Source organism: Pongo pygmaeus, chromosome 9 (genome assembly GCF_028885625.2).
Source record: "Pongo pygmaeus isolate AG05252 chromosome 9, NHGRI_mPonPyg2-v2.0_pri, whole genome shotgun sequence".
In the NCBI taxonomy this organism is placed as follows: Eukaryota; Metazoa; Chordata; class Mammalia; order Primates; family Hominidae; genus Pongo; species Pongo pygmaeus.
The window spans coordinates 58,424,952-58,893,120 of NC_072382.2; the positions used below are offsets into that span (position 1 = coordinate 58,424,952).

General features: G+C 46.4%; 7 protein-coding genes and 1 pseudogene across 33 annotated transcripts; 4 read left to right on the forward strand and 4 right to left on the reverse strand.

The window, feature by feature from the left end:
- Positions 1–31,874: 31,874 nt before the first annotated feature.
- Positions 31,875–132,713, reverse strand: OTOG (otogelin). The gene is made up of 55 exons (XM_054438737.2): positions 132,540–132,713; positions 131,873–131,950; positions 128,023–128,098; positions 125,928–126,020; positions 125,620–125,774; positions 123,244–123,362; positions 121,816–122,021; positions 120,824–120,954; positions 120,495–120,601; positions 119,978–120,087; positions 119,478–119,606; positions 118,335–118,443; positions 118,016–118,062; positions 117,347–117,492; positions 109,790–109,922; positions 108,699–108,876; positions 106,871–106,995; positions 105,775–105,987; positions 104,162–104,354; positions 102,444–102,518; positions 102,162–102,205; positions 100,558–100,711; positions 92,507–92,614; positions 87,528–87,666; positions 85,773–85,907; positions 85,343–85,489; positions 84,933–85,052; positions 82,937–83,053; positions 82,084–82,240; positions 79,392–79,418; positions 76,309–76,476; positions 72,504–72,782; positions 70,272–70,389; positions 69,480–69,559; positions 67,268–69,030; positions 66,353–66,521; positions 65,918–66,063; positions 65,053–65,142; positions 49,397–49,580; positions 46,756–46,976; positions 46,454–46,592; positions 44,807–45,001; positions 44,400–44,612; positions 43,736–43,840; positions 43,497–43,604; positions 42,974–43,075; positions 40,139–40,237; positions 39,223–39,263; positions 37,473–37,548; positions 37,202–37,380; positions 36,342–36,446; positions 36,047–36,166; positions 34,787–34,832; positions 32,276–32,355; positions 31,875–32,174 (listed from the first exon to the last, which is right to left on the reverse strand). The coding sequence occupies exons 1-55, from the start codon at positions 132,711–132,713 to the stop codon at positions 31,974–31,976; spliced, it is 8,772 nt and encodes a 2,923-aa protein (XP_054294712.1). The 3' UTR covers positions 31,875–31,973.
- Positions 132,714–135,308: 2,595 nt separating this feature from the next.
- USH1C (USH1 protein network component harmonin) lies at positions 135,309–185,726 on the forward strand. Of its 2 annotated transcripts, XM_063671111.1 has the most exons (26): positions 135,332–135,453; positions 146,422–146,489; positions 148,191–148,334; positions 148,441–148,579; positions 152,392–152,500; positions 152,593–152,617; positions 152,823–152,880; positions 153,192–153,286; positions 155,104–155,188; positions 156,170–156,229; positions 156,381–156,437; positions 156,722–156,864; positions 158,239–158,304; positions 158,656–158,780; positions 163,355–163,404; positions 167,583–167,735; positions 169,097–169,213; positions 169,780–170,262; positions 173,671–173,790; positions 174,923–174,973; positions 177,644–177,685; positions 178,089–178,142; positions 178,474–178,573; positions 181,350–181,459; positions 182,808–182,863; positions 183,945–185,239. In XM_063671111.1, exons 1-26 carry the CDS (start codon positions 135,418–135,420, stop codon positions 184,267–184,269), a joined length of 2,871 nt encoding a protein of 956 aa, XP_063527181.1. In that variant the 5' UTR covers positions 135,332–135,417; the 3' UTR covers positions 184,270–185,239. The 2 variants fall into 2 exon arrangements, with proteins under 2 accessions (XP_054294713.2, XP_063527181.1); XM_054438738.2 differs by lacking the exons at positions 163,355–163,404; positions 167,583–167,735; positions 169,097–169,213; ... (2 more) ...; positions 174,923–174,973; positions 183,945–185,239 and adding exons at positions 162,171–162,244; positions 185,246–185,726 and having other exon boundaries at positions 135,309–135,453.
- Positions 185,727–202,751: 17,025 nt separating this feature from the next.
- Positions 202,752–286,735, forward strand: ABCC8 (ATP binding cassette subfamily C member 8). Of its 7 annotated transcripts, none has more exons than XM_063671112.1 (40): positions 202,786–202,986; positions 204,592–204,733; positions 209,397–209,518; positions 215,961–216,127; positions 217,743–217,985; positions 218,894–219,082; positions 226,263–226,427; positions 230,988–231,143; positions 235,258–235,377; positions 236,346–236,480; positions 236,766–236,928; positions 247,416–247,456; positions 248,696–248,841; positions 250,974–251,079; positions 251,173–251,355; positions 251,704–251,779; positions 252,492–252,597; positions 262,697–262,732; positions 264,327–264,362; positions 265,060–265,158; positions 266,202–266,286; positions 266,934–267,014; positions 268,990–269,127; positions 271,131–271,256; positions 272,196–272,295; positions 272,522–272,763; positions 272,863–273,029; positions 274,082–274,151; positions 274,976–275,133; positions 276,881–276,973; positions 281,167–281,269; positions 281,821–281,934; positions 282,305–282,425; positions 282,573–282,703; positions 283,688–283,766; positions 283,900–284,008; positions 284,343–284,446; positions 285,222–285,355; positions 285,861–285,923; positions 286,492–286,735. In XM_063671112.1, the coding sequence occupies exons 1-40, from the start codon at positions 202,839–202,841 to the stop codon at positions 286,627–286,629; spliced, it is 4,935 nt and encodes a 1,644-aa protein (XP_063527182.1). In that variant the 5' UTR covers positions 202,786–202,838; the 3' UTR covers positions 286,630–286,735. The 7 variants fall into 7 exon arrangements, with proteins under 7 accessions (XP_054294716.1, XP_054294718.1, XP_054294717.1 ...); XM_063671113.1 differs by having other exon boundaries at positions 251,239–251,355; XM_054438741.2 differs by lacking the exon at positions 235,258–235,377 and having other exon boundaries at positions 202,752–202,986; positions 217,743–217,982.
- Positions 243,463–243,973, forward strand: LOC129007645 (succinate dehydrogenase cytochrome b560 subunit, mitochondrial-like; annotated as a pseudogene).
- Positions 286,736–290,885: 4,150 nt separating the features above from the next.
- Positions 290,886–294,376, forward strand: KCNJ11 (potassium inwardly rectifying channel subfamily J member 11). 2 transcript variants are annotated; one of them, XM_054438748.2, is made up of 2 exons: positions 290,886–291,058; positions 292,388–294,376. In XM_054438748.2, exon 2 carries the CDS (start codon positions 292,404–292,406, stop codon positions 293,313–293,315), a length of 912 nt encoding a protein of 303 aa, XP_054294723.1. In that variant the 5' UTR covers positions 290,886–291,058; positions 292,388–292,403; the 3' UTR covers positions 293,316–294,376. The 2 variants fall into 2 exon arrangements, with proteins under 2 accessions (XP_054294723.1, XP_054294722.1); XM_054438747.2 differs by lacking the exon at positions 290,886–291,058 and having other exon boundaries at positions 291,459–294,376.
- A 4,201-nt stretch (positions 294,377–298,577) lies between these two features.
- On the reverse strand, positions 298,578–328,522 carry NCR3LG1 (natural killer cell cytotoxicity receptor 3 ligand 1). Of its 3 annotated transcripts, none has more exons than XR_008492380.2 (6): positions 328,079–328,514; positions 323,126–323,476; positions 312,875–313,213; positions 311,262–311,359; positions 298,880–308,227; positions 298,578–298,763 (listed from the first exon to the last, which is right to left on the reverse strand). XR_008492380.2 is itself a non-coding variant. In XM_054438753.2 (6 exons), the coding sequence occupies exons 1-6, from the start codon at positions 328,506–328,508 to the stop codon at positions 308,179–308,181; spliced, it is 1,452 nt and encodes a 483-aa protein (XP_054294728.2). In that variant the 5' UTR covers positions 328,509–328,522; the 3' UTR covers positions 307,592–308,178. The 3 variants fall into 3 exon arrangements, 2 of the variants coding, with proteins under 2 accessions (XP_054294724.2, XP_054294728.2); XM_054438753.2 differs by lacking the exon at positions 298,578–298,763 and adding an exon at positions 309,826–310,010 and having other exon boundaries at positions 307,592–308,227; positions 328,079–328,522; XM_054438749.2 differs by having other exon boundaries at positions 298,578–308,227.
- A 20,748-nt stretch (positions 328,523–349,270) lies between these two features.
- Positions 349,271–402,896, reverse strand: NUCB2 (nucleobindin 2). Of its 17 annotated transcripts, none has more exons than XM_063671119.1 (16): positions 402,511–402,620; positions 396,455–396,609; positions 392,830–392,908; positions 388,254–388,379; positions 384,159–384,302; positions 383,425–383,532; positions 377,731–377,857; positions 369,957–370,060; positions 368,622–368,807; positions 368,349–368,439; positions 367,702–367,760; positions 367,512–367,604; positions 364,149–364,238; positions 350,486–350,656; positions 349,802–349,883; positions 349,271–349,377 (listed from the first exon to the last, which is right to left on the reverse strand). In XM_063671119.1, the coding sequence occupies exons 4-16, from the start codon at positions 388,254–388,256 to the stop codon at positions 349,370–349,372; spliced, it is 1,266 nt and encodes a 421-aa protein (XP_063527189.1). In that variant the 5' UTR covers positions 388,257–388,379; positions 392,830–392,908; positions 396,455–396,609; positions 402,511–402,620; the 3' UTR covers positions 349,271–349,369. The 17 variants fall into 17 exon arrangements, with proteins under 17 accessions (XP_063527189.1, XP_054294729.1, XP_054294732.1 ...); XM_054438754.2 differs by having other exon boundaries at positions 392,826–392,908; XM_054438757.2 differs by lacking the exon at positions 392,830–392,908 and having other exon boundaries at positions 402,511–402,633.
- A 49,184-nt stretch (positions 402,897–452,080) lies between these two features.
- On the reverse strand, positions 452,081–453,082 carry LOC129007650 (small ribosomal subunit protein uS5-like). Its single transcript, XM_063671650.1, has one exon. It carries the CDS (start codon positions 453,080–453,082, stop codon positions 452,087–452,089), a length of 996 nt encoding a protein of 331 aa, XP_063527720.1. The 3' UTR covers positions 452,081–452,086.
- Positions 453,083–468,169: the final 15,087 nt, after the last annotated feature.

The window sequence follows — 468,169 nt, forward strand, 5'->3', positions numbered from 1 at the left end:
GTGGGCTTTGAGATGTATAATTGCATGTATCCTCCATTATAACATCATACTGAATAGTTTAACTGCCCTAAAAATCCTCTGTGCTTTACCTTTTTGTCTCTCTCTCCCCAATTCCTGGAAACCATTAATCTTTTTCACTGTCTCCATAGCTTTGCCTTTTCCAGAATGCCATATAGTTGAAGTTATACAGTATGTATAACCTTTTCAGATTGGGGCCTATCACTTAGTAATATGTGTTTACAGTTTCTTCATGTCTTTTCATGGCTTGATAGCTCATTTCTTTTTAGTGCTGAATAATATTTTATTGTCTGTTTATTTATCCATTCACCTACTGAAGGACATGTTGTTGCTTCCAAGTTCTTGAAATTATGAATAAAGCTGCTATAAACATCCATGTGCAATTTTTGTGTGGACATAAGTTTTTAACTAATTTGAGTAAATACTGAGAAGTGTAATTACTGGATCATATGGTAGAAGTACGTTTAGTTTTGTAAGCAACTGCCAAGCTGTATTCCAAAGTGGCTGTACTATTTTGCATTCCTATCAGCAATGAATAAGAGTTCCTGTTGCTCCACATCCTCACCAACATTTGATGTTGTCAGTGTTTTAGACTGTGGCCATTCAAACAGATGTGTAGTATTATCTCACTGTTTTAATTTGCAATTCCATAATTGCATAAAGACATATGATGTTGGGAATCTTTTCCTATGCTTATTTCCCATCCTTGTGTTTTCTTTGGTGAAGTGTCTGTTCATATCTTCTGCCCATTTTTTAATTGGGTTGTTCATTTTCTTATTACTGAGTTTTAAGAGTGCTTTGTATATTTTGGATAACAGTCCTTTATCAGCTAGATCTTTTGCAAATATTTTCTCCCAGTATGTGGCTTGTCTTCTCATTCTCTGGATGTGTTGCCTTTTCACTCTTTTAATGGTATCTTTTGATGAAAACACATTCATAATCTTAATATGGTCAAATTTTATGTTCTATTCAAGAAAATTTTACCTACACCAAAGTCACAAAAATATCCCACACTTTACTCGAAAAGTGTTACTATTTTACCTTTCACACTTCAATTTGTAATCCAACTGAAATTGATTTTTGTGTATGGTGTGAGGTGGGGCAGGTGGGCGGTCAATGTTCTCTTCTTTCCCTGTGGACATCCAGTTGACCCAGCACCATTTACTGAAAACATCATCATTTCCTTATTGCACTGCACTGGTATATTTGTCATAAGCCAGGTATCCATATATGTGTGAGTTTGTTTATTACATATCTTTTATTCTTCACAACAATTCTTTGTAAGAGGTGAGGGCTCAGGATTCAGAGCACCTGTCTTCCTGACCTGCTCAACAGAGTCCTTGCCCAAGACTGACTAGAAGCTGGGGAACTTCTGTGATTGCAGTTAATTCTGTAGGCTTCGGAATCCTCGTTGTGTAGCTTTGAACAGGTTGGTTGACTTCTCTGAGCCTGTTTCTACAGGTGTAAAATGAAGATAAAAAATAACAGTGTGACCTGATACTCGGGAAGTTTAGACAATTAAATGTATATTATTGTTGTCTGTTATCCTAAGAATGATAATAACAAGGACGGAGTGCTTCCACTGCATCCTCTAAGTGTCATAGTGCCCCACCTCCCTTGTCCCTAAGCTAATGTTCTTGTGAGGACAGGGGAATGAAGAAGGTTTGAAGAGCTGCCTCCTGGGGAGAGCCCGCTGCTTCCCATCCTCCAGGCTTCTACTTTCCCTGCATATTATTTTCCCACAACCTCTGCTCCTTCCTGAGACCATCTCTAACCTCCTCTCCTAAGACTTTGTTAAGTGCTGGCATTTCCAAGGCAGGCATGGGATGCAGGAGCAAGAATAAGGTGTGGCAGTCAGAAAACCCTGGTTCTTAGGCTCGGCTTAGCAGTTAATCTGAGCCAAGATTGTCTAAAATAATCTTAGATAAACTGCTCCCCTTCCCTGAGACATAGATTATCACACACAGTGGAGGGGGATCATTCCATCCTGTTCTCAAGCCTCCTTGGTGCTCATATTCTATAACTTCTTGATGAGACATGACATCATTTACCCTGGTTTGTGGTAAGTTCCAGGGTAAGTTCCCAGAGAAGCTGCAGAGGAGGTTTATCCCATGCAAGGGGGCCTATCACTTTCTAGAAAAGAGCCAGGCAGCCTGATTGCTGTTCTTTCTTATTTGTCCCAAAGAAAGAATAAAAAACACAGAAATATCTTTATGCACTAAGATGTTCACCACATCATTGCTTATGCCAGTGAAAACATCCAGTTTGGAAATAATTGCTTTGCCTTATTGCTCTATCCAAGGCCAGCCAGGCTGGTCCTCAGGATCCCAGATTCAGTACAGAGAAATAAATCTAATATTGACTTGGCTTCAAGAAGGCAGTCACAATACTTGATATAAAATCATTTAGTCATTCATCAAATATTTTTCAGTCACCCATTGTGTTCTATGCCCTGGGCTAAGAAGTGGCTATACAAAGATGACTCAGACACTATTTCTGCCCTTAAGGAGTTCACAGACTAACCAAGGAAGAAGAAATATAAGGGGTGAAGTAAAAGTCAATGTAAGTGCTGCCCTAGGGACATGTGCAAGGTGTCCTGAGAGCTCAGGGAAAAGAGAGAGTTATTTTCCTTGGGAAAAAGGGGAAGGCTTCCAGGAGGAAGTGGTACCTGGATTTTCCAGATGATAAACTGGAAAGTAATTTCAGGCAGTGAAAGCAAAGGCATAGAGAGGGATTCTGTCTGTGCAGCTGAATTATAGGGTGCATAAGGGTGGCAAAGTGCAGAAGAGGGAGGAGAGCAATTAGGACAGTAAACTGGGGTCACATGTGGAGGGTCCCGAATGCCAGGGTAAGAAGCATGGGCTGCATCCTGTAAGCTGAGTGGGGTGGGGAAGGGGGCATTTGGATAGCAAGAGAATGATGATTCGGAAATGTTTTTGAAAGACAGATTGGGGAAGGGCAAGAATGGAGATTGAGTGAACAAGTGGAAGCTGCTTGTAGTTTTCCAGGAGAGGAAGGAAGAGGCATGGGGACATGAGGGCTGAGGATGGAGGGAAACGGAGTCCGAGTGCCACTTAGGAGGTAGAATCCAAAGGCCCTGTGGGTTGAGAGGATGTGAGAGGTGTGATAAGTCTCAGGTTTCTGACTCTGGCAATTGCATATCCTTTACTGAGATGGGAAATGCAGGAGGAGGAGAAGCTAAGGGGATAACTGCTGTGGTTCGGATCGTGTTGAGTTTTAGGTGCCTAAGAGGAGATATCAGGAGGTCCGTGAGTGGATGAGTCAGGGCTCAGAGAGAGATGGAGGCTGCGAGCTTGTTTTGGGCCTCATCAGTCTAGAGCTGGTGTTCAAAGCCTTTGGAGGAGAAGAAACATGTATTGAAAGAAAGGACCTGAGGACAGAACCAAGAGGAGCCCCTATCTTTAAGGAACGGAAAGAAAAGCAATGAAAAGGCAAAAGGGGAAAAGCCAGTGAAAGAGGCAGAGAAAGAACCGTCAGAAGAGATGAGGAGAGAGTGGTGTTCTAGGATGAGGAAGGAGGAGAGAGCAGGAAGGCAGGAGCGGTCACTATGTCCTATAATGCTGAGAGGTCCAGGCGGCTGAGGACCATGAAGTGTCCATTACATGCAGGAATGAAGTGGTCAGAACAGGGTAGTTTCCACAGGGTGTGAAGAGTGGAATCCAGACAGCAAGACATTGAGTGGGAACTGGGGAAATGGAGGACAGTGAATGGAGACAGTGTCTTTGAGGAGCTCGACTAGAAAGAGAAGGGAAAAGACGGGCAGTGACGACAGCGATCAGGCACGACGGAGTTGAAGGAAGGTGTGAAGCATGATGGTGGCCACCATCCTCTTCCCACCCACTGCCAGCTAGGGGTCTCTCTCCTCTTGCTGGGCTTCCCACAGAAGAAAGTGCCTGGGTCAAATGTCTGTCGTTTTCCCTTTGGGTGTGTGAGTGTTTGTAGTGTGTGCATGCCTGTGTGCAGACAGCTGTAGTACGGAGCCTTTGGGTCAGAGCTCTGACTCCCCACCTGGTCTGGAGGCAGCCCTGGTCAGCCCCAAGATTCCCGAGAGGATGGTCCTGCTTCTTTTTCTCTAAGATGAGGACGAGGAGCTGGAAGCAGGCTGCGGACCATCAAGATCTGTCAGCAGCCCCCATAAGTCTGCCCACCATCTGGGCCCTATCAGACGAGTGGGGCTTTTCCTACATTAATCTCTGATGAGCTTGGCCCGGCTTTCATTTCAAAAGGCTCCGCTTCATTTTCTGTCTTCCACCCAGCCCCTTCTTTATGACCCCTCCCCAGAACAGGACTAAAAATTATGCTTTCTCCCTTCCTTGGTTTTCCAACGCAGCTGGGGCCAGAGAAAGCTTTGAAATTGGAGCAAGGCTCAGGATGAGGAAAGAGGGGGTGCTGAGTAGGGGTGGGGAGGGGCTGGAAGTGGAAATGGCCAACAGAGCCTCTGAGGGAGGGGCAGAGAACAGAGATCTTTTGGTGACCGATTCTGACCCCTCAGGATCTCCCATCCTTTTCTTCTCATCTCCCACCAAATATCCATCCATCACTCCTGTCCTTCCCCTCTTTGTCCCACATCCCTGGAAACAATTTCCTGGAACTTCTACTCCTCCCATCCCCATGTGTCTCTGCAGACCAGGCCAACTCTCTTTGTGTGTCAGGGAGTGAGTCTGGGCAAAAGCTGACCTGTTATGCTTGAAATCAAGGGCTTTCAAGGCCATGAGCCAGGGGTTCTTGAGCTTGTTCTTCTATCTTCCTCCTTCCGCATTCATTGTACAGTACAGGAGACCAGCGTTGAATGGCTGTGTGCCAAATGCAAAATAAGGTGTTGAGTTAACCAGTGGACAGAGTTTGATGTATCTCAGAGTCCAGGAATCCTGGAAGGTCAGAGCTAGGAGACACCTTGGGACATGTAGTCCAGCCCAATTACTGTACGTAAAGGAGTGCTATGGCCCAGGGAGGAAAGAGTGATCACAGAGGGAGTTGGTGGCTGGGCCAGGATGAGAACCTGGCAGTAACGCTCCCATTCGTGAATCGGTCTAGTGTGGGTCGAGCTACAGGCATAAAAGATGCTCCACGGGTCATAATTCAAGGACCAAGTTGTATCCACAGTCAAAGGGGGCCAGGGTTGTAGTGAAGATGTCTCATGATAGATCTGGATTCCACAGATTGGAGATGAGGGATGGGTTGGAGCCAAAGCCAAGGACCAGTTTGTAAGAGGATTGAGGAAGGAGTGGAGGATAAGTGGCTCAAAGTAAAAGGCAAGGAGCCCAGTCTTACTAAATTTCTCCTTCTGTGAGTCTGTGTCTCTGTGTTTGCATGAAGAGGAGATTCGTTCAGTGATGGAAGGCTGATCATATGGATGCAGGATGGATTTGGCTACACATAACAGAAAACCCAACCCAAATGGGTTTAGACCAATAAGAGCATCTATTAACTCACAAAATAAGTTCAGAGATGAAGTAAGACTCAGAACTGATTGATTCAGCAGTGCAATCATGTCACCAAGGATTCAGGTTCTGTTACTCAGCTTTGCCTTTCTCCATTTAATAATGTGGTTGCCTCTCAGTTGTAAGATAGCTGCCAGAAGAAAGCTTTTTTTTTTTTTATTTGTTCAGTTTAATGGGAAAGAGGAAAATAATTTCTCCCCCACCATGGAATGTACATCTTTCTCTTGAGTCTAATTGGGCAACTTTAGGTTACATGCCCATTTCTGGACCAATAATAGTTACCAGAAGAACCCTGTGCTTATTGACTTAGACCAGAGATTGGCAAACCATAGCTCATGGATCAAAGAAGTCAGGACATAAGCTAAGAATGGTTTTCGCATTTTTAAATGGCTACAGTGTAATGGTTATATAATTACCCATGTAATAGCTTTCATGTTGTTTTTTAGCCTTCAAAGCCTAAAATATTTACTGTTTAGTCCTTTAAGAAAAAGTTTGCCAATCCCTGGCTTAGACTAATTAGGATCTACCCCTGACGTTGGGGGTGAGTTCAACTTTCTCTGAAGTCCATGACTATGCAGGGGACAGGCGGATATCTGCATAAAATTGGGTTTCTCTTTGTGAAGGAGAAGGTTGGTAGAACTGGGTAGAAACCAAGAGTGTTCATTGTAGCATAAATGATAGCCATATAGTTAAATCTCATGAAAACTCAGGTACAACCATTTAACAAGATTCACAGAGTCTCAAAAGTAGTTTGGGAACTGGGAGGTCATTTACAGTCCTGTGCTATCTGGTAACCTCTTCTTCAGCATGAAAAATATTTTTGCTTTTTCCATACCAGCCAAGATCAACCACACTCTTTAGTCTTTATGTCTTTCACATATAATTATTCCTACCTTCTGCTTACTAGGATCCTTGTTTACTCTTGCCTTCTGCTGACTGATGCTTCTACTCTCTGTCTTTCTTCACAGACAACATGATTATCTTGGAAAACTGTATGGAATATAGTAATAAACTTCTAGACCTAGTGAGTTTAGTGAGGTGGCATGATACAAGATCAATATATGAAAATCAATGGTATTTCTGTATTCCAGCAATGAACAATTAAAAGTTAAAATTTAAAGAATAATTCCATTTATAATAGCATCAAAAATATGAAATGCTTTGAGATCTATCTGTCAAAGACTGTGCAAGACTTGTGTAATGAAAACTGCAAAACACTGCCAAGAAAATGTAAAAGATCTGAATAAATCAAGAGGTAGCCTGTGCTCATGAATTAGAAGACATAATATTGCTAAGATGTCACTTATCCTCAAATTGATCTATAGATTCAGTGCAATCTCATTAAAATCTTAAGCTTTTTTGTAGAAGTTGACATGCTGATTCTAAGATTTATACTGAAATGCATGGGATTTATAATAATGAAACAGCTATGAAAAAGAATAAAGTTGAAGGACTCGCAGTACTTGATTTCAAAAGTTACACAAAACTACAGTTTTTTGTATTTGTTTTGAGTTAATTTTGGCACGTGATGTGAAGCATAGAATGAGCTTCATTTTAAAACATACAAATATACAATTGTTCTAGCATCAGTGAAAAGAACATTCTGTTTCCATTCAACAGCCTTTGTGCCTTTGGTAAAAATCTGTTGTCCATATATGTGTGGCTCTACTTCTGTCATTTCTATTCTGTTTTATTAATCGATTAATCTGTCTTTAAGCCAATAGTAAACTGTCTTGATTACTGTTGTTTGGTTCTGTTTTTGGACTTTCTAGTTTGTTCCATTGATTTATGTATCTATCCTTTAGTCAATACCATATTATCTTAATTACTGTAGCTTTATATTAAATCTCTAGTTTGTTCCATTGATCTATGCATCTATCATTTAGTCAATACCATATTCTCTTGATTACTGTAGATATATATTAAATCTTAAAATCTGGTAGTGTAAATCCTCCAAATTTGTTCTTTCTCAAAATTTCTTTGTCTACTATAGTATCTTTGCTTTTTCACGTAAATTTTAAAATCAGCTTGTCAATATCCACCAAAAAAATTCTGCTTGGATTTTTATTGGAATTCCATTGAGTCTATAGGCCAGCTTTGGGAAAATTGACTTTGTTTTTTTCTTAATTGAGACAAGGTCTCTGTTGCCCAGGCTGGAGGCACTGGTTCCAAAAAAGGCTTATGCAGCTTGCACCTCGTGGGCTCAATCTATCCACCCACCTCAGCCTCCCAAGTAGCTGGGACTGTAGGCATGTGCCACCACACCTGGCTAATTTTTGTATTTTTAATAGAGATAGAGTTTCGCCATGTTCCTCAGGCTGGTCTCCAACTCCCGGGCTCAAGCAATCCACATGCCTCCCAAAATGCTGGGATTTCAGGCATGAGCTACTGCGCCCGGATGAAATTGACATCTTAATGATACTGAGTCTTCCAATCCAAAACCACATTTATTTTGTTCTTCCTTGATTTCTTTCATTAGCATTTTGTAGTTTTATACATATACATCTTGCACATATTTTGTAAGCTTTACCTAAGTATTTCATGCTTTTTGTGCTATTGTAAATGGTACTTGCTATGGACTAAACTACATCCCCCCTCACTCAAAATTCGTATGTTGGAGCCCTAATCCTCAAAGTGACTGTATGTGGAGATCGGGTCTTTAGGAGATAATTAAGGTTAAATCAGGTCATAAGGGTGGGGCCCTAATCCTATAGGACTGGAAGCTCTCTCCCTCTCTCTTCTCCACTCCCACCCTTTCCACTTTCCCCATGTAAGGACACAGAGAAGGCAGCTTTCTGCAAGCCAGGAAGACAGCTGTCAACTGGAACCAAATTGGCTTTCTCTTTGATCTTGGGCTTCTCAGCCTTCAGACCTGTGAGAAAGTAAGTTTTGTTTTTTAAGCCACCTGATCTATGATATTTTGTTATGGAAGCTTGAACTAATACAGTACTTATTTTAAATTTTATTTTCAAAATATTTATTGATGATATATTGATGTATTCTACAATCTTGCTAAACTCACTTTTTAGTTCTATAGTTTCTTTGTCTATTCTTTGGAATTTTCTGCAGAGGCAACCAGGTCATCTGTGAATTAGAGATGGTTTTATTTTTTTTTCTTTTCAATCTATATACCTTTTATTTCTTTTTCTTGGTGTTCTTCACTGTCTAGAACTTCCAGTACAATGTTGAATAGAATTGGTGAGAAAAGACATCCTAGCTTTGTGCTCAAATTTAAAGGGAAAGCATTCAATCTCTCATTATTAAGTGTGATGTTTCCTTTAGGGTTTTTTCAGATGCCCCTTATTGGATTGAGAAAGTTTTTGTCTATTCTTAATTTGCTGAGACTTTGAATCATAAATAAATGTTGAATTTTGTCTCATGCCTTTTCTGCATTTATTGAGATGATCTTATGGTTTTCTTATTCCTCTGTTGATGGCAAATTACACTGATTTTCAAATGTTGAACTAACCTTCCATACTGGGACCCCACTAGGTGATGATATACTACTCTTTTTCTTTACTACTAGATTTTATTTTCTAGTATTTTCTTGAAGATTTTTATAACTATGTTCGTGAAGAATATTGGTTTGCAGTTTGTTTTTCTCATAAAATTTTCTTGTGGTTTCAGAATGGGGAAAATGCCTGCCACATAAGATGAGTTGGGAAGTATTCTTTCCTCTTTAATTGTCTAGAAAAGTTTGCATATAATTGTTATTATCTCTTCCTTAATATTTCATAGAATTTGCCAGTGAAGCTATCTGGTCCTGGAGTTTTCTTTGTTGGAAAGTGTTAACTTATTAATTAAATTTCTTTAATAGAATAGTATTATTCAGATTATCTAATTTTTCTTGAATAACATTTGGTTGTTTGTATGTTTCAAGAAATTTTTGTATTGCTTTTAAGTGGTTAAATTTATGGACATTCTGTTCTCACGATAATGCTTTATTCGCCTTTAGTGCCTGTGGGATCTGTAGTGATGTCCCTTCATTCATTTGTGATATTGATAATTTGTATCATCTGTCTGTTGTTGATCTGACTAACTAGAAGTTTATCAATTTTATTGCTCTTCTCAAAGAACCAGTTTTGGATTTCCTTAATTTTTTTCTATACTGTTTTCTTTTTAAATGCCATTGATTTCTGTTATTATCTTTATGATTTCCCTCTTTCTACTTGCTTTGATTTAATTTACTCTTCTTTTTCTGTTTTTTAAGGTGAAAACTTAGAAAATTGATTTAAGGTCTTCCTTTTTTTAAAACATAGGCATTTAATGCTATAAATATTAATTATACTGTACTTTATCTGCACCCCACAAATTTCAGCATATTGTGTTTTCATTTTAATTCAATTAAAAATATTTACTAATTTCTCTTATAACTTCCTCTTTGACCCTCTTTAACAATAAATGCGTTGATTAATTTACAAATATTTGTGGATTTCCCAGATATTTTGTTATTAATTTCTAGTTTAATTCTGTTTAAGAGATTTGTCTTTATATAATTTCAATTTTTAAAGCAATTTCTTTAAGTTTTTAATGACTCAGAATATATTCTCTCCTGGTGGCTATTTCATGTGCACTTGAGAAGGATGAATATTCTGCTATTGTTGGGTTGAGTTTTCTTTAAATGTCATTTACGTCAGTGTAATTGGTAGTGATCAGATCTTCTATATCTTTACTGATTTGCTGTCTACTTATTTTATTGATTACTGAGAGAGGAGTTTTGATGATCCAACTATAATGATTGATTTGTCTATTTCTATTTTAAATTCCATTTTCATTTCATCCAAGTTGTTAAATTTGTGAACATTGTGTTTTTTCACAATCATATTTTATTCTTCTTTAGTATCTGTAGAATTTGTATTGATGTCCCTTCGTTAATGGGCTGATGTTGGTAATATATTCCTCTCTCCCTTTTGTTCTAGATTAGTTGTGCTCCAGGAAAATCAATTTTATCAAGCTTCTTAAAAAACAAAATTTTGTTTGTATTAGTTTTTCTGTATTGTTTTTCTATTTTTATTTCATTAATTCTAACTTTATTATTTTATCTTTTTTATGTTTACTTTGGTCTTAATTGTATTTCCCTTTTCTAGCCACACAGAGTGGAAGATGAGATCAATGATTTAAGATTTTTCTTCTTTTTTAATACAGGCAATTAGTGTTATAATGTTAGATATGTCCCACAAATTGTGACATGTTGTGTTCTAATTTACAATTATTTATAATTTTCTTTTTAATTTCTTCTTTGATCCATGGTATCTTAAAGGTGTGTTGTTTTATTTCTGAGTATTTTGAGGCTATCCAGAAATCTTTCTATTAATGGTTTCTAACTTAATTCCATTATGGTAAGAGAAAATGCTTTTTATGATAGTATTCTTTTAAATAGGTAGACTTGATTTATGGCTTAGAATATGGTATATCTTTGCAAATATTCCATGTCCATTTGAAAAGAATAAGTATTCTGCTACTGTTTGATGGCATGTTCTATGAATGTAAATTAGTCTAGTTGGTTGATAGTGTTGTTCAAATCTATAGCCTACTGATTTCCTGTCTACTTATTCTATGAATTATTGGTAGAGGAGTGCTGAAATCTTCAACTATAATGATAATTTTTTTTTTACTTCATGTTTTTTGAAGCTCTGTTATTAGGTATATGCAAATTATTGATTGTATGTTTTCTTGATTAATTGACTCTCTCATCATGAGATAACCTTTTAAAAAATCTCTGAGAGTATTCCTTGCCCTGAAGTCTGCTCTGATATTAATATATCTACTTTCTTATGATTAGCGTTTGCATGAAATTTCTTTTTCTATTCTTTCATTTTTAACTGACATGTGTCTTTATATTTAAACTGTTTCTTGTGACAGATATAATTCGACCATTTTTTAAAGCCCAATTTTAATCTCTTTTTATTGGATTATTTAGACCATTTATTTTAAACATAATATAAAAATGTAATATAATACTATGATAACCGGGTTTTAATCTATCATCTGGTTGTGTGTTTTGTATTTGTTCTATTACTCTGTCTTTTTTTCTTATTTACCTTGTCTCCTGCTTTCATTTGGAGGAATTATTGTTTATGATTCCCTTTTATCTCCACTATTTGTTTATTAGCTATAATTCTTTTGTTTAAGTGATTGCAGAACAGTTTAAAATAAACATATTTAACTTATCTTTATCACATCACATTCTACCTTCAAATACTATTGGAGGTATATAATTTATATATTATATATAATCTACAATTTGTATGTAAGTATATAATAATATAAGTACAGAATTACATGAAGTATATAATAATGGCTCATAAAATCTTTGCAAATATACTTCAAGTAAGTTCAAATTGAAGTATATTATACCTTCGTATAATATTCCCCATTGACTATTATACCATTGTATGTATAATGGACAACAGTATACATTATACAACCTTACAACAGTATATCTCCATTCCATCCTTTGTGTTATTGTAATCATACATTTTACTTCTTCCTATATAAATTACCATATGGAACATTGTTGTTTTTGTTTTAAAGGGAGTTATTTTAAAAAAACATATTTTCACTAGGTATAATTTAGATAATATAAAATTTACCCTTTGTAAGTTTACAGTTCAATGACTCTTAGTAAGTTTATATAGTTCTGCAATCATTGCCACAATCAACTCTAGAACAATTATTTTACCCACCCATCCCCAGATTTTCCTCCTGCCCATTTGCAACCAATTCCATTCTCACCTCAAGCATCAGGTACCCACTGATCTGATCTCTGTCACTATACTTTTGGATTTTCTATAAATTTCATATGAATGGAATAATACTGTATGTAGTCTTTGGTATGCAGCACCTCATGCTTAGCACAATGTTTTTCAGGCTCATCCATGTTGTTGTATGTATTAATAGTTCATTTCTTGTTTATTCTTGAGTAGTAGTCCATTGCATGTGTATATCGTATTTAGTTTGTTTATTCCTCTGTTGATGGACATTTGTGTTTTTTCCAGTAAGGACACATTATTATGTATAATGCTCCCTTGAACTTTTGCATGCAAGTCTTTGGGGGACACAAATTTCCATTTCTCTTGTGTATCTACATAGGGGTGGAGTTTCTGGGTCCCATGGAAATATATGTATAACTTCTTAGGAAATGTTTAAAATGGCTGTACTATTTAAATTCTTACCAGCAATATATGAGGGTTCCATTTATCCACATTCTCACGAAAACTTTCTAGGTCAGTCTTCTAGACATTTTTATAGATATTCTAGAGGGTGCACAGTGTTACCTCATTGTGGTTTTAATTGGAATCTCCCTAATAACCAATGATGCTGGGAATCTTTTCATGTACATTCATGTGCTTAGTTGCTTCATACAGTCAGGTGCTGCACAGCAATGTTTCAGTCAATGATGGACTGCATATACAAACGGTGGTCCCATAAGATTATAACGGAGGTGAAAAATTCCTATCGCCTAATGATGTTGTAGCTGTCATAATGTCGTAGTGCAACACATTATTCACATGTTTGTGATGATGCTGGTGTAAACAAACCTACTGTGCTGCCAGTCTTATGGAAGAATAGCATATACAATTATGTATAGTGCATAATACTTGATAATGACAATAAACGACTATGTTACTGGTTTATGTATTCACTATACTATTTATGATTATTTTAGAGTGTACTCCTCTACTTATATATTTTAAAATTAACTGTAAAATAGCCTTAGGCAGGTCCTTTAGGAGATATTGCAGAAGGAGGCATGACTATCATAGGAGATGATGCTCCATGTGTATTGTTGCCCCTGAATACCTTCCAGTGGGACAAGATGTGGAGGTGAAAGTGATATTGATTATCCTGCCCCAGTGTAGGCCTAGGCTAGTGTGCATGTTTGCATTTTAGTTTTTAATTTAAAAGTTTTTTAAATAAAATAAAAAATTTTTTAAATAGAAAAAGTATAGCTTATGGATATAAAGATAGAAAATATTTTGTACAGTGTGTTTATGTGTTAAGCTTAGTGTTATCACAAAAGTCAAAAAGTTAAAAAAGTTTATAATAAGCTAAGGTTAATTTATTAAAGAAAGAAATATTTTAAAATAAACTTAGTGTAGTATAAGTGTACAGTGTTTATAAAGTCCACAGTAGTGTACAGTGATGTCCTAGGCCTTCACATTCACTCTCCACTCACTCATTGACTCACCCAGAGCAACTTCCAGTCTTGCAAGCACCATTCATGTAAGTGTCTTTTACAGCTTTTAGATGTACAATTTTTTATCTTGTATACTGTAGTTTTGCTGAACCTTTTCAATGTTTAGATACATAAACATGTACCATTGTGTTACAATTGCCTACAGTATTCAGTACGGTTATACTCTGTACAGGTTTGTAGCCTAGGAGGAATAGACTATACCATATAGTCTAGGTGTGTAATAGGTTATAACATCTAAGTTTGTGAAAATACACTCCAAGATGTTTGGACAACAAAATCATCTAACAATGCGTTTCTCAGAATGAAACCCCATCATTAAGTGACGCATGACTGTATCTTGTTTGGTGAAGTGTCAGTTCAAATTTTTGCTCATGTTCTTATTAGTTTCTTGACTTATTATTATTGCATGGGTGTATTTATGGACTCTATTCTAGTCCATTGACCTTTATGTACATTCTTAGGCCCACACTATGCTGTCTTGATTAATGTAGCTTTATAATAAGTTTTGAATAAAGTACTTTAAGTTCTCCAGCTTTGTTCTTTAGCTGTTCTAGATCCTTTACATTTTCATATATATTTTAGGATCAGCTTGTCACTTTCTACCCAGCAAGCTTGCTGGGATTTTGATGAGGATTTAGATTGAATATATAGACAAATTGGAGAAAACTGCCAACTTAACAATATTGAGTCTTCCAATCCATGAACAAGGTATCTCTCTCTAGTCATTTACATCTTTTAAAAATTCTCTCAGCAATGCTTTGTAATTTTCAGCATATAAGTCTTACATGTTTGTTAAATGTATTCCAAAATATTTTATTCTTTTTACACTATTGTGATTGCAATTATTTTCATAATTTAATTTTTAGGTTGTTTGTTGCTATTATATAGAAATGCATTCCATCATAAAGACACATGCATGTGTATGTTCATTGCAGCAGTATTCACAATATCAAAGACCTGGAATCAGCCTATCAGTCGTAGACTGGATAAAGAAAATGTGGTACGTATACACCATGGAACATTATGTACCCATAAAAATGAATGAGACCATGTCTTTTGCAGCAACATGGATGGAGCTGGAGGCCATTATCCTTAGCAAACTAACATGGGAACAGAAAACCAAATATCACATGTTCTCACTTACAAATGGGAGCTAACTGATGAGAAAACATGGACATGTAGAGGGGAACAACAGACACTGAGACCTACTGAAAGGTGGAGGAGGGAGAGGATCAGGAAAAACAACTAATGGGTACTAGGCTTAATACCTGGGTGATGAAATAATCTGTACAATGAACCCCCATGACATAAGTTTACCTACATAAGAAATATGCACGTATACCCCTGAACTTAAAATAAAAGTTAAAAGAAAAACGGAAATACAATTAGTTTTTGCTTATTGAGCTTGCATTGCATTACCTTACTAAGTAGGTAGCTTTCTAGTCATAGTTCTAATAGCTTTTTGTGTTGTAATTTCCTTAGAATTTTTTACGTAGACGATCCTCTAATTTCTAAATAAAGATAGTTTTTACTTTAGTCATTCCGCTCTATGCCTTTAGGTTTTTTTTTCTTACTTGATTGACTGGTAGAACTTCCTGTATGATATTTAATAGAAGTGGCAAGACCATAAATCCTGCTAAGTTTATATTTCTGGATAAGCATTTAGTCTTTGGTTATTAAGTGTGATATTAGTTGTAAGTTTTTTGTAGTTGCCTTTTGTTTGGTTGAGGACATTTCCTTCTATTCCTACTTCTTTGAGAGGATTTTGTTTTCATCAATGAATGTTGGATTTTATCAATGCTTTTTCTGTGCCTAGGGAGATGATTATGTAGAATTTGCTCTTCATTTTGTTAATATGGTGTATTATTTGATTGTTTATTACTTGATTTTTAGATGTTAAATCAACCTTGCATCAGTAAGACCAATCTCACTTGGTCATAGTGTACAATCTCTTTTATACATTGCTGGATTTTGTTTGCTAATGTTTTGTTAAGGAGTTTTGTATCCATGTTCATGAGGAATATTAGAATGCTGTTTTGTTTCTTGTCATGTCTTTGTCCAGCTTATAAAGCTGGACAAATAAGTTCCCTCCTTCTCTCTCTTCTGGGAGAGTTTATGTAAGATTTGTGTTACTTATTCCTTGAATGTTAGATAGAATTCACCAGTGAAGGCATCTGGGCCTGGGGTTTTCTTTGTGAGATAATCTTAATTATTAATTCAATTTCTTTATTTGATATATGTCTTTTCATATTTTCTCTTCTTTCTTGAGTCAGTTTTGGTTATTTATATCTTTCTTATAATGTTTTCACTTCATTTAACTTGTCTAATTTGTTGGCATGAAGTTATTCATAATACTCTCATCTAATTCTGTAGAGTCCGTTTCGATGTCCCCTCCTTTATTCCTGAGTTTAATAATTTGCGCATTTTCTCTTCCATTCTTGGTCAGTCTGGCTAAAAGTTTATCAATTTTGTTGATTTTTTATTTTTTCAGACAGGGTCTGGCTCTGTCATCCAGGCTGGAGTGCAATGGCACCTTTTCAGCTCACTGCAAGCTCCACCTCCCAGGTTCAAGCAATACTTCCACCTCAGCCTCTGGAGTAGCTGGGACCACAGGTGTGCACCACCACGCCTGGCTAATTTTTGTATTTTTGATAGAGACAGGGTTTCACCATGTTTCTCAGGCTGGTCTCGAACTCTTGGTCTCAAGCAATCCTCCCACCTAAGCCTCCCAAAGTGCTGGGATTACAGGCATGAGCCACCACACCCAGCCTGTTGATTTTCAAAGAGTATATTTTTACTTTCATTTATTTTTCTATTGCTTTTCTGTTTTCTATTTTGTCAGTTTCTGCTCTGATGTTTACTAACTTCTTTCTGCTTAGGCCTTCATTTTATGGCCTTCTGGAGTGAAAAGCTTAGATTATTGATTTTGAATCTTTCTTTCTAATGTGTTTAAACTATACACTTTCCTCTAAGAACTATTTTACTTGCATTCCATAATTTTTGATGTATTTTGTTTACATTTTTTTCCAGTTTAACATATTTTCTAGTTTTACTTGTAATTTTTTCCTTATTTTACTTTGAATAAATTTTCTTACTTTATTTTATTTAGAAATGTGTGTCAATTTTCTTTTTTTCTTATTTATTTATTTATTATGATTATACTTTAGGTTTTAGGGTACATGTGCGCAATGTGCAGGTTAGTTACATATGTATACATGTGCCATGCTGGTGCGCTGCACCCACTAACTCGTCATGTAGCATTAGGTATATCTCCCAATGCTATCCCTCCCCCCTCCCCCCACCCCACAACAGTCCCCAGAGTGTGATGTTCCCCTTCCTATGTCCATGTGTTCTCATTGTTCAATTCCCACCTATGAGTGAGAATATGTGATGTTTGGTTTTTTTGTTCTTGCGATAGTTTACTGAGAATGATGATTTCCAATTTCATCCACGTCCCTACAAAGGACATGAACTCATCATTTTTGATGGCTGCATAGTATTCCATGGTGTATATGTGCCACATTTTCTTAATCCAGTCTATCATTGTTGGACATTTGGGTTGGTTCCAAGACTTTGCTATTGTGAATAATGCCGCAATAAACATGATTATCTCAATAGATGCAGAAAAGGCCTTTGACAAAATTCAACAACCCTTCATGCTAAAAACTCTCAATAAATTAGGTATTGATGGGACATATCTCAAAATAATAAGAGCTATCTATGACAAACCCACAGCCAATATCATACTGAATGGGCAAAAACTGGAAGCACTCCCTTTGAAAACTGGCACAAGACAGGGATGCCCTCTCTCACCACTCCTATTCAACATAATGTTGGAAGTTCTGGCCAGGGCAATTAGGCAGGAGAAGGAAATAAAGGGTATTCAATTAGGAAAAGAGGAAGTCAAATTGTCCCTGTTTGCAGATGACATGATTGTATATCTAGAAAACCCCATTGTCTCAGCCCCAAATCTCCTTAAGCTGATAAGCAACTTCAGCAAAGTCTCAGGATACAAAATCAATGTACAAAAATCACAAGCATTCTTATACACCAACAACAGACAAACAGAGAGCTAAATCATGAGTGAACTCCCATTCACAATTGCTTCAAAGAGAATAAAATACCTAGGAATCCAACTTACAAGGGACGTGAAGGACCTCTTCAAGGAGAACTACAAACCACTGCTCAAGGAAATAAAAGAGGATACAAACAAATGGAAGAACATTCCATGCTCATGGGTAGGAAGAATCAATATCGTGAAAATGGCCATACTGCCCAAGGTAATTTACAGATTCAATGCCATCCCCATCAAGCTACCAATGACTTTCTTCACAGAATTGGAAAAAACTACTTTAAAGTTCATATGGAGGCAATTTTCAAGTATTTGGAAACTTCCAAGATTTTTTTCTTTGATGTTTTACTTAATTCCATGATGATAGGGGAACATACTTTGTATGGTAACATTCCTTCAAAATATATTGAGATTTATTTAATAGTCTCAATAAAAGTGTTATTGAACAATTGAAATGTGTTTATTTTGCTGTTGTTGAGTGGTGCGATCAATATATATCATTTAGGTCAAATTGGTTAACAGGGTTGTTTAAGTCCACTATATCATTGCTGATTTTCTGTCTAGTTTTTCTATTAATTTCTGATAAGAATATTAACATTTTCAGCTACAACTCTTGAATTGTCTATTTCTTCTTTTGATTATGTTAGGTTTTCCTTCATATATTTTGGGGCTCTGTTGTAAAATACTTTTACATATATAATTGTTGTACTTTCTTAATGTATTCAGCATATTATCATTATGAAACATCCTTCCTTGTCTCCAGGAATATCTCTTGTCTTAAAGTCTACTTTTGCCTATGTTACTATATCCTCTCCAGCTTTCTCTTGGTTACTATGTGCAGAATATAAAAATCTGTACTCTTTCCTTTCAAATTATTTGTTTCTGGATCCTGTCTCATGCATTCAGCATATTCATAGTTCTTATTTTTTTTATCCAGTCTGACAATCACTGCATATATATGTGTATGTAATATAACTATATATATCAGTTTTATTGCAATAAAATTTACATATCACACAATTCACCCTTTTAAAGTATGCCTATGGTTTTTATTATATGTTTTTTATTATATTCATAGGATTGTGCAATCATCATCACAATCAACTGTTGAACATTTTTATCACCCTAAAAGAAGCCCAGTACACATTAGCAGTCACCCTCCATTTCCCACAACATGCCCAAGCTCTAAGCAACCACCAATCAGTTTTCAGTTTCTACAGATTTACCTATTATGGACATTTTATATAAATGGAATCATGAAATATGTGGTCTTCTGTGACCGACTTATTTCACTTAGCATGATGTTTTCAAGGTTTATCCATGTTGTAGTATTTATCAGTATTGCATTCCATTTTATGTCTGAATAATATTTCATTGTGTTGAATTACATTTATCCATTCATCAGATGGCAGGCATCGGAGTTGTTTACACTTTTGCTATTATGAATAATGCTGTTGTGAACATTTGTGTGCAGTTTTGGTGTGGACATATATTTCCAATTATTTTTGGTCTATACTAGAAGTGAAATTGCTGGGTCATGTGGTAATCCTATGTTTAACATTTTGAGAAACTGCTAGACTGTTTTCCAAAGTATCTGTATCATTTTACATTGTCACCAGCAATGTATGAGGGTTTCAATTTCTCCATATCCTCTTCAACATTTGTTATTATCTGAATTTTTGATTACAGTCATCCTAGTGGATTTGAAGTGATATCTCATTGTGGTTTTTATTTGCATTTATCTGATGACTAATGATGGTGATCTTCTTTTCCTGTACTTCTTGGACATGTGTTCATCTTCTCTGAAGAAATTCATGGTCAGATCCTTTGCCCATTTTTAGAAAGTGGGTTATTTTGTTGTTGTTTATTATTGATTTGTATGTTAGGGATATAAGTCCCTTATCAGACATATAATTAGCAAATATTATATCCCATCTGTGAGTTGTCTTGTTGCTTCCTTTATGTTGTCCTTTGAAGCACAAAAGCTTTTATTCTGATGAGATTTGAAGTATCTATTTTTCTTTTGTCAGTGGGGCTTTTGGTGTCATATCTAGGAAAGCTTTATTTAACCCAAGGTCATGAAAATTTACTCCTATATTTTCTTCCAATAGTTTTATTGTTTTGTCTCTGACACTTGGGCCAACAATTTATTTTGAGTTAATTTTTATAGATTGTGTTAGAAACAGGTCCAGCTTCATTCTTTTTCATGTAAATATCCAGTTTTTCCATTTGTTGAAAAGATTGTTCTTTTTCCCAGTGAATTGTCTTAGCACACTTTTTGACAGTCAATTTACCATAAATGTGAGAATTTATTTCTGGGCTTTCAATTTTATTCCATTGATCTATATGTTTACCTTCATGTCTGTGGCACGGCTACAATTTGAAGTGCATGGGTCAACCCGCATATAGACTAATAGGCAGAGTGTGAAAACTTGTGAGTTTTGAGATGGTTAGGAATAACTCCTATCCAAATTGTTGGGTGACCACTAAGCTAACCTACTCTAAGTACATCATATAAGTGAAATCATACAGCATTTGTCCTTGTGATTGGCTTATTTCATTTAGCATAAAGTCTTAAATTTGCATCCAAAGAGTAGCATGTGTCAGAAACTTCTTCCTATTTAAGAATGAATAATATTCCATTGTATGTACCTACCACATTTAGTTTATCAATTCATCCATTGATTGATGGCTGGGTAGTCTTCATCTTTTGGCTATTGTTAATAATGCTGCTATAAACGTGGTGTACAAATGTGTGTTTATGTCTCTGCTTTCAAGTCTTTTGAGTATATGCCCAGAAATGCAATTGCAGGATCATATGGTAATTCTATTTTTAATTTTAGGGAAACTACTATCCTGTTTTCCATAGCAGCTGCACCATTTTACATTCCCACCAGCAGTAAACAGGGTTGCCAAATTCTTCATGTTCTCACTGACACTTATTTTCTAATTTTTGTTTGTTTAAATAATAAACATCCTAATGGGTGTAAAGTGATATGTCTTTATGATTTTGATTCGCATTTACCTAGTGATTACTGATGTTGAGCATCTTTTCATACACTTACTATTTGTGTATCTTCTTTGAAGAAATGTCCATTCCAGTCCTTTGGTCATTTTTTAATTGTATTGTTTGTTTTTAGTTGTTATTGTTGAGCTTTAGGAGTTATCTATATATTCTGGAACCCATTATTATTTCTTAGGATACTTTTTCTTTCCCTTCTGTCCCTTTGGGCCTTAAGTTTATGGATTTTAGATCTCTTCATATTGTTTTATAGGTCACTAAAGGTCTGTTCATTTTTTTTCGTTTTTCTTTTACTCTATAACTCATTTTGTTTTTTTATTTTATTTTTGAAACAGAGTCTCACTCTATCGCCCAGGCTGGAGTGCAATGGCACCATCTTAGTTCACTGCAGCCTCCTGGGTTCAAACAATTCTCCTGCCTTGGCCTCCCAAGTAGCTGGGATTACAGGTGTCCACCACCACGCTCAGCTAATCTTTGTATTTTTAGTAGAGACAGGCTTTTGCCATGTTGCCCAGGTTGATCTTGAACTCCTGACCTCAAGTGATCCACCCACCTCAGCCTCCCAAAGAGTTGGGATTACAGGCGTGAGCCACCTGTTCCTGGCCATCACCCTGTAACTCATTTTTTTTTTTTTTTTGAGATGGAGTCTCACTCTGTCACCCAGGATGGAGTGAGTGCAGTGGTGCCATCTTGGCTCACTGCAACCTCCGCCTCCCAGGTTCAAGTGATTCTCCTGCCTCAGCCTCCCAAGTAGCTGGGATTACAGGTGAGTGCCACAATGCCTGGCTAATTTTTGTATTTTCAGTAGAGACAGGGTTTCCTCATGTTGGCCAGGCTGGTCTCGAACTCCTGACCTCAAGTGATCCACCCACCTCGGCCTCCCAAAGTGGTGGAATTACAGGCATGAACCAACACGCCTGGCCCCTGTAATTCATTTTGGAAAGTTCCTCTTTTTACATCTTCAAGTTCACTGATCTTTTATTTGGCACTCTTTAATCTGTTGTTAATCTCATTTCGCTTAAAACTTTATATTTGCATCTCTAGACTATTTTATTTTTTTAAATATCTCCCATTTCTGTCTTCATTATGCCTATGTTTTTCTTTACATTCTTAAGCATATGTATAATAGCTACTTAAAAGCCCTTGTTTGCTAATATCATCATCTTTATCATTTCTAGGTCTGTTTCTATTGACCGTTTTTTTCTCCTTGTTATGGGTCACGTTTTCCAGATTCTTTGCATGTCTAGTAATTTTAATTGGATTCTAGGCATTATTAATAGTGTGCTGCTGAATGTCTGAATTTTTTCCCTTAAAGAATATTTAGACTTTCTTATGTCTTATAGCTACTCTGTGTCAGCATGGTCAATTTGAGGCTTTTTTCAAAGCTTAATTAGGGCTTCTTTAGGGTAGCGTTTACTCTAGGTGTAGTTTAATCCTTCTTCTAAAGTATGACCATTTCTGGAAGCTCAGTTAAGTCCCGGGATGTTCAGTGAGGTCTCTTCACTTTGGCTGGTAAGAAATGTAATGTCTCTCAGCTCTGCAAAAGCTCCAAGAATTGCTCAGTTTACCATTACCCACTGGTTCTTCACCTATCTTTATGGATATTCAGCCTACACATGTGCACCTTAATGTTCAACCACAGCCTTAATATATGCAACTTTCTGGAGTTCTTTTTCTACATGGCTCCCTCATCTCTGGTATTCTGCCCCACGTATTTCAGTTGCCTCAGACTGCCTGAATTTGATCTGTCTTCAACTCAGCGAGACCACCCTCCTCTGCTGGGACATGCCCTTCCCTGTCTCTTGTTCCAGAAAATGATCCAGGCAGAATTTGGAACTTTCTAGTAAGATTTATTAATTCTTCACCTATTTCCCTTCTCTGTGGGATCCTAGCCTTGCACTGCCTGTTGCCCACATCTGGAAACATGTATGTCATGTATTTTCACCAATTTTCTAGTTGTTTATAATGGCAGGGTAGGTTGAGTACCAGGTACTCTTTGTGATGGAAGCAGAAGTTATATATGGTTTTAATTTCTAGAAACTTTTTTTTCTGATTGTACTTTATTAGCCTCCTATTTTTTAGATACAATATCCTCATGGATCATCCTGGGAATATTAATTAGAATACTGTTCATGCTTTTCCTCATCCTTGAATTGATTGACTTTTCATTGAGGGTAAATTACCCTGCCATTTCAACTTGGGCACCATTTTGCCACCATCCATTCTTTTCAAATAGATAGTGAGTTTTAACTGGCTGGTAATATGTGTAATAAAATTCTGGATTAATTAGAATTGGTACTGTGAGGCTTTTCTTAGCAGCTATGTAGGCAAGTGGCTGGAGGAGACATACTATAACCATTCACTCATAGTTGATGGTGATTTCTATGGTCATGGTCCTCTGATGGTGGAATCGCAGGGATATTTACCAAAAATGATCTCCTGTAATCTTCATGTATTTCTCACAGTTATTGTAATTACTGTTCCAACTTTACAGTTGAGGAAACTGAAATTCAGGGAGGTTCAGTAATTTGCTAACATCACAGAACTCGTGAGTAAAGCAACCAGGATTAGAGTCTGGACCATCTTTCTACCTATACACTATGCTGCCTCCCATTTGCTTTATAACTTCAAGAAATTTCCTATTTCTGACCTATTGGTGGAACTGTTTCATGTTTTCCAGTACAGGCACAGGTATTTTCTAGTGTTAAAATTTCTTTTGTTTTTTCATCTGGCTTTTGTGAGTATTTTGAGAGTATTCATGACCTTAGTTTGTGTTTTCTCTTAATCTTAAGACTCTAGCCCACATTCTTTCCATATTATGAACTATTTCCTTAAGTTAAGTTCCTCTTTAAGTTAAAGTCCTCAGTGGGACGACTGAGAAAAAGGAAAAGATATTTTTGAGGGACTTCATATATACTTTGTAAAATAAAATTAAATGTTCATAAATTTTACAAATACATTCTTATCAACAGTGCATCAAAATGCCAGCTACTCCATGGGGTGTAGTTTTTAATTGGTGTCTCTGGAAGACCCAAACTTTTAAGATGTTTAATGGTGGAATTTGAGGCACAGTGACACATGGGCAGACGAGATATTTTTGGGAGCAATTTCTGCCCTGTACCTCCCAAATCCCTCACAGACCCCCTTTCTCCTCGGGCAGCCCCTCCTGCACATGCTGGGGGCAGGGCTTGGGCTTAGGGCACCTCTGCCAGGATCCCACTGATCTATGTTCTTGCCTGACACTCGGCAGCTGTCGTGGAGGCGTGGGCTGCAGGCGCTGTTCCCCATGGGCCGTGTGCAGGCCGCAGGCCCGGGAGCCTTTCCCGCCTAATCCGAGGGGTGCTGGCAGTGGGGAGGGAGACAGCTGGGTGTAACTGATCTGCAAAGGAATGGAATGGTGCAGGCCCCCCCAGCACTGGGCTGGGCCGTCTGCAGGCTGCCTGTCCCAGCTGCCGAGCCTTAACCCTTCCCTCTCTTGTTTCTTTCTCCCCTCCATTGGAAAGTTGATGTCACCCAGCTTAGCCAAGTCCTGGGAAACCCCTTGAGAAATAAGCTTCCCTAGCTGGGTCTGTACACCTTGAAAAGGATCCAGCTAGGTGATAGTTTCTGTTGGGGGGCTTGGGTCCTACCTGGGAACTTCCTGTCTCAGATAGAGACAGGGCTTTTGGAAGGCCTAGTGGGTGACTCAGATAGTAGAGGCTGTAAGGTCAGCACAGGGAGGCCCACCCTAGGTTGGAGCTCTGGGAAGACTCTCTGGCAGAGGCAATGGAATGGGCACTCGGTTTGGAGTCTGGTGCTGCCTCCACCATTGCTCACTTTGCAGTGAGACCCTGGGTGAGTCACTGTCATTCCCTGGGATCAGTTTCCTAATCTTGAAAAGGAGGAGTTTAAAGATATTCCTCAAGGTTTAGGAAAGAAGGTTCATAGTGGAAACAATAGCTCCATTTATTAAATGCCTACCATAGGCCAGGACTCTATCTATAAACATTCTCACCATCACTTTGCCAGACTCTCATTTCCATTTTAGTGATGAGGAAACTGAGACTTGGAGAATGTAAATCATACAGCTGTTCAGAGATAGAGCCTACCCCACAATCCAGGCCCTTTATTAGATCCCAAAGATCAGCTCCAAGGATCCGTAAATGGTGATCTGGTTCAGTGGAACAGAGGCAAGATGGCATAGCTGGATAGGGCACACAGAGGCAAAGGCTTAGCAGTGAGCCCTGAGTCTGCTGGATGGAGGGTGGGCTGGGACTGAGTCCGGCTCTTTGCGCCTGCTTTTCTCTTGCCTGAGCCCTGCTGGGCTGGGATTCCCTGGCTCAGCCCAGCAGCCTCACATATGAGCACAGCCTCTGCAGTTGTCCAGCCCTTTTCCATCCACGATCTCACTGGACCCTCTTGCTGACTCTGTCGCAGAACCTATTGCTCCTCCTCACCATGGGGAACTGAGGCTTAAAATTTGCCAACGTTCTACAACTGCTAACTGGCCAAAGAGAGACTAGAACCTTCTTTCCACTGCTCCCTCTGGCTTCCAGGAGGAAGGAGCCTGGAGTAAGAGGGAGGAAGAGCTCCCAGGCACCCAGCAATCTTCTTAGACTCTTTCTGGGCTGAGAAAGTAAGTGTGAGTGTGGGCTCTGGAGTTAAACAGGTGTGAGCTTGAGTCCTAATTCCTCCACTCTCGAGCTGTGCAAGTCGCTTACCCTCTCTGAGCCTTAGCAGCCTCATCTGTTGTGAATGAAGATGTTGGGGGAATAAATGAATGACTGCTGGAGCCAGACCTGCATCTCCCCTCCCTGAGCAGAGCGCAGACACAGGCTGGCATGGGAGGCCCCAGTCAAGCAGAAACTAGGGCTGGGGGGCTAGAGGGCAAAGGGAGGGCTCCTAGGGGCTGCTGTGTTGTAGCTGCTCTGCAGGCTAGGCAGGGACTGCTGAGGGAGAGGAGGAAAAGGACACTCCAGGTGAGGCAAAGATACAGAGGCAGAAATGGACACTATGTGGGAGGACCAGCTATAAGGTTTGGGTTTGGCTGGCTTGGGAGAGGTGCGGTCTTCATGGCTAGTGAGAAACAAGCCTAGAGGATGGTTTATCTCTAGAGAAAGAGTTGTCCAAGGGTGCAGGGGCTGGACCAGTTACCCAGCATGCTGCCTGCCCATCTCCACCCACCCCCACCCAATCCCTGGGGTGCTGTGTTTTCTGGGCAAGGGGCCGGGGGCATCAGGGAGGTGGCAGAGGGAGGGAGAAGCATGCAATCCCAGCTAGGGAGAGACAGCTGTGCAGGCCTCCTGCCTGCTGCAGGGGATTAACTGGCACCACACAATATGTTGGGGAGCACCTGGCTCCCCGGTTCTGCCCACCCCTGCACCCTTTAACTCTTTGCTGTCTGGGCTCCTCACCTTCAAGCTTAGAGGTATGTTCACACTTATTCTCCAGTGTCCTCAGTGTTCCATGTTGGAAACACAGAGATAAAGAAAGACCTAAGGTGGGGTCTGCCCAGCCAGAGGTATCTGTGTCATCATTGTCCCTCCTCATGCCAGCTGTGGCCCTCTGAGACCCTGACTTCTCTCCACAGCAAAGCCTTTCTGTTTCCACTGGCTTCTCCAGGGCATACAGTCAAATCACTGCCTACCTCAAGTCCTCCCCTAACTCATGCACTATCTCTTCGTTTCCAGTCACACTTTCTAGCATTGTCCTCCTCACTCTCTCCGCTTCCTCACGGAGACAGCACTACCCACCAGACCCATCTTCCTGGGCACACAGCTGGACTACATTCCCCAGCCTTTCTTGCACTGAGATTTGGCCAGTTCAGGCCAGTGGAATCCGAGTGGAAGGGAGTGAGCCACTTTCAGTCCTGGGCCCTGCAAGCTTCCCACACGTGCTCTCCCTGCACCTCAGCTGGCCGATGCCTGAGATCACAGAGACTATGGGAGGCCCGTGCTGAAGGTGGTAGAACCTCAAGACAGAGGAGCCAGGATCCCGAAATCATTCTGGACACAAAGCTCTGGCTACCCACTTATTTTGAGTGTTTTTTTTAATAGGAGGAAGGAATAAGCTTCTATCATGTTTGAGCCTCAGAAAAGATCTGACTTGCTGTGTGTGAAAAATTAAGTGAGGAATTTGGTCTCCTCTCCTTTACCTCCCCATGTGGGACAACCCAGAAAAGCAGGGAAGAGGGGTCTGGAACTCGGAAAAGAGGGTTGGAAGGGGAACAGCTCTGGTGAAGGGAGAGGAACAGGATGTTACCCACGAAGCTGAAGTTAGACATGTAGCCTTTGAGTTCCAATTTGAAGCTGTTCCTGAACCTGTCGTCTGCCTTCCCCAAACCACCACGACAAGTGTGCAAGACTCCAAGGCCTTGTGTGGTCAGAGCCTTGGGAAAATGTAAACAAAAGCGCCACACATGGGTGAGGAGGCCAGGGGGATCTGGGCCTGGGGAGGGGGCCTGTGCAGACAGTGCTTACCAGAGTGACAAGGAAAGGGTTAAGGGGTCTGTGAGCAGGACTGGCTCTCCTCACAGTGAGGGTAGTAAAATCAGCATGTCGCCTCCAATTTGCTCCGGCCTGACCTTGAACGTGAATCATTCCATCACAATGTCCTTATTGATTTCCACAGGAAGAGGATTAAGCCCAGAAAATCAGGGCGGGAACTTGAGCCTGCACCACGGAGAATGGGATGGTTCTGCAGCTCAAAACTCCTCGTGTTTGCAAACACGTCACAGGGGGCTGCAAGCTGGGCAGCCGCCCTACTCGGCCACCAATCTCTCAGCGGCTCTGCTGGTCCCGGGCTTCTGTGTCCTCACCTGTGTGTGGCCACTGGGGTTGCCTCAAGCTTTAAGTAATGCACAGAGTGTGGGAGGAAACAGGAGTGGGGGAGATGCCACAGATGTCCCTAGGGCCTTCAGTCTATTCTAGTCTCTTCTGATGTTCTCCTGGGATCTGAAAAGGCTATTCTACGACCAAAGTTGCCCCCGAACTAGTTGGTGGCTCAACAGCCAGGAAGGACCTTCCTCAATCCTGAAAACTGTTCAAGGGAAGGAGACTTGTGTGTAGGTGTGTGTGTGTTGTGTTGTGTGTGTGTGTATGTTGTGTTATATGTGTGTGTGTATTACCCACACAGGTGCATAAAGGAGGGATCACTCTGTGTGAAATAACCCACAATTTCCTGTCATCATTTAACATATCCTGGAGAGCCTAGCATGTTAGTACCCAAAAGGGCTACATAATATTCGTGAGTGTGGCTGTACCAGGTTGCTTAATCCTTCCCTACTGACAGGCATTTGCAGTTGTTACTAATTTTTAACACTCAGGACAATGCCGTAATAAACATCCTGGCGCATACCTCTGTAGGAATTCTTTCTTTTGATGCTATCTGTTTCCTATTGCTCCTGTAACAAATTGCCACACATTCAGTGGCTTAAAACACACACATTTATTCTCTTACAGTTGTAGAGGTCAGAAGTACGAAATCAGCTTCACTAAGCTAAAATCAAGGGGCCAGCTGGCCTGTGTTCCTTCTGGGGTCTCTAGGAGAGAATCCAGTTCCTTGATTTTCCAGCTTCCAGAGGCTGCCTGGATTTCTTGGCCAGTGGCCCCTTACACCAACTTCAAAGTACATCACTCCAACCTCGCTTCTGTCACCCTGTCTCCTCTCTCTCTGACCTGGCTGCCTCTTTTATATAAGGACCCTTGTGATTACACTGGGCCCACTTGGATGACCCGGGATAATCCTCTTATCTGAAGATCCTTAATCACATCTGCGAAGTCCCTTTTACTATGTAATGTAATATAAATATTCACAAGATCCAGAAATTAGGACGTGTACATGTTTGGAGGACCACTATTCAGCCTTCCATAGCTACCTAGAAATAGGATGACTTAGTTAAAGGAGATGTGTATTTTACATTTAAATCACCATCTACAAATTGTATCTATTTGATATGAACAATCACATCAACACTGCTGGCAGTGGCCTTTTGGAGGGCAACGGACAACACTAATTAAGGTCCAAAGTCTTCACTGTTTCCTGCCTTCCCTACATTGCAAGACAGGGTTGGAGATTTTCCTCTGGTTAATCTTCCACTAAATTGTCTTACCCTGAAAGAAAAAGTCAGTATTCTCAGGAGGGATCTAGGAAAATAGAACTGGGAATTTTGACCAAAAGTTTAGAGTGAGAAGTTGGCTTCCAGTAGGAGTAGGCAGGAGGGGTTGCCTGAGTGGGAGTGGAGGTGAGGTGGCCGGGGGGAACATCCAGGCACGCTGGGACTCCAACAGTAGGGTGTGATCACCAGGAGCTATGGCCATCTGAGAGGACACAGTGGGAGTACAGCAGGAGGGCTGAGAACTGCTGCCAACTGGAGCCAAGGAGGGCCAGGCTACTGAAACTGGGTCACCAACAATGGGTCAGATGTGGGGAACAGGTGTCTGAAAACCTGGAGCCACCCTCCCGAATTGAGACTGCAGGAAGATGTTTAGGCCAAGGCTGGCTGACTTAACCTGGTGCCCTCTGCCTCTGTCTACGCAACAGCTGATGAGGAGTGGCCTGTTCAAAAGCTGCTTTCCCATAACTGGACATAAACAGATGGGAAGGGTGATGAGGTGAGGAATGAACAGCCAGGGACACTATATAGCCAGCAATGGCTATAAAAACTTCCTTATGTCTTAGCCAAAACATCTTGCCGTATAATAGAACCAGGATTTTAAACCTAGTTCACTTTAACAGCCATGTTCTGTTTAAAGTCACGTTCTGTTGAAATCAGAGTTCAAAACTCTGAAAACTATTGCTTTAGGGAGTGTGTATAGCCAAGGAGATAACTGACTACAAGCCATGGATCATCATCCCTGATAGAGAAGTTTGGAAGCCTTGTCCCACCCCATCTCTGGCTGTAATGATGAGAAATTAAGAAGTGTGATGTATGCATTTAAGGCTATAAATGTTTTTCTAAGTACTGCGTTAGCTGCATCTCACAGGTTAATGTGTCATAATTTCAAAATCACGCAGATCAAAATGTCCAATTTCCATTCTGATTTCTTATTTGATGCATTGATTATTTAGAAATGTGCTGCTTACAAAGCCATAAAGCTTCATTAGGAAAATTCATTTTCATTAGGAAAAGACTCAGGGTCCATGTTAGCAGACAGATGCACCATAAGAAGAGCTTACTTATGAAATAAAAGCCAAGCCTTCCAAGTGTTAGTTCAAAAAAAGACGTTCTACCCTCTCTAGGCAGGGTGAAGCTCTTGCACTGTAAGCGCTGACTCCTCTAGGAGTTTGCCCTATTACTGAGGGGTGCTTTCCTAGCCCCCCTCCTTCTCCTTCCCACATGGGACAACCCAGGAAAGCACCCTCCCATTTGCTCCTTAGGTGTCCCAATAGTCCTTCACAGGTGAAGTGTCACTGAGAGCCTGTCCCTGGGTGCTCTTTAATCCTACCACAGCTGACATGGCTGCAAAAACGTACTGAGCTCATTGGGAGAACAACAAGGAAAGAAATACAGAAATGTTAAGAGGCCAATATGAAACCTGCTCTCTGGGTCTGCCCCATCCACATCTCCTGTAAGAAGCGTCTGTCTCTGGGCCCACAGAACCAGGATCACTCCTCAGTCCCTCGCCTGGGTGCCAGCTCCCCAGCTCCCAATGTCCTCTTCCTTCTCCTCATCCCCTTCCTCTAGAAGCCAGTCTCCAGTCCATTCAATTCCAACCAGCAAACACCCACCGATGGTTCTGCTGTGAGTGGGGCATGGTGCTGGGATGGATGGGGCAGAAGCGGTGCTGATGTCCAGGGCCATAAAATAGAGTCTTCTCTTCACAGTGGACACTCCTTCAAGTTCAAAGTAAACCTGGCTCCCTCAGAGATGCTCAGAGGCCTGAAGTCGTCCTGTGGTTTATTGATACATAAACAGAACACAAATATGGGCACAAAGAGGCTTGGAAACAGCAGGGGGCCATCTTGGCACAGCCTCCTCACCTCAAGGGGCATCCAGCCACATCTTCAGACACACAGGGCAGTGCTGGGGCCTGCACAACCTTATGTTCATGCCCTTCAGATCCATGTGGCACAAAGTGGCACAGAAGGTGGGAGACTTGCAGAGTGGGGTGTGGAAGGGGACTCTGGCCCTGGCTTTAGGGGACACTCTGGTTCAGTGACAAGGGTCTCACAAGTGCTCAGGGAGGCTGGGGCTGTGTTTTCCACCGACACCAACAGACACTCTCTTGCTCAACAGTTCCATGGAGCACAGAGGCTGGCACTGGCTGAGCCACACAACCCATAATCAGGCTCCTCTGAGCCCGACTCTGTCATGGCCTTGGAGAAAAGGCACACTGCAAAGCCTGGAGCTGCATTTGCAGGCTGAAGCTACACCCTCAGCAACCTAGGGCCTCGGAGGCATGGGCTGTCAACCAGCATCTTAGATAAGTAGTGCTGGGCCCTCACTGAGGGTTTCACTCCCCAATCATCGCCTCACAAGGCCGGCCTGCCTGCTGGGAAGGTTGCCTTGGGATAAGGGTACAGGCTTGGGTCTTCCAAATCATTTCCTGAATTGCCATATCAATACCAGGACACCAGGCATCTTTCTTTGGACTACAGGGGACGTGAAGGTCACTGAGCTCACTCGGATTTCACAGATCTTGGTGAGACAACCTGGGCCCTGGAATCCACCATCTTTGCTTTTGGGAACTCCTTCTGGGCAGCCATCTGCAGGCCTGAGTGTTGTAGGTATAGCCCTCTTTCCTTTTACTGTGTCTGGTTTCTTGTGTAGTCAAAAAGGCCAAGAGAATGGGTCACTGCATCCTGCCCCTGTGCTTGGTCTTAGGTCCAGCTGTGATTCCCATGTAAGCACCATGCACGTTCCCATCTTCCCGCAGCTCTCACCCCCTCCACCAAGAGCTGTGGCCAGGGTCACAGAGGTTCAGAGGCTGCTGCCCCTGGACCTAAAGCCCATTTTCCATCTCAAGCCAGGGACAGAGGTGAGCTCCCTGAGCCCTCAACTGTGGCACTTTCCCATGTGTGGAAAATGGGGAGCCCAGAAAGGGAGCCAGGATGGGCAGGGGTGACCCTTTCTGGTTATTCCTGTGACCTCTTCCCACCATTCCATGCTCAACACATGACAGATTTCTACCACCTTTAATACCCCCATTCACATTGGGCCGGCTGGAAACAGAAAGTGGGGCTGGCAGAGGTGGTCCAGCTAGCCCAGGCCCCTAGGCCTCAGGACCACTGGCAGGCACAGTCGGTGGGCTCTTGTACAGTGTAGGGCACCCAGGTGGCATTGGTGGCACAGAAGAGCTGCACAGAGCGCCGCTGCAGGCCCACCTCACGGCAGCACTTGCAGAATCGGGCATAGGTGTTGATGTTGTAGTTGTAGATGCTGGCGGATGGGCACCTCCCATCGCAGGACACTAGGTTCACCTGGAATGGGCAGGCCAGTGAGGCAGTCTGTGGCGCTCACACCCCCAAACCCCCTCCATCCCCATCTTTTGCTGCCCCACTGCCTTGTGGGCACCACGCACAGGGGTGCTGCTCCTGCATTCATTCTTGCGGATGGTCATGCGGATGGTCACCTTCTTGCAGGAGCGCCCATCCTCCTTACCTGGGGGGACAGGGGGATGAGGCAGCTGTGGCCAAGACCAGGCTTCTTCGGGGAAGCAGGATGGGCCAGCCCAGGGCAGTTAGTGTCATGCTGGAGGGTTTCTCTTCCAGCATTAGCACACATGCATTAGTGCCCCTCCCCATCTAGGGAAAGCCTTTTAACCCAATGCCTTGGAAGGAGGTGGAGTCAGGAAGGCAGAAACAGAGCAGTGTGAGCAAGTGAGGCAGGAAGGCCAGCAGGGCCCCCTTGAGGACTCTGTGCTAGGGCAGAGAAGCATCTGGGGACAGAGTGAGGCTGCCTCCCCACCCCAGCCCTAATGCCTATTTCTAAGCTGTGTTGGCCACTTTACCCTTACCCCTCTCTGAGCTTCAGTTTTCCCATCCTGTGAGGGCTTGTAGCATTAAGATTCTGCAATTTCCTGAATGAATAGAAACCCCAATCTCTAGTAGGATACTTCATTCTAATGGAATGCTTTGTTTGGTTTCCATAGCTATCAAACTGGACTAGGGATTCACCCATCTCACAGAGCTGTTACAGGGATAGAAACTAACCAGTGTGGGTTTCCTCTGCCTGGACCACGCCTCTCACAGACAACCAGTCTTGTGGCTCATTCACGCCCTCACCTCCTTTAGCAATTGGCTGCAATATCTCCTCTCCCAGGCTTTACCTGATTTCCCTTCTTGAAGTTGCAACTTGCTGCCTCTATTCAGTCCTCCCTCCCTGACCCCTCCCTTGCTTATATTTGTCAAGGGGACAATCATTGTCTTGTCAGAGACACATCGGTAATTACGATGTTGAATCATAAGCTTTATGGCCTTCTTTTGCACAGTCCCCTTCCAGAATTTGTTGTAAGTTTTTTTTTGCATTTTAAATAAATATTTCCTTTCACACCTTAATGTTAATTTGTACATTTTGTATTCTTCTTCTTATCGAAGCCCCCCACATTGCATCAGTGAGGCCCCACAAAACTCAATGCTTCCATCCTGGTATATATTTTTATACTTGTTATTCTGTCTCTCCCACTAAATATCAGCTCCACAAGGCTCTACAGTGCCTAGAACAGTGTCTGGCACATAGTTGGAGCTCCACAAATATTTGCCAGGTACATGCACTCACTCTGTAACCCCAGGAATCCCTTTAGAAATGGAATGGAATCTTTTCTTCTGGTCTCTGAGCCTCACCACAGAGGTTTCCTACTACACGAGCTAGATGGCTTCTGGCCATAGCTAAGTCCACTTTGTCTTCCCGCTCTGCTCCAGGAGGCAGGGGAACTAAGGGCTGTCCTGACATGGCCCTCTGGGTCCTGGACTAAGACTGGCTGAGTGACCAGCAAGAGCAAAGCAGTGGCAGTCCGGGGCGTTGGTGGGTGCCAGGTGAGCGGGCCCTGCTGAAGCTTTCCCATGCAAGCCCAGGGGATAGAGCTCACTACCCAGCATGCACTGCAGGCCCAATGGCCTGTGCCAGAGGTGGGGAGCAGGGGCCCTCCCCCTCCCTTGCCCCAGAGATCGGGCCACCTAGCAGAAGGGACATTGCTGGACATAGCAATGCGGCTGCCTGCCTCCAGTCCAGTGGGCTTCCGAGAGGAGTACCTGGGCGACAGTGGACACTAACCCGTGGAGGAGAGGCGGGACTAACGGGGACCACGGGAAACAGGGTCCCCGGGGAACCTGGGGAGAGGGACATGGGGTGCAGGTCACACGGGGGCACACGGGACATTCAGGGAACATGAGTTTGTGGGTCAGGGATCAGCCAATGAGGCCCCAAGCCCGGCTTTCTTGGAGTATGTGAAGTGCACATAACAGGGCCCCAAGTTCTACTGCCTTCTGGAGATGGGGTCTGAGCACCCTAGGAGGAGGGCAGGCACAGGGGAAAGATGTGGGTGGGGGATTGAAGGTGGTGTAAAGCAGAGGCTGACTGGGATGTGCATGTACACACGGTTGGGGGCTACAGTTCTGGATGGCCAGGACTCCAGGAGCCAGGTATCAGGACAGGTGCACAGAGCTCGCACTCAGACTGTCAGGGACCCTGGAGGCCTGAATCCCACCCAGAAGGCTCCTCCAAGACCAGGGCGTCTGACCACGGGAGAATTTATGTGGGAGCATCTGGGCTGGGGGCCTTGGCAGGGGCAGGAGGAGGCGAAGTAACTGGTGAGCTACTGACCTCCTGAATGCTATGCCCCAATGTCCTCTGGCTATGACAAGAAGCAGAGGTTTTGTATGGGAACAAGGACACAAACATGGCCTCCAGCCATCTGCATATTTGCACCAGTGCCATGAGCCCTGTGGTGTGGGTGTTATCCCTTCATCTACTCAGCCCAGAAGAGCTATCTTTTTAGGTGCCAGGCCAGGAACCTGGTCCTCTGTCCCCTGACATGACACCCTGTGCCCCCATCAGAGCCCCCCACCTGTGGGCCCCCACCATGCTCACTCACAGGTCCTGCAGCATCCTTCCAAGGAAGGTACCACGGAGCCCCCAACCTAGAGAGAGGAAGTCAGGGGAGGTAGGTAGGTGTGGAGACCCCTGTCCAGGCTGGGAGCCAAGATCCCAGAAACAGGCAGAGTGCAGGAGTCTTGACTCTTCTCTCCCCGTGATGCCCCAGGGCAGGAGCATAGGCCCCTTGCCAGGCCATGGGAGAGCCACAGGGGCTAAGCTGGCACTAAGGCTGCACCTGGCTCCCTTGGGGCAGGAGCCTGGGTCAAGATGGTGCAGGGCCTCCCATCTTTCCTGGGGCAGCTCCCCTCACGCTTTCCATTGCCTACCCCACCGCCAGTGCTTCCCAGCACAGAGGATAAGGGAGGGGAGGGGCGCAGGGGTCACCCACTTGGGTCAGTGGCCTGGGCTCTACCTCAGCCCTGGACAAATCATCCTCTTCCTCTAGGCTTAATTTTCCCATCTCTAAAATGGGAGCAAGTATCCCTTAAAGCCCTCCTCCTCTATAATGAAATGGGTAAAACAATGGATGGGACAGTTCTTTGTACATAAGTGTGTGTGTTGGGCGGCGGGTCTCAGTATGTGTGTGCGATTCTGTGAGCACATACATGAGCATCTGTGTGCACATGTGTGATTTTGCATGTGTGGAAGTGTGTATGAGTGTCACTGAGTGTGTGTGTATATTTGTTTTCTCGGGAAGAGTCAGAAATCTTCAAATGTCCACTATTAATCTCAGGGACTTTAATAATTCAACAATAACCCCAAGCCTTCCAGGAAATCCTTTTCTCTGAGGTGCGCCCATACTGACAGTTGTCCATGCTAGTGCTGGACACCTGCCAGCCATCACAGGACTGAACTGCACCTGCATGGCATGTGTGTGCAAGAGTGTGCTTATGTGAGTGCCTTGAGGTGTGATGACGCGTGGTGTGTGCATTGGCATGCTGATGTGAATGTTCCTGGAGTGTGTGGTGTGTGAGTGGCTGGTGGCCTGTGTTGGTATCTGGCTGAATGTGCCTAGAACATGTAACAGTGTGTGTTTGTGCACATCTGCATGCGGTCATGTGATGTGTGAAGAGGCAGGGTGTGATGTGGTCAGGCCAAAAAGAAATGCAGAGAGAGATGTGGATTAGGGGTGGCAGTGCAGGCACAGGCTCCAGGGAGCCCTTCTTCCTGCACTCCTGCACACAGGACCCCCACCCCACCACCAGTGAGACAGCTGATATCCCTGGCCTACAGCCTCAGTGGAGAAGGAGGCACTGACCTTGGCACACTCGGTCTCATTGAGCGGTGGGCAGCTTATGGGAGAGCGGACGAGCACGGCACCCAGGGGAGTGCTGCTGCAGTGGTGGCGGGCGCAGTCTGCGATCCAGGATGCCCCGGGCTGGAGGGCACAGAAGTGGGTAACGGGAGCTGTGGCCAGATGGACAGCCTGAACAAACCCATAGGGTCTGGGAGCTTGTTTGTACCTAGTCCTGGCCTGCGAGCCAGAGAGAGCCCTAGTCCTGGTGTCCCCTTCTGGGACACCCTCCTAAGTGGGCAGCGAGGGGGCTGCTTACCAAGAACAAGGAGGTGGTGCCATTGGGGAAGGTGAAGAGACAGGACATGTTCCTGCAGGAGCCGCAGCAGGCAGCGAGGTCCCGCGGGTGCTCGTACTCCTGGTTCTACAGGCCAGGGCAGGGTGGGCCTCAGCCAGATGCCCAAATCCACCCTGGCTCTCCCACTGCCTGCTTATCTGTGAGGGACCCCAGAGCCTGGAAGGGCCCTCTGTAAGTGCTCAGGAAGAGGAGCTGGGAGCTCCTTCTGTCGCAGGCAGCTAGTCATCCCTGTACCTACCCTGAGGCTCCCTTACAGCAAAGAGCATCTCCACTCTTTCCAAGCCATTTCTGCTAAGTAAGGATGCCAGTTTTTATTCCAGACAGATCTCCATTTGAGTCTTAGTTCCTGTAGGACTTTTGACAAATGACAGAGTCTCCCTAAGCCTCAGTTTTCTCCTCTGAAAAATGGGAATAACTCTAACCCCCTTTATCTAACTAATATTTATTTAGCCCTTACTAGAAGCCAGTCACCATCCTAAGTACTAGGCATGAAGAAGTGCTCACCAAATAGTAGCAACACAAGCATGCAAACCAAAGTGACAGGGAATGTGCCAGGCATTCCGTAGGCACCTAATAAGTGTGTGCTCTCTCTGTCAACACCCACTCTTGCCAGGCACTAAATCTGTCCCTTACTGTTCCCCTCCTGGCCTCTCCCAACCCGATCCCTTTCTTGACACTTCCTACAGAGGTTTCTGAGAGCTCCTCTGACTTGTCTTGGGGGTTTAGGGCAGCTTCAAGGGCTCCTCTGGTTCCTGGAGCACCCAGGGTCTGCCAGGCAAGCCCTCCTGACCCCACCCACCCCACCCTGGGCTGCACCCTACCGCCTCACAGTGGATGTCACACAGCACGGAGGTGGTGTTGATCTGGTAGAAGCTGGTGAGAGGGTCGAGCACGGTGGTGCAGCGGGAGGTGTGGCACACGCCGTCTGCCGAGAGCTCCACCACTGTCTGGCCGGGCTGCATCACACCCAGCTCACGGCTCAGACACACTGGGGCCTTCACTGGATGGGCATGCAGGGCGGCAATGGTCATCCAGAGCCCAGGCACCCACGCCCCCCCTGCCCGGCTCTGCCCCGAGGCTTCCCCCACTCACCACACTCGTACTTGGCGCAGCCACACACATTCTCCACGCTGTGCATGAACGCCTCATCCAGCTGGGATTTCTCCCACTGGGTGGGGCAGAGGCAGTCAGCACCCTGGGGTGGGGGCCAGCCTGGCCCTCAGGAGCAGTCTGCCACCTGGGCCCCTCTCTATGTCAGTCCCTCCCTGTGGTGGGCAGGAGGGGGCTGGCAGGCCTGGGGCCCCTCAGCAGCCTGGAAGCTCAGTCCCAGTGTGGCTACCAGGCCTTCCCAATGAGGAGCACTGTCCAGTGTCCTCCCCTTTCACAGCGAGGGACAGAGCCCTGGGTGGCTCACACTACTTCTCACCTTTCTTCAGCAATTTTAAGGAGGGAGGAAATGGGGGACAGAGTGAGAGGAAATGTGTGCTGGGGTGGGAAGGGTTACATATAATTCAGAAAAGGACTGTAAACATGACTTCACATTTCTTAAAGTATTTTCAGTTCCCTCAGTGGCCATGCAGTCTGGTGGCTAAGGGCATGATCTCTGGAGACAGATTTCCTGGGTGTCAGCCCTGGCTCCGTGATATACTAGCTTCATGACCTTAACCTTAGCTTCCTTGTTTGCAGGATTGAGAAAACAACAGAATCAATCTCACAGGGTTGTTGTGAGAATAAATACTACACATGAAGGGCCTAGGAAAGTTCCTGGCATTTAGTAAGCTCTCAATAAACATTAGCTACGTCATGATTGTCATCAACATCATCATCATCATTGCCGTTATCATCTTCACCACCACCATCATCCTCACCGTCCCCACCACCACCATCGTCACTGCATTATCACCATCACCCTCACCGTCTCCACCACCACCATCGTCATTGCATTATCACCATCACCACCATCGTCACTGCATTATCACCATCACCATCACCCTCACCGTCTCCACCACCACCATCACCATTGCATTATCACCATCACCACCACCATCATCCTCACCATCCCCACCACCATCACCATTGCATTATCACCATCACCACCACCATCACCCTCACCATCCCCACCACCATCACCATTGCATTATCACCACCACCACCACCATCACCCTCACCATCCCCACCACCATCACCATTGCATTATCACCACCACCACCACTACCACAACAACCATTATCCTCACCATCCCCCCCACCACCATCTTCATTGCATTATCACCATCACTGCCACCACCCTCATCCTCACCATCCCCATCACCACCACCATCACTGCATTATCACCATTGTCACCATCACCACCATCCTCACTGTCCCCACCACCACCATCACCATTGCATTATCACCACCACCACCATCATCCTCACCATCACCACCACCATTGTCATTGCATTATCACCATTGTCACCACCACCACCATCCTCACCAACCCCACCACCACCATCATCATTGCATTATTACCATCATCACTGCACTAACACCATCATCACCACCATCCTCCTCACTGTCCCCACCATCATCACCGCCATCAGCATCATCACTATCATCTTCATGATAATTTTCATCTTCATTGTACTTAATCCTTACCACAACTCTAAAGCATGATTATGTCCACTTTACAAAGGAGGGCACCATACCTAGAAAGCCAGTGGCAGAGTTTGGGACAAGAATACTGACTTGCAACCCTGGGTTCCTTGCACTAGATTAAAGGAGCAGGTTCTCTAGAGGAGGGGATAGAGAGGAAAGGAAAGGGGAGCAGACCAGGGAGTGTTGGGGGAGGAGGGTCTCCATACCAGATGGCACCGGGGCACCGGGATTGTGTCACAGTCACATTCTGAAAAACACAAGGGGCCAGGCCCCCACTTCATCAGGGATGTCCAGGTAGAAATCCCCTGGGTACCCTGGACCTCTCACTGCTGGCACAACCTGTCTTCTGAAGACCCAGCTCCAGGCCAGGCCTGGGAGAGGAGAGGAAGAGGCCCAAATCTCAGCCTCCTTCCATCCCTGGGGGCAGGAGGAGGCCTGCAGCTCCGCTGGTTAGGCAGGTGGGCAGTGATGGGTCCCGAACACCAAGCTCTCCACTGGGTGTGGAGCGAGGATAAATAGGCAGATGGGCCAATCACAGGTTTCCTTTTGTCACCTGGATTAATCCGTCCACCTGGTCCAGAGCCTATTCTTTTTATTTATTTTATTTTATTTTTATCTGAGATGGAATCTCACTCTGTCGCCCAGGCTGGAGTGCAGTGGCACTATCTTGGCTCACTGCAATGTCCACCTCCTTAAAGGCACCTGCCACCGTGCCCGGCTGATTTTCTTGTATTTTCAGTAGAGACAGGGTTTCACCATCTTGACCAGGCTGGTCTTGAACTCCTGACCTCATGATCCACCCGCCTTGGCCTCTCAAAGTGCTGGGATTACAGGTGTGAGCCACCGCGCCTGGCCACAGTAAGGACTTTTTAAGATGGAAACCCTCTTTGGAATTGGGAAACTTGCTTTTTCCTTCTTTTATCCTAGAGAGAAAAGGCTGTAGGAATGCTCAGCACTCGGAGTGCGGATGCAGAAGGAAGGTGATTCTAGTGGCTTCCTCTAGAGACCCTGCAGGGGACAGATCTGAGAGGAGTGGACAGTGGTGGGCCGGGCTCCCCCAATCCCTCCTCAGCAGGGCCACTGGATCTCCCAGTGGGGAGGCTGTCCTGACCACAGACTCACCACAGGATTTGTAGGGGCAGCAGCGGTCGGGGCTCCACACCTCCACCAGGGCAGTGCCCAGGCCACACTGCACTTGGGGACAGCGGAAGTTCTCACACACTGTGGGGAAGGAGAGGCAGGTGACACGTCAGTCACAGGCACCTGGGGGTGTGAATCCTCAGACGGGCAACATTAGCTAAAGAGAGGCTACCCCCAGCTCCTCATTAGTGACCCCCACTGTCCTCAAAGCCCCAGGGAAGAGTCTGGGCACCCGAAGTCTCCCCAGGGAGCTACTTCAGGTCCTAGTGCTGTGCCTGTGAGGCACTGGTGATATGACAGGGTCAGAACCTCAAGCTCATTAAATTGGGCCTCCCCAGTCTGGAGTCACCCTGCAAGAGGTGGTCCGAGGAGAGCCAGCCATTAGGGTAAGTTCTGCTGATGGGGAACATCCCGCTCTATCTAACACAACCTTTCCCACCCTGTGGAAACTTCATCCACTTGGGGCCCACCTGAGCCTGCCCTGCTTCAGCTGACGCTACCCTGCAGGGCCTGCACTTCCTTTCTTTCTAGTCTTTAGGCTGACTTTTCTCAGTTCAGGATTCCTCAGCCATTCTCATTTGCTGAGAGAACAAGGCAAGGGGTGAGGGAATTCCCTGGGTGCAACATTTTGGTGGATAGGGGAGGGGCAAGGGTCAGCACTAAAGGTGAGGATCTGAAAACTGTAAGAGTTACTTGATTTACTAATAAAGTTATTGGCACAAGCAAGGATTATCAAATGGTGTTCCAAAAAATTATGAGGGAGGGCATTTTTATGGTGTCAAAGTAATAGGTTATTTTCTGGTTGGAAGAGGAAAAATGTAAGATGGTGAGATTTTGGGATTATGGTCATCGCCCTAATCTGGGCCAATGTTAACATCAATTCTTGTGACTCAGCCAGATAGTGTGTGGCACCCAATGTGATGTGCTATGAAGCTCATGCACATACTGTCTAGCCCCAAATTTTTAACTTGAACCCATCAAGCCTTAGATGGAAATTTCAGTTTTAGGAAGCACAGAGGCCCAGGGAACAATGTAAGCAGCTCCAAAAGAAAGCAACTGGAGAAGTCCAGAAGCAGGGACTCTCTGCAGGGTCATGGCTTGGACTCTACAGTGGGAGGTCATACAGGAAAAGGGACCTGTGCTAGGATAAGAGAGATGTGAGGCACGTCATTATAATGCATGGTCTAGGACTGGATCCTGGATTGGACAAACAGGAAGAAACGGACTGGGCATGAGATGAGTTGAAAACGTATTAACATGGAAAGGTAGAGATTGTTCACTGAAAACAGCCAGTTAAAAAAAAAAAAGAGTATGTCTAGGATGAGCTGATTTTTGTAAACCAGATCTACATAAAGCCATAGAAAGAATCTGGAAGGCTACATATCCACTAAAGCATTAGCAGTGGAATTATCTAGCAGGTAGGAAGGTGGTATTTTCATTTTCTTGCATTTACTTGGAATTTGTACTTTCTAGAATGCATATACAGTGCTTTTGTAATAGCAAAAGTATGATGAAGACTGGGAGAAAGTGATAATATCAACAGCTTCTGTTTTTGAGCACCTACTGCATACCAAGGACCATTAGGTCCTTCACATAAATTATGTCTAATTTCCACAACAGCCCCTCAAGGCAGATACTAGCATCGCCATTTTACAAGTGAGCAATCTTGGCTCAGAGAGTAAAGAACTTGCCCTGGGCTGCACAGCTGGTAGACAGCCCAACTGAGGCTCAGAAACCAACTGACTATGCCCATACTCCATCCACAGGACTAGGCTGCCTCCCGAGAAACATGGAAAGAAACGTAAATATAGGAGGAGGGCTGAGGGGGAGAGGTGATGACAGAAAGAGAAAGAAGAGAAGGAGAAAGGATAGTGAATCTCTCCTCACATCAGTCTTGCAAATACTGTGGCAAGTGGGCCAACCAGCTCCTGGTCAGGTGCGGCCAGGTCTTCTGGGCAACTCTCATGGGATGGGAGCCTACATTGTTTCGGAGGTGACTCTTTACATTGACCCTGTCAGGGCGGCCCTTGGGTGTCCTGGTGGAGGCCCCTCTCCTACTCTGCTCTGTGTAAGAAAAAACCTCATGCTTCTCCTATTATCAGTGTGCAAAGCAATTTTTGTAAATTGAATAATATTTAAATCAAACCATTTTGTTCATTTTCATCCATTAGGTTTGCTAACAGTCCATAATGCTGGCTGCACTATGCTTAACGGTTACTACTGAGGTACTATGTACACAGTGCATTCTATATCAAGGTACTATGAACACAGTACATGATACGCACATACTATACATGTCTACATGTATGTATAGTATCATACATACAGGTACCAGGCCCTAGAAAAATATTGGAAAAAGCATACTTTTATTTATAATTACAAAATAAAAGAGCTTCAGAGGCTTTGCAACACAGGGCCTTCTGTGATACAACCTCCAGGAGCGGGCACTATGGAGACACAGTGGCGAAACGGACCCTGAAGGGAAGCCTTGGGTCAGTCAGGAAATGAGGACTTCTTATCAGTGCTGTGGGGGATGGAGAGACCCAAGTATTTGTCCTTCAACCCTAGCCTCTGTCTGGCCCTTGGGGGCCTCCATGGAAGGGACAGGCCTGGACCTCCCACCCTCCAGCCTGACAACCTAACCCAGCTTCTTCAGGTGGGCCTGCACTTGTCCTGGATTCAGCTGCCCGGCCCCTCCAGAGCTCACCACCTGGAAGCGCTCTGTTGCTCCCTGTCAACCCCCATTGGTCCTGGGGTGGGGACTCTGTGAAAGGCCCCTTCGTGCCGCAGCTTGCCATGTGCCCAGCCAGGACTCACCACACTGGTACAGAGGGCAGCAGAGCTCCGTGGTGTTCCTGTGCACGGTGAGCACCTCCCCTTCTTGACATTCGGGGATGGGGTCTGGACAGTCGCCACAGGCTGAGAGGGAAGAGGGCCAATGCTGTCACAGCAGTCCCCTCAAAGGGGCTTGGCACACAGCACGTTGCTGGGAGTGGGGCCTCCTCAACAACCCAGGTGTTGCAGGAGCTAACCAATGGCAGCATCACATGGTCTCATGTGACCCATTCTGGAATCATAATCTGGAAGTTCTCCCTCATGTCCACCCAAAGGCTTACACCAAACAAGCACCAGTTTCCTCATGCTCAGTAATCTAGGGGGAACACGGGGTCGGTGTCCTCTTCCTCCCACACTGTTTCCTGGACAGTGAGCTTGTCCTTCTCCCTTTGCCCACCCCGTCTGAAGACCCCCAGCCTTTCCTCCCAGCTGCCCAAGGACACAGGGGTAAGGCTGGCGGACTGTGATCAGGCTGTGTGCGCTGGCGTCTGGTGGCGAGACCCACCGCAGAAGTAGGAGGTGCAGCAGGAGTCCCCCAGGCGGCCCGCGATCAGGATCTGGTCCTGTCGGCAGCTGGGGACCAGCTCTGCCTCACAGAGATCTGGGTCACACTCTGGGGAAAAGGCTGAATTTAGGTGCTGGGAGAGGAACCTGCCTGGCCACCCCTGGGCCCCTGCCCCCAGAGCTGTCCTCCCCTCACTGCCCTCAGTCCGTCCCCCATCCTCCCCGCCCCGGGCCTCTCACCACAGCTGTAGCTGGGGCAGCACGAGTCCTCCTGGAAGTGGGTGAGGAGGCGGTGGCCTGGGCGGCATGTGGGGGCGAGGCCCTCACACAGAGTCTGGTTACACACTGGCCCCAGGGACCACAGGGCCTGTTACCTCGGGGCCAGATGTCCCCACTGCTCTCCAGTGGAGAACACTGGACAACTGCCCAATCCCTGGACGCCTGGCCCCACTCCTCCCCCGCAGCCCCCAGGACCCATACTCCTAGATGAGGCCTTTGAGGGTCACACGAGGGTTCAGGGCTGGAACAGAAGATCAGCAAGAGCTAACATCCATTGACACGCACCCCATCTCACAGCAACCCCAAAGATGGGCCCGATCGTCAGCTCATGTCCCAGGAGAATGAACGAAGGCACACAGGATGTGAAATAATTTGCCCAAGGCCACAAGGCTACAGGTGGGGGAGGAAGAGTGGCCAGGCTGCCTGGCTCCATAGCACTCCCTGCACTGACTCCTGAGCTTCTGCCCCTGCCCCCAGGGAGGGTTCTCCCCTCCTCCAAACTCACCCCCTACAAGAAACTTTGCTTTTCCTAGGCCTTGTCCTATCCATCAGGGTTGGTGTGCAGGGCTGGAGCCTTTTAACTGTTTTACAGTTGAGGTCCAAGGAAGTGAAGGCGGACACTCACCACAGACAGTCCCCAGGCAGCAGGGGTCCTTGGTGGGTAGGAGCAAGGCCACCTCCCCGAATCGCGGGCAGCTCTCAGGGCGGGGACTGGGGCAGCCCAGATCCACCGGGATGATGGTGTCTGGGGCTTGGCACTGGTGCTGGCAGCAGCCGCTGAGGGAGCTGTTCCAGGTCTCCCCCAGGGCCCTCGGCACCCCCATGCTGTCAGTGCAGGCTGCAGAAGGGAATGGCAGGGTGCGAGGGACTGAGGAAGGTGAGCCCAGACTTTCCCAGGCTAGACTCTCCCTGGGATATTGGCCACCCCTAAGCAGACCTGAAAGGATGCAGATGGGCCTCAGCTGTGGACAGCAGGAGGCGAGGCTGAGGCCGGCTTTGGAGGCCCCCCATTCAGGGAGGGGAGGAACCTACCGCACTTGGCTTCTGGGATGCAGAGTGCAGAGTGGCGCCGGTGTAAGACGGTGCCCTCGGAGCAGACGCAGCCCTCGCCCAGCACCTGGCAGTGCTCTGGGTCCAGAGGCCCTAGTATCCCATCCTGGCATGTCTTGGGTGGCTCACAGGCCGTCACACATGCCTGGTATGTGGAGTCGCTGGAGCACAGGAAGGCTGCAGGGGCACAGTGGGCACCAGGCCTACCTCAGACCCCAGGCAGGGCTCCCCATTGAGGGCCGAAAGAACAGGAGGGGATGAGGAGAGGGCTCAGAGTGTCATCAGCACCTCAGCAGAGTGCATAAGTTAAAGGGCTTGGTGACATCACCTCCTTCCTTAGATCAGGACTCAGCAAAGTACAGCCCGCAGCCCAAATCCAGCCCACTGTCTGTTTTCACAAATAAAGTTTTATTGGAACACAGCCATGCCTGTTCATTTATATTCTGTCTGAGGCTGTTTTTGTACTAAAAAGGTAGAGTTGAGGACTTATGACTGAGACCATATGGCACACAAGGCATCAAATACTTACTTTCTGGCTCTTTACAGAAAGGGTTTGCCAACCCCTTGCTCTAGATCAGTGTTTTCAAACTTTCTTGATTGTAAAAAGTAGATTTTACACTGTGGCCTAATACAAGCATGTAGAACAGTGGTCCTCAAACTCGACTACTAAAGAATCCCTTGGGAGTTTTGGAGGCATCATTGTGGGGACCCCACCCCAGGCCAATTCAATCTCTGAATTGAAAGGCCCATGCCTTTTCAAGTTGTCTGAGTGATTTCAAAGGGTATTTAGGATTGAAAATTGCTTGTATATAAAATAAAAAATCTCTTTTACAAAATAATACCTAAACTTTCTATGAGCAATACACACTGGTATTTTCTATTCTATTGTATTTTTTAAAATGCTGGTGCTGACCCCCTAAATTGATTTCATACCCGCTGAGTTGGGATCCACAGTTTGAAGAACATGACCCAAGAGGACTTTTGTCTTTTCCTCTTTTACCTGTCATATTGTGGGTGTGGCCTTCCTGTGAGCCAATCCCAGCCTTTCTGGACAGGTTCACACTTATAAATCAAGCTACTCTAGCCCAGGCCACCCCTGTCGAACCCACCAGTCAAACCTAATTGGGGGAGGAGGAGGCAGATCTAATTTCCTTCCTGCAGGAAGGAGGGGAAAATCTGGAAGAAGAGAAAGGTGAGCAAAAAGGAAGCAGAGGGAATTAAGTTGTGCTGGACGGTGTCCGTGGGGCAGGTCTATGTGAGCACTCGGCACACATTCCCCCACATCCTCAAAACCACCCTGGGCGGGGGCGATGGTTACAGTCTCCACTTGCAGAGAATAGACTCAAAGAAAGCGAATACTAAAATACAATGCAATTACTATGTGTTAATATATTCATATGAATCATAATAAATATGTGTTCATTAGTATAAAATGTACTTTTATATAATATAAAAATTAAATATAAATTAAACATACAAAATATTTATAAATTTACTAATGTACATAAATCCGTGAATGATTAAAGCTGGGAAAGCATACATGAACTTGGGTCCGGGAGCCTTTTCCCACTTTAACAGGGGATGGGAACAATAATCACAATGGAGGGTCCCCCTGCCCCGCAAACTCACGGCAGTAGTCAGAGCGCCGCCACTCGATGCACACATGAAATTTGTGGCACATGGCCACGTACACAGTCAGGGCCACGCAGGGCTGCTGCACGTACTTGGTGTCCCGGATCCACAGCTCACAGAATGACTCCGGAGGTACCTGGACATATGCATCAGGCAATGCTGGTTACTCGGATGTCACATATCCCGTGCCCAGCTCCTCCCCTCCCTGCCCAGAAGGAACATGCGCCTCTGCAGGTAGGTGCTGCCATCCCCAGCCAGCCCAGGAGGTGTCCCCAGTGCTGGACCCAGTTGGCACATACAAAGCGGTGGCAGGCACTGAAGGTGCGGTTGGACACCATGCGAAGGCAGGGCGAGCAGTCAGTTGTGGCGCAGCTGTCTGGGCGGAAGCGGGTCTGGCCCACTGAGGTCAGAGAGCTGGGCACCTGCCAGCTGTCCAGAAAGGGAGCAGGGTCCTCAGCCCCACCCACCACGGAGCCATCCTTCAGGGTAAGGTCATTGGCTGCATCTCCATCACAGATACCTGAAAGGGGCCAAACAATCCCAACAGCCACGATCATCACTACCACTCCCATGTCGTCAGCTCTCACTTTTTGTATTTCTCACAGTTCTTTGAGGTCAATAATACCATTATCCCCATTTTAAAGGTGAAGGAAATTAGGTGAAGGGAAGCTAGGAAACCTGCTACAAAAGAAAATGTCTTTGTACTTAGGAAATATACATGTATTTAGGGGTAAAAGGATATAATGTCTTGAAGTTATTTTCTAATGGTTCTGAAAAATGCTTATATATATATATATATATGTATTGCATGTGCATATAAAAATGTATACCCACACATACACACACACACACACACACACACACAGAGAGAGAGAGAGAGAGAGAGAGAGAAGGAGAGAAGCAAATGGGGCAAAATGTGAACCACTGGTAAATCTGGGTAAAAGGTGTACACTACCTTATACTGTCTTTGCAAGTTCTAAATTTTTATAAGTTTTGCTATATTACACCAAAATAAAAAGCTACCCCCCCAAAATCTGCTTTACCAGTGATTGCTAGCTAATTATAACAACAGTTTCTTCTTTTTCCTGGGCAGTCAGTGTATTTTTCCCAGATGCCCTTGCAGCTGGCTGAGATCATCTGATTGAGTCCCAGCCAATGGCATGTGAGTGAAGGTGACGAGTACCACCTCCAGGCCTAGTCCATAAAACCTTCCCACCTGTCTCCTCTCCTGCGAATTTGGAAACTCATGTTGACATGGCAGAACCAGAAGATGGAAGGACTCTGGGTCTCTGAATCATTGCTATCCATTTAGGAACTTATGTATGCAGGAAATAAGCTTCTGTTGTGTTAAGGCACTGAGATGGGGGCAAGGGTGAAGTTTATCTGTCCTAGCTTTTAATGTGACCTAAACTTCTGGCTTCATCTCTCACATACCGTCTATAAGCTCCAGACACACACTTTCCTGCCCATAACTTTGCTCAAGCTGCTCCCTCTGCGTGAAATACTTTCTCAGATGTCCTTCCTTCAAGGACGCCTCAGATGCACCATCCATGACATTCCAAAATCTGTGTAACAGTCACTGGCTTGCAGGTCAGCCTTTCACAAAAGATTGTAGCTCTCTGAGTGCAAAGACTCATTTTCTTTTAGATTCTCACTTATCTCAGCACTTCCCTAAGTTTGTCTAGGAGGGTGCCCAGGTATCAAATGTTCATTCAAACAAAATGGAGATATAAATGATCTGACTTCTGTTCTAACACCTCTAACCACGATTCTGTGAATATAAAGCATGATTAAAGGCAAACTCTTATTAATATATTATTAATGGTTCCCATGGTCACACTTTGGGTCTTGGCTTTAAGTCAGTGAGGGGTGTCACAAAGGTATCCTAGGGAGGGATTGGCTCACCAGGCTACTGCTGACCACAGTGCTCTTTGCTGGGAATGAACAGAGGAGAAGGAAGAAATTATGAGAAAAAGATGGTGGTAGTGATGGTGATGGTGTTGGTGGTGGTGGGGATGGTGGCATGTGTGTAGGAAGTGTTTAAGAACAAAAGCACCATAAAACAGGGATTTTGTCTGTTTTGTTCACTGTTTTGTCCCCAGTGACTGGTACATGGCAAATATGTGTTGCACAAAGGAAAGAATGAGCATGGAGCTGAACTGTGTGTGTTAGTGCATGTGTAGAGGGCATTTGGATGCAGAGGGGCACGAATGTGAATGTGTGAATGATCACCAGGGGTGCAGGTGGAGGATGGAGGGTGTACGTGTGTGTGTGTGTGTTATAAGCGTTTTTATCTCACCCATCGTCACAATCATGGTAGTCTGTCATGGAGTGCCCCATGAGTGTCCATGTGCTCATGCCCCGGCAATGAGCAGCGGCCCACATCCAGGCTTGTCCTGTATCTCTTTTCCTTATGAGAATACATTCAATCCCTCAGGGCATGTTCTGCAATTATGCTATGGTCTGAAGAGCATTAGTTCTGTGTATTGTGGCAGCTCTGCTGTGTGCCCTTGGGTAAGCCCCTTAATCTCTCTGAGCCCCCTTTCTTCTTTAGTTCAGTGGGGATACTAATGGCCATCTCTCAGTGCTGTTGTGTGGATGACCAGGAATAAGTGAGATAGAGTGCGGAAGTGCTTTGTGAAATGCCCAGGCTCATGCAGATGGAAAGGATTATCCGACATTAGAAGGCTGTCAGGGAAGCTGACAGACAATCCCGGCTGAAGTGACAACTGGCTGAGTCCAGAGCCCTCTACTATCTCCCTACTGGCAGCTTTGGCCCCAGGACACAAGACGTTAGGCCTCCCTGCCCTGGCAGCTCTGCTGCTCCAACCTCTGGCCTGGTATTCTGTCCCAGCCTTTCCTGCTCCAGGAGGAATTATGTCTGGGGGCAGAGGTGGACCTGGGAAGCATCCCCTCCCCGCAAGCTGGGTTCCAACTCACCGCACAGGCCATGGCCCTGGGCCTTGCTGGCTTTGTTGGCCTCCATGATCATGAGTCCTGAGCTGTGGAGCCACTGGATCTGGATGTCTGAGGGAGTCAGGATCATGTACATGTGGCCTGTGTCTTCAATTCTGAATCCATACCTACTCACAGGTGGCCACACAGGCTGCGAGTCCACAGTCACCTTGGGAGGGAATTCAGTGTGAGCACAGATTGTCCATCAATTCATCCATCCATCCATCCATCCATCCATTCATCCGTCCATCCATTCATCCATTCATCCATCCATCCATCCATCCATCCATCCAACCATCCATCATCTGACAAACATTTATTAGGCATCTGCTATGTGCCAGGCTCTCTTTCAGGCACATGCAGCCAAATCACCGTCCAAAGTGGCATGTGAGGAATCTAAAAATATTTTTATTGGAAAAATACAATGAAACAAGAAATGCAACAACAGGAGGCAAGCTGCATCTTACTGCCCAAATAAACACAAATGCTGAGCCCTTCCAATCACTCTCTTCTTTCCTGATTCTGTTCAGATCACTTCTTCTGATAGTCTTTCCTGATTCTGTTCAGATCATTTCTTCTGGGAGAGTCTCCCTAAATTCCCAGCCTTGGGGCTACATACCCCTGCTCTGGGCGTACCTCATCTCTGTGCTGACCATTAAGTATCTGTTTACACATCAAGATATCCAGTGAACTGAGTTTCTTAAGGGCAGATACTATGTCTGATTTACCTTTGAATCCCCAACACCTGCCTTTGGGCCTGACATAAATTGGGACTCAATGAATATTTGTTAAATATGCAACACACTCTAATTCTCACAAACACTTTAAATTCAAGGCTGCAACATCTTCTACATATTAACAAGGTTAAATTTGGATGACCATGGGTTATTACAATAGTTTTACACCAAAAAAAATGGAATATAAAAAGATTAAGATTTTAAAGTATTTATAATGAATTAACCTCCTCCCTTCAAGATTAGACTGTTTTATATGCTCCTGAATGTCAAGTGGGTCAATAAAGAACTTATGAAAAAAACAGAAACTTTTCTTGACACAAATGATAATAGAAACACAACATACAAAAACCTACAGGATACAGCAAAAGCAGCACTAAGGGGGAAATTTATAGCTATCAGTGCCTATATCAAAAAAGAAGAAAAACTTTGAATACATAACCTAACAATGTATCTTAAAGAACTAAAAAAGCAAGAGCAAACCAAATCCAAAATTAGTAGAAGAAAAGAAATAATAAAGATCAGAACAGAAATAAATTTGAAATAAAAAAACACAAAAGATCAATGAAACTAAAAGTTTGTTTGAAAAGATAAACAAAATTGACAAACCTCTAGCCTAAGAAAAAAGAAAGAGGACTCTAATAAAATCAGAGATGAAAAAGGAGGCATCACAACTGATACTGCAGAAATTCAAAGGATCATTAGCAGCTACTATGAGCAGCTATATGCCAGTAGAAGAGAAAATCTAGAGGAAATGGATAAATTCCTAGACACATACAACGTCAAGATTGAACCACAAAGAAATAAAAAATCTGAAAACACTAATAACAAGTAATGAGAAGAAAGTCTCCCAGTAAAGGAAAGCCTGGGATCTGATGGCTTCACTGCTGACTTCTACCAAACATTTGAAGAAGAGATAATACCAATCCTACTCACACTATTCTGAAAAATAGAGGAGGAGGGAATACTTCCAAACTCATTCTATGAGGCCAGTGTTACTCTGATACAAAAACCAGACCAGGACATATCAAAAAAAGACTGCAAGTCGTTATTTCTGATAAATATAGATGCAAAAATCCTCAAAAAATACTAGCAAGATGAATTCAACAATACATTAAAAAGATCATTAATTGTGACCAAGTGGGATTCAACATATGCAAATCAAAGTGATACATCATATCAACAGAATAAAAGGCAAAAAAGCCATACGATCATTTCAAATGATGCTGAAAATGCATTCAATAAAATTCAACATCACTTCATAACAAAAATCCTAAAAAAACTGAGTATAAAAGGAACATACCTCAAAGTAATAAAAGCCATATATGACAGAACCACAGCTAGTATCATGTTGAATGGGGGAAAATGAAAAGCCTTTCCTCTAAGATATGAAACACGACAAGGATGCCCACTTTCACCACTGTTATTCAACATAGTATTAGAAGTCCTACGTAGAGCAATCAGACAAGAGAAAGAAATGAAGGGCATCGAAATTGGAATGGAAGAAGTTAAATTATCCTGTTTGCAGATGATATAATCTTATATTTGGAAAAAACCTAAAGATTTCACCAAAAAACTATTAGAACTGATTTTAAAATTCGGTAAAGTTGCAGATTACAAAATCAACATAGAAACATCAGTAGCATTTCTATATGCCAACAGTGAACAATCTGAAAAATAAATTAAAAAATAATCCCATTTACAATAGCCACAAATAAAATTAAATTATCTAAGAATTAACTTAACCAAAGAAGTGAAAGAGCTTTATGATGAAAATGATAAAACACTGCTGAAAGAAACTGAACAAGACACAAATGGAAAGATAGTCCATGCTCACAGATTAGAAGAATCAATGTTGTTAAAATGTCCATATTACCCAAAGCAACCTACAGATTCAATGCAATCCCTATCAAAATATTAATGACATTCTTCACAGAAATAGAAAAAACAACCCTAAAATATACATGGAATTATAAAAGACCCAGAATAGCCAAAGCTATTCTGAGCAAAAAGGACAAAACTAGAAGGATTACATTACCTGACTTCAAATTATGCTACAGAGCTATAGTAACCAAAGCAGCATGGTACTGGCATAAAAATAGGCATATAGGCTGGGTGCAGTGGCTCACGCCTGTAATCCCAGCATTTTAGGAGGCCAAGGTGGGCAGATCACCTGAGGTCAGGAGTTTGAGACCAGCCTGGCCAACATGGTGAAACCCTGTCTCTTCTAAAAACACAAAAATTAGCCAGGTGTGATGATGCACACCTGTAACCCCAACTACTTGGCAAGCTGAGGCAGGAGAATCACTTGAACCTGGGAGACAGAGGTAACAGTAAGCCAAGATCGTGCCACTGCACTCCAGCCTGAGCGACAGAGTGAGACTCTGTCTGAAAAACAAAAACAAACAAACAAAGAAACAGACATATAGACTAATGGAACAGAATAGAGAACCCAGAAACAAATTCACACACCTTCAGTGAACTCATTTTCGACAAAAGTGCCAAGAACATACACTGGGGAAAAGACAGTCTCTTCAATAAGTGGTGCTGGGGAAACTGGATATCTGTATGCAGAAGAATAAAACTAGACCCCTATCTCTCACCATATACAAAAATCAAATCAAAATGGATTAAAGACTTAAATCTAAGACCTCAAACTATAAAACCACTACAAGAAAGCACTGAGGAAACTCTCCAGGACATTGGTTTGGGCAAAAATTTCTTGAATAATACCTCACAAGCACAGGCAACCAAAGCAAAATGGACAAATGGGATCACATCAAGCTAAAAAGCTTCTGCACAGCAAAGGAAACAATTGACAAAGTGAAGAGGCAACCCATAGAATGGGAGAAAATATTTGCAAACCATACATCTGATGTGGGATTAATAATTAGAATATATAAGGAGCTCAAACAACTCTATAGGAAAAAAATCTAATAATCTGATTTAAAAATGCACAAAAAATTTGAAACAGACATTTCTCAAAAGAAGACATGAACCGTGATGCAAAAATCCTCAATAAAATATTGGCAAACTGGATCTAGCAGCATATCAAAAAGTTTATTCACCACGATCAAGTAGGCTTTATCTCTGGGAGGCAATGTTGGTTCAACATATACAAATCAGTAAATGTGATTCATCACATAAACAGAACCAAAGACAAAAACCAAGGATTATCTCAATAGGTGCAGAAAACGCTTTTGGTAAAACTCAACACCGCTTCATATTTAAAACTCTCAATAAACTACTTATTAAAGGAACATACCTCAAAATAATAAGAGCCATCTATGACAAACCCACAGCCAACATCACACTGAATGGACAAAACCTGGAAGCATTCCCCTGGAAAACTGGCACAAGACAAGGATGCCCGCTCTCACCACTCCTATTCAACATAGTATTGGAAGTCCTGGCCAGAGCAATCCGGCAAGAGAAAGAAATAAAGGACCTCCAAATAGGGAGAGAGGAAGTCAAACTATCCCTGTTTGCAGACAACATGATCCTGTATCTAGAAAACCCCATAGTTCCAGCCCAAAAGCTCCTTCAGCTGATAAACAACTTCCACAAAGTCTCAAGATACAAAATCAATGTATAGAAATCACTAGTATTCCTATATACCAACAATAGCTAAGCCAAGAACCAAATCAGGAAGGCAATCCCATTCACAATTGCCACGAAAAGAATACAATACCTAGGAATACAGCTAACCAGGGAGGTGAAAGATCTTTACAAGGAGAACTACAAAACACTGCTCAAAGAAATCAGAGATGACACAAACAAATAGAAAAACATTCCATGCTCATTGATAGGGAGAATCAATATTGTTAAAATGGCCATACTGCCCAAAGCAATTGATAGATTCAATGCTCTTCCTATCAAACTACCAATGACATTCTTCACAGAACTAGAAAAAAAAACTATTTTAAAATTCATATGGAACCAAAAATGAGCCCGAATAGCCAAGGCAATCCTAAGCAAAAAGAACAAAGCTGGAGGCATCATGCTACTCAACTTCAAACTATACTTCATGGCTACAGTAACTAAAACAGCATAGTACTGGTACAAAAACAGACACATAGACCAATGGAACAGAATATAGAGCCCAGAAATAAGGCCACACACCTACAACTGTCTGATCTTCTACAAAGTCACCAAAAACAAGCAATAGGTAAAGTACTCTCTATTCAATAAATGCTACTGGGATAAATGGCTAGCCATATGCAGAAGATTGAAACGGGACCTCTTCCTTACACCGTATACAAAAATTAACTTAAGATAGATTAAAGACTTAAATGTAAAAGCCAAAACTATAAAAACCATGGAAGATAACCTAGGCAATACCATTCTGGACACAGAAACGGCAAAGATTTCATGGCAATGATGCCAAAAGAAATTGCAACAAAAGCAGAAATTGACAAATGGGATCTAATTAAACTAAAGAGCTTCTACACAGCAAAAGAAACTATCAACAGAGTAAACAGACAGCCTACAGAATGGGAAAAATTTTTGCAAACTATGCATCTGACAAAGGTCTTACATCCAGTATCTATAAGGAACTTAAACAAATTTATAAGAAAACAACAACAAACAAACTACCCCATTAAAAAGTGGGCAAAGGACATGAACAGACACTTCTCAAGAGAAGACATACGTTCAGCTAATAAGCATATGAAAAAAGCTCAATATCACTGATCATTAGAAAAATGCAAATCAAAACAGCAATGAGATACCATCTCACACCAGTCAGAATGGCTGTTACTAAAAAGCCAAAAAATAACAGGTGCTAGCAAGGTTGTAGAGAAAAAGGAACACTTATACATTGTTGATGAGAGTGTAAATTAGTTCAACCATTGTGGAAAACAGTGTGGTGATTCCTCAAAGACCTAAAAACACAACTACCATTTGACCCAGCAATCCCATTACTGGGTATATACCCAAAGGAATATAAATCATTCTATCATAAACACACCTGTGCACATATATTCACTATAGCACTATTCACAATAGCAAAGACATGGAATCAACCTAAATGTCCATCAATGGTAGACTGGGTAAAGAAAATGTAGTATACATACACCATGGAATACTATGCAGCCATAAAAAAGAATGAGATCATGTCCTCTGCAGGAACATGGATGGAGCTGGAGGCCATTATCCTTAGCAAACTAATGCAAAAACAGAAAACCAAATACTGCATGTTCTCACTGATAAGTGGGAGCTAAATGATGAGAACACACAGACAGGTAGAGGGGAACAACAGATACTGGCGTGTACTGGAGGGTGGCGGGTGGGAGGAAAGAGAGTATCAAAAAATAACTAATGAGTACTAGGCTTAATACCTGGGTGACAAAATAATCTGTACAACAAACTCCTGCGATATGAGTTTATCTATATAAGAAACCTGCACATGTACCCCTGAACTTAAAAGTTATAAAATAAAATAAAAAATAAGACATCCAAATGGCAAACAGGCATATGAAAATGTTCTTAACATCATGGATCATCAGAGAAATGCAAATCAAAACTATAATGAGAAATCATCTCACTCCAGTTAAAATGGCTTTTATCCAAAAGACAGGAAATAACAAATGCTGGTGAGGATGTGGAGAAAAGGGAACCCTCACACTTTTGGTGGGAATGTAAATTAGTACAACCACTATGGAGAACAGTTTGGAGGTTCCTCAAAAAACTAAAAATAGAGCTACCATATGATCCAGCAATCTGGGTATACACCCAAAAGAAAGGAAATCCGTATATCGAAGTGATATCTGCACTCCCATGTTTGTTGCAGCACTGTTCACGATAGCTAAGATTCGGAAGCAATGTAAATGTCCATCAGCAGATGAATGGATAAAGAAAATGTGGTACTTATACACAACGGAGTACTATTCAGCCACAACAATATGAGATTCTGTCATTTACAAAAACATGGGTGAAAATGGAGGTCATTATGTTAAATGAAATAAGCAGGCACAGAAAGACAAACCTAACGTGTTCTCACTTATGTGTGGGATCTAAAAACCAAGACAATTGAACTCATGGACATAGGGGAAGGGTAGTGGAGTGGCTGAGGGAGAGATGGGAATAATTAATGAGTAAAAAGAAAAATTAAAAAGAATGAGTAAGACTTAGTGTTTGATAGCACAACAGGGTGACTACAGTCAATAATAATTTAATTATACATTTAAAAATAACTAAAAGGCATATAATTAGATTGTTCATAACACAAAGGATAAATGCTTGAGGGGAGGGATATCCCATTTTATATGATGTGATTATTACACATCGAATGCCTGTGTCAAAATCTCTTATGTACCCCACAAATATATATACCTACTATCTACCCATAAAAATTAAAAATTAAAAAAGGATTAGACTGTTTCATGCAGCAAATTATGCAGCACGTGAACCATTATGCAGAGGGAACCTCCCCCTAGGAGTCACAAAGAAAACTCTGTGACCCTAGGAAAGCCCCTGGCTCTCCTAGCCTGAGCCTTCCTATTCGTACAGACAGAGGATTGGGCTTCATGATCCATGAGCAGTCTCTGAGTTCTGGGAGTAAACATACATATCTGAAGCCCAGAGAGGAGCCTCACCTGCATTCATAGGACTCCAAGCAAGGACAAAGAATAAAAGGTTAAAAACGAAGGACTTAGACTTCCATTTCTGACCAAGGTGGAGTAATAGGAACTGGATTTACCCTCTTGCCTTAAATGATCAAACAAACTGACTAAATATATAAAACAACAGTTTTCCAACCAGAACAGTTGGCAATGCAGGAGAGTGATCCCTGAAAACAAAAAATGGAAACAAATGAGGCAAGCCTTATGATTGCCCAAGGTTATTACTTAGAGAGTTTAGAGGCTGCAGTCCAGGGAGCAGGAACCCAGGCCGAGCCTGGTGGTTTCCTAGAATTTAGAAGACAAGAGACAGATGTTCACAAAGGCCAAGGTAGCTAGAGTTTGCATGGCAGACAGAGAGAGAGAGAGAGCTCTGAAGCTTTGCAGAATCCCCCTCCAACCCTGACCTGACCCTGTCCTGAATTTTCAGCTGAATATTGATCAATGTATGCAGGTGAGAAAACTACCTGAGACTAGAGAAAGAACCACCTGAGAGGAACAGACAGAAAAATCCACAGAGCTAACACAGGGCTGGGAATAGTAGAAAAACCTCCTAATATGTAAAGTATAGGGTAGGGTATGCAGAAGGGTGTTGCTTTAGTAGCAGGGAATTGGTATGTAGGATAAAGAATAAAATCACACTCAGAATAAAGGCTAGTTTGGCTTTACCTAACAAAGCTTAAAGGCAAGCCTCAGAAGGATCAAACTGTTTCCAAGTAGCATAACTACTACAAAGCTCAAGAATATTTTCAAAAATAAAATGTAAGAATATCCAGCATCCAACAAGGCAAAACTCACAATGTCTGGAATTCAATTTAAAAAAATTGTCAGGCATGCAAAGAAGCAGGAAAATACAATCTATAATGAAATAAAAAATCAATCAGAACTGACTGAGAAATGACACACACAGTAGACAAGGAAATACAAACAATTATTTTTAAAATTGTTTTAACTATATGTGCTCAAGAAATAGAGGAAAACAGAAGAAGGTGAGATGTTCACGATATAAAAAGACCCAAATCAAACTTGTGCAGATGAAAAATATCATGTCTGAGATGAAAACCACTGAATGGAATTAATATGTTTAGACACTATAAATGAAAAGATTAATGAACTTAAAGATAGAGCAATAAATACTATCTGAAATGAGGCACAGAATTAAAAAAGACCCAAGAGAATGATGAGCAGAGAGCATAAGTGATCTGTGGGTCAACTTCAAGTATCCTAATACGCATGTAATTGAAGTCCCCAAAAGAGAAATGAATTACCAGGCCTATCATAACCAAATTGCTTAAAAACAGTGATAGAAGGAAAATCATAAAAGCAGCAAAAAGGGGTAGAAAAAAACTACATTATGTATGAAGGAACAAAGAATGACAGCAGATTTCTTATCAGAAATAAGCAAGATAAAAGATAGTGGAACTTCATAACAGCACTATTCAAAATAGCCAAAAATATGGAAACAGCTTAAATGCCCATCAATAATGAACGGATAAACAAACTGTGGTATATACATACAATGGAATATTATTCCAGCCATAAAAATGAATGAAGTATTGATACATGCTTCAATGTGGATGAACCCCCAAAACATGGAGCTCGGTGAAAGAAGCCAGACACAAAAGGTCAGATATTGTCTGACTCCACTTATATGAAATATTCAGAATAGGTAAAGCCAGAGACAAAATGCAGATTGGTAGTTGGCAGGGGTTGTGGGGAGAGGTGACTAGGAATAAACTGCTTAATGGGTATGGGGTTGCCTTTTGGGGTGATGAAAATGTTTTGGAGCTATACAGAGGCGGTGGTTGCACATTATTGTGAATGTACTAAATGCCATTGAATTGTTCACTTTAAAATGCTTAATTTTATGTTTTGTCAATTTCTCCTCAATAAAAAAAAGACAGGAGCAAAGTCTTGTAAAGTACTGAGAGAAAAAAATATCAGCCTATAATTCTATACCCAGTGAAAGTATTTCTTAAAAATGAAGGAAAGACCAAGACTTTTTCTGACAAACAAAAGCTGAAAGAATTTATCACCAGTAGATCTGTACTACATAAGTGTTAAAGGAAGTCTTTCAAGCAGAAGAAAAATGATACCAGATGCAAATCGAGATTTACACAAAGGAATAAAAAGCACAAAATGGTAAATATGTGGTTAAATATAAACTTTCCTTGTTTTAAAAATCTCTTTAGAAGATAAATTAACTGCTTAAGGAAAAATAATAAAAATTTACTGTGGAGTTTATAATAATTATAGAAGTAAATTTTATGACAATAACACAAAGGCTTGGTGAAAGGAAGTAGCAGTATACTGTTATAAAGTTCCTATGGTATATGTGATGCAATATAATATTATTTGTAGCTAGTCTGTGACAAAGTAAAATTACATACTGTAATATCTAAAGCAACCACTGAAGGAGAAAAAAAAAGTACAGACAATTATCCAACATTGGAGATGAAATGGAGTCATTAAAAACAATCCAAAGAAGGCAAAAAAAAGGAAGAAGAAGGGAACAAAGAACAGATGTCACAAATAGAAAATAAATAGCAACAATATATAAACATCACTATGTTGAGGACCAAATTAAATATAAATGGTATAAACATCCCCAATTAAAAGGTAGAGATTGTCAGATTGGATCTTTAAAAACTGAAGGCTCAACTATTTACCCCCTGCAAAAGTCCCACTTTTATTTGTTTGTTTGTTTGTTTGTTGAGACAGGGCCTCACTCCTGTCACCCAGGCTGGAGTGCAGTGGTGCAATCACGGCTCACTGCAGCCTCAACTTCCTGGGCCCAGGTGATTCTCCCACCTCAGCCTCCTGCATAGCTGGAACTACAGGCATGTGCCACCATGCTTGCCTAATTTTTTAATATATATATTTTTAGTAGGGATTGTGTTTTGCCATATTGCCCAGGCTGGTCTCGAACTCCTGGGCTCAAGCAATCCACCCGCTTCCACCTCCCAAAGTGAAATTACAGGCATGAGCCTACATGCCAGCCAAAAATCCCACTTTAAATAAAAAGCCACAAATAGGTTAAAGTAAAAGGATGAAAAAAGATACATCTTAGATATACATATTAGGTATACATGCTAACATCAATCAAAAGAAAGCTGGAGAAGCTATTACAGGCAAGTCAGACAAAGTGGAATTCAGAACAAAGACTTTTACCAGGATAAAATGGCCATTTCCTAAGAATAAAAGAGTTAATTCATCAAAAGGACATAACAATCCTGAATGTTATGCACCTAAATAACAGAATTTCAATACATGTGAATAAAAAAACTGATAAAACTCCAAGGAGAAATAGACAAACAATTATAGTCAGATATTTCAACATTCTCTCAATAACTGAGAATAAACAGATAGAAAATTAGTAAGAATTTAGAAGGCTTGAACAACACTATCAGCCAACTTGACCTAATTAACATTCATAGAACACTCCACCCAATAATGAAATACACATTTACTTAGAGTATATTCTTGGACATAAAATAAATCTTACTAAATGTAAAAGAATTCAAGTTAGACAAATTACGTCTTATGAACACAATGAAATTAAATTAGAAATCTATAACAGAAAGTCATCTGGAAAATCATAAAATATTTGAAGATTAAATAAAACACTTAAAATAATTCATGAGTCAAATAAAAATCAAAAGGGATATTTAAAAGTATTTTGAACTGATTGAAAAAGAAAACACAGCATATCAAAACTTGTAGGATGCAGCTAAATCAATACATACAGGGAAAATTGTAGCACTAAATGCTTATATTAGAAAAAGAGGCCAGGCACAGTGGCTCACGCCTGTAATCTCAGCACTTTGGGAGGCCGAGGCGGGTGGATCACGAGATCAGGAGATCGCGACCTTCCTGGCTAACACGGTGAAACCCCATCTCTACTAAAAATACAAAAAATTGGCTGGTGCCTGTAGTCCCAGCTACTCGGGAGGCTGAGGCAGGAGAATGGTGTGAACCCAGGAGGCAGAGCTTGCAGTGAGCCGAGATCACACCACTGCACTCCAGCCTGGGCGACAGAGTGAGACTCTGCCTCAAAAAAAAAAAAAAAAAAAAGAAGAAGAAGAAAGGTCTCAAATTAATGACATAGGCTTCTTCCTTAACAAATTAGAAAAAGAAGAGTAAATTAAACCTAAAGTAAGCAGAAGAAAGAAAATAATAAAGATAGCAGAAATCAATGAAATAGAAAACATAAAAATAATAGAGAAAACCAATAAAGCCATTCTTTGAGAAGGACAGTAAGTTTGATAAGCCTCTAGACAGGCTCGTCAGGGAGAAGAGAGAAGACACAAATAACTAATGTCAGGAATTAGATATGGCACATAGATTCAGATCCTACAGAAAGTAAAAGCATAGCAAGAATATATGATGAACAACTTAATGTTTATAAATTTGACAACTTGGATGAAATGGACAAATTCTGTAAAAGATGCAAACTACCCAAATTTACCAAAGAAGAAATATATAACCAAAATAGCTCTAAACCTACTAAAGAAATTGAACGTGTGTTTTAAAATCTCCGCAGAGAAAAATCCAGGCTCAGATGGCTTCACTGTTGAATTCTACCAAATGTTTAAGGAATAAATATTACCAAGTCTACATATACTTTTCCAGAAAATTAAAAAGGGGAGAATACTTTCCAACTCATTGTACGAGGCCAGTATTACTCTGCTACCTATAGTAAACTATCATATTACAAGAAAAGAAAATTTAGACTAATACCCATCATAAGGATACAACAATATATAAAAAGGATAATATAACAAATGAAGTTAATTCCAGGAAGGCAAGACTGGGTTAACACACAAAAATCAATGTAATTCATCAAATTAATAATGTGAAAAAGAAAAACAATGTGATTGTCCAAATAGGTGCAGAAAAAAGCATTTGACAAAATTCAACATCTACTCCTGGTAGTAAAATCTCTCAGAAAACTAGGAATAAAAGAAAATGTTCTTAACCTGATAAAGGACATCTGTGAAAAGCCTACAACTAACATCATGCCTTATAGTGAAAGACTGAATATTTTCTCCCTAAGATCAGACAAGGATGACTGTTCTCAACCTTTCTTATTCAGCATCACACTAGAGGTCCTAGCCAGTGCAATAGGTGAGAGAAAATAAATTAAAAGCATACTCATTGGAAAGGAAGAAATAAAACTGTCTCTATTTGGAGAAGACATAATTGTCTATGTAGAAAAACCCAAAGAATTTAAGAACTAATAACTGAGCTTAGTAACGCTGCAAGATACAAGCTCAATATGCAAAAATAACTTGTATTTGCATTAGTAATAAGCAATTGGAAAGTGAAACAAAAACAACACAATTACTTACAATAGCACCAAAAAATATAAACTACTTAGGAATAAGTCTATCAAATATGTATAGGATCCTTACACTAAAAACTACAAAACACAAATAAAAAAATCAAAGAAGCCATAAAAAAAATAGAGATGAACCATGTTCATGCACTGGAAGACTCACCAGTGTTAAGATTTATTCTTCTCCCAAATAATTCTATATATTGAATGCAACTCAAAATCCCAGGTAAACATTTGGTAGAAATCAAAAAGCTGATTCTAAATTTCTACGAAAAGTTAAAGGAATTAGAATAGCTAGGCCAGGCATGGTGGCTCATGCCTGTAATCCTAGCACTTTGGGAGGCTGAGGCAAGAGGATCCCTTGAGGCCAGGAGTTTGAGACCAGCCTGGGCAACATAGTGAGACCCCATCTCTATACAAAATTAAAAAATTAGCTAGGCATGGTGGCATACACTTGTCCTCTACTTGGGAGGCTGAGGTCGGGGGATTGCTGAGCCCAGGAGGTCGAGGCTGCAGTGAGCTATCATTGCACCACCGCACTCTATTCTAGATGATAGGGAAAGACCCTGTCTCTAAAAAAAAGAACAGACAACAGAATACCACCTAATTTTAAGGTTTAATGATAAGTAATGGTAATCAAGACACTGTAGCATCAGTGAAAAGATAGATTAATAAGACAAAATAAAAAGCATATAAATTATCCCAAACATTATTATTTTTTTTTTTTGAGGCAGTTTCGCTCTTGTTGCCCAGGCTGGAGTGTAATGGTGCAATCTCAGCTCACCGTAACCTCCGCCTCCCAGGTTCAAGTGATTTTTCCTGCCTCAGCCTCCCGAGTAGCTGGGATTACAGGTGCGTGCCACCACGCCCAGCTTATTTCGTATTTTTAGTAGAGAAGGGGTTTCTCCATGTCGGTCAGGCTGGTCTCAAACTCCTGACCTTGAGATCCACCCACCTCGGCCTCCCAAAGTGCTGAGATTACAGGCATGAGCCACTGTGCCTGGCCAATTGGTTTTTAAATAAAGGTTCAAAGACAATTCAATGGAGACAGAATAATCTCTTCGAAAAATGGTGCTGGAAAAATTGAGTATTCATATTTGAAAAATGTATCTAAACTCATACTTTGTACTATTTACAAAAATTAACCTAAAATGCAATATACACATAAAAGCAATACCTAAAACTATAAAACTTCTAGAAGAAAACATAAGAGAGATTCTGTGTGACTTTGGGCAAGGTTCATCAGGTACAACACCAGTATCATGATTCATAAAAGAAAAAACTGATAAACTGGACACCATCAAAATAAAAAAAACTTCTGTCTTTCAGAAGACACTAGTAGGTGAATGGAAAAACACTCTACAGACTGGAAAATTAGATTTATATGTGTGATAAAGGGCTTGTATCCAAAATACACAGGAAAAGTTCTCAAAACTCAATAGAACAACATGATCTTTAAAATGTGCGAAAGACTTGAACAGATACTTTGCCAAAGAGCATATACCATGGAAAATAAACCCATGGAAAGATGCTCAACATCATCAGTAAGCAGAAAAATGCAAATTAAAACCAAAATGAGATTCTATTTGACACTTATTAGAATGACTAAACAAACAAACACATGCCACCAAGTGCTGGCAAGGATGCGAAGCTCCTGGAGCTCTCATCCATTGCTGGTGGGAATGCTAAATGCCTGCTCTGGAATACAGTTTGGCAAGTATTGTAAAGCTAAATACGTCCTTCCTGTTCAACCCAGGAATCTACTCCTGGGGGCTTTATCTACACAAAACCTGTATGTAAATGTTTACAGCCACTTTATTTGTTATTGTACCAAACTGGAAACAACTCAAATATCTTTCAACTGGTTCATGGATAAATAAACTATGGTACATACATAAAATAGAATACTATTCATCAATAAAAAGGATTGAACTACTGATCTGTGCAACAGTGTGGATGAATGTCACCATATACTCTGGTCAATTTATATGAATTCTGGAAAAGGCATAACTATAGGAGCAGCGGACAATGGTTGTCAGCAGGTGGGGGGAGGGGTTGACAACAAAGAGGCAGGAGATGGTGTCTGAGATGATAAAACTGTTCTATATCCTGGTTGGAGGTGGTAGTTTCATGACTGTGGGTGCTTGTTGCAACTGTAGAACTGTATACTAAATAGAGTAAATTTTACTGCATGTAGATTATATGTTAATTTTTTAATGGAAAAATTTTATAAACTAAGAAATGAAACTCGGGGAGTTTTCTGTTCAAGCCTTCATCCCATAGGAAACTTACTGTCTGAAACCCCGCTCCTAAGAGCACCACAAATGTGCCGCACCCTGTGTTCAAGGGCAGATTCCAAAAGGAAGGCTGCAGATCAAGGCTCAGGAATTGGCAGCAGACTCACAACTTTGGGACCTGAGGAGGAGACGGATCAGTCCCCTTTGCCCACCTGTTGGGAGGAGCAAAGGTGGGCCCTCTGGAGAGGATGCCCATATGGGGGTGGGCTGTTGTTGGATACCCCGGCCTCCTTGACAGAGGTGAACTTAGTGAAGCCAATGAAGCTTAAATTCACGGCTCCTCACTTCCTGGTAGGGGTCCTGGTAGTAATGTGTTCATGTGGTCATAGGTTTTTGTGAAAATTGCAAAAGTGAGATATTTTAGCCATAAATATTTAAACCCACTGTCTCTTGCCTTTCCGACTTTTTCTCTGTCACAACAATATCCCATCCCTCCTGGTATACTTCCTCCCCTGACATTGGTGTGGCCACAAGCATTTTAATTATAATCACTTCCAAATATACCTAATTTTGCATTATTTTTTTTAAAAAGTTCCCCTCCCCACCCCTGCCCTGAATCATGATTCAGCCTCACAGCCCCTCCACCCCTGGATGCCCTGTCCCTCAGCTGACTGTGGCCCTGCCCTGGAGGCTGGCTGTTTGATGCACTCACCTTTCGGTTGAAGCGATCAATAGTGACCTGATGGGCCAAGTGAGTCATGTTCAACATCACCAGACAGAACGGGGGCCAGTTCAGGTGCCCCTGCAGAGAGAACCAGACCTCATCAACGTGGAGCCCTGTCCTCTGTCCCCCTCTAAGTGAGTGGGCACAGCAAATGTGAGTACAGTCTCCCCTGACTACCCCCTGCACTATGCCAGGGGCTCCCATCAGGCTGGGCAGATGGTGCCCAGGATCGCATGGAACCATTGCGGCTCCATCTGACCTCATGCAAGCCCAGACCAAAACAGAAAAAAAGGAAGAAAGGAAGGAAGGAAGGAAGGAAGGAAGGAAGGAAGGAAGGAAGGAAGGTCAGGGCAGAGAGGGAGGGAAAGAAGAGAGAAGAAAGAAAGAGAAAGAAAGAAAAAAAGAAAGAAAGAAAGAAAAAGAAAAAGAAAGAAAGAAAGAAAAGGGAGAAGAGAAGAGAAGAGACAGAAGCTACCTCTTTCCACCTGACTTATGGGGACATCCCAGTAGGAGATTCCCTGCAGCCAGCACCCATGACCTCAGGCCACACCATTGCAGTGACATCCCAGCTCCTCTGCACTTCCGTGCCATCCCTCCTACATGGCAGGAAGCTGGCACAAGCTGGGAATGGAACAGGCTAGGGCCAGGAGGTGGCACACTCCACTCAATTCTTTCCCCAGCCTCCCAGGGAGCCATCACCTGGGAGGCCCTGCCTGTTCCTGGAGACAGAGGGAGCTCAGGGGGGCTTCCACATCTGTCTTTGCCTCTGGCACCCTGGCTCACTGCTCCATCTCCCCTCTTATCCTAGTCCAGTTCCTAGTCCCCAGCAGGGAGGGAGGTATGGGGCAGGCACCAGGTTGGCACTTTTGCAGTCCAGTACATGGACGGTGACCATTTCATCTGAGCTCTGGCTGAGGATGTAGATGGCCTCCTTGAACAGAGCTACATGGCTCCCATCGAAGGTAACGAAGCTCAGGTCAGGGAAGATTGAGCACCGGCCTGGGGGAGGGGCAGGGCACAAGAAGAATTGGTGGATGCCTCCCAGACCAAGGCCACCTAGGAAGATGGGGCAGGTTCCTGGCCCTCTTCCTGGATGGATGCAGAGGCCTGGCGTCTGGAAGGTGGCTCAGACCAGGCATCACACAGATCAGAGGTCGCAAGCGTAGGAAACCTGCCAGGTCGGGGTCCCACAGGAGGGGAGTCTGGGACACACAGATCAGGGATGGCGGTCATGCTGGGGTAAGGATACAGGGAGGATGCAGGAGGCTCCGCTGATCCCATGACTCACAGGCACACTCCCAGAGTGGGCAGCAGCGGTCCCCACCCACCCGCACGGCGAGGCCCAGGATCCCACAGCGAGGGGGAGCAGCGCCCTGGGGACAGTGCTGGGACTGATTCACGCGAATCAGCTGGCCCTCCAGGCAGATGTGGCGGACGCAGTCCTGCTCGGCGATTGGCTGGGTACAGAGTGGAGGAAGTGTGAGTGCCCATCGAGGAGCCACCCCGCAAGCTGTGATGGCACCAGATCCTTCCCACATGTAGGTCCTAGAGGGGCAGTGGACCTTCTAGGGAAAGATGCCCTCACCCCCCACCCACCACAAGCCATCTGGGGCCTGGCGCTGCACTTAGTGTGAGCTCGGGGGTCAGGGACCGATTCCCTGAGACCTCTGCAGATCTGCCTGGCCTGCGCTGAGAGGTCTGGGTACACAGGCATGTGTACACACTAGCTCACACTCACAGAAACCCTAGCATACTTGCGCAAGCCTATACACACACACACACAGTTTCTCACAAAGGCACAAGGATGCACATGAGGATGTCTCAAACACCATTCCTCACACACACAAGAGCACATGCAGATACAGGAGCGCTCATACTGTCTCACACATGTGAACACAAACGCACACAGCAGTCTCACACAGGCACACACTCACAAAGGCACACACAGCAGTCTCACACCAGCACACACACATTGTCACCTGGGCATCACACTAGGCCATCCAATCAGCCCCCCAGGGCCTAGATGGGCCAGGCGGAACCCTGCTATGGCATCAGGGGCCAATAGGAGACTGGAGAATATTTGAGGGACCAGGAGCATGGGGCAGGAATGAGGAGAGCGACTAAAACTCCATCTAGCAGGGAAGAGGAAGGGATGAAGGGAGGGGTCACATACGGGTGGCTAGAACCCTGGCAAATCACTCACGACACAGGTGGTGGATGTATTGGCCTCAGTGGTGGTTGCCAAAGCCTCTGCCAAACCCTCTACAATGCTCAGGGCTGGGGCTGAGCGCCCAGATGGTTCTGAGGTGGCCTCGTCCACCGGCTCTGCTGCCAGGTGAGGCCCTGCCGCGGTTCCATGGGCCTCAGCCAGCTGAGGCAACAGAACCAGCATGCTGTCTTGGGGGGCCGTCCTGGCTGAGATGCGGCTCAGGGGATAGGATGTGGGCACTGGCAGAGCTGTGCCTGCCTGGGCTCCCTCGGGCTCAGCCACCAAGGGGGCGAGAGGGTGGCTCGTGGCAGGCATGAGCTCTGTGGGCCCACCCTCGGCAGAGCCATAGATGGAAGTGGGCAGAGACACTTGCTTGGATAGGATGGCCACCTTCCCTGTGGTGCTCTTTCGTGGGACAACAGATACCATGGAGGCCGTGCCCTCAGCCACAGCCAGGACTCCAGAGGTTGGCAATGTGGCTCCCAGCAGCAGGTCTGGAGCTGTGCCTGCTGGTGGGGGTGCTATGTGGGTGGGTGGGTGCGTCTGGGTCATTGCCGCTGGAGTGAAAGGCAGTGCTGGGCTAAGTGTCTGAGCAGGCAGAGTCGTGGCCTGTGGCTGGAGTGGAGTGGTGATGACAGAGGCTTTGGGGCCGGGTGTGGCCACTGGGGCAGATGTGCCCACCTTGGCCAGGGGCAGGCTGGTGTCGGGAGGCAGGCCAGAGAGGAGCTGGGAGGGACGAGTTGACTCAAGGGACATGAAGGGTGTGGCTGCCAGCCCATGAGCAGCTGTTGACAGGCTGGGGGCAGCTGGGGTCTCTGGGGGCAGAGATGGAGACCTGGTGGCCATGGTGGTATGCTGGGCTGGGCGGGGTGGTGCAGTAGGGAGTGGGTGTGGCTGTGGGGAGGCAGGCGAGCCCATGGGCTGGCTGTGCCCGGCTTCGCCCTTCTCTGTGGATAGCACCATCTCCACGCTCCTGGTTGCAAGGGGACTGACAGGAACCTGTTCTGCTGCTGTTCTAGCCACGGTTACAGGGGTGCTGGGACTTGAAGCACTCTGGGCCTGGGTGGGCTGGGGGACCCCTGTCCTGCTTATGACCTTAGTTACTGCAGGTGTCAGCACAGCCTTGTGGGATCCCGAGGAGGTGAGGGACCTGGAGATGGCTTCAGGGGAAGCCACAGGTCTGGAGGAGGGACTTGCTGTCAAGGAGGGTTGTAGGGGTGTCGTCCTAACAGGCAAGGAGCCTTGGCCTCGGACTGTCACAGCCTTGGTCATAAGCGGGAAGCGAGGGGCAGGGGGTGACCGGGAGGAGACTGTGATGTTGGGGCTTCCTGCAAAGATCACAGTCACCCTTGTTGTCTCCATGGCACCTGACACCATGCCAGGTGTGGGTGTCTGCAGTGCAACAGGGAGGGATGAGGACTCTGGTGTATGGGGGACGGCCAGGAGGCTGGCAGTCACTCCCTTGCTGGCTGGGGCCTCTGTGGGGTGGGCAGGGAGTTGAGATGCAGTGAGCTCCAGTGGCTGCTGCAGGGTGGTCTGGGTGGGGCCTGGAGACACCACTGGCTCCTCAGTGGCTGTCATTGGTGGGTTCAGGGCTGTGGTGAGTGGGGCAGCTGGGGCGAGGGCTGGCCCGTGGGTCCCGGGGCTTTCCTGTAGCAGCTGTGGCTCCTCATCACTGGGAGTGGGCAGCCCTCGACTGGGAGGGAGGGTCTCATTGCCAAGGGCCTCTGTGGGAACCCAAACTGCTGGCGCCACACCTGTAGACACAAGAGAAGAGGCTCAGAAGGCGGGGTGACTGCTGCCCCAGGGGATCATCACTGGGCAGGGCTGTGGTGTGAGGCTTGAGGACTGGCACTCTCGGTGTTGGGGTGAGGGCAGCTTCTGATGGCTAGAAGAAGTCAGCAGGTCTGGACTCTGCCCCAGACGTCAGACTCTGACCCCAGAGCCAAGAGACCTCAGGTCTAAGTCTGGCTGCACCACCTTCTCACCATGTGACCCCACTCTGGGCCTCATTTCTCCTCTCTGTGAAATGGGGCGAATAGACCGGATGAGGCCTCTGCCTCCCCTGTGCCTGTGCCTCTTTCCAAAGGTCCCTGTGCTGACCTTGCTTCTCTGGGACCTGGGAGCTTTGAGGCATGACTGCTCAGTGAGACCCTAGGGACTTAGAGGAAATCTGAGGGAAGGACGAGAAGTCTGGGCCACTTACAGTCCTCCAGGTAGACACATCTCTGTGTGACTTCATCCAGGACCTTGGGGGTGGGGCACACAGGGACACAGCCTTCTACCCTGAGGACAGAGCAGGGAGCAGGTTAAAGGCCTGAAATACAGGCAGGGCCATCTCTTTTTCTCTCGATTGAGCACAGGCCTTATCCTTTCTTATGACATGTGTGTGTGCACACATGTGCTTATTACATGTACACACACATGACCCTCCATAGAGATGCTGTCACACATGTACAGGAGCACACACACCCAATGTGTATGCGGCATACTCCTGCACACTTCTACCCCTCAGACCAAGAGGGAAACACACACACACAAGCAAGGTACACTTCTGCACACACTCATGTACAGGTTCACATGTGTCTCTGCCTGGGCACATTCTCATATGGCCTCATGTACCCCCTCCAACCCTGCAGGACTCCAAAATTTTTACATATACATGCAAACACGTCCACAGAGACTCCCACAAACATCAGTGAATACACCCTCACACACGCACACAGCTGCACACAACACCTGCATACATGCAGCTGTGTACAATGAATGCACCGTTGTAGTAGTACACACACAAACACACACAAGGCTCTGCTGCATGCACATCATGCACAGATACTCACATATGCTGACATATGTGCATATATGGAAAGACACAGTCACCGTGGTACACACATCCCCATACACTCAACATATGAAACACTCATACACAAGTGGATATGAGTGCACACACACTGGTGCACACACCTTGGCTCCATGCCCACAGCCCCTGGCATCTCACCTGGGTACGTCCCAGCAGCTGGCTGCCCGTGGGTCCCGGCAGGTTTGGAAGCAGGGGCTGGCACAGGCATCGTAGCGCCACTCGCAGATTGGGTAGGCAGCCCCCGAGGGCTTGGCATCTAGAAAGCGAGATGGAGCAGCAACTCTGGGTCAGGTGAAGACACACAGGGAGTCCCAGAGCTCAGCCCTGCCCCCCCCATCCTGTGGAGGGGACAAATGGACGCATGCAGGGAAAGCGAATGGGGAAAAAAACCACGCTAAGGAGAAACTGCGTTCATGGTGGTTGGGGTGAGTGCCTGGGGGATCCTGGGGACGGGGCTCTGGGAGCTGAATGCAGGACTGAGGACAGGGAAGGACTGAGGACAGGGAAGCTCTGGCCCCGGCAGTTGGAGTGAGGCTTCAAAGGGTGACCGAAGAAGAGGCCTGGACCCCTGATCTCTCCCTTGGGATGCCCTGCCACCCACCCTGCCCCTCTGGGGCCCTGGTGCTCAGGCTTGCCCTGCATCCCAGGACACAGTAACCTCTTCCTTGCCTTGTCTCTAGCAGGGCTATTGCAGACCTCCATGGAGGCAAGAGGCTCTCCTTTGCGGGGTGAGGGGAGGCACTGGGGGATCCCTTCCCCTCTAGCCCAAGGCGTTCCTGGGCACCTAGCCCCAGAGAGCTTGCAAGGGAGGTGCTATTCCCCAGACTCAGCTCTCTCTGTTCCCAGAGAGCCCCTGAAGGGCCTGAGAGTGCAGGTCGTGTGAGCACCGCCCTCACTGCCCTGGCGGCTGGGCTAACTCTTAAACAGCACTGGACGCTACCCAAAATATCTCACACGGATTTACTCATTCAACCTCATCATCGTCTTATGAAGTAGGCGCTATTATTACCCCCACTTTAGAGAAGAGGAAACCCAGCTACAGATGATGCTGGGAAAATGAAAGGTTTTCAGAGGAGATGTTCTCAAAAGAGGCCCTGTGGCTAGCAGCCTATGGGGGGCTTGGAGGCAGACAAGTAGGCCCCAGGCTACCTCGGCACAAGTGACCAGTTTCTGAACAAACAGCCTGAACAGGGAGGTGTGGGTAGGCTCCGAAGCAGGCTCCAGGGAGCAGCCCCCACCGGCAGCTCCTCCAGTCGCCCTAACCTGAACACTGCTGCCAGCTGTGAAGAAACCTGCTTTTCCAAAAGTCTAACTTACATTTGGGGAGCACCTACTATGTGCCAGCCCAGGGCAAAGCCCGCGAGACACAGCCAGTCCTCACAGCACACTTCCGAGACAAATATCCCCATTCCACAGGTGAAGAAACCAAGTCAAGGAGATGAGGGTTCTCCTCCAAGTATCTAGGACCAGGGTCAGGATTTGAACTCAAGGCTGTCCAACTTCAAAGCCTGGGCTCATGCCACTCTGCCCCAGTGTCTTCCGGAGAGGGACACAAATACTCCCATCATGAGCAAGTCTTGTCATCATGGCCAGCGATAAATCTGTCCCATGTCAAGTTCAAGGGCAGACTCGATAACTGACCGCTGAAGGGAAGAATGAGCTCACCCAGCCCTGGCTTGGGTGGGGTGGGTGATGAAATAAGGAGGCTGGCTGAAGACACATTTACGTATGTGTACATGCAAATGGATCCGTCCACAGACACAAGTACCCCCAAGCCCCATGCAAGACAGAGAAAACAGTGAAGAAATTATGATCGCCTTCTCCAGGGTTTAGGCAGAGAACAATATTTTGGGGACAGACACACCTGGCAGGGCAGGCCCTGGACCCTCTTGGCGTTGGTGGAAGGTCGGGGAGTTGCCCCATCCCTGTCCAGGGGCTTGGGCCTTCCATTGAGAGACTAGGTTGCTGGCCCCCAGACCTATCCCCGTTGTGCATGAACTCATGGGGCAGACATGTGACCTCATCAGCAAGAAAACTGAGCCAGCAGCTAAGTATGCTGCAGCCAGGATCACACCTCCCCTCACTCCCACAAAGGCTGCTATATTTTTAGACCGTGTAATTGGCCTGTGGCAGTAGGCAGGACCCAGGAAATTGGCTGGACCCGAAGCACACTGTCCGTGGCTCCCTAAGCCATCAACATGGAGGCCAGGCCACCTCTCATCTCAGGTGGCACCCATGTGACCCCCTGTGCCAGGAGAAGGAAGATTCTGCCTCTTAGGGGCAATTGGAAGGGTGAAGTGGGGACAGGGTGGGAAGAACAGTGGACTGAGAGGGCCAAGGGGCCGAGGGCAATGGCAGGGGGTCACCTACCCAGAAGGCGGAAGAGTGTGCCCCGGCGGAACACCTCTGTGTGTTTGTACAGCCGCAGGGCCAGCACCAGGCCCGACGCATACAGGAAAGAGCTGGGCTTGGCCAGGGACTCCAGGGCCACCAGGCCTGCCTGCCATGTCCCCCGGTGCAGCAAGAAGGAGGCATGCTGTTGGAAGGTGTCACGGCCCTGCCACTTAGCCAGCTCCAGAGACCCATTGGCTGTGACGTGAAGGAAGAAGTTGGGTCTGTCTGCTGCCTCCAGGGACACCACATCTGGGTCTGCAGAGAACCACACGGGGAGGGTCAGTACAGGCAGAGGTCCAGACTGGTGGGCTGCGGGAACAGCATCCTGGCACACATCTGCTCTCTCAGCGACTCTGGACAGCAGCACGCCTGCAGACCAGCAGGCCCTGCCCCCTACGCCAGCCCCCAGCCCACCTACTCTGCCCGCCAGCTGCCCCTCCGCTCACACCATCTCTGCCTGAGGGCGAGCGGAGGCTTAGAGACCCCCCAACTGCTGAGCCTTGGGAAGGTAACTGAACTATCTCCTTCCCTCCCCTTTGCACCCCTCTTTCCGTTCTTCCCTCCTTCTACAAACATGTTTGAGTGCCCTCAATGTACCAGGCACTATTCTAGACACCCAGGATCCATCAGTGAATACAATAGAGGCAACTGCCCTGATGGGGTTGCATTGCATTAGACATGTGGGGCACACTGAAGGTTGGTGATTTGCCAGGCTATAAGGTCCCCAGCTTGGTTCTGCTCCTCACAGAATCCCACAGGGCCAGCATTGGCAGCCCTTCATCCAACTCATAGATAGGGAGAGGGTCCCAGAGAGAGAGAGAAAGGAGCTTGCCCAGAGACCCAAAGCTTGTCTCTGTCCTCTCTCTCTGGTCTCCAGAACTGCCCAGTTCTAGGGCATGGGGGCTTGACGCCTGGTGGGCAGTTTCACCTGCACAGGGCCTTATGGGTCTCCTCAAGTCCCAAATCCACAAGCAGGTGCAGGGAGTGAGCACGGGGCGGGAATCCCAGCTCACCACCCTGGCTGTGATGTGGGCAAGCGCATTCATGCCTGGGCTGTTGGAGGGATCATCAACGAGGTGTGTGTGAAGCACCTGGCACAACCTGGTGCTGGGTGGGTGCATCTTCAGCCCCTTCCATGTGTCCCCTGTGTCCACAGAAGGGACGATAGTGTCCCTGTTACACCTCCCTGGGAAGCTGCGAGAAGACGGCAGGTAATGGAGACAGACTTCATTATTCATGTTAATAATCACAGCTGCTGTTTACACATGACTTACTACATGCCAGGCACTGTGCTAAGCAAGCTGGTTACCTGCAGGTTATGAAATTCCTACGAGAACCCTGTGAAGTGAAAAATATTTTCATTCAGCAGCAAATATTTACTGAGTGCCTGCTGTGGGCCAGGCCCTGTTCTAGGCACTGAGGCCACAATAGGGAGCAAAATGATGAAAATTCTTGCCCTCATGGAGCTCACCATCCTGGGGGCTGTGGGGTGGAGAGAGAATAAATTTCTACGACAGGTTAAAAGGTGGTGATATCACAATTCCCCTTTTACAGAGGAGGGACTAGAGACCCAGAGTCACACTGATGGCAGATGAGGGAGGCAGGGCTGGATGCAGGCAGGCTGAGGCCAGAGCCCAGCTATCTTCACCACCACACAGCCGGCCCCACCCATGGGATGCAGGCGTGGGCATGGGCAGTCCAGCATGGGAGGGCACTGAGTCCCAGCCCCAGCCCACTCCACCGGATGCGTGACCTCAGGCAAGTCACTTCTCCTCCCTGGGCCTTGGCTTCCTCCTTCAAGAAGACAGGGTTGGGCCAGATCAATGCTTCTCCACTGTTTTCCCTGCCATCCTCCTAATAGGGCAGAGACCTTGAGATGCAGAGTCCCGGGGCTATACTGTAAATATTCGAGTGACTTCACCTGCCATCCTCTGTATTTCTTGTTTAATGTCTCGGTTTGGAAGGCAGCATGGCAGAGGAGTTTGAATGAAAGACTCTGGAGCCAAACGGCTGGCACCTGTCACTAACAAGCACTGCGCCCCTGGGTAAATCACCTAATCTCTCTGGGCCTCAGTTCCCTTATCTGTAGATTGGGAAAATAATAGTCCCTACCTCCTAAGATTGTCATGAGGATTAAATGAGTTGCTATACATGAAGTGCTTAGAACAGTGCCGGCACATGAGAAGTCCTACAGAAGGGCAACCTATGATTATTAATAAATAAGTAACCTCCCCCCACAAAAATCTTCAGGTAACACTAGCACCCCAGTGACCTGTGTCAGGCTGTGGTGGTGACTCCCCAGAGTGGGAAGCCTGGGCCTCAGTGACTGCTGAGTCCTCCCCTCTGTGATGTTTCCTGCTCTCCACTTCTTCGCATAACCATCTTTCCCATCCTTTAAGGCCCAACTCAAGGGACACTTCCTCCACGTAGCCACCCTAGGTCCCACCTGGAAGGCACCTTTCCTTGGCTGCCCAGGACCCTGGGCACAGCCCAGAAGAAACAGTATGGGATGGGAGAGGGAGGAGCTTGGGTCCCCACTGGGCCCATGAGACCCAGGCCTGACTCTGAGACGGAGCCTGGACTGGAGCGCCTCTGGGATCCTGCTCCCAGTGACGTTCTCTAAGGCCAGGTGACTCCGGGGTCCTGCTTAGCATGCCCATAAACCTAGTGGAAAGGTAACAACCCCCTGGACTACACATTACCTACTAGATTAAAATACTGGATGGAGAACAGAAAAGCCTCACTAAGCAGATGGCCTGCCACATCTGGAAGGTGGTGAGACACCCTTCGTCAGGCAGGAACGCACGGATCTGGGGATCAGAAATGTTTAGGGAGGAAGTGCTCTCTTTGGGGGTGGTGCTTCTGGCTGTCCTGCGGCCCAGTGCCTGACTCCTCACTCCCAGGCCTCCTTGTGCAGCTACGTGATTCTGCCAGGTACCACCTACCTCACCCAGGCTCACACCACCGTGAACATCACCTATAGGTAGGGATGTTGGCCGTGCCTGGGGCTGGGAGGGAGCCAGGATGTCCCTTCACCTCCACAAAGCCCTTCCATGGCTCCCCATTGCCCTCAGGATAAAGTCCCAAATCCTGAGCTTAGCTTACTAAGAAAGAAGTTTCCCTTCCTGACTCCTTCTTACTCTCAGGGGAACATCCTCTATTTTAACAAGCCTCTCCTGACTCTAAGACTGAGTTGGGGGCCCCTCCCCAGTGTTCTCACAATGCTGTGACTGCCTTTGGGCATGTCTGTCTCCTCGATGGGACTGTGGGCTTCTGATGGGCAGGGACCTTGTCTCTTGTATCCCTGATTTCCCAGTACCTGGCTCTGTGCTTGGCATGGGATTAGGACTCAGTGAAAGGGTGGGAGGCAAGAAGAGAGGTGGAGGGAGAAAGGGAAGAGAGGAGGGAAGAAGGGAGAGAGGGAGGGAGGGTGAGAGAGGAAGGGAGGGAGGGTGAGAGAGGAAGAGAGGAAGGAGAAGGAGGAGCATGAAGAGGGAGAGCTGCCGCTTGGCTTCTCTGGAACACAGCTATTGCATACAGCAAGGTACAGAGGCACACCTGGGCCTTGACTGCACTGGCGGTTAGGGGAGCAGATGGAGAGCATCTCTGCAGAGGAGAAGAAGCTGATCCAGAAGACACACCTTCTCAACTGGAAGAGGGGCACTTGTCGGAGCCCCCATTTCCCTGGCCACTACAGATACTTAGGGCCTTAGCACCCTCCCCTCCTCCAGCACCCTCCTGCCTCCCAGAAGAGCTGGAGTGGGACTGGGGTGGACCTTACCATGAGCCTTGGCCTTGTACAGAGCAGCTGTCAGCAGGAAGCTCACAATGTCCGCTGGGGCCACATCCTCTGTCCTCACTAGGACTATGTCATCGCCCACCGCCTTCATGCCCACCAGGGCACCACCGGCTGCCAAGCTGGACAGCTGATAGGGGCCCTTACCTAGCACTGGAGAGAAGAGGCCCCATCAGCAGCCTGGCCCCCCTGGCCTGCCCACCTCCCATACCTCCTGCCCTACCCCTTGGCAGCCGTGGGGTGGGAGGGCAAGCTACCAAGGAGGAACTCTTGACGGTGTCCTTCATCCCAGATCTCAGGGACCTTGATGACCCTGAGAAGGAAGGGACAGGATTCCCAGGCTGCCAGCCCCTGAAAGGAACAGACCCACTGCACGGGCTGCCAGCCCCTGAAAGGCGCAGACCCACTGCACGGGCTGCCAGCCCCTGAAAGGCGCAGACCCACTGCACGGGCTGCCAGCCCCTGAAAGGCGCAGACCCACTGCACGGGCTGCCAGCCCCTGAAAGGCGCAGACCCACTGCACGGGCTGCCAGCCCCTGAAAGGCGCAGACCCACTGCACGGGCTGCCAGCCCCTGAAAGGCGCAGACCCACTGCACGGGCTGCCAGCCCCTGAAAGGCGCAGACCCACTGCACGGGCTGCCAGCCCCTGAAAGGCGCAGACCCACTGCACGGGCTGCCAGCCCCTGAAAGGCGCAGACCCACTGCACGGGCTGCCAGCCCCTGAAAGGAGCAGACCCACTGCACGGGCTGCCAGCCCCTGAAAGGCACAGACCCACTGCACAGTGCCTGAATCACTCCACAGGGAGCCAAGGAAGAAGGCCACCCACAGGGAGCACCTGGGCCCCCCAGTGTCTCTCCACAGCCTTCCCACTGCCTGAAACTTCACCATTACAGCCACTGATCTATTCAAGGTCCCCTCTGGAAGAAGACATCAGACCCGGTTTCTGTCCACCCCAGGCCTGAGGGTTGATAAACCTGTTAGTGCTTAATTACTTCAAACACGTGTCACTGTTGAGTCTTTAGAATTCCTGTGGTTGTCAGTATAGGTTGGCACAGACCATGGGCTTCCTGGACAATCACCTTGTAAGGCTCTTCCTGCCTCTGCTGTGCCCCCGCCCTCCAATGCCTCCTCCCCATGGCTGCTGAGCTGCCCTCCCAGCCACGCCCCCTGGTGGGATGCACCAGTGGCTCTCCATGGCCCTCAGGACAGACTCCAAAGAGCCCAGCTTGAATTCAGAAGCCCTTCAGCCCTCAGCCCCTGCCCACCTCCCCCACTCCCCCCACGCCCTGGCTCCTGCCATGCTGAACTTCTCTTGCTCTTCCTGGAAGGAGCAGTGGTGTTATTTCCCAGCTCACATCTCATCACACCGTTCCACCCACTCAGAGTAGTCCTCCCCGTTTTGTGCCTGGCAAACGCCTACTCAACCTCTGGGGCCCAGCTCAAATGTCACCTCCTTGTGAAGCTCTCCCTGCACCCTCTCCTGCCACATGCAAATGTTGTCCCTCCTCCTCTGTGCCCCACCAGCTCTTGGAGCATGGCACACACCAGTTACCGCTCTTCGGATGAGGATCTGGATGAGAGGTCCACATCTGTCACCCCCACTAGATGGGAGACAAGCAGTGCTGGCTGTGCTGGCAAATGGCTAACAATGAGCTCTCAAACAAAAAAAAGGTGGTTTGTAGGGCTTGCGGATTTCCATGGCGTAAACACTCCCACCAGGGGTCAACTGGAAACTACCAGCTGAATGTGGAGTTAGGAACACAATGGGTGCTAGAGAGGCGGCGTGAGCCCGCTCTGCACACCGCTATGACAGGACTCAGAGACCACTGACTTCCCAACACCTGGCGGGCCTGGACCAGAGCAAATGCTAGTAGAACGGAGCAAGGATGGGTGAGTGGGTGGGTGGGTAGGTGGAAGATGCTAGAAACAGCTTGTCCTTTGCCAGTTACTGCCACCCAAAATGCCATGGAAGAGAGAAAACGAAACAGCTCCATCTTGCTGAAATGTCTTGCCTGATGTCAGACAGATCCTGTCTGTCCCAGGGACCACAGTTCCCCCATTGCAGGCTCATTCCTTTACCAGTTGAAGGTCTGGGGCTGTCAAGAGCCCCTGGGAACTAGCATTTTGGCAGAACTGCAGTCCTGTGGATACTCATGCTACACCCTGGTCCGGCCGCCATCTCGCAGGCCCCCAGATGGTATCCTGTCTCCAGTCTCTCCTCTCCACTTCACCCACCACACTCAAGCCAAAATCTGATAATGCAGGCAACTGAGGACAAAAACCCTGGGCCTCTGCCCACATAGGCCTGCTCCTGGCAGCACAGTCCCTGGAGGAGGGTCGGGGATTGGAAGTCAAAGGCGAACAGCACTGAGGACCAGATGAGCATCTCACTCTGCCAAGGTCTGACCCTGGCCCAACTGGATGAAGTTCAGTGCTAAAAACTACTCCTGGGCAGCCCTTCTCTACCCCCACCCACCCAATCCCGGTGATTAAATTGATGAATTGGCTCTAAACTGGACATTAACCTCCCCTGGGTCTTTGGTTATGACCCGTGTTTTCACCCTCGTTAATCTAAATGTCAGAGCATCTCCCGGAACCCTGCGACCTTGGCTGAGTTTGAAGATGAATGTGGCAGGCCACATGTTTTGTTCCACCCATAGTCAGAAAGGGCAGTTTGTGTCTGCTTTTGCCAAAAGCTAATCTTCAGGGAACCCAAGGTGATGTTCTGTGGGCCTGATGAGCTAGATTATGAAGGCGGAGGAGCTGGCGCATCAGTGAGAATGGGGTTTTTCCTTCCTGGTGGGGCTGCCCTGCCGAGCACAGTCCCCAGGAGCTGGCCTGCCTGGGCCCCGGACAGGGGCTGCAGGAACTGCTGAGGATAGAGGTGCAGGACACCCCTGGGCCCTGCACTGTCAGGGCTCTCTCTGCATGATGGGGGCCCTCCCAGCCTGGGTCACGGCTCTTCCAGGGCCAGCAGCACCTCGGGATGGCTGATGCTGTGTGGCATCAGAACAGGGCTGGCAGTGCCTGAGCCCCTGAGACTCTGCGTGGGGAGGAGGGGCTTACCTTTGTTAAAGAAGTCACAGTCATACGCTGAAAGAGAGAGAACAGGGACTTTCTGAGAGCCAGCCCAGAGCCTGGAACAGACAGACAGAGCCAAGGCTCCCAGCATCCCAGCCTCCCTTCTTCCCCAAGTGCTGGGACTGGCCTGCCTCCCACATGTCAAGATTTGGGAATGGTCATGGATGCAGATGTCTTAAGTGGAGGAAATAGAATGGCTCCTTTCTGGGCCGACAGCACGAGGCTCAAAGACTGGCACACAGTAGGCACCTCAGCGATGTGTCAAGTAGATGAACAAACAAATGTATGAATGTTGAAAAGAAGCGGGTGTATTTTGTGCGGCGCCAAAGAGCAGGATTAGAACCAAGGGGTGGGAGTTTTAATCAGAAATGTTGCGGAAGGCCCCCAGAGGAATGCAAGCACAAGATGGAGGTTGGTCTTCCAAGAGCCTTGGGTGGGAAGGGGACCAGGAGCCCCCAGCACCCCTGGCTTCTTCAAGCCCCTTGCACTGCAGAGGCGCTTCCACCAGCCAAGCTGTGAGAAGCTTCTGCAAGCGTGAGCTCAGCGTGCCCTCTAGTGGTCATTCCCAGCACCACACCCTGTTCCCCTAGCCCCTCAGCTGCAGATTCTCAGTCCACTGGGGTGTGCCTGGGACCTTGCAGGAGGCCCCTAAAGCCAGCAGCAAAGCCATGAGGAGCCAGGCGGATGGACCTGGGATAAAGCTTAGGAGCAGCATGCTTCACATGTAGGCATGGTCTGAAGAGAGCCACCGACTCACTGCACACCCCAGACCACAAGGTCAATGCATCTGGGGTCACCCTCCAGAAAGAACACTAGGAGTCAGGAGACAGGCCCGCCGTGTGGCTAGGGGCACGTGCCTGCCTCTCCCTCCATCTGCAGACTCAGAAGGCTGAACCAGAAAATTAGAAAATCGCCAAGTTTCTGGTTTCCAGGGTGTACCCAGTCAAGGGGTGGTAGCCGAGAAGAGTCATTAAAAAGCCAGCTCTCTAGAGTCGGACCTGAGTTCAAATCCCACCTCCCTCACTCATCAACTGTGCATACTGGACCAAGTTACCCAACGTCAGTGAAATTTAATGCCCTCCTCTAAGGTGGGACCGCTCCGTACATCTGCCCCATAGACCTGCCAGGGCCTGGACCAGGGTAAGGCAAAGTGCTCATCTTGGATGTGAAATTTAAGGGGCTACCAAAAATCTCAGTAATCAAGATAAATACTATTTTAATGCAATATTTTTAAAACATCAAAATTAATGCAAAAAAATCCATGATAAATAGAATATTACAATTTAAAAATAAAGACAAGATCATTAACAGTCTCCTACTGAGCCAGAGTAGACACTGAGACAAAAGGAAACATTAATACTATTGATCCTTTGATAGTTTGTTCATCACAATATTTTTACAGCAATTTTTATTTTACAGAAATATTATATTGAAATATTATTTCTCTTGATTACTGCATTTTTGGTGCCCCCTGAAACCTTGTACCCCAGGTAAGCACCTCAATCACCTCCCCCTAGTCTTGCATATTAAATGAAGTAATGCACATAGGCACAAGGCCTGGCACATAGTGGACCCTCAGCAAATGTCCTTCTGCTCCAACTTCTTCCTTTGGCATCTTGCCTCCAGGCCTCAGGGCTCTGGACATGTCAGTACCCGGGTGTCCGTGAAAAAATGACAACAACTCCCATATTAGCACAGGGCATTGTGCCAAGTGCTGTACATGCAATGCCTTGTTTAAACCACACAGCACCCTACAAGGTAGAAGCAGTCATCTTCACCCCTCTATTACAGATGAAGAGACTCAGAGTGTGAGGAATATGTCCCAGGCCAACTCAGTGGAGCTTGGGGCCAAACTCAGTCAGTCTGACCCCAGAGCGCAAGGCTGTGTAATGGCCATCGCACCCCAAGGTGAGGTGCTTGCACTAGGAAAATCCTTTGGTGCGCGGGAATAAATAAAAAATAATCAGTGAAGAATTTAGCCTTCTTTATATTTTCTTTCATCTTTTAAATATTGATTTTTAAATCTGTTTACATATTTTACATGAAGAGTATATCTATGGATGCATATCTGTGTATGCATATGTATGTGCACAAAATGATTTTACTTGATAGGGGTATGCAATGAAAAGCATCTGCAGACTACCATTACTCTGAATAAAGTGATCATCTGTGCTGCCTCTGATGGGACCTGCAAACCTCAGCTGACAAAGGACTTCTATATTCATCACGCAATTTGGTCCTCAGAGTCGACCTGGGGGGCAGGTCTATTCCTGTTTCTCAGACAAGAAAATTGAGCCCCAGAGAGGTTGGGTGAGTTGTTTGAAGTCACATAGCTTGCAAGTGGTAGCTCTGGGTCTAGGCTCCTGACTCTTCTAACAAAGTGGCTACGAGCACGGGTTCCCATTGGACTCTCTAGGGATGAACCCTGGCTCCACCACAAACCTTGAGCATGTTATTGATCTCTCTCTAGGCTGTTTCTTCAACTGTAAAATAGGAAATATATAGCCCTGTTTCAAAGAGTAGTTGTAAGAATTCAATGAATAACACGCCCAAAGCAGCTGGTGCTTGGTACATTCTGAGTACTCAGTAAATGCTAGACAGACTGCCAGTACCCCTAGGGCATGCCTACAGGTGACACTCTACTCTGTCCCCTCGGGTGATTGTCTAGGACACTCACGGCAGAGGTGGGGGGTTCGCCAGTCAACAGCCACCCCATGCTGGCAACACTGGTGGGCATAAGCGGAGACGCTGGCACAGAAGCACTCACAGTCACCACCCCGGCTGCAGCCACATGTGTCCGTCAGGCAGTTTGAGTAAAACCAAGTGACATCAACCTGGAGAAGGTCAGAAGTTAGAGGTCAGAGGACAGATCCCAAATGTCAGATCTGCATCTTTTCAGCTGATGACTACCGGAACCAACATGAAGGGACCACGGGATAAGGTGAGCTATCCTGTCTCATGAGGTGTGAAGGGAGAAGGACAAGGAAGCGGGAACTCCATGGTCCAGGCAGATGCTCACTTTTGAGAACTAAGCTCTCTTCTCTCCTGAGTCTGGGCTGTTTGATCCAGGAGCCGAGAGTAGCTGAACAGGGGTAGAGCCTGAACTGCCTAGTCAGGGCCAGAGCCAGCCAAGGCCAATCTGACAGCAGCCTTCAAGGCCTGCAGGGTGCCATGCAGTGCTGAGCCCTAGCCTCCTCTGTGTGCACTGAAGCAGAACAGGCAATAGGTGGTGCCTCAGCTTGAGGGCTTTGGGTCCACCATTTAGAAGAACTTCATGATAAGGAGGAAGGGCCAGATCAAGATGGGCTTGAAAAGGGCACAAGCTCTGTTTGCCTGGCTGTCTGTGCCTGGTCATCTGGGGAAATAGGACGGACTCATCTGAGCTGGCTGGAGGCAGGGGAACGGCAGAGGCAGATCTTCCCTGGAGATCTGAGCTGTCTCCTCTGAGACATGGGGGAGTCTGAGAGCTGAAGGGATCCCAGGAAAATGGAGGGGGCACTCGGGAGGGGCCGAGGCTGGGGTCCACTCACCACAGGGTGGCAGATCTCAAACACCTCACTGAGCAGGATGCTGCACTCCTTCTTGGCAAATGGTTCTCGGAGAGGATTCAGGACACACATATCCCGAGGATCGAGGGCGTCTGGGCACTGAGGGGCAAAGGCAGGGCTGTTGACCTCCCTACTTGCCAAATGCCTGTTGCCTGACATGACAGACAGATTTTAGGGTGGCCGCCATGATCCTTGCCCCCTGATATTCATGTCCTTGTAAAATCCTCTCCCCTTGAATGTAGAAGGGACCTATGCCTTGCCTCAAACCAACCGAATATGGCCCAGGTGATGGGATGGACGTGACCATGTGTATGTGATCACACGATTCCCAACATGAGATCCCAGAGCCCATCTTGCTGGAGTCTCTCCCTTGCTGGCTGTAAGGAAGCAAGCAGCCATGCTGGGGGACCCCACATGGATGGAGGTGTCAGTGGTCTCTTGGAGCTAAGGGTGGTCTCTGGCCAAAAGCAGGCCCAAAATATGGAAGCTCCCAGTCCTACAGTTGCAAGGAGCTGAATGTAATCAACAACCATGTGAGCAGATGAGGATGCAGTTCCTTCCCCAGTAGAGCCTCTAAATGAGAGCCCAGCCCTGGCTGACACCTTGATTGCAGCCTTGTGAGACACTAAGCAGGGAACCAAGTCCACCGTGTCCTGACTCCTGGCCCACAGAAACTGAAATAATATATGTGTGTTGTTTAATGCCACTAAGTCTCATAAAATTGTTACATAGCAGTAGATAACTAATACAGATGTTTCCAATGTCTGCTGAATCTCCTTTCTTAGACTACATTTTCACTGGAGAACCCTATGGGATGCCGAATGGGATTAGCAAGAGAGAAATATGATGTATATGGGGGTGTGGGGACAACAAGGGTTAGTCACCCACTGAGCTTCTCTAAAATGGGGGTGTGTTCGGGTGCACTTTTCAGAGGCTGTGGGAACCCTTGTCCCACCTCAGGATTTCAGAGGCTGTGGGAACAGCCCTGCCCCACCTGGAGCAGTTGAACTCCAGGCCATGCCCAACTGCTTCCATTACCCCAGTCTACACAGGTTCATTTCCGTGTACTTCCCAGCAGGGCATTAAGATCACTAAGTCCAGGAGAGGCAAATATGTAACACTCATATCACCACTCTCCACTGCTGCTCCTATGGCAGACATAAATAATCAATCACAGTCCTCCTTCCAGCTGAACTTGATACAGATCTTGGATGTTCTCAACATAGCTCCCAAGCAGTCTCTTTTGACCAGTCAGAGTTGTCACATGAAGTGAAATCTATTCATCAGCCCTCTCTTGGCCCAGTCCCCTCTCTTTGCAGAGGATTGCAGAGATGGGACTTACTCAAGGTCACCCAGAAAGTCAATGGATGACCCAAGACAAGAACCCAGGTCTCCTGCTCTCAACTCAGTGCTGTTTCCCCCACAGCTCACAGATTGGCAGCCTCAGTTAGACATCTCTCAGACTGTCTGTTGGGCAGACCCCCTCATTTCTATCTCTGCTAGTGTTGTCCTTCCTCTCAGAGACCTTATCTCTGATATATTCATCTATTTAAGCATGGCCAAGCCTTTAAGTGCCAGTACCACTCTCATCTCCTTCAGGAAGCCTTCCCTGATTGCCTCAACCCACCTCAGTCTCTCTTGGTCTCTTCTCTGTGCCAGACCTAGTGCCAGGCACTGGGGGGCATCATCATGAGTGACCATCTCTCCTGGAACAGACTTTATCACCTTCCCAACCCTCCACTGCCCTACCAGGGCTTAGTCCAGGGTAGGGTGGGCAGCTGGATTTGTGAGACAAGACGATGCATGATCTTTGGGCCATAGGACAGAGTCTAGGGCTAGGGATGCAGTCAGAGGCTGAGAGAACATTGCAGGAGAAACCTCACACCAGCATCCCTCTTTCCTGACCTTGGGCCAGGTTCAGAGCTGGAAGCGCCCATCTGAGTGAGGGGCATAAGCCAGCCTGGAAGAGAGGCTTTACCTCAACTGCAGCCCAACTGCTGCCAAACTCCTGGGGGTTAGTTAGCTCTAGGTTCTCCGGGGTCCTCATCTCATTGATGGTTTTTAAGTCAAAGTTCCCACAGAGGCCCGCCAGCTGGCCCTGAAAGGAGAGAGGACACCATGGTCAGTTGCAGGCCTGCCAGGGGTGAGCCGCGGGCAGAGGGGTCACCATGAGCCCAGGAGTCTATCATAGACCTAGAAGCCACTGCTGAGGTCACAGTTTGAAGAGGGATGGAGCAATGTCAGAGGAGAAGGGGCCCAGAGCAGGGTGGAGGAGAGAACAGAGGCATGCTCTTCTTGGCTCCTCAGGGAGGGTACAGCTCACCCAAGGACACCCAGGGCTTGGCTCAGCCCCAGGCAGGAGCAGAAGGTCACTGCTCATGTAAGTACCTGCCACTGAGGCCCAGCCTGGACGTGCACTGTGGTTCTCTGGTCCCACAAGAGGGTGACGTGCTCCCGTGGGAAATGCACCAGTGTGAAAAATCCCACTCGCCACGTGTGGACCTCCTGCTTGTCATCCAGGAAGCTCTCTGGACTCTAGAGGGACAGAGATGGTCAGTCCTGAGCCCAAGTGCTCCCTACCGCCCAGGTCAGCTATGCCTGCGGCCTGGCCCTCACCAATGCCTCTGCCTCCCTCATACCCTGACATTGGCCTCTGTGTTCCTGACCCTGGCCAAGAGGAATTCAGTCTGGGCTCCTAACTCAGTGGCTCTCCAAGAGAAACTGCTGTGGTAAGAAAGCCAGTCCTCAGCCCTCTTCTGCCCCAACCCCTGGTAACCTGTAAATTGTCTACACAACCTTCACAGGTACTGAGCCTTACAGGATTTCCAGAGTCATCATCAAAGACAATGAGTGAGTTCCCAACGTTGATGGAAATAAATTTCCTGCAGATCATGCCAGAGCTGTAGCAGTTCACATTCTCTACAATCACAGAGAAGCTGACATCTGACGTGCTCTGAGGAGAGAATAAGCGAGTCCAATAAAACAAGGGAGAAAGGAGATCCTGCCAAGAGGTACAGAGGTGGAGGAACATGCACTCCGAAGTGGCTTTCAATCCACTTCCACTTTGCGTTAGCTGAGCTGTGTGACTTTGGGCGACTTCTGTTCTCTGAAGCTGTTCTGGTTTTGGATGCCTAGTGCAGTGTTTAACATGTGGTGACTCTCCAAAATATCTGATGAATGAATGTATTAATAAATATATAATAGAGATGATTGTGTTGATAGGGTATGGAGAAGAGGCACTGTCTCACATACATCCTTGATGCTAGTGTAAGCTTTTTGAAGGGGAATTTGCTGGCATCAAATATTTTAAATGTATATAGCTTTTTATACAGCAATTCCACTTCTAAGAACCTGGGGATACATCCACACAGGTATTCACTGCAGCACTTAAATATTGGAGACAACCTAAATGCCCATCGATGGGGAAAAAATAAAGCAAACTAGAGGGCATTATTTCTGTAGAATTCTACACAGTTGTTCAAAAGAAAAAAGTGTGTACCAACTATATGAAATCAAGTCCAAGGTATCCTCTTAAGTGAAAAAAGCACATTGTAGAATCTTATTCACATAAACTAAACAAAGTGTGTGTGTGTGTGTGTGTGCATGTGCGTGTGTCCATGTCTCACAGAAAAATGTTCTTGCAGGATTCATCCCTGACTGGAGTGGTTATTCAACAGGAGATAGGAACAGAAGAGATGGGAAGGGGAATATTTGTTTTTAATATACACTGCATTAACCTTTAAAACTTTTTAAATAAAATGAGGTCAATTACCTTCATCTTGTGGAGTTACTGCAATTATGTGAAAGACCCCAGTACAGTGCCTGCCCTATAGGTAGGATTCCTTCCATAAAAGGTTTTGTCATCATTATTATTATATGTTATTTTTATTATTGATGTTAGTCTTATAAGATGAGATAGGCTATTAGCAAAACCAAGGTCCCCCGGGTGACACTCCTCCACCACGTCAGTGCCCGTTCCTTCTAGGGTAGGGATCCTGCCTTCACTGTGCACCCCACATCACCAGTTTTCTTCCTCCAGGTGAGCTGAAAATTATAACCTGTGACTCCTTTAAGCACCGCAACTCTCCAGTCAGATTTCTTGGTCAAACTTGATCCCAGCTCTACCACTGACTGCTGTGTGACCTTGGGCAAGTTACCTAACTTCCCTTAGCCTGAATTGTTACATCTATAACATGCGCTCCATAAACTTTACCTTGTAAAGCTGCTGTGATATTTAAGTGAAATAATCCACAAAACATGGCTCAATAGACCCCTAGGTACGTAATAAAGCTCGAAAAGCATTAGCTCTTGCTATTATAGACAGAAAAAAGCATTGGGACCCAATAGAGCAAGATTATAACGGTGAGCAGACAGGCAGTGTGGTATCTCAGGACTGGTGAGCTCCGTCCAGCCCCGAGCTTGGGTCTCAGCACTTCTTCCAGTCTGTAAATAGCCCCACCTCAGGGCTTAGATCCCCGACCACCCAATTCTGCATCAAACTGGAGTCCAGAGCACCAGAGTGCCCTGACAGCTGTGCATGGAGCCAACTGGGCAGAAACATCTGGGAACTCACCTTGACCAGGTGCACTTTGCATGCCCCCACGAAGTCAAACGGGAGCCCATCAAACGTGCGGTAATGTCGGTCACCATAGGCAGTGCAGGTGGAGGCGCAAGGGTGGAGGGTGCACTGGAATGAGCCCCGCTGGCACACACTGAAAAACACATGCCCCGACCAGCTCGCAGGGCACACCCACCCCATACCTGAATACTCATGACAGAGCCATGGCTTATCGAATGCATGCACACTGTGTCCCTCGGCAAAGAGGTCAACAAACACCAACCTCTAACAGAAGCCTGGAGGGCAGGATTGTGATTTCATGCAGGAGACACCAGGGCTCAGAGAGGTTATGAAACACAGCCAATAAATAATGGACCTGATATATTTAACCCAGATCTATTTAACTCCAAAGTCTATACTCCCTTTACCACTCCATTCATTCACTTACCCTTTCATTCAACAAATATTAGGTGCCTACCATATCTCAGGCATTATTCCAAAATTTTGTGATACATCAGTGAATAAAACAAAAAGAAAACCATCTGCCTCTGGGAATGTTTATTCTAGAGGGAGAAGAGATACACGAAATAAAAAATAATAAGGCAGTGAGAGTATGTACTATAGTGCATTAGAAGGCAATGAGTGTTATGGGGGAGCAGGATACAGGTCACTGGGAATGCAGGTGGAGTGGGTTACAATTTTAAATAGGGTGGTTGGAGCATGTGTGAGTAGAGACATAAAGGAGGTGACAGAGTTAACTCCATGGGCATCTGGAAAAAGGGTGTTTCAAACAAAGGGTACAATCTCTCCAAAGTCTGTGGGGAACACTTGGGAGACAACATGGCTAGAATGGAGAGTGCAAGGGCAAGAGAGTAGAAGAAGAATTCAAAGGGGCAATGGAGGGTCAGGTGACATGGGTCCAATAAGGCCACTGTAGGAAGGTTAGCTCCTGCTAGGAATGAGGGGGGTGGGCATTGGAAGACTTGATCATGGGAATGACACTATGTGATTTATGTTCCACTCTGGCTGCCGCACTGAGCCTAAAGGGGGTCAAGTGGAAACAGAAAGACCAGTTGAGTGGCTACTGCAGCACATCAGGAAGAGATGACGGCAGCCTGGAGCAGGGTAACAGCAGTGGAAACAGGGAGAAGTTGTCAGATTCTGGGTGTATTTTGAAGGTAGAACCAAAGGGATTTGCAGACAGTTTTGATATAGGTAGTGAAAGACAAGACTCGAGGTTGACTCCAGGTTTTTTGGCCTGAGCAACTGGGAGAATGAAGTATTCATCAACTCATATGGGGAAGGATGAGGGAGAAGCAGGTTTGAGGGGGAAGATCAGATGTGCTGTTCTGGACATGTTGAATTTGAGACCTCCATTAGACGTACATATGGTGATGTCAAGTAGGCAGTTGGATGTGTGAGCCTAGAGTTGAGAAGCATGGATTGGATTACAGGTAGAAATCTGGTAGTCCTCTGCCTATGCATGGGCCTTGTAGCCATGAGATTGGGAGAGTTCACCAAGGGAGTGAGTACAAATACAGAGGAGGAGAGGTCCCTTGGGTCGCTCCAATATCAAGAGGTTGGAGAAGAGGAAGAACCAATGAAGGAAGCCGAGAAGGAAAAGGAAGAGAGGTCAGAGGAAAAGCAAGAGGAGGTGGTGTCCCAAAAGCCACGTGAATGAAAGTATCAAGAAGGAGGGAATAATGCAAAAGTGATCAACTGTGTCAAATGCTGCCCACAGGTCTAGGAAGGTGAGGACTGAGAAAGGCTAACTGGGTATGGCAATATGGAAGTTACTGGTGACCTTAGTAGGAATAGTTTTGATGGAATGATGGGGAAAATGCCTGACCAAAAGGGCTTAAAGGGGAATGGGAGAACAGAAAGTTGAAACAGCAAGTATAGAAAAAGTGTTCAGGGAGTTTTGCAATAAAAGGCGAGCAGAGAAATGGAGCAGTTCCTAGGAGTTTGTAAGTTTTTCAAATGATATATTTTTATGCAATAGGGATGAGCCAGTAGAGAATGCAAATTGTTTATATGGGAGAAAAGAGGGAGAGATGCTGCAGTGGTTCCCTTAGGTGGGCAAGGGAGGAACTAGGACCCAAAGGACAAGTGAAGGAACTTCACTTTAGATAGGAACACGGACACTTAGTTCATCTGTTGTACAGGCAAAATACATGGTCACAGAGCCTGGGAAGTTCCCTTCTTATGGCTTTAATTTCCTCAGGGAAATAGGAAGCAGGATCATCAGCTGAGAATAAGAGGGGAGGAGGTGTCAGGGCTTTGAGGAGAGAGGAGAAAGAGTGGAATAGTTACCTAGTGGGAGGAAATTGCAAAGGAGACCCGGGAAATACAGTCCGAGAGCCCATCAGCTCTAAGGGCCTTTTCGACACTTCTGAGCCCATGAATTTAAAACGAGAGCTGGCAGCCGGGTTTTGCACATCCCTCCAGTCACATTCAGCTGCATGGATGCAGGTACAAAGGAAGTAAAGGTGTGGATGTCACCAGGGTTGTGGTTTTGCCAAACAAGTAGGGCAAATCAGGAGGAGGAATAGAAGTGGGGCTGCACTCAAGAAGTGATTATGGTTCTGGACCACAGGTTGAGGTAAAAGGGAAGGGGAGACATCGAGGGGGTGAGAGGCAGCAGAGAGGTGGTAGGGATCATGGATGAGACATCCCTGTGGGGTTGCAGGATTGAGGGAGTCAGGGTATGACAGGGAGTGGAGTAGAAAGACAGAAGGTGAGGTGAGACGCTTTGGGATGTGGGCTTGGTGAGTTGTTGGGAATGGCAAGATGACCCCTCACTCCACTAGGGTGGAGAAAGATCTTTGGAAGAGAGAGGATGAAGAATCTGAGATGTCGGGAGATACTAGAAGCACCTCTAAATGGATACTAAAATCTCCAAGAATTGGGGAAGGAGTAGGGTTGGCAAGAGTCACAGAGCTCAGTGCCAAAATCTTTAGAAGTAAAGGGGCATGACCCAGGGCTCTGCGTCTGACAGCAACAATGAGGGACAGGATCAGTCACGCACTGACTGCACGCGGCTTCCTAAGCCTGTTTATCCATCCTGTCAGTCACCCACGTACACGACCTACGACTCATCCATAAATGCAAAACTGCTGGAAATACTCCCACTGTGGCTGACCATGTTGCCGACCACGGCGACACGGAATGCAGAGCTGGGAAGGGATGGGCAGCCAGCTCCATCCTGGTAAAGAGATCCCAGCAAATGCTCGAGTCACACCAGCACAACACATCTCCAGCACCCACCTCCCCGTGGGAGAGCAGCTGGAATCTGGGCCACAGTGGCAGGTCCTTCGAGGGCAAATGTTGAGGTTTGTCCCTGTATTAGGAGGTAGAATTTTTACAACTGAGTTAAAAAGTAAAAACTTGCCCATCTATCTCCCAGTTTTCTATGAAGAGAAGACATTCACCCTATGGCCAGTCAGCCTCTCCTATGAAGGCAGACGCCTCCTCGTGTCAGGGTTCCAAATCCTAAATAATCCCAGCTCTTCGGCCTTGGCTCCAGACTCCTTACCACCTCTGCCTTGGATCTGATTTCTGAGCACAATGCACTCACAGGAGAGGATTCAATGTAACTCAGCTACCCCCTGCCTGAGGGTGAGGGTGCTGCTACAGGGGCTGGAGTCCAGGGAAGTGATGGAAGTGAATCCATCTCAGGGCCTGAGCACCCCTGGGCAAATCCAGGCCAGCCATCCCCAGTCTCTCACCTCATGTGCCTGGCATCCCTGGTCAGCTCTGGCTCACCACAGTCACAAAATCTCAAGAAAAAAAATGAGCACACAGCCTGTGCAGAGGTCTGTGTCTTAACATTATACCTAGGGACTTCTGGGGTCAGACAGCCAGGGCTCTGACCCTACAAGTACACTCTGATGTATCTGGAGAAACCGGCCTTGGAGCAGATGGGCTTGACCGTGACCCTGCTTCTAACACAGAAAGAAACACTATGGCCTTCCTCTAGGCCAGAGAAACAGGGTGGTTTCAGTCCCAGCATGGGACAGGCACTGGGGGCCATGCTCCAGCTAGCCAGATGGGTCTCTGAGATAGAACCTCTCTGAGCTTCTCTGCTGGGCCCTGAAGTTCCAGTGCCAGGGGCTTCCTGCTTACCTCAGGCCACCCCTAGCTGGTTCTCCAAATTGGGACAGTGACTGGGTTTGCTCTCCAGCATCAGGGCACATTCATCATTTCTCACCCCGTCCCCCAGCATTCTCTCTATCAGAAAGCTCAGTCTACCCACTGCCTACCCACGTCTGCATGGCCCAGAACAGGCCCTGCAGAACTAACCCCAAGTCTGTTTCCATAGAATCCAATCCAGGTGCACACACTCCCACATATGCACACTTACATTACTAAACAAATACCCTCACACGTACTTTCATACACAAGAATGTACCTATTCACAGGCAAACACAATGCACATTTACACAGATATTTACACTCACATGTGAATACAAATATGTATAGCCATTGTACACATACATCCACACACTTTGCACATACATGTGCACACATTTTAAATGGATCCATATGCACAAAAATATATATAAACACACCTATCCACATAAACAAATTTCTAATTGTATATATTCACTGACATATTGAGATTTGTGAATGCCTGCCTTTTTATATACATCCATGTACATGCATGTTCACATATGCACATGTGCATTTTGGATTTGCACTCACACTCATATGTTCATATAAATATGCAAACAAATTGTCATGGTTACAAATATGCATGTATACATATTCATACACATGACTGAACAAACATATTCATGTAAAAACAAAAATATTCCTTTGTATGCATATACTCCTATGTGTACACAAACCCCTATACCACACACAACACACAAACACACAATATGAATGCAAACACAATGAAACAGGAATGCTAGACTATACTCTTGATTATGCACCCACATCTATGCCCCCTCCCAGCAAAAAAGCAAAGCCTGCTTGGGACCCTCACTTACCAGGTATGGCAAGGAGACATCACCTGGTCCCCAGGGAAATACTCCTTCCCCTTCCAAGTGCAGGGGCACTCCTCTGGCAGGAAACATACATCCCCGTGTCTGAGCAGACTGTAGAGACACAGCAAGCAGGCGGTCAGGAGAGCACCCTTCCCATAGCTGCCATCTGTGGAGGACCCTGCCTCAACCTGGATGCTCGGAGGTGGCTCCCAGCATTTACCCTAGAAGAGACTGACTGTGTATTCACTCCCCATCCTGCTGCTGCTCAGTGAGGTTCAGAGGGATCTTGGTAACTGGAAAAACCAGTAACAGACTAGGCCCAGCCTGATTATCTGTCATCCATCAAGAAGCAAGGCTTATCTCTACCAGCCACAGCCCTACTGACCAGGTGGATGCCAGTTATTCCTCAGGCACTAGTTGTATACTAATGAACAGGCTATGGATATGGGCGATGACCCTCCTACCCAGGTTGTTCATGGAGCTCTCAGACCACAGGCCCCAAAGCAGCAGCGCTGCCGTCTTCTAGTCTGGTTTCCATGAAATCTGACCACTCCCAGGCCGGAGCCAAGGATGTCTCAGGGCATTTATTAAAGATCTCAGGCCGTAGCATCATGCTAGATCAGACATCAACAGGATACAGCCTGGGGCAGGGCTAAGAACACAAACTTTGGCAATAAATAATGTTTTGTTCAAATCCAGGATCTACCTGAAACAAGTTACTTAACCTTCCTATTTTATTTTTCAAAAGAATACAAGCACATGGGTTAAAGAGGTAAAAAGAAAGGGTGCTACAGGCATTATACTCAAAGGAGTCCCTTGTTAGTTGCTCCTGTATCCAGATTTTCTGCCTGGAAGCACTTTCTGGACTATAGTACAGGATGATGGAACCCAAGCACAGCACGCTGCATCACTGAGGAGAGCAGACAGAAAATGGGGTTGAGGGCTTCTGAAGTGGCCAGAATATCCAGGTCAGGATGTGAAATAGAAGGGATTAAAGTCAAAGTTCTAAATTACAAGTACAAGAGCAAACTAAATCCAAAGTAAGTAGTAAGAAAGAAATGAATATAAGAGGAGAAATTAGTGAAATAAAAAACAGAACAATAGAGAAAAATTAGTGAAACCAGATGCTGGTTCTTTGAAAAGACCAATAAAATTGACAAACCCCCGTCTAAACTGAATGATAAAAAGGGGGACAGGAATACTCAAATTACCAATATCTGGAACAAAGAGGAGATATTGCTGCAGACTCTACTGATAGTAAAAGGAAAATAAGGAAATATTATGTACAATGTTAAGTGAATAAATTTGACAACTTAGATGGAATGGACAAATTTCTTAAAAGACACAAACTATAAATATTCAGCCAAGAAGGAATAGGTTAACTGAATTAGTCCAATATCTTTAAAGAAATTAAATTTGAAGTTAAAACTCTTCCAAGATTAGTAAATTCTACCAGGCACTTAAGGAAGAAATAATACAAGTTTTAAACAAACTCTTCCAAAAATTGAAAAGGAAATCATACTTCCCAACTCATTTTATAAGACCAGCATTAATCTGATACCAAAATCAGACAAAAACATTGCAAGTATGGAAAACCACAGACCATAGAATATTAAATAATACATCAGTCACAACTGGGGTTTATCCCAAGAATGTAAGACTGGTTTAAGATTTTAAAAATCAACCAATGTAATTTGCAACATTTATAAAATAAAGGGAAAATATCATATGATACTCCAATAAATAAAATCAATTGACAGGCTTGGTGCGGTGGCTCATGTTTATAATCCCAGCACTTTGGAAGGCCAAGGTGGGAGAATCACTTGAGGCCATGAGTTCAAGACCATCCTGGCAAACATGGCAAACCCCCTTCTCTACTAAAAATATGAAAATTAGCCAGACGTGATGGCCCGTGCCTGTAAGCCCAGCTACTCTGGAGGTTTAGGCATAAAAGTCAGCTGGACCTGGGAGGTGGAGGTTGCAGTGAGTCAAGATTGAGGCACTGCACTCCAGCCTGGGCGACAGAGTGAGACTCTGTTTAAAAAAAAAAAAAATCAATTGACAATTCAATACCCATTTATTATAAAAAATTTGCAGCATAATAGAAATAAAAAGAAACTTCCCCAATCTGATAAAGATCATTTGCAAAAAAACTACAGCAAATGTTAGAATTAATGGTAAAAGATTAACTGCTTTATCCAAAACAAGACAAAGGCAATGATTTTTACTTCCATCATTTCTATTCAAAAGTATATTGTAAGTCCAATACAGCACAATAAGGCAAGAAACATGTGAGATGTAAAAATTTAAAATAAAGAAGTAAAACTATCTTTATTCACAGATGACATGATCACTTACTGAAATTCTAAAGAATCTACCCAAGAAAAAGCCACTAGAACTCATAAATGAATTTAGGAAGATTGCAGAATACAAGGTCAATGTGTGAAAATCAACTGTATTTCTATATTGTGGCAATTAAAAAATGGAAAATTAATAAAATAACACCATTTATAACACCAACAAAAACAGCAAATACCTATGAAAAATTCAATGAAAAATGTGTAAACCTTTACATGAAAACTATGAAATATTGCTAAGAGAAATTAGTGAAGACCAATAAATAAGAAAATAATACCATATTTGTGGTTTGGAGGACTTACTGGTGTTAAGATGCCGATTCTCCCCAAATTGATCTATAAATTCAACACAGTTTCATTCAAAATCTCAGGGGCTTTTTTTTTTTTTTGGTAGAAATTGATAAGATGATCCTAAATTTACTTGGAAATGCAAAGACCTAGAACAACTTTTTGAAAGAAAAGATAAAAGTTGAAGAACTCTCACTTCCTGATTTCAAGGCTTACTATAAAGCTTCATAAATCAAGAGAGTGGATATTGGCATGAAGACAGACAAATAGATCAATGGAACAGAAAAGAGTTCTGAAATAGACCCACGTGTATACAGTCAATTAATTTTTCACAAAAATGCCAAAGCAATTACATGGGGAGAGGAAAGTCTTTTTTAAAAAAATAGGGCTACAACCACTGGCCGTCCATCAAAAATAAAATAAAATAAAACATACCTTGACTCCATTTTGCAACTTGTGTAAAATATAATAATTTTAAATAGGTCATAGGCTTAAATGTAAAAGCTAAAATTGTAAAGCTGGCCAGTTGCAGTGGCTCCCACCTGTAATCCTCGCATTTTGGGAGGATTTCTTGAGGCCAGGAGTTCGAGATCAGCCTGGGCAACATAGCAAAACCCCCATCTCTACAAAAAATTTAAAAAATTTGTCCTAGCTACTGTAGTCTTAGCTACTCAGGAGGCTGAGGCGGGAGAATCGCTTGAGCTAAGGAGTTCAAGGCTGCTGTGAGCTGTGATGGCACCACTGCACTCCTGCCTGAGCAGCAGAGCAAGACCTTGTCTGTAAAAATAATAACAATAATAATAATAATTAATTATTTAATCCATTACATTTAATTGTAAAGCTCCTAGAAGAAAACATAGGAGAATATCTTTGCAACCTTGAGGACTAACTATAAAGAAAAAAATGATAAATTAGACCTCATCGGAAATGAAGGAGATTTTTAAAAGAAAAAAATTAGACATTATCAAAATTAAAAACTTCTCATCAGAAGTTTTTAGATACTTCAAGGCATGTTAAGTAAATAAATAGGCAAACACACACTGGGAGAAAATATTTGCAATACATATGCCTGACAAAGGACTTGTATCTAAAATACATAAAAAATTCTTACAACTCAATCAAATAAAAAAAGACCAAATTTAAAAATGGGCAAAAGACCAGAACAGACACTTCACAAAGAAAGATACACAAATGGCCAATAAGTATATGAAAAATTACTCATAGTCATTAGGGAAATACAAATCAAAGCCATAATGAGATAGGACCATGTACTTGCTGAAATAACAAAAATGGAAAAGACTGAAAACACCCAGTGTTGGTGAGGATGTGGAACAGTCAGATTCTCATACACTGGACGTGTAAAATTGTCCAATCACTTTGGAAAACAGCTTGACAGTTTCTAATATAAATATGAATCTACCCTAGGACCCAGCAATTCCACCCTGAAATGCTCATCCAAGGGAAATAAATAGCAACCTTAGTCAAAATAGTCCCAAACTGAAAACAACCCAAATGTCCATCAATGCTTGAGCAGATAAATAATTGTTTTCTTTTTGGAATCTTGAAAACTTTATTGCTGAGCTAAAGAATCCAGATCAAAAAGGTCTGTGAGTACGTATGTGTGTGTGTTTGTATATATATGGATCTTTTTATATAAACTTCTAGAACAGGAATAACTATTATATAGTGACAAAAAGCCAGCCAGTGTTTGCCTAGCACTCACAGGGGTAGGATTGACTACAACGGAGTATGAGGGAAACTTTGTTGGTGACAGAAATATTATGTATCTTAATTATGATGATATATACATAGATGTCAAAATTCATCAAACCATACACTAAAAGTAGGTACATTTTATTATATATAACACCTTTGCAGATAAATAATTGTATATTCATACAATGGAATACTACTGGGATAGAAAAAGGAACACACTACTGATAGATGCAACAATATAGGTCAACCTCAAGAGTTAAGGAAGAGAAGCCAGGCCCAAAAGGGTATATAGTGTATGATTCTATTTACATGAAGTTCTAGAACAGGCAGAACCTATCCATGCTGATGTGAAGCACAGCAACGCTGGTGGGGGCGGAACTGGCTGGAAAGGACTGACAAAAGACTTGTATCTAGAATAGATAAACATTATATATTCACATTAGGGAATATATAGGGCGCCAACATTAGGGAATTTTCTGAGTGACAGAAATGTTCCATATCTTCACAGGAGTGTGGGTTACAAGCAGGTATCAATTTGTCAAAGCCTAACACACGGTATGCTTAGGATCCATGTAATTTACTGTATATAAATTATGCATCACTTCCTAAAAGGAAAAAAAGAAAAAAGATTGAGGCATCAAAAGCTGACTGGAGGCTCCTTATTTAAGGAGGACCAACCACTTTGTTGAGAAACTCCCAAAATATCAGTTTCTGTTGTGTTTTTCTATTGGCCCAGCCAATTTTCAAGGGAAGAAATCTCTGTCATCTCTGGGCTGGGAGGCAAATGTCTCCATTTGCTGGGATTCCACTTGCTTTTCACTGAAACTCCCTGTTTCCACGATGCATCTCAACTCTCCTGGTGCCTCCAAGACCAAAGTCTCTGATTTGGTTTCTCTTGAAACTCTCCTTTCTCCTGCTGGATGGGGCCGGAGCAGTGGTGTGACCCCAGCAGGAGCAATAGGGGATCTGGAGGCTGAACTCCTCCTTGCACAGACTTGCAACCCAACCTCCTGTCTCCCTCCCCCCACACCCCCTTCTATTTATTCCTCTTGGATGAACACTTCAGGGTGAACTGCTGGGTGCTCAGGTAGATTCATGTTTATATAAGAAACTGCCAAACTATTTTCCAAAATGCATGTACTATTTGTTTCTCCTTGGCCTTCCCCTCTGCAAGGCCAGTTTCTACACATCCACCCACGTTCCTTCTTCAAAAACTACTGACCTTCCACTCTTCTCTCTTTGTCCCTGGGGATTTATACCTTTTTACCCCATTATCATTTCACTGTGGTTGTGGGAGGAAGCAGGAAAGAAAAAAAGCACGTGATTAATTTACTACGTTTTACCTGAAGCCACTTAGCCCTTCTAAGCCTCTGTTTTTATGCTTAAAACAGGAATAATGACACCTTCCTCCCAAGTTCGTTATGAGAATCTTATAGGCCTGGGCACACTGCCTATCACCTAGTAGAAACACAATAAATATTGGTCTCTTGCCCCTCTCTCTCCCATAATTGCATCAGACACCAGTGAAGGGCTGGCTCACTGCCTTCCTCCTTCAGCCCTAAGCCTTGTCTCCAGCCACTTCTTGAGGGGTCTTCTCTGTTGCCCACCATCCATTACTCCCTCCTTGCTCTTAGCAGACCTGTCTGCATCTCTGAGCACCTGCTGTGTGCCCATCATGGGGAAGAGCATGCAAGGACTCAAGGCTTTGGCCTCCATCCTCAAGGTGCCTTCAATTTGCAAAGTACCCTCTCTTTACCTTGTAGGGGACCTTCTCACTCCAGGGACCCCTCAGGGAGGCTATTTGCAAATGCATGGGATCCATATGAGAAGAAACAATGCTATCTGCTCACATAGAGTGTTTACTCTGTGCCATTTTACAAATGAACGAGCTGAGGTTCAGGGTAATTAATTAACTCAGTCAGGAAGTGGAAGAGCCAGGGTTCAAGCCTGACTCCAGAGTCTGTGCTCTTTGTGCCTCACTGCCCAGTGGCCCCAGGGCCCTTGGCTCAGACCCCAGATTCAAAGAAATATGGAGGCACACAGCCAGCCACAGACTGTTCTTTGGAGATTCTTAGATACATCATGGAGAAGGGCATGGTGGCCAGACAGTCGGAACTCTCATATACAGAGGTGATCATGGGTCCCAAGGGTCCTGGGCAGGGGTTGTTAAGGATGGTTGGGCATCTTTGGGAGCCCTGTCCCAGCAAGAGGATGTTCCAGGATGGTAGGAAATGCCTGCCCTTCCCTTACAAATTGAGACGGTACCAATTTCACTTTGACAAGCCCCTGAGGCATGTGTGTAAGTTCCTTAGAGGGCCTTTGATACAGCACGCAATGGGTCATTGGCCAAACTGAGCCCAGAGCCCAGTCTCCCGGTCTCCAGTCCAGCGCCCCTTCCACTGTGTCTCTGTGGCCTTGCTACTACTCTTGGCAGTGAGTGACCCTCGGTTCCTGACACCAGACACCCTGGCTTTTCCTGACCTCAGCCTGAGAGGCAGGCTGTGCACACAGGATGGTGTCACAAGAGGCCTTCAGTGACAAAGATACTCCTCAAATGCCACTCCAGGGCCCAAGTGGCAGCAGGTGGTCAGGCCTAGGGTTGCTTGCAGGTTCTCTTTCAGACACTTGCCTGGAAGGGGCAGGCTTACAACCCACATTATGATATCTATATAGGTGACCATCACGGACCTCACGTGCTCTGGGCCAGCGGCTGGGCTTGGAGTAAGGAGACTTGGGTTTGAGTCCTGGCTCTTTGGGCACCACTTCCCTCCACCCTTCCCCTGGCCTCAGTTTCTTCATCTGCAAAATGGGAATCACGGTCCTCCCCTCCTGTCTACCATGGATGCTCTGAGACTGAAGGAGGTAATAACATGAAAGTGCCTTAGAAGCAGTAAAGCTCCAACTGACTGTCCCCTCCCCTTCCTACCCTAGAAGCCCTGAGCCCCATGTCATTTTCCTTGGCTTTCAAGCCTGGGCCACGACTCCCAGGTGACCACTAATCTCTGCATAGGCTGAAGGGTACAGCCGGCTGTTGTCAAGCCATGGGATGAGGTGCCAGCTGTCTTCTCAGCCCAGACCTGGGAATGAGAATGGGCAGAGCTGGGTGTCAGGCCCTGGGCCACGTCGGTGTACAGAGCCCACACAAGGCATGCTCACAAAGCCTGACTCATGCAGCTCTCACAGCTTTAATGGCAGGGTTTTGGGGACCTGGGAATGAGACAGTTTTCTCTGGGTGGGGTCTTCTTTTTTTAATATTCTGGGGGCACCAGCCCTCCTCCTGAGGTCTCTGATCAGAACAGTGCAGAGGAAGAGGTTGAGAGCTGAACCTGAGTTTCCTCTCCAGTGGTCTCCAACCCACTGACGTGCCCAGCGTGCCAGACACCCCACTCAGTGCTTCCACTGAGTGAGCTCACTGATTCCTCGCAGTAGCGTGTTAAGGTGGTAGGCCTGATGATGGTTCCATTTCACAGATGAGCGGCCAGGGCTCTCCCTCCTCCAGCCCACACTCGAGGCTGGATCCCCGCCTCTCCTCTTTCCCAGACTCCTCTCTGGCCATTATGGCTGTGGCTGGCCAGCCTGGGCCAGTGCCTTCCTACAAAGCCATGTGATGTTTTCCCTGCCCCCACTCCACCCTGTGGCCCTTGGTTCTGCCAGCCTTCAGAGTCGCGGGCCCACGACACCATGGGTACTTACCCCTGGGGACAGGCACAGCCCGAGAGGCAGGGGCCACGGGCTGACACGCTCAGGTTCAGCAGTTGCTGCTCACACGTCCTCTCCCTGCTCAGCTCCAGGTCCGTGTGCAGGTCGCTGCAATTCACGAAGACCTGGCCTGCTGGGCAGGCAGCAGCTGGAAGAGAAGAAGATGGGAGCGGAGGCCCTGGGGCCTCAGTATGGGCTCCTGGGCTACAGGGGCAGCAGCTGGAGGATGGAGGGAGAGACGGGCTCGGAAGTCTCCTCCCGCCCTGGCCGCTCCTGGGTATTGCTTGGTTTCCCAGATACGCCTCACAGAGGGAGGGGTAGGTGTGTGCTGTCTGTCACACAATAAGACCACAGCCACCAGGACCCATCGCTGCACATCCTCCATACCAGGCTGCTCCAGGCGCTTCCCCTGCATCATCATATTGAATCCTACAACAACTCTAGAAAGTATTATTGTCCCCCATTTTTCCAAATAATGGAGTGATGCCACTTCTCCTCCTCCCCAAAGTCATCATAAAGTGAGAAGTGCCCCAGAGGGACCAGGAGAGGGGCTGGAAAGAGGATGACCAATCAGTGTGGCAGGGGGGCCAGAGGACTCTGAACGACAAGGAGAGTCACGGTCCTGTTACCACTATTTCTGTGACATGAATGCACCCTCTCTCCCTGAGCCTTCCGTAAGGTCTGCCCCGCACATTCATGCTGTGTGAGTGAACTTTTTTAGGAAAAGTAATAAAACGGAGCTGAGTTCCATGCCCAGGCTGGGATGAACCAGAGAGAAAGGCATAGGCACAGGAGGTGAGATAAAAGTCCCAAAGAGCCAGAAATCCAAAGCCAGAAGTGACCAAAGGAAAAGCACTTCCAGGATTATACACAAAACATGCGGAGGATGCAGGAATCTAGGTTATATGCCAAAGAGGAAATGAAGGCCCAGAGAAGTAAAGTGGGTTGCCCAGGGCTGCACAGCTAGAGAGTGCCGGGGAAGATTTGAACCCAGGCTGGATGATTCTGGAGGCCCTGCTCCTAACCACCTACTGTATGATTATTCTCCAATCCCTTCCTCCACCCCAGGAAGCCCTCCCTGAATGCTCTAGCCCCCAGGCCACCTCACAGCCTCTCAAAGGTTGACCCCCCCCATCACTGTTCCACCCCATCCCTATCTCTGTTGCCTAGGAGGGTCTCAAAAGCCCAGGCTGTCCTGTCCACCTCTGTGACCCCACACCCAGCATCGTCCTGGGCAGAGTCTGCCTTAGTAGATGCATGACAGCTCAGACAGAAAACATCAGGACCCAAAGGAAGTCAAGAAACTGCCCAGATACCCAACGTGGTTGCCTCGGATCATTGCCCCGAAGGAAGACAAAGTCTCAGCCTCTCCTCTGCAGGCAGCAGAGACAGCCACTAGGGTGGGGCTGAGGCTGGGACAGGGCTTCAGGTGCCACCCTCCAAGCTGGAGTCTTTGCCAAGAGGGCAAGGAATACGGAAGGCCCAGTGTAGGGCAAAACCTGGAGTGGGCTCGCCACAGCCTGATCAGTGCTCCACTCCCCACTCTCCTTTACCACGTGGAGCCCCCAGAAGGGCCTCACCCCTCCAGCCACCCTTACCTGGGGCTCTGCTATCACAGCTCATGACTCCATCTTTGCAGTGGCTGCAGAGAGAGACGGGCCCTGGGATTAGCCGACCCAGTCACTGCAGGACCCAGACACCCCATGTCACTGCACTCGGGTCACTGCAGAGTTCAGAAAGACATCCTCACTCACTTCCCCCTCCCTGCACAGAGCAGGGCTGGGTGTCCCTTCACGGAAAGTGCCACTCAGCTGCACTGTCTTCAGTCAGCAGCCTCCCTTTAAAGAGAGAACAAGAAGGCTGCTACCTACGGAGCTCACCAGTGGCCCAGGGATAGGATGTCACTGTCTCCGGGGGGATAGTCCACTCCCTGGAAGTGGCAGGAGCACTGGTTCCTATAAAAAAATGGGAGCGAAGAAAGGTGAGCAGGCTCAGGAGCTGGGGCAGAGACTGCCAAGGACAGGGACCCCACCCTCAGCCAACCAGGTGCATAAGGACCCAGGGAAAAGTAATGGTATCTACAGTGACATGTGACACATCTCCAGCGAGGGGAAAAGCCAGCCTGGCACCAGGGATAGAGGTCACGGCTGGGTCCCAGATTCAGAGCCATGCACCAAGCTTAGACAAGGAGTCACTGGTCTCCATACACTCCTGCAGCCAGCCTCATTTGGACCGAGAAAGGGAGGGGCAGTAAGAACAGGAGCACAGCTCCTGGGCCCACGCCATGTCGAGAACGGGGCAGATATTCAGCTGGTGCTGCATCCTGGCACAGGTGTCCTGGTCACTCACGCCCAGCATCTATTCCAGTTGCTCAGTGCCTGTGCTGCACTGGTTGTTAAGTACATTGACCTCTGGCCAGGGACACCCAGCCAGGCCCTCTGCATACATTATCTCATTGATTCTTCACAGGGATTCTGTAAGGTAGGGATTCTTATGCTGTCTTTCTTCTTTTGTGCAGGTCATCTAAGGGCAAAGTCTACGTTTCCTCCTCACACAGCTCCCACAGAACCTGCCGATTATAGGCACGTGCAGGTCTTGGAGCAGGGCAGTGAGTTACGGACAGGACGCCGAAACTCTTCCAGCTCCAGTGCTGCTCAACAACCACCTCCCTCTCCCTACGTAAGCCACACAGACCCCCTTCATTGGCAACACTCAATATCAAGGGGTGAGAGCCGCCAGGCACACATCTGGATCTCAAGGGAGGATTCTGTAGTTTGGGAAGGCCTATGAGTGATGCCTATTTACCCTAAAGGGGCCTCTCTCTAGCCCTGCCACCATTTGAAGACCACCAATCAAATGTATATCATTTTACAGATGGAGAAACAGAGGCCTGGAGGGGACCAAGGACCTTGCCAGTCGCCCCAGGATCACGTGGGGTCGCTGCCTCCCACTATCCTCCTCCTGCTCTGCCCTCCAGCTACACTGAGAACAAGCTGGGCCTTGGGCCACTCCCTCTTCCTGGAGCCCCCTTCCTCACTCCCTCAGGTCTCTACTCAGACCTCACCTCAGCAGAAAGGCTTTACTTCCAGGCCCACCTCAAGTAACACACCAGGAACAGGACTCCCTGCTCTCACTCTGCCTTACTTGGCTCAACAGCTCCTGTTGCCACCTGTCCATTAAGTGTCTGTTCATTTATGTGTCTGTCTTGCAACCCTAGAATGTGAGCTCCATGAGGGCTGAACTCTGCTGTGTTCACTGCTGAATTCCCAAGCCCTAGAAATGTCTGGAACATACCAGAAAGTCAATAAATTCTGTGGAAGGAGAGGGGAATGAGGAGAGAGAGGGCCCTTGGGCTCTGTGGGGTTGTTGTGTCTTGTGAGGAAGCTGCTAGAATGGCCCAAAGGCCAAGGCTGAGGAGAGATCTGGGAGGGAGGCCCCAAGGAGAGAGCCCACCCACCTTACCCACCAAGGTCTGGCCTGCAACTGTGAGGGGAAGCAGGTATACGAGAGGCCCAGCCAGGTTCCCCAGTTTCAGATGCCCTGGAGACCCCTGGCCTCACCTTCCCACCCAACTCAGAGATCAAGCTGGCCCACTCACCGGGGGACACAGAGGTCAGCCTGGGTGTCCAGATAGGTGTCCAGTGGGCAGGTACAGCCCTCCACACACTCGTCCCTGCTCAGGTCATCACCACCATCAACCCCACAGGCCTCAGGGCTGGCCAGGTCCTGGCAGGTTTGTCCACACGGGGCCACACAGGGGCTATACTCCTTGGAGGCCTCACAGGACAGTGCTGCAGTGAGAAGGGGGGCATGCTTTGTCTCCCTCATCCCCACAGTTGTGTGGAGTGGGGCTGTCATTCTGATGAGGAGAATGGAGATCCAGAGAAGTTAAGACATTTGTCTGAGGTCACACAGCAGGTCAAGGTCAGAGGCGGAATTTGAACCCAGGTCTGACTCCAGAGTCCCACTGCCTACCAATACACCGGAATGGCAAAGCAGCGGGTGGGTCCTTCTACCAAGCTCAGCCTGAAAAAGCACTGGCAGGTCTTTTCCTCCAAAAGGCATTCCTCTGAGGTAGTGATATTGGGGAAGGGATGGAGATCACCACCCGCTAAGGCCCTGCACCCACCCTGTAACTCACACATAGACACATGCACGAGCCCAGGTGTGTGGACATACACACACACTCCCACCCCCTCACTCCCCTGGCTGTGTCACACACAGGTTTCGGATATCAACTGTGCTGCCTCTAGCAGCCTGTTTTGCTCCCTTTGTCCCAAGACTCAGGACTGCCCTCTCCTTGTGTGGCCACCGTCCCACTAGCCCCAGAGTCTCCTACACTCTGTGGGATCCAGTAGATCCACCGAGACCATCAAGTTCAGCTGTTCTCAACCCAGGCTGCACATCAAAGCCACCTGAGGAGCTTCTGAAAATGCTGATGCCTGGGCCCCACTGCCAGATATGTTGCCTTCGTTGATACTCGATGTGGCCCAGATGTGCGAATCTTTTGAAAGCTCCTATGGTAACTCTAATATGCAGCCAGGGTTAAGAACCAGTGGGTCTGTCCAATCCCTTTTGGGGAAACTTTGGCTCAGAGAGAATCAGGGCCCTGCCCAGGGACACATAGCAAGTCACCTGCAGGGCTGGATTAGAACTCAGGCCTCCTGACTCCCAGTATAGTGCCTTTTTTGTTTATTCAGCAAACATTTGCTAAAAGCTTACTGAGAGTCAGGCCTTGTGCTACAGCTGGGGACACAGAGGTGATGAAGACATGGGAAGAAGCATAGCCCAGGGTCAGGGTAGGGACGGGTAGGGGCTGGCTCATGATATTGAAGTCGTGTGTGTACTCAAACCCCAGGGCAACAGCCAGTGGTCTTTCGAAAGGTGCGACGCAAGGTGGCTCTGACTAGGGTGGCGGAGGTGGTGAGAAGTGGGTGAATTTGGGATTAACAGGACTGACAGGACTTGAGATGGACTGGAAGTAAGCATGAAGAAGCAGTCTTGAGTCCCAGGTCCCAGGTGTTATGCCTGAGTGATGGAGGGGATGGGGGCCATTGGCAGAGGGAGGGCACAGGAGGAGAAGCAGGCTCTGGGTGCAGTCAGGCTGGAGGAGACTGGAGGGCATCCCAGTGGAGAGTTTCAGGGGCAGAAGACACTCAGGTCTGGAGTTCTGGCTCCTCCAGCTCAGCCTCACATGGGTGGGGCACTCACCACAGGCTGGCAGGCGGGCGCGGAAGTCAACAGGGAGCCCATGGCGCCGGCACAGGTGGGCATAGTGGGCCAGCGTGGCGCACAGGCAGGGCTGCCCGCAGCGGCAGGCATCCCTGCGGCACTGCTCAAAGTAGGGCACAGGGCTCAGGAACGCAGAGCAGGGCGCAAACAGCTCCCCCGTGAGCACGCTGCAGGCCTGCACTGAGTAGGAGGCTGGGGAAGGAAGAACAGGAGCCAGGCAGTCAGGGGTCGGTCTACCTGGTGTCCCAGGAACAGCCTCTCTCCCTCCCCATGGCTCAGGGCTGTGTGTGTGTGTGTGTGTGTGCACGCGCAGTATGGATGTAGGCAGCTACTTCAGTGTACAGCTTGGCTAGGAAGGTGTGGGTGTGGTTTAGTACCTCTGGGTGTGAATATGCGGCTTGACAAAAATCCCTGGAGCTTACATTCTGGTCAAAGGAGACAGTCACTAAAAAATTCATATAGAAACTTCAAAGGTGAAGAAGGTAAGAAGCGAGAGAAAGCAAAGAAGCAGCATGGGTGCATGAGGCGAGGCAGGAGGGGCAACTGCAATTTGAATTCAGGCAGTCAGGAAGGCCTCAGTGAGGGAATGAGGTTTGAGCACAAATCTGAAAGAAGTGAGGAACTGAGGCATGTGTGTGTCTGCAGAAACAGCATTCCAGGCAACTGCAAGTGCGAAGGCCTGGAGAGGAGAGCAGTCCTGACTGTGTAGAAAGAACGACAAGGAAGCCAGGGCAGCTGGGGCACAGCAGAGGGCGGTGAGAGTAGGAGGTGAGAAAGGGGGCACGGGCAGAGAGGGTGGGGCCTGGTGGGGCCATGGGCCGACTTCCGCTTTTGCCCTGAGATGGAGAAGCCAGTATAAAGGTGTGTGTGTATATCTGATAGTGGAAGAATATGAGGCTTCCTGCCTGCCTGGCCCTCACTGTCTCTCCTTTCCCCTCCCTGCTGCTCCTCCTTTTCTTATCACTCCTACAAATTTGGCCAGCACTCTCCCGCCTGGAGTTCCCTTTTCATCTCTCTCAAAGCAGTCCTCCCCACCCCACTCAACCATGCCCCTTCTCTTCCCCCGCCAACTCACCGGCTTGCAGGTGCACATCGCAGGGGTCCAGAGGGGAGCCAGGGACCAGCGGGGAGCAAGCAGAAAGAGTTTTCCAGGAATTGCCAAAAAGTTGTGGGGTGCTCTCAGGTACACCCACTGGAGACCTGCAGCCATGTCATAGCCATATTCACACACTTGCCCATGTGGACACAGGGGCACAAATAGCATAGATTCAGGTAACACCTACTTGCTCATACACACACACATAGTCATAATCTACACATCCATATACACACACTCAGAGGAGCACATGTACTCACCCAAATATATAACATGTATACGCACACACTCTCAACACACACACACAGAGCACAAATATATGCCAGACATGCATATGGCCAAGGTGGTCCACACAGCCACATTCAAACACATGGAGTTATGGATGTACACACGCATGTGTGCGGGCGTGCACACACACACACACAACATTTAACAGGCCCCAAAAGGGCTCAAAATGGGCTAGGACCACACACTTGGGGTGGGGAATGAATATGGCTTCATTCCCCACCCCCAGCTCTTCAGGTCAGAAAAAGAAACAGGGACATCATGAAGAGTATCAAACACCATGGGGGTAAGACTTTTTTCCTCCCCCTTTCTCCATGGGCACTTCCTGAAAACTCCTTGGCTTGCCCTTTGGCTCTCTCAGTAGGAAACTGTCATACAAGGGGCAGTGAAGGGAGGAAGGGGGATGAGCATGTTTCCTAGACATCACAAGTCTCCAAGAGTCACCAAACCCAGGTGTAGGTGTTGAGCGGAGGGAGGTCATGGTCTCTCTGGGGGGCAGGTTCTGCCTGGCACCCACCATGCCCAAATATTGTTCTGGGGCAATGAGCGCACTCATATTATGTAGGGCAATATTCCTACTCAGAAGTTACATTTAGGAAAGTGGCAAACAGCTTACACACTAAACCAAGGTCTCCCCCTACTATTTGGCCAGCTACCCTAACATCAGCCCTACTAGGCAAAGCATAGTAGAATGCCACAGTTTTAAATATATATGCATTGAAAAGCTCTGAGCTTTATTTTGTTCTTGTTCTTCACAGCAAATCTGAATTCTCTGTTTTGGCTAAAGAATGCCTCCCCTGTTTCCTTCTGCATCCCCTAATGCATGCAACTCGAAGGACTGGCCAGAATCTCCAGCCTTTAAAATCAACCCTTTGTTCTCCTTTCGAGGAACCTTCCTAAGTTCCTAACCTACGTCTGTGCCCAAACATGTCAGCTCACAGAAAACAGCCTTTCCCTGAATATTGGGAGGCTCACGGGGTGCAAACTCAAGAGACTTCAAGTACCAAGTAGGAAAGGTACATGGGTTAGACTGGCCTGGTGGGTTAGAAAGTGGGAATGTTAGTGTTCTTGGCTCACTAGGGGCTTACACTCACCTAAAGGTGGTGTCTACCTCAATTAAAACAAACAAAACCATGAGCCAAATCAGTCAGTCTGAGGTCCCCGGTTTTAAGACCTCATTCTAAAACAGCATTTCTCAAGGTATGTCCCGTAGACCTCCCATACTGGAATCTTAGAGGTGCTTATCAAAAATAGGATTCCTGAGTTCACCCTAAATCTTGGCGAGCAGGACTCAGGAATCAGTGTTTTAACAAGCTCCTGAGGTGATTCCACACACAGAGGACTGTGAACCGCTGCTTTAAAGAAACATAATTAAATTTAAATGTAGAGAAATCAATAACTAATGGTGCATGCTGGGCACAGTGAAGGCCCACGGGAGAGACATTTAGGCAGTGCCTCTAGATACCCAGCCCTAAGGGGCCCATTTCCCCTCTTCTTCGGGTTCCGTGGCAGGGCTACGTACAGGAAGTCGTCCTGCGTGTTGCCGTTGAAGGTGCCGCAGAGGCCCACAGTGTCTTCCACCCATCGCTGGTCCACCTGCAGGTACAGTCGGAGCCCTTCACGGTCGTAGAGCACCCGCACGCCCACGTTCGTCCTCACCCGCAGGAACACGGAGGACAGCCTACGGATCTCAAAGGCGTCTGGGCACAGAATCCGAAAGGGGAGAGTGGGAGGGCAGCCAGTACACACCCCGCCCACCACCACCACCTGCCTGGCCCGCTCAGACTCCCACACCCGGCCCAGACTTCGCCCCCACTGAAGCCGTGCCTGCCATGAAGCTGGTTTGGGGAGGCTTGAGGAAACCCTGTTCAGTGATGAAATCAGAATCCAGAGATAACTTCCCACGGCAGCCTGGGCTGAGAAATTTTTTTAGCATCAAGTGCCAGTTAAAGCTTTGCACCCACTAAGGAACTGGTACACGTTTCCTCCTCTAGCAGAAGGAGGATTCTGTAACTACCCATTCTCTTCACAGTGGCCACAACACAGTTTTATTATGGAAGCTCATGATACAATTTTAGATTCAAGTGTAACAAATTTAAATTTTAGATTTTATTGTAGAACATTTTATACCCTTTATGGTTTATATTTATTTCTGCAGCCTGTTGACACCCAGTGCATCCCCACTCCTCCCAACCTTGAGCCCCTGTTGTTGTTTTTCTTTCTTTCTGGTGCTAGGTTTTTATTTCTTAATCGTTTTGCCGTTTTTGTTACATGTGTTTCTTATGAGCTACACATAAGTTCCTTGTGGAATCAGACAGTATAACAAGTAGTTAATAAACAAGTTATGAGAGTCAGGATGGGAAACACCCATGTATATGCTCATATTAGGAGAAGCCATCATACTACTAGGAAGCCCACTGTCCTGTTGAGGTGGGACAAAGACACATTTTTGGAGTCCACATTTTTGCAACCAAAGTGTCCCCTATCCTGATCTACCCAGTACTAGAATATGAGTTTTTGCCAGTGTAGCAGTGCTTTTAGCCAGAGGAGCCTGGGAAGAGAGGTCCAAACCCTCAGTTCCCAACTAGGTCTGTTGTCCACCCCAAACTGTACCATCTGTGTATGGCGGGATGATCTTGTACTGGTCAAACAGAAGGACATCCCCTGCCTGGGTCAGGGTCACCTGCCTCCGAGGGTCCTGGTGCAGAATCACTGACACTGACTGGACACAGGCTCCATCTTGGTTCTGGAGAGATAGAAAGGTCAATGGGGCAGTGTAGGTCTGACCATCCTGCTGGATACAACAGAGCCCTCTAGGGACAGAGACCCCAGCCCAGCTTGAGAGACAGTTTCCTCAGAATGACAGACAGAGCCCCAAAGATATCAGGGATCATCCAACCAAATACCCTTGTCTGGTATTTGGGCAGGCAGAGGCTCAGATTGGAGAAGGTTAGTAGCAGAATGCGATAACACTAATAAAAATGATAGTCAACTCTGTTATCTAAAGACACAGAGCAGAGATGGAACCCAGATGGCCCAGAGTCCAGCCTGAGAAACACTGGCCTCCCCCGCCTCATCACAACCCAGAACTTTAATTTCATCCCTTTGTGGGTGTTTTTATAATTCATTTCATGTGTCACATCCTGCACTCCACTGACAGGCAGGCAGGAAATTAGGCAATATTCTCTGGGCCTCAGGTTCTCTATCTCTCAAATGGTCACACATTGGGCCCCTTTTATACCTCCCTCCACAGGAAAACATCCACACAATCATTCATTTAAACACTTAACTGAGCACCAACTATGTGCAAGGCATACTGTATCAGACTTTATGGATTCAGTGATAAGACAAAGTTTCTGTCCTCATGGAAATTACGTACTTGTGTGGGACACAGACATTAAATAAGTAATTACAAAGTTGATTATTCAATTATAATCAACTCTATACCACTACACACCTCTACAACTCTACACCTGTGTAAGCAGGTGTAGAGTGTTAGAAAAGCATATGACTGAACCAGACTTAGTCTGCAGAGGTAGGAAAGGCCTTCCTAGGGAATGATAACATAAAATTATCATAATAATAAAAGCCATAATAATACCACAATATTATTATGATATTATAACCAACAACTAACTTTCACATGGAATTAGTATGTTCAGGTGCTGTTCAAATCTCTATATACATATTCACTCGCCTAACTCTCATAGCAATCTGATTAAGAAAGTGTTACTGGCTGGGTGTGGTGGCTCACGCCTGTAATCTCAGCACTCTGGGAGGCCGAGGTGGGCAGATCACGAGGTCAGGAGATCAATACCATCCTGGCTAACACGGTGAAACCCCGTCTCCACTGAAAATACAAAAAATTAGCCAGGCATGGTGGCGGGTGCCTGTAGTCCCAGTTACTCGAGAGGCTGAAGCAGGACAATGGCGTGAACTCGGGAGGCGGAGCTTGCAGTGATCCGAGATCTCGCCACTGCACTCCAGCCTGGGTGACAAAGCGGGACTCCGTCTCAAAAAAAAAAAGAAAAAGAAAGAGAAAAGAAAGTGTTACTAACATCCCCATTTTGCAGGTTAGAAAACCAAGGCACACAAAAAGGTGACATATAAGTTGAAATCTGAAGCATGCTAGCTGGGCAAAGAGAGAAGAGGAAGAAGGAGACATCCAGGCAAAAGGAACAACTCGTACAAAAGCTCTGCTACAGGAAGTCGTTTAATGCATTCAAGAGCATAAAGAAGACTAGAGGGACCAGAACCCATCAGGCAAAGTGGTTTAAGATAAGGTTCAAGGCTGGGCACAGTGGCTTACGCCTGTAACTCCAGCCCTTTGGAAGGCTTAGAGGGGAGGATTGCTTGAGCCCAGGAGTTCAAGACCAGCCTGCTCAACATAGAGAGATCCTGTCTCTACAAAAATAAAAAATAAAAATAATTTTTTAAAAGGTTCAAGAGGTAGGTAAAGGCCAGCTTAGGCAGAGCCTTGAAATATTTTTAGACTTTATCGTAAGTCCAACAGCCAACCTGAGAAAGTGAACCAGGAGAGTGACACAGTGAAATGACAGAACGATCAGGGCTTGAAACTTTAAAGAAATACATTGTGCAACAAGCTACAACCATCCTTCTGAGTTCCTGCCCAGGGGTACAGAAAATCCCTGAAACAGCTCAAAATCATTGTATCTAAAACATCATCTTCTTTGTTCAACCCACTCATCCTCTAGTCCCCTCTGGACATGTCACCTGTGTGGGAATAAAGCCCACACCCTTTAGTCAAAAGTCTCAGGTTCAAATCGTAATGTAACTGAAAGCTATGAGACCTTAAAGAAGTCACTTAAATTCTCCAGATCTCAGTTCTCTCCTCTGCAAAACAGAGGTACAACAACACTTGGTTGTACCCAATCCTACCCAGTTGGGTACAGATTTTTAAGTGTGCATAAAATATTTTGGAGGTTGCATTTACCTCCAAAAGCCCACAGAACTTCACTAAGAGTGAAACTTGATGTAGGCAAATTCTAAAAATCACGTAGAAGGGGATCCCAGCATGAAATGTAGACGATAACAAAAGAATTCATACAAATGTATGAAACAATCTCAGTGAAGAGAGTGGGAGGAAAGGCATTGACATAAGTAACTTTGTAAATAAGTGGAATTTATAAGACTAAGGCAAAAGAAACTGTGCACAAAAACTGTACTTTAGTTGATAAAGTTATTTCCTATAGAGGTATGCATTAATAATAGGAATATACATGTATACTGGAATTGAACGATTAGGTAAATTGATGGTGTATGGTGAAGGCCAAGTTTCTTACTGTTAGAGTGAGTGTTTACAGATAAGCAAGAGGAGGAAGCTAGAATGATCCATGTGGAATGGATTAGAATTGGACCATCAGTGTGAAGTCATGTTTAGCACATGTAGATACAGATGGTTTTATAGAGAAATCTTTATACTTATGTGTATATACAAAGATAAACATGGGTATGCATATACAGTTGGCTCTCCGTATCCAGGGGTTCTGCATCCATGGATTCAACCAACCATGGATTGAAAATATTTGGAAAAAAATATGGATGCTTCCGTCTGTACTGAACATGTACAGACTTTTCTTACCATTATTCCCTAAACAACATAGCATAACAACTATTTATAGCATTTACATTGTATTAGGTATTATAAGTAATCTAGCAAGGATTTAAGGTACACAGGAGGATGAGCATAGGTTATATCCAAATACTATATACCATGTTACATAAGGAATTTGAGCATCTGCAGATTTTGGTATCTGTGGGGAGTGGGGTGCTGGAACACAGACAATATCCGCATTATCTGTGGAAATACCCCACAGATAATGAGGGTATTTCCTTTCTCTGTCAGCTGAGAAGGCCTAAAAGAAGTCATACCCCAGTAGCAATGAGCACACCTCATCCCCTGATCTTGATTCTAATACCATTGTCCAATAAAAGGAACCAGGAGAGCTTGGTAATATTTTTGGAGAAATGAATGATACTAGCACTGGGACAGGAACTATACAAGATAAGCCTGGTGCATCTAATAGGCCCAGAAAGTAAAGACATGAATGCACACACACACACTCAAGCCCCACCACCACTAGAATATACACACGCAATAATGAAGGTATGTCAAAGGGACACAGAAGTCAACTGTATGATCTCCCAGTGCCCAAAGCTGGAACAATTCAAGTAAGAACATAAAGGTGTAGTGGATTATAACTCAAAGTATAAAATAAACAGCCATGAATCTATGCTGATATAAATAAGTAAATGGGAGAAAAGAGACAAATCTCCCTGGCAGAAAAGTTCTAAATAATGCATGTAGATTCTCTGCCTTCAAGGAGGGGGAGCATAACTTCCCACTCTGTAAGTGTGGGTTGCCCATAGTGACTTCCTTCCAAAAAGAACAGTATGGAAAGAGGGAAAAAGGAATAAATTTACAGTGGAGAAACCTGAAAAACACTACCTCCACCAGATGATCAAGGTCATAATCAACAGTGATAAACAATGTTGATAGTATATACCACGGATAAGATGTGATGAACATGGCATTTTACCTGTATGATCTTTCTCCCCAAAAAAACCATAACCCCAGCCTAACCATGAGAAGAAAAATCAGACAAATTCCAATAGAGGGGCATTATCCAAAACAGCTGACCAGCACTCTTCAAACTTTGAAGATTATCATAAACAAGGGAAATCTGAGGAACTATAACATCCATGAAGGGCCTAAGGAGACATGATGACTATATGTAATCTGGTACCCTGGATCAGAAAATGACATTAGGTAAAAAACTATAGAAATCTAAATAAGGTATGCACTTTGGCTAGTGATAATCTATTAACATCGGTTCATTATTTTTAACAAATATACCCTACTAATGTAAGATGTCAAGGGAAACTGGGCGTAGGATAGACAGGAACTCTAGGTACTATCTTTGCAATATTTCTGTAAAGCTAAAGATGTTCTAAAACATAAAGTCTACTTTAAAAAAACACTTTGAGGGCTGCAAACACTACACAGATTCTCGGGTGGCTGTGTTAAGATGCTGTGATAACATCCAACCCTAGGTCGGGCTCAGCTCTGCCTCCTGCAGGCTGTGGACTCTCAGAAATGCCCCAAGCCTCTGTAGGCCTGTCTCATCCTATTTAAAATGGGGAGAATGGTAACTACCACATGGGGTATGTTAAGACTTAAATTACATGTTTTTTGCAAAGTGATTAGTCAAAGTTCAAGGCACTGTGCAAATATTTTATCATTGTCATTATCATCCTCTCTGTGAATGTCCCCATGCCACTCCATTGCTGGCCACCCAGGACTGCAGTCGCAGCTTCATCTTTGACTTCTCTCCCACACACTCCCCACTTCACCAGACACAGTCAGTCAGTTGCCAAGTCCTTCTGCATCTGTTTTAATGGATCCTGGAATATTCCAACCTCGTTGTTTTTCTCATATAATCTAATCAACCCTTGGAGTGCCCTCCCTCCCTCTCCTTACCCAGACATACTGATTTCTATGAATATTTTTAGGCTCACTTTTTAGGTCACTCAGCCCAAATGCCACTTCTGTCATGAGGTTTTCCCTGATCCTTTTTCCTGACCTGTAGGACTATTTCGTCCACAGAACTCCCCTGTGATGGCACTGATCATGTTGTAGCTTGTATGGAAGCTGTCTGAGGACACGCTGACCTCCTTACAGGCCACAAGAGCCTGAAGATAGGATCAGGGTCTGATTACTCTGTGTAACATCACCATGCCCAGCACAGAGCTGGCACAGGGCTGGCCCTCCATGGATCCATCATGTGGGTGAAGTCACAAGGAGGAGAGCTGGCACAAGGTAAAAAGAACCTGCTGTCAAGAGGCACTGTCCCACAAAGAAGAGGGTTGTCTCAGGCCAAGGCTGGCCCACAGCCTATCAGAGACATGGTAGAGAGAAGGGCTGATGGCCAGGCATGGTGGCTCACACCTATAACCCCAACACTGGGAGGCTGAAGAGAGTAAATCACATGAGCCCAGGAGTTCAAGACTAGTCTGGGCCACATGATGAAGCCCCAACTCTACCAAAAAAAAAAAAAACTAGCCAGGCGTGGTGGCGTGTGCCTGTGTTACCAACTACTTGGGAGGCTGAGGTGGGAAAAGTGACTGAGCCTGGGAGGTTGAGGCCGCAGTGAGCTGAGATTGCGCCGCTGCACTCCAGCCTGGGTAACAGAGTGAGATCCTGTCTCCAAAAAAGAAGGGGGGGATACTGAGGAAGGGACCCTGAGACCCAATAGCCCCCAGGATTCTGTGAGTGGGAAGGAGCAGCTGGGCTGTGCCTGTGTGTCCTGTCTGTCTTATGCCACCCTCAGGATGTGATGGGAATGACCCTACTTTTGAGGAAGAGCAGTCTTCTGACTCAGAGAATGGCCAGGCCATTCTATAGCAGAAAGAAGGGAGGGGGACACTCAGGCCAAAAGGAGAAGAAAGCCCAGTCCTCTGCCTCATCCACAGTTCAGCCTGTGTCCCCAGGGCCATGGAGTGACACCTTCAGCTGATGCCTGCTCACATTCAGGGCCCTCAGTGCTGGGGGCTGGAGCAAGGCCAGCAGGGAGGCAGGACTGTGGGGCAGTTGCCCTGGCTGTGGGTGTGAGCTCCTGCTCTGATGCACAAGGAGGAGCTTGGGCACAGCCCAGACTGGGGCTTCCAGGGTCGACTGAGCATGATCAGCCCAGGGACAACAGAGTCTCCGCTGAGAGACAAACAAACCCCCATCTACCCCAGACGTGCACGTTGGCCATTTTCTCAGTTATGTTCACAGGTGATTGACACAGCTCAAGGGTCATGTCCTCCAGGAAGCCCTTCCTGATCCACTTCACACCTCTGTCACCCAGTGCCCAAGTAAAACAACAACAACAAGAAGTTCCCTCGTGGAGATCCACCCTGTGCCCTCCATGTTCTCACAGCTGCTGTAGCACAGTTACAACAGTTCACTTGCCTGCCTCGCCCACCAAACTATAGGGCCCAGGGAGGTGGAGCCATGTCTAATTCATCCCAGTCTCCAAGATCCAGCTCAGCTTCTGGTGCAAATAGGTATTCAATGTTTGCAGAAGGAAGGACAAAAGGATGGAAGGAAGGAAGAGAGGGATGAATGTTGAAGGTGCAATCCAATGAAGCAGAGAAGATAAAGTTGAATTAAACCAATTTTAGAGACTTTTTTTTTAAAAAACACTGAGGCCCACTCCATGATCAGGAATTCCAGTTAATAATTTATAAGAAAGAGATTTGTGTGTGCCATTCATGCTGGTCTTTCTAACATTGTTTTGAGCTTATTTCAATAAATATTTTGGGATTTTTTTTTTGTAAAATGGATGTAATTTTCCTAACACAGGTGTGCAACAACAAAAGAAGTTGCCTGAATGCCAGTTCAAATTGTTCTGTATAAAGATGCTCTTAAAAGACACAGAGTTATCCTAGAATCTTCATTCTTTTTTATTTGAAATTTTAAGTCATGTCCTTTATAAAGACCATAGCAGTGGAAAATGGTGTACTTTTTTAAAAATTGTGGAATATAAAATATTTGAAAAGTTTAATTTTCTTTATGTGTGAAGACACATAAAGTATGGGAGGAAACCAACAATCAAAACTAACTTTTTGTAGATAGCCATTACATTTCTTTTTTTTTTTTTTTTGAGACAGAGTCTTGCTCTGTCACCCCAGCTGGAGTGCAGTGGCACGATCTCGGCTCACTGCAAGCTCTGCCTACTGTTTCAGTGCCAGTATGTATTCTACAAGAGATTTGTTTCATAAATTAATTGATTTAAAAGTAGGTGCCAGTGTTACACTTTCATATATATATATATATATACACACACACACTTATATACATATATATGTGTATATATACATTTATATATACACGTATATATATATTTATATATATACATTTATCTATATATATATATATTAGGTAGTAAAATCCTAAAACCAAAAACCCACTGAGGTCCAGGAAAGGGACGTGACTTAGTCAGCAGAGGTGCTTGGGCTGGAGCCCAATCTTCTTCCCAGAGAGAAGAGGCAGCAGGTGGGGGCCGTGGGAAGACCTGAGCCCTGTCCTAAGTCCCAGTCTCTCTCAGGGGCAGTAGGCAGGAGTAGCTGGGTGGATCGGGCCTGGGGATCCCCAGCTCTTACCAGGCCACATGGAGCGTTCTGCAATGTCACGGTGAAGGTGCCCGAAGAGCGGCTCTTGGCCAGGATATACTGACATGTGGCAGGGAACGTGTACCGGCGGCCATCAAAGGTTGTGAAGTGAATGTCACCAGTCACTGAGCACTCAGCTGAGAGATAGAAAAAGGCCACTGACCCATGGAAGCCACCCCAGTGGAACTCTGCCCTGCAAGCTCCAAGCATGAGGAGGACACAGCACCCTGCCCTCCGGAATAAGAGCAGTGTAAGGAATGAGGCCTGGCCTCTGAGAGCCCTGGGCAGTGGGAGACATAGGCTTGTCCCCAGAGAACTCTCTGAAGAGAGGTACAGCCCTGCCCTGGGGATCTTCCTCGGAGGGGAGACCAGGGCCTGGCCTTGAGGACCAGCCTCAGGCCAAGTACCCCTAGCTCAGGAAGGTCCTTAGATATACAGAACCCGTGGAAACCCCTTCTTCTCATGGAAAACCCTTCCTGGCAGGGGCTGGAGCCAGACCTTAATCAGGCAAAGTGATTCTGAGGAAACAAGCGTCCGGGCTTAGCCAATGGAACTGAGTGACATCCCCACCTGCAGCAAGCCTGGACCCCAGAGATTCCTTGCCCCAAAACCTATCAGACTGGTAGAAGGGAGTCTAGTGCAAGGTGGGGTCAGACATACCTGGGCAGACAGCTGTGCTGCACTCCCACTTGCCTGCGGTGCAGGTGCTAAAACACAGAGACCAAGGAGGCAAGAGGTCACCCCTCCAGGCCTGAGCTAGATGCTGGGAAACTGCAGGGCCCACAGCCCTCAGTCTTCCCATCTCTCAAATGGGTGGTAGAGATTTCCCCCATGGATTGGATCTAATGAGATTCCCCTGGGACTCAAAGGTACTGAGTGAGTGCCTTGACGCCAGCATTAGTGCTCCCAGATGGGCAGCCCTCGTGGAAAGCCTCAGCGGCCATGCCCCACACCCTGCTTCCCGGCAGCAGACACAGACCAAGCATTGCAGTCTTCCTTCACCACAGAGCCAGGTGGGTACAGAGTCCCGTGAAACTCACAGGGACACTCAGCTGGTGCCACGCAGCCCCCATCCTCGAAGATGAGCCCTAGGGTGATAGAAAAGAGCCAATTAACTCACCTTTGTCCCTGTTCACAAACCATTCGTGGCTCCCCAGGGCCTGTGATAAAGATCCCCTTATCTAACTTCTTTCATCTGTGAACCCACTTCCAAACTTTCTCCTCTATAAATCCTTGGCTCAGGCCAGAAGTGAACACCTTCTAATGAAAGAATCCCACCCCTACACCTTTTCTCAGAGAACTGCCCACAACCCCATCCCCAACCTGCACACGAGCTTCTCCTCACCTCCTCTCAAAAGTCTGCCACCACATCAAAAACAGCTTAGGTGCCAGGCACCACCTCCTCCAGGAATGACTTCCCTGACAACCTCTCCCCATTCTGAATTCCTATATTTTTTCTTGTCTGAACCCCCCTGAGCTGGCCTTCACCACATCATACCTTAGACTGGTCATATGAGTGTCATATCTCTGAAACCAGATTCTGATTCCCAAAGTCAATGGCTTTATTTTTATATTTTTTATCTCAACATCCTCCTAGCCAAGCACACTATAGATGTGCTGCAAATTTATACACTGAAAAACAGTCCGCATACATGGACCAATGCTTAACAAATGTATGTGTATATATAAACCAATGATCTGTTCTCATACACACCTTAAGAAGTGCAGTCCTGATTAATTTAAATATCCCTATGAAATCAATTGTCCTGATGAATTTCTCGAGAGGCTGCAGTTCTGTCCTCACCCTCACTTCCCTTAAACCATTTATTCATTTGTTAATTGTTTGCTCCTTCCTTCCTTCCTTCCTTCCCTCCATCCCTCCCTTCCTTCCTTTTCTTCCTCCCTTCTTTCCTTCCTTCCTTCCTCCCTCCCTTCCTCTCTCCCTTCCTTCCTCCTTCCTTCTTCCCTTCCTTCCTTCCTTTTTTCCTTCCTCCCTCCTTCCCTCCCTCCCTCCTTTCCTTCCTTTCTTCCACAAACAGGCATCTTCTGAACTCCTGTTTCGTGCCCATCTGTGCCAGGCCAGGAAGATGGTGCCAGGCACCTACGTCTGCCCCTAGCATACCATTGGGGCAATAGCAGCCGTCCACACAGGCGATCTCACTGTCCACACAGGATGCCCGGGGCTGGCAGGAGGCAGGGCAGCAGGCGATGCACTCATTGTAGGTAAAGGCCTTCTCCTTGCAGTGCACAGCTTGGGAAGGAGGGAATCCATGGTCTCTCAGCTACTGGCCCCAGCTCTGCTAGGACCCAGCTCCTACCCCAGGCCGTGGAGTGGGGATAGGAGGGAGGGCTTTGATTTTCGTGATTTCCTAGTCCCAGAGGGAGCATTGGGTGCCCAGGAAATTGACAAGGAGAAGGAATTGCAAGGGGAGGCTCTGAGAATCACCAAGGCTAGTTCCTCCCACTCTGAGCCTCAGTTTTTTCGTCTGTCACATGGATAAAACCTCGGGACTGAGAGTTCTGATAACTATGATTCTGAGCAGGACAAGACATTGAGCTGACGCCTGAGAATACCACCCACAGCCTGACGCCCTCCCTGCCCCACTACTGGGCTGCACTTACTGCATTGCCGGAGCTGGGTCCTCCAGCCTTGCAAGGGCCGCCCTGCCTGGGCACACGCCCGGGCATACTCCGCCAGTGCCCGGCACCAGGTGGCTACATCACCCATTGATCTGTGCAGAGAAACCAAGGGTCACACTGGAACAGAACCCAAAGTGCCACCAGCCCACCAGCATCCCGTAGAGACTGCCAGGGCTTCAGGGCACCTCTCCTCTCCACCCGGCTGGGAAAGGCTGCCCAGGAAGGCATCTAGGTGAACAGATCCCTAGACTTGAGCTACAAATCCTGGATTCTAGTCCCAGCATTGCCACTAACTTGTTATGTGACCCTAATGGGGTCCGGCCCCATTTCCAAGCCTCAGTTGAATGCGGCAACTCCGTCCCACCTAGGCAGATAAGAATTTCAGAGCCTTGGGAAGCAGATCTGGCAGTGCCTGGGATCACCCAGCTTGGTGGCCTGTGTGCTGAGCACTCACCCCAATAGTAGAGAGTTCCCCATAGCCCACACCACTCCTACTCACTGGCAGAGATCGCTGGTACAACTGGCTGTGAAGGGCAGAGGGCTGACGTAGGCGTGGCAGGCGTCAAAGGGGGGCCGCAGTAGAGCCTCACACTGCTCGTACACGCCCTAGAGCAAGGGACCAGGAGCCAGGGCTAGGGGCTGGCAAAGCCACACACAGCCCCACACAGAACCCCAACTTGAGCTGGAGGGAAAGGGAGAGGAAGGCAGAGAAGAGAGGGATGGGGCCAAGGGCACCAGCCACTCTGGGGTCCCGCAGCCAGTGGCTTTCGAAGAGTTGGATAGCAAGTCAGGCTCTAGGGTAGGGGAGTTTCTCCCCAGGCTCCAGACCTGCATGGTTCCTGGGTTCTGCTGTAGGCACGGTGGGCGAGGCAGGGAGGAAGTTGTGGGCCCTGGAGGCTGGTTAGGGGCCTGCTCCTGCCAGCTGTGCACAAACTCAACCACGTCGTCAGTCAGCTTCCCTGGAGGAGGGAACTGACATCATGATGGGGCAGCGATGGGGTCGGGTGGATGGGAGGGACAGAAGGCTCTGAGGGAAAGCGGATACCAAGGGATGGGTAAGGAGTTTTGAAGAATCCGGTCTCCCAAGTTCCCATCCCAATCAGGGTTTCCCAGCTGAGCCATTCTCCTGAAAAAGCTGTTTGGTAGTAATAGCCAAGAATGCTCAGGAACCTGTAGTAGCTCCCTATGGCTCCAAACTCAGGGGATGCAGCAGCATGCACTGGAAAGAGAACTGGTGTGTGAGCCTGAAGAAGTTCCTGTGTCTCTCTGAGCCTCAGTTTCCCCATATTTGCCATAGGGAACATAATCTCCCAGTGAGATTGTTACAAGGACTACTTGAGATGATGCGTGTAAAGTGTTTAGTATGGTGTAGGTGCTCAAAAGGGGTCAAGACCCTTCTGGCCAGAGCCACCATGATTTGGCCCTGAATGCTTCACTCACTTCCTACCACTCCTCCATAGGTGTCTTCAGCTGGGCCAGTTCTCTTCCTGGCTGTCTCTAGCCCTCTGCTCCCTGCCTACCCCATCCCCCACATTGCAGGGTCAATCCCACCTGCAAAGTGTCCATTAGATCCCCACACAACCCTAGTGGGAATTCTCATCATGACTATTTTTGCAGATTAGGAACCTGAGGTTGACAGTAGTTTAAGAACAAGCCCAAGGACACACATTTGTTAGGAAGGGGCCCTTGGCCTTCCACTGGGTCTTTAATACCATGACCATGACCCCAGGACTCTGTTCCAAGTCCCCTCTGACCCCTCGAGCCTGACCTTTCCCCCATCCCCACCAACACCTCTCAGAGGCCACCGGTCTGCGCCTCACCAGAACTGGTCACCAGATCATCCTGGGGGTCAGCATTGTTGTTCCCACACAGCCCATGGGTCCGGCCCAGAAGCTCTGGACTCATCTTGATGTAGACAGCCGAGGCACCATCCCAGGCCAGTGTGAAGGCTGACTGATGCCGCACGATGACATAGCCAGCAAGCCGCTGCAGACGCACGCTCCCCATTACATGCGGCAGTTGGACCCTGCAGGGCACATCCCAGAGCTTCAGGGTATCCACAACACCTCCACTAGCCCAGTCTCTTCACCAAAGGAACAGCCAGTCCCTACCCCATGATCCAAGGCCCCCACTTCCCCTCCCCATGAATTCCCAGAATTCCCAGGTGCCTGGAAGTATACCATTAGAGATGGATTCTTTTGTCTTTAGAGGTTTTTTTAAAATGGCAATTTCCCAGGCAGGAATAAATCTTAGAGTGAGTGACTCCAAGTTCCTTTCTCCCAGACAGGATAGAATATAAGCAAACACCTGCTTTATTTTTTTAGTGGGAAGCAGGAACCAAGTGGAAACAGAAGCCAAGAGAGGAGGAAAACTGGGAGTGCAAGAAAAGATGGCAGACTCCATCAGCCTTGACCACTTTCCCAGTTTTCCTGGTACAGGGACCCATAGCCAACCTGGAATTTGGCAACCTTCAACCCAGCAAAATATCAGGAAAGGGAAACAAAAGTACTGTCTAACTAGCCACAAGACCCATTTACCAACTCTTCATTCACAGGAGAAACCTATAGGCCATCAATTTTACACTCAGCCCCAGAACAATTGGTTGGTTACCCGGTTTCCAGATCTGAAGCAGGAGATGAGGATGGGGATAAGTGTCATTACAGGAAGACCCCATGACAGCAACAAGAAGTGACAGTGGACAGCAAGGAAGGGAAAAAACAATGAGGAAGAGATACAAGAAAGATTTCACAAAGGACCACAGTCTGGGGCCATTTAATGTGGGAGCAAGGGGTCCCCACTCCTCTGGTGGTCCTCCAGGCATCCCTGATGGCCCAGCAAGATAACTGACATTCACAGTGACCCTGTGTCATCAGAAATGGAAGTGTACTCAGAATCTGCTGAGAGGAGATAGAAACTGTGTATGATCCATTTGGGAAGATTTTGGGAGGGAAAAGTAAGCGTGCTTATCATGATAAACTCTCAACTCTATGGAAAACTCTATTTTCCTGAAAGCCTGCTGTCTGGAAATCTGCAAGGTCTGAGAGTTCCAGGGGGAAAAAAAATCATTCTGCAAATCCCACTGGCAAGAAACCCAGTGACCTGACAGTATGCTTCCGCCCAGATGGTGGAAATTGCTGTTTGTCCCCAGAAAACAATTTCCGTTGGGCTTGTGAAGAGTGGATGCTCACTCATCCACCACCACCAGTGTCAGGGATAGGACAGCTCAATGTGGAAGGTGTTAGAGTTACCTCACGCCTCCATGGGTGACCTCCTTGGCCAGATGGATCTCCTGCTCACCCGCAAAGAAGAGGCTGACAGCCCTGGAGCAGGTGTAGGGTGAAGAGCCGCACTGTGGGTCATTGTGCACCTGAGTAGGGAGTTCAGAGGCCGGTTTGCAGGCTCCTGCCACAGGCCTGACCCTGAGCTTCACACCTTATTGAGTTTTCACTAATGCCATGGCTGTTCCCTGCATACCAACTGCCTTTCCTCTGCGATCTCGCTCAGTCCCCATACATCACAGAGGGGAGGCAATGGATTCACAGAGAGGTGAAGTAACTAAGGCCACACACACAGAAAACTAGGAAATCCCAGAGCCGGGATTCTAGCCCGGGTCTGGATGGCTCAGATTCCAGGGCTCTTCCCAGTCAATCATGCCATCTCCGTATTTCTGAACTTTTTTGTTTATCCTACCCAGGAAATACCATCAGATTGAAGGCCAACAGACATACTCCACCATCTCACACTCATACACAACACAAACACACACATCTATACACATCCCATAAATTTCTCCCATGACACTCTCAGTGCACACACTGTACACACACTCCCCTTCCCCCATGCCCCTGGCAGGTACAGATTGTAGCTTTCCCTACACCCATCGGCACACATCTCACTCCTGTGCTGCTGTCACACACACACACATACATACACACATCTCCTCTGCCCCCCGTTCAGACAGAACCCAGACTTCAAAGGCCATAGACCCAAAGGACGGGGTTGGGTAGAGGGGAGAGCTTCCCAGAGCTTATCCCTGCCAAGTGTGGAAACCCTTCCCGGGAAGGCACCTTCCATCAGATTACTCTTCAATGTGATTAAGCAGGCTGGAGCCACTTCAACTACAAGTGGGAACTGTGAAAGCTACCCCATGGTCTAACTAAAGGGTTTTCAAGCTTTTGTGACTATGACCTACAATAAGAAATATATATAACTAAAAATTTTACAAAATAATACTTATCTCTATCATGTGTAATACACTCTTACAATATTTTCTATTTTATTTGTCTCTTTTTTTAATGATGGTTGTGATTCGTTAAGTTGATTTTGTAACCCACGAATGGCAATCCATTAGTCTAAGTAATTGTAACATGTCCACCATGAAATGATAGGTCATGAAAATCTCTGCTATGTGATAGGCCGAGGCAGAGAGAGGAAAATTGGTTGCAGTTCCCCGTCCATCCAGGGCATGGCCCCTAGAGCAGGCTCATAGGTCCATGACTGAGACAGAAGGATCACAAATGGCTAGCAGAGGGGAGACACTGAACACTGGGGTCTCCCCACACCCCCAACCCCTTGACCCTAACTCAGTACTGACCAAGGTGCCCTCCAACAGAGCTGGTTCTCCAAAGAGACTTTCCTCCAGGTGGAGGGGTATTGAACTGTGGCTGCAGGTGACTCCCAGTTTAGCACACAGGTTAGGCATGAAAATCAGGCCTGCATGACAGTGACTTTCACACATGTGTTCCTATATTTCACAAACCTTTACTGAGCACCAATCCAGGCACTGTCAAAGAGAAAGACACGGCCCCTGGCCTAGGAAGCTCACAGCTGGTAGAGAAAACCAACCCAAAACCAGACCTTTGTAAGAGAAATACAATGACAGGGTCATAATGTAGAACTTTGAGTTACCCAGTGAGGAGCTCTTCAGCCAGGCTGGAAGGTCAGGAGATCCAGGACAGCTTCTTAGAGGAGGTGACTCTAAACTGAGTCATCCAGGACCTCCATCATTTCTCTGAGTCCCTATTCTCTTTCTTAGCACCCAGTGATCTTTTTCCCCAGAATGTTCTCAAGTCTGCCCACACTCTCCTACTCTTCACTTGGTTAACTCCAATTTATTCCTTAAATCTCAACTTAAATGTGACTTTCTCCAGGAACCTTTCCCAGGTCACCATCCTTCCCAATAAACAGGATTAGGTTTTCAAGACATGTTCGTTTAGCATTTGGCATTTCTCCTCCATAGCACTCAGTTGCACCTGAAATGAGTCATCTGATTTGATGTCCTTCTTCGTTAGACTATAAGTTCTGTGAGGACAAAGACTATATCTGTGTTGTTGTCTACAGGGCCTCCCACCACCAGACCTCATGCCAGAAAAGAGTACAGTATGCACTTAGTAAATACTTGATGAATGAGTGGCTCAATGAATGAATAGCCAGGGTGAGTGGGTGAGCGAGAGCTGTGGAGCCCCCAGCTCCTTCCAGGTGCAGACTGCCTGGGTGGGAGCTGGGGGGGCGATGAAAGGAGGAAGGTGCCAGTCTCTCTAACTATGACAAGTAGAGCCCAGGCCAGTGCAGCCTCCAGGGCCTAGAGAAGCATTCCTGGACAGGCAAGGCAGGGGAGGTCTCACCTGGATGGAGAAGCTCTGTCCTTCGGGCTCATGGCGCCCCACCAGTGTGTAGCTGCCCTTTCCGGAGAGGTAGTAATAGAGCCCATCAAATGTCTCCACGTGGTGCTGCCCCCACGCCCGGCAAATGCTGTCCCTCTCAGGGCCGGCATTGTACACTGAGGGAGAGAAAAGAGAATCTCTCTGTGTAGCTACAGTGGGCACCAAGACAGAGGCTGGTGGGTTCCAGCCCTGGAAGTGCTGCTCCCTTTCCCCCTAGCTTTCTCTGCACCCAGGTCCCTTCCCGGGGGTGGGGTGGAGGCCAGACCCACCCATCTGGCAGCGCAGTCCAGTGGCATTGAAGCGTCTGCAGTCACAGAAGGCTGGGTGCACACACTCGCCTCCATTGAAGCAGGAGAACAAATCTGCATGGGAGACACAGAGTCATTGCCCCATCAAGCTGAGATTGGCAGAACCCAGGGAGGCAGCCCTCTCAGGCTTCACAGGATCCAGACCCCCATGATAGGCAGCCCCAGCCCCAACATTCCTCAGCAGCTAGCACAAGCTGGTGCCTCAGACCACAGCCCTGCCCCCTCCCTGGCAGGCAGGTGGGGTGGGGTCGCAGGGCATCTGCCTTCGTTGTGCATCAGGTGGCCCCCAGGCCAGCCCCATGTGGGCCTTCAGTTCCTAGAGCTGTTCCTGGCTAGCAAGCAAGGCAGGCAGAACTGAGAACAGGGAGCATGTGGGGTGAGCAGGGGGACTGCCTAGAGATCTGCAGCTGCTGCTCCTCCTCAGGGACACAGGACAGGTGAGGAACACAGGACAGGTGGGAGACACAGGACAGTTGAGGGACACGGGACAGGTGGGAGACACAGGACAGTTGAGGGGCACAGGACAGGTGGGAGACACAGGACAGGTGAGGGACACAGGACAGGTGGGAGACACAGGACAGGTGAGGGACACAGGACAGGTGGGAGACACAGGACAGGTGAGGGATACAGGACAGGTGAGGGACACAGGACAGGTGAGAGACACAGGACAGGTGAGGGACACAGGACAGGTGAGGGACACAGGACAGGTGAGGGACACAGGACAGGTGGGAGACACAGGACAGGTGAGGGACACAGGACAGGTGAGGGACACAGGACAGGTGGGAGACACAGGACAAGTGAGGGACACAGGACAGGTGAGGGATACAGGACAGGTGGGAGACACAGGACATGTGAGGGACACAGGACAGGTGGGAGACACAGGACAGGTGAGGGACACAGGACAGGTGGGAGACACAGGACAGGTGGGGGACACAGGACAGGTGGGAGACACAGGACAGGTGGGGGAGGTAGGAACAGACACAGGACAGGTGGGAGACACAGGACAGGTGGGAGACACAGGACAGGTGAGGGACACAGGACAGGTGAGGGACACAGGACAGGTGGGGGACACAGGACAGGTGGGAGACACAGGACAGGTGGGAGACACAGGACAGGTGAGGGACACAGGACAGGTGGGAGACACAGGACAGGTGGGAGACACAGGACAGGTGAGGGACACAGGACAGGTGGGAGACACAGGACAGGTGAGGGACACAGGACAGGTGGGAGACACAGGACAGGTGAGGGACACAGGACAGGTGGGAGACACAGGACAGGTGAGGGACACAGGACAGGTGGGAGACACAGGACAGGTGAGGGACACAGGACAGGTGGGAGACACAGGACAGGTGGGAGACACAGGACAGGTGGGGGAGGTAGGAACAGACACAGGACAGGTGGGGGACACAGGACAGGTGGGAGACACAGGACAGGTGGGGGAGGTAGGAACAGACACAGGACAGGTGGGAGACACAGGACAGGTGGGAGACACAGGACAGGTGGGAGACACAGGACAGGTGAGGGACACAGGACAGGTGGGAGACACAGGACAGGTGGGAGACACAGGACAGGTGGGAGACACAGGACAGGTGAGGGATACAGGACAGGTGAGGGACACAGGACAGGTGGGAGGAGAGGCCACAGACCCAGGACAGGTGAGAGGGGCCATGGACGCAGGACAGGGAGTGGGGGCTACAGAAAACAAAAGATGAAGGGCAATACCACAGAAAGTAAAAAGAAGCCACAGAACTGGGTGGGATGGAGGGGGAAACAACCACTAAATAACGAAGCACAGTCTCACTGGAGTCAGCCTGTGAGGGGGCAGTCCCGGGCCATGGTCATAGGAACAGGACTCTAGAGAGGAAGCTCTCCTCAGGCAGGGAGGAGAATGCAGAATGGCATGGTGGCCAGGGCCAGGGTGGGTGGAAGGAGACGCCAAGCAGGAAAAAGGGGTCCTGGAGGCCTGAGGGAAGCCCCACCTGCCCTCTGCCCTTTCAGGCCTCTGCCAGGGCTCTCCCATGCACAACCCATGGACCACAGTGAAGGTGCCACTTACAGGATGGTGCACACTTGGCCCGATGGAGCCGCCTTTCCCAGGAAGACATGGCCACAGAGTCTGGGGCTTCAGCCTGCTTGTGAAGACAGGAGGAAGAGAACACATCAAGGGCTGACCTCAGGACGGGTTCCCGGGCAGGCTTCCTGGTGGCCACAGCCCTCTTTGTTCATCTCCTAGAGGGAGGAGCCCCTGCCCCTCAGTGCCCCAGCCACTCCTCCTTGCCTGGCCCCCTCGAGAGGCAGAAGAGAATGTTTAGGCCTGCCCTGGGCTCAGAGGAGCAAAGGCTTAGCTCTTACCTTCCCAAGTGGCATCTCTGTGGCAGACCATGAGGCCCATGGCTGGAACACATCTCTTCCCCTCCATGCCCCAATACCTGCCAGCCTCCTCTTCTTCCCTTTCTCCCAGTAAACCCTTGTGTCCTCCACAGCCTTACACACAATCCCCTTGTCTGGAAAACGAGCATGAGGCAGAGCTAAGGAACAAAGGCAGCCCCTCACCCCAGGTCAGGGGAAGATCTCACCCCCACAGCCACCCCCACCCCAACCTTCCTTTGGGGCTCTTCCAAGAACAGGAAAACCAGCAGCCCACAGATTAACACCCACTGTCTTCACAACTCAGCTCCCAGTCAGGACTCCTGCCCTGATACCTCAGGTCTAAGGAGGAGACAGGCCAAGAGTGGCTAATAAACCGTATTTTCCAGACAGAACTCCCAGAGCATGGTCTCTCCAGACATAAACCGCCTGAAATCAGGACTGTCTAACAACATGGGTGTTCAGTCACCACAGGACCAGATGACTTATATACCGGCCCTCTCAGAACTCCAGTTCAAGATGTCTTATGTCACCTGGTACCGGCATCCTGGGCACAGTTGGCTCCTCCTCCCTTAGAGGTTCACCCTCCTCATTTGTACAACATCCCCAGAACCCTGTGCCAAGCATTGTGCTGGGTGCAGTGAACAGGGCAGAGTCCCTGCCCTCGTGGAGCTTATGTGCTTGTTCATAGGGCCAACAAGCCACAAATCACACTGTGGGTATTTACCTCACATGTCATCCTCACTTGTTGTCATCCAGCAAAGGACTTGAACATAGGAAATATTCAGGCCCTCAGTCCCTGGAGCCAACCCCAGCTTTTGGCCCTGCCCTGGCAGGCACAGCCTGGCCACCTCGTCCCTGATGCTCACACGTTTCATCTTCATGGTCTTCTTGACATCTTAGCCAGATTTTGGTGTCCTTACCTACTTTGGCCCCCGGTTCCTGGGTTCTCCCTAGCAATCCTTACCCAGCCGACCCAGGCCCAGCCCCAGGAGTCAGGTTTCCCACCTGGGTACTGATCTATCTTATGGGGCCCTCAGAGACCACAGGAAATAGGAGAGGACAGGGTCACAGGAAACAACCCACATCCTGTAGCCACCAGAGAGCTGTAATTAAACTCAGTCTTCGTGTCTTCACTCTTCGCTCCCACTTCAGATGTGGCCTCTGAGATAAATGAGTCATGAGGATGAGACAACCTGTGATGCAAAGAGTCAAAGCCATTTTCTAAAGGATTTCTTAAATCTTGTCCAAATGATTAGTCTTCAGGGGGTAATCAATCAGGCGCTCTTAATCATTTTTATGCCATGAACCCCTTAGATAATTTAGTGACCCTATGTGGACACCTTCTCAGAATAATGTTTTTAAAAACACAAAATAAAGGATAAGGTTACAAAGGAAATCACTTATATCGCAATATCATTTTATGAAAATATTTTATAAAAATGTGTAATTTAGTAATATTTGTGCTTCTTTAATAACTCATTAAATAAAAGATCTAGCAGGGGGCCTTATCACTGCCAAAATTTTGAAGTAGTGATGAACATAAATGATATCTTGAGACAGCAACATCTATAAGTGGTAGGAAAATATCTGTCATGTCTATTGGTGACAGTCAAAGACACTGCAAATACTCTTGTGGTTTGTAGACTATAATAATAATTGAAAGGGATGCTGAATTTCAATCGGATTGAGGGTTCTGTAAATAACAATGTGTTTTTATTTTCCCCCATCAATGGACCCCTGTCTACAACAATTCTCTAGAAAATGGTTGAGCTCTGTAGAAGCGGGACAGCATTGAAATGAAGATTGGTTGCCTACTGGTCTGGGGCCCACCCCCACTTCATGAAGAGGGCATTCCAAACAGGAGCCCTTGAAGTATCCCTGGTACATGGGCCTCAGTCCCCCACCCCCCAACTCCTGTCACCTTAGAGGGAGGCCATTCTAATTCCTTGTTGCTCTGAGGAGCAGTGTGAGAAACCTCCCTGGGTTGCCTGGTCCACTCACTTACAACTCTTCCCCAAGGAAAAGGGGGGATGCCTACCCTGGAAACCAGCACGGGAGGATACCTACAGGGAAATGAAGTGTTTGGAGAAGGGTCATCTCCCCCACTAAAACATGAGGATTCCTGAAGTCCTGTATGCACGGCCTGGCTCTGCCAGGAGACTTTGCTCCACCTGCTCATTGTGGGGCTCCCGCAAGTCATCCACCCACCTCAATTTCCCTACCTACAAAAAAATGACTCCATTACCTTCCAACTCAAGCAGTATTTGACTGTGATTCTAAATCTTAGGGCCTGGAAGAGTGGGCAAAGAAGAAGTAAAAGACCCAGGAAATCCACATCAGAGAAGAAGCACGCCCACACCATCCCCCCTCACTCCACCTTGGGGTCTTCATGTCTATTTCCGAAGGGCAGGAGTTGGGACTCATTGCTGTTATAAACGATTCTCCCCAACCTGCTGGCTCAAGGGGCTCCCCAGAGCAGACCGCTGGGGCTGGGCAGGGCAGGGGCACTTGAGCTGAGGCTCAGCTACTTTGGGGGACCTAGCTGCAGGTAGGTGGAACTTATAGCTCATCTGTAGTTATAGAAAGAGGGAGACAAATGCGGGCCAGGATTAGAAAGTAGACCTGAGTCACCTGATCCAGAGACCAAAGAAGTTTGGCAAAGGGAGAAAACAAAACTGCTGCCTCTCCCACAAACATAGACGACCCTGGGAAGATGGGCAGTGGAATGGTCAAGACTCAAAGGATAGAGTCCGGGCTCAGTGGCTCATGCCTAATCCCAGCACTTTGGGAGGCTGACACAGAAGGATCACTTGAGGCCACGAGTTCAAGACCAGCCTGGGCAACATAGTGAGACTCTGTCTCTACCAAAAAAAATTGAAATTCAACCAGGCATGGTGGCACACACCTATAGTCCTAGCTACTCAGGTAACTGAGGCATGAGGATCACTTGAGCCCAGGAAGTTGAGGCTGCAGTGAACTATGATTATGCCACTGCACTACAGCCTGTGTCACAGAGCAAGACCCCGACTCAAAAAAAAAAAGGAAAAAAAAAGGCTCAAAGGATGAGTTCAGGGGTCTGCTTCTCAACCAAACCTTCCTTGCAACTTCCACCAGGTGGCCTAGTTTTTGTCTTGCCTGCATTCCTGAGGCTCCGCTCAGGGTATGGAGAGGGGCCTCTGACAGGGTTGAGGGCCTTCGCAGGCCAGTCAGGGAAAAGAGAACTCCATTCTTCTAAACGTTCATCTTTCTACTTTTACCTGCCAGAAGGGAGAGCTCAGCTCCCTCCTGAAAGAGCCCTGGTGCCTACCTCTCCTGAAAAAAAAAAAAAAAGAGTGGGCTACAGACCCCCAAGAGATTAAAAAGAATAGAAGGGTTTTATGAACTTGCACACCTCAGACACAGACCAGGAACCTGCTTGTCCCCTTCTGAACAACTCCAGAGACCCTGCCTGTAACCTACAGAGCTCCCTGCCAGCCTCAGATCCGGATAGACATGAGCTCCTGCTCAATGAAGCCCCCTCCCCAGACCCCCCTTACCTGGCCTCCCACCACTGTAACCGTGTCCCTCGTGGCAAGGGTCACCTCCTGGTGGCTGCTGCTGGAGGAAAAACGAGTCTGGCATGGATGGGGGGCTAGGATGGGTTTTGCCTCCCCACAGTCCCCTGGCCTATCCCACCCTAAGTGCTAAAGCCCTGGGGTCACCGATGCCAGAAATATGGATAGGAGCTGTGGGTGGGGCCGCCACAGCTCACCCATACTCACCTGGGTTCCCCAGCTGGCTCTGCCTGCGGCTCTGCACTGCCCCACAGAGCAGGTGTTGCGGCTGGGGAGGGGGATTATTCTCCACTCAAATTGTGCTTCTCTTTATTGGGGCCTCCCACCACCTGGCCCCTGCTGTTAGAAAGCCTCTCCCACGCCACTGAGCATTCCCCCATTCTCCCTCCCTGCAGCCTTCTCAAATCCTTTCTCTCCCTTCCCCGATGACCCTTCTCCAGCCAGGATCTCCCTCTTTCCTCTCAGTCTTTGGCCCCTAGCTCTCTCTAGTTCCCCACCTTGGGTCTCTTCCACCCAGCCTAGCTTTGGACTCTTTCCCCCGTGGTCATAGGCCTGCCTCTGTTGGCTTCGGGGTCCCTCCTCCACTGACCGCTCCTCCTGGGTGTCCCTCTGCTCTCCCTCAAACCTCTCTTTCCTCCCTCTCTCCAGCCTGCGCCGGCCCGTTCCTCATTCCTTTAACGTTTCTCATTCCTCCAGCCCCCGAGCTCCCTGAGTCCACAACCCTCTCACCGAGGCGCTGCACCCGCAGGGACTCGGCTGCTGGCTCACCCTGGGGCAGCCAGACACAAAGCAGCCAGCAGAGCACCGACGCCGGGACTCCCATAGGGACACGAGGGGACCAGAGGACTTGAGCACAGGGCCAGCTTCCCGAGGTGCTTCCCTGGGCTAAGGCAGGGTCACACCTCCACTCTGCAGCCGAGGTCCCTCTTGCTCTCATGCCCCAGGGCTCCCTCGGCCCCTCCTCCCAGGCTCTCAGCTCCTCCCCGAACTAGAGTGACAGGAGTACCCAGCTTATTACCATAATTTAGGCACCTGTCCATAGCCCAGCCTCTGCTCTTCTTGGCCTGTGGCCACTCCTCCCCAGGGGAGGCTGGATTCGGATTACTCAGCCCTAAATTTTGTAGGGAAGCATAGAGGCAGCCTATGCAACCTCCAGCTCCCTTTACCTGGGTCCTGGAAGCCCAATACCAGAGACTCAAGATGCGGGTATGAGTGTGGCCCTATCCTCTCCTTTTACAGAGGGCCATGCTGAGGCCCTGGGACATGCCACTCAGGGGTCAGTGGTCAACAGCAGAGCCCGCAGAGTCCTAACCTATGTTCCCACCATGCCCCACCTCAGCTTCCACCTGGGTCTCCACATCCGTATCCTATGACCAGTTTTGAGCACCTCTAGGGAATGGATCATGCCTTAGTCCTCTGAATGCCCAGCACCAGCTCCTGCCCTAGCTCAGAAAATGACAACTGAATAATAAAAGTGTTTCATACTCCTATGTTATTGCCACCTTCAAGGCCAAACTTTGACAAAACAACTTTATATGTGTGAACGAGGTCCACTGTCTGCCCAGGAGGAATTTTAAAATGGTGAAAGCATGGGACTGAGCACCTGGGGAATCTGTACATCATTCACTTTGTCATCACTTAGGGAACACCAACTAGATCCCAGGTCTCACATAGGATGATGATGATGGTGGTGGTGGTGGTCGTGGTGGTATCGGCCCTAGTAGACTCTTAGGCAAGGGTATAGATTTGAGATGCATTCCTTCATTCATTCACTCAACAAATTTGTTTGGCATTGATTCCATGCCATGCACTGTTCTAGGCATATAGTGGTAAATAAAGCAAACATAGCTATCTTCACACAGGAGGAAGCTGGGGGCACAGATAGGAAGATGAAGAGGAAAGAGCTAAGGATGGAGCCTTAAGGAATGCTGGTTAAGGAACAGGCAAAGGCTGATTGTCTCCAAGGAAGCTTGAAACAAAAATTCATGAGAGGGGAGAACCAGGTCTCAATGCTATTCTCAAAACAAAGCAGGGGGCATTTTAAGGTGGAGGGAGTCTGTGGGGGTGATGGCCAATGTAAAATAAGGATTGGGGTGGCAGGTGAACAGCATTCCCCTGGGTAAGGACATTCACTCACCTCTTCCAGGATTCTAAATACAAAATAAACAGCCATATGACATTCTTTTGCAATGTGGAGAATCAATGAAGTAAGTCGGAGGAGAATGCATTTTGTGTGGCCTTTTCTGGACCATTCAAAAATCCCACAAGTCTTTCCATTTTATCGCTGACTTAATAGTTAATGCTAAGGTGAGAAAACAGATCATATTTTAAGGTTCTTCTCCAAGAGGGATTTACATCTTAAACTAGGCAGTAATTTAGCTCAAACAAAAATAGTGTGCTTGTAAAACTTCAGCTATTGGGAAGAGGGATGCAGAGGGGTGTTTAGGTGCCCCAAAGTTACAATTGTAAGTGGTTACCGGATGTAAGCTGCTGTCCATCTCCTTGCCCCTGCCCTTGACAGGGTGCAAAGGGCTCAGGTGCCTCCCTGGGTTAAGTTCAGGCACAAGCCCCATACTTAGCCTCTGATTTACACGTTTTTATCACCCCTCTCCTAGCCCCTCTTTCCTTTCATTCATTTCCAAGCCTGGTTCATCATTGTCTTTGCACCCAGCACTAGACCTAGGAGTTAAGCAAATGCTGACAAAATTGAATTAAATGGACCAGAGGGTCTGGGCCCTGGGTGAAGGTCAGCCATAGATCAAAATGTCACTGCCAGGCTCTGCCAGGCTTCGATGGATATGTGAGTGTGCTGGGTTTGGGTTTTGTTTTGTCTTGTTTTGTTGGGGGTGGAGGTGTTAGGGAAGGTGGGAGGGGAAATCAGTTGAGGGGGCCACTCTCACACACACTGGTTCAGACCCCTGCGGCCCACAGTAAAACCCAGCCCTGCCCCCAAGGAATTCACAGAACAAGGATTGATTTCTCCCTGGTGGAAAAGTGCAGGAGGAAGCCAGGACTGAAAGTACGCTGGAGGTGAGGGCGTAGCAAAGGCTGACAGTCCAGGAGGGCCATGAACCTCGACAAGAGTATCCAGAGAAAACGGACTAGATTGCCCCGCCCCCTGCCCACCAGTGTAAATAGTTTCCGGATCTCTCTATTCCGGTCCCCACAAAAAAGTCCCAAACCTCCTCCCTAAGTCTCCACGATCTTCTTCCTCAAACGCCTGTGTTCAGGTACCACTTCCAGAGAAATACCAGCTTGAAGCCCAGCTACTGCCACCTCAGGCCCATAGGCACACTGGGGCCCATTTGCTCCCAGGCTTCAGTGGGAGGCGACGATTCAGCACCGGCGACTCCAGCCTCGCAGCGGCCCCGCCCCACAGAGGCCTGGCCCCGCCCCTCCGCGCTCAGGCCCCGCCCCCAGCCCCGAGGGCGGCTGGCCGGGTCGCGGTCGCGGCTCTTTCCAGCTCCTGGCAGCCGGGCACCCGAAGGAACGGGTGGTGCAACGACGCAGCTGGACCTGGCCCAGCCATGGACCGAAAAGTGGCCCGAGAATTCCGGCATAAGGTCAGAGCTGCAGGGAGCCCCAGGCTTCTGGGACTCCGGAGTCCTGGGCGCGGTGGGTAGGGGATGGACACCCCGGCACTGCCCCTCCCTTTTCCGGCCCCACCTGATGGCTCTGGGTGGGCTGGGACACCCGAGGGTCGTTTGGCTGGCAGCAGGGATCCCCAGTAAAGTGAGGGAGGGAATGCGGGGACTCCGGGCTCAGGGACTGCTAAACGGGTCGATCTTCTGCCAGTCTTTCTCCCTCTGCCTTCCAGGGGCAGGGACGTCTCTGGGGTTTGAATTCCTTCCAGTCTTGGCCGCTTTTCTGAGGTGCCTCCTTTGTGGGCAAGCCCCTCTCCTTCCTAGTGCCCCCAGCTCAGGGCTGCTGAGGCATGTGGAGACAGTCTGGGGCAGTATCTGAGAGGTGGGGGTTGGGAGAAGGGAAACTAGACGTCTCTCTCTCTGCCTTTTGACCTCAGAACATGAGTTAGAAGCATTTCAGCCCTGCCTGCCTAAGGGCGTTTCTTAGGGCCTGAGAAGTAGCTGAGGAGCTGGTGCTGACCCGGGTGCGGTGGGGAGGAAGGGAGGAGGTACTGAGGGCGCCGGCCGGCCAGATCCTTCAGGCAGAGCCGGGTCCACCCTGGTGTGTCCCAGTGAGGGGCCTCACTGGTGGTCTGGGATTCTCAAGGACCATCTCTGGAAGCGGCCAGGTTTCACACAGGGCATTTCAAGAACGATTCACAAAGCTGTGCAGAATCTGCTGAGGCCCTGAGACCAGAGAGGGCCATCAAAGAGATCCAGCCCACCTCCCCACCAAGCCTTAGGATGCCTCTGAGTCTGGGGTTGAAGCCCTCGGAGCGGGGGGCGGGGAGTGGGGGGGGGTGGGGGGGCGGTTGGTGGTTGGTATCTGGAACTCCCCACAGGCCCTGCCTGAAGGGCAGGTAACTATTGATAACTGTGTGACCCAAGGGTCTCCCAAAGACCCCAGGGGCAGTGTCTTTAGACCAAGCCAAACCTCTTCCTGGTCTGAGGGCTGAGCTCAGGTAGGGCAGGTCAGGGTGCTTAACCCCTTCCTTCCCATAAAGAGGCCCATAGGAGCCAAGGAGCCAGCCAGTGTAGGGGCCACAGGGGCTTGGGGCCAAGGGCCTGGGGTCAACTATTCATTTAATAAGCATGTTTTGAGCATCCTCTCTCAGCCAAACCCAGTCTGTGCCGTTTGCTGGTGGTGTAGGTGGGAGGCAGACCCTACCCTGGTAATTACCCATGTCTGGGTGCTGCGTGTTGGGGCCAAGCTTTTGTAGGGGCACAAAGGGACAGCTCAAACTGGCAGAAGGCTCCTGAAAACAAAGTCTTGGGCATCCCTGGTCCTGCTCCCAGGGGTGGGTGATAGCTGGAAGTTCAGTAGGAATTTAGGGGCTGGCGAATACCAAGGGGCGCTTGAGACAGCATTCACCGTTACATCCTGTTGCAAAGAGACATGTCGGAAGAAATTTCAGCCGCTAAAGACATTTTGTGAGTGTAGATTTCAGGCAACCCAGTTTGAAGGAGCTCAGCCTTCCGTCCCCCAACCCAAGACTCAGGGTTGAATTTCACTTTCCTGCCCCTGGCCTGAAATAACATCAGGTCCTCTGCCTTCACTCTGTGGGGCACCTGCTCTGTCTTTTTTGTGAGAATCATCTCCAGGGTCCCTGGTGTCTGATGCAGACCCTGGGTTTGCCCTGTTCCTCTTCCCCAGGTCCCACAGGCTCCAAAGGGCCTCAGACCTCCATGTTTCCTCTGCCCTACTCTTCCTCATCACAACAGTCATTACTTATTAATATCCCTGTGTGTAGGCAGGGTAGGCACCATGTGCTAGGCAAGGCCCAGGCTGGACTTTGTGCCCCGCTGCCTTGGAGACAGCCACAGCATTCCCCTCCCAGGTTGGGGATCATCCAGGAACTGGGGAGAGAGGAAGAAGCAGCAGAGGATAGAGAGGAGGCACACAGACATGCTGGGAGAAATTTACAGCTTGCTGTTGTTTGCTTTGTAGGGGTCCCTTCCTTAGTGTTTTGGAGGAAATGGTTTGTGATCTAAATCCTTAGTTGTTGGAGGTAATATTTAAGGTAGTGCGTTATAATGGAAAGTGCTGTGTGACCTTGAGCAAGTTACTTAATCTCTCTGTGCCTCAGTGCTCTTACTTGTGAAAAGAGATAACAATATTTAACGAATAAGGTTACCATGAATGCTGAATGAGACCTACATGTGTGTGGGGAGCTTAAATAGACCCTGGCACTTAGGGAGCTCTTAAAAAATGTCCACTGTTGATTATTATCTGGACTTAGCAGAACTGGGACTAAATCTTAGCCCTGTCACTGTCAGGGAGACCTTGGCCAAGCCACCCACTCTCCCTGAGTTTTAGTTTCTTCAGCTATGAGATAGAGTTTGTAGTACTTACCTCACAAGACAGTCAAGACTAACTAGCAATTAAAGTACTGGCTGCTCTGGGTCCACAGTAACCACACTGTTTCCAGCTGATACCTGCAGTGTCCAGTGTGAGCCAACAGGCTCCAGGCATCGACTCCTTTTGATTTGTGAAGTTACCCCAAGGCCGCCAGGAGCACTTGCATGCCCTTCCAGTAACTAGTAGCAACCTTGGGCCAGGATTTGGGGGAGCAGGGCTTGGTCAGAAACTGTTTTCTCCCTCAGAGAATCAGCTTTCAAAGGGAGACTGCTCCTCTGTTCGCAGCACCAGCACATGGCAGGAACTTGGTTACTCATTTGCTTAAAAGTATTTATTGCCTCTTCAGCAATCATTCATTTATGAGCATAGCTGTGTACACTGCCTGGGGCCAGGCATCTGACAACCGGGTGGGATGAATAAGATCAGAAAGAGCCACCACTCTCTAGGAATTTGTTAATCATTCATTCATTCACATAGGCAATAAATATTGACTGAGCCCTTAGTATATGCCAGGCAGTACTCTAAGCATCGAAAAACAAAATAAAGCCCTTGCTGTCTTAACAGTACATTCCAGTGGGGAAGACAGATAGTTAAAAGGAAATCGACAAAAGTATCATACAATGCCAGGTAAATTCTATGAAAAAATAAACTAAGATGGGGAGAGAGAGACAGTGAGTAACAAGGGAGGCAGTCACGAAGGCCTCTCTGAAGAGGTGACGTCTGAGCAGAGACCTAGAAGAAGTGAGGAGAAGGAGCCACAGGGATTCATGTAGAAGAGCATTCCCTAAAGTGGAAGCAGCAAGTGTGAAGGCCCTGAGGCAAGCAGATGCCCGCCTGTATGGAACAGCAAGTAGGACAGCGTGTCCCAGAGGAATCGTGAGTGGAAAATGGTGAGAAATGGGTCGGAGGGGTGGTAGGGGCCTGGTAGGCCATGGTCAGGTCAGGATTTTCTTGTAAGTGTGAATGATTTACATTTAAAAGTAATTGTTCTGGCTGCCCTGTAGAGAATCCACTGAGGGGCCCAAGAGTAGAAGGGGGACCTCAGTCAGGAGGCTCCTGCAGGAGCCCAGGCCAGAGGCAGGGGCTCGGACTCGGGTGAGAATGGGTCGGATTCAGGATACATGTTAAAGGAAGAACTGACAGGCTTTGCTGATGGATTGGCTATGAGCGTAGAAAGAGAGGCATCAAGGGTGAATCCACATTTGGCGGAGACGGAGCAGGTTGGTGGAGACAGAGCAGGAGGTGGTGGAAACCTAGCGTTCCACTTTGAATGCTGTAAGTTTGAGACGCCTGCTAGAGGTGACTGAGAAGGCTGTAAGTCTGGCCTGGAGATAAGCATCGGTAGGTCCTTGGGGGTATGAGTGGTATTTAAACCCCTGAGATGAATGAGGTCACTTAGAGAGACAGTGCAGTTGGAGAGGAGACCCAGGACAGAGCCTGGGGCACCTCAACTTTTGGAGGAGAAGGAGCAGCAAGCAAGGAAGGAGAGCAAGGAGAAGCAGGGCGTGATTGCTATGCCAGGCACAGGGTGAAATACTACAAACTAGCTGACATGTCAAGAGCCTCTGAAAAGATGAAGGACACTGTCTATGTCCTTGATGGTGGTGATGCTTTCACACGTGCACGTTTATCCCCAAACTCATCAGGTTGTATACACTAAATATATACAGCGTTTTACATGTCAGGCATACTTCAATAAAGTGGTTCCAGAAAAAGAAAAGAAGTCGGGTGTGGTGGCTCACGCCTGAAATCCCAGGATTTTGGGAGGCTGAGGTGGGAGGATCACTTGAATCCATGAGTTTGAGACCAGCCTGGGCAACATAGCGAGATCCCATCTCTACAAAAAATACAAAAATTAGCCAGGTGTGGTGTTGTGCACCTGTAGTCCCAGCTACTTGAGGGGTTGAGGCAGGAAAATCAATTGAGCCTGGAGGTTGAGGCTGCAGTGAGCTGTGGTCACACCACTGCACTCCAGCTTGGGTGACAGAGTGAGACCTGGTCTCAAAAAAAAAAAAAAAAGAAAAAGAAAGAAAGTAACAGAAAAGGAAAGAAAAGAAAGAGAGACAGAGAGAGACAGAGATAGAGACAGAGAAAGAAAGAAAGAACCCTAGACAAGGAAGAAAGAACCCGAAAGAAAGCAAAAGAAAAAGAAAAGATGGATGATAAGAAAAGGAGAATCAAATAAAGCCTGGTACCACTGGGATGCACACTCTGAAGGCCTGGGAAGAAGTGTGGCTGGATCTATTCATCCCACTAACATCTACAGAGGGCCACTCGCTGCCCGCTGCTGTGGGTATAGAATTAATGTCCACTTATTCTCACTTAGTTTTATGTAACAAACACAGGACTTACTACCTGCCAGGCACTGTTCTAAACTCTTCATAATTATTAACTCATTAAATTAATACTAAAAAACAATGATTAATCTCTCATAGTGACTAAATCCCATTTTAAAAAGAGATGTTAGTCCCCATTTTACAGATAAGGAAACTGAGGCACAGAGAGGAGCAGACCCAGTTGGGGAAGGGGTTCTTTGGCTCCACCACCACACTCACAACCCAGGCCTGTGTTTGGGCCACACACAGGCTTGTGGGGAGACAGGAGGGTAAAGGGAGAAAGTTCAGCACAGCTTGGTGAGTCCCATGGCAGAGTTGGGGACAAAGTGCTGTTGTGTGCACAGAGAAAGATGTGGCCAGCTTTGTGGGGGAGCCTAAGGAAAGACTTGACCAAGAAGAGGTGACATTTGAAGTGAGTCTTAAAGGTAGAGGAGGAGTCCACAGAGAGGAAATACTGCTGGTACCACCACTGCTAATGGCTAACCAGGGTGGCAGCAGGGAGCAGGTGGCTTGTCCAAGGGGGAAGCCAAGAAAGCTTTACGAAGAGGTTCTACAGAAAAGGGCAGGATTAAATGACCCAACAAGCTGCACCCTGGGGCCAGATGCAGGAGGCCAGCATCCCTGAAGGGGCCAGTAGAAGGAAGGTTACCAGAACAGGTGAGAACCAGGGCTGCCAGAGAGGCCCAGACAGCAGCTGCAGCCTTGGGTGGAGGAACCTGCCCAACTGTGGCCCAGCAGCCAGCCCCCAGGGACTAAGAGCCTCAGTTCCTGTCTCCCCACGCCTCTCATCTCCTGCTTGTGCCTCCCGATGGCTGAACACAGCAGAAAGCCAGAGGGGAGGGGAGCCCAGGCAGAGCCCTCTGGACAAAGGGCAGGGTGGAGAAGGCTGGAGGCATGAAAGGAAAAGATCTAGCACACATTTTGGAGACCTTGAAATGTCCCAGGCGTTGTCATACGTGCTTCACATATACTCACTCATTTAATCCCCACAACAGCCCAAAGAGACTTCATCAGGCAGAACAACATGCATTATTTAATTTGTTCTGGCTCTCTTTCTCCATGTTTGACTCGGTGCACACCTAAAGTTGAATCTTCCTGAGTTGAATGTCCCATGGTTCCCCTGTGTAGCTATCCTGAAGGGCCAGTCCATATGGGGGAATACAGGGGGATGAGACTGGAGGGTACCACATGGCCAAACCCAGCTTTTGCCTCCAATACCCTAGACAAGGGGCCTGAAGATTGTGAGGGTGGAGATGCTCCCTGTCCCCTCCTCCCTCCCACACAGACCGATAGCACAGTGCCAGAGAAACATCAGTCAGCGAATGCTAATCTAGGCAGGGCTGGCAGCAGGGGCAGGGGGGAGCAGGGATGATAACAGAGATCCCCAACAGCTATTTGTAGATGGTGGGCTCCTTTAGGGCTTCTGTGCTCAATATCAAGAGGGATCCGAGAAAAGGAAAGGCTTTCTAAATCTAGTCGGAGAAAAAAGACTGGTGTCTTTCCCACAGTAGGTGTTCAATAAATGTGTAATGGACAAGTGGACAACAAAAGAGTTATATTTCGTAAGTGGATACCATGTGGTAGTTTGAAAAAAAGCAGAGGTTTTGGAGCCAGTAGGCATAGGTTGGGGTCTCAATTCTGTCACTTCTCTGAGCCTCTATTTCCTCATCTGTAAAATGGGGATGATAATGTTCACCTCAGAGGGTTGTTAGGAGATTAAAGATAATACACATAAAGTTCCTCAGGCAGTGGACAGTCAGTAGGGAGAGGCTGGCTGGGATAAGTGAGCCAGACAGAAAGAGCCTCAGGCTGGGAGGTAGGTGAGGAGGCTCTGGACTCTAGAAGAGGGGACTTGGGCCTCATCTGAAATGAAGGCAGGATTCAGATGAGAGGAGGGAAGCCGTCCATTGTGGATAGATGGAGTCGCTGGGACCTACTTTTTTGTGATGAATTGGAAGTGAACTAAGGGGAGGCAGACCCAGAATATATGTGCTGAGGACCAATGGAAAGGTGGTGACCCAGGCCTGGGCCAACAGGTCAGAAAGAAGGCTCTAGACTACAGCAAATAGAGTTCACATTTCATCAACAGACGCCACTGGGCACCGTGCACCTGTGTGCATGACATGGTTCTGGGTTCCACAGGGAAATGAAGAACATGTTTGGAAGGAAGGGAAGAAAGGAGTGTGGGAGACTTACTGCGTGCCTGGTGCTTCATATGTACCTGAGTACAGGGTACTGGGACAATGGTACAAAGCACCCTAGAGCAGGGGCTCCCCAAAACTGATCCTCGGGCTAGTGCTAGGCGGAATTCCAGAAGACAGGACACTATATAATTTTTTAATATTGGAAAAGTAATTTGATTTGGACCACAGGGAAGACTACAAAGAAAAAGTAATTTAAGTGATGGTGGTATTGTTACTGCACGTTCAGGCTTTAGAGAAACTTCCATCTTTCTCAGCTTTCTTTCCTGGTGCCTTTTAATGCCTGAAGAGTGAGGTGTGAGTGTGTGTTTTCACTCAAGTGTGGTCAGAGAACAAAGCAGTGCTGTTGTCTCTGAGTCTTTCTGAGATATTTCTGGGTGAGAATGATCCCTCCCTTTGCAGGATCTCCTGTGTAACCAGTTTTCAAGTTTTTGATGATCTATCACTTAGATTCATATTTAAAGAGCATTCTACATAAACCAGATCTATTTTCCCTGTTAGCTGTTATGGTCTATAGAGAATTGTTTAAATGGACAAGTCAGACATGGCAGTAGATGGAATGATCTGAGTGAGGACAAGAAGATTCCAGTGTGTCAGGGGAAGGATCTGTTCCACTGCAGCTGAGTCCCACTTGGGATGTGGTGAAGTGAGCAAGGGCAGAACTGAGGACAGGGTTTGAGTGACCTAACCGGTGACAGTGGGTGGACATGAGGCTGAAGAGCTGAGCTCTGCAGCTGTCTCAGGAGACAGGTAGGATGAGACCTCTGGGAGCAGTGGTCAGTGCTGGAGGGCTGCTGACAAGGGCCAGGAGCCCAGGACCTGCAGGGACAGGCTCCTTTCCACCAAGACCATCTCCAGGTGATCTGTGCTTGGCCCAGGAAAGGGAGAAAAACAGAATCCTAGACCCTAACATGGCAAGTTACCTTACTCTTCTACCTCAGTTTTCCACCTAATGCACAATAAACATGGTCTAAGGAGGACAGTTCCTCACTACTGAAATCTAATGCTACAGCAGGATACATTTCTGCAAAGAGGGATAAGAGAGAACTTCAGTCCTAAGGCCTCAGTCAATAAGAGATTCCCTCTCCCATCTTCTTTCTTGTGTCACCACCCAGGGTTATAACTAGGCTAGAAGTCTTTGGTCAGGACGTCCTCTCTCCAGCCAAAGCAGACGTGATTTTTATACTCCCCTTAGAAAGTAGAACACTTGGGTTCAAAGAGTCATTCAAAAGATGTCCCATTTTCTCACTCATTATAGACCAAGCCAAAAGTGTTTTCTTAACAGTGCAGAGGAGAGAGATGGGGCTTAGAGATAAGAAAGGAGTTCTTGAAAGCAAAGGGTTTGAAATTTTGGCCTAAAGGGACCTTGGGAGTTATTTTCCCCTGCCAGGCCTGAGTCACAATCAATGGTCATCGTGGCGTAGCAGAAAGAACATGGGCTTTGGAGTCAGACTTGGGTTCACATCCTAGCTCTGCTTATTAGCTGTGGGACACTGGGTGAGTTGACTTAACCTCTGTGATCCTCAGTTTCCTCAGCTGCAACATGGTGTGAGAATATTGGCCCCAATGTGATAAACAAATGGAATAAAGCCCATGAAAAGCTCCTGGTGCCACCGCATGGGGGCAACATCATTTCTCTTCCCCTTCTGTTCCCATGGTTACCTCCCTCCCACCTGGACCATGTGGGCATACCAGGAGGCAGGCAGATAAATTCATTCCATACTTCTTTATTGAGTGCTTACTATGTGTTAGGCACGAGGAATTTAGAACAAAATAGACCTCATCTTTCCCCTCATGGGATTTTTCTGTCCAGCGAAGGTGACAGAGAAAACAATTCACAGAGAAAACAAACCTTAAATTACAAATTGTAATCAATCTGTGAAGGAATTGAAACATCTCCGGGGTGCAGGAGTGGGTTCTGTCTTGGTAGGTGAGTAGGGAAGACCTCTCTGGAAAGGAGGCAGCTAGGCAGGGAAGTGGGGGAAGCAATCCAAGCAGAGGGAACAAGCATACGCCAAGGCCCTGAGGCTGGACAGCGTTCGGCCTGTGGGAAGAACTGAAAGGAGGGCTTTGTAGCCAGGAAGACTGGTAGGAGAGGAGATTGGGCTTTGATAAGTCAAAGTAAGGAGTTTGGATTTAGGTTTGGTTTGGGGTACAAGAAACTACTGAGCAAGCATGCGACATATCTAATTTATAACGATATTTCTCGCCCCTGCTGCTAGGAGAGTTCATACTTCTCCATCACAGCCCAGTGTGGGCAGCCCAGGCCTGTCTCAGGGAGGCACCCCCCCCCCGCCACAGGCCTGAGCAGGGGGTGTGAGAGAATTCAGGCTATGTAGAGAGATGAGCTTTTGGAGGTGGTGGATGCGAGAGGCCAGCCTCCCACCCTAAGATTTAGTACCACCCACTCAAGCAGATGCTTCCATCTCCTGTCATCTGGGAGCTCCCTTTTTTTTGAGATGGAGTCTCACTCTGTCACCCAGCCTGGAGTGCAGTGGTGCAATCTTGGCTCACTGCAACCTCCACCTCCCGAGTTCAAGTGATTCTCCTGCCTCAGCCTCCTAAGTAGCTGGGATTACAGGGGCACACCACCACGCCCAGGTAATTTTTGTATTTTAATAGAGACAGGGTTTTGCCATGTTAGCCAGGCTGTTCTCAAACTCTTGATCTCAGGTGATCTGCCCACCTTGGCCTCCCAAAGTGCTGGGATTATAGGCATGAGCCACCGCACCCAGCCCTAGCTGGGAACTCTTTGCACTGAGGTAGGGAGAAAGCAAGGGTGCCCTTTTGGAGCAGGTGGGCTGAACTTCTGTAGCCACTAAAGCCCAAGCTGTGAGTCAAGGCTCCCAAGTTATTCTCACCTTTAATGAAATGCTCAGTCTGATTTTACAGGGAAGGAGGTACTGCCAGATCCAGGCCAGAAATCTGCATTCTGTACCCCCTGCTCAGGCCAGAAATCCCAAGGGCTGGGCCCAGCATGTCCCCTCTGTGGTGGGACAGATAGACTGCCCCGGTCTTCCAGAACCCTTGGGATACCCACAGAAAGAGGTAACGCTGCTCTGGCCCTCTTCTGAGGACCAGTCAGTGGAGAGCATGCAGCTTCCAGCCGCAGCCTCTCTATGAAGGGCTGAGGCCCTGGGCCGGGAGGCTGGAGGAGAGAGGGACCCAGTGACCCCTCAAGCTTCCACCTTGCTCTGTTACCCGTTCTTGGGCTGAAGAGAGACCCAAAGATACAGTGTAGAGATTCACACTGAGGTAACTCAGGGAGTGGAATTCAGGGCCTCCCACTGGGATTGAGGTGCTAATGACACAACTCCTGAACCCGACCTTAGAGTCCCAGCCAGTGACGTCAACAAAGTTGAAATGATGTAACCTGACTCTCCCCCTGCGGGGCTTGTGCAGGGGCCTGGGGAGGCGGAAGGAGTGGCCAGGAAACTGACTAGTGGACAGAACTCAGGGCAACCCAGCTAAGGTCAGGACAAGACAGAGTGAAGGTCCCCTGGCACTGATGTTACAGAAGAATTCGGTGGTAAGGGTCTTCTGGCGAGTGGCATGTGCTATCTGAGCGAGTGGCCCAAATCCTTCCTGAAAGCATTTATCCGGCACTACAGCCACCATCAGGTAAGACAGTGGGCTTCTTCTGGCCACGGATGACACAGCCATGGGGGTGAGCAGCAGCACTGCCATGGCAGCGTGTCGCTGTCACATGGGGATTCACATATGTACATATGTGTGTACATCCCCGTGTGTGCACATATTGCCCCACCTGGGGACGAGGGGTGCCTGGCCACATGTGGAGGGGCAGCGGTACGCCTGTGGCCACATTGGGGTGGTCTGCATAGGTCTGATGCATTGGGGTCAGAGGGGCAGCCTGGCCTGTGGCTTCTCTTCTCTCCTCACAACTCCAGCCCTGAAAAGCTGCTGGGGAGGCCTTTGGGGATGTCCTCTCCTCCCTGGGTTCTGCTATGCGGAGTGCTGTCTGGAGCTGTGATTCTGCTATTGGATTTTCCAGGTGGATTTTCTGATTGAAAATGATGCAGAGAAGGACTATCTCTATGATGTGCTGCGAATGTACCACCAGTAAGTGTGCTGGGTCCATCTCTTGTGGACCACTCGGGTTCCTTTGTCTTCAGGGAGCCCTGGGGTGGGTTGTTCTGAGACAGAGGAGCTCAGAGGGTGGATGCTCACTGCTCCTGGAAATCAAATGGACATACCATTCACTCATTTCAGCAACTATTTACACAAGTACTTTGTACTTGGCTTTGTACTAGGGGCTGGGGTATACTTGTGAGCCAGACAGATTGGTCTCTGTTCTCAGGTTGCTCACAGTCTGATGGAGGAGGCTGTCTAGTAGCCAGATAGATTCAATAGAGCATGATTGTTGGGACAGAACAACAAATGCCAGCTGGCCATAGTCCTTGCATCAGATGTCTCTGATCACCCACTTGCTTTTTGATTCATTTTGTATACTTTATAAGCTCCTGCCACTGCTGGGCACTGTGCAGAATCTGGAAATGAATTAGATCCACTTTCTTTCCTGGAGTAACTTGTGGTCTGGTGAGGGGAGATGAACATACACTGCAAACACAAAGAACTCTAATATAAGTTACATCAAATAACTGCTAAGTAGAGGTAAAAGCAGAAATGTGAAGAAAGGAGTTTTCCTTTCCAACTGCGAGGGAAGAGGAAGGACCAGGAAGGCTTGAGCAAGGCTTTGAAGGATAAGAAAGATTTGGGGCCAGGCACGGTGGCTCATGCCTGTAATCCCAGAACTTTGGGAAGCTGAGGCAGGAGGATTGCTTGAGCTCAAGAGTTAGAGACCAGCCTGGGCAACATGGTGAAATCCCATCTCTACAAAAAAAATACAAAAAATTAGCTGGGTATCGTGGCACGTGCCTGTAGTCCCAGCTACTTAGGAGGCTGAGGTGGGAAATCACCTGAACCCAGGAGGTCAAGGCTGCAGTGAGCCATGATTGCATCACTGCACTCCAGCCTGGGCAAGATAGCAAGACCCTGTCTCAAAAATAATAATAATAAAAGAAAAAGATTTTTGTAGGTGGAATATCAGGGAAGGGCATTCCAGAATGAGGGATCAGCATCAGCCAAAGTGTGGAGGCGTGAAAGCAAGGGTGTGAATGGGGATAAGTAATCTGAGGGAGGACACGGAGATCATAAATAGCCACAAGGCTGGAGAAGCTCCATGGGGACAGGTCATGGAGGGCCTTGAGCCTGCCGAGAAGAGTGGACTTTGTCCTCTGGGCAGTAAGGAGCCATCAAAGGGTTTTAAGCCAGGGAGTGCCTTACACTGAGAAAAGATGACATGACAGTGAGTACGTGGGCAAGCAGCTGGAGTCGAAGGTCTGAACAGCGTGAGGGAGGAGGCACGTGAACTGTGGTGAGGTGAAATTGACAGAGCTTAGCAGCAGATACGAATGGAGATGATGAGTGTGTGAGGAGTCATCAGCATCTCACACAGAGCTTTCCCCTCTGGAAAGAGCCCAACGTCAGAGATAGGCAGCACTGAGTTTGAAATCCTGGCTTCATCTCATCTGCAAAATGGGTCAACAATCCCTAGTAGACTGGTTTCCTGGGGATATTTATATGAGATAACAAAGTCTTCTCAGGCACTGGCCCGGTGTGAAGGACTCTGGGCTTTTCAGGAGTGGTCTCCTCCATTCCTAAGCCTGGGCCCAGTGGCTGAAATGGCTTTCTCTTGGAATCCCTGGGTCCCTGAGGTCATGGCCAGGGGTGAGGCTCCAGGCATTCCCGGCATCTCCACAGGACCATGGACGTGGCCGTGCTCGTGGGAGACCTGAAGCTGGTCATCAATGAACCCAGCCGTCTGCCTCTGTTTGATGCCATTCGGCCGCTGATCCCACTGAAGCACCAGGTGGAATATGATCAGCTGACCCCCCGGCGCTCCAGGTGCAGAGGAAGCCACCAGGCTGGAGGCAGGGGGTGGAGAGGTCACCCTGGGTGGGGCAGTGCTGGCAGCCAAGCTGCACCGTCACCGACCTCTCCTCTGTGGCAGGAAGCTGAAGGAGGTGCGTCTGGACCGTCTGCACCCCGAAGGCCTCGGCCTCAGTGTGCGTGGTGGCCTGGAGTTTGGCTGTGGGCTCTTCATCTCCCACCTCATCAAAGGCGGTCAGGCAGACAGCGTCGGGCTCCAGGTGAGCAAGCAGTGTCCGGGGGAGGGGGACTGAGGGCCTCGCACCTCCTGTCTCCCCCTCACTCATCCACTAGGCTGTGTGGCACAACGTGGTCACCCACTTTTCTGAGCCTTCGGGCGAAGAAGAGACTGGCGCATCCTGATGGGTGTTCTTAGGCTCATAGAAATCAGGCCGCAGGCAATTGCCTGTTTTCTTGAGTGAAGCTGGTAACCTGGCTGCTGCCTGCTTCCAACTGCTGCTTCCTTCCAGCTGCTGCCGCTGCACTTCCCCCCACCTCCCCCACTCCCCAAGAGAGGAAGATAGTGATGCCGGCATATGAAGTTTTGGACCTGTTGCCTTTTACCAGCAGGCGGAAAGAAAGCCTGGTGCAGTGTTATGCCAAAGAGCATAGACTCTGAAGCAGGGTTAGCTGGGTTCAATTCTGGCTTTGCTATTCATTAGGCTGTGTGACTTGGTGGAATGACTTAACCCTGTGCCTCAATTTCCTCATCTATAAAATGAGTTGCCGATAGTACTGTTTACCTCATCAGGTTGTATGAGTAAATGAATTAATAGTAGAAAGTGCTTATAGCAGGGCCTGGCACACAAATGCTGTGAGTCTGGTAAGTGAACAGAGAAAGGGAGATTTAAGAAACACCTGGAATGTGACAGGTCACATGCTCACAAGCAGTCCTTGCTATATGCATTGAATGGATCTTCCCCATTTTACAGATTTAATAGTAGCTCAGAGGCCAGTAAGTGGCAGAGCCAGGATTAGAAACTGAGTCTCCTGACTGCCAAGCCCAGAAATCTCTCTTCAGCAACCCAAGTGCCTCTCCTTTGGGGTCCCCACACCTCAGGGCCTGAGCAGAGATGGGCAGACCTCCAGGTCTCACTCCTACCTGAGCCCAGGGCTGTGTTTTTGTGTGTTGAGATAAAGGAGGCCCTCCCACCATCACCAAGAGCTTCCAGGGGGTTTGTTATCAACATTCCAATCCGGGCTGCCAAGCTTGCGGCTTCAAGGGGCTCGAAGGCTAATGGTACAAGACACTGTGGCGTAGGGGGTGGAAACAGGGAGCTGACAGACACCGCTTTGTTCTAAATCCCTGTCTCATGGCTCCCTGGTGGTGTCTGAAATTTCAGCCCCTTCATTATTTCTTTCCTCTGCAGCACATTTTCCAGCTCAGAAATGCAGCCAGAGAAAACACATAATGAGCTCCTCTCTTGGCGTCAGCTGAGGCCGCCTTTTTTCCAGGGCAAGCTCTCTTAGGACAAGCAGTTCTCAATGCTGCCTCGATGACTGGGGGCGTTGGGGTATTTTAATGAGACCTAGAGTTTTACCTTCCTGGCTGTTTCTCAGGCTTATGAATTATCGGCCCTTTCTCTAGCTGACGGGTTCATCTCTCCTTTGTGCCGCTGTCCCTCAGATCGTTATATCATCGTGGCCCTTGCACAAAGGGCCCTTTGCAGGGCTCCACACAGGGCGAGACGGGGAGGAAAGTTGATCCTGCAACCTGAGCCAGGGGCCGTGTGGGAATCATTCTGACTGGGGTTCTGGGCAAATTCCCTTTAGGAATAAGACAGGGAACTTTACTCAGAGGAGCTTTGGGAAAAACGGCTGCATCCATTGACCTGTCTGGGGTTCATGTTTCTGGGGAGATCTCATGCCTGAGGGCAGCTGGAAGAAGATGCTGGAGGCAGGGGAGGAGCAGGTTCAGATACAGCCTGGCTGGGCTAAAGACCTGTGCTGATTTGACCTGTGAGGCTGGGTCCCCAGTGGTGGGCTTGGACCCTCCCACAGGACCTAGTCCTGGGGATCCACCCCTCTGCCCTTGTCCCCTGCTGGAGATACTTGGTTTTTTTTTTTTTTTTTTTTCCCAAGAATATCCTAACTTAACCTACATCCTCTGCCTTGCACAGGGCAGCCTGTGCCATACAACTTGCTGTATATTCCAGGCCTAGAAAATTATTCTGTGAGCCTTGGTTGTCCCTGTCATAACATGGACAGTGTAATCCCTGCCTTTGTGTGGGACTTGAGGGCTCTGACAGGTGGCAAGGATTCAGAGAGGGCAGGATGCAGAGAATTGCAGCTAGGCTTGGTCGGATGCCCTTCTTTTCTGCTTCCAGACACCCAAGAGACACCACTTGTCTATCAGGGAGACCTGACTTCAAATCCCACGACACTATTTACTATTGGGGTAACCTTGAGCAAGTCACTTTAACTCTCTGAGCCTCAGTTTTCTCATCTGATTAACAGAGATACAAATTCCTGCTCTGCAGGGTTGTTGTGAAAAATAGGTGGAAGGAGTTAGTCTGGCCGCTGTCCTTGAATTACATGTTCCCAGAAACCTAGAAGGTTCTTTAGTGGGCCCCCACCCCAGTGCCACTTTGAGCCCTTGACCACTCCTGTCAGGTCCCTGAGAAGACTGGGGTCTGTGTCCCGGAGTGGGAGGGAAGCATCCCTTGGAATAGTGAGAAAGTGACTCTGTGGGAATGCTGTAGAGGGCAGGAGTTGCCCTAGAGGACCCCTTGGAGGCTGTATGTCCACCCAGCCCCACCTACCTAGACCCACAGGGAGTCCAGCTTGCGTCCCTCACGTGTGCCAGCAAGTCTCCAAAGGGTGAGCACGTGTGTTTCGAGTTAAGCCCGAGTTAAGCTGACCTGCACTAGCCTCAGACAGGAACCTCTCCAGGAGCCAGTCTCTGTTTTGCAGCTACGGGCTGTGTGACCTTGGACAAAACCTCACTTCCTTGGGCCTCAGTTTCAGCTGATATCTGAGAGTCCCTCCTGCCCTGTGGTTATTAAATGAGGAGCTCCAGAATTGATCCCCAGGGCCGGGGTGCCTGGAGGAGCCGGCAGTGTCCAGCAGGGGGCAATCTCACCACAGCTCTGTATCCAGGGCTGGCTGCCCAGGGCCCATCTCACAATGCACTGTGGCCTAAGCCCTAAGAAGAGAGATCTGAGCTGAGTATTCAGGGATCAGGACTAACTCATGATAACAATAGCAATCATGTATTGAGTGCTTACTGTGTGCCAGGCACTAGCTGGCTTTACATGCACAAGTTCACTTAATTCTCACCGCAACCTTGGTATTCCCCATTTTACAGACGAGGAAAACAGGTTCAGACAGTTCAAGAGACTTACTCAAGGTCACATAGCTAATAATAATAAAAGAAGGGATTTGAACCCAGCACATCTGATGCCAAAGCCCTGTGCTCGTTCACTGTTCTTTGCTTGCTCCCAAAATAGGAATTCAGAGGTCAGGGCCACAGCAGAGTTAAAATGTTCATCAAGTTTCCATATGGTGGGAAAAAAAAAATCGTATGTGTGTGTGTGTTGGTGATGTGAGCTTGGGTCAGGAGTCACAGAAGGTCCCCACCCCGACTCAGTTACAGTGTTGTAGCAATTAACAGAGATAGGGAGCCAGCTTCCTAGGGGTGGGTTGGGACAAAGTCCCAGTAAGAATAGCTTAAAGCTGAGTGAAAGGTCACCCTTTGCATAGAATCCAGAATCTGATGGTGCCCCAGTGGAGTGAAAGGGGCACCAGAGTGAGGGTGCAGAGAGTTCTGAGATCTTCTCCCAGCTCTGCTGCACACCTGCTGTGCCCCTCACCCCTGTCTTGGTTTCTCCATCTGTAAAATGGGGCGTTGGTTGAACCTGGGATCCCCCAGGCTGATGGAGGGTGGGTTGGTTGAGATCAAGGCTTATTCCAGGGGATGGCACAGCCACCCTTCCCTTTTCCGGAGAGCAGTCCGGGAGCATCTGGTGGTGAGTCTGCCCCACTGCCTGATGCTCCCTCCACCCGGTGCTCCCTGCCTCTCCCTGTGGTCAAGGTAGGGGACGAGATCGTCCGGATCAATGGATATTCCATCTCCTCCTGTACCCATGAGGAGGTCATCAACCTCATTCGAACCAAGAAAACTGTGTCCATCAAAGTGAGACGTGAGTGAGGCCAGAGCAGGGCAGTACTCCATGACGGTGGGAGGGAGGGAGGGCGGAGGAGCTGTCCTAACCCCTGTGCCTTTCTCCCGCAGACATCGGCCTGATCCCCGTGAAAAGGTGAGAGGCCCCTCCTCTGCAGGCCAACTCTTCCCTGTGGGCCCAGGGTCCTGTTACAGCCCTGGGGTCCGGCTCCCACCGTGCCAGCCCTGCTTCTGGGCCAGTGGAGGCTGGAGGCTCTGGACACGGTGGATCTGGATTTGGGGCCTGGTTCCTCAAACGTCTCTCGCTAACCACCCTCCCACCTATTTTCCCTTCCCGTCAGCTCTCCTGATGAGCCCCTCACTTGGCAATATGTGGATCAGTTTGTGTCGGAATCTGGGGTAAGGGCCAGACCTCCTGTGATGGGGTTTGGGTGGGGTCATCTTCAAGGAGGGGCGGCCAGTCCTGAAGGGAGGGCTTGCTCTAGAGATGCACCCTCAGGGGCTTCACACAGGCCCCCAGGGCAGCCAGCGCACCGCTGTGGGGCAGCAGCCCTCGGCCAGGCCAGGCTGGTGCAGACACATCCCCAGGGACGGAATGATGACCTGGCTGGCGTGAGTTCAGCAGTGCTCGCCCTGCAGATCCCACAAGCTCAAGAGGCCGCTTGCATGCATGTGGACACTCAGTGATTCTGCTTCTATCTCTCTTTCAGGGCATGCGAGGCAGCCTGGGCTCCCCTGGAAATCGGGAAAACAAGGAGAAGAAGGTCTTCATCAGCCTGGTGGGCTCCCGGGGCCTCGGCTGCAGGTGGGTGGCGGGCATGACCTGGGGTCATTCGTGGCCAGTGCACCCCAGCAGGCCCCTATTGCCCTCCCCTTCCTCACTGCCACTTCTGAGGAAACCTTGCCTATCAGAGGTGTGACTGTCCGTGGGTGATGATACTTTTTTTGTTAGAGACAGGGTCTGACTCTGTTGCCCAGGCTGGAGTGCAGTGGCGTGATCATAGCTCACCGTAGCCTCAACCTCCCTAGCTCAAGCAATCTTCCCTCCTCAGCCTCCTGAATAGCTGGATCTACAGGAACACGCTGCCACACCCAGCTAACTTTTAATTTTTTTGTAGAGATGGAGTTTTGTTATGTTGCCCAGGCTGGTCTCAAACTCCTGGGCTCAAGTGATCCTCCCACCTCAGCCTCCCAAAGTGCTGGGCTTAGAGGCATGAAGCACCGCACCCAGCCTTGGTGATGACACTTCTTGGTGCCTGATTTCCCCTCTGAACTTCACGACAGGCCTTTAGGGCCAGAGAGACATCTCTAACAGAGCCCAATTTACAGATGAGGAAATTGAGGCCCAAAGGCAGAACAGTGTTACCTTGTGGGCCCTTGAGTCACTGCAAAAGGAGCCTGTTCGGCTGGTCATCTCTGTCACAGTTCTCTTGTCACTTATTACCTTGTTGGCTTCCTTAAGAGGCAGACAGGGAATTCCGAACAGACACTGGGCCACATGGGGCTTAAGCATGCAGGTGCCACTGTTACTCAGATCCCAGTTCCAGCCCTGCTTTCCCACTTAAGAGCTCTGGAACCTTGGGCCAGTTACTTAACCACTTTGAGCCTCAGTTTCTCCCTCTATAAATGGCGATAATAATTCCCACATCACAGGGTGGTTGTGGAGAAAGTAAAGTGCCAAGCTTAGTACCTGCTAAATAGTAAGCAGTTGGTAAATATTAACTATTATTATTTAAGTTATCCCTGTTCTTTCCTTTCATTCACATTTATTCAATGTTTTGTGCCAAGCATAAGTGATAAAAAGTCCCGCCTTTCTGGGAGACAACAGCCTAATCTAGAAGCCAACCACATAAATAGTTATAATATAGGGTGACAGGGACTCGAATGGAACTACATTCTGCGTCCAGGATGACAAAGAGGTGCCATCTCTAATCAATTAGTAGCAGCTCCCTGGAGTGCTGCTTTGAAAAGAATTCTAAAGCTGTATCCAGGACTGTAGGAAAGAGTGCTGTGATCAATGAGTGATTTCTGCCACCAATCTAGGAAGGAATAATAACGGTACGTGTACCATCCTTGCCGTAAATGTCATAGGAGCACTGAGAACAGAGCGGCTAGTTTAGTCTTGGGATAGAATAAGGGATCTGAGCCAGGCATGGTGGTGCGCACCTGTAGTCGAAGCTAGTCAGGAGGCTGAGGTGGGAGGATTGCTTGATCCCAGGAGTTGGAGGCTGCAGAGAGCTATGATCACACCACTGCACTCTAACCTGGGTGACAGAGCAAGACCCTGTCTCTAAAAAATAAATTAAAAAAAATAAGAGGATCTGGTGAAAACCTTATAGAAGGGATAGCATTTGAATCTTAAGGAATGGACAGGAAAGTGCTAGAAAGAAAGAAGAAACAGCAGATGAGGTATATTAGGTGAGAGGTTGGGTAGGAAGAATTACAAGGATTTTTCTGTGGCTGTTGCCCAGGGTAGCAGTAGAATTCAGGCTGGACAGGGAGACAGAGGCTGAAGAGGTAGGCAGTTGAGGGCCTTCAGTCCTGAGCTCATGAGTGACCTGTATCCTGAGCACTGGACATGGGTGACCTGTATCCTGAGCACACATTTCCCACCTCCCGCAGCATTTCCAGCGGCCCCATCCAGAAGCCTGGCATCTTTATCAGCCACGTGAAACCTGGCTCCCTGTCTGCTGAGGTTGGATTGGAGGTGAGTGATGCTGGGCCAGCCCCAGTGGGGGCCCACTGGAAATTGGGTCAGACTGTGACCCCGCAGTGACAGGGGCAGGTGCCTTTCCACATGGCCCTCTTTCAGCGGTCACTGAGGGAGTAGGAGCCCTACCCACCCTGCAAAGAAGGCTTCACAGAGCGGGGACGTTTGACCCTTCTGCAGCCTTCCCCAGCTCTGATAGTTGTTGGTCACGAGCTTGGGAATGTCGTAATGGTAAGCAAAGAGCGGACCTTCAGTGTCCACTTGCGTCGGACATTGTTCCATGCCCTTTACACTTCACAAGAACGCTGAGGGTTAAGTACCATCATTATCCCCACTTTACATATGAGGAAACTGAGACCCAGGGAAAGTATATGATTTTTCCAAAATTATGTACCTCGTGTGGTAGGGCTGGGATTCAAACCTAGGTGGTCCAATCCCAAAGCAGGAACCCTTAACCTCTTCTTTGGACAAGTTACTTCATGTCTCTGTGCTTCAGTTTCCTTACCTGTAAGATGGGGATAATAAAGCCTTTCTTCCAAGGTTGTTGTGTGGGTTAAAGTAATTAATATGTATACTAGAACTGTGCCAAGCACATTGTAAGTGATCAGTGAATGTTAGCTATTCTGTTATGACGATTCAACACGGCCTCTGCTAAATGAGAAGCTCAAAGTTTCCCACATCTACAAACTGTGATTCCTAAAGCAAATGTCATCAAATTTAGCCAAAGAAATGAACATGTAATGGTATAATATTTGATAGTTGATAAGATAGTTATGAAGTAGGGGAGTGCCAGGGTCAGCTTTAAGCCCTCCCAGAGCTCCACCAGAGCTTCCCAACTGCTCCATTCATCAGAAGGAGCTGAGGTACAGCCACTTGAAGACCCAGCATCTGACCCAGAGCCCCGGGGGAGCCTGTCCTGCAGATGAGTGAGTGTACAGATAGCGCAAACACAGTAATCTTTCTCCATTTCCCCACCAGACAGGGGACCAGATTGTCGAAGTCAATGGCATCGACTTCTCTAACCTGGATCACAAGGAGGTGAGATGTGGGGGTCTTCACCTGTTGGCCCTTGTCATCTCCACACCCCACTTCTCACCCCCACCACCCTGGAGCCTAGGGCCTTCTGTGCTCTCTGCCTGGACTGCTGTGGTCTGTCAGGCTTAGGCCCACTGTCCTTCTGTCCCCACAGGCTGTGAACGTGCTGAAGAGTAGCCGCAGCCTGACCATCTCCATTGTAGCTGGAGCTGTAAGTCCAGAATGAGCTGGTGGGAGCCCCTTGACCCTCATCCCCAGCCCCTCTGACCTTTGATCTCTGCCACACACTCCCAGGGTAGCTGGTCTCCTTCCCTGAAGCTCTGACAGAGCAGAGTGAGAGGACTTCTGCCCAGCAAGAAGTTTGGGTCAGGGATTGCAGGAGCCGCAGTGCCTGATGGTGCTGAGAAGACCACCTGCATCTCGGCCCCCAGGGGTGTGGCAGGGGATCCCCAGGTTCCCCGGGGGCTGAGCAAGGGGCCTTTTTTCTCCCACGAGGGCCGGGAGCTGTTCATGACAGACCGGGAGCGGCTGGCAGAGGCGCGGCAGCGTGAACTGCAGCGGCAGGAGCTTCTCATGCAGAAGCGGCTGGCGATGGAGTCCAACAAGATCCTCCAGGAGCAGCAGGAGATGGAGCGGCAGTGAGTGCAGCCAGCCCTGGATGCCCTGTCCCACCTCCCACCCCACCATACGACCCCACCTAGCTTGCTTCCTGCCCGCTGTGTCCCCAGCCAACTTCCTCCTCCTCCCTGGAGGCCAGTCCTCAGACCAGATGAGTTTGGTGGTAGGTCAGCGTATCTATCCTTGGCCTCAGACCACCTGGCTCCTTCCTCCTTGCTGAGCAGAGCCCCCTGCCTTCCAAGATTCCAAGAATATGGAAAATAAGCACGCTACTAGCAGTAGGCTCTAGCTAGCTAGGATTAGCTACTAGCTAACATTTGTCAAGTACCTCCATAAGGCTGGTGTTGTATTAGGGCCTTGTTTATGTTTCTTAATTCCCACAGTAGCCCTGGGAGGTAGAGAGTATTAACCCCATTTTACAGGTGTGGAGACTGACACTCAGAGAGGTGAAGCCACTTGTGTCCAAAGTCACACGTGGTCAAGCTGGGATCACCCCAGGCAATTTGGCAAGTCCCCACAGGGCTGCCCTGCCTATAGTGATAAAGCTCACCCTTGTCCAGGATGATTGAAATGATGGCCTAAGAGAATAAATGGGGTGAGCAATTCATAAATCAAAAACTACTGTCAAGATCCAAATCCAAATACATTCTAGGCATTTAAAAGTATTTCATGGTGGGTCGTGGTGGCTCACACATGTTATCCCAGCACTTTGGGAGGTCGAGGCCGACAGATCATTTGAGGTCAGGAGTTCGAGACCAGCCTGGCCAACATAGTGAAACTGTGTCTCTACTAAAAATACAAAAAAATTAGCTAGGCCTGGTGGCATGCGACTGTAATCCCAGCTTTTCGGGAGGCTGAGACACGAGAATCACTTGAACCTGGGAGGTGGAGGTTGCAGTGAGCTGAGATCGCACCACTGAACTCCTGGGTGCAAAGTGAGACTTTGTCTCAATCAATCAATCAATCAATGTATTTTGAAAAGGAAAGAGGAAAGGCTGTCCCCATCTCCCCCAACACAGAGTTAGCTGGGAGTATTCCACCTGGCTAGGAGCCCCTGCCTTGCTCCTGGGGTCAGTCCAGGCCCCGCCTGTCATCAGTCACCTTACCTAAGTGTTTGGAGGAGGGTGCATGGAGTGTGGCCTTCACATGGATCTGCTTCCCTCCTCCCACAGCCCAGCATCTCTGCTCAGCCATGCCAGACAAAACCACGCAAGAGCACAGCGTCCAGACTTTGTTAGATAACATCCCCCGAAACCAAAGCTGGTCCAGGCCTCCTAGGAAGGAAGTCTAGAGAAAAACCATTTCAAACTTTTCTCAAATCAAGAATTCACAGTAAGGAAGAATTCATTTCTCTTGCATAGGGCCAAACATGCCAATCTGCATTTGTGTTTCAGAAGGAGAAAAGAAATTGCCCAGAAGGCAGCAGAGGAAAATGAGAGATACCGGAAGGAGATGGAACAGTGAGTACCTCGGCTCCGCGCGCGTCTGTGCATGAACATCAGTGTGCTCAGGGGAGTGTGGCCAACCAGAGGCTGCCTCCAGAACCAGTTTACCTGGTTCTCTCATCCCCTGGTGGGTCCTCCTTTATTTGTAGTAAAGCCTGTCATATTATAGTAACTGGAACATAGTCTCATATAATTGCCAAGGTGGGGTTCACACTCAGTTTAGAATACAAGCTCCGGGACTTTGCTTGATTCATCAGGGCTAGAACCATGAGGCTTCTCCCCAGGCTGGCTGGGGCTCTCCGATATGCAGGAGATGGGCCTATGAGGGTTCTGACTCCAATAACAGGCATGGGGGTCTCATTTCAGGATTGTAGAGGAGGAAGAGAAGTTTAAGAAGCAATGGGAAGAAGACTGGGGCTCAAAGGAACAGCTACTCTTGCCTAAAACCATCACTGCTGAGGTACACCCAGTACCCCTTCGCAAGCCAAAGTGTAAGTTTCATGAGCCAAGGGGAGAGGCTAAGGGGACTAGACAGAAATGCTGGCCCTCCCTCCCCTCACCACCACCTCCCAAATGAATAGCCCTTGGTGCTCTGGGCTGTGGTTCCTTCATGGAGGGGCAGCTGTGGGTCAGAGACCATCTGCCCCAGCATCAAAGTAGGAGGGATCTGTCTGCTCCCCTTGTTCATGGGCCAGCTCCACATACCCAGCTCACAGGTCCCCCACAACACTGACACGGGCAGGCTGTCAGGCTGCTGAAGAGGGAATAACGGCCATGGCAAAAGTGGACTAGCTCATGGGATTACTGTCCTAGTGTTTTGGGTGCCGGGTCCTCCTCCTACTTGGTTCTGAACAGGGGCTGGGTTGAAGCCAGCAGCAGAAAAGAGAGGAAGGAGCTCACATCAGAGAAGGGCTCTGGTGGTCCAAGGTTGATTCATAGCTGTGAGAGGAGCTTACTAAGTGTCTCCAGCCCCTATATCCCTGTACGTGAACCACTGTCACACCACTCCAAGGATGGAGGCAGGAACAGGACAAGGAGGCCTCTCCCAGACACCCAGCTATGGGCTACGGCTGTGCTATCCTGGGGCCTCAGCTCATACTCTCCTTACCATCTCCTCTCTTCATCTGTCCCACATCCTCACCTCCATTTTCAGTCTAGGCCTCTACCACCTGCTCCCTGACCACCTTCTCAACCCCAGCTTCCATATGCCTCTTTAAGAGGCAGCCCACACTGCCAGAGGAAAACGGGGACCATGACAACCACAAGTCCAGGATTGCTGGTTGGTTCCTTACTCCTGCCTTCCAGCTGTTTTGACTTATAGTTGACACAGGACAGGTCCTACTCCAGCTGATTGTGCTCAGCTGAACTGGGAACCTCCAGCAAGGGGCTAATCTGGACTCAAGAGCCCAGGTTCCCCATCTCTGCTGTGGGGCAGTCATTTGGCATGTTGTGATGGGGTCTGGACAGCTCTGTCCCCAACTTTGGGTCACATCTGAGACCCATGGGAATGTCAACCTGCCAACACAGGCCACTTGCACCAAGGAAGAGGTGCAGGGCATCTGGATGGTTCCATTTCACCCCTCCCTGGTGCAGGCAAACAGCTCCCAACACATATTTCTTCCTGGCAGCAGGGCAGTGTCATCTCCTGGTCCTCTCAGAAGGACAAAGCACACTCTCATCAGCCTCCTCCGTGACATTCAGTATCAGTTGAGGATGTGGCCAGAGCTAAGATCCCAATGAATGATCGCTGTTTTAGACAGGCAGCTAATTTGCTCTTACGAGTGAAATAGGAGCTTCAGGAGAGAAATCGATTTTAATTGCTTCTCATGGAAGTAATCCTAGTCAATTTGGTACCTTCCAAGAAATTGGGCCTCAGCTTCACAGCAAACACACCCTCTCAGGAACAATAGAAAATAAAAACCCTTTCACTAGCTGGTTATTTATTTAGTGCTTTTTAACCAGATCAAGCTCCTTGAATAAAAAGACCAAGAATTTTGCATTTGCTCAAGGTAAATGTAGTCTTAGGCAGCTCCACAAAGCACAGGATGGATGACCCCCACCCTCCCGCTGAGCTGGGACAGCTGCTGCCTCTATCTCTCTGTATGCACCAGCAATTTAATTCTCATTTGGACCTAAGGCAGGAAATGCAGTGAGGTCCCTGAGCCAGCTCACCTCCTGCCTCACTCCCTGTTCCCTGGGGACTAGCATGGTCTCAGCTGAGTTGGTCCAGCAGGCCTGGGCCCCAGCCAGCTCCTATCCAACCACCCTTCAACTCAGGGACCCAGTTTGCAATAGGTTATACCTGACTCAGGCTTCTGTGCCTGCAAGGGGTGGGCCCTGCTTTTTTTTTTTTTTTCTTGAGATGGAGTTTCGCTCTTGTTGCCCAGGCTGGAGTGCCATGGCGTGATCTCAGCTCACCACAGCCTCCGCCTCCTGGGTTCAAGCAATTATCCTGCCTCAGCCTCCCGAGTAGCTGGGACTACAGGCATGCGCCACCAAACCCAGCTAATTTTGTATTTTTAGTAGAGACGGGGTTTCACCGTGTTGGTCAGGCAGGTCTTGAACTCCCAACCTCAGGTGATCTGCCCGTCTCCACCTCCCAAAGTGCTGGGATTACAGGCATGAGCCACTGCACCTGGCCCCGGGCCCTGCATTTTTTAAAATAAAAGAGCATGGGGCATCTCTTACCTAGAAAATGAAGTCACTCATCCTAATTATGTGCCTGGGACTGACTGCCCCCCAGCCTGCCCCAGGGGGCTCTTAAAATTGCCCACCTACCCATGGCTGATCCAGCAGACCCCCAACATTTTGCCAAGCCCTGAAGGCCAGGACACCACCACGGAGGCTCCTAACAGACCTTCCCTTAGCTTAGGCAATAGGTGGTTACGCAGGAGTTGCGGGGGGCAGCCTTGACTAAGGATCCGGTAGCTGAGGGATTCTTGAAAGATGGAGATGTTTAAATAGGAGATCTCCAACCTTCTCTCCCTATCCAAGGCCCCATCAACTATCTCCCCCACCTCCACCACAAGAGACCCTATGATTTGGAAGTTGAGGTTATTTTCCTACCAAACTATTAAATAACCATTTGTGTTCCATTGTTTTATTAAGTAGTCCTTGTTAGTAAGGGAGCATCAGGGTTCCACTCTTGGGTAAATGTAATTTGAGCCAAGAGCCAAAGAACTTAACAGCCTTTGCATAGGCCAATGGGCAAGTTCTGTTAAGCTTTTAAAATATTAAAAAGCAGCTCACATGCAAACTGGTATACTACCTTCGAGAGTCCTAGGAAGGCCAGAGTCCAAGCTGGAAACTCTGGAATGGAGGGTTTGCTCTTCTCTCCACATTATGTCAAAATTCAGGTCTTCCTAACTCCATGTACCCCTTTTACCTTTTGGGATGTCCCCACCTCCTCAAGACCTTCAGCCTCCATCTGCTGTCCACACTGTTCAGACATCCCCTAGGGTCCCAGAGCTCCAAGGCAAGGGTGATAAGCAGAAGTCAGGAGGGTCTGTTCTCCCATTGCAGCCCCCTGCCCTCAAACGTGTGCGATTCTGACATTCCCATCCTCCTCACTGCACTTCCCAGCCTTCAGCCCAATACCCTACAAAATGGTTCTCACGCTGCCCTCAGATCTGAGTTTCCTGTTGTTAGCCCTTTGTACAGACAGATAAACTAAAGCTGCCAAGGTTGAAAGCACTGTATGTACAAGCTCAGAGCAAAAAAACTTTGCTCTGCGCTCCTGAACTCTGTCCCCTGCCCCTGACCTCACAGCTCCCGTGGAGGAAGCTGATTACAGGTCCCCAAACTCCTGAGAAGGTTCTCCGGCCTCTTGGTCTCCCAAGTCCCTTTTGGTTCACCAGCTTCCTCCTCTTTTCCCCGGGTAGATGATCAGGGAGTGGAGCCTGAGCTCGAGCCCGCAGATGACCCAGATGGAGGCACGGAGGAGCAGGGAGAGCAGGTTCGCGTCCCCGCTTTGCTACCTGGCCTGGCTGCTCTGCTTACCCTCCCCGCCTCCTCCTGACCGCAGTGCAGACACCCAGCTTTGGGGGACCGGCATGTGTGGGGGCCACTAGAGTCTGTAAAGCTCCTCCAAGCCCCGGCTTGGCCCAAGCACTGTACACAAAGCCTAGAGGACAGGACTCAATGCCCAGGCTGGTAGATCAGCTGTCGCACACCGGTACCACTCAACCGCTGGCTCGAATATTTAGATATTGCCAAAATCCCCCTCTACTGCTCTGGCCCCTCCCTGAGGACCCCCTAGACCACTCCCAAATCCAGCAACTAAGGAGGTAGTGTCTGGTCCAGCAGGAGGCTTTCAGCATCCTGTTCCAGCACTCAGGCTGGTCCGGGGCAGATAATTCAGCCATCGCTCTTGGCCCCAGGGAGCTTCAGATTGGGGGTATTACTCTGTGGAGCTGTGGCCTGGGGAAGGAAGGGGGCTGGTGCACTGGTTATCTGGCCTGGATGAGGATATGTTTTCTGGGGGCACATCTCCTGCCGACTCCTGCTGGAGCTGTCCTTCCAAGAGCTGTCCCAGCCACTGCCTTCTCTTTGAATGTTGAAAGCGGAGGACTTGACCTGCACTATGAGACAAGCCAGTTTTGTTCTGTTGAACAGCAGTTCTAGGCAGACACCCAGGCTCCCTTTTGTCTCGAGCCATTTTTTGTATGGAGGGACCAGACATGGGTTAGAAAAGTCCTTGTTCTCTTTCAACAAGGCTTTGTATGTGAAGACTGTGATTTGGAAAAGCTCATCCTTCCGCAAGGGGTTTTCTCTTTGATGTTCTGGCCCTGACTTTGAAGCCAGTGTTCTGGGGAGAGGCATTTGAGAGTGACCCAGGGCCTGGGAACCGGGGCTTTTCTCAGGTGGTCTTAGGCCTGTTCTGCAACCAAGGCGAGGCCAGGTAAGCCGAGTTGGACAGAGGGTGCAGTTTTGCTGTCGGATCTGCCAATGCTGTTTATCTCACAAAGTCATGCATTCCTTGGGAACCCAGCTCCCATCTGCTGCCCATGGATGCTCTGGCTGAGCTGAACTGTGTCTCATCATTTTGTTATCTGTGTTCTTATAGCTTTTGGATGGTTTTATCGTTACGATGGCAAATTCCCAACCATCCGGAAGGTAGGACAGGGTTGGGTGCTGTGCTGGTGTGCTGCGTAGTTTGCTGTGAGTTTTGGCTTTTCCCAAACATTCCTTGTCCTGTCAACACTAAATGGTGTGACTTGGCCTGTTCACTTGGAAGGCTAACTCCATCTGCATCTTTGTGTCAGGTTGACATCAAATGGCAGGGTGCCGTTGCAAAGGCAACATTGGGAGAGGGATCCACGGTGTGAGACCTATCCAAGTACCATCTGGCAGTGTGTGCATCAGCACTGGCCCTGATGGGAACAGGAAAGGGGCAGGAAGCTTCTCCTGTGTTTCTCTGTCAAGTAGAACTAGAGACCAAGGCCAGAAGCTTGGGGTCAGACAGAGCGAATTATCGGAGTGGGTGTACCTAGTGCATGTTATGAGACTGGCTGTGCCAGACGCAGCCTGGCTGACGAGGTGCGGATTTGCTGCCTCAGGTTGGGACAGAGACCCACTCCAAGCACAGCCCTCTCCTAGGAATATCTCTGCATATGCCCAGGATAATGCATTTTTCCAATCTCTAGGACCTTTAATTTTCTCTCTAAATCTTATTACAATATCTCCAGGCCTTGTAAAACTCTCTTGTCCTTGTCTTTCTAAATCACATTGACATTTGATTGTGAAAACATTGCTGTTAATATCTATAATTGGACATTCGAGATGACTTGGTATTTGGAGGTCAGGCAACAGCATAAATCTGGGTGAGCTAAATTGGATGTTATCACTTGACCGGCGCTTTCTGGCAAGATGTCGGTTCCCCAGAAACCAGAGCACTGGCAGCTGAGTGACGTTGATGATATATAATTCTCCCTGCCTGTAAAATGGGAATATTAACTGTGCCAGCAAAATCTACCCCCTTCCTCCAGCACATTGCTATTAAAATAACAAACAGTAATATTTTTCCCGACAGAGGTTAATGCCTTTATCTAGGAACATAGATCAAGATTTGTACAGCATTGAATAAAACTTGGAACAGAGTTCCTCTGGGAATTCCTTCACACATTGTCCTGGTCTCAGAAAGGCCTTGGTCTCATAAGACTATCTGTTTCACTTGACAGGCTGACTTTGGTGGCTTAGGATGCCTCATTGGGTTAGATTTCTAATTCTTCTCTATATACTGCCTCTACTAGAACTCAGCTAGAGAGGACAAAACATACACACACACACAAGCACACACACACACATGCACACATAGGATTTTACTTGAAAAAATAATAAAGGAGACAGATATGTCAAATCTTTTCAGGCACTAATAACATGTAAATGTAAAAGAACTAAAATCTTCTCCACATACCACCTCCCATCAGAAATCATGTCCTTGAAAGTGCTGTTGATAAAGAAATAGGGTTGGCTTTCCCCTATTCCTTAATCTAATTATTCCAGAAACAGCTGGCATTTTGGTTTTCATTTTCACTTCCCAAAAAAAAGAAAAATTGCTTCTGGGTAGAATCAATAGCACAATCGCCCCATCTGCCTCCCCTCTCAGTCTGGACCAAAAGGAATATTGTAACTGACAGGCCATGGATGTAACTGACAGCTGAAAGGACAACAGAACCATGCCCCTCATACTGGCTCTGAAAACTCATCATCATTTTTTCTAGAGCTGTGAGAGACTCTTTGTCTCCCAGCAGCTGGAACGCCAAGTCCCCAGGAAATGCAAGTGGGTATCCATGGCCATGATCATCTGTGCATAAATTCCCCTTATTTAAAAATATAAAGATTCAGCTCATGCCTATAATCCCAGCACTGTGGGAGGCCGAGACAGGCGAATCACGTAAGGTTGGGAGTTCAAGACCAGCCTGGCCAACAGGGTGAAACCCTGTCTCTATTAAAAATTCAAAAATTAGCTGGGTGTGGTGGCACATGCCTGTAATCCTAGCTACTCGGGAGGCTGAGGCAGGAGAATCACTTGAACCCTAGAGGCGGAGGCTGCAGTGAGCCGAGATTGCACCACTGCACTCCAGCCTGGGTGACAGAGCAGGCCCTGTCTCAAGAAAATAATAATAATAATATAAAGATTCAGTGCCTTCTATTTCCACCTTGGCAGTAAATCCCTCTGGGGCTCAAGGTTCCCAGGCCTTTGGCCCCACAGAATTTATGCCAGGGCCTGAAGGATTCATGATTCTGACTAAGCCCTTTCATCAGAATTGCTTGAGTCACTCACACAGACCGGCCCTACTTGCAGGAGCCCACCGTCTGGCAGGGAAGGCAGATTCACACACAGCTAAGTAACCTGTGTGGGGCTAGTCTGAGATCAGTGGGAAATGCCATGGGGCAACTTGCCCTCTGCATCTGTACAGATGTGACTTTCTTGGGCGTGAGACAGAAACTGTCTACTACCCCCCCCTCCCCCCCCCCAGAAGCCCTGACTCTATAATCTTAGCACTGGTAGTGGTTTTTTTTTTCTTTTTTTAAGCAACAGAATGGCCATTCTTCTCATGGTGGTCCTGGAGGAGGCCAGGCTCTTACTCTAGCAAGCTACCATTAGGCAGTGTTTCTGGCTCCTCTTGGGAAGCTGCTGTGTGAATCTCTACTACGATGGCAGGGATTCATCTATCAACTGTGTCTAGTGAACAAGGTAGGCAAGGAACCAAGCAGGACTCTGAAGCAGTGAGAACCATTTTCTTGAGAGGCTCATACACTGCTCTGGAGGTGGGTCCCAGAGGTGACCATTTCCAGAGCACATTAGCAGTGCACAGAGGTGTGTGTCTTTAGGAGAGGAGCTAGGAAGAGTCCCTCAGAGGTCCATAATGGCCCACCAAGTCCCTCCAGCTGTGGATGAATGTTGTGTGTCCATTGCTAGGGAGCTCAATTCCTCATTCCTGGCCTTGGATGCTAAGATGATTCAGGAAATTCAAGAGCAGATCCCCAGAAGGCTTGTTGGGGGCGGGGGTGAGCTCAGTGAACAGGCAGTTTCCTCCTTGCCCCAGAAATTGCCCAGGGTGTGGGCTGTCTCTGCTGCCCCTCTCCTGAGTGCTCGCTCTGTCCTCCATGCTGTGTGTGATGGGGGCTGACCCTCCCTCCTGCCATGTTTCCCTTGCCCCCAGCTCATCAGGGCACTGTAGAAAAACTGGGACCTCGAAAACTCAGGTCCAAATCCTGGTACTATCACTTACAAGATGTCTGACATTGAACAAGGGACTTTACCTCTCTGAGCCTCAGCTCCTTCATCAAAGAATGAGGATAAACCTACATAGGAGATCATCGGTATAAATCCCTTGGCACATAGGCAGTTCATAAATGTTCATTCTCTTCCTGCCTTAGCCCCTGGCTTCCCTGCAACCCCATGAGAGAAGCAGCCAGGAATGCAGGCTAGGTGGGTTTAATTCCTACAGGAAAAATAAGGAGTCTATTTGCCTTTCATGTCTCTCCCCAAATCCTCTAGAACCCTGATGGTGAGTATAAAGCAGTTAAGCCATTCTCTCCATGCCCTGCCTCCCAGTCCTGCAGTTTCCAGCTAGCCTTCAGTAGAGGGGCCCAGTTCAGAGGAAACTGTGGGTCTAGACTCTCCAGGGTGAAATGGTCCACAGCTTAAGCATGCGGGTAAAATCTGATGTCCCTGGCTCTGAGCCCCCAGGTCTGAGTGTGACTCCTATCACCTATAGCTTAGGACAGGACCTCTACAGATGAGGCTTGCCAGCCCTCCCAGATTTTCTCTGGAATCTCCCAGGATGCATCTCTGAATCTGAACATGAGATGATGCAGAAGGCATATGCCAGATACTGGAAAATCAACACAATGCCCTTTATTTATATAGCACTTATTTTTTTTATTTTATTTTTTATTTATACAGAACTTTTACAAAGTTCTTTCATGGATGTTATTTCATTGGCACTGGGTGGCAAGCCTGTGGGGGAGATATTTTTACCATTTTGGAGATGAGGCAAATCAGGCCCAGAGAGGTTAAGGAACTTAGCCAAGGCCACACAGCTAGTTAGTGAACTAATAAGTCAGTCTTTCTGGCTGGTAAAGAGAATGTGTCTCCCACTCTGCAGTAGGTAGCAGTGGCCTTCCTGTCCTAAAACTGAGGTCTGATGTCCAGTGTGGTGACAGAGCTGAGGGAGGGGATCTCCATGGGATGGTTGTGTTATCTGAGGACTGGATGCCCCGTGTGCTGTGCTGTCGACACTAGTTGTAATCTTTGTCATATAAACAATGCCACATCTACTCAGAAAGGAAAAGATAAGAAGAAAGCCAAGTATGACAGCCTGCAGGACTTGAGAAAGAATAAGAAAGAACTGGAGTTTGAGCAAAAGCTTTACAAAGAGAAAGAGGAAATGCTGGAGAAGGAAAAGCAGCTAAAGATCAACCGGCTGGCCCAGGAGGTACGTGTCCTGCCTGCAGGCCAGGCAAACATCCCTGGGACACAATGTGGTCGTTCTCCATGTGCTCCCAGAGGACCAGCTGGAGTTGTTCTCCTCAAATGGCGTACAAGGGTGGAGTGAGCCCTTTCCTGCTCCCCAGCCTAGAGAGAGAGATCATACCACCTGCCCAGGGCCATCTGAGGTTAGCTCCTGGCTTAGGAATTGAAGCTAGCCTCCTTGCTTGGGGGTGTGAGTCTTGCTCCTGGCTTTGGAATTGAAACTAGCCTCATTGGTCGGTGGGGGGTGTGAGTCTGAGGTTAGCCTTTCTGACCAGATGGTAGGTCTCAGGTTAGCCCTTGATACACCTGGCTTAGAGGTTTGAGTCTGTCCTCTTCACTCTACCCCACCAGAGTCTAAGGCTAGGCTTCTCCATCTCAGGTATGGCTCTGAGGCTAACCCTTCTGCCTTGCCTGTAGCTTTGAAGTTAGGCTTCCACTGACCTGTCTACAAGTCTGAATCACTCTGGCCTCCCTTCCCAGGTTATTGTAAGACCAGACTCCCCCACCCAACTTAGCTTGGCTCTGAGAATATGGGTCTGAGGCTAACCCCTTTATGTAGGTGGTAGGTCTGAGGCTATCTCCCAACTAATCAGGCTATGAGTCTAAAGCTGCTCCCCTCAAGATAGGGTGTGTCTGAGGTTAGACCTCATCAACCTGGGAATATATCTGAGGCTGTCCCCATGAAGACATGTCCAAAGCAACCTTACACCGTGAATAATTCCTATGCTAGGTGAGATGGGTAACCTTAACTCCCCAGCTGTAGGAGGTATCATTGTTTCTGCTTCTCTTTAACGCATCCATGAATCAGAATGCCAATTTGATTAGATTATAAAACCAGAGAAGTCCTGGAAAATGTGAAATGCATTAGGTCTGACATTATGAACAAATTAGCTACAAAATTAAAAATAAGATTGAACTTGTGCTTCTGAGGGCAAGACAGAATGGAGCAGGAAAAAAAAAAGAGTCAAGTTAAACTCTTGGAATGTGCTGGGGGAGGCTACAAAAACACCATTCTTGGAAAATCATAAGAGCCTCAGGGTTCATGGGGATCTGGGATCCAGCTAATCCCTCACAATACATAAGCCCCTTTTCTGATTTTGCCTACAAGTTCTGCTTAGTGAATTTGACACCCCGCCACTCTCTTCTCCCTTGTTGCCGCCTCCTTGAGGGCCAGTTGGAACAAACCCAGGTCTCTTTCTAGATAGCTGATGCACCTCACAGTACTCTGGAGTTTTTAAAGGAGTGCTTTCATGCTATTTCTATCCACATGTTATTCAAATGTGCCCTTTGTCCTCTCCTTTCTGCGCCGATCCTGGGTCCCAGGTGTCTGAGACAGAGCGGGAAGACCTTGAAGAATCGGAAAAGATTCAATATTGGGTGGAGAGGCTCTGTCAAACACGCCTCGAGCAGATTTCCTCTGCTGATAATGAGATTTCAGAGGTAACAGAGCCCTTCTTTCCACATAGACCCTCCTGCTGCCTTCAGAATGATCCACTGTGGGGACAGTGGGAGGTGAGATGACAACTAGCAAACGTCACTAGCCTCACAGTGCCCATCCACTGTCCAGACCCACCCCTACCCCCCCACTCCCGTCTTGGGGAGGAGGGATATGTCTGTATTTCTGGGCATATTCCCAGAGTGATCACTAAGTCCCAGCTCATCTGCGATAGTCTCAGTTAGGCCTGTTGTCCTGGCATCATGACTAAGAGTCCCCCTTACACTCTCAAGGGCATTCCAGTTTAGAGAATGAACTCTGTGAACACCTTACCACCCACAGATGGCATAACTCGGGGCTCTTCTGCATTTGGGCACTCCCTACCAGCAGCCTAGTATGGGCTCAGCTGGGCATCCAGGTGGCAGAGGAATGGCGCCCCATGGTTCTGATTTAAGGGTGGTGGGTCTCCAGTAGCAAGAGAAACAGATTAGAAGAGCATAGTGCTCGATGTATTGTGAAGTGGAGCGCTAATCAGAGTGACAATTACAGAACTTCCTTGCAACCCCCCCAGATGACCACAGGGCCCCCACCTCCCCCACCTTCTGTGTCTCCCCTGGCCCCACCCTTGAGACGCTTCACAGGCGGACTGCACCTGCACACCACTGACCTGGACGACATCCCTTTGGACATGTTCTACTATCCCCCCAAGACTCCCTCTGCCTTGCCTGTGATGCCCCACCCTCCACCCTCCAACCCACCCCACAAGGTCCCGGCGCCCCCTGTCCTTCCCTCATCTGGCCATGTGAGCGCCTCATCCTCCCCATGGGTGCAGCGCACTCCACCCCCCATTCCCATCCCTCCCCCGCCATCCATTCCCACCCAAGACCTCACTCCCACCCGCCCACTGCCCTTGGCACTGGAAGAAGCACTGGGCAACCATCCCTTCCGCACTGGGGACACAGGCAATCCAGTGGAGGACTGGGAGGCAAAGAACCGCAGTGGGAAGCCCACTAACTCCCCTGTCCCTGAACGGAGCTTCCCACCCACCCCAAAGGTAATCTCCCTGTTCCGCATGCTATGTTTGGAAGTAGGAAGAGTGGGGAGAACTGCTGTTTCCCATGTCCTCCACTGCTCCTGAGAGTGGAGACAGAAAGAAACATCATCTCACCCCATTTTCCAGGAATGCCCCCTCCGTGTACATGTGTGGACATCCTGCATGTATATTATGGTGGTTCTCACTGATTTTGAAGTGCTGTGTTGTATGGTGAATGGCCTGGGACCTTTGGGGTAAGCAACAGTGTGTCCATTTGATATTCATTGCTCTCTCTTAGCTCTTCTTTGCTAGTGTATGCTGGTAACTTTCAATGTAGAACTTGGAAGGCTATGTTAATGAATAGCCAGCACTCTGTCACATCCAGTCACTTCCTGATATTATCCCAGAAAGCCTTGAATATGGGAAATGACTCCTGATTTAACGGGAAAAAAAGGGAGGGGAGGAGGAAGCAGGGGCGTATTTGGCTCTGTAAATGAAGTGATAACACTGTACCATCAAATGCAGTATTAGGACATTCCAGTGCCATTTTCTACAGTACTGGTCAACTGCACTGGCTTGAAGTGTAATACCTAGAAATTTCTGGCCAATTTCCAGCTATAGAAAAAATGAAGATGAGAGAGTTCCTAGAAATAATTTTCTATTAAAAGAATAGGAATGTTTTTCTTGGATGTTAGGAAGATGAACAGTGTCTTTCTGAAAAAGACATATTTCTTATTAATTATTCGTAATCCAAAGACTATTTTGAAACATGCAATCTCTGAGGAAGACAGGGAGCTTGGATCCCATGAAGGGAAAAACAAAATATTATTCCACTCCCAAAGCTATGAGGCCAGGCTTGAGTCAGTGCAAAAGCATCTCATGTCAGCTGAGGGTAGCAGGGGTTGCTGAGGGAGGGCATAGTCAATAGCACCTGACCAGTGGTTTTTATTAACCTTCCCTGCGTGGATTTGAGTTCCTGCATGGAGAGCAGGACAAGCATCTCAGAGCACTCAGGAGAGCTTACAAGGAAGGTGGGAGTGAAGAAAGTGCCAGATGCCAGGAAGGCTGCAGCTTCCAGCGGGAGACTCTCAGAGGGACCCTTTCTGGACCTCTGGTTGGAGTTGTGAGCCCTGCAGCTTCGATAGGAAGAAATCTGCCTGTTCTGGGGACATCTTCCCCCAGAGCCCAGCCAGGAGCTGGTTTCTAGAGCTGAGTTAGCCTTGCACAACATTTTTCTCTGTAAGTGGCCTCCATCAAGATGAGCAGTAGCTTTTCCTCAACAAATTTGATTCCACTTTGATTGAGTACCTGCCTGGGGCCTCTCTCTGTGAAGGGGAGAAGGGAGCAGTGCTGAAGAGGATGCGGAGGAGACTGACATGCCTGTGCTTTCCAGGACTTTGCCATCTGAAGGATGAGCTGCTGCCCAGGCAGGCTTCTGCTATAAAATATGCGTAAGGAATGCGCTATGGGAGGGATTCATTCTAACTGAAGATTGAAGACACCTCTGTAGAGGGCTTACAAGCTGAGCCTTGAGGGATGGCAACACATGGAGGATGGGAGCAAGGACATTGGAAGTGCAGGGAACATAAAGATGGCAAGTTGGAGTAGCAGGGAGTTGGACTGGCTGGGTTTGAATCCTGGCTCTGCCACTTACTAGCTAGGTGACTGAACACATGCTACTTCATCTATCTGAGCCTGGGCATCCCTGTCCAAAAATAGGAATGCTAATGGAAGCTACCTATTCGAATCAAATAAGTTAATACATGAACACATTATAAGTTAAGAATGGCAAGAGTGGCAGGCACGTCGTGGATGTTTAGTAGACATTAACTATGGTTATTGATAGTCCAGAGTACAAGAAAATTTGGGTGAAGCTGCAAACCTGGGATCTTAGCAATCTCAGTCTCAGCAAAACTTTGAGTCAGGATCAAGATTCAAGACAGAGTCCAGATTTCTCAGATTCTTCAAGGCATCACCAAGTTCCCACTGTTAGTTCCTGATCAGAGCCCAGGGAAGGTTAAAAGCCCTCCAACACGAGGAGCCTCTGAAGAACTGGACCATAAATGTCATAAGCAACATCAAAGCCAGGGTTGTCCCAGCCTCGAAAGCCAGGGGGCTGTTGTTTGGTTGGCTTCATTTGGCCCACCTCTCACCCTTGTACCACCCACCCTCCTCCTCCCTGCATGCCCCTGGCAAGCTGTCATCAGTGCTGCAGCAGGAAGTGTGAGTGACCACACGCCCACACAGTCAGCCCAGCCACCAGCAGGTCCCAAGTCATGGAAACAAACACCTGTGTTGGCTTGACACTTGTGCCTGCCACACCAGCACCTGCCATAGGGGGGTTTTCAGGGCCAGATCTATCCACAGGCACTGTCCCATGTTCTCACCATACTATTTAGTCATTCATTTATTCATTCAACACATGCTTATTGAGCACCTACTGTATGCCAAGGCACTATGCAGGGCACTGGGAATCCCTGCTAGATAGACAGCTGCAGTCTCCCTTCTCAAGACAGTCTGCTGGGGAACAAAGAAAAGTAGGTACCCGCCACACCATCAGGGTGGAGATGGAGGAAGCACAGGTGCTATAATAAGGAAGAGGGCTGGAGTAGAGGAAAAGCTCAAGGGAGGTTTCCAGAAGGCAGTGATGCCCAACTTAAGACCTGGGAGGCAAAGCGGAAGAAGGAAAGAGCACATGCAAAGGCCTCAAGGCAAGAAAGCCTGGCATTTTTTGAGGCTAAAGCTAGGCAGTGTGAGGAGCATGGCGAGGAGTGAGAGATAAGGCTGAAAAGGAAGCTAGAGAAGCTGGTGAAAGGCCTTGGGAGTCAAGCCAATGAGCTCAGTAGTCAATGGGGACACTCGGGAGGGTTTGGGGGCAGGGTTGTGAACTGATTTGATACATCTTGCCCAAGAAGATCAAGTGGGTTAGAGCCAAGCAGACAGGTTGCGTCAGCTCCCCTGGATGCCTCTCTTACTGGTCTTCACCCCATGGCCTCTAGAGACTATGTGCCTACCAACTAGGAACAGCAGATGCTTCACACTGTGGTCCAGGGACTGGAACTGTGGCCAAAGAGACAGCCCTTAAAGACAAGGGACACTGGATAGCACCCATGGCCACTGACAGAGGGGTCTGAAAGTGTGTCTCCTCAGTGACACTGGCTGCTGGCACCCCCAAGGCAGGTTCTAGCTCAAGTGTCCGATTTCTTAGAGCCACTCCGTAGTTTCTGTGGTCTCAGCCCACACTGTGGCCAATGGGCTTCTCATCTCTCTGCTGAAGATCACACCCCCAGGACCTCCAGCAGATTGAATGAACCAGGCTGGCTTCGCATGTGCATGGGTGTAGATTTGCATGTGTGTAGAAGTAGCATGGCTGGCCTTGGCCACCCCACCATGACCTCACCTGGGTCCGTGTTAAACTAACTCCTGTAGACATTTTGCCCAAGCCCACAGCCTCCACGAGGCCCTGGCGTGTCCACCATTTCCAAACCTGTCATGGTCCACCAGGAGCCCAATTTCATCTACAGGCCAGCTGTGAAATCTGAAGTTCTGGTAAGCCCCTTGGGTCCCCTCCAGGTTGTCTCTAGAGGAGCAGACCAGGGCTACCTCCCCTGGGCTCTGCTGTCTCTGGAGGGCAAGTGAGGTGGGTCAAAAATGCAGATCACAGATGCCGTCTCTTAACCTTCTTATTGGCCAAGAGATGAGGCCACATGGGTGTAAGTGGATGTTGACATGACCAGTGGAATTTCTGTTCCCCACTTCACTGAACAGCCTGGAGCTCTGTTTAAAAGTAATAATAATCACTATGACCTGTGAAGAGCCTACTATGTGCCAGGCTCTGCATGGCCTCAGTTAATCCTCACAGCAGGACTGTGAGATGGTTCCTGTGGTCATCCTGTTTAACACTCAAGGAAAGGGAGGTTTAGAGAGGTTACCAGAGGGGCACCAGGTGCCCCAGGCAGAGCCTGGACTTAATACTTACCCTCATGCCTTTCATACTCCAAAGCCCACGCTCTTACCCTCACTGTCATCTTGCCAAAACCTACAGAGATTCCAGGTGCCCTGGCCCCAGCCCTAAGGCCTGTTGTGGCCTGGCATGAAACACTCTCAGATGGGGAACTGGCCAGAGCAGGTTCACTCCCTTTCTCCAACTTACTTCTCACCTCTCACTGGGGCTGGAAGTCTGAGTTGTGGTCCTGGGGAAGTGGGAAATGTCCGCCAGTCTCAGTTACTGACGGCTAAGGGAGCTGGGATTCGTGTGCACCTCCCAGAGGTGCCAACCACTGGCTGGCCTCCCATGAACAGTGAGAAGACAGTCATGTCAGAATTTTAACTTCCCTTTCAAGGAAACTCTATCCAAATGTCAGGGCAGGACAGCTGAGGTATTTATTTTGGGCCTTAGCTGTCCCGTCAGCTCCCCAGAGAGCAAAGTTTTTGCTCCTGGGACAGCCTGCGGATGCATCCATGTCATGTTCTCTGGATAATGTCAAGGGGTGGTGTCTGCTTGACAACAACTGGTTAGCATCTTTGGACGTTGAGTAGGCCCTTAACATAAGCCAGACTGTCTGCTCGGGGAGGGACATTGGCATGGCAGCCCCAGGCTGGCAGGCCCGAGGCCTGGCACCAGGGGGCAGCCAAGACCTATTGGTAACTTCCAGTGTGAAACTTTTTTTTCCTCTGGCAGCCACAGGAGATGTTGAAGAGGATGGTGGTTTATCAGACAGCATTCAGACAAGTAAACTGATACCCATTGTGTGTCTGGGGGTCTCCCTACCACCCCCATCACTCCCACTCTGTGCCACTTCTTTCTCTCTGGGAGTACCTGGTCAGGTCCACAGTGGCCCCATCTGCCACCAAGCCTCAGGCCAGAGCTGTGTCCTCCATTGCCTGCGCAGGGGTTGGGGAGGATTTCATATCAGATGGGAATCCAGGGCTTATTAGACCCCATGCGTGAGCTGAGAAACAGCAGGATCCCTGGGCACTCACCGCTTCTGCTGCTGTTTTGTCCAGAGAGGAGCAGGGCAGAAGGAACCCTCAGAGGCCCACAGAGGCCAAGATGGGCCCTCGCTCCAGCCCTAGGAGAGAGGGAAGGGGCTGCTTAGGTGTCTCCCTGTACCTTCCCCTCTTCTCCTCCGGGTAGATCACAGCTTCACCAACCCTGCCTGACACTGAACCAGCCAGCATCAGGGAGGAGGTGGTGGCTGAGGTCCTCCCTGTGCCTAGGGCACTCCTGTGCACAGGGACGTGGAAGTCCTTGCTGGTCCTCTGAGTGGCATCAGGCAGGCAGCCACCTACCCCCCTGCATCCTGGGGTACCTCCACGGAGCCAACCATTGGATTGGCTGTTTCATCACCAATGAAAGAAACCCCGGGACAAAGGGAGATCTTGCAGCCAGCCCAGGCTTCTCCAGCCTCCTTACTTGATAACTCACCATCAGACCACAGGCTGATTTGACTACAGGCAGGGAGCAGAGGGGCGGTATCAACTGTGCAGTGAGACATAGGTGTCGGCAAAAGAGGCTGCTCCCAGCCCAAGGATTTGTCAATTTAATCTTTCCAACAACCCTGGGTGGTAATTGCTATTATCATACCCATTTTATCTATGAGAAACTGAAGCAGAGAGATTTGAAAATGTGCCCACGATGGCACAGCTAATGTCAATCCCTGGATTTGAATCCAGGAGGTCGGTCTCTGCAGCCTGTGCTCTTAAACACTGTACCATCCCGCCTTAAAGCACTGTCATCACAAAAGAGGCCTTCCAGGACCTGGCGGTTTAGGGCACAAACAGCCCTCACAGGGAGAGAAGCAGGGAAGTGCAGAGTCTAGGCTCCAGAGTTGGAGTCAAACCCTTTGCTCCCCTGCCCACTGACTGGGTGACCTTGGGCGTGAATATCACCTATCTGGGCCTCAGTTTCTTCCTCTGTTGAATGAGGGGCTGGGCTGCCTCTTTAAGGGCCGACCAGCTGCAGTGGCTTATGAGTCTCTGATCTAAATTCACACAAAACACAAGTACCTGCCATCTGGCCCATCCCTGAGAGCTGGTTCTCAGGATCATGGAGCAAGGAGGCCAGAGCCACCATTGCCCAGCCTTCCAGGAGAAACAGCTGGAGTAGGCAGCGCCCTCAAAGTCAAAGAGCGTCAACTCCACATTCTGCCCAATGATCCTTCTTGCCCGTGCATTCGCTGTGCCCCCTCTGTCTGCTGCCCACACACTGACCTGGATGTAGCCTCCAAGCTGAGCCGAGCTCATGGCCTCTTGGGGTTGAGCCTGGGTGATTGAGGCAAGTGAGGAGGGATGCCAGGCAGATGCTTGGGGATCTGTCTGCTGATATTTGGTGCTCGTCTTGTGCTCGGAACTTAGTTGGTGTATTCTGAGGATAGGGGAGTCTGTGGCCTCCCCACCACACAGACCATGGGCCCCAGGGATCACTTGGTGTGGTCTAGGGACCTGCATGCTGTGGGTGGCTCCACTCAGTCCGGCGAGGCCTGTCACGGGGCTCTCCTCTGCTCCCACCTTCCATGGGGACCAGCCATGGCTCTGCTGCCCTTGTGCTTAGCATCCTGGCCCCTCAGCCTGGGGATGCCCCTGGCTCCCACTCACTGTGTATGACTCCCGAGGAAGGCCATGTAGTTCAGGCATTACCTCATTGTGTGTTCAGGTGCCACCTCACTGTCTTGTTTCTATACCCTGGAGCCATTGTCCCCACAGCATCCCCCATCAAGCCAGGTCCCCTGAGATGTGTGTCCTCCCTTCTCCCTTAGCTAAAGGGCCAACCTGCACTCCCCGGAATCTGGGGAGGCCTCTTACCTTCTAGGTAAGCATTACATGAGGACACTGCCAGGCCCCAGGCCAACACTGCTTCTCAACACCACCTGCTTTCCTTTTGGTGTCCGTGGGCTCCCTCCACCATCTTGTGGCTGATTTCCAGGAACAGCCTTCTCCTGAGCTGGATGGGCCCCTCCTGTGGGGTCAGAGCACTGGGTGGAGACACCCTGGGCTTCATCCCCCAGGGCCTGGGCCTGCTCCAGTGGAGACTTGGAAGAGATGAGGTGGGGCCTAAAGGACTTGAGGCTGGGGCTGAGACTTTCAGCAAGGCAGATGCTGCCTCTCCAGACCATCTAGACATCACTGGTGCCCCTGCAGCCCCTGACGCTTGTGCCACTGAAGCAGGGCAGGGTCAAGATCCTCTAAAGTCTTCCTCAGCCTCCTGCTTGTCCCTGAACAGGGGTCCCCTGGCTGCTGGGGTTGCCGGCCTCCTGTCTGCATCCCGCACCCTGGCCATGCCTTCCCCCACCCTGCCCCTCACTTCTGACCCTTGGATTCCAACCATTCACCCTCCTACTCCTCGGCCCTGACCCTCAAGGGCCTCTGCTGTGTTGCCCTAAAGCCCTCCCTTTGCTTCCAGGATTTCCGGAAATATGAGGAAGGCTTTGACCCCTACTCCATGGTAAGAGATGACGCTTCTCTCCTGGGGGAGTAACCGCAGGAACAGGGCAGGGTGGGGGTTAGGGTGTTTGATAGTGGTGCATTCCGGGCCCTGGGGTCCTGGGATGAGGTGGGGCACGGAGGAGTCCCAGTGATGCCCCAGCTGCTCTTCCCACGAAAGTTCCTTCCAAAGGGCACTCCAGTGTGAATTGTATGGTACACATGCACGTGTGTGTGTGCACTGTCCCCATGGTTCCTGGGACTCCCAGTTGAAGACCAATAGGGATGGGGCTGGGCACGCTCCCCTTGCCCATGTGCTCTGTGGGGCCCAGTGTCCCATAGATGCCTGGATTCCCCTTCTAGCCCTACCCCAAGCGCCATCCTTCAGGCCAGCTCAAAGCTTCCCACTGTCTTTTTCCCTCTAGTTCACCCCAGAGCAGATCATGGGGAAGGATGTCCGGCTCCTACGCATTAAGAAGGTACCTGGGCATGTGGAGGCCAGTGGGCCGCCATCCCTCTCTGTGCCTGCCTCTCCTCCCTTGGTTTCCTGCTTCTAGTCTCAAGGTCACTCCTGGGTGGTCTCTCAGGTCCCCACTGTCCTCCCGTCTCCCACGGAGACACCCTTCTGTTGTAAGGCTGCATACCCAGGCCCCACTTGGCACCGAGGCCACGTTTTCTCCAGACGGCACTGCCGGCGGCCCCATGGCTTCTTCCACTGTTACTGAGGCTCTGTCAAGAGACTCCTTGGTGCCTAGGTGTCCGCAGGCTGCTGTCTGCTTGGCTCCCTAAGGCCTGTTTTCCTCTAACCAGGAGGGATCCTTAGACCTGGCCCTGGAAGGCGGTGTGGACTCCCCCATTGGGAAGGTGGTCATTTCTGCTGTGTACGAGGGGGGAGCTGCTGAGAGGCACGGTGAGTGGAGACCAGCCACACCCAGGTTTGGGGATGATGCAGTGGTTAGACGGAGCCCTCCAGGAAAGCAAACAGGTGACCACTTGGAGTGGGCTGACGGTTGCTGGAGAACGCCCTCCCACTCGGGTCCATCCGTCCAACTGCCTGTCCAATCCTTGGGGGCTTGGGATGGTGCCTGGACCTGTGAGTACACAGCCAAGCCAGATGCCACCGTGCCCTCAGGGGGTCCCCAGCCAGGGTTGGAGACGGACTCAGAATTGCCAGATACTGAAAGTCACAGCATGGTCTGCTAAGGGCTGATGGGGAACTCAGAGTGGAGGGAAGCTGTGGGAACCCTGAGGGGCCCCTAACCCACCAAGAGGAAGTGGGAGGCCAGGAGCGCTCCTCAGAGGGGCAAACCCTGAGCTGAGCATTAGTCAATGTCAGCCTCGTGAAGAGGAGAAAGGGCTTTCGAGGAAGAGGAGCAGCACGTGGAAACCCCCGAAACCTTGCCTGTCCTTTCAGTGATGGTAAGAGCCGAACGTTTGGCCAGAACTAGCCATGTGCCAGAAGCTATTCATCTGGCTCGCAGCCCTGTGTCTGAGCGTTTCATGGATATTAACTCACTTAGTCTTCACAAAAACCCTGAAAGCAGGTTCTGTTATTATTCTTATTTTACAGCTGAGGAAACTGAGGCTCAGAGAGGTTAAAGTATTTGTTCAAGGACCCACAGCCAGGAGAAGGTGGAGGCAGGACTTGAATCCAGGCAATTTGGTCATTTTGCTTTACTGTCCAGCACAAGTGCCACCTCTGTCTGAGGTCTTCTGCAGCCTTGTCCCCTCCCAGAGGGCCAGAGGTCCCCATACCCTGTGTCTCTCTTCTCATTTTGCTTTGTTCTTTATCCCCTTATCTACAAAAACACCCTCTGCTGATGAGTGAAAGCTTTGCAGACCCCAGGCACAGTCTCTTGCTTCAAACCATCACCCCCTTCACCTGTCGGACACAGTCTGAAACCCCACTGTTGGTGATTTCTTCTTCCATGTCAAGGAAGCTCCTGAGTCCTCTGTGGCCCTTTGTGGAGATGTAGGTGCCCTTGGAGGAGGAGCCCCAGGCCTCTTACCTTCCCAGGCCAGAGTGGGGGATCCTATGAGCAGGTCCCTTCCAGGCAGTCCTAGGCTGGACCACAAGCTGGAGGTGGTAGAATGGAGGGGTAAGAGGTAAGGGGCAGGAAACAGGGACGGGAAAGGCCCTTGGGGGCTGGCAACCAGGCCTCTGTGGGTTACTAAAGTGAGGTATGGGCATTGGGAGCCCTGGATACAAGTCCAGCTCTGCAGCCATGACCTTGGTGACTTCACACTCTAAGCTTTCATTTCAGCCATAGAAGGGGGACCTGCCCAGCTGGGCAGCTGCCCCAGCCCATCAGTGCACACCCAGGCCCCACCTTCTTCTTCTGTCTTCATTTGTCTGTCACCTGGTGACATTTCTGTGATACCTGCCTGCTGTGTCTAGCAGAGAGAGGGGACCAGGATGGATGGGTGACTCTCCTGGGTCCTTCCCACTTACAAAGCCCCAACCCAACAACTGCCTTATTGCCCCTGAGACTCTGTCATGGATTTGTACAAAATGAAAAGGTGAAAGTCACCCATCCCCAGTTGCACTGCACAGAGGCAACTGCTTTCTATGTTTGGTCCTGCACTGCTTTGAACATAACCAGTCACTGATGAAGCTTCCCTAGGAGCACGTGTGTTTTAAGCCTCCATGGCCACCATTGTCAGTATCATACACCACATTCCTATGGGCCCTCATGCCCACAAGGCTCCTGGGTGATCTATTTCAATGTAACCTGGAGAGTGTTCTGTGGACATCAGGACTGGGAGAAATTCCTCCAAAAAGGGCTCTGATGTCGAAGAGGTGTGGAAAACCACGCACAATCTGTCTACCTCTTGGAAAGCTGCAGTGCATGTTAGCACATTCAAGACTGACAAATCCTGCAGTGAGTAGCTCTGTCCAGCTTATAACTCAGCTTTCCCCAAAATTATTAGATCCCAGGCCACTCTTCCAGGAACACCTTATTACAGCTTCATTTATTCAACAAATATCTACTGTGGTCCTATTTCGTGTCAGGCATTATGTTAAGTGCTGGGGATATTATGGTGAACCAAAAAGACAATCCCTGCCCACGTGGAGCTGACAGTGTGGTGGGAGAGACCATCAGTAAACAAGTAAACAAACAGATTAATGATTACAAATTGTGGAAAATGCCAAATAGGAAAAGATTGGGATGCTGTGAGAGAATAGGCAAGATCTACATTCGACTGAGCGGGGGTCAGAGAAGCCCCCTCTGACATTTCCTCTCAGACCTAGAAGAAGAGAAAGCAAGGTAGGGAACAGCGACATGAAGCCTCTGAGGCAGGAGAGAGCATGGCAGCTCGGGGACCTGAAAAGACCAGCATGACTGGCAACAGGGAGGGCTGGCTGGCAGAATTGACTCAGGCCTCATACTGTGCTGGAAATGCAGGTCTGTCTCCCTCTGTAATAACAGAGGCTCATCATCAATGATATCCAGGTTCTCCTGAGCTGGGGTGAGGGGGCGTGGAAGGGACAGGGACGAAATGCCCTTTGATTAGCCACTAACCAGGTGGCTAGTTTCCCCTCATGCTTTCTGAGTCCACATGAGCTTTCAGAACCCAGGCTCTGGTCTCTTCTGCTGTCTGGCAATGACCCCCCTTTGCCAAGCCCTGGGCCAGGCACATGTCACATACAGCCCAGTTGGCCAATCAGCCTCATCTGCCTGCAGGTGGCATTGTGAAAGGAGACGAGATCATGGCAATCAACGGCAAGACTGTGACAGACTACACCCTGGCTGAGGCTGAGGCTGCCCTGCAGAAGGCCTGGAATCAGGGCGGGGTAAGAATGAGCCCCCTCCCTCCTTTCCTCCCTCACCTGCCTGCCTCAAACCCTGGCCTCTGCAGCCAGGCCTCACGATAGGATGCCTCATTCCAGGGTGGGCATCTGGAGTCCAGGCAACACTTTGGTGACGCCATACCCCATCCAGCCTGTGGTTTAAATCTGACAAGATGGGATTCAGAAAAATAAATGTCAATTCCTGACCTTGGATCCAAAAAGCCAGTGGCTTAAACAGACTCCTGAAGCCAGGGCGTGGCAGGTCACCCAAGAAAAAGACTTAAGGTCTTTTCTAAGTGCACACTGAACAAGAATCAAGAGAATTCTGAGGGCTACCAGAAAGCATTAACAAAAGCAGAGAACCCAGGATGAAGGAGGGGCTGGCGGGAATCTGTTCTGCACTCATTAGACACCCACCCGGATCAGGGCCACTGCATAAGGTTGCCCAGGCTGTGCACTACATAATCTGAGGGGGTGCCCTTTTACAGACTGTAGTGTGAATGGTGCCTGTTCATGTTGTGCAATGCACAACCTGTGCAACTGTATGCAGGCAGCCGAGCCTGAGGTATTAGGTTCAGTGCCGAGGAAGCTGACCACATGGGCCTGGGACCCACATGAAGGGATGTGGAGAAGAGAAGACTCACGGGTAACATGATGACTATCTTTGATTATCTGAAGGTCTGCATTAGGGCAGAGGGAGCTGAAGTGTTCTCTCTGATTCTTGAGGGAAGACCTGGATTGGATGGAGGGAAGTCCTGGGGAAAGAGAGAGAGATTTCAGCTCAATATTAGGAACTAGCTCGTGGTAGAGGGGTCCAGTGATATTTCCGATACTTTTCAGGGGATACACCCAAGCCAAGGAGGGAGAACGATGGGCAAGTCAAGGATGGCAGTAAAAGGGATTCAGGTGTTAGGATCAAAAAGCTGGGCCAGAAGTCCCCCACTTGACTGTGCATCAGAAAGTGCATCGGAATTACCTAGAGAGGTTGTTAAAAGTACTATTTCCCAGGACTCACCCCTGACTTCTAGGGGCCAATTCTATGAGTCTACACTTTTAAGAAGTTCCCCCAAGTGATTCTGAGGTTGCTGCCTGTCCCCGGTCCATAGATTGACATTTGGGAGCTGAGTGTCATTCGAGGGCCTTGCAGCCCTGGCCTCTATGGTCCCAAAGCCTCAGAGACTAGAAACGTCCTCAGACCATGGAAGTCGCAGTGGGGCCCATGTGGGCCCATGGGAAGAAGGTGCAGGCTGGCTGATCCTGGGCCATGGGGCCCAGAAATGCGGACGGAGTGCCGGGGCAGATGCACCATCCAACTGAGTGTGCCCCAGAGTCACATGGCTTCTCCCCACAGGACTGGATCGACCTTGTGGTTGCCGTCTGCCCTCCAAAGGAGTATGACGATGAGCTGTAAGTGTGTGCAGGCACCTAGCCTGAGACCTCCTCTTCCTTCTCTGGAATCTCAGCCACCTTTCTCCAGCCCACCCCCAGCCTTCTCCCAGCCTGAAGGAATGGCCCAAGCACGCAGCTTCTCATAGCCAGAGCTCCTAGAAAACTCCTGGACTAGAGCCAAGTCATTGTCCTTAAGCAGTGTCTGAGCTGCCTCCCGGGAAGTCTTGTCCAAATTCTTCTCTACTATGGGGAACTGAGGCATGAGGTCTTAGACCGAGTAAGCAGTGACATTGGGAAAAAGACTCAGGAATGTTAATTCCCCACTCAGAACTTTATCCCCTGCCCCATTATTAGATGGTTAGAAGGTGTCTGTGTCCCTCCTTCACTCTCTGGAAGGTCTTCCTGATGTCTAACTGCATTCACTCATACTGTGCCTCTAGGCAGCCAGGACCACAGGCTTTTGTCCCCACCCTGTGGGACTCCAGGGAGCTTTGGCCTAGTCTGTCTCTGTCTGTGATTCCCTGTGTGTCTGTCTTTGTGTCCTGTGGGTCTCTCTGTCTTCTCTCCTCCTCCCTCTCTGTCTTTCTGTCTTTCACCCTCTCCTTCCTTCCTGTCAACCTCTTATCTGCCCCCCTCTTTCCCCTTCATCCCGGTCCCCTTTCTCTCTTACTGTCTCCTATTCTTTCTTCCTGTTTCTCTCCATCCCTGTCTCTGAGTCCCTGTTCCTCTGTCCTTGTCGTTCTGCATCTATTCTTACCTCTTTGTCTGCCTTTCTCTGTTTCTCTGCCTCTGTGTGGTGTCTCACCTCCATCTTCACCTCATCCCATCACCTCCCCAGCCCTCACCCACCCACCACTCACCCACTCACTGACCACGCCCTGCCTCCCTGTCGTGGCTGGGCCTGCTTGCTCCCCGTGGCCAGCAGAGTCTGAGCTCTACATGTGTCTTGGAGAAAGCAGGGTCTGGCAGCTCCTAATTCTGGAACCCAGGGGCTAGGCAGAACCGAGGCAGGAGCCCAGTGAAAGGAGAGGCCCCATGGAGCTCTGCCTGGGAGTAATCAAGCCTGTTTTGTGTTTCTTGCTCTGCTCAGTGTATATAGAGCTTCTCTTCCCTCCTCCGAAGCCGAAAGCCCCCAGCCGGTCCGAAAGCTCCTTGAAGACCGTGCTGCCGTGCACAGACACGGGTTCCTCCTGCAGCTGGAGCCCACGGTGAATAGGCAGGCGGGCGACATGGCCCTGTCTGTCCCTGCTGCGTGCAGTGGCCATCTGCTGCCCACGCTGTCAGCAGGTTCTTTGGACTGGTGTCCGGAGGGTACACAAGGTGCCATCCCTGAAGTGCTGCCTGGGGCCTGCTGTTGGCCACAGTGGAATTCCTCAGACTCAAAGCCCTCCCCTCAGGGAAGTGGTGCAAAGCCCAGTCTGTAGTACTTGCTTGAGACCCAGGTGTCCTGACTCATCACGGCCCTGGGACCTGCTTTGGGTCCCAAGCAGCACCCAAATGAGCAGGATGAAGCCCTGGGCACCGTTCTCTGCGGGACACAGACAATGCCTCGAACCAGGCATATGGGGCTGAAGGAGCCCACAGGAAGCCTGGCTGGAATTGCCCCCAAGAGATGTCCTCAACAGGATGTGAAAATTCCCCTTCCTATGAATGCCAACCTGCTGGGAGATCCTGCTCCACCCTGGCCCCCACACTTGGCCAGAACCAGGGCTATTAAGAGGTTTTGAAGGCTGGTCCAAAGAACCAGGGTTGGTGGATTAGAGTTGCTCATGTCCTGTTGTGCCCTGTCCTGGCCTGAGCCGTGCTTAGACCAAACTGTCTTCTCTGCCTTCTCCCTTCCTTGGCTCTGGGCTCTATCTGTGGGATATACCATGGAGCCCAGCTGTGGGATGGGTTTCTCACCCTGTGATAGGGATGTGCCCATGGACAGAGCTGGCAGATGGCTGTGAAACTGGTGTTTGGTGTGGCCTGAAGCCACAGATGGCAGCATCTGGGGCAGACCCAAGCCTGGACTTGACTTTTCTGTTACAACTTTCCCAAAACATTAGGGCCTCATGCTCCCAAGACACTTGGCTGGCTAGACCATGGCTTCTGGGGTGGCCTGCATGGCCCTATGTTTTCTGTCACTTGCCTTTTGCAAGGGACTCTTGCCCCTGTTCCTCCCAGTCTCCTCCTTCCCCCATCCCAGGAGTCCCTCCCGCCTTCTCCCTGGCCTCCTGTGTGCTGTGGCTGTGGCTGGTGTGTAGCCACTTGGGGCCTGCACCCAGAGGGGTCTCCAAAGGGTGGCAGGGCCTTGTGCTGCCAGAGTGGGTACTCCCCGTTGTGGGGCCTTGCTCTGGCTGGGCTGAGTGTGCACCCACAAAGCCTGCACCCACCTGGGCTGTTTCCACTTCCCTGCAGGACCTTCTTCTGAAGTCCAAAAGGGGAAACCAAATTCACCCTTAGAAAACAGTGAGCTCCGGCCCCACCTCCTGAACACAAAGCCTCGGACCAGCCTTGAGAGAGGCCACACGGCACACACCAGACGGCATCCTTGGGACCTGAATCTATCACCCAGGAATCTGAAACTCCCTTTGGCCCTGAACCAGGGCCAGATAAGGAACAGCTCGGGCCACTCTTCTGAAGGCCAACATGGAGGAAAGGGAGCAGCCAGCAGTTTGGGAGAAGATCTCAAGGATCCAGACTCTCATTCCTTTCCTCTGGCCCAGTGAATTTGGTCTCTCCCAGCCCTGGGGGACTCCTTCCTTGAACCCTAATAAGACCCCACTGGAGTCTCTCTCTCTCCATCCCTCTCCTCTGCCCTCTGCTTTAATTGCTGCCAGGATTGTCACTGCAAACCTTACTCTGAGCTCATTAATAAAATAAACAGATTTATTTTCCAGCTTATGGGAGTGAGTGTGGATTTGGGCAGCAGATTCAAGGCTGCAAATCAAAACACCATAAGGTTTGTGGCCGTTATTCAAGGGTGATAGACAGATCCCAGTGCTGTGATCTGGGTCTGACATGAAGGGTGTGATCAAATGGCCAGGGCTGGCTTGAAGCAGAGGTTGAAAAAGCAGGAGATAGGTTGGGCTGGGCTTCAATGTCTTCTCAGCAGAGACGGTAGGAGATGAAGTTTGTGTGGCAGGGATTTTGCTCAATTCCAGAAAGCAGAACTGAAGGTAGGAGCCCCGAAGGGTCACCTCAAGATATGGGGTGCCCCAGCTTCTTTCAAGAACGTCACGGCCACCAATGCTTCTCCTGAGGTCACCACGACAGCATGTGAGGGAGGGAGATGGCAGGGTCCACTCCCTCCGTGGAAGCACATCCTGCAGAAGCTCATGGGAAATGCAAGGGCTTGAGGCAGGAAGGCATAACTCCGGGGGCCCAGCAGGGGGAATGTCAAAGTTCTTCTGGCGACAGGGACCAGGGCTGCTAGCTCTGAGGAAGAGGGTGGGGCGGTATCAGCATGACTCGCCTGACCCCGTCTCTGTTTCCCCATTCCAAATTCCTGTGGTACAATCTGATCAGGCCAAATCACCTGAGTGGGCGACCCTTGGGTTAGGGACCAGTCACAGGTCCAATCAGCTGTGGCTGGGGGTGGGGTCACATCCCACCCAACATGGCTGCTGAGGCAGCAAGGACCGTGGGCAGCAAGTCATGATCAACACCCCTACCAGAGGATGACTATGACATCCCTCCTCCCCCACCAAACCCTGGGTATGGAAAGGAAGTGGACTGGGGTCCCAAGGGAAGGCAGTCTGAGGGAGAGTGCCTGTGTGTGAGGGGACCATAGGAAAACCCCTTCCTGAGGTGGGATACTGCAGAGAGCCCCTTGAGGACACACCCACTGCCCATCCCCCAGGTTCAGCCCTATGTTCAGCTGAATCCCCCACCTCATCCCATAGTGGATGCAGACCAAGCTGGATCCCGAGGACTTGGTAATAAAACAGACGGACTCCCAACACCTCCCAGAATCATGGCAGGGGAGAGGGGCTCAGACCAAAATGCAGCGACTGCCATGTGGGACTGAAAGAAATCAATGGGTAGGGACAGAGAGGGAGCAGAGAAACTGCCAGACTTTCTGATGTCCTGGATGAAGACAAAGCCACAGTGACCTTCAAATTACTGGCGCTCAGAGACAGCAGCCACGCAGACAAGCTCCCTGTGTTTTCCTGCCAGGCACCTAACCTGGCTGTGGAGAAAATTCCAAAGCCCAGGTAAGAGGAGGGAGCTCCTATTTGCTGTCACCCATGTGCCTGGCCTAGGCTAGACTCTTGTCTGCCGTTTCAAACTGCAACACCTGGGCTTCATGCCTGGCCATCCCAGGAGCCTGGTGATAGCAGCCCACACTCAGATGGCATTGACTAAGTGCCAGGTATTGTTCTAAGCACTCAGCTCATACATTCCATCAACAACTCCATGAGGCAGGTACTATTATTATCAACAACCTCATTTTATTAAGAGATAGTTGATAAACAAAGAGGTGAAGTCACTTGCCCCAGGTCACACGGTGAGGAAGTAGTAAAGCTGCGACTCCAGCCAGGCACTCTGGTCCCAGAGACTGTGTGCACCCGTTTCCACCATATGCTCTAGAGGGCAAGGCAGCTCCCCCCGGAATGTCTCAAATTCCAGACTGTTGGCAGAACACGTCTCTCCACCACTGAAGAACAGTGAATGTTCTGCTGTTGGGTGGTGTTCACCTCCTTTTGTGGCCTACAAAAACTTCTGCTGAGGCCTTCAGCTGGTCAGTGCCTGGAATCTCACCATTGGAAATTCACCTGCAGCTGGAGTGAATGAGTTTATCAGCGCTTATCGGGACTTGGTGAGTGAGACGGTAAAGAGGCTTTGAGCTCCTGATTAGAGGAGAAGGGCAGAGAGGATGAGCACTGGGCCGGGCAGGAAGGGGGACTGAGAGGAGGCGGGGGAGGTGGATGGCATAGCCCTGAGCCAGGAGGTCACCTAGGGCTGGCAAAGTGTGTAGGCTACGATAGGCTTCAGCTTCCTTTTTTATGATGCTCTCTTCATTGTCATCAAGGAAATGAACTCTCATTAGAAAGTTGTCCCACGTTGAACCCAGAGTGCATAGTTCTCTCCAGCAGACATTGACATTAACCAGGTAGGAAGGGAAAAAGCCAAAGAATTTGTATAGAGGTAGAATCTAAATCAGCTCCTGACTCGCTTTGGGAGCCATAGGAACACTGCTGGGGCCAGAGTCCGTGGGAGGACTGGGCCAGACATCAGGATCCACTTCAGTGACCAAGACTAAGCATTTTAGGGCTAAAACTAGGGCAAGGACTGCCCATGGGCCAGTGCTATCTAACTAGCCAGCCAGGCAGCCAATTACCACTCATCAAATCTGACCCACAGGATGAACCTTGTTTGCCACCCTAGACCCTAAACCCCCCATCACTGGATGTTCAGGAAAATTGAACCCAAGGAGGGGATGATTTGTCAGGATCCCCCTAAGTTGGTGGCAGAGGTGCCCTTTCTCTGCACCACCCAGTGGAAACACAAACCTAAAAAGCCTGGGAATCCAAGGATGCCCTTTGACTCTGAACTTTTGGCATTCTACGCATCTCATTGAAGTTGCTTTCCACAGCTAGTCCCCAGGGTTTGCCGAGCTGGCTTTGAGCCTCTCGCCTCCGTATCTGGGAGTCAGAGGGGAAAGGGCTGAGTTTACGGCCTCTGTACTTCTGTGACTCTCTTTGGGCCTGTGTGGCTGGGAAGCTTGTTCTCACCCAGTTCCAGCCTAATTCCCAAGACCAAGATGAGGATAAGAACCTGTTTCCAGAGCTGAGAGCCCTGTTCTGTCCTGTCGCTGCAATGACAATTCCAGCTCTCTGGAGGTCAGGCTGGCCATCCCTCTGTGAGCAGGAGCAGCCCCCTGGGGAAGGCAGGTGGGCTGCCTGATGCAGGGAGAGGGTAGAGGGCTGCAGTTGTCTTTCTGGGGCCTGGGGTTTGCAGCCCAGGAGCCTGCCACTGGCCTTCGTAGGAATAAGATTGTTACTAACTACTAGGTGTTTACTACTTGTCAAGCACTGTGCTGAACTCTAAATGTGTGGTGACTCATTTAATCATTACATGGAATCCTATGAGGTAGACAATGCTGTTATCTTCATTAGGGAAACTGAGGCACCAAGGCGTTAAGTAACATACCTGAGGTTAAATAGATAGTAAGTAGTATAGACCAGGCAGGGTTGCTCCAGGAATCCATGTCATTAACCACAGTGCTATACTGCCTCAAGTAGATGAGAAAGAAACAATGTACGGAATCTGATTTCATGTGCCCCCTCAGCCTGGCTTCCAAAGTTCTACATCCTCTGGCCCCCAGACCATTTCTCCATTCCCAGTTCTTGCCAAATGACTTCCTCTGCTTCTGCCACATCAACCTCTCTGGTTTCCTTGGCCTGCCATGCTCCATCACTTCTCTGTGTCTTTGCACGTGTTCACTCTACCCTGTCCTCCTCATGCCTACATGAACTCCTATGCACCCTTTAAGGCCTAGGTCAACTGTCAAAGGAGGGCACTGAGCCCGGCAAAGAATGATATTTCAGTCAATGTGAGCACACCGCTCCCTCTTGAATTGGACCCTTTGGATTCCAAGTGACAGAAACCCAATTGAAGAGGACCAGTTAAGTGAAAAACCCAGGAGTATATGATGTCAGGTTTGGCCAGATCGAGATATTAAAATGATGTATCTATTCTGGCCATCTGTGTTAGTCAGGGGTCTCCAGAGAAATTGAAGCGAGAGAGAGAGATTTTTATTTTAAGGAATTGGCTCACACAATTGTGGAGGCCAGCAGGGCCAAACCCTGCAAGGCAGGCCAGCAAGCTGGAAACAAGGGAAGAGCTGATATTGCAGCTCCAGGCCAAAGCCAGTGCGTTGGCAGAATGCTCTCTTCCTAGGAGGACATCAGCCTTTTTTTCTTTTAAAGCTGTGGGCAGATTGGATGAGGCCCACCCACATGATGGAAGATAAGTCTACTGATTTAAATGTTAATCTTATCTAGAAAATGCCTTCACAGCAACATCTAGATGTGTTTGACCAAATATCTGGGCACTGTGGCCCAGCCAAGTTGACACATAAGATTAACCACTGTGCTGTCTCTGGACTCCTCTGTTTGGCTTCATTCCCAGATGGGCTCTTTCCACATGATGCCAAGATGCCCTCTGCTGTTCTAAATGTATTCCACCAAGTAGTGCAACCCCAGGGGGAAAAGCACGCCTCTTTCCTAATAGTTCCAGCTAAATCCTGAGGATTTACTCTGATTAGCTCAACATGGGGGTGTGGCCATCCTTGATTAGCCAGACCTGGGTCACACACCCACCCATGTAGCCAGGGTTTAGAGTGAGCCCCTCCAGTACCACATGGACTAGGTAAAGGGGAAAGGGGGGTTCCAAAAGGAAAATTGGGGGCTGTTGCAGAAGAAGGAGAAATGGATCCAAGGCAGACACAGAGGGGTGTCCCCTGAGAACCCTTGTCCCCAGAAGTGCCCTTTCTCCTCCTTTTCACCTGTTCTTCCCTTTTCCTCTCCCTGCGACCTAAACTGGAAGGGGCCTGTGGCCAAGACACCAGGGGTTCATTCCCTTGGTATGTGGAACCCCCACCAACTCCCAACTGCCAGGGTTGGGTAGTCGGCCAACACTTGGAAGTAAAAAATGGTATGTGATCTTGTATGACCACAGGACCCCCAAGGCTAAGATATGAGGGTTCCAATACTTGCTCCCCAATGTCCAGGGGCGAGAACCGAAATCTGACCTTGGTCACATTTCTTAAATCTCATTTTGGTTTCTTCAACTATAAAGGGGGTATAAATCGAACTTACTTCATAGAACTGTGAGGATCAAAAGAAATACAGATAAGCTGCTTAGAAATAGTTCTTGGTCCTGAAATTAATATTAACTTAAAATCTGGGATGAATGCTATAGAAAGAGCAGCTTGGGGCCCATCTCACTCCTGGGGATGGAGTTTCCTAAGGGGAGGCTCTGAGGCAAAGGGTTGTTCCTTACTGTGCCCCCTCACTTACACCTGTAGCAACTTCTCCTCTCTGCAGGAAATCCTCTAAGCTCTTTCCCTTTCCCTAGGGACCCTCAGTAGACCACCAGCTGAAAGCGTGCATGTGGGTACACACATATGTACATGTTGGGGTTTTAGTATTCATCTTTATTAATTTTATCCTCAGTGCACACAGGAGGTAGGAGAGACAGATTTCTTCTCAGTTACCTTACAGTAAATAAGTGTGTCAACTTCCATTGCCCCAGACCTTATCCCTGCATGATGTGTTAAAAGCCTACAGGAAAAAATCTCCTCCCCGAGTGGCAGGACACTCAGTGAGAGACCAAAAACAATGGTTTTCTCCATTTATATACAGAAGTTAGACAGCCGTCCCTGCCTGCTCTCCTGAGAGGTGAAGGGAAAAAACAAAACAAAAACCTTTTCTTCTTTGAGAAGGGATAGAAAGAATCTTAGATTTTTACTCTAACTTTTTTGAATGTCCTTAGGGGAACAAATGCTGGCAAGGGTGTGGAGAAAAGGGAACCCTCGTACACTGCTGGTGGGAATGTAAATTAGTACAACCTCTATGGAGAACAGTTTGGAGGTTTCCTCAAAAAACTAAAAATACAGCTACCATATGATCCAGAAATCCCACTGCTGGGTATATATCCAAAAGAAAGGAAATTTGTGGTGGGGCACAGTGGCTCATGCCTGTAATCCCAGGACTTTGGGAGGCCAAGGCGAGCAGATCACGAGGTCAAGGGATCGAGACCATCCTGGCCACCATGGTGAAACCCCGTCTCTACTAAAAATACAAAAAGAAAATTAGCTGGGCGTGATGGCGCGCGTCTATAGTCCCAGCTACTCGGGAAGCTGAGGCAGAAGATTCACTTGAACCCGGGAGATGGAGGTTGCAGTGAGCCAAGATGGCACCACTGTGCTCCAGCCTGGCGACAGAGTGAGACTCCATCTCAAAAAAAAAAAAAAAAAAAAGACAAGAAATTAGTATCTGTAAGATATATCTACACTCCCGTGTTTGCTGCAGCACTGTCACAATAGTCAAGATTTGGAAGCAACCTAAGCGTCCATCCACAAATTAAGAAAAAAAGGTGGTTCATGTACACAATGGAGTACTATTCGGCAATAAAAAAGAATGAGATCCTGTCATTTGCAACAACATGAATGGAACTGGAGGCTATTATGTTAAGTGAAATAAGCCAGGCACAGAAAGACAAACATCACAGGTTCTCACTTATTTATGGGATCTAAAAATCAAAACAATTAAATTCATGGAGATAGAGAGTAGACGGATGGTTACCAGAGGCTGGGAAGAGTAACGGGTGGGTGGGGAAGGGAGATGGAGATGGTTAATGAGTACAAAAAAAATATGAGTTAGAAAGAATGAATAAGACCTAGTATTTGACAGCACAACAGAGTGACCGTAGTCAATAATTTAATTGTACATTTAAAAAATAACTAAAAGAGTATAATGGATTGTTCGTAACTCAAAGGACAAATGCTTGAGGGCCCTGGATACCCCATTTTACATGATGTGATTATTTCACATTGCATTCCTGTATCAAAACATATCCCATACCCCATAAATATATACACCTACTATGTACCCACAAAAATTAAAATAAAGAAATACCTAGGGATTTAGGTAGGGAGATAGCATTCTAGTCTTCCTGGCACCTTGGGAGCTTAGCCTAGGGACCTAGCCCTACCTGTAACCCTTTGGCCCCCTCGGGAAGATAAGAATTTTTTATCCCTTAGAAAAATTGTGGTACAATACACATAACATAAAACTTACCATTGTAACCATTTTTAATTACAGTTGAGTGATATTAAGTACATTCACACTGTTGTGCAACCATCACCACCACCCATCTCCAGAACTCTTTTCATCTTGCAAAACTGAACTCTGTACCCATTAAATAATAGCTCCCGTTCTCCCCACCCCATGGCCCCTGGTAATCATCATTCTACTTTCTGTCTCTATGAATCTGACTATTCCAGGTACCTCATATGAGTAGACACATTTTATTATCTGTTTAGAACAGAACCATTAACTAGACAGATAGCTACAGATGTGATTCTTATGCTTATATGAAGGGCAGAATGCTTCTAAGGAAGGTGAAAGCACAACTTCTTTTCCTCTATGTCATATACATTTTCAAGTCTCAGGAGACTAGGGCTTTTTACAGGAGCACTGAGAAATTCAACGAAATGTTATTTCCCCACAGTCCACGTGTGCAAATAGTATGATGGTTGCAGGCTGGCCGAAGACAGCAGGTTCTCGGCAAGCACAGAAGGCAGCCACCTCCAAGGAAGCAGAGTCTCTCCCTCTCTGCCTGCATGTAGCACAGCTGGCCACTCTGGCCACAGACTCTTCATTGGTCAAGGGTGATCCTGAGACCAGTGAACCAGCTCAGACTACTGTGCAGGCCCCATCGCTTACCTGACAGGTACCAACGAGCAAAATCTTGTCTTATGTGATTCCAGACCCTCGACACAGTCCAACAGCCGTCCAGCAGGCAGCTACCTCAGGCCTGCAGCTCCTAACTCTGAGTCCATAAGTGGATTTAGGAAGGGGGACGCAAGGGAGGGGCCTTTAAGTCAGCCCATCTCTGGGAAGGACCAGGAAAGGGTTAACTAGGAAGTGACAATGGAGCCCAGTGCTGAAAGCTGAGAAGCAGGTCGTCAGATGGCTGGGGGATTTGGAGGTGACGTCCCCAAGAGGGAACAGCACAGCCTCTGGGAAAGCCTGCTTTTAGCTTCCATTGCCCTGTTCTGGGCACACACAGCAGGTGCTTTGTAAATATAGATTGTCAAATGAATGATGGCTGCCTATAGGAGTAGAAGCTATGTGGGGAACTCATTGGCTGAAAGTTCTGAAGCACTAACAATCCAGCCCCCCTCCACCCCATTATTTTCCATGACTCCCCTCAGCCTGCACCCTATCCTAGAAAGACTCATTTGTTCACTCACTGCATCTGGAAAATTGTATCTCAGTGGCCCCTCCTTTGTACACACTGGTATATCCTTCCCAACCAGGCTGTCTTCTTCACCTGTACAGACTGGGCCAACCCTCAAGGCCACCTTTTCCCCTAAAGCTTCTAGGAAGCTCCCTTTCCAAGCCCAGCCAACTTTTTGTTTTTAAATAAACATATATTTCTTTTGTTTTCCCAGCCATATTGTAAACCCCTAAGGGCAGGGACCATCAGTTATTATTCCTTAACTGGAGACAGTGTGATGGAGAGAAATGGTTCTCAAACTTTAGCATGCATCAGAGTCACCTGGAGGACTTGTTAAAGCAGACGTTTGGACTAGAGTTTCAGATTTAGTAGCTTAGGGGCTGACCTGAGAATTTGCATTTCTAACAAATTCCCATGTAATCCTGCTAGTCCCAGGGACCACATCTTTTGAAAACCATCAGTACAGAAAGCAGACCCAGCTGAACCTGGATTCCAATCTAGGCTCCGAATCTTACTGGGCTGTGTGAGCTAGGACAAGTCCCTTAGCCTCTCTGGGCCTCAGTTTCCTAAGGACACAATAATACTGACTTCACAGGCTTACAGAGGAACCCAGCTGGCACAGCAGGTGCTTAATAAATGCCCTTTACTGACTGTCTCAGTTACACATTGGTGCACTGAGCCAGGTTATTTCCTGAGCCAGGTTATTTCCCATTAGGGGAATGAGCAACACCTCAAACACCCTCCTCCCCTGCTCCATCCCACCACGGGACTGGTCTCTGGGGCAGCAGAGGAATTTTACATGATTTCTCTGGCTTCAATGGAAAAGGCGACGCTTCTCCCCAAACCGCTGGGGTTGCTCTTCTAAACAGAACTTCTCTAGGCTCTGTCCTCTGCCCAAGCCTGAGAGCACTCACATCATTAAATAATTACCTCCTCAAGGACACACTGGAAAAAAAAACTTCAAATTTAATATATTCACCAATTTGAAATTTTAGTGTACAACTTTTAACTAAAAAATAGCTTTTGGCTCAACACGGGGCATGAGGAGGCACTTTGGCAATGTCATCTTACAGCAGGTAAATGCTAGGTACTGGCTGTGAGTCTGTCTCCATGTTTCTCTCACTCCTAACTCTCTCTCTCACGCTCTCTCTCCCTTTCAGGTTTCTGCTTGCCCTGATTGGAGAGGTTCTTCTCTGGCCAAGTACCAGAGAAGGGTCTTTCTCCCTCTTCTCCCACAGAATCATGGTCTCACGTGTAGCCACACTTACCTCCACTTATATAGCAAGTTTTCATCAGTGCACAAGTGGCTTAGTTTGTTTGTGCTGCTCTAACAAAATACCATAAGTTGGGTGACTTATAAACAACAGACATTTATTCCTCCTAGTTCTGGAGGCTGGGAAGTCCAAGATCAAGGCACCAGCAGAACTGGTGTCTGGTAAGGACCTGCCTCCTCATAGGTGGCCATCTTCTCACTGTAAACTCACATGGTGGAAAGGGCAAATGAGGTCTCTGAGGCCTCCTTCATAAGGGTACTAATCTCATTCATGAGGCCTCTGCCCTCATGATGTAATCATCTCCGGATGGCCCCACTCCCTAACACCATCACCTTGGGGATTAGGATTTGGGGGTGGGGGGTACATAAACACTCAGTCCATTGCAACAAGGAAGTCAACTATATACATTATGTACAGACAAGCACTCAACAAGCCAAGTCTAAATAAGAACAGGGGATTGATCGTCAGAGAAGTGCAAATCAAAACTACAATGAGATATTATCTCACCCCAGTTAAAATGGCTTATATCCAAAAGACAGGCAATAACAAATGCCGCTGAGGACGTGGAGAAAAAGGAACCCTCGGACACTGTTGGTGGGAATGTAAATTCACACAACCATTATGGAGAACAGTTTGAAGGTTCCTCAAAAAACTAAAACTAGAGCTACCCTATGGTCCAGCAATTTCACTGCTGTGTATATAACCAAAAGAAAGGCCATCAGTATATTGAAGAGATATCTGCACTCCCATGTTTGTTGTAGCACTGTTCACAGCAGCCAAGATATGGAAGCAACCTAAGTGTCCATCCACAGATTAACGGATAAAGAAAATGTGGTACTTATACACAGTGGAGTACTATACAGCCATAAAAAAATGAGATCTTGTCATTTGCAACAACATGGATGGAACTGGAGATCATTATGTTAAGCAAAATAAGCCAGGCACAGAAAGACAAATTTCACATGTTCTTACTTATTTGTGAGAGCTAAAAATGGAAACAATTGAAGTCATGGAGATAGAGAATAGAAGTACCAGAGGCTAGGAAGTGTGGAGGAGGAGGGGAAGGGGGGAATGGTTAATGGGTACAAAAATATAGTTAGATAGAATGAATAAGATCTAGTATTTAGATAGCACAACAAGGTGACTACAGTCAGCCATAATTTATTGGTACATTTTTAAATAACTCAGAGGGCCGGGCACAGTGGTTCACACCTGTAATCCCAGCACTTTGGGAGGCTTAGGCAGGTGGATCACCTGAGGTCAGAGTTCAAGACCAGCCTGGCCAACATGGTAAAACCCCATCTCTACTAAAAATACAAAAAAATTAGCCGGATGTGGTGGTGTGGGCCTGTAATCCCAGCTACTCAGGAGGCTGAGGCAGGAGAATCACCTGAATCCAGGAGGTGGAGGTTGCAGTGAGCTGAGATCATGCCACTACACTCCAACCTGGGTGACAGAGTGAGAGTCTGTCTCAAAAAAATAAAATAATTCAAAGAGTATAACTGGATTATTTATAACTCAAAGAAAAGATAAATGCTTGAGGTGATGGATATCCTATTTATTCTGATGTGATTATCATACATTATCAAAAGATCTCATGTACATCATAAATACATCCACCTACTCTGTATCCACAAAAATTAAAAATTAAATAAATAAATAAGAACAGGGGGCTTGCTCTGCAGACACTGCATCCACACAAGTCCCCCATCCCACCACATCACACCCCCTTCCAAAGGGATAGCTTCCACTCCCATTTTTGCCTTCTTCATTTATCCCACCCCTGCCTAAGCCCATCCCTGTATCTCAGAAGGCTGCCCCAGTAGGAACCTGGACTCTGACACCTTCTTTGCTGGATGACCTTGGTCAACCAAGGTTTTCTCTCTGCCTTATTCTCAACTTGGTAATAGCAATCATACTACCTGCTTTAAAGAGAGATGGTGACTAAGCCAGAAAATGTAATAAATGACTTGGCACTAGGTAGGAACTCAATCAATTATTAAAAAAATAAAAATAAATATCAGTGACCATCTTGGGATTTCAGACAAGAAGCCCTCGGCTGACCTGAAAGTGGAAAAGCTCGACTCGAGTGTCTCCTGTGTGCCAGGCTTTCTCACACACACAATCCATAAGAGAGAGGTTATTCTTCCTATTTGACAGCTGAGGCTCAGGGAGGTTGACTGGCCCAAGGTCACACAGCTGGTCAGGGGTAACGCCAGGACCTAAACTTCCCCACCACAGAGTTTGGGTTTAGGCAAGCTCTGCTCAGGGGATAGGAGCTAAAGTCCCTCTGGGGAGAAGGGAGGAATGTACAGGAAATGGGAAGTTATTGAGCAGTGCCCTCGCATCACTTGGCCTCGGTCTCAGCTCTAGCAGGACCCTCCAGGCCCAGACAGCTGAGGCCATGCTGTGCCAGCCAGAGGCATCTGTCAAGGTCCTGGCTGGGCCAGAGAGCAGAGTCCTCTTTGGCTGAACCCTGAGAGACAGTCTGCAACAGTGTGGCCCTGAGCAGGGAGCGGGTTCAGCCAGCACACCTTATGGGATTCCACAGCATTGGCCAGACCCAGAGCTGTCCCCGTGCTGTTCACACACATTTCCTTCCATCAGCAGTGGCAGCTGTCTCCAAAGCAAATCACTGCAGGGTCATTTGTGTGCCTGCTTCACCCACAGGGGTAAGGCCCCAGGGAGCAGGGCCCCCTCACCCTCGAATCTTCCCATCTGACCCCCGACTGATGCCAGCAACAGAAGTAGGCCTTTCTTTCGGGTTCTAACACAGAGAAAAGGCAAAAGGCACAGATATACAGGTTTCCCCAAAGGTCTGTTCTTTGGACCTTGCACTCCCTCCTCAGGAGCCAAAGTCTCAGAGGCAGAAAAATCCTCGGTACCCCAGTATCCCTTTGGGAAGTGGTTAACAGCACAGGCTTTGAAGCCAGGCCTCACTGAGTTTGGGTCTTTTCTTCACCAACTCCCCCAGCTGTGTTACTAGGGAATGGGGCTTAACCTCTCTGAGCCTCAGTTCTCCCAATAGTTGTAACTACTAGGCAGGGTTACTGTGATATTTAAAACATGTAAAGTGGTTGGCATATACTAAGCACTCAACAACTATTGGTGAAACAAAAAGGAGAAAATCTTATCCTCAATAATCTTCCCAGGAAGAGAGCAGGTTTGGGGATGACCAGCAGCTTGGGAAGGGAACAAGACTTGCTAGAGAAGCCCTAAGTGGGTAAGCAAGCTGAAGGCAAATACTGACTTGCTCTGGGTCACAATGGGCATGTTTTTTAAAAAAGACACTGTGTGGAAGAAAGGAAGAGGAGATATGAGATACACACAAAGGAGAAGACCACTGGGGGTACAGGAGAAATAGGGGGGTTTACTAAGTTTCTGCTGTGAGTTGTGTGAATTACACCTTTTCTAGCTCTCTGTAAAGAGCTCAGTAAAGCTTTCATTTTTTTAAACCAATGGACTGGGAGTTGGCTGTTTTAGAGGATGCAAGGAGATGCTGTGTTTGACCTTAAGTGGCCTCAAGGGTATAGAGCAACCAGGCCATCCGTGGGAGTTACCCTTCTGCATTATGTTACTGTGGTGAGGGTGATCTTGGACCAAAACTTAAGTGGGCAAGAAGAAGAATGTTATTTAATTTCTGTATCAAGCCCCCATCCCACTAGACTGGCAGAAAACATTAGCCTTGGGCCTTCTTGGATTTCCTTCCCCACCTCCCCAGTTACGTGGTGCCAAGAGACTGGGGAGAGTTCGTCTTGCCCCTGCCTTACCCTCGCCATTCAAGTATGGCTGAGGGTCCCCTGCCTCTGATGTCTAGAGGCCCTGCCCTGGGACAAGAAGACCTTTCTTCAAAACTGCCCTTGTATGTGAGCCAGGCACAGTGGCTCACACCTGTAATCCCAACACTTTGAGAGGCCAAGGTGGGGGGGGCGGGGGGGATCCCTTGACGCCAGGAGTTTGAGACCAGCCTGGGCAAAACAGTAATACCCCCATCTCTACAGAAAAAAAAAAAATCTTAAAAACCTAAAAAGCCCTTGTATGGATTTTCTAACACAGTCTACACACAGCCTGCCCTTTCTGGGTGGCTGTCCCCCAGCCACCCCTACAACAGACAGGCAGGGAGGCTGGGCACAGGCTCCCTCTCAAAAGAACTTCTCTCTCTACTTCCCTCCTCCTGACATGGGGCAGGATGGAGATGAGACAGGAGATCACTTATCCCTCCCAGGTTCCAGTTAAGACATTTTATCTCTATATCAGTCCTCTCTTTTACTAGTTCTACAGTCTTCCAAGTTCCCCTGTGGATACAGGCTTTGAGCACCTGAAGGAGACAGAAAAGGACACATCTTTCCCAGTCAGTGAGGTTCGCCGGAACTTAGGCTCTGTACTTGTTCTCCACTATTCCATAGTATAGATCACACCATGAGTTTTGCTTTTGTCTGTTTTTAACCAGCCCACTGTTGATTGTGGTTATTGAAAGGGTTTATTTCTTAAACTATAACCCCACTCCATTATGTCACCATTGTCATTGTAATGACCCTCTCTGCCATGGTCACTGGAACACTGGCACTCCTAGTCAGCCAGATAGAGACAAAGGCACTAAGGCCAGAACAACATCAGAGCTGGAAGGGACTTTTTTTTTTGAGACAGGGTCTCTCTCTGTCGCCCAGGCTGGAGTGCAGTGGCCTGATCACGGCTCACCACAGCCTTAACCTCCCTGGCTCAAGGGATCTGGAAAGGACTTTTCTGAAGCTCTGAGCCAGCCCCTTTACTACACCCTGCCTGAGGCCACACCCACCCAGTAGCCAGTGAGTATGAGAATCCAATCTCGGAAATCCAGCCCTAGTTTTCATTTTGCCAGGAGAATGGCTGGGAATTCTCAGAGCGGGGTACCCTTGCTCGAAGCAAGCTCTCAGAGTCTGACCTTCTTCCAGGCCCTAGCAAGAGAAACAGGAGGCAGCACTTGAGGTGGGGAAGCACCAGACACCCAGCACCTCCCCCACAGAGGCAGACGTAGCCCTGTTACAGACATAAATGATTTTGTATGCCGCACACTGCTCTGCGTCTGTGTCTTGGACATCTTCCCCTGCCAGTAAGCATAACTCTATTCTCTGCGCTTGCTCCACAGTATCCCACAGTACAGATAATATCTGTTTTTTGTCTGTTTGGGTTTTGTCTGTTTGAACCAGCCCCATACTGATGAGCATTTGGGTTGATTCCAGGATTACAATCCATATACTACAAAGGAAGTCCTTTCATGCCTCCGTGCGCACCTGACTCCACACTTTTCAAAGTAATTTTCCCACCCGCATGGTGGGCAGTGTGGTGCATGTCCTCAGTGTAGACCTAGGTGCAGGGAAAGGTGGAATTTGTCCACAGTCACACAGTAGGTTTGTGCTAGAGATGGCAAACACGAGTCCCCAAGACTCCAGACTTAACACTCTCTTAGTCCCAGGTGATGCTCCCTTAATACCAGACTTTTTGTTTGTTTTAAATGACCCAGAATAGGCAAGTGTGAGGGTTGCGCCAGGCAATGTGGGGTGAGGGAGAGACCATTAAATAACCCTGATTGATCAAGGGGCTGCCGTGTGTGGTCACCCAGGGGATGAAGTAGCTTGGACTATCTCCCCAACTTGCAAAGCACATTCATACCCATGATCTCATCTTAATCCTCTGGGTTCCATATTATTATCTTTTCCATTTAGAAATAAGGAAACTGAAGTGCAGAACGGTAACTTGCCCCCAAATCACACAACTAGTAGTGGTAGAGCCAGGACTAGGAACCCTGTTCTTTAAAAGTAAATATATTATTACTGCTAAAAAGAAAGATAGCACTGCTGAAAGTGTGAAAAACTGAAATTGTATCTACAAAACAAAATAACAACATTGCAGAAAATATGAAAAAAACCTTGAAAGCAAGAAAAATAAACTAAAAGAAAAAATCTTACTGGGTGACCATGGACCTGTCATCTCATCTCTCTGAACCTCAGTTGTCTCATTTTCAAAGAAAGGGAATGATGATAAGCACAGCGACGGCAGCTAATACATACCGAGCACCGCCTTACCACATTTCCAAGTCTGACCTTTCCCTGCAGGCTTCATGCAAGCATACATATTTCATACGGCTATAATCATTGGAAGCACAATTTTGTTTGCCGTTTTTCACCTGACACTGTCTTGTAAACTTTTTCTATTGACTACACAGACTCAGCTAGCACCGTTCCCAGCAGTTGCATTTTTCCAGGTTAATTAACCCCTGTCCCTGGTGCTGGATATTTACTGCCACCGAGTTTTCACTATTTTGGCTGATGCTGCAAGAAACATCTTTTGGCTTCAGAGTAATTCTCCAAAGTCAGAGACTGAGGCTTTCAGACCCCGAACTCCTGCTTTCCCAAGACTTTTCACCCAACCCCATCTGCCCTCTGCCTCAGGGCCTGGGCAGAGCCTCGGCCTTGCTGACAGCATGCTGGAGAGGCTCACCAGGCTCAGCAGCCTCAGGGCAGGCTCAGTGAAGCTTGTAGGCAAAGGGGCTGAAGGGATCTTCCCTTTTGTGTTTCCCTGACCCTTCCTGAGAACATGTGCATTTATGCTTCATACCCTAACTAGGAAAGTTCTTAAATCTAACCCCCAAATCCCATTTTCTGTTCTTTCTACATACGATATAAACTTCTTTGGGCCACAGTCTTGTGAGACTCTCTCCAGAACGTATAGGAAGGCATAATGTTATCTTTACAATTTCACGGTGTCCTCCAACTGTTAAACCTGTCCCAGGTCAGGTTAAGAATTTCAGTCCCTCTCCACTGCCTCGCATCCGTCTGGCCAGATGCGTTTCTTAAACTCCTCTTTTTCAGCCTGGGGCTATCACCCATTCTACCCATTGGTCTGCCAGTCGCTGTAGGGCTGTCATGTACCAGAGGCATGAGTACAAAAGATGGGGGTGAGGACGGGGGACCTGAGGAGCTGGGTTCAAGCTATGCTTCCCTGCTTGCTGGCACTGAGACCTTGGGGGAGTCATGTTACCGGCCTCCCTTCAGCTCCCTCGCAGCTTGGGTTTCCCCATCAGAAAATTGGAAGCGATTAGAACCTGTACTTAGCAAGAGTGCTGGGAGATCCCTTGTGTGAAAGTGCCAGATACGCTGTAAAGCAGTACCTAGGAGTGACCCACCTGGGACCACTTTTGAAAATGTCCAAGCCCCACCCCCACCCCCCACCACCACCACAAGGTAACGTTCTGCCCCACTTTTCTCATCCATGTTGGGTGGAGACTTGCGCCATCCCTCGGCTCACTACATCCATCCGCACCACGCCCAGGTGAACTCACACTCGGGACCCTGAACCCCCCACTCCAGGCCTTGTGGGCCCTTCTCTCCTCTTCTGCACGCCCCACCCTCCTTTCCCACCCAGACTCCAGTGTGCCCACACCCCACTCCCCATCTCAGCCTGCCTTTCCCCTCGCCCCCAGCGTACGCGTGCATCAGGGCACTCACGAAGCGACCCTGGCAACATCTGGGAGCACGCGCCTCCACATCTGGAAGGTGGGCGCAAGCGTGGCAGGGCCAGTCGGATTCCTCGCCGCCCCCCGGCCCCGCAGGTGGTGGAGCAGGGCGGGGTGAGGGAGGGGGAGGCCGGCGGGGCTGGGCGGGGCCCGGGGGGGCGGGGGCCTGACGGCTGGGCCGGGCGGCGGAGCTGCGAGGGACAGAGGCGCGGCAGGCGCGCGGAGCCAGCGGAGCCAGCTGAGCTCGAGCCCAGCCCGCGCCCGCGCCGCCATGCCCCTGGCCTTCTGCGGCAGCGAGAACCACTCGGCCGCCTACCGGGTGGACCAGGGCGTCCTCAACAACGGCTGCTTTGTGGACGCGCTCAACGTGGTGCCGCACGTCTTCCTACTCTTCATCACCTTCCCCATCCTCTTCATTGGTGAGTGCGCGCAGCGAGCCGCGGAGGAGGGGACGGGAGAGCAGGGAGGGAGGAGGAGGCGCTGCACGCCGCACCGCTCGGCGTCCCCTTCCGGCCCGCGACCGCCGTCCGCCTAGTTCCCGGGGTCCCCTGTCCTGTGTCCTGCCCGCCGGTCCCCGCACTCGCACACCAGCTCATCCCTTCATTCCCCCGGTGCCCCCGATCCCGCGCCAAACACAGCGGACCTTTGTGACCCATGGGATCACCAAGTTTTGCTTCTGCAGGGCCGAGAGCTGGGATGGGGAAAAGGGAAAGAGGAGGTCTCAGCACGCGGTGGGGAAGTGGAGAGGGGTCGGGCCTCACCCTCCGTGGCGCAGCTTAGGGAGCCGGGTCACCCCTCCCCCAAGGCAGCCTCCCTGTCAGCCGCAGCTGGGCCTAGGGATGAGGGAAGCCTGTGCTTTGGAGTCTGGGATGGAGGCCCAGCTAACCCCTATGCTTTCACCGGGCTGAGCCGCGCAGTGGTCCGTGATCTCTGACAGTCCCGGGCCCGCGCCCTGGGCGAGGAGAGGCGAGAGCTAGGGACTTGGATTCCCTTCCCCCGCCACCCCACCCGGGCACGTGTCTCCAGAGCGCAACTTCTCAGGCTCTGCGCAAAGTAGCTCCGACTCGCCGACGCAGCGACCCCGGCGCCCTTGCTTGCAAAGTTGGGCGCCACGGCTGGGACAATCGTGCGTGCCTCTCCACTGAGGTCCCCCCCATCTCTCTCCAAGACCTTGACTCTTCCAGACCAGTCAAGTCTATCAACTCATAGGGTGTCCCCTGCATCCCCAAAACGTGTTCATTCACTTTAAGAAAACAAGCAAATCTTAAAATTCATATACAGCTTTGGGGAAGAAAGGAAAGATTGTCACAAAATTAGATTTACAAGAGGTTGCTGCAGAAGCAGAGTTGCTAGTTATTAACAAAGACAATTAGAAATAGAAATAAAACATACAAAATATGTGCTCATATGTGCGTCAAAAATAAAAAAAGAACAGCATTTACCCCTCTGTTCTCAGCCAAACGGTTTATTAACCTGATGACTTGTCACACAAGAAGTTAGTGTGTATAATGGGGTACCTTGGCAGGGCACAGTGGCTCACGTCTGTAATCTCAGCACTTTGGTGGGCTGTGACAGGGAAGATTGCTTGAGTCCAGGAGTTCAAGACCAGCCTGGGCAACATAGTGAGACCCCCCCCCCTCTTTCTACAAAAAAATTAAAAATTAGCTGGGCATGGTGATGTGCCCCTGTAGTCCCAGCTACTCAGGAGGCTGAGGCGGCAGGATCACTGGAGCCTAGGAGACCAAGGCTGCAATGAGCCATGATCATGGCACTGCACTCCGGCAGAGGCAACAGAGCAAGACCTTGTCTCAGTAAAAAGGTGTGGTGGGGGAGGTACCAGCATAGGACCAGGCTGAATGAGTTGGACGTTTAGTTTGTGTGTACCAGCCTTGGGGATCCTCATGTGTAGGTGTCACCCTCACCATGGACCCAATGCCCAAGCACCTTTCTGGGGTTCATGCACCCTCCTCCTCCTCCTCCTCCAAGTAGGCAGGCATCCTGCCTCTGACTGTCTCTCCCTGCAGGATGGGGAAGTCAGAGCTCCAAGGTGCACATCCACCACAGCACATGGCTTCATTTCCCTGGGCACAACCTGCGGTGGATCCTGACCTTCATGCTGCTCTTCGTCCTGGTGTGTGAGATTGCGGAGGGCATCCTGTCTGATGGGTGAGTGACTGTCTGAGGACTCAGGAAAGTGAATCTGCTCCAGGGTACTTCCTGAAAGTCCCAAGGAGATCCTAGCTCACCTGCATTCCACAAGCCCATGTCTTTTGTTACTACATCCAGCAGCTCAGTGTCTTCTATCTGCCAACCTCTCTGAGCTGGGCACTGGACACAAGTGAGTCCCAGGCCCTGCCATCAGTCCAGGAGAGTAGAGGGAACACGGATCTGCATGCCAAGTCCCAGTGAAATAATGCTAGAGCCTATTAGAGTGCCACAACTCCAGTGAAAAATGTCAGGCCTCTTCTACAACCTGCCAGAGTTACCTTCTTGGGAAACAAAAAAAAAAATCTAACCATGCCACCCACTCTTGCATAAGACCTTTCCTTGGTTCTCAGCTGTTTCGAAGATGTGGTCTCAGATCCTCAACCCACCATTCAAGGTCTTCACAGTCAGCCCCACCTATCTCTGGCCCCATTCCCCATGCCCAGCTTCCCTTTGGGCCTCACAGCACACTCCTCACACCTCTGCTACAGCACAGATCATACTGTATGTTAAAGTTTATGTCTATTTGCAAAACTGTCTTCAGAGTCAGAAAGGCCTAAGAGTTAGAATCTGAGTCTTGTTCATCTTTGTGTTCACAGTGCAAGGCATGTGATAAACATAAACATTATTCAGTCCATAAACATTTATTGGGTCCTTAGGAGAATGAATGAAACCATGTTACAAATAAGTACTCTGGGAGGCGAGAGGAAGGCAGAGTTGGGCAAGCTCCATGGTTGAGAGGGCTTTGGAGCGGAGTCTGGAAGGGTGACTAGGCTTCTGACACACAGAGGAAGAAGGAGAGAGAGAACTGGTGGTGCCTGAGGGAAGGGAAAAGGCACCAAAGAGAAAAGCAGGCAGGGCTAGGGAGCAGCGCAGGGGCTGGAGCATTAAACACAGGCTGGGGGGCGATGGAGGCTGAGGCTGGGAACCCAGGTTGGGGCATCTCAGGAGGACTGTGAATCCCAGACTGCATGTTTGGGTTGGATTTTGTCAGCAGTTTGGAACAGAAGAGAGATGTCATCAGCACAACACTTTTAGGTGAGAACCTGAGGAGGTGTTCAGCACAGGCTGGAGGCAGGGAGAAGCTAGAGGTATAATAGAAGCAGGACTTAGCATTGACTGCAGTAGTCTAGGTGAGCGATAACTGCAGACAGAAATGGTGTGTCAGCAGTCAGGGACAGAAGAGGAGCTGGAGCAGCCATCTCACTAACGAAGAATCCAGTAACCAGCAAGGATGAGAGACTGCCAGGAGAGGGAGTGGTGGAGGAGAGGGATATTTGGCTTGAGTATCTGAGGTCCAGCGCCCCCTGAGCTGGAATCAGACTATACCCAGACTGCACTCCTGCAGCGCTGCCTGGCTCCTGTAGTTGGATGGCAGGGGATAGGCTCCCTCATCCTCCCTCCCATTCCCCACCTTCCCTTCCCCAATGTCCCTGCATCCTGGCTTCAGCAGTGATCTCTAAAATACCTGCTTGCCTTGGAGGCAGCAGCTCTCTCTGCTTATTAAAGTCCCTAGACCAGCAAGAACACCAGAAGGCATACTGCTACACAAGCAGGTGACAAGTCTGCCTCCACCCCCACCCCTACACCCCATCCAAAGTAGCACAAATGCCACAGCGAGCCCTCAGATGGGAAATACTCACCAGATGGTGACAGAGAAAGACACCCCGCCCTTGGAGAAGGAAGACCTGGGTCTTCAGTGAGCACTGCTGCTGTGTACCAGCTATGGGACTTTGCACAAGTCATTCAGGCTTTCTGGGTCTCATAAGCATTTATAAACATACGATAAAACATTTTAGTTGCCAACTTAAAAATGTGTGAGAAAGTGTAAGGTGTTTCAAAATTATTTCAAGGAGTAAAGAGGCAAGAGTTTTGAAGATCCCTGGGCAGGGTGTTGGCTGCTCCCAGTGTGGCCATTCATGACTGCTCTCTGGCCTTGTGAAACGAGCATCATAGTCTCTGGCTTGCCTGCTTCATGGGGCTGTGGAGGATGAAATTCGAGCACGGACAGGGTGCAGAGCCCGGAGTGGCAGAGCACTGGGCAGACTGTGTATTCCCAGAATGTGGGAAACTAACTGGAATCAGTCCAGGGACGCCCTCCTGCTGGCTGTCAGCAGCCCCTCCTGTGTGTGGCTGCACTGCTTCAGCTCAGTGCAAAGGGCCATCTCCTCCCCAGGGCACAGATCAGCTCAAGCTGAGTAATTGTCATCTGCTCTTTGTGAGCTCCTACCCCCAAGCCTGAGTGAGGGGCAGGAAAAGAGCAGACAGGAGAAGTCACAGACCCTTGTGATACCCCCAGTCTAATCCAGCCTGGGTTTTCAGAGCTGTCTGGAAATTTAGGGGGCAGGTGGGAGTGGGGGCTGATTAAGGCAGCCCTGATTTTATTTAGAGTGAGCCTCATTTAGTGACTAATTAAGCCATCTTAAACCTGTAGGGCTTCCCCTCTTCCTTTGGGTATTATTTCTGTGTGTGATGTTCTGAATTCAGAACAATCAAAGCAGGATAAGTTAGTGAAGAAGATATTTTTTAATAACTACAATATTTTCCCAGACCACCATACACTGGATAAAGCCTGTACAAAAACTTTACCTAATTTCTTAACTGAGTGTGTATTATTTAACAAAGCAGCTAAAAACTATTCTATGAAGTCATGTCATGAAATATTTAGTTCAATTATGGTTAATCCTCATCTTATTTCATCTTATAAAATTTTAACATTTCTACCTCCTATTGCAAAAAAAAAGCATTCATATCAGCATATAATAAAACATGTTTAGATGTCAGCTTAAAAACGTGTGAGAGAGTAGAGGGTGTTTCAAAATTATTTCAAGGAGTAAAGAGGCAAGAGTTTTGAAGATCCCCGGGAAGGGTGTTGGCTGTGCCCAGTGTTGCCATTCATGACTGGTCTCTGGCCTTGTCTCTCTTGTACCTTCTATATTAGTTTGAAGACCTTTTTTGGAGAATATCCACTAAAGAATATCAATATTTACCATTTCATTAAGAAAGAAATGTGGAGTTTGCCTTTTCAAGTTGGTTTGGTGCTCATTGATGTTTTCAGGGACCCAGCCTCTTCCCATCTTTCCATACCATCCTCTGTGTGTGTCAGCCTATCTTCCCCATGGTCACAAGGTGGCTGCCTAGCTCCGGGTATTGCTTAGCATGAGCAGAGAGGGCGTGCTCCCGACATGCCTTTCCTTTATGACGGAGATCATTCTTTTCTTGACATCTCACTGGCCAGAATATGTGGACCAACACTGGCAAAGGAGTATGGAATTGCATGGCTGCTTAAACCAATCACCATCCATTCCCTGTGGCTGGGTACATTGCTGCTGGAGCAAACCTGTGGTCCTCCTGGCACAGAATGAGGGGAAGATACTCTTTGATGGACAGCCCACATTGCCTCTACACTTGCACCTCAGTCCCACCAGACCCACTGAGGTCACAGGATGGCTCTCCTCATGTCCTTCCTCCTTCTCTGTTGAACTCTTTTGTATCCGTCAAAGTCCGGCCTGGTGCCACCTCCTCTGGGAAGCTGTCCTTGGTTGCCCACCCCCTTCTTTGTGCTCTCTCAGTCTCTGTCCATCGGCAGTATCACTTCCCTAGCCTGCTGACTCCAACAGTTAGCTCTGAGCATGGCAGCCCCCTCCATACCATCAGCTTCTCAAGGGCAGGGACCCTTGGCACACTGGATAGAAGTAGCCTGGTGGGCAACAGCAGCACTGAGGCAGCAGGCTGTAGCAGGCCATCTGGGAATGGAGTGGGTACCACAGGACTGGAGCAGAAAGGGCAGGCTGGGCAGCTCTGGTAAAGTGGCTGGAGGCCACATAGCCTGGGCCTTTCGTTCCAGGCTGAGCAGAGTGGGTTTTGCTGTCTGCAGGAGGGAGCTGTGGAAGGGCATGATCACGACCAACTAAGGTGACCCTCCTCACCAGGCCCAGGGAAGACGGAGGCCTGGGAGGAGGCTCTGGCTGCCTCTGGGTCTTACCCCCAGGCCACAGTCCACCCACCTAGAGGCCTCTGTGAGTTAAGGTGAAGAGACTATGAGCTGGTATTGACTGCCCCATTCCCCATCCCGAGAGAGGAGACAAAATCAGTGACCTTGGAAATGCCTCTTCGTGCCTCAGTTTCCTCAACCATAAAATGGGAGACTAAGAGTACCCACTTGATGGGGTTTAATGAAGATTAAATGGGTTAACATATATCGCATGCTTAGAACAGTGCCTGGCACAGAGTAAATGCTCCATAAATATTGACTCTCATCAGTTTGTTATCACAGCCTCTGGGGAGGGTGCCAGTGCTGACTTATGCTGTTCATGTTAAATGGGGCTGTCACTGGGTGAGTTGTGGCATACAGGCCCCTGCACTGTTCAGGAGACCCCAGCAACCCTTGTGCTTAGGGCTCAGCACATAGTAAGGCCTCCAGATCATATACCCAGCTCTACTCCATGTACTGGCAGCTCTGCCCAGCCCATACCCCAAATATGCCCATTAACTAAAGGGCCCTGCAGCCTATAAAGTGATGCTATAAAGGTTCAGTGTTCAGCCTTTGGAATTCAAGGCCTGGGCTGCTCTATTGCAGTACTTAGCACGTCCCCATTCTGTCTGTTTCTCTCTCCCATCTCAGGGTGACCGAATCCCGCCACCTCCACCTGTACATGCCAGCCGGGATGGCGTTCATGGCTGCTGTCACCTCCGTGGTCTACTATCACAACATCGAGACTTCCAACTTCCCCAAGCTGCTAATTGGTAGGTGAGGTGTAGGAGGGAGGGGCAGTACCTTCATTCATTTCTTCAGATAATGTTTACTGAGGACTCACTATGTGCCAGGTATTGCTCTAGACAGTAGAGATTCGGAATAGAAAAAGAAAAAAATCCCTGCCTTCATGGAGCTTACAGTCTGGTGAAGGAGGATAGACAGGCAAAGACAGTGAATAAACAAACAAACAAATAGGTGGTGGGGATGCTATGAAGAAAATCAAGCTGAGTAAGGGGTAGGGGCAATGACGATGTTGCTATCTACACAGGATGGTCAGGGAAGGGCTCTGGTAACTGTGGGCATGCAGATATTTGGGGGAAGGTGTTCCCTGCAAGGGGAGTGACAAGTGCAAAGGCCTCTGATAGGGACAGATTTGGCAAAGATGTCACTGTGGGCAAAGCCAAATGAGCAAGGGGAAAAGTGGGAGGTGAGGGCAGGCGTCAGGAGAGGAGCGAGCAAGAGTCTCAGGCTCTGGGCCTGAGAGCCTGGGTGAACTGTGGCATCAATAACTGATGTGATGGAGGAGGGAGAGGTGGGCTGTGGTGGGGATCAAGTTTTCTACTGGGGGCATATCAAGTTTGAGATGTCACAGAGACAGCCAACTCAAGTGTCAAGTTGGGCTTTCATGGGGAGGTCAGGATAGGAGCTACACTTTCAGGAGGTGGGCCTTGTAGATGACATCTAAAGCTTGAACCTGGGGCTGGCTGCCGTGGCTCACACCTGTAATCCCAGCACTTTGGGAGGCTGAGGCAGGCGGATCACCCGAGGTCAGGAGTTTGAGGCCAGCCTGGCCAACGTGGAGAAACCCCCACCTCTACTAAAAATACAAAAATTAACTGGGCGTGGTGGCACGCACTGGTGGTCCCAGGTACTCAGGAGGCTGAGGCAGGCGATTCGCTTGAACCCAGGAGGCAGAGATTGTAGTGAGCTGAGATCGTGCCACTGCAGTCCAGCCTGGGTGACAGAGCAAGACTCCATCTAGAAGGAAGGAAGGGAGGGAGGAGAAAGCTTGAGCCTGGATGAGGTCACCTGGGGAGAGAAGAGAAAGGCTCTGGGACCAGAGCTTGAGGTTTGCTAACATTTAGAGAGACTTGGGAAGGAGTGCCCACTTAGAGCTTCTGAAATGTTAAATACTGCAGGACTGGGGTCCCAGGCAGAAACAACAGGATGATGGTTGGTGTTTACTGAGCATATGCCATGGGGCAGGCTCCATGCCATGTTCCTTACATTCATTGTCTCACAGGCTAATTCCCCCAGCCTCCTTATTGGTATTGTTAATATCCCCATTTTCCAGTGTGGACCCTGAAACTGAGAGGTTAAAAATATTAACGGTAAATACTCACTTTGTACTTACTGTATGCCAGACTCCATCCTACCTATGTGATATATATTAACTCATTTAATCCTTGCAACAACTCTATGAGGTAGGTACCATTATTATTTTCCCTTTACATATCAGAAAACTGAGGCTCAGAGGTCAAATAACTGGCACTAGTCTAGCTCACCAAGGGGCACAGCCGGGAGTCTAGCATCCGTGCTATCTCCTAATCATTTCTGCGACTGCGTGTCTAAGGGCCCTCAGACTTCGTCCTTGGGGCAAAGGTATCAATCCGCAGTTCTGCCTCGGTGTTGGGGTTCAGCCTATGTGTCTAAGGCTGGGGCTGTACATCTGGCAGTTAAACTGTGTTCACACTATGTCATTAAGTCAGACTGATTTTTAGGTATCACAGCATCGAATTGACATTTGGAGTCTGGCACACTCTGTGCTAAGCCAGTGACATCGTGGTGTTGTCAGGGAGTACAGGGTGTTTCTTGCACTAATCACAGGTCTGCCTTTCTGTAGAAGGTGGGATCTGAGCTCCATTAGGATTATCCAGGTGATCCCCCTACCCCTAGCCCAGGGGTCCCCACGTGAGTATGAATGGGAGCTGGGGGAAGCAGGTTGAGAGGGGAGATGTTAAATACAGGCTTCAGAGATCCACCTTGCTTCCATTTCTGAAGCAGCTCCTTGTCTGTAGAGAACCCTTCATTAACCACCAGGGCCTGGCTGACCAGTGTCCTCTGGAAACACCCTGTCTGGACATCTGAGGAGTTCATTTTCTCATTCTCCAGCAAACACATAGTGTTCTTTCTTGAAAGCACAAGTTATCACCCATGGATGGATTTGTCCTTTTCTAACTAACAAAGACTAACTCCCTCCATTCCCCTTGTTGGAGTTATCTCCCCTTGAAAGGAGGCTCCACAGAGCCAGAAATTGTAGAACAGGGGAAAGTGGAGGGAACGCGCCTGTGAGCTTCAGGGACACAGGGCAATGGGTATTGGGAGAATGGCCGGCCCTCCGGGGAGGCTGATGTCTGGCCTGGGGATGGAGTCCCACAGAAAGGAGACCTATGATGCAGCTTAGATTGTCCCATGAAGGAACCATGATCCTGGAACCCAGATGAGGCCAAGGAAATGTTCTCTGAAAAAGTCATATTTGAGCTGAGAACTGAAGGAACTAACTGGGAGAAGGGAGCAAAGAGTGCTTCAGGCAGAGGGAACAGCATGTGCAAAGGCCCCAAGGCAGAAGGAACAAAACACATTAGAAAATTCAGAAGAAGAAGAAGAGTGGCGTGGCTGCAAAGTGGAGGGGAGCTGGACTTTGGGTTTTGTTTGCTTGTGCCCAGGCTGGAGTGCAGTGGCACCACCTTGGGTCACTACAACTTCCGCCTCCTGGGTTCAAGCAGATTCTCGTGCCTCAGCCTGCTGAGTAGCTGGGAATACAGGCGTGTACCACCACACTCGGATAATTTTTTGTATTTTTAGAAGAGTTGGGATTTCACCCTGTTGACCAGGCTGGTCTTGAACTCCTGGCCTTAAGTGATCAAGTCTCAACTTCCCAAAGTGTTGAGATTACAACCGTAAGCCACCGCATGCAGCTGGAAGGTCATATCACAGATGTTGGCCTTCATCCCAACAGCAGTGGGAAGTTGTGTGTGTGTGTGTGTGTGTGTGTGTGTTTGTGTGTGTGTCGTTTAACATGTTTAACATAAAATTTATCATCTTAACCGTTTTTAAGTATAGTGTTCTGTGGCATTAAGTATATTCACAGCCGGGCATGGTGGCTCATGCCTGAAATCCCAGCACCTTGGGAGGCCAAGGCAGTTGAATTGCTTGAGCTCAGAAGTTCGAGACCAGCCTGGCCAACATGGCAAAACCCCGTCTCTACAAAAAACATAAAAATTAGCTGGGCGTGCTAATGTACACCTGTAGTCCCAGCTACTTGGGAGGCTGAGGTGGGAGGATCATCAAAGGCTGAGGAGAGAGGATCAGTTGAGCCTGGGAAGTGGAGGCTACAGTGAGCCAAGATTGTGCCACTGCACTCCAGCCTGGACAACAGAGTGAGACCCTGTCTCAAAAAAAGAAAAAAAAGTATATTCACAGTGCTGTGTATCCATCACCACTATCCATCTCCAGAACTTTTTCATCTTCTCAAGTTGAAACTCTGTACTCATTAAATGATAACTCCCCATTTCTCCCTCCTTACAGTCCCTGGCAACCACCATTCTACCTTCTGTCTATGAATCTGAGCACTCTAGGTACCTCATCTAAGCAGCATCATACACTATTTGTCTTTTTTTTTTTTTTTTTTTTTTTTTGAGATGTAGTCTCACTCTGTTGCACAGGTTGGAGTGCAGTGGCGCGATCTCGGCTCACTGCAACCTCTGCTTCTCTGGTTCAAGCGATTCTCCTGCCTCAGCCTCCTGAGTAGCTGGGACTATAGGTGCCTGCCACCATGCCTGGCTAATTTTTGTATTTTTAGTAGAGACGGGGTTTCACCATATTGGCTAGGCTGGTCTCAAACTCCTGATCTTGTGATCCGCCCACCTCGGCCTCCCAAAGTGCTCGGATTACAGGCGAGAGCCACCATGCCCGGCCTATTTGTCTTTTTATGACTTGCTTATTTCACTGAGCATAGTGTCCTCAAGGTTCATCCATGATGTAGTGTGTATTGAAATTTCCTTCCTTTTTAAGGCTAATATTCCACCGTATGGATATGCCACATTTTGTTTATCTCTTCGTCTGTCAGTGGGTTGCTTCTGCCTCTTGACTCTTGTAAATAGCACTGCTATGAACATGGGTGCATTGAGGGGTTTTCAACATAATCATAATAATTGCTTTATGGAGACCAGCTTGGAGGAGAACAAGATGGGGAGGAAGTGCAGAAACCAATGAGAAAGCTCTCAGGGTATAGCGGGAATACAGAGGACACATGATGATGCCTGGACTTAGGTGGTACCACAGGGATGGAGAGAAGTAGATAGATTCAAGCTATTTAGGAGGTGAAATAGACAGCATTTGTTAATGGGAGAGGTGTGGAGCGAGGGAGAAGAATGGAGGGAGAAGGAGGAGTAATAGGAGCTCACCAGCAGCCCCCATGTTATGCCTCTTTCCTTCCTTTTCCCTCTTCTCTCATCAGGCATTCAGCTTTTGCTGAGTACTTCTGTGTCTGACAATAGGCTGAGCACTCAGCACTGCAGGACAGGACTATGCAAAAAACCTCTGGGCCTAGTCCTGGGTCCACTGCTAATTCCTTGTGTGACCTTGCACAAGACATCTAAGCTCTCTGAGCCTCCGATTCCCCACCTGGGCAGGAAGAGTAAGTCCCTGCCTAAGTTGTAGGGTTGTAATGAAGAGCAAATCAGACCATATCTGTTAAGTGTTAGGGACAAGACAAGCATGAGGCATATTTTCAAGTCTCGGCTCCTGTAGGCAGCTCTCACTAAGGGCTAAAGGGCTTCTGATGCCTGGGATAGAATCTGTCCGGCAGAGTGGAGTGGAGGCAGGGGGACAGCCTTCAGCTGTGGAATTCCTCCAGACCTAGAGACCAGCCTGAGCTGGGGGACATTATTCCAGTCCTGAGGCGTGAGACCAGAAGGCAGATGCTTCTGCCCTCCATCCTAATGTCCTCGTGCAGGGACCCAAGGTGGATGGCATTGATCCCCCTGGGTGAGCTCAGCCCTGGGTGCATGGTGGGGCCCAACATCTCAACCTGTTTCCTAACCCTGAGCCAGGCAGGGCAGATCCCAGATTTGTCCCCAAGAGATGCTCTGGCATCCATGCCCAGGCGCACATAGGGATAGAGGGCAGGGTGAAAGTCTCTCTCCCTCCCTCGGGTCCTCTGGAGAGGGGCTCTGTGGCATGAGGCTGACCTTATCCGCATCTGGTCTAGGAAGGAGGAGGGAAGGAGCTGCCAGTGCTAAAATCTCCCCCACCCTCAAAGGGGGACTTCACAGGTTATTGCTGGTTTTGGTTGTTGGAAGCTGACAGTGATTTATTGGCAGATTGAAGTGGGTGTGTGTGTGAGAATTTAGGATAGAATCTACTGATAGCTTCTGAGGTTTACCTTCCCCAGGTCTTAAATCTGGAGATAACAAAAATATAACAGCTAATGTCCAAAGAGCACCCGCTGTGTGCGAGGCTCACTGCACTAAATGCTTTCCATACGTTTCTCACAAGAACCTTCTAGGTAGCACTATTATGATTCCCACTTAATGGATGAGGAAACTAAGCTCTAGAGGGCTAAGTGACTAATCCAAGGTCACACAGCTATTATGTCACAGGCTCTGAGCCCAGGTGTATCTGGCTGCGGAGCCACCACAACTAACCCCTGTATAACGCTGCCTCACGGAACTGTGGCTGGCTCTTTCTGTATGCCCCATGCCCCTGCTCCATCATCGTGCTGTGGTGGGCTCTGAACTGTGAGGACAGGGACCCAGGCTTTCACCCTCTCTCTGTCCCTAGCTGCCAGTGCACTTGGGCAAGGTCACATCCTATTTCTGGGCCTCAGTTTCCTCATCTGTAAAATGAAAGGCTGGATTGATTGACCTTTAAGATTTCCCTCACTTGGAAATTCCACAAGGAAGTCATTATAGCATGGAGCTTGCATGCATGGGCTCCAGCGTCAGGCCAGCCCAGCTCTGCCAGTTAATGGGTGTGTGGCCTTGGCTCTGTTACCTAACCTTTCTGAGCCTCATTTCCTTTGTCTGAGAAATTGGGGGTGACGGCAGTGTACTTTCTTTGAAAAGTTATGGTGAGGAATAGATGAGATCATGTGTTTAAAGTGCTTACTTGGCACAGTGCCTGTAACTTAGTTAAATTCAATAAATAAATTTCCTGTTCTTCCCATGATCATTTATTTTTAAGGGACATTTGTCTGACCAGTTTGATTTATGAGATTATTGGTGTTTTTCATGAATGTTAAGACGTATGTGCGTCATCTTAGAGTCACGCACTCTGATATATTCACACGTGCAAATCCCCTTACTCAGAAATGTACACACCCAGGCACGCTTATTCTGTCTCCTTCTCTGCCACATACTTGCACACATTATGTGAGTGTACACACATGATGCACACACATCTCTGTGATCTTCCATCTCTCCTCGGCAGCCCTGCTGGTGTATTGGACCCTGGCCTTCATCACCAAGACCATCAAGTTTGTCAAGTTCTTGGACCACGCCATCGGCTTCTCGCAGCTACGCTTCTGCCTCACAGGGCTGCTGGTGATCCTTTATGGGATGCTGCTCCTCGTGGAGGTCAATGTCATCAGGGTGAGGGTAAGCAGGCCACCTGGGCCAGGGTGGGGTGGGGAGCAGAGGCTCTGGCCTCTGTCCTGCCCCAGGTTCAGGCCCCCACCCTGCTTCTCAGCCAAACTGAGAAGGGATCAGCTTGTTTTACCTGCCGCCGTAAAGGGGAGTGGGGCCGTGGGGGAAGTTTCAGGATAGACACTGCATCTGGCCCACATGCACTCTACCCCAGGCTCCCAGAGGGAGAGGGGAGTGACGGGTGTGTTCGCTGAGGTTGGCGGATGACTTTCCATAGAAAGGGAAGATAAGCCTCAGGCACTGGCCTCTCCTACTTTCTTTCTTCGGGGGTGGGGGACTTTGCTTTAATGTATTCATATCGTCACACACGTAAATGAATGAATAAGTGTTTTGTTTTCCTTTCTGTTTTCTCCTGCCTCCCTCTCTCTTCCTCACCTCAGACTCCAACCTTCCCCTTCCCCTGCCCCTACCTCCCCAGGCACCCCAGACTAATGAACTCGTTTGTCTTTCCCATGCTTTGTTTTTATTAGTATAATACCATATGCATCTATCTAAATAAATACCTATTCAGGTTTTTTCCTCTCAGCACAAGTGAATATGTAGGTTTCCCCCTAGGTATTTATCTTGTAAGAATGGGATCATATTATGCACTGTTTTCTGCATTGTGCTTTTCTCACCCAACAAATGTCTCTTGGGACTCCCTCCAAGCCATCCGATATGGCTAATTCCATTTTCTTAATGGCTGCATAATATTCCATCGTATGGATGAGCCATAATGTATTCAGCTATTTCTCTATGGATGGGCATTTACTTTGTTGCCAAGTTCTTGCCTTCATGAATAATGGTGTGTTGAGCACACTTATATATTTATGTATTGCTGCTTTTATTTCTATGGGAGAGAGTCCAAGGAATGGCGTTGCTGGGTCAAAGGGTCTGTGTATTTTAAATTTTGTTCAATGTTACATATTGCCTTCCAGAAAGACTGTAATCTGGCAGCAATGAGTGAGAAAACCCTTTCCCTGCCTTCCAACCAGCAGTGAGGGCTACAGCCCTTTCAAACTTGGACTGCCTGCATTTCTCTGACTCTTCTGCTTTTAGTTGGTGATCTGCAGGGCACAAAGCTCCTTATGTGTCCCCCGCCTCCAGTGACCCTCACAGGAACCCTGTGATGCAAGCACCATCCCCTTTATAGACGAGGAAACATTTTAGATGAGGCTTGTCCAAAAACACCTTGCTAGTAAGTGGAGGAGGCAGGATTCAAAACCAGATCTGCATGACTTGGAGTTCTGTGAACTGTATATGAAACATGGTGGCATCCTTAGATCTGTGGAGAAGATAGTATATGAGAGATTCCTGCTCCTCCCCAACCCAACCTAAACCCAACCCAGCCTAGCCATGGGGGGTTCAAAGTCGACCTCAATGAGCAGTTACAAAGTCAGGATGCCCTGACATTGGTGGCCAAGAAGTGTTGGGGAATCCTTTTCCTGGTAATAATTACAGGTGAAAGATGGCCCCACATGTTAGAGATCAAGTGTGGAATATCACAACCCCAGATCCTTGCTGGGGCAAGGTAGGGAGTGGTGAGAAGTTGGACTTACCCATCCCCCGTGGCCCATGTACCCCACAGAGATACATCTTCTTCAAGACACCGAGGGAGGTGAAGCCGCCCGAGGACCTGCAAGACCTGGGGGTGCGCTTCCTGCAGCCCTTCGTGAATCTGCTGTCCAAAGGCACCTACTGGTGGATGAACGCCTTCATCAAGACTGCCCACAAGAAGCCCATCGACTTGCGAGCCATCGGGAAGCTGCCCATTGCCATGAGGGCCCTCACCAACTACCAACGGCTCTGCGAGGCCTTTGACGCCCAGGTGGTCAGTGGGGGCACAGCCACACCATCTATTCCCTGCCTTCTGGTTTAGGGTCACAGAGAGGGACCTCAAAGGGCATTAGGTCAAAATCCTGGTGGGACAAGAGGGGAAACTGAGGCTGGCGAGGGGAAGAAGCTTGCCTTAAGTCACACAGTGAACCAGGGACAGGTGCAGGGCTGAGGATTCATAGGACAGGCACAGTTGGAATGACCCTTACTGTTTAGGTCATCTAGTCCAACGTCCTTATCCAGATGAGGAAACTGAGGCTCTGAGAAGGGAAGAGACCCCACTGGACTCTCACATCCCTGTGCTCTTTCCTCTGGAGCTTACTGACTATAAAGGTTGGAGTGTTCACTTGATTTGGAGAGCAGGGATGTTAGTGGCCTGATCCTTATGGTAACTCTATGAGTTGAGCCGGGCAGGAATCTCGCCATACCACTGAGGAGCAAATTGAGGCCCTGAGAAAGGCTGTGACCTGCCCAGAGCTGGCCACAGCTGGCAGGCAACAGAGCCAGTCTCCTGACTCCCAGTCCAGTGCTCCTTCACTGCCTCTGCCCTCGCACCAGGGCAGTTGCTGAGGCAGGTACAGTGGCAGGTGGTAATGAGTGAGTGTGGCACATGGCCACTTCCTCATTCCAATGCTGTGCTCATCACATAGTCTCTGACCAGCTGTGTGACCTTGAGCAATCATCTGGCCTCAGTTTCCCCATCTAGACCATGTTGGCGTTGATAGGGCCCTCCCAATTGAGCACTTGGTGATTCCATGATGTCTTCCTGGAGTTCACCTATTTGCAGAGGATGTGACCACTGGGTTTCCCCAGACAACAGGAGCTAGGGGCTTCCTGGGAGGCTAGGCCCAGCCGTGAACGAGCCCTCAGCCACTCTGACCTGGCCATGGTCTCTCTGGGCAGCGGAAGGATGTTCAGGGCACTCAAGGTGCCCGGGCCATCTGGCAGGCACTCAGCCATGCCTTCGGGAGGCGCCTGGTCCTCAGCAGCACTTTCCGCATCTTGGCCGATCTGCTAGGCTTCGCTGGGCCACTGTGCATCTTCGGGATTGTGGACCACCTTGGGAAGGAGAACGACGTCTTCCAGCCCAAGGTAGGCAGCCCCAGGGGTAGGGTAAGGCACCCTCTAGATGGTTTTCAGTTGTTTCTGAGAGTGCAACAGGCCAATGTGTGTGAGCCATGGCCACACTGGAGTGGCTCCTCACACATGCGCAAAGCCCATAGCAGTATCCCCACCACAGAATACTCCGCATCTGGTCAACAGAAATGCCAGGGGGCGAGCCTATGCCCCAAGGGTGTCCTACTCTCCTCTCACCATCACTACCATAATACCTCTCCCGGTAGTTAGGTCAGTCCGAAAACTGCAGGGGGTGCTTTTGTTTGTCCAGTGTCTAGAGCTTCTGTGACTTGGATTTGTTTGCTTTCAGTTCATGTCATCTTAGTAAACTCTTTAAAAGTTTTCAAGATATGTCTTCTTCAGTCCTGTAAATGCTGGCACTTGAGCTTTCTGCAGGGGCATCTTGGGAGCTGCTGTCAGAGGAGAGAGAAGTGGGAAACCCTCATGAGTGGAGCTTTGTCTCTCCCCACTCCAAATTTCATTCAAAGCTGCCCGTAGTTTTATTAATATGTTGGACTTTTTCCATTAAAATTTCTTTTATAAGAAAAGTTTCCATGGCTTAAAAAACACTGGAAACTTATTAGACTAGATTATATCCAATGGCCTTTGCAGTTGTAATGATTCTACAAACTGAAATTTGCTGGAGCTAGAAAACCTTTCCCCAGGGTTATTTTCCCTGCGTGGGGCCGTAGCATCCACTTCGGGGGCTGGGCAGACTGTGCTCTGTTGTCTGTTTCCTTGCATCCATTTAGGTTTAAATGGCCACAAAATGAAAACCTCTTCACCCCTAATAAGTTTCAGAGTTTTAGTTTCCAAGTGAGGATGTCATTATAACATTTTAACCACAGACAGTCTGAAAATAATGCAGAGAATGGGGAATTAGGGTTTTTAATAATTTATGACACCCTTTGAGTAACATTTGTTCATCTCATGAGCTCCAAAATCGCAGCTAGCAGTTAATCCTCAGGAGGTTTATGTTCATTTTTCTGGAGATATAATTAATCAGCTGAACAGTTTTGGCCACAGATATGAGATACGTCAAGTCTGATTTATGCAGCAAAATTTTATTGAACACTGCTGTGTGCCAGGCCTGGGTTGGGCTGTGGGAATATGAAAGCAATAGTTACGACGAGGATGATTAACAATTTTAACAGCCACTTATTGACCACATAATACCTACCTGGCTGTGTGCATGAGTTATCCATGTGTTATTTAATCCCTAAAACTATCCTTTGATGTGAATATATTTTGCAACATCTTTACTGTGATATACCTCAAATACTGTACAGTTTATGAGATGATAGGTATTCTTATCCCCATTTTACAGATGAGAAAGTTGAGGCTCAGAAAGTTCAAGTAATTTTCCCCAGGGTCTCTCAGCTAGTTAGTAACAGAGGCAGAATTTGAATACAAGACTCTCACTCCGCAGTCTGGGCGTTTACAACCAGGAAGCTAAATTGACTATTATTATCAAGCCATCACCTCTGGCTCCAAGGATTATGAAATCCAATGGTGAGGAGAGAAATCAAAATAAAATACTTTTATGCTATGTGTTACATATGACTCTTAGGAGGTATATTCAGGAAATTGTAGGAAAAGATAGTGATTAACTTAGCCAGTGGTCATGAACAGCTTCATAGAGGAAGGGATGTTTGAAAGGGGTCTTGACGGATGAGTAGGAATTTGCCAGGCTGCCATGGGAAGATTTCTTGCTCAACCAAGAATTCAAGGACCACTTTTGCTTATTTAAATTTTGATGGCTTTTGAAGCCATATCTGGCTTTTTGAGCCCCTCTACTTTACCTGGCCCATAAAAGAGAGGGGAAGCGGCTGCTTCTCTTGTCTACAGGAGTGTCACCTTCAGCTCTAGCCTGACCATAGGCTACCCCAGAATACCCCCCATTGGCGATCCTGAAGCAGCATGGAGCCAGTTAATATTAGGGGGAAGTGACACAGGCCAGAGCCTTTATCAGAGTGTCCACACCACTCTCTTCTTCCTGTGTTTCCCAAAACCCTTGTGGGATTCTGCTAAGGAGAGAGCTCTGAGGCAGGACGTGCCAAAGAGATGGCGAGAGCACTTAGAATTTTAGTTCATCTGAACGTTATCATTGCCATTTCTTTCTCTTTGTTTATACACAAACCCTGGGGTTTATTACCATCTCATTGGAATGCTCTTGTCCCAGTTACTTAGCACACAAATCCCTGAGACAGATGGCCCTGCCTCAGTGGCAGTGGGCCTTATCAGATTTAATATTTGTTCCCTGCGGCCCAAACACAATCAGAAAATTTCCGACACAGAAACAAGAGTTGAAAGTAAATATAGTCTCCAGTGTCCGCAACAAAGAACTCTCCATCATGTGGTTGCCTGGGATGTGGCTTAATTCTCATGTGGACTTCTGAACTCAGAAAATGGGGGAAAGGGATCATTTACTGAGATCATTTGGTTCCTCTCCCAGCCCCCAAGCCATTCTAATCCAGAGAGAACCGAGTGCTATTCTGGTCTTTATGAATGGCAAAGAAGGAAGCTCCCTAGCTACATGTTGCAGTGTTTCACAGTCTGGGAGAGGAAGCCCTTTTTTCTGCCCAGCCTAAATCCATCCTGCAGCAGTTGGCACAGCGAGGCACCTATGGTTTATTCATCATCACTCTTCCTTCCTAAGATACTCAGAGTTGGCAAGAAACATATCATCCTTGGTATCCGCAAGGATGAACATTTCTGATGTCCTCTTTAGTTACTGAAAGTGTCTGTGACTTGCCAGATCTTTGATACTCCTGTCACCCCGCTGCCACTCCCCAGGGAAAGCTGGGACCCAGGTTGGGCTCTGCCTATGATCTATAGCTCTTTCCAGCCTCCTCTCCAGCCCAACCCCTACTCCCAATCTGTCACCTGCCATGGATGCCACTGATCTGGCTGAAGGACAAGAGAATTGGATTCATAATGAGCTGCTGGTGTCTGAAACCTGCCAGCTCTGCCCTGGGCTATCAGTTGAGCCAAAGGAAGAAGGAACAGTCTGGGTTTGATCGAAGGGCTAAAGCTTCAAACAGCCTCTAAGTCTCAGTAGGAAAATGTGTAGGTTTGGGAGGGCATATGTGTTTCTGAATGAGTTCCCCTAAGAACTGCTTATGGTTCTATATGTGTGTTCTGTTTGTCCCTATGTCTTTTGATGTGTCTTTTTCTGCGTGTGTGTGTGCATGTGTGTGTGTCTATGCCCCCTTTTTGATGGCCATATTTGTGGCTATCATTATGAGTGACTTAATGAGTGTATATGCCTGGGTGTTTCTGTGACTTTGTGGTTTTGGTGCATGGGCTGGCCTCTTCATAACCATGTCCATGCAGCTGGTCTGGCCTGGAGTACCTGCCTTCAATTCACTAGCTCCTTCTTGGCCATCAAGATTCTGCTCAAATGTCACCTGCTCCAGGGAGCCTTCACCTGGTTGAGTTAGATGCCCCTTATCTGTGCTCACATAACATCCTATCAAAGCGCCCTGTTTCTTTCCCTGACTTGATCCTTTGTCCTCTATTGCCTGACCTCTGTGTGCCCAGCACTCAGCCCCTGCCTGACACCCAGGAGATGCAGGGGAATTGGTTCTGCAAAGAAGGAATAATGCAGCAATTACTATATATTGAGTGCTTACACTTACTTTTCATAACATTGACTTCTCATAACAACTCTCTGAAGTCCCTTCATAGCCTCATCTTACAGATGAGGAAACTGAAGCTAAGAGGTTGAGGAACTTACCTAAGGACACAGTGGCTAATATATGATGAATCAGGACCTCTAAGTCCAGGCTCTTAACCACCATGTCAACAGTCTTGGATGAATGGGTAGGTGTGTTGGTCTCTGGGTGGCCAAAGATAGTTTTATTCTTTACCCAGGGCCTCCCGGGGCTGGGACCTATGGACAACTCACATTTTGGCACCTGCCAAAATAGGAAGCAAGAGCCCAAGTGATCCCCTCTCCTTTAAGCACCAGAGAACATGTGAAGGGGACCTTTCCAGTCACACCTCTGGCCTGGCAGAGACAATGGGGCTCCAAACTGTAGAGTCGGGAGTGCTGGGTTCTAGTCCTACCTCTGCAGCTAACTCTTTATCTTCCTCAGCAGTCACATTCTGCAAGCCTCAACTGCAAAATGTGTAATAACTTCTGTAGAAAGTACATGGGGGCATGAAGATCATTGGCTTGATTACTTTTAAAAAATGGGTATTGAGCACTACTGGGGAAATCCCTGGAAACAAACACAATTCTTCCCTGAGAGCTTGTGAAAATGCAAGACTAGGGCCTATGATTTTCCAAAGCATTTTCTTCCACCGTCAGGTTGTAGGTCCTTGGTCTTTTCTCTCTTGCCATGGTACCTGCAGGATGCTGGCCAGTGCTATCATATCCACTCCCCGTTTCCTAGGACCCTCTTCTTGGTAGAATCCACCAGGGCTTGCCTTCCTTGGGCAGCACGGCAGGCCTCTTGGCTAGTCTAGTACCCACTTCTTTTTTTTTTTTTTTTTTTTTTTTTGGATGGGTCTCACTCTGTCTCCCAGGTTGGAGTGCATTGGCGCAATCTTAGCTCACTGCAACCTCTGCCTCCTGGGTTCAAGCAATTCTCCTGGCCCAGCCTCCCAAGTAGCTGGGATTACAGGCATGCATCACCATGCCCGGCTATTTTTTTGTATTTTTAGTAGAAACAGGGTTTCAGCATGTTGGCCACGCTGGTCTCAAACTCCTGACCTCAGGTGATCTGCCTACTTCAGCCTCCCAAAGTGCTGGAATTACAGGCATGACCCACCACGCCTAGCCAGGTACCCACTTCTTAACTGAAACTTAGCTATTCCAAGTTCCATCCCTTTTAAACCAACTCTTTGAAGAGAGATCTAATAATGACCCAATGACTTATAGCTGCAGTGAGATTTTTATTTTAACAGGTCACAAAATTCTCAATCCACAAAAGTAGATTTCTGACCCTAGGGTATGTTTGTTGTGGGGGAGAGAGGAAGTAAAAGTTTTGCCTTTAGAGCTGCAAAACCAGAATTTGTTATTTTGTTAAAAATGCACAAATACTGACGAGTATATTTAAGTAACACCCATAGTCTAATGAACAAACATGATCAGTTGGCTTTTGCAGCCCTCATTCTCCAGCCTGTGTGTTTTCTGCTCATTGTAACACAGCGTGTGTGTGGCAGTCCATGTTTCTCCAGAGCTTTCATGAGAATCAGTGGTCTTGGATGCATAGTGTTCCCATGTGTACCTTAATTAGCTAACCATTCCCTGTGGTTGGACATTTATATGGGTTTTTGCATTCTCCTCCTGCTCTGGCCCCAAAATAAATGTCTGTGTTCATACAGCCATTACCTTATGTGAAATTATTTTCTTTGGGATAAATTCTTGTGATGTGTTGTTGCTTTAAAATAGTGGACTCCAGTCTCCAGAGCTGCCTCTCTGCAGAGGACAGTGAGACAGAAGAATCCCAGGGCATGTTAAACAGGACCCGGTCTTCCTAAACCCACATGCCTATATTTCTGACCCAGTACCAGCCAGGGGGGCATGTTTCCATCCCCCACAAGTCACAAGCCTGTAACTGACACTAGGACGCTTAAGGTCAAAGGCCTGGACGAGGCCTAGACAGTGGGTCTGGGGTAGTGTTTTTGACATCACTCAGGTTCATGTTCACATGTTGTCCCCTTACCAGCATGTGACCTTGGGCCAGCCACTAACCCTACTGAAACTCCTTTTTTCATGTATGAAATGGGGCTAATAATGGTACCCTCCTCATTAGGGTATTGTGAGGATAGAGTTTTGTACCTGATAAATATTGTCTCCTGCCCCTTCCTCCCCTGGAAGTTCAGATCTCTCCCTGCAGCCTAATTTTAAGGCCCATTTTTCTGCTTCCAGCCCACCCCTGCCATTCTACCTTCAACCTCCTCCCTCTGCCTTTCCCTCTGGTACACTGGCAAGTGGGACAGAGAGCCTCGGTAGGGCCTTCCTCTTAGAGTCTTGCATGCATCCCTCAGTGGTCTCCCTGTGGCTGCTTCCTGCTGCCCCCAACAGATACAGACCCGTGTCGCACAGAGCATGGGAGAGACAGTGGTGAGCAGGACCAGACAGCTCCAGGGAGCAGTGAGGGCTGGCTTAGAGAACCTCTGTTAAACTGAGAGGCCACCCTCAGGAAGCTCCGATCCAAGATCCAGGAATCCCTGACTCTAGGGAAAGGCCTTCAATGAGAGCCTGGGCCCTCTCTGCCTGATTCTGATTGTGGATGTGCCCTCAAACTCCTTCTCATCACTTTGTTCCATCCCTCTTTACCCTGCAGCAGCTCCCACACCCTGCCAAACAGGATGCACAGTCCAGGGCAGTGTCTGAGAAAGAGCAGAGATCTGTCTTCATGGAAATATTGATGTGGCTCTGCTGGGGAGCAATGGATTTATCAAGATCAAAGTTTTCCTGGGAGTTATTGATGCTTAATTTGGAAATAGACACACTGTTGTTCCCTGGTATCTTTAGCAACAAAGTTGAAATGTTTGTTTTTCTTCACTGGTTGCCATCTGAGATCTTGCTGGAAGTACACAAGAGAACCTTAAATTTAACAGGAGGCCCTGGGAGCCCATGAGGCTGGCGGGCTTGGGTCTGAAATCTTTTCAGTCTCTTGTAAGTGATGAGCTCTCATTCTCTCCCGAGAGCTCTACGGTGCCATGTTTTCCACTGGCCTTTTCTGCTCAGTAATTGCTACATTACAGGCTGTTGGTGAGTTTGGAACAAGGGAGCTGCTGATTGCATTTCTGTAGCAGAGAACATGCACCGTGAGACTCGTTGTACCAGTTCAGGTTTTAGCAGCTCTATTTATTCTTGCCCCATTCAGAATGCTCTCCCCTGGGTCTGTGGCCACAATGCTAAGGGTCATATTTATTGGCCTGCGGTTGTAATTGGGCCCCATTCTGTTCCCCCAAGTGGAAAGATGAACAGGGTGTAAGCAACCTTCCCTGTAGTTAGAAGAATGTTTAGTTGGATTTATCAGTCTGATTTTTCACTCATAAACAGTTGCACAAGCCTTTGCAAGCCCGGAGGGTCTTGTAATAATCATGGCCGTGGTCCATTATGGCACAGTGATGTGTTCTATGGTGGTCATTTTGCTGGCAATGACAGTCACCTTGGAACTTCTCTTTCCAACAGACACAATTTCTCGGGGTTTACTTTGTCTCATCCCAAGAGTTCCTTGCCAATGCCTACGTCTTAGCCGTGCTTCTGTTCCTTGCCCTCCTACTGCAAAGGACATTTCTGCAAGCATCCTACTATGTGGCCATTGAAACTGGAATTAACTTGAGAGGAGCAATACAGGTACTTGGATGATTATTTTTTCACTTCTCCACAAGAACCATTATTAGGAATAATGTCCACGAGTGTTATTCATCCTCATGGACACTCAAGAATAATTCTGCTGTAAATTTATTTTTTGTTGCCCATTAACGATGTTTTAAAACAGTAACCATTGACAAGGCAGTGTGGGATAGTGGAAAATATCTTGGGCTGAACTTGGGAGACAGAGTAGCTCTGGCTCTGGTTCTGCCTTGGACTAGGTCTGAAAAGCCAGCTGCTCAGCCCTTGGCTTGAAAGTGGTAGACATCACTAATTGATCACAGCACTCTTTCTGACCAAGGGTAAATGCAACCTTGGAATCCTCTCTACATGGCTGTTCCAGAGTTCTGCTACCAGACAGTCTTCTTTGGGTGTGAAAAAAAGGAACGTGCTTGACATACAAGGTCTAGATAGCCTCTAAGACAGGGTCCCCTCTAAGATGGGGTATTGGTCCACGGCCTGTTAGAAACTGAGCCACACATCAGGAGGTAAGCAGTGGGAGCAAGCATTACTACCTGAGCTCTGCCTCCTGTCAGATCAGCAGCTACATTAGACTCTCATAGGAGTGCGAACCCTATTGTGAACTGTGCAGGCAAGGGTCTAGGTTGTGTGTTCCTTATGAGAATCTAATGCCTGATGATCTGAAGTGGAACAGTTTCATCCTGAAACCATCCCTCTCCCCCAGGTCCATGGAAAAATTGTCTTCCACGAAACCAGTCGCTGGTGCCAAAAAGGTTGAGGACCACTGCTCTAAGTTCTATTTGAACTCTTAAGTCTTGCTCACTAATGAGGGTGACCTATTTGGTCTGTTGGGTCACTTAAGTCTAGGCTGTTGGTCCTGCCTTCTGTGATTTCCTTCTTAGAGTTTCTTGGAAAGATGATCAAAGCCAGGGAGTATTCAGGGCCCCTTTGAAGAAGGTGATGATGAGAGTTGTCCAAGTCCCAGGGTCTTCACTAGGATTTTGGTTCAGCTATCAGACTAGAGAGACATCCTGTTTGAGAGTAGTTTAAATGGGATAGAAGTTTGTTTATTCTTCAGATACAGTCAGGGCTGACACAGGAGCTACTCAATGATCAGAGACCTGGCTTCTTCTGTCATGTTGCTCTGCCAGCCTTCTTTTGTGACTTTTGTCTCAATAGCCATGGTGGCTATTGAAACTGCCACCATATTTACATTTAAACTAGCCAGAAGAAGGGACAAGAGGAGGGAACGCATTTTCCTCTTAAAATCGTAATACCTAATTTGCACATACCCTCTCACATCTCATTGGTGAGAAATCGGCCAAATGGCCATGTCTAGAGAGTCTAGAAAGAGCTTGGTCTTTATTCTTGACAGCTATATATGCACTACTAGAAATTCTCTGTGCAAAGAGGAGAATGGGCGTTGGGAATAACTAGATGCAGGTATGCCTAGTGATGTCCATGAAGTTGTGGTAAAATCCTGAAGCTGCCTTGTTCTTCGGAAATGTTCCTCAGAATCACTAACATTGGTCTTGTGGGAGCCAGGATAAGAAGCTCTGCAGAAAACGGACCGAGAGAACAAGGATATAGCTTGGGCTGGGGACGATGTCAGAGTCCATACTCTGGCTATCTTGGAATAGTCTGTGTGAACGGTGCCCTCCCAAGTTGTGCAGTGGACAACCTGTGCAGCTATATATGGCAACCCTGCCCATCCCCAGTGGTTTCTCACTGGGAAAGCAGAGTATTTCCTCAGGGATGTCATTATGTGACAATAGTAGAAAGAGCCCAGGAAAATCTAAGACCTTCTAAGACTCATGGGGGCCCAGAGCTGGGAGGAACCAACCTGTTGCTCAGTTCAGAAAACCTCTCTAGAAATCCTAGCCTCTCCTCAGACCCCTCCAGTGACAGGCAGACTTGCACCACCACAAACAACAGCCACTTTTGTGGTTGGACAGTTTCGTAATTAAATATACTTATTGTGTGTATGTCATAAATTACATTTTCCAATTACACCAAAAGAGCCAAAAATGGTTTTTTAATGTGTTAGCATATAATCGTTTTTATCAAATTGTTTGAATCTTTCTTGTTAATAGGAGAGATTCATTACTATGCCACAAAAAGGAAATACTGGCATTAATTATAGAAACAAATTAGGGGGGCAGAGTGCAATGGCTCATGACTGTAATCCCAGCACTTTGGGAGGCCGAGATGGGTGGATCACAAGGTCAGGAGTTTGAGACCAGCCTGACCAACATAGTGAAACCCCATCTCTACTAAAAATATAAAAATTAGCCAGGCATGTTGGCGTGCACCTGTAGTCCCAGCTACTCAGGAGGCTGAGGCAGGAGAATCGCTTGAACCCAGCAGGTGGAGGTTGCAGTGAGCCGGGATCGTGCCACTGTACTCCAGCTTGGGCGACAGAGTGAGACTTCATCTCAAAAAAAAAAAAGTGGCTCATGCCTGTAATCCCAGCACTTTGGGAGGCTGAGGTGGGCAGATCACGAGGTCAGGAGATCGAGACCATCCTGGCTAACATGGTGAAACCCCGTCTCTACTGAAAATACAAAAAAAAATTAGCCGGGCGTGGTGGCGGGTGCCTGTAGTCCCAGCTACTCGGGAGGCTGAGGCAGGAGAATGGCGTGAACCCAGGAGGAGGAGCTTGCAGTGAGCCGAGATGGTGCCACTGCACTCCAGCCTGGGCGACAGAGCAAGACTGTCAAAAAAAAAAAAAAAAAAAGAAAGGAAGGAAGGGGGGAAGGGGAGGGGAGGGGAGGGGAGGGGGAGGGGGAGGGGAGGGGGAGGGGGAGGGGAGGGGAGGGGGAGGGGGAGGGGAGGGGGAGGGGGAGGGGAGGGGGAGGGGGAGGGGAGGGGAGGGGGAGGGGGAGGGGAGGGGAGGGGGAGGGGGAGGGGGAGGGGGAGGGGGGAGGGGAGGGGAGGGGAGGGGAGGGGGAGGGGAGGGGGGGAGGGGAGGGGAGGGGAGGGGGGGAGGGGAGGGGAGGGGAGGGAAGGAAAGGAAGGAAGAAAGATGAGTTAGGGAGAAAAAAACCTTTCTTTCTTTTGGAGATTTCCAGAAAATGTACCCTTACAGATGAGAGCCTGTGTCTTCATGGGTTAGAGAATAACACTTTGTGCATAAAAAGTTATTAAGCACAATTCCTGAATTATACACAATTACTAGCTATCAGTCAGTTGTGCATTTCTGTGTATGCTGGTCTTCACTTAATAAGGCTTTATTTCACAGATCACTTGGTGTCCCTACTTCACTGAAACTAGGTGATTATCTTTTAAAGTCTCATTTCACATAACCTAGGAGGTATATAGATTTGTTTAAAAATTTCATTGCCATTATTTTAAACCTTACCCATGGCATATATAAACTCACAGAAAGACAGAATAGTTTCATTATTTTAAACCTTGCCCATGGTGTACATTAGCTCACAGAAAGACATAGAATAGGTTCCTGCCTTAAGAAAACCTGACCCACAAAAATGCCTGGGTTTACACAAAAGAGGAATTAAGGGCGGGGAGCCCACCTTACAACAGAATGAATAATAGAATTTTATCCAAGAGCAGGCATCCTGAGGATATTTAAGACCCAGATGCATTTTTCCTTGTTCAAGACCACACATCCAAAAATTGCAGTCTTTCTGGGAGTCATGATCACTCTGCACATAAAGCGTTTAGTTTCAGAGCTCAGGGAGGCCGTTACCACGGCTGCTCTCCATCTGCCCTGTGAGGGTCCTTGTGGTGGCTGCACTCTGGGGATGGTGCTGGGGCTGTCTGACTCACGCGGTCGTGTAACACATCAGACCTTCCAAAGTCAAACCCTTGTTTTGTTTCAAGGCTCAATTCTGACAGGACTTGGTCTCAGAGCAGATCCCCTCCCTAGGCTGGAGAAGGCCACTTTAAAACAGATGGCCTGCCCCACTTCATCATTTTTATGGCTCTGATCTGTGTTCTCCACTGGCCTCTGGTATATCAAGAATACAACTGGACATGAAGATCTGCTTTAAAAAATAAAGAACAGACCGGGTGCGGTGGCTCATGCCTGTAATCTCAGCATTTGGGAGGCCGAGGTGGGTGGATCTCCTGAGGTCAGGAGTTTGAGACCAGCCTGGCCAACATGGCAAAACCCCGTCTCTACTAAAAGTATAAAAATTAGCTGGGCATGGTAGGCACGTGCCTATAATTCCAGCTACTCCAGAGGCTGAGGCACGAGAATTGCTTGAACCTGGAAGGTGGAGGCTGCAGTGAGTTGAGATCATGCCATTGCACTCCAGCCTGGGCAGCAGAGCGAGACTCTGTCTCTAAATAAATAAGTAAAAGAATTAAATTAAATAAAAATAAAGAACCAATTAAGTTCTGTCTACAGGAGAAGGCCTTACTTGCTGGAGAAGTAGCTTGCTGTGCTGGAGTAGACTTGTAAGTTGGAATGGTGATACAGTACCACCTTACAGAGCTGCTCTAGGGCACCATGGGGACTGTCTGAGAAGCCCCTGGCACACTGTAACAGGTGGCATCTAGTGTGGTGATGATGATGAGAATGATGTTGAATGTGAAACACTCTGCTCTCATTTCTAGACCAAGATTTACAATAAAATTATGCACCTGTCCACCTCCAACCTGTCCATGGGAGAAATGACTGCTGGGCAGATCTGTAATCTGGTTGCCATCGACACCAATCAGCTCATGTGGTTTTTCTTCTTGTGCCCAAACCTCTGGGCTATGCCAGTACAGGTACTAGATGGGCTGAGGGGAAGGGAGGGGGGCAGCATGACACACAACCAGAATCTGCTGGTCCATGGCCAGTGACTAGGAGCACACTGTCTTCCACTCCATGCTTGCCTGTACCTTTCACACACTTGGCTATACCACAGGCTGTACCTCTGGGTCCCTCCTGTCCCATACTCTGCAGGCACTGACCATCTCTCTTAATGGCCAGAGAAGGCAGTATCATTAAGACTTTAAAAATGGAGCCAACTTTATAAACTATAGAAAAATCAAGCCAGGTGCAGTGGCTCACACCTGTAATCCCAGCACTTTGGGGGGCTGAGACAGGAAGATCACATGAGCACAGGAGTTCAAGACTGGCCTGGGCAACACAGTGAGACCCCACCTATGCAGAAAAAAAAAAGAAGAAAGAAAAGAAAATTCGTATGTGGAATGCTCACAGATCTTAAAAGCTATGTTGTAGCAAAATATTTAATTACATCAAAAAGTGTTAGTGATTATTTTTAAGCAAAAAGAGTAAGTTACAAATAGCATATGTTGTAGGCTTACTACTAAACTGGAATATATGTTATGTATACATTTGTACAGATTCACACATGAAAAAGAATTTGAAAACCACATGGTGGGATTATAAGTGATTTTTATTTTCTTTATGTGTTTCTAAATTCTCTAATAAGCATGTATAAGTTTTGGAAATCAACAACATGATATTTTTAGCCTAGGCAACAAAGTGAGACCCTGTCTGTACAAAAAATTAGCTGGGGGTGGTGGCTTACAACTATAGCCCCAGCTACTCAGAGGCTGAGGTCGGAAGATTACCTAAAGTCCAGGAGGCAGAGGTTGCAGTGAGCTACAGTCACACCACTGCACTCCAGCCTGGGTGACAGAGTGACACCTTGTCTCAAAAACAAACAAAACCTGGTGTTTTTTAGCCAGATGTGGTGGTGTGCCCCTTTAGTCCCAGCTACCTGGGAGTCTGAGATGGAAGGATTGCTTGACCCCAGGAGTTCAAGGCTGCAGTGAGCAATGATCACGCCCCTGCACTTCAGCCTGGACAACAGAGAGACTCCCGTCTCTTAAAAAATAAAAATAAAAACGTTAAAACATGGTATTTTTTTTAAAGCAAGACAACCTTTGGTGCTGGCTCAGGAAGAGGTACATTACACCCCAATAATCAGAGGAGAATCGTCAGCGTGGTTGATCTGATCTCGGGCTTCATATGCCCCATGTCCCATCCAGAGCTCTTCCACCACAGAGTCTGATCCTGTCCTATGCCTGGGACTAAATCTTCACCCTGGTGTTCAGGCCAGAAACTGAAATCCCAGACCCATTCCCAGAGGGCGGGAAGATTCCACCGGGAGAGCTTGATGTAGCAGAAAGTGACTTGGGTGAGACAGGCTGATTCAAATACTTAACCTCTCTGAGTCTTTGTTTCTTTATCTATGAAATGGGGAGGATGCCTACCCTCTGGAGTTGCTATGGCAATTCAGTTAGATAGTGTAACACCAGGCAGAGTGCCCCCCAGAGTCTTCACTCCGTAAATATCTGATCCCTCTAACTTGGCACGTGTTTGATGTGAGTGAGGTGTTACCAATCCAGAATCCATTGCTTCTTGGGATAAAGATTCCATAAACCTTCATCTCCAGTGATTTGTATTGGTCCTCCTTACTTGTAAAGCTTAGAGTTAAAAAATATTAAAAGAATAAAAGGGGACAGGCTCCCACAGGGACACAGCTAGACAAGATGGGATGCAGGGAATCTGATGTTCTTTTTTATGGGAACAGTCATATATGCCATCCCCCATTACCACCTACCCATGCCCAGACTGCCCCCGCTCCATTCTGCCAAGACAGATCAATGACTATAAAAGCTACAAAAGGGCCTGGAGATCTCATCTAGTTCAGTTACCAACCAACCTTTTATGCACAAGACTCTCTAAGCTGGGTGTGGTGGCTCATGCCTGTAGTCTCAGCTGCTCAAAAGGCTGAGTGAGGTAGGAGGATGGCTTGAGCCCAAGAGTTCTAGTCCAGCCTGGGCAACATAGAGAGACCTCATCTCTAACACAATTTTTTTTTTTTTTGAAACATGAAAAATGAAGATTTCTGACCATGCTTCTCTCATTAGTTAACACTTTGGGCTGTGAGGGCCTGGTGCAGAGAGACACAGCCTGGGAGGATCCTAACATGTACACAGCATTCAAAAGGCTACAGGACACTTTCTGTTGTGTCCCCTTGAACAAGCAGTTTGTAAGATTTTGTTGGCCAGGTGCGGTGGCTCACGCCTGTAATCCCAGCACTTTGGGAGGCCAAGGCTGATGGTTCACCTGAGGTCAGGAGTTCAAGACCAGCCTGACGAATATGGTGAAACCCCGTCTCTACTAAAAATACAAAAATTAGCCGGGCACGATGGCGTGTGCCTGTAGTCTCAGCTACTCCGGAGGCTGAGACAGGAGAATTGCTTGAGCCCAGGAGGCAGAGGTTGCGGTGAGCTGAGATCGCGTCACTGCATTCCAGCTTGGGTAAAAGAGCGAGACTCAGTCTAAAAAAAAGAAAAGAAATCAGGTTTTGTCTACTAAACCTGCTGCATGGTTACCATTACTAGTACTTACAGTGTTTGTTGCACATGCATCATTGCTAATAGTACTAACTAATATTAACAGCCCTTGCCCTATGCCTGGCCCTGTCCCAGCCCCTCTCCCTTATATAATTTAACCCTTGCACTGGGGGTAGAGATTTTTATCTCTACTCATTTCTTACCTTTGCTCATTTATCATGAAGTATCCTTTGGTTTTCTGTTTTTGTATATACTTTTACCACTTATAGATTTGACCAGCACTCAAGAACCAGTGTTACTCCTGGGAGTTGATACAATCCCAGCCCCATGGCAAAGAAACTCATGTGGTTAGGATTCTGTGTGCAGCCTGGTTAGCCACAGGGCACACAAGGCTTTTTATAATATTGACATGAGTGCAGAAGCCCCGTTCCCGTGTAAGCGCCGAGGGCTCTTGTTGTTTCGTAATCTTTTTTTGGTCACATGCACACAGCTTTATTGAGATATAACTCACTCATTTAAAGCGTACAGCTCAGTGGGTTTTAGTGTCCTATATTCACAGAGCTGTGCAGCCATCATCACAAATGTGGACGTTTTCATTTCCCCAAAAAGAAACCCGTACCCATTGGCAGTCACTCCTCATCTTCGCCCCCAGCCCTTGGCCACCGTTAATCTACACATACTTTTGAAAGGCTAGTGAAACTTTCTCAGAAAAATAAATGCTTGCTCAAACATTTGGGCTATAATTTCAGGGGCTTCATGGGTGCCCCCCTGACATTCATCAAGAACACCAGGTTAAGGAATTTAGCTATAATGGAGGCCTCTGTGTTTCCCAGGCTCCTGGGTATCAGAGGCCCAGAGAGGGCAGGTGCCTTACCCTGGGCCACGCAGTGAACCAGTGGCAGAACCGTACTCACACATCTCCTTTCTGCAGTTCCCCTGTGACAGAGTTCTCATGAAGCTTTTTCATTTATTTTCTGAGAGGAGGGTAAGCCACCTTGTATTGATCTCCAACTATATGCCAGCCACAATTCTAGGTGCTTATCATAAAGGTTCATTTAATCTTCACAATAGTCCTGCAGAGTGGACAGAGTCCTTCAGAGTGGGCATTATAATTACCATTTTAAAGATGAAGAAGCTGAAAACCAGAGAGGTTAAGTAACTCACCCAAGACTGCACAGCAAAGGGCTGGGGCCTTCAAACTCAGGGCCACAGACTCCAAAGACTATGTCCTCCCCACTACACTAGATTGTTTTCCTAACCTGTGAATAGGAGACAAAATAGTCCTTTTATTTCTCACAGTTGCTTTGCACACTCAGAATCCATGATTTCCTCCGCATGAGGGCCATTCAGACCTGTGCAGAAGAGAGGAATGGACCAAGGAGTCTGGGGAGCACCTAGGAGGAGGGGATGGGGAGCATGAGGAAGAGCCAGGGAACAGCAGCAGCTGCAGCACCAGCTCCCACCCCAGCCGCTGCCAGTCCCTTGGAGGTGGTGTGGGTGCAGACACTGGCTCACAAGGTGCCCTGTTAGTGAGCTTGGGGTGCCATGGGAGCCTTCTTGTTGTCAGGCCCAACCCAAGCTGGCTGAAGAACACCCTGATGGCCTCTGTTTGAGCACAACTAATGAAGGACTGGACGCCAGAGATAAGTCCAGGAGGGTGATGCTGCAGGGCAGTCCGGGAAAGAGGGTACTTCATCTCTATCATGGTCCTCTGCCCATCCATGCCAGCATCTAACACCTGTTAAACACTGGGAGGCAGGTGGTGAAGGGGCCACTTCCCAGCCTCTAAGGTACCTGCTAAGCCAGGAGGCATTCTGTGATTAAATTACAGGGCCTCCCACTTACTCCTTTATCCTTGAGGCGGTGCTGGGAGCTTAATGCCAATCTGGTGTAGGGCTCTGGGACTACGGGACCAAGGCAAGCAGTCCTTTCTCTCTCTCTCTCTCTTTTTAGCTAAGGAAGCCAGCACATCTGTTCTTTGAGAAAAAGCCCTGTATTTAGAGGTGTCTGCCTTTGAAGGCAACCTGAGAAACAGTCATCTTGGCGCTTTGGGGACTGGCAATTTACACTTCTCATAAATATTCAGAAGTAGGCAGTCATTTACATAAAGCTAGATGCAGAAGGAATTCTCTTTTCAGAGAATACCTGGCAGATTCATTAAAAAAATTAAAGAAACCAAGAGCATAAGAATGAAAAGCGAATTCTCAGACCCCAGGCTGGTTTTGTCTGGCATGGGTGCGCAACTTTGCCTCTTTGCTCAGTTATCACTTTTTTCCAATGACAGTAACCATAAGCCCTGAGAGCCAGCAAACAAAACAAAAGGTGCTGTCACAAACATTGTGCAATCCCAGCTCTGAGATTTCCATCTGGAAAATAGACTGGAGAGAGTTAAGGCTTCAACCAGCCTTGCAGATAAATGCAGTTAGTTACCAGCCCAGCAACCCTCTGCTTGTGTGAGAGCCCATTATGCTAACCTCCTTTTGAAATTGCTTTGTTTCTCCTCCTTCCCTGCACCCCACTCCCCAAGACAATTTGGAAACCTGGGCACCAAGGCTTGTCCCACTCTAGGGGACTGGGGAAACAGGGATTTTGCCAGCACCCCCTGGCAGGGCAACCATCAGGTCAAAGGGACCTGACCCATGACCCCTTCCTCAGATCATTGTGGGTGTGATTCTCCTCTACTACATCCTCGGAGTCAGTGCCTTAATTGGAGCAGCTGTCATCATTCTACTGGCTCCTGTCCAGTACTTCGTGGCCACCAAGCTGTCTCAGGCTCAGCGGAGCACACTGGTGAGTGCCCAAAGGTGTGTTTTGTCCCTCTTCCCCTCCTTCCCCCAACAGCAGCAGGTCTCCTCCCACACACCCACACTGTCATTGACTTTGACTTTGAGTAGGCCACTTCACCTGTCCAGGCCTCAGCTTCTTTGTCTGGGAAATGGAGTTAATGGGGGAGGAGGCTGCCTCCCGGTGGGGACAGGAGCCGGGCATGGCAGTGACAGTATTGACACTCAGGCCTTCCTCTCGGGTGGGGGACGGAGCAGAAGCCTCTCCCCTCTGACTCGGGGACCCCTGCAGGAGTATTCCAATGAGCGGCTGAAGCAGACCAACGAGATGCTCCGCGGCATCAAGCTGCTGAAGCTGTACGCCTGGGAGAACATCTTCCGCACGCGGGTGGAGACGACCCGCAGGAAGGAGATGACCAGCCTCAGGGCCTTTGCCATCTATACCTCCATCTCAAGTGAGTTCACCCCACGCAGCCAGCCCTGGGTGCTGCTGCCTACATGCAAGGAGAGGGTGTCACAGCTCGGGTGAGAGGGGGTGCAGGGACAGAAGCAAGAGGCCTTGAGATTATCCGACTCAGTAGGGGAGCCTCAAACTGGCTCTGATAGCTAAGCTCCCAGAAATCAAAGTACTCTTCATTCATTTATCCAACAAACATGCATGGAAAGCCTGCTATGTGCTGGACACTGTGCTGGCCCTCAGGATACAGTGATGAGGAAGAGAGATGAAGTCACATTCCTCATGGAACTGATACGTTATTGATAGACATCAGCAAGTAAGTAAATGACCACAGTTTTGAACTCTCCTAAGAATGAAGACTTTTTAGTGAGTCAGACTGAGTTGTCATTGCCCTGGGGAAGCTACAAGAAAGCTTCCATCCACTTGGGGCCATGCAAAAGAAAAAGACTAGTTATCCTTAAATATCAGAAGCCCGAGCTGAAGGTACTCACAGGTGTAGGGACTGAATTTATATTAACCAAGTAGTTTGGGAACCCCAAGCCAAGGAAGAAGAAAAAGACCAAAACTGGTAAAAGTCCTAGAGTCCCATACACTTGAAACCATTTTACTGAGAATGTAAAACTTTTTTTTCTTTTTTTGAGATGGAGTCTCGCTCCATCACCCAGGCTGGAGTGCAGTGGCAAAATCTCGGCTCACTGCAACCTCCACATCCCAGGTTCAAGCGATTCTCCTGCCTCAGCCTCCCAAGTAGCTGGGACTACAGGCACACGCCACCACACCCAACTAATTTTTGTATTTTTAGTAGAGACAGGGTTTCACCATATTGGCCAGGCTGGTCTTGAACTCCTGACCTCGTGATCCACCCACCTCAGCCTCCCAAAGTGCTGGAATTACATGCATGAGCCACTGTGCCCAGCCCAAAAGATTTTTTAGAAATTGAAATTTTAGTTATGGAAATTAATTCAGTGAACAATGGTCCCCTGGCCAGAGTGAGGGCTTATGGAGGTCAGGTGACCCATGGAGTCCTGGCCCAAGTTTATCTCACAGTTGGTCTCGTGGCTCCATGGACCCATCCCATGGTGGTTACTTCCCAAGTGCGTAATTGGGATGTAGATATTTAGCAACCAGCTGACTTCACACTAGTTCCCTGACCTGTCCAGTCTAAGAGTCATTATGGCCAAGTGGAAGCCCCTGGAAAGAAGAAAACAAAAAAGAAACCAAAACTTACTCAGTGCACAGGTTACATGAATGAGTATAGCTGAAGAGAGAATTTTTGAATTAGAAGACAGACGAGTGGGGATTACGCAGAACGTGGCAAGGAAAGTAAGTTGGTAGAACCATTTTACAGATGGGAAATTAAGGCCAGAGGGGAGTGTGTTCCTGAGATCCCTCCTGAGGTTAGTAGCATGGCTCGGACTAGATCCTCCAAAGTCTCTTAACTCCTGGCTTCAGGCTATTTTCCACAAAGAGCTGGGGGCCTCTGTGGGGTGAAGAAGACTTAAGACACCATGGGGCACCATTATGAGGCCATTTTCTCTTAGGAGAAAAAAATCTCTGGGCTCTGAAAGGAGTAGAATTAGGGTAGGAAATTAAGAGAGGCTACTGACCACCTCCTCCAACTAAAATTGGTTCTTTTGGTGCCAGGAGGAGACACACCTGGTGGGGGAGGGAAGGTGGTAATGGAGGGGGTGCTGGTAGTGTCTCCCAGATAGACCCATACAACAAGTCTCATGGAGAATGAGACGGTCACTCAGGTCATCTGCGTATTCTTGGCATTCTTGCTGCCTAGAGAGAGGGTCTGATGGAGCTAGGTGGCCACCAAGCTGTCCCATTCCCCAAGACAATTTGGAAACATGGGCACCAAGGCATGTCCCTGTCTAGGGAACTGGGGAAATATCCCACAGCAGTGTTCTCACGGGATGGGGCTGGCCATGAATACCCCAGGAGTCCAACCTCCCTGTGTCCAGCCAGACCATGGTGTCCTATGCCTCAGGCAGGGAATGTGGTCCAGTCATCAGTGGCTAGGCCCTCTGCCATACATGGCGCAAGCCATGGCGTTTTATGCAGAAAGTCCTGCTAGCATTTGATTTTCTCAGAATGGAGCTGTGAGCATGGCAGGCAACCACTGTTTCCTGGATTCTTCACCAAGACACCCCAAGTTCCTGGTCTCTCCCCGTTATCCTCATCCCTGACCCTGTGGTTCTCAGAGCCTCCAAACACACTCAGGCTAAGCACTCCATAGACAGGGGAAATTTGGAAGGAACATCTAGGGAGCTCAGAAAAGCCAATGTCCCCAGCCCCAGGCCCACTTCAACCTTCTCTCTGTCAGTCCTGCCTGCCCCTGGGGGCTGGTTATATGAAGAGTAACCCCCTGCTTGTGTATAGCCCCCCAGTTTTGTACAGGTTTAGAGATAGTTCCCAGCAGTAGGAACAGCTGCCGAGGTGGGAGAGGGCTTCTCCCGACAGCCAGGGGACTTCCTCTCCCAGCAACAACAGGGTGGGGTAGAGCAGGCTTGTCGTTGCTGAGATAGAGAGAGGGAAGGGAAACAACAAGGAAAGTGGGGGCACTGGGTCCCCAAGGTTCCTGGCACAGCAAGCAGCGAAGTTGGGGCAGCCTCAGGTCATGTAGTGGGGGCAGGTGACATCTGCTTTGACTGCTCCTAAGAGATATGTACTTATTTCCTGGATTCCAAACTGCAGCCTGGGACATGTTTTCTTACATAAACAGCATCAAAAGATGTCTGAGTTCCCAGGCTAGCCCACTGAACCCTACCTAGTGGGTGCTCATCGTCCCCCAGGGCCCCCAGAAGACAAGCCGTGGCTTTGTGATGGGCCTGGGGCCAGGAGGACCTAGGGATATGTTGTCAAGAGCTGAGATGACGCTGGAAAAAAGTAAGGGGCTCTGGAGCCAAGCAGGAGCCTCCCCAAGGACTCCTCACCTGTCCAAGTCACCTAGGGAGAGAAAAAGAGCAGCCCAGGTTGGTCCCTGGAAGAGAGCAGCGGAGGAGGGGAAAGGGGAGAGCCCTTGGGGAGAGCTTTGAAAGTCAAGTGCTGTTTGCTCAGTGTGTTTGCCTTTCTGAGGATGTGTTTTTTTTTCCCTCCGTTAGTCAGCAGTGGGAGGGGGAGCGAGACGGGTAGTAGGGTGCAGGGTACCTCCTGGCTGCAGGCATATGCTTTGAGTGCATGTTCATTTACCTCCTCTGGACTTCCTGCCTTCTGTTACCAGGGATCAAGACACAGGTCATTAGGCGTGAGGTAATGGGGCATCTCTTGTTCTGACCCCTGGCGCCAGTCTTGGAGTCCCGGCGCTGCAGAGGAGCCCCAGAGTCACATTTCCTGTTGGGGCCCATCCTGCTCATATGTGGCACCGTCAGACTTCTGGGCAGGCAAGATTACCTGTGACTCTGTCTGATGGTCTCGCCAATCAATATCACTGAGAGTAGCTGTGTATGGAGTCCCGAACTGGTACAGGATAAAACAGGGGGCTGAAAAGGGAATGAATGGGCACAGTTTCTCTGGCATCAAAAGTCACATCCAGAATTGATATTTCCTGTTGAATAAAAATAGAAATGTAAGTTGCTCAGTGGATGTTGAGTGAGCCCTATTCGTGTGCCCCACTCTGTGCCAAGCACCAGGAAGGAGGGAAGGGAAAAACGATAAGATGTGCTCCCTGTTCTCCAGGAGTTTATGCTCCACTGAGAAGTCAGAGCTAACATGCACAGAACAGTGTGGCAGCGAGAGCAGAACCATGTGGCCAGCTCCATGCTTGCCGCCTAGCAAGCATGATTGCATTTCATCCTCATAACAATTTGGTGAGGTGTGTTGCTCTATTGTCCCATTTTACAGCAAAGAGGACTGAGTCTCAGTGAATTGTAATGTCTCAGTGAGGTCTTCCACAGCAAAAGGCGAAGCACAGAGAAGGAAGTCCATGTGGGCTGGGAGTTCACCCAGAGATTCATGTAGGGGCAATGTGGGCTGTACCTTTCAAGACGGTGGGATTTCAATGAGAAGATGAAGTGGGAGGAAGCTGGAGACAAGGGCTGTGGTCTCTTCCTTTAGAAGTCAGTTCAATCTTTTTTTCCTTGCGGAAGCAGCATAACTCTAGGTGGTTCCTCTGTATCTGAGGACAAGCTTTGTAGAGGTGACAAAGGGGTCCTAGGTCCTGTCAGGCAAGCACTCGATATGCTGCCAGTTCATTCTGTCCATTGTGAGGCACCCATTCCAGAGCCCTTCCTCTGTACCAGGCTCTACAGAGGTCCTGGATGTTAAAGAGGAAGCAGGCATGGCCCTGGCCCTCCCAGTCTTGTGGGAGATTGATCATGCCCATGAATAGTGGCTGTGCATGTGGTCAGAGCCACAGGGTCAGTTCCAAATGCCCCTGTTTCTCTTTTGTGTTACTCACCCGACCCTGGGTCTTTCAATTCTTCCATTCATTTTTTTAAACAAATATTTCCTGCGCACCTTCTATGTGCCAGGCCTGGGGATGCAGTGGGAGAAGCCTCTGACCTCCTCAGTGGAGGTGCTCACTCAGAACAGGCAGCGGAGAAAAACAACATGACCTGGAGACCTGGTGCCCCTTCCTTCTCCAGCATGTCTGAAATTCTTTTGGTTGTTGTTGTTTTGAGACCGAGTCTCACTCTGTTGTCAGGCTGGAGTGCAGTGGCGTGATCTCAACTCACTGCAACCTCTGCCTCCCAGGTTCAAGTAATTCTCCCTGCCTCAGCCTCCCAGGTAGCTGGGATTACAGGTGCCCTCTACCATGCCCAGCTAAATTTTTTTGTAGTTTTAGTAGAGACAGGGTTTCGCCATGTTGGCCAGCCTGGTCTCAAACTCCTGACCTCAGGTGATCCACCTGCCTTGGCCTCCCAAAATGCTGGGATTACAAGCATGAGCCACCGTGCCTGGCCTGAAATTCTTCAATATCTACCTGCCCTTCTGCCAGCTGGTGCAGCCACAGTGGGCTGCTTATGCATATCCTGGCCTGGCTTGGTGGGGAGCATGGCTGAGGGAGAGCCGGGGTGCCCATCAATTAAGGAGGTAAAGATCAGTCTGACTGAGATGCCTCCCGCCACACTTCCTCAGCTGCCAGCAACTGACACCATTAACCTGATTTCCTTCCCCCTCTGTTGACTGCACTGACTATTGGACTGAATGGGAAATAGCCCCGTGCACTTCAAAATACATTTCCCCTCCTGCAGATGCGTCTTGCAATTAGGCCCAACCTGTGAGCCTGCATGCTCCTCCCCTGGCCCTGCACAGGCAACAAAGCTGAAGTTAATCAGAGGTACAAATGGCTGGCTATGCCTCTCTGACACATAACTTTTGGAACATGTATCAATGCTTTGGAAATGAAAAACTCCTGGTATTGCAGTGCCAGGCTGGTGCCCATAAGGGCCAGAAAACATTCCTTGGGCAAAGCCAGGGGGAGTGGGTGATCTGATCCCAGCTCTGGTTTGTTGATTTGTTGTTTTGTTCATTTTGTTTTGTATGGGGCAAGGGTTGAGGGTATGAAAAACTTACACAATTATTTACTACTGTAGCCCCCAGAATCCAGCACAAGGCCTGGAACAGGGAGACCTTTTTTGAATGAATAAGTCTTTTTTTTTTTTTTTTTTTGACACAGAGTTTCACTCTTGTTGCCCAGGCTGGAGTGCAGTGGCGCGATCTCGGCTCACTGCAACCTCCGCCTCCTGGGTTCAAGCGATTCTCCTGCCTCAGCCTCCCGAGTAGCTGGGATTACAGGTATGCGCCACCACGCCTGGCTAATATTTTGGTATTTTTAGTAGAGATGTGGTTTCACCATGTTGGCCAGGCTGGTCTCGAACTCCTGACCTCAGGTGATCCACCCGCCTTGGCCTCCCAGAGCGCTGGGATTATAGGCGTGAGCCACTGTGCCCAGCCTTGAATGGATAAGTCTTAAGGGATATTTTTGGAAAGGATATTCTAAAAAATACCCATGTCTCTACACTATTGCAGAAGGGCTTTCAGTTTTGATGGCAGCCTTTCAGGCCAGCCTACACGCAACTAAACTTTTCCATAACAGCATCACACTTACACAAGAAGAAGGTTTTATAATCCTGTTTCACTTGCCATTATTTAACATAGTTCTTCCTCCTTAACATTCAAGATCTGAGCACTATCGTGTTCTTCTTTTTGTTTTTGTTTTTTTCTAAATCAAATTAAGGTGAGTCACCTCACCTTGGGCCTGAGTTGGACAGAAATCTATTCTTGGCTATATTCCCCACCCCTCCACCACCTTGGAACCTTATAGAACTTTATGTGGTTCAGGAAAATGAGGGCAAGGCCTCAGATCTTCAACCCATGACAGCTGTATGCCCAGCTCCCTGCCTTCCTGTCTCACCCTCAGCTAGGGCACAGGACCGACTATTGTGCTCAGAGAGGTGCCAGAGCCCGTAACAACCCCAGACTTCTCAGGTCCAGCCACATCCACCCCAGAGCCCCAAAAGATGATCTTCAGAGAGACCTTTAAAACACAAGCAGCTGGTCACTTCCATCCAGACCGGAACCCAAGATGGCTGCGCTCTTGCTGAGACATGTTGGTTGTCATTGCCTCCAAGCCCACTTTAGCCCTCAGCTCTGTACCAGAAACGCTTGTTCCTTTGGGAATCACAGCCAAAGAAGAGATGGAGCGGTTCTGGAATAAGAACACAGGTTCAAACTCTCCCATATCTCCCCACATCACTATCTACAGTTGGTCTCTTCCTATGGCCATGTCCATCTGCCACCATGGCACTGCTATTGCTTCGAGTGCAGGGGTCTCTCTTTTTGGCATGTCGGCCTTGTTACTCCCTGGGAACTTTGAGTCTTATTTGGAATGCGTGAAGTCCCTGTGTCTGGGGCCAGCACTGATCCACACAGCTAAGTTTGCACTCATCTTCCCTGTCATGTATCATACCTGGAATGGGGTCTGACACTTGATGTGGGACCTAGGAAAAGGCCTGAAGATTCCCCAGCTATACCAGTCTGGAGTGGTTGTCCTGGTTCTTACTGTATTGTCCTCCGTAGGGCTGGCAGCCATGTGAAGAACAGAGGTTCCCAGCATCATCTTCCTACACATTATTACATTCACCCATCTTTCTGTTTCTCACTCTTATCTCCAGCCTGGGAAAAGTTCTCCTTATTTGTTCAAATCCTTTTGTGCTTTTAGATCCCCTTGGAGCAGTAGAGTGCCTTGTAGACCATAAGAGTGGAAAAGGGTCTAGTTTTCCCCTTGTTTCTAAAGATGGGGTGGCTGAAAAAACTCCCCTTTTTTGCCCACAACTTGCCTACTCTGGGCCTAGAAGCAGTTATTCTCTCTCCATATTGGCCTTTGATTTGTGCTGAGGGTCAGCTTTTGGCTCCTTCTTCCTCAGACAGTGGAAACAATGCCAGCTCTGTGGCTTCTGCCCTGGGGGCTGGGGGTGAGGCTTTGGGTGCCACTGCCTGTGGGTTGCTGGCTTAAATGACAATTCTGTTCATTGGTGAGAGCCCAGGCCATTAACACCTACGCAGTGTTATTGAAAGAAGAGAGGTGGGGGTGGAGGGGAATTAGTCTATCCCAGCTAGAGGGAGGTAAAGAAGGCTAGTTAGTTCTTGGAGCAGCTGCTTTGAGGAGAAAATGCATAGCTTTTGACACAAGAGGAAGATCCAGAAAATTATCATTGAACATATTAAAGGTTATTTCTTTTTCTTGTAAACACACACACACACACGCATACACACACACACGCGTGTGCGCGCGCACACACACACACACACACGCAGCTGATGATTCTACTCTCCCAGCCCCGGCCCTGAAGGGGAACCAGAACTCCCTGCACAAAGGCTGTCCATCAAGGGGAGGGTGAAAGAAGTGGAAAATCACATTTGCATTCTTTAGCGTCTCCATACAACAGCCAGAACTGGGCAGAAGCTAATTATATCAGAAGCATACTCCATGTTGCTACATCAGCTTTGGGATGTTCATTTTTAAATTTATTTATAGCTTGTCTCATTCCTCAAAGGAGTTCAGGCAGCTACAAAAATAAAGACAATAAAATTGAAAAAAATTAAATTAAAAAAACCATGACCAGGGAAAATGTGCAGTAGAATGAAGTGTCAATTATCACATTTTCTGACTGCAAAATCTCCCCCACAGCTGATGCACCATCATTTACTAAAACAGCCCCTCTTGTTGGACGTTTCCAGTGTATTTCGTTTGGGATGGTTTGTTGCTGTTGCTGTGGTTGTGGTTTTGTTTTATTGAATTTTGTGTTAGCTGCAGCTAATACCATCTTGCTGATGGCTTTGTGCTGCTCTTGAATGATTACTCAGGATAAATTCCCTGGAGACGGATTATAGGATCAGAAGGTCTGAACTTCTGTGTGGCTCTAGCTACAAAGCACCAGATTGCTTTCCAAGAGCGTTGTAGCAATTTATAATCCAACACTCAGCCTATTTTTTGGCTGGGAGTCAAGCCCCAGAATGTGAACGAGAGGTCTTGGCCTGGAGCGGGGGCTGAGGGATGGGTGCACAGGACCCCTCCTTATTGGTTATTTGTGGGGATGGGCCAGGAGGAGCAGAAGAGAGGCCCCTGCCCTCCCAGTTGCTCCTTGGAGTGACTGGCCCCATAGGGGAGGGGCAAGGCTACCTCACATTTAGAACTATGTAGTTGGTGATGGTCAAGGTCCTAGGTCTGATGGGCATCCTCCTGCCTCTCCTCCTCAGCCAGTAATGGCTGCACTATGTCCTGTGTCCCAGATCTGGGTCCCTCATGCTGTGGGAACACCAATAATACGCTGTTTCCTGCTGGAAACGGTGCGAGAGGGCTGTGGCATGGTAGTGGGCCCTGGAAACCATCCAGCCTTCATGAGGAAGAGCAGTTAAAGCACAGGCATGTATGATGTTGGTATTCATTAAAAGCCTCATGGGCAGAGAAATTCGCCATCTGCCAGGGCCCAGCCATACAAGGGCTCCAGCCATACATCCTCCAGGAGACTGGGACCTCTCCAACTGCAGGAGCCTTACCTTCCCCATCAGATTAGGAATTCCCCAAGGATGGGGACAATGTCCTTCCCATCTGCTTGAGAACTTCTAAGGGGCATGTACTCTGTCTCCCCATTGTATCTGGAACTTCCTGGGAGCATAGCTCCTGTCTCCATCCTCAGACTGGGAATCCCCTAAGGGCAGAGGCCATATCCTTCCACCCACTTGGGATTCCCTGAAGTTGGGGACCACATCTCTGATGTACAAGGCTTTGTATGTACTGACTGCTGCAGGATTCTTGGAGTAAATGGGCAGTCAACTTCTTGGAATGGTATTGACCATCTGGACTTCATCAGAGTGTCCAAGACTTCGCCATTCATTAGACAGGGGCCATGTGCACAGGCAGAGCCCTGGCCTCTGGCTTCTGGCTCCTGACTCCTGGTCCCTCTGCTTTAATTTGTCTAATGGCAGAACCAGACTCCTTTCTGGGCTGCCCTGGAAGAGGATCCTTGAATGAAAGAGGATAGGATGAGAAGGTGGCAGCTGGCATGGTTACCTCTTATGCCATGGGGGGGCTGCTCTCTCTGGAAGTTTAGGCCTAGGGTCAGGGCACTGTTGAGCATTTTATACCCTAGGCCAGAGGAGGGGTGACGAGTGGAGCAGGGCTAAGCTAGTAGCCCATGAGGTATGACGTGTAGGCAGCACCTGGGGCTCATGGAGCCTGTTACCCATGTTATCTCCTCTGACCTTGGAAGGAGCTGGGGTGTATGAACAAGTATTTATAAGTTTACAAAAATCAGATGAGGAAACTGAGGCACGGGGAAGGTAAATGACATGCCCTAGGTTACACAGCTTATAAGTAACAGGGATTCTGCCCTTCTGTCACACCAAGTCCCACTCTCTTTTCTTCCTGAAGTCCCTGTGACTCATCTAAAGGCCACACATTTAACAGAATAAGGAGGAGGCCTCTGTTGCAGCAAACCAGCTACCCCACCTGCACACAGACTCTAAGGGACATCCTGCTTTAAGCTGTCCTTAGTTACTAATACCTCAGTGAGAATGAGTTTGAAATTTTCTCAAGAGCCATCGGAGATTAGGAAGCCTCTAAGCTTCATAGAGAGCCTGGCTTGGGGGGACACAGGAGCCAAAGGCAGAGGAAGAAGTGGCAGCTTGATGCCCCCAGAAACACGTGTTCCTGGCCTCACAGTTGGCCACAGACAGCCAACTCTCCCATCCTTCTCCCACCACTTTCCCGTGGGGCTAACTTCACCCTGTCCACACAGAGTGACTTAACAGCTTAAGCCCCAGAGTCGGGGGCCAGGGTACCTGGGACAAGAGTCCTGAGGGAAATGGGGTGAGGAACTGGAGGTGCCACAGGGCTAGAGTTCTGCCCCTAGCCTACTGGAGCTGTGCCCCACAAGCTGGCCCCACTGGGCTGCACTGCCTCCAGCCACCCTGGGCATCTCCATGTGTAGCTGTCACGCTCCTCCCACTAAACTCCTCCCTGTGCTTCCTCTGCAGTTTTCATGAACACGGCCATCCCCATTGCAGCTGTCCTCATAGTAAGTGGATCCTTTCTCCATCTCTTGGGGGTAGGGTGGAGGGGGAGGGCGTCTGCAGTGACAGGCTGCCCAGGTTTGGCCTTTCTGCACAGGGGCCTCAGAAGACAGGCTCCACAGCCAGACTGAAAATAGGATCGAAAGTTTATAGAGGGTGCGGCCCCTCCCCAACTCCAGCCGAACAGGGGCCTCTGCCTCCAGGCCTGGAAGATCGGAGGCTTAGTATTTAGAGAAATTAAACTTTCTTTTAAAAAATAGCTACCAAATTTTTAATTTTTAAAGTGAAACGTGCATTGTAGAAGTGATAGGAAATCCAGAACAGAAAGCGCAAAGAGAATTAAAATCACCCATAATCCCACTGGTAACATTTTTAATGTGTTTCTTTCCAGTCTTTTTTAAGGCCTATGATATGTCATTTTCTACAAAAATAGGAATGTGCTGTGCATGCAGTTTTGCAACCTGCTCTTTTAAATTTAAGAATATGCCACACACAATTCTCCATGCCATTAAATATTACGATGGTGGCTTTCTAAAGCAATTTTGATAAAAGCTGTGTGTGAGCTGAGCCATGGGGTCAGGCAGCGTGCTCCTACAGAAAGGCCTGGGCCCCTAAGAGCCTGCAGCCCCCTCACCCAGCCTCCCATCCCCGTCTTCTGTGATGGCTGCAGTTCCTTAAAAAGATCTACTTATTTCCCCCGGGGCCAGTGTCCCTGAGCCGTGTAGAGTTCACAGCCTGTCGGATACGCTTGGGAATTCACTTCCAATGTGATTTATTGAGCTGGTTCCTGGCCTGGCTCCTGGGGGAACTGTGGGTAACAGAGGCCACTGAGCCAGCCAGGTGGCTGGGGCACAGCACTGCGCAGCTTCGTAATCACTCTGTTTACATTATCCCAATGAGGACTGGGGAGATGAGCACCCCGCCTGCTGTCTGCGGAGGGGGCCGTGCTGACCTAACCCGAGGTCTCCTCCCTGCTTATTCCCAGCCAAGGCTGGGCAGGACAGGGAGTCTTGGCCAGGACAGGGAGGGAGCAGCCCCTGCTCTCCAGCTTGAAGTCCTGAACTTGTTGGGGACGTTTCCATGAGATGACTGTGGGGATGATGAAGGTGTCTCCAACTGAAAGATCCTCTTAGGAGCCCGCTCCCTGCCAGCCCTCTCATTTCCCTTCCAGTGCTGAGCGTTTCCAGTGTGGGAGGGACCCACACCCTGGGCCACCCTGGCCTCACTTGTGCCTCTGTCCACAGACCTTCGTGGGCCATGTCAGCTTCTTCAAAGAGGCCGACTTCTCGCCCTCCGTGGCCTTTGCCTCCCTCTCCCTCTTCCATATCTTGGTCACACCGCTGTTCCTGCTGTCCAGTGTGGTCCGATCTACCGTCAAAGCTCTAGTGAGGTGAGGGGAGGGTCCGGGCGAGGGCACTGGGCAGGCAGGTCCTGTGTCAGCCTCAGGGCTTGCTCGAGTGACAGCCAAACCACAGCCGTTTGGTCCCGGAACACACCCCCATTGCTGGGCCTCGCTGTAGCTGGTCCTGGTTGGTCAGAGGGACATTGGCCTGTATGGTTTCCCAGCTTGCCATCCCTGAGCAAAGACTTGCTTACATACCTCCCAGGAGAGGGGACTCACTGTCACTTTCACGACAACTTAAGAAAAAAAATCAGTGTTGAGCCAAATGTGGAATCCTCCTAAATTCTACCCACTGGTCCTAACTTCACCCTCCAGAGCCACCAAGAATGAGGCCATCCCTTCCCCACGTGGCAGCCCCACAGATGTCAGAAGGCATCCACTGTGTCTATCTTTCCCAGGCCAAGTATCCCCTACACTTTCCACAGCCCCTGAGCCCTCACAGCCTCAGCCAGTGAAACAGCTTCCCCCAAGCACTGGGTCCTGCTCTGATTGGCCCACAGCTCTTGGAGGCTCCCGCTTCCAGGCTCTAGAGCCTCATGGGGACTCTGCCACTGTCCCAGAGGCATTGCCCTCTTGGGAATGAAAGCCTGAAGGTAGAAGGCTGAGGCTTTGGCTGGGAAATGCCCTATCCGGAGTGAGAAGATGTCCTCGGGCCTCTGAAGTAGCTCTGGCTCCTTGAAAGCAAGAGCCTGTCATGCCTCTGTGGAGGGCTGGCTTGTCCTTACCCATGGCCAGAGAACCAGTCAGTAACAAATGTCCTCTGTGTCTTCAGCCTTGAGGAAGGTGACACCCCTGTCTTATGGGACCCTGGCAGGTCCTGGGAAGCTGGAAGGAAGGAGTAGCTGTTGGAATGAAGTAGCTGATAGAGAGGGTAGCTTGCAAGGGGAGGCTCTAGCATGGGTTCAAAGATGGAATGGGGCATAACTCAGCAAAATTATGCTCTAAGGAGTATCTGACCGGGGAGTAGCTGGTTAAACAGGGATTAGCTCCCATTTCCACAGTCAGCTGTGCTGACTCAGTTTCTTGGCCAGGGTGTTGTGGGGTGTGATGATCACCCCTCTTCCCACCACCCACTCTCCAGCCCTATGATTCTGTGTAGAAACCACAGATTTAAGAACGCTGCACCTGCCTGAAAACTGTTGCACTGATCCCAAAGCATTCATATTTTCAAACACTCTGGATCCTACTGTTTCCAGGAATGGAACACCAGAGTAGCAGAGGCCTTTTCAGTGAGACAACTCAGGCTCTGGCTGAAGGTGGGCGCAGGACACTACCTGAAGCTTCACCCCAAGAGATGAGGGCCAGCTCCACTCTTCCCAGTCACCGCCTGCAGGGGAGAGAGGCTGGACAGGGGATGAAGGCAGAGCCTGGCGGTCTGCCCCTCCCATCTAGGAGGTGGCACACAGAAAGGGTGACTCCAGGCCACAGCTCACTTACACCCCAGAATAACCTTGCCTTGAGGGTGGGATGGCTTGTCTGCCCCAGGCCTGTTGGACATTTAGCAAAAGAGAAGAAAGGGGAATACAAACAATCCTGAGCTTCCCAGAAAGCTTTCACACCTCCAGGATGGGAGAGAATGAACTGGAAGAGTGAAGCTTCCAGTGCTTCCACAGGGAAGTCTGGACAGGGGAGAGGGTAGGAATAGCCGCCTCCCCCATGAGTAATGACACCTCTCCCAGCAGGCTGTTATGGGGATCCGATTACATAATGCTACAAAACAGTTAACACAGTGTCTGGCATATAGTGTATGCTCACAAAATACTAGCTATTGATTCTTTACCAATCCTAGTCCTAACTAACCTTAACCCCGACCAATCCAACACCAACCATCCTTCAGTCTAATAACCCAGACTAACTAACTTCAACATTAACCCTAAAACTAACCAATCTCACCTCCAATCCAGACCCCAGCCTATTCCAGCTGACTGGTCAACCCTAGCAAACCCTGGTAACACCAATTGCCTGCCCCCATGCCCACTGGTCTGCCCCCTTCAGTGTGGGCTTTGTGGGACTATACTTCAGCCCTAAGATCCTTCTCAGAGCTCTCTATCAGGCTGCGCCCTCTCCCCTCCCCTCTGCCCCTGGCAGGGGTGAGGGGTGTCTCTGTGCTTCCCAAGCAGCGTGCAAAAGCTGAGCGAGTTCCTGTCCAGTGCAGAAATCCGTGAGGAACAGTGTGCCCCCCATGAGCCCACACCTCAGGGCCCAGCCAGCAAGTACCAGGCGGTGGTGAGTGCCCGGCCTCCCCTTGCTACTCCCAGCATGGTCCTCTAAGGCCCAAAACTTGGGCCTGCTGTGTCGGACTTCTGCCTTTTTTCCCAGGAAGAGGGGCTCCCTTCCCTACACAGCTCCCAGCCCAGTGGGTCCTCACCTCCAAACCACCCCCAGCCCCTCAAGGTGGTAAACCGCAAGCGTCCAGCCCGGGAGGATTGTCGGGGCCTCACCAGCCCACTGCAGAGCCTGGTCCCCAGTGCAGATGGCGATGCTGACAACTGCTGTGTCCAGGTGAGTCCTGCTGCCCCATGCCCGGCCACCCAGCACCAACTCCCAGAGGAAGCTCAGCACCTGGAAAGCCAGAAAGCTGCATGCTTAGTCCTCTGCAGAGGTCACCCTGCCCACCTATATGGTCCATAGGAGTCCAGAAACCAGGGACCACCAAGTGGGGGGACCCCCAGCCTTAGGCAGGGGTCAGCATGAGAAGGCCAGTCTCCCACTCCCCTGCTCTGGAAGTGATCCAGGGGCTGGAATCAGTGTCTTTTGGCTTTCATGGAGGAGGGGAAGCCGGAGACTATTCACACCGGGAAAGGGCTGCCTTTCTGTTCTCTCTTGGGCGGTGGGACGCACCTAATGAAGATTGTGGGAGGCTACTTCACGTGGACCCCGGATGGAATCCCCACACTGTCCAACATCACCATTCGTATCCCCCGAGGTATGGCCCAGTCCACCCCTCCAGCATGCCCCTCCCCATGTCCCACTGAATAACACGGAGATAAAAAGACAAAGCTGCATTTATTGAGTACCTACTCTCTGCTCATTCTTGGTGGATGCCCTGGGTATATTAGAGAAGGGGAAGGCTACATTCTAGAGGCTTCTGTGTGCTGGGTGGGAGTGAAGCACTAAGGACAGGGTAAAATTGCCAGCCTTAATGTCAAACCATCCATTGCAGACAGTATAGATAATGCACAAAAAGATCAGAAGTGGGTAGCCAAGGAATGCAAGTGGAAGAGGTGGGGTTTCTGAGAATGGACAAAGTCCCTGAGGCCATGAGGCAGGAGGATTTTCTGGCAGAGGCAGCCATGAGCAAAGTATGGAGGTGGGTTGGAGGTGGGACCCAGGATGGCGTTTCTTGGGACCACAAGGAGCCTGGGCTCATACTAGGAGCATGGGAAAGGAGAAGCGAGTGCTTAGGAAGGGTGGCGGGGCAGGAAATCAGAGAGGGGGAAGGACCTGGGGAGCCAGAGGAGGATGTTGATTTCCAGAAGGAAAGGATTAAAGAGGGAGAGGACTTGTTGGGGATTCAAGGTAGGAAGAAAGAAAACAGGGGCCCCAGGGTTGGGTGCATCTGTCTGTCTGTCTTTCTGGGTAATGGTTGTTCAGACTCCCCCGGCCCCACTCACATCTGCCACCCTCCCTCCCTGCAGGCCAGCTGACTATGATCGTGGGGCAGGTGGGCTGTGGCAAGTCCTCGCTCCTTCTAGCCGCACTGGGAGAGATGCAGAAGGTCTCAGGGTCTGTCTTCTGGAGCAGGTAATACATGTATCCTCAGGGCTCAGTGGAGGGGAAATCTTTCGACCATCCTCCTCAGTTGAGGATGCACACACATTTATTGGAGGGCCCACTCTGTTCAGTGAGGACTCAATAAATGCTGCTAATACCCATCATCATTGCTAGTACGTATTCAACGCTTACTATGTGCAGGTTCTTTGCTAAGTCCTTTGCATGCATTATTTCATTTAATTTTTATGATAACTAGCAAGGTCCATACTGTTCTCAATTCTCATTTATAGAGGAAGGTTAAACTATTTGTCCTAATTCACACAGCTAATAAGTGGCAGAGCTGGAATTGAAACTCAGTTCTGTCAGACTCTGAATCCCATGGTTACTCAGATGCACGGCAGTAATTTCCCAGTGCGGGAAATTGCAACACCAACATTCGTTTCCAGCTTGGTCCTGAGCTGCACTGACATACACACCATAAGTGGGTGTTCTGAAGAGCCAGATGTAACCAATAAATGTTGGTTTCTGGGCAAAGATCACTGTCTTAATTAAAGAGCCAGAACCCCAGGCTGAGTCAATCATGAATCTATTATTTATACCCACCTACTTCCAAGAAGCACTTGAAACTAGTTGATAAAAGATTCATGTAAAAATCAAAACCACAATGAGATACCATCTCACACCAGTTAGAATGGTGATCATTAAAAAGTCAGGAAACAACAGATGCTAGAGAGGATGTGGAGAAATAGGAACACTTTTACACTGTTGGTGGGAGTGTAAATTAGTTCAACCATTGTGGAAGACAGTGCGGTGATTCCTCAAGGATCTAGAACCAGAAATACCATTTGACCCAGCAATCCCATTACTGGGTATATACCCAAAGGATTATAAATCATTCTACTATAAAGACACATGCAGACATATGTTTATTGCAGCACTATTCACAATAGCAAAGACTTGGAACCAACCCAAATGCCCATCAATGATAGACTGGATAAAGAAAATGTGGCACATATACACCATGGACTACTATGCAGACATAAAAAAGGTTGAGTTCGTGTCCTTTGCAGGGACATGGATGAAGCTGGAAACTATCATCCTCAGCAAACTCACACAGGAACAGAAAAGCAAATATCGCATGTTCTCACTCATAAGTGGGAGTTGAAAAATGAGAACACATGGACACAGGGAGGGGAACATCACACACTGGGGCCTGTCTGGGGGTGGGGGGCAAGGGGAGGGATAGCATTAGGAGAAATACCTAATGTAGATGAAGGGTTGGGTGATGGATGCAGCAAACCACCATGGCATGTGTATACCTATGTAACAAACCTGCACGTTCTGCACGTATATCCCAGAACTTAAAAGTATAATAAAAGAAAGATGCATGTAAAATAAAACCCTTTAAAAAGGTAAGAAAATAGGAGCTGAGAAATGAAGAGGGTAAAAAGATGTTCAGCAACCCGGGCAGAGGACAACTACAGCCATCAACATAAAACCTGGCTCTGTGCCTTCTGGTAGCCAAGGGAAAAAGGGATCTCTGGGCTTTGGAGTACTCATTTAGGAATAAAAGTTGCAGCCAGTCAGCAGAAGGGCAAGCTTTCCCTACCAATCATTTCTAGGGGAAAATTATTCAAGGTGTCAGGTTTTTCATAAGCATGAGTACAGAACTGAGCAGGGAGAAAGACTTTAGGCCCAATGTCTGAATATCAACATGCACCCCTGTTTCCTGCATTTCCAAGATGTCCCTGAACGGTGTATCCAAAAGATGGCAAATTTCCCTCCTCAGTGGGGTCCTGGGCTAGCAGATGAGCCCCTTGGGTTTCCCATCACCTTCCATCAGGGACTGTGATGTCTTTGGGGGTGGAGGGGTCTTTGCCTCCATTCGCCATTTTATTTGGGAGATTTTTCAACATAGCCTGACTGGGAAGGCCCAGGTATTCGGTTTGAGATCATATTGCCTTATTCCGACTGCCTCTCCAGCCTTTGGAGGGAGGAGCCCTTTTCTGCTGTCCAGCTGCATGTCTGCAGCAAGAAGACAAGAGTCCCCAGTGCACTGTGAGCTGAAGAAAGTAACCAATATTTATTGGGCACCTCCTATGGGCCATGCCCTTTGCTAGGTGCATTGTCAACATGATCTCATCAAGCCTCCTACTAAGTTTAGGAGGGGAGTGTTGTTACCCCATTTCACAGAAGTAGAAACTGAGGCTCAGAGAAGTTGGGTGACTTACTAGTCAGTGTGTGGAGCAGAGACTCTGCCCATGTTCTTTCCCTCAAACCTGATCACTGCTGGGGCCCCCAGGGCCTAGTCCTAAGGGTTATTGTCCAAGCCCCATGTAGTGGTCAGGCTGGATCTGGGCCCTCCTCCAAGGCAGGTCTTTTCCAGAAGGATTGCAGGGCTCAGACACTGGAGCTGCCCGTGCCTTGACCTGCTCAGCATGGATGTCAAAACCCACTCTGAACTTGGTCCCTTTGCCCTGCTTTCTTCTCCTCCCCCACCCTCATGCCCTCATGTGGCATCGTGCCTGCCTCGGGAGCTCTCCTTGTCCTATGCAGATGAAGCAGGCATGATTGGCAGGGGTCAGCTCTGCCCTGCCTCGGTCCCCACCTCTTCTCCAAGCTGTGCCAACCCTCAGGGTCTGACTGCTGCCCCTCTCTCTTAGGAAACCTCTGCCCCAGCCCAGGGAACACAAGGAGCCTCTCCAAGGCAAAGGACCCTAAGCACTTCTTTTTTTATTATTTTTTATTTTATTTTAGGTTCTGGGATACATGTGCAGAGTGTGCAGGTTTGTTACATAGCTATACATGTGCCATGGTGCTTTGCTGCACCTATCAACTTGTCATCTAGGTTTTAAGCTCCACGTGCATTAGGTATTTGTCCTAATGCTCTCCCTCCTCTTGCCTCCCACCCTCCGACAGGCTCGGTGTGTGTTGTTCCCCTCCCTGTGTCCACGTGTTCTCATTGTTCAACTCCCACTTATAGTGAGCACATGTGGTGGTTGGTTTTCTGCTCCTGCCTAAGCACTTGTTATAGGCCAGGCACTGTGCAGGCACCTCATCATCTCAGTCAGTCTGCACCAAACTCTGTGCAGTAGATATTATTATATCCTCATTTATCAGATTGGGAAACTGAGGTGAAGCAAGTTGCCCAAGGCCACCCAGCTGTTAAATGGCAGAAGTGGGATTTGCATCTGGGTGCTCAAGTGCATTGGTTTGCCACCATGTGCTCAAAGAGAAGGGGCACAAGAGCATCATGAAGAAAGCATAGCTAGCCTGACAGTCCAAAGGCCAGCAGCCGCTGTGGCCATGACTCACACACACCTGCCTCCTCCCAGAGCTGCCACATGGGTCCTCACAGCTCTGTCCTTATCAACACTTACTCTCCTTAACAGGTAGCCTAGGCCCCAGCTCCCAGCTCTGTTCGAGGCTCGCAGAGGCGCGGTAGTGAAGGGGTCTCATTTCTCCAGGATCCTCTTTGCTCTCCCACCCAGTCCTGGTCCAGTTTCCCTTTCAAGCATAGTGAAGTACATTTGTTAGCTTGCAGCCAACTCTGGGAAATCATGAGAATTTGTTCCCAAGTTAACTCATTCTCCAGCTTCCACAGTGACGTATTCACTCACCCAGTTGAGCGCCTAGTGTGTACTAGACCCTGTGACAGCAACAGGAGTGCAAAGGTGACTAAGACATGGCCCCTGCTTTTTTTTTTTTTTTTTGAGACGGAGTCTCGCTGTGTTGCCCAGGCTGGAGTGCAGTGGTACAATCTCAGCTCATCACAAGCTCTGCCTCCTAGGTTCAAGCGATTCTCCTGCTTCAGCCTCCCGAGTAGCTGGGACTACAGGTGTACACCACCATGCTGGCTAATTTTTTATATTTTTAGTAGAGACGGGGTTTCACTATGTTGGCCAGGCTAATCTCAAACTCCTGACCTCATGATCCGCCTGCCTCAGCCTCCCAAAGTGCTGGGATTACAGGCGTGAGCCACTGCCCCTGGCCGGCCCTGCTTTTAAGGGAGGGGAGAGGAGACCTGGGCCTTAGAAGAGCACAGAGGAACCACAATTGACTCTGCAGTCAAGGAGAGGAGGCTCACTGCGGATGTGGTATTTGAGCCTTGAAGGATGAGTGTGGTTTCATCAAGTAGAAAAGGCAGGGATGGGAGAGGGAGGTGGTCCAGGCAGGGATGATGGTGTGGGCAAAGGCTTGTTGATATTAAAGAACATAGTTCTGTGCACCTGGAGTACTAGATGCGTGGGGTGCATTATGAAAGATAGGACTGAAGAAGTAAACTTGGCTTAGATCCCATGTAGTAGGTCTGAGAAGTAAGATTTAACCCAAAGGTTGCAAAAGAACCATGCTTGTGATAAAGGATGATGGATTGGGGAAACAGAGAAAAAGACAGACAGACAGACTGCAGGAAGGGAGGTGTTAGCAAATTATCATAACATAGTGTGAGGTGTGCATTAATATTCGCTCATTCCAACTATTGATCGAGAAGAGCGGCAGGTACTGGGTTAGGAAACAGCTTGGGCAAATGCATGTGGAAATGAGAGAGATGTCAAGATGCATTGTAATAGCAACCTCTTGAAGATCTTAAGTTGTTTCTGGTTCACTGATTTCGCAAATGAATTCATTTAGCAAAAGCACTATGGATACAGTGCTTACCTCTAGGAAGTAAGTTTTAGCCCAAATGCTGCAGAAGAATCATGCTTATGACAAAGGATGATGGACTGGGGAGAGAGAAAAAGAAAAGACAGACAGACTCTAGGAAGGAAGGTCAGTCTGGAGCTCCTTATAGTGGCTAGGAGGAGGAGTCTAGGCAGATATGACTCAATTAGCTTCATCTGCTGTTTGTCTCTCAAAATCTAGACATGTGCACTGCTCTGGCTGGCCCACCTATCCTGGGCATTGAGTTAAGTGTGGGGGCTGTGTTTTGAGAGTCCCCCTCCATTACTGGCAGGAACTCCACACCTCAGACATTGAGCCCCAGGTCTGCAGGGAGAAGACGTGCTTGCAAAGTGAGCTAAAAGCAAAACAGCCTTTGACCTAGCAAGCCTTCCCAAGTCTGCGTGCCTGCAGCCAGAAGTGAAGGTGATGCCAGGCTGCTTGCTGCTCAGATGCTTTTCAGCCATACCCAGGCCAAGACCTGGTAACCAGGCAGCCAGAAGGAGTTCCAGGAGGCACAAGGCAGGAAGTTTGGGGATTAGGAGGCACAGAATAGAGAATGCTCTGGGGAGATGGGTGCTTTGCTGGTACAACTGTTCATTTATTCCTCCAGTGACCACGTGAGCAGTATGGCTGCACACACAGGCTCTGCAGCCAAGCTGCCTGGGTTCACATGTGGTCTCTGTGCTTTGGAAAATTTCATAAGCTTTCTCTACCAGTTTCCGTTATTACCCATGAGATTCATGTGAGGATTAACCTAGCACGTAGTAAATATCCTATAAATATTATTATTCAACAGTGTACTTCTTTGCCAGGAACAAAATTCCCCTGTTCCTCTTTAAATGTCCTCCAGTCTGTCTCCTGGGAAGGATTCTTGTGAGCTCCCTGGGGACAGGGACCATATTTTATTTGTCTCACTGTATCCATAGTGCTTTTTGCTAAACGAATTCACTTGCTAAATTAATGAACCAGGAACAACTTAAGACCTTCGAGAGGCTGCCATTATAATGCATCTTGACATCTCTCTCCTTTCCACCTGCCTTTGTCCGAGCTGTTTCCTAACCCAGTATTTCACTACTCCTCTTCTCCATCAATATTTGGAATGAGCAAATACCATTAGTGCATACCTCACATGGTATTATAATTATTTGCTAATGCGTCTGTCTCCTCCATGACTCTGAGCTCCTTGAGGGATTATTCCATGTTGTATCCCAGGTGCCCCATGCAGATGTGTATTTTGTGCACTGTTCTGTGTAGGCTACAAAGGAAAAGGCCTAGCACCTGCCCTTGGGGAGCTCACCCACCCAGAGTGGACAGAGGTGTGCAGACAGAGCTGCAGGGTGGGCACGAACGGTCCATCTGCTGAAGTCCTGCAGATGCAGCCCCGAGCTGGTCCCTCACGTCAGCAGCCTGGCTCCTGGTCTCAGAGAGAACTGTGTGGTTCCCAAGCATTCGCTTTAGGAATAATCACCTGCCCCTCCCTGGCTGTCTGCTTCAAGGAACTGTCAACCTGGGAATTTGCAAACTCTCTCTTTAATCCTTAAGAGGAAAATGTTTTGGTAAAAAGTCAATATTAGCAGATACACTCGGGTGAAATTCTTTCCCTGGAAATAAAGAATAGAGCCATTAATATCCACAATAGAGTGATTTTAAATGCCCCCAGGGGGTCAGCAGGAACCAGGGCCCTGAGGAAAGGATCAGCGTGGGGAAGAGGCTCCCACTTCCCTTTGAGGAGCTGCACATGCAGTCTCACTGGAGCTCCCTGCTGCAATGCTGTTGCCTGTGGTGGTTGGTGTGGATGCTGCCTGCCAAGAACCCTGATTCCCCAGGAAGAGAGAAAAAGGCTTCTCTCAGGACGGCCCTGGTCCCATCTGCCTGTACAATTCCTGGAGCCTTTGGGGAGCTGAAGTCAGGGGCTCAAGTGCCCCTGGGTTTCCTGGAGGAGGCAGGTGTGGTGAGACAGCTGACAGACAGGAGAAGGGATGCTCTGAGGAGGTGACCATCCAGGCATGGGAACCAGATGGCCCCTGGCTATAGTCCTGATGCTGCCACTTGCTAGCTCTGTGACCTTGAGCAGGTTACTTCAGCTCTCTGAGACAGACTCACTGTCTGGACAATGAGTAAAACCCTACCTTTCCTCTCTCAGAGATTTGGCGATGGGACCCAATGAAATCAATTGGAAAGGACGCTGTGGGTGAAAGGTAACCTTTCAGAACAGCGACAAGCCTGTCTGGGCAGGATGAATGGGCTGTGGAGCCCTGTATATCCTAGCTCACTCTTTGAACTTCAGTTTCCACTTCTTCCCTTTTTATTTATTGCCGGGGTCTTAAATGAGTGTTGGGGGTATTCGATTCTCCCTCTGCCTGTACTTTTGGGGCCAAGCACTGAGCTGAAAAGACAATTCCTCCTAGTTCTCCAAGCCTACAACCTGCCCCCTAACCAGCCGTGAGCTGTAATACATTCTCCAGTGTCACTGTGAGGTTTGTGCCTTCACCCCCATTTTATAGATCAGGAAACAGAGGCTCCTCCAAGTAAAGGAGCTTGCCTCAGATTTCACAGCCAGTGAGTGGAAAAGCCTCTGGGATTCAAATGTCAGAGCCCATATTTTTCCTACTTCTCGCACCTGTTATCATATGCTGCCTCTTCCTTTAACCTACAGTTCCCTCCCTTCACCTTCACCATCTCAATCCTTCCCACTCTTTAAGGTTCAGTTCAGCTATGACTTCTTCTATGAGGCTCTACTCATTTTCTCAGATTTCTTCCTCCTCCAAATTTCTTTTAAAAATTATGTTTTTTCTCTGATTCTAAAAGAATGCACATTACGTTAGAAAAGATACACAAGCATACAGAAGATAAAAACCACCTAATATCCCATCACCCAGAAGCTTCCAGTTTTTCTTTATGCATTTGCATATGCATTTGTGTATACTTTTCCCCAAAAGTTCTCTGATACTTTGTCCTACTTTTCTTTTAACCCTTGTAACTTCCTGACTTCGGTACCTTTCTGATTTGCCCTACCAGATTGTGAGCCCCTGGAAGGCAGCCTCTGCGCCCTGATTCAGGTTGCCACACATATGCCAGCTCCTAGTGGGCTGGAGGGAAGGACATGCGGTTGGGGAACTGGAAGACTCATGCTTTCAGCTGTGTGCTTCCTCCCTAGAGTGCAGGCAGAGGAGGAATCAAATGCCCTCAGCACTCTTGTAAAGACCAGAGCAATCAGTGAGAGATGGTGCCTGCCAGACATACCATTTTTTACTTTTCAGCTTAAAACAGATACAAAGTTGGGAGAGGCTCATTGGAGGAGGCTTGGGGCTACACTGGAAAGAGAAGCACTTGGATTCACACCCCAGCTTCCCCTCTTCCCAGCTCCATCACATTTGCAAACTCTGAGTCTCAGTATCCTCATGTGTAAAATGGGGATAGGGATTATAGGGTTGTAAGGATGAGATGATGAGTTGTTTGCAAACTACTTCTCACAGTGCACAGGGAAGGCCAGCAATGAGAGCCAGCCCCTCCCTTTCTTCTTTCCAAATGATTAATATATCTGTTACCAACCTCCACGCATTATATAGCTCTGTCATGTGCTAAGCACCATGGGGCCTGAAAAAGATGTTCTTCCTGCCTTAAAATTCCACTGGGGATGAACGAATTACACAGGAGCTGATTAGAGAGGAAGGTAGTCCATTATGAGGGCTAATTGAGCAGTGCAGACAATGTTGCAAACTGAGTTAGGGCCCGGAGAGCTTATTGTGTGCTGGGGTCCTCAGGGATGCCACAGATGCATCAATAACCACCTCTGCTACTCTGGAAGTAGTCACATCAGGAAGACTCCAGAGATAAGCTTATCCGGGCTGTGGCCGCAGAGCTGGAATTTGTAAGCTTTAGGTTTTTATGTCTCATGTTACCAGCTTGTCTGTAAATTGTAAATTACAGCAATCTGATGGTTAGGGAATGTGAAGTTTGGTTGGGTTAAGAGAATGAAATGAGACCACAAAGATTAGAGAACAGGAAAAGAGGGGACTGGGGACTACATACCCATCAGAATCTCCATTCAGTCCTGACCCTCAGCAGGAGGGGGATTTCATCAGGCTCATTTCCATCCTTGATTTTGTCCATCCTGGTTCTCCTGACAAGGGGCATTTATCAGAGTTATGGCATGGGAAATCACAGGGGAGTAATGTACCATGACATTTAAGAGTATGAACTTTGGAGTCAGAGCTATTTTCTCCACTACTTACTAGCTGTGTGACTTTGGGCAAGTTACTTAGCCTTTCTCTGAGCCTCACTTTCTTTATCTGTAAAGTCAGGGCAATCAAAATAAACCTCCTTCATATGGTTATTTTGAGCTTTATAAAGAGGCAATACTGGCTGAGTGTGGTGGCTCACTGCCTGTAATCCCAGCACTTTAGGAGGCCAAAGCTGGAGGATCGCTTGAGCCCAGGAGTTCAAGACCAGCCTGGGCAACATAGGGAATGAGACTCCTGTCTCTACAAAAAATATACAAAAATTAGTCAGGCATGGTGGTGCGTGCCTGTAATCCCATCTACTCAGGAGCTTAAGGCAGGAGGATCGCTTGATCCCAGGAGGTGGAGGTTGCGGTGAGCCAAGATCATGCCATCGTACTCCAGCCTGGGCAACAGGAGTGAAACCCTGTCTGAGACAGAGAGAGAGAGAGAAAAAATACTACTATGGTGCTTATAAAAGTTCAATAAATTTTAGCTGTTTTTAGTATTACTAAAGTAAGATCTGTGTGAAAATAAAGCAGATTTTTCCCCCCAAACGTTCATGTCAGAAGTATATATTTCATTGGCAAGGGGCTGCTTCTGGAAGGTTGAGAGGTGTCCTGGGGGAGGGGATACAGCACTGGCAAAATTGGCATCACAATTCAAGTCACCTCACTCAGTGTTTTTTAAGTTATCATAATCCACAGTATGAAAAGCATTTGCCATTACAGGCCACTATATCTGTGCATTTATAAACAAGAGAAAAAATCACGAAAAATATAGTACCACCTGCAGTACACAACTGATTTCATCTATTCTTTTCTTTTTTCTTTTTCCTCAAATGCACTTGCCGCCTACTTATTCCATACCCAATGATTGGGTCCCTATCCACAGTTTGGAAAACACTATAAGAAATGATTGTGTCCTCTCACTTTCCCTCTCTGAGATTTAGTTTTCCAACTATAAAATTCTCCTGATGCCCAGCCAGCCTTACTGCTGCTCTGAGTCAATGCCAGGAACGCTGATTTAGCACATGCTATTTGGAGGGTACCCATCCAGGTGCTGTGGGAGGGACAGAGATTGAGAAGAGTGGTTTCTGACCCCACAGAGGCCATTTGGAAACCCTGGGAATGGGTGGGAGGGTGGCGGGGACGGGGGAGGGATTGCTTCTCCCCTAAGACTCAGCGTGATGGAAGGGCAATGGAGTGGAAACTAACTGATGTTGGTCTGTCCCATTTGTGTCCCAGCATCCTTCCTGACAGCGAGACAGGAGAGGACCCCAGGTACAGCCTTGGGACTGGGTCAGAAGTGGGTCCCAACAAAGGGAAGGGGCAGGTTGGGGGTGGGGGACTTGTGGGTGGGTAATGCTGAGTATGGATTCAGGGGTGTGCAGCCTACATATTTTCAGAGACATGGGGCTAAGGCCTGCATTCTCATTGAGGGCAAAATTTGGTTCTTGGGGGCAGAAAGCACTTAGACATTGCAATGCTTTGTGGCTGTCCAAAGTACCAAACAAATGCCGGTGTATCTGTGGTGCTGAAATTTCGTGGTTGATGGAGTCAGAAAATAGATTAGTGATTGCCAGGGGCTGGTGGGAGAGAGAGGGAAGGGACTGCCAATGTGTATCGGATTTGTTTTGAGGAAGATAAAAATGTTTTGGAATTAGATAGTGGTGATAGTTGCACAACCTTGTGAATGTACTTTTAGTTTCAGAGGTTTTCTAAACCTCTGATTTTTTTTAAGTGACAGGAAAGACAGAAAAAAGTGTATCTAAAAAGGCTCTAGGGGTGATAATGGAAAAGAAAGTTAAGAAATATTACTGTAAGAAAAAGAGATGGGTGTCCCTCAGGCCAGGCAGAAAATTCAGTCTTGTTGCTTTATGTTCATGTGCAAATCTAAAAAATCCAAGTGATATAGATTAATGACGCTCTGAGTCCCTCAAAACCTTCCCTCCCCTTACCTCTCCCAAAAACATTTGAGATACCCTAGAGGTGGTATGAAGTCAGGATGGGAAGGTTGGCTTAGCTTTGTAAATAAGTTTAAACCTCTGGCCTTCGCTCTCCAACACCAAAGAGGCTTCACTTTGCTATATTTTCTCTGCCCTTTCTCCCTCCTTGTCCCCAAGTGTCAGTATGTGATGACAGGCTCAGCCTCTGTAATGGTAGTGATCGTATTTCTTGAGCCAAAAATCAGACCTCATTGGCATGTGACAAGTTCGCATGTGTGGATGAGAACAGAGTGGCAGAATATTTGACATGGGAGCAGCTTGGGCAGTCCAGGGCACATGGCACTGCACCTGACATCTTCCCTGGCAGATCCCCCACATTCCGTGGTTGTCTTCTGATGGGGCCATATGGGGCTGCAGATAGTGCCTGGAGCCCTCGCAGCTCCAGGGCTATGGGTTCCCACCCCCAGAGGGCAGGTGCTGGTGTCAGCCTGCCTAGCCTGGCCTGGCTCTGTCCAGAGCACTCCCTGCCCCAGCTGTTTGTGCAGCTGTATCAGCCTCAGACCTCACCCTATTCATTCCAACCTGAATGCAGAGGCTGGGTCTGGAGGAGCCACACTGTGGGCTTCATACTCCCTGACTTGACAAGTTTTCCCCCCAGAGCCTGCACCAATGGCACCTCTCCCCATTCACCCTCTTAACTGGGTCTTCCAGGGCCCTCCTCACATACCCACGTGGTCAGGCAGCAGAGGCTTCCCCAATATGGGCACACCCCACTCTCCACACCTCTCTATGCAGTATTTGTGGCTACAGACTGGGTGCCGGGGATTGTAAAGGCATGCTCATATTGGGTTGGAGGGAGCTCAGAATCTTCCTGGAGGACATAGTTCACTCCCATGAGAGCTCAGTGTGCATTTCCTCCCCTGCTGCAGCCCAGAGCGGGAGACAGCGACCGACTTGGATATCAGGTACCGCGTCCTGGGAACATTGCCCTCCAGGGTCAGCTCCCTCCAGGGTGCTCTCAGGCCCAAGGGAGCCACATCACCCTGCCGGGCAGCCCCCAGGCCCCAGCCCCAGTGTTGGGGGAGGCCAGGGAGGGCCCCTGTGCTCCACCAGGTGGCTTGGGAGCTGCTGCTGTTTCTGTGCATCCATTTACTCCCTTCACGTAAGATCATTTTTATCTGGGATCTCTTTTTTTTTTCTCTTTTCTTCAAAAACCACATCACTCAAAATGTGGCTTCCTTGGCTCTGCTTTAAAAAAAAAAAAAAAAGTTCTTCCATTTGGAGAATTACCTGCTGACCTCAAAGTCCAGTGGCTTGAGGGCTACCCGAAGAGGGAGGAAGCCAGAAGTTGAGTGTTCCCTTGGTTTGGTCACACTTTTGGGCTTCTCCCTGACTAAGGAACAACAGACTGCAGGGCTGGGGCAGTCTGGGTGTAGGGCAGGGAGGGGATGAGGTCCTGCTGCCCCAGTCAGCTGAGACCCAGACCTCTCAAACCTGCCTGGGGGAAGGCAAGGCCACCAGAGGCCACACTAAGCAGATTTCTACCAACTGCACCTCCCCATCCCCTTGCCTCCGTCTGAGCCATCAGCTTGACAACTGCCTCTGAGAACGAGCCCCTGAGAATGCCTCCTGCACCCCCTACTCCCGCCCTGCTTTTTCCAGGAAGAGAGGCCCCGTGGCCTATGCTTCGCAGAAACCATGGCTGCTAAATGCCACTGTGGAGGAGAACATCATCTTTGAGAGTCCCTTCAACAAACAACGGTAAAAGCCTGTCGGAGGGAGGCAGGATGGGGGAGGGGAGGAACTGTCTCTGGCCAGCCTGCCCCAGTTCCGGGCCCCCTCCATCGATCACCCACACCCAGCCATCTCACTCCCCAGGCGCTTATCTGCACTCCAGCCTCTCCATATGGTGCACCTGGAGAGGGGCCAGGTGTGCCTGAGCATCGGGGCAATCCACCTCCCGTAGGGGAGAGGGCAGGAGCGGAGGGAAGGGAGAGAGCCCTGCCGCCTTTTCTCTAGCTGGTGGGAGGGCTAGCCAGCTCTCTCTGTGAGTCTCCATTCGCCTGGCTCCTGCACTATTTTCCCTCCAATGATAATAGTTAGGGCTAGCATCTACTGAGCTCTTACTACATACCAGGCACAGTGCCGAGCTCCTTGTACACGGAATTTCCTCTCGTGCTTACAACACCCTCAGTAGGTAGGTATTATTATTATTCCCACTCTACAGATGAAGAATCAAGTCTCAGAAAGGTTAGGTAACTTACCCAAGGCCACCCAGCCAGTAAGTGACCAAGATGGGTCTCAAATCCAAAGCTGCCTAGCACCTAAGTACATGTTTGTCACCAACATACTCTGATGCCTTCATGAACTCTGGCTGGCACCTGCCCAGGCTAAGGGCTGGCTGGGGAAGTATGAGAGGAACAGGCTGGGCAAATATTTGACCAGCCATCATCATTACTGCCTAAACCAACCAGCAGTGGTTTTCCCTAGCAGTGCCCCAAGCACGGGCTCCGGCTGCAGCTTTTCCCACTGCACAGAGATCATGAGCGCCCTTTCATCACTCTGCATATTTGCTCCCAACCAATTCCATCCTTCTAGTATTTAGCCTGCCGAAACGCTGTGTGAAGTGCTGACCTCAGCTCTTTTCAAGCTCACACGGTGTTTGCTTGCACCCAAGCGGGAGGCCTATTAAAGCCATTGCTCACCTTGGGCACAGCTACCCAGAGACTAATGACCCTCTGCAAGTGCTTGGGCCAACTCTGACCAGGCTGACCAGCTGCATCCCCTGCCTCTACCCACGCCAGGTACAAGATGGTCATTGAAGCCTGCTCTCTGCAGCCAGACATCGACATCCTGCCCCATGGAGACCAGACCCAGATTGGGGAACGGGTTAGTAGCAGCCTCTGAGGGGTTTTTTCAAAGCCAGGACCCCCAACCTACCATGCCCTGAGACACTACTCAGGACAGTGGGTAACTAGGAAATAGGAGACGTTGAAGGCTGAAGAGTTGCCTGCAGTAAGGTCAAACATGATGTCCTTGATGATGTCCTTTGACAGGTTTTCAGTCCTGCTTGAAGGGCAAGGTCAGCTTAGTGCCCTCCCAGGCTGGGGATCTTCTTCATTTGTGCCCCAGGTATACACTGAGAGCCCACACAGCACTGTGCTCAGCCTGGGGTTGTATTGTTCCTGTTCATCCTCCAGATGGGGTCCCCTCCACAAGCTTAGACAAATAGGATTCTCCTACAACTGTCCTCCTTTTGTGTGATTTAAACCCCTGCTGCCTCTGTCTTTGTTTGTACTGGTCAGATGGTCCCTAGCACCTACACAATGAATCTTTAAAGACCTGGGGCTCATGCTCCCCTCTTCTGAATGAATTCAGTAAACATGTGCAAGTTCCTTCTCTATGCAAGGTGAGAAGCAGGCAAAGAAGTGGATAGAGCCTGGCCTCCATCCCAAAGAGCTCACAGTCCAGTAGGGGCCAGGACAGTGTCCCCTGAATGGCTGAGGGCATGATCTGTTCCTCCTCTTTGGTGACAGGGCATCAACCTGTCTGGTGGTCAACGCCAGCGAATCAGTGTGGCCCGAGCCCTCTACCAGCATGCCAATGTCGTCTTCTTGGTGAGTGCACCAGCTGGCAGTCCCCTTGGGGTCCTGGTCTCTGGCTGCCTCCCAGGCCTAACTGCCCACCTCCACCTCCCCGCAACCCCACCATCATCCAACAGTCTCCCTCTCCAGGAATAAATCCCTCCTGCCAGAGATATTGCCTAATCATCCTAGTGATAGGGAAACTGAGGCAGGCAAGGATAGCACAAATGACCCATTGCAGACTTCAGATTGAGCTCTGCAGTAGCCAATAAGGAGAGGCAAGCTGTAGTTATAGGCTGCCTGTCTGTGGGACAGCCGAACCCCTCAACACTTACGCAGCCCGACTATAAGAATGGCTGATAACAGAATGTGTGCTGCCACTTCCCATCTTATGCCCAGGGCAGACATTGCTAATTGTTCACAGCATTATTTCCTATGGAACTTAACTCATCCTCAAAATCCCTCTCAACACAGCACTCCAGGTAACCACTAGCCATCAAACATGAGATAAAACTAGGCCGGGCACGGTGGCTCACACCTGTTAGCCCAGCACTTTGGGAGGCCGAAGCGGGAGGATCACGAAGGCAGGAGATCGAGACCATCCTGGCTAACAGGGTGAAACCCCATCTCTACTAAACATACTAAAAATTAGCTGGGCGTGGTGGCAGGCGCCTGTAGTCCCAGCTACTCGGGAGGCAGAGGCAGGAGAATGGCGTGAGCCCGGGAGGCAGAGCTTGCAGCGAGCTGAGATCGCGCCACTGCACTCCAGCCTGGGCGACAGAGTGAGACTCCGTCTCAAAAAAAAAAAACTTATTCGCAATCCTTACGCTACTTCATGTCAAGCTCTGTTGTGTCAGGTGCCTTGACTGACACTGAAGAATTCTAAGACCCAGTCCTTGGCCTCAAAGATTTAGAATCTGATTAGGGAGACAGAGCTCACCCAGTTCAAGAGGCCCAGCCCAGTTCAAATCCAAACTGTGCGGCATAAACTATGAGGGGGCCTTGTCCAGGGAGACAACTGTGAGGGCTGGAGTAATCAGGGAGGGCTTCCTGGAGGACAGCCTCAAAGGGAGAGTCAATTAAACAGAAGGAAAGAGGGAGGCCAGTTGCACAGGGAGTTGGAAGAAGGAAGCTCAAGTCTCTGATTCCAGCTTTATTCCCTCCCCTCTCCCTACACCACACGCACAAGCACTCCTTTACTAAAGACACTTCATAGTGGGGAGATTCATAGTCTCCGTTACCGTCTGACACACGCACAGCATTTTACAAAGCATTGGTGCATTCGCGATCTCTCATGAGATTTAAACAACCCTGCTAGAGAAAAGTGAGGTGGACATTTTATTTCAGCAAATGTTTATGAAGCATCTACTCTGTGCCAGGCATACGCACAAGAAGTCTCAGTTCTTGGGAGTGCCATAATCAGGAATGGACAAACGATCAGATCTGGCTTTGCGCCAGTGTCACGGGAATAGGGAGGAAGGAAGGGTAGGCGTGGGGGTCAGGACAGAACGCTGAAGGAACTGGTGCTTAGGTGAGCGAAGGATGGGTAGGAGTTCACAAGGCAGACAAAAGGCAGAACAGCGCTCCAGGCAGGGGAACAGCTCAGGAGAAGGCCCAGATGGCAGGCTTCCTGGGAACCTGGAATGCAGAGTGCTGGGAAAGCACAGATGAAGCATGAGTCTAGAAGGGAAAGCGAGAGGTTATAAAGCACCTGGAACACCAGCCCACAGGGTTTGACTTTAGAGATGATGGGGAGCCGTTGAAGGTCCAGGAGTCAGGCAGTGAAGCGATTAGATCTGTTTGAGAGTGATATCTGACAACTGCCCCATTTTAAGATGAGGTAACCAAGGCCCAGAGAGGTTGGGTGAGTTGTCCAAAGCCACACAGCTAACTAACTTCAGTCCCTAGACCAGAGTTGATAGAACTCTAATGGGTTTTATACTCATTGTCACCCCTCCCCCCCATGTCTTTCCCTACCCTCTACTCTCCTCCTCTCCCTTCTGCCCAGGATGACCCCTTCTCAGCTCTGGATATCCATCTGAGTGACCACTTAATGCAGGCCGGCATCCTTGAGCTGCTCCGGGACGACAAGAGGACAGTGGTCCTAGTGACCCACAAGCTACAGTACCTGCCCCATGCAGACTGGGTGAGGGGGAACAAGGGGGTGAGGCTGTAGGGGGCAGGGCTGGGGAGGCTGTCAGGCATCTTGGCAGGAACCAATCCGTTGTCTTGGTAGCAACTGCTGAGGGCCACAAAGTGTAAGAGACCAGCACTGGATGGCTTTATGCATGCTGGGCATTTCAGGGAGACCCTGTACAGGCCAGGGGTTTGGTATCACCTAGACCCACAGACACTCCCCATCCTGGCCTGAGCCCTCCCATGGTACACTCAAGGCTGGCACCAAGAAGTCTCAGGAATAATCAAGTGCTCACTTCTCACCTTCTGATTCCTGCCCTTTTGATGACCCATCCCCCCAGTCACGGGGAGTGCCCATTTGGATGGAAAAGCCATCTTCCCACCCTATGACCTTCGTGGTGTGGATGGATGCACCGCCCCGGGAATCATATGGGAAATATGGAACCAAACAATACAGTAGTAATAGAAACTTCAGGCTGGGCGCAGTGGCTCACACCTGTAATCCCAGCACTTTGGGAGGCCAAGACAAGAGGATCACTTGAGCCCAGAAGTTTAAGGCTGCTGTGAACCATGATCACGCCACTGCACTCCGCTGCAGCCTGGGCAACAGAGCCTTGTCTCTGAAAATTTGAAAAAGGAAAGAAAGAAAGAAACTTCAATGTTATCAGTAGAGTCCAATGTTGTGAAACCCCTCATTAACTAAATTCCCATACTCTTCAGTAGGTAGAAAATAATTACTTTTTGATTTATTAGAAAGCACTTAATTTTTAAGATGGAGATCACGTAACTTTTGACCTCTAGGTCTTGCCTACTCCTATATAAATTCTCCTCTAAACAACAGCCAAAATTGAGGCTCTCTCTGAGCTTCAGGCCGGTGCCAAATGGCTCTGCTTATTTTCCCTAAAATAAATCTTCCTTCCATGTATGATGAGACCCCCTCCAGTATAAAAAAGACCCAAAGAAAATCACCCAAAGAAAAAAGGCCCAAAGATAAGACCCAAAGACCCAAAGATTTAAATATATATACAGATACAAAAGGTTTGTTTCTGAGTTTCTGTAGTGACCTTGGCAATACCTTGTAGTTCAGGACAATCCTGAGGAACACAGAAGTTCTGGGTTCCTTGAGGAATCAGTGACCAGGTCTCTCGAGCCCCTTGAACACCAGCATAGGGTGGGAGAGGGTGAGTGCAGCAGGGGTGGGTGTCTGAATTAATGGCAGGTCTATGTGATGGTGTCATCAAGTGTTCCAGATAAAAAGTTTTATTGAGCCAGGCGCGGTGGCTCACGCCTGTAATCCCAGCACCTTGGGAGGCCCAGGCGGGTGGATTGCTTGAGCGGAGCCCAGGAGTTCGAGACCAGCTTGGGGTAACATGGTGAAACCCTATCTCTATAAAAAAAAAAAAAAAATCAAAAAATTAGCCAGGTATGGTGGCGTGCACCTGTGGTCCCAGCTACTCAGGAGGCTGGGGCAGGAGGATGGCTTGAGCCAGGAAGCAGAGATTGCAGTGAGCTGAGATGGTGCCATTGCACCCCAGCCTAGGCAACAGAGTGAGACCCTGTCTCAAAAAAAAAAAAAAAAATTTATTGATTCCAAAGAGGCATGGCCACACACACTTAGACCAGCAGGTGCTTTGCTAAGCCCTGATGGAGGCTGCCAGACCCGCCGTCAAGAGGAGCTAAGGGTAGTGTACAATGAGCCCAGTTAGTGTATGACAGCCGCTGCCATGGGTGGAGTCCTTGTGAATAACCAGCCAGCTTGAGCAGGATGCACTAATTTGCTCTGCAAACCCAGCCATTGAGAATTACCCCTCAGATGTACTGAACTCTAGGTCCTAGGAGTATGTTGGTGGGGGTAGATTATCAATACCAGCCCACTTGCAGTGGATGAGCTGGAGGCCATTTGTGGTGAGGAAAGGGTTGTGTCCACCTCCGTCTCAGACTCCACAATTGAGGGATGTGACCACCATTCCTCCCCAGCCAGCCCCCAAACTAGGTTTGTTGCTGCCTTTTCAGATCATTGCCATGAAGGATGGCACCATCCAGAGGGAGGGTACCCTCAAGGACTTCCAGAGGTCTGAGTGCCAGCTCTTTGAGCACTGGAAGACCCTCATGAACCGACAGGACCAAGAGCTGGAGAAGGTGGGTATATCCAGGGGTGGCCAAGCAGCCACCCCTGGATGCAAAGGTTCTGCTAGAACCTGAACTCATAAAGGTCTTGCTGTCCTTACTGCCCCAGGAAGCCCCCTAAAGGGCAGATGTGGGAGCTGGGCATGAACTGGCTCCTACCAGAGGAGAGACAGTACCTGCGCCAGGTGCCCAGGGCAGAATCAGGTGGGCACCTTCGCCTTATCCTGAGGTAGTCAGATACTATTTAGTTGCAAAGTTTCAGAAAATCAACTCAAACTGGCAAAGAAAACTAAGCAAAGAAAACAAGAGGGAGTTAAGGATTTATTGACCCATGAAACCAAAAAGTCCAGGTGTGTCATAACTTTAAGTGTGCTGGATCCAGGTAGTCAGTGTCATCAGAAATCTGTTTCTTCCATCTCTTGGCTCTGCTCCCCTCAAATTAGCTCAGCTCCCCTCAAATTGGCTCCATTCTCATGGTATCAGTGAGGGCCACCAGCAGTCTTAGGTTTACATTCTCCCAGCTCAACAACTCTGCCAGAAAAAAAAGTGCCTCTTTCGCCATAGTTCAGCAAAAGTCCCAGGGCTGAGTCTCATTGGTCCAGTTTGGTCATGTGCCCACCCCTGAACAAATCACTGTGGCCAGGGATGTGGAATGTGAGGATTGGCCTGTCCTGGGTCATATGCCACTTTGGGAGCCAGATCTACCTGAATCACAGAGACTAAAAATAGGGGAAGAGTGGTTCCCCACAGGGATATGGGGGTGCTATTATCTGATGAAGGGAAAGGACTCAATGCTGGCAAGATGAATGTGTGTCTGTCTGCCCCTCCCTCAGGCAGGGACAACGTGGAAATCTGACATTGGTCATCACCAGAGTAGTTACCCCTTAACTTCCCCTTCCCCCACCAACCATATACCCTGAAGACATTGCCCAGGCCACATCTGTCTTTTAGGAGACTGTCACAGAGAGAAAAGCCACAGAGCCACCCCAGGGCCTATCTCGTGCCATGTCCTCGAGGGATGGCCTTCTGCAGGATGAGGAAGAGGAGGAAGGTACAGGCAATGGGACTGGGAGTGAAATTATGGCCTGAGGTCTGATCAGCCACAGAGAGACTAAGGTTTGGGGTTCTGGGTGTGGTGCAGTAGTGTGCCTTTGATTAAATGACTTCCCTCTATGTGCCCCCGTTGTCCCCTCAGTAAGTGGGGATAAAATGCCCCCTGATTCACCCTCAGAGGGATGGAAATGTGTAGCCACAGAGTGGGTTCTTGCGGCCTGCAGAGGAGGCAGCTGAGAGCGAGGAGGATGACAACCTGTCGTCCGTGCTGCACCAGCGTGCTGAGATCCCATGGCGAGCCTGCGCCAAGTACCTGTCCTCCGCTGGCATCCTGCTTCTGTCACTGCTGGTCTTCTCACAGCTGCTCAAGCACATGGTCCTGGTGGCCATCGACTACTGGCTGGCCAAGTGGACCGACAGCGCCCTGACCCTGACCCCTGCAGCCAGGAACTGCTCCCTCAGCCAGGTGTGACCGGAGGCCCGTGGCAGAGGCTGGGAGTGGGGGTGGGGGAAGGGCTGAGCCCATGGGCACCTCGGAACTCAGGCTCACTCTCTGCCTGTGAAGGAGTGCACCCTCGACCAGACTGTCTACGCCATGGTGTTCACGGTGCTCTGCAGCCTGGGCATTGTGCTGTGCCTCGTCACGTCTGTCACTGTGGAGTGGACAGGGCTGAAGGTGGCCAAGAGACTGCACCGCAGCCTGCTAAACCGGATCATCCTAGCCCCCATGAGGTATGCCTCTCCCCTGGCCAGGCTGGGGCTGTGAGCAAGTCACTGTTCTCTGAGCCTTAGTCTTCCCATCTATAAAATGGGGATATACAACCTGTCACAAGCTTGTGGGGGTGACTGAAGGAGACAGTGTGTGTAAAAGTGCCCTCCTTGTGCAAGAAGCAGGGAGAAACTGGCATTTACCCAGCCAGATACTGTGATAGGCATTGTGTGTGGTTAGCTCATCTAATTGTCACCATGGCCCTTTAAAGTGAGCGTCTGCACGTCCAAGTAAAGATTGGTTTCTCCTCCCTAAGCAGGTGTAATTTGCCCATCCTCACCCATGAGTTCAGCTCCCTGCCCTCCCCTCCCTCCATCTCCCTCAGCCAGCCTCAGGTTTTGACACTGGGGGAACAGGTAGCTGTTCTACTAATAATTTCCTGTAATGGGATGGATAAAAATCTCAAAGGCCACTTGATGTCAAAGAGGTTTAAAGTTGTCCCTGCCCAATTGGTTGGCCAACTTGGTTTAAAAACACAACAGGCAAACAGGTTTTCTGGCCCCTTGTCGAGGCTAGACCTCACTATCTAACTGCACTTTTTACTTTCCAGCCTCATGAGTTTTCTGTGGCCCACAGATATGGCCTCCAAGTTTATCTACTCTCTATTTGCCCCAGCTCTGTAGTTCTGAAACTCCCTGGTTGGGGTTGGGCTGACTCTGGGTCAGCCAGCCGGCAGGCTGTCCCCAGGGCCCTGTTCCTCTTGGCAGGTTGTCCCTCTGGAGAGAACTCTGTGTCCCAGGAGGACAGCTGCTGAGTCAGGCCGAACCGGCAGCTGAGAAAGGCGGCAGTGGTCGGATGGGCTTGAGAAACTGAAAGGCTTACGAAAGACCAGCGCCCCTTTGGGCAGCTGCAGGAATTCACAGGGATACAGGCCAGATGTCTACAAATTGGCAGAGGATGCCAGACCCATGAATGACTCCAGAGACACTTACATGAAATAAGTAACTATCTCATTCAGTAAACAGGAAGTAAATCAATGGACAAATGAGTAACTCTTCCTCTGGCTGCCTCTTAGGTTTTTTGAGACCACGCCCCTTGGGAGCATCCTGAACAGATTTTCATCCGACTGTAACACCATCGACCAGGTACAGAGGACCGTGCCACACTTTCCCCCCTTCCAGAGACACCTCGGACCCCTGGGGGCTTCTCCTGTCTGAGGCTGGGTTCCCCAGATCGGGTGATCACAGCCCTCTGGGAGGAAGCCAGTGTCTCCGATCCGATTATAATGCTGCCTCAGGGCTGGGGCCTCCCTTGTGGGAGCCTCACAGTAAGGCTGAAGGAAACCAGATCCCTTTAGCTTCCACCTGAGATCCCACTGGCTTTCTCTAGTAAAGTTCCAGCATATTCTGAACCAAGGTGGCTGATTGTATGGAGAATATTCATTTTGATTCAGCCTGTGTTCTTTATTTACCATCGTACTAGATGGTGTGAAAACAAAATCTTGATTCCTACCTCAGGGAGTTTACCTTGTAGCTGGAGAGATGAGATATGTGCCTATAATAAAGGGAGAGCAAGGCCGGGCTCAGTGGCTCACTCCTGTAACCCCAGCACTTTGGGAGGCGGAGGCAGGAGTATCACTTGAGGCCAGGAGTTCAAGACCAGCCTGATGGCCAACATGATGAAACCCCTTCTCTATTAAAAATACAAAAATTAGCCAGGTGTGGTGGCAGGTGCCTGTAATCCCAACTATTTGGGAAGCTGAGGCAGGAGAATCATTTGAACCCAAGAGGCAGAGGCTGCCGTGAGCCAAGATTACGCTGCTGCACTCTAGTCTGGGCAACAGTGAGACTCAGTCTCAAAAAAATAAAGGATCAAAAAATAAAGTGAGAGCAAAATATGGCAGCCAGTAGCACTGTAAACACTGTCAATACCAAAATTCACCTCACTTTCTCCCCCTCGTCTCCCTCAGCACATCCCATCCACGCTGGAGTGCCTGAGCCGCTCCACCCTGCTCTGTGTCTCAGCCCTGGCCGTCATCTCCTATGTCACACCTGTGTTCCTCGTGGCCCTCTTGCCCCTGGCCATCGTGTGCTACTTCATCCAGAAGTACTTCCGGGTGGCGTCCAGGTGATGGCCTCAGGGGTGAGGGGTGGGAGGTGCTTTGCAATGTGCAGTTTGGTGTACTTGCTAGGCTCATCATTATAAAAGTAGTAGGGTCATGTTCCCTCCAAAAAATAAAAACAAAAAAACAGAAATGAAGGAAATAGAAATATCCACATCTTATTCCACCACCCTAATATAATAGTCTGCCAACACATGCACACACTGAGGTTGACATCTGAATTATTTCCTTGGGAGATATGGTCAGGACTGGAATTGCTAGGTCACGATAAATGCACATTTTGTGCCCTTCATTCATTTTGCCAACATGCTTCCCAGGAGGGTTGCATCATTCTAGTGGTCAGGCTGATTGCTGATGCATGAAATCGGAGGGCACCTGATTCAAGTAGTGTTACGATAACACCTCCCAGCCCACGTGAGTCCAGAGTGTAGCTGTAAGCCTTGACTTGAGAGAGCCTCTCACAGCCATTCTCATGGATCACATTTGCCCTCATGAGCTTTGGATCTGTGCATGCCTCTTTCCTCCTCAAAATTTTCTAAGAATGTTCTCTAGAGAGTTCTTTCTGGGAGTGATTCTGCTAAACTCATAGATTCAAAGAATTGTAAGAAAAAATTTAAAGAACGTCCAGGCCAGTGTTTCTCAAACTGCCCATCAGTGGGTCATGAAATCAATATCATGGATCACAACCAGCATTTTTTAAAAAATGAAATAGAACAGAAAACATCAGACTGTATTCATAGAGTAAAGCAAGCTTTGCTTCATGAAACCTTTGTTTTGGTCATGTAGGTGTGTGAGTACTAATTTGTGAGATAAAATATATTTCTGACTGCAGGTTGTGGTCAGAAAGGTTAAGTACTTTTCCCAAGTGCACATAGTTGGCTAGAAACTAGAGTCGAGATACTTATTAGCAATAATAAAATTTAGATGCATTTTGGCCACAATTACCTGCCCCAAAGGATCAACATTTGTATAAATGGCTTTCTGCTTGGATGATCCAGAATGGCCCAACACCCACACGAGGAACATAGCTTTTTGACACTCACAAAATTCAAAGTGCTACACAAGCTGTTCTACAAAGTTCATTTCTTCTGCCAGAGAAACAGCCCAGTCTCTCTGGCACCCAGTCTGACCCTGGAGATGGTTTATCAGGGAAATCAATTTCCTGCATCCCAAACTGGCCTCCCTGGCACTGATGTGCTTGTCAAGGTGCAGCTTTGGGGAGCAGGAGGCAATTCTGTTGCCACGGAAACCTCTGGCCTTACCCTGAGCTGAAACCTATCATTTCAGCACATCACTGGCCAGGGTCTAAAGAGCTCCTTGATGGGGTAAGCGGAAGATGGGGTTGAACGCTTTGAGTTTGGTCTTCTGTTCCTTTGGCCAGCTGTCTCAAGGTTCAGATTGTTCACCTATAAAATGGAACTAACACTGCCTGCCCAGCCTTAGCTCAGCTCCAGGCTGTGCAGCAGAAGTACAGGGACAGATGGCGACCTGGGGTGGACAATGCCCAGGACAGCAGTAACTGTGCCCCACGTCAGGCTGTGTCTAAGCATTGTACATAAACGATCTCATTCAGTGCTCACAAAAGCTCAATGGGCTGGTGGCATCGTCTTCTCCCTTCACGGGGTAAGAAGCTGAGGCCTAGAGAAGTGAGGCCATTCACCCACACAGCAGTAGCAGGTGGAGCTAGGCTTCAGGCCCAGGCTGAGCCCTGAGCCTGCCCTCTTAACTATTCCACTCTGTTCCCCGCCACAGGGACCTGCAGCAGCTGGATGACACCACCCAGCTTCCACTTCTCTCACACTTTGCCGAAACCGTGGAAGGGCTCACCACCATCCGGGCCTTCAGGTACGAGTCCACATTCCCCCAAGGTAGGAGTGGAACAGGGGTGGGGCCAGGGGCCACAGGCCATGAGATTTGATTCTCAGGACTCCACTTGAGAAGGCCAAGGACACCTTCTCTCTCAAGCTGCCTCAGGCCCCAAGGCCCAAGGGATATCCACCAGCAGGGACAGGCCAGGTGGGCTCCCACTGAATGTTCTAGAGAGGAAAATTCCAGCTCTGTAGACAAGCCCAGGGCCTCTGTGAGGCAGAGCATGAAAAGAAACAAAGCTGGGACAAGTCTTCATGTATCAATGCTAGAAAGGGCCTTAGGTACGGGCCACCCTGAGCCCTTCTTTTATTAAGGAGCCCCTGTGTGTCAGATACTATGCTGAGTACTGTACAGGTCAATCCCACTCATTCTGCACTGCAACCCTCGGTGCTGAGAATGGTCATTTCCATTGCACAGATAAGGAAACTGAGGCACAGAGACGTTCTATACTCTCTCTGTGTAAGGTGCCACAAAGCCAAGACTTGAACCTATTTGTTCATGCAACAAACATTTACTAAGCCCCGACCATGTGCTAAGCCCCATGCCAGGCACTAAAAAGATGAGTCAAATAAGCCGCTGCCCTGCAGGCGTTTACAGCCCAGACTTTGAGCAGGCCAGGATAAACCCATGTGACAAGTACTCTGAAAAAAGCGGATTCAAGGGCTGTGGGAGCATAGAAGAGAGACAGTCAGGGAAGGTTTTTGTACTGGAGGTGTCATCAGAACTAGGACTCAAAGGAGGGGCAGGAGTTCACCAGGCTGAGGAATTCCTGAAAACTTCAGTGCCTCTGCCATCATCTCACTACCCTGAGTGATGATCTTGGGGTGGACAGGAGCATCTGAGACTGCCTGGGGAGTGAAGGAAGCTGTTGTTCCCCAATCCCCAAGAGTCTGTCTGATCTCCAGAGGCATCTCTCTTCCAGTCAGGCAGGCCATAGACCCCTGACACACATAGTTGGGCTCTTTTCTCATCTTCACCCAGAGAGTGATAATGGGTTATTTTTAGGGTGGCACAGCTGCACGAAGTGTGACAGTAACCATGAGACACCAAGCACTGTGTCCAGGAGTAACCATAGGGCACAAGGACCAGCCAAGGGCCCAGAGTGTCTTACATCTCCTCCCCCAACCCCTGAAGTCCAGCTTCAGCCCTGGAGAGGTACCCAGGCCCCTCTGCCCACTCCCTGGAGCACCTAGGGCCAGTGGAAAGCCACCTCTTAGGGATCTTGTCTAAGTAAAGAAGAGCAGAGCAAAGCTCTTCCCTGGCCTTGGCACTGCTCCCTAGACATCCCTTGCCCCTGGACAAGCCTGTGCTGTGTCTTCCACAAAGAAGCTTGCTGGGGACTGGATTATGACTCTAGAGTCTCCTCCTAGCCTCCTCTTCTCAAGCCTGAACTTCTCCCGTTCCTTCAACTTCCAGGTCCCTCGACATTACTGAGCCTAGCCTTTGCTCTAAGTTTTGGTGATTTCCCTCTCTCAATTGGTGTCTCAGAGGGCCCTGGGGTAGAGAGATGGTGACTCTTCTAGAGTGGGCCAGAGCCCCTTGTGTTGCAGATCCCAGCTTCCTGTAAGCAGCCTCAGATCAGGCCAAACCTGTGGTCAGCCAGAGCCACTGCTACCCAGTGAGGTCTTCCATACCCTACTGACACGGTGAATGATTTTTAAATTTGAATGAAAGGCTTTTTAATCAACCCTGTACACATTTAATGCATTGGCTTTAACCCAGCAGCCTGTTGAGAGCTATTAGCATTTATTGATTGCCCACTTACTACATGCCAGGCACCGTGCTAAGTGTTGTATGTGCATTATTACGTTTAATCCTCACAAGAACCGCATAACATAGGTACGAGTCGCCACATTCTCCAGATGCAGAAGCGAGACCCAGAGAGGCTGGGTAATCAATCCAAGGTCACACAGACTGCGGGGGCTGGTGCTGAGCTTGGAACCCAGGTTTGCCTGACCTTCTGGGCTTTCCTAAGAGATCTTATTTTTTCCCAAAAGAGTTTCAAGAGTGCCCAGTACTGGGCTCAGTGGCGGGCTCAGAGGTTGTTTTTGTTCATGTAGGAACTATCACTTCCCCATTTTTTTCATGAGAAAACTGTCTCAATCCTGATACACAGCCAGGAAGTTGTGATGTTCAGGCTCCAACCTGGGTTTACATGGTTCTGAGGCTGGGGCTCTTTTCTAGTCCTCAGACACACTGTCGCACGCCTGTGGCAGAAGCTCCCATCTCACACTTGCCGGCCCTCAACTCACACAGTCCTGAGACCCACATACGCTGAGCGCCTCACACTCCTATAACGCGCACATGCCCTGACGCACACACATCTTCAACACACACTTACTCAAACCCTTCAGGCATGGTTTCACACTCACCGCAGACACGTCACCCTCCCACACATCTCCACCCTGGGGGTGTGCAGTAGCATGCTCTCTCCCACCTCAGAGCCTCCCTTCAGTCCCCTCAGACACATGCCGTCTTTCTACCCAGAGACAATCAAAGCTGAACTAACACCTTTCAGGGTGAAATGCAAATGCCCAGTAAGGTACGTCTTGGGTGCCTCCGTGTCCCCTGAGTTTGGTCCTATCAAACCAGTGATGATGAGGCATCTTTTCTTTCGTTCCTTCCTCCATCATCAAACAAGCGCTCCTGCATCTCCTCTGGGCCAGGCCTACGTCAGCAAGGTCTGAGGGAAGCCGCCAAGGAGAGTGATGACGACAGCCCAGGCTGATCAGAGAGAGGAGGCAGGTCCATGCGCAGTAACTCAGGGAAAACATGATGAGGACCTAAGGATGAGAAAGAAGCCTCCAGAGTTCCCTGTACAGAGAGATTCCATCCATTTCAGAGGGTCAGGGGAGTGCCATGCATTCATCCAACAAATATTTATTGATAGTGCCAGGTGCTGGGGTACATTGGTGAATAAAACATCTTCATGGAATTTGCAGTTTATTGAGGGAGATGATTATAAATAGCTAGAGAAATGCATGTACAGCAGATACTGTGGAGCAAACAGGTTGCAGACAATAATAGGGGAAACCTACTTTATAGTAAGGTAGTAGCCAGGAAGAGGCTCTCTGAGGAGGCAGCATTTAAGGTAAGGCCTGAAGGTTGAGTTGAGCCAGGCTTATGAAGAGCAAGGGCAAAAGCCTTCCAGGAAAAGGGAATAGTGTGTGCAAAGGCCCTGGGGTAGGGAAGACTTTAGTATTGTCACAGAGCCTTTAAAAGGCTGAGTGGCTGCAGCATAGTGTGTGGGGTGTTTGTAGCAGGAATCAGGTTGGCAGGAGGGGGTTCTTCATCCTATAGGCAGTGGAAGGTCATTAATATTCTTTTTTTTTTTTTTTTGTGAGGCAGAGTCTCACTCTGTCACCCAGGCTGGAGTGCAGTGGGGTGATCTTGGCTCACTGCAACCTCCACCTCCCGGGTTCAAGCGATTCTCCTGCCTCCCTCAGCCTCCCAAGTAGCTGGCATTACAGGTGTGCACCACGACGCCCAGCTAATTTTTGTATTATTAGTAGAGACAGAGTTTCACCATGTTGGCCAGGCTGGTCTTGAACTCTTGACCTCAGGTGATCCGCCCGCCTCAGCCTCCCAAAGTGCTGGGATTACAGGGGTGAGTCACTGCATCTGGCCAGAGATCATTAATATTCTAAACAGTGGGGGAGAGGACACAGTTTGCGATTTAGATAGATTAAGCCAGCCACTGTGTGGAGTGTGGACTGTAGGGAGACAGCAGGTAGACGTATTCAGGAAGCTGATGCAGTAGTCCAGGTGAGAGTTTGTGGTGGGCAGGAAGCAGGATAGAGGGGGAGGGAGGCAAGGACTCTTTTGGAGATAGACATAAGAGGGGCCAAGGGGCTGAATGTGAATCCAGGTGATTCCTGGGTGAGAAACTGGGTAAAGGGAGGCGGCCCTTATTATAATGGGTAAGACCTAGAGAAAATGGGTCTTGGGGTAAAAACAAGAGTTTGGAGGAGGTGGGAATTCTGGACAGGTTTGAATAAGCAGAAAGGAGTGGGGTGGACATTCCAGAAAGGGATAGCTTACATGAAGTGGCCACGGTGGCATGTCTGGGGACTGGAGAGGCCCTGGAGGCTCCCTCTGCAGGTAGGGAGACTCCTAGGAGCTATGTGGACCAACACTGTTCCCTTAGGAACTTCTCATCCTCCCTCCAGGTACGAGGCCCGGTTCCAGCAGAAGCTTCTCGAATACACAGACTCCAACAACATTGCTTCCCTCTTCCTCACAGCTGCCAACAGATGGCTGGAAGTCCGAATGGCAAGTGCTATTCCCCCCTACCCTGGCCCCTGCAGAGGGCTTCTGATAGGAGGGTGGGGCCAGAGCAAGAGCACACAGGAAGCTGGGGATGAAAGAGAGGATAGGATACCAGATCGTGTGGACACCAAGTCTTCCTGCTTCCCCCAGCCCTGGTGGTCCTCCTAGTGTCTAGCCTGCGCTCCTTTTCCCCATATCACTGCCTGGAGGCTTGTGTATCTGAGGTGTGTGCCAGTGGCAAGAATAGTTGTGAATGTGTATCTGCAGTGGGTCATATGACACCCACGTTGTGTGTGTTTGTGGGCCAGCTGAGGCATGCGTGTTAAAGGGTGTGCAGGGGCTAGGGGGTGGGGGAACATGAGCTTGTGGGACATGTTGGCTCCTGGGGCTCCAGCCTTTGCAGCCCTTGTGTGTGTCTGGTGATGTGTGCGTGAGTTGCAGGGCTGGAGTGGAGGCCTCGCTGAACTGCTCTCTGCTCCGAAAGGGAGTGAGGTGGAACAGGGGCCTGTGGCTCTAACCCCTGAGCTCCCAGGCCAGCTCCTCTCCCTCCCCAGGAGTACATCGGTGCATGTGTGGTGCTCATCGCGGCGGTGACCTCCATCTCCAACTCCCTGCACAGGGAGCTCTCTGCTGGCCTGGTGGGCCTGGGCCTCACCTACGCCCTAATGGTGAGCGGCAGTGGGCTAGGGCAGAGGAGGGGTCAGACACCAGCACTCCCGGAGCACCTTCCTCACTGGAGGCATGAGATGCCCCCAGGCCTTACCCCAAGTTCATTTGCATCTGATGCCAGAGGGACGGTGTGGGCAGGAAGGCTGACTGGCAGGCCCCAGGGCCCAGGCCCCAGACAGGCGGAGGTTGGGGAGCCACACGACTAACCCTCCCTGTGCCTCCAGGGAGGGCTGCTCTGAGCAGGCAGTGGATGGCAGCAAAAGGAATCTGGGGCCCTGGCCCCTCTCCAGCCTTAAGAAGAGCCATTCTGGTGGCTGAGGACAGAACTAACCGACCACGGAGTGTGCGCCACTGGCTTGCTCCCCACAGGTCTCCAACTACCTCAACTGGATGGTGAGGAACCTGGCAGACATGGAGCTCCAGCTGGGGGCTGTGAAGCGCATCCATGGGCTCCTGAAAACCGAGGCAGAGAGCTATGAGGGGCTCCTGGGTGAGAGGCTCAGGGAGAGGGGTGGGGAAGAGTCCAAGGAGGAGTGTGTCTGGGTTGGGGGCCACAAGGGAGCCTGGGGATGGGGTGGCACTTTCAGATACTAGCTGTGGCCCATGCCTGGTTGGCTGAGCCCAGCCCGGCCCCCAGCACCATCGCTGATCCCAAAGAACTGGCCAGACCAAGGGAAGATCCAGATCCAGAACCTGAGCGTGCGCTACGACAGCTCCCTGAAGCCAGTGCTGAAGCATGTCAACGCCCTCATCTCCCCTGGACAGAAGGTCAGAGCACAGGCCCAACCCAATGCTGCAGGACAGGCGTGAGCAGGGGATGGGGCATGCACGGAGTTGGATGGCTTCGCAGTCACCTCGTGGCCCTCCAGGGCCGAGGCCTCTCACTATTCAGACATCGCAGTCTCCTGCCCTGGGCCTGTGGGGCCCCATCTTTCCTCTCCCTCTATTCCCTTTCCCCAGTGCTGCCCTCAGGCCTTGTCTTCTCACTCATCCACCAAGGAGACCGACACTCTGGACTCCCCCAGCTCACATGGGCTTTGTCAGGGTCTCCCTCTCTGCGAATGGTCAGGGGCTTTCCCTAGGGCACTGCCCCGAGCTTCAGGGCAGGGACCTGGGGGCAGACAGCGAGGCCACCCTTGTACAGGGGGTGAGCCCCTGCCTTTGGCCCTGGCCCAACTCTCCTCTCATTTCCCCCTCTGTCTCTTTGTCTCTGTCTCACTTTGCTGTGGCTGTCCATGTCATTCTCTGACCTTGGGATGTACCTCTGTCCTTGCCTCTCTCATCCTTCTATGTCACTATCTCTGTCTCTGTATTGTAATTTCTGTTGGTACTCAAGTGCCAGGAAGCAACGGGATCAGAGGTGGCTCCATTGTAAGGCAGGGCACACAGACACATCCCTGCATACCACTCTCAGCTGCCCCTGTGTCCTCCTGCCACACCCATGCCCATAAAGATACACCAGTGCCCCCCAGCTCTCCTTCAGCCAAGTACCCGGCACACCCAGACCCACACCAAGGCCCAGGCAAATGGACATCCATGCCCGCACTTGCATGCCGGTCCCTGTGTGAGCCTTCTCTGGACCCACTGCAGGAAACAAGCCCAAACCTGTGGTGTCCAAGAGAAGCTGGTCAGAAAACCAGGCCAAAAAGAAACCCTGTGACCTCCCACACCTGCACACACACCCAGAGCTAGCATAGAGGCTACTCCCAGCAGCCCCAGAGCCCCAGTGGCAGTGCCTGCTTCTCTTTCCAGATCGGGATCTGCGGCCGCACAGGCAGTGGGAAGTCCTCCTTCTCTCTTGCCTTCTTCCGCATGGTGGACACGTTCGAAGGTGAGTTGTAAGGCGGGCACCCCATGTGTACCCACAGCCACCAGATGAGGCCTCAGCCCTGGCATGTGGTCAGACATGACAGGAGGCCCAGCAGTCACCACCTTCCCCTGCACCCTCATTGGGACCCATGCAGGGCACATAATCATTGATGGCATTGACATCGCCAAACTGCCGCTGCACACCCTGCGCTCACGCCTCTCCATCATCCTGCAGGACCCCGTCCTCTTCAGCGGCACCATCCGGTGAGCCCCACCACCCCTCAGGCCCACCCAGCCCCAGGCCGGCTCAGTTCCATCAGATCTGGAGCACAAAGAGGAGGGGGTTGGGGGAGACCAGGATCCCAGAGGTGTTTCCTGCTCATGCCCTTCTCCATCCCATCAGGCCCAGGCAGGCTCTGGAAGGGGATCCCCAACCCATGGGTCTAAGATGCTGTCCCCCACCCACTGCCACCACCTCGGTGCTTCTCCCAGCCAGACCTCCAACTCAGTCCACTCTCGCTCACTGCCCTCTTTGCCCCCTGGGGATGCAGGCAGGACCCTGCTCCCTCCCTACTGGGGCTTTCTGTGCCACTTCCAGATTTAACCTGGACCCCGAGAGGAAGTGCTCAGATAGCACGCTGTGGGAGGCCCTGGAAATCGCCCAGCTGAAGCTGGTGGTGAAGGCACTGCCAGGAGGCCTTGGTAACTACTCCTGGCTATGCAGCTGGGTTGGTTGGGCACTCAAGGACCCTGTAAGGATGGCAGACAGAAGCCTGTTTCTCAGGTTTGCCCCAAGTTTGGAGTCTGAAGCCCGGCAGGACCATTTAGTCCTACTTCTCACTATACGGGGGCCCAGAGAGGTCAGGTGTCTTGCCCCGGGTCACACAACTGGTCAGTTCAGGGTCTGGCTCCTCCTGCAGGGTACAGCGGGTACAGTCAGGGATCCTTGTGAGACAGAGGTTGCAAGTCCCCCATGCCACAGGGGCATCTTCAGCCCTGCCCTGCCCCATCCACCTGCATGCCTAGTTCTGCCTTAGGGGAGGAGAAGATGGACTGGGCAATCATAGACACAGGTCACTCATCAAGGCCACTGGTGATTGGCAAAGCCCTGGTATATTTGCTGCAGCTCCTGGAGCATTGGGGGTGGCCAAGCCTTGGTTTCAATGAATCACCCTACCAAGGCCCACACTACACACACACTCAGTGCACCACTCAGGGCGCACGCGCCCTCCCAGAACTGCGCAGGGCCACAGCAGCACACACCTCCAGGGGTGCCCTTCTCGTTGCAGTCCCTGCAGACGGCCTCCACATTGTCGTGTCAGGTGCACCAGCCCTGCACACGCCTGTGCTCTTGGACACACACCCACCTATTTGCCCCATACACACATTTTCCAACAGCTCCCCAAGCCTTCCCATCTGCTCCACTCACAGCACAAGATTAACTCAGTCCTACTTCATCTCCCCGGGCTGTTTTCAGATGCCATCATCACAGAAGGCGGGGAGAATTTCAGCCAGGGACAGAGGCAGCTGTTCTGCCTGGCTCGGGCCTTCGTGAGGAAGACCAGCATCTTCATCATGGACGAGGCCACGGCTTCCATTGACATGGCCACGGTTGGTCCTGGGCACCTCCATGGGACCGTGGTCTTGGAAAGGGTTTAGTGGGATGCTAGGAAGAAATTTGCACGAAATAGTCCTGAGGCTCAAGTTGCCTTTAACATCAAATGCTATGTGTTGCAGAAAATGAAAAGAGCTGGGGGGACCCTGACTCTGTCTAGTCTTAGGGAATGTTACACACACACACACACACAAAAAACACTACGCAAACACACACATAAGCTGCACACACAGACCCACACAGACTTCACACTGTCACCTATCACAACAGCACACACACAGCCACAACCACAACCTACATACACACACAGAGCTGAGCTCCCAACAGGCTGAGTCCAGTCCCTGAGTGCTGGGAACCTGTTCAGTCCTGTGGGGTGGGGGTGGGACTAGGATCGGGGTCAGATGGGAGCTGAGCCACAAACCTGGGCTCCACATCCCCCAAGCCAGGCTAGACGCCATCCATTGGGCAGGTGAGCCAACAGCTGTTGCCCCCACTTGGCAGGAAAACATCCTCCAAAAGGTGGTGATGACAGCCTTCGCAGACCGCACTGTGGTCACCATCGCGGTAAGGGGCCCATTGATGGGGTGCAGAGGGACACCCAGGGACAGGACCGGCCTCTTGTGGCTGTCATCAGTGCATAGCCCCTGGGCTTGCCTGGTCCCAGTAATCAAGAAAGAACCCTGAAGCAGTCAGTTCAGGGCAAGGGGTCTGGAGGGCATGCAGGGAGCCTAGGTTGCAGGATTTGGGGTGGGGGGTTTTGCCTCTGTACTTCCCTCAGATCTCCCCTCTCCTTCTCCAGGTTCCAAGGTCTGCCCCTGTCCCAAGGCCTTGTATGTTAGGCTGTGGTTACTTCTCCATAGGAAGTGGGGGAGGGGTTGTGGAGGGTCTCTGAGCCTTGAAGCCTGGAGGTGGGGTAGGGTTGGGACTTGGAGAGGAGAGAAGGGTGGTATTAGCAGATGGAGAGCTTGTAGTCACATCCACCCCAGGAAAGTGCAGTCCCCACAGTGACAGGACATTCCGGCCACATGCCTCATCCTCCTCCTCCAAGCTGCAGGAGGGCCGTCCTCAGCTGTGGCCCCCACTGCGGGTGGTGTTCCCACCATCCTGACCCGCCCCCTCCTGCCCTGCCCAGCATCGAGTGCACACCATCCTGAGTGCAGACCTGGTGATTGTCCTGAAGCGGGGTGCCATCCTTGAGTTTGATAAGCCAGAGAAGCTGCTCAGCCGGAAGGACAGCGTCTTCGCCTCCTTCGTCCGTGCAGACAAGTGACCTGCCAGAGCCCAAGTGCCATCCCACACTCGGACCCTGCCCATACCCCTGCCTGGGTTTTCTAACTGTAAATCACTTGTAAATAAATAGATTTGATTATTTCCTACTAGAGGCCCTGAGTCTGGTGGGCAGGGGCTGGCGGTGGATGGTGGGTTCAGTAGAACCAGCCTGGCTTTGGCATCAGGCAGAAGCTGTGTGAGCAAAAGCCTGCTTCCTTACCTGTGAAATGCCTCTATTAGTCAGCCAGGCTGCCACAACAACATATCACAGACTGGGTGGCTTTAAAACAGACTTTTTTTCTCACAGTTCTGGAGGCTGACGTCTGGGATCAAGGTGTTGGCAGGTTTGGTTTCTCCTGAGGCCTCTCTCCTTGGCTTGCAGAGGGCTGCCTTCTGGCTGTGTGCTCACATGGCCTTTGCTCTGTGCACATGCATCGCTGCTTTCTCTCTCTGTCTTAAAAGGACACCAGTCACATTGGATTAGGGCCCCACCCCTATGACCTCATTAAACCTTCATTATCTCCTCACAGGCCCTATTTCCAAATACAGTTACATTGTAGGATTAGGCTTCAACCTGTGAATTTGGCAGGACACAATTATGTCCATAGCAAGGGCGATAGCATTTCTGCAATGAGCTTATCAGATAAGGTAACAGATCTCCATACAGCTTGGTCTCCTTTCTTCCTACTTTCATTCTTGAATTAAAATCTGGATTAACACTATTTCAGTTGCAAATGACAGGAACCCAATTCAAAGTAACATAAGCAGAAACTGAATTTATTGCAGTATGTGACTGACAAAGCTAAGAGGTATACTACTTCAAGCATGGCTGGATCCAGGTGTTTGACATCCATCCGGGATATGTCTTCCTTTCTGGGTTCCATTTTCCTCTCCTTTCCTTATGACAGATGGCCACTAGCAGGTCCAGCTTACATCCTGCCCCAAGGCAACCCAAGAGGCAAAACAGATACTCCTTCCCAATAGTTCCAGCAAAAGTTTGGGAGCAAATCTCAATGGATCAATTTGGATCACATTCCCATCCCCACCCCACTGTGATCAGAGGGGTGGCATACACTGGCTGGCTAGGCCTGGATCATGTCTCCATCTCCATCCCCCAAGCACGGGCATTCAGAAACGGAAGGGTGGTCCTTCAGAGGGAAAGCACAGTGCATGAGCCACAGGTCAGCCAGGTGGTGTCTGGGAGACGCTGGAGCCCAGACACCAGGGAGACTAAAACAGCAGCTGGCCTGACTTCCTCTGCATCACGAAACAAGAGTGCACACCTGCCCTCGGCCAAGAAATGGCACGTGCTCATTTACATATCATTTTACGATCATTTGCATATCATCTGCAGTACTGGCTGCACCAAGCCCTGGGGTGCAGACCTAAGAGTCTTGAACCTGCATCCTCTTGGCTGCAAGGGGACCATAGAGGCACAACATAAGAAAAGCCCACCAGTGACTGTAAACTAGTTCAACCATTGTGGAAGTCAGTGTGGCGATTCCTCAGGGATCTAGAACTAGAAATACCATTTGACCCAGCAATCCCATTACTGGGTATATACCCAAAGGATTATAAATCATGCTGCTATAAAGACACATGCACACATATGTTTATTGCGGCACTATTCACAATAGCAAAGACTTGGAAACAACCCAAATGTCCAACAACGATAGACTGGATTAAGAAAATGTGGCACATATACACCATGGAATACTATGCAGCCATAAAAAATGAAGAGTTCATGTCCTTTGTAGGGACATGGATGAAACTGGAAACCATCATTCTCAGCAAACTATCGCAAGGACAAAAAACCAAACACCGCATGTTCTCACTCATAAGTGGGAATTGAACAATGAGAACACATGGACACAGGAAGGAGAACATCACACTCTGGGGACTGTTGTGGGGTGGGGGGAGGGGGGAGGGATAGCATTAGGAGACATACCTAATGCTAAATGACGAGTTAATGGGTGCAGCACACCAACATGGCACATGTATACATATGTAACAAACCTGCACATTGTGCACATGTACCCTAAAACTTAAAGTATAATAATAATAATTTAAAAAAAAAAAGAAAGAAAAGCCCACCAGTTATTGGAGGCAGGTCCAGTGCAGACCCCTGTGGATGTTCCAGGAGCCAGAGAAGCTCGGAAAGGAAGAGCTCTGTAAAGCCTGGCAGCCTGCCTGGAAAAGACAAAATTTGAATTAAACATTGTGGGGGATAGGGATTGGATAGGCAGAAAGTCAGAGAAAGGGCTGGGGTGGCAGGTAGGGACAGCAGGAGCTAAGGAGTGATGGTGGAAGTGTGTTAAGAGTGTTGGTTGATCAGGGAGGTGGGAGAGAGATTAGAGCAGTAGGGAGGGCATCATATCAGAGAGCCCTGAATGCCAGGGCAAGGAGTGTGGGGTATGCCCATGGACAAAAAGGGAGAAGGGTTTTGAGCAAGAAAGGGACTTGACAAGTTCAGTGTTTGGTGGAGATGACTATAAGCAAGTGCAGGATGCAGCAAAAGGGGAGGCTGAGCCTTTCAGGTGGGAGACTCACCCTCTCAGAAGGGTGAGCAGCAGGGAGGTGAGGCCTCAAGGCCGCACTGGGAGGCACAACCCAGCCTTTCCAGCTCTGAGATTTCCCCAGGGGCCCAGCAGCTTCCTCCACTGTGAGATCTTCCAAGAGCAGAGCCGGGGAACTGAAAGAGGACTCCACATGCCTACCACTGCTCCAAAGCCACCCCACCTCGACAGATTGAAGGGAAGTAGCAGGGGCAGGGCTGGGCCCACAGTGAGGTGTTGCAGGGATGCCCAAGGTCATCCTGGCCCAAAATCCCTGTATAACATCCCTCATGGCCCACCGACTTGATTTGGGTACCCCACAGATGTGGCTCATCTCTGGTTATTGTTATTAGAACTGACTCTTGCATATGTGAAACCAAAGCCTGCCTCTGTTCCACTTAAGTGTCCTGGTTCTACCCTTTGGGCCACGAAAAACTACTAGTTCATCCTCTTTCAAGGCCAGGTGTTTCTGCAATAGTGCCCAAATCCCTGGGGAACTTTCCTTTTCTGATGGCTGGACAGTTGTAGTTGCCTCAGAGATTTCCCCATGTAACCCTGTCTCCTTGAGCTTGCCACTCTGCTCATCTCATTTTACCCCCGCCTTCCTAGACACTGCATCTTTGTTAATATAGCCCATGATCACACCCATCCTTTGTAGCGGTGTTCGCTCTGCCTGCCGGTGGGCAGGCAGAGAAAGGAAAATCCAATATAAAATGCATATCTTGCCCCCACTGTGGCCCACAGCCACACTGCCCTTTCCAGACCCTGTCTCAAGCCCCCACTCCAACAAAATGGCCACAGATGGTCAGGGGTTCTTCCATAAGGATCTGAGCCACAGAGAGGGGTAAAGCCGTTACTGTTCCAACAACAGAGATCTAGCAGGCTTTCCCTCCCAGCTGAGAACCGGGGTCCATGCCACAGGGCAGCCTCAGGCTGATGCCTGAACAGAAACACCACCATGCCGGGACCAAGAGCCTGGGTCCCCCAGTGCCCGAGGCAGCCCTAACACACTGTTCAGGCCTAAATACCACCCATGACCTAACGTGGAAGAAGTCAGGTGACAGGTGTGAGAAAGTGTAAAGCAAGTGGCCTTGGCTCAAACCTTCTTTAAAGTTGGGCCGGAATGGTTGAGAAGATGGAGCCGCCCAGGCTGCCCCACAGCAGTAGCAGGTGTTAAACTGTGCTCCTTTCCTGCCGAGGCCTTTTTTTTTCTTTTTTTTATGAGACGGAGTCTGAGCTTCCATCAGATTGTCAAAGGATTCAAGACTAAGATTAAGAGCATCCCCCAAAGAGAAGCAGCTGCAGGTTGAGAAGTCCTCGGACCGCCTAATTTCCCCCAGCCCTGGGATTGGTGGCGCCGCCTCTCAGCGCCTCCTTTCCCGAGGAACCCGCAAACCTGGCGCGGCCGAGAGGCGGATTACTGACCCAAATACGGATGGGGATATTGGGGGAGGGGAGGCCAGGGCGACAGGGCGGCGGCCCCAGACTGGGAGGGCGGGTCACAGATCCTTCCCAGCCCCCCACTTTCGTAGAGCGTGGGCAGGAGGAACCTTTGGGTTCCGCGGATCAGAAAAACTCCGAAGGCCAGGTTATGAGTCCCGGGAGGGGAGGTGGAGGGCGGGGGCGGGGAGGGGCGGGGGCTTGCTCCGGCCCCGCCCCCTACGCTCCGGTGCAGGTCGGGCTCCCCCTGGCGGTCCCCGGCCCCTTTCCTCTCCTCGTGCGCCCCCCTCCCGCCGTCCTAGACCCCTGCCTAGCCCAGGTCGGTCTCCGCGGATCCACGGACGGACAGACAGACGGGAGAACGGCCAGCCGTGAGCGCCCGGGCGGCGGGAGGGGGCGGGGAGGCGACGGCCGTGGCGTGAGGAGCAGGAGCAGGTGCAGCGGCGGCGGCGGCGGGCGGGGCCGGGACCCGGCGCGGAGCGGGGGCTGCGGCGCGGGCGGGCGGCAGGGACCGGGAGGCCGCGACTCGGAGTCAGCCCCGCCGGGTCGCGCGCGGGGCCGGGGAGCCGGAGTTGAGCCGGGTGGGGTGGTGACTCCAGAGAACGCAGGATCCCAAGGAGACAGAGAGGACGAGAGCTGGAGGGGGATCCGGAGAGCGGCGGGGGCGCTCCGGGAGGGGTGGAGTAGGACATAGGGGGCGCACCTGGAGGGGAGACGGGGCGGGGGTGGCCAGGACCTGAGCTGGAGCTTGGGAGCCCGAAGGCCAGACAGGTGAGGCGGGAGACCCGGAGGTGGGGGTGAGGTCCGGTTAGTGGGAGAGATCCGGAGGTGTTAAGTTCTGAGCTGGGCTGAGAAGGCAGGCTGGGCTGGGATAAGGGCTCTCAGCGGGAGGCCCAGGGGTGGTCAGCTGGTGGGGGAAGCTGGGGGAGGACCCAGGGCCAGCTGGAGAGCCGGCAGGGTTGGGGGCTCCCTAGGCGACAGGCAGGTGGGCTCAAGGGTGAGGCTGTTTTTTTGTTTTGTTTTTTGTTTTTGAGACAGAGTCTCGCTCTGTCGCCCAGGCTGGAGTGCAGTGGCGTGATCTCGGCTCACTGCAACCTCCGCCTCCTGGGTTCAAGCGATTCTCCTGCCTCAGCCTCCTGAGTAGCTGGGATTACAGGTGCGCACCACCATGCCCGTCTAACTTTTGTATTTTTAGTAGAGATGGGGTTTCACCATGTTGGTCAGGCTGATCTCGAACTCCTGACCTAGTGATCTGCCCTCCTCAGCCTCCCAAAGTACTGGGATTACAGGCACCAGCCACCGCGCCCGGCCTGAGGCTGGTATTAAGAAGTGAAGTGGGACCCAGGTGGAGGTAAAGAAGAGTCTGGTGGGGAGTTATCTCAGAAGTGAGGCCAGCACAGGCTGAGTGCAGCCCCAGGGTGAGAAGGTGCCCACCAAGAAGACGCCGCAGTGAGGCCCTAGGCCACGTCCGAGGGGTGCCTCCGATGGGGGAAGCCCCTCCCTGGGGGTCACCGGAGCCATGCTGTCCCGCAAGGGCATCATCCCCGAGGAGTACGTGCTGACACGCCTAGCAGAGGACCCTACCGAGCCCAGGTACCGTGCCCGCCAGCGGAGGGCCCGCTTTGTGTCCAAGAAAGGCAACTGCAACGTGGCCCACAAGAACATCCGGGAGCAGGGCCGATTCCTGCAGGACGTGTTCACCACGCTGGTGGACCTCAAGTGGCCACACACGTTGCTCATCTTCACCATGTCCTTCCTGTGCAGCTGGCTGCTCTTCGCCATGGCCTGGTGGCTCATCGCCTTCGCCCACGGCGACCTGGCCCCCAGCGAGGGCACTGCTGAGCCCTGCGTCACCAGCATCCACTCCTTTTCGTCTGCCTTCCTTTTCTCCATTGAGGTCCAAGTGACTATTGGCTTTGGGGGGCGCATGGTGACTGAGGAGTGCCCGCTGGCCATCCTGATCCTCATCGTGCAGAACATCGTGGGGCTCATGATCAACGCCATCATGCTTGGCTGCATCTTCATGAAGACTGCCCAAGCCCACCGCAGGGCCGAGACCCTCATCTTCAGCAAGCACGCGGTGATCGCCCTGCGCCACGGCCGCCTCTGCTTCATGCTGCGTGTGGGTGACCTCCGCAAGAGCATGATCATCAGCGCCACCATCCACATGCAGGTGGTACGCAAGACCACCAGCCCCGAGGGCGAGGTGGTGCCCCTCCACCAGGTGGACATCCCCATGGAGAACGGCGTGGGCGGCAACAGCATCTTCCTGGTGGCCCCGCTGATCATCTACCATGTCATCGATGCCAACAGCCCACTCTATGATCTGGCACCCAGCGACCTGCACCACCACCAGGACCTTGAGATCATCGTCATCCTGGAAGGCGTGGTGGAAACCACGGGCATCACCACCCAGGCCCGCACCTCCTACCTGGCCGATGAGATCCTGTGGGGCCAGCGCTTTGTGCCCATTGTAGCTGAGGAGGATGGACGTTACTCTGTGGACTACTCCAAGTTTGGCAACACCATCAAAGTGCCCACACCACTCTGCACGGCCCGCCAGCTTGATGAGGACCGCAGCCTACTGGAAGCTCTGACCCTCGCCTCAGCCCGCGGGCCCCTGCGCAAGCGCAGCGTGCCCATGGCCAAGGCCAAGCCCAAGTTCAGCATCTCTCCAGATTCCCTGTCCTGAGCCATGGTCTCTCGGGCCCCCCACACGCGTGTGTACACACGGACCGTGTGGTATGGTATGTAGCCCAGCTAGGGCCTGGTGTGAGGCTGGGCCAGCCTCAGCTCAGCCTCCCCCTGCTGCTCCTCCAGGGTGTTACAAGGCACTTGGCACTATGCTATTTCTGGCCTCAGCAGGAACCTGTACTGGGTTATTTTTGTCCCTGCTCCTCCCAACCCAATTCAGGACTGGCTCACCCCTCTCCCCCACCCAAGGCTGCAGAGGCTGTGGGAGGTGCTGGGCCCTAGAGCTGTGTGTCCAGCCAGTCCTGGGTCCCCAAGATTGACCAGCCACACACTGGGCTGGTGGCTGGGGAAGAACAATCCCCTGAGGGCTGCTGCTTTGCTTCTGTGGCTCCAAGAAGTGCCTGTGGTCAGGCCCCAGCTCTCCTTGGTCCCTGAAAAAGCACCTGGCTAAGGGCTGGGCCTGGCCAGCAGGGAGGGCAGTTGATGAGAGAGCGTGTTCCCGCTGGAGGGTTGGTGCTGTGGAGCCTACACCGGCAGGGACAGCCTGGGGCTGACAGGGCTCCCCTCCGAGGGCCAGTTTCAGGGCTGGAAGGGGAGGAAGCAGGGGAAGGTGACCTGAGGAGGCTCGGCTTTGTAGAGCCCCGCTCAGGCACAGGGAGGAGAGGCCAGGGCTCCTGCCTTTTGCCACATTGGCCTCCTGCAGTGAGGGCTCCGTGGGCTGGGGCTGCTGCCCCTGCCTACTTCCTGCCTGTCCCCAGAGGCTGAGGAGAGGGGGTACTGTGCCCACCACACGATTAGGCCTCAGACCCAACTGTGGTCCTGGCTCCACGACAGTGGCTGCCACTCACTTTGTCCAGAGGGTGGCTTGGGGGTGGGTGTCTTTGGCTTGCTGGAAAAGGTGTGGGAACGTTCAGGATGGTGGGAGGGAGTGAGGTCCCTGAGGTGAAGAGGCCCTTGGTCCTGATGGGTTTGACCCGCGCCTGGACCCTTGGAGCAGTGTTGTGTGAACTTGCCTAGAACTCTGCCTTCTCCATTGTCAATAAAGCCTCCCCCTCATGACCTAAACTCTGGGCTTTTCTTGCTGGGGAGGCAGCAAGCATGCTGGTGGGAAGGGAGGCAGGGACTGGCAGCTGCCACCCCCTTCAAGAGGCACCATAGACCCTAGCAGGGAGGCCAGGGGAGGGACGGAAGGCTGGCACCTCTTCCACCAGTTCAGGGGGACCTTCCCCCCTCCTGCCTCAGGTGGCCCAGCCCTGTCAGCCTGTCTGGCCAACTCAGCCTTTGGGCACTCACCAGGCTTTGCAACCCTGGGCTCTGTCTCTACTCCCAGGGACCTGCTGGAAGGCTGGAGTGCCCAGGGAGAGGGGTAGAGGTGTCACAGGCATTAGTGTAGTAATTGGAGCACTAACTCTCTGAACCAGCCAACTGCCTGGGTTCGAATCCTGGCTCTAGCTGTATGACTTTTGTCAAGTAACTTAACCTCTCTGTGTCTCAGTTGCCTCATCTATAACATGGATGCTAATAGTACCTACCTCATAGAATTGTTTTGGAAGTAAATGAAAAATATGTAAAATGCTGAAGTGCCTGGTCTACAGTAAGTGCTCAATAAATGTTAACTATTGTGACTGCTGCTGAATCAGCTACATGATGAGGAAACGGCCAAACAAGTGTTAAAGAGAGACGGTGCTTTTATTTTGCCCTTGGTCTTGTTTCTTTGCCAGGTCTTTCTTTCCACATGGTGCCCCCTCCTAGCTGAGACCATGATTTTAGGGGCTGTGGCAATGCCTGTGACCGGGTCTCCTTGTCTCTATCTCACCCACTGCAGTACATCTGCCACACCGCCTCCAGGGTGGTCTTAGAAGGGTGGGTCACCCCCCACCCCCACCATGAAATACCTTCGGTAGTTTCCCATCAGCTCTGGGTCAAGGCTAGCTTCTTAGCCAGCCATTTCAGGCTGTGACTGCCTCTCCAGCCTTATGGCCCACTGTTTTCTTGCCAGGAGTCTGCACTTGCCCACCCACTTCCCTGGGTACGTCGCTGTTCTATCCCTCCTGGCACATAATGTTGAGCTTCCTACCTCCCAGACCTTGCTTATGTTATTCCCTTGGCCTGGACTGCCCAGGCCTCCCCTCTGTCTGTTGAAATCCATAAAAATCCAGGCCGAGTGATGCCTCCTTGAAACCTTCCCTGATTTCTCTGGAAAAGGAAGGTCCCTTCCCTCTGCTGTGCTATGGGCATTCTCCTTTTGCCTACGTTTAGGGGTCTGTCTCCCCATCCCCAAGTCCATGGCTTCCTGAGGTCAGGGACTGTGACTCAGCACTGTGGCTGGCTTACATGGAGTAGGTGCTACATGAATGAACAAGTGAATGAATGAATTAATGAATGGATGGCATACAGGACAAAAAACCAGGGTTATTGCTACAGTGTGAGGCCTGCATACAGGGCATCAGTGAGGGTCTGTCTCAGGCGGCTCCAGAGGCAGGGCCAAGGGGCCAGGAAGTTGCCGCTGCTGGTCTGAGCTCTAAGCTGCTCTCTCCCGGCACCCATGCAGTCCCCAGCGCCAATTCCCTTCCTTGCAGAGCTGACCCATTTCTGGTTTTGAGGGTGAAGGGGTGAAAGCTACTCAGAGTCAGCCCAGCATTCTAGGAGGCTGGCTCTTGCGACTCAGCTTGGCTGCCATTAAGGCCAAGGTGAAGGAACAGACTCACTAATAAGGACCTGCTGGCAGTACCATCCTTGGAGCCCCAACCAGAGTAACCTTCCTCCACCCCTCAGGGACCTTAAGCTGCTGGTGAGTGTGAAGCCCACAGAACTGAGGGCTTAGCGCCACCTGCTGGCCACAGAGAAGACTTACTTCAGCAGAGAAAATCAGGACCACTGGTCCTAGGTTTTCCACCAACTCTGAGGGAGACCCCAGCCTTAAGGCATAACCCAGGGAGGGGCTGGAAAGCTCCAGGCATAGAGAGGCAGTTCGACCAAGCCTCCCTCCTCCGCGAAGGTGTTCTTGCCCACTGATGGTGCTACCTCCATCTGGGGGGCACCCTTTCTCTATGGCACTGGCCTCAACTGGACAAAGAAGTTCACCTGAGCGCTACTCAGCCCAGCAGGAACTTCTGTGATAATTTTGTTTGTGATATTCTGCCTCCAGGATTGCATCCATTAGTCATCATGTGACAGCAGAGGAAGCAGTCCAGCTCGTCCACACGCTATGTGCAGAGCTGTCTCAACTCCAGGGCCCCTGAAAAGGAGAAGGGAAGTACCGTGTGTCACTGTGGCCCAGCAGGACTATGAGAGAAGCACCGTTCTTCTTTGAGTTTGTAGATGAGGAAACAGGGTCAGAAAGGGTGTCTCAGACCATTCAGGCGTCTATAACAAAATACCATAGACTGGGTGGCTTATAAACAACAGACGTTTACTACTCACAGTCTGGAAGCTGGGAAGTCCAAGATCAAGGTGCCAGTGGATTCAGTGTCTGCTGAAGGGCCTTTCTTTCCCCTGTAACCTTACATGGTGGAAGGTGTGAGGGAGCCCTCTGGGGCCTTGTTACATAAGGGCACTAATCCCATTCATGAGGATTCCACCCTCATCACCTCCCAAAGGCCCCACTTCCAAATACCTCACCTTGGGCATTAGGATTTAACATGTGCATTTTAAGGGGACACAGACATTTAGCCTATAGCAGGAAGTAATTTGCTAAGATCTCACAGCTAGTAGGAGGCAGGTCCAAGATTTCAGCCAAAGTCTGTCTAATGCCACAGCCCTGCTCTTCCCTCCCCCTCTTTCCCCTAGCACACAGTCCCAGTGACCTAAGCTCCAGCTTTTAGTAGGGCTGCACCTTGTTGTAAGTGTCACATTCACCACAGGGAGAAAGTTGTCTCCCAACCAAGGGAAAGAGGGAAGGTGGAACTCAGCAAGCCCCTGGGCCTCCCTGAGATCCCAGATTGGAAACTGGCAGCAGGCTTGGCTGTTCTGTGGCAGCCTAGATTATGTCCAGAACACCTATGAAGTCAGAACAACCTCACTGGCACTTTTTCTGGCCCACGTGCATGGTGAGCCCTCCATCTTCTTCCTTCTTACAGGAAGACTGGGCTCTTTGCCTTCCAGGCTCTTCTTCCAGCCAGTCAGGTGTCAATGCAGCCTGATTGGGCACATCTGCCGCCCATCTGTCCCCAACTCATATCAATGGTGTGAGATATGTCCTGGGCCTCAGTCCTGAGCTTCAGAGGGAAGGCAAGCCAGGCCACCCTCTTCCTGTGTGCTAGTCTAGAAAAACTAGCCCACTCGCACACTAGAACCTGCCCAGGCCTAACACCTGTGGATTCGGCATCTCCAGCCAATGTCACCATGAGACCCATCCGAGCCCCACTAATGTGCACCTCTGGCCCTTCTGCTGGAGAGGACTCACGCAGCTTCTCCAGGGCCCACTTTCTCTCCACGGGCAGGAGGCTCTGTCCTTCACCTGAGCTCCTCCCCCACATCTTTTTCTAGGTAGAACTTTCCAGGGAGCTTGCATTCACAGCAGGAGAGCTGCCCTAACACTCCACAAGTCTCTGGGCTCCCCAGGGCCTCTGAGGTCTCCCAGGCCCAGATATCAGACCCTCTGTGTTGTACCAAGTGTCCAGATAACTTTAGAAAGAAGACATGAATTCTGTTCATCAAAGTCATGTTGACCTCAGGTCCGAAGAACAACAGATTGATTCCAGCTTGAAAGAAGCTGGGGAAAGGAAGAACAGTGGGGTTAGTCAGAGCTGGGCCAGAAGTGCCTTTTGTTGTGCTGGATTCTGGGTTATTGGCAGCCCCTCTGCCAGATCTACCCGCCTAGGGCACTGACTCTATGGGAGTGGAAGCAGTTGCTACCCACACCCTATTCTAGTTCCACTCTGGGCAGGTCCAACTCTGGAGTGATGTGAAGAGCAGGCTGCCTGGACTGGCCAAACTGGGTCCAGGAGTGTGAACTTCTGCCTTTCCCCAGACCTCAATTTCTGGTAGGCACCAAGGCCAATGAGTGAAACGAGTAATACAAAATGCCTGTGCAGCTCCACAGCTTATTACCTTCAGTGGGGGAAGCAACAATGTTCAGGTATGCAGCACAGGTTGGCACTACCTAGAAGCTGTCTATAGCTTATAGGATGCAGTTGACTCTTTTGTTAGTCATGCACCTCCCCTTCATGAAATGATATTGTTCCTTGCAGCACAAATATGTCCCAACCTCCTCCTCCCCAGATCATCAGCCCCCAACTGAAGCAAAATAGACTTTGGGTAGTCTTTCCTCTGTTTACTCTTTACTTCATTTGATCAATTCCAATTTTTTTCATAATGCCATTATTATTGAGGGAAGGGGAGTAACTTCAAGGTAATCCAGAGAGAAGCAAATGCAATACAGTTCTGACTGAGATGCAGATTCCTTTTTGTTAAATGCCGACTGTGTCCTTGGTTTCCCATTCACCTGAGAAGTAGAAGAATAAAAATCATTCCATAGTTCCATCCAAGGAGGGCAGCTGCAACAGTGTGCTCTTGAGCAGGCAGTCTGGGTCATCAGGAAAAGCCATTCCAGTTACTCACGCATTCTCTGAGAAACCTTGTCATCTCTGCCATCTGTCTCTGTGTAGGAACTGCCAAAGTCCTTCGGTTCCCCATCTCAAATAAGCAGTGAATGGGTTACTTCCCTCATTCTAATCCTTCAGTCCCTCCTTGTGTCCGTTTGGATCTTCCAGGAAGCAGCTTTCAAGATGGAGTTAGAAGTACAAGTAAGTAATTAGGGGTGGTTCCCGTGAAAGATAAAGGGGAGAGGCTGTAGGGGGGAAAGCCTCAGACCACAGTGCAGGCTGACTGTGAAGGAGAGGCAGGGGGAATGAGGGAGGACTAAGATGAGCCTCAGGCTACAGTACAGTAAGTCCTCACTTAATGGAGTTGATAGGATCTTGGAAATTATGACTTTAAATAAAATAATGTAGAACAAAACCAATTTTCCCATAGGCTAATTGCTGTAAGAAAGAATTAAGTTCACAGCATATTTCTGATCATAAAACACAACATCAAACTTCTAAATAAAGACCAAACACTTCAATATTTAACACTGAAATAAATGTTTACATATACATTGAGGAATGATTACTAATACTAATGACCAATACTAGGCCAGGCACGGTGGTTCATGCCTGTAATCCTAGCACTTTGGGAGCCCAAGGCAGGAGGATAGCTTGAGCTCAGGAGTTTGAGACCAGCCTGGACAACATAGCGAGACCTTATCTCTACAAAAAATACAAACAAATTAGCCAGGCATGGTGACATGCGCCTGTAGTCCCAGCTACTCAGGAAACTGAGGTGGGAGTATCGGTTGAGCCCAGGAGGTGGAGGTTGCAGTAAGCCAAGATTGTGCCACTGCACTCTGGCCTAGGTGACAGAGTGAGACTTTGTCTCAAAAAAAAATTACTAAAAACAAATAGTAATTACTCACCCAATGATTCCAGTTCAGAGTTGTGGGTGGCCAGAGCCTATCCCAGTGGCTCAGAGCACTAAGTGGGCATCAACCCTGGAGAGGATGGTATCCGGCTGTAGGGCATGCTCACACCCACACCCTCACTCACTCTGGCACCATTTAGACACCCCAATTTACTGAAAGTGCTCATCTTTGCGATGTGGGAGGAAACCAGAGTACCTGATGAAAACCCATGCAGAACATGCAAACTCCACACAGACAGTGGCTCAGGTTGGGAACTGAATTTTTTTTTCATCAATGTGATAACAAAATGACATCAAATAAAATGATGTTATTCTAGCACCTAATATACACTCTGAGAAAGTCTTGGCCACCCCAGATCCCCAAGATCAGCAGCTGGAGATCTCGGGATATAGTTCAGTATTCCAGCATCAGCTCCCAACACGGAGCTCCTGCCTTGCTCAGTCAGTGGCAGAAGCAGTCTGGGGAGAGCATGGCACCAGCTGGAATACTGAAGCAGATCCCTGAGATCTGTAGCTGGAGCCCGTCAGCTGACTGCACTCCTCACACAGGCTCTCTCTCGAAGGGGGTCTCAGAGGCACATCTCTGTGGCTACCACACTTCTTTTGGTCAAAGCTCAGCTTCCTGAGGAGTTGTAGCACTTAGCTTATGCTGTGTAACAAAGCCAGTATAAAACAGTGGCTTTAAAAAACATTTTAAATATTAATGTAATATTTAAAATGTTTTGCATATTAAAAGTATTTTCCAAGTATTTGAGAGTTGGCTCTGCCAGCTCTGCTGATCTCAGATTTGCTCACATGGAGTCAGGTGGCTGTCATCTAATCTAGCCTGGCCTCCACTGGAGCAACAAGGATGTGGTAGCCAACATCTCTCATCCTCCAGCAGGCTAGTCTGGACCTGTTCTTCTCTCAGCACCATTAGAAGCACACGAGGAAGCAAATGAAGACACACAAGGCCTCTTGGGGCTTACACTTGGAACTGGCATGCCTTCACTGCTGTCTTCTTAAGTTGGCTGAAAGAGGTCACATGGTTGGAGGCACTGCAAAGTTACACAGCAATGGACATGGATGCAGGGAAGCGTGTAGGATTGGAGTCATCTTTGCAAACAACTACAGGATCCAGCTGATCATAAACGATTTGTTTTCTTTTTCCATAAGCATCATTGCTGATGTTGGGGTTATCAGCAATAAACTCATAGTTTTACAGTCTCACCAATGCACCACAATGTAGCAGTCTCTCATTGCCCAAGGTATCACCTGAAGTTCTTTGTCTCACAACCAAGAAAATGAAGGAGTATGGACCCCAAAGGTGAGGTTGGAGCAAAAGTTTAAAAAGTGAAAACAGAAAGCTCCCCACTGCCAAGAGGGGGCCCAAAAGAGTGTTGCCATTTCACAGTTGAATACAGAGGCTTTTGTAAGAAATTGATGAGTGCTGCGCATCTCATTTGCATAAAGTATGAATTTCTGGTAGTTCTACCCTATCCTCCCAGTGTGCATGCAGGCCCTTAGCTTGAGTTACTCCATATGGCTTTGTTCCCCTTACTGCACATGTCTCAGGGGATGGAATTTTCCATTGTGGGCATCTCTGGGCAAGTCTCCTGTGTAGTCTTTCTTACCTAGGCAGCTGTGGACATGTCTAAGGCAAGCCTCCCTGTACAAGTTCTCTTGTCTTTGCCTGCAGTTTGATTTTTCAAGCTGTTCTTTTGTTTGGAAGAATTTTACCGAGGACCCACCCTAACTGCCTGTCTGACTGGTTTCTTCCTTCCTCCTCTCTCATTCCCTGCTTCAGGAGTGGAGACCCCAACTGCTGTTGGAGAAAGTGGACGATGACCACTCCTGGCTGCTTCCTGCTGGAAGGGGGCGTCGTTGGGATTACAGCAGTTAGGGCTCCTCCTGAGATTGGTCTAAGGGTCCCCGGAAGAATGGTGTGTCTATGTGTGGTTCTATCTGCAGCACCATTTGGAGTTTAATAGCCTCTAAGTGAGAGGAAACAATTTGAGTTACAGTATTGAATATACAAAGTCCAAACATTAGTACAAAACACACGAGCAAAAGGGGGCCTAATAAAGGAGCTAACCAGTTCCACAAAGAAGACTGGAATCCATTTAGGAGGGATTGTAGCCAACTGGGACTGGAGCCCACATTCTCTCTTAATCTGTCAATGTTCTAATTTGATCTTTAAGCACCTGTACGTTCTCTTCTACTTGACTAGAGGTGTTGATCTAGAAGTGACATGCTTCTTTTTAAAAGTGCACAGGTACCCCCTACTTTGGCCATAAGGATATCTAGGGCCTATTTTGCATAACTACTGAGGCTAAAGAGTTTATGAATTGTTGTGCTTCTATGGCTCCTACTGTTGGCTTCTACCCTTGTTGCAACATAATAGAAATATTAAGTACTGATCTTTCAAGGAGAGGAATACCAGCAAACCAGAATAGGCCTCTGGCTATAGAATCCCCTATCCATGGTTTTTCTAAGATAGGATTTGTCATGTGCAGGTCCTACCCAATCTTCTCTTTCAGTTAAGTCTCCATACGAGGGCATGGAAATGATAGACCTCTTTGTTCAGCGCATCTGAGATAGCACACTCGCTAGAAAAGAGGCTAGGCTAGGGATGTCCCCAGATGATGCTGCCATATCAGTGAAATTTAAAGATAACAGGTCAGGAACCACTGCCACGATAGCGCAAGTTCCCTTCCAGTGCCTAGGGAAGATTAAGGGTAGCCAGGAGCCACAAAGGAAATAAAGCCCTGTCCCCTGAAGGGCCGGTTCTAAGTTGTAGCTTGTGAGAGACACAGGCAGATCTTTCTCATATCTTAGAAGCTTCCCCCTCTTGCATATAATAGGAACATCTTTGGGATGGGGATATCCATACTCAGGATAGTCACTCATGATGCCATTTGGAATTTTACATGCTAAATGAGAAGGGTCCACCTGATAAATTGAGGTTTTTTGTTTGTTTGTTTGTTTTGAGACGGAGACTTACTCTGTCGCCCAGGCTGGAGTGCAGTGGCACAATCTCAGCTCTCTGCAACCTCTGCTTCCCGGGTTCAAGCAATTCTCCTGCCTCAGCCTCCCGAGTAGCTGGGACTACAGGCATGCACCACCACGCCTGGCTATTTTTTTTTTTTTTTTGTATTATTAGTACAGACGGGGTTTCACCATGTTGTCCAGGTTAGTCTTGAACTCCTGACCTCATCATCTACCCGCCTCAGCCTCCCAAAGTGCTGGGATTACAGGTCTAAGCCACCACACCTGGCCGACAAATGGAGTTTCAAAAGACCAGGAACACAATATGTCCTGGCCAGTATCTCAGATAATGCCCCCTTGTGACAGGGGCTGTCAGTCCAGAAGTCTCCTGTTCTGTTCACCCACAGATTTGTAGGCCATTACTACTAAGCATCATACAGGGGGTCTGGAATTCCATGAGGGTGCATGTCTGGGAAGGCCTATGTGTTGTTTTTTACATTATAGTGCCGTGTGTCAGGGTGGTTACCCAGAGCCTGCCATTGCCAGCAGGACTTCCAACCAGGAGGAGAGGCTGAATTCTGAAAGCCTCCCCTCCATATGGCTTCCAATTTTCTTAGATCATCCTTCTTATGTCTTTTTCTCCAAACCTCCAAGCTTTCAGCAATTACAAGTATGGTGTTATAATATTTGAGATCTCCCAGGTATGGTCCTTTTCCTCTGCTTTTAAAACAGGAGGAGGCATTTGCTATTACCCAGCCAACTTTTCCTAGCCTGAGGGTGTGAGGCTTATCTTTGGGGAAAGTGTTTTCTGGCACCAGGGAGGAAATGCTTTCCTGGGAGGAGTTAGTTACTCAGTTGAAAGTGTTCCCATACCATGCTCCACTTATGCCTGACAAGTCTTTAATGGCTAAAGGTAAAGCTAACAAAGGGAATCCTAAGACAGTAAATACCAAGTCATCAAGAGGTTCCTTAGTGTTACTGAACTGAGCAAACCGCTCAGGACAGACCCAGCAATTAGTCTTGTATAAATGGGAGATGGCTGATACCATAGAGGCTAAAGGGTGTGACGTATTACCAAACCCAATAAAAAGTCCTAGCAGACTCGGCCCCACTGGGTAGAGGCTGCTTTAAATGAGGGACCATTGTTGCTTTGGAAGTACTTAGGGAGCCCAAAGCGAGGAATTATTTAACTGATTAGTATTCTCACCACCTCAGAGGCCTTTTCTGTTCGGCATGGGAATGCCTCTACCCAGTTAATGAAGGTATGCACCCACACCAAAAGATATTGAATGCCATTTATTTTTGGCATATGGGTGAAGTCTATCTGCCAGTCCTCCCCTGAGTAACTTCCCATCCTTTGAGTGTGGTGGGGAAGAAGTCATCTGTTAAAGGGATTATTTTTAAGAGGGTTTCACGAGTATTAACAACCTATTTGACCATTTTTAGTAGATTTTCTCCTGAGAACAATCTTTGGACACATTGATGTCTTATGCTTTCCTAAGTGAAAGGCTCAGTGGAGGATTTTAAGAATCTTCCATTGGCTGGAGGCTAGCAAGCGTACTTTGCTATCTTCTGATTGTAACCATCCTGAGGGTTGAAAAGTATACCTTGAGAGGTGGCCCATTCTATCTCTGTAGGGGAATACTGAGGCTTTATTTCCTTTATGTAGCCCTCCCAAATCAGAGGGGTCTCAAGTGTATTGGGACCTTGGGGCCTTCTTACTGCTGACTTAGCTCTTTGGTCTGCTAGCCTGTTTCCTTTGGCTATTTCATCTACCCCTTTCTGATGCCCTCTGCAACGTCTGACCGCTAATTCTCATAGGAGGAACACTGAGGATAATAGCCTGTTGATGTCTTGATGGTATTTAATGCAAGACCCATTAGTGGTGAGGAAGTGCCTTTCCTTTCAGATGGCAGCATGGGCAAGGAGAACTAGAAAGGTACACTTGGAGTCAGTATAAATGTTAGCTGTCTTTCCTTTGCTTAGTTCAAGTGCTCTTGTGAGAGGGATCAGCTCAGCTGATTGAGTGCATGTGCCTGGTGAGAGAGGCACATTTTCAATGTTATTTAGGGTGACTACTGCATATCCCACTTTACAGATTCCCTGTCCTACAAAAGAGCTCCCATCCATAAAGTGGGTCCAGTCTGGATTTTCTAGGGGAATTTCTTGAGATCCTCCCTAGCGGCATAGTTGTACTACAGTCTGTTCACAATTATGTTCAGTTTCTCCAGTTTCCTCTGGGAGGAAAGTGTCTGGGATCAGGCAAGGACAGGTTTTTAACTGGACTGCAGATTCCTCTGGCAGCAAAGCCTGATACTTGAGGAGGCAGCTGTCTGTTAGCCAGAGACTCACTTTAGAGGACAGCAAGTCTGCCACATTATTTATGTGAGGTATAAACAGGTTATTCCCCAGGGTTAACTTGGTGGCCTCTGGGACTAGCAGGGCCACTACTGTAACTGCTCAGAGGCAAGTTGGCCATCCTTTAGCCTCCAAGTCAAGCTCTCTACTTAAGTAACCTACTGGCTGTTGAGATGGGCCTTGAACTTGAATTAAAACTCCCAGGGCCATTCCTTTCCTTTATGATACATGAAGATTAAAGGACTTCCCTACGGAAAGACTGGGGGCTGGTGCTTTAAGCAAGGCTTGTTTTAACTGATTAACGGCCTTTTGACCTTCAGGTTCCCAGGTCAGGAAGTGAGTTTTAGCCACTTGAATTTCTTTTATAAGGTGATATAAAGGGCAACCTATTTTATCATACCTGGGTATCTGTAACCTACAAAAACCCGTAATGCCCAAGCATCCCTCAGCTGTTTGAGGGTTCTGGGGAGAGGAAAGGAGGAAATGGGATTAATCCTCTCCTCGCCTAGTGCTCTTGTTCCCTTCTGACAAGACCAGACCTAGGTACTTTACCAAAGTCTGATAGAACTAAGCCTTAGATTTTGAAGCCTTATATCCCTTTCCAGCTAGGAAATTAAGGAGAGCCTCAGTGCCATCTCAAGAAACTTCCTCAGTTGGGGCACAGAGGAGAATGTCATCTACATATTGTAAAACTTTAACCTGAGAATGGAAGAATTTGAAGAGATCTCTTGACAATACTTGCCCAAATAGGTGGGGGCTATCTCTAAATCCCTGAGGCAGTACAGTCCATGTTAACTGGCTGGTTTGATTGGAGGGGTCTTCAAAGGTAAACAAGTATTGGGAGTAAGGGTGTAAAGGTATACAGAAAAAGGCATCCTTTAGGCCCAGAACTGTGAACGATTTAGTTCCCTCCGGTATTTGAGTTAGCGAAGTATAGGGATTGGGATCTACTGGATGAATCGTAATCACAGCCTCATGAATAAGGCAGAGGTCCTGAACTAGTCTCCGTTCCCCATTGGATTTTTGCACCCCTAATATTGGGGTGTTTCAAGGGCTACTGCAAGGCCTAAGGAGGCCTTGTGCCTTTAGGTTATCAATGCTGGCTTCTAGCCCTTTTCTACTTTCTGGCTTCAGGGGGTATTGTCTCTGGTTAGGAAAAAAAGTGGGATCCTTGAGGTGGATCCAGACTGGTATAGTGGTTATAGTCCGGCCACTTCTTCCCTGAGTTGCCCAAACCTCTGGGTTAATACTGGTTTCCACTAAGGGGAGGCAGAGTTTGTCCTGGAGCCATAAGGATGGTGGCCCCCATACGTGCTGGAGTATCTCTACCTAATAAAGGAGTGGAACTTTCAGGCATGACTAAAAAGCCCTGTGTAAACAGTAGGTTTATCTGACTGCAGCTAATAGGTTGAGAAAAATATCAAGTTAAAAGTCTTTCCTGAGATGCCCATCATGGTTGTGCTATGGGAGGAACGAAGGCCAGAATTGGAGAGGAAAACAGAAGACTGGCTCCAGTGTCCAGAAAGAAGTCTACCTTCCTCCCTTCGAATTCCAAAATCATCTGGGGCTCCTGGGTAGTAACAGCAGTCTGAGCCACTGGAGCCAGGGAGTTGAGCCCCAGGACCCATCAGTCCTGCTGGACCATTTGTGAGACTGGCTCTGGACTCAGTGACCTATGCTTCCCAGGACAGTCTGCCTTCCAGTGGTCCCCATTGTATACTGGACAGGGTTGAGGTGGCTTCTTCTTGCTGCCTGGGCAGTCCCTTTTGAAGTGCCCTGGTTTGCCACATTGGTAGCAACTAGCAGGTGCACCTTGGGGATACTGGGTTTTATACAAAGTGGCCACCAGAGTCTCTGCCTTTTTCTTGTGTTTCCTCTCCTTCCCCTGGGCCTCCTCCTGGTCCCTATTATAAAAGACCGAGGTGGCTACCTTCAGGAGGTTTTGTAAGGTGCTATCTGGTCCCATGGCCTGTTTCTCCAGCTTCCTTCTGATATCAGGGGCTGACTGAGTAATAAACTTGTCTTTCAAAATTAGCTGTCCCTCAGTTGAATTATTTATGTGAGGTACAAACACACCTCACAGGAGACAGGGAAGTGTGTTTCACTACAGCCTCTCTCAGCCTTTCCAAAAAGGCTGAGGGACTTTCATCTAGTTTTTGATCTATCATGGAGAGTTTGGGGTAATTAAGAGGCTTGGCTCTGGTCCTCTGTAGGCCCTCTAATAAGCACATTTGAAAATGTTTTCTTTGCCACTCATCTAAGGTACCACTGGGGTCCCAATTATGTTGTTCAAGGGGCACTGCCTCGCTTCCTATTGGGTATGTGAATGCTGGTTCTTTCTCACCTTCTTTCCTTATTGAGTGGCTATAGAAGACATGTTGTTCATCTCTGAATTTTTCTGCTGCCTGCAGGGCTACCTGTTTCTCTGAAGTAGTTAAGAGTTTAAAAGCAACCTAACATCACTCCAAGTAAGGTCAAACACCTGAGTTAGGTTTTGGAAAGCCTCTATATATCTATCAGGTCAACAGAGAACTTGCCCAGGTCCCCCTTTATTTGCCCAAGGTCCTGTAATGAAAAGGGAACTTCAACCCTAGTGGCACCATGTCCATCAGGCATTTACTGTAGGGGTAACAGTAAAGTTGGGGGTTGGGAGGGTAGAACTGGAGTTGTTGATGTTGTGGCTGGAGGAGATTCCCAGATAGGGGAAACAGGAAGGATTGGAGCATCCGGAACTGCATCCGAGTGTTCCCTAGGGGTTTGTTTCTCAGACTTTGGGGAATTATCATCTATGGACTTGCCTGATGTAACTGTTAGGAGAGCAGGGTCAATTCTACAACACTGACAAAGATCTGGGTTGTCTCTCAAGGCAAAGAAGGCTTGCACATAAGGAACCTCGGACCATTTGCCCTCCTGTCTGCAGAAAACATCTAGTTGTTGAATGGTATTAATATTAACACTTCCCTCAGGAGGCCAGGCCTCCCCATCCTGCAGCTGGTAAGATGGCCATGCCCAAGTACAAAAGAATACGAGGTGCTCTTTCTTCAGAGTCTGAGTGTCAAAGGAGTTCCAGTGTTTCATAATGCACTTGAGAGGAGTATAGGCTGAAGATGATTTGTTACACATCTAGAAAAAGAGGAGAGAAAAGGCATCCCTTAGTCTCCTTTGTCCTTCTGGAGTGACCAACAGCAGAGAGAAAAATAGAAGGGGCGTCCCCCTTCTCCTCTTCCCTCCCATTTCCTCAGGTTCCTGGTGACCATTATAGGTGCTGCCCATGGATCCAAGCATGACCTTCACCCACGAATCTGGAGGAGCTAGCTTGTGCTCACCTGCACAAGGCCCTAGCTCTCCACCCTGCTGGTTTCCTAGACCTACTTGGCCCATAAGGCTCCTGAGATTCCCTAGAACCCTGGGAGAGATTGTGCAGTAGTTGGATTTGGGCAAGACCCTTTAAGGAAGGGAACATCTTAACTCTATCCTTACATCCTCTTACTACCACCCAGGCAAAGTTATGAATTCCTAGAGAATGAGACCGATTGATTTCTAAACACAAGATCCCTTTCTCACTTAGATGCCAGTGTAGCTGTGTACAGAACAGATGCCTCAAAATAATGTAAAAATTGAATGGCTGTTCTCCCTCCAATGGGGATAACACTGAGGCTAAAATCTGTCTTCCCAGGGTGGCTTCCTCCTGGCTGTTGAAAGGGGAGTTTTTCTGCTTACAAATAGGGCATGGGGCCTGATCACTGAAAGAGGGACATAAGAGAGAAAGGAATCAGGGAACTAGAGGTTTTGGGCAAAGGGCTGACAAGGCTTCTCACAGAGAAAAATCCCATCCCACTAGGTAGCACTATAGGGTTTGAAATGTTAGGAAAAAACTCTGACTACAAATTCCTTCCAAGCAGAGGTCAGAAAGGGAGGTTTGGGGCTTAATAGGCTGTCCCCATAATATGCTGTCCAGTAGAAAAAACTAGTTTGTCTCATAGAGGGAATGCTTAAATTCATTGGGCAATGCTGAGCTCTTACATGAATGAAAAACAACCCGATGGAGAAAAGGGTATTCACTTGGGGTGAAACATCCCCCTATACAGTGCCATGAATGTCTATCACTGGGGGACAAAAAGGCCCTAAGTGAAAGTTTGGGCTGAAATCTTGAAGTCCCCCTGTCTCAAGGAAATCACAAAAACAACAATTATTTGAGTTACATTCCTCGTTACTAAGGTACTTGCTGACTTTGCTTAACAGGATTATCTCCCCAGGCTATAAAAACACCCACAACATTGCATACAAAGAAGGAATAGGAGACATAGTAGCCGCAAAAAGCAAGGAAGAAAATGCAATAGAAAAGTCTGGAAGTCCTGGTGCCAACACTCTGATGGGCTGTCGGGGGCTGGAGTTAGTCCAGGGACCTTCAGGTAACACTGAGGAGTAGCCTCAAACAAAAACCTTCAGTTGCCCCAGGACCTCCTTCTAGCCCATGTGACAGCTAAGTCCTCTGTGAAAGGAAACTGGATTAGAACAGAGCCAACATTCCCAACACCTGAGGGTGAAGGGGGACTGACAAAGTCCTCTCCAGCAAGCCTGTATCTTAAGTCTCATAAGGTTGGCAGCCACTCTAAAAGCTTTTAACTGGCCCAGTGTTTTGTTCAGTCTTCAGGAAAAAATCTGAGGACAAGAAGCCTCTGAAATGAAAGTAAAGAGTTTGGAGGTCCGCTCCTACTCACCCTTCCAGTGTTTCTTGGCCAATGCACCAAAATGTTAGTCTCGTCAATGCACCACAATGTAGCGGTCTCTCGTTGCCCGAGGTATCACCTGAAGTTCTTTGTCTCACGACCAAGAAAATTAAGGAGCATGGACCCCAAGGATGAAGTTGAAGTGAAAGGTTAAGAAGCGAGAAGAAAGCACTCCACTGCAGAAAGGGGGCCCAAAAGAGGGTTGCCATTTCACAGCTGAATACAAAGGCATAAGGCACACATTTCTGGTAGCTCCACCATCCTCGTAGTGTGCATGCAAGCCCTTAGCTTGAATTACTCCATGTGGCTTTGTTCCCCTTACTGTGCATGTGTCAGGGGATGGAATTTTCTATTGTGGGCATGTCTAGGCAAGTTTCCTGTGTAGCCTTGTTTTAATCTATGTGGCTGTGGGCATGTTTTAGGCAAGCCCCCCTGTACAAGTTCCCTTATCTGCAGTTTGATTTTTCAGGCTGCTCTTTTGTTTGAAGGAATTTGACTGAGGGCCCACCCTAACTGCCTGCCTGACTAGTTTCTTCCTTCCTCCTCTCTCAATAGCACCTGAATATCACAACGAGAGAAAGCCAAGAAATATGACATCAGTCACAAATACCACAAGAAACATTTGAAAACCACTTTTTATCCAGTTTTCTCATTGGCCTAGATCCAACAGGAATAAGTCCTGTGAATCTAAATGGCCAACTTTAGATAAAGAGCCATTTTTCTTAATTGATTATTCCACTTCTCCTAAAGTATTTATAATGAGATGTACTAGCTGTTGTGCAGATTTTGCCTTGACAGGCCCATAAATAATTGAGGGCCCTTTTATTATCTAAAACTATTTTAACTAACACATCTAAATAGGTCTCTTGGGCCTCTAAAGCTTGAGCTGTTTTATTTACTATTTGGGCCATAGTCAGGGATAAAAATGTTTAGAAACATGTTTTAGTTTAGAAATACCTACTGAGGGTTAGAAATTCTTAGTCAAACTAGTGAAATCTGGTGGTAAGTTATTGATCAGATAAAATATGAGCAATTCCCCTCTCTAAGCCATAGTTTCTAAATGTGTGAGAAAAACAAGCAGCCCACACATAGTTCAGGGCCTGGTCTGAACACTAAAGTCTGGTTCATTCACAGAGATATAATACTTGTTTAGTATGGAGAAACAGAGGGAGGCTTTAAAACACATCATCCCAGAGTCACAAACCATCATACAGAGGTCAGATGGCATGTGACAGCTAGGTCCTCTGTGATAGGAAACTGGATTGGAACACAGCCAACATTCCCAACACCTGAGATGGTGAAGGGGGACTGACAAAGTCCTTTCCAGCAGGCCTGTCCCTTGAGGCTTGTAAGGTTGGCAGCAGCTGCTCTAAAAGGTTTTTACTAGCCCAAGACACAGGGCTGAACTTTGCTTTGGAGCCCCTTACCTTTTTCCAAGGAATCAAAACAATTAATAAAACCAGTCCAACACCAATGAATGAAATAGGCCACCAATGAATGGAAAAGATATCTGTCTTCTCAGTTTCTGCAGAGACAGAAGGAAAACATTAGCAGGACACCTACTGGCAAGGGCCAGAGAAACCACACAACTGCTGCTGGGATCTGTGTGGTTGTGTCATCCTCCTTGTCAGAGATTTAACCACCAGCCCTCTGCCACATGTCTCAGCATCTCCATTCCTATCACATACACCTCCACACATCGAACAGTGTATGTAGCGCTTGCCAAAAATATGGAAGATGAACACCACATACCACATAATTGTGCTACCCTCATCTGCAAACCTTGTGTAATACGACACCATCTTCTATCCCTATGTGCATACCACATAGACAACCCCTCGTACCATACATGCAAGGTATATTTCCATTTCATACTCCCCATGGACACACATACCCTCCCTGCATCCCTGCACATGCCACCCACACACACACCTAGTCCTAACTTCCAAGAATAATTCCTCTCTCCCCAGGATCATCCTGGGCCCCATCTGACATTGCCTGACCACAGTCCTCAGTGCCCCCAGTCACTCCCTGCCTTCCTTACTCTTCTCAGCCCCTGGGAGATGCATTTTACCAGCAGAGCCACCCATACCCAAGACCAGAGCTATGACCAAGGCATATGAGCTCAAAAAGCCCCAGCCCACTAGCAGGAGTGGGTCTGCTGTGAACTGTGTTTTAAGGATCCAGTGTGCCTGGGGAAGGCACTGAGCATTTGCAGAACCACTTACTGTAGCCCTCCCCATCTTGGGACACAGCCCATAAAACAAGACTACTGGCTGGGTGCTGTGGCTCATGCCTGTAATCCCAGCACTTTCGGAGGCCGAGACGGACGGATCACCTGAGGTCAGGAGTTTGAGACCAGTCTGACCAACATAGAGAAACCCCGTCTCTACTAAAAATACAAAATTAGCCGTGCGTGGTGGTGCATGCCTGTAGTCCCAGCTACACAGGAGGCTGAGGCAGGAGAATCGCTTGAACACGGGAGGCAGAGGTTGTGGTGAGCTGAGATCATGCCATTACACTCCAGCCTGGGCAACAAGAGCGAAACTCCATCTCAAAAAAAAAAAAAGACAAGACTACTGATTCAGCCTCTACCAGCCAGTTTACAGTGGACCTAGAGCCTGATTAGAAGGGCTGCTAGCAGGACTGGTCCCTGGCCCCTGATAGCCCCTTATCCTCAGGGAACATGGGTAGGATACTGTCCCCATTCCCCTAGCAACTGGCAGGTTTCCTATTTCAAGCCATATGGACCATCCAAAACCCTGAAGCTGCCATGAGCTGACAAATAGCCCTGCTCCACCTGATGACTACGGTCACCACTCTCCACCTACTAGACCATCATCTGCCCAGGTGTAGGGACCTAGGCTGGACTGCTGACTCTGGGGCTGAGCTAGGCCAGACTCCAGCTTGGTCCTTCCAGTCCAAGCTTTCTCTGTTTTCCCTTCAGTCCCCAGCTAAGACCCTAGGCTGTGTGGGAATAAGTCTTATGTTATAGTCCCTCAAGGCAAGGAAGAGAAGAAATGTCCAGAAAGACCCTTACCAGAAAGACTGTGCCGAGCAGCAGTCAGGGTAAAGTTGTTCCTCAAGGGGGTATGCAAGGACTCATGCCATACCACACACTGGTAGACAGTCCCAGGGTCTTCCTGAGAGGAGTTCAGCTTCAAGCAGCTAGTGACATTAAATGTACCATCCATATTCTTGATGGTGGGACCAGTGATGACGTCCTCAGAAATCTCTATGGGATGGGGAAACTTCAGGGTCTGCTTCTTCCATATTATATTAATAGCCTCTGGGTAGAACCCACTTGACTCACACATATATTTGCCTTCATTCTCCTTCACCCCCACTTGATCCAGAAACAATCTGCTGGCTGGGGAAGCTGCCAGAGAAAAAAAAAACCATACAGAGTTGGGCCCAGCACCCTTTTATCCCCGCCACACCTTACGCTAACTGGCTTCTACCATACCCTCACAGCTATGCATCACTGCTCCTGTAGCCAGATAAGACAAAAAACACAGGATGCCTACTCTTTAAAGACTGGGACTCTGAGGCACAGGTAATGCTGCAACCATGTCCAGCAATGAGCTGGAGATTTACAATACCAGACTGGGCACTCCTTAAGGGTAGGGAGGGATTAGCTTATTATCAGCCTGACATCTGAGCCATGGAAAGCCTTCAGGACATGTGAGTGACTGAATGCAAGTCAGCTTGGGCTAAATATTCTGGGTATGTTGGTGCCAGTGCCAACCAGGTACTGACATGCTGTGACCACAACTCTCACAGAAATTTTGTAAAGCAGAGTTTTCTTAAGCTGTGTTGTGCCACAGACACCCTTCATAATCTGAGGAAAACCTTGGAACACTGTTGTGGTAGAGACTGCTAATTGCTCTTCAATTTTCATTCTGTGCATTTTTAGCTGGCCATGACATATCCAGATTAAACCTGTATCACCCAACCTCCACTGCAGGTATGTTTGACCATGCAAACTCAGGGGTCTAGTAGGCCTGGATTTAAGCAAAAGTAGCAAGAGCAACTTCTAGGAAGTATCCTTAAACTAAAAGTATGTCTTAAAAGACTGTCTCTTTCTCTCTCTCTCTCTCTCCTTCGTATTTCCTGCAGAATGTTTGGAATACTATGTGATGACTGGAGATGGATAAGCCATTTCCAAACACAAGGTGGACGATACATACTGAAGATGGCAGAGTGACAAGATAAAAGGATCATGGGTCCCAGATGATCACAGAGCTAGCTGCCATATCTGCCCTGGGCTGGCTACATTAGTGTGAAAGAAAAATAAACTGCCATTTCCAAAGCCACTATTGACTTCCAGGTTTCCCTCTCACATGAGAGGTCACCACTTCCACCCTATAATAAGAACAAAAGCTGAACAAATTGAAAATCAACAACTTTTCTTAGATTCCTCAGAGAATTGAAGTGACAGGGCAAACTGCCACTCAGAAAACTGGAGAAAGAAGGAGATTAAGAAAATTACAGCTAAGATCAAATTACCTCATGCAGAAGATGCTGGAGTCATAAACTGGTAGAAGTACTTGAGCAGTAACTCCGACAAACTGCTAAAGGATGAGTGTGGACTAGCTTGAGAATAAAAACCTCCTCAGGTCCTGGTCTTAGGGATGCTTACCACACTTTCATGGGTTTTCATCCTTGGGACACAGCCTTGGGGATGCTATCACACTGTCATGAGTTTTACTTCCAGGAACCCCACCAGATTCTCACAGTAAAGAGCCAGGAAAAATCTCCTCCTCTTTCTGGGGGATGGAAAGAAGTAATCATTTTAAAATACACCTAGGTTATTCCCTCCATCTCAAGGGAAGATGTCAGAGCCTTATCTGACCTGAGAGAAGAAAATTAACCAACTCCAGCTGTCTATAGCCTTTCTGTATTACTTAAGAAGAGAGAAAGAGAAAAGGCTAAGAAACACTTCTGAAGGCCACAGTCCAGAGGCTCAGGCCACTAAAAGAATAAGATTTAATCATAAAACTATAAACAGATTCTCCTCCAACACTTTAGTACCACATCAACAGGGCTCCAGTATAATAACAGAAGATTACAAGTGAGAAAGCTACAAGGCACAGAACCTATTTAAGGAGTTCATAAGGAAACTCAAAGACAATAGGAAAGGAGAGAAAAAAACACTAGAGAAACTGAAGTCTCTGGCACCTATAGCTACAATAAGCATTAAACACAACCCAGCTCCTAGCCAAATTAACATAAAGCCGCATAATAAAAGCCTATTACCTGATACATAATATCTCTCTTTCAACTGAAAAATTACAAGACATGCTAAAAAATACATAGAAACAAAGCAAACACCAGACCCAGACTCAGGTGTGACACAGATTTTAGAATTATCATATAGGGAATTTTAAAAAACTATAATTAAAATGTTAAGAGCACTAACAGAAAGAGCAGATAACATGTACAAACAGATGGGTAATATAAGCAGAGTGATGGAAATGCTAAGAACGAACCAAAAGTGGATGCTAGAGCTCAAAATACCATTAAAGAACTGAAGAATGCCTTCAGTGGGTTCAACAGTAGACTTGAAACTGACAAGCAGCCTGGGTGCAACGGCTCACACCTATAATCCCAGCACTTTGGGAGGCCGAGGTGGGTGGATCACCTGAGGTCAGGAGTTCGAGACCAACCTGACCAGCATGGAGAAACCCCATTTCTACTAAAAATACAAAATAAGCCGGGGGTGGTGGCGCATGCCTGTAATCCCAGCTACTTGGGAGGCTGAGGCAGGAGAATCACTTGAACCCGGGAGGCGGAGGTTGCAGTGACCTGAGATCGTGCCACTGCACTCCAGACTGGGCAACAAGAGCAAAACTCCGTCTCAAAAAAAAAAAAAAAAAAAAAAAACTGACAAGGAAAGAATCAGTGAGCTTGAAGATGTTAATAGAAACTTCCCAAACTGGGCACGGTGTGGTGGCTCACACCTATAATCCAAGCACTTTGGGAGGCCAAGGTGGGCAGATTGCTTGAGGTCAGGAGTTCGCGACCACCCTGTCCAACATGGCAAAACCCCGTCTCTACTTAAAAAACAAAAATTAGCCGGCATGGTTGTGCACACCTGTAGTCCCAGCTACTCAGGAGGCTGAGGCACAAGAATCGCTTGAACCTGGGAAGTAGAGGTTGCAGTGAGCCGAGATCCCGCCATTGCACTCCAGCCTGGGAGACAGAGCGAGACCCTGTCACAAAAAAATTTTAAAAAAAGAAACTTCCCAAACTGAAATACAAGGAGAAAAAAGAATTTAAAAAAAAACAGAATATCCAAGAACTGTGGGATACTGCAAAAGGTGTAACAGATATATAATGGGAATACAAGAAGAAGAAAAAAGAAAGGAGCAGAAGAAATACTTTGAAGAAATAATGGCTGAGAATTTTCCAAAATTAATGATAGACACCAAACTAAAGACCCAGGAAGCTTAGAGAATACCAGGCAGGATAAATATCCAAATATGCCTATCCACGTCTAGCCATATCATATTTCAACTTCAGAAAGACAAAGATGGCCAAGCATGGTAGCTCACTCCTATAATCCCAGCACTTTCAGAGACCAAGGCAGGTGGATCTCTTGAGCTCAGGAGTTCGAGGCCAGCCTGGGCAACATGATGAAATGCCATCTCTACAAAAAATACAAAAATTAGCCATGCTTAGTGGCACCCGCGTGTGGCCCCAGCTACTTGGAAGGTGGAGGTGGGAGGATCAATTGGGCTTGAGCCCAGTAGGACGAAGCTGCAATGAGCCGTGATCACACCACTACGCTCCAACCTGGGAAACAGAGTGGGACCCCATCTCAAAAGAAGAAAGAAAAGAAAAGAAAGAGAGAGAGAGAAAGGGAGGGAGGCAGGGAGGGAGGGAAAAGAAAAACAGAAAAAAGTCACAGGAAAAAAAACACACCTTACATATAAAAGAACAAGAACAACACTGGACTCTTGTCAGAAACAATGCAAGCAAGGAGAGAGTGAAGTGAAATATTTAAAGCGCTGAAACTTAAAAAAGAGAAAAACACCAACATGGAATCTTATATCCAGAAAGATTTTCCTTCAAAGGTGAAGTATAAATAAAGACTTTCTCAGACAAACCTTTCACCAAGAGACCTGCTGTGCGAGAAACATAAAAAGAAGTGCTTTAGCGGGCCAGGCATGGTGGCTCATGCCTGTAATCCCAGCACTTTGTGAGACCAAGATGGGAGGATCACTTGAGCCCAGGGAGTTCAAGACCAGTCTGGGCAACATAGACTCCATCTCTTTAAAAAAAAAAAAATTAAATTAGCAGGGCATGGTGGTGCATGCCTGTGGTCCCAACTATTCCAGAGGCCGAGGTGGGAGTATCGCTAGTGCCCAGGAGATCAAGGCTGCAGTGAGCCATGACCGCACCACTGCACTCCAGCCTGGACAACAAAGCGAGACGTTGCAGGAAGACAGGGAAGAGAAGGGAAGAGAAGGGGAGGGGAGGGGAGAGGAGAAAGAAAGGAAGGAAATGAAGAAAGGAAGAGAGAGAGAGAGAGAAAGAAAGAAAGAAAGACAGAGAGAAAGAAAGAAGGAAGGAAGGAGGGAGGGAAGGAAGGAAGGAAGGAAGGAAAGAAAGAAAAGAAAGAAAGAAAGGGAAATTGAGTCAATAACTAATAAAAAAAGAAGAAGAAGAAAAAAATCACCTTCCAAAAAGGAAAGCACCAGGTTCGGATGGTTTCACTGATTAATCCTACTAAACATTTAAGGAATAAATAATGCCCAGTATTTTACAATTTTTTCCAGAAAGCAGAAGTAGACAGAGGGAACACATTCTACCTTATTCTACAAGCCCAATATTACCCTACTGCCAAAACCACATAAAGACATTACCAGAAAAGATAACTACAGATCAATATCACTCATTAAAATAGATACAAAATCCTCAAGAAAATATTAGCAAATCTAATCCAACAATACAGAAAAAATTACATACCATAACCAAGAGAGGCATATTACACATATGCAAGGCTGGCTTATCATTCAAAAATTGGTTAATGTAAGTCATCATATCAACAGGCTAAAGAAAAAATTATATGATCATACCAATAATGCAGAAAAAGTATTTGACAAAACCCAACACTGATTCATATGAAAAACTCTTAGCAAACTAGGAATAAAAGGGAAACTTCCTCAACTTGCTAAAGAATATCTACCAAAAAATAGCTAATATCATATTTCATGGTTAGAAAGTAAAATCAGAAATGGGCAAGATGTCCCTTCTAACCACTCCTATGCAACATTGTAATGGAAGTCTAAGCTAGCATAACAGGACAAGAAAAGGAAATAAAAGGTATAAAGTGAGAATGGAAAAAATATGAGGCCTGGTACAGTGGCTCACACAATGTAATCCCAGCACTTTGGGAGGCCAAGGCGGGGGGATCACTTGAGCTCAGGAGTTCAAAACCAGCCTGGGCAACATAGTGAGACCTCACCTCTATATAAAATAAAATAAAATAATGGAAGAAATAAAACTGTATTTTTAACAGACAGCCTGATTTATGAAGAAAAATCTCAAGACTTGGCCAAAAACAAAAACAAAAACAAAAACAAAAACAAAACCCTAGAATGAATAAGTGATTAAAGCAAGTTGCAGGATACAAAGTTAATAAGCAAAAATCAATTACTTAACAGGAATGAACAATTGAGCAACTGGAATTTGAAATTAAAAATATAATACAATTGGCCAGGTGTGGTGGCTCACATCTGTAATCCCAGCACTTTGGGAGGTCGAAGCTGGTGGATCATTTGAGGTCAGGAGTTTGAGACCAGCCTGGCCAACTTGGTGACCCCTGTCTCTACTAAAAATACAAAAATTAGCCAGGCATGGTGGCACATGCCCGTAATCCCAGCTACTCAGGAGGCTGAGGCAGGAGAATTGCTTGAACCCGGGAGGCAGAGGTTGCAGTGAGCTGAGATTGTACCACTGCACTCCAGCCTGGGCAACACAGCGAGACTGTCTCAAAAAAAAAAAATGTCAATTTTTCCCAACTTGATCTCTAGATTCAATGCAATCCCAGTCAAAATCCCAGAAAGCCATTTTGCAGATATCAACAGATTCTCAAATTTATATGGAAAGAAAAAACCCAGATAGCTAACACTATATTGAAGAAAGGCAACAAAAATGAAGGACTAACACTACCTGACTTCCAGACTTACTACTAAAATACAATAATCAAGATAGTGTAGTACTGGGGAAAGAAGAGAGAAATCAATGAAACTGAATAGGGCAGGGTGTGGTGGCTCACGCCTATAATCCCAACACTTTGGGAGGCTGAGGCGGGGGAGATCACTTGAGCTCAGAAGTTCCAGACCAGCCTGGGCTACACGGCGAAACTCTACCTCTACAAAAATACAAAAATTGGCTGGGAGTGGTGGCACGAGCCTGTAGTACAAGCTACTCGGAAAGCTGAGATGGTAGGATTGCCAGGGCCCGGGAGGCAGAGGCTGCAGTGAGCCAAGATTGTGCCACTGTACTCCAGCCTGTATTAAAAGAAAAAAAGAAAAAAGAAACTGAATAGAAAGCCCAGAAATGGACCCACAGAAATATATTCAACTGATCTTTGACAAAGAAGCAAAGGCAATTCAATGGAGAAAAGACAGTCTTTTCAACAAATGATGCTGGAACAATTAGGTGTTCATATGCAAAAAAAAAAAAAAAAAAAATACATATAGAATATAGACACAAACCTTACACTTTTCACAAAAATTAAAGTAAACTGCATCATAGACCTAAATATCAATGGTAAAACTATAAAACTTCTAGACGATAACATAGGAGAAAATCTAGGTAGTCTTGGGTTTGGTGATGAGCTTTAGCACACAATGTTAAGAGCATGATCCATGAAAGAAAAATGTAGTAAGTTCGACTTTTTAAAATTAAGAACTTCTGCTCTACAAAAGACATTGTTAAGAGAATGAAAAGACAAGCCACAGACTGTGAGAAAATATCTGTGAGACATCTATCTGATAAAGGCTTGTATCCAGAGTGTACAAAGGACTCTTAAAACAACAATTTAAAAAATGAGCCCAGTTAAAAAATAGGCAAACAATCTGAACAAACATCTCATCAAAGAAGACATACAATTCCCAGTACTTTGGGAGGCCAAGACACGCAGATCATTTGAGCCCAGGAGTTCAAGACCAGCCTGGGCAACACGGCAAAACCCTATCTCTATAAAAAATACAAAAATTAGCCAGGCATGGTGATGTGTGCCTGTAGTCCTAGCTACTTGGGAGGCTGAAGCCTGGGAGAATCACCTGAACCTGGGAAGTGAGCTGTAATCACACCACTGCACTCCAGCCTGGACAACCAATGAACACACAAAAAAAGAAGACATACGAATGGCAAGTAAGAATATGAAAAGATGTCCAACATTATGTCATTAGGGAACTGCTAATTAAAACAACAAATGAGATACCACTATATACTTATTAGAATGGCTGAAATCTGGGCTGGGTATGGTGGTTCATGCCTGTAATCCCAGTACTTTGGGAAGCTGAGGTGGGCAGATCATCTGAGGTCAGGAGTTCAAGACCAGCCTGGCCAACATGGTGAGACCCCATCTCTACTAAAAATACAAAAATTAGCCAGGCGTGGTGGCGGGCACCTGTAATCCTAGTTACCTGGGAGGCTGAGGCAGGAGAATTGCTTAAACCTGGGAGGTGGAGGTTGCAGTGAGCCAAGGTCACACCACTGCACTCCAGCCTGGGCAACAGAGCAAGACTGTCTCAAAAAAAAATCTCAAAAAAAAAAAAAAAAAGGAATTGCCAAAAAGCACTGTACTCTAGTAGATAAAGTTGTTTTTTATTGGAGTACAGGTTAATAATTAATTCAATAAACAGAGGATGGTGGGTACAGGTTTCTCACTGTTGGAGTGGGAGTTTACAGATGAGCAAAAGAAGGAAACTAGAATGATCTATGTGGTAATGGACTAAAGTTGGAGACATCAGTAAGAACAAATGTTTAATTTAATATAGGTACAGATGGTTACACATAGAAATATTTATAGATATGTGTATATGCAGAGGTTAGTACGCATACATGTATTTCTTTGCTCTGTTGGCTGAGAGGGTCTAGAATCAATGATACCTCAGTAGCAAAAAGTACACTTAGTGTCCAGGTCTTGGTTTCTAATATCATTTTCCAATAAAAGGAACCAAGGTTTCTTGGAGTATTGGTTGGTTCTAGGACTAGAACCAGGAAATATACAAGAGAGGAAATACACAAGATGAGTCTGGAGCATCTTATAGTGCCAAAAAGTAAAAAGTGCTTAAAATCAAACAAAATTCTTGATATGGATTTGCCAAAAATTAAATAAAACCAAAAATAAAATAATACAACAAAATCTTACAATGATTGGGATATGTCAATGTGACACAAGAGCCAAGTGAATGAGCTCTCCATGGCCAAAGCTGGAAAAATTTGAGAAAAAATAAAGTAGTATTGCATTATAACACAAAGTATAAAATAACTATCCTTGAGTCCTTATTGATATCAATGATTGAATAAAGTCATAAATGGGAGAAAAGAGATAAAGCTCCCATGCAGAAGAATTCTTAAAAAAATTATGTAGATACTCCACCTCCAAGAAGGAAGAACATAAGTAACCCCCAACCTTAAGTGTGGGCTGCACAGAGTGACTTCCTTTCAAAGAGTACAGTATGAAAACAGGAGGAAGAGTAACTTTTCAGTAGAGAAACCAGACAAACACTACTTCAACTAGATGGTCAAGGTCAACATCAACAGTCATAAGTCATGTGATTTGATGTGATGAAAATGGCAGTTTACCTCTGCGATGTTCCTCCAAAAACCCATAACCCCAAGTCCAATTATGAGGAAAACAGCAGACAAATCCTAACTGAGTGACATCCTGCAATATACCTGACCAATACCCTCACCAAACTGTCAAGGACATCAAAAATAAGGTCTAAGAAATTGTCACAGCAAAAAGGAGCCTAAGAACATATAACAATTAAATGCAATGTGGTATTCTGACGGGATCCTGGAGCAGAAAAAGGACATTAGGTAAAAACTAAGGAAATATGAATAAATTACAGACTTTCATTATAGTAAAATGTCAATATGGCTTCATTAATTATATCAAGGTACCATATGAATACAAGATGTTAATAACAGGGGAAATGGTATGCAGGGTGAGAGTGATATGAGAACTCTCATACTATTTTTGCAATGTTTCTGTAAATCTAAAACTGTCCTAAAAAAAAGTCTATTAATGTCTTTAAAAGCCACTGTTGGCCAGGCATGGTAGCTCATCCCTGTAATGCCAGCACATTGAGAGGCCAGGGCAGGAGGATCTCTTGAGGCCAGAAGTTGGAGACCAGCCTGGGCAACACAAGGCCCCATCTCTACAAAAGTGTAAAAATTAGCCAGGCATGGTGGCATGCAACCGAGGTCCTAGCTACTCAGGAGGCTGAGGCAGGAGGATCACTTGAGCCCTGGAGTTTGAGGTTACAATGAGCTATGATTGTGCCATGCCCTCCAGCCTGGGCAAGACAGCGAGACCCTGTCTCCTATGTAGACCCTTTATATAGATATATAAAGCCTGGAAGAACAGTGGCTATATATACGGCCACTGTCAGTTGGCCGTATATATAGCCACTGTCGCTGTTATTCCTCTGTCAGTTGCAGAGGAAGTGAATCCTAATTAATATGCCTCTCACTCCCAAAATTACTATGGACAAAACATTCAGTCTTATGTACAATCATGGAGGGCCCATGCTGGGCTGAATTACGTCCTCCTAAAATTCTTATGTCCTCCCAGAATTCCCAGTATCTCTGAATGTGACTGTATTTAGAGATAGGTTCTTTAAAGAGGTAATTAAGTTAAAAATGGGGTTATTAGGGTGGGCTCTGATCCAATATGATTGGCATCCTTATAAGAAGAGGAAATTAGGACACAGATATAGGCACAAAGGAAAGACCATGTGAAGACACAGGGAGAAGATGGCCAGAGAAGAGAGGCCTCAGAAGAAACCAATCCTGCTGACGTCTTCATCTCAGACTTCTAGCCTCCAGAAGTGTGAAAAATAAACATCTGTTGTTTAAAGGCACCCAGTCAATGGTATTTTGTTATGGCAGCCTTAGCAAACTAATACAGCCACCAAGCTCATCCATGTACTATCAGACCATTTTATAATACAGGAAAGTGGAGCTCAAAGAGGTGTGTGGGTTTTGTTGTTGTTAATCCCAACACCATGGGAACTGTAGGGCACTGCCCCGAGACACTCACCCACAACTCTAAGCTGGACGGTTCCCTGTGCCTTCAGAGGGGTGACCACCACCTCACATCGGTACTCTCCTGCTTCCTCCAGCTGGATTCCAGGCAGCTGCAGTGAGGCGTCCCCACTCTTCAGCCTCCATGGAGACACAATGGCTCCAGGTCGGAATGCCTCTTGGTGATCTCCAAAAAATTCAAAGACCTTGACTTCTTTGTCAAACGTCAGACTCTTCCGAAACCAGGTGATACCCATAGACGTGATGTTGAGGGGTTGGGAATAAAAGACATTGCAGAATATGGTGACATTGTCATTCAGGGGTGTGATCTGAGTCCCCCCTGCCATCATCTCTACTTTCAGATCACCTGTGGCAATAAGAGAATACAATGTTCAGTTTCCCAATTTATGAACATGTTTTTGAGATGTGCTATGGACTGAATGCTTGAGTCCTCCAAAATTCATATGGAGGCCTGACCCCCAATGTGATGGTATCTGGAGGCAGGGCCTTTGGGAAGCGATTAGGTCATAAGAGGAGAGTCCTCATGAATGGGATTAGTGCCCTTACAAGAAAAGACATGAGGCTGGGCGCAGTGGCTCACGCCTGTAATCCCAGCACTTTGGGAGGCTGAGGCAGGCAGATCATGAGGTCAGGAGACTGAGACCATCCTGGCTAACATGGTGAAGCCCCATCTCTACTAAAAATACAAAAAATTAGCCGGACATGGTGGTGCACACCTGTAATCCCAGCTACTCAGGAGGCTAAGGCAGGAGAATTGCTTGAACCCAGGAGGCAGAGGTTGCAGTGAGCCGAGATTGTGCCACTGCACTCCAGCCTGGGTGAAGAGCAACACTCTGTCTCAAAAAAAAAAAAAGAAAAAAAAAAGAAAAGAAGAAGACAAGACATGAGGCTGGGCCTGGTGGTTCACACCTATAATCCCAGCACTTTGGGAGTCTGAGGCCAGAGGATTGCTTGAGCCCAGGTGTTCCAGACCAGACTAGGCAATATAATGGGACCTTGTCTCTACAAAAAAATAAAAATAAATTAGCCCAGCATGGTGGTTAGGACCTGTAGTCCCAGCTACTTGGGAGGCTGAGGTGAGAGGATCTCTTGTGCCCAGAAGTTCAAGGCTGCAGTCAGCCGTGATAATGCCATTGCACTCTAGCCTGGGTGACAGAGTGAGACTCTGTCTCAAAAACAAACAAATAAATAAATAAATAAGAAAAGACATGACAGAGAGATATGTCTCTCTCCACCATGTAAAGATACAGCAAGAAGGTATCCTTCTATAAACCAGAAATGAGGCTCTCACCAGAAACCAGATCATCCACACTTTCCTCTTGGACTTCCAGCCTCCAGAATCATGAGAAATAAATTTCTGTTTAAGCCACACAGTATATATCTGTTATGGTAGCCTGGCAAGACTAAGACAGGACATTTTTCCATTTCATTTATTTAGATCTTAAATTTCTTTCAGCAATATTTTACAGTTTCCAGAGTATATATTTTCTGTTTCTTTTGTTAAATTTACTCGTATTTTACTCTTTTTGATGCTATTGTAAAGAGAATTTTCTCTTTTTTTTTTATGTTTTCCTATTTATTTATTTAGAGATAGGGTCTCGCTGTGTCACCCAGGCTGGAGTGCAGTGGTGCTATCACTGCTCACTGCAGCCTCCACCTCCTGGGCTCAAGTGATCCTCCTGCCTCAGCCTCCCAGGTAGTTGGGACTACAGGCACATGCTACCATGCTCAGCTAATTTTTTCATTTTTTATAGAGATGGAATCTTACTAAGTTGCCCAGACTGGTCTCTAACTCCTGGGCTCAAGCAATCCTCTCATTGCCTCCTCAAGTGTTGGGATTACAGGTATGAGCCACTGTGACTGGTTAGATGTTTTCCATTTTAGAACAGTAGATTGCTAGCAAGTTTACGCTTATACCTATTCCAACAAAAAGTGCAAGACAGTTCAAAATATTACATTTGCTATTTCAAAGAAGAGTGCAACTCCAAAGAAGTCAGACTCATTACTAACAATGCAGAGCTAGACATCTATATTTAGATAAATGTCAGAAACCGAATTCCCCTTGTTGCCATCAAACATGTCCTTTCGTTAGTCACATCCAACATATCTACATAAACTTTTCAAAATTAATGTTAACAAAAATGTATCCAAAAACCTGCCAACTTACTCAAAGATTTGTGCAAGTCAATTTTTTTAAATAATACATTAGGGAAACACGGTGACAAGCTTTCTGTTCTATGTATCAAAGCAAAAACAGACTTGACCTACAAAATGAAGATAGGGTCAACTGTAACCAAAAAACAGTATGCTTCCCCTGGTGGCCAACCAAGAAATGGAGGAGCCAAGGATACGAAACAGCCAGGCCACCTAGTTCTATTGTCACTCTTATAAACGAAAAGTGACTACCGAAAAAAAAAAAAGAAGAATTCGGGGGTCGGAGGGAGAGGGGAAAATATCAAAAACACTAACATGTGCTTAAAAGGAATACAAACCTGAGTGCCACACTACATAAATTTAAAAGATTTAAATCAACAAATCAAAATTTAGAAGGCAAATTTGGGAAAAGTCGTCTATTTTCAGAGCACCCAAGCGCTCACCCAGGACCTCCATGTATTTTCATTTAAAGGTACAGAGTTTAATACCTTAACAGCTTAAGAGCATTGGCCTTTTTCAAGGACTAGATCCTTGGAATTTTCTGCAGTCTTGTTTCCAAGGAAAAGCATTTATGCATTTATCTTTTCAAATCAGCTAGTGGTATAATCTACATAGACAACCTCCAGTTCTAGAGCTCTCCAACCAGGGAGGACTGTTAACTACAGCTTTACAAATTGCTCTTTTGAACTTCATTTCTGAAATAAAACCTAACGTTCTTTAAAACATTTTCTATATCAACAACCTTTAAAGACAGTCTCATACAAAGACGGGCTAGAATCTCTTGCATTAAAATCTGATGAATTCCTTTGTATGATTGGATTTTTTTTTCTTGTACCACTTTAAATTTGCTTCCACACAGAATAGCAGCCAGGGAAATAGATGCTCCATCCTAAGGTGTAGGGATTTCTTGTAGGCGGAAATGATTTGTTAGACGAAAGCTTCCGAAATGGTTTTCAATTTCACAGTCTCTTCCGGTGCCAAAGTCCAGCACCAACGCCTGGTTCTGGGGTCCGACCCTCTTGCAGCCGCCACCGCGCTCCTCGTGGCTGGACGAGCCGGAACTAGGTTCCTCCAGGAGCTGCTGCTGCCGCCGCCACTGGGTGCCGCCGCCACTGGGTGCCGCCGCCACTGGGTGCCGCCGCCACTGGGTGCCGCCGCCACTGGGTGCCGCCGCACAGCCAAACGGCGTTCCTCCGTCTCCGCTTCCCTGGGACCTCGCGGCCCTTCTCCACCACCACCAGCATCCGCGGGGACGGGGACCGGACGAAAGTGGCGGGGACCCGAGGCCCTTGAGGAGGGGGCGCCGGGCCCGGGAGGGGGCGCGGCGGGAGCCCCTGGGCGCCACTTCGGGCTCGGGGAGACCCAGACTGACAGAGCGCGGAGGCGCTTCCAGTCCCCAGCGCGGAGACAAGCGCAATTTTGGCTTTCGTCGCCGCCCACACTTCACTCGGAACTGTCTTATTTTCACATTGCTTATTGCAAATGTATAGAAATACTATTCACTCGTTTTTATTTCCACTTCCCTCTCCCATCGGGCAGCCATTCTAAGGTGTTTAACATGTACATTTTTGTTCTCTTTAAGGCTGTATCTTCTGTTTCTCAAACTGTGGAAATGGTATTGCAATGTATGTCCACTGTTTGCTTGGCTCTATGCCTTCAACATCCGTTCACGCTGCTCGGCAAGCAGCAAGGGCGTGGTGTAAAGCTGCCGCCCAGGTCTCCACGGTGAGGTCCACAGGCGGCTCGCCTCCACCTGCAGTGACTCGGGGCGCCCAGAGCGCGCCTCCAGGATTCCTACATTCCCCCTCCACCACCTGGCACCCAGGAGCGTATTTTGGCCAGCCTAGTAAGGGTCAAGCAGCATCTTGTTGTTTAATTGCCATTCTTCTAGTTAGAGATGAGTTTAAATATCTCTACATACGCGTTTCAGCCTTTTAGTCTCCTATTTAAGTTAACGCAGAACACGCCCATACGAGTTCCCAAAAAAGCAAGAGAACTTTTGAAGGTCACAAGATCAAAACACTCCCCTCCCTCTCTCAGTAAAGACCTCACTTAGCAAAGCCAGGAGGACCCACTGATACGCGGATGAATCATTTTCCTATTTTGCCGATTCTCTGATTTTCTTCTCTGCTCCGGCCCCTCGGATGATGCAAGAGAGGCGCCAAATACCGAGGCACCGAACGCGCGACATCCAAGGGAAGCATCGTTTCCGCTCTCACAGGTGTCGACCCTGCACAGGGCAGGCCTTCAATGTAAACCTGTTGCATCGGGGACTCCGCATCTCACAAAGGAGGAACGCTTGAAAATAGAGCCCCCAGGCCGGGCGCGGGGGCTCACGCCTGTAATCCCAGCACTTTGGGAGGCCGAGGCGGGTGGATCACGAGGTCAAGGAGACCATCTTGGCTAACACTGTGAAACCCCGTCTCTACTAAAAGTACAAAAAATTAGCCAGGCGTGGTGGCGGGCGCCTGTGGTCCCAGCTACTCGGGAGTCTGAGGCAGGAAAATGGCGTGAACCCGGGAGGCGGAGCTTGCAGTGAGCCGAGATCGCGCCACTTCACTCCAGCCTGGGAGACAGAGCGAGACTCCCTCTCAAAAAAAAAAAAAAAAGAAGAAGAAATAGAAAATAGAGCCCCCAGCCCCCAGGAAGTTGCGGTCCCCTGGCGGGACGCTAGGCAGCCGACCCGCAAGGACCCTCTGGCGCTAGGAGCCCCCGCCCCCCCCAGCCGCCCCAGCCCCCCCCCAGCCGCCCCAGCCCCCCCCAGCCGCCCCAGCCCCCCCCAGCCGCCCCCTACCTGCGGTCGTCAGCGCCCACCGCAGAATCAGGAGCGCGGCGCACGTGGAGGCGGCAGCCCTCCACGCCATCGCCGCGGCCGCTATTCTGGAATTTTTTTCGCCGAGTGGGAGCAGACGGCCCGGTAGAAACCAAGTGCAGGGGGAGCCCTCTGTTGCGTAAAGAGTTGACGGAGACACAGCCGGGATTTCCAGCCGGCGCTTTTGCACATCCCACTTCTTCAGATCCCTTCGACTGCGAAGTCGCCTGGATTTCCCAGGTTCGCACTGCAGGAAACCAGGCGCGTGACCAGCCCCGCCCGCGCCGCACTTTAGCCCGGGGGCGGGCACCGGCCGGGGAATCCTCCCTCGCCCCCGCCCGCGGCACGAGGTGGCGCGGTTACAGCCCCGGTGCCTCTCGCGAGCGGCTCTGCAGTCCAGGACTCGGGGCATCCTCTGGGTTCGCTTAGTAAATTGAGACCGGGATCCAAGTGGCCCGGGGCGCTGCTCTAAGGAAGATGCTGACCGCAGTCAGTGATTGGAAGAGCAGGTGCACGCGTCCAGAGCGACATCTTACCGTTGGCACGATAAACTTACATTACTTTAAAAACCAAAAACAACAAAAACTTAGCATTACTTAAGTCGAAAGCCAAATGAAATCCCCAGGACAATTCAGTTAAACGCCTGAAGGTGGCCCTTAATTTCCCATTTCTACTAACCAAGAAGTGGTTTGCGACCTCCTGAACCAAACCCAAATATTGTCATTCGGTGATTAAGTTTTACCACCTCTAGACCAGTTTTTAAATCAATTTAACCGCAAAGTTCAGAACCCAAGTGGGCACAGTAAATGTGTGTGCATTTATAACGCACAACCTGCATTCTTTCTCCAGCAACCTGCATTCCATTTGTCTCATTGACCCTACTGCATTTTTCCTTCGCATCATTAAAAAGGATGTAATGTGCAGAAAAGCACAGACAGACCTAAACTCCAATGCCAGCCATGCCATCTGGTGATTATAGCACAGTGGGTAAGTGACCTCATATCCCCAGCCTGTTTACATGTCTCTAAAACTGAGAGAGTAAAAGCTTCCTTTGCAGGGTTAGAGACACTGTCACTGACTAAGCAAATAGTCACATTCTCACTCAACTGCAGAACAGAGTGCATGCATAAAGAGCTCAGAAGTGAGAGATGCGCAGAGTGCCCACAGTGGCAGCAACTAGCTGAGGGGCCTTCAGATCGCAGCCTTCTGGACCACCGTTGTAACAGGTAGAGATGTGCAAGGTTAAGTCCAGCTATTGAATTTTAAAAACCTAAATTACACCTCTTCTCAACCTCTACCTCCTCCAAGGAGCCTTACCTGAGGAGACATCCTTGTCTGGTATTAGTGACATCATTAAATAACATTCCCAATGGAGGTATATGATGACTCCTTATACATGCCCAGAATAGTGATTCACAAAGTTGTGACACATACACATCACCCTGTAGAAATTATCAAATTACTCTTTTGGTAGTTTTTACTGTTTTGGTAATTTTGTGGTACCCTTTTTATTCTAAAGGGTAAAACTGGCAGGTTTCTCTATTTATATTTCATTAGAATGAAAAGTCATTACCTGTGTTTTCGTTTTTACCAATATCACTTCTATTTGAACATTTGTGTGTGTGTGTGTGTGTATGACAGAGTCTCATTCTGTTGCCCAGGCTGGAGTGCAGTGGCGCGATCTCAGCTCACTGCAACCTCTGCCTCCCGGGTTCAAGAGATTATTGTGCCTCAGCCTCATCCTCCCAAGTAGCTGGGATTACAGGTGCCCGCCACCACACCCGGCTAATTTTTGTATTTTCAGTAGAGATGGGGTTTCACCATGTTGGCCAGGCTGGTCTTAAACTCCTGACCTCAAGTGATCCGCCCACCTCGGCCTCCCAAAGTGCTGGGATCACAGGCATGAGCCACCATGCCCAGCCTGAACATGTCTTTTAATATTTTTGCCAACTTTTCATCCAACCCTAAAGCACACAGCAGATGCCTCACAATGCTTCTCAAACAAAATAAGCATATATTCTCAGGAATTATTTATGGAAAACTCTGACTTTCTGTGTTCTTTATTGGTACACAGCATTGAGACACAGTATTCAAATGCTGGTTGACACTGAGGTCATTTATATTACACATTGCATCCAACTTGCTGTTGGAATATCACATACAATTTTGGAACCATATTGTAACACATATTGAAAATATCCAACAAGTAATCAGAATGGTAAATAAGGGACATTCACTCAAAGACATGTATCCAGGGACAGTATGGCAGAGACTGCTATTTGTCAACCAATATCTATTTTCCCCTTTTTCCTTGAAAAAAGCCTCCAGTTTTTTCCTGGGCACAGGGATCAATAAAAGACTGCATTTCCTAATCACTCTGGAGCTAAATGTGGCCATATGACCAAGTTCTGACCAAAGTAATATAAATGGAAATGTTCTGTGTGACTTCTGGGAAATATCCTTAAAGGGAAGGAAATGATCTTTTCCCCTTCCTTCTTTCTGACAGCAGGATAGCAGATGTAATGCCTAGAGCTTGAGCAGACATCTTGCACCAAAGTGTGGAAACCATGCACTAGTGACAAGTGTAAGACTCTGTCTCAACAAAAAAAAAAAGAAAAGGAAAGGAAAGCTTTTCCAGTAAAGGAATGGGACATTTCAAGTTGCCCCTCAGCAACCATTTATTGAACTCTGCCAGGCACAGTCTAGGAGTGACAAATTCAGAGATGGCTAAAGCACAGTCCTTAGCTTCAAAAATCTGTCTAGGCCAGGGGTAGTGGCTCATGCCTGTAATCCCAGCACTTTGGGAAGCCAAGACAGGAGGATCACTTGAGCTCAGGAGTTTGGAATCAGCTTAGGCAACACAGCGAGACCCCATCTCCATAAAAAAAATCAAGATATTAGCTGGGTGTGATGCTGTCACCTGTAGTCCCAGCTATTTGAGAGGCTGAGGTGGGAGGGAGGATGGCTTGAGGCCAGGAGGTCGTGGCTGCAGTGAGCCATGATTGCACCACTGCACTCCAGCCTGGGTGACAGAGTGAGACTCTGTCTCCAAAAAAAAAAAAAACAAAACACCTCATTCTAGACCAGTGTTGTTCCAAAGTAGCTGTGCTGAAGGACTCTTTTTAAGTGTCCAACCTGGCCAGGCATGGTGGCTCATCCACTTTGGGAAGCAGAGGCAGGAGGACTGCTTGAGGGCAACAGTTCAAGACCAACTGGCCAACATAGCAAGATCCTGCGTCTATTATTTTTTTAAAAATTCTAAAAAATAAAAATAAATAAAAATAAAAAATAAGTGTCCAACCCACAAAGAACTGTCATTTTGTGAAATAAAAATGAATTACTAGAGAAATGAAATAAAAAGACATAAAAATCCAAGCCCTCAATTTTTATTCTTAGATTCAACCAACATAAAATTATTTTTGAATTGCTATAAAAGTTTCCAATAGCATGAGTAATGTTGGTTGGCCTTCTCACCATTAGGTAACAGCCAGGCATAGACCAGCACCAGTCACAGACCACACTGTGAGAAAGACCAGTCTAGACAAATGCAGATTGAGAGCCATTCTATAAAACAAATGACCTGTACTCTTAAAAAACGTAAATGTCGTGAAAGACAAAATACGACTGAGGAGCTATTCCAGATCAAAGGAAATTAAAGAGACCTTACAACAAAATCCAACACACAAATCCTGGATCATGAAAAAATTATTATAAAGGACAGTATTGAGACAATTGGTGAAATTTGAATATGGACTATATGTTAGATTAATAGTATTGTAACAATGTTAAATTTCCCAAATTTGATAATTATATGATGGTTATGATAAAAAAATCTTTGTTCATAAGAGATTTTTAAATAAGGTAATAAGAGATTACCTTAAATATGTGCTCACTCACATATTTAAGGTAAGGGATCACAATGTTTGCAGCTTAATTCTGAAATGTTTCAGTCAAACAAAGAATTGGACAGAAAGAGTGAAAGCAAGGTATACTAGAATTTCCGAAAGGAAAATATTTTGGGCCCCCAAAATCGCTAAGGAAAACTCAAGATGAAAAACTGCTTAGGGCAAACCTGCCTCCTGTTCTATTCAGTCACTACTCTGCTCACTGAGATAGATGCATATCTGACTTAAACTCAAAAGAATGTAACCCTTTGCGTATCACCTGTGACCTAGAAGCTCCCACCACACTTAGAGCCTTCCTGCCTTTGCTTCAAGTTGTCCTGCCTTTCCAGGCCAAACCAATGTACTTCTTATATATATTGATTGATGTCTTATGTCTCCCTAAATGTATAAAACCAAGCTGTGCCCCGACCACCTTGGGCACATGTCGTCAGGACTTTCTGAGGCTGTGTCATGGCTGTGTCCTCAATCTTGGCAAAATAAACTTCTAAATTAACTGAGACCTGTCTCAAATTTTCAGGGTTCACAAATTCATTATACTATTGTTGCAATGATTTAATTTTTTTTCAAAATAACAAACACATACAAAACTAAATGCAATGTGTGATCCCAGATTGGATCTTAGCGCAGAAAAAATTTATAGTAGGATAACTGGCAAAATTTGCAGATTAGTTTATAGACTTGTATCAATGTTAATTTCCTGATTGTAATACTTTTATTGTAGTTATATAACATGTTAATATTTGAGGAAGCTAGATGAAGGGCATATGGGAATTCTTTATACTATTTTTGCAAATTTTTTGTAAAGCTAAAATTATTTAAAGTTGGGCAGCTAGAAGTCCTAACATCCAGTCCAGCACTTTCCACTATACCAACATCATGGACTCTGTCACTGTGCTATCTTATTAAATGGTTCTTGAATTTAAATGGAAATATTTATTTATCATACAACACTGAAGGGTGGGGAGTATGACTATAAATGCTCTCAATGACATCTAAATGCTTATTAGACTCTTCATAACATCAGCCAGATTTCCTTTGCATTATGGATTCTCTAATGATGAAAAAGAGTGAGGTGCTTTTCCACATTATTTACCACTGGTTCCCAAACTTGTCTGCATATTAGAATCACCTGGAGATGGGACCCAGGTACCAGTATTTTTTGTATCTCTTAGGTGATTCCAATATGCAGACAAGCCTGGAAACCACTGTGATTTCCACTTCAATGCTATCGCTGGAAGACTTGAAGCAGAAGGTAGATAACCACTTACTAGCCATGCTGGAGAAGGGGTTCCTTCATTGGAAAATAGTATCTAAGGCCCTTACTCAGGCTCTATGACTCTCTAATGTTGGTGTTTTACAAATAATCCATTCTATTAACATTGTCAAATCTTTTTTCTCAGAAAATTACAACAAATATTACATATTTTTCTAATTTTACTTTTAATATAATTAGAAATAAACCTATACAAACAATGACTAGAACAATATTTTCCAAAAAATAGTGCACTGGAAGAATTTTTACAACATATATTTATAAAATGAATTCAAATGTAACAAAAATTATATAAAGTCTCTGTTTTTCTGATTCTCTATCAAATTAAAATCCAATTATTTATTTATAGTTTTAAAAATAGGCCAAATATCTAAATAAGCCAAGAAAAAATAAATCTAAGTAATCTTCAAGCTAGTAGAAGTTTTTCCAAAATTTAAAAATAACGTTTTCAGCCCCATATTTATAAAAGGTTACTTTTTTTTTTTTTGAGACGGAGTCTCGCTCTGCCACCCAGGCTGTAGTGCAGTGGTACGATATCCGCTCACTGCAACCTCCGCCTCCCAGCCTCAAGTGATTCTCCTGCCTCAGCCTCCTGAGTAGCTGGGATTACAGGCACCCACCACCACGCCCGGCTAATTTTTGTATTTTTAGTAGAGATGGGGTTTCACCATCTTGGCCAGGCTGGTCTTGAACACCTGACCTCGTGATCCACCCTCCTTGGCCTCCCAAAGTGCTGGGATTACAGGTGTGAGCCACTGCACCCGGCCAAAAAGGTTACATTTTTAATTCAACATTTAAATTGAAAATTTTTCAATATTCTCCCAATAATTAGTAATAACAAATAAAAGCTCTTTAAAATCCTGACTTTAAAATAGGATATGTAAACCATCATTCTTAAATGGTTTTAAGACATAATTAATATTGGTAAAATATGGATTATGCAGCACTGGTTTTCTTTATTTAAAAAAAAAAAAAGCAATAATGGATAGGTTTTTTTTTTTTCATGTTTTAGTTCCGGAAGACAATTTTTTTCAGAAGATACTGAATGGTCTTCCATCCAGAACTATTTTAGTCACAAGCTTACACATATTTTCCATCCAAAAATAAGATCTTTCTATTAAAAGCTATACAAATTGATACACAGACAGCATTTACTACACAGATACTATTTCTAAAGTTGCAAGGTTTCTAATTCTCATGTGTGCTAATAGATACCAGACTAACAGCTTCAAGAAAGATTAACCCTCCTTTCACTGTCCCTGAAAGGGGGCTCCATCTTCCACCTTCAGCCTCCAGAGCTCTTCCATTCTTGGGTCCTGGAACTGTACACAGGGGCTCGGACAAAATTATCAGGAAGCTACCAGAGCCATAGCAGAAGAATGAAACAGTCACTCTAGGCATTAACTGACTTCAAATTGCTGTCCTTACAAAAATAGTTAGCCTCTGTTTTATCATTTATATAAATCTTTTAGAAGATAACCCTGTTTTAATATAATCACCTAGTCTTAATTAGTAATACAAAAGGCTCCCTTAGAGAAAAGATGAATAGCTTGGGATTGTGAGGGAAGGGAAGAATTTGTTTGAAAGGCCTGATAATAGAGTCCCATAAAGCTGGTGGCTATGAAACTTTAAGACTGAAAATGTTGCTAGGACCTCTTACATGCCTCAAAGCTTTCTCCAGTGATTAAGAAGGTGCATTAGAAATACAATAGTGGGAAAGTCTATACAAAAGTGGGAAAATGGGGGAGTGCATATAGAGAGGAAAGAACTTCTTGATTAAAACTCAGGTCATCCAGGCAAAACTAGTGAAGAAGTAATAAACTAGGCTACTTTTCTCCTAACCAGAGATTGCGGAATTCACACCCTAGTCTTTCCATATCAAAGATGTTTCTTCCTGTATTAACTGTAAGATGAATAATGCCTGCTGAGATCTATAAAGTACTATAGATAGGCTTCTGCTTATCTTTAAAACCATTATTATTTAAGGAGGATACAAAAAAGTCAAAGAACTGAACAGGACATTCATCAGAGCATCTGACTGCTACGTATTTGCCCCAGATGCTGGTTCACTGTATCAGAGAGGAGTAAGGAGTCAGGGACCCACCCCATGAGTCAGAAATTCCCCTGCAGAAATACAAGAACTCTCTGCAGTTGAAACCAAACCAGGAATGAGGGCCTGCCTAACTAGCTCTAGAAAAACTGATTTTTCTGCAAAGGTGCTTTTTTTCCCCCAAAAAATCAACCTTGAACCTCAATGAAACATACTGTGAACATCAAAGAGAATAAATACACACACATATCAAAAGAAATAAAAAATGATATGAGATTAGGATGGAGATTTAGTTAGAAAAAAATTAAGATGCAAATTCTAAGATATATTACTAAGTGTCATAGAACAAGAAAGAATCACTATACAAAGTTGATAGGGATTTTAAATGGTCATGTTTGATAAAAATGCTTCAATAAATACCTCCATAAAACTGTTTAAAACATTAAAGGACATAGTAAATATGCTTTAAAAAGGAATCATCTATATATCACTACTTTAATAAGGAAATATTTAGAAAGTTGTCACACCAAGAACAGAAAGGGTAAAATTCAAAAGTAAAACAACTCCAAATCACCTTAACAATGGAGGACAGCATGGAAGCAAAATAGGCCAAGCAACATGGTATAAAACAAATACAACATGGCACAGACTGCATATTTGCCTCACACCCCATGCAAAGAAAATCTAAAGCAAGGGTGGGGATTTAATTAAATGACACATACTGTGACATCACTAAAAATGCACATTGAAAATGAACTAAAATTGAACAGAAATAACATGTTAAATGCAATGATTCATGGGAGATAGCAAAGAGAACTAGATGCAATTTTATTTTTTTTCTCTCTCACTGTTAAATCAATTAAAAGACACAGACTGGCAAATTGGATAAAGAGTCAAGACCCATCAGTGTGCTGTATTCAGGAAACCCATCTCATGTGCAGAGACACACATAGGCTCAAAATAAAGGATAGAGGAAGATCTACCAAGCAAATGGAAAACAAAAAAAGGCAGGGGTTGCAATCCTAGTCTCTGATAAAACAGACTTTAAACCAGCAAAGATCAAAAGAGACAAAGAAGGCCATTACATAATGATAAAGGGATCAATTCAACAAGAAGAGCTAACTATCCTAAATATATATGCACCCAATACAGGAGCACCCAGATTCATAAAGCAAATCCTCAGAGACCTACAAAGAGACTTAGACTCCCACACAATAATAATGGGAGAATTTAACACCCCACTGTCAACATTAGACAGATCAACGAGACAGAAAGTTAACAAGAATATCCAGGAATTGAACTCAGCTCTGCACCAAGCGGACCTAATAGACATCTACAGAACTCTCCACCCCAAATCAACAGAATATACATTCTTCTCAGCACCACACCACACCTATTCCAAAATTGACCACATAATTGGAAGTAAAGCACTCCTCAACAAATGTAAAAGAACAGAAATTATAACAAACTGTCTCTCAGACCGCAGTGCAATCAAACTAGAACTCAGGATTAAGAAATTCACTCAAAACTGCTCAACTACATGGAAACTGAACAACGTGCTCCTGAATGACTACTGGGTACATAACGAAATGAAGGCAGAAATAAAGGTGTTCTTTGAAACGAATGAGAACAAAGACACAACATACCAGAATCTCTGGGACACATTTAAAGCAGTGTGTAGAGGGAAATTTATAGCACTAAATGCCCACAAGAGAAAGCAGGAAAGATCTAAAATTGACACCCTAACATCACAATTAAAAGAACTAGAGAAGCAAGAGCAAACACATTCAAAAGCTAGCAGAAGGCAAGAAATAACTAAGATCAGAGCAGAACTGAAGGAGATAGAGACACAAAAAACCCTTCAAAAAATCAAAGAATCCAGGAGCTGGTTTTTTGAAAAGATCAACAAAATTGATAGACCGCTAGCAAGACTAATAAAGAAGAAAACAGAGAAGAATCAAATAGACGCAATAAAAAATGATAAAGGGGATATCATCATCAATCCCACAGAAATACAAACTACCATCAGAGAATACTACGAACACCTCTATGCAAATAAACTAGAAAATCTAGAAGAAATGGATAAATTCCTCGACGCATACACCCTCCCAAGACTAAACCCAGAAGAACTTGAATCTCTGAATAGACCAATAACAGGCTCTGAAATTGAGGCAATAATAGCGTACCAACCAAAAAAAGTTGAGGACCAGAAGGATTCACAGCCGAATTCTATTAGAGGTACAAGGAGGAGCTGGTACCATTCCTTCTGAAACTATTCCAATCAATAGAAAAAGAGGGAATCCTCCCTAACTCATTTTATGAGGCCAGCATCATCCTGATACCAAAGCTTGGCAGAGACACAACAAAAAAAGAGAATTTTAGACCAATATCCCTGATGAACATCGATGCAAAAATCCTCAATAAAATACTGGCAAACTGAATCCAGCAGCACATCAAAAAGCTTATCCACCATGATCAAGTGGGCTTCATCCCTGGGATGCAAGGCTGGTTCAACATACGCAAATCAATAAACATAATCCAGCATATAAACAGAACCAATGACAAAAACAACCATTATCTCAATAGATGCAGAAAAGGCCTTTGACAAAATTCAACAACCCTTCATGCTAAAAACTCTCAATAAGTTAGGTATTGATGGGACGTATCTCAAAATAATAACAGCTATCTATGACAAACCCACAGCCAATATCATATTGAATGGGCAAAAACTGGAAGCATTCCCTTTGAAAACTGGCACAAGACAGGGATGCCCTCTCTCACCACTCCTATTCAACATAGTGTTGGAAGTTCTGGCCAGGGCAATCAGGCAGAAGAAGGAAATAAAGGGCATTCAATTAGGAAAAGAGGAAGTCAAATTGTCCGTGTTTGCAGATGACATGATTGTATATCTAGAAAACCTGTCTCAGCCCAAAATCTCCTTAAGCTGATAGGCAACTTCAGCAAAGTCTCAGGATACAAAATCAATGTGCAAAAATCACAAGCATTCTTATACACCAATCACAGACAAACAGAGAGCCAGATCATGAGTGAACTCCCATTCACAATTGCTTCAAAGAGAATAAAATACCTAGGAATCCAACTTACAAGGGACGTGAAGGACCTCTTCAAGGAGAACTACAAACCACTGCTCAATGAAATAAAAGAGGATACAAACAAACAGAAGAACATTCCATGCTCATGGGTAGGAAGAATCAATATTGTGAAAATGGTCATACTGCCCAAGGTAATTTATAGATTCAATGCCATCCCCATCAAGCTACCAATGACTTTCTTCACAGAATTGGAAAAAACTACTTTTAAGTTCATATGGAACCAAAAAAGAGCCCGCATCGCCAAGTCAATCCTAAGCCAAAAGAACAAAGCTGGAAGCATCAGCCTACAGTAACCAAAACAGCATGGTACTGGTACCAAAACAGAGATATAGACCAATGGAAAAGTACAGAGCCCTCAGAAATAATGCCTCATATCTACAACTATCTGATCTTTGACAAACCTGACAAAAACAAGAAATGGGGAAAGGATTCTCTATTTAATAAATGGTGCTGGGAAAACTGGCTAGCCATATGTAGAAAGCTGAAACTGGATCCATTCGTTACACCTTATACAAAAATTAATTCAAGATGGATTAAAGACTTAAATGTTAGACCTAAAACCATAAAAACCCTAGAAGAAAACCTAGGCAATACCATTCAGGACATAGGCATGGGCAAGGACTTCATGTCTAAAACACCAAAAGCAATAGCAACAAAAGCCAAAATTGACAAATGGGATCTAATTAAACTAAAGAGCTTCTGCACAGCAAAAGAAAATACCATCAGAGTGAACAGGCAACCTACAGAATGGGAGAAAATTTTCGCAATCTACTCATCTGACAAAGGGCTAATATCCAGAATCTACAACGAACTCAAACAAATTTGCAAGAAAAAAACAAACCCCATCAAAAAGTGGGTGAAGGATATGAACAGATACTTCTCAAAAGAAGACATTTATGCAGCCAAAAGACACATGAACAAATGCTCATCATCACTGGCCATCAGAGAAATGCAAATCAAAACCACAATGAGATACCATCTCACACCAGTTAGAATGGCAATCATTAAAAAGTCAGGAAACAACAGGTGCTGGGGAGGATGTGGAGAAATAGGAACACTTTTACACTGTTGGTGGGACTGTAAACTAGTTCAACCATTGTGGAAGTCTGTGTGGCGATTCCTCAGGGATCTAGAACTAGAAATACCATTTGACCCAGCCATCCCATTACTGGGTATATACCCAAAGGATTATAAAACATGCTGCTATAAGGACACATGCACACGTATGTTTATTGTGGCACTATTCACAATAGCAAAGACTTGGAACCAACCCAAATGTCCATCAATGATTGACTGGATTAAGAAAATGTGGCACATATACACCATGGAATACTATGCAGCCATAAAAAATGAAGAGTTCATGTCCTTTGTAGGGACATAGATGAAGCTGGAAACCATCATTCTCAGCAAACTATTGCAAGGACAAAAAACCAAACACCGCATGTTCTCACTCATAGGTGGGAATTGAACAATGAGAATACATGGACACAGGAAGGGGAATATCACACACCGGGGCCTGTTGTGGGGTGGGGGGAGGGGAAAGGGATAGCATTAGGAGATATACCTAATGTTAAATGACGAGTTAATGGGTGCAGCACACCAACATGGCACATGTATACATCTGTAACAAACCTGCACGTTGTGCACTTGTACCCTAAAACTTAAAGTATAATAAAAAAAAAATCACTTGGACTAGTCATAACTTTGAGATCATGTGGAAAAGAAATCATTACTCATTTGAAAATTCCATTAGCCAGGCACAGTGGCTCACACCTGTAATCCCAGCACTTTGAGAGGCTAAGGCAGGTGGATTGCCTGAGGTCAGGAGTTTAAGACCAGCCTGACCAACATGGCAAAACCCCGTCTCTACTGAAAAAACAAAAATTAGCTGGGCATGGTGGCACACGCCTGGAGTCCCAGCTACTCAGGAGACTGAGGTAGGAGAATCACTTGAACCCGGGAGGCAGAGGCTGTAGTGAGGCAAGATTGCGCCACTGCACTCCAGCCTGGGCAACAGAATGAGGCTCTGTCTCAAAAATAAATAAATAAATAAACTATAATAAAAAACAAAAATAGGCCAGGCACAGTGGCTCACACCTGTAATCCCAACACTTTGGGAGGCCGAGGCAGGTGGATCACCTGAGGTCAGGAGTTCAAGACCAGCCTGGCCACCATGGTGAAACCTCATCTCTACTAAAAACACAAAAATTAGCCAGGTGTGGTGGCATGTGCCTGTAGTCCCAGCTACTTGGGAGACTGAGGCAGGAGAATTGCTTGAGCCTGGGAGGCGGAGGTTACAGTGAGCCGAGATCATGCCACTGCATTCCAACCTGAGTGACAGGGCAAGACTCTGTCTCAAAAAAATGAAATAAAATAAAAATAAAAATTCTACAGAGTAGCCAAAATTATAAGAATTGTAAAATAAATATTGTAACACTTTAATTCTGAGGTATATATTCATAAATCTGGAAAGGCTTGGGAAATATATTTATTACTAATTATAAAATAATAAAAGGAGGTAAGCAGATTTTCCCAACAAAACTTAAACTATTAACTGCAATTGATTATAAACAATTAGTAAAACAAAACTTGTTGACACAGGCATGCAAAGCTTTGATGGTAACCAGAGGGTGGAGCAGAGAGAGAGAAGTGTACTGTCAAGGGCTGGCTGACAATCAAACTGCTACATGGCATTCAGGATCACCAAGAGCATGGCTGACATCAATTAAAATATAAATTAAAAGCTCTGCTGTGAAAATTATATATATCTATAAACATGAAATATAATTGTTTTTCTACATAATTTGATGAGCAATATTTGAAAAAAATCTAAATTCCTAAAACTAAACCAAAAGTTTGATTGGTTTTGATTTGCTTTTGTCTCAATAAACAGGTTGGCAATGCTAGAAACAATACATGCACATTTTTCAATTTGGTGTCTTCACCACTTGCTGATGCTGCTTTTTCTGGCTGAGTTCTTAGACTTTTAAAGAAATGGTTACTAATGCATAGCTAACAACTTATTTTTTAAATAAATTAAAAAGTAGGTGGAGAAAGATTAGAATTCTACTAATGATATTATGTCTTTTTAAAAATCAAGGAAAAGGCCGGGCGCAGTGGCTCATGCCTGTAATCCCAGCACTTTGGGAGGCTGAGGCGGGCAGATCACCTGGGGTCAAGAGTTTGAGAACAGATTAGCCAACATAGTGAAACCCCGTCTCTACTAAAAATACAAAAAATTAGCCAGGTGTGGTGGCAGGCACCTGTAATCTCAGCTACTTGGAGGCTGAGGCAGGAGAATCGCTTGAAATATAGGAGGTGGAGGTTACAGTGTGCCATTACACTCTAGCCTGGGCAACAAGAGTGAAACTCTGTATCAAAAATAAAAAATAAATAAATAAAGGAAAGGTCTGATTTCCTTCAAATCCCACACCTGGAAAGCAGACATTTTGTCACTCATAAGGAATGACAAAGTAAATATTGTATTTTACTTAACACACCTTAGTATCCCAATTCCAACAGAAACAAATGAATTTTAAAAGTATTAAGTTGAGGCACCAGTGGTTAAGGGTGAAGGTGGACTTCTCTAGCAGGTTCTTCAGGGGATAAAAATCCTGCATGACAAACGATGAAGCTCATCATCTAACTCTGGCTCTTTTTCAATTTCTTCTTGATTGTACTTCACGGCTATAAAACAAAGATGAAAACTTATGCACTAACCAGAACCAGGATTGTCAAAACTTTATTCTAAGTTAACAGATTTTTTTAACCCCTCTCTTAAAAATCACATTAACAGCCAGTAACAATGGTTCATGTTTCTAATCCCAGCAATTTAGGGGGCTGAGGCAGGAGGATTGCTTGAGGCCAGGAATTTGAAGCCAGCCTGGGCAACATAGCAAGACCTCATCTCTACAACAAATTTAAAAATTAGCCGGGCATGGAAGCACACACCTGGAGTCCCAGCTATTTAGGAAGCTGAGACAGGAGGATTGCTTGAGCCCAGAAGTTCGAGACTATAGTGAGTTATGATGGCACCACTGTACTCCAGCCTGGATGACAGAGAGAGACCCCATCTCTAAAAGAAAAAAAAAATCATGTTATCAAAAAAATTTTATAATTTTCTTCATATTTTTCCTGAGAAAGATTTGCATTTAATCTTATTATAATACAAATCTGTTCAATTGTACATAAAATAATGCTGTTCTAAACAAATCTTGGCATAAAAAACATATATCTATGTCTCAGAGTATTTTTTAATTATAGTTCTAAATTGTAATTGTCTTTAGTGAGAGTTAAATATTCTAGAATATTTACCTTCAAAATCTAATTTTAATTATATATACAGTTTGAGATTCTCAAATTCAAAATTCTGAAGCCCAAAATGCTCCAAAATCCAAAACTTTTTGAGTGCCAACATGATGCTCAAAGAAAATGCTCATTTCAGATGTCTAATTTTTAGATTTGGGATTACACCTGCATTATACCAATCAAAGTGTAATGCAGGCTGGGCGTGGTGGCTCACGCCTGTAATCCCAGCACTTTAGGAGGCCAAGGCGGGGGGATCACTTGAGGTTAGGAGTTTGAGACCAGCCTGGCCAACATAGTGAAACCCTGACTCTACTAAAAATACAAAAATTAGCTGGGTGTGGTGACTCACGCCTGTTAATTCCAGCTACAAAAAAATCCGAAATCCAGAACACTTCAGGTCCCAAGCACTGTGGATAAGGAATGCTCAACCTCTACTTAAGTATATTATAAAATGTACATGCTTCATGAAAATTCATATGCGAAACAAAACTTCAAATTAGTAATAAATTTCACTAAGCCAGCTAAACCAAAGACATTTAATAACTAAAGAAATATGAAGAAGAATGGTATAAACACAAGACCAATACTTTCTAACAGAACTGAAAAGAATACTGTTTGCAACTTTCTTAGAAATAATAGGCTGGGTGCCGTGGCTCACGCCTGTAATCCCAGCACTTTGGGAGGCCAAGGCGGGTGGATCACGAAGTCAGGAGTTCAAGGCCAGCCTGACCAATATGGGGAAACCCCGTCTCTACTAAAAATACAAAAAGTAGCCAGGCCTACAGTAACCAAAACAGCATGGTACTGGTACCAAAACAGAGATATAGATCAATGGAACAGAACAGAGTCGTCAGAAATAATGCCACATATCTACAAGTATCTGATCTTTGACAAACCTGACAAAAACAAGAAATGGGGAAAGGATTCCCTATTTAATAAATGGTGCTGGGAAAACTGGCTAGCCATATGTAGAAAGCTGAAACTGGATCCCTTCCTTACACCTTATACAAAAATCAATTCAAGATGGATTAAAGACTTAAATGTTAGACCTAAAACCATAAAAACCCTAGAAGAAAACCTAGGCATTACCATTCAGGACATAGGCATGGGCAAGGACTTCATGTCTAAAACACCAAAAGCAATAGCAACAAAAGCCAAAATTGACAAATGGGATCTAATTAAACTCAAGAGCTTCTGCACAGCAAAAGAAACTACCATCAGAGTGAACAGGCAACCTACAAAATGGGAGAAAATTTTCGCAACCTACTCATCTGACAAAGGGCTAATATCCAGAATCTACAGTGAACTCCAACAAATTTACAAGAAAAAAACAAACAACCCCATCAAAAAGTGGGCAAAGGACATGAACAGACACTTCTCAAAAGAAGACATTTATGCAGCCAAAAAACACATGAAAAAATGCTCACCATCACTGGCCATCAGAGAAATGCAAATCAAAACCACAATGAGATACCATCTCACACCAGTTAGAATGGCAATCATTAAAAAGTCCGGAAACAACAGGTGCTGGAGAGGATGTGGAGAAATAGGAACACTTTTACACTTTGGTGGGACTGTAAACTAGTTCAACCCTTGTGGAAGTCAGTGTGGCGATTCCTCAGGGATCTAGAACTAGAAATTCCATTTGACCCAGCCATCCCATTACTGGGTATATACCCAAAGGACTATAAATCATGCTGCTATAAAGACACATGCACACGTATGTTTATTGCGGCATTATTCACAATAGCAAAGACTTGGAACCAACCCAAATGTCCAACAATGATAGACTGGATTAAGAAAATGTGGCACATATACACCATGGAATACTATGCAGCCATAAAAAATGATGAGTTCATGTCCTTTGTAGGGACATGGATGAAATTGGAAATCATCATTCTCAGTAAACTATCGCAAGGACAAAAAACCAAACACCGCATATTCTCACTCATAGGTGGGAATTGAACAATGAGAACACATGGACACAGGAAGGGGAACATCACACTCTGGGGACTGTTGTGGGGTGGGGGGAGGGGGGAGGGATAGCATTGGGAGATATACCTAATGCTAGATGACGAGTTGGTGGGTGCAGCGCACCAGCATGGCACATGTATACATATGTAACTTACCTGCACATTGCGCACATGTACCATAAAACCTAAAGTATAATAATAATAATAATAATAATAATAAAAGAAAAAAAAAAAAAGAACTAAGTAGTAAAAAAACAAATAAATAAAAGAAGAAAAAAAAAAAAGAAAAAAAAAATAAAAAGTAGCCAGGCATGGTGGCAGGTGCCTGTAATCCCAGCTACTCAGGAGGCTAAGGCCAGAGAATCGCTTGAACCTGGGCGGCACATGTTGCAGTGAGCCGAGATCGCACTACTGCACTCTAGCCTGGGTGACAGAGTGAGACTCTGTCTCAAAAAAAAAAAAAAAAAAGAAATAATATTCATTCATAAATGCCCAGTACTCAAAAAAAATTATAATTCCTTAATCCATAATTTCAGGCTTAGTCATTGTTTTCTGAATAATATAAATTACATTAGTTTGCTGGAAACTGTGAAATATTTCTACATTAATATCCATCATTTACTTGAGCCAAAAAAGCATTTCAAGAAATTACTCTATGTCTTCCAATTAATTCCTGATTTAACCACAGTTTACCATCTAAAAACGTTTACCCAAAAGAATGTCTTATCAGTTTCATGTCACAGATAGTAGTCATCAACAAAAGGATATTCCAAACCATTTTTCCATATTGCTTATAATTTAAGCAATAGAGATAGAGATTCTATTGCTTATAATTTAAGCAATAGAGATAGAGATTCTATTGCTTATAATTTAAGCAATAGAGATAGAGATTCTATTGCTTATAATTTAAGCAATAGAGATTCTATTCCATTTCTTAAAAAAAATGGCAAGCACTATTACTACATTGAGTGGTTTTTGTAGATTTTTTAAAACTGTATATAAGAATAACTTTTCTAAACTGCTATATTTAATTTTGGGATCCATTATTTAAGTATGTTTGGAGGAATATGCAATGATTATCTAAAAATTTATAAAATAAGGACTAAGAGTTTAAAAATTATTAAATGAAACAATGTAAACTTATGAGGTGCTAGGGTAGCCTTTTTTTTTTTTTTTTTTTTGAGATAGAGCCTTGCTCTGTGGCTGAGGCTGGATTGCAGTGGCATGATTTCAGTTCACTGCAACCTCCACCTCCCAGGCTCAAGCAATTCTCCTGCCTCAGCCTCTTGAGTAGCTGGGACTACAGGTGTGCACCACCACACCCAGGTAATTTTTGTATTTTTAGTAGAGATGGGGTTTCACCATGTTGGCCAGCCTGGTCTTGAACTCCTAACCTCAGATGATCCACTCACCTTGGCTTCCCAAAGTGCTGGGATTATAGGCGTGAGCCACCATGCCCAGCCTAGGGTAGCTTTTAACATCATTCCTATCACACAGAGGTAGGGAAGTTGAACATTGTATTTCCCAACCTCCCTTGCAGCTAGGGTTTCAGATATGATTGGTCCAGTCCATCAGATTCACTCACTTGAGACTTTTACTCAGAGCCAAGTAACGTGGGGACAGAGGCAGGAGAGATGTATCTATTTTTGCTGGCATAAAGCATGGCAGAGGTGGTGTGGCTCTGGAACTGGCGACTGTTCAGCAGGCAGCTTCCTAATCCAGCAGGCAGCTTCTTGATTGTTCTAAAAGCAGCAGCTCCTTCAGCAGCCTACTCTTGTGACATAATTCCTAGAAGCTCAGCCTAGATCTGTTTCTTCAACCCTCCCATTGATTCTGTGATCTATATATACTCATTCATCAATTCCCTTCTGTTTAATAGCTAAAGAAGATTTCATTGCCTGTAGCCAAGAATCTTGACCTATACAGAATTTGGCAGCTAGAAGTAAGGCGCAGCAAGTCAAAGGCCCTAAATCTGGGGTTGGCTTAGTTGAGGAGGTAGGGCTTTGGGCAGTGAGACTTCTTGCCAACAGAAGTCAAGGTGAGGTTGAGACTTCCTGCCAGAGACGAAGGTGGTAGAACTTCAGAGTGCTAGCATGTGTTGGCTGCTTCTTGCCTCTTTTCAGCAAAGCCCTACAAGAGATATGTGACTTGGACTGAGATCAACAAGTCTGCAGTGATGCAAGGGAAAAATAGCTTTGCTGAGAGAATTGCTCTTTGTCTACCATATAAATTGACCAAGTCCCAAATCTGTAGCCCTGAAGAATTGAAAAAGTCAAGTAGTACTGTACTCCAAACTGAAACATTTATAAGTAAAGGCTCTGAGGGAGCTACTAAAACTTTCTCAACCTTTTTTAAGAACCTTCCCTTAAGAATTTTCTGCCAAATAATAGGAGCCATCCTAGGGGAAGAGATCAGATTAAGACTGTTGCCATTCCACGTAAGCCTACAGTCTCAAAGGATCTCAAGGAGGTACCATTCCTGTAAGAACAAAGGGGATGAAGAGCACACAGAGGCCAGCAAGTAAATGATGATGTTCTTTGTTAAAAACAATGTATTTTACCTTGGTTAAAACTGTCCATGGAAATGACTGAAGACAACAGATCAGAAACTTACTAAATTTTTAGGAATCCACTTGGCCAAGAAACAGAACAAAACAACAACAAAAACCCAAACCTGGCCTGCAATAGCCTGTAGCTGTTACGGATCTATACTCTAATTCCCAAGCCTGCCCCTAGACTCACAATTATAGGAAGTAAACTGCTAAGGCTGCACAGCCTCCAAGAAGGGTATACTTTCCAATGCCCATTCGGATTGTGTCTGAAAATTAATGTACAATAAAAACCTCCCAGAAAGTAAAACCAAGGCCCCCTGAGGACATTAGATAAAGGAATTCCTCTCAGAAAGGTGAATCAGGGGTTGCCTGATGGGCAAACCAAGGAATATATTCATGAACTATAGCAGAGAGATTTAATTATTTTTGCCAAGTGGTACTTTCAAATTGCTATGGATCAGTGCCCACTATATTCTATTTCTCCCTCTTTCTAAAAGGTCAATTTTAGGGATCTTGGGCATGGTGGCTCACACCAGTGATCCCAGTGCTTTGGGAGGCTGAGGTGAGAAGATTGCTTGAGACCAGGAGTTTAAGACCAGCCTGAGCAACATAGCAATACTCCATCTCTACAAAAAAAATGTTTAGCCAGGCGTTCGTGGCATGTGCCTGTAGTTCTAGTTACTAGGGGGACTGAGGTGGAAGGATCACTTGAGCCCAGGAGTTCAAGGCTACAGTAAGCTATGATCACACCACTGTACTCTAGACTGGACAACAGAGTAAGACCCTGTCTCTAAAAAATTTAAAAGGTCAGTTTTCCTGCACCTTTGCATTATGCATCTGGTGCTCTCGGGGCAGAAAACTTGTCTTTCAGTTTGTAGGTGGCCAGAACACAAGGAGCCACACCCTAACATGATGGAGGGGACTGTCTCCAGATAGCACGGTCTTTCATCTAATATGCAATAATGGGCTGGATTTCTGGTGGTTTCTCTTCAGAGAGAGAGGGGTGAGTGTTTTCTATCTCGGAAGAAGAAGGTGCACAGAATTTAGGTAGCCAACAAGGCTGGCTGAGGTTAAAATTGAAAGTTGCCTACCAAACATTCCCTCTTCCCTTCTTCCTTAGTAAAAGAATCCAACTTTTAGCTGATCACATTGCCACATGGACTTCTTAGCCTCCCTAGCAGCTAGGTGTGGCCATCAGTGTGACCCAGTTCTGGTCGAGACATAAGTTCAGGTGCTGCTGGTTCTGGAAAATGGCCTCAGGGAAGCTAACTCAAGCAGAGAAAGTCCAGTTTTCTTGCCTTCCCCACTGCCTCCAGGAGCAAACTTGAACAGTGAGAGTAAGGTAATCTGAGGATAAAAATCATGCACTGAGGATAGCAGAGCAGAAAGATAGGAACCTGGACACCACCTACTTCTAGACTTATTTTATGTAAGAAGAAAAACTCCTATTTAGTTTAAACCACTGTTATCTTTGGTTTTTCTGTTATATGTAACAGAACCTAATCTTAAATGATAAAGTATAGAGCGAAATAAAAAAGAATGAAAAATGACTTGAAGTGGTAGCAAAAGTGATTCAGGTGAAGAATTTCTAGCAGTTGAGGTTGCCAAAAATAGAAAAAAGTTACCAGGAAACATAGGGAAACACTATGGCCTTTTCAGAATTGTTAATATCAAAGAGACATTTATTGAAAGAAGGAATGATAAGCACCCATAAAAGAATATCTATGTTTACGAGTAAGTGAGAGCAATCTAATTTAAAAGCAAGAAGCAGAGTTTTCTCACTTAAATAGTTCCTAATAGTTTCACTAAATTCTGGCATAAAGCCACTTAATTAAATCATTAAAGGAGAACAAAAAAAAATAGAAGAGCCGTGTGACTGTGAGAGCAGGGAGCAGACAGTGAGTTTGTTTTCTTCCTGGTTCTGATAGACTTCAATCCTTTAATATCTGTGTCCCAAAAAAAGTGTTTTCATTTAAAAAGTATCTCCCTTTATTTCAAATATGCTTTTAAAATATTTATTGAGCAGAGAAAAAGGAAGGGAGCTAAAAAGATGAAATAGATGTTAACAGCTTTCTTCCGAGTTCTGGTGGACTTCAGACTTTAAATGTCTGTTGGAAAAAAGAAAAAAGTTCTTATTTTAAAAGTATCTTCCTTTATTCTAAATGTTCCTTCATATACAAATATACTTGTTTTAAAAAATATGCTTAGCTAATCATAGATTACAATTTTTAAAAACATATTCTCTGGTAAGATTAATATAATTAGAAGGAATTACAAATAATGTTGAAATAAATCATTTTACCATAAATATGGTTATTAAATTATACAAATGATACAGCACTTAAAATTTGCTGCTACATAAAACTTTTGGAGGTATTTTCATTTTTCTATAATCTAAATTGCTCTAATACCACAAAAAATACACAAAAAATAACATACCATCTTAATGATTTGAAATTATATTTGTAATAAATGTGGACTTCAACGGATACAATAATTTATTTTCCTAAATAATCAAACAAAATTACACACGTGGCTCAAACTTCAATTCTCCAGCTGGCCCTGATGGAGGAATTCCTTGTTGTAATTTTTTTTGTTCCATCTGCTGTATGACCTGGTGAATGGAAAATGAAAGTTAAAAGTATAACTTGATTTTCTATCATATATGTGACCTTTGACAAAGCACAACAAAGTAAATGAAATTGTTTTCTAAAACAAAGATATTCAAACTATAAGATTTAGATTTGACCAGGTGCAGTGGCTCACGCCTATAGTCCCAACAATTTCAGAGGCCGAGGTGGGAGGATCACTTAAGGCCAGGAGTTTGAGACCAGCCTCGGCAACACAGTGAGACCTGGTCTCTACAAAAAATATTAACATTAGCCAGGAGCACTGGCATGCACCTGTAGTCCTAGCTACTGGGGAGGCTGAGATGGGAGGATCACTTGAGCCCAGGAGTTTGAGGCTGCAGTGAGCTATGATCACAGCACTATACTCCAGCCTGGGAGACAGGCTGTCTCAAAATAAAATAAAATGAAATAAAATAAAATTTAGATTAATATTCCACAAAACAGTTTTAAAGTATTAAAATTTAAAATACTATAGTACAGCTATAGCAGTGTACTACAGTACAATGAAATATGTTACAAAAACACAGGCTTTTAACAAAGCACCTAATATCTTTTTTAATGCCATAATCTTTTGACAAAATGCCACCTGATGATATTCCAGCTTCTGAGCCTCCAGTTGATCATGCTGACGTTGTAGCTCTTCTTTTTGTTTCTGAAGCTCATCTGCCTTCTTCTTAAGTTCATTTTCTTGTAAAGCAATAATATTTTCATATTCTTTTAGTTCTTCCTCTGTGAAGAACTGTTGCTGATCTAATGTCTAAAAGAAAAAAAATGAGGAAAGAATAATCTCAAAACTACAACAATAAAGTCTGATTTAGCTTTAAAATTCTATGGTTAGCAAAGTATAAAAGAGTATCTATAGGATTATGCCTTTGGAGGTAAGAAGGAAGGGGAAATAAGTAATATATATTTATGTACTCATTTGAACAAAAGGAAAAACAAGAAGAGAAACTCAGAGATTCTCTTCTGGGATTGACGACTAAAGGCAAAGAGTGAGAACTGGGTAGAAGAGGCAAAGAGAACGTGGGAAGAGAAATAAAATTTGTCATTCCCCCCAACCCTCACTGAAACACGAAATTTTAACAGCTGTCTGCACACAGAAAAGCACAAGAAGCAAACATCAGGTGAGCACTCACAGTACCTGGTTTCAACTTCATATCACCTACAAAGACATTGAGAAGGGCAAAAGAGACAGTCTTGAATCACCTATGCCACCTCTCCCCCATCCCCTCGCAGCAGACCTGCAGCACAGAGAGTCTGTGCCCTCTGGGGAGGGAGCATAGCGACTGGGGGACTTTACATTGAACTCAGTGCTGCCCTGTCACAGCAGAGAATAAAGCTGTGCTGGGCTCCACCACTGCCCATGCACAGGAGCATTTGAACCAGCCCTAGCCAGGGAGAATCACCCATCCCAGCAATGGGTACTGAATTTCCTGGCAAGCCTCACCATGCGGGCTGAAGTGCTCTGGGGTCCTAGGTAAACCTGAAAGGCAGTCTAGGAAAGGAGGACTGTAATTCCCAGGCAACTCCTAGTGCTAGGCTGGGCTTAGAGCCAGTGAACTAGGGTAGCAGGTGACCAGGGGAGATACCAGCTGGTGAGGCTAAGGGAATGCTTGTGCTACCCCTCCCCCAACCTCAGGCAGTGCAGCTTGTGGCTATGAAAGTGACTCCTTTCTTGAGGAAAGGAGAGGAAAAAGTCAAGAGGGCTTTGTTTTGCATCTTGGATACCAGCTAAGCCATAGTAGGATAGGGCACCAGGCAGAGTTGTGAGGCCCTGATTCCAGGCCCTAGCTCCCAGGTGACATTTCTAGACATACCCTGGCCCAAAAGGAAAACTGCTGCCTTAAGGGAGCAGTCCTGGCAGGCTTCATCGCTTGCTGAGTAAAGAGCCCTTGGGCCCTGAATAACCAGCGGCAAGACCCAGGGAGTACGCTGTGGGTCTTGGACTCTGAGACGTGCTGGCTTCGGGGTGACCCAGCACATTCCCAGCTGTAGTGGCTATGGTGAGAGACCCCTGTTTGAGGAAAGCAAAGGTGATTTTGTCTTGCACCCTAGGTACCAGCTCGGCCACAATGGGGTAGAGCAACAAGCAGGCTTTTGGGGTCCCCGAGTCCAGGCCTTCGCTCTTGGACAGCATTTCTGGACTCGCCTTGGGCCAGAGGGGAGCCCACTTCCCTGAAGGGTAAAGGCCTGGCAGCATTTACCGCAAAGTGACAGAAAAGCCCTTGGGCTTTCAGTAAATATCAGCAGTGGCTGGCAGAACCCCATGTGGACCAGAGGTGGTGGTGGTAATTGCCACAGGGACAGGGTCCTCTGCCTGTGGAAAGAGGAGTGAAGAGCAGGAAGGCTTTTGTATCGTGGTTTGAGTGTCAGCTTAGCCGCAGTAAAATTGAACATCAGGTAAACTGCTAGGGTTTTTTACTCCATTCCCTGGCCTCCAGACACTATCTCTGGACACACCCAGGATCTGGGGGAACTCGCCACCATGAAGGAAAGGGCCTTGGGCAAGGCCCAGTACCATGTTGGCTTCAGGCCTGACCCAGCACAGTTCCATCGTGATGGCCATAACGGTACTTTGCATCACCACACCTCCAGTTCCAGGTGGCCACACCTCCAGTTCCAGGTGGCTCAGCACAGAGAGAGAGACCATTTGTTTGGAAGAAAGTAAGGGAAAAGAACAAGAGTCTCTGCCTGGTAATCTAGAGAATTCTTCCGGATCTTAACCAAGACCACCAAGGTGGTACTTTTAAGAGTCTGCAAAAATCACAGAATTACTGGACTTTGGGCCCAAGTCCCGTGGAATACCTGGAAAGCTTTCCAAAGAAGGACATGCACAAACAAGCCCAGAGTGTGAAGATTACAATAAGTATCTAACTCTTCAATGCTCCGATACCAACAAACATCTACACACATCACCACCACCCAGGAAAACATGACCTAACCAAATGAATTAAATAAGGCACCAGGTTCCAATCCTGGAGAACCAGAGATATATGTCCTGGAGAACCAGAGATATATGACCTTTCAGATACAGAATTCAAAATAGCTGTGTTGAGGAAACTCGAAGAAATTCGAGATAACACAGAGAAGGAATTCAGAATTCTATCAGATAAATTTAACAAAGAGATCAAAATAATTAGAAAGAATCAAGCAGAAATTCTAGAGTTAAAAAAATGCAACGGACATGCTGAAGAATACATCAGAGTCTCTTAAGAGCAGAACTGATCAAGCAGAAGAAAGAATTACTGAGCTTGAAGACAGGCTATTTGAAAATACAGAGGACACAAAGGAGAGAGAATGAAAAACAAAGCATGCTTACAAGATCTAGAAAACAGCCTCAAAAGGGCAAATATAGGAGTTTTATTGGCCTTAAAGAGGAGGCAGAGAAAGAGATAAGGGTAGAAAGTTTATTCAAATGAATAATATCAAAAATATTTCAACATTCAAGTGCAAAAAGGTTATAGAACACCAAGCAGATTTAACTCACGTCACACTACCTCAAGGCATTTAATATTCAAAATACCAAAGGTCAAGTACAAAGAAAGGATCCTGGCCAGGTGTAGTGGCTCACACCTGTAATCTCAGCACTTTGGGAGGCAGAGGTGGGCAGATCACTTGAGACCAGGATTTCAAGACCAGCCTGGCCAACAAAGAAAAACCTCATCTCACCTAAAAATATAAAAATTAGCCAGATGTGGTGGCACACACCTGTAATCCCAGCTGCTCGGGAGCCTAAACCACAAGAATCACTTGAACCTGAGAGGCAGAAGTTGCAGTGAGCCAAGATCACGCCACTGCACTCCAGCCTGGGTAACAGAGCAAGACTCTGTCTCAGGTGGCAGATTTTTCAGTGGAAATCTTATAGGCCAAGAGAGACTGATATGAAATATTTGCAGTACTGACAGGAAAAAAAATTTTTACCCTAGAATAGTACATTCACTGAAAATATTCTTTAAGCATGAAGGAGAAATAAAGACCTTCTCAGATAAACAAAAACTGAGGGATTGCATCAACACCAGACCTGTCCTATAAGAAATGTGAAAGGTAGTTCTTCAATCTGAAAGAAAAGGATGTTAATGAGAACAAAGAAATCATCTGAAGGTACAAAACTCACTGGTAACTGTCACAGAAAAACAAAGAATAGTATAACACTGTAATTGTCATATATAAACTTCTCTTGACTTAAGTAAAAGACCAAACAAGGAACCGATCAAAAATAACTAAAAATAAATAAAATAATAACTACAACTTTTCAAGACAGGTAATAAAATAAGATATAAAAAGTACAGCCGGGTGCGGTGGCTCATGCCTGTAATCCCAGCACTTTGGGAGGCCGAGGCAGGCAGATCACTTGAGGTTGGGAGTTCGAGACCAGCCTGACCAACATGGAGAAACCTTGTCTCTATTAAAAATACAAAAAATTAGCCGGGTGTGGTGGCACATGCCTGTAATCCCAGCTACTCGGGAGGCTGAGGCAGGAGGATCACTTGAACCCAGGAGGTAGAGGTTGCGGTGAGCTGAGATTGCACCATTACACTCCAGCCTGGGCAACAAGAGCAAAACTCCATCTCAAAAAAAAAAAAACAAAACAGTAACAACGAGGCCGGGCACAGAGGCTCACACCTGTAATCCCAGAACTTTGGGAGGCTGAGGCGGGCGGATCACCTTAGGTTGGGAGTTCGAGACCAGCCTGACCAACATGGAGAAATCCTGTCTCTATTATAAATACAAAATTAGCTGGGCATGGTGGTGCATGACTATAATCCCAGCTATTTGGGAGGCTGAGGCATGAGAATCACTTGAACCCAGGAGGCAGAGGTTGTGGTGAGCCGAGGTTTTGCCATTGCACTCTAGCCTGGGCAACAGAGTGAAGCTCTGTCTCAAAAATAAATAAATAAATAAATAAATAAATAGACAAATAGACAACATGCTAGGTCACAAAACAAGTCTTATAACATTCAGCTGAGCATGGTGGCTCATGCCAGTAATCCCAGCACTTTGGGAAGCCAAGGTGGGCGGATTACTTGAGGTTGGGAGTTCAAGACTAGCCTGGCCAACATGGTGAAACCCCATCTCTACTAAAAATACAAAAGTTAGCTGGGCGTGGTGGCATGCACCTGTAATTCTAGCTACTTGGGAGGCTGAGGCACAAGAACTGCTTGAACCTGAGAGGCGAAGTTGCAGTGAGCTGACATAGTGCCACTGCCCTCTAGCCTGGGCAACAGAACAAGACTTTGTCTCAAAAAAAAAAAATTCAAAAAATAGAAATAATATCAAGCATCTTCTCTGACCACAATGGAATAAAACAACAAATCAATAATAAGAGGAATTTTGGAAACTATACAAACGTGGAAATTAAACAATATGCTCCTGAATAACCAGTGGGTCAATGAAAAAATTAAGAAGGAAATTGAAACATTTTTTGAAACAAATGATAATGGAAATACAACATACCAAAACCTGTGGGATAAAGCAAATGCAGTACTAAGAGGGAAATTTATAGTTATAATTGTCTATATCAAAAAAAGAAGAAAAATCTCAAAATAAATAACCTAATAGTGCATCTTAACTAGAAAAGCAAGAGCAAACTGAATCCAAAATTAGTAGAAGAAATGAAAAAATAAAGATCAGAGCAGAAATAAATGAATATAAAATGAAGAAAACAATACAAAAGATCAATGAAACAAAAAGTTGGTTTTTTGAAGTTAAACAAAATTGACAAACCTTTAGCCATACTAAGAGACAAAGAGTGAAAACCCAAATAAATGAAATCAGAGATGAAAAAGGAGACATTACAACTGGTACTGCAGAAATTCAATGGATCCTTAATGGCTACTATGAGCAACTATATGCCAATAAATTGGAAAATCTACAAGAAATGGACAAATTCCTAGACACATACAAACTACCAAGATTGAATTCGGAAGAAATCCAAAACCTGAACAGACCAGTAACAAGTAATGAGATCAAGGCCATAATAAAAAGTCACCCTGCAAAAAAATGCCCAGGACCCAATGGCTTCACTGCTGAATTCTACCAAACCTTTAAAGAAAAACTAATGCCAATCCTACTCAAACTATTCCAAAAACTAAAGGAGGAAGGAATACTTCCAAACTCATTTGACTAGGCTTGTACTGCCCTGATACCAAAACCAGACAAAGTCACATCAAAAAAAGAAAATTACAAGCCAATAGCTCTGGTGGATATTAATGCAAAAATACTCAACAAAATAATAGCAAACTGAGTTCAACAATACATTAAAAAGATCATACATCATGGCCAACTGGGATTTATCCCTGTGATGCAAGGATGGGTCAACATACACAAATCAATATGATATCTCATATCAACAGAATGAAGAACAAAAACCATATGATCATTTCGATTGATGCTGAAAAAGCATTTGAAAAAATTCAACATCCCTTCATGATAAAAACCCTCAAAAAATGGGTATAGAAGGAACATACCTTGATATAACAAAAGGCATATATGACAGACTCACAGCTAATATCATACTGAATGGGAAAAACTGAAAGTCTTTCCTCTTAGATCTGGAACACAACAAGGATGCCGGCTTTCACCACTGTTATTCAATGTAGTACTGGAAGTCCTAGCTAGATCAATAAGACAAGAGAAAGATATAAAGGGCATCCAAACTGGAATGGAAGAAGTCAAACTATCCTTGTTTGCAGATGATATGATCTTATATTTGGGAAAAACCTAAAGACTCCACACACAAAAAAACTATTAGAACTGATAAATTTAGTAAATTTGCAGGATACAAAATCAACATACAAAAATCAGCAGCATTTCTATATGCCAACAATAAGCAATCTGAAAAAGAAATTTAAAAAGTAATCCCATTTATAATAGCCACAAATAAAATTAAATACCTAGGAATTAACCAAAGAAGTTAAGATCTCTATAATGAAAACTATAAAACACAGATGAAAGAAATTGAAGAAGACATCAAAAAATGGAAAGATATTCCATGTTCAAGGATTGAAATAATCTATGTTGTGAAAATCTCCATACTCCCCAAAGCAATCTACAAATTCAATGCAGTCCGTATCAAAATACCCAATGACATTTTTCACAGAAATAGATAAAACAATCCTAAAATGTATGTGAAACTACAAAAGACCTAGAATAACCAAAGCAAAAAGAACAAAACTGAAGGAATCACATCATTTGACTTCAAATTATCCTACAGAACTATAGTCACCAAAACACAATCGTACTGGCATAAAAACAGACATACAGGCCCAGTGGAACAGAATAGAGAACCCAGAAACAAATCCACTCACCTACCGTAAACTCGTTATTGAAAAAGGTGCCAAGAACATACATTGGGGAAAATACAATCTCTTCAATAAATGATGCTGGAAAACTGAACATCCATATGCAGAAGAATGAAGCTTCATACCTATATCTTGCCTTACACAAAAATCAAATCAAAATGGATTAAAGACTTAACTCTAAGACCTCAAACTATCAAACTACTATAAGAAAACATTGAGGAAACTCTCCAGAACATTGACCTGGACAAAAAATTCTTCAGTAATACCCATAAGCACAGACAACCAAAGCAAAAATAGACAAATTAGGTCACATCAAGTAAAAAAGCTTCTGCAGAGCAAAGCAAAAAATCAACAAAGTGAAGGGATAACCCACAGAATGAGAGAAAATATTTGCAAACCATGCGTCTGACAAGGGATAAATAACTAGAATATATAAGAGGTTCAGACAACTCTATAGGGAATTATCTAATAATCTGACAAAAATGGTCAAAAGATTTGAGTAGACATATCTCAGAAGAAGACATAAAATGGCAAACAGGCATATGAAAAAGTGCTCAACATCACTGATCATCAGAGAAACACAAATCAAAACTACAATGAGATACCATCTCACCCCAGTTAAAATGGCTTTTATCCAAAAGACAGGCAATAACAAATGTTGGCAAGGATGTGGAAAAAAGAGAACCCTCGTACACTGTTGGTAGGAATGTAAATTAATACAACCGCTATGGAGAACAGTGTGGAAGTTCCTCAAAAAATTAAAATAGAGTTAACATATGACCCAGCAATCTTAATGCAATCTTAACCCAAAAGAAAGGAAATTGGTATATCAAAGAGATATCTGTGTTTCCATGTTTGTTGTAGTACTGTTCACAATAGCTAAGATTTGGAAGCAAGCTAAGCACCCATCAACAGATGAATGGATGAAGAAAATGTGGTACTTATACACAATGGAGTATTATTTCAGCCATAAAAAAAGAATGAGATTGTCATTTGCAACACCATGGGTAGAACTGGAGGTCATTATGTTAAGTGAAATAAGCCAGGCACAGAAAGACAAATATCACATGTTCCTACTTATCTGTGGGATCTAAAAATCAAAACAATTGAACTCATGGAGATAAAGAATAGAAGGATGGTTACCAGAGGCTAGGAAAGGTGTGGAGCTGGGGAGTGGTGGGGATAGTTAATGGGTACCAAAAAAAAATAGAATGAATAAAACCCAGTATTTCATAGTACAACAGGGGGACTATAGTCAATAATAATTTAATTGTACATTTGAAAATAACTAAAAGAGTATAATTGGATTGTTTGTAACACAAAGGATAAACGGTTGAGGGGATGGATACCCAATTTTCCATTATGTGATTATTACACATCACATGCCGCTACCAAAATATCTAAGTACCCCATAAGTATATATACATACTATGTATGCACACACAACAAATTTCACTTATTAAAAAAATAAAGAAAAAACTTGTCTGAATACACCTTCTTTGTATAGATTCAATTTGTGGAAACGTGTTAATGTTTCACATACTCAAGAAAAGAAAATTAAAATCCACAAGACAGGAAAATCCTAAAACTTGAATAGAAAAACAGAAGTAAATAAATAGTACTTTTATTTTAAATGAATAAGATAACCCACAGAACGGGGAGGGAAAAAATGAACTAACCCAAGTAATTTTTGATCATAGTATTTGTACAATATGCCCTCACGTTAAAAATAACAACAACAAAATCTTTTTTATTTTTTTGAGGCGGAGTCTTGCTCTGTCATCCAGGCTGGAGTGCTGGGGTGCAATCTCAACTCACTGCAACCTCCGTCTCCCAGGTTCAAGTGATTCTCCTGCCTCAGCCTCCCGAGTAGCTGGGATTACAGGAGTGCACCACTACTCCCGGCTAATTTTTGTATTTTTAATAGAGACAGCATTTCACCATGTTGGCCAGGTCTGATATCAGGTGATCCTCCCACCTCGGCCTCCCAAAGTGCTGAGATTACAGGCATGAGCTACTGTACTGGCCCCAACAACAACAAAATCTAAACAAAATTTAAACTCTTATTTTACAGAGGCATGGATTAGTATTCTGAAACTTCTTGTACATTCTAGGATTGAGTGAATAAATGAAATATTTTTAAGGAAAAGGGAGTTAGGTTTTGCATAAAGTATGGCAAAAGATAGAATGCTAAGTTGAAATCAAAGTTGTGGCACATATGTTCATTGCAGCACTATTCTCAATAGCAAAGACATAGAATCAACCTAAATGCCCAACCTAAGTGAGTAGATAAAGAAATGTGGTACATATACACCATGGAATACTATGCAGCCATAAAAAAGAATGAGATCATGTCCCCTGCAGGAGCATGGATGAAGCTGGAGGCCAGTATCTTTAGCAAACTAATGCAGAAACAGAAAACCAAATACTGCATGTTCTCACTTATAAGTGGGAGGTAAATGATGAGAACACATGGACATATAGCGAGGAACAACACAAACTGGGGCCTATAGGAGGATAGAGGACAGGAGGAGGAGGATCAGGAAAAATAACTAATGGGTATGATGGCTTAATACCTGGGTAATAAAATAATCTGTAAAACAAAACCCCATGACACAAGTTTATATATATAAACTATATAATAAACCTGCAAATGTACCCCTGAACTTTAAAAAATTAAAATGAAACAAAAAGAAATCAAGAGTTGTTGGATTGCAACTGGAGATATCAGTGTAAATTCATGAGTTTTAATATATATTGATAGATACGTAGAAATGAATATTAATGTGTATAGGTGTGTATATGTGTGTATGTGTGCACGTATGTGTGTACACATCTATATTATATACATATTCTTTTAATTCCCCAGCTCTGTCATCTGACAAGACATTGGAAGCAATGACACTACAGTAGCAAGGGGAACATCCAGGGCCCAGATCTTGGTCTGCAGGGCTCCTCAGAAAAATGGGTCATTCTGGGTTGGGTCAGGGAAAGGATAAGGTAAGCCTTGAACATCCTGATTGACACTAAAAGTAAGGAAGTCCCCCAAAGAATGATTCGGACATGTCAGAAGGACACAAAAGCCAGTCTGAAGAAACTCTCACTGGCCAAGTCTGGGACAATTTGAGTATGGAAATATGATGGTAAAGATTAGAGCTTATTGAATAAAAGAAGCCACGAGTCTACACTGATATAAGTAGAAGGTCAAGGGGAAGGAACAGTTTTTCATTACAGTAGAAAGCCAGCTAACAAATGTAGAAGGGATGATCAAGTTAGAAAATCTCCATTTGTCAACCATCACAGTAATAACTCTAGCTAGAATCATCAATGGACATGAATAATAATACATTCACATATTCTCGAAGTATTTAAAATTTTTTTTTTTTTTACTTTTAGAGACAGGGTCTCATTACATTGCCCAGACTGGTCTCAAACTCCTGGGCTCAAGTGGTCCTCCTGCCTCCTAAGTAGCTGGGCCTACAGGTAGGCACCACCATGCCCAGCTCTGATATGTTTAAAGAGTGAACACGTTTTTAATGGTGGAAATATAAATTGGTGTAAGTCTTTTGAAAAGCAATTTTGCAAAAGAATTCGCCCTTCTCTCTCCCTCTACTTATATCAGTGTAGACTCGTGGCTTCTTGTTTTATTCAATAAGCTCTAATCCTTATCATCATTATTTCCACGCTCAAATTGTCCCAGATTTGGCCAGTGAGATTTTCTTCAAACTGGCTTTTGTGTCTTTGTGACATATCTGTATCATTCTTTAGGGACTTCCTTACTTTCAGTATATCAAGATGTTCAAGCCTTAAAAACAGCCTTAAAAGATATTCCCTGGGTCCTGGTAATGCTACATTGAGAATCTACCCTATAAAACCACCCTAATCCCATAAAAAGCTTTATATAAAAATGTATTTGTAGCAGCATTTTCTTTTTAAAATAGCAGTAAAAAATGAAATAATCTAAATGTCAAACCCTAAAAAAATGTTTATATACCTCCATAGCTTTTAAAATAAGGCTTACAAATATTATGTGAAAATACTTTTGATATAATGTTGAATGAATTTTTTTTTTTTAAAGCTGACTTCTGTCTGGGCACGGTGACTCACATATGTAATCCCAGTACTTTGGGAGGCCAAGGCAGGCAGATTGCTTGAGCTCAGGAGTTCAAGACCAGCCTGGGCAACATGACAAGATCCTGCCTCTACTAAAAATACAAAAAAAAGATCCAGGCATGGTGGTGCATGCCTGTGGTCTCAGCTACTCAGGAGGCTGAGGTGGGAGGATCACTTGAGCCCGGGCAGGTTGAGGGGGATGGGGGCAGAGGTTGCACTGAGCCGAGATCACGTCACTATACTCCAGCCTGGGTAACAGAGCAAGACCCTGTCTTTATGTTTCTTAAAATTATTTAAAAAAAAAAAAAAAAAAAAAAAGCTGACTTCTTTCCAGGCACAGTGGCTCACACATTTTGGGAGGCTGAGGCAGGAGGATTCCTTGAGCCCAGGAGTTCGGGACCAGCCTGGGCAATACAGTGAGACCTGGTCTGTATTTATAAAATAAAAAAACAAAAACTGACTTCTGATTCTCTCACTATGGTGGGCTAGACAAGATACTTTTTAAAATGCAAAAGGTAAAATAATAACTTTACATCAAAAAATCTGGTAGACACCAACCTTAACAAAATGATCAAAGCTACCATTACCAGTTATGGAGATCATCAACATGTGCCTTCTAATAGGATACACTGAGCATCTCTTCTGTGGTATTCAAGGGACATTGTATAACATAATAGTCTATAGTCTGTCCTCTTGATTGTTTCAGATTGAAGGAGACTAGAAAGACATTACAACTGAATTCAATGTATCATCTTGGATTTTCTTTTGTTATAAAGGATATTATTGGGAAAATTGACAAAATCTCACTAAGTCTAGAGATTGGAGAAGAGTATCATATGTGTAGTATTGATAATTTTACTATGATTATATAAGGTAAATCCTTGTTTGCAAGAAATATACACTCAAGTATTTTAGATTAAAGTGGCATGATGTGTAATTTACTCTTAAGCAATTCAAAACTTTATATATATGTACACATACACATATGTTTATATATACATACATATACATACGTATATACATTACAACATAATTATATGTTTTATATACACACACATAGAGACTAAAAATAGGAGAGAAAAAGAAAGATAAAGCAAATGTAGTTAAATCTGGTTGAAATGTATTCAGGGATTTCCTGTCTATTCCTGCAACTCTTGTAAATCTGAAATTATGTCAAAATTTTAAAAGTATATAATTATCTATTGATCTTCTAGTCTACCAGATGCACTAAAGGGAATGTAGATTCAAATAATCTTAGCATTCTTCTTCTTCACCAAAGTCAAGAAACATTTCAAATGTTAGACAAAAACCCAATACAAAAAGAGGCTGACTTTTCTGATGTCAAACTAAAGGGGCCAACTGTCCCAATTTGCCCAGAAATGTCTGGCTTTAGCAATGAAAAGTTCCACATCCTTGGAAATTCCTTAGTCCTGGGTAAACTAGAATAGCTGTTCACCCTTTCTCAAACTATTTTCTGGACAATTAAAATTTTAATTTAAATGGTAATATTTTCAGTTTTTATGTAGAAAAAGACTATGTTCTTTCTTCCATCCATTTTGGTTGGTGCCTCTCAACTATTCTTATCAAGTTGTCTACGCATTCATTTATACACAGTTGACTGTGTTACAAGTTGATATACTTTTCTGGAGCAGTTTGCCAAGATATACTGAGAAATTTTAAAAATTGTTCATAAATCTTAAGAACAGTTCCATTCCTGGGAGTTAATCCCAGGGAAATCATTATAGATTGCCCAAAAATGTGTGAAGAAACGAATAGTCATCATAGTGTCATTACAGTAAAATACTGGAATTTACCCAAAATGTCTAAATCTGGAGAAATGGATATATAAATTATGCTACAGCCATATAACTGCATGTTAGGTAGTCATTTTAAAAATCACGTTTTTGAAGAATGACATTAAAAGATGTTTGTGAAATATTGTTAAATTTTTAAAAAGTATTTCATCAACATACAAAGTCATTTATACAGTATGAAGCCATTTTAAAAAATACATAAATATGACTGGCCTGGCATGGTGGCTCATGCCTATAATCCCAGCACTTTGGGAGGCCGAGGTGGGTGAATCACGAGGTCAGGAGTTCAAGACCAGGCTGGCCAACATGGTGAAACCCCATCTCTACTAAAAATACAAAAATTAGCCGGGCGTGGTGGTGGGCACCTGTAATCCCAGCTACTCAGGAGGCTGAGGCAGAGAATTGCTTGAATCTGGGAGGCGGAGGTTGCAGTGAGCCAAGGTCATGCCACTGCACTCCAGCTTGGGCAACACAGCAAGACTCTGTCTCAAAAAAACAAAAAAAACAAAAACCAAAAAGCAAACAAACAACAATAAAAAAAACACATAAATATGAATATATGTATATACGTGAATTTAAAATGAGACAATACATTGTTTACATACTGTATGCTGTATGTGCATATACTATATATACAAACTGCATACTATTCCAAATTAACATAATACGATGCATAATTCAAGAATCTACCTCTGAGTAGTAAAATTATAGGTGAATTCTAATTTATTCTTTCAATATATCTATATTTCTAATTTTCAATAACTAATCCTATTTTATACTTTGAAAAAAAGCATAATTTTTAAAAGACTTCTAATTTTATGCAGTATGATTATAAACAAGAAATAAATTGCTACAAGCTTTCCAAGAAATCAAGTTCATTATTTTATAGTGACATTTATATAAAAATCCCAAGATAGTAAGACTATACATGCAAACATAATGGGGAATAAAAGTTAAAAGTAGAATAGACTGATGTAGAATTTGTTGAACCATACATCTCATTTAGAGTAGGTTCTATTACCTCCCAGCTATCTGGCTCCAAGAATTCTTTTTTTTCTGTGGCTTTCAAAAACTCCTCCAGAGTCACCAATCTGTCTTTGTTAGTATCAACCTGATTAAAACAAAATGTATACAGAATATAAAGTAAATCTTTCTCATATTATTTAGACACTGTCAACTGTCTTGTAATAGATGCCACTACACAAACATACAGCAATTAGGACTCACCTAACTTCCACAGCAACTGGAGGAAAAAAATAAAAAACAGAGCACTCAACATTATACTAGAATTACAAAATAAATATCTTTCTCTTCTATATAATTCAAATTGGAAAATATGAGATATCTATATACCTAATGACCACAAAACCATTAAGTTTCAGTCAGCTGATCTGAGTGGTTAGGTGACTGGTACTGTCTTCCTCCTTTACCGTAATATGTATAACCCCTCTTGAAGCCAAGTTCTTGGGTAAGAAAAAGAACCATTCCAGGAAGAGGATGGTTTTAGCCAAGAGTAAAGGAGGTTAAATTAAAATGCTCTCAACATTGTTTCTTAAAAAAAACACAATTACCAAAATCAGAACTAAAGCTGGCAACCTCTCCAAATCCTCTTGTACAGCTGTTACAGCCTGTGGCAAATTTCGTTACAAAGGTGTACTCTATAATGGTCAAAGAAATTCACTTGATAGTTGGGATGTCAGCAGTCAACAGAGATCCCAATTTAGCATTTACAGCTCAAAAATTCAGATGAAAGTTACTGAAGCAAAATAGTGGGATTCAGTTACCCTGCATATGATGCCTACATCAGAGTTTTTGGCTTAGAGGGAGGAGAGGCAGAGCAAGAACTGCAGAGAAAGGCAAATATTTAAATGAGGGTAGTCATTAGATGGACCATGGACATTTGAGCACAGACTCAGTGGAAGTAAAACCTTGTGATGATCTAGAAAAGGGGTATTCCAGAAAAAAGAAATATTAAGTTCAAATGCCCTAAAATGCGAACAAGCTTGATGAGAGGTAAACATCAGAAGGCCAGAGGAGAGAGTCACAGAGAGTAAGGCAAGGATGAAGTCACAAATCTTTTGGAAATAGGAGGGATTTGGGATCATATTACAAGGGAAATTGCAAGCCACTGAAGTATTTCCGTGCAAGAGAGCACATGACCTGATTTATGCTTTTAAGAGCTTACTCTGCCGACTTATGAAGAAGTGTCTGCAGTGGGGTAAGGAATAGAAGCAGAGATGCCAGTTAGGAGACTTGCTTGGACTTGATTGGTATTAAATAGTAGTGGAAGTGGGGGGAAGTGGTCAAATTCTGGGTCTGTTTGAAAGATAGATCAAATAGAACTTATAGAGGAAATGCAGGATGTGAGGAAAGAAGGATGACAGCCTGAGCAACTAGATGAATTATGATTCATTTGTTGAAATGAAAAAGGCTGAGGAAGGAACAGATCTGGGTTTGAAGAAGAAGTGAGTTAAACACAAGGAGAACTGTCAAGCAGATAACAACCCTAGAACTCAGAGAAAGGAGACAGCTGAAGATAAAAATGTTGAACTCACCAGCATACATGCAGATATAGAGCATATATAGAGACATGGGGCTCCACACTATCACTTAAGGAGAGAACGAAGCCAGAAAGGAGAACACGGCCAAGGCATAGGCCCAGGGCAATGCAACATGTAGAACTTGGAAAGAGAAGGAAGAGCCAGCAAAGAAGAGAGAGTGAGGTATGAGGAAATTGAGGAGGGGTGGTTTCCTAAAAGCCAAGTGAAGAAAGCATTTCGAGAAAGAGGGAGGCATCAACTGTATCAGCACAGATTAAGGCGAAAAGCAAAAGTGAAGAATTAACAGGAAGAGGAAGAATAGACAACTCTTTGAAGAGAAACAAAGAAATGAGGCAGTAACCAGAGGTTGTTTTTTGTTTTTGTTTTTCAGTACTGAAAAAAGGGTTTGCTTTGGTTTGGTTTTGAGATGGAATCTTACTGTGTCACCCAGGCTGGAGTACAGTGGTGTAATCTTGGCTCACCGCAAACTCTGCCTCCTGGGTTCAAGCGATTCTCATGCCTCAGCCTCCTGAGTAGCTGGGATTGTAGGTATGCACTACCACACCCAGCTAATCTTTGTATTTTTAGTAGACACGGGGTTTCACCATGTTTACCAGGCTGGTCTCGAACTTCTGACCTCAAGAGATCCACCTGCCACGGCCTCCCCAAGTGCTGGGATTATAGGCATGAGCTACCGTGCCCAGCCCAAAAAAAAAAGTTTTATACCTGATATGCAGTAGCATCTTTATCTTTTAGAATATTTTAAAGTAGTTACAAATTATTTTATTCATACTAAAGGCATCTAGTATAATAATCCGGATCAAAAATGCAAACTTCAGCCTGGGCAACATAGCAAGACCTTGTGTCTCCAAAAATTAAAAAGTTAGCTGGCAGCCTGGGCAACGTGGCAAAGACATGCTGTCTCTTAAAAAAAAAAAAAAAAAATCGGCCTCGTGCGGTGGCTCATGCCTGTAATCCCAGCCAGCTCTTTGGGAGGCTGAGGTGGGTGGATCACTTGAGGTCAGGAGTTTAAGACCAGCCTGGCAAACATGGTGAAACCCCATCTCTACTAAAAATACAAAAATCAGCCAGGCGTGGTGGTGCATGCCTGTAATCCCAGCTACTCAGGAGGCTGAGGCAAGAGAATCACTTGAACCCAGGAGGCGGAGGTTGCAGTGAGCCAAGATTGCACCACTGCACTCCAGCCTGGGTGACAGAGTGAGTCTGTGTCTCAAAAACAAACAAAAAAGGCCAGTGGCTCACGCCTGTAATCCCACCTATAATCCCAGCACTTTGGGAGGCCAAGGCGGATGGATCACCTGAGGTCAGGAGTTCAAGACCAGCCTGGCCAACATGCTGAAACCCTGTCTCTACTAAAAATAAAAAATTGGCTAGGTGTAGTGGTGGGTGCCTGTAATCCCTGCTACTCAGGAGGCTGAGGCAGGAGAATCACTTGAACCTGGGAGGCGGAGGTTGCAGTGAGCCGAGATTGTGCCATTGCACTCCAATGTGGGTGACAAGAGTGAGACTCCATCTCAAAAAAAAAAAAAAAAAATTAGCTAGGCATGGTGGCTCCAGCTTGTGGTCCCTCCTCAGTCTCAGGAGGCTGAGACCAAAGGACTGCTTGAGCCCAGGAGGTTGAGGCTGCAGGGAGCCATGATTGCACCACTGCACTCCAGCCTGGGCAACAGAGTAAGACCCTGTCTCAAAAAAAAAAAAAAAAACAAAAACGCAAACTCCATTTAAATACAAATTCTGTATATTTTCCATCTTAAAGTAAGATTTATTGCAAGAATTAAATAATACATAGAAATAATATATTATCTTAAACTTTTAAAACATACCTCATTCATTACATGTTCCCTCATTCTAAGCCTTTCTTCTTCCATTTCTACCATATCATCCTCTTCATTTTTAGGGTCATATACTTTCTCCAACTACAAAGAAAAATTTTAAATGAACATGAAAGGAAAAAAAGTAACAAGAAAAAAAGAGAGAGAACAAGAATACTGAATACTTAATAAACTCCTTTACCTCTTTAGTAAATAGGGCTTCTAATTCTTGTTCATCCAGGAATCCATCACTATTAACATCTAAAGTTTAAAAGTTACAAATGCAAAAATAGATTTTAATACCTTATAAAATAATTAAAATACAATGATTTATAAAGGGTTTCCAAAAATAGTACTGATGTGAAGCATCAATAGACTGCAGAAAAGCATTTATTCTTTTTCATGAAGCTTTAGATCAGCTGAACTGATAAATATGCTATATTTATTTGTAATTCGTAATCATTTGTGAGGAAAGCATATCTTTACCATTTTTTTCCAAAAATATAAAGTATAGCAATATTCTATAAGAGTAGAAGTAAAATGTAATATTATAGTATAAAGCCTATTAGATATAACCTAGCTAGTCACAGTTTAGTTTTCACTTAACAGAGAACTTTGCAGTAATTCATATGACTCAACAGTAAAAGCCAGTATAAAGACAGAGCTACTGATCTAAAACATTTTATACTGCAGGTAAGCAATAAAGACTATCGTATTACCCTAGAAAAACTCTAACCATTTACTCTCACTAGAACTCAATAGCAGACCTTGGCAGAAATCAATTAAGAGGAAAGCAAATATTTTTTCAAACAGCAGATATAAATATTAATGTTTGTATCAAATCATTACCATGTAACTTGAAAAATGTCTTGGGGTCAAAGTCATTAGGATCCAATCCATCAGTCTCTTCCCATACCTCTTTTAGTTGATCTTTGCTTCCCTGTGAACGAATTTTAAAAAATTGCTCAAAACAAAATATAATCTATCTGTACAGACGCAAAATATAAATTTGAGGAACTTGGCAGAAGAATCAAGATTTAAGTACTAATAACACAATAAAAATCCACTGATACAAAGAAGTATCTTTATCTAAAAATGGTTTCATAAAGTCACAATCCTTACTGGGTGATTAACTTTAGGGTGATTTTCATGCTTTTTCTTCATTTCTTCAAATTTAGACTCTTCTTCTTTTCTCTTTTCTTCATTCAATGTTTTTAAATATTCTCTCCTTTCATGTTCCTTCATCATTTCATATTTTTTAAATTCTTCATGTCGAGTCTTGTCATAGTGTTCCAGATCACTTGTTGCCTGAAATGCAATAATGCATTTAAGTTAAATAAAAACATTCATTTGAAAAATGTAAATAAAGCCATTCTTGAATATAGCATACTCTTGAACAGAAGTGGTACAGGAGGGCAAAAACATACTGGACTCCTCTTTTTAAATTCTACCATTTAATTTTAGTCAAGTTTTTTCTTTTTTTTTTTTTGAGACGGAGTTTCACCCATCACCCAGGCTGGAGTGCAGTGGCACGATTTTGGCTCACTGCCACCTCTGCCTCTTGGTTCATGCGATTATCCCATCTCAGCCTCCTGAGGCCTCTCGAGTAGCTGGGATTACAGGTGCTCACCACCACCCCCGGCTAATATTTGTATTTTAAGTAGAGACAGGGTTTCACCATGTTGGCCAGGCTGGTCTTGAACTGCTGACCTTGGGTGATCCACCCACCTCGGCCTCCCAAAGTGCTGGGATTACAGGCATGAGCCACCATGCCCAGCAATTTTAGTCATTATTATTACCAGAGAGTATTCAAAGAAACTAAAAGTTCAAAGCTAGCCCCAACTTTAGGAAACTCCTCATAAGCAAGTAATATATAAGTTGATTTAAAAAAAAAAAAGAAGAAGAAAGGAACTACATCAAATCTAGACAGTACAGAAAACTAAAATGGCTTCTAACCATTTAACTAATCGAATACCTGCCAGGTTAGAACTAGTTCCATTCACACATAATGTGAGAGGTCCATAAACTCTTATCTAAAATCCCTGAGGCCAGATGTGCTTCAGAATTTTCTACCTTAAAGAAAGGGAATATGGTACATATGCCATATTATGGAATATCCCTGTAGTATCTGTAATCAAACAGACTAGTATTTCTTAAGCAAAATCTATAAATATCACACTAAGTAGGTTAAATAAAAACTGTAAATGGTTTTACTATAATTGGTTCATTCAGGCCAGGTTTCAGTTTTTACAGCTTTTGGATTTAGGAATTGTGGATAAGGGATTTTAGACCTGTATGTACATATTAATATCTGTATTAATAAGGGTTAAGCTACCTCCCTTTAAAGATCTTCTACAGAATATATAAAAGTTATATTTCCATTTCATTGGGTTTACTTGTCAAATTACAAAACCTCAAAGGCACAATAAAGACAAAACTTTTTGGAATTATTCTCACCGCTTTGATTAGCATATCTAAATCTGTGGATTCAAACTTGTCAGGATTCAGGTGGTTTAGGTGATCAAATTGTTTTAGAAGAGCTTGGTGGTCCATGCCTATATCTGAAAGAAAATGAGAAAACTGTAAATGATCAATTTCTAGAAGCTAGAAACATTATAATAATTATACATAAGAAAAAGATTTCATATTTATTCCTATAGGATTTTATAAGGAAATCCAAAGTTTTAGCATAAAGACATATTTACTTTACGAATACTGCATGTGTTATTCTAGATAAAGGTAGTGTCCTTGAACCTAGAGTGGAATGCAATTTAACATGTATATTTTTAAAAATTCTCTCTCATTTTTTTTTTGAGACATGGTCTGCTCTGTCACCCAAGCCGGAGAGCAATGGTGCAATCATGGATCACTGCATCCTTGACCTCCTGGGCTCAAGCAATCCTCCCACCTCAGCTTCCTAAGTAGCTAGGACAACAGGTGTGCACCACTATGCCTGGCTAATTTCTTTTTTTTTAATTTTTGGTAGAGACAGGGTCTCACCATATTGCCCAGGCTGGTGTTGAATTTCTGGCCTCAAATGATCCTCCCACCTCAGCCTCTCAAAGTGCTGGCATTACAGGCATTGAGCCACTATGCCTGGCCTTATGCATATTTTAATGTTGTATCTAAAACGACTAGACGACTATCAGCACAATAACAAACCCTTTTTAATTATCTTAAAACTACTAAATATCCTGCTTTTAATTAAACTCTAATACAGTATCCTTATCAAAGGTTTAAGTAGAATTTCTAAAAATAATTGCTCTAAAGCTTACGTGAAAGAATTCCTTGTATATTGCTCCAATGGATCACTTATGAAACAATAAAAATCTAACTTAGGTAAATTCCTTTTAATTATGACATATTTTTAAGGAAATATCAATTTTTTTAACTTTTAAAAAACAAGTTACAATTTACTATAGTGAAATGGGTGAAGTGATACTGGATTGTTTCAGTTGTATTACATAGTGGACACATGTAATAGGTACACAGTGGATATACATACAAGACAGCTCACCAGAAACAACCCAATAGGAGCCCTTATAGAATTGAGCAAAATGGGTACATTGTCGAAGTTGTTGGAAATCAGCTCTCATTTAGGAAGAAGGAATATACAAATATGGAATGGTGAAAGGCAAGAAAGAAATTGCTAGAGATGAATGGGAATTAGCGCTATCTGTGTGAACTCAGCATTTCTAAAATATGTACATTTAACATGTATATGCACGTTTCACATGTATATGATATATATGTGTGTATATATGTGTCTATGTGTATAGACATGCATATTTCCTAGATCCATGCAATTAAGGTGCCAAGAAAATACACTCCAGTAGCAAGGAGCATACCTAGTGCCAGCTCTTGATCTAAAATATAGTTGCCCCTTAAGAAAAACCAGTGCTCCTCAGAGAAATGGCTCATTCCAGAGCTGGGGCAAGGTAGGTACAAGTTGATCCTGGAACATATTGTTATGCCAGAAAGTGAAGAACTGCTAAATCTGGTTCAAACAAGTTTTCGCTGAATTCTAAGTATGGCACTGTACTAACAGTTCTATTTATGAAGAAAATACTTGTTTTAAGACTTAGCCCTAAAAAAAATGACCAGACAGTGAAATATATAAAAAGACCCTTAACCTCACTCAAAATAAGAGAAATACATATTAAAACTGCACTGCTATACTATCTAACAGAATGGAAAACTCCTAAAGTTTGATGACACATGCCATTAGTAAGCCTGTGAGGAATTATTGCTGGTGGGTATGTGTATTGATACAACCTCTATGGAGGCAAATGTGGCAATATCTATCAAAATTACAAATATATATAATTTGATTTGGCAATTCCACTGTGGGGAAATTATCCTAAAGATAATCTTATAGGGATACACAGTGACATATGTAAAAGATAGTTCACTAGAAATAACCTAAATGTCAATTGACAGGGGCCTGGCTAAATAAATTATAGTATATCCATATAATGGAGTTCTATGCAGCTGTAAAAAACAAAAAAAAAAGAGAGATGGTCTCTATGTACTAATACAGAAAGATATTCAAAATATATTATTAATTGAAAAACAATGCACAAAAATGTGTATTTCCTTTTGCATAAAAAGAAACGGACAATAAAAACATTGTATTTGTATTTGCTTATATATAAAGAAACTCAAGAGTCAGGCATAGTGGCTCATGCCTATAATCCCAGCACTTTGGGAGGCTGAGGCAGGAGGACCACTTGAGGCCAGGAACAGGAGTTCAAGACCAGCCTGGACAACATAGCAAAACGTCATCTCAATTTAACTTAAAAAAAAAAAATAGATAAACCCAAGGAGGATGGTGTTAGGGGACATTGGGAACTGACAGGATACAAAAATATCAGGTAGATTTTTGTTCTATATTTTCTACATTTGTACCACGTGAATGGGCCAGGCACGGGCTCATGCCTGTAAACCCAGCACTTTGGGAGCCTGAGGCAGGTGGATCACTTGAGCTCAGGAGTTCAAGACCAGCCTGGGCAACATAGCCAGACTCCATTTCAATAAAAAAAAAAAACAAACTGCCTACTTTAAAAATTACCCCCCTCCCTAAAATTAAGACTGTTTAAGCCCTTCCTCAAATTATCAGATATTTCAATTCATACTGAACCAATGAGAAAATAATATTCCTTAGTTTCTAAGTTACATCAGACTGTTTCCTTTTTTTTTTTTGAGACGGAGTCTCACTCTGTCACCCAGGCTGGGGCACAGTGGTGTGATCTCGGCTCACTGCAACCTCCGCCTCCCGTGTTCAAGCGATTCTCCTTCTTCAGCCTCCCAAGTAGCTACCAGCACATGCCACCACATCTGGCTATTTTTTTGTATTTTTAGTAGAGACAGGGTTTCGCCATGTTGGCCAGGCTGGTCTCGAACTCCTGACCTCAGGTGATCCACCCACCTTGGCCTCCCAAAGTGCTGGGATTACAGGAGTGAGCCACCACGCCCAGCCTAGACTGTTTTCTTTATGCAATGAAATTCAGTACCCATCTTGGAATGAAGAGGATACTGTTAAGACTGAGGGGATGGAAGTTGTCCCAGGGAGAGAAATCTCCACACATCTCAGGCCTGGCTTCAAGTATGGAATTACCTTGCATGCCTGACTACCCCAAGTAGCATGGCATGACTCAATTTACTTCTCATTGATATCCTTAATTTCAGGATGATGAGTATTTGGTATTTGTTTTCTAAGACTATATGTTTAAAATGTAGATTATTATACTCTTTCCCAGAGCCAGAATCTCTGGAGGTGAGATCTAGTAATCTACATTTCTAACAAGATTTCTAGGAGATTCTCATGCAATCTGAAGTTTTAGAACCACTATTCCAAGAGTTAAATGTTCAGATGTTTATTAATGACAACAAACCACCCAGATAACCAACCTATGGGAGGATATCACAAGGACACATGAACCAGCTTGAAAGATCTTCCACTGGCTAAATCTACTCCTTGATTTTGACTCATAATTAGAAAGCTCATTCCAAGATAATACAGGAAATTCACCTGTACTGTCACATAGTACTTTTATGATTTTATTTTCTACATTTAAATCTTTAATTTATTTACAATTATTCTGATAAAGGATATAAGAAATATGGTTTTAACTATATCTTGTCCAAATGGCTAGCAAGTTATACCAACACTACTTAGTTAAAAATTTGTTGGGTGTGGTGGCATACACCTATAATCCCTGCACTTTAGGAAGCCAAGGCAGAAGGATCATTTGAGGCCAGGAGTTCCCTCAAACCAGCCTGGGGAACACAGTGAGACTTTGTCTCTCCAAAAAAAAAGAAAATTAGCCAGGCATGGTGGCACACTCCTGTAGTCCTAGCTACTCAGGAGGCTGAAGTGTGAGAATCTCTTGAGCCCAGGAGTCTGAGGCTGCAATGAGCTATGATTGCATCACTGCACTCCAACCTGGGCAGTGATGACCTGTCTAAAAAAAATAAATTAATAATAAAAAAAATAAAAACCTATCTTTATCCCACTAATAATGAGATACCAGCTTTATATTAAACTAAATTATGTTGTGTATTTAACTCTACTTCTGGAATGTCTGTTGTGTTTCACTGGTCTTTCTACTTTTCTGCCTAAGCCATACAGTTTTAATGACTGAGGCTTAGTGACATAATTTAAGATTTAATATTAAAGATTTAATAGATATTAAAGATTCAATTTCTAATATCTAGTCCTTTATTGTTCTTTTTCAGAGGTATCTAAGTTTTCTTACTTGTGTTCTTTTTCTTTTCTTTTCTTTTGAGACACAGTCTCACTCTGTCACCCAGGCTGGAGTGCAATAGTGTGATCTCAGCTCACTGCAACCTCTGCCTCCCGGGTTCAAGTGATTCTCCTGCCTCAGCCTCCTGTGTAGCTGGGATTACAGGCATGTGCTACCATGCCCAGCTAATTTTTGTATTTTTAGTAGAGACAGGGTTCTGCCATGTTGGCGAAACTGGTCTTGAACTCCTGACCTCAGGTGATCCGCCCACCTTAGCTTCCCAAAGGGCTGGGATTACAGGCGTGAGCCACCATGCCTGGCCTACTCGTGTCCTTTTTCATATGCACTTTAAAAAATTCACTTGGCTAGTGCCAGAAAAATAAAAGTATATATTTTTATTTGGATTATGTTTAAATTATATATTAATCTAGAGAAAACTGACGTGTTTATAACACTGAGCCTTTGTATCAAAAAGTTATTGTGTCTTCCCACTTATTCAAGTATACTTTTGCATCCTTCATGAGTATTTTAAAGTTTTTGTCTGTCAGTTTTGCACATTTCTGAGTCGGTTTATTCTGGACATTTTATCTTTGTTGCTATTGTAAATGGAGTCCTTTTCTTCCATTCTGTCTTCTAACGGGCTGTTACGTACATATGGAAAATATTGATTTCTACGGATTAAGTTTACCATACTTTTCCTATTGAGGGGCTCTATTTTCCTATTGTTTATAGTAAATTTTTCCATTAATTATTTTGGGTGTTCCATATATATATAAACATCACATCATCTGTGAAAAAAGATGGTTTTATCACCTCCTTTCCAATTACTTTACCTCCAAATTTTTTTTATTTGTATAAATGTTTTGGCTAGGTCAGGCACGGTGGCTAATGCCTGTAATCCCAGCATTTTGGGAGGCCAAGGCAGGTGGATCATCTGAGGTCAGGAGTTCGAGACCAGCCTGACCAACATGGTGAAACACTGTCTCTACTGAAAATTAAAAATTAGCCGGGAGTGGTGGCAGGCACCTGTAATCCCAATTACTCAGGAGGCTGAGGCAGGAGAAGCCCTTGAACCCAGGAGGCAGAGGTTGCAGTGGGCTGAGACTGCACCACTGCATGCTCCAGCATGGGTGACTCAGTGAGACTCAGTCTCAAAAAAAAAAAAAAATTAAAATTAAAAAATAAAAAATAAATAAATGTTTTGGCTTGTACCTCCAAAGCGATGTTATTTAGTGGTGGTTACAGTGGGCAACACTGTCTTGTTTCTAATTTCAGTCAGGATACATACTTGTGCTTCCCCACTAAGTATGATGTAACTGAGTTGGATATAGCTTATCGTGTTACAGAAGTTATCTATTAATTAGTATTTTATTACTTTAAATTATGAATTGGTGTTTAATTTTGTCAAATGGATTTTCTGCATACATGGAGAAAGCCATATGACTTATAACTTTTTTTCTTTTTTTTTTGAGATGGAGTCTCGCTCTGTCACCCAGGCTGGAGTGCGGTGATGTGATCTCAGTTCACTGCAACCTCTGCCTCCTGGGCTCAAGCGATTCTCCTGCCTCAGCCTTCTGAGTAGCTGGGATTACAGGCACGTGCCACCACACCCAGCTGATTTTTGTACATTTAGTAGAGATGAGGTTTCACCACGTGGGCCAGGCTGGTCTCAATCTCCTGACCTCAGGTGACCCACTCGCCTCGGCCTCCCAAAGTGCTGGGATTACAGGCGTGAGCCATCATGCCCAGCAAGATAACTTTAAGATATCTTTGCATTTCGGAAATTCTATTACATAGCTATTTGATCTTCTCATAGCCTAAAATTAAAAGAATAAGGATTCTAATATTTATTCCAATTTATCATTTGTCCTTTGACTTTATGACTTTTTGTGATACATCAAAATTTTAAAGATTTTTTTCTCCTTAGGACTATTTATATGATGATTTATAATATTAGATTTCCTAATATTAAGTCCATCTTGTATTCCTGAAATAAATCCAACTGTCATGAGATAGTATTCTTTGGAGACATAATAATTTTGATTTTGGCATCAATATATAGCAAGAATGTGGAAGCTTTCCTTCTTTTTCTATGCTCTGGAATAGATTAAATAGAACTGACAATCTGCTCTTTAATGCTTTGATAGAATCACTCAAATCATTAAAGAGTAGACAGATAGTTTCCCTTTATGAAACTTATTCTTATGCATATGTAATCCTAGCAACTCAGGATTACTTGTGGCCAGAAGTTTGAGACCAGCCTGGGCAACACAGCAAGACCATATCTCTAAAACACATAATTAAAAAAACAACTAGGCCAGGTGCGGTGGCTCACGCCTGTAATCCCCGCACTTTGGGAGGCCGAGGCAGGTGGATCACGAGGTCAGAAGACCGAGACCATCCTGGCTAACATGGTGAAACTCCGTCTCTACTAAAAATACAAAAAATTAGCCGGGTGTGGTTGCGGGCGCCTGTAGTCCCAGCTACTGGGAGGCTGAGGCAGGAGAATGGCGTGAACCCGGGAGGCGGAGCTTGCAGTGAGCCTAGATCATGCCACTGCACTCCAGCCTGGGCGACAGAGCGAGACTCCGTCTCAAGAAAAAAAAAAAAATTAGCAGGGCATGGTGGTGCATGCCTGTATTCCTAGCTACTTGGGAGGCTGAGGTGGGAGGACTACCTGAGCCCTAGGAGTTCAAGGCTGCAGTGAGCTATGACCATGCCACAGCACTCCAGCCTGGGTGACAGAGGAAGATCTCATCTCCTAAAAGATTTTCTTTAAACAAAAGAAAGAAAAGAAATGGTCTGGATCTTGTGTTTTTTTCTGGGGCTAGATCTCTGAAAAATTTTCTATTCCATGTATGAAAATTCTTCTGATTAGATTTTCTTTCTCTGCTTCCTTTTGGTTTCCTTTAATATTATTTTTCCTCCTTTAAACCAGTTGTTTAATTGATTACTTTTCATTCCTCCTTTTCATTGCTATAATTATGGCTGATTATACTGATTTTTGAATGATATAAAATGTATTATCTATTTAAAACATTAAATTCTAAAAATTAAGAGAAGCCAAATCAATACTAACATAAAATTTTGACTAGAAGAACATAGATGGCACGTACTAATATAAACTGACCTCAACAACCAAATATTAAAATTTTCTAGCCAGGCCTGCCGGCTCATGCCTGTAATCCCAGCTCTTTGGTCAAGATAGGAAGATTGCTTGAGCCCAGGAGTTCAAGACCAGCTTGGGCAACACAGCAAAACCCTGTCTCTCTAACTAACAAAAAAAATTAGCCAGGCATGGTGGCACACACACCTGTGGTCTCAGCTACTCAGGAGGTTGAGATGGGAGGATCACTTGAGCCCAGGTAGTCAAGGCTGTAGTGAACTGTGATTGTGCCACTGTACTCCAGCCTGAACCACAGGGTAAAACGCTGTTTCAAAAGGAAAAAAGAAAAAAAAAATCCTACCTTTTGTTTAGCACTTACCTTGAAGGGAATCCAACTTAGCTTTAATTAACATTCTTAACCTTCCTACTTCTTGCCTTTTCAGTTCATCAAGTTTTGTCCTCACATGGTGACTTACTAAATCCAGTTCTTTGCTTAGCCTCCCACTCTGTTAACAAAATTAATAAGTTAGTTTTATCTATTAAATTCCATTTTCAGACAAATGCAACAGCTTAAAAACAGGGTTACAATACACTAGTGATAAATACTTTTGACTAATTTAGATAAATTTAATATTATAAAAAGAATTTCCTTCAAAAGATATTAGCTTTAGGGCTGGGTGTGGTGGCTCACGCCTGTAATCCCAGCACTTTGGGAGGCTAAGGTGGGCAATCACCTGAGGTCAGGAGCTCGAGACCAGCCTGGCCAACCTGGCGAAATACCGTCTCTACTAAAAATACAAAAATTAGCTGGGTGTGGTGACACACGCCTGTCAATCCTAGCTGCCTGGGAGGCTGGGGCAGAAGAATCACTTGAACCCAGGAGACAGAGGTTGCAGTGAGCCAAGATTGCACCACTGCACTCCAGCCTGGACAACAAGAGCGAGACTCTGTCTCAAAAAAAAAAAAAAAAAAAAAAAAAAAGGCCAGGCACGGTGGCTCACGCCTGTAATCCCAGCACTTTGGGAGACCAAGGTGGGCGGATCACTTGAGGTCAGGAGTTCGAGACCAGCCCGGCCAACGTGGTGAAACCCCATCTTTACTGAAAATACAAAAATTAGCCAGGTGTGGTGGCCCATGCCTGTAATCTCAGCTACTCGGGAGGCTGAGGCAGGAGAATTGCTTGAACCCAGGAGGCGGAGGTTGCAGTGAGCCAAGATCATGCCATTGCACTCCAGCCTGGGCAACAAGAGTGAAACTCTGTCTCAAAAAAAAAAAAAAAAAAAAAGATTAGCTTTAACTCTAAAATCAAGATGTCTGAAAAATCATGTAATTTAGAAAAGCATCATTAAAGCACAAAGCAGAAACTCAAAAGGTTAAATTGCAAAATGGTGTAGCCACTTCAGAAAACAATTTGGCAGTTCCTCAAAAAGTTAAACATAGGGCTACCATGACCCAACAATTCCATTCCTAGATATATAACTAAAACAACAGAAAACATGTTAACACAATAACTTAAACATAATATTCATAGCTGCATATTCATACTAGCCAAAAAACCAGAAACCTAAACGTCCATCAACTAATGAATGGATAAACAAAATATAGTATACCAATACAATGGTATATTGTTTGGCCATAAAAAAGTATAAAATCCTGACACATGCTGCAACATGAATGAACCTGTAAAACATTATGCTAAGTGAGAGAAACCAGACACAACAAACCACTTATTGTATGAGTCCACGTATATGCAATGTCCAGAACAGGCAAATCCACAGAGATGAAAAGTAGATTTGTTGTGGTCGGGGAAAGGGGCGCAATTAGGAGTTACAGCTTAATGGGCACACAGTTTCTTTTGGCGGACAATGAAAATATTCTAAAATTAGATAGTGGTGATGATTGCATGACTCTGTGGGTATATTTTAAAAAACTACTGAAATGGCAGGGTGCAGTGGCTCCCACCTGTTATCCCAGAACTTTGGGAGGCTGAGGTGGATAGATCGTTTGAGCGCTGGAGTTTTGAGACCAGCCTGGCCAACATGGCGAAAACCCATCTCTACTAAAAATACAAAAATTAGCCAGGTGTGGTGGCACATGCCTGCAGTCCCAGCTACTCAGGAGGCTGAGACAGGAGAATCGTTTCAGCCGGGAAGGTGGAGGTTGTAGTGAGCTGAGATCATGCCACTGCACTGCAGCCTGGGTGACAGAGCAAGACTCCATCTCAAAACAAAACAAAATAAAACAAAACAAAAACAGACAAATAGACACTGAATTTTATCCTTTAAAAAGATAGATTTTATGGTATATGAATTATATGTCAACAAAGTATTTAATTATTTATTTATTTATTTATTTTATTCTATGACACGGGGTCCAGTCTGTCACCCAGGCTGGAGTGCAGTAGCATGATCATGGCTCACTGCAGCCTCAATCTCCCAGGCTCAAACAGTCCTCCCACCTCAACATCCCGAGTAGCTAGGACTACAGATGCATGCCACCATGCCTGGTTAATTTTTGTATTTTTTGTAGAGACAGGATTTTGCCATGTTGCCCAGGCTAGTCTCGAACTTCTGAGCTCAAGCAATCCACCCACCTCAGCCTCCCAAAGTGCTGGGATTACAGGTGTGAGCTACCGCGCCTGGCTTGTTATTTTTTAAAAAGTTAAGTTGGTCAGCACCATTAGGGCAAAAAAGAACATTTAAATTAAGTTAAAATTCAGTGGGCCTCTATAAGCATTAGTCATTCCATATATAAAGGTTTTTCAAAATTTATCTTTTTTAGGTCTCCTTTGATTACTTTCTTCATAGATGAGTAATTAGTAGGAAAATTAGGAGAATATACTGTTACAGAATCAAAAAGAGCAGTATATTTCAAGGAGAGAATAGTCATTATTATTAGATAAAACAATGGTTTTCAAAATGTAGTCCCCAACTGGAAGCATCAGCATCACCAGGGAACTTCAGAAATGCAGGCTCTAGAGTTACTGAATTGGACACCCTGAAGGTAGGAACCAGAAATATGTTTTAACAAACCCTGAAATCTAAAAACTATTGAGATAAATAAAGGAGCCCAGTAGAATGAGGAATCAAAGATGTTAGGATGTTGACTAGATTTGGCAATTAAGAAGTCATAGATGCCCTCCATGAAGGTATATTCAGTGGAACAGTGAGGGCAGTACCATAACCTTTCCAGTTAGGGAATGTTTGGGAAGTGAAGAAATGTAATATGATTCTCCTTTCAAAATGCTTAGCTGAAAAGGAAAGAGAGGCCGGGCACGGTGGCTCACGCCTATAATCCCAGCACTTTGGGAGGCCAAGGCAGGGGGATTATTTGAGGTCAGGAGTTTGAGACCAGCCTGGACAACATGGCAAAACCCCATCTCTACTAAAAATACAAAAATTAGCCAGACAAGGTGGCCCACACCTGTAATCCCAGCTACTTGGGAGGCTGAGGTGGGAGGATCACTTGAGCCTGGGAGGCAGAGGTAGCAGTGAGCCAAGATTGCGTCACTGTACTCCAGCCTGGGTGACAGAGTGAGACCTTGTCCCAAAACAAAAAAAAAAAAGGAAAGAGAAAATTCTAACTTTTTTTTTTCAGTTTTTTATGAAAAAAAAGTCTTTGCTTGGCTATTTGTGATGATTCTATTGGTTTGCATTTTATTGTCTAGTTTTACTCGTTTTTTTTTTTCTTTTTTAAGAGATGAGGTCTCGTTCTGTGTCATGCGGGCTAGAGTACAGTCATATAATCATGGCTCACTGCAACCTCAAACCCCTGGGCTCGAGCGATCCTCCCACCTCAGCTTTCTGAGCAGCTGGGACTACAGGCACACACCACCACATCCAGCTAATTTTTTCTATTTTTGGTAGAGATAGGGGTTTCACTATGTTGCCTAGGCTGTTCTTGAATTCCTGGGACCAAGTGATCCTCCCGCCTTGACTTCTCAAACTGCTGGGATTACAAGTGTGAGCCACTGTGCCTGGCCTCAGATGATTTTTTTTTTTAATTTGAAGGATAATTTTTAATTTAATTTTTAATTAAATTAATTTTAAATTTTAATTTTTTGTAGTGACAGGGTCTCGCTATGTTGCTCAAGCTGGTCTCAAACTACTGGCTAGAAGCCATCCTCCTGCTTTAGTCTCCCAAAGTTACAGGTGTGAATTACTGCCCCTGGCCCCCCCTTTTTTTTTTTTTTTTTTTTTTTTTTGAGACAAAGTCTCACTGTTGCCCAGGCTGGAGTGCAGTGGAACAATCTCGGCTCACTGCAACCTCTGCCACCCAGGTTCAAGCAATTCTCCTGCCTCAGCCTCCCAAGTGGCTGGGATTACAGGTGCCTGCCACCACACCCGGCTAATTTTTGTATTTTTAGTAGAGACAGGGTTTCACCATCTTGGCCAGGCTAGTCTTGAACTCCTGACCTCATGATCCACCTGCCTCAGCCTCCCAAAGTGCTGAGATTACAGGCGTGAGCCACCACACCTGGCCCCTCATTTCTTTTTTATTGTGTAACTGTTTAACTTCATTTTGGTTCCCCCTAAACTTTCATAGAAACAGGAATTGAATGTGAAAGGAAGATAGTTATAAAAGTATTCCCTGCACCAATCCAGGAAGCTTATTTTCTTCTTTTGCCTGAATATCTCCATGTAGTATCTCCCATGATCCACATTTTCTATGTTACCCCAAATAACGCTCTTACTCCTGATACAAGACATTAAGAGTTCTACATCAGATATATTCACCATAGGAAACCTGTTCCACAGATCGAATTAATCCTTCAGAAGAAGAGTAAGATTATCCTCAAAGACAATTCTGGGGAATTATTAGCATAACACTATTACCTTTTCCCCAGAAAAGTTCACAACTTCCAAGAGGAGAGCTGCAAACTAAATGCCACACCTGAGCGCTGACAGACACCACAACCTAATGGGAGTCAGTCTTTCAAAGAAGTTCACACCAAGAACAGAAACTAAAATAAAAGATTTGTTTGACCCAGAATGAGTCTTTCAAACACAGTTCTCTTATTCTGATTCTAGAAAAAAGGCAACGTAATTTTTTAAGAAAGTAAAACTTAAATAAATAAAGGTAACATAAGCAAACAAAATTATCTTAGGAGACATTATTGGAATTTTAAAATTAACTGGATTTTTTTTTTTACTCCCTGAGTCTAAGATAAACCCAGCTAAACTGATTCATTTCCTTTTAAGTTAAGACTTTACAAGAATCTCGCATGTCAGATCTTTGCAACCCCCTTTCTTATTATGAGTACTAAAGAGCTAACTATGGCTGGAATTATGTCAAATAGGGTTCTTAGGACAGAGTCAAATGGTTAAACCTCTCTGATTGATATAATACATAGCCCATTATCTCTTCTGTTAATCTGGACCTGATTAAAACACCAGAACCTCGCCTATTCCAAACTTTTGAATAACTTCCTACTGTTCTCAGATAATGACCCAAACCCCTTAACATGATATACAGGCCCTCTGTCATCGAGGTTGTGATTCTTTCCAAACCTCATCTTTTGGCCACTCAGGCCTCCATTTCCCATTCTGGGGTCTAGCTACAGTTACTGCTTCCAGTTTCCCATATACCTCTTGCCTCTGTACCATTGCACCTTTGTCTAGGATGCCTCCCAGTCCCTATCCTTTTCTCACTACATCTTTAAGCTCTGGCATAATCTCTATTAGGAAGAATAACTTCCCACCTTGCCACACTGCTTCATATTAGATTATGTGTCTGTCTTCTGTATTTCTAAATTAAATACTCATCATATAATCCATCCTATAATCTATTTCTGGATATGATTTTCCCTTGAGGGTTCCTTAAGGGCCGGGAATAAATCTCGTCTTTGTATTTCTAGTACTTAGCTCAGTGCCTGGCATGCACAAATGTTTGTTAAATATTTAAGCCGAGCGTGGTGCACGCACCCGTAGTCCCAACTACTGGAGAGACTGAGGTGGGAGGATCACTAGAGCCCAGGAGCTCAAGACCAGCCTGGGTTATATGGTGAGGCCTCAACTCTAAAAAAATTTTAAGTTAAGATACATAAATGTATATATTATTGAACTGCATTTACCTTTATTTCCTCTATGTCTGCTTTCTGGAGCTTTTCTCTGAAGTGTTTATCTGTTTCCAGCACATCAATCACTTGCTTGAGATATTCATCATAATAAAGTCCAGTATCCTTCAAATTAAGAAACCAACAGTAATGCTTCTGCAGGTTTTTCCTTGTTTGAATCTAAAGAGGTCAATCCTGAGAAACAATTTCTAGCAAAATGGCATTAAGACATATTTATTTTGATAGTTTCAACAAAGTGAAAAGCTATATTTCTGAAATAAATAGTTTTATATCAGAACCAATATCATCTTTTATTGTTACATAAAGGTAGATTTTTCTTTTTTATGACACTCTCTAGTCCAGTAGATTTTCTATATAGTTCAGACAACGAAGATTTTACCATTTTGGTTTCTCCCCATTGTTATCTGCCTCTGCTTTGAATATAATACAGTGTTTTCTTGGCTAGTTAGGTCTGTGTTGGAATTGTATTATGATTAATTCTTCTATCTAATATACTAATATATTAAATAAATATTGTCTAATGGTAAACAGCATATGCTTGGCCAATACTCTTTTCACTATTTCAGAAATAGTTCCCAAGTGTACAATTTTATAAGTAATAAATATTAGCAATATTTTTGTTATAATTCCTCCCATTTCATTTAGTTATAGTTTCACCTCATTTTGCCTCATTTAGTTATAATTCATTTAGTTTAGTTATAATTCCTCCCATTTCACTTCATTTCACTTACTGGTGGTTCTATCTTTGCACTTTCCACAGGGTGAATATTTTGTACTTTTGTCTTGTCTATGTCTATAGGCACAGCTTCAAGAGCGGTAAGTAAACATGTAATCAAGAGAAAGCAATACTGTAGCAGGATGTTCCTCCACCTCATCTGAAATAAAGGAATAATTATGGTAAAGTCATGAATAGATGTTTTAACTCTATATACATACATTCCAAATGCCACATTAATCATATATTTAATCTCAAGAGGTTTAATAAAACAAAAAAATATATAGGAAAGGGAAAAAATAGATTATAACTTACCAAAAATAATGCTTAAAATAGATCACTAAAGAAAATCAAGGGAGAAATGTTTTTGTAGCCAAAATTAAAAAGACAGAATACAATATTTTAAACTGTTTTTGTTTGTTTGTTTTTTTGAGACAGAGTTTCACTCTTATTGCCCAGGCTGGAGTGCAATGGTACAATCACTGCTCCCCGCAACCTCCGCCTCTTGGGTTCAAGCAATTCTCCTGCCTCAGCCTCCCAAGCAGCTCGGATTACAGGCATGTGTCATCACGCCTGGCTAATTTTGTATTTTTAGTAGAGATGGGGATTTCTCCCTGTTGGTCAAGCTGGTCTCAAACTCCCGACCTCAGGTGATCCGCCCGCCTCGGCCTCCCAAAGTGCAAAGATTACAGGCGTGAGCCACCGCGCCCGGCCTATATTGTTTTTATAGTATAAGAAAACATTTGGTTAATTACAAAAGCTTCAATCTAGCCATGGCTTTTTTTTTTTTTAAGGCAACGCGTTTTACCCACAGAACACCATTTGGAAAAGAACACATAACCCCATTTTCACCACAACCCTAGGTGGTACATACACAGGAGATTGACACATTTTACAAATGAAGAAATTAATAATTAAACCAATTCCCTTACAGAGCATTGTCTTGCCATTAACAAACCACTAAAACTCACATTTTACTATCTTTATACCAATTTTTTTAGCATCTTTATTGAGATATACTTCACATGTCATAACATTCACCCACTTAAGTACAGGATATGTCTAATCTATAAAGATGCTACCCAAAGTTTAGTTCTCAATCTTACAAAATCTGATCATCTGAAAGCAGATCAGAAATGCAAATTCTCAGGCTGTACCCAAAACCTCTGGGGTGGGGGCCAGGAACCTGTTTTAACAAACAGGGGGTTCCAGGGGGTTCCTATGTATACTAAAACCTGAGATCCACTCATCTCTAGGATACTAGAATCTCTAATAGGGTAGTATACTTCACAGAATGTCTTCTCACTATGAATCACCTCCTCTTCCCCACAATTACTTTTAATAACAAAAAAGGTTTATTATTCATTCATGCTTCTTGTCCACACATACGTAGGTGTGCATTTTGGGTTTTTTGAGATATAACTCATAAGGCATAAAATGTTTTAAGTTATACTATTCAGGGTTTTCTAGAATATTCACAAGGCTGTGCAACCATCTCTACTATCTAATTTTAAAACATTTTTATCATCTCAAAAAGAAACCCCATACCCATTAGCAGTCACTCACTGTTACCCTTTTTTCCCACCCCCTGGCAACCACTAATCTACTTTCTATCTGTATAGATTTGCCTATTCTGGGCATTTCATATAAATGGAATTATACAATATGTAGCCTTTTGTGTCTGCCTTTTATCACTTAGCAGTATGTTTCCAGGTCCAACAACATTGTAACAAGTATCAGGACTTTATTTCTTTTTTATAGCTGAATAGATAGTCTATAGTATAGTTATGCCATATTTGTTTACCCATTCATGAATTGATGGACATTTGGATTGTTTCTTTCAGGAAGTTTTGAATAATACTTCAGTAAACATTTGTGTTCAAGTTACTTTGTTAACAGGTTTTCAATTCTTTTGGTTATATAACTAGGAGTAGAATTGCTGAGTCAGTTTGGTAACTCTAAGTTTAACTTTTTGAGGAACTGCCAAACTGTTTTCTAAAGCAGCTATACCATTTTACATTCTCACCACCTATAAATGAGGGTTCTAATTTTTCCATATTCTTCCACGTGTTTTTGTCCCTTCTGCTGCTCTCTTCCTCTCCTGCCAAGACTACCATAAATAAGAAGGAAAGTCAAGAGAATGTGTTTGTATACATGAGTGTGTGTGTATGTCCTAACAACACCTGACAACATCTTTTTTTTTTTGAGACAGAGTCTTGCTCTATCGCCCAGGCTGGAGTGCAATGGCCCTTTCTCAGCTCACTGCAACCTCCGCCTCCCACGTTCAAGCGATTCTCCTGCCTCAGCCTCCCGAGTAGCTGGGACTACAGGTACCCACCACCACGCCCAGCTAATTTTTGTATTTTTGGTAAAGATGGGGTTTCACCATGTTGGCCAGGCTAGTCTCGAACTCCTGACCTCAGATGATCCACCCAGCTCGGCCTCTCAAAGTGCTAAAATTATAGGCATGAGCCACTGCACCTAGCCGCTGACAACATCTTGAAGTGACAAAATCACAAAAAGTTTCTGAGAAACTGCTTTAAAACACTAACTGAATTTATGATTCCTAAAGATTTAATTGATCCCCATGCTTATTATAAATAACAACAGAAACCATCTATTGAATGTTTACTATGTACCAAGCAGTATGCTAAACTTTTAAAATATATTAACGCATCAACTCTTACAATGACTCTGTGAAGTCAATATTATTATCCCCATTTCAAAGTACAAGAAACTGAGACATATCACTTCTAGTTCACACAGCAGTTAGTCATACAGCCAGAGTACAGACCTGGGAGTGACTGACTCCAAAGCCTTTGTTGGCTTTTCAGGAGTGGTTCTTAAAGTATGGTCCCTGGGCCAGCAGCATTGGCATCACCTGGGAATTTGTTAGAAATGCGAATTCTCAAGGCCTACTCCATATTTTCTAAATCAGAGACTCTGGGTGTAGGAGGCCTCACAATCTGTGTTTTAACAAGCCCTATAGGTGATTCTGATACATGCCAACATTTGAAAACCACTGCCCTAGAACATACTGCCTCCCTTTGCTCTATTATTTACCAACCTCACCTACAATGAGACACAAAGAGAATGCCCATCTCAAAGGTAAACTTGGATCTTTAAAAAATAGATAGTGGGAAAAAAGGAGAAACAGAAAGTGGGTTTTATACCAAGCAGTAAGGCAGAACTAAATTTAGATCTATATTCTAGTTCCAGCTGCACCACTTACTTGCTATATGATCACAGGTTAGCCAATTAACTTTTCCCACTTCAGTTCCCTCATTTATAAAAATAAAACAAATTTTAAATAAGAGAATTTAACTTGAACTCAGTATTACTTAAGTACTTAAATTCTATTATCTATTTATTCTTTTGAGTACAGATATTTCCTGTTACCTAATCAGAAATACTAAACAGAAATAAAATTTTTTAAAAAAAGAAAAAAAGCTGCTTGTACTCACACCATTCATTTAAAATGATTAAGTTATATGACTTGTAAATGCCTTTAAACTAAATATTGCTTATTCAGCCAGCTTAAAATTATATTGGTAAAGCAAGTAGCAGGCCTGGTTGCTGAGATACAAAGATTAACAACAAGGAAAATGAACTAGCAAAGAAAGTTCATATCTAGACACAATAAAAATGATGTAAAGCCAGGAAAGTTTCACACTTTGGAAACAAAATATGGAACATTATCCTCTCTGATCAAACTGAGAATTTGCTTCTGTGGAAGCAGAAACAAAACTCCTCCTTGATTTCAGGTTTAGAGATTGTCAGACTTACATTTCATTCAAGATGGATTTATTTTTAACTTTTGCAAGAGGACAATGAATTTTGACTGCCATTTCAAAGCCAAAAACTTTCACTTTTTGATAATTTTAAAGGACAAAAGACTGATCTGATTTTTTTTTTTTTTTTTTTTTTTTTTGATGCAGAGTCTTACTCTGCCACCCAGGTTGGAGTGCAGTGGCATGACCTTGGCTCACTGCAACCTCTGCCTCCTGGGTTCAAGTGATTCCCCTGCCTCAGCCTACAGAGTAGCTGGGATTACAGCTGTAGGCCACCACGCCCAGCTAGTTTTATATTTTTAGTAGAGACAGGATTTTACCATGTTGGCCAGGCTGGTCTTGAACTCCTGACCTCAGGTGATCTGCCCGCCTCAGCCTCCCAAAGTGCTGGGATTATAGGCCTGAGCCACCGTGCCCGGCCAAGACTGATATTTTTAAGGAGAAATCTGTTTAAAAATAAAATACAACAGAACTGATTAATAGTAAATACAGCCAGAAGCAAGAGGACACATATTATATGATTCAATTTATATAAATGTGGAAAATAGGCAAATCCACAGAGAAAGAAAACAGTTACAGGTTACTGAGGGCTGCTGGTGGAGGGAGGGGAAAATGAGAAATAAGTGCTAAATGGGTATAGGGTTCCTTTTGGGGTGATGAAAATATTCTAAAATTAGATCGTTGAGATGGTTGCATAACCTTATGAATATACTAAAAACCAGTGAGTTGTATACTATAAAAGAATTGTATGATATGTAAATCATATTTCAATTTTTTTAAAAGGATTAAAAATAGAGCAAAAAAATCCAAGTTTATAAAATGTGAAAATTTTAAAAAATACAATTCATGAACCACTATTAACCTTCTACACTAGTCATGCTTACAATTTTTCAAAATTATCCCATTTCTATGTTCTCAATGATTTTTGTTTGCTTGTTCTACAATCACTAGAAAAGCACGTGAAAATTTTACATCATGATTTTGTCTGTTTTTCCTTATAATTCTGTTAAGTTTTATTCAAATATTAGGTATATATATATAAACAAGATTTTCTAGCTTTACAGTAAATTTAATCTTTTATCTCATGACTGACCTTTATATCCCAACCATATTCGTATTTTTTTTTTATTGTTTTTTGAGACAGGTTCTCAACATGTTGCCCAGGCCAGTCTCAAACTCTTGGGCTCAAGGAATCCTCTTGCCTCAGCCTCCCAAAGTGCTGGGATTAGAGGCATCAGCTACTACACCCAGCCTCAATGGAATATGAAAATTGTAATTAGCCACATAGCAACAGCAACATAGTCTTTGTTATGCGTACATGCATGAACTTTATTATAGTTATTATTATTGTCACAACTTCAGATTAAGTTTTTGCATTGTTGGTGCTTGTCATTGTAAATATCTTCATAAAGATTAAGCTGTGATTTGGCATTAAAATGAAAAGTTATTTTGTAAGCACAGAAACAAAGCAGCTGATGTTAGTGAAGCAAATACTTGATATTAGGGGAATAACAGCAATTTTACTCTTTCTTATAAAGGAACAACTAAGTGCTTTACCTGACTTTAGACAGGAAGATACCTGCACGTAGACAAAGCCATGTTACGTTTTGTTAGTAAAACACAACAGGATTACCTATCAGCAGCCAAACAATGCAAATGAAAATAGCAGAAACCAACTATGCCTCCAATAAATAAAAAAACTCAAGGAACATGAGGCTGAATTGATGGACTCATGCAAATGTCAATTTGTCAGGAACTTCCTGAAAATACTGAACAGAAGCTGCACAACTTCCAGCAAAGTATAGTTTAAGGAAAAAATAAAGCTGAGTTTAGTCAACAGGAAATTCTGACAAAATCTTGATGTTCTTTTACATGCCTCAAAATCTACATTAATGCTAAAGGTGGTAAAGAGATTGATACGAGAATGGTCAGAAAATAAATCACTGTAACATTGCTATAAATGCCTACAGCCAAAAGTTGTTGCCATATTAAACATTAAATTATAAAATGATTTCCCCCAAGATGTTATATTAAGCATTTTTAAGAAGTGGGGGGTTGATGGATGGTGGCTGAGCTAAAGGAAGAGTAGCTAAATCTGATTTGAATGTTGAAGAGCACCACATAACCTGACAAGTGTGTTTATTAGTTTAGTTCTTGATACATTCTGAGAGTGTGTATCTGAATAAAGAATAGGTTGCCTGAAAAGTAATACAAGTTGGTGTGATTCATGAAGGCCAGCCCTCCAGGTCTTCATCAACAAATCATTTAAGAAGAGTTTGAGGAAAGAATATGAATCTGAAAACTTCCTGTCATCATCTTCTGATAAGATGAAGAAAGCACCAGCACCAAGCGTGTAAAGCTTGTAAAATTGATATAGGGGTCTTGGAAGAAAATCTCTAGCAAAAGGGTATGAAGAGACTGGGCGTGGTGGCTCACGCCTGTAATGCCAGCACTTTGGGAGGCCAAAGCAGGCAGATTGGTTGAGGTTAGGAGTTCAAGACCAACCTGGCCAACATGATGAAACCCTGTCTCTACCAAAAATACAAAAAATTAGCCAGGCATGGTGGCGCACGCCTGTAGTCTTAGCTACTCAGGAGGCTGAGGCAGGAGAATCGCCTGAACCTGGGAGGCGAAGATTGCAGTGAGCGAGATTGCACCACTGTATTCCAACCTGGGCAACAGAGCAAAACTCCATCTCAAAAAAAAAAAAAATATATATATATATATATATATATATATGTTATTAAATAGACTTTAAGGGCCAGGCACGGTGGCTTATGCCTGTAATACCAACACTTTGGGAGGCTGAGGTGGGTGGATCACCTTAGGTCAGGAGTTTGCAACCAGCCTGGCCAACATGGCGAAACCCCGTCTCTACTAAAAATATGAAAATTAGCCCGGAAAGGTGGCGCATGCCTGTAGTCCCAGCTACCTGGGAGGCTGAGGCAGGAGAATGGCTTGAACCTAGGAGGGAGAGGTTCCAGTGAGCCAAGATTGTGCCACTGCACTCCAGTCTGGGCAACAGAGTGAGACTGTCTCAAAAAAAAAAAAAAGAGAAGAAGAAGAAAAAGATAAAATAAAATAAATAGGCTTTAAGATTCCATTGGGCTGGGTGCAGTGGCTTGCACCTATAATCCCAGCTATTCAGGAAGCTGAGGTGAGAAGACTGCTTGAACCCAGGAGTTCTAGGCTGCAGGGAGCTATGACTGTGCCACCTTACTCCAGCCTGAGTGACAGAGACCTCAGGGTGGGATAAAAGATTCCATTGATATTAAGACACACCATTGTATACCATATAGAAAAAAAATGCTGCCAATTAAATTACACCACCGTGCTTTATCACTTACAATTCTATTTTATGTTTGCTGAAAGTATTTTTAGGCATATCATAGATTTTTCTCACATCGTTTTTATGCACACATAAAGAAATTAAACGAAATAAATTGATAAAGGTATTCTAAGGACTTCTTCACCTTTTTAGTCCAAGTATTTTTAAACACTTTCTTGAATTGTTACCTTTTGTGTTTTCCCATACAACACTGTTCTCTCTACCAGGGAGAGGAATGCTGATTTCTTCAAGCCATTTTTGTTTTTTGTTTTTTGAGACAGAGTCTCACTCTATTGCCCGTGCTGGAGTGCAGTGCTGCGATCTCTGATCACTGCAACCTCCACCTCCTGGATTCAAGCGATTCCTGCCTCAGCCTCCCAAGTAGCTGGGATTACAGGTGTGTACCATCATACCCAGCTAATTTTTGTATTTTTTGTAGAGATTGGGTTTCACCATGTTGGCCAGGGTGGTCTCAAACTCCTGACCTCTAGTGATCCACCCAACTTGGCCTCCCAAAGTGCTGGGATTACAGGAGTGAGCCACCGCATCCAGCCCTTAAAGTTGATTTAATAACGTATCTTTTTTTTTTTTTTTTTTTTTTTTGAGATGGAGTTTCGCTCTGTAGCCCAGGCTAGAATGCAGTGGTGCAATCTTGGCTCACTGCAACTTTCACCTCCCAGGTTCAAGCGATTCTCCTGCCTCAGCCTCCTGAGTAGCTAGGACTACAAGTGTATGCCACCATGCCCGGCTAATTTTTTGTATTTTTAGTAGAGACAGGGTTTTGTCATGTTGGCCAGGCTGGTCTCAAATTCCTAACCTCAACCAATCTGCCCACTTCAGCCTCCCAAAGTGCTGGGATTACAGGTGTGAGTCACCACGCCCGGCTTTAATACCATATCTTGATTTTTAAATCTACAACCTTCTATAGGGCTTTTTTGTTTTTTTGTTTTTTGAGACAGGTTCTCATTCTGCCACCCAGGCTGAAGTGCAGTTGTGAGCTCACAGCTCACTGCAAGTTTGATTTCCTGGGCTAAAGAGATCCTCTTGCCTCAGCTTCTCAAGTAGCTGGGACCACAAGCAAGCCACCATGCGTGGTGATTTTTTTTGGTAGAGTTGTGGTTTCATTATGTTGCTCAGGCTGGTAGGGCTTTCTATTTATCCTACCTCTTTAACATTTATTTCCTCTCCTTTCTTGCCTTTTAAATTTATTTTTGATTGATGGAGAATGTTTTCTACTAGTTTCTAATCTGTTAGTGCTTATTCTAGACATAACTAGGACAATTAATTTAAACACTGACTCTAATTCTTAATAAGGGCTCTATAAACATCAACTGTATTTAAAAAAAAAAAAAAAGAAATGGTAAGTATTCCAGCACATTAGGCAGAAAAATAATGACACAAAAGTCTCTTTAAATGCCAAGATGTCAAATGTGTCTGCATTAAAGGAATAACAGCAAATTTACTAGGTTTACAGATTTTCATGAATGAGAAAATATACAAATATCCACATAGAAGAAAGAGAGATGAGTGATAAGGACAGGCAATAGGAAGAAGGGAAACTAACCTACTTTTCTTCCACTATCAGGTCAGTAAGAATGGCCTTCTCCTTTCTTTATCACCCTCTTCTTTCATAAGAGAGATATGGACCTAAAGAGGAGACACCGGGCTGAACCAGGCTGAAACAGTAGACTCATCCAAACCAGGACAGGCTGATAATTTACTCTCTAAAGTAGGATGGTGTGAAATTCTAAATTATGTAGTCATCTCACGACAGAATGGGAGGCACTGACCCCAAAGGCATCAGAGCCTCAGGTAAAATTACAAAGTAAGCAGAGTTCTTAAGCTTTTCTTAGTATTCAGTAGATATAATTTCCTTAAATTTTAAAGTCCTCTCTCTTCCCCTGTCTCAACCAAGTCAAAATTTCTATTCTGCTGGGCACGGAGGTTCCTGCCTATAATCCCAGCACTTTGTGAGGACAAGGAGGGTGGATTCCTTGAGCCCAGGAGTTCAAGACCAGCCTGAGCAATATGGTGAAACCTCTGTCTCTACAAAAAATACAAAAATTAGTTGGGCATGGTGGCACATGCTTGTAACCCAGCTACTTGGTGGGGGATGAGGTGGGAGGATCACTTGAGCCCAGCAGGTTGAGGCTGCAGTGAGCCATGGTCACGCCACAGCACTCTAGCCAGGGTGACAGAGTGAGAACATGTCTCAAAAAATGAAATTTCCATTCATACACAGAGGCAGATTTCTTAGCTACTGATTTATACCAGTAGTTACACAGATTAAGTTTGCTTGTTTTGTGTGTGTGTGTGTGTGTGTGTGTGTACACATGCGTGTATGTGTGATGGTTTCTGGTTAGATTGTTGGCCAAGATATCCTGGAAGTGGTTAAAAAAAATTACCATAGATAACCGGGGTGAAAAGTACAGAAAACTGAAAATTTTCTCTTTCCTTGGAAGTAGTCTCTGTTCCTCCTTTATATACAATTTTTTTTTTTTTTTTTTTTTTTTTTTTTTTTGAGACAGAGTCTCACTCTGTCACCCAGGCTGGAGTGCAGTGGCGCGATCTTGGCTCACTGCAAACTCCACCTCCCGGGTTCACACCATTCTCCTGCCTCAGCCTCCTGAGTAGCTGGGACTACAGGCGCCCGCCACCACGCCCAGATAATTTTTTTTTTTTTTTTTTTTTTGAGACAGTGTCTCGCTCTGTTGCCCAGGCTGGAGTGCAGTGGTGCAATCTCGGCTCACTGCAACCTCTGCCTCCTGGGTTTAAGCAATTCTCCTGCCTCAGCCTCCTAAGTAGCTGGGACTACAGGCGCATGCCACCATGCCTGGCTAATTTTTTTGTATGTTTTTAGTAGAGATGGGGTTTCACCATGTTAGCCAGGATGGTCTTGATCTCCTGACCTTGTGATCCGCCTGCCTTGGCCTCCCAAAGTGCTGGGATTACAGGCATGAGCCACCACGCCCAGCCTCCTTTATGTATCTTTTTCCACCTTCCTCAACCCTCTTCTTTTGCCCCTCTTCCTTTTCAATTAATGGCTGAATTGAAGCATGTTTCCTTTAACCTATTATAAGTATGTATGTATGTATTTATGTATGTATTGAGACTTTGTTTCTAAAAACAAAACTAAACTAATATTTATGTATTAAGTAATGACTATGGTACCAGATACTATGCTAGAAGACAGAGGTAAGCGAGATCGACATAGTCCTTACCCTCACAGGGCTTCAATCTAGTGAGGAAGGTAAGCTATTAAATACAATTGCAATTTTTAAAATGCTGCTTACAAAATAATGCATAGCATGATACTTTTCTGTTAATTAAAAAAAATTAAAAGTCATGAAAATGGTATTCACCAAACAGACATTCTCAGTCAGGTGATTTATAACGTTAAATGCCTCTTAAAAACAAAACCGGGTTGTTTTTATGGTCACAGGTCTCCTGATTATTTTGTTTGAGGTCAACAAGTCTAGATCAGAAAAAAGGAAACTGCAGTACTAGCAGCAAAAGAACTACTGTACTTTGTGCCTACCTAATACAACCAAAAAATGTAAAAACTTTCAAAAATACAAATATACTGTGTAGAAATAAAATCTTAACTTACTGTCTCCCTTCTAAAAACTCTAAAAACTCTAAAAGATTGACTGAATCTTTAGAATCTTTCTCACTCCAATTTCCATTCCCTGAATTTTTCTCAAAGCTATTTATTTCAGTTTACTCTTGAAATAGAAACAATGACAATTGAACCATTTTGCATGACAAGTATAGGGTATATTTATATAATATTCACAAAGAAAAGTCTGGAAGGGGCCGGGCGTGGTGGCTCACTCCTGTAATCCCAGCACTGTGGGGGGCCGAGGCAGGCAGATCACCTGAGGTCAGGAGTTCAAGGCCACCCTGGCCAACATGGTGAGACCCCATTTTTACTAAAAATACAAAAATCAGTTGGGTGTGGTGGTGAATGCCTGTAGTCCCAGCTACTCAGGAGGCTGAGGCAGGAGAATCGCTTGAACATAGGAGGTGGAGGTTGCACTAAGCCATTGCACTCCAGCCTGGGTAAACAGTGAGACTCCGTCTCAACAAAAAAAAAAAAAAGAAAAGTCTGGAAGGAAATAAAATATTGGTGTGGCTAAATAAGTTAAGCAAGAACTAGTAATAAGAGAAAATTTCAAGACAACTAACAGTTAAGTGGTTAAAAAAAGAAGAAAGGAAAGAAAAAGAACAAACTACTTTTAGCTAGCAAGAAAGGCAAGTGTTCCTCATGTGACCATAGTGAAATGTATCTTGAGATGAATTATATTTACTTTCAATATAAATTTACTCCTTGATGATTAGTTATGTGATACCCTTGGGATAACTTATCTCTGTCATTTTAGTGCCTTGCTTACAGCAAGTAGCTCAATAAATGTTAGCTCTTTTTAACACAACCATAAAATGTACAATAAACATCTATTGAGCATTTATGGGTAATTTTAAAAAATAACCAGAACAAATCCACAAATAAGACAGAAAAGCTTCTACAATGAATTAAGGGCTAAAAGTAAAAACAGAAACACAACTTATTACGTGAAGATTATTTCCTTCTGTAGTTAATAGTCAGACTTAAATCTCTGCCATGGCAAATTATAGAAGCTTCTATGAGTGGTTATCATAGTTTACAGATTTCAGAGCTGAAAGATAAAAAGATTCATATCATGGCAGACACTTCTATTTGCTTGCCAATATCCAAATCTTTCCTTCCTTCTCAGTAACAAAAGCCCAATTTTATAGAGGGCAGCCATGCATTCAGCTACATTTCCCTGCTTTCTTATAGCCTCAGCCTTGGTTCAGGAATTCTCCTTAAAGGAAGAGGATGCATCTTTCTTCGCCTGTGCTTCGCTGCCTGGAACATGACAGTGACGGTTAGAGCTCTGGCAGCTATCTTGGACTTACATGAACCAATGCTACAAGAACATCTTAGGGATCACTGATAAAAGAACTGAAAGAAGCTTAAGTCTCTGATGACTTTATAAAGCCACTATACCCATCCTAGAGTGCTATTTCAATGATTATTTTATATAAAAAATAAATATTGCATGTTTAAGCCATCTGTGAGTTCGTTTTTGGTTTTTCCTTTTTTGTATTTTGGTGGTGGTGGTAGTGGTAGTCATTTTTCTCTGCAACCAAATGCAATTATTGAGTACTTACGTTCAGGCAGGTAAATAATTTTTATCTCCTTTTTACAGATGAGACAACTGAGATCCAGAGAGATAAGATGACTTGCACAATACCAAAATAGTGAAGAGATGGGTCTTGGCTCCTAGCTCAATGTTTTTTCACTAAAAACTGACTCGTAACACGTTCTAAATGTAAAAATAAATAAATAAATAAATAAATAAAAAGACACAAAATCACAAAATTTAGACTTTTTACAGTGGTAATGGTACATGATAGTGTATGCATTTGTCACATAATGTGAAAAGTGCCAAATTTTTATGATGTGGAAGGAGACTAAATTATATCATATTCCAGTAAGGAGGGGAGAAAGATACATGAAATAAACAGAATCGAAAACCAGAATAAACAAAGATGTTGGCCGGGCACCGTGGCTCCTGCTTGTAATCCCAGCACTTTGGGAGGCCGAGGTGGAGAGATCACCTGAGGTCAGGAGTTCAAGATCAACCTGCCCAATGTGGTGAAACCCCATCTCTACTAAACAAATACAAAAATTAGCCGGGCATAGTGGCAGGTGCCTGTAGTTCCAGCTATTCAAGAGGCTTAGGCACAAGAATCACTTAAACCTGGGAAGCGGAGGTTGCAGTGAACAGAAATGATGCCACTGCACTCCAGCCTGGGTGACAGAGCAAGACTCTGTCTTGGGAAAAAAAAAAATCTCTCTCTCTCTCTATATATAGATTTATTATGCCCAAATTTTCCTGTATTCCTCCACTCTTGAATAACTAGGAGGAATTCAGATTAAAAGCTTATTTTCTTCAGCAATGAGACTTCAAGATATAGGGCAACTTTTTCTGTTAAATCCTTAACTGGAATTTTTCTTTACTCTTACCACCACTTTAAAAAAATTAACTTTGTTCCTAGTTTGTCACAGAGATCAGTAATAAGATGAAATATTTCAAATTCTTTTTTGAAACCCCACCAAATAACATGTAAAACACAAAGCAGCTCATGTGCAAACTCAGTAGTAAACATAAGCAGTTATTTCTAAGTAGTCTGTTAAAAAAAAGCAAATAAAATATTTTCAAATTTTAAGGACACATGTATTTCTTTTTTTATATATGGTATATTTAACATAAAATAATCTATGCAGGACAGTAATCACATGCATGTTGTATTTTGGAAAGTTATATGACTTTTATTGACACAACATGGTAAAAAATAAACACACAAACAGCAGATTAAATCCTAACTTCCCCCATTTACTCGCAAGCTACTTGCCTCTGAGTCTTGATTTTCCTACCTAGAAAATTGAGCTCATACCTCTTCACAGGTTTGTTGATGCGAGGAAAATAAGAATGAATACAAAGTAACCAGCACAGTGCATGGCAATGGTAATTGCTCAATAAATATTAATGCCCTTCTTGTCTTGAAAAGGAAACATAAAGAAATATGAAAATCTGTTCTGTAAACACCCAAAGTGGTAGAACTTAAAAAGCAAGACCAGGTTGGGCATGGTGGCTCACACCTATAATCCCAGCACTTTGAAAGGCTGAGGCCGGTGGATCACTTGAGCCCAGGAGTTCAAAACAAGCCTGGGCAACATGGTGAAACTCCGCCTCCACAAAAAAAAATCAAAAAATTAGCTAGGTGTAGTGGTGTGCACCTGTAATCCCAGCTGCTCAGGAAGCTGAGGTGGGAAGATTGCTTGAGCCCAGGAGGTCGAGCCATTCATACCACTGTACTCCAGCCTGGATGACAGAGAAAGGCCCTGTCTAAAAAAAATAAATAAATAAAAATTAACAACACAAAAAGCAAGCAAGACCAGTTTGACATACAAATTTAAAAGTCGTTTTTGTTTTTGTTTTTGTTTTTTGAGACAGGGTCTGACTCTACCACCCAGGCTGGAGTGCAGTGGCACTATCTCGGCTCATTAAAACCTCCACCTCCCAGGCTCAAGCCATCCTTCCGCCTCAGCCTCCAGAGTAGCTGGGACTACAGGCACGCACCACCACGCCCAGCTAGTTTTTAATATTTTTAGTAGAGATGGGATTACACCATGTTGCCCAGGCTGGTTTCAAACCTGTGAGCTCAAGTGATCTGCTCACCTTGGCCTCCCAAAGTGCTAGGATTACAGGCCTGAGCCATCATGCCCAGTCTTACGGTCATTTTTGAAAGGCCACATTAGAGCTCTTCTCTGAACATTGCCAGAACCAAAGTCCTGATGCAATTATAGACCAATGAAAGTAATGCATCCAACATAATCTCTTCCTTCCAACTTTAAATCAGAACTGTAGCGAGAGACTCAGGTTTCCTTCTCTAAGACACTGCCTTGAGCTAGGAAACGTGGATTGCTTCTTCTTACTATCAATGTCACAAATCTAATGATGAAACAGGGTAGGGTGAAGAAAAATAAACGGCTTTTGAGTTTCTCCATGGCACCAGTTTCAAAGGCCACAGATAACCTGGTGCTCACCTCCATTTTCCCTTTGAAAATGAAAGTCAACAGGAAAGTGAGGTTCAAATAAAATATCAAGTGTATGACCAGCTGAGTTGGACTCCAGCTTTTCCCTGATCAAGACATTAGCATAGATCTTAGAGCCTCTGTTGTCTACATCTGTAGAAAAGGACACTCATCAATGAAACTATTATATCTCCTTTTTTTCCAGTCTTAACAATGGGTTGGAGTATCCTAGATTATAGGCTTACGAAAAACAGATCTGTATCACTCAATAAACATATTATTAAAATTATAATCTCTTTATTATTTACATATACTGTACTTCAGATAATTAAAATACACTGCCAAAAAAAACTCTGCCAAGGCCAGGTGTAGTGGCTCATGCCTGTAATTCCAGCACTTCGGGAGGCCAAGACGGGCAGATCGCTTGAGCCTGGAAGTTTGAGACCAGCCTGGACAACATGGTGAGGCCTTCTCTCTACAAAAAAATACTTAAAAATTAGCAGGGTGTAGTGGCATACTCCTTTAGTCCTAGCTACTGAGGAGGCTGAGGTAGGAGGATCACTTGAGCCTGACAGTTCCAGGCTGCAGTGAGCCATGATCACACCACTGTACTCCAGTCAGCCTGGGCAACAGAGCGAGGCCTTGTCTCAAATAAAAAAAAAATGCTCTGCCAAAAATAAAATCAAGTAACTACTATCTGAACTTCTATTAGGCTACTTTAGGATTTTAGAATCAGAGAATTCTAAGATCAGAAATAATCTTGGAGGTACAGTAGTCCTCCCTAATCTGCGATTTCACTTTCTGCAGTTTCAATTACCTGAGGTAAAACAAGATATTTTGAAAGATCACATTCATATAACTTTCATTTCAGTGTATTACTGTTATTTATTCATTTTATTATTATGTATGTATAGCAAAAAACATAGCGTATATAAGGGTTGGTACTACCTGTACTTTCAGGCATCCATTGGGACCCTTGGAACATATCCCTCTAGGATAAAGGAGGACTACTGTAATCTAATTCAGCCCTACTTTTATAAAAGGTTATAAATACAGAAGGAAGTTAACTGACTTGGCCAAGTTCGTTTGGCAGAGCCAATACTGGAATCTGGCCATGAAATTCTAACTAAGTATACTTTTCACCACATCATGGTTGTAAAAAAAATTTTGGTTGAAAATAATGAAAGTGATTGAAGTTTTTCCTTGAATAAATTATTTGAAATTGTTAGTAGCCTGTTTTTTGTTTTGTTTTTGAGACGTAGTTTCACTCTAGTTGCCCAGGCTGGAGTGCAATAGCGCGATCTCGGCTCACTGCAACCTCCGCCCCCCCGGTTCAAGCGATTCCCCTGCTTCAGCCTCCTGAGTAGTTGAGATTACAGATGCCTGCCACCATGTCTGGCTAATTTTTGTATTTTTAGTAGAGATGGGGTTTCACCATGTTGGCCAGGCTGGTCTTGAACTCCTGGACTCAAGTGATACACCCGCCTCAGCCTCCCAAAGTGCTGGGATTACAGGCATTAGCCACCATGCCCGGCCTAAAGGATTATTTTCAATACATTTTTTAAATCCTGCACTTGATTCTGCCAGCTACTCAGTACTCAAAAGGGTATTTTGTAGACCCCAGCCTTCAAAAAGGTCCTTAGAAAGTGGAAAGCAATTTAAATATTATTCTAAGTAATGCAAAATTAGTTTAGTATGTGTTCAGAGACTCATAACATATCCCAAAACAAAAAAGACATCTGAATTGATGTTGATATTAGTGCCCATAATTAACAGTGTCTTGAAAAGTACCTTAATTGTCTTAATTGTGCATTTTATCTCAACTGTTACTCACAGAGCACAAACCAACTTGGCAAAAAGCATGCTGAAAGGATATATACAAAATACGTGATATGAACAATATGTACCTTGGGAGAGCAAAGAAAGGTAAACACAACACAGACAGATTCGACTCTTAGAACATGGGTCGTCCAGGCACGGTGGCTCACACCTGTAATCTCAGCACTTTGGGAGGCCAAGGCAGGTGGATCACCTGAGGTCAGGAGTTCGAGACCAGCCTGGCCAACATGGTGAAACCCCGTCTCTAATAAAAATACAAAAAATTAGCTGGCTGTGGTGGTGGGTCCCTGTAATCCCAGCTACTCGATGGGCTGAGGCAGGAGAATCCCTTGAACCCGGGAGGCGGAGGCTGCAGTGAGCCGAGATCGGGCCATTGCACTCCAGCCTGGGTGACAGAGTGAGACTCCTTCTCAAAAAAAAAAAAAAAAAAAAAAAAGATGGGTAAAATTTGGATAGACAGAGAAGAGCATGAGTAAACATATGGAGACAGAAATAAATTTTTGACTCCTTTAAATTTCTAAAATTGTCTAGTTAAAAAAAAAAAAATTTGACCCCCTACTACAGAGGTAGATGAAATCATGGAGAGCTTGAAGACCACGATGAGAAATGGAAGTTTCCATGTTCATCCTAATTATGAGAGTGACATTATTTGAGATTTCATTTCTAATTCTAAATTTCCAGAATTTTAATTTTTGACCCTATTAGCTGAGGAAGATTTGTTGAAATATTTGTTCAACATTTGTTGAACTTATTCAAGTTTCAAAAAACAAGAACATTCCTTAAAGCACCTATCTCATCAATTCTTTAAACTTTCCCATAGGGAAAGTCCACAATCTCCCTCAAACAACATTCACTATCAGAAATACTTGCATTTAACCTCTCCTATTTTTAAACCAAGGTAATATCTTTTAGTGTTCATATTCCCCCATGGATTTAACAGAGCCTTAGTAGCAGGCTTAGATGGTAGCACTAGCTTATTCAATTGCATAAAATGTACATTATTCAATTTAGAAGTTTAGTGGACACAGAATTTCAAGAGGTTCTGTCTCTCAAAAATCATAATGGTTCCCGTTCATTCTCATTCCCTCATATTCTCTCTCCCTCTCTCTCCCTCTTTCCCTCTCTCTCCCAGTCATTTGATACTGTAAAATAATTGTCATCTAAGACCGTTGCAAACACCAACCACAATAACCATATTTGCTCACAGTTACCACTTAGCAGGTGCAACAAGGAAGTACTGTTTCTCATCTCCTAAAACCAAAAGAGTTCATCTCGTAGCTAATTTGTCACTTAAGGGAAAAGGATCTCACGACTGACACTAACTTTCTCCTAAGTGTCAGAGGTTGCCGGCTTAACCAGACCGGAGAAGAGCAGGATCACCGGGCCTAGCGTTGCTGAGCAGCGCAGGGGAGCATCGCCTGGAATTGGTGGGTGTCCCTCCTCACTAGTGGGCACCCCCTCGCCCATCGACCTGCCCAAACCCGACGGGACCCCGCCATGGTCTCGGTTCGGCACCTACCCTCTCCTGCTCCCCGCCAAGAGCCAGCCACCCTCCTCGACCCCGAAGAAAGCTCGGGTGCCCAGCTGCGAGTGGAGCAGAGGGAACCCAGAGCCTCCGGCTCGCGCTGGGAGCCCCCTCCCCGCGGGTGACCAGCCCACTGCACGGCCCCCGCCATCCTCTCTGCTCTGGCAAGGCAGGCGAAGACCTGAGCCTTATCTCCGGACCCCCTCACCCCCAATCTCCCGCCGCGCTGCTCCGCACCTACCGCGCGGCCACCGGCCTTACCTGGCCGGGTCTCGGCGAGCGAGGCTGCGCCTGGTGCTTGCGTCCAGCGAACAAACCTGTCCTCCAGCCCCCAGCCCACAGCTCCGCTCTGCCCCTCCTCCCGCCGCGCGTGCCCGCCTCCTGGCTGCCATGGCGACAGTTCCCACACCCTGCGGCCGCTGATTGGTCCGGTTCGCGATTGCTGACGACGCCGATTGGCGGGAGCAGGGACAAGGCCGCGCCGGGGAGCCTGGAGGCGGGCGGTGGGGAGCGCCGAAGCTATGGAGCCTTGGGGGAGGCTGAGCCAGGAGGGACGTGGCGCTCTGAGATGCGGGCTCGGGAGGCCGCGCCTCTTCCTTCCCTAGCTTTCCCGGGGAAGCCTGTGGAGCAGGACTTGCGCGGGTGAGGTGCCGTCCCGAGACCCGGGCAGAGCCCCAGGGATCGCCTCTCCCTTGGCCGCTGGCCTGCGCCTGCAGCGCCCACGCGGGTCGGAGAATGGCTGTCAGGCCTATTCTCGCCCACAGGCCTCGCTCGGCTCTGACACCCCCATCCTCCGCCTTGGCGGGAATTTTACCGGCATTTGTAACCGCACCCACCCCCGTTGTGCTGGGCCCTCGGTCACTGTGGTTTAACTGTATTTACCCACCTTCTCTCTCGCCCATTCGCAGACAGCTCTTTCCTCTGCATCCTGCCCCAGAGAACAGACATCTATTCCAAGCCCCTCATTTTAAAGATGCGGAAACTGAGGCTCAAAGATGCACATGGGTAGCTTGAGCCTTCCAGAAGCTTTTGGAGCCACAGGCTGTTTACGAAGTTTTATTCTGCCGATTAGTTTTTTTCACCTGAAAAATTGGTATCATATCTACCTTAGGGTTATTCACGAAGATTGAATGAGATAACATTGCCAGGAAAACAGTACAGACCAGGCACGGTGACTCACCCTGTAATGCCAGCACTTTGGGAGGCCAAGGCAGGAGGATGGCTTGAGCTCAAAAATTTGAGACCAATCTGGACAACAGTGAGATCCTATCTCTACAAGAATATTTTTTTCTTTTTTATCTTTAACACAATGATGTTTCAGTCTGAAGAAAATATTTAAAAATTTGCCAGGTGCTGTGTCGCACATCTGTAGTCCCAGCTACTCAGGAGGCAGAGGCGGGAGGATCACTTGAGCTCAGAAGGCTGAGGCTGCAGCGAACCATGATCGTTGTGCCACAAAAAAACAAACAAACAAAAACACACAGTACAGAATCTGCCACATAGTGTGTTAGCAATGAAAGCTTCTGTTATCAGGAAGTACTACAAGCCAATTGCCTCTGTTGCACAACTGGACTCTGTGTGCCCCTAACTGTATAATTTGCCAGTTATTTAAGTGCTCTCTGCCTCCATGTCCTTGTCTGTAAAATGAACATAATAATAGTACCCTCCTACTTACAGCATAGCAAATTAATTTAAAAAGTGACTGGCACATTGTAAATTTTAAATAAATGTTAACCGTGCTCAGATTAGTGGCTGAACTGGGACTATAACTTAGATCTCTAGATTTCAACCCAATCGTATTTATTTATTTATTTAGAGATAGGGTCTCCCTCTGTTGCCCAGGCTGGAGTGCAGTGGCGCAATCTCAGCTCACTGCAGCCTCAACCTCGCAGGATCAAGCAATCCTCCCACCTCAGCCTCCCAAGTAGCTGGGACTACAAGCACACACTACCACGCCTGGCTAATTTTTTGGCATTTTTTTGTAGAGACGAATTTTTGCCATGTTATCCAGGCTGGTCTCGAAGTCCTGGACTCAAGCAATCTGCCTTCCTTAGCCTCTCAAAGATTAGAAGCGTGAACTACCACACCTGGCCTCAATTATCTTTACTAACACTTCTCATCCACATACATAGATCAGTGCCTCAAGGTTAAGCTCCTTTTTGAGGTTCAGGAGAAGAGGACCCTCCAGCCTGGGCGACAAGAGCGAAACTCCGCCTCAAAACAAACAAACAAACAAAAAAGGGTGAACTCCTAGGAGCGGGAGACTGATGCAGGACAGGAAAGCGCCAAAATTGAGAATTCTTGGCTTCACCCAGTAAAGAATTCAAGGGTGAGCTGGTGGTGTTAAACAGCAACTTTTATTGAAGCCGCAGTACACGGCAGCAGCAGAGCTACTGCTCCTTGTAGAGCAGGGCTACCCTGTAGGCAATGTGCCCAGAGCAGCAACTCAGAGGCAGTTCTGCATTCCTGTTTATACTGATTTTATTTTATTTTTATTTTTATTTATTTATTTATTTTGAGACAGAGTCTCGCTTTGTCACCCAGGCTGGAGTACAGTGGTGTAGTCTCAGCTCACTACAATCTCCATCTCCTGGGTTCAAGTGATTCTCCTGCTTCAGCCTCCTGAGTAGCTGGGATTACAGGCACCCGCCACCACTCCTGGCTAATTTTTGTATTTTTAGTAGAGACGGGGTTTCACCATGTTGGTCAGGCTGGTCTCGAACTCCTGACCTCAAGCAATCCACCCACTTCGGCCTCCTAAAGTGCTGGGATTCTAGGCATGAGCCACTGTGTCTGGCCCTATACCCACTTTTAAGTATATGCAAATTAATGGGCAGTTTATGCAGAAATTTCTAGAATGAGGGTGGTATCCTCCAAGTTGTCAGGTCATTGCCACAGAAAGGGGCCATAACTTCAGGGTGTTGTCATGGCAATGGTAAACTGACATGGCACACTGGTGGGCGTGTCTTATGGGGAGGTGCTTCTGCTCCAAACCTGTTTCAGCTCGTTCTCAATTTGGTCCGGTGACAAAGCCCTGCCTGCAGAGTTGAGTTCTGCCTCCCGTCTCAGTACCACCAGGTTGCCTAAGGAGGCATGAACTGGTCCAGGTTGGAAACAGAGCAGGTCAAAAACTCCTTTCCTGATCAGTAGTAGGATCACACCTGTGAAGAGCCACTGTGTTTCAGCCTGGGCAATATAGCAAGACCCTGTCTTGCCTAAAACAGTTCATTTGTGTGCACAATTGGAAAAAGCTGCTTTTAGAACCAGATAAATTGAATGGGAGACCTTCTTTATGTTTGTCCTGGTTTCAGTCAACTAAAACCGTCTTTTCCCCGCTTTTCTTTTAGAGATAGGGTCTCACTATGTTGCCCAGTTAGTCTTGAACTCCTGGCATCAAGCAATCCTCCCACCTCAGCCTCTCAAAATGCTGGGATTACAGGCATGAGTCACTGCACCTGGCCTACGCCTGTCTCTACAAAAAGAGCTTTTTAAAAATTAGCTGGGAAAGAATCCACAGACCCTTTGAAAGATGCAGCAGGCTGCAGCCTACTCTGTGAGACAGGTGAAAAACTGTAAGTTCCCAGAGTGTGAGAGGGGGAGAGTGTTCCTCCAAGCACTCATTCCTACCAGGGAATCTGAACATCTAGTCCACAGGAGAAGGCTTTAACCCTCCTCAGAGCCAGAATGGATTTAGGGAGTGGCGTGAAATAAATAAACGTAGAAGGAGTAGTGGGAAGTGCCTTGTAGGCATTCCCAGTCTCTATCATGAATGGAGGGAAGCCATTCCTGACTGTATCTTACAGGGGCCCTCAGGGAAGTCAGCCAACAAACTCAGGGAGGGATCCCAGGGTGAAAGAAGCTCCCAACTGAATTTTATGATATAATCTGGAGTGGGGATGAACTCCCTTGAGCAGAAACCAGTGGGCAAGCGAGAAGTGTGCAGGAGACACAAGCATACATGCTGGGTGCTCAGCCTTACCAGCAGATAGGGAAGGGCATGACCTGAAAGCTGTGGTTTCAGAACACAGTGTGCACAGACTGCCTGGATCTAAACTCAGTGCTGTTAACAGGGCACTGAGGGAGCAAGACCAGCCTTGCCAACTGCATGGGAGCTGGGTGAGGCTTGCTGCTGCCTGCTACTCCCCACTCCCTTTGTGAAGTCATGTGCAGCAGAGGCAGTTATACTCCCTTCTGGAACAAATGGAAACACATGCCACAACACTGCCAAAAGCAATCTACAGATTCCATACAATTCCCATCAAGATACCACCATCATTCTTCACAGAACTGGAGAAAAAAATCCTAAAATTCATATGGAACAAGAAAAGAGCCGCATAGCCAAAGCAAGACTAAGCAAAAAGAACAAATCTGGAGGCATAACATTACCCAACTTCAAACTATACTACAAGACTACAGTTACTGCCGGGCATGGTGGCTCACGCCTGTAATCCCAGCACTTTGGGAGGCCAAGGCGGGTGGATCACCTGAGGTCAGGAGTTCGAGACCAGCCTGGCCAACATGGTGAAACCCCGTCTCTACTAAAAATACAAAAATTAGCCGGGTGTGGTGGCAGGCGCCTGTAATCCCAGCTACTCAGGAGGCTAAGGCAGGAGAATCACTTGAACCCAGGAGGCGGAGGTTGCAGTGAGTCGAGATTGTGCCATTGCACTCTAGCCTGGGGGACAAGAGCAAGACTTCGTTTCAAAAAAAAAAAAAAAAAAAGCCTATAGTTACCAAAACAGCATGGCACTGACATAAAAACAGGAACATAGACCAGTGGAATAGAATAGAGAAAAATGGCCAGCCACGATGGCTCACACCTGTAATCCCAGCACTTTGGGAGGCTGAGGCTGGTCATCACTTGAGGCCAGGAGGTCAAGACCAGCCTGGCCAACATGGTGAAACCCTATCTCTCCTAAAAATACAAAAATTAGCTGGGCGTGGTGGTGGATGCCTGTACTCCCAGCTACTGGGGAGGTTGTGGTAGGAGAATTGCTTGAACCCGAGTGGCAGAGGTTGCAGTGAGCTGAGATCACGCCACTGCACTCCAGCCTGGGTGACAGAGTGAGATCCTGCCTCAAAACAAAACAAAACAAAAAAGTCAGAAAACAATAGATGTTGGCATGGATGTGGTGAAAAGGGAACACTTTTACACTGCTGTTGGGAATGTAAATTAGTACAACCTCTATGGAAAACAGTATGGAGATTCCTTAAATAACTGAAAGTAGAACTACCATTCAATTCAGCAATCCCTCTATTGGGTATCTACCTGAAGGGAAAGAAGTCATCATATGAAAAAGATACTTGCACATGCATGTTTATAGCAGCACAATTCTCAAGTGCAAAGACATGGAACGAACCTAAGTGCCCAGCAACCAACAAGTGCACAAAGAAAATGTGTTATATATACACTATGGAACACTACTGATTCATAAAAAGGAACAAAATAATGTATTTTGCACCAACTTGGATGGAGCTGGAGGCCATTATTCGAAGTAAAGTAGCTCAGGAATGGAAAACCAATTATCATATGTTCTCACTTATAAGTGGGAGCTAAGCTATGAGGACACAAAGGTAGAATGATATAATAGACTTTGGGGACTCAGAAGGCAAGGTTGGGAGAAGGGTGAGGAATATAAGACTACATATTGGGTACAGTGTATACTGCTGGGGGACCGGGTACACTAAAATCTCAGAAATGACCACTGAAGAACTTATCCATGTAACCAAAACCTACCCGTACCCCAAAAACTATTGAAATAAAACACTTTCAAAGATAAAAAGTGGCCAGGCACAGTGACTCATGCCTGTAATCCCAGCACTTTGGGAGGCCAAGGCGGGCAGATCACCTGAGGTCAGGATTCAAGACCAGCCTGGCCAACATGGTGAAACCCTGTCTCTACTTCAAATACAAAAAAATTAGCTGGGCGTGGTAGTGCACGCCTGTAGTCCCAGCTACTTGGGAGGCTGAGGCAGGAGAATTGCTTGAACCTGGGAGGCTGAGGTTGCAGTGAGCCGAGATCATGCCACTGCACACTCCAGCCTGGGCAACAGAGTGAGACTCTGTCTCAGAAAAAAAAAAAAAAAGAAAAGAAAGAAAGAAAGAAAAGAAAAAGAATAAATAAAACCCCAGCATTGAAAGTCTTGCTGCTAGGAACAACAGATGCTTTCGGAGCATCACCCTTTGTGCTTTGTTGGGGGAAACCAGTTATGTGGAAGCACTTGTGGATACTCAAGAGAGTGCATGGGAACGAATAAGTGTAACATGGGCAGGGCAGCTTTTTTTTTTGTAAGCTTTCAGCTCAATAAAATGAACCTATGTGGTGAAATAATAACAGTAAGTAAAACTAAAACTTGAAGGTTTAGCACTGACAGAGAATCTCCTGGTGGGAAAGACATCTAAAGAACATGGGCCGGGTGCGGTGGCTCACACCTGTAATCCCAGCACTTTGGGAGGCCTAGGCAGGTGGATCACTTGAGGTCAGGAGTCTGAAAGCAGCCTAACCAACATGGTGAAACCCCATTCTACTAAAAATACAAAAAAATTAGTGGGACGTGGTGGTGCATGTCTGTAACCCCAGCTACTTAGGAGGCTAAGGCAGGAGAATCGCTTGAACCCAGGACACGGAGGTTGCAGTGAGCCAAGATCATGCCATTGCACTCCAGCCTGGACAACAGAGTGAGATTCTGTCTCAAAAAAAACAAAAAGCAATAACAACAACAACAACAACAAAAACCATAGTCACTACCTTGTGTATTCCAACTGTTCTATAATACTAATTAAGACAAAAAAAAAAAAAAGAACATAGTCACTACCTTGGACAAGGGAAAATACACAAGCTTTAGCATCAGAATTGGACCCCAACCCTGGCTCTACTACTTATTACATGTGCCTGGTTTTGAGTTAGTTCCCTAACTCTAGGCCTGGTGCATTTTCTAGAGAGTAGTTGTTCAAGTCTGGAAAGAGTGAATCTGGGAGGTATAGTGGTTAAGAGCGTGAACAATGAAACCTGTCCACCTGGATTAAAAACCCAACTCCATCCATATTAGCTAATGTCCTCCAGCAAGTCACTTAACCCCTCTCTTCAAAGCGCAGCTTTCCCACTTGTAAAATGCAGGCAACAATAGTTCAAGCCTCATATAGCTGTGGTAAGGATTAAATAAGTTTATATTTGTAAAGCAGAGGGTGCCTGGCGCAAAGTGCTTTATTAGCGTCTAATAATATATTGGTCTCCGTTTCTCCACCTGTAACCTGGGGATAATAATGCCGAACTAACTTTAAGGATTCCAATGATACATGTAAAGTACTAGAAAGGTGGCCAGATGCGGTGGCTTATGCCTGTAATTCCAGCACTTTGGGAAGCTGAGGCGGGCAGATCACCTGAGGTCAGGAGTTGGAGATCAGCCTGGCCAACATGGTGAAACCCGGTCTCTACTAAAAACACAAAAATTAGCCAGGCGTGGTGGTGAGCACTTGTAGTCCCAGCTATTCAGGAGGGTAAGACAGGAGAATCACTTGAACTCGGGAGGCAGAGGTTGCAGTGAGCTGAGATCGCCCTACTACACTCCAGCCTGGGCAACAAGAGCGAGACTCCATCTCAAAAAACAAAACAAAACAAAGAAACACCAAAAATAAAAAATAAAAAACCCATAATAAATAAATAAATAAATAAAAATAAAGTCCTAGTGAGGAGATGTCCAATAGCTTTTATTTCTGTTCCCCACCTCGCCCCTACTTCTGCCCTGTTACCTTGGTAACCCTGTCTGATTACTGCTACCTCTGCCTTCAAGTTGTCTCTTGCTCAGCTTGGTGTAAGTAATTGATTCCTTGATTTCCATGATTTCAGGAGATTTCTTGATTTCCTTTGGCTCAGCTGAGAAACTCAAAATGTGTTTGCTGGAAGACAGAAGAAAATAAAAGTGAAACAACCCCAGAGAACCAGCTGACACGAACTCTGCCCCATATTGCATCTCTTGGTACTTCTAGGGGGAAAAAAAATGGTTTCGAGGACATTCTGGCTTTCTAAGACTTCAGTTCCCTTCTTACTTCCTCTTTTAGGATCCTGCAGAACATCAACTGGCCAATTAGTTACAAAATCAAATTCTTCATTGTGTTAAGAAAAGGGAAGAAGGGCTGAGTGCAGTGGCTCACGCCTGTAATCCCAGCACTTTGGAAGTCCGAGGCGGGCAGATCAGGAGTTCAAGACCAGCCTGGCCAACATGGTGAAACCGCATCTCTACTAAAAATACAAAAATTAGCCAGACGTGGTGGCATATGCCTGTAATCCCAGCCACTCAGGAGGCTGAGGCAGGAGAATCACTTGAATGCAGAAGGCAGAAGTTGCAGTGAGCTGAAATCACACCACTGCACTCCAGCTTGGGTGACAGAGTGAGAGTCCATCTCAAAAAAAAAAAGGGAAGAGAGAGAATACTTACTCCCAAGAGATAGTAAGTAGTCAGAACTGGAAAACTCAGGGTAAACTTTTCCTGGGAGCTAAGACTTACTGTTGTTGTTGTTGTGTTGTTGTTTTTATCAAGGTCAAGATCAGGGATCAGCAAACAATGGCCCTTGGGTCAAATCAACCCATTACTTGCCATTACTTGTTTTTATTGACAGTCTTATTAGAACACAGCAACTTTCAACATCTGTCCGTCTTGTGTATGTGTTATCTATCTTCTCAGGCTGTTTTTGTACTACAATGGAAGAGTTAAATAGTCGTGACAGAAACTGTATGGCTCTTGGCCCCCTACAGAAAAAAAAAAAATTACATCTGGACTAGATAATTCACCCAGGATCATATTTTCAGTATTCTCAGTGCAGAAATTCTTTACCTTCATCAAATCCTGTAATGCATGGCTTCTCAATCTTTAATGTGCATATAAGTCACTTCGGCAACTTATTAAAATATAAATTCTAGCCAGAGGTCTGGTGTTGAACACCTGTATTCCCAGCTACCTGGGAGGCTGAGGCAGGATGATCACTTGCTTGAGCCCAGAATTTCAAGGTTACAGTGAGTTATGATCACACCAGTGCACTCCAGCCTGAGTGACAGAGACCGAGTGAGACACTGTCTCTAAAAAACAAAACAAAACAAAATGTTTTAAAATGTAACCGGGCATGGTGGCTCAGGCATGTAATCCCAGAATTTTGGGAGGCTGAGGTAGGTGGATCTCTTGAGCCCAGGAGTTTGACACCAGCCTGAGCAATATGGCAAAACCCGTCCCTACTGAAAGTACAAAAAATTAGCCAGGTGTGGTGGCAGACATCTGTAGTCCCAGCTACTTGGGGGGCTAAGGTGGGAGAATCACCTGAGCCTGGGAAGGCGAGGCTACAGTGAGCTGTGATGGCACCACTGCACTCCAGCCTGGGTGACAGGAGTGAGACCCTGTCTCCAAAAAATAAAATAAATCCAAAGTCTGACTCAGTAGCTCTACAAGGAAGCCTGAAATTCTGTTTTCTGACAACCTCTGAGGGGTACCAATAAGGCTGTTTCCTGGATCCACTTGATCCCATCAATTATCTCATCATTCCTGCCCCCCTCCCCATTATCCAACTTAATTACTCTGGTTCATCAGTAAAATCACTCCCATACAAATATCAACTTCCTTGCCCTTCTTTCCCTCTGCTGCTCTCACCTGACAGAAACCCAACCTTGGATGAACCCAACATATACCTTCTTCTTGTCTACATTGCAGGAGAAAAATCACTGGACTTATGTCTCCAAATTCACGGTCATCAATCTCAGACCCTAAGTACCACCCAGCAACTTTCCACTTTTCTCTTTCCCACACCCATAATGACCATTCCATACCTTTCCTTGCTCCTCAAACCTCCCATTCTTCCTTCACACTCATTTCAGAGGGGACCCTGAGTCAGCTTTGTTGAGAACCTCTTTGTATCAGTTAAGGAACTCTTGTTTTAAAGCAGGATTTCTCAACACTATTGACATTTGAGGCCGAGTAAGTCTTTGCTGTGGGGAATTGTTCTGTGCATTACAGGATGTTAGCAGAATCCCTGGTCTCTACTCACTAGATGCCACTAACACCCACTGCCAGTTGTCAACCAAAAATATCTCCAGACATTGCCAGATATCCATTGAAGAGTACAATCTTCCCTGGCTGAGAACCACTGGTTTAAATCAACAGAAACCAGCTCCAGCTGGAGATTTATTGAGAGGCTAATGGAGTAACTCGTAGATAGATCTTGAGTAGGATACAAATCCTAGGGGCTGGAGATCTTCGGCCTTCTTTCTGGAAGTTGTCATTACGTTAGTTCCTTCTGTCTTTGGGTATTCCCAATTAAGTTTCAAATTCTCAGTAGGAAGAATCTAAGTCCTGTTTGGGTCAGGTATTCACTCCTATAGCCTGGAGAATAGAGTCTGTGACTAGAATAAAGCTGGGAAGAGGTATTCAACAGGAAAAAAGTAATAGCCACCATACTTCCTTTGTATTCTGTATCTATATTCTGCTAAAGTGACATAAAACTGGCTACAAAGACTTCAATAAATTGGAGTTTATTTTTCTATGATAAAGAAATACACCTGGCCGGGCGCAGTGGCTCACGCCTGTAATCCCAGCACTTTGGGAGGCCGAGGCAGGCGGATCACGACGTCAGGAGATCGAGACCATCCTGGCTAACACGGTGAAACCTCGTCTCTACTAAAAATACAGAAAAATTAGCTGGGCGTGGTGGCGGGCATCTGTAGTCCCAGCTACTGGGGAGGCTGAGGCGGGAGAATGGCGTGAACCTGGGAGGCGGAGCTTGCAGTGAGCCAAATCGTGCCACTCCAGCCTGGGCGACGGAGCGAGACTCCGTTTCAAAAAAAAAAAAAAAAAGAAATACACCTGTAGGAGGCAGTTTTTGCCCTGTATTCAGCTGCTAAGTAATATCATCATAGCCTCTCTGCATCCCTCAGCTCTGACTTTTCATCTTCAAGCTTATTGCCTCAGGTTGAAAGACAGCTAGCATACTTCCTGACATCATGAGTCATGACCACATTCAGAAATAGGAAACAGGCTGGGCATGGTGGCCTACACCTGCATTCCTGTGTTTTGAGAGGCCAAGGCAGGAAAATCACTTGAGGCCAAGGGTTCGAAACCAGCCTGAGCAACATAGCAAGACCCCATCTCTACAAAAAGAAAAAGAAAAAAATTAGCTGGGCATAACAGCACATTGAGACCCCCATCTCTACCAAAAAAATAAATTAAATGCAGAAATTAGCCGGGTGTGGTGGTGTGCACTTGTAGTCCTAGCTACTAAGGAAACTGAGGTGGGAAGATCGCTTGAGCCCAGGGGCTCGAGGTTACAGTGAGCTATGATTGGCCACTTCCCTCTGGACTGAGAAAGTGAGACCCCATCTGTATAAGAAAAAAAAAAAAAGTGGGGCGGGGCCAGGCACAGTGTCTCACACCTGTAATCCTAGCACTTTGGGAGGCCAAACTGGGCAGATCACCTGAGGTCAGGAGTTCGAGACCAGCCTGGCCAACATGGTGAAATGTGTCTCTACTAAAAATACAAAATTAGCTGGGCATGGTGTTGGGCGCCTGTGATCCCAGCTACTCGAGAGGCTGAGGCAGGAGAATCACTTGACTCCGTCTCAAAAAAAAAGAAAAAAAGAAAAGAAATTGAAACACATGGTACAGGGGATGGGGGGATGTGCGGAGGCAGCAAAAGAACCTTTTATGTAAGAAGTTCCCTCTCCTTTTGTTAGCAAAGGAAAAACTGTCACAGAGCCACCCCACACACCACCCCACTCCCGCCCACCAGCTCCAGCAAACAAGCCTTAAAGTTCCATTGACTAGAAATAGGTTATATGACCATTCTCCTGGTACAAGGTATGATAAGAAAGTTAGTGTCTGGCAAAGAAAGAGGAATGCAGTCATCATGACTGGCTTACACAAACTACAACTAATCTCCTAAGTATGGACACACTGCTACCCCCACACCAAATTTTGGGTTCTATTAACGAGGAAGAAGACGGTCTGGCTGTTAGGCAATAGTGCAGTGTTTGCCACGTCTTCCTGATATCAAATCCACAAACACTCATGATTCTGTACCCAGGTCCTCTTTCTTTTCTTCTGTAACAACAAAAGGCAGTCCCTTTACTCTGAATTCCATTCCCCTCACTTCTCAAGGACTTCATTCCTTTATTTGGCTATTGCCTTTCCTTCCTATGTGATGAATCTTCCCCTGGCTACAGAATCACATTCTAGGCATACAAACATGCTATACGACTGTCTTCCATCTTTTAAAAATCCCCTTCCTTATGGATAAAGAAATGTGATAATGCAAGCCAAGTAAAATGTTAAGTAGAAAATTTAGTGATTTTACTGCAAAATTCTTTCAACTTTTCTATATGTAATTACATACTTTATATAATGTAATGTTGGAAATAAAATCTCTTCCTTGACCCCAAATCCCCCTCCAAAGTATTTCCCTGCTTATTGTTCAAATTCATTGAAAAAGTTCCTTCCCCTGGTTGCTCACCTCTCTTTTTCTCTTATTTATACTAGTCTGGCTTCCATTTTCTCCAACAGTACACTGAAGTTGCTTTTTTTTTTTTTTTTTTGAGATGGTGTCTTGCTCTGTCGCCCAGGCTGGAGTGTAGTGGCACAATCTCGGCTCACTGCAACCTCCGCCTCCTGGGTTCAAGCAATTCACCTCAGCCTCCCAAGTAGCTGGGATTACAGCCACCCACCACCACTCCTGGCTAATTTTTGTATTTTTAGTAGAGACGGTGTTTCACCATCTTGGCCAGGCTGATCTTGAACTCCTGACCTTGTGATATACCCGCCTCGGCCTCCCAAAGTGCTGGGATTACAGGCGTGAGCCACTGCGCCCGGCCTATTATTTTTATTAAATTTTTTGTTTATTTTGTTTTGTTTGAGACACAGTCTTGCTCTGTCACCCAGGTTGGAGTGCAGTGGCACAGTCTCGGCTCACTGCAACCTCTACCTCCCAGGTTCAGGTGATTCTAGTGCCTCAGTCTCCTAAGTAGTTGGGATTACAGGCATGAGCCACTGTTCCTGGCAGATTTTTTTTTTTCTTCAAGAAAGTAGTTGGGATTACAGGCATGAGCCACTGTTCCTGGCAGATTTTTTTTTTCCTCGAGACAGAGTCTTGCTCTGTCATCTGGGCTGGAGTGCAGTGGCTGACTGCAACCTCTACCTCCTGGGTTCAAGCAATTCTCCTGCCTTACGCTCCCAAGTACCTGGGATTACAGGTGCCTGCCACATGCCTGGCTAATGAGATTGCTTTTATTAAGGTCACCTTTCAGTGGACACTTTTCTTTCCTCATCTTACTCAATTGCCCAGCAGCACTGTTTGCTTCTGACTCCCCTCTCGAAACACTTTCCTCTCTTAGCATCTGACACCACTCTCTTCTGGTTTTCTTTCTACCTTTCTAGATAATCCTTTTCAGGCTCTTTGCCATCTTCTTCTCCATTACCCAACTTCTAAAAGATAGAATGTTCCAGGGTTGGTTCTGGGACCTCTTCTCTGTCCACAGCAAATTTTTTTCACAGAAGCATTATTGGTATTTTATGTGAGACATTTCTTCATTGAGCAGGATTTCCCGTGCATTGCACAATGTTTTATATTCCTAGATTCTACTCACTAAGTGCCAGTAGTGTCTCCTTTGTCCCTGCAGTCAGTGTGACAACCCAAATTGCCTCCAAACAATCTCTAGAGAAGTAACACTTCTCCAAGTGAAGAACAATCTCCTCTTTCATTTGGTGGTGCAAGCCAGTCCATAAACCATATACGTACCATGTACAGTATATGCAAAATTCTCAAATATCTCCAGTCCAAACTTCTCTTAGGAAATTTAGACTATCTTTAACCATCTACATTTTTATTTGGATGGCCTGTTGTGGAAGGTCAATACATATTTGATGAATTAATGATCTAATTAACTATCTTAGTCCCTCTTTTTTTGCGGGGGGGACAGAGTCTCACTCTGTCGCCCAAGCTGGAGTGCAGTGGCGCGATCTTGGCTCACTGCAACCTCTGCCTCCCGGGTTCAAGTGATTCTCCTGCCTCAGCCTCCCGAGTAGCCGAGATTACAGGCATCTGCCACCACGTCCATCTAATTTTTGTATTTTCAGTACAGACAGAGTTTCACCATGTTGGCCAGGCTGGTCTTGAACTCCTGACCTCAAGTGATCCACCCATCTCGGCCTCCCAAAGCACTGGGATTACAAGCGTGAGCCACCGCACCCAGCCTGTCCCTCTTTTGTCTAACATTAAATTGCTGATCTTCTCATGCCTGTTGTTCACTCTGGGAGACCGGGAGATGTGCTGTTCAGATCCGCTTTCAAGAAAGGACCTGCTGCCCAGCTGTAGGAGTGTGGTTGGCTGAGAGTCTCTAGCTGTTACTGGCTTTAGGGTCTACCTCAGCTCTAGAGCCAAAGTCACACTCTTTTTGGCATGTAGTTAAGTCATACTCTTCTTGGGTAGGTTTCCAGCCAATGAATGAGCAAGGTGGTAGTTCATGGGTCTAGTCTAACACAGAACCCCTTCAACCGGCATTTTTTGCTCCAGAACCCCTCCATTGAGCTGGCAGAGTCTTTGTCAGGTTTACATCATTATCTGCAAACTCCCCCTGCACAATTCTGCTTCTGTCCCTTTTCCTACACAGGTATTATTCCCCTGATAAACCTTTGGCACACCTAACTCTGTCATGGCATATGCTTCCCAAACAACCTGCTCTGCATTTTCTCTATCCTTCTCATTTTAATAATTGGTATGCATTCAGTTGCTCAAGCTAAACCCCTGAGTCATCTCTGATTCTTTGTTTTCCTTCATACCACATGTCTGCTTCATCAGCATCAGCAGGTTCTGTTGATTCTACCTCTAAGGTACATAATCCTCTCTCTCCCTCCCTCCCTCCCTCTCCCTCTCTCTAATAAGCCAGTCTCAGTTATCATCATATCCCAATGGAATACTGCAAATAGCCTCCAAATTACTGTCCTACTGTCAATTTGGCATCCATTCTTCACACAGCAGTTGGAGGAATGCTTTAAAACATAGCACTACTCGCCGTGCATGGTGGCTCACGACTGTAATCCCAGCACTTTGGAAGGCTGAGGCGGGTGGATCACAAGGTTAGGCAGTTCAAGACCAGCCTGGCCAACATGGTAAAACCCTGTCTCTACTAAAAATGCAAAAATTAGCCAGGCGTGGTGGCATGTGCCTGTAGTCCCAGCTGCTTGGGAGGCTGAGGCAGAAGAATCGCTTGAACCCGGGAGGTGGAGGTTGCAGTGAGCGAAGATCGCACCACTGCACTCCAGCCTGGGCAACAGAGTGAAACTCTGTCTCAAAAAAAAAAAAAAAAAAGGCACTACTCTACTTGAAAATAATGCGTTCTCACCTAAACCTCTTACCATGTCTGTCAAGCCTCTGCATGATGTCTCCTTCATCTTTCTGTCCAGCCTCATTCCTCACTATTCTTCTCTGTCACTATACTTTAACCATGTTGGTTTTTCTGATCTTTGAAACTATTTCCACCTGAGGCCTTTGCCGAAGCTGTGCCCCTTTCAGCAGACCACTATTCCCCCAACAGTTTGCATGGCTGGATTCTTTTCATTCATTGGAAGTCAAATGCCACTGCTTCAAAAAAAGCTACTTGGACTGTTTAATCTAAAGTAATTTTCCTCTCCTCCCTCCTATTACCCTCTCTAATTGTGTGTGTGTGTATGTGTGTATACTTTTTTCCTTAATTTTTTTTTGTCTGTGTCTTTCACTAGATCATAAAATCGATGAGGGCATAAACCATATTTGATTTGTTTATACCCGGAGCCTAGCACAGTGTCTGATGCATATAGTAGGGCAATCCATACATATTTGTTGATTTGTTGAATGCATGAAAGTCATCTAATTTTTTTTTTTTTTTTTTTTTTTTTTTTTGAGATGGAGTTTCACTCTTGTTGCCCAGGCTGGAGTGCAATGGCGTGATTTCGGCTCACCGCAACCTCTGCCTCCCAGGTTTAAGCGATTCTCCTGCCTCAGCCTCCCGAGTAGCTGGGATTATAGGGATGCACCACCACGCCCAGCTAATTTTTTTGTATTTTAGTAGAGATGGGGTTTCTCTGTGTTGGTCAGGCTGGTCTCGAACTTCTGACCTCAGGTGATCTGCCTGCCTTGGCCTCCCAAAGTGCTAGGATTACAAGCGTGAGCCACCGCGCCCAGCAAAAGTCATCTAATTATCTTAGGTACTCATATTGTTGGGTTGTTTTCCTCATAGTGTTTTGACAAAGGGATTTACTTTTTGTTTCTATTTTTTTCCTTTAGAAAGAGAATGGGGCCTGATGCGGTGGCTGATGCCTGTAATCCCAGCACTTTGGGAGGCTGAGGCGGGTGGATCATCTGAGGTCAGGAGTTTGAGATCAGCCTGGCTAACATAGTGAAACCCCACCTCTACTAAAAATACTAAAATTAGCCAGCCATGATGGTGCGTGCCTGTAATTCCAGCTACTCAGGAGGCTAAGGCAGGACAATCTCTTGAACCTGGGAGGCAGATGTTGCAGTGAGCAGAGATCGTGCCACTGCACTCCAGCCTGGGCAACAGAGCAAGACTCCATCTCAAAAAAAAAAGAAAGGTTTATAATATTCTAAGGACAATAATCCTACTTCCTTTTAGCAATCTTACCAAACAAATTTTAAAAATAAATAAATAAAAAGAGCAATACATTAGAAACATAGCAGGAGGAATCCTGAAGCATATATCCCATGGATTATAAAAATGTAGTGAGAATAAATAAGTTATGGCTGGGCACGGTGGCCCACGCCTGTAATCTCAGCACTTTGGGAGGCCGAGGCAGGTGGATAACCTGAGGTCAGGAGTTCAAGACCAGCCTGGCCAACATGGCAAAACCCTGTCTCTACAAAAATACAAAAATTAGCCAGGCATGATGATGGGTGCCTGTAAACCCAGCTGGTCATGAGCCTGAGGCAGGAGAATCTCTTGAACCTGGGAGGCGGAGGTTGCAGAGCCAAGATCACATCATTGCACTACAGCCTTGGCAATAGAGCGAGACTCCGTCTCAAAAAAAAAACAAACCAAAAAAAACACAAATAATTTATAAGTTCAGTCATACTGCAATGAGGAACGTTATCAAATAAATGTTGAGTGCTACATTTATAATTTATTTTCATCCAAGAAAAGACCTTAGAGAGACTTTGCAATGATCAGATCAATTACATAAATCTTGTTTCCTAACCTCTGGATTTTCATTCCATAAACCAAAAAAAAAAAAAAAAAAAAAAAAAAACTCTTACCACCCCCAAGGAATATATACAGTGAGCAGTCTCTTCAGATAATTCCTATAATTCTTCACTATGATAAAAGTTGGGCCGGGCGCAGCTGCTCAGGCCTGTAATTCTAACACTTTGGGAGGCCGAGGCAGGAGGATTGCTTGAGCCCAGGAGTTTGAGACCAGCCTGGACAACAAAGTGAGGCCTCGGCTAATCAAAAAATTAGCTGGACGTGGTGGTGTATGCCTATAGTCCCAGCTACCCAGGAGGTTGAAGTGGAAGGATCACTTGAGCCCAGGTTTAGGCTGCAGTGAGCTGTGATTATGCCATTGCACTCCAGCCTGGGGGACAGAGTGAGACCCTGTCTCAAAAAAAAAAAAAATGCCCTGAAATACTTGGAAAACTGAGTTTACATTTTTTATTCACTCTAAAACAATCTAAATCACATATAATCATCCATTTTTGGCTGGGCGCAGTGGTTCACCCCTGTAATCCCAGCACTTTGAGAGGCTGAGGCAGGTGAATCACGACCTCAGGAGTTCGAGACAAGCCTGGCCAACATGGCGAAACCCTGTCTCTACTAATAACACAAAAATTAGCCAGGCATGGTGGCGCACACCTGTAGTCCCAGCTACTCGGGAGCCTGAGGCAGAAGAATTGCTTGAACCCGGGAGGCGGAGGTTGCAGTGAGCCAAGATCACGCCACTGCACTCCAGCCTGGGCAACAGAGTGAGACTCCGTCTCAAAAAAAAAAAAATCAACTTTTATGACTTTCTTTTTTCTTTTTTTGAGAGAGAGAATCTCACTATATTGCCCAGGTTGGAATACAATGGCAATTCACAGATGTGATTATTGTGCACTATAGCCTCAAACTTCTAGGAGCAAGGGATCCTCCTGCCTCAGCCTTCCAAGTAGCTGGGACTAAGGGCACACACTACCATGCCCAGCTGTGATTCTTTTTGAAAGCTCTACTGATGCAGACATTCTCTTATGACATCATGAACTTACCCAAATAACCTTATCCTTTTTGGTGATGCTGTAAAAATTGTATCTTCCCACTCACTGCAATCTTGGGTTGCAGTCCTGAGATGAGATTAACACATGATGTCATAGAGGGATGATACAAAGAGATATGCAAAGGCTTGCAATAGTATGGAGGAATGAGTTGTTATTCCAAGGTGTTAGAGCAATTCATGATGTCATAGAGGGTGTGGCCAAGCAACCCTCAAGAGTGGAGGGGAAGACTGTTCATATAGTTTATGACATCACAAAGACAGGGCTCAGGACATTACAAAAACTTGACATCTTAAAGGGATAGTCAAACTCTGAAATCACCAGTGGGAGGTGCACAACAGGAAAAGGGTTGGGCCCATATTTGGGAAGTCAGTTATCAGTGATGTCATAAGGGAATGGAGCAATCATTCATTCCTTCAAGCATGATAACATAGAAAAGTTTGAAAGTTTTAGGACAAAGATCACAGACTGCTGCCCAGGGGTGGGATCTGGCCCATAGACATGTTTTGTTGGCCTGCACACAGGATTTTGTGTGTTTCTTCCCCAGTTAGTTGCCAAATTTGGAATTTCTATAATAAAAATCAGGATTTCTGGCTTCATTTTAAAAATGTTGGCGTTCTGACAACCTTTGGTTTCCATTCCTACCTAGCAACGGCTGGCTGGAGCACACTAACAGCTTCCTTTTTTTGGACGAGACAGGTATTCTTAGTTTACCACAGTCCTCATTTAGTTAGTTTTACTCATATTATCCACCTAGCACTTGTGGGCATTCAAGTTTGTGACACTGGTTTGGGGGAATTCCATATAACAAAGAGGTGAGGTAATGTTGGGAAATATGTTGTAGGAGGGGAAGGTAATCTATGACATGAGAAGCTATGTAGACCTTAGGAAATTCATTGTGACAAGGATGGAAGCAGTGGGATATTGATACACTGCTATTTTAACCCCAAGAATATTCTGATCCTGCCACTCTTGACTTCTGAGAGTATTTTTCCCCCATTGTGTTGAAAGCATTAAGAATATGCCACCCCAAAATATGCTGCTCTGGCATATTGACTATTTTGAATTTTATATATATATATATTTTTTTCTTTTTCTTTTTGAGACAGAGTCTCACACTGTTGCTGGGGCTAGAGTGCAGTGGTGCGATCTCAGCTCACTGCAATCTCCACCTCCCAGGTTCAAACGATTCTCCTGCCTCAGCCTCCCAAGCAGCTGGGATTACAAGCGCCCGCAACCACCCCCAGCTAATTTTTTGTATTTTTAATAGAGACGGGGTTTCACTATGTTGGCCAGGCTGGTCTCAAACTCCTGATCTCATGATCCATCTGCCTCGGCCTCCGAAAGTGCTGGGATTACAGGCATGAGCCACACCTGGCCTGAATTAAAGATTAAAAAAAGAAAACAGCAAATACAAGAAGATCACTCTGACCTTCATTTTGTTTCTTAAAAGCAAGAGATGAAGTTCCTATGTGAAAGATGCCCTCCCTATAAACCAACAAACATTCTTATTATCAAGGACAGGAAGAAAATTCTGTACAAACAAACCTTTTAAAACTAACCCTTATCTTCCTAGTCACTTCTCTATCCAATGAGCTACCCTAGTCCAAGCTCTTTTGCCTTATCACATTTTCACAGTTACTACTCTTTGTCCAAAGTTCAATTCAGTATATAAGTGACTCTCACTGCTTCTTTGTATCTTCATTTCTTTATGAGGGCTCTGGTGCCATGTAAAACTTGTATTTCTATGATTTTCTCCTGTTAATTTGTCTTATGTCAATGTGATTCCCAGGCCCAGCCAGGACCCTAAGAGGACGGAGGTAGAGTTTTGCTGCCCCACAGTGTATTCAAGAGCTTTATAGTGCATGCATTAATCATGGAATTAAACTGAATCAATAAAATTTGACTCATAAAATACTTTCCAAGAAAATTCACTGATATTGAAATAATTGTTATTATATGTTTGTTGTTAAATATCCTTGGTGTTGGCCGGACATGGTGAATCACACCTGTAATCCCAACAATTTGAGAGGCCAAAGCAGGAGGATGGCTTGAGGCCAGTAGTTCAAGACCAGCCTGGGCAGCATAGTGAGACCTCAACTCTACAGAAAAAAATAAATACATAAAAAGTACAAAAAACCCACACAAATCCCTGGTGTCAAATATCCTTGGGTCAGGTTTAGAAGAAATCTTATTACTCCTCAAGTGGTATAAACCATATCTTCAAAAGATCCATAACATCATCAACAACTGTCCTTGAAACATCCCACTCTCTTTACTGCCTGCATGCCTCAGCTCAAACTGTTCCTTTTCTTAGAAGGCGCTTCTCTTTCACTGAACTCAGAATTATTCTTCAAATAACAGTGGAGAAATTACTTCCCCAAGCCACACTCTCCTAGCATTAAGAAACAACTCCTGGCCGGGCGCAGTGGCTCATGCCTGTAATCCCAACATTTTGGGAGGCAGAAGCAGGCAGATCACGTAGTCAGGAGTTCGAGACCAGCCTGGCCAACATGGCAAAAGCCCGTCTCTACTAAAAATACAAAAATTAGCTGGGCTTGATGGTGGGTGACTGTAATCCCAGCTACTCAGAAGGCTGAGGCAGGAGAATGGCTTGAACCTGGGAGGCAGAGGTTGCAGTGAGCCAAGATTGCACCATTGCACTCCAGCCTGGGCAACACAGTGAGACTCCATCTCAAAAAAAAAAAAAAAAAGAAACAACTCCTCCTACAGAACTTTGAAGACATCTTTATTATAAAATTTATCACAGTGGAGTAGCTTTTTAAACAATTTTATCAATTTCCTTTGGTAGAACTAAAGATTGTGAATTACTTAAAGGCAGTATTTTCTGGCAATCTAAAGTCATTTAATAAATATTTGTATAGTGAATGGTCATAAGCCAGTATAGAAATCTACTAGGTCAAAAGGTTATGGGGTGGGGCCATGATGAGACATGCTATTATATGACAAAATTTGCCATATGAAAATGAAGCAGAATATGATGTCATGGGGAAAATCTATGCAAGCTTTTCTGATGACACTAGTCTGGATGTGCTGACTACAACAGGAAGAGGAGCTGAGCCCTACATTTGATCACTAGGGTGGCACAAGCTTCTAGGAAATCCTCCCATGTCCAGATCATCCTAAGCACTTACCACAGTGCTTGGAACAGAGTAGACCTACAGTAAATACCTACTTGATGAATAAATTAATGAGTGAGTGAATATGGGAATAAGCTAGCATATTCTGGGCTCTAAGCCATCCTAAATCAGGTTTTTCCCCACCCCACCAAGACAGTCTCTCTCTCTCTGTCACCCAGGCTGGAGTGCAGTAGCACAATCAAGGCACACTACAGCCTTGACCTCCCAGGCTCAAGCCATCCTCCCATCTTAGCCTTTGGAGTATCCGGGACTGTAGGTGTGCACCACCATGCCTGCCTAATTTTATTTTTTGTACAGATGGGGTCTCTCTGTATTGCCTAGGCTGGTCTTGAACTCCTGGGCTTAAGTGCTCCTCCTGCCTCAACCTCCCACAGGCTTTTGTTCTGAATTAGGTTAGTCTGGAGTGGTTTAGCTCTGTTGCAAGCTGTTCTTTGTTGAGCCAATGTCTTAGTTGAGGTCAAGCATAGTTGTCTACGTCAACACATTAGTCCCCCGCTTATATGCAGTTTCACTTTCCTGGGTTTCAGTTACCAGCAGTCAACTATAGTCCAAAAAGATTAAATGGAAAATTCCAGAAATAAATAATTCATAAGTCTTAAATTGCATGTCGTTCTGAGTAGTATGTAGTATGATGAAATCTCAGCCATCCTGCTCTGTCCCACTCCAGATGTGAATCATTGCTTTGTTCATTATATCCATGCTATATACACTACCCATTTATTAGTCACTTAGCAGTCATCTCAGTTATCAAATCGACTGTCACAGTATCACAGTGCTTGTGTTCAGTAAGTCTTATTTTTCTTAATAATGACCCCAAAGCCCAAGATTAGTGATGCTCAAATATTGTTATAATTGTTCTTTTTTTTTTTTTTTTTTTGAGACGGAGTTTCACTCTTGTTGCCCAGGCTGGAGTGCAGTGGCCTGATTTCAGCTCACTGCAACCTTCACCTCCTGGGTTCAAGCGATTCTCCTGCCTCAGCCTCCCAAGTAGCTGGGATTACAGGCATGCGCCGCCACACCCCATGTTTTTGTTTTTGTTTTTGTTTGAGATGGAGTTTCGTTCTTGTTGCCCGGGCCAGAGTGCAGTGGCCTAATCTTGGCTCACTGCAACCTCCGCCTCCCGGGTTCAAGCGATTCTCATGAACATGTACAGTGATGGTCCCATGATTTAAAAATGGAGCTGAAAAATTCCTATTGCCTAGTATTTACCACACTATACATTTGAGTGTGTATGTGTGTCTGTGTGTGTGTTTGTGGGTGTGTGACAGGGTCTCACTTTGTTACCTAGGCTGGAGTGCAATGGTGCAATCACAGCTCACTGCAACCTTAATTTCCCAGGTTCAAGTGATCCTCCCACCTCAGCCTCCTAAGTAGCTAGGACCACAAGCTAATTTTTGTATATATATTTTTCTTTTTTAAGATGAAGTCTCGCTCTGTCACCTAAGATGGAGTGCAGTGGCGCCATCTTGGCTCACTGCAACCTCCACCTCCTGGGTTCAAGTGATTCTCCTGCCTCAGCCTCCAGAGTAGTTGGGACTACAGGCATGCGCCACCATGTCCAGCTAATTTTTGTATTTTGTTTTTTTTCCGAGATGGAGTCTCACTTAGTCACCCAGCCTGGAGTGCAATGGCATGATCTCGGCTCACTGCAACCTCCACCTCCCAAGTTCAAGTGATTCTCCTGCCTCAGCCTCCAGAGTAGTTGGGACTACAAGTGTGCACCACCATGCCAGGCTAATTTTTGTATTTTTAGTAGAGTCGGGGTTTCACTATGTTGGCCAGGCTGGTCGTGAACTCCTGACCTTGTGATCCACCTGTCTCAGCCTCCCAAAGTGTTGGAATTACAGGCGTGAGCCACAGCACCCAGCCTGTACTGTATCTTTTATCATTACTTTAGAGTGTACAAAGTTGGGTGCAAAAGTGACTGCGGTTTTTGCAATTAAAATAATGGCAAAAAATTCAGGCATAGTGGCTCATGCCTGTAATCCCAGCACTTTGGGAGGCCAAGGTGGATGGATCACCTGAGGTCAGGAGTTCAAGACCAGCCTAACCAACACAGTGAAACCCCATCTCTACTAAAAATGCAAAATTAGCTGGGCGCGGTGGCACAAGCCTGTAATCCCAGCTACTTGGGAAGCTAAGGCAGGAGAATGGCTTGAACCTGGGGAGGCAGAGGTTGCAGTGAGCTGAGATCGTGCCATTGCACTCTAGCCTGGGCGGCAAGAGTGAAACTCTGTCTAAAAAAAAAAAAAGGTAATGGCAAAAACCACCATCACTTTTGCACCAACCTAATACTTCTACTTATAAAATAAAAAAGTAAAACAGCCTCAGACATGCCCTTCAGGAGATATTCTAAAAGACAGTCTAGAATATGACATCCAGAAGATGATGCTCTGTGCATGTTATTGCCCCTGAAGACCTTCCAGGGTGACAAGATGTAGAGTGATATTGATGATCTTGACCCTACGTAGGCATAGGCTAATGTGTGTGTTTGTGTCTTAATTTTTAAAATGAAAAAGTTTACAAAATGAAAAAAAAATTGTTTTAGCAGGAAAAAGGATTATAGAATAAGAATATAAATAAAATAATTTTGTGTAGATGTACAATGTGTTTGTGTTTTAAGCTAAGTGTTATTACAAAACAGTCAAAAAGTTTTTAAAAAAATTTTAAAGCTGGCCGGGTGTAGTGGCTCACGCCCATAATCCCAGCACTTTGGGAGGCTGAGGTGGGAGGATCACCTGAGGTCAGGAGTTTGAAACCAGCCTGGCCAACATGGTGAAACCCCGTCTCTACTAAAATACAAAAATTAGCCGGGTGTGGTGGCAGGCGCCTGTAATCCCAGCTACTCCCAAGGCTGAGGCACAAGAATTGCTTGAACCTGGGAGGCAGAGGTTGCAGTGAGCTGAGATCATGCCACTGTACGCCAGCCTGAGAAACAGAGTGAGACTCTATCTCAATAAAATAAAATAAGATAAAATAAAATTTAAGTTTATAAAGTAAAAAAGTACACTTAGGTAAGGTTAATTTTTTATTGAAGAAAGAAAATTTTTTTTATACATTTAGTGTGATCTGAGTGTACAGTGTTTATAAAGTCTACAGTATTGTACAGTAATGTCCTAGGCCTTCACATTCACTCACCACTCATTCTAGTCCTGCAAGCTCCATTCATGGTAAGTACCCTATGCAGGTATATCATTTTTTATCCTTCATATTTTTACTGTGCCTTTCTATGTTTAAATACACAAATACTTATCATTGTGTTACAATTGCTTATAGTATACAGTAACATTCCATACAGGTTTGTAGCCTAGGAGCAATAGGCTATACCACATAGCCTAGGTGTGCAGTAAGCTAACAATCTAGGTTTGTATACTCTACGGTGAGTACATCTAAGTAAGTACATTCTATGATGTTCATACAATGATGTACAACAAATTTCTCAGAATATATTCCTGTCATTAAGTGACACATTAAAACCACCTTTGCAAAATTATGACTGAGACAGTGAAAAAGATCTAACTTTATCAACTCCATCTTGCTTTGAACCTCCAAGCCATCCTTGTTCATTCCTGGGCGTAGGCTTAAATAACTTTGGCAGAAACTCAGTTTGTAGTTTATAGTTTAAACAAAGACGGTAACAGCCCTTTCCCAAAGCAGACCTCCTTCTTGCCTGGGGACTAGATTGCTTTTGTAGGACTAACATTAGCCACAAGATTTGAAATTATGGTTTAGGAGTCATGTAGCTGGAGGCTACAAGGTTCTGACCCTCCCTAAAATGCTCCTAAAATCAGTGTTTGAGATATTTTGCAGACCCTGCACTTGATGGATCAGCTGGCACCAACCAGATCAATAAACTGGCCCAGTTGATATTGTGGCCCCATGACCTAGGAATTGACTCAGCACAAGAAGACAGCTTGGACTCCCAATGATTTCATCCCTGACCAGTCAGCAGTTCTGGCTCACTGGCTTCCCCCGACCCGCCAAGTTATCCTTAAAAACTCTGCTCTTCTGCCCGGCGTGGTGGCTCATGCCTGTAATCCCAGCACTTTGGGAGACTGAGGCGGGCGGATTGCCCGAGGTCAGGAGTTCGAGACCAGTCTGGCCAACATGGTGAAACCCCGTCTCTACTAAAAATACAAAAAAATTAGCCGGGTGTGGTGGGGGTGCCTGTAATCCCAGCTGCTCAGGAGGCTGACGCAGGGGAATTGCTTGACCAGGGAGGTGGAGGTTGTAGTGTGCCGAGATAGTGCCACTGCACTCCAGCGTGGGCAACAGAGTGAGACTCCGTCTCAAAAAACAACAACAAAACAAAACAAATAACCAAAAAAAAAAAAAAAAAAACCACGATGCTCTCCAAATGCCCAGGAGACTGAGTTGAGTAATAATAAAACTCCGGTCTCCCATACAGCCGGCTCTGCATGAATTACTCTTTCTCTATTGCAATTTCCCTGTGTTGATGAATCGGCTCTGTCTAGGCAGCGGGCAAGGTGAACCCCTTGGGTGGTTACAACATGACTGTCTATATAGGGTTTAGTACTAGCCAAGGTTTCATTCATCCACTGGGGGTGTGGGAACTTATCCACCACAGATAACTAGGGACTACCCTAGTTATTTCATCCCCAGAATTAGAAACCCAAAAGAGTTCTATAGTGACTTCAACATACCTACACATCAGAACAAACTCTTTATGAGAGCCTTGAAGATTTCTTTTCTTTTTTTTTTAAACAGAGTCTCACTTACTTTGTTGCCCACACCAGAGTGCAGTGGTGCAGTCTCGGCTCACTGCAACCTCTGCCTCCCAGGTTTCAAGCTATTCTCGTACCTCAGCCTTCTGAGTAGCTGGGACTCCAGATGGGCGCCACCATGCCCAGCTGACTTTTTAGTAGAGATGGGGTTTCACCATCTTGGCCAGGATGGTCTCCTCCTGACCTCGTGATCCGCCCACCTCGGCCTCCCTAAATGCTGGGGTTACAAGAGTGAGCCACCACGCCCAGCTTCCCTTCCCAATCTCACCAGCTCCACTGTTTTTCTTATTGTTCCCAATACTTTCCATTGCAGTAAAATCTAGTGCTTATATGCCATGTTTGCTCAGTCTTCCTTTTCTTTCCCTAAACTTATCCTTTTGCCTAAGATCCTCTCACTTTTCTCACTCTTCTCTCAATGTATATTCTTTACATTTGTCAAGGCTGAATTCAAAATTATTCCTCTGTAGGAAGTCTTCCTTGACTGACCTATCCCAAAGCCTTCCTCTGAATAGGAAGGTAATCTTGGTAATTTCTCACTTAATCAAACCCAGCCCTTGTGCAATCCTTATCCTTCTCGGGTCCTTGGCAGCATTTGATGCTGTTAGACAGCCTCTCCTTGGCACTCTCTACTCCCTTGTCTTCCCTCATAGGGTTTTCTCAATTTTTTTTTTGAGACACGGGGTTTCACTATATGTTGGCCAGGCTGATCTTGAACTCCTGATCTCAGGTGATACGCCCGCTTTGGCCTCCCAAAGTGCTGGAATTACAGGTGTGAGCCACAACGCTCGGCCATTTTTTTTTTTTTTTTTTTTTTAAAGACAGTCTCACTTTGTCACGAAGGCTGGAGTGCAGTGGCGTGATCTCAGTTCACTGCAAACTCCACCTCTCAGGTTCAAGTGATTCTCATGCCTCAGCCTCCTGAGTAGCCTGGATTACAGGTGCCTGTCACCACGCCAGACTAATTTTTGTACTTTTAGTAGAGATGGGGTTTCACCATGTTGGCCAGGCTGGTCTCGAACTCCTGACCTCAGGTGATCCTCCCACCTTGGCCTCCCAAAGTGCTGGGATTACAGGCGTGAGCCACCGCACCCAGCCCAGGTTGTCTCAACTTCTTCCTTCCTCCCTGACCTGTCTTGTTCTCCACCTCCTGTCACCTAAACATAGGGAATCTTCAATGATCTCTTTGGGTTGAGCAGACTTATTTATCAGCAATGACTTGTATGTTCCTTACCTCCCCTTCACATCGCAGAGTACTAACCACTATAAGATCACGGCTTTATCTCCCCTTCAGTATTTGCACTATTTCTAGTGTTCGCCACACTCATCTGACAAGGAAAGAGGCAAGCTAAGAGCACACATGGACTTCTACAGGGTCCCTGAGGCCCACAGGTATTGAGGTCTGCCCTGGAAGATGCCTAATGAGCCCTAGTGGCCAAAGCCTCAGCATGGAGTGCATTGGCCAGTGAGGAGTGTATAGCCTTCAAAGGACCACTTGGAGGCTGCCATAGCTTCCTAGAAGTCCAATGACTCAGATCTCCAAAGACTCAGCAGTCACTCAGCCAGAGGGAATGGGCCAAAGCCACTCCTGGCACTCAGACTTGGAAGCTGTTCTGGGAGTCAGGTAAGTTGGAAGGCAGCACGATTGTGTCAGCCCAGAAAACTTAGTTCCTTAAAATTATGAAAGTTCTATAGTAGCTGACTTTGCCTTTTCCCTGTGTTAGTAAGAGAATCCATAGGCTTTTGGTTAATATGAGATACTATGATCAAGAAAGGCAGCAGCTGGAGTACAGGCCTAGGCCCTCAGAACATTCCTTTATCTTTGGAGGAAGGACAAGGCTCCATTTGTGAGCCTTCTTTGCAAGAATGAGTGGACCTTGTTGCTCCTGCCAAGAACTGGGAAAACTCTTAATTGGAAAGACACCAAGCTGTGGCTTTCTATGAGAGCAGATCCTGACTTGGACTTCAAAGGCATGATCCCCAGAAGGATTAGTTAAATATATGTGTTGAGGATTTCAAAAAGATATGAATGCTTACTATGTATTAAGCCCTGTGCTAGTCACTCCATGTATGTGTGAGAAAAGTAAGTTAGGACCAATTAATTTTTTTCATCCTCCCAGAGATGAGCACACCCATATACTCTACAACCAGTAAAAAGTATAAGATAGCTCTGATATGTAATAATCTTTAATATGTGCCAGGCGCGGTGGTTCACACCTGTAATCCCAACACTTTGGGAGGCCAAAGTGGGTGAATCACCTGAGGTCAGGAGTTCAAGACCAGCCTGACCAACATGGAGAAACCCTGTCTCTACTAAAAATACAAAAAATTAGCTGAGTGTGGTGGCACATGCCTGTAATCCCAGAAACTCGAGAGGCGGAGGCAGGAGAATCACTTGAACCTAGGCGGTGGAGGTTGTGGTGAGCTAAGATCACGCCATAGCAGTCCAGCTTGGGCAACAAGAGCAAAACTCCGTCTCAAAAAAAAAAAAAAAATCTTTAATATATATTGTTAAATGAAGAAAGAAAGAAGTAGAAACATTACATATATATATGTTCCTATTTGTGAATACAAATACACATACACATGGATGATCCATCCAGCACCTTAGTTTCTCAGTTCCTTAATATCTTGAATTATTGCCTTATATGAACATGACGAGAAAAATAGACAATCATGCTAACTGATCTAATTTTAAATGTATGACAAGCTGAGTGCAGTGGCTCATGCCTGTAATTCCAGAACTTTAGACGGTCTAGGCAGGAGGACTGCTTGAGGTCAGGAGTTCAAGACCAGCCTGGTTAACATAGTGAGATCTCATCTCTACAAGAAATTTTTAAAAATTAGATAGGCATGTTGGTGCACATCTGTAGTCCCAGCTATTCAGGAGGTTGAGGCAGGGAGGATAGCTTGAGCCCAGGGGCTGGAGATTACAGTGAGCTATGATTGTACCACTGTACTCCAGCCTGGGCAACAGAGTGATACCTTGTCTCAAAAAAATAAATTAAAAAAATGAATAAATGTATGGCCAGAATCCTCAAGTGGACCCTCAGTGTTACACAGCCACCCTAATTTCCCTAATCCAATTCGCTCCCCCACTCTCCTTAGTATACCATTTCACTCCTTCTCCTTCTCAACCTCGAATACTCCCCCTCACTCTCAGCTGATAACATTGCTCTTCATTTCACTGAGAAAATGTTAGGAACCAAACAGAATTTCCACATCCTCTCATCAATAAAATCTACTCATTGACCTACATGTCTCTCTACCTGTACACTGTGTCTTCCCATTAACAGTGGATACTTCATTCAAGTGCCCACCTAAGGCCAACTCCCCCATTTGTGTGGTAACTGTTACCACCTCTCCCCTAACTGGTTGGATTTTAGATTCATTAAATGGAATTTGAGATCCCATAAATTCAAGAAACCAAGAATTAAAGGCAAGCATACGCGACAAGTTAAGGAAACTGAGTTGACTCCCAAGTGCAAGGCCGGGGTAGAGGTCCCCAGGATTTTTCACAAGGAGATCAACTGGGCTAAGAATTAGGAGGTCTGTTGGAGGGGTGTTGGAGGTTTTAGTAATGGCTGTGCCACCTGCTGTGTGAACTTGGCCAAGTTACTTAGATCCATGGATTTGGGCAGGTGGTGAGGAGGCCACAGACAAGACCAGCAAAATTACCTTTTGATGCATGGAAGCCCTCTGTAACATATTCCCTAAATCAGTCAATGTTCTCACAAACAACAGAAATCAACTGAGCTAAGCAGAAAATAACATGATTAAAAGAATATTGGTGGTTCACAGAATTTCAATAAGGACGGGAGAATCAGGATCAAAGGTTTTTGCAGCTAGGGACCAAGCTCAAAATCACATCCTAGAGCAATCTGATGAACACGGTCCAGCTGCTACTGGGCCTACTGGACATCACAGCTTACACTGGGCATCCCCCAAAACTAGACACTGGGTGCCTGCCTCTGAACCTGCTGCCACTGCTACTTCTGAGAACGGATGGAGCTGTGATTCTTGGAGCCACCTCTCTAGAAGAGATTCCACACAGCCCTTGCTAAGCAAGGAATCTCTTGCATCCCCAGCTTCATACCCACTGTCTTTTTCTAAGGAAGCTGCCTCACCCATAACCCTCTGCTAAGAGAAGGTGTGGGAGCCAAGGATATTGCATAGAGACTGCTACACTTGAGCAAACCATAGGACCCGATTTAAGAACTACAATCCGTCTGGCACAGTGGCTGATGCCTGTAGTCCCAGCACTTTGCGAGGTTGAGGCAGGAGAATTGCTTGAGCCCAGGAGTTCAAGACCAGCCTTGTCAATATAGCAAGATCCCATCTCTATTAAAAAAAGGAAATAAAAATTTTAAAAAATTAGGCCAGGCGCAGTGGCTGACCGCTATAATCCCAGCACTTTGGGAGGCCGAGGCGGGTGGATCACTTGAGGTCAGGAGTTTGAGACCAGCCTGGCTAACATGGTGAAACCCTGTCTCTACCAAAACATACAAAAATTTACAGGGCATGGTGGCATGTATCTGTAGTTCTAGCTACTTAGGAGGCTGAGGTGGGAGAATTGCTTGAACCCAGGAAGCGGAGGTTGCAGGAAGCCAAGATCACACCACTGCACTCCAGCCTGGGTGACAGAGTGAGACTCTATCTCAAAAATTTTTTAAAATTAAATTAAATTTAAAAAGAACTACAAACCCATAGACTGGCCTGTGACCTATGAGATGGGCATAATAAAAGTTACATAAAGCAATCTGGCTCTCTGTGTCTCAAATTTGAAATTTGGGAATTTTTTTTTTTTTGAGACGCAGTCTCGCTCTGTCACCTTGGCTCATTGCAATCTCCACCTTCTGGGTTCCAGCCATTCTCCTGCCTCAGACTCCTGAGTAGCTGGGACTACAGGCGTGTGCCACCATGCCTAGCTATTTTTTTAAATTATTATTTAGTACAAACGGAGTTTCACCATGTTGGCCAGGCTGGTCTTGAACTCCGGACCTCAGGTGATCCACCGGCCTCAGCCTCCCAAAGTGCTGGGATTACATGTGTGAGCCACCATGCTTGGCCAATTTGGGAAAATGTTAAGAGATTCACCAGTTGGCAGCAGGGGGAAATATAAAAAGACACAGAGAAACAAAGAGAGCTGCAGAAATCTCATGAATGGGGTAATAAGTAAAAAGGGATGATAAAATAACCTTGCATTCTGAAGGATGGTTGGTATTAGATTTCTGTGAAACTCTCTCTCCCTTAGTGCTGCATATATCCTCCATTCGAGAACTACAAACAAGGCCGGGCGTGGTGGCTCATGCCTGTAATCCCAGAACTTTGGGAGGCCGAGGCGGGTGGATCACTTGAGGTCAGGAGTTCGAGAGCAGCCTAGCCAACATGGCAAAACCCCATCTCTACTAAAAATACAAAAATTAGCTGGGCGTGGTGGCTTGCAACTGTAGTCCTAGCTACTCAGGAGGCTGAGGTAGGAGAATCGCTTGAACCTGGGAGGTGGAGGTTGCAGTGAGCAGAGATGGCACCACTGCACTCCAGCCTGGGTGACAAAGCGAGACTCTGTCTCCAAAAAAAAAAGAACTACAAACAGCTGGGCACAGTGGCTCATGCCTTTAGTCCCAGCCTGCCTGGGTGATGACTACAAAAATTATTAATGTATTAATATTTGAACCTTCACATTAATACATTATATGTTCAAACCTTTTACATTAATACATTAACTCTCAAACCCTCTAATGAGAGTCCGGTTTTTTCAGGTTGGTTCCTAGACTTTTTTTTTTTTTTTTTTTGAGGTGGAGTCTTGCTCTGTCACTCAGGCTGGAGGGCAGTGGCACGATCTTGGCTCACTGCAACCTCTGCCTCCTGGGTTCAAGTGATTCTTGTGCTTCAGCCTCCCACGTAGCTGGAATTACAGGCGTGAGTCATCACACCCAGCTAATTTTTGTATTTTTAGTAGAGACAGGGTTTCACTGTGTTGGCCAGGCTAGTCTCGAACTCCTGACCTCACATGACCCACCCGCCTTGGCCTCCCAAAGTGCTGGGATTACAGGTGAGAGCCACCGCGCCCAGATGGTTCCTAGACTTTTATGTTGCAGAATCAAGGAAAAGAGTAAAGAGAATCAGATGGAGAATGAGGAATCTGTTTCTCTAAGTCTGAAATTTTCTTGCTGGAGAAAATGTTGAACGGAGACTGAAGGAAAGGCTGGGGCAGAGGGTTCTTCAGCTACTTAAGCTAGTTGAGTTCAAAGTTGAGAGTGAGGGAAAAATTGAGTGAGAGAACAGTTGCTCTAACAGTGAAGAGTACTGAGTGAGGCAGAGATATGAAGGAAACTTAGATTTTTTTTCTGTATCCTTTCCATTTCTTTTTTTTTTTTTTGGAGATGGAGTCTTGCTTTGTGGCCCAGGCTGGGGTGCAGTGGTACGATCTCAGCTCACTGAAACCTCTGCCTCCAGGATTCAAGCAATTCTCCCGCCTCAGGCTCCCAAGTAGCTGGGATTACAGGCATGTGCCACCATGCCCGGTTAATTTTTTTGTATTTTTAGTAGAGATGGGGTTTCACTATATTGGCCAGGCTGGTCTCAAACTCCTGACCTTGTGATCCGCCCGCCTCAGCCTCCCAAAGTGCTGGGATTACAGGCGTGAACCACCGCACCCGGCCGTGAACATGTTTTAGATGGTTTTTATTAATTAATTGAAATTGTGCCTATTTATACTCCCTCACTTTATGGTGACATGTTCTTGTACAGGTTACCTTCTCTGTGCATCAATTTCCTCCTATGTAAAATGAGAGTAAGAAAAATACCCATACTATTGCTCAGATTGTTGTGACAATTATCCAGTAGGACAGAGGTAAAATGTGGCACCCGGAAGAGGGTCATCTCCCAACAAAGGTCTGCAATTATCATCTCCTTAAGGACCCTCATTTTACAGATTAGACATTTGAAGCAAAGAGAGGTTAGGCATCCTGCTCAAGGGTCAGAGCCAGGACTTAAAGCCAGGCTTCTGCCTCCAACCCACCCTCTTAACTATTCTCTCTGTGCTGCCTAAACCAGTTCTGGAACCAAGGCCTCTGCAGCTTCCACTGCCTCCACAGAGGATTTTTTGGGCCCTCCTTTTATCATTAGCTTCGGATTTAAGCTGTTTAGTGCATCAGAGTGGCTGAGGCTGGCATGTGCTTGGAATATGAATATCTGCCATTTTCAGCTTGTAGAGTGGGAAGTGACTCTGCCTCTTTCAAGTCTCACCAAGATTCTCCTAACCTAAGAAGTGAGCTTAGAAGCTGAGCAGCCAATGGCCAGGTGCAGTGGCTCACACCTGTAATCCCAACTTTTGGGATGCCAAGGCGGGCCGATCACCTGAGGTCAGGAGTTCGAGACCAGCCTGGACAACATGATGAAACCCATCTCTACTAAAAAAAAAAAAAAAAAAATGCCGGATGTGGTGGCCCGCACTTGTAGTCCCAGCTTCTCAGGAGGATGAGGCTGGAGAATCACTTGAACCCAGGAGCCGCAGGTTGCAGTGAGCTGAGATTGTACCACTGCACTCCAGCCTGGGTGACAGAGCGAGACTCCTGTCTCAAAAAAAAAAAAAAAAAAAAAAAAAAGCTGAACAGCAAAGGGAGAAATGCCCACTCTTACCACTTCCTTTGTAGTCCTTTCTCAAGGAGAAAGTGAAGCTTGGTGGTTAGGAGCAGAGAATCAGGAGCAAACTGCCTGGGCTCTGCTCCTTACTAGCCATATGTCCTTGGGCAAGTTACTTATCTCTCTGTGCCTCAGTTTCCTCCTTTGTAAAATAGAGATAATAAGTTACTTACCATAGAGTTCTTAAAATGATTAAATGACTTAATATTTATTTGCAAGTACTTATAACAGTGCCTGGCACTACTAAGCATTATATAAATATTACATAAATATAGAAATCATAGAAATTTTTAAATGAGTCATTTTGTCATGCAGTTTATCCCTTTTCAAGTAATATGTTCAGATACACTAATGTTAAATATATAATAACTAAAACTTTCTCAAAGGAAGAAGGGTGGGGAGGGATATGATATATTTAGAAAACACAGATGGGGTTTCTTTTCTCTACAGTTCCCTTCCACATCCCCGAGTTGTGTGGAACTACGGTTGAGGATACCTGACATTTCTACTCATATGCCTATGCACATGACTGATTTATGTTTGGCTACTATTATAAGATCTCCTTCCATACCTGCCTTGTCCTCCGGAGATGCCCCTCCCTAATGCTTGAGCCAACTCCTTTGCCTCAGTCCTGCTCCCAGGCCTTACACTCATGGGATGATCTCCAAGGTGCAGAATACCTGCCTTGCTAACTACACAGATGGGCCAGGCATGGTCTCTGCTCACAGGTCACTCGTATACCAAGAGGATCAGTACTCCTTGGTCTTGAAAACAGGCATTTTTGCTGTGTATGAGAACTTGACCTGCTTTCATGTGGTTCCCTAGAAATAATTACATCCACACTTCTGACCACAATCAGTTACTTATGACTTATATTAAGCCACCCAGGGAAATAATCATTTCCTTAGAAGAAGTTGTGTTATGACCAGCCTGGCCAACATGGTGAAACCCTGTCTCTACTAAAAGTAAAAAAATTAGCTGGGCATGGTGGTGCATGCCTGTAATACCAGCTACGCGGGAGGCTGAGGCAGGAGAATCACTTGAACCCAGGAGGCAGAGGTTGCAGTGAGCTGAGATCGTGCCACTGCACTCCAGCCTGGGTGACAGAATGAGAACCTGTCTCAAAAAAAAAAAAAAAAAGAAAAGAAAAAGAAAGAAGAAGTTATGTTAGCTTAATGTTTTATGTAGTTTATTTTGGTTATAATTTCATACATATAGCAGGAAAGCTCATCTCTAGAAAGAATTTCAAGCCACATGACATTATGGAAAATGCTCCTGTCCTGGAAGTCAGACATCTTGGAGTTTAATCCTAGCTCTGCTTCTGTGTAACCAGGGGAGAGTTGCTTCACCTCTTGGGTCCCCTCTTATTTTTCGATGCTGTTTTTGATTGTAAATAGTTTTTGATGCTCTCAAAATCAAAAGCAGGCTTTTACTGAATCAATGAAACGTGGAGACTAGGTACCAGCTGGTCCAATCCCTCATTTTTTTTTTAAACTTAATGTTTTGTTTTGTTTGTTTATTGGTTTGTTATTATTATTATACTTTAAGTTTTAGGGTACATATGCACAACGTGCAGATTTATTACATATGTATACATGTGCCATGTTGGTGTGCTGCACCCATTAACTCGTCATTTAGTATTAGGTATATCTCCTAATGCTATCCCTCCCCCCTCCCCCTGCCCCACAACCATCCCCGGTGTGTGATGTTCCCCTTCCTGTGTCCATGTGTTCTCATTGTTCAATTCCCACCTATGAGTGAGAACATGTGGTGTTTGGTTTTTTGTCCTTGCGATAGTTTGCTGAGAATGATGGTTTCCAGCTTCATCCATGTCCCTACAAAGGACATGAACTCATCATTTTTTATGGCTGCATAGTATTCCATGGTGTATATGTGCCACATTTTCTTAATCCAGTCTATCATTGTGGCACTATTCACAATAGCAAAGACTTGGAACCAATCCCTCATTTTACAGAGAAGGAAAGGGAGGCTAATGTTGATAAAGTGGTTCACCATGGTCAGACATCTAGCTGAAATCAAAGTGAAGACTATGTGATGAAGAATTATTCTTTGTTGCTTGCTAGACCCCAAGCCATTGTGTGCCTGTTGGTTATTATGAAGCAGCCAACAATATTGTGCTTAGCTTATTACACAGTTTTCCCCCTTTATTTAGACAGTTCCCTTTGAAGAAAAGAAAGCCCTTGGATTTGCTGTGATTTGCTTTGAGGGATTACAAGCTTTTATCTTAAGTGTTTTGTAATAATTAAAACTTTGAACAGCTTTAAACATTATTTGGGGGATACAAAAAATTGAGTAAAACTTTCTGAGATGAAAATTTTCTGTTTTATAATTCAATAAGACATTTAGCTTGCAGGAAAAGGGAATATTAAAATGCCTTCATTTGGATTTAAGAATTATAACAGGATTTCCTTTGTGAGAAGAAAAACCACAGCTGAAAGTTTGAGGACTTGAAGGATTTTATTTTTGTAATTAAGTGATAGTTTATTAGCACAGTGGTAATTGTTTCTTCTGACACATTGTACTTTATTCTCATATAACACCATTCATCTAAAGATTACAGATGAATTTTAATCTTGTCTATAACTTTCACATAATCCATTGATTTTCTTTCTTTCTTTAAATTATTTTTTATTTTTTAGACACTGTTGCTTTGTTGCCCCAGGCTGGAGTGCAGTGGCATGATCTCGGCCTACTGCAACCTCTCCCTCCAGGTTCAAGCAATTCTCCTGCCTCAGCCTCCCAAGTAGCTGGGATTAAAAGCATTTGCCATGACACCTGGCTAATTTTTGAATTTTTAGTAGAGACAGAGTTTCACTATGTCAGCCAGGCTGGTCTCGAACTCCTAACCTCAAGTGATCTGCCCGCCTTGGCCTCCCAAAGTGCTGGGATTACAGGCATAAGAAACCGCACCTGGCCAATCCATTCATTTTCATTTATCTCTCTCATTTTTTCAGATGAGCAAATATAAATTTTGAAAAATAAGATACTCTCGAATGCCCTGAATTGCCTGTCCCTTATTTCAGCAAATTCAAGTCTGAATATAGCTTGTAAATGTTATCTATTCAAATTCAGCCTCACCTGTAACAGCAGTGATGATACCATTATGCTAGCTGCCAGTTCAGGGTCTATCAGACTCTGCCTCTCTAAACCAAATAGTTTGAAGCCACCTGGTGCTAAAGCAATCACTCACCCTCCTCTCAGGCTATTTTCCCACTTATCCAGCTCCTGCCCAGTAAGTTCACCAACCAGTTTCTTTTCTTTTCTTTTCTTTTTTTTTTTTTAAGAGTTGGAGTCTCACTCTGTCTCCCAGACTGGAGTGCAGTGGCTCAATCATAGCTCACTGCAGCCTCAAACTCCTGGGCTCAAGAGGTCCTCTGGCCTCAGCCTCCCAAGTAGCTGGGAACAGAGGTGCATGCCGCCATGCCCATCTACACTGACCAGATTCAATTCAGCTGTCTCTGTTTTTGCCTTTGAGCCTCCCTGAGGTTCTCTCTCAGCTTCAGTCTACCTCAGGCAAGACACCTGACTTAAGCAGCCATTTAGCCAGTGCTGGTCCTGCCCTGGCCCAGAGAGAGGGAGATTTGGACACGTATTACTGCCCTATCCTGACCCATATCTAGGTATAAAGGGACAAAGACAAACAAAACAAGTCAAAGGCTTGCTCTAAGTCTCTAGATATAGAGGGCCTAAACAGCAAGCATTAGGTTCTGAATTGGACATTTATGACCTTCAAAATAGAGGGGATTATAAATATTATGGATGAATCCTTGTTGAAAACAGAAGTATGGCCAGGCACAATGGCTCATGCCTGTAATCCTCGCACTTCGGGAGGCCAAGGCCAGAGGATTGCTTTAGCCCAAGAGTTCAAGGTTGTGATAAGCTATGATTGGGCCATAATGCATTCCATCCTGGGTGACAGGAAGGAAGGAAGGAAGGAAGGAAAGAAGGAAGGAAGGAAGGGAGTGAAGGAGGGAGGGGATGGGAGGGGAGGGAAGAGGGGAGAGAGAGAGGGAAGGAAGGAAGGGGAGGAAGAGAGAGAGAGAGAAAGAAGGAAGAAACGATGGAAAGGAAGGAGGGAAGGAAGGAGAAAGAGGAAGGAAGAGGAAGGAAGGAGAGAAAGGAAGGGAAGGAAGGAAGGAAAGAAAGAAAGAAAAGTAGAAGTGTAACTGGAAGTGTTGATGGTTGTTTGCAGCTTTGCTGCTCAAAGTGTGACCCAGCAGCATCAGTATCAATTGAGAGCTAGTTAGAAATTTGGCATCTCAGGCTGGGAGCAGTGGCTCTTGCCTGTAGTCCCAGCACTTTGGGAGGCCGAGGTGGGTGGATCACTTGAGGTCAAGAGTTCGAGACCAGCCTGGGCAACATAGTGAAACCCTGTCTCTACCAAAACTACAAAAATTAGCTGGCTGTGGTAGTCCATGCCTGTAATCCCAGCTACTCGGGAGGCTGAGGCAGGAGAATCACTTGAACCTGGGAGGCAGAGGTTGCAGTGAGCCGTGATCTCACCACTGCACTCCAGCCTGGGCAACAGGGCAAGACTCCTTCTCAAAAAAAAAAAAAAGGCATCTCATGCTCCCTCCTAGACCTAATGAATCCAAATCTACATCGTAATAAGACCCTTCAGGTGATTTTTCTTGGCACTGTCTATATTAGTCTGGTAGGGTTGCCATAACAAAATTCCACAACTTGAGTGGCTTAAACAACAGAAATTTATTTTCCTGAAGTTCTGGAGACTGGAAGCCAAGAACAAGTTGTCAGCAGGTTTGGTTTCTTCTGAGGCCCCTCTCCTTGCCTTGTAGATGGCTGCTTTCTTTCTTTTTCTTTTTTTTTTTTTTTTTTTTGAGACAAAGTCTCACTTCCATGCCCAGGCTGGAGTGCAGTGGCATGATCTCAGCTCACTGCAGCCTCGACTTCCTGGGCTCAAGTGATCCTCCCACCTCTGCTTCTGGGGTAGCTGGGACCACAGACATGCACCACCATGCCTAACTAATTTTTTGTATTTTTTTGTAGAGACAGGGTTTCACCATGTTGCCCAGGCTGGTCTTGAACTCCTGGGCTCAAGTGATCGACCCGCCTCAGCCTCCCAAAGTGCTGAGATTCCAGGTGTAAGCTTTCACGCCTTGCTAAGATGACTGTTTTCTTGCTGTTTCCTCATATGGTCCTTTCTCTGTGTGTGCATCCCTAGTGTCTCTCTGTGTGTCCTAATCTCCTCTTCTTATGAGGACATCAGTCAGATTGAATTAGGGCCCCCTAACCATCTCATTTAACTTAATCATCTCTTTAAAGGTACTATCTCCAAATACAGTCACTTTCTGAGGTACTGAGGGTTAGGACTTCAAAATATGATATGTCAGTGGGGATATAATTCTGCCCATAACAGTGTCTAAAGCAAGTCTGGCTTGATCTGTCCTTTCCTTTGAAAGTCCCCAGCATGACCAGAGCCTCAGAGATAGACTTGGGCTGCCTAAAATACACAAGAGCCAAATGCCAAATGCGAATCCAGTCATCAACAGAGAGACATACATCACTGTCATAGGATTGACGTATTTGAAAGCTGCATGCCCTCATTTCTCTCTGTTGACCTCCCTAGGAGGCTAGATCCTCCTCAGGTTACCAAGTAAACCTGGCATGTTTACCCCTTCTCAATGACACTGTATTTCTCTAGATACCTTAATGCAATCCATAGTGTCAGCATATTACCAACCTGGGAAACTTTTAGTCTCCTTCATCCACTTCTTAAAAGCAATCCTATGTCTCTCATTTTCTCAAGTTGGGGTGCATATCCTGGTAACCCCCAAACAATGTGATGTAACTATACACCACTCACCTGATCTTATTTTTATTTATTTATTTATGTTTTTTGTGAGATGGAGTCTTGTTCTGTTGCCCAAGCTGGAGTGCATTGGCGCAATCTCGGCTCACTGCAACCTCCGCCTCCCAGGTTCAAGTGATTCTCCTGCCTCAGCCTCCCTAGTAGCTGGGATTACATGCACATGCCACCATGCCAGGCTAATTTTTGTATTTTTGTTAGAGATGAGGTTTCGTCATGTTGGCCAGGCTGGTCTTGAACTCCTGACCTCAAGTGATCTGCCCACCTCTGCCTCCCAAAGTGCTGGGATTACAGACGTGAGCCACCTCGCCTGGTCTCCATAATCTTATTTAATCTTATTTATGTTGTGAGACAACAACACTATGCAATAGATACTATTATCCCCATTTTACAAGTGAGGAAAGTGAGGCTCAGGGATGTTAAGGAACTTATTTAATGTTACACATTTGGTAGTAGGCGGTCAGAATTTAAGCCAGCTCCAAAGCCTGTGGTTTTATGTCCTGCAATATACACACCACCTCTTTGGCCTTTTCCTCAGGCAAGCTCCAAACCTGCTTTGCAAGCTATTATGTACAGACTTGTGACTGACTTGTTTTCCTGCTCCTGCACGTGGTTCATATGTCATGTGTCAACCTCATCATTATGATCACTATCATCTTCATCATTATTAACATTTGCTGAAAGCTGTCATGTTGCTAGGCAATTTAAGTTTAATTCCCCATGTGCAGCTTCTATCTGCATGCTTTTCCTTTAAATAATCACACTGCTAGGAATATAGTACTTCTTTTTGAAAGTATGACACCACAAGCAACTGTTAAGGTATTTGTTTTAGTGCTGGAAGCTGGAGAGAACAACCATTTTGCTCAGTTATTCACCATGCACAATTGGTCCTCTGGTTTCACCCTTCATGCTTGATGCCTTCAAAGATCAAGATAAATCCTTTTAGCCAAAATAAAAATAAATCCAAAGGAACTTAATCTGTGGGCCTATTACTGCTCAGTGTTGAATGACTGTGCTTTTATTCTAGTCAGATTTCTTTTAAAATTTTAAAATGTGGCTGGGCGCGATGGCTCACTCCTGTAGTCGCAGCACTTTGGGAGGCTGAGACGAGCAGATCACCTGAGGTCAGGAGTTTGAGACCAGCCTGGCCAACATAGTGAAACCCTGTCTCTACTAAAAATACAAAAATTAGCCATGCGTGGTGGTGCATGCCTGTAATCCCAGCTACTCAGGAGGCCGAGGCTAAAGAATTGCTTGAACCCAGGAGGCGGAGGTTGCAGTTAGCCAAGATCATGCCACTGCACTCCAGCCTGGGTGACAAAGCAAGACTCTATCTCAAATAAATAAATAAAATTAATTAATTAATTTAATTAAATTTTAGAATGCTAAGATTTGTTATTGGAATTTACAGTTTTGCTGCCTAATCTTCAGATCATGGATTTTTATATCAGTCAGTAAATGAATGTAAAGGAAGACAGATTGTTTTGTATTTGAAGTGTGGTTAATATACTTACCAGTTTTGGTCACTTTGGGAATGTTATTTAACTTCAGAGTCTCAGTTAATCTCCCTATTACAATGGGTTACTCAACTTTTTGTTTGTTTGTTTTTTGGGTTTTGTTTTTTTTTTTTTTTGAGATGGAGTCTTGCTCTGTCGCCCAGGCTGGAGTGCAGTGGTGAGATCTCAGCTCAATGAAACCTCTGCCCCACAGGTTCAAGTGATTCTCCTGCCTCAGCCTCCTGAGTAGCTGGGATTACAGGTGGGCACCATCACAGCTGGCTAATTTTTGTATTTTTAGTAGAGACAGGGTTTCACCATGTTAGCTGGGCTGGTCTCAACTCTTGACTTCAGGTGATCCACCCTCCTTGGCCTCCCAAAGTGTTGGGATTACAGGCGTGAGCCACTGTGCCTGGCCAATGGGTTAATCAACTCTTAAAAGACTTTTTATTTTTTAGAGATAAATACTGAATAAAATGATATGATGGCCAGGAGTTTCTTCAAGTCATCCAAGTGTAGGGGAAAGTGGGTGGGTATACAGTTGAAACAAGACAATATACTGATCATGATCATGGCTGAAGTTGGGTGATGGGTACAAAGAGATTCTTATACTATTCTCCCTACTTTTCTATATGTTTGAAATTTTTCTATTTTTTCTTTTCTGTAAGAGATGGAGTCTTGCTCTGTCTCCCAGGCTGGAGTACAATGGCGCAATCTCAGCTCACTGTAACCTCCGCCTCTGGGGTTCAAGCGATTATTCTGCCTCAGCCTCCCAAGTAGCTGAGACTACAGGCACGTGCCACCATGCCTAGGTAATTTTTCGTATTTTTAGTAGAGACAGGGTTTCACCGTGTTAGCCAGGATGGTCTCAATCTCCTGACCTCGTGATCTGCCCACCTCGGCCTCCCAAAGTGCTGGGATTACAGGTGTGAGCCACCGCGCCCAGCTGCGCTTTCTCTAAATTAGCAGAGACAAATTTGGAGTCAGGCTGACTGAAGCTCTTACTTTTCAGTTGAGTAACTTGTTTGGTCTGCTCTATAACTAATGTGTCAACAATGCATGGAGTACTAGTTCAGGGTTAAGAACTGACTCTCTGGGAGGAGGAGGGGGGAAAGGTCTGATTTGTAATATTTGCAGGAGTAAATACTTCCACCATTGCCAATCTTGCCATGTCACTGAGTACAGAATTGGGAGATGTGCAGTTACTGCATACCATTACATACGATTTCTACCGTACAGATGCAGTAGATATAAGTAACCTCAAAACATAGATCACAGTGAAATGTAGCAAAAATAATTAAGAAGTGACGAGTTTTGATAATGTTTTTGCCTTTGTTCTTAATTTTTTTTTTTTTTTTTAAGACAAGGTCTGGCTCTGTCTCCCAGGCTGGAGTGCAGTGGCATGATCTCAGCTCACTGTAACCTCTGGGGCCCAGGCTCAAGCAATCCTCCTACCTCAGCCTCCTCAGTAGCTGGGACTACAGGCATGCACCACTATGCCTGACTAATTTTTGTATTTTTTGTACAGATGGGGTTTTGCCATGTTGCCCAGGCTGGTCTTGAACCCCTGGGCTGAAGCAATCTGCCCGCCTCAGCCTCCCAAAGTTCCGGGATAGCAGGCATGAGCCACTGTGCCTGCCACATAAGTTAATTCTTTTTTTAATTTTAATTTTAATTAATTTATTTTTGAGATAGGGTCTTGCTTGGTTGCCCAGACTGGAAAGGAGTGGTGCCATCATAGCTCACTGCAGCCTTGAACTCCTGGGCTCAAGAAATCCTCTTGTCTCAGCTTCCCGAATAGCTGGGACTACAGGTGCACACCACCTCGCCCAGCTAATTTTATTTTAATTTATTTTTACAGTAGAGACAGGGTCTTGCTATGTTGCCCAGGTTGGTGTTGAACTCCTGGGCTCAAGTAACCCTCCTGACTCGGCCTCCCAAAATGCTGGGAATCTAGCCATGAGCCGAGAAGCTTACTGTTAAAGAGATCCACTGTTCACTTTGTTGAGGGCAATCAAGAGGGAAAGTTTTTTACACAAGGAGGATTCCAGCCCTTTGTTAGAGCCAGCAATACAGCCTGAGAGGTGAAGGTTTAATATCCAAGGAAATGACTGAATCAGGATTCGATCAAGAACATCTTAGCACATCCTCAAGGTCCTATAGGTATTGAAAGTTCCAGTGTGCTGTGTGATAATGTGCTATTGAGAGAGAGAGAATAAAGACATGCCCAGAGCATAGGCTGTTTTCTTTGTGGTATGTCAGAGGACACAGCACTTCTTACATAAGAGGGCTAATAAACATATTTCAGATCCTACTTGTAGCATTTCTGAGCCATTCTGTCCTGGGCATCTTCTAAGATTTTACAGCTTGGAGAAACAGAGACAGTTCACTTAAGAGGTTTATCTTTCTGTCATGAACTATACATATTAAATCTGGATGGGTAGCAATTTAATCATTTCCCATCAAAGATGGCTGCATTCAAATGAAGCCTCTAAAGAGTATAAAATATATCATGATCATTTAAGAGTTTAAGAGTTTCAGTCTCTGAGTATGCATCCTTGAAGTAGCATTATATTTCAGCCTTAAAAATGTTCATATCCTTTGACTTTGTAAAATTCTGTATAAAGGAAAGAATCCCAAATATGTAAAAAGTTTTATGACAGCCAGACGCAGTGGCTCATGCCTGTAATCCCAGCACTTTGGGAGGCCAAGGTGGGTGGATAATTTAAGGTCAGGAGTTCAAGACCAGCCTGGTCAACATGATGAAACCCCATCTCCACTAAAGATACAAAAATTAGCTGGGCATGGTGGCAGGTGCCTGCAATCCCAGCTACTCGGGAGGTTGAGGCACAAGAATCACTTGAACCTGGGAGGCAGAGGTTGCTGTGAGCCAAGATCAAGCCATTGCACTCCAGCCTGAGCGACAGAGTGACACTACTCTGTCTCAAAAAAAGAAAAAAAAAAAAGAGTTGGCCGGGTGCAGTGGCTCACGCCTGTAATCCCAGCACTTTGGGAGGCCGAGGCGGGCAGATCACGAGGTCAGGAGTTCAAGAACAGCCTGGCCAAAATAGTGAAACCCCATCTCTACTAAAAATACAAAAAATTAGCTGGGCGTGGTGGCAGGTGCCTGTAATCCTAGCTGTTCAGGAGGCTGAGGCAGGAGAATCTCTTGAACCTGGGAGGCGGAGGTTGCAGTGAGCTGAGATCGCACCAGTGCACACCAGCTGGGGTGACAGTGCGAGATTCCGTCTCAAAAAAATAAATAAATAAAAAATAAAAATAAAAAAATAAAAAAAATGTTTTATGACAAAGTATTTACCAAAACATTATTTGTAACAGTAGAAAATTGGTAAAAACCTAAAGGTACAATAATAGAAGATATATTAATTATGGTATTTCAACCAGATGGGCTATTATGCAGGCATTTAAAAGGATGTTTCTGAATAATTTATAAACCCCTAGAAAAACACTTAATAATATAACATTGTTATTAAAAATTAAGACATAGGCTGGGTGCAGTGGCTCACATCTGTAATCCTAGCACTTTGGGAGGCTGAGGTGGGCAGATCACGTGAAGCCAAGGGTTTAAAACCAGCCTGATCAACATAGCAAGACCCTATCTCTATAAAAAATAAAAAATAAAATTAGCCAGGTGCAGTGGCGCATGCCTATAATCTCAGCTACCTGGGAGGCTGAGGCAGGAGGCTCACTTGAGTCAAGGAGGTCGAAGCTGCAGTGAGCTATGATGACACCATGGCACTCCAGCCTGGGCAACAGAGCAAGACATTGTCTCCTAAAACAAAACAAGGCTGAGTGCGGTGGCTTACGCCTGTAATCCCAACATTTTGGGAGCCAAGGCGGGTGGATCACCTGAGGTCAGGAGTTCAAGACCAGTCTGGCCAACATGGTGAAACTTCATCTCTACTAAAAATACAAAAATTAGCCAGGTGTAGTGGTGGGCACCTGTAATTCCAGCTACTCGGGAGGCTGAGGCAGGAGACTCCCTCAAAACGGGGAGGTGGAGGTTGCACTGCACTCTAGCCTAGGCGACAGAGCGAGACTCTGTCTCAAACAAAACAAAACAAAAAAACCTACAAAACATAAAATTGGATATACAATATGATTACAACACACACACACACACACATACGCCTAGGCTTAATTTTTTAAAAGCCAGGGGGAGGAAATAAACAAAAATGTTAATAGAGGTTACCTTTGATTATGAGAGAATACAAGAGGATTAGAATTATTTTCCCTCATTCTTTCCACATGTATTTTTCCAACTTTTTTTTAAAGAGCCTACTGTGTATTTTCCTGTTGTTTCTTCCCCTGTTTTATTGCCCTATGTAACTCTTAGAGCCCCAGGCAGCAGTGGCACAGCAGCTGTGCTGTGGAAGGATTAGTATAATACCAAAGGAATGGAGGCTGGAACTCACCATCTTAAGAACCCAAAGAGGACTCATCCAAAGCTAATGTCAGACAATGTTTCTCATGTGAACTTTTAATTTGCTTAGAATTTGTAAAAGTTACAGAAGTCCCTAAATGACAACTAAGTAGCAGGCTTAGAAAACAACCTATCCACATTAAAGGAGCCTAAGGACAGAGCTCCAAGATCAGAGCATCTCCAGGAAAACATGAACTGTCTGATATGTTTGACTCCAAAAGCCTGCAATGAGAAGCTGTTGGAGTTTATGGGAAGAATTAACAACAGATATACAGAAAATTAAGCCAGGCGTGGTGGCTCACGCCTGTAATCCCAACACTCTGGGAGACTGAGGCGGGTGGATTGCCTGAGGTCAGGAGTTCAAGACCAGCCTGGCCAACATAGTGAAACCCTGTCTCTACTAAAAATACAAAAAATTAGCTGAGCGTGGTTGCGGGTGCCTGTAATCCCAGCTACTCGGGACGCTGAGACAGGAGAATCGCTTGATCCCGAGGGGCAGAGGTTGCAGTGAGCCGAGATTGTGGCACTGCACTCCAGCCTGGGCGACAAGAGCGAAACTCCATCTCCAAAAAAAAAGAAAAAAAAAGAAAAAGAAAAGGAAAGAAAATTAAGCAAATTTTAAAATGAAGCAATTATTAAATCTGGAGAAAAACAAAAGTTAAGGAAACATAATTTATGTACGATACATGGCTCAGTAGTAAATGATACTTAGTCATATTGAATTAAGTAAACATGTTTACATAACTATATTGGAAAAAAGGGAGGAGTGGAACAGAGTGATTGAAGGATGCTAAATCTTTTCCTGCCATAATTACAAAGTAATTATAATTCTAGAAGATAAATTAAGAAATGACACTACTAGGCCGGGCGCAGTGGCTCACACCTGTAATCCCAGCACTTTGGGAGGTCGTGGCAGGTGGAAACCCCGTTTCTACTAAAAATGCAAAAAGTAGCTGGGTGTGGTGGTGCATGCCTGTAGTCCCAGCTACTCGGGAGGCTGAAGCATGAGTATCACTTGAACCCTGAAGGCAAAGGTTGCAATGAGCCAAGATCACACCACTGCACACCAGCCTAGGTGACAGAGTGAGACTTTGTCTCAAAAAATAAAAAATAAAATAGGCTGGACGCAGTGGCTCATGCCTGTAATCCCAAAAGTTTGGGAGGCCAAGGCTGGTGGATCACTTGAGGCCGGGAGTTCCAGACCAGCCTGGCCAACATGGTGAAACTCTGTCTCTACTAAAAACACAACAATTAGTTAGGCATGGTGGCGCATGCTTGTGATCCCAGCTACTTGGGAGGCTGAGCCAGGAGAATTGCTTGAACCTGAGAAGTGGAGGTGGCAGTGAGCCGAGATCATACCACTGCACTCTAGCCTGGGCGACAGAGCGGGACTCTGTCTCAAAACATATATATATAAAATAAAATAATATGATTAGCATATTACTTAAGAATGTGGGTTCATGGACCAGAAGAACTAAAAGTGTTGAAAATGGCTGTCTGTAGGGAGCAGGACTGAAGGACAAAGAGGATAGGATAGGGCTGAGGACATTACAAACCTTGTAGAAATGCATTATTTGACTTTTTAACCTTATGCAGATTTCATGTTGATTAAAAAAGAAACCACAAAACCACAATGAGATACCACCTGACACCCATTAGTATGGCTACTATAAAAAGAAAGAAAATAGAAAATAGTAAGTTTTGATTAGGATGTGGAAAAATTGGAACCCTTATTTTTGGCTGGTGGAAATGTAAAATGGTGCAGCCACTATGGAACACAGTATAGTGGTTCCTCAAAATATTAAAAATAGAATTACTATACAATCTAGCAATTCCACTTCTGGGTATATACCCAAAAGAACTGAAAACAAGGTCTCAAAAAAAAAGTTTTTATATATCCATGTTCATAGCAGCATTATTCATAATAGCCAAAAGATGGAAGACAACCAAGTGTCCACCAATAGGTAAATGGATAAACAAAGTGTGGTATACATATGCAATGGAATATTATTTAGCCTTAAAAAAGAAAGAAATTCTGACACATGCTACAACATGGATGAACCTTGAGGACATAATGCTAAGTGAAATAAGCCAGTCACAAAAAGGCAAATACTGTATGATTCCACTTATGTGAAGTACCTAGAGTAGTCAAATCAATAGAGACAGAAAGTAGAATTGTGGTTGCCAGGGACTAGGTGGGAGGGGAAAGTGGGAGTTATTTAAAGGGTACAGACTTTCAGTTTCACAAGATGAAAAGAGTTCTGGAGATGGATGGTGGTGATGGTTGTGCAATGATATGAATGTCCTTAATATCACTGAACTGTATACTTAAAAACGATCAAGATGGTAATTTTTATGTTATGTTTTATCACCTTTTTTTTGTTTGTTTTTTGAGACAGTCTCATTCTGTTGCCTAGGCTGGAGTGGAGTGGCATGATCTCTGCTCACTGCAACCTCCTCCTCCCAGGTTTAAGTGATTCTCCTGCCTCAGCCTCCTGAGTAGCTGTGATTACAGGCACGTGCCACCACGCCCAGCTAATTTTTGTATTTTTAGTAGAGATGGGGTTTTGCCATGTTGGCCAGGCTGGTCTCGAACTCCTGACCTCTGGTGATCTGCTCATCTCAACCTCCCAAAGTGCTGAGATTAACAGGCATGAGCCACCATGCCTGGCCCATAAATGGGTAAATTTAAGCTGAGTCTTCAGCCTCAATAATGTTTACACAAATTGACATTCTGTGCCTTGAAAAGGACTCAAAAAAGTGAAAGTTTTCTACTGTGACCTGTCTCAACTTCAGATTTATGCCCTAAAGTCTCAGAGAGGAAACAGCTGCTCAGGGATTCCAAAGGAAGGCGGAAATACAATACTTCGGAAATTAGACGGCATTTTCTTTGAAAAAGGAATCTCTTTGCCTGAACCTCCCATTTTTGTTTGTTATTTTTCTTTCTTTTGTTTTGTTTTGAATTTTTTGTTTTGCCTTTAATCAACATGGACCTGGCTCCCTCTGCTGGAGCTAAAGTAAAATGCTGCTTTAAAAATCAATTCGGGGCCAGATGCCTTGGCTCAGGCCTGTAGTCCCAGCACTTTGGGAGGCCGAGGGGGGCGGATCACTTGAGCCCTGGGACCAACGTGGGCAACATGGCAAAACCCTGTCTTTGCAAAATACAAAAATTCACCAGATGTGGTGGTGCGTGTCTGTAGTCTCGGCTACTCGGGAGGCTAAGGCAGGAGGATTTCCTGAACCGGGGAGGCAGAGGCTGCAGTGAGCAGAGACGGCATCATTGCACTCCAGCCTGGGAGACAGGAGTGAAACCCTGTCTCAAAGAAAAAAAAAATTAGCTGTACACGTGAGTCCTAGCTACTTGGGAGGCTGTGGTAGGAGGATTGCTTGAGCCCAGGAGATTGAGACCAGCCTGGGCAAGATGAAGAGACCCCCATCTCTACAAAAAAAGTTTTTAAAAAATAGCTGTGTGTGGTGGCAACTGCCTATGGTCCCAGTTACTCAGGAAGCTGAGGCAAGAAGATCCCTTGAGCCCAGGAGTTGAGGCTGCAGTGAGCTATGATCTGGCCACTGCACTCCAGCCTGGGCGAGAGAGCGAGACACCATCTTGCTCTGGTGATTCATTACCATTGAATCTCTTGAATTATATCAATAATCACTTCGGTACTGAATGTCTCCTGTGTGTATAGCAATACTCAGGGCCCCGGAGGAGGCCAAGAACTGCCATGTTTCTCCCCTCAAGATCTGTGGGTTTTTTGTTTTGTGTTGTTTTTGAGTCAGAGTCTTGCTCTGTCACCCAGGCTGGAGTGCAGTGGCACGATCTCGGCTCACTGCAACCTCCGCCTCCCAGGTTCAAGTGATCTTCCCGCCTCAGCCTCCCAAGCAGCTGGGATTACAAGCATGCACCACCACACCTGGCTAATTTTTGTATTTTTTTAGTAGATACTGGGTTTCACCATGTTGGCCAGGCTGGTCTCGAACTCCTGACCTCAGGTGATCCACCTGCCTCAGCCTCCCAAGCAGCTGGGATTACAAGCATGCACCACCACACCTGGCTAATTTTTGTATTTTTTTAGTAGATACTGGGTTTCACCATGTTGGCCAGGCTGGTCTCGAACTCCTGACCTCAGGTGATCCACCTGCCTCAGCCTCCCAAAGTGCTGGGATTACAGGTGTAAGCCACCATGCCCAGCCATGGATCTGGGTTTTTTTTGTTTTGTTTTTTTCACGCTTAATTCACTTTATTTTTCTTGTATAAAAACCCTATGTTGTAGCCACAGCTGGAGCCTGAGTCCGCTGCACGGAGACTGGTGTGGGTCTTGACGAGGTGGTCAGTGAATTCCTGATAGGGAGACTTGGTAAATACAGTCTCCTTCCAGAGGTCGGGGGTCAGGTAGCTGTAGGTCTTAGAAACGGCATCAAAGGTGGCCTTGGCGAAGTTGTCCAGGGTGACAGTGCAGCCCCGGGCTGAGGTGTAGCAGTCATCGATACCAGCCATCATGAGCAGCTTCTTGGGCACAGGTGCGGAGACGATGCCAGTGCCCCTGGGTACAGGGATGAGGCGCACCAGCACAGAGCCGCAGCGGCCTGTCACCTTGCAAGGTACGGTGTGGGGCTTGCCGATCTTGTTCCCCCAGTAGCCTCTGCGCACCGGGACAATGGAGAGCTTGGCCAGGATGATGGCCCCACGGATGGCGGTGGCCACCTCCTTGGAGCACTTAACACCCAGACCGACGTGGCCTATGTAGTCTCCGACAGCAGCAAATGCCTTGAACCTGGTGCGCTGGCCGGCACGGGTCTGCTTCTGCACTGGCATAATCTTCAAAACCTCATCCTTGAGAGAAGCCCCCAGGAAAAAGTCAATGATCTCTGATTCCTTAATGGGCAGGGAGAAGAGATAGATCTCCTCCAGGGACTTGATCTTCATGTCCTTGACCAAGCGGCCCAACTTGGTGACAGGCATCCACTCCTTATCCTTGGCCTTGCCTCTGCGAGCTCCGCGGCCCCGGCCCCGGCCCCGGCCCCGGCCCCGTCCACGGCAGCTACACCGGCCCCGGATGCCACTGCCGAAACCTCCGCGGAAGCCACCGCAGTTCCCCATTCCAGGGCCACCAGGGCCTCCGGGCCCCCGCGCTGCACCGGCGTCATGCCATTTCGTGTTTTCTCGGAGAAGATGCGGACCTGGGGTTTTTAAGGGAACATGGATGCTGTATACAGTGATTAGCATGGTGTCTAACATATAGTAAATCCTCTGTAAATGTTCACTTACTCTACTGAGTGCGGCTTCTGTTCAGGGCTAGAATCTCTTATCTAGGCCTGCCGGAACATTTTTTTTTCAGATAGATTCCTCCTGGCCTCTGCTAAATTCTCAATACCATGAGAACAGGAACAAAGTCTTATTCATGCTCCATCCCTAGTTCTTAGGATACCTGGCACATGAAACACACTCAAACATTTTGTTGAGTTAATGATGTCTCAAGGAAACTCACTCTACCCTTTGCTTGCTCCCATTGTTTAAAAAAGGGAGGTGACTGGCCAGGTGCGGTGGCTCACGCCTGTAATCCCAGAACTTTGGGAAGCCGGGGCGGGCAGATCACCTGAGGTCAGGAGTTCGAGACCAGCCTGACCAACATGGAGAAACCCCGTCTCTACTAAAAACACAAAAAATTAACCAGGTGTGGGGGCGGGTGCCTGTAGTCCCAGCTACTTGGGAGGCTGAGGCAGGAGAATGGTGTGAACCCAGGAGGCGGAGCTTGCAGTGAGCTGAGATTGTGTCACTGCACTCCAGCCTGGGTGACAGAGCAAGACTCCATCTGAGAAAAAAAAAAAAAAAAAAGGGAGGTGACGCCAGGTATAGTGGCTCATGCCTGTAATTCTAGCACTTTGGGAGACTGAGCTGTGATCGTGCCGCTATACTCCAGCCTGGGTGACAGAGTGAGACCCTATCTCAACAACAACAACAACAAAAAGGAGGTGAAATACATCTTCCTATGATGTATTTTGCCTAATCTTAGTGGTTCTCAATAAATGTAAGTTCCCTTTCTACCTCCCCTTCTTGTCCTTCTATCATTGCCCTTTTCTTCTACCTTTTTCTTCTTCTTCTTCATTTTTTTTTCTTTTTTTTTTTTGAGACAGAGTCTTGCTCTGTCGCCCAGGCTGGAGTGCAGTGGTGCGATCTAGGCTTACTGCAACCTCTGCTTCCCGGGTTCAAGTGATTCTCCTGCCTCAGCCTCCTGAGTAGCTGGGACTCCAGGCATGCACCACCACGCTCAGCTAATTTTCGTATTTTTAGTAGAGATGAGGTTTCGCCATGTTGCCCAGGCTGGTCTCGAACTCCTGGCCTCAAGTGATCAGCCCACTTTGGCCTCCAAAAGTGCTGGAATTACAGGCCTGAGCCACCGCACCTGGCCTCTTCTACCCTCCTCTATTCAATTACTGGAGGCCTGCAAATTAAACTGACAAAAGAAAAATTAATAAGAGTTCATGCATGCAATGCATGTATGTGTGGGAATGCTCAGTGATGAGTAACTCAAAAAGGTGGCTAGAATTTGTGGCTTATGGCTGGGCACGGTGGCACATGCCTGTAATCCCAGAACTTTGGGAGGCCGAGATGAGTGGATCACTTGAGGTCAGGAGTTCGAGAGCAGTCTGGCCAACATGGTGAAACCCCTCTACTAAAAATACAAAAATTTGCCAGGCATGGTGGCACATGCCTGTAGTCCCAGCTACTCGGGAGGTTGAGGTTGGAGAATTGCTTCAACCCAGGAGGTGGAAGTCGAAGTGAGCCGAGATCACACCATTGCACTCCAGCCTGGGTGACAGAGCAAGACTCTGTCTCAAAAAAAAAAAAAAAAAAAAAATTTGTGGCTGTATCTAACAGTAGGGGAAGGAGGAGGAAGAAAAGAGTCCCATGGGAAGGACAAATAGGTTTTAGGTTTTTAAAGGAAATACAAGTGGGTTTTTTTTTTTTTTTTTGAGACAGAGTCTTGCTCTGTCGCTCAGGCTGGAGTGCAGTGGTGCGATCTCAACTCACTGCAAGCTCCACCTCCCAGGTTCAAGCGATTCTCCTGCCTCAGCCTCCTGAGTAGCTGGGATTACAGGCACACGCCACCATGCCTGGCTAATTTTTGTATTTTTAGTAGAGACTGGGTTTCACCATGTTGGTCAGGCTAGTCTCGAACTCCTGAACTTGTGATCCGCCCGCCTAGGGCTCCCAAAGTGCTGGGATTACAGGTGTGAGCCACCACACCCAGCCACAAGTGGGTTTTTAAGAGAACAAATGAGAGCTAAAGTTTGTGATAATATTTGGCCACATAACTATGAGTGGTCTTTCTGCCTTCTTCAAGGCCGTAAAACTTCCCTGGAGGGAGAATTCATGATACCTCATTTCTCAGAAGTTGCTGCTTTTGGTCACATAAGGGAAGCTCCAAGAAGGATTCTTTATGAATCTATTGAATCTCAAATGTGTTCTGCTTACAATAATCTTTATACTAACTCTGGAGTTCTGAGTTAGCATAACGGTTCTTGCACCCTCATGAATATGAGACTATTTAAATCCCCTGCTGATATCCAGATTCTACTGCCTGTACCTTCAGTGTTCCTCTAATAATCTATTAGCCAAATAATTTAAAACTTAAAAGTAATTGGGGAAATCCATCTTGAAACACGAAACAAAGAGGTATTGAGGGCTTTAAATGTGCTGAGTGACTAGGTTCAGACCAGATAGGAGTAAATTCAGGAGTTTTGAAAAGGGAATATTCCTGAGAGTACAGAAGAGTTAGAAGAGGTTTTCTGTAGTTCATAGGCTCAACAATTTATTCACGCATCTGAAGACCTGGATTGCTGGGAACAGTGGCTCATGCCTTAATCCCAGCTACTCAAGAGGTTAAGGCAAGAGGATGGTTGAGGCCAGGAGATAAAGACCAGCCTGAGGCTGGGTATGGTGGCTCACACCTGTAATCCCAGCACTTTGTGAGGCCGAGGCAGGTGGATCACGAGGTCAGGAGTTTGAGACGAGCCTGGCCAACATGGTGAAACCCCTTCTCTACTAAAAATATAAAAATTAGCTGGGCATGGTGGCAGGTGCCTGTAGTCCCAGCTACTCATGAGGCTGAAGCAGGAGAATCACTTGAACCTGGGAGGTGGAGCATGAAGTGAGCTGAGGTCATGCCACTGCACTCCAGGCTGGGCAACAGAGCAAGACTCTGTCTTGGGGAAAAAAAAAAAAAAAACCAGCCTGAGCCGCACAGTGAGACCCTGTCTCTTAACAACAACAAAAAAGCAAACAACATGGTACTTACCCTCATGGAGTTCACCCTCTAGTTGAGTAGACATATAACTACCAAAGGAATTAATAAGAAAATGATGACAGAATATAGCGAAGAAAGTAAGCAAGGTGCTGTTTATATATGAGGTAGGGCGGGCAGGGGACAAGAGTCAGCTTTAGAGAGGATGAGGGTCAGGAAGTCTCTCTGTGTAGTTGGCAAGGAACTGATAAGAAGTCTGTCAGGAAAGAACATTCCATTCTGACAGAGCAGCTAGGGCTGAGGCCCTTGGAGGAAGATTTGGCAACGAGGAGAGGAAGGAACAGGGAATAGCTTAAGAAAAAGCAAGGGTGGGAGCAGTCTGCAGCATGGGTTGGAGGAGAGAAGCAGTGGAGTATAAAGAAAGAAACAAGGCTGGGTGCAGTGGCTCATGCCTGTAATCCCAGCACTTTGGGAGGCCGAGGCGGGAAAATCACCTGAGGTCGGGAGTTCGGCACCAGCCTAACCAACATGGAGAAACCCCATCTCTAATAAAAATACAAAATTAGCCAGGCACGGTGGCGCGTGCCTGTAATCCCAGCTACTCGGGAGGTTGAGGCAGGAGAATCACTTGAACCCAGGAGGTGGAGGTTGCAGTGAGCCGAGATTACACCATTGCACTCCAGCCTGGGCAACAAGAGCAAAATTCTGTCTCCAAAAAAAAAAAAAAAAAAGCCAGGCACGGTGGCTCACACCTGTAATCCCTGTAATCCCAACACTTTGGGAGGCTGAGGCAGGCAGATCATGAGGTCAGGAATTGGAGAGCAGCCTGACCAACATGGCAAAACCCCGTCTCTACCAAAAATACAAAAATTAGCCAGGCATGGTGGTGCATGCCTGTAATCTCAGCTACTCAAGAGGCTGAGGCAGGAGAATTGCTTGAACCTGGGAGGCGGAGGTTGCAGTGAGCCGAGATTGTGCCACTGCACTCCAGCCTGGCAACAGAGTGAGACTCCATTTCAAAAAAAAAAAAAAAATTAGCTGGGCGTGGTGGCACATGCCTGTAGTCCCAGCTACTTGGGAGACTGAGGCAGGAGAATCGCTTGAACCTGGGAGGTGGAGGTTGCAGTGAGCCGAGATTGCGCCACTGCACTCGAGCCTGGCAACAGAGCAAGACTCTGTCTCAAAAAGAAAAAAAAAAAGAAAAGAAACATGAATTCCAATGCAAAACTTTTCATGAAAAATATACAATAATAGTGTTTAAGGGAACATGTATTTCAACATCTTTTGTTATTCGAAATATTTGAGCATTACTTTAAGCATATATATGTAAGTACATGCTCAAACATAATTCCTATGTTTCTAAAGTCTTTGAAGCAATTTATAGAAATATAACATGAAATAATGGGTTAAGTAATTGGTGTGGAGGAAAGAAGTAAAGGCAAGGAGAAGGAAAATAAGCTAAAACCAACTGTTATGATGACACACAAAAGTGCATATTATATAGTTCTAGACAACAGCTAGACCTGGGCCGTAAATTTGATTCTGAGCTTCCAGGGTCAAAGCCCATAGGGAAATCTGAACAATGATGAAATTTACTTTCCCTTTGATAAAAATAAAGGAGCTCATTTTTTTTTTTTTTTTTTTTTTTTGGGACAGAGTCTTGCTCTGTCACCCAGGATGGAGTGCAGTGGCACGATCTTGGCTCACTGCAAGCTCTGCCTCTCAGGTTCACGCCATTCTCCTGCCTCGGCCTCCCGAGTAGCTGGGACTACAGGTGCCCACCACCACACCCAGCTAATTTTTTGTATTTTTAGTAGAGATGGTGTTTTACCGCGTTAGCCAGGATGGTCTCAATCTCCTGACCTCATGCTCTGCCCGCCTCGGCCTCCCAAAGTGCTGGGATTATAGGTGTGAGCCACTGCGCCCAACCAAAATGAAGTCGCTCTTAAGAGAAATATAGCTTCCTGGTAATAAGATCCAAGAGAAATTTTCCCTAATTATGAGTCACTCTATAACATAGTGGTCAAAGTCCTCAACAATATCCTTACAATAACTACAACAGCAAGATTCCTAGGGCCATCTCTTACAACCAGCTTTGGTGTGTAAAACCAAAATGCAATTCAGCACAAGCAATTCTACAAGAGACAGGGGCAATCCAGCTACATAGCTTATTCTAATAGTCATAAATAAGGGAAAACATTTAGATTGTTTAGAGAAGTGGATAGATTACTTATCCTTCAAGTAACCCCCAATGAGTATTATTTTTTTTCACTTGAGTTTTTGATAAAGTGCAGAGAAAGTTTGAAGTTATTTTTCTGGTAAGAAACTAGAATGGAAATGATTTTGCTGCTGAGTAATAGTTGATTTAGCACTCAATGGGGCTGAAGGTAGGACTGACATTCTTTCAGAGCAATGAGGCATCTAACAGTGCAATAGCCCAAAAAGAAGGCCATCCCACTGCCATTTGGAAATAGGCCTAAGAAGGTACATGTGCAAAGACAAGACTTTCTTCAGAAAGTAGATCTGGACTCACTTAAACACATGGACAAGTGATGTCTCAGGCCCCAAAGTTCTTCCACATAAATGTAGTCAAGATCATTCCAGCTCCCAGAAGTCAAGAGAATATCTTAATAAATTAGCTAAGAAATTTACTTACCAGATAAGTGCATTATTTGTATGCTATATAAATTTTTTGACAATAAATCAAAATACTGGAGAACAGTTACCAAAAACAGTATTTGAATATAAAAAGAGTTGTTCTCAAGCCATGTTTTCTGACAATAATTATACAGAAGGACTGGATGGTAATAATACCATATCTACAACATAAAAATAAAGGACTTCTCCTTCTTAACAAAAGACCATGAACTAAGCTCATTTAAAAGTTGTTTCAGTTTGTTAAGGAGCACCTTTTGAAAAAAAAAGGGAAGCTCTCTGCTTGAACCAATAAAGTTGTCTGATCTGCTGGCATGACAAATACTGGCTAGCTGGTTACCAAACCATTTTTTTCCCCTGTTGGACCACAGTTCAGCTACATTTCCCAGCTTCCCTTTTAGTTAGTCATGGGCAAGTAGTTCTGACCAGTGGAATCTGATGCATTTAACCTTCAAATGAAGGTGCAAGAAACCTCAGAGTGATGCTGATATACTGAAGACAGCAGACTTTCATCATTCTGAGTTTCTCAACACCCAACCTCATATTGGGCTTATGTGGAGAGAAATACACTCCTATTGTGTTAAGCCATTGAGGTTTCAAAGTTTATTTTTACAGCAGCTAGCATAAAGTCAATATAGCATTTAACTAATACAGTCAAGAATTATACTTCTAGGACAGGTGCAGTGGCTCATGCCTGTAATCCCAGTACTTAGGGAGGCCGAGGCGGGTTGATCACCTGAGGTCAGGAGCTCGAGACCAGCCTGGCCAACATGGCAAAAAAAAAAAAAAAAAAAAAAATTGGCTGGGCGTGCTGGTGGGCACCTGTAATCCCAGCTACTGGGGAGGCTGAGGCTGAGGCAGGGAGAATTGCTTGAACCCGGGAGGCGGAGGTTGCAGTGAGTTGAGATTGTGCCACTGTACTCCAGCTTAGGTGACAGACTGAGACTCTGTCTCGAAAAACAAAACAAAAGAATATACTTCTTACATTTCAACTGCTCTGTACAAAAAAAGTATTTTAAAAAAGAAAAAAAGAATATACTTCTACTCTATCTTAGAATAAATGTCTTTTTTTTTTTTTCCCTGGCTGCTGGGTGACATGTAGGCCCAAATAAGTGTCATTTTTTAAAAAATAATATACTTCTACCTCTCTGCACTTCGGTTTCCTTGCTTGTAAAATGAAAATATTAACAGCACTTACTTCATAAGTTTGCTCTAGGAATTAAATATGTTAATGCATGTAAAGTACTGTACTTCTAACAGTGCCTGACAAATAGTAACCATTCCATTCATGTTAACTACCATTGTTATTATTACAAATCTTCCTAGTGGTATTAAGATTTAGCTTCCATGTAAGAATATCCCAATTTTTTTCTAACTCATTCAGACTGCAATTACAAATGATGTCACATTTATGTTTCTATTTGCATAGTGCTGATCCATGCCTCCATCACTGTAGAGCTTCAGTACATTTCTCAGCACCTTGGGTTGTCTCAGACATGCTCTGAAATTGTTCTTCTTCTCCGACCTCCATATTGTTGTCAGCCCACCATGTTTGAAGCTGTGGGGGCAGAACTGGGGGCAGAATGAGGAGAGCTTGCTACCATGAGTGTGCTGATCCCGCCCAGGGATCCTGCCCGGGGATCCTGCCTCTCATTTGTCCCAAAGCTGCAGACACTCAGGATGCCAAAATAGACTTCTATCCACTTGTAACTGTTTTTTTTTTCTCCAAATTTGCTTTAACTTCGGAATTTTGTGTAATAATTTACTTCATTTGGGGAAATGTTAGAAACACATCTAAAAGATTATCTCAGATATCACAGAAACAAATTTTACTTCATTTATTTTTTCATTGTCCTTTTTTTTTTTTTTTGAGACAGAGTTTCTCTCTTGTTGCCCAGGCTGGAGTGCAGTGGCGTGATCTCAGCTCACTGCAACCTCTGCCTTCTTTTTGTGCTATCACACTGCATTCTCCTGCCTCAGCCTCCTAAGTAGCTGGATTACAGGCATGTGCCACCACGCCAGGCTAATTTTGTATTTTTAGTAGAGGTGGGGTTTTACCATGTTAGTCAGGCTGGTCTCAAACTCCTGACCCACTCAGAGGCCGAGGTGATCCACTCGCCTCAGCCTCCCAAAGTGCTGGGATTACAGGCGTGAGCCACCGCACCTGGTCACTCATTGTCCTTTTTCAATCATCAGGCTTATGGGAAGGGGTGACCAGTTCACACCACTGAATCCCTCTTACCAGTAATTCCTGGTCAATTCCCTGCGTCTACTTCTTGTCCATACACTGGGTCACTACCGTATACCCAGAAACTGCTCCCAGGCTTGGTAGCAGGGAATAATAACCTGGGGGTATATAGATCTATAGATCTGTCTCCACCAAAACTCCCTTCCCCAAAGAAATCCATGGATGGAATTCAAGAGGCCTATGAATTTGAATGGGAAGGAAAATATATCATGTCTTTATTTTCCCTAATCTCAAATAGAAACTTAGCAATTCCTTCCCTTACTAATGTACGCCACAAGTCATAGCAGTACTAGCTGTATCTGTGACTTTGTCCCTAACGGATATCCCAGATATTTCTTTTCTTTTTCTTTTTTTTAAATGGAGTCTCGCTCTGTGGCCCAGGCTGGAGTGCAGTGTTATGATCTCAGCTCACTGCAACCTCCCCCTCCTGGGTTCAAGCGATTCTCCTGCCTCAGCCTCCTGAGTAGCTGGGATTACAGGCATGCACCACCACACCTGGCTAATTTTTTATATTTTTGGTAGAGATGGGGTTTCACCATGTTGGCCAGGCTGGTCTCGAACTCCTGACCTCAAATGATCTGCCTGCCTTGGTCTCTCAAAGTGCTGGGATTACAGGCATGAGCCACTGTGCCCGACCACATCCCAGATATTTCTATGTCACATTATTGCAGTTAAAAGTATCTTGAAATATCATTTGTGTTCATACTGCTATGAAATTATGGTAGTCATTAGACTGCCATTAGATCTTTTTAATATATCAACAAAAAGCATGTATATTATATCCCACATGGTGATTTAATATTTTGAGAACTGTATTTCACTATAATAGGTTTCCAATTCTATTTTAGCTTTGTATGTAAAAACATTATTCTGAGTAGGGGGTCTACAGACTCCCTGACTACCAAAACGGTACATGGCATAAAAAAGGAAAACCACTGGAATTTGGACTCGATTGGATTTGACAGTTAGCTCCACAGCCCCATGTATTTTTCCTTATTTACTCTCCTTTGTAGTCCCAAAGGACTAAAGTGGTGACAAACATTCAGACCCACTGACATGCATTCCCCAAGGAAGCATGGTAAGATGATTAAAAGCTCAGACATTGGAGTCAGCCTGCCCGGCTCTACAACTCATTAACCATGTGACCCAGGCAAGTTACTTAACTTCTCTGTACCTCATATCTGTTAAGTGGGAATTAGAATTGTCTCTCATAAGGTTGTTCTGAAGGTTAAATGAGTTAATCTATTAAATGTTGGTTGGGCACAGTGGCTCATGCCTATAATCCCAGCACTTTGGGAGGCTGAGGCGGGCAGATCACTTGAGTCCAGGAGTTCAGGACCAGCCTGGGCAACATGGCAAAACTCCGTCTCTATAAAAAATACAAATATTAGCTGGGTGTGCTGGTGCGTACCTGTAGTCACAGATACTTGGGAGGCTAAGGTGGGAGGATCACTTGAGCCTGGGGAGGTCAAGGCTGCAGTAAGCCGTGATCATGCCACTGCACTTTAGCCTGGGGAAAAGAGTGAGACCTTGTCTTAAAATAACATAACATAACATAACATAACATAACATAACATAACATAAAAAATAAAATAAAATAAAGTAAAATAAAATAAAATAATAAAGTAAAATAAAATAAAACAAAATAAAGTAACATAAAATATAAAATAAAATAAAATAAAATAAAATATCTAGCACATAGCAAGCTCTCAGCAAATGTTAGCTGCTCTTCCAAGTACCTATCACCTGTTTCTTTATGATATTTCTGGGGAGGGGAAGAGGAGGAGAGAAAAGAGTAGGTTGGCTATTCCTCTTGTGAGTCACAGCCTACACATCATACTTTAATGATGCACAAAATGGACATCCTTTTTAAAAGCACATCAAAGAAACAGTTGATAGTTCTTTGAAATTTTTCTAACTTAATTTTAGGTTTTATATAGTAACTCACAACTGAATTAAAAAAAATGATTCAGTGCAATACAAATGCTCCTCAGCACTGGTTTACAAAGCAGGGCTTCCACTGAAATAATATTAGTCTTTCATAATTCATGCTCAGGCCAGGTGCAGTGGCTCATGCCTCTAATCCCAACACTTTGGGAGGCCAAGCGGGGAGGATTGCTTGAGCCCAGAGGTTCGAGACCAACCTGGGCAATATGGTGAGACCTTGTCTCTAAAAAAATTATTTTAATTAGCCCAGTGTGGTGGAGTGCACCCGTAGTCCCAGCTACTCAAGAGGCTGAGATGGGAGGATTCCTTGAGCCCAGGAAGTTGAGGCTGCAGTGAGATGTGATAATACCACTATACTCCAGCCTAGGTGACAGAGTCAGATCCTGTCTCAAAAAAAAAAAAAAAATGTGACTTTCTATACAAGAGGAGATTCTTGGCTATGTTGTTTTAACTGAAGGGGAAAAGGTATTAAATATAAACGGAAGTAATTTCATTCATTCACTTAACAATTATTAGGCTCTCTGAGCCAAGCACTGCTCTAGATGCAAAGGAATTAATGGTGAACAAGACACTGTCATTGAGCTTACATTCTAGTGTGGGAAAAGAAATACCTAAAATAAATAAATAAGAAAAGTATCAGGAGGTAGTCAGTGCTTCACAGAGCATTAAAATAAAGTCATGCTATATATATAGGGACCAGGTGAGTATTTTAGACTGGGTGGTCAGCGAAATTCTCAGGAGGTAACATTTAACCAGAGATATGAAGGACAAAAAGGAGCCAGTCACATTCAAAGGGACAGCATTTCAGACAAGGGAATAGCTAGTGCAAAGTCATTAGAGCAGGAGTGAGCTTGCATATTCTTGGCTGTTTAGGAATAGAAAGAAGGCTGCTGTTGCTGGAACACAGTGGTCAAGGGGCAGAGTGATACAGGAGAGGTAAACTGGATCAGGTTTGTAAGGCTTTGGAAGCAAAGGGAAGGTTTATTCTAAGTGCAATGTAAAGCTACTAGTGAGTTCAACCGGTTGGTGAGGTGATGTGATTTACCTTTTATTATTTTTTTAAGAGACATGGTTTCCCTTTGTTGCCCAGGCTGGAGTGCAGTGGTCCAATCATAGCTCACTGCAGCCTCAAACTCATGAGTGCAATGAATCCTCCTTCCTCAGCCTTCTGTGTAGCTGGGAATATGGGAGTGCATCACCATGCCCAGCTATTTAAAAAAATTTTTTTTAGAGATGAGAGTCACTATGTTGCCCAGGCTAGTCTCAAACTTGGGCTCAGGTAATTCTCCCATCTCAGCCTTCTTGGCAGCTGTGATTTACAGCTGATTTATCATTTCATTTTATTTATTACATTAGAGACAGGGTCTCCTTCTTGTCGCCCAGGCTGAAGTGCAGTGGTGTGATCATCGCTCACTGCTGGTTCGAACTCCTGGGCTCAAGTGATCCTTCTGCCTCACCCTTCTGAGTAGCTGGGACTACAGGCATGCACCACCACACCTGGATAATTATTTTATTTTTTGTAGAGATGGGGTCTTGTTATGTTGCCGAAGCTGGTCTCAAACTCCTGGCCTCAAGTGATCATCCTGCCTCTGCCTCCCAAAGTGTTGGAGTTGCAGGCATGAGCCACCCACTCAGTGATTTACCATTTCAAATCATGCCAAAAATTGCATGGGGTACAAACTTAAGGGGTTAAGACTGGATGCAGGAAGACCAGTTAGATGGTGGCTTAGACTAGGATTACAGCAGTGAGATGGCAAGAAGGGTCAGGTTTGGCTTTAGGATGTATTTTGGAGATAGAGCCAGTAGGAACTATTGACTGGGATATGGGAGAATGAGAGGAATCAAGGATGACTCATGACCTTCTGGCCTATGTAACTGGGCTGATGGTGCCAATTATTTAGGTGGGTAAATATTGGGGGCGATGAGGGGATGGGAAAGTGGGGAACAGATATAGGGTGATAAATTGAGAGTTCTCAATTTGTGCTCACTTTGAGTTGCTTATCAAACATCCAAATGAGGCAGACAGTTGCACAAATCTAGAGTTCTGCAGAGGACAAGTCAGGGGCTGGAGATATAAATTTCAGAATGATTGACCTAGGAATGGTACTTAAAACCATGGATCTTGGTGAACTCACCTAGCTGAACCATAAAAATCAAAGAAAAAAAAAGAGGCTGGGTGCAGTGGCTCATGCCTCTAATCCTAGCACTTTGGGAGGCAAGGCGGGTGGATCACCTGAGGTCAGGAGATCAAAACGACCCTGGCCAACATGGCGAAACCCTGTCTCTACTAAAAATACAAAAATTAGCCAGGTATAGTGGCGCACGCCTGTAATCCCACCTGCTCGGGAGGCTGAGGAAAGAGAATCGTTTGAACCTGGGAGGTGGAGGTTGCGGTGAGCTGAGATCACGCCACTGCACTCCAGCCTGCGCGATGGGAGCGAGACTCTATCTCAAAAAAAAAAAAAAGCTGAAGATGAAGTCTTAGAGCTCTCCTACCTTTGGAGGTCTGACAGAAGGGAAGGAACTGATAAGAGACTAAGTGGTACACAGGGAGGTAGAAGGAAAACTAGGGGGATCTGGTGTCATAAAAGCCTACAGAACAAAGTGCTTCCAGGAAGGAATGGTCACTACAGTCAAACACTGCTGAGTGGTCTGGAAAGACGGGAACAGAGACTTGACTGGACTTGGGCAAAATGTGGGTCATTAGCAACTTGATGAGAGACATTTCAGTATACAGAGGATATAAAATCCCAATAGAGTAAGACGGTAGGGTCAGCAAGTACAGGTAGTTCTTCTGAGTTTCATTATAATAGGAAGCAGGGAAGAAGGCAGAAGCTGGAGAAGGTGTAAGATTAAGGGAGAGAGGGAAGTTACGTGTGTAAGGGTTAAAGGGAGAGAGACTGGGTGGGGAAGCTTCGAGAAGAGAAAACACAGACATCAACTTTTTTTTTTTAAAGATTTATTTTAAGTGATATTTTCACTGTGTACAGAATTTCAAGGTTGGCATTTGTTTACTTTTAGTACACTTGATCCTTGAACAATGAAGGCATTAGGAGAACTGACTCCTACACAGTTGAAAAATCTGTGTGTACCTTTTGGCTCCCTTAAAAAAAATTTTTTTTTTTTTTTTTTGAGACGTAGTCTCCTCTGTCACCCAGGCTGGAATGCAATGGTGCGATCTTGGCTCACTGCAACCTCCACCTCCCGGGTTCAAGCGATTCTCCTGCCTCAGCCTCCTGAGTAGCTGGGACTATAGGCATGCACCACCACACCCAGCTAATTTTTGTATTTTTAGTAGAGACGGGGTTTCACTATGTTGGTCAGGCTGGTCTCGAATTCCTGACCTTGTGATCCGCCTCGGCCCCCCAAAGTACTGTGATTACAGGCGTGAGCCACTGGCGCCCAGCCAACATCAACTTTAAAAACATAGACATAAACTTCATTTTTGTGCAGACTAAATATACTTCATACCAAAATTACCAAGCTCTCTTATGCTTCTTTTTTTATTTTACTTTAAGTTCTGGGATACAGATGCAGAACGTGCAGGTTTGTTACACAGGTATACATTTGCCATGGTGGTTTGCTGCACCTACTTCTTTCTTTTTTAATTTGAAAGTAATACATGCCCATGGTAACAAAGTCAACCTGTACAACAGGAGTATATAGTAAAAAGGCTCCCTCCTATTGCTGACCCTCAGGCTCCCAGTTCCTCTTTATATACGTAGCCACTATTACCAGTTTCTTGTGTATATTTCCAGAGATATCCTATGCTATTACAACACATTCCATTTTTTAACATAAATCTGGCATGCCATAGATTACTTGGCAACTTGCCCTTTTCCCTTAATAAAATATATTGGAGATTATTCCACATTGGAAAATATTCTTATCAGTACATCTTTTTAACAACTGCATAGTATTCCATTTTATGATATACCATAACCTATTTACCCATTCCCTATTGATGAGCATTTAGTTGTTTTCACTCTTTTCCCATCACATGATTTTTATGGTGTGGGGACAAGAGTGACTGTATTTTAGATGCTAATCTGCCATGTGACTCCTGACTAACCCCCGTCCAGGAATACCTCCAAGATGTCTAGTTATTACTCTTTATGTAGAAACACCTATTCACTGTAAATTTTGTCTTTCCTTCAAAACCACCCCTGATGTCATTGCATAAATCACAGGCTGTGAGGTCCATAACCATCTACACATTTCTCCCAGAGCACGTACGATTCAAAATATAAGCCCTGGATCAGGGGGTTTGTGGTGTGAAGATCTACCTGTCTTGTGGCCACCGAAGACCATACTTTTGTCTGTAAGCTCCCTAATAAAACACTCTATACCAACAAACCAGATTTGTCTTCCTTATTCTTTGGTTTCTTGGTTCCTTTTGTGTCTGCGGGTTGCTTTGCATATATAGCCCTTTCATGGAACATATGGGTGGAATTGTGTACCCTCCCCCCAAACTCATATGATTAATTTCTAACCCTTAATATCTCAGAATGTGACCTCATTTAGAGGCAGGGTCTTTACAAAGTAATTAAGATAAAATGACATCATTAGTGGGGGCCCTAATCCAATATGACTGGTCTCCTTAAAGAAGCAGAAATTTGGATAGAGACATTTAAGGAGGGAAGACGATATGAAGACAGGAGACAACGACCATCTACATGTCAAGGAGAGAGACCTGGAACAAATTATTTCCCTGGCAACCCTCAGAAGTTGGGTGCTCCGAAAGAACCAATCTTAGGCCGGGCACAGTGGCTCACACCAGTAATCCCAGCACTTCGGGAGGCCAAGGCGGGTGGATCATTTAAGGTCAGGAATTTGAGACCAGCCTAGCCAACATGGTTAGACCTCAACTCTACTAAAAATATAAAAATTAGCCGGGCATGGTGGCGCGCATGTAGTCCCAGCTACTCGGGAGGCTGAGGTAGGAGAATCGCTTGAACCCAGGAGACGGAGGTTGCAGGGAGCCGAGATCGTGCCACTGCACTCCAGCCTGGGTGGCAGAGTGAGACCCTGTGTGAAAAATAAAAAAAGAAAGAACCAATCCTGCTGGCATTTTGATCTCAGACTTCTAGCCTCCAGCATTCTGACACAATAAATTTGTTGTTTAAGCCACCCAGTTTGTGGTCCTCTGTTATGGCAGCCCTAGCAAACTAATATAAGATGATGCTTTAATGAATATATTCCTATGTATATATTTTTC

What these genes read in the sequence shown, in the direction of transcription:
- OTOG (XM_054438737.2), bottom strand. Translation starts at nt 132,713, where the DNA reads ATGGGAGTCCCGGCGTCGGTGCTCTGCTGGCTGCTTTGTGTCTGGCTG. An exon ending in CACACTCTTCCGCCTTCTGG is followed by an intron (nt 70,390 to 72,503) that starts GTAGGTGACCCC and finishes CTCGCTTTCTAG; the next exon opens with ATGCCAAGCCCTCGGGGGCT. An exon ending in CCCACTCTGGGAGTGTGCCT is followed by an intron (nt 66,064 to 66,352) that starts GTGAGTCATGGG and finishes CCCCTCCCCCAG; the next exon opens with GCCGGTGCTCAATCTTCCCT.
- USH1C (XM_063671111.1), top strand. Translation starts at nt 135,418, where the DNA reads ATGGACCGAAAAGTGGCCCGAGAATTCCGGCATAAG. An exon ending in CCCGAGAATTCCGGCATAAG is followed by an intron (nt 135,454 to 146,421) that starts GTCAGAGCTGCA and finishes TGGATTTTCCAG; the next exon opens with GTGGATTTTCTGATTGAAAA. An exon ending in CTGCTGAGGTTGGATTGGAG is followed by an intron (nt 155,189 to 156,169) that starts GTGAGTGATGCT and finishes TTTCCCCACCAG; the next exon opens with ACAGGGGACCAGATTGTCGA.
- ABCC8 (XM_063671112.1), top strand. Translation starts at nt 202,839, where the DNA reads ATGCCCCTGGCCTTCTGCGGCAGCGAGAACCACTCGGCCGCCTACCGG. An exon ending in CCATTGCAGCTGTCCTCATA is followed by an intron (nt 247,457 to 248,695) that starts GTAAGTGGATCC and finishes CTCTGTCCACAG; the next exon opens with ACCTTCGTGGGCCATGTCAG. An exon ending in AGGACCAAGAGCTGGAGAAG is followed by an intron (nt 271,257 to 272,195) that starts GTGGGTATATCC and finishes TCTGTCTTTTAG; the next exon opens with GAGACTGTCACAGAGAGAAA.
- KCNJ11 (XM_054438747.2), top strand. Translation starts at nt 292,143, where the DNA reads ATGCTGTCCCGCAAGGGCATCATCCCCGAGGAGTACGTGCTGACACGC.
- NCR3LG1 (XM_054438749.2), bottom strand. Translation starts at nt 328,508, where the DNA reads ATGCCCCGAGTCCTGGACTGCAGAGCCGCTCGCGAGAGGCACCGGGGC. An exon ending in TGCTCGGCACAGTCTTTCTG is followed by an intron (nt 311,360 to 312,874) that starts GTAAGGGTCTTT and finishes CTGTCTCTGCAG; the next exon opens with AAACTGAGAAGACAGATATC. An exon ending in TTTTGATTCCTTGGAAAAAG is followed by an intron (nt 308,228 to 311,261) that starts GTAAGGGGCTCC and finishes CTCTTTTTCTAG; the next exon opens with ATGTGTAACAAATCATCTTC.
- NUCB2 (XM_054438757.2), bottom strand. An exon ending in GGGAACATGTAATGAATGAG is followed by an intron (nt 364,239 to 367,511) that starts GTATGTTTTAAA and finishes TGTTTTAATCAG; the next exon opens with GTTGATACTAACAAAGACAG. An exon ending in AGAAGCTGGAATATCATCAG is followed by an intron (nt 349,884 to 350,485) that starts GTGGCATTTTGT and finishes TCCATTCACCAG; the next exon opens with GTCATACAGCAGATGGAACA.
- LOC129007650 (XM_063671650.1), bottom strand. Translation starts at nt 453,082, where the DNA reads ATGCTAATCACTGTATACAGCATCCATGTTCCCTTAAAAACCCCAGGT.